Source organism: Peromyscus leucopus, chromosome 8b (genome assembly GCF_004664715.2).
Source record: "Peromyscus leucopus breed LL Stock chromosome 8b, UCI_PerLeu_2.1, whole genome shotgun sequence".
Classification (NCBI taxonomy): Eukaryota; Metazoa; Chordata; class Mammalia; order Rodentia; family Cricetidae; genus Peromyscus; species Peromyscus leucopus.
In genome coordinates this window covers 84,780,534-85,357,249 of record NC_051086.1, presented here as the reverse complement: position 1 = coordinate 85,357,249, position 576,716 = coordinate 84,780,534, and the positions used below count along the sequence as shown (strand labels likewise).

The following is a 576,716-nucleotide window of genomic DNA, read 5'->3' as shown; positions in this document are numbered from 1 at the left end:
TTCGAGGCCAGCCTGATCTACATAGTGATCCCTAGGACACCGAGGACCTGCTCAGAAGACAAGGAAGGAAAACAGCACCAAGGCATAAAGGGAAGCCGCGTCTTTCTGACTGTGTGGGGAAGAGGATTACCACTGTAACCGAGGAGACAGTTCCACCCGCTCTTGCTTACACACCATCATCAAGGCAAATTACAACCACTAAATAATAATTTGGTGCTTAAGAAGAGTGTTTGCGCTGGGCGGTGGTGGTGCTCGCCTTTAATCCCAGCACTTGGGAGGCAGAGGCAGGTGGACTTCTGTGAGTTCGAGGCCAGCCTGGGCTACAGAGTGAGTTCCAGGAAAGGCGCAAAGCTACACAGAGAAACCCTGTCTCGAAAAACTAAAGGAAAAAAAGCAAGCAAGCAAGAAGATTGTTTCCCAGATGCATAGAGGCTCACAAGATACAAGTTATAAAAGAGTAAATGACTACCATTTAACAAAATGTGAAAGGCACACAGGCATTTAGCCAACTAACTCCAAGTGGTAAAATTAGCAGCACATTTTTCTATTTGATATCTTACCTACTTTTCCTGTTGCTGCCATGAAATACTAGGAGAAAATCGATTTAAGAGAGAAAGGGTTCAACTCACAGTTCAAGGTACAATCAGTCCATCATGTGTGTGTGTGTGTGTGTGTGTGTGTGTGTGAGAGAGAGAGAGAGAGAGAGAGAGAGAGAGAGAGACAGAGACAGAGACAGAGAGAGAGTCAGAGACACATGGCAGCAGGAACTTGAAGCAACTGATCACACACATCCACAATCAGTAACCAGAGATGACTGCATTCTGGCTGTTCCCCTACTGAGGGTTGTTCTTGCCCACACAACCAAGAGTCTTCCCATGCAGATTTATGTAATCAAGATAATCCCCCCCAGACCTTCTCAGAGGCCCATCTCCCAGGTGATTCTAGCCTGAGTTGACAACACTAACCATCACATTTGAATTACCCATATACATGTATTTTTACATTGCAAAGAACGGGGATTACCTATCATGGGGGTGCGCGGGGGGAGGGGGGAAGAGTAGGGGAGGAAGCTCTGAAACTCTATTTTTAAAACCTACAATGCAACATTTTACGTGCAGCAAACAAATTTCATGAAACCAGAAAGTCAGTTGTTATCCGATTTCTACCTTTAGGATGAAAAATAAAAAATTATTTTGTATTTAGAAACCTCGTCTTCATTTCCCCTTTAATCTAGGGGGAAGGGAAGTGGGGGATTGGGTGTAGCCAAGTAGCTGTTGGGAAAGAGGGCAGATTAGAAGTTTCGTTGGGCTGGAAAAGCCTGTTCATCCTGGAATCTGCCAAAAGTCCACAGCACATAATAAGTTACCGAATCAATGTTTGTTGAGTAAAAGCAAGAAAGAATGGGGAAACGGGGCTGTAAAGCCCAGGGAGTCAAAGGTGGGTGCGACAGAGGGGTCCCGGGACCTTTGCAAAATGCGAATTCGAGTGGAGGGCACAGCAGGGGCTCTTTTAAAGTTTCCCTGCGGAGTCTAACAAGTCAATATCAAGAGCTGTCCCCCCAAAAAACCCTCCAAGGAAGTGGGACGCACCCTCTCCCAAGCCACACTGCGCCGCTGAGCATCGGAAAACCAGAGCGCCCCAACAGACCGCAAACCTGGGCTGTGGCGCAGGCGCATTGGGGGTTCCGAGCTAAGGCCAGTGGCACAGAAGGGAGTGCGCAAGCGCACTCGGCAACCGTAATCCGGCCTACGCGAAATCGGAGGGCGGTGGGCGGGGCCGCGATGATCACATCACATAAGAAGAGGAAGTGAGGACCCGGATCCTGTGGTGACCCAGTGGCCTAATGGATAAGGCATCAGCCTCCGGAGCTGGGGATTGTGGGTTCGAGTCCCATCTGGGTCGTACCAGTATATATTTTGCTGGAACGAAAAAAGGATGGATAATATAAAGTCTATTGTTTCTCGCACTACTGAGTATTTTAAAAGTTACGCAGGGCTTTTAAATAAAAGACCTGTCTTCTAATAGCATAGCTGTTCTTTTAAAAGCGTTTTTGCCTAGCTTTATTGAGATATAGTTAACAAAAACTATGTATTTACAGAGATTTTACTCTTCTTTGTGTTTTTCTTCTCAATACTAATTTTCAGTCGTTTTAGATTTTGAGGCTTGAAATTATTTCTGAGACTTGCATGAAAAATAATATTGGCGTGACGGCGCATGCCTTCATCCCAGCACTCAGGGAGGCAGAGGCAGACTGATCTCTGTGGTCTACAGAGCCAGTCCTCTGGCTTCACAGAGACAGGCTCAAAAAAGAAAGAAAAGAGAGAGGGGTGGGGTGGGGTGGGGAGGGGGAGAGAGGAGAGAGAGATGAGAGAAAAGAAGGAAGAAAAAGTTAAATCAGATCACTACTGCACACACGCACACACAACCTAGCACAGACTGTCAAGTAGACCTTTTTTCACTTGGGGCTTCCCATAGGCATCAGAGTTCATAAAATTTCCTTCCCATCCCGACCCCAAGAGATGCGTAAACATACCCCACTATGCTGACCCCAGAAATTAGGAGAATTTATCTGAAAGCAGCAATTACAGCACACAAATGTAATAAACATAATTTAAGCCAGGCTGTGGTGGCACATGCCTTTAGTCCCAGCACTCCGGAGGCAGAGCCAGGCAGATCTCTGTGAATTCCAGAGCAAGTTCCAGGACAGGCTCCAAAGCTACACAGAGAAACCCCGTCTTGAAAATCCAAGGGAAAAATAAACAAACAAACAAAGCATAATTTAAGGCTTCTCAGTTACAAATTCCAGCATGGAGCAGGAGGTGGCCCATGCCCCCAGTGGATGATCCCATATGCCACACCATGCACCATGGGCAGCACTATTTAAGCTCAAAGGCATGAAGTTGGGAGGGAGATGTGCTGGGCAGGAGCTGGGGGGAGTTGGAGGGAAAGAATGGAAGTGAATATGACCAAGATACATTATATACACAGATGAATTTTTCAAAGACTATATAAAAATAACAGCAAGAAAAGGAGCAGGAGGGGTTGGGGATTTAGCTCAGTGGTAGAGCACTTGCCGAGCAAGCACAGGCCCTGGGTTAGGTCCTCAGCTCCAAAATAAAATACAATAAAAAGAAGAAGAAGAAAAGGAGCCGGAGAGATGCACAGTCAAGAACACATAGCACTCCTGCAGAGGATCTGAGTTTGGTCTGCAGCACCCACACTGAGTGGCTCACTTGTTAACTCTAGCTCCAGGAGATCCAATGCCCTCATCAGAGGCTCCTGCACTTATATGCACATAGCCACACACAAACAACAAGGACACATAATTTAATAAGCTAATAAAACAATCAAATTTTGAAAAAAATTTAAGGCTCTTTATCCTCAGAGTACTATGAATAACAAAATGTAACTAGGACATAATTCCAGTGATTAAAAGAAAGAAAAAAAAAAAAAAAAGCCAGGCGGATCTCTGTAATTTAAGGCCAGCCTGGTCTACAAAGCAAAGTTCCAGGACAGGCTCCAAAACTACACAAAGAAACCCTGTCTCAAAAAAACAAAACAAAAAAGCCACATGGTGGTGGCCCATTCCTTTAATCCAATCACTCAGGAGGCAGAGGCAGATGGATCTCTGAGTTTGAGGTCAGCCTGGTCTACAGAGTAAGTTCCAGGATAGCCAGAGCTACACAGAGAAAGCCTGTCTCAAAAAACAAAAACAAAAACAGAAACAAAAAAATGTATTTATGTATACCACATGTGTGCAGTGCCCTTGGAAGCCAGAAGAGGGAGCAGGATCCCCTGGAACTGGATTTATTGGTGGTCCTGAGCTGCATGTGGTGCTGGGCACTGGTCCTCTGGAAGGGAAGCCCCTGCTTTATGGTTGAGCTTTGGGTACTAGGATATCATTTTGTTGCTGTTTTGATGTGTGTGATTTACAAGTCAGTGAAACAAAAGAAACAAAGCTTCTAAAGTTTAAGATGGTTAATGTTACCTAGAAAAACATCAACTGATAGTGCTCTCTCCTGTACAAAAGGCAAGTTTATTCTGAAGACACACACATGGTTACCTGGACCCCATCTGGTTTTGTTATGTTGTGGTTTTCCAGACAGGTCTTATGTAGCCCAGGCTGACCTCTGAACACCTGACTTTCCTACTTGTCCCCCCTTAAGCCTAGAACAGCTGGTGTGTGTCACCCTGCCTGACTTTGGATTTTGGTCTGAAACAGAAGGGGGTTGTTAGAGTAGAAAATAATGGAACCCAGAAACAGTGTGCAGTAATTTTCTCATCAGGGATGAAGTTGGTTTCTCCGTTATGACATAAGAGCAGGGCAGGTGTGCTGTGAAAGTTAGGATTCAGGGGAGTGAGCCCTCTACACCGTCTCTGCAACTTCCTGTGTGTCTGTAATGTCTCCAGATTTTTAAAAAACTCTACAGCCTGGGGAGATGGCACAGGGCTTAGGAATTAGTGCTGTTCTTTTTTGTTTGTTTGTTGTTTGTTTGTTTGTTTGAGACAGGGTTTCTCTGTGTAGCTCTGGTTTTCCTGGAACTCACTCTGTAGACCAGGCTGGCCTCTAACTCAGAGATCTGCCTGCCTCTGCCTCCCAAGTGCTGGGATTACAGGCATGCGCCCAGATCTTACTGCTCTTAAAGACTGATTTCCCACAATCCCCTATCCAGCCATACAACAACTGCCTGTAATTCCTGCTGTAGAGGAATCCGCTGCCCTCTTCTGGCCTCTGCCAGCACCTGCATACATGTGCACACGCACACGATTAAAACACATTGAATTAATACATTGCTTAAGTGCATTAATACAACTAAGAAGACAAAGGGATCATTTTCACCCATATTCTTGAGAATTGGTGACTGCATTAAACCTTAAAACATGAAGTAGGGCTGGGTCGTGGTGGTGAGTTCCAGGAGAGCCAAGGCTATACAGAGAAACCCTGTCTCAAAAAAACAATAACAAATAAACACAAAATGCCGTAGGTACTTTCAAAACTGGGGACTGGAGAGATGGCTCAGTGGTTAAGACCACTTGCTGCTCTTCCAGAGGACCACAGTTCAGTTCCCAACGCCCCTGGGACAGCTTACAATCGCCTGTTAACTCCAGCTTCAGGTGATCTGGCGCCCTCTTCTGGCTTCTATAGACATCTGCATACACATGCATATCCACCCAGAAACAACAACAATAACAAAAGAATAAAAATGAACATTAAAAAAATAAACTGTGGGGCTGGAGAGATGGCTCAGAGGTTAAGAGCACTGACTGCTCTTCCAGAGGTCCTGAGTTCAATTCCCAGCACCCACATGGTGGCTCACAACCATCTGTAAAAAAAGATCTGGCACCCTCTTCTGTGTACATAATAAATAAATCTTAAAAAATAAATAAATAAATAAATAAAAATAAACTGTGACATTTCTTTCATGCCTGCTACTGGTGGGTAGCACTGGGGATAACAGTGACACTGTGTCCTCGTCAACCAAATGCAAGATTGCACTCAGGAATAACAGGTGCAGATTTCTCAGGCACTCTGTCTTCCCGGGCTTCTCAGTCCTCCACGGGGCTCACCCCTTCTTCCCACCTCATTCCTCTCCTTGAACTCCTTACCCCAGCTCCTCTCTGGCAGATGTTTCTCAGCTCGCTCACCACAGCTCATTGAGCTAAAGTCAGCAAACTTCCCTGAGTGCCTGTGAATACCCCAGCTTGTGTTTACTGAGCCTGGCCAAGCGGCCACGTTCCTCCTCCCCTCCCCTCCACCACCTCCAACCCTCCCCTCCTGTCTCAGGGGAGAGAGTGTTTTTCTGATTTATTGTCAGGCCTTGGCGATGGACTCGTCCCTTTTCCTCGGAAAACCTGGCCAGCACTTAGCAATGCCTCTCGGAGGACAGGGTCCTAACTGCCCCTCATGCCTGTGTCTTGAGCGGCCCCTGAGCTGGCTCTTTACTCTGAGCCCCAAAGCCTTCCCCACATCGCCCAAAGCGTTCTTTCCTGGCTCTGTGGCAGCGGTTGTGAGGCCTGCAGCTGCTCTCTCTCTCCACAGACAGGCTGCCCCAGGCTGCCCCCACATCCAGCGTCTTCTCCACGGGCCACCCTCTTCCTTATCACCTGACACTCTGTCCTCAACCATCCTCTACAAGGCGTCGTTTTGTCTGAACTTACAAGCATGCTTTCTCTTCTTCCTCAACATAAGAGACTCTACCACAGTTTAACTTCACGTTTCTCCTCCTTGGGTTTTAGTTGGTTTTTCAAATTCATAATTGTTTAAACTTAAAAATTAGTTAATTTTGTTGGGTGTGGTGGTGCTTTACCTTTAATCCCAGCACTTGGGAGGTAAAGGCAGGCAGATCTCTGTGAGTTGGAGGCCAGCCTGGTCTACATAGTGAGTTCTAGGACAGTTAGAGCTATGTAAAAGACCCTGCTCCCCACCCCCCCCCAAAAAAAAAAACTGGTTAATTTTGAGGTCGGGGTATGGTGGCAGGTTTTTAAGCCCAGCATTTGGGAGATAGGGGTAGAAGGAGCTGGAGTTCAAGGTCACCCTCAGCTACGTAGTAAGTTGGAGACCAACCTGTCCTTTATGAGACACTGTCTTCTTTTTTTTTGTTTTTTTGGGACAAGGTTTCTCTGTGTAGCCCTGGCTGTCCTGGAACTCACTCTGTAGCCCAGACTGGCCTTGAACTCACAGAGATCTGCCTGCCTCTGCCTCCCAGGTGCTGGGATTACAGGTGTGTGCCACCACCATCCCATTCTTTTTTATATTTTTAATAAAAATCCTTTGCTATCCGTCTCTCACTTTTGTTTGTCTAAGTCTGTTTGATCTCTTTTTTTAAAAGATAATAATATATGGCAATGTCTCCCTTTTAAAATTTTATTTATTTGTATACATTTTTAGGTAGGAATGCTCTGTCTACATATATGCCTGTGTGCCAGAAGAGGGCATCAGGTCCTATGATAGATGTGAGTCACCATGTGAATGCTGGGAACTGAACTCAGGACCTCTGCAAGAGCAGCCAATGCTCTTAACCACTGAGCCATCTCACTCCAGTCAGCACTTCCCAGGTGACCAGTCACTTCACTTGGTTTTGGTCATTTTTAAAAATTAATTATTAACGGGGCACACACCTTTAACTCCAGCACTTGGGAGGCAGAGCCAGGTGGATCTCTGTGAGCTGGAGGCCAGCCTGGTCTACAGAGTGAGCTCCAGGACAGGCACCAAAACTACATGGAGAAACCCTGTCTCAAAAAACCAAAATAAAATAAAATAAAAAATAATAATGAATGAATAAGCAAATTAATAAAATTAAATTAATAAAATAAAACTAATTGGTTAATTTTATGTATACAGGTGTTTTGCCTGCATGTATATGCTTGTGCACTACATACGTGTTGACAGAGGTCAGAAGAGGGTAGATCACTTAGGACAGTAGTTACAGATGGCTGTGAACCATCATGTGGGTGCTAGGAATTTACCAGGGTTCTCTGGAAGAGCAGCTAGTGCTCTTTCTTAACCATGGAGCCATCTCTCCAGACCCCTTGCTTAGTTTTGGTGTTACACATGTTCTTATGTAGAACAGGTTGGCTTCCATTTTGCTATATAGCCAAGGATAATCTTCTTGCCTCTACCTCTTGAGTTCTGGGATTACAAGTATGTATCATAATACTAAACTAAAATATAATACTAGTTTTCAAAATTATATTTTAAGGGGCTTGGGGATATAGCTTGGTTGGTAGCATGCACCAAGTCCTTTGTTTTAACCTGCCCCCAGCACTGTGCAAACCAGGAGTCACTGTGCCACATGCCTATAAAACCAGCATTTGGGAGGCTGGAACAGGTGGATTATTGAATGCTGTGGAGAAATCCTCCTGTACATTGTAAAGATTTGTCACTCAAAATTGTTTAAACACTGATTGGCCAGTAACTAGGCAGGAAGTATAGGCAGGGTGACCAAACTAAGAATGATGGGAAGGAGAAGGGTAGAGGCAGGAGTCACCAGCCAGACACAGAGGGAGGAGGAGATGATCATGCCATGCTAACGAAGGTACCACCACGTGCAGAGCAAAAATAAGGAATATGTGTTGACTTAAAATGTAAGAGTTAGCTGGTAACAAGACTGAGCTATCAACCAAGCATTTATAGTTTATATTAAGCCTCCGCGAGGTTATTTGAGAGCTGCTGCAAGACACAGGAAAACTTCAACTTACATATGGTATTTCAACGTGTGGCCAAAATTTCCACATAAAACCTGACAAAGCTTAAAAAAGGATTCTAGCTGGGCGGTGGGGGCGCACGCCTTTAATCCCAGCACTTGGGAGGCAGAGCCAGGCGGATCTCTGTGAGTTCAAGGCCAGCCTGGGCTACCAAGTGAGTCCCAGGAAAGGCGCAAAGCTACACAGAGAAACTGTGTCTCGAAAAACCAAAAAAAAAAAAAAAAAATGATTCTAGACATACAGAGTCAAGCACAGATTCTTGGTAACCATCTTTTCTCTGGTAGGCTCTGTTTGCTAGGGGTGAGAACAGGCATGGCTCCTTTAAGAGACTCAGCGTTAGCAGCGAAAACCATGTGGCTTTTTTAAGAGGTCCTGCTGTCAAACACTCAAACAGAGTGTATGAGAGTGGGTAGCACACTACTCGGTGGCAGCCTGGACCCCAAAAGTTCCCAGAGTTGGGGTGGTAAACATGGTTTCCAGAGCTAGCAGCAAACGTACCTCTGCCATAAGACCAAGAAATGTAGCAGAGCCAGCCACCAAAGCCACTGCTTTGGTCTTAGCCATGTGGCTTAGCAGTTTAAAGACTCATGTGGTCAGCAAAAGATAGAGATATACAATAAAGACAAATTCAGACAAAAACCAAACAAACCTCTAAATGGGTTAAAGTGTGTTTAAAAATATACATAGGCTTGGGAGGGAAGAGAAAAGGGGCAGAGAAAGTCCTTAAAAAGAAATAGAGTAATAAAAAATATAGTAAGTCATGTGAAGATGGAATATACACAGAGAGTCTGGATACTGATGCTATTGTGTTGCTGTTACATTTTTTTATTACTCATGAACAAATGATAACTGCTGAGAGACATTTGATTATGAAAGCTGCTAGATTAACCAAGCTATATATTTTAAAAATATCTTGACTTCAAAATTTTTTTTTTCCCCAAGACAGGGTTTCTCTGTGTAGCTTTGCGCCTTTCCTGGGACTCATTTGGTAGCCCAGGCTGGCCTCGAACTCACAGAGATCCGCCTGGCTCTGCCTCCTGAGTGCTGGGACTAAAGGCGTGTGCCACCATCGCCCGGCCTTGACTTCAAAATTTAAGTCAAAAAATATGTTACTTTGGGAAAGAGGTTCTGCTTTTATTTTCACAGGAAATGAGAGGCTGTGGATTCATTCAGGGTTAAGAAAGCTCAGGTTTGATCGAGGAAGACCCACTGAAAATTCTCCAATGGGAATGGGTGGATCAGATGATCCAATGTCTCAGAGTGCCTCTGTTGCAGTTTCCTCTGAGTTCTGCATCCAGAAAGGCTTCAATGCTGCCAGCTGGGATGATCCAGCCTCACAGACTACTCCAGTCAGAACTTGACCATAGTCCTAAATTTTCTCAAGGCCCTCCAAAGAATAACAGCACCCCTAGTCAGCAGGAAGTAGTCTAGAAAACTACACCCATATTCCCAAAAATAAATTATGAATGTTTGTCATCAGTTGGGGGGGTCAGTTACAAGTTGTTATGCATAATGATCAGGAAAAAAGCTAAACAAAGGAGATTAGATTCAGGGATCTTGTCCTGAAAAGAAAAGGGGGATATCAAAATTATAGGATAAAATAGTTTATTATTGAATATATTTTAATCCAAAAAACAACTATTAATCTCAGGTTATTTATACTGGTATGGATTTTAGTTTATTGATACAAATTTAAAGTTAACTTTGTTATATGTATATTTCTACTCTTGTTTAAGATATTATGTTTATGCAACTAATTTAAAAATGTAATGTATAATTAAGAAATACAGATTAGCCGGGCAGTAGTGGCACATGCCTTTAATCCCAGCACTCAGGAGGCAGAGCCAGGAGGATCTCTGTGAGTTCAAGTCCACCCTGGGATACAGAGTGAGTTCCAGGAAAGGCACAAAGCTACACAGAGAAACCCTGTCTCAAAAATAAATACATAAAACAAAAAACAAAACAAAAAAAAATTCCCAGTTTTACAAGAAAGTCTGTCAGATATGCTAGGCCTATAGGCCAAAGATGGATGCTCAAATGTTGCAGAGACTGTCCAGGCAGCCTGATGTCCCTGTCATTAGGTAACATTTCACCTTTCTGGGGTCTTTGATGGAGTTACTAGATAGTTATAGTTTTATTTAGTTATGATAAAATATAAATTAGGTACAAAACTTTGGACTCACAAAGATAAGAGAGATAATAGAGTATTTTCTCTAATTTTTCCAAATACAAATAGACTGGATATAGTAACTGTAATTCTTACTTGATAACTGTTTTTGTTATATATAATCTTAGTTGGTAAATTCAAACCTTCCTTTTAATTAGACAAAAGGAGGAAATGCTGTGGAAAAATCCTCTTGTACACTGTAGAGATTTGTCACTCGAATTGACAAATAAAATGCTGATTGGTCAGTAGCCAGGCAGGAAGTATAGGTGGGGCAACCAAACTAAGAATGCTGGGAAGAGGAAGGGAGGAGTCTGGAGTCACCAGCCAGATGCGGAGGGAGCAGGAGATAACCTGCTATGATAATAAATGGACAGCCACATGGCAGAGCGTATATAAGGAATATGGTTTAACAAAATGTGAGAGCTAGCTAGTAATAAGCCTGAGCTATAGGCCGAGGATTTACAATTAATATAAGCCTTAGAGTGGTTATTCAGGAACTGGTAGGTGTGAGAGAATGGTCTGTTTGCAACTGAGAATTTAAGCCTGGGCTATGTAGTGAGTTCCAGTCTGGGGTACAGACTGAGCCCTTATCTGAAGAAAAAAAAAAAAAAAGACAGCATCAGAAAAAAATACTTCGGAATTTCCGGTCTTAAAATGACAGTGAAGATGTCATTTTTCTTTTTCTTTTCTTTCTTTCTTTCTTTTTTTTTTTAAGATTTATTTATTTATTTATTATGTATACAGAAGAGGGCGCCAGATCTCATTACAGATGGTTGTGAGCCACCATGTGGTTGCTAGGAATTGAACTCAGGACCTCTGGAAGAGTAGTCGGTGCTCTTAACCTCTGAGCCATCTCTCTAGCCCCAGAAGATGTCATTTTTCTACCCTTCTTAGTAATTAAATAAAACAACAAAAGGGGTGAGAATCTGACCACAAACATTGCCATCGGTGAAATGGACAACACCAGAATACCTTCAAACCAAAGGAATTTCCAGAAGTGCTGCTGTGGAGAACCTAGGTAGAAACAAGATTGGAAAGGAGCTTGGTGGATGTGGATCTCAGGAACGGCCAGCAGAGGGCGTGTCTCCAAGGTGAAGGTCATGCCCCTAAACCCAAACTATCCCAAGCCTATAATGACACTCTGGGGTATGTGTAGACCTGGGTCTGGATTGATCTCCTTTGCGGGCAAAGCTTGGACTGAATGCTGCCATTCATGGAACAATGCCAAGATGCTGGTGTTCCAGGAGGAGAGGAGAGGAGTTGGTGCCTTCCAGAGCTACCTCAGATTGTTGGCCCACAGAAAGCATGAATTAGCAAATATTTCCTGTTTGAGCAGCAGAATGTTAATATAACTTGTTGTGCAGTAATAGGTAACAGAGGAAAGTCTCTAGCAAACAATCAACCCCTAGAAGAAAAGTTTTCATTTGCCACTGGAAACCCAGAACTCTGGGTTCCAAGGTCCTGAGGCCCTTGTGTCCAAGGGAGAAATATTAAGAACAGGAAACACTGTCACTCAGTGGTGGTGGTGGTGGTGGAGGTGGTGGTGGTGGTGCACACCTTTAATCCCAGCACTCTGGGGGCAGAGACAGGTGGATTTCTGAGTTTGAGCCTGATCTACAGAGCTAGTTCCAGGATAGCCAGGGCTATACAGAGAAACCCTGTTTCCAAAAACAAAGAGAGAAGGAGAGGGGAAAGGGGAGGGAGGAGGAGGGAGAGAGTGGGAGGGAGAGGGAGAGAGGGAAGGAGGGAGAGAGGGAGAGAGTGGGAAGGAGGGAGGGAGGGAAGGAGGGAGGGAGGGAGGGAGGGAGGGAGGGAGGGAAACAAAACACTGTCTTGGCTCCATTCAGTTGGGAGCTGAAGCTGTCAGCCGGTCATTTAGGGATGCTATTGCTGCTGAACCAATAGGTAAAGGAAGGAACATTGTGTAAGGAGCGAATTGCTCCCCGCCCCCCAGGGGTGAAGACCTAACCCTCAAGGTGGTGGAGTTAGGAGGGAGAGTCTTTGGAAGATGATAAGGATCCTTTAGATAAGGATTGACCCTTCCTGAAGGTAGAATCTCCAGCCAAAGAGACAAGCCATAATTTGATAGGCTGAGGGCTGAAGCAGGAGGGTCATGTCCGTAAAGCTGGGGGAGGGGGATACACATTACAGAAAATTTAAATGCCACAACTGATCAAAAAGGAAAACGTGGCTGGGTGGTGGTGGCACATGCCTTTAAAATCCCAGCACTCTGGAGGCAGGTGGATCTTTGTGAGTTTGAGGCCAGCCTGGGCTACAGAGTGAGTTCCAGGACAGGCTCCAAAGGTACACAGCAGAACTCTGTCTCAAAAAAAAACCAAAAGAAAAAAATAAAAGAGAGAGAGAGGGAGAGAGAAGGAAAATGCCAATTATAAACCTATTGTTTAGAAATTAGTAGTATAAATATTTTGATGTATCAATTTTCCAGATTTTTGTTATGCATATATATGTGTGTATATATAACGTGTGCAAATGTGGAATGATGGTAAACATACATATTTTATTTTTAAGCTTATTTATTTTGTATGCAGTGTTCTGCCTGCATGTATGCCTGCATACCAGAAGAAGACACCAGATCTCATTATAGATGTTTGTGAGCCACCATGTGGGTGCTGGGAATTGAACTGAGGTTCTCTGGAAGAGCAGCCGGTGCTCTTAACCTCTGAGCCATCTCTCCAGCCCCATACATATTTTATTACATGCTTTAAAATCCCTTTATTATTATTATTTTTGTTTGTTTGTTTTTCCAGACAGGGTTTCTTTGTGTAGCCCTGGCTGTCCTGGAACTCTAGACCAGGCTGGCCTCAAATTCACAGAGCTCTGCCTCCTCTGTTTCTGAGTGCTGGGACTAAAGGTGTGTGCCTCCACCGCCAGGCTTGCTTTAAAATTCTTAAATATTTATTACTCTTTAAATTTCAATAAATACGGGATCCCATGATCTTTTGTTGTTGTCTGTTTTTATGGTGCTGGGGATGGAACCAAATGCCCTGGACACTTCTAGGCTCCACTCTTGAGTTCTTTGCTCAGGCCCTTCATCTTTGATACAAGGTTTCTCTTATGAACCCGACTGGCCTTGAATGATTTTTATTTACATTTATTTATCTTTTTGTGGGGGCATGTATGTGCTATGACACTCATGGTGGATGCCAGAGGATCCTTTGGGAGTCTGTGGCCCCCTCCCACCTGGGGTTTGAATCAAGGCTTTCAGGTTGGTGACAAGAGCCTTCATCTGCTCAACTTTCCCAGTGTCCCTGGAGAGGCTGTTCTTCTGAAGGAAGTTGAGATTTCACTCCTTTCCACTTCCTTTCAGTTCGGGAAGGATAACCCACTTCCTTCAGGCTTCATTCTCCAGTGCCTGCCAGGTAACTTCCTCATTAATAACTGCAGCCTGACTTCCCCAGCTTGAAGCCTCTCCATGCCAAATTAAGAAATCACAGGGCTCTCTCAAGTCTGAAGAGCTTGGAGACTTCACGGTCCCCATGAAGACAATGCTGAAAGAGAACCAGGAAGTGTTTGTGACTTAATGGGGACCAATGTAACTGTCTAATATTTTGTTATTGAGAAGAAATTATAGGACCAGACAGGGAGAGAGCTGCAGGTCCTGTTCAAGCTATTCTTGGTGGTTGATGGTGGTACAGGAAGACGTTTGTAAAGTGCCCACTTGATGGGCGAGTTTGAGAAGTATGTAGCCACCCTGGGCATGGAGATGTACCCACTCACTGGTACCTGTGTGACAACATCCCATTGTGTCATGTGACAACCGAGTGGATATCAAGGACAAAAGTGAAGGCAAAAATGTATTGTCTTCTGCCCTAGGTAACTACGACCTTGAAAAGCCTTTCCTCTGGCTTGCCAGAGGGCTCCCTGGAGGTCCATGTGTGCTCTTGACCTACTTGAGGTGATCATGGACCCAGGGTTGGTAGCACAGTACAAACATGTTAGAGGTTTGCTCAAAGAGCCACCGTCCTGGATGAGGACCCAAGAGAAAGCAAACCAGAGCCCTGTGTGAGAAGTCCAGTTTTTTGTTGTTGTTGTCGTTTTTGAGGCAGGGTTTCTGTGTAGTTTTGGTGCCTGTCCTGGATCTCGCTCTGTAGACCAGGCTGGCCTGGAACTCACAGAGATCCACCTGGCTCCGCCTCCCAAGAAGGAATTAAAGGCGTGCGCCACCGCAGCCTGGCCAAGAAGTCTGGTTTTACAGGCCACCGTCCTGTGGTGTGTGCGGTGCAGCACACGGAACGTGTGCTTCATCTTTGGGATACTGGGGAAGATAAATGGACTTCTTGGTGAATGCGGCAGTAAAAACCATACCTTCAGCCAGGCGGTGGTGGTGCATGCTTTTAATCCCAGCACTCGGGAAGCAGAGGCAGGTGGATCACACTGAGTTCGAGGCCAGCCTGGTCTACAAAGCGAGTTTCAGGACAGGCACCAAAACTACACAGAGAAACCCTGTCTCAAATAAACAAACAAACAAACAATAAACAAAAAAACTCCCATACTTCATAACTTCCTTTGCGGGGAGGACTTGCATATTTAGCTATTTGGGACACAGTTGCTTCTCTACTGAATTTCAAAGCTGAGAGTGCTACAGTCATATCACAGTATTCGGTGGTGAGATCTTATTTGTTACCATCATTCTTGTTCTTTTTGTAAGGTGCTTCTCAACCTTCCTGATGCTATGACGCTTTAATACAGTCCCTTCGTGTTGTGGTGCCCCCCAACCATAAAATTATTTTGTTGCTACTTCACCCCTGTAATTTTGCTACTGTTATGAACTGTAATGGAAATATCTGACATGTCACCATGCAGGGGGTCTCCACCCAACAGGTTGAGAACCACCGCTCTACTCTCACGTTCTAGCTTCTCCCAGGGCAGCAATTGTCACCAGAGTCCTAGGCTAAGGGCCAGATGGAATCTCAGGTTTCCAATATGTCAGGTCCGGTCACTCACCCAAGACAACCATCAGAAGCTACAGCAAAAGGATTATGATCGACATAGCAACGTATCGTAATCCACACATAGCAGCACTAGGAAGGCAGAGGAAGCAGGGCAGCCCAATCTCCACGTACTGACGTGAGCTGGTGGAAGGTTGTTTGTGTTTCGAAACCGGGTTTCTCTGTGTAGCCCTGGCTGTCCTAGATCTCACTCTGTAGACCAGGCTGGCCTCAAACTCAGGGACCTGCCTGCCTCTTCCCAAGTGCTGGAATTAAAGGTGTGGGCCACCATGCCTGGCTCTTTGACTTTTTAAAAATAAAATTGTGTACACCTTTACTGCTAGCACTTGGGAGGCAGAGACAAGCAGATTTCTGTGAGTTTGAGGCCAGCCTGGGCCACATTGTGAGGCCAGGACAGTCAGGGCTATGTAGTGAGATCATGTCTCAAAAATATTTTTATTTGGGAGGCAGAGCCAGGTGGATCTCTGTGAGTTCAAGGCCAGCCTGGTCTACAGAGTAAGATCCAGGACAGGCTCCAAAGCTACACAGAGAAACCCTGTCTCAAAAAACAAACAAACAAACAAACAAAATTAATTTTTTTGAGAATTTCAAACCTACACGCAATGAATTTTGGTATCCACCCTCCCCATTCCTCCTAACTCCCAGGCCTTTCCTCCGCTCCTCATCCCTCCTCCTTACTCCAATCCCAGATTTTTTTTTTTCTTGAGACAGCATCTCCCATAGCCCAGCTGGCCTCAAACCCACTGTAGCCCAAGACATCCTCCGGCTCTCAGCCACGCTCTTCTGAGTGCTGGGATGAGGGACGCGGTCCATCACTCCATGTTGTGTAGGTGCCGGGGATAGAACCCAGGCCTTTGTGCATGCTAGACATCCTCTCTACCAACTGGCCTGCATACACCCTAGACAGGGCTGCCAAGCTTTTATCCTGTTATTTCAGGGGCTGAGTGGGAAGCCAGTCCTTTTTAGCAAAAGTGATTTCTTTCTTTTCCTTTCTTTCTTTTTTTTTTAGACAAGGGCTCACTCTGTAGCCCAGGCTGGCCTCAAACTCACAGAGATCACTCTTGCCTCTGCCTCCCAAGTGCTGAGATCAAAGGTGTGCACCACTAAGCCTGAGTAGGCAAAACTGATTTCTGAATACCGGCCTCACGGTTAGTTCATCATCCACAAGCTTCAGTGGGCTTCTAGAGCCTAGAGATTTCACTGGGGTTCCACTCAGAAGGTGTGACTAATGAAGTCACTGGTCATGTGACCGAACTCAGTCTCCATCACACTTTTTCTCCTCCTTAGAGGTGATGGAGATGGCTCAAGTCCCATCCCTCAGATGCTGGTGACTTAGCCTCATCCTGAAGCTGTGGGGGGTTGGGGTCAGCCTCATCCTGAAGCTATGGGGTGTGGGGGAGGGGGACCCTCCAAAGGCTGCTCTGCCTCATTACTGTAAGGGCAGGTGTGACCCACAAAGTTCAGGAAACCGAGACATTTCTAGTCCTTGGCAAATCCCAGAACATAATACACGTTCGACAAATATTTGCCAAGCAGAAGGTACACTCAAACATCAGAAATTGTCAGGGGGAAGGAAAACAGGCCCCAGGGTTCTTCCAGCTGACCGGAATAGAGTATTAGCACACAGGTGAACACAGGAAGCCATGAGAACCAACATGACCTTACATTCCAAGCACAGGAGCAACTCTGTGCTCCGGGGTCTATTACGAAACACTTGCGGGTAGACAATGGAAAGGAAAACTATTTTCTTTTCTTTTGAAACAAGGTCCCATTACACATTCCAAGGCTCCCTTGGACTTATTATGTAGCCCCAGCTGACTGTGAACTTGGGCTAGACCTTCCTCAACCTCCTGAGTGCTGGAGTTACATGCTTGCCCCATCCCCCAGCATGGCTTACTTCTAGACAGGGAATCTGCTGGAGTCCATTTCTCATTGGAAATGAAGAAGCTGATATTTGGAGCTGGAGAGATGGCTCAGCAGGTAAGAGCACCCGATGCTCTTCCAGAGGACGCTAGTTCGAATCCCAGCACCTGCAGGGCATCTCATAACTTTAACTGGAGTTCCAGGGGGCTCCAACATCCTCTTGTGGCCTCCACAGGCACAAGACATGCACCACGTGGTGCAAATAGATACACGCAGGCAACACCCATATACATAAAATAAAATAGAAACAGAAGCTCATAGATATTCTAAGTAGATCAACCCCTTTGAACTCTTTGTCTGAACCGTTAGCAGATTTCTCCCCCTCCTCTTCCTCCCTTTCTTATTCTTTTGAGCCGGGTATCTTACCACACAGCCTTGGCTGGTGGCTGGCTTTGTAAACCAGGCTGTCCTTGAACCTGGGGCAATCCCTGCTGCCTCTGCTCCCAGTGCTAGGATTATAGGCATGGTCCACCATGGCTAGCAAGAACTGTTTCTGTGTGTTATTGGGTATCGAACCCAGGGCCTTACTGATGCTCAGCAAGTGCTCTATCACTTAGATAGCTTATGAGGCTACAAGCCAGACACTTCCTGTTTTAGTCTGGTTCCTGTTGTTTTTGATAAAACACTGACCAGATTTGTTTCATCTTACACTTCCAGGTAACAGTTCATGATGAAGGGAACTCAGGGCAGGAACCTCCATGTAGGAATTGAAGCAGAGGCCATGGAGGGACATTGCTTGCTCTCTGGCTCCCCAAAGTTTGCTCAGCCTGCTTTCTTATACAGCCAGGGCCACTTGCCTGGGGGTAGCACCCCCCCCCCCAGTGAGCTGGGTCCTCCTATATCAGTCGTTCATCAAGAAAATGAACCATAGATGCCCACAGGTCAGTCTGAGGGAGACAATCCCCTTAATTGGGGCTCTTTTTTCCCAGGTGACTCTGGTTTGACTAATCAGCATACTGGCCAAGAGCTGGTCTTGGATTCCGGGAAGTTCTCACAGTTGGTGCCATCCTGGGAGCTTCTAGGAACCCTGGGAGATATCTTGACACACTCTCTGCCTCTGTATTTCTGGGTGTGAGCTGTGGGTATTCACAACATTTCTAACATAGTAGAATTCCAGAAGCAACTCCTCAAACTGGATCTGGGTGACTTGAATGTAGTCTCAGGAAGGCATGACTAAAATGTGGTTGTAACTGAGAAAGCTTAAGCCTAATTCCACTTGGCGTGGAAAAAAAAGAAAAAGAAAAAAAGCACGTGAGAAATGAGATCAGCTCCCATCTAGAGTCTGAGCACCCAGAACGTGAAACTAAAGGTGATTGCCTGGTTATGTCCTGAGTTGGGAGCCACTGAATCATGTACGCAAGGCTGGTGTGACTGGAGAAGCTATTCTTCCTTTTTCTTTTTTAAAGTTGTGTGTGTGTACAAGTCTTGCTTCCATGTATGTGCGGACCATGTGCATGCAGTACCAGCAGAGGCCAGAAGAGGATGTCAGAGCCCCTGGAACTGGAGTTATAGATGGCTGTGAGCTGACAAGTGAATGCTGGGAACCGAGAGATCTTAATCGCTGAGCCATCTCTCCAACATTTCCAGCTCTCTTTCCTTTTTGTTTTTGTTTTGTTTTCGAGACAGGGTTTCTCTGTGTAGCCCTGGCTGTCCTGGAACTCACTGTGTAGAACCGGGCTGATCTTGAACTCAGCGATCCACCTGCCTCTGCCTCTCAAGTGCTGGGATTAAAGGTGTGCACCACCACCGCCTGGCCCTTCTTTTCTTTTTTTTTTTCTTTCTTTCTTTTATTTTTTTGGTTTTTCTCAGTGTAGTTTGGGTGCCTGTCCTGGATCTCGCCGCCGCCGCCGCCGCCGCCGCCGCCACCACAGCCGCCTGGCTGTTTTTGTCAGGACTTTGATGTGTGGTTGTGCGCATTAGACAAGTGCTCCATGATTAAACTGGCCCCCTCCTGGCCGCTTCGCCTCTCTGGTAAACATGTTTGCCTTGCTGCAGCCCTCAGGCCACAGTAGACCCCCTTCAGGATCCTGGCCTATGGTTTCCCTCTTTGGGTCTCTTCCTGGCCAGGAGTTCATGGCTACAACCCCTCCATGCTGTCTGCAGACTGATTTCTGTATTTTAGTTTAGATTTTAAAAATATTCACTTAAATTCTTGTGTAAGTGTGTATGGCTGAGTGGATGTAAGTGCAATGCATGTGTGCAGGAGCCCCAGGAGGTCGGAAGAAGGGCCAGGTCCCCGGGAACTGGGACAGACACCTGTGGGTCGCCTTGGGAATGATGGGGGCTAGATTGGTAGAAGCAGTGAATGCTCCTAACCCATAAGCCATTTCTCCATCCCTAGCTTTGTTTTGTTTTTAAAACAGTCTGCTTCTTTGGGGATACTAGCTGTGAATACTTTTGAGACAAGGTCTTATGTATCCCAGGCTGGCCTTGAACTCCCTCCCTGTACAGCTGAGGTTGTCTTTAGACCCCTCATCTGCCTGCCTCTGCCTCAGAGTGTTTGGGGTTACAGGCAGGCTCTTCATGAAGTGCATGCAATCCAGTCCAGTGCTTCACGCATGCTAGGCGAGCATCTTACTAACTGAGCTACATCCCCTGGAGTATTCTTTTGGAAACTAAATTCTGGACAGTTGTTCCATAACTCCTGCCTCGTGGAATATAACCGATGGGCGGGCCAGAAGGCTGCCTCTCCGTGGTTCCCTCAAAAGAGCTCAGACATGATGGAGATGGAGCCTTGCTCTCTGGGCGCCGCTCTTCCTACCCTAGCCTTTCCGCATCTCTTCTGAGAACACGGCCTCAGCACCCGCTCAGTACACCAGCACTGTGTTTTCTGGCCCCTGGATGGAGTGCCACAGAACTCGGAGCCTTCCTTCTCTAACCTGTGTATCTCACACAAAGCCCCTTCACCTCAGCATTCCCGCTTCCATTTCGGTTTGAAGCTGTGGACTGAGATGTGACTCCGGAGGCTTCGGACTTGCTCTGGGAACGTGATCCCCTCACGCTCCCCTCGGCAAATGCTGGTTTTATTTCATCTGAAGGAAAGGGGCCTTTAAACTCCCGACCAATCGAGGGACATAAGCAGGAAAGGAATTTGCTTTTCTTAGAAATAAAAAGTCGGCCTTTCCCCAAGCAATGAGATGCCCCCAGAATGGGAAAGGTGGATTGCCAGTCTTTCTGCATTCAGTGTACACTTGAATCTGGTCAGCTGAATACCAGTTATCAGTGGATGGATGGATGAAAGAGGGGGAGGAGGGGGAGGAGGAGAAGGGCAGGGCTGGCAGGAAAAACCATTTTGTTCCCCCCCACCCGCCCCCCGTTTCTGGTTCTGGAATATCAAGATTGCACATATAGCCAAACAGCCTTGCCAAACTTGGTTTGTCTGGCAATTGCCTCACACGTTCTGGAATGCGTTTTTTTGTCATCTGGAGTCCCCTCCCCTTCACAAGCCCAAGCTATTCTAAGCACTGATTTATTTGTTGTTGACTTCATCACTCACTTTCCTTTATCCTGTCCCTCAACTCCCTCCAAACCTCGCTCTCCCCTTGCCCTATCACCTCCCGCCCAGCACACCACCCATCCAGAGCGAGAGCTCGAGGCGGTGGTGTTCTTCTGGCCCAGAGATCCCAGTCGGGACCACACATCGACCCTCCTCGGGAAGAGGGCGAGATCCCCGCCACCGCTCGGTTTTCTTTCAATGGTCTGTGCAGCCAGAGATGCCCGTTTCCCCAAAGGCTGCCCCTCATTAGCATGAACGGGGGTGTGGGGGGTGTGGAGAAGGGGTGGGTGGGGGGAGAGGAAGCGAGCCAAAGCCCTTGCTGCGTTTTCCAGCCCTGGGAACCCTGTCTACAAAAATGACAGCTCGAGCCCTCTGGCTTCTCTGTTTGATCATCGGATGGTCCCCCGAAGCCCCGGTGGCGGAGAGAAAAGGTGAGGTCGCTGAAACGCAGCGCCCCAGGGACCGGGAAAAGGGCGCGAGGCAGGGCGGGACGAGCCAAGGGTCAGAGCCTGCGGGACAGGCGACTCCGGGTCTACGTGCGTGCCAGCGAGCAGCGACAAGGGTCCCCCAAGATTTCATGTTCCTTGGCAGCCTTTTCGGAAGGAAAGACGCGGGTTCAGCTGCTGAAATGATCGCGTGCGAGCCAGGCAGGCTGGAGAAAACTTTGCATGTTAAATAGCTGCATCGCAGAGGAGGGAAAGTGTCAAAAGGGGTCGCGGCTGGCGGGTGGACAGGCTCCCGGGCTAGGCATGGTGACACAGGCCAGCGATGGTGGGACAGCTCCGGGTATCCCGCGCCTCTCTCCTCGCAGCTCCGGTATAGCCTCTGGTATACTTGAACCTTGATATCACACACACACACACACACACACACACACACACACACACACACCACACAGACACAAATCAGGCAGTCTCGGTTCTGCTTTTGTTAGGATGTTTTGTTCACTATCTCTGGGAAAAACAGCTTCCACACCTCACCGGGCAATTTATTTCAGTGTTTTTTTTTCCCTCCCACATGGAAATTGAAGGACTTCAGTGGCATTTAACCCACATATCAAATCATCTTCCCCATGACAACAGATGGTGGTGTCAGTGGGGAATCAGTTGAGGTCAACAGTTGACAGTCAGGAGTTGGAGAGCCACCAGAACTTTATTTGGCTGTGCACGGTGCACCGGTTTAATGCAGGAAGTTAGAACCAATGGCTTTGCAAAAACATAAACTGTGTAGCTAGCCATTCCCACTGGGAGAAGGCTGCTTTTTCACGAGTATTCATCTGGCAAGACACATCCCGATAAATGAAGTGTTGTCGAAGCTGCAAGGGGCAGACCAAGCTCTTTAATGCAAACGGAGAGAAAAGCAGGCTCTGGGCTGTGCTTGGCTGGAGGGGCACTGGGGGGTGCTATTGTGTAACTGTGCATGGAAAGTTGCCCAGATTTCAAGCTGGCTGAAGTTTGTGCACTAACCTGTATGCAGAGCTGGAGAAAATCATTAATAATTAAAAAAAAAATGTCTTCATGGTATCTGGGAGATTTTCTAATGGGAAGGGGTAATAGAACTAATGTATGCTTTTATACTTAACCAGGGGCATTTGCCTCCCAGCCAAGCCTTAAAACCCCTTTCCAAGCTGTTGTTTACTAGTAAGTGGTGTCCAAGAAGCCAGATAAAAATCCACTCACAAGTGCTTGATGCCGCAGGAGACCAAGATGACAGTGTAAACAGGGATGGGAAAACCAAATAGTTCTGTTGTCAGGGGCGCTTAAACAATTAGGAGAGACCTGTAACTCGAGACGCTTCCCCTCGGGGGCTTGCTCTTGTTACTCTCTCAACAAACTGTAAACAGCAAAAAGGTGTGTGTGTGTGTGTGTGTGTGTGTGTGTGTGTGTGTGTGTGTTTGTGTGTGTGTGTGTGTGTGATGTATTGAAGGGTAAAGACAGACGTTTAATCAATGTTACCCGAAGTGTTTAGCTCTAGAATGAATAGAAGACTGTAATTTGAAAAGATTTGGCGAAGTTCTTTGGCTCCATTCTTGGTTTGCTTGTTTATTCTTAGGTTTATTCTTGACACTGTAGCCCAGCTTGACCTCGAACTCGCAGCCGAGGCTTGGTGCTGCAGGCAGTGGTCCTGCCGTGCAGGGCTCGGGTAGGTGCTCGCTGCGAGGTCCCGCTGCTCCCGTCGCACCTCCCCTGGGCTCACTGCCTCGCTCTCTCCCGCAGCTCCTCCGCCGCACCGAAAGCCCGGCGTCCGGGAAACGCCGGGCCCGCGCGCGCAGCCGCTGCCCGAGTTCGCGCGCCGGCCGCGAGCCGCGGACGCAGGGCCGCGCGCCTGGCCGGAGCCCCGGCGCCGGAAGCAAGCGCCACCAGCTGACAACCGCGCCGGCTTCCGGGAGGCGGCGCGCGCGCCCGCAGGGCTCCCGGGCCCGCGCCTCACTCAGGCGGAGAACCGCGCGTCCTCGCCGAGGACTCCCCGCGGCGTGCGCGCTCTCGGGCGCCGCGACCCCAGGGCGCGCGCGCCGCCGGCCCCGCCCACCCGAACCGGCCGCGCGCCGCCGCGCAGCCCTCTGGAAGCCCGCGGGCGCTGCCGCCGGAGGACGCCGAGCTGGAGACCCAGTCGTGCGCGCGCGCCTGCAGCGGGGACGCGGACGAGCGCGAGGCCTACTGCGCCAGCGAATTCGGTGAGCGCACGCACCCTCCCGGGAGCCCGCGCGCCTGTCCGTCCCCACCCTGGCGCTAGTTGTAATGCTTTTCTCCAAATCCCGTTTGCCCAAAGCAGCCGTGAACGGAATCGTGCACGACGTGGACGTGCTGGGCGCGGGCCTGCGGCTGGTGACTCTACTGGTGGACCCTGAAGGGCTGTACAAGATGAGCCGCCTGTACATCACTCCTGACGGCTTTTTCTTCCGCGTGCATATTCTAGCCCTGGACTCCTCCAGTTGCCATAAGCCGTGTCCAGAACTTAAACCTGGTATCGAAACTGACCCAAAAGACTAGCTCATACATGTCCTTTATTTAGTTTCTCCAGATAGGGTTTCTCTGTAGCCCTGGCTGTCCTCGAACTCAAGAGATCTGCCTGCCTCTGCCACCCGAGTGCTGGGATTAAAGGTGTGCACCGCCACCCTGGCCATATGTGTCCTCTATTCTGCTGTTGGGGACCTGAATGCTGCAGCCCAACTTCTGTGGGTTACCATACCCCCAACCCCCATTTCAAAGACTAGGGATTGAGCAGGGCCTCACACGTGCCAGGCAAGCACACCATCCGTTACACTCCCAGAATTTGTATGAGATAGGCTGTTGATATGGAGCCCACACTGGCCTCGAACTCATGGCTGTCCTGCTTAAACACATGCTAGGATATTGGTGGGGCTCAATCCAAGCTTTGTGGGACAGTAGTGTAACCAATAGAATTTAGATTACAGTACCATTTCAGCTCTCCCATAAAGATAACAGCGATTGGCACAAAATAGGCCAAGATTGATAGTGTGCACCTGCTACTCCAATACCCAGGAGGGATTTGGAGGCAGGATGATCAGAACTTCAAGGTCATCCTCCACATATAGAGTTCAAGGCCAGCTTTGGCTAATATACATTCTCAAAAAAAAAAAAAAAAAAAAAAAAACACCCAACCAACCAACCAAAAAAATGCTGGGCATGATGGCACATTCCTTGAGTCTCAGCATTTGGAGGCAGCAGCAGGTGGAGCTACATGAGTTTGAGGCCAGCTTGGTACCAGAACAGCCAGGGCTACACAGAGAAACCTTGTCTCTAAACACCAGCCAACCAACCCAAACCAAAGCATCCCAAACACTGATATGTTGACACATATTCATGACAAAACACATTTTTCCCCCTTAAGTGCATTTATTTACTTACGAGTACTCTGTCTGTATGCCTGCATTATACAGAAGATCCCTTTAGAGATGGCTGTGAGCCACCACGTGGTTGCTGGGAATTGAACTCAGGACCTCTAGTGCTCAGGACAGCCAGTGCTCTTAACGCTGAGCCATCTCTCCAGCCTCAAAACACCATCTTCAAGCGTGGTGAATCGGGAGCTCAACTGTACAGCACTAAGTTGAGAAGGGCCTTTTGGGGTTGGTGGTAGTGTTGGGGCTACCTGTTCCCTATCTTCCTAGAGATGTTCTGGGGCAGACAGGGTTTTGTTCTGTAATGTCGGCTGTCTGCAGGTTATCTTTTCTTTAGATTGTCCACCTGTTGCCTATAGGTTAGTAAGTTGCCACATGCATTGCAAGATAAAGTCAAGCTCAGATTTCACATTTCTCGACATTTAAATGACACCATTTCTCTTCTGGTTCTTTTGTTTAGGAAGCCGGTATATTGTGATGGGCCACATCTACCATAAGAGACGGCAGCTCCCTACTGCTCTGCTCCAGGTCCTGAGAGGGCGCCTGCGGCCAGGAGACGGACTGCTCAGGGGTAGCAGCAGCTACGTGAAAAGATTTAACCGAAAACGGGAGTGGCAAGTTCGAGGTGTCACCCACACCCAGTGCATTTGAACAGACCAACCTGGCATGCGTGGGTCCCAAGACTTGGAACTCAGCAGGAAGACAGGGAAGGTGGTTCGTCCCAGCCGGGGTCCTTCTGTCTGAAATTGGGCCCACAGCTAGCTACCTTAACAACGACTTTGCAGCTTAGCTCCAAAGCTGCCACTTTATTTACAAAACGCTGACAAGGTATGCTCCAGAGCACAGTGGGAAAGTTACAGTCACACACACACACACACACACACACACACACACACACACACACACACACACAGCTCAAACACCTGACCTGCCAGGTCAACAGATCACACCACTTCGTGTTGTTTTTTAAGTTATTTTAATTTAATACATTTTTTTTCAGTAGAAATAGTTCACAAAACATTTCTTGAATTTAAATATACAATTTTGAATAGTATCTATCATGTGTCAAGATTTTGTATTTAAAGCATTGAGTTTTAAATTCCACACGAGCGTAAACATCCCTGTCAGAATTCATTTACATGTGAAATGTCACTTAGATCATACACTAGGGTCAGAACCCAGGCTAAGTATGAAAATTATGTTTCCAGGGCTAATTCAAGCAAACTATCATTCCAAGTGTGTTCCTGATGTAACTCTGGGCACTGTCAGGCACCCTTGCTCCGAATAACTTGTTTTGTACCAAACTGGCTTCTATTCCAGCACATTTTCTGGTGTATCTGATGTCATTTTTCTGTTAGGACTCAGGATCACCATTGTGTTGGTAAAGCAGGAAATCTTGCCTTGAAATCAGATCTTGGATGCACCTGGCTATTTTTTCTTTCTTTTCCTCAGTGATCCTAAAGATTTGAGAAAAAGCCTTTCTCAAGCTTACTTCCCAAACCCTGAAAACAGTGTTGATCCGTGACAGTGCACAGGCCAGTTTCATGGAGCCATTTTGTTATGTGTGAAAAACCTTCAATCACTAGCTCAATTTAATTACCTTATCCTCGAGTCCACAAGGACATCCTGATTTTCTTTCAGATGGTCAGGCTGTACTTCAATTAATTTCAGAATAGACGCTAAGAATGCACGAACCTTCAGTCCCCGTCCTGGAGAGGCAGAGGCAGGTGGCTACCTGTGACTTCCAGGCCAGCCAGAGCCACAGTGAGAACGGAGCACAAAAAGAGGACTGTCAAAGGGAAGACAGAGGGACATGGAGAGTTGACTGGGAAGCCAGCAGCAACAGCTTAGGGCACAAGGTGTAGCCAGATGTGGTGATATCTGAGGGGTGCGTGTGTGAGTGCGTGCGTGCATCAAGAGTTCAAGGCCAACCTGAGCTACAGGAAACCTTGTCTCAAAGAAGAACAAGCTGCTGGGGGAGGTGGCACACACCTTTAGTCCCAGTGCTGAAGAAGCAGAGGCAGGTGGATCTCTGTGAGTTTGAGGCCATCCTGGTCTACAGTGAGTTCCAGGACAGCCTGTCTGGGGGGTGGGGGAGCTATGTGCAGTATGGTAACTGTTGTCTCTTTGGCCCCAGACATGGGAAACATGAGTAAAATAAAGCGGAAAGATTCTACTTTGTGGTAAAGCATTACGAAGGGACTTTGTGGGGCCTGTACTTGTTGTGGAAGCCAGCTGGCCCAGACTTCAGCTCCCGGACAAACAAAGGCTCTCTGCAGCTATATCTCAAACTGGTCTGCTAGAGAAGTTCCCAAAGATGAAACGTGTCCAAATTCAGTAAAATCTTTGTTTGGTTTTGAATGCTAAGGATGGTAGAGTAAGCCTATAATGCTTACTCAGGAGGTAGAGGCAGGATGATGGTAAAGGTCATCCTTGGCTACATAGTGTGAGGCCAGCCCGGGCTACAAGAGACTCTGGCCCAGAAAGGGAAAGTGGGGTCTTGAAAGATTGCACGGTTGTTAAGATCCTTGCTGCTCTTACAGAGGACTGGAGCCCAGATCCTAGCATCTATATCACGTGGCTCTCAACCCCCTGTACTTCTAGCTTTAGGGCATCTGGCACGCTCTTCTGGCCCTCGGGCACCTGAGCACACACCTCCCGAAAGACACATACACACAAAAACACCCATGTCAGACCCCCAGGTTCAATATACTTGGAGGTCAGGATTACTGCGGAAATGCAGGCCACTTGTTGTAGAGATTGCTGGGATAAAAAATAAAAGCCACCACTCAAGACTGGGTCTACAAGGCAAGGTTAGTGGGGTTCAGTTATGGTCAGTGAGTGGTGGGCTGGAGAGCGGAAAAGGAGACAGAAAAGAACCCTGGACATTCCAGGTTAGCAAAGAGGTTGGAAGAATCACCTTTTCCACATTCACACAGGACCTTGGTTGCAATTTTTAATTTTATAGAAAAACTTAATGAGCAAATCATTGTTGTCTGTAATCCTCTTGCCCCACTGATAGATTCTACCCCCCACCCCCACCCCCTAGTACATGGGTCAGTGCTGCAAAGACAAAAGGCCCTTTGTGTTTATGTACATACACAACAGTCCCCAACAATAAAATACCCAGTTGCCTTCAAGGTAATTCAACAGTATCTGTCCTTCAAGTTAAGCTGGTACTTCAAGGATTCAAGGAGGGAAAAGGACATGGTTTTCTTTTGTTAGGGAAAGGTCTATAAGACAATCTCCCTCCTTCTCCTGCCTCTTGGTGTGTGTGTGATACTAAGTTTTAAAAACTGCCTCTGAATATCATATGGCATTGTGCAATTCTCTTCTGAACTCATTTTTAAGGTGACCAGGTGAATGCATGTGCAAGACTTTTTGCCTATGGCTGGCAGGGCACTCTCTCGACTAGTGCCTGGTCTCTTCCAGCCTGAAAATACAGTATTTTGTTAGTTGAAGTTTGGTTTACACTGGATCAAGGGGTATACTATTCTCAGAAATATCTTTCCCAGAATCTCATTCTATGTATCTAAAAATTCCTCAAACTACACCAGATGACTAGAATCCCCCTTCCCCTTGTCCCCACCTCCATGGACACATCAGCCAGTACCTTGCTCAGGAGAGAATGACACCCCTAAGTTCAAGGCCCTGCTGGGGATCTGCCTCCACTGAGACAAGAATGAACCACGGGGGCTGGAGAGATGGCTCAGCAGTTAAAAATCACTGGCTGCTCTTGCAGAGGACCTGGGTTCAGTTCCTAGCACCCATCTGGTGGCTTACAACCTTAGTAAACTCCAGTTCCAGGGGATCCAATATCATCTTCTGATCCCCATGGACATCAGGCGCGCACAGGTCCACACACACACACACACACACACACACACACACACACACACACACACACACACACGGTACACACAGGCAAAACACTCATACACATAAAAAATAAACCACACACACACACACACACACACACACACACACACACACACACACACACAAAATGTTGTCAGGCTGAGTGTACAGCCACCACCAGGTTGGCTCTTACATCAATTAGAAACGCGAGAACCAAGATCTGACCTGACACAAATGGACAGAGACAGGGAAAGAAGTTTTATTTGCAGATTGTAAGAGGAAAGGTTACAAACAGCAACACATTGTCAGGGTTCCTACACAGCACTCCAGGCCACTCCAAATAGAAAAAGGTCATTTTTACTGTAGAAACATCTCCAAAAGATCACAATTTCGTTGACCTACTGTAGGACAGTAATACAAACCCGGAAGAATTTGCTCAGGAGAAAAAAGCCTTACAGACATTATGAAAATATCTCTTATGAAATGGTCTCAAATTGTGAATTTGGAGATGAAGCACAGGAAATGCTAAAAATACTTTTAGCCAAAGAAATCTATCAAAGCAAAGAACGTACAGATTATAGGTGCGAAGCCTGGGCAGAAACATCCTAACCACATCTCCAGTGTGCATCGGAGCACTCAGGCTGCCAGAGCGAACAGTTTCACTTTTCTCTGAGTAGCAGAAGTTCCTCATATCAGGTTCATAGAAAAGCAGCTTGTGAAATAAGAATGTACGTTTTTCAAAAATTCCTTTTGAAAGACTAAAGCTCTATAGTCTGATAAAATTATAAAATGTCTTTATATGGTGATAGAAATTGCAAAAGTCTTTATACCATTAAGTACACAATATGAAATTAACATCTTCCCAGTCTCAGAAATCCACAGCCCACCCCCCCTTCTGTACAACTTGGCAATGCCAACAGCTACAGAAAATGTATCAAACAGTGAACCAACCAACCATTGTTTCATTAGAAACTGCACAGAATCCAATGTCAAAAACATTACTTTATTATTTTTTTTTTTAGGATGAAATGTCCTATTACGTACAAAAAGAATTATTTAGAATTTGCTACAATTTGTTAAAAACATAGCAATCTATTGCCTACAGGTAGGAAAGCTCTTGCTGCAACAAGCTGACGTGACTGAGCCCATATATACCTAGATATATGAAGAGATAGTACAGGAATACTGCAGTGTGGCTAGATGCAGAATCACTTTCCATCATTAAAATGTAGAATTCTTGCATCAGCACGGTGCTTACAACATGGAACATTTGCTTTTTGTAAACTAAAAGGACAAAATAGCCTGTATTTAACTACTTCCACCTTAATAGTTTAAGCAAAAACTTTGTTACCATATTGAGCAGTTAGTCTCTTTGGCCGTGAGCACAGGCTGAAGAGACACCTTTATGTACAGAGGGAGTGGGTTCCACAGAGCGTGTGAACCCAGAAGAACCTGTACACCTGAGCCTGGAAGAAGAATTGCCAACTGTTGCCACAGTTTCCTTTTGAGAAACCAGGGGCTGGGGAAGGCTTTGCATAGCAGGGCGACAGCAAACAAACAAAAGCCAGGTAGATTCTAAACTCAGCAGGACAAGGCTAACGTGGACCAGTGCAAAGTCTAGGAAAACATCTGCGAAGCTGCACAATCCAGCTCCGGCTGGTCTTCCCAACAGCACAAGGGGAAGGTGAAGACACTAGCAGGAGGCACATGCAGAACACACCTGTCTGCTCTACCCTGCACCCTGCTCGTGGGACGCTTCCCTACAGCAACAACAAAGAAACCCAAAGAACCCAACCAACACAAAGTAGTGGCCAAGGTCATTGAAACACCTTCACCCAATAGGGAGCTGTCTGTCTGTGACTGGTAGCTTGCCTAGAATCACAGACGGTGGGAGTGAAGGTAATGTACTGTGTCATATTCCTGTTATTAGAGGTATGACCAACTGATACGTGGGCTCAGCTCCCTAGAGATTTTCTGATGTGATGACTGGGACTTATGAAAAAGGCCTCTGTTCTACTGGAGAAACTCAGGCCTCCTGCCTGTGATTTCTGGTGGCCCTCCCTCTCCCCACAAGGGCTTACAAGTAATATTAGCGCACATTCAAAGAGACCTCCATCTGTGGGAGAAAAATTATCTCCATTTATTTCGGTTCATATACATCCATAGTTGAATTTTAATACAAAAAGAAAAAAATTAGAATCTGACAAATGTTTACAAACAAGATCCCTTCAAATAGATTCTGCTCATTTAGCCTGGTGCAGAGTAAATGACAATTTGTACTGGTGTAATTCAAGGCAACGAAGTCTGTAGTCCAGGACCACTTATCCCAGCCTTTCTGCACGCCTTATCTGTGTCTATCATGAACAATAAACTCATTGTTGATTCCCAGTTGTGTGTGCACATGTGTACATAGCAGCTCCTTTCATAGAAAGAAAAGACATCTAGAGGTCGCCTTGTACTTCACCTACAGGAATCATGATAAGATATAGGATGGATACATGTAACCAGGGCTGGATTTTATAAGAAAAAAATAATTAGCTGACAAATGAGGGCAGCAATAAAAAAGCGTCTTTTTTGCAACAATAAATAAATACAGTCAGAAAGGTTTCTGTGACTCTAAGCAGCTTCTTCACTGAAGAGCAGACGTGGCATTTCCACGGAGTTACACTTGACCCCATAGTATCTTTTTTTTTCTTGCTTTTTCTTTTTTTTTTTTCAATAAACAAAAGTTTCCTGCTTCTGCCACAACAGTAAAGCCATTTGCTCTTGACAAGACAATGATGCCGTGGACTTTGCTTTTCCTTTGTCCGTTGGACAAAATTGGCCAAGAATACAATTGGACTGTTGTGACCAATAGGAACGAGGTTACGGTCAAGTCTTGTCAGGATAGCCTGACTGAAAACATCTGGCGCTTTAACTTAAATAGTTCAGACCACCAGACTCTCACTGTGTCTCGCTTAGTGACACGCTGAGCTCTAAGGAGCGGCAGACTGCAGCTTGTTGTTATGAGACCTACAGAATACAGAAAAGGGGACAATTAAGCACCCTTCATTTCTGAGACAATGATACTCTATGTGGATGCCAAGGCCAGTCTGGGGAAGCAGCCATGCTCTTTCACTCATCCTTGGCAAGCATTATAAGAAAATTAACAATTAAGAAATCTTTAAGCTATAGTATTAAAACTTTTCACTGTACAGTAAACATAGTAGCTCGCTGGAAAAAGCCAATGTTTAAAAATATATGTATATATAAGTGAATATATATTGTTTATTAAGATTACACCATTTTCAACAAATGGGACGAAGACATTTACAGAAGCATTACTGTAGTAAAAGGTGTGTGTGCCTGTCTATTTACAGTGATGCAGGAAATGGAAAGTTCTATCAGAAGACAGGAGCAATATTAACATCACATTTTTCAACTGAAGTCCAGAAAGTCCTTTTCTTTTCACAGTTTCATTCACAACTCTGTTAGTAACCAAATTACTGTACAGGTAGCAGGGCTGACTCAGCACTTTATATTGCAATAGCAGGTAGGTACAGCATCCCGAGCATTCACAATTCTTTAAACACATTGTCCAACATGGCTGCCAGAATAAAGTTTTCACGTATCTACACATCTGTATTTAACATTAAAAAATTATATTAACTAGTTTCAACTTTTGGGAGGGGAATTTTGAATTAGGCAATCACGTGGTACAATAAACAGTGACCCAAATATCCAGTTCTGATTCCAGTTAAAAATTCAGACTAAAGATATCACAATCTGTAAGAAAAGAAAGAACACGGATGGTATAAATGAATCAGAACAAAGTAATGAAATAATGTGCACACAATCTTGGAGATCACAAATTAAAAATGGAAGGTGTGGCCAGGGACATTGGAAACAGAAGATGGCGTAAGGACTGCCTGCCCTGTACCTGCCTAAACTGGGAGAACAGAAAGAAGCCTGCAGAGCACAGAACAGCAAGGAAAGTAAGCAGCTTGGTAGCAAGATGTCACAGTGGTCCCTTAGGGCTGGGGGTGCAGGTCAGTGTTACCTACCATATGTACTTAATGAAGCCCTGGGTTTGATCTCTCTCTCTCTCTCTCTCTCTCTCTCTCTCTCTCTCTCTCACGCACACGCACACGCACACGCACGCACCCTCGTAGGTTGCTAAGCCTCCTCCTATCTTCTTCAAATCCTTTTGTTTTGCTGCAAGCCCCAGGACTGTCAAGTCTGTCCTCTTCCTGCACCCTCCCCTCTGGGCATCTCCCTGCAAATCTGGCACAAGGGCAGCACTCAAGCACCCAGCTTTCAGATCCCAGCTCCTTCCAAAGGCCTCCTCAACTCTGAACAAGAATTCCATCGGACGACTAACTGCACAAGGCATGAATGGAAATGCCCCAACCCCACAGGTTTATAAAGGGAACAGTGGCCTCTGCTCTCCTTACTGGGCCTCCTCCATTCCATAGCTGCACTTCTCGTTTCTTCCAATTTAATTTTGCTTTGGCAAAAGAGAGGTGAGCTCACCTAGCCACTCTCCCACTTCTCTCCTTGAGCCCACTTGATTCCCCTAGAATTTCCAATTCTGTCTTTCACTAACACCCCCTTAGGCTGATCCGGGCAGCTGAGGCTCTCGTGACCCTGCTTTCTCTGCAGCACCAGTCATTTCTGAGAAAGCATTATTCTTACCCTCACTCCTTTCCCCGTTTTTGGTTAATTCACAGTGTGAGGTTTTTTGAACTCCAACTAATTATCTCATGTAAAACCCCTTTGCTCTCCCTAGACATTCCTATCTTGGGCGTATTCCATTGCGGTCTTCTGATCTGGACACTCGTTACACATATTGGCCATAAAATAATCACTGTAGGTTTCAGGCATTCTTGGTTGGTTGCTGGGACCTCTTGTTTCTTGGACTCAAGGCCTGGTTTTCTTTTCTTCTCCTTTGTTTCTTGAGACATGGTCTCATTCTATAGTTGAGATTAAAGACACACGGCACCAAGGCAGGAGTCACCGAGCCAGGCACTCAAGGTCCTCCCCCCGCCCGCCCCCACCAGGGTTTCTGGTGTAGTCCTGGCTGTCCTGGAACTCCATGCTTAGTAGACCTGGATCAGAGATCCACCTGCCTCTGCCTCCCTAGTGCTGGGATTAAAGGCGTGCGCCACCACCATCTGGCTAGGTCTTGTTCCTTGTGAGATTGTAACCTGTGAGGGCCTTTCCTTACACCAGTACCCAAGTGTCCCGCTTTCACTCTGTACTATTTACATCTGTACACATGTAAACTGACCACATTTCCTGAAGGGCTGGGATAGTCTCCCCTTCCATGAACACCGATCACCAGTCGAATCCTGTTCTGTTCTGTCTTCTGGAGGCTCTTTTTTAGCCTTGCCATTTAGAAACGTTACAGCACTGTACGTGCACTGGCTGTTTCTCATCTGTCCTCTTGCCCTGGCATGCTGGCAGTGTTCCTCAATCTCCCGACAAGGATGCTGAGGTTCCTCACTCCGCAGCATCCCTGGGGCAGCACAGAGCGGGTTCTTGATGGCTGTGCTCAGTGAATGATGGTGCTAAATGGGTTTACTTTCTGACCAGAATCCTTGGGTAATTTCCTTTTCTTCTCTAGAATAAAATTATTTCATAATTTTCATGATGTGAACTTTCATCACTTACAATTTTGTCTTTTTCCAATAACCTGTCCACCAGGATATAGGTGCAGTGTGCTTGACAGTTGCTTGGGACACGATACAGGGGCATGTGCTGTCTGTAAAAAGTTCTTGTTCTTCCTGGACTCTATTTTTCTGCTCCACCAAGGACCTTTCCTTTGCCGATGCATGTCTGGCTAGTCTTGGGTGTCTGCCAATCTTCAGAAGAGGTGATACCTGGCAGGTACTGTGGATGAGTTCAGAGCTCCCTGATGGGCAGTTACTTCTCTGCTATTTGAGACATAATCTTGCTAGGTCTCCAACTTGTGATCTCCAGTGATCACTCTCACTTTAGACGAAGGACAAGTTTTTAGTGTCCCTCGTGACAATCTGGGTATGGTTAATTCTTTGTCACAGAGACTGGCGAGCCCAGCAAAATCATCTAGCAAGCAGCCTCTTTGGCCTCCACACACTAGATGCCAGCACCACTTCCAAGCTGCTTTGATTTTCTATTGAAATCTGGAATTTACATGTGTGGGGTTCTCTTGGCAATATGCTGGGACCTCTCCTGAATTTTCTAGAAGAATCTGGATTAGGTTTGCACTGGACTCATGAGCCGATCTTTCCCCATCTGCTCACTACTGATGAGATTTCAGTGTTCTCTCTGTTATTATCTTTTAAAATATTCCTCTACTATACAAGTTCCAACACTCTGTCTAAAATGCAGTTCTCGGTAACCACCTACCTTGCCCCAAGACCTTCCTCAGAGGGAGATTCCCAGGTAGAACACTGAGTCAGTGCGTGCAACCAGGAGTGAGCCCAGGGCCTGAGGAGGCATGCTAGTGCTGTCACTGAGCACCACTCACGGCCCACAACACTGATCTTTTAGGAATGCCTTAGATAATAGATGCCCAGGCTCCAGCCCACCTAAGGTCTACATGTCCTGCATGTCTGGGGCTGAGCGAGCAGGTAGGTGGTGGACACGGTATGGTGATGAGGATTCTTATGGACATGGTATGGTGATGGTAGCAGGGAGAGAGAGCTGTGACCACTGGAGAGGCACCAAGCCTCCACAGGAGGAAGAACTTCATGGGATTCAGATGGGGTTGAAGTTGAGAAACACACAGAAGGGCAGAAGGTCACAGTAACAAAACTTCATGCAAAGTTGCTACAATGTTTTTAGGGTTTAGAAAAATTCCGAGGACTAACTAGTGTAGCCTAGAAAAAACACTCAGAAACCATCATTTGATGACTTCTAACATGCAGCACACACAATTCAAGGAGGGTATGTAAAGCCCTCTTGCTGGCTTTTTCCTTGGGTGGCTCAAGGGCAGCCAGAGCCCTCCCTGCTGGTCACAGGTCCTGCAGACAAGATTCCCATGGACCGTATTTCACAAAGTGACTTCACTTTAACCACATTAATAGACACAGGGCTGCTCCCATCGTGAAGAGTAGACCATAATGCCATTGTCTTTTTTTGTTTCTTTGTTGAGACAGGATCTCACTATGTAGCCCTGACTGGCCTTGCACTCTCTAGGCAGACCAAGCTGGTCTTAAAACTCACCAACTCCTCTGACTCCTGAGTGCTGGGATTAAAGTTGTACATTGCCACGCCTAGTGTAATGTTGTAGTCTTGACACTGTACGAATAGTATTTTTTTTTTTTTTTTTTTGGTTTTTCCGAGACAGGGTTTCTCTGTGTAGCTTTGCGCCTTTCCTGGAACTCACTTGGTAGCCCAGGCTGGCCTCGAACTCACAGAGATCCGTCTGCCTCTGCCTCCTAAGTGCTGGGATTAAAGGTGTGCGCCACCACCGCCCGGCCGAATAGTATTTTTTTATTTGAAGGAACAAACTTACTATGAACACTCCACTGGCCAGTCCCTCAATAGGAGAGTACAGAGTCTGGAGCAGTGATTTACGTCAGAATACTCAACACCATGCTTACCTGCTAGCCTTGAATCCTTTTAGTTTCTGTACAAAGAAGGACTCAAGAACTTCTGCGCACTGGTAAAAGGGGGAGTCGCTGGGGTTGTAGTACCGGCAGTTATCAAAAATTTTGGTCATATCTGCCACGAACTCTGTCAGCTTTTCATAGTAACGCTTTTGTATCCTTTCTTCCATGGTGGCAAGGTCTTAAAGACACAAAACATAAAATATTTTCAAAGTTTTACGGTTTTCCCAAGGAGGTCATGTCCTGCAGCTCTCATGAACTCAACATGTGTGTTTACTTCGATCCTTCCGAAGGCGCTACTCCACATCTGGAGGCTAGTGTGTACAGTCGAGGCCGCCTTATACTGGTCAACACTGTTTCTGTTTTGACTTCTAAGACACCTCTCCTGGCTGCTGCTGAGAAGGTGCTTTCATTTGTAATGAACTACTTGGAACAGCTGCCATTCAACTGCCTTTTTTTTTTTTTTTTTTTTTTTTTTTTTTTTTTTTTTTTTTTGTGTTTAGAGACAGAGTTTCTTTGTGTAGCTCTGGCTGTCCTGTAGACAAGGCTGGCCTCAAACTCCGATATCTGCCTGCCTCTGCCTCCCGAGTGCTAGGATTAAAGGGATGCATGACCCCGTCCAGCAGAAATTGTTTTTATTCACAGGGTTTCTCTGTGTGGCTCTGGTTGTCCTAGAATTCACTCTGTAGTCCAGTCAGGCCTCAAACTCACAAAAATCCGCCTAAAGGTGTGTACAGCCATCACCACCACGCAGCTTTTCTTTATCTTTTATAGCATAGTAAAATAGCAAACACACAACTATGCATACTGGATTCTGAAGTAGGAACACAATGTAGAATTCTGAATACCATCTGTGTAGGGGCTTTATGATCTTACATTAGGCTCAGTAACACCATGCCGGTTCCCTCAGCCCTCAAAGCCATCTTCATTTTCAAGTTACTCTAAACCATCTAAACATTTTTATACACATTTTTAGTAAAGATACAACTGTCTCTGGGAATGGTGGTACACACCAGCAATTCCAGAACCCAGGGGGCTGAGGCAGGAGGATTACACTTTTTGGGGCATCCAGGACTAGAGTGAGAACCCATTTCAAAACAAGGGAGTGAAGATGAATATATTTTATTGCTTAAAACCTAGAAACAGATGGCAGCTGGGCTATAGAATGCAATGTCTCAGAAACTACAAGGCAAAAATAATTTTGAAAGTTGAAGTTGGTTAATAAATTAAGTACTACTCAATTTTAAAACACCACGTACGTGCGCTGAGCAGGGGGTGAGGGAGTCAGGTCCCTCTGTGCTACAAATGGTGCTAACCACATGTATCTTTCTGGGTGCTGGGCCTCAAACCTGGGCCCGCTGGCAGGCGGCCAGCTCTCCTAGCCTTTGGACCATCTCTCCAGCTCCAGTAAATTCAACCTCTAAGCCACACAAAGATGTCAGCAGAATCACTGTTCTGAAGAGACCAACAGGGAGATGGAATCACCGAACGTCCCAGGCCTCCAAGTCTGTAAGGCAAGCGCTCAGCCCTCAGATGGATTTCACTGGTCTTCCCTCCCATCCTCTTCATGTTCTCCCTTCTTTGAAGGACACTTTATTGGCTTTAAAAACACAATTCTTCTATCAGCTGGAGGGAATGCTTCAACGGTTTGGAAATTTTTCTGCTTTAGTTTTTTTAAACATCTTCGGCTGGAGCATTATTCTGAAATGCAACTGCACACAGCTGCCCTCTTGGTCCGACCAGTTATAGCTTGTCTACTAGTGGTTTTTCTCCTGGGAAAGGCTCTCCATTCCCTTGGCTCTTTCTCCACTGGTGGTTGTCAGATCTGCTTGTCCATCATCAGGCTGGCTTCCCTGACCCCACCCATTCTTCCTACAGCTGTACAGCCCTACTCAGACAGGGTGTGACTCAGTGACTCCTGGACTAGTGCTTCACTGCATCTGCATTTCCAGTGTTATGCTATCAAACACTGCTGCTGTGAATATACACTTGTCCCCATGTTAAGTTGCTAGCTCAAAGGCATGCACATGTAAATTTCAATAGATATTCTCAGATCACAGTGGTACCTTCCTGTAACCTCAACACTTGGGAGGTGCAGGCAGGAGGAGTCTGAGACAGTTTGGTCTAACAGTGCCTATGAAACCCAGCTTCAAAAGCTACCTCTGGTGACTGGTACAGTTTACACCGCATGCCCAAGATACTCTCCTGACACCTCAGCATCATGGACGATAAGATGCTGCCCATGACTCCTGAGAAGCATGTTCCTATTCAGCTCAAGCACTTACCCATTGGCTCTTTAATAACCCCGTAATAATCGGGTGCATCATTGGGGTCTACCGGTTCAAGGAAAGGCCAAGCCATCTTATGGGCCTACAATAAAGACAACAAGTGTTGTTATCGCCAGCAGAAGTTCATTTTACACACACACACACACACACACACACACACGCACGCACGCACGCACGCACGCACGCACGCACGCACGCACACGCACACGCACACACAATTCAGCTGACTCACTGGATCAAGGAATCCTGAGAATTTGAGTCAGTTTTACTTTCAAAAAATGAAATTGTTTACACAAGGTGACTCAGACGGTCATCACAAACTTTCTTAAAATGAGCACGATTTACAGTCACAATCCTCCAAGGTGGCTCTGGTCTGAGGCCCCTGGAGACAGGTGTGGGGTACCAGCAAGAGAGTCATGATGCCTACCCTCTGGTTCCTGCTGGCACAGCGGTCCCTACAGTGAGCTGGGGTGAAGGTTCCGAGTGTGCAGTGATTAACACTGCCGGTAACGAGGTGGGAGGGACGGCTGTCATACAGCCACGAACTGGGACTGACTTCCCAGTTCCTCTGACTCTGTGACTGTGGCTACAGCAGAGATTTAATCCAATATTCTTTTTTTTTTTTTAATTTTTTTTAAATCAGGAGCTAACTCCTCTCTCTCTTTTTTTTTTTTTTTTTGGTTTTTCGAGACAGGGTTTCTCTGCGTAGTTTTGCGCCTTTCCTGGAGCTCACTTGGTAGCCCAGGCTGGCCTCGAACTCACAGCGATCCACCTGGCTCTGCCTCCCGAGTGCTGGGATTAAAGGCGTGCGCCACCACTGCCCAGCTAACTCCTCTCTTTTTTCTTTCTTTTTTTTTTTTTAAGATTTATTTATTTATTATGTATACAGCATGTTTGCCTGCAGGCCAGAAGAGGGCGCCAGATCTCATTACAGATGGTTGTGAGCCACCATGTGGTTGCTGGGAATTGAACTCAGGACCTCTGGAAGAGCAGTCGGTGCTCTTAACCGCCGAGCCATCTCTCCAGCCCCTTAATCCAATATTCTGTCTTGACTCATCTCTAACACTCCCAATTTTCCCTCCTCTTTCATTTCTAGTGAGAGAATAATAACCAGACTTGAATCAAACTGTTTTCTTATGTATGCCTATGAGATACAGTTTTCTTTAAAAGCAGAACTGGCCGGGCGGTGGTGGCGCACGCCTTTAATCCCAGCACTCGGGAGGCAGAGGCAGGCGAATCTCTGTGAGTTTGAGACCAGCCTGGGCTACAGAGCGAGATCCAGGACAGGCGCAAAGCTAAACAGAGAAACCCTGTCTGGGAGTGGGGAGAACTGAAGTGAAACCAACGCCCTCAACTCGATGGTGTTAGATAAGCAACAATCGGGAAACTCATGGCACTGGCATGTGCCAAAGTGCACTTCGTCCAGCCCTTCACACCAAGCACTGGGAGAGAGCCAAGTGTGCTCACTGGAGACTGAAGAGTTCAAACCCTAGACATGTCTTCATAGTCAGGTGGGCTTGGTCTGATCTTCAGGTGCCGCCTGGGCAGCTTCTCACCTGTAAGGAGCGCAGCACCCTCTTCAAGCCCTCGTAATCCTTCTCTGTCAGTGGTGTGAGCACTGTCATGGCATCCTCTGTCGACTGGCACTGTGGACAGACATACTCATCAATGAGCTCTGCCTCACTCTGTAAGATGCCAACACAGCGCCCGTGGTACCAATTCTGACATCGATCGCAGCCAATATAAAATCTGCAAGATCCAAAATGGAAATGTGAGGCCGGAAGAACAGGCTCCTTCTGCTTAGAATTCACCTTTAAAGCCATCATGCAACTGAGAATTGGCTAATCCCTGGGGACAACATAACTTCAGAATGTCTGGAGATTGACATTCCAGTGTGTTAGCCAAGTACTTTAGATGTTAAGAACAATAGTAAACATGTATTAAAAGTACTATGTACTATTAAAGAACCAATTTGAGGAAAAAATGCAAACCATTTGATTGATTTTAAAGCTCAAAACAAAATAAGGCAAAAAAAAAAATAAAATAAAAAATCTTTCACTAGCCACAGCTCATCCCAAAGGGTGCTTTTCTAGTCTGTAACAGAGCACCACTTCAGACAAGGTGAAGGCCCACAGTCAGGCTGTTTTCATCACATTACTTTCTATTACATATTGAAGAATCAAATCTACTGTTATAAACCACATTTCCCCCAATGCAACTCAATCATTCACTAGGAAGCAACATACATTTTGAAGGAGAGAGAAAGAGGGAAGAGAGAAAAAACACTGGAAAGGCTTTGTCATGTAGGTGTATAACACACACAGCAGAGAGGCCCTGCTTTTCATTTTCAGATTAAGTGACCAGTTGAGCAATGCGGCTTCCTGAATTGTCAAACAGATGCTCTTATCAACTCACTGTGACTCATCATAAGGTGTCCTGCAGATACAGTACAATTCCTCACTGCTGCCCTCTTGTGCCCGCTTACAATCATTACAGATGTACACATCCATTTTCTTAGCCTCCTTTTCTGTGATGCCAACACATTCTCCATGATACCAGTTAGTACAAAGATCACAGCCAATATAGAACCTAAAAGTATTCACAATGAAATGACAATGTAGTTGTCATTTTGAGCTGCATGGCATGTAAATCTGTCTTCCCTACCCTGGTTCACTTTCTTACAGGGTAATTCCTGCAATGAATCAGCTACACACCCTCCAACTCCAGCTGTTCTACCAGTGGCAAACTACAGCATCGGACACTCTACCAAGGGTGGACACGTCATCACTCACATCGATTTCAACAGACACACTGTTTAGTCAAGTATGGGTCTTGAAAAACATACTGGAATTTGAAAAAAAATTAACAACACACCGATGGTAATGGCTTCCTCTTAATGAATGTGTGCGAAACTGTAACAGGCACAAAAACCAAAGCCAAAGAATCAAAGACTTACACCTGTCAAACCTATTCTGCAGAAGCCATTTCAATGAGGGCTATTTCTTAGATAGGTTTGAAAGTGCAGCTCACATTTACAGCTGGAATGAAGCGAAGCGCAGACACCGAGAAGTGAGAGCATGAGGAGCATGCAGGCAGCCGGGGAGAAGACGAGTGGTCAGAGGAGACAATGGTGAGAGGAGAACCAGGAGGGCCTGTGCGGAGTCACCCCTGCTCCCTGAGTCTGGGGAGGGGAGTGTGTGTCCTCGAGGGAGGGGGGACATCGGGTCTCGGGGGCAAGGCACAGCCGTGGGAGGGGCTTGTGTAGGACTGCATTGCTCACAGGCCACCAGGCTGGCCTTGCCACCACTGGTACCCGTGCAGGCTATCAAGTTGTGCTGGTAAGGTAAGCTAGAGGGATGCCACCTGACTGCAGGAGTAACACACAGTGAGTTGTCAACCTCTTCCCAGTGACCTTTTCTTCTGCACCACGACTCCCTCATGCCCCTGCCTCAGGGGAGGAGCTGGAGCACTTTCAAGGTTGCCTCTTTAAGGTGCTGTGTGCTCTGGAAGGGACTTCGGGACCTGAGTTCAATTTTCAGTAACTCTCCTTAGAAGCTGGTGGCCCAAGGCTGAAACCAAGCTGGTTTGGTCTGAGGTCACAAAGCACTTGATAAAATACTACTTACTCCAACTAAGACGGGGAGTGAATGAACCTGCTATGTTGAAATGTCAATGGCAAACTAAAAAAAAAGGTGAAACAGCCACAAAATCAGGGCAGTCTCATTAGAATGAGCACATGTACACATGTACCTCACTTTAAGCAACATCAGTATCCCAAGAAAGTTGTGTGGAAATGATCTGTGGAGCAAACACTTTATGTCAGCGCAAAGCTGACCTGTACATAACGTCCCTCATCCTGGGTGTGTTTCAGGAATCCTCTAGTGGGTTTTACTTAAAGCGAGGCACACGTACTTGTGCTGCATTCTGGGGAGATTAGTGCATGGGGCGCCACTCTCGACATGATGGACAATCACCAATGAAGGACACACAGCGGGAAGTGAAGACGTTTCCACTCTGCTGAGTTCAACAGGCAGCTTGTTCCCAGCAGAGTTTCCACTGGACATTTGCAAACTGATGGTGACTGGGCAGTGCCACTCGAGCCGAGGGGCTTCCCTCTCACCACGGACTTTCTAGTTCTAACCCGTCTTTTAAAGCACAAGTCCACTGTGGGAACTGAGAACACTGCCGTACATGTGCACGTTCCAGTCAGAGTTAAACACTGACGAACAGTGATGACCAAGGGGAGGACCAAGAACATATATTTGGACTACTATCTCTAAATCTCATTTATGTCACCAAATACAAGTCATGACTGTCAAAAACAGCTTCCATTTGCTGTGCTCACCAATTTTTGAACGTCAAACTCACAAAGTAGATAAAAGGAACACTTTATGTACCTTTTTTGGCTTTTGTTTCCAATAAGACAGTGGAACTTGGACAAAAATAGTGTTGCTTTTTTTTTTTTTTTTTTTTTTTTTTTTAAAGGGAACTGATGTGATGCCTCTGCCACCCATTTTGGGATGGACTCTGGGCTTCAGCCATCACAGATAGGAAGCCAAGAGTGCCACGATGATGGCCTTCTGCAAGATGCAGTGCTGGCAGCTTAGGAGCAAGTCCACAAAGAGCTTCGGGAAGGCAAAGAAGCCACAGCAAGCTTGTTTTTGACAGAAAAGGACATTGCTGAGGACAAGCAAGACCCATGAGCGTGTGGACAGCCCCTTACTGTACTGTGTCAAGGCAGGTGTCTGATGCAGAGGAAGCCCAGCCTCACACTGGCTTGCCCTCACCCATGCTGCCAACTGCTCACTCAACAACTAGGCTGGGGGAGCACTTACTTGGACTCGTCGTATGGCGTCTTGCAGATGCAGTACAGCCTGGTGTCCTTCTTGGCCTCCTTTGAGGTGGTAGAGATCATCTTCTTCTTCTTGGACTTGGAGTCCTTCTCCTCCTCCCGCTTCCTCTTCTGGGAAGTGACAGGCAGTGGGGCTGCAGGATGGCCTGCAGGCGGCAGGCTGTGTGCCAAGGGAGGCGAAGGAGGAGGAGGAGGAGCTGCAGGGGCTGCCGGTGGTGGTGCTGGCACTGGCGCTGGCGTTGAGGGTGTGGACACTGCTGCAGCACCGACTGGTACCACCTGGGCCATATCTTTCTCCTTCTTCATTTTCAGGTCTCTCTTCAGCTCTTCCTGTGGTCAGTTAACACAGACAGATGACCACCAGGATTACACGCAGGAGCAACCTGGGCAGGGGCTGGACATTATCCCCACCTGCCAAATAGCTCCCCTACCGTCCCCCTTTTCACGTTCTTTCTTTCTCTTTTTGGGTCTCTGTGTAGCCTTGGCTGTTCTAGAACTCGCTGCACAGACCAGGCAGACCTCAAACTCACAGAGTTCTGCCTGCCTCTGCCTTCTGAGTGCTGGGATTAAAGGCGTCTAGGATTAAAGGCGTGCGCCACCACTGCCAGTTCAAGTAGCTCCTCCTAAGAGAGTCGGTACAGGAACTAACACAAGACCCAAAACAGTCTGGCGGGCAGTGAAGAGAAGAAGAGAAAGACTGTCCTTGTTTCCCAAGCATTGTTTGGGTTTAAGAAAGGAGATCTAGGCATAAAATACACTATTTTCTACTTGGGTGCACAGTGCTAGCAGTCAAGGGACAGAGCAAGAGGATCACAAGTTCAAGGCCCTCCTTTGCAACACAGCAGGTTTGCAACTAGCCGAGCCTATTTGAGACCTTGTCTCAAAACAAAACAAATCCCATAACAAATAAGCAAACATCACCCAAAACAACACTAGTTTCTCTAAACATGGCTGGCCATAAATTAGGATCCTGGACTCGTGAGATGGTTCAGTGAGTAAAAGTGCTTGTTGTTAGGGTCCCAGAGAAGTCCCACAAAAGAACACCATCCATGTATGCAATCAACAAGAGCGCTTATCTTGAGAAAGCTTCCATCATGCTGGGGCTGGCCACCCCACACAAAGGCAAGAATGCGAAAATCCCGAGAGGTCTGTGTGGGCTCCTTTTGAGTATAGCCAAGGAAAGGTCCTAGAGCTAATAGGTCATTTCATCTACAATTGGCTTAAGCAAGTGGCAATCATATTAGTACGTATTAATTAGCCAGGGGTTAATTTTAATTAGCTAGAGGTTGGTCAGGGGTCTAGTTTTCCATTTTGGGGCAGGCCTGGATAAGCCCCAGGCTTTGTCCTTGAGATGCTGTGGAGGCTGGCTGGCTTAGTATGCACTGATCGTGGGTGCTGGCTCAGTGGCCCAGGCTTGGTACATCCTATCTCCCTTGTCCCTGTGGTCAGGGGCACCAGTGATTAATTGTCCTTTGTTTGTGGCTCATCCTCAGAAACTGCCTGTCCAGTCTCAGGAAGAAACTGAAACTGAGGCCTGATCTCTGCGAGAGACTGAGCAGTTGGTTATGGCATCTGCTCGGTTCTCTCATTTGTCACAAAAGTTTGATAATCCAAGTTCAATGCCCAGAATGGTAAAAAAGCAGATGTAGCAGCTTACATCAGCAATCCCAGCAATCTTACAGAGATGATGAAAGGCAGGGACAAACACACACACACACACACACACACACACACACACAAACACACACACACACACACCGTTTTCTAGTCAAGGATACACAGAGAAACCCTGAGCGGTAGGGTGGGGTGGGAAGAATAATAAAAAAAAGTCGGGTGAGAGGTACAGAACCTTAACCCTAGTACTCAGCAGGCAGAAGCGGGAGGATCTCTGTGAGTTCAAGGCCAGCTTGGTCTACACAGTGAGTTCCAGGACAATTAGTGAGACCCTCATCTGGAAAAACAAAACAAACATACACACAAACAAAAAAAAAACCCCAACCAAACAACCAAAAACAAAAAGATTGTCATCTGGGTGTGAATCTTTTGTGAGTTCAAGGCTAGCCTAGTCTACATAGTGAATTCCAGGTCAGCTAATGCTACACAGAGAAACCAAGAGCGCCGCTGAGTAAGCATGGACTCCCCATCTCCTGATTGTGAGTCCAATGCACTAACCATCGCATGCGCTCCCCATCTCCTGACTGTGAACACAATGCACTAACCATCGCATGCGCTCCCCATCTCCTGATTGTGAGCACAATGCACTAACCATCGCATGCGCTCCCCATCTCCTGACTGTGAACACAATGCACTAACCATCGCATGCGCTCCCCATCTCCTGACTGTGAGCACAATGCACTAACCATCGCATGCACTCCCCCATCACCTGACTGTGAGCACAATGTACTAACCATCGCATGCGCTCCCCATCTCCTGACTGTGAACACAATGCACTAACCATCGCATGCGCTCCCCATCTCCTGACTGTGAACACAATGCACTAACCATCGCATGCGCTCCCCATCTCCTGATTGTGAGTCCAATGCACTAACCATCGCATGCGCTCCCCATCTCCTGACTGTGAACACAATGCACTAACCATCGCATGCACTCCCCCATCTCCTGACTGTGAGCACAATGCACTAACCACCGCATGCGCTCCCCATCTCCTGACTGTGAGCACAATGCACTAACCATCGTTATGTACTCCCCCATTTCCTGACTGTGAGCACAATGTACTAACCGTCTGTCTCACTACTGCTGCCGACACTTCTCTGCCTTGATGAACTGCACCTAGACCTCCGAGTTAAAATAAGTGCCTTCTCCCAACCCTCTTTCTCTCTCTCCTGCTTAAGAAGGCTGTGAGAAGTGCAGCTAGCCTCCTTTCAGCCTGCTGCTCTCACTCCAGTCCTAGCCATGCGGTTTCCAGCGGCTCCACAGTGGCTGTGTAAGGCCAACTGCATGGACTCCTTGCACCTCCACAAGGAGTCCTACTCATCCTAAGGAGAGCCTTCCCTGGACATGAGGAACAGGCGTTATCCTAGCATTCAAGAGGCTGCAGCAGGGCTGGAGAGATGGCTCAGTGGTTAAGAGCATTGGCTGTTCTTCCAAAGGTCCTGAGTTCAATTCCCAGCAACCACAGGGTGGCTCACAACCACCCCTAATGAGATATGATGCCCTCTTCTGGCCTGCAGGGATACACTGTATACATAATAAATAAAACCTTTAAAAAAAAAAAAAAAAAAAAGAGGCTGCAGCAGGAGGCCCAGGAACTTGAAGCCAGTCCTGGGCTAAAGAGAGATCCTATTTGAAATAAACCAAAGGCAGAGTCATTATGTAGATGTTTATAAAAAGATGAAATGAAAGAAAGAATAAAACAATTGCAAGAATTGCTCTGTAAGACTTCAAAAATGGCAACTGTATTTTTTCCCCAGTATTTTTGTGTTCTGTTTTGCATTTAAAATTTTAATATATCTGAGTTACTTTTTTTTGAGACAGTTTCACCATGTAGGTCTGGCTGTCCTTGAATGCCTCCCAAGGGCTGGGATTACAGGTGTGCACCACCTCACCAGACCCTGAGCAGTGACTTAATATCAAGCGTGAGGCTGTGATTTACATGGTTGATGCTCTGTGAACAGCTCTCTTACCTGAGCTGTTTCATGGCAGCAAGAGTGAAGCTGTATTTTAAGTTTTCTGATTCTACTGTGAATGGGCTCTCTTCCTCAGGATATTGTGACAACAGTTGTACTCTGTGTCAATACTGATGCTGGCAACCTTAATTCTGTTAAAAAGGTGAGGATGCTTTCCCTGGGGATGTCGCTGTAGTAACTGCATCACACAAGGTACCAATTCTGTCTTCTTTCTTCCTCCAACCAACAAGCTGACTGCTGGCCCTGTTTGATTTGTCTTCTGTGGGAAGACACCAGGCTTTCAGGTTATGTAAGGTTGTTTGTTGGTCTGATGGGTATTGTCTTAACATGTACAGGATACCTTATGGGATACTTTCAATAGGCTACTTGTTTATCAGAAAGCTCTGGAAATATGCACGAATTGATTATAGCTGTGCCTACAGGGTCACTTTAAGGAGAGGAAAAATTGTCTTAATGAATGGGCGTTTGTTTTCCTGTGTTCACGCTCCTCTGCATTCTTCTGAAATGTGTTCTTGGTGAGTGATGACACAGACCATAAAAGCCACAGCACGGCTGAGATAGCTCCCCCGATGCCGGGCGGCGGTGGCGCATGTTTAGTCCCAGCACTCGGGAGGCAGAGGCAGGCAGATCTGAGTTTGAGGCCAGCCTGGTCAACACAGTGAGTTCCAGGACAGGCAGGGCTACACAGAGAAACCCTGTCTCGAAAATCAAAAACAAACAAACAAACAAGACAGCTCAGCCCTCTGGGACTGGAGGGAGGAAGACACACTTAGAAAGAAAGGCCTGCCTCATCTCAGAAGCTAAGCATGCCTTCTACTCTCCATGCTACAACACACGGGTAGACACGTAGGAAGGGAGCTGCAGCTTCAGGCTGAACCAGAGATGGGAGGGGAGAAGGGTGGCGCCCGCTCCTACCTGCACTTGGATCTGCAGCTCTTTGTCCAGGAGTGCCCTCTTTTTCAGGATCTCGGCTTTGAGCTGCTCCTTGTGTTTGAAGAGCAGAGCAGAGAGCTTGCTGGCGTTCTGCTTGCTCCGCTTCTGCTCCACGCTCTCCTCGCGCTTGCGCTTCTTTGCCGCCTGCTTTTCTTCTTTATCTATCTTATCCAGAATATACTTCATCACCTGGTTACACACAATCATTCTAGAGAAAAACACACAACCTCTGTAACACTGGGGGTTCACCCTGAAAGGTAAGGCACGATCTGTCTACATCCCTAGACGATGGACAAACGGACTGCAGAGATTCAAGGAGTGACGGTGAGCCACTCCTGGCAGGAAACTTGGCTAAGACCAAAGCCAAACCAAACTGCGCAGTCTCAGGTGGGCCCTGTGTCTCTCCCTACCTTTGATTTTCTTCTCGTTCAGCTGGAGTCATGGTCTTTTTCTGTTTTAAATGTTCTATTACAGCATTATGCTTCATCACCACCTTGAGAACAGAACAAATCCATAAATACACATTTTATAACAGACACAAGTTCAGTTAGCACACTGGTAGAAAAACAGCACACATTAGTGTTGGAACTGGTAAGAATTGACTAATACAGATAGAAAGACCCTGCTAGGTGGTCCCAGGTTCTTACTGTGCATCAAGTACTGACCTAAGCCAAGCACTTGACAGGGCTTATTCTCCATGGTAACCTATTTTTTTTCTAAATAAATACTGAGACACAAAGAAATCAACCAACTTGTTTGAGATTAAATAGTGAGTAACGCAGCTCCAAAGGGCTTCACCCACTGGGCATCACAAGAGGACCCTGCCCCCTACAAAGATCTGGAAGACTGGTACTGGAGTTAACACTCAGTTTACAGAAGAAACAATACAAGAGCTGAGATTTGAAGATGTCACAGAGGATTTACGCTCACAGAAATATTAACTTACACCTTCACAATCAGATACATGATGGAATTTAATCCTAACAATCCCAGGTGGCTGGAAAGAGACGAGCTTTAATGTAGATAGAGCTCAGGGAGAAAACAGTGTATCAGAGCTTGATAAGACTCGAAACCTCTTGCCTAATATTAACGGGGGCACGTGGCTGCTGGCGGGAGTGTCCTCAGGAAGACTGCAGGTCACCAGCTTCGTTCGGGCAGAACACTAGCTGTCTACAGTGATTCACTGCACCCAGCTACTACGCCAAGATGCCCCTGCAGCACCCCACCACCTTACATGGGAGCTATGGACAACCATCTGGGTTTAAGGCATTTCTACAAGGTGTGACAAGTAATGCAAATGGACTCAGTCTGCCCACAATTTGCCTAGTCACAGGCAAATGAAAGAACGGCACTCACAATCAAATGACTTCACATGAAACGCTACGCTGTGATGGCGGCCTTACCACTTGGTTTTCTACCAGGGAAAAGTGGTTTCTAATAAGCCCTGATGCTACATGTCCATTAGGGAGTTCCAAACCAGAAGCGGCAAGCAGTGTTTCTGGTCTTCTAAGGTTGCCCATTGGTGACCTTGTCTCATTCAGGAAGCCTACCACAACCAAAGCACTAAGTCTACCGCACAGCACATAATTCTGGCTACTGAACAGGCTGCTTTGACTCCTTGACTTCCCCTGTTTCTGAATGATTCCCTTTGGTCAGAAGCGTGGAGGGTGTGTCCACACTCCACTGCTATCTGCTGCTGCTGCTGCTGCTGCTGCTTTGGCTGCTGCTCCCTGAGGTGCTGAACCCTCTGCAAGTGCTCTTGCACATTGGCTGCCTGCACTGTGACCACTCCGAGTCTGCTGAGTCTGCACAGCACTGCTGTGCTCAACTGGAATGGGTAAATGCAGTTGGATTTGCTGGGGCACAGCACCTTGCTGAGCCCGTGTCTGAGAGAGAACCTGGACTCGCTGGAGCTGAGGACAGGATGGGGATGAACCAGTAAATGACTTAACGTTTGAGTTGAAGACTGTACCTGGGGCTGGGACTGTGGCTGGCCCTGGGAAGGTGTCTGCAGAGATGTGGGGGGCGGGATTGGAACCGGCTGTGAGGTTGTAGTCTGACCCTGGGGTTGCTGGGCAGGAGTCACTTGGGATGGAGTTGATGGACGTATTCGAGTCAGTGGTGGGCTCTGGACACGAACAGGAGACTGTCCTTGCACACTGCTCTGAGGCTGACACTGTTGCTGGGGTTTGGATGACTGTGCCTGGGAGGCCTGTGCTTCAGAAGGGACATGGGCCGAGACAGCTGGCTGGGTCTGGACTTCAGGCTGAGCTGGGGACTGGGGCTGGGGCTGGGGCTGTGCTGCAGGCTGAGGAGTCTGTGGCTGGGCTTCTGCAGGACTCACACTTGACGACTGAGTGGGCACCATGGTTGTGGCTGGTTGGACCTGGGGCTGGGGCGACAATTTACTCTGTTTTTGTTCCCCGGAACCTGTAAAAAGAAAGACAGAGTGACTTCCCTGGCTTTAGAATGGAAAAGGATGGTAAAGGAGGCCTCTGAAGGGATTTCCTGAAGCTCCAGCAGAGAAGAGCTAAGTCTTCCACTCAGGTGCACTCAGACTGACGAGGGAGACATCGCCTGCATGCCCCCCGCATGTCATCTAGCCGTTCTGAGGCAGGCTCTGTCAACTCTACTCTTCTGCTACAGTATGGCAACAGGTATTGCCGGCTGGTAGAGGGCTGGTTATGAGCCTGGTGGACTCACTCTCCCTAAGCTCACCTCACTTCTAGCACCCCCACAACAGGGCTCCACCATGGCTGCACAAGGTGCGGGCACAGGTGCCATTGTGTCCATTATCCTGCCCCTCCTTTCTGTGACTCTTTTGTTTGAGTCGGGAAGGGGTCCAGGGAGCCTACGAACAAGGCATGGAGGCACAGAGGTTGACTGTATCAGCAGCTAAGTGGTTAAGCACGCTGGAGACTGACTACTGGGCCCTGGGACACAACAGCCCAGCAACCCAGTGATCTACCTGCTGCTGTTGCTGCTGCTGCTGCTGCTGCTGCTGTTGCTGCTGCTGCTGCTGCTGCTGCAGAAGCAGTGGTTGTGCTGCTGCTGGCGGTCGTGGCCGTTGTTGACAGCGGGGTAAAGAGGAATCGCTGCACGGTACCATTGGGCATTGCAGCTTGCATGAGCTGTTGCCCTGGTCCTGGAAGGACGGTCATCCCCTGAGGTATCAACTGCAACTGTCCAGTAGTTTGACCTTGTCCTTGAATTACTACTGTTAAACCTTGGTTGCCACCCTGTGGAAAAAGCAGATAACATGGAATATACAGCGTTCAAATCACAAATCTGTAAAGGGTTTTAAAAAAATCATTTATGTTACAAAGATCCTTCCCTGCAATGGCCCCAGGAAAACTGAGGTAACAGATTTGCGTGGCACAGTGGAAATACGTCAAAACCTCAGAGTTCCTGTCCAAACTCTCCACTGGGCAGCCACCCAGCTACAAACAACACACCTGTTCCAGACGCCATTTAATTAATTCGTAAAATGAGGTGCTGAGCAGGTACTGATCCCTGCAATTATGAGTCTGAGGCCACCCTGGGCTTCAGAGTGACACTGTCTCAAAACTACCCTAATCTGCCAGAAACGCAGGAAAAAAACATATTACTTCCTAAGTTCAGGGAGCATGTTCAGGCCAAAATTCTATTTCAATCAATCAATTACCTAATTAAATTTTGTGAGTTTGGGTGCTACCAGTACCCCAGGATAACTCAGAACTCACTATGATTTAAGCCATCACACCTGAGTCTTACTTTAAACTACTTCTGTCATGTTATTTTATACTTTTCAAAAATCTTTATGGGGGCTTGGAGAGATAGCTCAGTACTTAAGAGTACTGACTGCTCTTCCAGAGGACATGGGTTCAATTCCAGCACCCACATGGCAGCTCATAATTGTGTGTAACTCCAGTTCCTGGGGATCTGACACCCTCACCCACACACACATACCGGTGCAATATACAATATCAAAATAAATTTTGTTTGTTTGTTTGTTTTGGTTTTTTGAGTTAGGTTTCTCTGTGTTGCTTTGTACCTTTCCTGGAACTCACTCTGTAGCCCGGCATAAAAATAAATTTTAAAGACAAACAGGCCGTGGGTGGGGTGGGGGTGGGGCGGTGGTGGCGAACACCTTTAATCCCAGCATTTGGGAGGCAGAGCCAGGCGAATCTCTGTGAGTTCAAGGCCAGCCTGGTCTACAGAGCAAGATCCAGGACAGGAACCAAAACTACACAGAAAAACCCTGTCTCGAAAAACCAAAAAAAGCCCAAACATCTTTATATGTGGAATAATTGTTTAATGATGCAAAGATGTGTTGCATTCTTTTATGTTGCATTTGTTTTAACTCTGTAAAGCTGTGTTACTTTGTCTGCCTAAACAACTGACTGGTCTAAGAAAGAGGAGGGGCTGTCAGTCAGAGAATAAATAGGAGGAGAAATTTAATGAAGAGCAAGAAGAAAGTGAGGAGTGAGAAAAGGAGGAGAGGAGGACACCAGGGGCAAACAACCCAGCCACAGAGCAAGAAAAAAAGAAAGATATATAGAATAAAGAAAGGTTAAAAAACCCAGAGGCAAAATGTAGTTAAAGAGAAACAGGATAATTTAAGTTAGAAAAGCTGGGTAGAAACAAGCCAAGCTAGGTCCAAGCATTCCTAAGTAAAAATAAGTCTCCTTGTATTTATTTGGGGGCTGGGTGGTGGGTGTCTAAAGAATAAACAAAAACAAAAACCAAAACAAACCACAAAACAACTACAGTGAGCTTTGGGAACCTGGGGCTGACAGAAGACTGGACAGCGACGCTGTATGCTGCAGGCGTCAGTTTAATGTATCCAAACTTGGCACTGTTGTGTTTTTTAAATTGCCCCACTAATAAAGTTTTGGTAATATAAAGGCTTATCCCTTTCATTGTACAGTTTCTAATTGAAGGACTCTAAAGAGCAGAACATTATGTTGCCAATAATAAGTATTCCTGTTTGATACCAGGAAGCAGCCATTTCTTCTCTTTGCATAATTTTACAAGGTTTTTACTTATATGTATGAGCATTTGCCTGAATGTACATCTGTGTTCTTTGTGCATGCTTGGTGTCCATGAAGGTCAGAAGAGGGCATCAGATCCCCTGAAACTGAGTTTAAGGTAGTTGTGTGTACTGGGAACTAACCTGTAAAGGCAGCTAGTGCTCTAACTTCTGAGCCATCTACCCAGCCCCAAGTAGCCGTTTCTTAAAGGATGCATACTTCAAAACAGAACTAAGATCAAATGTAAACATGAGCAAAACTAAGGCTGCCTCTCAAGTGAGAGCCAAGGAGAGCCAAGTCACTTACGTGGCCCTGTGTTAACTGAGTGAGCTGAGCCATGGTGAGCTTCACCTGCCCTTGCTGGGGACGAGGGGGTTGTGGGGCTGCAGGCTGTAGAGTTCCAGCTGGTGCTCCTGGACTTAAACCTTTTTGCCCGGGTGCTGAAGAAGCCGTACTTGGAGCAGAAATGGCAGTGGAAACAGGCTGTCCTCGGATGATCTGAGTCACCACTTGTTGGGGAGCACCTGCACAAACAATAAGATACCCTTATTGATCACACGCTCTTAGCATACTTGGAATTAAAATTGTCTGACACTTCAGATGAATGCAGTTAATTTCAATCTTCAAATAGACATTTGGTTGCCAATAACCCAAGATGAGTTTAAACATAGGACCACAGCCAAAGATTCCTACCGGCTTTCATAGAGTTTAGAAAGAACAGTCTGGCCAGGCAATATGGCAGGAGCCTTTAATCACAGAATTTGGGAGGCAGAGGCAGGTAGATCTCTGTGAATTTGGGGCCAGCCTGGTCTACATGACCCCTGGAAGAGCAGTCAGTGTTCTTAACCGCTGAGCCATCTCTCCAGTCCCGGGGAATAATGTTCTTAAGATTGGTGGCCTTATGAGATGATTTAATAATCAGCAAGTTTTCCATTATCGCTCCTCCTAAACTTTCTATTCACTTAAGATGACCCCCAAGATTTCACTGTGACATGAGAGCTTCAGAGGCCTAGGACCATGCCCTACGCACTACCATTTGGGAACAACACACAGAAAGTTACAACTTAAGATTGGTACTGGTTACCAAAAAAAAAAAAAAAAAAAAAAAAAAAAGGCGGGTGGTGGTGGCGCATGCCTTTAATCCCAGCACTCGGGAGGCAGAGGCAGGCGGATCTCTGTGAGTTCGAGGCCAGCCTGGGCTACCAAGTGAGTCCCAGGAAAGGCGCAAAGCTACACAGAGAAACCCTGTCTTGAAAAAACCAAAAAAAAAAAAAAAAAAAGATTGGTACTGCTAAACCACTACAAAAACACAGAAGAGACTTGTTCTGGGGGCTGGAGAGATGTCAGTGGTTATGAGGACTTGCTGCTCTTGTTGAGAATCACAGTTCAATTCCTAGCATGTACATGGCAGTTCGCGAATGCCCATAACACCAACTCCAGGGTTATACCTCAGCAGGTACCAGGGTGCTATGCCCAGGGTGCACAGACACATATTCAAGCACAACACTCAGACATGTAAAATGAAATAGATAAATAAATCTAAAAATAGACCGGTTCTGGTCGGTTATATGAGGATCAAGGAGATAATCCGTTATATGCACGTTCTCTTTGAAATATCATCAAACCACACATTCAAGCCAGTGTCCTAGCAAATGATTCATCTCTGGAGGCCTTGTTTTTGGATTTCGCCTCAATTTTATACCTTCAATTCCGACCATGCCCTGCTCCTCCCCATGCCAGGGTCCAAAGACAGGGCCTTGCATGCAAAAAACAAAAGGCCTACCATCAAGTACCAGGCCTAAGTAACAGTCTTTGATTCTTAATATCATAGTTTTAACCTGCTTACACTACCTGTGATTAATTCAAGGTCTGACAGCGCCTGACAAAACCTTTGTTGTTCTCTTTACTTTAAGGGTCTGGATGCTATCTTTTACATGTATTAGAGGTTTCCCTTGTTCGCTTTGTAAGTAAACTTGAAGTCACTTTTCCTCTTCTTGGCAGGGAAGAGAATAAGAAGGATCATGATATCCCACCACGAACACAGATCCTGCTTATTACTTAGTATTACTGTGCCTTAAGTACTAATTCAAATCAGTATTTCCTAACACAAAGAGTGACAAATAGAGAGAAGTGTCACAACTTCTTGGACTTGGTGTCCAAATACTAAAACAGTAAAACGGGATGCAGGACTACCTGGCTGCACCATCACAGGGGTTCGAATAATTGCCTTTCCTAGTGTGGACTGCTGGAGTGGTGTTCTAATCACAGTCATACCAGGACGGATCGGAGGTCCCGTGAGTACCTGTGAAGAGCAAAGGACAATGAATTAAAATTGCTACAGCAGGCGTAGTGGCGCACGCCTTTAATCCCAGGACCCTGAGGCAGAGGTAGGCTGATATCTGGTCTACAGAGTGAATTCCAGGACAGCCAGGGCTACACAGAGAAACTCGTCTCACAAACAAAAATAAAACAAAAACAAAAAAAAAAAAAAAAAAAAGAATTAAAACTGCTTCAAAATGGCTAAAACACATTGGTCTTACAACTCAAGTTCATTAACCATCCTACAGAGATGGCAGAGAACCAACATGATTATGTGTGTGTGTGTGTGTGTGTGTGTGTGTGTGTGTGTGTGTGTGTGTGTGTGTGTGTATTTGAGACAGGGTTCTGCTACATAGCCTTGATTGCCCTGGAACTCACTATGTAGATCCACCCGCTTTGGCCTCCCCACTATTACACTGGAAATTGTATTCAGTGTTGGTATGAAGGTGGAATTTGAGGATAGAAACTTTAATTCACATGAACTATGAAATTTGTTGCCACTGATGACAAAAGTCGCTGGGAGCCAGCCAGACAGAAAGGCTCAGCTCTGTCACTGCTGCTCAAGGAAGAGGTCGAGTCCCAGAACCTGGGGACTGTAATAAATAAACACAAATCCCAAAGCCTTTTCTAGCTGGAAACATGACAATAATGACCACATTACTTCAGTTTTATAGTGAGAGCTAGAACATTTTGACTTTAAAACTTTTCCATGATACTAGCACCAAAGAAATGCTATACCTCATATGTGCATGTATCAGCTGACATACAGTATATTTCTTTTTGTTTATTTTTGTTTCTCTGTGAAACAGTCCTGGCTGTGCTAGACCTCGCTCTGAAGACTAGGCTGTCCTCGAACTCACAGAGATCCGCCTGCCTCTGCCTCCCGAGTGTTGGGATTAAAGGCATGCACCACTGCCACCCCACAGAGTATATTTCAATGTGTTCTTTTTTAAAAGATTCATTTATTTTATGTGCACTGGTGTTTTGCCCGAGTTTATCTGTGTGAGGATGCCAGATCTGTTGGAACTGGAGTTGCAGACAGTTGTGAGCTGCCATGTGGGTGCTGGGAATTGAACCTGGATCCTCTGGAAGACTCCTGAGTCACCTCTCCAGCCCCCAATCTGTTCTTTTTTTAATCAGAAGGAATACAGATGAATTAAAGCAAAGATGAAGAGAACTCTTGCAAAAGGGGGGGCGCTTCACGAGAGGGTTGGCATTAGGAAGGGAAGCACCACATCCAGCGCCGTTCATCAAGTCAGACATAATTTTCTATAGAAAAGCTTGGCAAATCGTTATTACTTAGGAACAATACCAATATGGAATTAACCAAATGCCAAAGTTAATACGTCGTGTATCATTTTTTATGTAAAAAATTGCCGGGTGGTGGTGGTGCACATCTTTGACACAGGTCCCCTCGAGTTCCAGGCCAGTCTGGTCTACAAAGCAAGTTCCTGAACAGCCAAAGTTACACAGAGAAACCCCATCTCAAGGGAGAAAAACAAAACACTATAAGTATAAAAAATTATATCTATTTTTCCAAAATGGTACTTCATCACAAATGAAATCACAGTGAAGGAAGGTGAACTGAACTGATGTTGAAAGAGGCCACAGGAATGTCCCCCTGATGTGTTCAACATTTCTTAACAGAGAACTCCTAGAAGAGCACTTACCTGTGACGTGGTAGTGGTTCCTGCAGAGGCTGAGGTATTGGGCCTAATTGTGACTGTTGCAGTCCTGGGCTGGAATGAAGTCAAGGTTTGCTGACTTGGACCTGTTGTCGATGGAATGATACCCAGGACTTTCTGCTGTACCTGGACCACGCCTTAAAGAGAGATGAAGGAGACATGAACCACTACCCTTCAAGGAGAAGCATCAGGTGCTGCTCGGTGTGCGAGGAAAAACTACGTGTGGTGGATTGCAGAGGGGGCTACACAGAATGTGAGACCTGACGACTGAAACCAGTGAGAAGGAAATGGAGTGATGGCGACAGCATGATCTGGCGAAGGTGAACTCAAACTCTGTGAGGTTCCCTTACCTCCTTGTGTTGCTGGCACATTTACAGCGACAATCTTGCTGTTTGCAGGAAGTGGCAGTTTGGTAATTACTTTTCCTGCCATAGTGACGGGATTGCCTGTAATTTGGAACGTCTGACCTGTGCTGGCAATGGTTGTAGCAGAGGTGGCAGCTGTGCTGGTGGCTAATGGGGTATAAGACATTTAATAAGCTTTAGATTTTAAATACCAGCAGCGCAGTGACTTCTAGGATGGGCACCGATGCATGAAACGTGGCTCATTCTATATTGAATGAATGCAGCCACTGCTCTCTGCTCCAAGTGCACTATGTGGATACTGGAGGTGAGGACTGCAGAGAGAGCGCCACAAAGAGCAGCGATGACAACCGACTGTCACAGCCTGCCTGGGCAAGCAGTAGCAGAAGCAGAACAGCGCTCTCAGGAAATGAAGGTTAGAATGACCCCTCTCCCCCACAAGGAAAGCAATGTTTCACTCATCCCGGCTCTACCTGAGTTGGACTGGCCTTGCTTCACCCACGTGGCAAAGGTTTGGTGGAAGTTCTTGTTTTGCTGGAATGTAACTGTGGCAGGAGACCCAACTTTGGTGGCTAGCACCATCTTCGTCCCAGGGGTGACAGAACCACTCAAGGGAGCCACCACCACCTTCTGAGCTGGAGAGACGGTGCTGCTTGTGCTGTTTGGTGGGGATGTGGTAGACGTGGCAATGACCGCAGGCTTCTGTTGCTCCAAACGTTTCTGAGAGTCAAGGAGAGGAAACGTGAACTCCAGTTCTATGTGATGCACCCCATTTTGCAGGATTTCCCGATGTTAAACCACCAAAAAGAAAGCATGTCTGTATAATTTATCCTGAATCCTGCATGAAGGCTCAATTCCCAAGTCTTTGCATCACTGCAAATTGTTCTCAATAAAAAATTTAAGCATCAAAATGGACTATATAACATCTAGCTTTTGGAGTGAAAACCGATGTGGGAAACTCTTACAGAACACCTGCATCTCAGAGTCAGGGCAGAAGAAGAGGGGTGGGCCTGTTTCATGGTGCTAGCTTAGCTTATCCAAGCCAAGAGAGCACGATGCTAGTTTTTATTATTACTATTCAGGTTGGCAAACTTGTGAACAAGCTGTATGGAAATTATAAATAGTCTTGAGGCTCTGCTATTGTTTATTCATAGATAGGGTCTCATTCTGTAGCCCAAGTTGGCCTGGAACAAACTATATAGCTCAGTGTGATCTTAAACTTAGAGCAATCCTCCTGCTTCAGCTTCCTATGTACTACGATGACTTCGCGAACTATAGAATTAAGTTACTTGAAATGCTACACAGGGGAAAATTCATCAGACACCGGGGTTACTGGGGATACAGCTCAGTCAGTACAGTGCTTGCCTGGCATGCACAAGGCTCTGGGTTCATTATTTAGCACTGCAAAAAATAAAAATGAAAACACGGGGTTAAACTGGGTGTGTTAGGCACATTTATAATCCCAATTCTCAGGAGAACTTTCAAATTCAAGATCAGCCTAGATTACAGAGTAGGATCCGCTCTCAAAAATCAGGCTGGATGTGGTGGTGCATGACTTTAATCCCAACATTCTGAGGCAGAAAGAGGCAGTTCTCTAGCCTACTCTGTATACATCGTTCCAGGACAGCAAGGACTACATAGAGAGACCCTGTTTCAAATAAAACAAAAACAACCAAAGCAAAACCGGTGGAGAAGACAACTCACATGTTTTTAATTCAAGAGTGGTGGGATTTATCCAGTTAGCTAGCCAACAGTGGTCGAAAGGACAACAGCACAGGCCTCCAGGAGTGAGGCACTGGGGAGGGAGGACTGCCTGCATGGGCAATACCTCATCCAGCAATACTTCACACCAAATCAGAAAGCTGGCACTGGAACACTAAACACGAAGAACTGAGGCTCAGACCGCCTGTGCGCCTGGCCCAAGGACACGATGGACCTGGGATAAGCCAATTAAGGTAGGGGGGTTGCCTTGAATGTGAGGATGCCCAAGATACAGAGCAACACTGTGTCTCAAAACCACAAACAAGAGCTGGACATGGGGGCTCATGCCTGTAACTGCAGTGCATGGGAGAGCGGCAGGAGGACTACTGTGAGTTCAAGGGCAGCCAGGACTACACAGAGAAAGCCTGTCTCGAAGAAAACCAAACCAACCAACAAACCACAAAACAAACAAGACCTTGAAGTGCTAGTCTAAAACAAATGAAGAAGTACCACATCAGCTTGTGTTGCAGAGATGACAAAAGACACCTATAAAAGCAAAGAGCAGCTGCGCGGTGGTGGCCTTTAATCCCAGGAATGAGAGGCAGAGGCAGGAGAATCTCTTGAGTTTGAGGTCAGCCTAGTCTACAGAGCAAGTCCCAGGGCAGTCAAGACTAAACAGAGAAACGCTGTCTCGAAAAAAAAACAGAACAAGCACAGAGCAGAACTAGCCAGTTGCTATAGTAACAACCATTGCTTGTGATTTTCTGTAAGTTTCCATGGTAGAATTGAGCACATAACTCACAAGTGCTATTTTCTCAAATTTTAAGTGAGGAAAAAGATGCATAGTAATTTGAAAGATACGTAAGATTTTGAAAACCGTGCTTTAGAAAATATGAAAAAAGAATAGCTTGAAACCTAAAAAGTAAGTGTTTTTAAAATATGTGCAGCTGGGGTTGGAGAGATGTTCAAGACTTATGAGCAATGGCTGCTGTTACAGGGACCAAGTGTTCCCAGCCCCTGGATAGTGGCTCACAGTCATCCGTAACTCCAGCTTCAGGGGACCTGATTTCCTCTTCTGAATATCATGGACTCCAGACATGCATGTGGTGCACAGACATACACCAGGCAAAAGACATACACATCACATCAATATAAATGAGTAGCTATGTCGACAATACTGTAAGCAAGCACATTCCGTCATCCTCTAAGTTGACACGTTCAGGAGAAGCAAGAATCTTCCCTTGATTCTCAGACAGAGTATACTAATCACCATATAGGATGCCAAACATCAACCAAGGTCTTAGTGAGCACTGATTACAATGAACTCTGAGCCTTAGTCAAGTTTACTTCTTTACAGGCTGCATTACCAAGTTCAGCAGGAAAAATTCTTTCTAGAAACTACTCAAAGAATTATAATAATAATCAGAAGGAGGATTTAACACCCTGTAGTCATGCGCATGAATTGCAGAACCACAGATTAGTATACCACAGAGATATTTTCAAGAAACGAAACATGAGGTATATTTTAAAAATCCCATGTGAATGTATAATCCTGAATTTGGCTACAGAGGTCAATCTGTCCCCGCTGGCTGGGGAGGCCACGCTGGCAGCGACCCCACCTGCTGTCCACTGACCTTAGCCTGCTGCTCCACCGCCTGAGCCTTTTCTTTCTCCACTCTGCAGGGGGAAAAGGAGCAACCTATCAGAAACCGTTTAATAAATACAATCTGGGTGACTTTGGCATCATACAGAAACATGGACTATTTCTGTTTTAAATGTACATTTAAGATATTTTAAGACTAACAAGTGTATAATACTAACACACTAAAATTTAGAAACAGGACTTAAATAAACTACCCAGAGGTAGTACATAAAATCAAAAGGTAGAGAAAAATGAATCCAAATGAACTACAGCGATTATTAATGTGACAATCCACTAACTCTGAAGTGATGAAATCCTCAACATGACCAGGCGTTAGCTGATTACCTCTCAGCAAAAGCCCTGATCTCCCAGAGTTCCAACTCCTCTTCTGCCACCCAGGTTTCAATAATAACAGGGCCGGTCTGCTTGGGTGTTTCAGGTCTCTTTGGCCGCAGTGCACTTGATCTAAGGCCTTTCCGCTGAGGTGTGGGTGTTTCTTGGAGAAAGAAATCAGAGTATTGTCAGCAGTATTGTTTTGATGGAGTTCTTCTGACATCTCATCGCATGAAGCATGGCAGTTGGCAAACTACGTTTTTTAATTTGAGACAGGGTCTGCCCAGGATGCCACCACTAGCCAAACTGTTCCTGCAAACCCTTGAGACCATATAGGCCAGTGGTCTACAGTGCAATTCTGAACCAAAGTGCCTGTTGGGCAGGAGAGATGCCTCAGTGGTTAAAACCACTGGCTGTTCTTTCAAAGGACTTGGGTTCAATCCCCAGTATCCACATGGCAGCTCACAACTGTGCTTAACTCCAGTCTAAGGTGATCCAATGCCCTCTTCACAACTCTAAGACACTTGGCACACACATACTTGGCACACACATGGTACACAGGCATACCTGTAGGCAAAACACCCACCCACATACATCATTAAAACAAGTAAACAAACAAAAAAACAATGTCTGGGGGCTACAGAAATGGCTCAGTGGTTAAGAGCACTGCCTGCTCTCCCAGAGGACCTGGGTTCAATTCCTAGGACCCACACAGCAACAGTTCACAACCATCTGTAAATCCAGTTCCAGGGGATCTGAAACCTTCATACAGACATATATGCAGGCAAAGCAGCGATACACATCAATTTTTAAAGAGAATCAGTGGAAAAACAAACAATGTTAAGAGCTACATGTTGCTGTGTTCCAATCAAACATCATTTGTAAAAGCAGGCAGTCACCAAGGCTCATGGGTCCTGGCTCACCAACCCTGATAAAGGGCTGGTGGGCCTTTACACACCCTTTGCTCTGCCTAGGACTGCTCCTCATTCCTTCGCCACATGTGACTAAGCAATTCATTGTTGAGACTCCAACACCACTACAATTTCTTTAAAAGAGTTAGCATTTCTAGGAGGCAAGTTGAGAGCTGGGACACCAGGGAAGGGAAGGGAGAGAAGGCCAAATTCCTGGCAATACCCATTCCAGGGGTCACTTGAGACTGCTTGTCCTTGGCCTGGTGAGAGTCTGAAACAAAAAGGGGTCAGTTTGATGAAACTTCCTTGTCAGTGAAGAGGAAGGGGGGTCGTGTGAAGAGGACACCTCACATGTCCACCCAGCAGCTGAGGTAGAGGAAGGGCATCCCTGGTCGCACTGTGTGTGTCTGTTCCCTCTTCTTCCTTACCAACACTGCCCTTCTACCTACGCTGCAGCGTGGCACATAACTCACTATGAAACACAGCCATACTGTCTCTCTGCTTCAGACCCGAGTGCTGAGTCTGGGCCACTGTGCTCAGATCGTGGGGTCACAGTCACCCTCAACCTTTCCTTGCTTGAAATAAGCCTAGAGTCCTTCACAGCCGAGCTGGCAAGACTTATTTCCCTCCATAACACTGAGGAGATAGGCTACATTTACCCAATATAAAAAGGGGACCCAAAAAGCTGAAGAACATGCAAAAATCTCAAAGGAAGATTTAAAATACTGGGTCTGGAGAGATGACTCAGAGGTTAAGAGCACTGGCTGTTCTTCCAGACAGAGGTCCTAAGTTCAATTCCCAGCAACTACATGGTGGCTCACAACCATCTATAATGACATCTGGTGCCCTCTTCTGGCCTGCAAACGATACATGCAGGCAGAACACTGTATACATAATAAATAAATCTTTAAAAAAGAGAGAGATTTAAAACACTGTACAGTAAAGAGGGATTGGCACCGAGCCTTGTTCAGGGCCCAGAGGGCAATAGAGTCCGGGCCACAGAGAGCGACGGGAGACAGTGGCGGTGGCCATCTCAGAGAAGCTGCAGTCAGCAATGGAGCAGAGGGGGCACAGCTCGGCGGACAGCACAGCTATGATGGGCGCACCCCAGAGAGGCAAAGCCCTCCCCAGGGGGGAGGGGGAGGGGTGTCCCCAGGATGCCCCTTGCGTCCGCGATTCTCTCTCCTGCTTGCTGCTCTTGTGTGCCCACTGCGTTTGGTACGGTGTGGTGTCCACATGAAAGAATCCCACTGTATCTAGTGCTGTGGGGTATTATTCTAAAGGGTGTTGCATGTTTTCCTACTGCTTCGTTAACAATGCAAAGATGTGTTACATTTGTTTGATTAAATAAAATTAACCTCCGGGCAGGAGGCTGAATCAGCAAGTAGCTGACAGGAAGTGGTAGGGAGGAGCTAAGTGTAGTGAGGTTTCTTTTTTGGGGGCTGAGCAGAAGGATGCTGGGTTTTTTGGAAGATGCCAGCAAAGGGAGAAGGTTGGCTACTTGCTCTTTAACCTCTCTGAGTGAGCAGAATTCCACCTCAACCTTTGAACTGTGAGTTCTTTGGAGGGCTAGAGATCTGGATAAAATTTCCCTTGATAGCTTTGAAAGAGTCAGTGCCCAAGGGAATTCCATTCCTTATGCTGCGGCGGCGGCGGCCTAACTGCTGCTGGTAGCAGCAGGTTTGCAGTCTCTGATTAGGACATCAGATGCTTAAGGCGCAGCCGCTGTAAATAATAAAAAACAGTTAACAGTATACTGTGATTGTTTCGTGGGAAAATCCCCCTCCTCACTGCATAATTTACTTGTAGATCATAATGAAGATGATTTTCATAAAGCAATGAGGCTTAAGAGATGTGAGATTTGTCAAGGATGGAAAAGGAGAACAAGTTAGTTTTATGCAATTACGTCCCTACACCAAGGTTTGGTTTGAATTTCTTGGTCATGTAGCTTACAGAATTAGTCAGGTTTTGGTGTGCGCCTTGAAAAAACAAAGTTGTGAAAGGAAATCAAATGACCCTATTGTGTGTAAAGAAAAAAGAAAAATAGATGGTTAGCTGAGCACTTGAGTAAAACTTTGTAGAGTCGAAACAGGCTCGGAATCTGCTGCGCTGAAACCGCCAACAGCTGCCTGCCATTTGAAGGCACTGGCGGAAATACACTCAGCTTGCTTAAACCTTGTCAATTAGTAATAAAAGAATCAGTGCTTTGGGATGAAGATGTTATGGTGGGAAAATTAATACAAAGGAAAATGTCTAACTACTTGTGAGCTTCTAAGGAAAACATGTAACTTGTGATCATAATGTGATTTCTTACTGTGTAAAGATTTAATTTGTTTTCGGAAAATACGTAGCTCGTGGCTGTGAGGTGATTTCCTTCTTGTGTAGAAATGTTTGTTTTAGGTGGTATAAAAAGGATAAGAGAAAAATAAAGAAGCGGAAGAATTAGGTTTCGCTGCCTTAGATAAGTCGTCGACTCCACATTTCCTCTCACTTTCTCTGAGCTGCTGGGATCAGCAGAGGTGGTCAGGAGTAGACCTGCAGTGTCCATCGACTGAGCTGCCCACTTTGGTACCTGGACAGCACTTTTCACTGTGATAGTCCATCACCTCCCAGGACAATATTCTTTCAAATGGGGGTTACTCCCCATCAACATTCACTAAAATGAACTATGAGTTAGTATCAGTAAAGGTATGCATTTAAGGAGAATAATTTTCAAAAAGTGTTTCTTTGTGAAGACACCATTTTCACTTCCCTCACTTGAAATTTTTTATTTATGCATTTGTGTACGTCTCTTATGACTGTATTGAATAGTATGTAGTAGTTTTTTGTTTTGTTTGTTATTTTTTATTTTTCTAGACAGAGTTTCTCTGTTTAACAGTCCTGGCTGTCCTGGAACTTGCTCTGTAGACCAGACTGGCCTCAAAATCATAGAGATTCACCTGCCTCTGCCTCCCAAGTGCTGGTGCATTAGTCTGAGCATTTTTTTTTTTTTTTTTGGTTTTTCGAGACAGGGTTCTCTGTGTAGCTTTGCGCCTTTTCCTGGAACTCACTTGGTAGCCCAGGCTGGCCTCGAACTCACAGAGATCCACCTGGCTCTGCCTCCCGAGTGCTGGGATTAAAGGCGTGCGCCACCACCGCCCGGCAAGTCTGAGCATTTTTATCATGAGTTCATACACACATACATGCAGGAGTCCATGGAGTTCAAGTAACTGCCTCAGGGCCCCATAATCTGGAGTTGTGAGGCACACTGTAGGTGCTGGGAACTGAACCTGGGTCTTCTGTAAGAGTAGTAGGGACTCTTAACTGCTGAGTCAGCTCTCCAGCCCCAAGTCTGCTTCCTGAAACAGGGTCTCCCTCTGTTGGCCAGGCATCTCAGCTGTTAGTCTCTATATGCTTAATACAGGAGTAGTTTGTGGTGTTAAGGTAAGTACTTCAACAGACAAGTACTAAATCTCAATTAATGGAACACATGGCCAAAAGGCCAGTGATGATATATTTATATTTTTCTATTTCTTACCTTTTGGTGCTTCTGGAACTCCAATGGGGCAAATAATCTTCCTAATACAATATTCAGAACGAATGCCGTAAGGACCCACATCACGCCTCTTAATTATTTCTGTGGTTGTGATTTCAGTTTCAGATGTTTCTATGGAAAGACGATATACACACTGAGTAAGCGTCTGCGATACAAAGGAACTCAGAACATGTAGCACTTGGTACTTCTTTAAAGATGTGACTCTGCAATGTCCTCTCAGAACATCTGGCTTATTAATGAGCACAGCATCACTGCTTGATTACAAAGCTGAGCTTCTGCCCCCAGAGAGCATGTGGGCGGTGCTGCTGTTTGTTTTTGCATTGGGGAAATCTCACGCTGCTGCGTAGGCGGGCCATCCCTTTCCTTCTGATATAATACACAGCTTCCCTCTATGGCCCATTGCCTAGAACTTGACACCTAAGCCCAGGCTGGCATCAAACTTATGGCAATCCTTCCACCTCAGCATGAGTAGCAGGAAGAAAAAAAAAAAACTGCAGTAAGGTCTGAGCTAACTCGCAGAGGCAGCACCCAGTCAAAGTGGTGCCTGAGGGCCCAGGAATCCCAGGTTAACTGACTTACACTCTGTAGTAACAACTATCATTTGAAAATTTGATGGGTCTATGTGTGCTAATTCACCTAGAATGTGAACCTTGCTCCTTAACCTTGATTTTATGGCACTCGGGAAAACTTGAGCAAGGTTAAATTCTATAAAATAAAACAAGCATGTAATAAATTCAGTGAATGGCACATGATTTGATTTTTGTGCAGTGCTAGGTGAGTGCTAAAGCCACGGATTCATTTATTGTTTCTTGGTTTGTTTTGGTTGAGACAGTTGCTCTAGCTGGCCTTGAGCTAAGTATAAGGAGCCCAAGCAAGTCTCTTGCCTCAGTCTCCTAAGCAGCTGGCATTACAAGCCTTTGTTGCCAAGTCTGGCTACTTTTTTTTTGCTACAGGGCCTCATGTAACCGAAGATGGCCTTGAACTTTTGATCCTCCCTCTTCCAGCTCCTCAGTGGTAAGGTTTCAAGCATGTACCACCACAACCAGGTTATCCAATGCTAGGAACCTAAACGGCTCCACATGTTAGCGCATGACCTACACACTGTAGCAACTAAGCTATTTTCTTAGCCTACATCTTTTAAACTTCAAGTCCAACCCCTTACCTGTCCGTGTGGTCCCTCCTCCTGGAGGAGCCTTGGCTGCCATGTCATCCCATCTCAAACTGGCCCATAGTAACCGTAACATCAGGCTCACTCCTGCTAAGGATTTGACCGTCTGGAGTCTATACCTGAAAGAACAACCCAGATCAACTACATATAAACATACAAACACACACTCACTCACACTCTCTTCTTCTCTGTGAACCCGGAGGACATAGTTCTGGTGCTCACTGTAACCGCAGTATTTCTAACATGGCTGTGTAAGACTGTGACATTACACAGTCTTTAACAGCTTTGAGTTCCTAGGATAACATCTTATATCATCTAGATTCATTCATATAAATGAATGCCATATAAATAAGTGTTTTATCTTAAGATTAATAAGACAACAATTTATAAAGATTTTTATATCAATCTACTAAAATATCTGCACGAAAAACTACCAAGAAAAAACAAAATCGATAACCATGTTACTAAATATGAGAGGAGTCTTGAAGATAAAATCATGATGAAATAGTTTTTGCTAGAAAAGTAATTGAAAATGTTTATATTTTATCAAAGAGTAAAACAAGACTAAAACACTCTGCCAATGCAACAAGATCTTTTCAAACTAAAAGGAATTCTGTAGTCCGTGTGACTCTTGAAAACAATTTCTGCACATACTATGAATACTAACAATGTGGGTAATTTTGGAATCCTAAGAAAGTTATTCCCAGAAATGCACAATCCTGTATCAGAGTAGGGAATCTGAGCTCACGCTTTTCCATAAGCATGAGTGTAAAGTTACTAAATACACTTTCCTTTTAAAAAGTAACATCGAAAGCACATATGAAAATGAATTTAGTCAATTTCAATGAGTATTTTATCCTAAAACGGAATTCACTGTAACATATATTAAAGCACCCCACGGCTGTCAGTTCCCTGGTAAGACCTTCATAAATAGATTCCCCTTTGGACATTCTCAAACTACATAAAGTGAACACACTGGCTGAATGCATCACAGAGGAAACCTAGACAGTGAAGGTAACTTCCTCTACGAGCAGGCAAATGGGAAATCTTAGGACAATTTTGCACTGGAAAGGCGACGCTTTTTCTGTTCCTATCATGTGAGAAATGAACCTCTAGTCGAATGGTCCCTGCACCCCTGCCAATTTCTGCCTCCACCTATAACACGTTTTCTTCATGTTAACACCCCATGAAGCTTCGACCCTGAACAGAGCCTTTGAGATGCTGACTAGTGGAGGGATATCCGGGAGGAACAAGTGTCTGTCACTTCAGGCCACGCCCCCATGGAAAGCCTTGTGCCATTTGGTGTGTCAAGAGAAAAACAAGCATTTCTCCCCTGCTTGTTCTCTAGGGTCAAACAGTAACTTCAAATCCTCACTCCGTCTGCCTTGCCTCACACACAACACCGTCTCCTCCCCACTGCACTGAGGACAGAACCCAAGGTCTTGGATATACCAGCACTCTGCCAACCATCAATATCCCTGGTCCCCAAAAGCAACCCTATTGTAAAATGCAGCTAACATCAGTGGATGAACACACCCACAGGCTATCAGTCTGCCGATTCATTCCCTCATTCATTCATCCCAACAACAATGGAGCGCTGCCGATGGGTCAGGACTGTGAATGACGCTGGGAGAGACACAAAGTGTGTTAGAATCTACCTGATAAGAGCTGTCAGAGAAGCAAGTACATAGGTCTGCCATAGTCTAAGGCATGTGTTCAGTGGATGACAGTGTGGCTGACTGACTGAAGGCAAGGGACACACGAGAAGGAACAAAGTGTGTAAAAAGTACACACTTCTCAGATGCTACATCCTGTGGAGTTATTGCCAGAGGGAAGGGGTGGGTGTAAATGGCGATGGAGCTTGCATGGAGAAGAAAGCAGAGGTCAGAATGAGCCATGCCAGAGAGAAGGCTTAAAGAAAAGCTTGTCAACTCTCTACTAAGGCTTCCCTTCTCATATAGTGATCATCAGGTGGCGCACACTTTCCCCTCTCTTCCCTGCAGTAGTGAGCAGCGTCCATCACTCACTCAGAATAGTCCCACACAGAGCCATTTTAGCAGGACCCCTCTAGCAGCTTTATGGAGAACAACTGCCAGTTCAAAATGACAGCGACACAGAGTCTCGTCAGGGAAAATGGATCTAAGGAAATGTACGTTCAGAGGATGAAAGGTTTTCCTGCAGCCACGAGACAAGTGTCCATTTTCCTGTAGCACTCAGCTTTAACATTACCTTAAAATATGTACCACGCGTGCAGCTGGGCCCATGTGTAGTCTTAATTACCTATGAGGCTGAGGTGGGAGGACAGGGGTTTGAGACCAGCCTGGGCTGTATAGCTAGACCCAGAAGAACCACCCCCCAACAAATAAATAAATATACATCAATAAATAAGAATCACACCATCAGCTCTCAGAATTCTACTAAGCAGCAAACACAAGAGACTCAAGGGTTAGTATAAAAATGCACTTTACATGAATAGTTTTTGTAGCAATTTTTAAAAAAGTATCCTAAAATCAAAACAACACATATTTTTACCCATGCTCCCATTAGTCAGAAGTGACTAATTATTAAGTTATTAAGATTGTACAGTAAGGTATTTCTTTCCATTAAAAAATGAGACTGACCAAACAGATATGATCATGCTAGCTCATATCAAAACATTCTGAGTCAAGGCGTCTGAACTGCAGCCATGCACGCAAAGGCTCTGGTGCCCGTGAGGGTTGGGGCCCAGTGACTACCTTTCATTTCAGAACATAAGGAGGAGCAAGAGCAGCTCCCTGCCTGCCGGGGCATCTTAGTTCAACTACTGGTAGGTACGTAGTAACTTTTCCAGTGGGAAAGAAGTTACCTGCAGGACAGTCAAGGATGCACTTTGGGACCGCTCTCAATGAAGAAAGCAGAAAAGTGCAGAGCAATCCTACACTCCATGAACTGCAATGAAGAGTTCCTTGATTCCCTGCAGGATTCTGCAAATCCTTCATTGCAGGCCCTGCAGAGAAAGTGGACTTTTCAGCTGTCTCTAGTGCATGTGCCATGGAGTGATGAAATCTTATTTCAAATCAATGATGAGGTATAAAAAACGTGCTCATACAAATGATGAGTGGTCACCACAGTAAATGAATTCCTTTAGGGAGAATTTGCATTTACACCAGTTTTGTGGTCTTTTCTGACACTAGCTAGCTTTCTATAATATAAAGGACATAAAGAAGGATGGCAGTAACTGAATCTGGAAATACTTAAGACACCCTGAAATGAAGTCTTAAGAGAGATGATGCCCTCCTAAGTAAACTGCTGGAATGACCATGGAAAACCAACTGTAGCCTAGACCATGCTGCTTTCCAAGCCTGATGTTCTTAATGCCTATGTTCATCCCTCTCAACAAGGGTGGAAGGTAGAGACAGAGACATGAGAAGGGACAGAACACAGACAAGCACGTGAAACGCACACAGCACATAAAGTGCTGCCTGGGGTCAAGAAAATCAGGTACTGGGCTTAACCTGGCCTCTGTGGTCACAGGCAATTATTCTATGTCTACAGGAGAACTTCTAGGCCTCCTTCCCAGTGAAAAATGAACATGAATTAATAACTGCCAATACTATGAACTTACAATGTGTTCCGCAAACATGGAGGCCCAGCATTCTTAAATAAGACTATTTCTGCAATTTAAGACAGTTCCTAAGGAAATTGCAGTCTATCTTTTCTTACATAAATAATAAAGAACTCTAAATCATTTAACATGCAAATAAATTTTACTAGGAAGGGCTGACATGACAGGCTTTAAGAATTTACAGGCATGTTTTTATGAATCCCAGGAAGTGATCATCCAACTCTGTGGCTGTCGTGGTATAGAGCAAACAACATGCAATAACTTGAAAAGGTAGATATGAGAATAAGCTTGGCGTGTTCCTCTTGGCTCATGAAGTTAAAATGGACATGAATGTTAAAAGAATCCCTTACGTTCTCGTTAAGTCCATGGCTGCTGGTACTACCCGCTGGCAGAGCTAGCAGCTTTCTGTATCTTTTCCATCACTAACCTGGCCACTACACATATGCTTCCCTCTCTTCTGGGAGCTCATTTTACTTCAAAATGAGACTTCAAAAAACTTTAGTTCCCCCTCCCCCAAATAACATATAAAGTACATACCTCCACGTGATACCAAAGGTTGGTCTAGGAGAAGGATATGGCCATATGTCCAAGGCAGGTTTTGCATTATAATTAAAGTAAGGGACTTCCCGGATCCCTCCTTTTCTGGCCAGCTTTTTCAAGTCATCATTGGGCAACACGAAAATGCTCTTTTTGCTGCTCTTGGTAACAAACTTCCTATAGGACGGCAGGGCTGTTCCTGAACGGGTCTTCTTGGGTCTTGAGAACTTCATCAGTTTCACCTTGTCTCTTGTGGAGTATTCTTTGCTCACGGTCATAGACGTCACCAGCGTGTTTCCTGCAGTGGTCAGGGAGTCCGTCACTGTCGTGGTCACCACAGTTTTGCTTTGCTCCTTTACAGAGATGGTGTCCATTCCAGTGTCTGGGCAAGGTGTGGAGAGCTTTGTCACAGTAGTGGTGGTAGTTGTGACAGTGGATCTGGCACAATTTTCTGTGGAAGAAACCACAGTTTGCTTGTCCCCCTTTGCTACCTTAATGACAGTTTTTGACTCTGTAGCAACTGTGGATGTCATCGTGGTGACTTCTGTGATGATTGTTTTCCTTTTGGATTCTCCATTGACATTCTCGTCTTTGCTGGAGGGCAGACCATTTTCATCCATGAAGTCATTACTAAGGTTAGACATCTCTTCAGAAGTAACAGGAGATGGGGTAACCTTCTTAACCTCTGGACTCTCTGTTTCCATATCTTCCACCTGATTAAATGAGTTGCTTTCTGGACAAGTGGCTGGGCGTATGGTTACCTGGGTACTGTCTGACTCTTTGGTAGACGGTAGGGTAGGGAGGCTGTCTTGGTGATTACCTTTGGCATCTAAAGAACTCAGTGAATGTGAGTTGGTTTCAGAAGTGTTTTGTTCATTGAAGTCTTCCATGACGATGTCACCGTTAACCAATGGCTTCACGGCAGATTCCTTAACAGGCAGTGACTTGATGTTCCCAGGGATGACTTTACTGATATTATTAACCTTTGGTTCAGCAGGACAACTCACAACTTTACCTTCAGAGCCGTCCTTCAGGCACTGCCCCTTCAGGAACCCCTTAGCTTTACTGTCTTTGCCATTTATCTGAAATTTATTTGCCTTATGTCCTTTCTTTTCAGACTCTCGATTGTCATTATTCTTTCTGTCAGTGGTATGTTTTAGACTTATTTGGTCAGTGCATTTGTTAACTGGTCTCTCATCTAGCTTTTGGTGCTGACCTGTTTTTTTACCATTTGCTTCAGTTACCTTACCCTGTAGTTTATCTTCACAATTTTCAGTGGATTTAGGAACTAACTCACATTTTGATGGCTCTGAACTCTCCATGCCTTGGTCTGGAGTTATAAACTGCTCAGAGATACACTCATTGCTATTCTGAACAATCATATCTTCTTCACTGCTATCTTGAATAGACATGGTATCAGAACTATTTTCCAAAGTGCTATTATATTCAGAGTCACAACCTGGTTTCCCATCAAAGTCCACTGCTTTGGGGAAGGGCCGGGCGTCTATGTCACTGGTACTTTTAGGTACTGATGCTGGTACAGTACTCTTGGAAGAAGGCATGGTTGTGCTGCTATCTTCCTGTGGGAGTGGCTTTTTGCTCTTAGAGGTCAAAGTGCCAACATCCTCTGCACTGGTTGGTTTATCGTCGTCAATGATAAAGTCACTTCCTTGAGTTTTAGTTTGACTTAGTGCCAATCCCTTACTGGCAGGCTCAGAGATACCGGCATCTAGGGCACTTTCAGCAGAGTTCAGTCTCTGACAGTTTGGCCCTGAACTCTGAACAGAGGCATCATCTGACACTTGATCTTTTTGGTAGAGTTTGTTTGTGTTCAGACTAGGATCACTTTGTGAGCACCCCTGTCCCGAGTCCCCAGGGCTAGCCTGGCTCGGACTGGGGCTTTGTTCCTGTCTGAGCCAGTCACCCTGACACCCTTCGCTGGCCTTTGCAGTTACTGCTGATTCAGAGGGGCTTTTCAGAGCACTGGTGAGGGGCTTGCCTACTCCCTTCACCCCACTCTCCAGTTTCAACTTTTCAAGGCGCTGCTTCTCTTCCAGTGTGAACTGTCGAATCCGCCTTTCCAGGAGCCCGTCCAGCTTAGAGGATTTTGTTTTCTTTTTGTAACTAGTCCTTAGATGGAACCCTTCACTGACATTGACCACATCCACTTGAGTATTCTCCTGACAGTTTATATGGGACTCTGTTCTGACAGTATCATCTATCTCCATTGGTTCTTCCTTGAACGATTTGTCATTATCAGAATCTAAAACTTCTTTGACATCTGTGAATTAAAGACATTGATAAAAATGTAATTTTTATTCTGAAGGAATTTTACTCATGAAGAATTCTCATTTTAAGAAGTATCTACTATTGCTATTTTCATATATACAGGAAGGTCATGGACACTACTAAACTTTAAATGGGGTTAAAAAATAGATACATTTCAAATACTATATGATTCTAACTTTTGCTACCTAAATTGATAGGATTCTATAGTGGAAAAATGACTTAGCCTATGACAGGCTATTGAGTATATTATGTCTACAGGTACGGTTAGTTTCAGCTGTGCTGAGCTGGAGATACGTCACCAGCACTGGGAGGAGGCAGAGGCAGGAACAGCACGAGTCTGAGGACATCCTGGGCCACATAGCAAACTAATCTGAACAAAAACCACTTCTAGCACATGTGCTATCAGGCTACTGTGAGTTTAAAACTTCTGTTTAGTTCTTTCACATACGTGTGTGTGTGTGTGTGTGTGTGTGTGTGTTCCCCACTTCCCCCCAGATAGGGCTGGTCTGGAACTCACTGTGTAGATCAGGCCTGTGTTTGCAATGGTTCTTCAGATTCGGACTCCTGAGTGCTACAATTACAGATGAATTATTTGTGTTTTTTTCATTTGTTAAAAATTTCCTTCTAGTTTTATTACTTATAAACACTTCAAAATTAGTGTTTGATTTAAGCAGAAAAGTCAAGACTTTTCTGGATTTGTGGAGAAATGACATGTGATCCATAAAGTGTGTCATGGAGTCAGTTAGCAGTCAAGCCAGAAACTTTGTTTTTGTGGACAGAGTCTCACTCAGTAGCCCCTGCTAGCTCAGACTCAAGTCAATCTTCTGCCTCAGTCACCTAAGTACTAGGATTATAGGTGCGAATCATCATGCCTAGCCTATGCTTGTTTCATGCATCTCTATGTTTGTTTACGTTCCTGTGTATGTGTGTCTTTTCCAGTATGTCTCAGTTTTATTCTTTGAACCCAGGGCTCAACAATACAGCTGGTTTAGCTAGCGAGGCTCTGTCTTCAAGTGCTGTCATTTCAGGCAGGCCACCAATGCCCAACCAGCACGTGTGTGGACTCTGGGAATACAAACTCCTAGTCCTCATGCTTAAGCACCAAGCCCGTTATCCAGTGGGCCATCTCCCAAGTTTGTTTATGTGTTTAAAAAAAAATGTTTAAAACACTTTTTGTTTGTATGTCTCACTGGCCCTAAGCTTTCTCAAAAGCTAACATATCATGTTCCCATGCTCCCATACAATCTAACAACTCCACTCCTTGGGACACCACTGAGAAGTAAAACCCTGTGCCTACAGAAATACTTGGGACAGAAAACTGGTGAGATGGCTCAAGGGTAAAGGCTTTGCTATCAAGTGTGTGTGAGGCTCTGAGTTTGATCCCTGGAACCCACAAAACAAATAAATAAATTAATGTTTAAAAAGAAAATCAAAAAATTAGCTGGTTATGGTGGCGCCTTTAATCCCAGCACTCAGGAGGCAGAAGTAGGAAGATTTCTGTATATTCCAGGCCAGCCTGTTCTACATAATGAGTTCCAGGCCAATCAGAGTTACACAGTGAGTCTCTTTCTCAAAAAACAAAACAAACAAGAAACAAATCCTAAAACTGAAAGTGTTAGTGTTCATAACAGTTAGAAAGCAGAAACAGCCCAATTACTCACTGATCAATGACTGGGCAGATGCATTGTGGCCCTATTAATACAGTGGAGTATTCTTTGAAATACACTGCAATGTGGATGAACCTTGAAAACATCACGCTGGATTAAAGGAGGTCAAGAGACTGCCTAATTTCATTCAAATGAAATGTCTAAAACAGACAAATCCACCAAGAATATACTGATGGGTTGGGATCAGAAAGCAACTTTCTTTGGCATGATGAAAATGTCCTCAAATTGTCATAAATGCTTACCAAGTCTGTGAACAACGATAGCCCTGACAGCCTAGTGAGGTGAATCACCCACTACACCATTTACGCTCTTAGGAGACGGTGCAGTACCTTGCTGATGAACCTGCTCCACGGCACTCTCATCACCCGCCCCACCACACTCGACCCTGCTTACCTTGGTCCTTCTTCTCAGACACCTTAGATAGTTCCATTGCACTTTCATCTGCTCCGGCTGCAGCTTCTGCATCTTTTGCCTCACCTTTCTCAGAATCACATTCTGTCTTCATTTTTTTTGGACTTCGTGGACTTTTTCTTTTATCTGATTCATCCTTATTTTCATCTGTATTATTTTTGGCTAAAAAGAATCACATGCATGGCCATAGATGGTCTTAATATTAGAATTTTTAAAATAAGTTTTATTTTTGTTTTTGTTTTTCAAGACAGGTTTGTAGCTCTGGCTGTCATGGAACTCACTCTGTAGACCAGGCTGACCTCAAACTCAGAGATCCGCCTGCCTCTGCCTCTGAATTCTGGAATTCCTCTGCTGGAATTCAAGGCATGTGTCACCACCACCCAGCTTATTTTTATTCTTATTTATGTGTGTCTGTGTGTCTTTACACATATCTGTGTGCAGATGCCTGAAGAGGTTAAAAGAGGAAATCAAGATCCCTGCAGTTACAGGGGTTCGTAAGCTAAGGAATGTGGGTTCTAGGAACCAAACTCTGGTTCTCTACAAGTGCTCTTAACCTCTGAGCCACCACTCCTAATCTAAGAACTGAAGATAGCGAGTTTATAGAAAACCACCAAGTACTATCCAATAAGCGTATTTCATTATTTCTAATTAAAAACCAAACCCAAATGAAGTACCATATACCTTCTTACATTTAAGTTGATGTCAAGTCCTGAGGGGTACTCAAGACACAATATACACAAAAGGGAGGCATTTTTGAATTCTATGACTCCAAATGTTCTCATCTGTCATGGAAATCTCTGTTCACTTCCCTTCTAGGTTTCTAGATGTAATAGTACTGAAAATGTCAACTAGTGCTGAATATAAGGTCTTGGGGCAGGTGGAACCAAAAAAATCCAGATTTTGAAAAAAATCACATGGCTGAATATTTAAAAAAATTATTTTCTCTCATTTTTTTCTTTAACTAAAATCCTACATATCCAGCCTTATAAAGGTAATTTAAAAATCTTTAGAGTTTCTGGGGCTAAAGAGCTAGCTTAGCTGGTTAACAGCATTTGTGAGTTTTGCAGAGGACCTGGGTTCAGTTCCCAACACCCACAGCCATCTCTAACTTCAGGGCCAGGGGACTGAATGTCCTCTTTGTGGCTTCTGTGGGCCATGCATGAATATGTGTTACACATAGATACATGAAGGCAAACACTCATAAACATAAAATATAAATAACCTTAAATAAAAAAATTTAGAACTTGTAAATTAGTAAATCACAACAGTATTTTCCACATGCTATTAAAAATTTCATAAGGATACATTTATCTGAAATAAGGTCAACATGCTTTGAAATTCTAAGAACTAATACCAATTAGAAGTGGTTCTATCAACAAGCCAACCATCAGCACTGGAACATTAAGGCTCTCTTATCAGCTGTATGTACTACCCAGTAGCCTACTCACCTCCTGCCAGGGGCTTCCTGTAGTTCACATTGGTATTTCCTGGTAACTTGGGGAGAAACCTATAAACGTGTGTTTTACTAATCCAGCTCCAGCCGCCATACCCTGTCACTCTGTACTCCTCTCCTTTTTGCTTCCAAACCTGGAGAAATCAAAACACAACGGTTAAACAAGCACACTTGGTATTCAAGTACCTGCCGCACACAGGCTAAGAATTAAGCAAGCTGGAACAGAGAGGTGGCAGAGTGGGAGGCATGCGATGCGCAGGCCCACCTGCCTGGTGTCCCGAGTTCCATGCCCAGGACCCACGGGGTGAGAACAGGAGAACCAACTCCTGCCAATTAGGCTGTGGCCTCCCTATGTGCGTGTGCTCTGACACTCACAGAAATAGATAAAAGCATAATCATAAAAGCATCAGGCAAATTCATTACATTTACCAAGCAGTTTCCAGTAGGAATCTAAAGATTTATGAAAGAACACAACACTCCTACTAAATTTAACAATGTTTTTATTTTTATAACTAGTTTCAACAAACTGGTCTCAAATCCTAAGAGAAACCAAGCTCACAAAGTGACAAGATGTGCTCACACCACCTTGTTAATTGAAGACTGTGACAAGGTAAAACGAACGAGGGCATTGCAAACTCCGCATACACCCGCAGAGACGGCACACACGGGGCAGACGGCAGTGCCAGTTACCTGATGCTTCACTGGAAACGTGTATTTCACCCAGGTGGCCTGCTGCATAGTCTCCTCCTCCTCCTGTTTCTTCTCCTTCTTTTTAACTTTCTCTTTTTCTTCCCTTTCAATTGATGTCATCCTATGTAACCTGATAATACACGGATTACAAAAAATTACATTTAATTTTGAAAAACAAAAAAAATATGAATGTAATACTGAAAACTAGGAAGAAAACCAGAGAGTGCTTAGTTAGAACCTTACACCCAGGCACTCCCAACAGACAAAAATAAGTAGGTGTAGCATTCCCTAAGAGGAGAGCTCAGAGCAGAAAACAAACAATAGAAAGGAATAGCCTTTCCAAACAGGTCCCTAAAGAAACACTAGTGTTTTATTCTTGTAATGTCTCATGCACAAGCCACCACTACGGACACCCATGAGGAAACCACTCTAATAGAACTGACACCACACAAACAACTCAGACTCTGACTTTTAACCAGCAAATACAAACACTAGGAGACCTTTCAGGCCAGACACCTTTATCCGCTTTAGGTGCTGGGGATTAAAGCACAGAGCCTTGGGTATTCTAGGCAAGCACTGTACCACTAAGTTTTTCCATATCACAACACAATTTTTTAATTAATAAAACTCATGTGCAGTAGCAAAAGCCCTTTATCTCAGCACACGGGAGGCTAAAGCAGTTTGAGGGCACACAGGGCTGGGCTATCCACTGAGGTGCCGTCTCAAAGGAACCAACTAGGAAGCAGGCAGTCCCTCTTCTTCCCACTATACTAAGAAGGCTTGTTGCCGTTCTTTCTTACCAACCTCAGCCTGCATGCACTTCCATACACTGCTCTCTAGGGTCCTCACCAATTGCTGGGCAGGGGGCCAGGGGATGCCTGTTCCCCGTCTCAGAACTAGGGAGTAAAGCGGGGTTACAGCCACAGCAAGACACAGCCTCAGGCACAGGAGCAGGGGAGGCCGCCCCCCCCCCCAGCAGTTTCCACTGCTTCCGTTTGCATTTCAGAGGGCCAGCTCCAGCTCAGACACTGAGCCATCACTTTGACAGAGCAGATCCCTCTGCTGACAGTGACCAGGCGCCAGCTTGCGCCCTCGGTTTCAGTCCACAGCCAACAGATCCTTTCTCACCACCAAATACAAAAGCTTCACTTTGCTTTGGTATAGTTCATTGTGATGTGTGCTGACCCTAAGTAAAATTCTATTGTTCTGGCCACCACCACCAAAGTCTGTATGGGGAAAGGCAGCTATACAAGTTCAGTCCTGTCTGTCGGGCAGAAAGCCCTGGACACTCAAGAGAGCCCCATCAGGATGGGACCATGTGGGCCAGCTGTCATTCTACACTACGCTGGGCTGACAGATTTTCCTTTCACCTCTGCATAGTCACCTGAGAGCCAGACATGAGAATGAACTGTCAGCTCCACACCCTAATCTCCAGGTAGTGCCCATGACTCGGTGCTGTGGTATTACTGCAGCTATAACACACAACACTGTGTGTCTTTCATCCTGAACATAGGGAGTAGCCCTCCACCGTCCTCTTCAGTGATGGGATGGCAGAGAGCACAAGTTCCTGTACTTGAAATGCTGACGAAATGAAGTGAGTACAAGGCACACCCCGGCCTGTTGCCAATCACAAACCAACAGCTGCCCATCCCTTTGGAGCTGAGGAGCCAAACTGGGAGGGAAACAGGACCATTCCACTGAGTGCTAATTAGGAGAGAAGTCGCCATTCTCTGTCTACTAGCCTTTCACGTGGATTTCCTGCACAACACCTGTCCAGTCCTTTGTCTCACTTGTGCTGGACTATTAGTCCTTTGCCTTTATAAAAGGTCTTTGTCAAATGAGGACATTTCCATTTGTGGTGCAAAGATTTCCCCTCTATTTTCCATCTCTCTTTTGAATTTGATTACAATAATGGTTTTCCACTTAGAATTTAAAATATGTGTGTCCAATTTCCTCCTCCATGGCACCTGGAGGTTCTGTTTAAAGAGAAAAGTATCAGAACAAAAATACAAATTAATTCATATTTTGTCTTTTTTCTATTAGCATTGTGGTTTTGTTTAGTTGTTTTTAATCTTGATCAATTTGATCTTTGGCTCACGAAACATGTTCTCTTTGCTCAATGACATGCAGCTCCACGGTGGAGCTGCCAATGTCTTAAGGCGTATTTGAGAACTCTCTGAGTGAACTGTACTGCTGCTTCTGACCAGGAAGTGTTGACAGCTTCAATGTTTTGTTATATTTTTTGAGACAAGGTTTATGTATTCGTAGCTACATGTAGCTCAGGGTGGCCTCGATCTTAATTCTCCACCCTCTACTATGTAAGAGATTAAATTCAAGGTTTGTGCACCTCAATCTAATACCTATTGTTTGTTTGTTTGGTTTGGTTTTTCGAGACAGAGTTTCCCTGTGTAGCTTTGCGCCTTTCCTGGAACTCACTCTGTAGACCAGGCTGGCCTCGAACTCACAGAGATCTGCCTGGCTCTGCCTCCCGAGTGCTGGGATTAAAGGCATGCGCCGCCACTGCCCGGCCCTAATACCTATTCTTTAATGAATATTTATTTATTTTATTACTTACTTAATGTGCAGGTGTGAGAGCATGTGTTTGTTTATATGCACTTAACATCTGCAGGGACCCACAGAGGCCAGAAGAATACACCAGATCCCTGGAGTTAGAGACAGTTGTTAGTCATCACCTGAGTGCTAGGAACTGAACTCAAGTCTTCTGGAAGAGCAACCAGTGCTCTTAACTACGAAGCCATCATTTCAAACCCTGTTTTTGTTGTTTGCTTCCTGAGATGGGATCTCATATATCCCACGACGGCCTCAAGTTTCAGGCTAAGACTGTCCTTGTATTCCTGATCTACCTGCCTCCATGTCCCAAGTACTGAGATTGAAGCATGTGGCACCATGGCTGACTTGTCACTTTCTGAGCTAGGATCATACTAAGCTCAGGTCATCAGGGTTGGCAGGAGCCTCTATATTCACTAGACCCAAGATGTAAACAGAGTATTTTATTCAGTTGTGTGTGTGTGTACACATACATGTGTGTTTGGATTGTGAGTGCCTGAGTGTGTAGGCCATCAGGGTGAGCTCTCAGACCTCACCAGAGAAGTATTTCTGTGCAGTGGATAGGGCAGTTAACTCAGACATTCATAGCTGGTCACACACAGAGAACACATGTCTGTGCACTGCTCAGTCACAAATGGCACATCTGTATCGATTCACTTCCCCTAAGGCTGAGGCCCAGCACAAAAGAGGGCAAGAAAGATGCTAAGTACTAGAGGTCGGGGAGGACTAGACCCCAACAGCATCTTCTAGACACAGCAAGATCACTGCACTCATGAAACTACAGCAGTGATGACTTTCAACATCTGAGCACAGAGACTTTCCGGCCTTTCCCCCGACTCCCTGATCCCCACGTCCCAGACAGGGTCTAACCATGTAGCCTTCACTGGCCTGGGCCTTGCTGTGTAGACCAGGATGGCCTCAAATTCACAAAACGCTGCCTACCTCCACCCCACAAGCATGGAGAGTAAAGGTGAGCACCATTACACCCAATTCAGTGTGTCCTTCTAACTTACAGAGTTTTAGTACTTTAGTTTAGTACAGTGTTTTTCTATATAAAACTTTCAATTTCTTACCAAATTCTACCCCCAAAACACACAAGTGAAATTTTACAGTAACAGGACAAAAACTGACATCACCCAGAGACTTATTTTACTTGTCTTTTGCTTTTTGTTTTTGTTTTGTAGCCCAGGCTGGCCTCAAACTCAGAGATCCACCTGCCTCTGCCTCCCAAGTGCTGGGATTAAGGGTGTGCCACCACTGCCTGGCACTTTTTTGGTTTTAATTGCTTGGTTTGGGGACAGCCTTGTTTCTGTAGTCCAGGCCTCAAACTCAAGGTGACCCTGCTTCCCCAAGTGCTCCCATTACAGATATGAGCCACTATACTGAGCTTTAAATGTGTTTTATTTCCTTACACATTCCTGTTTTGAAAATGAGGGGTTATACCCAGCAGTGACCCAGCAGGAGGGCAGAGAGTCTGACTCTTCGGGCTTCTAAGGTTACTAAGTAAGTGAGACACATTTGCAACAATACTTTTGATAGTTTGTTTAGACAGCATCCTGCAACTTGTGACCCTCTTACCTCAGCCTCAGTGCTGGAGTTAAAGGAATATGAAACCGCAACTTGCATTAACTACATAAATACATACATATGTTTATTTATTTATAGCTTCAAATTCTGGGAAAAGTCTTGTGCATATAGTCCAGTCCTTGTAATAATTTTTAAAACTTTTTGTTTATTTTCTAAGGAGTGTGTGTCTGTGGACTCAGGTATGCTTGGGCATGTACATGCATCTGGAGGCTGGAGGCGGACACAAGGGATCTAACACCTTATTTGTTTTTTAAGGACAGGGCCTCTCAACGAACCATTGTTTCAGCTAGACTGGCAGGTCAGAGAGCCTTCATAATGGGTCTATTTCCCAAATATCTGATTCCTAGCAGTGGGCTTCCAGGTGTGTGCCACCGCAACTGGAGGTGTGTGTGCTGGGCAGTGAACCTGAGGCCCTGAAGGGCGGCAAGTGCTCTTGCCCAGACTTCTGCTGCTTGCTCGAGTACACCTCTGAGTCTGCTTGGTAGCTATGTGGTCTGTGGGCAGACATGTAAGTGTACAAAGAAGCCTGATCCTTAGCATAGTGTTGGCAACATTCTGCAATAAATGCTTCAAAATTGTGACTTCTTGTGGCTGGAGATGGCACAGCAGTTAAGAACAATGGCTGCTCTTGCAAAGACCCTGGTTTGGTTCCCAGAACCCACATAGCTAACAATCTGTAAATCCAGCTCCAGGGGGTTCTAACATCCTCTTCTGGCCTCTGCAGACACCAGGAATCCACATGATGAACAAACACACATCTAAGCAAAGCAGACACAGACATAGAGACACACACTCTTTCATTCTGTCAAAAATGTTTTCACTTGTAATATCTTTTAATACGCATGTGGAACTGACAAGATGACTCGGGGGTAAAGTCACCTGTCAAGAATAAACTTCTCTCCATCTATTCATACCCATGGCATGCACAAGTCCACACACATATACACATAATAAATAAATAAAATTTTAAAATACTAAAAAGTATATTTGATCTCATTTCATCTTCATTACAGTCTTGCATTCTGGGAATTAATGGAGGTTGGGAAGAGATAGTTAGTCTTTACTGTGACCTCTTGGGCTTTTCCGTGATCATTAATCATCTAGCATTTCAGAAGTATCCAATACCCATCAATCCCAAAGCTCAGAATTCACTCACCTGGTGTGTCCTAAAGACTCCCGCCATATTGGCAGCATCACAACAGGCTTAACAGCACACTCCAAAATTGCAAGAGCCAATGCAAACTCTCTGGGTTTACTACACATCTGAACGGCCTTGATCCAATTAGCCCTGCATTGCAGAAGGGAAAAATCATTTCATTCCACTGTTCTTAACTGAAAACACGATACCCATAGTCTACCATGACTCAGCTTCACAGCTCCAATGAGAAAGTGGTCTACATGGCAGGAATATGTACACAGGCACACTGGGGGTGCCTAGCTCAGAGAACTGGAGATTTTATCCACCAGGAGCAACTCCAGCCATCACTCAGTCCTCTCAATTCCTTGACCTACATACAATATTCTTTACCTTTGGTCTCCACTTGACTCCAGGGATAAAATTCTGATACCCAAAGTTATCCATGGATCCATTTTTAGGTAATTAGCATATTTACAGCAACAGAAGAACTGTAGTTTCCTTTACCTGTGTGAAGCCCAATTGGGATGAAGAAAGGATGAAGGGATGTTGCTTTCTAGCTGCGTGATGGTGAGTCTCAGCGTAGATATGGTAAGGACTTTGGAGCCATGAACAGATCCATTCCATTTGAACTCCCCAGCTGGAGTGAGACAGAATTTATGTGCCAGGTGCCTCCTCTTGTCATGGTCCTCCCTGTGCTGGTGCTTATTCAGGGCAAAGGAGTTGGAAGAGTACTGATTGTGGTAGACGCGATACTTCCCTTCTTGTCCCAGCTTAAAATAATTGTTGATGCTCCCTTTCATGACCACTTCCTTTTTGGTGCTCAACCGTGAAACTTCTCCTTGGGAGTTAACTACCAGCACCTGATGAGGAAAAAAAAGCTGTATTTGTGCCAAAGACGAAAATTTTGTCTGACCAACTCTCTTTCAATAATTGTAATCAATTGTTCCAAACAATAGACATCTTATGACCAAGAGGTTGAAGTTGGAAAAAAAAAAAAAAAAGTGTGTGTGTGTGTGGGGGGGGGTACTTAAAAAGAAGAAAAGAAAAAAAAAGCAGCTAAATTGAAAGTAAAGTTGGAGCTGGGCTGGGTGTCTCATGTCTGTAGTGCCAACACTCAGAAGGCTGAGGCAGGAAGACTGAATTCAAGCCTCAGGCAGGGCTACACAGCAAAACTGTCTCAGAGCAGGGAACAGTAAGTAAAGACACTTGCCACACAAGTCTCGTGACCCAGCTTTAATCCCCGGACACCACAAAATGGTGGAATGAGAGAATTAACTCCACAAAGTTGTCTTTTGACACCCCCTCATTAATCTGGGCGTTTGGTGCACACATATATTTTTGAGTTTGAGGCCAGCCTAGTCTACAAAGGGCTACACAGAGAAACCTTGCTTCAAAAAAACAAACAAAAGCGAAAGCTGGTCATTTATAACTAAATAAGGAAGACTTGACTGCAGAAAGAAGAGAGGCCTTGAGGACTAGGTTAGACACCACTGGGAATGGTCATGAATCTTAGTGCACACTACCAGTCTATCAAACTCCCACCATACCACACTCCCGCCGAGTTTCTCTGTGTAACAGCCCTGGCTGTCCTGGGTCTCACTTTGTAGACCAGGCTAGCCTCAAACTCACTGAGATCCATCTGCCTCTGCCTCCTGAGTGCTGGGATTAAAGGTGTGCGCCACCACCGCCCGGCTCAGTCTATCAAATTCTAACACATAGTTTAATAGAATAGGAGTGTACTACACACAATGATCTCTAAAAAAATAAATGGCTCAAAATCCTCTACTGCTGCTTTTTTCATTATACCAACTTTAGTTGCTACGGGCCTTGAGGTCTTTAAATTAATGTTTCCAAGAAGCCAGGCTCAGTCTTTCAGTGGACCATAAAATCAATACTGTTTATTTTTCTCCGCTAATGTAGAGTTGATGGGAGGAGGTATTAGGAGTTTAGACAGGGTCTTGTTATACAGCACGAGTTGGCCTGGTACTCAACAGTAGTACGGGCTTGCCTCAAACTGGCTACACTCTTCCCTGTTTCTGCTTCTTTAATGGTTTCACTCCTGCTTAACTACCCAGTAAATAATCACCCGAGAGACATAGCTATCATCATTCTATGCCACAACTGATCATGAGTAGAGATGTTCAGTGTCAGTTTCGATCATGCAGACAGCTCACTCTGCTCTACCAAGAGCTACAAGAGACAATGGTTCTTCTCAAGTGGTCACAGGAAATGGGCTACAGGTGGTCATGGTGGTGCACGCCTTTAATCCCAGCACTGGGAAGGCAGAGGCAGATGGATCTCTGCCTGAATTTGAGACCAGCCTTGTCTATGTACCAAGGTCCAGGTTAGTCAGAGCTACACAGTAAGACATTATTTTAAAAAGGGGGGAGGGGGGGACTAACAAAGAATTGTATGAAATAAAGCTGACTCTAACATCATCTGCTCACTACTGAATTTCTAATAAATGAACTAAATTTTGGTGTATAAATTTATTTACCATAATACAAGACTAACAGTTTTGCTCTTGGTACCCACTACAAGAAAGAAAACACAGCCGGGCGGTGTTGGTGCATGCTTTTAATCCCAGCACTCAGGAGGCAGAGGCAGGCGGATCTCTGTGAGTTCGAGGCCAGCCTCGTCTACAGAGCAAGAGCCAGGAAAGGTGCAAAGCTACACAGAGAAACCCTGTCTCGAAAAACAAAAAAAGAAAGAGAGAGAGAGAGAGAGAGAGAAAGAGAAAGAGAGAGAGAGAGAGAGAGAGAGAGAGAGAGAAAGAAAGAAAGAAAGAAAGAAAGAAAGAAAGAAAGAAAGAAAGAAAGAAAGAAAGAAAGAAAGCACGCACAATTCAAAACTAGGTCAATAAATTTCCTGTTCCTTTTCTAAAGACTTTAGGGTGCATTCCCGTTCTAATTATTTGTTTAATGTATGTCTGACTGAGTGTTGGCACATGAGTGCAGGTGCCTTGGAGGCCACAGGCATCAGCTCAGATCCCTTGGAGCTGGAGTTACCAGTTGGGAGGTGACCACTGGAAGAGCAGCCAGTGCTCTGCACCTCTGAACCACCTCACCTCTCCTGTCCACAGCTCTAATTATGCACAGTTCACAGAACTCTGTCTTCAACACAACACACCTCTTTGCCCTCCTTAAACAGTTTATTTGCTTCATGGGCTGCGGCTGCCACCTGCTGACTCTTCAGCTGACTGAGTTTGCTATCTGGGTTCCGCAATCTGGTGATGATGCGGGTGGAAGCGGTCGTCCCTCGGCCAGCTCCAGGGGACTCGGCCATCTCTCCGTTAGACTTCTCCAATCTGAAATCACCTGTGAGCAAATGAAAACGTCACAGTGATTGCTGACAGGGAAGAAGCAACTAAGGGTGCCTTACTTATTCAACACTTACATACCATATATATTTCATGTCCAAGAACACTAAGCAGATTAAGTCCTTCCATAGGCAAAGCAAATGTCATCAATTCTTGAATGCTTTCCTCAACAGCAAACATCAAAAGTAAAAATGCTGTGTCATTCATTATTCTGCAGAAAACAGTGTTACCTGTTTTGAAACTCATCTACTGGAGAGGAGGGGCCTCCAAAAACTTGCAAGTAACAAACATAACAACTCAAATGCATACAAAAATGATGCCTTGTATAACTAATATGGATTTGTGTATTAAAAGGATAGTTAATTTTAGAAAAATTTCCCATTTAAGTAGTAATAGTCTTGAATTTTAAAAGTGCCAACTGAATTTTTCTTTAAGAGAAGTTACATAATTATCTGTGAAAACTCATTACAACAATTATTTTTTTAACATAATAAGGATCTATCAACATCTGCTTTATAACTTCATTTTTGACGGTGACAGACTGAATGTCCAGAAACAATTTCTGCTTTCTATATGCGCAAATTTCACATTGGATAATGAACATACATACCCAGTCATTCATCATTGTACATTTTCCATTGGCCAGAAAATTGAACAAGACCTGATTTTTAATTTAAAGCTTAAAAAAAGAAATTAAACAGTGTAGCATTGGTAAGTCCAAGGATGGGAATTTATCCTATTACATATATTGTGGTATTTTAGGCAAGTAGAGACACATGCAGATGGAGAAACTAGCTGTTCATTTCAAGGGAGTATTTAACACTGGCTGGCTCAATCTGTTCCCTACCTGTCCTCCTCTCTGGAGGGGATGTTCTGCCCACGTTCACTGTGTAGCAGGAACAGGATAATAGGTCAAGGGTCCTGCCACTGGAAGCAACTACAGCACCCAGACAGAACCAGACAGAACACTCCACCAGCCCATTAGCTAACTCTACCAGCCCGTTATCATCCTACTCCATTTTTTGGCTTTTAAATTTGGCTTCTCCTCTCTTCCACGGGACTGAACCGAGAGCCTTGCACATGCCGAGCACATGTTCTTGCACTGGGCTGAACCCTCACCTGACCATTCTGGTTTTTCTATTAGTAAGCAGGAAGAGTGTAAATTAGGGGCTGTAACTTTCACCTCTACAGTAGAAAGACTGCCGCTTGCAGGGAACAAAAATCCCCCAACACTCCGGAGCAGATATGACAAGAGGAAGTTGAGGAAGACGTCTTGCTAACCTTCTTAGCTTCCTGAACCTGACAGTACACCTGGGACTTTCATCAGCCCTAGACATTCCTGTCAACGCCATTAATAAAATTTCATCTATGTTTTAAGCAAGGTAGATTTCTGTCAATAGCAGTAAATCCTCAATAATCCAACAAATATTTTAAGACTTGGCCTACAAAACACACACACCACTGAGTAAGTCGAGATAGATCAAGGGCTGAGTATCTTGCCAGGCCAGGCTGAAAAGCCAGTAATCCAGGACAGTGCTATCTGCTCTTAGCCTCCATGTGCTGAAGCTTTAACGCCAAGGCGCTGAACTCTTGGGACCACTTATTACATCCTGCAATAGACTTTACAGATACCGTCTGGTTTAGGCTGAACTTGCTGAAAACAGAGAAAGAAGAGCAAGGGCTTTCTGAAAGAAGCCCCTCAGTGTACGGCTGCAATTCAATGCTGCTCAGAATCAACCTTCTGCAAAAGCTAGTTTAGCAAAAATACAAGCAAGGAACAACTTCATCTGCAAGGGTCAGCGCTGAAGGGCAAGCAGAGGTCCTCATGGAACACACTCTGTTGTCATTAAGAAGTCAATCTAGACAGGCAGCCTGGTGACAAAACAAACATCTGCTCTAAACCAGGCCCTCTGGTGAGCATAGGCAAAGGGCAAAGGCTACTGGACCACCAAACAAAATGACGAGGCAGAAGGGCTCCTGTCCATGGAGCTTGAAGCAAGTTCCTGCATATTAGGTACCAGTGGGAATGCCTACAAGTTATAAGGGAAAGTTATACAGACACAGGGAGTGTGGGTAGAGAACTCTCCAACTCTGCCAGGTTGCTATGTATGATTGTTCAGCCAACAGCAATCCCAACAACCCCTACTGTGTAACAGCCAGCAGAAACTAGAGAATGGCCCCCAGAACCTCTCATATGCTTTTCACTTCTCATCTGTTTTCACCATCCCAAATCTGCCAAAATAGACCCTCCATTAACAGGACAATAATGTACAAACAACTAAAGTCAGAATTTCATATGGGTTATAAACTAAGATAAGATACACTCAAACCTGTCAAACTTAATGCACAGCACACAGAAATCTTAGACGGGGCCTAAAATATAATTACAGCTATCGGGTACAATTGTGGGCCAAGGGTTTTTGGAAATTTGCAGGTGAGGGTGAGATCTATGCACCACGTGAGGCAGAGGCATTGTGAATGGATCTATGGGAACAGACATGAGTGAGCGTGCTGTGCTGACGTACCAAAGGATGGAACTGCAGCTACCTGCTTGCTCCTATCTTTGAACCAGCCCTCGCTCTTTGGAAAATCATTCCTTCCCCATTTCAATCATATACTTTTGTGGAGCCATCAATAATACCTTGCCTGCCCTGGCCACAGGTGTGGAACAATATGATCCAAGATAAGCCACTCAAATTCCTTCCTCAAAGACTTTTGATTTGGAGCAGGAGTAGGGACTTTGCCTTTGGGCCACAGACCTTGGAAAGACATGAAAACAAATTGCTGGTGCCATCTTACCTGCAACTTGGAAAAAGCCTGTCTGTATTAGGAGAGAATGGTATTATCACACAAATTTAAGTTGGTTGAAAGAGAGAGAGAGAGGGAGAGACAGAAAGAGAGACAGAGCAGTTGTTAAACCTCTGGGCCCACTTACGAGTCAGGAGAAGTTGGACTTCCCAATTTTATAAGCTAATTAAATTCCCTCTACATTTAAACTATTTGAAGATGGTCTGGTCACTTACAATTGAAAAAGTCCTAAGTAAAACACATCTCCAACCTTATGTCATACTTGAAATTATACTCAAGATAAATTTAAAACAGTGCTACAGACTTATGAGAAATTACTGTAAATATATTTATTTTCATAAGATTGTCTTCCTTAAAAACAAACAAAAAACCCACAACATACAGAGAAAACCCTGCAGAAAGAGATGAAATTTAATGACATAATAATGTAAAAATTTCAGACAGTAGAGAATTAAGCACAAGAAAGTAATATATAAGCACATATATGAAGCAGATATTAATGACCATAATACAAAGGCAATCCAAAAATTTATGCAAATATATAAAAATTCTATAGGAAAAAGTGAGCTAAAACAGGAATCATCAAAACACAGATTATTAAACACATGAAAAGAAGCAACCACATTCATAAGCAAAGATATGCACTTATTCCCATGAAATACCTTCTTACCACTGGCAAAAAAAGATAAATGGTATTAAATTTAGGTGTGCGAATAGGGAAACATACAAGTTTGGAAATTAGTAGGGTTGTCCCCTTTGGGTGATTAATTAAGCAACAGCTACTATTATCTGGAAGAGGTACCTACCATTTGCCCAGCCAGTCATCTCCTCACTGTTTCCTACACTGCCAGAAACACTTGCAGAATACAGAGACACTTGTGGAGGCCAGTAGAAAGCACCACCATGGTGATGGCCAAACACCGTGCAGCAGCTAAAAACAATGGTTTAACTCTAACAGGAAGAGTCCCTACCATGTGTCACTGAGCGGGGAAAGGAAAAAACAAAACAAGATGCAGAATAACACATGCAGAATGATCCCATTTATATATTTAAAAAAAAAAAAAGAAAAAGAAAAAAAGAAAGAAAACCAAAAAAATTGTCAACATACAGATATGAACATAATGGAAAATACAAAATACTGATGGTGGGTATATTTCAGGAGAATAAAAAGGCTTCTATTTTTCTCCTCTTACAGGATTTTTTGTAAAGCAAAAGCAGTGAGCTCGTGTTAATTAAAAATAAAAACAAAAACAAAACAAAACACTAATTCTTTCTAACCCACTAATTTTTTATTTAAAAAATTGAAAATGTTTAAAGAAAAAAAAAAGAAAAAGAAAAAACTCTCCCCTGAGTGGATGAGCGTGCTCTTACCTATCTCTTCTTGACCAGAGACAGGTGTGTGGGAGTCTCTCTCTCCAAGGTCAGGGTCATCGGCTGCCTTAGCAGAGTCACTCTGGGAGGAAGTGAGTTCACTGCTGCTGTTACTGGTTTCCAGATTAGGCTGGATGGAGGCAGTGGTAGCACTAGTGTTACTGCTGTCACATGTCTTGTTAGAGTCTTCTAGAAAAATAAAATATCTGATTTTTACACTGAAAATCACAACAAAATCTAAACGTCAGCAAAGCACTTGATGGTTGCAGGACTTCATCACGCTGCTGCACGTTACACAGCAAAGCTGATCATGGAGGACTATGAAGGGCCCTGTGTGAGAAGACACTGGTGAGCACTGCCCTACACCTCCTTTAAAATCCTGTCCATCAGCTCACAGGCTCTTTATCATCCCCGGCACAAAGCAGATAACTTCCAATAGTCTAGAGCCAAAGAAAAACAACCAACCCAACTACTGCACACAACTCAGGGCACATCAGATATGGAAGGAGTGGTTTTGAGAGAAAAGCGCCCAAAACATGAAGCTTATATTCTCACATTTCAAGAGTTTTCAAAGATCTCTATTAGAAATGGAATTAAAGAGATTCTTTACCTAAGGTTTTCTAAGTGTGCTCACCTGCTCTGGGCAATTCACAGCATCACTAGCAGTTCAATTCCTAACAGTACAGAAGTTGGTACCAGGAAAAAAAGACAGCCAAGGAGTTCAGAAAGCAAGTCTGTCAGCATTCTTTGTCCCGACAAGGTACTCTTTCCATCACACTAAGTGAAAGCGACTGACATTGGGTCACACCAACTACATGAACTATGGTAATGGTAAGGAAACAGTGCCCCCCATGAAATGCTTTAGACCTCTGACTGAACCCAATGTGATGGGGACCATAGCACAGAGAACAGAGGACAGAGGAATAATCACAAAGGAATGAAAGTTGCCTTTAAACATATGGAAATATGACCACTTCATTCTAGTCAAGAGAACGCAAACTGAAGCTGTGCTCACACTTGAAATCCCAACAGGCTGAGACAGGAAGACTGAGTGGCAGGCCAACTTAGGCTCAAACAAACAACCTAACAGAACAGAAAGAGCAGCCAGGCGGTGGTGGCGCCCGCCTTTAATCCCAGCACTTATGGAGGCAGAGGCAGGCGGATCTCTCTAAGTTTGAGGCCAGCCTGGTCTACAGAGCAAGTTCCAGGATAGACCCTGTCTCAACCCCCACCCCAAATCAAACCATAACAGAAAAAGGCCTTACAGAAATGATGTCATTATTATCTGCTACTGATACTCGCCAAATTCCAGACACTAAATCCAGATGCTTATGGTAAGTACAAATAATGCTGTCTTTCCAAACACCACCACCCAACTTTGAAGTCTAGCCTTCTTTCATCTGAACCACATGAAATATTGTGGCTCTCTGACTGCATCCAATATGGTGGGTACCATAGCACTTGTCTACTTTAATATTCGAATCCTTTGTTTTTCAGGCTAAATCTGTCATTTTTCCTTTTACCAAACTCCCTGAAAGTGATACTGCTCTCTGTTGAGATGTTATGCCAAGGAAAAATCTTGAAAATGGTTGCATTTTTGGATTAAAATTTCATATTAAGGCCTGGCAAGTGGGCTCAGCTGGTAAAGGTGCTTCCTGTCCAGCCTAACTATATGAGTTCCATCCCCAGGAACCACATGGTAGAGGGAGAAAACAAACTCCCACAAGTTGTCCTCTGCCCTCCACAAGTCTCTACTAACAGGCATGGCACCTCTTACCCCACAGCCAATCAATAAGTGAGTAAGTACATAAACGCATTTTTATGTTACAGTTTTTCCACTGCAGGGCCTTCAGACCCAGCTCAGGCTTGGCCCATGCACTGCTCTTGCAGAGGACCTGAGTCTAGTCCTCAACATCCACATCAGTGGGCTGACAACTGCCGCTACCTCTGGCTTCAGAGATCTGATGCCCTCTTTTGGTTTCCATGGGCACTGCACTCACATCAACACAACACACAAGCACACACTCTCTCTCTCACTCAAAAAAAAACTTCAAAAAAACCTTTCTACTATAGAAAAGAAATGCCAACCAGAAGAAAGGTAGTATAGCTTGAAAATATTTTTAAATACAATAAACTTCAAAATGATTAAAATATTAATTCAAAAGAAAATATAAAAATTTGGATGCACCTGGTAAAAATGAACTGAAAAAAATGAAGAGAGAAGCTTAGGGTAGCTCAGTGGTAAGCGCTTGCCTGGCGTAAGCTACTGGGCTCAATCCCCTGTACCACCAAACAAACAAACCAGACAGTAAGGCACTTTCATAGCAAAGAGTTGCAAATAATTTTAAACATCTTACAATGAAGGAAAAGAAGAGACTTCAATTAGAACAATACAATTCAAAAATTGGACTTAACTGTCTTATGCTGTACCCAACAACAAAGGCATGTGTTTTCACCAATCGTAAATGAGACATAATCAATGTCAAACTCACACTGGGAATATAACTCAGCGGCAAAGTGTTTGCCTCTGACCACAGGCCCTGGGCCCCACACCCATCACACCCTGATTAGTTCTGGGCGACAGAACAGCCAAAGCACAGTAGCTGCACCTAGTCCTCACCACCCACAAGATGGCTGGCATGGGCCTGCAATTTCAGCTCTTATCCCTTCTGGCCTGAGTTCACAAGGCACCCAACACAGGCACTTGCAGATATACATAAAAGGACATAAATCACTAAATGACAACCAATAAAAAGGATAAAGTAATCGTGGTACATCTATATAATAGGGTGACAACATGCAATGACGCTCTACACAACATTGGGTATTTTTGCTTTTCTGGTATTTTATTAAGAATAAGGGGGCTGGAGAGATGGCTCAGAGGTTAAGAGCATTGGCTGCTCTTCCAGAGGTCCTAAGTTCAATTCCCAGAAACCACGTGGTAGCTCACAACCATCTGTAATGGGATCTAACGCCCTCTTCTGGCCTGTAGTCATATATGCTGTATACATAATAAATAAATAAATCAAAAAAAAAAAAAAAAAAGAATAAAAAAATTTTTTTAAGTCAGATACCAGCTAGACATGGAGATCCATGCCTTTAATTCTAGCTCTTGGGAGCTAGAGGTGGACAGATCTTTGTGAATAAGAGCAGTCTGGTCTATACATAGCAAGTTCCAGGTCATAAAGACTACATGGTAAGACCCTGTCTCAACAAACAAAATTAGATATTAAAAATTATATTGTATGTATGATTCACATTTTCCCCCTTTTATCTCTTCTTAAAGGAAAATCAGAGGCTGGGAAGGCAGCTCAGCTCTTAAGAGCACTTGCTCCTCTTATCAATTCCCACACCCAAATGGTGGCTCACAACCAGCTGAAACTCCAGTTCGGACATCCTCTTCTGACCTCCTAGGGTACCAGGCACACTTATGATACACAGACATACGTGCAGGCAGAATATTTGTATACATGAAATAAGAGAACCGTAAAAATTAGAAGAACAAACAAAAAGCCGTGCAGTGAGGATATTAGAAGGCAGAGCAGTCAGTATCCCTGGCAGGTCTGTTCCCTGGGTGTCCACTTTGTAAACACCCATCACCTACTACTCCAAATCTAGCCCACCCAGAACATCTCTCCACCCAATCTGATAGTATTATTGTATCAAAAGGCTTTAATCAAGAAATGCTGTGTCTAAATATGTCTGTAAGTTTAGGAAAGAAAACTGAGTGAGATATTCCCTACAGGGCTGCTATTTTCAATCTGCCTGGAGTAATTCTCCAACCCCAAATCTCTTAACAACCCCAAATCTCATCCGCTGACCAGAGGGAGTGTCAACAGTGAGAAAAGGATTAGTTTGAGGGCTTCACAAAACATACAGAGTCCTCCCAAGGCCCAGAACAGTAATACAATTACTTGCTGGACAAGTAATAACAAGGAGAAGCAGAGCCACAGCATATAGCAGCAGGGCATCCTCCCTGGAGGTCAGGACGGCACTACTAGATCTACTGCTGCTCCCCAGAATGCAGTCATCAAGGACTCCACTCCACTTTGGTCATGGATGTATTCCCACCAGACACTGAGCCTGAAACTTATTATGATATTAACTACTTGATGAAAACACAAAGTGAAGCCTGGCAAGATGGCTCAGAAGGTAAAGGTGCTTGCTGCCAAGCCTAAGGACCTGCGTTCGATCCCCAGGCAGGAGAAAACGGACTCCAGCAAGTTGTCCTTGGATCTCTACATTCGGCATTACATGGGTGTGTGTGTGTGTGCATGTGCACGTGTTCACCCACACTTGCCCACACACAATAAACAAGTGTAAGATAATGTAAAACAGCATACAAAGACTAGACTAGAGGATCTTAACAGATCAAACGCCACCAAAGTTGGTTAAAAACAGGTCGGCTATGACAACCTGAAGCCCGAGTACATCTAAGATTTACATTAAGTACTGATCAATCTAAAGGCACAAAGACTAATTAAAAAGTAACAAACATGCAAGTTTTTTTACTCAACCTTCAAAACTTTTAGCCCTGAATATGTGAAAATGAGAATAAACCTGACCAAAACCTACAAGTACTCAGTTGTAGAACGAAATCACAGACCTCTGTGCCTTTAGCCCCTTGAGGAAACACTCCCTGGGAAATACTACCTGTCTCGACGACAGCTCTATTTTCTAAACAATTCTAATTTTAGAAAAGTTGTTAATATTCAATACCCCACTCTAGCACCTCCTTCTATGACGGACTTCACATTCCAGCAAGCCTAACCCCTACTGGCTCTCCAGTTCAGTGCCCCACATACTTGAGGAATATTAGATTTCCAACTGCTAAACCTAGAGTTTTCTGGGCTAAAGGATTTTTTTTTTCTTAACTTTTTGTGTTTTGATGCAGGGTCTCACTTCGTAACCTGACCAGCCTGGAGCTCACTCCAAGGCCATGAGTTTCTGCCTACCTCCCCAGCACTGACACTACAGGCTGAACCACCACAGCAGGCAAGTGCTGGGCTTCACTGGACTATGGTTTCCAGGGTTCCTACAGCTTAAAGAGCCCAGTCTCCCGACAGTGTCCACTGTGTCAGATGTTCTGCCGACATCTGGGGTTCATGTCGAGCCTGCACACAACCTAAGCTTTCAGTGGAGTTGTCAGCAAAGCTACTAAAATCCTTCACATTCCAATCAGAAACCTGGAGGCCCTTATAGGGTTGAATGGCATTGATTTATGGGCACAAGACCTAGACTGCACATCTTCTAAATAGCAGTTCTTCTAACACAGTCGGCACAACTAACACAAAGCAATAACAGAACTGGAAACTTAGAAACAGCAATATTTATATATATATAGAAAAGAACCTTTAAAGATTTCCTCCAACTATGACTTACTTTTTGGTGATATTACTGATGTTTATTTTCTGATTTTAATCATCTGACTTATATATGTATGTGATACACACACATACACACACACACACACACACACACACACACACACACACACACGTTGCTGTAATAAAAATAACTTTGGATTTCTTGAAAAGCAAAAAGTCATTAATTACACATTCTTAGTATGACAACTTACTCCAAGTAAAATTTCCATGTTAAAAAGGTTAAAGTTAGAATTATTGGTTAACATATCAATGCACCTTGTAAAAATGTTGGTGATGATGGAGTCTCTGCTAATATTATGATCTGACATGTAGCACTACATGAGCACATGCAAACAGAAAATTAATGTGTTAGTATATATAATACAGAGCCAGAAGGGCCATGTCACTCAACATGGAGACAGGCATCACTATGTGAGTAACTCAAATCACATCTCTGCCAGGAGGGTCGGGTGACCAGGCACACACATCATCTACAGACACAAGCATGAGGACTAAGGGAGTTCCAGGCACTAACTGCAAGACCATCTGCCAAACATCAACGTTAGGTGACAGTTCAGCAATCGGGAATGGCACTGTGAGCAAGCAGCATGGATGAATGCAGACTTTTGGGTTCTAGGTGACATGCAGCTCTTACTGCAAAGGGAAGGGTCCCCCCATTACAGAGGCATTGGTACACTGCCCTCTGTACCTGGTACATCCGGGGGGAGCTCAGATGCCACCTTCTTCTCTGCCATGTTGCTGCTCTCATGGGTTTCTGAGAGACAGCCCTCGGGGCTCCTCCCTTCACAGGGACTAGTCTCTTCTGGAGAAGCATTAGTTGTGTTGTCCCCAAGATTTGCTGGCACAGAGTTACCTCTATCCCCAACTTCTGTTGGCTCTACAGCAAAACGCACAACAAAACTTTAAAGATATGCTTTAAAATTGCTTTTGGACAAGTGGCCACATTTAATCAACTACTAAAAATCATCAATCACCAAAAAACCTGCTTCTCTTTGATGGCCATTCTAAAGCAATTCATACTCTGTGACAGATAGCTTTGCAATGGGTCATCCAAAGATAAAGAGTGAGATATTAAGAATGTTTTAGTAAGTCTTTTAAGAACATATTTGATCACATACCCAAGTGTATATTCTGGTATAAAAAAGTAATTTTTCATCAACAGATTTCAAAGGATGCCAACTTCTTAGGGAATATAAGTATTACATTATTGCAAATCCATCAGTACATAAAACTCATCCAATGGCTATGATGTTACAAGGGAGAGACTCTCTTAAATATCTTTAGAAATCAAAAATAGCTGTTTGCCCTAAAAATTTCCATTTCTATTTTGCAAGTAAAATTGGAGGTTTCAAACAAACAGCACTAGTAAACTATTTCTTTTAAACCAAGTAATTCTTTTACCCTCAGGTTTTCCTTGCCCAGGCTCTTCACCCAGGACTTTGTCGTCCCTGTCCTTCTCAAGGGACTGGTCCTCCGACTCCTCCTTGCTCTTCTCAGCATCCTTAGAGTTGTCAGCTTCAACCTCACTCTTGTCTTTTTCCGTTTCTTCCGGGCTCGGGTCACAGTCAATATCTTCCCCTCTTTTGATTCTTAAGGAGTCCAAAATTTCTTCTATAATGAAAAACAGATATAATTGTTTTCTTCCCATAATCAAATATAAAATTACTAACAAATGCCACTTAGGAATTTTAAAGGTTGCTGGACTTGGTGGTGCACACCTTTAATCCAAGCACTCAGTGGTCAGAGGCAGGTGGATCTCTAGTACAAAGCCAACTTGGTCAATACAGTAGGTTCCGGAACAGCCAGGGCTACATAGTGAGACCTTGTCCCAAAACAAAACAAAACAAAACAAAAAAAACAAAAAAAACCCTGAGTCCTGGGAAGCTAGAGAGATGGCTCAGCAGTTAGGAGCACTGTTTGCTCTTCCAGAGGCCTCAGGCTCAATTCCCAGCATCCACTTGGGAACTCACAACTGTCTGTAACTCCAGTTCCAGGGGATCTGAAACCTTCACATCAATGCACACAAAATAAAGTTAAATAAATTATTTAAGTGAGACTTGTTGGACATCGCTGTCACTCACATTCACTGCCATGAGACAGACACTCTAAACTCACACAGACTCAGTCTATACAGCACAGTGCAATGATCAAAAACAGACCTGGAAGCCAGTATAGACCTGAGGTGACTCTGCTCCCTGAGCCTGCTTCCTCCAGTATAAAACAAGCAGAAAGGGCCATATGGAAACACTTTCTCAGGCCTCATAACTACTCGGGAAGCCACTAAGGGCCTAACTAAGGGCATCCCCTCTTTCAACTCAGTCAGGGTGACAGCCTGGCACGGTACCAGCATAAGGGAACACAGTATGGACACATGGATACTAGCTAGAGTCTTTGTGTTATGATAAAATACATCCTTTGGGATGGATTATTATGAGGCCCAGACTGGGCTGAAATTTACAATTCTCCTGCCTCAGCATCCTGAGTAGCTAGGATGTGCTATCACATCTACCAATTGAAGTACCTTTTCTTGTTTGTTTGCTTGCTTAAGGCAGAATGTCATGAAGCCCAGACCAGATTCAAACTCAGTACTGTGTCTGAGGCTGGCTTTGAACTTTTTTTTTTTTAATTTATTCATTTTAAGAGATGGTGATGGGGCTGGAGAGATGGCTCAGAGGTTAAGAGCACTGGCTGTTCTTCCAGAGGTCCTGAGTTCAATTCCCAGCAACCATATGGTGGCTCACAACCATCTGTAATGAGGTCTGGTGCCCTCTTCTGGCCTGAAGGGACACATGCAAGCAGAACACTGTATACATAAATAAATAAATAAATCTTAAAAAAAAAAATACATAGCTTAAAAAAAAAAAAGAGAGATGGTGATGCATGCCTATTATAGGCAGAGACAGGCAAATCTCTGAGTTTGAGGCCAGCCTAGTCTATAGAGCAAGTTTAGGACAGCCAGAGCTACACAGAGAAACCCTATCTTGAGAAAATAACAACAAAAATTTACTCATTTTATTTTATGTGTGTCTGTGTGTTTTGCCTGCATGTACGTACACCACGTGTGCTCGGTGCCCTTAAGAGGTCAGAAGAGGGCATCAGAACTGGAGTTGTGAATGGTTGTGAACCACAATGAGGGTTCTGGGAATGAACCCGGGTCCTCTGCAAGAACAACATTCGCTCTTCACGCTGAGCCATCTCTCCAGGCCCTGCCCTTGAACTCCGCCCACCTTTACCCACCAAAAGCTGGGATTACAGGCATGTGCCACCACACCACTCTCGAAATATCATTAAACTGTTCCATCATTTGACCTTTGGGAACTTTCTTCAGAGTTCTTTGTCCACTTCACATGTCGTATCCACCCACCAATTCAACACATCCCTACAATCCAACATTTCAAGATTTTCCAGGTAACCTCTATTCTTTCTGCCCATGCTCTATAATCGACCATCTCTCCTAGGAATCTTATTTCTTTTTTCTTTTTTTCCCCCTCAGAGATTCTCACGGTGCAGTTCTGGCTGTCATGGAACTCACTCTGTAGACCAGGATGGCCTTGAACTCATTGAGATTTACTTGCCTCTGTGTCCCAAGTGCTGGAATTAAGGCGTGTGTCACTATACCCAAATCTTTGTTCTTTTTATGATTAGAAGATACTTGGAAGCCATACAATCTGGGTCTCATAACAATAGGAAATGCCTGCACCCTAATCCGTATCCATATGATTCCTGTATCTACCCAGAAGAAGGCAGTACCCGGATGAAGGTGGATGTGATGTGTCTTTGGTTCACTGCATCACTGTTCCCAGGCTTGTTTTATAATTTCTCATACTGAGAAACCAGCTATGTTCTTCACAGAGAATCCAGTGGTTGGTTAAGGATGGCCATGGAAAAACAGTTTCAGAATTACTAACCCAAATCCTCACGGGAAACAAGCCAAGTTTACAAAGACAAAGGAACACAATGCTCCTCTCGGGGCTCGGCAGTCCCTGTCTGTAATTCCTTCCTTCAGGGTTCTCCACCTTCACTTGTCTTGTTTCTTAAACTATGGTTATCTAGACCATTTTCCAGAATCAGAAAAACTCGACAAGGGACTGAGGGCGTACCTCAGAAACAGAGTACCTGTCCAGCTTAAGATCCCTGGCACTGGCCGGGCGGTGGTGGCGCACGCCTTTAATCCCAGCACTCGGGAGGCAGAGGCAGGCGGATCTCTGTGAGTTCGAGGCCAGCCTGGGCTACCAAGTGAGTTCCAGGAAAGGCGCAAAGCTACACAGAGAAACCCTGTCTCGGAAAAAAAAAAAAAAAAAAAGATCCCTGGCACTAACAAGCTAAAAGCACCTTTTGGGGGCACTCAAGATAGTTGTCTAAAAGATGCTGTCTAAAGCCAAGGACACAGAAACAAGAAGTGTGTCCATGTGGTTCTGTGTGGGGGTGAGGGTTATCTGGCTAAAATAAATAAAATGTTCTCTAAAGTTGTCTACAGCATGGAAGGAACAGAGTGAGGAGGATATAAATGAGCTAAAAAAGATGGAATACCCCTCACAGTCCCAACATTCTGATGGCTGAGGCAGAAGAATCATTAATTCAAGGCCAACTTGGGCTATATAATAATTGAACCCAGCCTGAGTTATAAACAAGAAGTAAATTATTTTGGGGGGTAGGGAGTACTTAGTCATGGGACTAAGGCAAGAAATAAAACACAGCACCCTAATTTTGTGTTAGCATGGATAGGATCACTGTAGAAAAAAAAAATGACATATAGAGTCAAAGCAAAGCATACAAGAGCTTGTCTCAAATTTCACAACAATCAAGCAAGAACAGGCCTCACCGTTAGCTGCCGCTAGAAAGGATTTGTTGCTGCCCCGAGCTTTGTTGGTCAGGTCTTCCGTTATGTCCATGTGCTGGTGCATCTCTTCTCGAGTCTCTTCTAGAACCTTGCACAGTTCTGCTTCCCAGTAATCTTTGTCTAGACAGTCTATTAATTCTGCAAGCTGGACCTTTGTACTGTAGTACCAAACTTTCTTTTCATTTTCATTTTCTGTGTCTTCTTCTCTGTTGTGAAATCAGCGAGGGGAAAACATTAGACAAGATAGCACTTACCCAATAAACATCTACCCAACAAGTTCAACTGTGTGACATGAAGACTAATGCTGAAGCTTGAGTTCTCTTGTTTCATCTAAACAGTCTCTAGTTACTTGGATTTCTGAGCTCTTGCTCCTTGGAACAAACAATTTTCAGTATTAGTGAGTAGAGAGGTCACTTGTAAACACCTAAACAGGTAGCAGAAACATGATGCTAACATCTAGAGCCGAGCTCCAGGGGCTTGGCCAAGGACCACCCAGACCTCAAACAAGTCTAGTGCAGCAGCCTGCTGAGACTCCTAACCCTGAGCCTTCAGAAGTCTAAAGCTTGGGAAATCACAAGAGAAAGCACACTCATACTGTTGCATGGTCTAGAAGCACTGCCACCATGATGGGGGCTTTACTAAATTCAGAGCCTTGTAGGAATCATCCCAGATTCAACAACAGTGAATCATCCATCTTCTTTTTCTTTTCAGAGAAGATTTTATTATTTTTATTTTATGTATCTGTTGCCTCTGTGTGTGTGTGTTAGTTTGAATGTAATTGTCCTCCATAATCCCATAATCTCATAGGGAATGGCACTATTAGGAGGCGTGGCTTTGTTGGAGTGGGTGTGGCCTTGTGTGTCATAGGAGGAAGTGTGTCAATGTGGGGGCGGGCTTTGAAGTTTCATATACTCCCAGTGAGTCTGTTGATTTCCTGTTGCCTGCAAGATATAGCACTCTCAGTTCCAGCACCACCTCTGCCTACAAGCCACCATGCTCCCTACCATGACAATAACTGACTGAACCTCTGAAACGGTAAGAGAGCCCCTCAATTAACTAAACATTTCCTTTATAAGAACTGCCATGGTCATGGTGTCTCTTAACAGCAAAAGAAACCCAAACTAAGACAGTGTGTAACTGTACCATATCCATGCTGTGTCCAAAGAGGCTAGAAGAGGAAACTGGATCTCCTGGAATTGGAGCTACTGACTGCTGTGAGCCGCCACGTGGGTGCTGAGAACTGAACTTGGGTCCTCTGAAAAAGCAGCAAGTGCTCTGAGTCATCTCTCCAGGCCCAACTTATTTTCAAAACAAGGTCAAACCATGTATTCCTGATTGACCTGTAATTTGCCAGGTAGATCAGGCTAGCCGAACTCACTGCCTCTGGCTCCCAGTGCTAGGACTGAGGGTGTGTATGAACACCTGGCTCTTCTTTCTTCTTAAAGACAATCAAAGCTCAAATGAGAGGAGACAATTTCCTTTCCTGCCAACTTTCCTGAGGTTCCATCACATCTAACAGAACTGGAAACTTCAATGGAGATGGTCACTAACTAAAAAAACAAAGCACATTACCACCTCGAGCAAGTAGTATGCATCCTGGACACATGCCTTTAATTCAAGCACTTTGGAGGCAGAGCTAGGCAGATCTCTGTGAGTTCAAGGCCAGCCTGGTCTACAGAGCAAGTTCCAGGACAGGCACCAAAGCTACACAGAGAAACCATGTCTCAAAAAACAAACAAACAAACAAACAAACAAACAAACAAAAAGAATGCATCCCATGGGGTTGGAGATTTAGCTCAGTGGTATAACGTTTGCCTAGCAAGCGCAAGGCCCTGGGTTCGGTCCTCAGTTCTGAAAAAAAGAAAAAAAAAAAAAAAAAGCAGAATGCATCCCATAATGCTGGCAGTGGTGGGACACACCTGTTATACCAGCACTTGGGAAGTAGAGCCAGCTTTATATACATGCATTTGAGGCCAGTCTGGGATATATGAGACTGTCACAAAAAACTAAAAACAAACAAAACACCTGATAAACACCACCCTCCAAAAAGAGGATTATACCTCATGAAGTTTCTTCTCCCATTCAAAAGGAACTCAGGAGTATACATGAGGTACACAAGAATCATATTTTCTTGTGTGCTCAACTGGAAAGTGATAGACCTGAAAGAATTGAGCTCTATGAAAAGACCTAGGGGTTGGGAGATGGATTAGTTATTAAAGTACCTGACTCACAAACCAGAGAGTTCCGATGGGTATGGTGGCCTGACTGTAACTCTAGCCCAAAAAGTGAAAGGGAGCCTTGACATGAACTGGCTAAGGAGACTAGAAGGTAACTCTATCACTGCCCTCCAGATTTGACTGAGATGATACTTCCAAGAGTAAAGTGGACAGAGATGAAGGAAGATTCCTGACATCAACCTTAGGCTTCCATGAGCATGTGTACACACCTACACATGTCTGAGATTCTAGGCCAGCTGTGGTAGGTCTAGAGCCTCTCGGGTGGGGGGAAGTGGTACCTAGGGCTTGCTAGCTAGCCTATCTTACTAAATGGCAAGCTCCAAATTCAGTGAGAGAAAAGGTAGAGAGCAACAGAGGAGGACATCAACACAAATATGTGCATACACCCACATGGACAGACCAACAGACAGACAGACACACACAGAGACCTGGGTCTAGGAATGTCAATCAGTGTAGAGAGCTCAACGTCACTAACTGTAAAAGATCTGGCTCGGAATGGGCTTGGTCCCTTGAGATAGATGGCATGGCAGTGACAAACTCTCTCCAAGCCACCTATGTGCCTTACTTATATGGTCAGGAAACAGCCTCTGCCATTAGGCCACTATAGGACTTGAAGGTATTATAATATTATTATTATTATTATAAAGGCAGAAGAAACATAGAGGAATTTCAGAAATGTATCATTCAGTAATTCTGAAGGGAATATGTTAATCATATATCAATTACCAAACATTTTGACATGCACACCATTTTTCCTTCTTTTGGCATAGGTGCAAACAGGGGTGCAAGCATGTGCATCCTCTTGTGTGTGTGTGTGCAGAGGCTGCAGGTGAACGTTAAGCACTCTGCGCCATAAGCTCCACCTTATCCGCTGAGACAGGAGCTAGCCACCGAACCTGGAGCCCCAGCGATTTCTTGGCACTGCCCACAGTGCGCAGGTTACGGCACAAAGAGTCGCCCATGGCTCTTGGGTGCTGAGATCTGAACTCAGGTCAGGGCCTCCAGCTTAGGCAACAAGTGTTTCATATTGAGCCATCGCCCCAGCTCCCCCCCCCCCACACACACTTTTTTCTTTTTGGTTTTTATTTGTCATAAACACAAAACTTTTAAAAATCTACTCTTCATTTTGCTCCAATAGATACTTCTACTAAGTTGCCCCACTACCCACCAGACAGGGTTTCTCCTGGCTGTCCTGGAACTCACTCTGTAGACCAGGCTGACCTTGAACTCAGAGATCCGCCTGCCCGTGCCTGAATGCTGGGACTAAAAGCATGCGCCACCACCGCCCAGATTTTTTTTTCTTTTTTTAAGTGAGCTCTGGCAAAGTTTCACTAAAGTGAACTCACAGAGATCCACCTGTGTCTGCCTCCCGAGTGCTGGGATTAAAGGCGTGCGCCACTGCCACTCGGCCTGGTTTACTTTTCACCAGTCCGTTTGGGCATGTTTCTAGTAATCAGAATCATTTGGTCAATGATAACCAGTGTGCACACTATACTCTGTAGTATTTTCTATATGCTGTGCCCAATTCAATTTAATATTATTGCCATTGTAGTGATGGGCACCAGTTTTGGCCAACATGGCATAGTATTCTCTATTTCAGATTTCCTCACAGCTGAGCAGCTGATGGCAAGGATAACCAACTTGGCTTTGCCTATCTGATCAGCTTCAGAGTCTGTCTGTCCCAGCACATACTTTCTACTTTTTGTAACAATTTGGAGCCTAGAACTGATCGACCCCAGAGCTTTTTATCTTCTTTGCAGCCACCATCTTCCTGTCTCTTAGGTGTAGCACAGCCCTCAACCAGGAGCAGCTGCAAAGATGGCCAGGGACTGAGTCCCCTGAGTTCTTACAACAGCAGAAAGATTATTAAAAGCTCTTAAAGACACCGGGCAGTGGTGGTGGTACACACCTTTAATCCCAGCAGAGGCAGGCGGATCTCTGGGTTTGAGGCCAGCCTGGTCTACAGAGTGAGTTCCAGAACAGCCAATGCTACACAGAGAGATTGTTCCAGGAGAAACAAGACAAAACCAAACAAAAGCTCTTAAACACAATGCCATGTCAAAAATTAACAGTGCGACGTGCTTAACAAGCTCCAACATAAGCTCTGACTACCTAAAGTTATAAATAGCCCGTATCTTTTATTTTCTAAATTTTTTAAAATTTATTTTTTATATGCATTGGTGTGAAGGTGTTAGATCCCCTGGAACTGAAGTTACAGACAGTTGTGAACTACCATGTGGGTGCTGGGAACTGAACTCAGAACCTCTGGAAGAGCAGCCAGTGCTCTTAACTGCTGAGCCATCTCTCCAGCCCCTATCTGTTTTCTAAAATTTCAATCTTAAAGCTTTCTTGTTATGAAGTTAGCTGGTTCTCGTTCTCGTTCTCTCTCTCTCCCCACCCCACCCCCTGAATTCCCTGTTTCCACTCCTGAGCACCAGAATTGCAAGCGTGCACCACTGTGCCTGGTTTATCAACACTGGGGGAGAACCCACGGCTTCACACATGATAAGCATGCTCTCTACCAACTGGGCTGCACTCCGAATCCTTATAGGTATTTAAGTGTTTATTCTTTATTCAGAAGCAGTCATTCACAAGATGGCATTTCAAGTCCACTGAGGGAACACAGACAATGGAGACCCTATACAAGGGTGCACCCCAGTGACATCATCTTAGAGAGTGCATTCTATGACATTCACACCAATGAAGACCAACTTACACCTATGATGCTTTTCTCAAAACATATCCCAACTGACAAGAGCTATGTGGCTTGCATCTACATGTCTCAGTGAGCAGGAAAAACACTCTACATAAAACCTATTTTAGAGGCGGTACTAAAGACAACGGCTCAGCAGCCAGAGCATGTACTGCTCATGCAGGGGACCTGTGTTTGGGTCCCAGAACCTACCACCAGGTGGCTCACAATCACCTGGTTCTCCTCCAGTTTCAGGGGATCTGATGCCCTCTTCTGGCTTCCACAGGCACTGAACTCCTGTACATGTACCCATACAGATACACACAAACACATAATTAAAAATAAATCTTCAAAAAAAAAAAAAAAAAAAAAAAAAAGGATGCCCTAGATGTTAAAGACACTTGTCCCCCAAGCATGATGATGACCTGAGTTCAATCCCACAAATCCACATGGTGAAGGAGAATAAACTCTCCCAAGTTACCTTCTGAAAACACACACACACACACACACACACACACACACACACACACACACGAGAAAGAGAGAGACAGAGACAGACAGACAGACACAGATACAAAATAAATAGATGTAATTTTTTAAAGAATTAAGTTTGGGGGATAGAAAGCACACTTGAGAGTATAAGGCTTCATTATGTGTCAGAACACAGTCCAAGAATGGGTTCTTGTGAGGGTGTAGAATTGTTCTTGGAATGTGCTTTTGTGATCCTCCCAGGTGTACTGGGTAAGAGTGAGTTTACCTCAGATTATTAATTACGACTGACTATTGTCATTTGTTTATAAGCCCCTTTGGGAAAACATGTTTTTGTTATGGGCCGCCATATGAGGCTTATCCTTGTGATTGGATACTTTACTCATGTGACTCTTAACCTTCAAGAGAATAAATTGTCTAATTCTCTGAATAAAGCTGGCTACTGCATGAGAGCTTAGTCCGCCTCATTTTTAGGATCCACTCTCCCAGGTTCACACTGACAACTAGAGCGGTGAACAATTATGAAAGTAAGATGGTATAATAGAAAGAAATTTAACTAAGTGGACATTTTGTCCATTTCCTTAGATTTCATTTATGTAGTGTGTGTGTGTGTGTGTGTGTGTGTGTGTGTGTGTGTGTGTGTGTGTGTGTGTACACCTGTGAAGGCCAGAAGACTGCATCCCATCCCCTGGAGCTGGAGACACAGGAGGCTCTGAGTACCTGGCGCTAGGAAGCAAAGTTTGCCCTCTGTTAGAGGTGCAGCAAGTGCTCTTAGCCACTGTGCATCTCTCCAGCTCCCATTCTGTCAATTTCCTCAAGTAAGCCACCACCTCCTGAAAGGATCCCTAACAACTGACAGCTCTGTGCACTCTCTTCTGGTCTCTGTGGAATTCCCCTCTACAACACACGAACTGCTTCAGGCAGAAGTCTACTCTACACTCAGCTGCTTTCAGTGACAGTTGTTGGTTTGTTGAGACTGGGTTTCTCTGTGTCGTCCTGGCTGTCTGGAAACTCTCTCTGTAGACCAGGCTGGTCTCGAACTTAGAGATCCGCCTGCCTCTGCCTCCTGAGAGCTGGGATTAAAGGGTGCGTACCACCACTTTTAGTAAGTTTTTACTTATAATGCAATTACTCAAAGCTGCAGTAATTCCACCAGTTAGCTCTGCGTCTGTCTGCTAGCAGTATGTGAACTCTATCTAACACCTCCTCCGCACAAAGCCTTCAAATACTCACAGCATCTACACTTTTACTCCACTTCCTCTTTTCAGCCACGCATGCGCAAACCCCTCCGGGTCCTCATCCTCACTCCATTGGTAATTTCTCCAGGAGAGTAAGCTGTTAAGCCTCTCTAAAAACGGGGTGCTGGCAAGTATCCTTTATTCTGCTCATCAAAAAAAAAAAAAACATAATATTCTCACTGACTTAGCTTTTTTTTTCTGGAAGCAGAGTAAATTCATCACAAACATAGCGGTAAAATACTCTAACATGGACTGCTGATGCTGTCTGTTCACACAGGTGCTCTGGGGTTACTGACAGTCTATCTAATCAAAACCTCTGTCCGAGTGTGACAAGAGTGACCTCCCTCCCATATAAATAAGCATTGATCCGCCCGGCGCACGCCTTTAATCCCAGGACTCAGGAGGCAGAGGCAGGTGGATCTCTGTGAGTTCAAGCCTAGCCTGGTCTACAGAGAGAGATCCAGGACAGGCACCAAAACTACACAGAGAAACGCGGTCTCAAAAAACTAAAAAAAAAAAAAAAAAAAAAAAGGCATTGATCCACAATGAGTCTACCTGGCTTTGGTGGAAGCTTTGTTCCTCCAAGGCCGGTGAGTTCTCCCAGCTCACTGGAACTGGCCCAGCTACCCTAAGGGTGCTCACTGCCAAGTGTCCCCACACTTCACAGGGTGACGGGAGAAGAAAACAGTTCTTGCCTAAGTAAAACCATGAGCAAATATACATATTACAGCTTGACACCTCCCTAGACTACACAGGAAGTGGGACTGACTTAGGAAGCTCAACAGTAATTTGAAAGTGACTCACAGGTAAGTTTCTAGTTTCTTCTCTCAACAAATCCATAGAAGAATAAGAAACCCTATAATGGGCTGAATACTAGCCCCCAAATGCAGGTCCACCTAAAACCTGGGAGTGACCTTGTTTGGAAAATGTATTTCCCTACAGGGTTTGAGAGAATCATCCTGGACTCGATAGGAGGAAAGGAGGTGGTGTGGGAAACAGCGCAGAGTGACAGGTCTGTGCAAGGCTAGAGAGGCACAAGGCAGTCTCCGAGAGCCTTCAGACGGAGCCAAGTCTGGCTTTCGGGGTTTCAGGCTTTGGGATGCAGGATGCTGAGCCATTCAGTAAAGTCCTGTTTATAGTGTTTTGTCACAGCAGCCCAAGCAGATGCCCAAATCTTAGTTCTTAGTTCTGTAAAACATCCTAAAATACGAGGCTTTGGAATAATTGACTATGGGCAAGAGGCTAGAGAAAAATCCTGGGCACTTGATAGAAAAAGGGAGTCCACTTAAGCTGGCAACAACCAAGGACCACCTGGGCGCTGGAAGCTAGGAAGGCTGAGAAAGGAGTCTCTTTCCCAGAGCCTTGCTGACACCTTGAGATCTGACTTCCCGCCTTCAGAACTGACTTCGTTCTCACTAGAGTTGTCACGGTGACTGTCCTCTGACAGAACCAGCACCCACCAGGTCAGGAGCCATCGTCCTCTAGCCAGAACCTCTGGGTTCCATCCTGACTCTACCCCAAGCTGTGGGATCTTGAGTAAGAAGCAACCCTCCTGTCTTCACTGAAAACCCTGACAGTTCTTCCAACAATGTACTGTTTGTGGAACTACCTGGATTAGATAGAACAGGTAAAGGGGGCCGGAGAGATGGCTCAGAAGTTAAAAGTGCACTCTATCTTTGCAGAGGGTCTGAGTTTGGTTCCCAGCACCCATGGTGGATGGCTCACAACTGCCTAAAAATCTAGCTTCAGACATTCAGACACCTCTGGCCTCCATGGGCACCTGCAGCCATATACACAGAAACTTACAATAATAAAATAAGGGGCTGGAGAGATGGTTCAGTGGTCAAGAGCACTAAGTGCTCTTGCAGAGAACCCCATTTCCATCTCCAGCACTCACATGGTGGCTCATAACCACCTGTAATTCCAGTGTTAGGGGACCCGACACCCTCTTCTGACCTCTGCAGGCCTCAAGGACACACAAAATGCACTTTCACAAATCTAGGCAAAGCACCCACACATGTAAAATAATCAAGTCCTTAAAAATAACACATAAGCCGGGCGGTGGTGGCACACGCCTTTAATCCCAGCACTCGGGAGGCAGAGCCAGGCGGATCGCTGTGAGTTCGAGGCCAGCCTGGGCTACCAAGTGAGCTCCAGGAAAGGCGCAAAACTACGCAGAGAAACCCTGTCTCGAAAAACCAAAAAAAAAAAAAATAACACATAAACTAGGTAGTGGTGCATGCCTTTAATCTCAGCACTTAGTAGACAGAGGTAGACAGATCTCTATGACTTCGCCAGCCTGGTCTACAGAATGAGTTCCAGGGCAGCCAGTGCTACACAAAGAAATCCTGTCTCAAACAAAAACAAAAAAAGGATCAGGAGTTCAAGGTCATCTTCAGCCTTATACAGAGTTCAAGGCCAGCCTAGGTTACAAGAGACACTATCTCAAGGGGGAAAGAAAGCTTTAATTTTTTTTTTTTTTTTTGAAAGAAAGTTTTAAAAAGACCGGGAGGTGGTGGTGAAAATGCAGATCTCTGAGTTCAATGTCAGGCTGGTCTATAGAGTGTGATCCAGGATGCCAAGGCATCCTGGATCACACTCTATAGACCAGCCTGAGAAACCAACAAAGAGAAACCTTATCTCGAAAACAAACAAATAAATGACTACTTCAGCTAATAATCAGGGAACAGAATTGAGAGGATGATTAGGAGTTTCCTAAAATCTAGTCTGGACATGGCATCTGCTGGTATACATTCATACAGAATTGCTCTCTCATTGTATATGCCACTAAACCTATACAATTAACATATTTTAATGCTCACTAAGTAAATGCAATGATGGGAAAACTTCTATGAATTGCTAATACTATAATTAAAAAATACTGCTCACTGACAGGCTTTGTTTCAGATAACTTCCTCTAGTATGAGCAACAGGGCCTCTCCGATTTTCAGTTTCTGGGCTTCCAGGGGAAAACATATGCCTACCCTCCACTTACAGTGAGTTGACTGAAGAGTTTACATGACCCTGAACCCTTCCCAAGCTGCTCCATACATTCTACCATGAGGACACTTAACCTGAAAGTATTTTAATCAAACTTTCATAAATGATGCAAAATTCTTCTAGGTTAGCTTCTAATTGTTGACACAAACATTTAGTATCACTATAACATTCCAAGATTCCTCACTGATGTTACACAGAAAATACTCAAAACATCAGAGCATTAAAAACATTGTTAGTCAGGTTGGTGGTGCATGCCTTTGATCCAGACCTTCTGAAGGCAGAAGCACGATGATCTCTGTGAGCACCATGGTCTACCTAGGAAAATCCTGTTTCAAAAATACAAAACAAGAGCTACAAAGACACCTCTGTACCTTAAGAGCACTGATTGCTCTTACAGAGGAACAGAGTCCCATCCCCAGCATCCACATGGCAGCTAACTCAAACACCAAGGGATCTTGATGCCTTCTTCTGGCCTATTCAGGCATCAAGCACACACACACGATACACATACATACAGGCAAACACCTATACACATGAAAATAAGTAAATCTAATTTTTTCAAAAAAAAAAAACAAAAACCCCAAACCTAAAAGAACAATCCACATTTGTTTAAGTGATCATTAAATTTTGTGCGTTGCCTATGCACCAAGAAATTAAATCTGAGACATGAGAGCTGATAAAAACCAATATTTAAATACAATGTTATAAAACATTATTTCCAAACCAGAGTTAAATGAACAAATTTACTGTTCCACTAAGAGACTATTTAACTTTATCAATAATGTGTGACTGATTAATCCACAAGTGCTTAAAAGTGTAATTTAAGTCCTTCAGGCCTGTGGTTTCCAAAGCTCATGCATATTCACTTTCAAACTGGTAAGTCCTTTCCTTTAAGTCTTATTTTATCTGCTTTATCTGAGTGTATCTGCTTAAGTTACTAACTAAAAGCAATAATGTTAAATTTTAGTTGGTGCTTTCTAAAAGCATCTTTATTTCTAAATATAAAAGCTCTCAGACACACTCTGTGCACACAGGACAAAAACCAGTTATATGTGTTTTCATTTCGTTTTTTTTTTTTTAAGACTTTTTTTTAATGTGTATGGATGAGTGTTTTGCCTGAATATGGGACTTTATATCACTTGTATGCGGTGCTGAAAGAGGCCAGAAGAGGGCGTCAGACTCCTTGGAACTAGAGCTACAGGCAGGGTGCTGGTCCTCTGAAGAGCAGTCAGTGCGAGCCCCTAACTGCTGAACCAGCCCCATGGTATTGGTTTTAAAAGCTAAAATAACTCAACTTGCAGGCTTTTCAAGGTGATGTTTGGAAGCTAGACTGCAGCACAGCTAGAAAAACTTCCTTTTGAAAACATATTTGTTCTTATTATTTTTAATTCTCTCTCTGTCTCTGTCTCTCTCTCTCTGTCTCTCTGTCTCTGTCTCTCTCTCTGTCTCTGTCTGTCTCTCTGTCTCTCTGTCTCTCTCTCTTGTTTGTGTGTGTGTGTGTGTGTGTGTGTGTGTGTGTGTGTGTGTGTGTGTTTTCAATGCCTGCAGAGACTAGAAGTATCAGCTCCCTTAGAGCTTGAGTTACAGGTAGCTGTGAGCTGTCAAAATGAGTATACTACTCTAACCAATATTAAAAACATTCTTATAAACAACTTCAGGTTCCACCTGCTAACAGCTAAATAGTGTTGGGGGCAAGTTACCTAATTTCCCTTAGCTTTAGTCTCACATCTGTAAGTTACAGGCAGGTACAGACTTATATTACAGCATTGTTGTAAAGATTAATTTAAGAACTGTATATATATAAAATGCTCAGGACATCCAATGTGAAGTACACATTGGGTGCTCAATAAATGTGGCTTTGGATTATTTTTATCTAAGTAATTAGCTACTATTCACAGGTTTCCAAATCTAAAGAAGACCTAGGCCACTGATTGTCAGCCTCAAAGACATCAAGCTGTATCTCCACACGCACGGGTCACCTTTAGTCTCTATACAGAAAGAGTTGCTCAGGAACAGACAGGCTGTGAAAAGCAACATCTGTAAGGCCAAGCAAGGGGTCAGCGTGAGGCTCAGTAGGAAAAGTTGCTTGTCACCAACTCTGACAACCTCAGCTCTGATTCCCAGGACCCAAACAGTAGGAGCAAACAGCCAACTCCCAAAAGATGTTCTCTAACCTCCACACAGGCACTGTGTGGCATACAGACTGCCTGCCCTCCACACAAATAAATAAATGTCAAAAAAAAAAAAAAAACCTTATTAAAATACTATGCTGCTGGGCGGTGGTGGCACACGCCTTTTAATCCCAGCACTTGGGAGGCAGAGGCCAGCCTGGGCTACAGAGTGAGTTCCAGGACAGCCTCCAAAAGCTACACAGAGAAACCCTGTCTTGAAAAACAAAACAAAACAAAAAACTATGCTGAAGAACACCTGGCACGATGGCTCATAACCCCACCATTCATGAGGCTGAGGCAGGAGGATCTCAAGTTCCAGCCAGCTTGCCACAAACAGCAATAACTTGTTTCAAAACATAACAAAACAACCAAAAAGAACCTTCTTAAAAAGATGAACTCAGGATTGGGGAAAGACAATTAAAAAGCTGAAAGCAGGTGGTCACGTGATCACCACCAATGTGACAAGCCTAGAAAGCCCAATCCCAAGCCCCGCTGCTGAGAATGGCAATCCACACACGGAAGACAGGGGTGCGGGCAAGGCTGTGGGCATGGGTGGGGGTGGGGCAGCTCTGAAACACAACTGGCAGGCAGTTGTTTAAGCATACCCCTAAAGACCATCTCTCCTCTCCTCTTCAAGCCACCAAAGGTCTGGTCTCTAGAAAATCCAACAGAGCTGCAGTTCTCTGGCTCAAAAGACCCCAGGCCTGGCATGAGTATGTTCAGGGACCTGAGTCTTCCTTCCAGTGACACCAGGAATGCTGTAGGCATGGTGCATGTGGCCTACTTCTAAGTGCCAGTGTGCTCCAAGCACACAGAAAAGGCCCCATTCAGGCCCAAGCCCCAGCTGCAGTAACTGAGCGAAGGAAGGATACAGACAGCAGGGCCTTCCTAACACACTGTGGCTGCCACCCATGGTCAAGCTGGAATGGTCAAGCTGATATGGCCCCCTATGTGCTTAGAGCTTCCTTCCAATCAGCTGGTAGTTGCAGTCTTAGCCAACAGCTTGAAACTAAGACATCAGAGGGAAAAGAGCAAACAAACAGCAGCAGAAGCAGCTCAGAAAAAGTTAAATCATGCAACTATGGGAGAAGGAAACATTACAGACTACTCAGAACCTGGGCGTGGCCGCACACACCTGTAATCCCAGCGAGCCAGCCAAGGAGCCAGCCAAGACCTTCGTAGACCAGCTCAAAAACCCAACAGCTCCTGGTGTGGTGACTCATCCTATAATCCCAACACATGAAAGGCTAGAGAAGGAAGACTGATGGGAATTTAAGAACAGCCTGTGCTATGAAGACCCTGTCTCAAAAAAGCAAAATAATATATCAAAATAGTATCTTCAGAAAGGTAAAACCCTACATCCATAAAGTGAAATCAGGATTTTGTCATTATTTTTTTAAAAATAAAGATTCAAGGTTGTTATTTTTACAAATAGTAATAGAACAAAAGAGCTCTTACAAATAAAAAAATAAGAGGCTGGAGAGGTAGTCCAGCAATTAAAAGCATGTATTTTTTTCTTTTTCTTTTTTTCTTTTTTGAGGATTTGGAGGGCTTTTCGTTTGTTTGTTTTCTAGAAAGGGTCTCTGTGGCTATCCTGGAACTTGGTCTGTAGACCAGGCTGGACTAGAACTCATAGAGACCCACCTGCCTCTGCTGAGTGCTGGGACTAAAGGCGTGCAACACCACTGCCTGGCTGTTTTTTGTTCTGTTTTGTTTTTTAAAGACAGACTCTATGTCAACCAGGCTGGCTTATAACTCACAGAGATCTGCCTGCCTCTGCCTCCCCAGTGCTGAGAATAAAGGGGTGTGTCACCACACCTGGCCTTTTTCTTGGGGCAGAGGTCCTGGATTCAATTCCCAGCACCACACAAGACAGCTTACAACTGTCTGTTAAGTCCAGTTCGAGGGGATCCAGTGCCCTCTTCTGGCCTCTGTGAGCACTTGGCACACATATAATACAGACAAACATTTTAAAAACATAGATGGATGGATGGATGAATAGATGATAGATGATAGAGAGAGAGAGAGAGAGAGAGAGAGAGAGAGAGAGAGAGAGAGAAAGAAATAATTAAGTGAAATTATGGGGACTGGAGAGCTGGCTCTGGGATTAAGAGCACTGGCTGTTCTTAAAGAGGACCCAGGACTGGTTCCTAACACCCACAAGGTGACTCACACCTTCTGTAACTCCAGTTATAGGAGCACCCTCTTCTGGCCTCTACAGGCACTGCAAGCATACAGTGCACAGACACACATACAGGCAAAACACACATACAAATCTTTAAAAATTAAATACATGGTAGAAGAAGTAAAACATAGGGTTTAGAGATAAATATTAAAAAAAATCTAAGGGAAGTAGAGGCAACTGGATCTCTGTGAATCTGAGGCCAAGTCTGTTTTATACAGTAGGTTCCAGGCCAGCCAGGACTATTTACATAATGAGACTCTGTCCAAATAAAACACACACACACACACACACACACACACACACACACACACACACACACACACACACACGCTGGGCGGTGGTGGTGCATGCCTTTAATCCCAGCACTCGGGAGGCAGAGGCAGGCAGATCTCTGTGAGTTAGAGGCCAGCCTGGTCTACAGAGCGAGATCCAGGAAAGGCACAAAGCTAAACAGAGAAACCCTGTCTCAAAAAAAACAACCCCCCCCCCCACACACACACACCTCAAAGAGGAAAACTGGTGAGGAAAGACAAGAAAAATCAAAGACAAAAACAGCCCAGTGTTCAATAAAGTGATAGCACAGGACAAGTCCAGCAGGGCTCAGGAGAGGGAGGCCAGCAGACACTGTCAGCATCACAGGACCTGACCCACACAAGTGGCCCATCCCTGGACACCTACACAATCTGGAGACAATCCCACAGGTTTCCAGCAAACTAAACCAATAAACTACACAATGAATCAAGTGTCAGATCTCAGAGAGCATCCCTCTCCCTCACACAGCACCCTGAAATTCATCTCATCCATCTTCTCTTGACCTAATTCTCAGAACTGGAAGAAAGCCTCAAAACTGTAAAAGCTCAAAGTACCAGGTGGTCCACGCCCTCTCCTAGGTTTCTAACTCAATATGCAGTCCAGAATTCAACACTGCCTGACTTTCTGACCAGGCTAAGCATAGTGCTCCATGACCCCACTTGCCCCCTGATGCCGGAAGCTTCTTTTCCGTTGTTCACTTCTGTGGTCTTGAGACTAAACACGGAATCTCACATATGCTGGGCAAACACTTTACACTGAGCTAGATCCTCAGCCTCTTCTCACTTTTATTTTCAGACAGGGGCTTGCTAAATTGCCCAGGCTAGCCTTGAATGCACTCTGTAGAGCAGAGCAGGCCTGGAACTTCTGATCCACGTGCCCCACAAGCCTAACTCCAAATTGTTTCTCGAAACCACAAGACTCAGACTCTGATCCTCCATGTGTTGGGATCTCCTGGGGGATTGCAACCAATAATCAATGCCCAGGCTTGGGCAGGTTCGCTCAGCTGATCCATGCAACTGCCACGTGGGCAAACTAAAGAGGCGGCTGCAGGCCTCACACAAGTCCGGGACGCAGCTGTCAGCGGCCGCAGGAAGGCTCGCAGAATCACACCCAGGACACTGGTTCTTTCTCTGCATGCTGAAATGAACGGTGTGCAGTCTACAGCTCTCAAGCACTCAGCTCGATTCCCAGTTTCTAAAACACCAGGTTACTGCCTGTACTCCTTCCATCTCAAAAGTTTTTAACTACGATTCATTATTCAATTACAAGTTTTCCACATCAACAACTGTTATAGCAATCATGAAGGAAAACACTTTCCCTGTAAATAAGTACAAAAATGACGGCCAGATTTACTTACATTATGAGTCTTCGGTTTAAGAACCAGTATTTCCTCCGGCTTCTGTCATACCCAATAGGCTCATGTCGAACATACGGTTTATTCTTTTGGACTTCAGCAACACAGTCAGTCACACCAGGCACCTTGTGTGCGACACAGACCTCACACTGCCACTCGTCCTCCGGCACCTCTTCAAGAGGTGGCTTCACACATTCTAAATGGTATACAGCTGAGCATGTCTCACAGCACAGTAAATCTCCCAGTTTGTGACAGACCCTACAATGGTCATCATACTGGATCACCCCTTCAGACATCAGCTCCTCCCGAGCAATATTGGTCGTCAGGAACTGATCAACTAGAAACTGCAGAACTTTGATTTTGTTCTCCACTGGTCCATATGGATAGTCCTCTGCCTCCTGGTAAGGAAGAACATGATGGTACTCCTTATCACTCTCACAGTATACCCGCAGGACCTCTGGCCACGTCATCCCGTCGATGAAATACAGGGTGGAGTTGACACTGTCCTTCAGATCGGCAGGGCCGAAGGTGGTGTTGGATGTATCCTCTTCTCGCAGAACCGCTTTGAGAAGCGCCACGTGCATCTCTGCCATGAGTGTGCACTGCTCTTGGCTGACCAGAGCTGCGCAGAAGTCCTCAAAGCAAAAAGGGGACAACCTCAACACATTGCCAAAGTTCCGCACGACCTCGTAAATGGCAATGACGTTCATTATATGCTCATTAGGCACCATTAAATCCTCGGAGGACTTCGGAAATTCAAGGGGTGGGATGTCTTTTTCTTCTAATATTGGGGAGCGAGGCCGATGTACTCTTGGTTTTCGCCTACCTGTAAATAAAGACATGATATCATTATAGGTTAATATGGCACCTTGCTCCTACAAACATGCCATCAGACTTTGTACAACATTCAAGTCATACTAATGTCAAGATCAGAGTTAAAGGGTATGGCTCAGTGGTAGGCATTTAACATGCCTAGGCTGGGGCTCATCCCCAGAATTTTTTTTGGTTTTGTTTTTTTGAGACAGGGTTTCTTTGTGTAACAGTCTGGCTGTCCTAGAACTCATCCACCTGCTTTTGCATCCTGATTGCTGGGATTAAAGGCATGCACCACCACCACCCAGCTCATCCCCAGAATTATTAAAATAGCAAAAATAACACCAGCCCGTGTGAAAGCACATGCTGCTTTTAATCCCAGTACTCAGGAGGAGGCAGAGGATGCAGTGAAGCTCTGTGAGTTCCAGGACAGCCTGGTCTAAATAGTGAGACACAGTTTCAATAATAATAACAATAACAACAACAATGAAATAAAGCTCAATGACTTAGTTCTTTAATTTTTATGACAGCCCTACTCTGTAGCCCAGGCTAGCCTGAAGCTATATAGTCCATTTATGGCTGGAATTACAAGTGTAAGTCATCATACCTAACACAATAATTTAGTTCTGATTGTTAAGTATACAAAAAAATCTAAATCCAAAGTTTCCCATCTATCTATCTGTTTGTCTGTCTGTCTGCCTGCCTGCCTGCTTTTGTGTTTTTCAAGACGAGGTTTCTCGGTGTAGCTCTGCTGTCCGAAACGGGGATGGAAGGTGTGCACCTCCACTCCTAGCTTCCACTCAACCCTTTAAAGTGTACTCAATTACCTAAGAATTAGCTACAGGTACCTGGCCTTTTGAAATGTGTTGGAAAGAATCTGACAAAATATAAAAAAAAAAAAAAATTAGCTACCTTCATATAAAGTGACCAGCACTGGGAGGGTGAGGCAGCAGATCTCAGACTGAATCAGCCAGACACCTCACAACCAACAAAAAATTCCCAGTGTGCCCCCTTCGACAGCACTGCCTGGAGGGGGCTGGTCAAGTACAGGCTCAGGACAGGTGGGGAAAAGGAGGCAAAAGAACAGAAAAATTCCAGCACTAGAGAGGAGAAAGCTGTCTTGGCTGGGAAGGCCACAGAGGGCTGTAATTTTTAATCAACCAATTAAGTGCACACAGGCCAAGCACTGCATCTGTCCACCCATCCATCCACACACGCACACAGACCATGCCCTAGATCTAGCTGTCTGTTGTCTCTATCTATGTATAAACACACATTCTGTGTACACACACACATACACACACACAGACCACGTGTCTATCTATATATGTAAATACATTCTGTGTTGCACACACACATTGGGTATATACATACATACATACATATTCTGTGTACTTGGGCACGCACACATGCACACACACACAAACACACCAAGAACTTAGGTCTGTAACATGCTCACATATAACATTTAACACTTTAAGTCTGAGGTATGACAATCAGCCCTACTTTGTAAATAAGCAGTACAAGCAAGAGATGTAAAGATGCTAGCCAAACAAATCTGATGAACTCCAAAGTTGTCCTCTGACCTCAGAAACACTTGTTAAAAAGGAACAAGTTACAGGGCAGCAATGGTACACACCTTTAATCCCAGCATTCAGAAGGCAGAGGCAGGCGGATCTCTGAGTTCGAAGCCAGCCTGGTCTACAAAGTAAGTTCCAGGACAGCCAGGGTTATATAGAGAAACCCTGTCTCAAAAAAAAAAAAAAAAAAAAAAAAAAAAAAAGAGAGAAAGACAGACAGAAAGAAAAAAGTTACTTCTAAACTGTGTGTACACTTAATTTCTGGGATCTGTGGAATGGTAAGTTTCTAATTTTGAAAAGTAATGTTGGCCGGGCGGTGGTGGCGCACACCTTTAATCCCAGCACTTGGGAGGCAGAGCCAGGTGGATCTCTGTGAGTTCGAGACCAGTCTGGACTACCAAGTGAGTTCCAGGAAAAGGCACAAAGCTACACAGAAAAACCCTGTCTCGAAAAACCAAAAAAAAAAAAAAAAAAAAAAAAAAAGAAAAGTAATGTTAATGAAATTGATTAAATTCATTCCTGTATAACTAAGTTTTATTAACCATGACATTAAGTTGCTTATAACTGCTCTATAGCGCCTTCCCTAGGTTTCTACCTGCAAACCAAAGTGGTACAAGGTCCTAGAGAAAAGGAAGCACCAGAGAACACAAACAAAAAGGGTTTTCAAGATATACAATGTAACTCCAACCTCCAAGTATCTGGAGAACAGATTTTTAAGGTAAGAACAGAGCCATCACTTTCTATAAAAGGAAATCTGGTCCCTGTTGACCAGACAAGATTGCAGGCCATTCATAATGAGAAGGCAGTTCCCCCCATGCCAACACACCTATGGAGGCTGACAACTAGGAGGACAGAGATCCAAGTGTCAGAGGCCACCGTTCAGAACCACCGTGTAGTAAGCATCAGAATGAATGAGTTAGTCTTACCATGTCCTCAGTGTGACTTGGTACTCATCTGCTTCCCCCTAAGTTAGCACATCTAGAGAACGGCTTCTTGAGCAAGTTCTATGTTCCTCAGCTGTTTATTGAACATGTCTGTTAGAAAGTCCCTGAAGGGGCTGGAGAGATGGCTAAGTGGTTGAGAACAATAGCTGCTCTTCCAGAGGACCTGGGTTCAATTCCTATAACCCACATGTTGACTCACAACCATCTGTACCTCCAGTTCCAGGGGATCTGACACCCTCTTCTGGACTCTGTGGGGACCAGGCATATACATGGTGCACATACATACATGCAAACACTCATACACATAAAATAAAAATAAGTAAATCTTAGAAAGAGAACAGAAAGGAGATATAAAGTCCCTGATGCTGAGGCTAGTGAGGTGAAGGCGCCTGCCGCCAAGTTAGATCCCAGGACTCACGTGGTGGAACTCTCCCACGTTTTCTTCTTCTTCTCTTCATATGGTGTACACAACAGGCAGATATCCAGATACGAAATTAAAAATGTTTTCTTCAATGGGCAGTGGCGCACGCTTTTAGTCCCAGCACTCGGGAGACAGGCAGGTGGATCTCTGTGACTTTGAGGCCAGCCTGGTCTACAGTTCCAGGACAGGTCCCAAAGCTTCACAAAGAAACCTTGTCTCAGAAAAAGGAAAAAAACAAAAACAATAAACGAAAACTGTTTTCTTCAAGTCCCTGAAGCTAAAATCTAGTCTGTAGCAGTGATCAATCAGCAAGAGAGGGCAGAATAGTCTAGAAAGACTAACTCTTGACCTTCATTCAGACAATTAACTTTTTTTACTTGCAAAATTCCTAGGAAGACAGACAGCAAAAGCTTCCCCTCCACCTATTAAAGGAGTGGACCTAGGGACAAAGAACTCTGCCAGCAAGGTACGGGGCGGAACCTTCCTTCTCACAAAATGCTCTTTTCTCTTTCAAAATGGAGACTTGTAAGACCCTATTTTACTCCGAAGAGATTTAAATAAACCCTTCGGAGCCGGTGTAGACCCAGTTCCCTCCCCCACCCAGGAAAAAACAAATCATTCTAGCCCACAGTTACATTTACATTACCTCCTGCCTTTGTCTCCTGGATTCTACAGATTCTGAACAGGCCACTGGCACTGTAGGAAGGAGATTAGATTTCTTCCCCCTCCTCCATTTGGCCAAAACTGTAAATAAATTCCCTTATTTTGTCCCTCCGCTTCTTTGGAATACAGGATAACTGAGGCAGCGGATCTGTAGTTTAACTCCCACGTAACAAACACTGTATAAAGCAAGCCCCCAGACTCCCCATGGTCTAGCTGGAAGCACGAACTACCTATACATATACCAAACATCCCGGCCAGAACACTAAAAGAACTCATGGTTTGAGGCAGGGTCTCTCTTGATATAGCCCAGGCTGGCCTGGAACTCAAAGACCCACCTGCCTCTGCCTCCCAAGTACTGGGATTAAAGGAGCACACCACCACGCTGGGCAGGGTTCATTTTTTTTTTTTTTTCCAAAAAAGGCAACATAGCAAAAATCAAGAAATTCTCTTTGCCTACTGAATCTATCCCACAGTAGATATACACACACACAACGGAGCACAAAACCCACTTCATTCAACAGTCTATGATTTGTATTTTTTCTTTTTAACTTCAATATATATCAATTAGGAAGCATCTACATGCTGAAACAAAGCAGCTGGAAATGCTGCTCAGTGGTGAGCGCGTGCCTGGCAGAAGACCCCAGAAGGCCCCGGCAAACGGCGGCACTGGCAGAGGAAAAAGGATCAAAACTAACGTCTTTCCCTTTGTTGGTGCCGGGGGGTGGAACCCAGGCCTCACGCTGCTTCCCCTTGGAATTCTCTCTACCTTAGAATGCTGACGGGGAAGCAGCCGTGGCTCCAGAACAATGAGCAGAGATGCAGGGGATAAAGGGAGGGCTCAAGGATGCCCTGGCCATGGGGCGGTGTCTTTTTAAAGGAGTTCCTTCAGGGGAGACTAGGGATGAAAAAAGATGAGCGACTTAATCACTTTATACTTTGAGATACCTTCTACACTTCTGTTTCTGTTTTCAAAGAAAAGGGAGAGCGTGAGTGAGTCAGCTCACAGGCCCCCCAGCACTTGGAAGGCCTGGGTAGGAAGACTACCGCAGCTCTTGTGAGGCCAGCCTTTTCTCAAAAAAGGAAGGGGGAGGAAGCAGAGAGGGGAATGAGTCAGGTAATGCTGCTATTAATGACTACGGTGAGCTTATGTAAATGCAAATAAAGATTACACTAAATTCAAAGATTCCAATGCTGTGGTGGTCCACACCTATAATCTCAGAGTGGGGCAGACTTGAAGGCAGCCTGACTACAGAGTACCCCCGCTGGGAGGACACACTTTTAATCCCAGCATTTGGGAGGTAGAGGCAGATCTCTGTGAGTTTGAGGCCAGCCTGGTCTACACTGTGAGGTCCAAGACAGCCCAGGCTAGAGAAACCCTGTCTCAAAACCAAACAAAATAAATGTAACCGGCACCTATAGTGTGTCAGGTTCACAGTCTCTTGCCCCACCCCCACCTAGGAAATAAGGGTTCCGGCCTTGCCATCGAAAAGCTGCCTTCAATCACTCCTCCTTCCTATAACTGTGGGGAGATGCAACAAAATCACCCAGGCAAGCCTGGTTAGAGGGCAGGACCCTGTCTCAAAAAAAAGTTGCCAAATGCAGCCCAAGTGCCTAGACCCTGAGGGAAGTGTCTGTATTTTACCTTTTGCTCAGTTCATTCTGAAATGCAGCCCAAGTTTGAAAACTACTAGAGAAACAAGTAGAAAGGCGGGATGACTAGAAGCTAAGGAAGAAAAGTTACAGGCTGCCTCAGGAGGATCTCTTGCAGCAGGGCGTGTACAGGAAGCCGAGGCCTGGACAAAGCCTGCAAAAGAGAAAGGGTGGCAGACCCGCTGCTCCTGAGTCCCAGCACTGAGGAGGAAACTGTAGAATTCTGACCACTCCAACGGTGTCCTGATAGGAGGCCATGTGGCCGTGCGTGCGTGCGTGCGTGCGTGCGTGCGTGCGTACAGATGCTTTAAATGAGCCTGAAGCTCGGGAGGGGTGGGGGGTGCAGAATTTGAATTTGGATTCCCTGAAAAAGAGACTGTCTCCTCTCTATTCAAACTGTTGCATGGAGTCCTTCCATATGCCTCAGTTTTAGAAATCTGCACCAAGGTCACAAACTTCACTTAAATTTTCCTTTTTAGTTAAAAAAACAAAGCCTCACCTTTACATTTTTAAATTGGTGCTGCTTTGCTGGCAGAAGCACTTTCAGGACGCCACTCAAATGTCCCCCCCCCCCATGGTGCGGTGCCACAACTCCTGAGCGGTCTCTCTGAGGCGGTTCACCGCCTTATGCATGTGCACTTTGGTTTCCTCACTGTGCGGTCCTGTCTCATGTTATGGCTTTACTACAACAACTTAGCATTATCTGGTAGTGACAGAGTGGAGATACAGAGGTCATGCCAAGAGGAAATCCAGAAGTCACTGTTAATTTTCCAGTACTATCAAAGTTTTATCTTATTAATTCTGAAAGGACTATTTCTGGTCTTTTCCGACTTCTAGACGCCATAAAAACCATTCTAAGTACATGGAGAACATGGCGGGAAGCTCGCTAAGGGACATCTCAAAGAAGGATGTCAGCGCTGGGACAGTGATGAGGAAGGCACATTTCCTGCATGATGCTGCTTTTCAATCAATAAAATCAGCCGGGGGTGGTTGCACACACACCTTCAATCCCAGCACTTGGGGTCAGAAGTAGGCAAATCTCTTGAGTTTGAAGTCAGCCTGGTCTACAAAGGAGTTCAAGAACAGCCAAGGCTACATAGAGAAACCCTGTTTTCAAAAACCAAAAATAAATAAATAATAAAATCTAATTCTTTTTCTATTAGTTTATATGTACAGCTCTTTGGCCTAGAGGTATATCTGTGCACCAAGTTCATGCCTGTTGCCCACAGAGGCCAGAAAAGGGTGTTGGATTCCTTGGAGCTAGAGTTACAGACAGTTGTGAGCTGCCATATGGATACTGGGGATTGAACTTGGGTCCTCTGTAAGAGCAGCTAGTGCTCTTAACTGCTGAGCCATCTCTCCTGCCTAATAAAACCTAAAAGCCAGTTGTTACACATATGCAAGCCATGAATGATGTAATTTTTAAAAACTGTGATGTACACCAGGTATGGTGGTACATGTCTTTAAAATCCCAGCACCTGGGAGGCAGAGGCAGATGGATCTCTGAGAGTTTGAGGCCAGCCTGATCTACAAAGAGAAACCGTGTCTCAGGGGAAAAACAAACAAAACCAAATCCTGTGACAGTCATCTTCTGAGATTTATGAAAGAACTGGTTGTGGTGGCGCACGCCTTTAATCCCAACACTTAGAAGGAAGAGCCAGGCGGGTTTCTGTGAATTTGAGGCCAACCTGGTCTACATATAGTTTTAGGCCAGAGCTACAGACCCTGTCTCAAAAAACCAAAACAGCAAAAACCAAAACAGTGGTGGCATATGCCTTTAATCCTAGCACTTGGGAGGCAGAGGCAGGTGGATCTCTGTGAGTTCAAGGTCAGCCAGGTCTACAAATCAAGTTCCAGTACAGCCAGAGCTACATAGTGAAACCCTGTCTAGGAAAAACAAAAACAAAAATTATGAAACAAATTCAAAAGATTTTACAAGAACTCACCACCAGATCTGGAACCATGTCCCAATTCAATACAGGACTATTACTCACAGGGCTATGTGCAAGTGCATTCCATTTGCACCGTTCCCTGGCTCTTCATGCCAGGAATAATATAAAAGCAGCAGCTAGCTTTCAGAGTACTTTCGAGGCACTTTTTAACCATTATCACATTTTATCCTCACACATGCTCAAAGAATAGTTGCTGTTATTACTGCCTTTCAAAGATGCTCATGGAGGCGAAGTGCTTTATCCAGGGTACCAGCAGGTACCAGAGCTGTGCCGACATCCCATCACTGCACCTTCCCCTGAATCTAACTGCTTCACTACTCAGTGAACTTCCTCCCCGTTGTCAAAACCAACCACCTGAGTCCATTGTCAATGAACTTGCCTTTGAGAAATAGCACAAAAGATTAAGAAGCTAGGCGATGGCAGTGGTGGCGCATGATTATAATTCCAGCATTTGGAAGGCAGAGGCAGGTGGCTCTCTATGAGTTCAAGGCCAGCCTGGTCTACACAGGAGTTCCAGGACAGCCAGGAACAGTCTGTGTCCAAAAAAGAAAAAAGAAAACAAGCAAACAAAAAAAGAGACATGAACCAAAATGTCACCAAGAGCTATCATTTTAAGTTTGTAAGAGCTGCACGTGGCTAGTGGCTACCATTTCAGACAATACACACAGAACATTCCTACCATCACAACTGTCTATTGGACAATTCTGATCTAGAAATACACCTAGGGATCACTACAGTAACTGAAGTTCAACGATAACCTTCTATGTTCTCAAAACCAGGCTAAAATCCATTCTGTGCACCTTTAATATAGATTTAAAATACTAAATGAAGGTTGGGTGTGATGATGCATTCCTTTAATCCCAGTACTTGGGAGGCTGAGGTAGGTATATCTCTGGGTCTGAGGCCAGTCAGAGCTACATGGAAACATACTATCTCAAATAAATATGCTGGTGGGGCGGGAAGTGGGGGAGTGGTCAAGCATGTGCTTAGTATGTAAAAGAGGCTGTGTGTTCTAATCCCCAAGACAAAAGGCAGGAGACTAAATGAATTAGGTCAGGTCTATTAACATAAGTAACAATTTTTTCTTTCTTTCTTATTTTTTTTAAATAAGATGTATACTTAATAAAAATGTATACAATATTCTGCCTGCATGTATGCCTGCATGACAGAAGAGGGCACCAGATCTCATTACAGATGGTTGTGAGCCACCATGTGGTTGCTGGGAATTGAACTCAGGTCCTCTGGAAGAGCAACCAGTGCTCTTCATCTCTGAGCCATCTCTCCAGCCCCCGTAACAATTTTTTAAAAACTGAAAAGGCTAAACACTAATACAACAGACCATGCTAATATAAAAACATAAAACACTCATATACAAACATACATAGCACAAGTATAAAATTGAGGATGGGAACAACATACACCAACTTCACAAGGACTTCTACCTCTGGAGAAGCAGAGAGAGAAAGGTAAACAATCTGTAATTTTCTTCATCCTTAAAGATAACAGAGGTCTGAAGCAAATACCCTGAAACGTCATTTACTATTTACTAGATTTTGATGCTGACACCAGGTGTGTCGGCACAAGCCTGTAGTACCAGTACTCAGGAGGCAGAGGCAGAAAAACCCTGAGTTAAAGCCAGCCTGAGCTACAAAATGACAGGGCCTAAGGACCTACACTCAGTGACAGAGTACCAGTGCAGCAAACACCAGGCCCCTGGCTCTATCCCCAGTACTGGGGAAATGTGTGTGTGTGTGTGTGTGTGTGTGTGTACATTCGCACACGTGCATGTGGAAGTCAGAAGACAATTTGTGGGTGTCTGTTCTCTCCTCCTACTATGTGAGTTCCAAGGATCTAACTCACATCATTGGGCTTTTACTGGCTGAACTATCTATCTCTTTGACTCCCTCAAAACTGCTTTTGTAAAAGACAACTACTGGTCGGTAGTGGCGCATGCCTTTAGTCCCAGCATTCAGGAGGCAGAGGCAGGAGGATCTCTGTGAGTTCGAGGCCAGCCTGGGCTAAAGGCTCCAAAGCCACACAGAGAAACTCTGTCTCAAACAAACAAACAAACAAACAAACAAACAAAAACAAAAGACAGCTAAATATCAATAGCAAATGCAATCAGGCATTAATAAAGATAAAAAGTGCTTCCTGTCTTCACATACATTCGAGGACCCTATACGCATGCAGTTTATGGTCCTGGCTCCTGTGTCCACTGTGAGGCTGCCCAGGACAGGGCAGAATCACATCTCAAGCTACTCATGCCAGTACAGACAAGGAGTCAAAAAGGAAAAAGGCAGATCCTAAGGTTGCCAAGGGTTACCTGGCAATGCCGAATCAACACCCTGATGCATATCTGAAGTTACAGCAAATGCACTTTTGACATGTGTCATTCGGGGGCTGGCAGGGCAGCTCAGTGGTGAAGGCGCTGCCACAGAGTCTGCTGAGCTCAGGCCGAAGCCCAGCTGGAGCCCACCGGGGAGGAGAGAACTGATTCTGACATGCTGCACTCACATCGCACACCCGAGCCCAGGTACAGGTGACTCTTACACACATTAGTGTTCAAAAAGTTAAACACAAAACCAAATTTTAAAAATGTTATTAAGAAATGATTTGAAAGCTAAACATGGCCATAGTTAAAGTTACCAACTAGAACTTTAAGAATTATGAGAAGCAACTGTGATGTCAGACAGGCAGGGCTACATTTTTATTAGCTATTTTTAATGTTCAATTGTTTCTTTAAACAAATCTGTATGTAGCCATGTAAGAACCAGAAGGGAGAAGGACAAAAGAAATGCAGAACAATTAATATGCATATTTCTAGCTGGGGCAGAGGTGGCGCACACCTTTAATCCCAGCACTCAGGAGGCAGTGGCAGGGGGATCTGTGAGTTTGAGGCCAGGCTGGTCTATAGAAAGAGATCAGGACAGCCAGGGCTGCAGAGAGAAACCTTGTCTAGAAAAAACAAATTCTGGAGTTCTTTCTAGGTTCCATAACAGAATACACTGTGAACAGACCTGGCAGGAGGCAGTGAGACCACAAAGGACTGAGCAGGAAACTGCACTTTTGGGCACACAGAAGTTGCCTCTACTACAGGGCCACGGTGTGTGCGCCACCACTTGTTGGCTGTCTCTCAAGTGTGGGAACCACAGGACACAGCCATGGCCAGGGAAAAAGAAGCCTAACAGTAACTTTCCTAGCAGATGTAGGGAGCAACTTCATCACTAGGTCATAAAAGGACCCACCAAGATAACAAGGAATGAAATGAAATGATTACTTAACTAATTGAGAGAGAACACCCTAAGACAGTTAAGTAGTTCAAAATTCAGTTCATACAGTAACTGTTACAACACAGGAAATCTGAGTTATCAAGTTAACTTTTCAACCAAGTCTAAAGTGTGTGTGTGTGTGTGTGTGTGTGTGTGTGTGTGTGTGAGAGAGAGAGAGAGAGAGAGAGAGAGAGAGAGAGAGAGAGAGAGAGAGAGAGATGAGTGTTCCAGGTTTATTTTATCAGGACTTGATAAAATTTGTGTCAAATTTTCTAACATTGTTAACTGGCTACCTCTTTCCTGACCACCAAGAACCCTTATAAGTATCCTAAAGATAATATTGCAAGAGATACAACACCAGGCTAGACAGATGGCTCAGCTGTTAAGAGCACTGGCTGTTCTCCAGAGGACCCAGGTTCAATTCCTGGTACCCACAGGGCAGCTCAGAACAAACTGTAACTCCAGTTCCAGGGGATCCAACACGCTCACACATATATATGCAGACAAACATGCAGGCAAAACACCAAAATATATGAAATAGGAATACATTTAAAAAAATACAACAGCATCATCTCATATAAACAATGCTTGGCCAACAGCCTCAGTGAAGGGGAACCACAGCCAGGCTACCTGGGCTACCCAGGCAGCACACACTGGGCAAACAAAAGGACAACGGTCACTGACCCAACAGAGGCAGCGAGCCCAAGAAAACTTCCTACAGCCGATGAAAGCAAATGACCCAATGGCTCCTGATCACCTGCAAGGGACCTACTGCCTCTGAGGACCTAGGGGCCACTTTTAGGTCATTTGAATGACTTTACATTTATACAACTATCCTAGTGCATAGCATCGGGCCAGAGAGCGAAAGGAGTCCCTTACAAACTAGAGGCTGTGTCAGGCACTGAAGAGATGAGCAAGATCCTCCCGGCCTACAGGAGGTAGAGCGATGCAGTGCTGGGAATTGAACTCAGGGCTCTGTACATGTAGAAAGTAATCTACCAACAGAACATCATCCCAGCTCCACTAAGCTTATTTAAAAGGAAAACAATAACCACTATGGGGGGGGGGGGTGGCTGAAGATACAGCTCATTGGTTGAGACTGCTTACTGCTCTTGCAGAAGAACCAGGTTCAATTCCCAGCATCTACATGGCAGCTCACATCCACCTATTAACTCCAGTTCCAGGGGACCTGACATTCTCTGCCTTCCACAAGCTCCAACCATGCACATGGTGCAGTCATACATGTAGTCAAAACAAGCATAAAGTTAAAAAAAAATGAAACAAGGGGCCTGGAGAGATGGCTCAGAGGTTAAGGGCACTGGCTGCTCTTCCAGAGGACCTGAGTTCAATTCCCACCAACCACATGGTGACTCACAACCATCTGTAATGAGGTCTGGTGCTCTCTTCTGGCCTGCAGGCAAACACGTAGGCAGAATACTGTATACATAATAAATAAATCTTAAAAAAAAAAAAAAGAAAAGAAAAGAAAGAAACAAACAAACAAACTACTGTGGCTAACTTCAGGGGACTAAGAAGTGAACACATGAATAAAAGTGCTTGCCAAGCAAGCCTGATGACCTGAGTTCAATCCCCAGGACTTACAGTATGAGCAGAGAACCAACTCCTACAAATTGTCCTGTGACCTCTACACACACACACACACACACACACACACACACACACACTCACTCACTCACTCACTCACTCACTCACTCACTCACTCTAAACATATTAGCAACAAATAATATATAAATGTGATTTTTTTGGGGGGGGGGGTGAGATACTAGACAGGGTTTCTCTGTGCAGCTTGGGAACCTGTCCTGGAACTCCCTCTGTAGACCAGGCTGGCCTCGAACAGAGATATATCTACCTCCCCCCAGGTATATATACCCTGCCCCAAAAATGAAGATACATGCCAGACAACATACATCACATAAATTCCACAGCAAATTATTTACAACAGTCAAAACGGAAATAATTCAAATGTCTATGGACTCATGATATGGACAAGCAAAGCTTGATATACCCATACGAAACACAGTATTATTCAAATACTGTACATGCTATAAAATATGAGTTTTTAAAACATTGTGTTAAATGAAAAAGGCCACATAATACAGGATTCAATCTTTTTGTTTTAAGACACTGTTTCACTAGGTAGTTCAGGCTGGCCTTCAACTCACAATCTTCCTGCCTCAGCCTCCCATGTGCTAGAAAAACAAGTCCCAAACCATGCTTGGCCTGTGTCCCTTCCCTCTCTATGGAATGTTCAAAGCCAGCCAGCCTGGGCTACATCATGAATGAAATCTTGCCTCAGGGGAAAAAAATGGGGGGGAGGAACAGAGCTGATGCTCAGAGATAGAGCACTTACCCAGCATGCATAAAAAAGAAAACCTAAAATATTTCATCAATATTGCTTAAAATCATTCATCAAATTAGTCAAGATCCATTAAATGTTAGCTATTACTATTTTGAGTATTCATTGGCAATCAAAAATATTTCAATGCTACGCAGCAAAACAACACAACAAAAAAATGTATGGAACAGCGAAGAAAACAAGTAACATGCCAGGTGGTGGTGGCACACGCCTTTAATCCCAGCATTAGGGAGGCAGAGCCAGGTGGATCTTTGTGAGTTCGAGGCCAGCCTGGTCTACAGATCCCAGATCCAGGACAGGCACCAAAACTACACAGAGAAACTCTATCTCAAAAAACAAAAAACAAAAAACAAAAAAAAAACAAAAAAAACCAAGTAACATAATTAAGGCCAGCCAGATAGCTCAGTAGATTATGGTGCTTGCTGCCAAGACTGATGATCTGAGGACTTAATTCAGTTCTTAAACTTACATGGTAGATGGACAGATGGACTCCTGCAAGCTGTTCTCTGACCCTAATACAAACCTGTGGCACATCTGCACCCCTCACCCTATGCAAAACAAATAAATGTAAAACAACACAATTAATTTAGTAATGTAAATTTTCTTTCCTTCCTTTTGATACTCCCGCTTCCACCTCCCGAGTACTAGCTTCCTTTTTTTCTTTCTTTTTAGACAATCTTACTATGTACCCAGGCTAGCCTTGAACTCATGATCCTCCTGCCTCAGCCTTCAAGTTCTGTGCAGGCAGTGGAGGAAATCCTAAGTGAATGTATATTTTGTTATGAGTTCAGCCTGTGAAGGACTCCAAGACCAACAGACTCATGGGAAATTGGCAAAGCCATTACCCATATAGACCAGGCTCAAGAGGAATGGCAAAGTTCTCCTCAGAAGTTCAAATATAAGTGTTTATGATTGATCATTGTATGCAAAGAATAGCAACTGCAGCTTCCTCCACCTGGGTGTTTACAGTCTGAGACTGCTGGCCACAGACACCTCCTAATGGAGACTAGTAACCCCTCTCCCCATGCTATACCTAATGAGCATGCTGAGGGTCCTTCCAGGTTTCAGCAGTTAGGAAAAAACCCACCTGATCCCAGCTTCATTGTACCTCTGTCTTTTCTTCATTCCCCTGTGGTCCCTGGCCAGGGTTCCGAGAGCCAAGCCACATGGGTCATGGCCATTCTAGGATTACGGGCATGCCCCTGCATAATGGACATCACTCTTGCTGTATGGTTTCATTTCCACACTGGGTGTGGTAGCTCGTACTTACAATCCTAGCAGTAGGGAGATGGAAGTGAAAGGACTGATGTGAGTTCCAGGTCAGACTGGGCTACAAAATGAGACTGTCTCAAAACATCATCATCATCATCATCATCATCGTCATCATCATCATCATGGGGGCTGGAGAGGTGGCTCAAGAGTTAAGAGTTGTTGCTCTTACAGAGGACCCACAGGTTCAGTTCCCAGCACCCATACGGAAGCTCATAATCATCTACAATACCTTCTTCTGGCCTACTTAGGCACCAAGTATGTACCAGGAACACATATGTACATGCAGGCAAAACACCCAAACACCCAAATATATCTTTAAAAATATATATATAAACTGAAGAGCAAAACAAAAATGACCAGACAGCTGGGTATAGTGACCTCTGGCCTTTAATACCAGCACTGGGGAGGCAGGGGCAGAGGCAAAGGCAGATAAGTTTAAGGCCAGTCTGATCTACATAGTTCCAGTATAGCCAGAGCTACATAGTTGAGACCTGGTCTGGGGTGGGGATGGGGAGCTTAAAGAACAGAAATCTGTCTCCTGAGGCATTTCTTCAAATAACCAAAAACATTTAAAAAAAAAACAAAAACAAAAACAAAAACTAGAATGAGGATCATGCTAAACTATGCAGCTGATAGAGCTGGAGATGTCTCAACAGTTAAGAGACCCAGGTTCAATTCCCAGCATCCACAGTGTCTCACATCTGTCCCACCAGTCTCATGGGACCTGACACCCTCTTGCAGCTTCTGAGGGCACTCAGCACTCACGTGATGAACAGACAAACATGCAGACAAAACACCCACACACATCAAAGAAATAACTGATTTTTTTTAATGAAGCTGAAATTTTAACTACTCTAAGCAGGTGAAGAAAATGGACCAAGATGAGCAAGAGAAATCGAAATACTAAATGATAGCAAGGGGGTTATGAATCTAAGCACAGTGGACCAAGCTGTGCCTGGCCTGTCTGTCACTGGAATACTGCTGCCCATCAGTATTACACTCTGTCAAACTTAATGTCCCCTGTAAATCACAGTCACAGCGAGAACAGGGTCAAGCGTGAGAAAAGGAGGGCCTAACAAAAGGGACCACAGCTCCTGGCTTCAAACTCCCAGATTCTGCTGCTCATGTGTACACGCACAGCCGCATTTCCAAATACACCTGTGGGCAGGGAGCAGAGGAGCAGGCAAGTGTAAACCACACACAAACCTACTTATGATCACAGACATAGGACATACTCCCCGCTCACTACTCAACAGATCATGTTGCCTAACTGTAGTAACTCTCCTGGCCCTCATTTTCTGTAATTCTCAAGTTGAACCTCCACAGGCACTGGTGGTCAGAACAGGTCTAATTTCATCCCTGACCATACTGCTTTCTTCCAGAGACATGCCTAGTGCTTTAACTCTCTACATTTACAAGTGAAGGCCAAGAAACTCCTGGATTGAGCTGCCATTCAGGGCTACAAAACTCACCCAGATCCCACTTTCCTCCTAGCCATCCTTCTGAATCCCACAGAACAGAAGTCTAGCATATCACCGAGGTCATACCCCACTATTCCCATATTTTCTGATTGATCCCAGGGACAGAGAATGAAGCATGTAACACAGATCTGTGAGAAAGAGACAGAATGCTTCAGGCCACCTTTCGGGTGCACCTCTCATTGCAGGGGACAGAAGCCTATGGTACATTTCTGTGACCTGATGTGATACCAGTTCAGGCTTGAACACTGGGTACTGCTGATGAGAATATAGCACATCCGCTCGGTGTTCCAGAGGAGGAAAAACTACTTCCCAATTCAACAAGCAAGGGAAGAAAGTACATGGCCACAGCCTGCTTCTCCAGGGAACTGCCCAGCAGGGGTATCAAATGCAGCTGCACAGTTGACTTCCTATTCATCAACTCCAGCTCTTGCTAAACATCTCTTGCCACTGCCCACACTTTACTATCAGTGCTGAGATCTGGCTGCTCCCTCCTCTGCCACCCTTCTTACAATCGACAAGCCCATGCAGGAAGCTTCTGCCTATACCAACCACCCCTCAACCAGGGGACTGATCCACTGAAAAGACACTGGGGTAACACTGAAGGATAAATACAGCCAGTGGAATACTACACTATTTGTGGGGAATCTCCAGCTCATTCAGAGCATCTCTGCCACCAATCTCTGCTGTCAGAAGCCTCAGAGGACATAAATCATTAAGGCTCCCAGGATACTAGGATTTTGTTCGGAAGTAGAAAAGATGCCAAATTTTAAAAACATAGCTAAATAGTCCCAGAAGTCTCACACAAGAGGCATTCTGTCTCAAGCATCATACAAATCTTTTGTTTATATCAGATATGTTAAATTTCAAAGTGCTACCAAACTCTACCAAACGTCTATAGAAAATGCACTTTCTTAGCAGGACATGGTAGCACATGCTTGTAATCCCAATACTGGAGAGACTGAGACAGGAGGATCACCACAAATTCAAGGCCAGTCTGGTCACACAGTGAATTAGCTCCAGGCCAGCCAGGGGATACAAAGTGAGATCATGTTTGAAAAGGAAGGGGGAGAAAAATTTGATTTTCTGTTTGGCTTGGTAGTTCAGAGCTACTTGGTAAGCTAAGGCAAAAAAGTTTGCCAAATTCAAGGCAACTTAACAAAACCCTGTCTTAAAAAGATAACAAGGAGCCTCGCGGTGATTTCGCATGCCTTTAATCCTAGCACTTTGGAGAAAGAGCCAAGTGGATCTCTGTGAGTTCGAGGCCAGCCTGGTCTACAGAATGAGATCAAGGACAGGCACCAAAACTATACAGAGAAACCGTGTCTCGAAAAAACAAAAAACAAACAAACAAAGATTGAAAAGGTGCTGGGTGGTAATGGAGCACACCTTTAAACTTGAGAGGCAGAGGCAGGTGGATCTGTGAGTTCAAGGCCAGCCTGGTCTACCTACAGAGCAAGTTCCAGGACAGCCAGGGCTACATAGAGAAACCCTGTCTCAAAAAAAAAAAAAAAAAAAAAAAAAAGGCCAGGTATGTTTTGTATGTACATTTGTATAACATTTGCCTACCTAGGTTCAAACCCGAGTACCACAAAACAGGTCCTTGAGGGGGTGGAAAGGTAGAACAAGGAAGATTTTTCTATACACTCTTTCTCAATACACCAGGAAAGTATGCCTACTAGATAAACTAACTCTATGTAGGTTTTTTACACATGTACTTTAAGGTTTATTTATTTTCTATGTATGACTGTTCCTGCCTGTATGTGTGTAGCGTACACACACCATGTGGGTGCCGGATGCCCTAGGAGATCAGAAGAGGGCAATGGATTCCCTGGAACTGGAGTTGTGAACCACCATGTGGGTGCTTGGAATGTAACCTGGGACCTCTTCTAGAGCAACAAACGCTGGGCTATAGAAATATAGAAATAAAGACTGGGCCATATCTCCAGGCCCCTAACTCAAACTTTTACCAATAAAACAACAATAAAAACCCCTGATAAACGCTTTCGTCAACCAAAGGCCCCAAGCAAAAATGAGATGATTTCAAGTTTGCATTATAATCAACACCTCTACAGTAGTATTTGCCCTGTGGAGAAAATCTTTTTTGCCCAATGAAAAGAAAGCAATCAGCAGAGTGTGATGGCTCACACCTTAATCCCAGTACTTGAGAGACTGAAGCATAGCAATGAGTTCCAAGCTAGCCTGAAATAAACTGCTGTCACAAAAGGAAAATTTCCCCAGTAAAATAAACTTTTGAGCCGGGCGGTGGTGGCACACGCCTTTAATCCCAGCACTTGGGAGGCAGAGCCAGGCAGATCTCTTCGAGTTTGAGGCCAGCCTGGTCTACAGAGTGAGTTCCAGGAAAAGGCGCAAAGCTACACAGAGAAACCGTGTCTCGAAAAAACAAAACAAAACAAAACAAAACAAAAAAAAAAAAAAAAAAAAAAAACTTTTGAGTTGTTTGTTTGTTTGTTCGAGACAGGGTTTTTCCATGTACCCCTGGCTGTCCTTGAACTTGCTCTGTAGATCAGGCTGGTCTCCAACTCAGAGATTTGTCTGCCTCTGCCTCCTGAGTGCTAGAACTGAATGCATGTGCCACCACCGCCTGGCTAAACAAAATAAAACTTTTAAAGCCGGCACAATGGGGCATGCCTTTAATCCCAGCACTCATGAGGGTATCTCTGAGTTTGAGGCCAGCCTGGTCTACAGAGCAAGTTCCAGGAGAGCCAGGGCTACACAGAGAAACCCTGAGTCCAAACCTGCCCTCCTGCAAAATAAATAAATAGTAAACTTTTAAAATCTGTAACTTTAATAGTATCTGTGTACAGGTTAGTTTTATGTCAACTTGACACAAGCTGGAATCAAGTAACAGGAGGGAATCTCAATGGAGAAAATGCCTCCAAAAGAGCAAGCTATAAGTCATCAAGTATGTAGAAAATTTTCTTAATCAGTGATCTACTGGGGGAGGAGGCAGCCCATTGTGGGTGGGGCTACCCCTGGCTTGATGGTCTTAGGTTCTGTAAGAAAGCAGACTGAGCAAGCCAATAAACCACACTCCTCCATGGCTTCTGCATCAGCTCCTGCCTCCAGGTTCCAGCCAGGTTTGTGCTCCCGTCTTGACTTCCCTCCATGGACTGTGATTCAGGACATGTAAGCCAAACAAACTCTTTCCTCCCCAAGTTGCTTTTGGTCATGGCGGTTCATCACAGCAATAGTAACCTTAATAAGACAATCTGCATGCATCAACAGTTACATTACTTACAGTGTACTCAATAAATAGGTCAATGAATTACTTGTTATACTAAGAACTTACTTCTGAAGTAATTTATTTAGTGGTATCTACTTGCATACTATTTAGTTAGTTAAGATCTGATGTCAGCCAGACTGTGTATACCACTATGTAGATAAAGATGACCACCAACTTCTCTTCCTCCTGTCTGCACCTCCAGAGCGCTGGGATGACAGTCTGTGTGCTGGAAACTGAAACCAGGGCCTCAAGCATGCTAAGCAAGCCCTGTACCAGCTGAACTACATCCGGAGCTCCCTTACCAGGAATCTAATATGCCAGTAATACTCAAGCCAATGTTCTAAGGACAAAACTAACCAAACGAGGGCTGGGGAGACGGCTCAGTGGTTAAGAGCACTGGCTGGGTTTAAGTCCCAGAGGACCGGGTTTAAGTCCCAGCACCCACATGGCAGCTCACTACTGTCTATAACTCCAGTTCCAGGAGACAGGACCCCCTCACAGAAATACATGCAGACAAAACACCAATTCACATACAATAAAAATCTAAAACAAGCAACTAAACTCTTTAGCCTTCCTTGACTATACAATAGGCACCCCCCAACTTTTCTATTTGGACTTGCTCTTTTTTGAAACAGGTCTCTCTCTATGTAGTAGTCCTGGCTGGGCTAGAGTTGTTATATAGACCAGACTGGACTCATAGAGATCCTCCTGCCTCTACCTTCGGAGTTATGGGACTAACTAAAGGTGTTCATCACCACACCCAACTGGACCTGCCCTCGGTGTATCTTTTTGTTTTTCCAGACAGGGTTTCTCTGTGCAGCCCTGGCTGTCCCAGAGTGGCTTAAGTATATCTTAACCAAGACATACACATACACACTGACCTGAAGTCTCCTCCTAGGTGTACCAAGAATAAAACTAATGGCACAATAAACAACTCACTGCTGCCATGGATACTCACTGCAAACAAGTGGACATACCCTGGAAGTCAGAAACACAAAATGTAGCATTCTTTTATCATCATCTGAAGAAGTAATTTGTTTCAAAAGACTAAACACTCAAGCTAACTCCACAGCCAATAGAAAGGAGAAGAAAGAACAATTTAAAACAGTAGAGACGGCTCAACCTTAGGAGCACTTGCTGCTCTTCCAGAAGACCTTTGTTCAGTTCCTAGCACACATGCCGGATGGCTCTGGGACCAGATGAAACTCCAGCTACACGGGATCTGACCTGCACATACCCTCACACAGACACATAATTTAAAAAACAACAACAACAAAAAACCCTACATCTATTTAAAAAAAAATTTTAGGTATACTCTGCTGTTAGAAAGTTACTAGTTGAAGTGTTCATCAAAATTTAATCACACCTCCGGGCGGTGGTGGCGCACGCCTTTAATCCCAGCACTCGGGAGGCAGAGCCAGGCGGATCGATGTGAGTTCGAGGCCAGCCTGGGCTACCAAGTGAGCTCCAGGAAAGGCGCAAAACTACACAGAGAAACCCTGTCTCGAAAAAACCAAAAAAAAAAAATTTAATCACACCAACTTTAGTTTCTTAAAACCTGATCATTTAACTTATGGCACCTACTACAGAATTATCAAACTTCTCACTAACAATAACTTATTCAATCAGTCTTTCATGCATATCTGCCATATGCATGTCAATTAGGAGCTGCAGAATGTTTAAGATCAAAGCTTACTCTTATAAGTTATTAATTCACATAAATATAGGACAAGTGTACACCAAGGTAGGTTACAAGTGTCACTGGAAGAGAAATGTCTTTGAAATTAAGTACACAAGCTTGCTAGGCACTTGAGAAGCAGAGAGGCAGGTGGGTGTCTGTGAGTTCGAGGCCAGTCTAGTCTATATAGTGAGTACTAGGACAGCTAGGGCTATATAGAGGGGACCTGTCCCAGATAGATAGATAATAGTTCGTTTAAAAAGGACCCCCTAACCACACCCTGCAATTTAATTCAGCATATGCCCAGGAGTTCATCAGTACTGTCTGTCAGGGCTTCAGAGAGTTAAAAGTTAGCTCAAGTGTTCTGCCAAAATGCCTCAGTTCTAACTCAAAACTAACTTCCTCCACTACTGTATGTCAGTCTTCAGTTCAATTCGGAGCTCTTGGTACAAAGATGCCCAACTTGTAATTTCTTAAAGTAACATCTATTACTATAAAAGATGCACTAAATTGGCAAGAAATTAAACTTGCTAAAAGACAGTCTCCCTCCAAGGCTCTACTCCAAGCCCCCTCAGCTAAGCAACTTGTTCTTAAGAGTCAGGCAAATGAAATTAGCTTTTTTCACTTGACGTTAACACAATCTAATCTGGTTTAATTCTCATACTTGTAGCAGTTAAGAATTTAAGCAATTATTTTTTAAAAATGGAAACATTTAAATTTAACCACTTCAACTACCCTAGTCTTCTCTGAAAATGGTATGGCAGGCTCTCATAAGAAAGACCATCATATGTCCTCTTTAACTTTTTACTTGGTAAATGTCCTTAAAATTAGATTTTAATTTTGTTAATCTAGGTAAATAGAAATATAAAGGAATCAATCACCTGACAGTCTGTTGCTACAAGTTACAGGCTCCCCCGCCCCCCATAACTATTCACTTAATACAAAGAAGCAACTGTTTTGTGTGCGTTTTATTTAAACAAGACACATCTCAGGGCCAATCTCAAGAAACTATGTGAGAAAACGTTCGAGAAGCCACCACGGAGAAACCCATTACACGTCCAGAAAGAGCTTTTTCCCTCAGAAATAGACTAACAAGAGAAAGTTCTGTCGGATGCAAGCTGACATTTCTACACTGTGTGACTTCAAAATGTTCATCTTCAGCAATTACGCCTAGATGATCAACTACACATCCTCTGCAACAGGTGCCGCGACACTGCATCTCCCACGCAAAGCCAAGACCAAACTGGTTAGGACACACGGCCCTTGGTGTTATACTTTTATTTGGAACTTAACCAAAGCGATTTCTGAATCGGAAGACTTGCCAAATTTGGCAAATTTGGTCTGGTTTTCTGGTTTGCTCTTTAATCAGCCATTTACCAGCAACTGTTGCACGCGCCCAGGAGCACTCGAAGAACACAAACAAACGCACAGGACCAGAGGAAGCTCCCTGCTAACCGAACAACAGCCTTCCTCCAAAACAGTTTTCAAACTCTATGACTAAGGGTAGGAAGGGAAGCCCATCTATGCGTGTTACCACAATATCCAAACTCTCTCTTCTAAGGAACAGGTAATTTTTCCAAATCTACAAGAAAACGCATTAGACACGCAACGGTTTGCAAAGCAGACGGCTTCTTTCATTGCAAAATAATAAATAAAATACTCATACCAAAACAAGGGGAGAAAAACGAACTCAATGGATACGTGTGTGCCAAAGTTTCAATCCTGCCTGGTGCAGACACCGCACTTGGCACAAATTTTGAAGAGGAAAGAGAGGGAGGGAGGGAGGAGAGCGAACGAGTGTGTGGCCTGCAAACTGCAACAATGCAATCTCCATTTTGAACAATGCGCCTCTTTCCTCTTGCAAATCTAGTTTTGTTTTGTCTTTTTTTTTTTTTGTCACTAGACGCGCCGTGGCCTCCGCGTGGGGGGCAGGCCGGAGTGGTGGTGGGGGGAGCTGGAAAGCAGGATGCACTGCACTCGAGAGGGAGCAAGCCAGGGGGAGGGGAGGAGGTGGGGAAGGAGTCTCCAGGCGGCCTGGGTGGGTACCTGGAGTGCTGCTGTATGTGCTGTGGCTCCTGAAGCTGCTTTCCGTGCAGTAACTGGCGTCGTCGTCGTCGTCTTCCATCTCCTCCGGATAATCGGAGTCATCGTCGTCCTCCTCCATGTCATCTTCCTCCTCGTCCTCGGAATCCTGGGTCTCCTCGGCGTCGCCGTCCTCTTCCTCCTCCTCGTCCTCCTCCGAGACCATGTCCTCCTCCTCGTCGTCGTCCTCGCTTTCGTGGTCATCGTACACCACTTTGTTGACGGCGCGGCGGGCCGGGGTGGTCCGGGCCAGGTGGCCGCCCCCGCCCCCCGTCCTGCCGCCCCCGCCTCCTCGGCCCCCCCGGCCCGGGCCGCTGGCGCTGCTGGCGGAGGCCGGCGGTGGCGGCGGCGGCGGCTTCCTGCGGCCGCCCCCCCTGGGCGAGCTCAGCCGCGTCTTGGGCGCCACCTCAGCCTGGGCGGCGGCCCACCTGCCCCGACTGCTGCCGCGGTGCCGCGAGCGCAGCCCCCCGATGGGTCCGGACGCGGGCGGCGGCGGCGGCGGCGGCGGTGGCGGCGGCGGCGGTGGCGGTGGTGGTGGCGGCGGCGGCGGCGGCGGCGGGGCCGGGGCGCAGCGCTCCGCAGCCGGAGCCGCGGGCTGCTTGGGCGGCCTGCCCCGCCGGCCCCTCATGTCGGAGCCGCGGCTTGGGGGGGGGGGAGCGGAAGGAGTGGGGGGGAGGGGCGCCGGGGGGCGCCGGGGCCGAGGGGAGGGGAGGGCGCCGGGGCCCGGGCGGGAGGGGCGCGGCCCGGCAGCGGCGGGGTGGAGAGAGAAGGCTCAGTCCGAATTGCCGGGGCCCCGCTCCGGATCGCCTGCAGCCGCCATCTTGTTTCTTCCCTCTCGCTCGGTGACTGGGGGAACCGACAGCGGCCGCAGGCCCGGAGCGCGGTCACGTGAGCTGCGCCGCCCGACGAGCCTGGGACGGAGCGAGGCGGCGCGGCGGCCGCTAGGGGGAGCGCGGGAGCGGCGCGGCGGGGGCGGGGAGGCCCCCGGGGCGCCCCTGCGCGGCCGGGCGGCGGCGGCGCAGGGGCGAAGGGTGGCGTGGGGTGTCCCCTAGCTTGGGGGGGGGTCTCCTCCTGGGACACCCACCCCCGGCTGGAGCTCAGGGAGGCCTCTACAAGTGTCTCTCTCGGAGCCGGGTTTCCAAACAGGGAGTTACCCCCCAAGTCACTGGTCCTTTCGGGGAAATGGATGCAGAAAGCGCGGAGAGAGGTGTCGCGGAAGGGCGCGACTTACAGTCGGAGGGCAGTCGCCGCGCAAAGCCCAGCCACGCGGGGACGGGAGCTGGAGATGAGCCGGTCCAGACAGAAAGCGCCCAAAGGCTCGGATCTGGAGGGTCCTGAAGTTGTTCCAGGATTGCACGCCGGGAGCCACACCCCCAGGGTGGATCTCAGACTTTCTCCGAGTCCCCACCCTGAAAGCCAGGGTTAAATTCCAGAACGTGGCTCCTTGCAGCCTCCCCGCACCTTTCCCACTTCCCAGCTAGGAACTTCCACACCTCAGCGAGAACTTGCGAGAGGGCGGATGGCGTCTTGTCTATAATTGGCTTCACCAAGTTGTGTGTTTGTGTTACCTGGAAATAATGCCTACCTGACAAATCACCAGTCACAATTTGGCCCAGGGAGCTGGTCACACTGATGGAATTTCAGGCACCTGCACCTCCAAGTGACCAAATTGAGGTGGTCCAGGCCAATGTGGTCGGGGGTCGCCTCTGGGAAAAAGAGAAAGGTTTTAGGAACCTGTATGAGTGTTTGTTGATAGATGTGAGAACTGAAAAAGTAATTTGGAGAAAAATAATTAATAGAACTCAGTCCGCTAAATGGCTTATTACAGTATAGTTAGGTGAATAGAAGTTAAGTGAAAATTAAAAAGCAAGTCCTAATTGCCAATTCATTTCTTATTTATTCACTTTACTTCTGTTGATCTCTGAGTGTGGTAAACTTTATCTCATAAGTAACAAAAGTAAAGAAAGTGAGGAACATGGCCGGGCGGCGGTGGTACACGCCTTTAATCCCGGCACTCGGGAGGCAGAGGCAGGTGGATCTCTGTCAGTTTGAGGCCAACCTGGACTACAGAGCGAGTTTCAGGAAAGGCTCCAAAGCTACACAGAGAAACCCTGTCTCCAAATAAATAAATAAATAAATAAATAAATAAATAAATAAATAAATAAATAAAAAAGAAAAAGAAAGAAAGTGAGCAACATGAGTTCTTTGTTCTTTGGCAAACAAATGCCAGAGTTTTGTTTAAAGAGTGCAGCTACAGGAATGCAGGCCCAAAATAGGCAGATCTTCAGGTCCTCCTTAGTAATAGCGAGTGTTTTAGTAAGGCAAAGTCTCACTATGCAGTCCTGGCTGGCCTCGAACTCACAGAGATCCACCAGCTTCTGCCTCCTGAGTGCTGGGATTAAAGGCGTGTGCCACCACACCCTGCGTTGTTGGGCTTCAAACTTGTGATCCTCCTGCTTCAGTCTCCCAGGTCCTTCCATGCCTGTCCCCATCTTCTATATTTTTCAAGATCATATGGAGATTTTATCTGAAACATGTTTGTTTTTAGTTAAAGTGGCCTAGCCTGGCATCAAACTGGACTCTGGGATGACACACGTGCCATCATGCCCAGTCATGAAAAAAATGTGTGTGTGTGTGTGTGTGTGTGTGTGTGTGTGTGTGTGTGTGTGTGTAGAGAAAGAGAGAATACTGTTATTTAATAGAGGGCAGACAAGATGCCTCGTGGGTAAAGGTCCTGCCACCACACCTGTTGACCTGTGTTCAATCCTTAGAACTCACAGGGTATAGGAAGACAACCTGCTATGCAGTGTGGCAAGCCTTTAATCCCAGCACTCAGGAAGCAGAGGGCTACACAGAGAGACCCTGTCTCAAAAATAATAATAATAGTGCTGGGCGGTGGTGGCGCACACCTTTAATCACAGCACTCGGAAGGCAGAGCCAGGCGGGGCTCTGTGAGTTCGAGGACAGCCTGGTCTAAAAAGCGCGTTCCAGGAAAGGTTCAAAGCTACACAGAGAAACCCTATCTCAAAAAACAAAAACAAACAAACAAAAAAACCAATAATAATCATGAAAGAGAGAGATCTAGCTCCAACTCCCAAAATTTTTCCTCTGAGTTCTACACACAAGCTGTGACACACACAGGCAGTGACACACACTCAGGCTGTGATACACATGCCAACACACATACACAAATAAATAACTAAATGTCAAGGTTTTTTGGAGGGGGTGGTTGAGACAGGGTTTCTCTGTGTATCCCTGGCTGTCCTGGAACTAGCTTTGTAGACCAGGATGGCCTCAAATATACTGAGATCTGCCTGCCTCTGCCTCCCGAGTGCTGGGATCAAGGGCAGGCACCACCACCACCCAGCAAAAAAAAAAATTGCTTTGTTTATTTATTTATTTTTATGTATACAATGTTCTGCCTGTGTGTATGCCTGCAGGCCAGAAGAGGGCACCAGATCTCATTACAGATGGTTGTGAGCCACCATGTGGTTGCTGGGAATTGAACTTAGGACCTCTGGAAGAACAGCTGGTGATCTTAACTTCTGAGCCATCTCTCCAGCCCCATTTTGTTTATGTTTTTTTTGAGACAGGGTTTCTCTGTGTAGTTTTGGTGCTTGTCCTGGATCTTGCCCCTTAGACCAGGCTGGCCTCGAATGCTTAGAGATCCACCACCGCCCAGGGCAGGATTTTTTTTTTTTTTAAGATAATAGAAACATATTCTTAAATATTGACTTTTTTTTTTTTTTTTTTGGTTTTTTCGAGACAGGGTTTCTTTGTGTAGCTTTGCGCCTTTCCTGGAACTCACTTGGTAGCCCAGGCTGGCCTCGAACTCACAGAGATCCGCCTGCCTCTGCCTCCCAAGTGCTGGGATTAAAGGCGTGCGCCACCACCGCCCGGCTAAATATTGACTTATTTTGAGGCTGTGTATTACGCTGGCCTCAAACTGGCTATGCAGCTAAAGGTGTCCTTGAACTCCTGACCCTCCTCCTGCTACCTCACAGGCATATAACACCATAGTTCTTTTTTTATTATTTTGTTTTTCTGAAGCAGAGTAATGATGTAGCACAGGCTGGCCTGAAACTGCTCTTCCTCTTGCCTTAGCCTATTCCCTTACGCTGGGAATAGACGTGTGCCAATGTTGAGACTTTTTTTCTTTTCATCAAGGTCCATAGTACTGTCCAGTCTGGTGCAAATTCAAATGGTCCGCGACCTCAGCATCCTGGACTTTCAGACTGTGGCCTGTATTGAGTCAGACAACAGAAAACATCAACCCTGCAGATTGATCCGAATATGTACTTTCTGGGTACAGCCCAGACTCTTCAACTTTGTAACCTTTGACCTATACTGTTCCCCATACTGTAGGCAAGGCAAGGATATTCTATTAGAAATGGAGACAGCTTTTCAGAGTTTGCAACCTAACAGTGAAGAAAATGTATTTACCAAACCTTTATAAACATACTAATGGACCAATGAGAGATATGTTTGGCATTACCTAGACTTTTTAGGTGCCAGCCACAGAGAAGTGGCTCTGGCTCATTGAATCGGGAAGGGAATTCATAAGGAGGATGCAGAGAGCTTTAGAATTGTGTGTTCTGAGTCTAAATGGAATCCAGCCTCTGAAACTGTTGACTTCCATCCGCCTAATGTTCCGGAGAAGCAGCGGGCCACCAGTCTGAACCTGAGTCCCAGCACAGACAAAGAATGCCAACCACTTCCGGTTATAGGCATACACCATGAAGTCAGTGGCTCTCATGTAGGGTCACTATAAGGTCAGACTCCTAGGGGTGTTACAATGTATAAGGTACCGTGTGTGGTTAGGGGCAGCTGGAGAGACTGCCCAGTGGCTAAAAGCACTTGCTGCTCTCCCAGAGGACCAGAGTTTAGTTCCCAGCTCCCACTTCTTGTGGCTCACAACGGCCTGTAACTCCGCCTCCAGGGATCCAACACCCTCTTCTGGCCTTCCCAGACCGCACACAGACAACGTTAAAAATAAATTAATAAATAAAATCTGAAAAGGCTTCAGGCATGGTAGTGCATGCTTTTCTCTCTCTCTCTCTCCTCTCTCTCTCTTTTTCTCTCTTTTTGGTTTTTCGAGACAGGGTTTCTCTGTGTAGCTTTGTGCCTTTCCTGGAACTCACTCTGTAGCCCAGGCTGGTCTCAAACTCACAGAGATCTGCCTGCCTCTGCCTCCGAGTGCTGGGATTAAAGGCGTGCGCCACCACCGCCCGGCGCTTTTCTCTTTTTAAGTGAATGTGAGTGTTTTGCCTGTGTGTATGTCTGCATACCCCATGCATGTGTATACAATACCCAGTGAAGGCTAGAAGAAGTGTAGGAACCCTTGATACAGGTTTGAGGAATCAAATGCAGTCCTGTAGAAAAGCAGCCAGTGCTCTTACGTGTTGAGCCATCTCTCTGGACAGTGTACACCTTTAATCCCAACACCCAGGACTAAGACCCCATCTCAAAGAGAGAGTGAGAGAGAGAGAGAGAGAGAGAGAGAGAGAGAGAGAGAGAGAGAGAGAGAGAGAGAAAGGAAGAAGTCACCATATTGTTGAAATAGGCAGGTGTACGGCTGGCCTATATATCATGAGGCTGGTAGGAGGAAATCCCTTCACAGGCGGTATCATAATGATTCCTCCTGAAACTGACTCAGCCCGGGCAATAGGCAAGTCCTTCTAGAGGACAACCCCACGATGGTTACTTTGTGTTACTTTGTTCATTCACGACCTCAGATCCACAGGTCAGTTCTCTCTCTCTCTCTCTCTCTCTCTCTCTCTCTCTCTCTCTCTCTCTCTCTCTCTCTCTCTCTCTCTCTCTCTCTCGTTTCTTCTCATGTAGCTAGCACAAGTTGGCCTCAAAGTCATTATGTAGCCAAGGAAGGATGACCTTGGAGATCTGATCCTGCTGCCTCCCCCTCCTGAGTGCTGAGATTACACTTGTGAGTCGCCATGTTCAGTTTATATGTTGCTGGAGACAGGAGTCAGGGACTTTTGCATGTTATACAAGTACTCTACCAATTACACTACATCTCAGCCTCATGGGTGAGTATTGTCCACTCTCTTATTAAAGCTTCCTCTGCACAAGACCACTTTAATTGTGTGTGTGTATGTGTCTGTCTGTGTGTCTATGTGTGTCTGTGTGTCTGTGAACTGTGCCCGAAGAAGCCAAAAGGCCATTGGATCCCCCGGAACTGGAGTGACAGATGGTGGGCCACCATGTGGGTGCTGGGAACCAAATCCTGGTCCCGTGGAAGAGCAGCCAGTGTTTGTTTTGTTGTTGTTTCCCTTATTGGTTTTTCGAGACAGGGTTTCTCTGTGTCACTCTGGCTGTCCTGGCACTCACTCTGTAGACCAGGCTGGTCTTGAACTCAGAGATCCACCTGCCTCTGCTTCCTGAGTGCTGGGATTAAAGATATGCACCATCACTGCCCAGCAGTGTAATTTTGAGGGGAGAAAGGGGAGTTCAAGACCTGGTTTCTCTGTATAACAGCACTGGCTGTCCTGGAACTCTGAACAAGGCTGGCCTTGAACTCAGGGATATCTGCCTGCCTCTCTCTGCCTCTCAAGTGCTGGAATTAAAGGGGTGCGCCACCCCTCCACCCCCGGGCTAGTTAAGTACTCTTATAAGACAAATCCTCTCACTTTCTAGGTCTATTCTTTGATGGTCCCATACATCCTTTTTGACACTCCTAAATTCATGACCATGTGGCTTGAGAATTGGGAGAGTTCTTCTTGTGGCAAAGGGAACCAGAAGAACACAATTCACTTGTGTGCTAGGAAGATTTGTTCCTGCCTGTCTGTCAAGATCTTGTAAAGGGAGCTGGAAAGATGGCTCATCAGTTAAAAGTGCTTCCTGAGCCGGGCACTGGTGGTACACTTTAATCCCAGCTTGGGAGGCAGAGCCAGGTGGATCTCTGCAAATTCGAGGCCAGCCTGGTCTACAGAGTTAGATCCAGGACAGGCACCAAAGCTATACAGAGAAACCCTGTCTCAAAAACAAACAAACAAGATTGCTTCCTGCTCTTCCAGAGGAATCAAAGTCAAGTTTCCAACACCCGTATTGGGCAGCTCACTGCGGCTTTAATTCTAGTTCCAGGAGATCTGTGTGCCCTCTTCTGGCCTCTGCAGGTGAGCACCGTGTGCACACCACACACACACATTCAGCTTACATTCACAAAATACACATACACATAAACTTTAGAAAGGTCACCTGAGGGCTGGAGAGATGGCTCAGTGGTTAAGAGCACTGACTGCTCTTCCTGAGGTCCAGAGTTCAATTCCCAGCAACCACATGGTGGCTCACAACCATCTGTAATGAGATCTGGTGCCCTCTTCAGGCCTGCAGGGACACATGCAGGCAGAATACTGTATACATAATAAATTAATAAATCTTAAAAAAAAAAAAAAAAGGAGTGGTAGCGAGATGGGAGTTAAAAGAGCTTGAGGTTGCACTTTCCTGTGCTTCTCTGGGACGTGCTCAGGCCTGTTCTTTTACACACATGCTCTTGGGGAAGGGACTATCACCAGCCCTTCATGGCTAAGTAGAACACAGGATAAACTTGGCAGTTGTGTGAACACCAGACTTTCAAGCTGCGTTCGGATCCTGAGAAAGAGCAGTGTGGACGTGCAGAGAGAGCAAGGCTCCCTTTGAGAGCTGCAGCAGGCTCTGTCCAACCTCCCGGTACATAGCTGGCTGTGGAATGTGGGGTCCACTAGGTCATGAGCTGCAGTCATCAGAGCTCCTTGTGCTGTGATGTAGACCTGGGGACCCCTGCTCTGCACTGTGGCTCAACGTCAGCAAGCCTCTGGTCATCTGAAAATGGAGCAAATCAGCACATAGAGATGTGACCCTTCTTAAAATGTTATTTATTGCCAGGAGTGGTGGTGCACACTTTTGATCCCAGCACTTGGGAGGCAGAGGCAGGTGGATCTCTGTGAGTTCGAGGCCAGCCTGGTCTACAGAGCTAGTTCCAGGACAGCCAGGGCTACACAGAGAAACACTATCTTGAAAAACAAAACAAAATTAATGTTGTATATAGGTATTTGCCTATAGATATGCCTGTGCACTGTATACATGCCTGACACCTAAGGAGGCCAGAAGGTGGCTTTGGATCCTCTGGAACTGGAGTCACAGATGTGAGCCCCCAGGTGGGTGCTTCGAATTGAACTTGGGCCCTCAGGAAGAACAGACAGATGGTGTTCTTAACCACTGTGCCATCTAGCCAGTCCCAAGATAGGGTCTTTATAAATCCAAAGACCCAGCCAGGTGTGGTGGTGCACACTGGTAATCCCGGCGTTCAAGAGGTCGGAAGTGAAGGATCAAGGGCAGCCTTGGGTGTATAGTAAGTGTGGGGGCAACCTCGGCTAACTGAAACCCTGTCCAAAAACAAGTGCTGGGGACATAGCGCAGTGCTAGAGCTCTTAGCCAGCGTGTGTGAGGTCCGGGGGTTAATCGCCAGTATCACAAAGACACACAGGCAAAGGGAGAGGGGCATGGCTCAGTGGACAAGGAGCTTCTCCTCAAGCCTGATGACCCGAGTTTGATTCTTGGGATCCACATGTTGGAAGGAGAAAACCAACTCTCACAGGTTGTCCTCACCTCCCTACATGTCTCTCCCCCTCTGACATCCACAAATAAATAAAATGTAACAAAAACTGTTTAAAGCCGAAGGAAGGTAAGGTTCCTTAAGCCTGAGATTGTAGGGACCGGACAGACAGAAGCAGGCATGTCTTGACTTGGGTAAAGTATCACAGGCCTACAGTTAAGGCTCAGAAAGTCAGGGGCTCCAGGTAGTGGTAGTGCATGCCTTTATTCCCAGCACTCACTCCGGAGGCAGAGCCAGGCAGATCTCTGTGAGTTCGAGGCCAGCCTGGTCTACAGAGTGAGTTCCAAGACAGCCAGGGCTACACAGAGAAACCCTGTCTTGAAGGAAAAAAAAAAAAAAAAGATGAAGAGGGATGGAGGAAGATACCTAATGTGGGCCTCTGACATCCATATCCACACAACCACATATCCACACAACCACATATCCACACATATACACATATACCACAGAAACAAAAAACAAAAACAAGAAAACACAAACAGAAAGACAGCAAGTAGCACCTGTGGTGGTTATGATGACTGCCGAGGCTCCAGCACCTGGAGGGATGGGTGAGTGATTCCTCCCACACTACCGTAAGTGGCTGTGATCCTGCGTGACTCTTACTACGACAGCTTGATAGTCAGCCAGAAGGCTTAGCAGGGAAAGGCACTTGATGCAGACCAGATAATCTGAGTTCAATCCCCACACCCCACCTGGTTGAATGAAAGAAATAACTATTAAAAGTTGTCTTATAAGGGTTGGAGATTTAGCTCAGTGGTAGAATGCTTGCCTAGCAAGCACAAGGCCCTGGGTTTGATCTTCAGCTCAAAAAAAAGTGGTCTTATAAGTACACCAAGTGGTGATGGCACACTCCTCTAATCCGGGCACTCAGGAGGCAGAGGCAGGCGGATCTGTGAGTTCCAGGCCAGTTTGATCTACAGAGTGAGTTCCAGGACAGCCAGGGCTACACAGAGAAACCTAGCCTCAAAAATAAATAAATACATACATACATACATACATAAAATAAAAGAAAGAAAAAAGTGGAAGTTGTCCTATTCTCTACCTTAACATTTGCCTTTAATCCCACCACTTGGAAGACAGAGGCAAGTGGATCTCTCTGAAGTAGAGGGCAGCCAGCCTGGTCTACATAGAGAGTTCTAGACCAGCCAGAGCTACAGAATAAGATCTTGTCTCAAAAACTAAATATAAAACACAGTGATCAGGTAGACTAATTGAACTATTTTAAAGCATTTACCTTTTTAAAAAAAATTTTTTTTAAAGATTTATTTATTATGTATACAGTATTCCACCTGCATGTATGCATGCAGGCCAGAAGAGGGCACTAGACCTCATTATAGATGATTGTGAGCCACCATGTGGTTGCTGGGAATTGAACTCAGGACCTCTGGAAGAGAAGCCAGTGCTCTTAACCTCTGAGTCACCTCTCCAGCCCCAAGCATCTGTCTTTATTATTCTTTTTAATGATGTGTGTGTGTCTGTTTATGGATGTGTCCATGCGGATGCAGGTGCTGTAGGAGGCCATAGGCATCAGACCCTCTTGGGACAGGACATAGACAGTTGTCGCCACCCAACATGGGCGCTGAGAACCAAACTCAGTTCCTCTGCCAGAGCAGCTCATACTCTTAATAATCACTTAGCCATCTCAGTGCTGAGTTGAACCATTATAATAGAGAATGGAGAGAGAGAGAGAGAGAGAGAGAGAGAGAGAGAGAGAGAGAGGAGACACCTCATGTGGACAGTGGGGAACCACTTGCATTTTGAGGGCTGGACCAAGGGGAAGTGGCTGGGGGAACAGCTCGGTGGTAGAGCGCTTGGCCAGCATCAAAACAAACACAGAAACTAAGAAGGGGAAGAGGTCCGGGGATGCAGCTCAACTGGCAGAGAGCATGAAGCTGTGGGTCCAGTCCCAGAACCACGTGAAGCGGGCATGGTGTCCAGGCATCCACCTGTAATCCCAGCCCTGGGGAGGTGGAGGCAGAAGGATCACGAAGTTCAAAGCCATTCTCGGTTACATAGCAAGTCTGAGGCCAGTCTGGACGACATGAGACCCTAGCTCAAAAAGACGAACCCCGTATCGCAGACTTCCTTCGGTGCTTTGGGCCACTGATCTGGGTTTCCTGTGTGGACTCTCTGCTGCGTGTTGCCTCAACAGGCATTGACCTCAGGACTCCGTCTAGATCTCTGGGTCCTCTTGTCCGCTCCCGTGACAGCTCCCGTCGCCACCCCTCATACTCACGTTTCCCAAACCAGCGTCTCTCTCTCCTTCCACCCCATGCTCCGATTGCTTTTCAAAGTCTGACTGGTTTTCTCACTTCTCTGTCACTGGGAATAAAAAAAAAAAAGTTCCCCTAGTTCAAACCACCATACCCAGCTCACTCAGTTCTCCGAGCAATCCACCAGAGCCTGTCTGGTGAGGAATATAGTTTGGCTCCATCTGAGAACACAAAACCCTAGCTGAGCATCTACACGTTCTACTGTCCCCAGCACGGTGGTGTGTGACAGTGGCTTCCTCATCCCAGTTCTGCTAAGGACCTTCTCAGTTGAGTACCAGGTCCTGAGTTTCAGAAAATTCCTCAGTCCCTGATGAGCCAAGTGAATGGGTCATCTCACCAGGAGGACTTGAAAGGATAAAGGTTAAAGAAAAGAGTAACTCAGGCTGGAGAGATGGCTCAGCGGTGAAGAGCACTGGCTGCTCTTCCAGAGGTCCTGAGTTCAATTCCCAGCACCCACATGGTGGCTCACAACCGTCTATAATGAGATCTGGTGCCATGTTCTGGCTTGCAGGGACACAAGCAGGCAGAGCACTGTATACATAAGTAAATCTTTAAAAAAAAAGAACTCTGACCATCAAGTGCAGGTGTGTGTGTGTGTGTGTGTGTGTGTGTGTGTGTGCTGTGCCCAGCTTTCTACTTGGATGCTAAGACTCAAACTCAGGTCCTCCGATCTGTGGAGTAACTTTGCTCACCGAGCTATCTGCCCGACCACAAGCACAGACATTTGGCAAATTTGCAGAGGACTGTATGAACAGGTGGGGGCAGTGAAGCAATGAAATTTGGGGACAAGGTTAAGTGACCTCATTTCAATCCACGGGCTCGAGAGGCCCAGGGTCTTTTGTGGCTTATTTACATACGCAATATTTCAGAGGATATCTAATTTTGCCCAGTGCTTTGTGTACGTGACTTGACCAAACCCTTCTAGAATTTTACAGTTGCCTAGTATTCCATCAAGATTTTTGCCAGACATGGTGGCTCACACCTATAATCCCAGAACTCTGGATGTTGAGCAGAAATGTCACTGCATGTTTAAGGCTATCCTGGGCTAATGCAAGAGTTTGAGGACAGCCTGGGTGTGCTGACTAGGTCTATACAAGTTGGAGTCATCCAATAGGGAACATCAGTTGAGGAAACGCCTCCCGAAGACTGGGCTGTAGGCATGCTTGTAGGGCATTTTCTTTCTTCCTTTTCTTTCTTTCTTTCTTTCTTTCTTTCTTTCTTTCTTTCTTTCTTTCTTTCTTTCTTTCTTTCTTTCTTTCTTTCTTTCTTTCCTCCCTCCCTCCCTCCCTCCCTCCCTCCCTCCCTCCCCCCTTTCTCTCTTTTCCGTTTTTTTGAGATAGGGTTTCTCTGTGGAGCTTTGGAGCCTGTCCTGGAACTCACTCTGTAGCCCAGGTTGGCCTCGAACTCACAGAGATCCACCTGCCTCTGCCTCCTGAGTGCTGGAATTAAAGGCGTGTGCCACCACCACCCAGGCTTTCTCTCTTTTTTTTTTTTCTTTTTTTTTTTTGGGGGGGGGTGCAGGGGTGTTTTGAGACAGAGTTTCTCTGTGTAGCTTTGAAGCCTGTCCTGGAACTCACTTCGTAGACCAGATTGTCCTCAAACCCACAGAGATCGGCCTGCCTCTGCCTCCTGAATTTTGAGTTTAAAGGAGTGTGCCACCACCACCCAGCAATAGGGCATTTTCTTAAGCAGTGATTGAAGAGGAAGGGCCCAGCCTATTGTGAGTGGTGCTACCCTTGGCCTGGGGGTGCTGGGTTCTATAAGAAAGCAGGCCAAGTAGTGGGGGTGCACGCCTTTAATCCCAGCACTTGAGAGGTAGAACAGGCCAATCTCTGTGAGTTCAAGGCCAGCCAGGTCTGCAGAGCAAGTTCCTAGGGCAGCTAGGGCTCCATGGAGACACCCTGTGTGTCCTGCAAACCAGTGTTAGGGTTGAGCACTGTAAAGATGTTTATCTCACCCTCATAGTGACTTCCGGGTAGGTGTCACACAGTGCATAATAGCACCCAAACAAAAAAAAAAGCAAACACACACACACACACACACACACACACACACACACACACAAAACTACCACCACCAACAAAAAAAAAAAAAAAAAAAAAAAAAAAAAAACCAGACAAAAAAGAAAGAAAGCAGACTGAGCAAGCCATGGGAGAGCAAGCCAATAAACCACACTCCTCCATGGCTTCTGCATCAGCTCCTGCCTCCAGGTTCCAGCCAGGTTTGTGCTCCTGTCTTGACTTCCCTCCATGGACTGTGATTCAGGACATGTAAGCCAAACAAACTCTTTCCTCCCCAAGTTGCTTTTGGTCATGGCGGTTCATCACGGCACTAGAACCGTAACTAAGACACCGCTTGCAAAAGGAGAACCTAGCTCACAAAATGCTTTGTGGTAGAATGTTTATCCTTTGTTTTTGTTGTGTTTTGTTTTCTCAAGACAGGGTTTCTCTGTGTAGCCTTAGCTGTCCTGGAACTCGCTCTGTAGACCAGGCTGGCCTCTAACTCACAGAGATCTGCCAGCCTGGTGCACCACCACTGCCTGGCTAGAATGTTTATGTTAACCTTCACAAGGCCCTGGGTTTGGTCCCAAGTGCTAAAACCAAAAGCAAAACAAAACAAAACAAAAAAACCCTCAAACAAAACAAAACTCAACCATCTACTAAGTGTGTAGTGCACACTTGTGATAGAGCAGAGCACTACAAAATTGTTTATCTCATCTCCAAGTGGCTCTCTGGGCAGGTGTCCCACAGTGAATAGTAACACCAGGCTTTGAAATCAGCACTGATGTGATATCAACAACCTTTCAAAAGTCGTTGATAGCCAGGTTGTGGCAGCACCCACCTTTAATCCCAGCACTTGGGAGGCAGAGCCAGGCAGATCTCTGTGAGTTCAAGGCCAGCCTGGGCTACAGAGTGAGATCTAGGACAGGCTCCAAAACTACACAAAGAAACCCTGTCTCAAAAAACAAAAAAAGAAAACAAAAAACAAAATTCGTTGATAAAGCCAGGCAGTGGTGGCCTTTAATCCCAGTACTCAGGAGCCAGCCTGGTCTACATAGTAAGTTCCAGAACAGCCAGGGCTACACAGAAAAACCCTGTCTGAAAAAACAAAACAAAACAAAAAGATGTTGTTAATCCCAGCATTGTGGCTCATACCTGTAATCTCAGCATTTGGAGGCTGAGGCAGGAGGATCACATGGCCCAGGCCAGCCTGAGGTGCATAGCAAAATCCTGCCTCAACAAAAGAAAAATAAATAAACAACAAAGAAATAAATGTGGTGACAGTGAAGTGTGATAAGTTCTGGGCCCCATCTTTTGCCAGGCTTTGCTCTACTGAACCCTGTCTGTACCTTGTTTTTATTTTATTTTATTTAGTTGTTTGTTTATTATTTTTCAAGACAGGGTTTCTCTGTGCAGCCCTGGCCGTCCTGGAACTTACTCTGTAGATCAGGCTGACCTCAAACTCACAGAGATCCTCCTGCCTCTGCCTCCTGAGTGAGCCACCAACGTCTGGCTAACTTTATTTATTTACTTATTTGGACAGGTCTCATGTAGCCCAGGCTGGCTTTGACCATGTGATCCTCCTACCTCTGCCTCTCAAGGACTAGGACTAAAGGCTTGAGCCACTCCGCCTGGCCTTTCTTCTTTCCTTTCCCCTTCCCCATCTTCCTCTCCTTTCTTATCTCCTCCCCACCCCCAGACCTTTTCTTTTTATCTTTCTTCAGTGTTGGGGTTTGAACACAGGACTTTGTCCCTGCTACTCCAAAGTGAATCACCAGCCAAGCACGGTGGTTCACACCAGTAACCCAGGACTCAGGAGGCTGAAGCGAGACTTCCCGGCCCTCAGGGGCCACAGAGGAAGAAGCCCTTGATTCAAAAGCAAACAAAGGAATTTGGACCTCACAATTAGTCCCCAGCCCCAGAGAAGGCTTCTCGGTGTCATTTTTCTTGTGTGTAAAGTAGAAAATAGGGCTGGTTTGAGGAGAAAATGAAAGAAAGCCTAGAGAGGACCTAGCAGGGACCTGGAAACCTAGTGATCATTTACCAAGGTTAGTGGATAATTAGTAACAATTATTACTTTTTTTTTGGTTTTTCGAGACAGGGTTTCTCTGTGTAGCTTTGCGCCTTTCCTGGAACTCGCTTTGTAGACCAGGCTGGCCTCGAACTCACAGGCCTCCGCCTGCCTCTGCCTCCTGAGTGCTGGGATTAAAGGCGTGCGCCACCACTGCCTGGCTTTCAATTTGTGTGTGTGTGTGTGTGTGTGTGTGTGTGTGTGTGTGTGTGTGTGTGTGTGTTAGCAGACTCGGAAAAGGATGGAAGACAACATGATTGGACTCATTGCCACAGATGCTGCATGGCGTGACTTCTCAGCTCTGAGAACTAGGATTGTCAGTTAAATGGAAAAAACAAACAAACAAACAAACACCGACAGTGGTGGCACACTCCTTTAATCACAGATCTCTGTGAGGCAGGGGACTCTCTGTGAACTCCAGGTCATCAAGGCCAGCCTAGTTTAACACAGAGTGAATTTCAGGACAGCCAGGGCTACCCAGAGAAACTCTGTTAAAAAAATAATAATAATTAAAATCCAGCTGCTCTTGCAGAGGACCTGAATTTCCATTCCCAGAACCCATAAAAGGCAGCTCACAACTGCATATAACTCCAGTCCCAGCATTTGCACACACCTGCACATAGATGTGCACACATATAGACATAATTTAAAACAAATCTTAAGCCAGGTGTTTTAGTGCATGTCTTTGATCCCAGAATTCAGGAGGCAGAGGCAAGAAGACCTCACTGAGTTTGAGGCCAACCTGATCTACATAGTGAGTTCCAGGACAGATGGGGCTACGTAAATAGACCAGGTCTCAAAACATCAAAAAATAAATGAAAATAAATCTAACAAACAAACAAAACTTACCTGGCTGGAAAGATGACTCAGATTAAAAGTACTTGATGCTCAGATGGTGCACGCCTTTAATACCAGCATTAGGAGACAGAGGCAGGCAGATCTCTCTCGAGGCCAGCCTGGTCTACAGCTGAGATCCAGCACAGGAACCAAAACTACATAGAGAAACCCTGTCTCAAAAAACTAAAAGAAAGAGAAAGAACCCAAAGACAGGGGAGGCAGGTAGATGAATGGCTCAGTGGTTAGGGCACTGGCTGATCTTCCAGAGGACCCAGGTTCAATTCCCAGCACCTACATGGCAGCTCACATCTATCTATCTGAAACTCCAGTTCCAGGGGATCTAACGCCCTCTTCTGGCCTCTATGGGCACCAGGCACTCAAGTGGTGCACAGACGTGCATGCAGGCAAAGTGCCCTACACATAAAATAAAAACAATAAATTAAAAACAAAAACAGGAGAGGGGAGGGTGGGGACTGAGGACTGGCAGTGATTCCCAGGTTGCCTTTTGTGGTGATGAAAACGTTCCTTAATTACACAGAGTTCACAGTTACATAACCTTGTCAGTATACTAAGCACCTACTAAGTTATATGTCTATTTAAAAGGGTGAATTTGGGGTTGGGGGTGTGGCTCAGTGGTAGCCTGTTTCCCAAGCATGAGAAGGCTTTGGTTCAATCCCAGCACGGCAAATGTATAAGTAAGTGAATTTTGTATTATATTAATTATATGTAAATAAAGAACAATTACAAAAATAAGTGTGGGTCATGGAGATGCCTCTTGGAGATGGTATATTAGTCTCTTCCTGTTGCTATGGTAAAACACTGGGACCAGAAGTAACTTGAGGAAGAAAGTTTTGTTTGGCTCAAGTTCCCAGCAGTGTCCCTAACAGTGGGGGAGGTGTGGCAGCAGTGACTGGAACAGAGAGCTGAGAGTGCAGATTTCAACCACACATGGGAAGCTGAGAGAAGGATCTGGAATCGGGACATGGCTATAAACCCTCAAAGCCCACCCTAGTGATGTAGTTCCTCCAGCAGGGCTGCACCTCCTGAAGATTCCATACCCCCCCCAAACAACATCATTAGTTGGGGACCAACTTTCAGATACTTCCGGCTATGAGGGAGACTGCTCATTCAGACCACCACAGATGGCAAAGTGCTTACCATGCAAGCGTGAGGACCTGAGTTCAAATCCCCCAAAATCCAGCTAAAAAGCCAAGTGGGGTAGATAGGAGGACTTCTGGAACTGACTGACTGGCCAGCTATCTGGCCATATCCCAAGTTGGTGAGAGACCATCTCAAAACAAACAAACAAACAAACAAACAAATAAATGGGAATGAGGGTCTAGAGAGTCAGCTCACTGTGTAAGAGCACTGGCTGCTCTTCCAGGGACCCAGGTTCACTTCCCAATACCCACACTGTGCCTTGCAATTGTCTGTAGCTCCAATCCCAGGGTATCTTCGGTCCTCTGAGGGCACCAGGCACACACATGCTCCACAAGCATACATGCAGGCAAAATATCCATATCCATAAAATAAATAAACAATTTTTTTTTTTTTTTTTTTTTTTTTTTTTTTTTAAAGATTCCTGCAAGCCAGAAGAGGGCACCAGATCTCATTATGGATGGGTGTGAGCCACCATGTGGTTGCTGGGAATTGATCTCAGGACCCCCGGAAGAACAACCAGTGCTCTTAACCTCTGAGCCATCTCTCCAGCCCAACAAACATTTTTTTAATGTTTGTTGTTTAATGTTTAAGCACCCCACCCCTACCCCCCAACCCTCCAGCTTGGTTTTGTTTGTCTTGAGACAAGAACTTATGTAGCTCAGGCCTTAAAATTTATAGGAAGCCAAGATTGGCTTTGAACCTTCCATTCTCCTGCCTCCACCTCACAAGTTTCATCTCTATCTTTGTTTAAAGTCTTTTTTTTTTTTTTAATTTTCTGAGGATATAGCCCAGGAGTAGAGGGTTTGCCTATCTGATGTGTGTGAAGCCCCAGTATCACACAGACAGACAGACACATACATACCACACCTTTTTCTTTTCTTTTCTTTTTTTGTATATGAATCTTTTTTTTTCATTTTTATTTATTTATTTACTTTTCTATTATCAGCTTGATACAGTACAAATTCTTATCCTAATAGTGAAATGTTTCACTGAGGCTTGCTCAGTGATTGAGTAAAACCAAAGCTTATTATAAGCCACAGTCATCCTGGGGTCCCCCCTGCTATGTAGCCTCCCTGGTTCTGTCAGTTACAGTCTGATTGTTCTTTCAAAGCACAGATGTGAAATAATCTGCTCAGTCACCCACCATTAGTGTCCAACCAAGATGTGATCCCAGACAATGGTACTCATGATCCAGTGCATTCTAAGGAGCGTTCTCTGTCCTGCCAGCTAGCTCCCATATAGTGACACAAAGACTTAGTATTAATTATGAAAGCTTGGCCCTTAGCTTAGGTTTGTTCTTGACTAGCTCTTTTTTTTTTCAAAAATTGATTTTTTTTAATTTATTTATATTGTTGACATGGGGTCTTTTATTTATTTATTTTTAGTGCCAAATGCTTTTCTTTTCTTTTCTTTTTTAAAAACAGGGTTTCTCTGTGTAGCTTTGAAGCATGTAGTGGAACTCACTCTGTAGACCAGGCTGGCCTCAAACTCACAGAGATCTGCTTGCCTCTGCCTCCCAAGTGCCGAGGTTAAAGGTGTGAGCCACTACCACCCAGCCTTTTTTCTTTCTCTAAAACAATTTTTGTTTGTTGTTTTTCAAGAAAGTTTTTCTTTGTAGCCTTAGCTGTCTTGGAACTGGCTCTGTTAACCAGGCTAGCTTCAAACTCAGACATCTACCTACCTCTACAAATAGGGTGCTGGAATTAAGGGTGTGTGCCACCATGCCTGGCCCAACCTTTGGTGCCTGATTGGAATAGAACTCACTATGTCACAGGGTAGGGTGTTACATTCCTTTAACATTCGGGAGGGAGAAACAGGTAGATTTCTGTGAGTTCAAAGCCTGCCTGGTTTACATAGAGAATTCCAGGACAGCCGGGGCTACATGGTGAGAAGTTGTCTACAACAAACAAAGGAACAACAAAAACTGAAGAACCTCACTCTGTGGACCAGGCTGGCCTCTAACTTACAGAACTCTACCGTCTCTCCCTCCTGGAGGGTTGGGATAGAAGGCGTGTTCCACCACCGCCCGGCTGAAACAATCTTTCTTGCACTTATTTATGATGTATGTATATGTATGAGTGCAATTGCTACAGTGCACATGTGGAGGTCAGAAAATGACGTGCAGGAGTCGGTTCTTTCCTACCACAGGCCCTGGGGATCAAACTCAAGTCATCAGGCTTGGCAGCAAACGCCATGTCTGCTGATCAGTCTCTACAGCCTAAAAGCTGCGCTGCTCACCCCCTCCCCTCGCCCTGCCCACCCCCTCCCCGGGCCCTGTCCCACATACACATCCCCCTTTGGATAATGCAACCACAAAGTCAGGGATATCAGTAAAGTGTCTGCCTTATAAGCAGGAAGATCTTCCAACACCACAACCTGCAATTAAAGTAAAGAGGCCAGGCAGGGGGGGGGGGGCTTGGATCTGCCTCAACTGAATGTACCAGGCTTTGTTGACTCCCCATGGGAGGCCCTTACCCTTTTGGAGAAGTGGATGGGGGTGGGTCAGGGAGAGGAGGGGGAGGGGATTGGGAGGAGGGGTAGGAGGGGGAACTGTGGTTGGTATGTAAAATGAATAAAAAATTAATGTGTGAATGTGTGTGTATATGTGTGCTGTATGTGATAGTATGTGCATAAAATAAGTGCATATATATGTGTGTAGAGGTCAGAAGTCCATATTGGATGTCTTCCTCAATCTCTCCATCTTATTTATGTTTAAAAACAGGATCAGCTGGGGATGGTGATATGCCTTTAATCTCAGGAGTCTGGAAGCAGAGGCAGGTAGGTCTCTGTGAGCCTAGATAATGAGTTCCAGGACAGCTCGATGTAGAGCAATCCTGTCACAAACCAACAAGCAAACAAAAGACAGGGTCTTACTATGTAGCCCAGGCTGGCCTCGAACTAGCAATGCAGCCCAGGCTGGCTTCGAACTCCCAGAGAGGAGCGCTTCTGCCTTCCAACGCTAGGTAGGATTAAAGGAGTACACTACCACACCTGGGAGTATACCACCGTACCTGGCTCCTTCTTATTTTTAGAGAAGGTGTTTTGAGTAGACTGGCTGCCTAGGGAGTCCCAGGGATCCTCCTAGCTCTGCCTCCCCAGTGCTCTGTGCTCAGCTTTTTTTGTTTGTTTGTTTGTTTGTTTTTTGTTTTTTTTTTTGTTTTTTGTTTTTCAAGACAGGGTTTCTCTGTGTAGCTCTGGATGTCTGGGTCTCACTCTGTAGACCAGGCTGGCCTCGAACTCACAGAGATCCGCCTGCCTCTGCCTCCCAAGTGCTGGGATTAAAGGCCTGCCACCACTGTCCGGCTAGGGTGCCAAATCCCCGGGTCTGGAATTACAGATGGTTGCCAGCTGCCATATAGATGCTTGGACTTGAACCTATGTCCTCTGAAAGAGCAGCCAATGCTCTTAACCACTGAGTCATCTCTCCAGCCTCTGTGCTCAACTATTTATGCTGGTGCTGGGAATTGAACTCAGGTCCTCATGCTTCTGTGGCCGGCACTTAAGTGAGTGAGCCATTTCTCCAGCCCGGTGATTTCTTTTCTTTTTTTGAGACAAGAAGTTTCCAGTTAGTCCAGGCTAGCCTCAAGCTTGCTATGTTGACAAGGACCTTGAACTCCTAATCTTTTTTTTTTTTTTTTTTGGTTTTTCGAGACAGGGTTTCTCTGTATAGCTTTGGAGCCTGTCCTGGAACTCACTTTGTAGCCCAGGCTAGACTCAAACTCACAGAGATTCACCTGCCTCTGCCTCCTGAGTGCTGGGATTAAAGGCATGTGCCACTACTGACCAGCTTTGAACTCCTAATCTTCCTGCTTTGGTTTCCTGAGTGCAGGTATGACAAACACGTGCACCACATCCCACACGTTTTCTTCTGAGCAGGCTTCCATTATTAAGCTGCTCCTCTTGGCCTTCCTTGCTCTGGTGGGACTGGCTAACAGAGAGTGAAGGAAACACTGATTTTGAAAACCCCATTTGGGCCGGGCGGTGGGGAGGCAGAGGCAGCCAGATCTTAATGAGTTCAAGGCCAGCCTGGTCTACAAAGCAACTTCCAGGACAGTTAGGACTGACTGTAACATAGAGAAACCCTGCCTTGTAAAACCAAAAGAAAAGAAAAAGAAAAGAAAACAACAACCATTTGGTCTTTCTAGTGGGTCATTTACAAGGAACAATAGGAGAGTAGACTATTTTTATTTCCTGCTTAACTAAAGCTACCTTGGATAATTGGATAATCTGGGCCATTTTACTGCCACCCCACTTGCCCAAATGCCACTTTCTCAGCCACGAAGCTGTAAAGCTAACATCTGAGGAAGTCAGAATTTTATTTAAGTTACTGACATTACTGAATGTGCATACATCAGTTGATCATAAAATATATGTTCTGTTTCAGGGGAGAGAAGGTAAGGCAGGAAATGGGCCCTGTGCATGCCAGCCACTGCTGCGGGGGGCACACAGGATTCTCTTCATTTCCTGTAACAGACAGGAAGCTGGGGACTAGGGAGGCACAGGTCTCCTCTGTCTCGGCTAGCGTGTCCATGAACTGAGACTGCAGGCAAGGCTGTGCTCTACCCTGCAGTGTGCATTTCCCAACAGTCCACGTCACACACCACGCACATCACACACACAGACACACAAGCGTACGTGCAAACCACAAACAACACACATACCACACCAGGCACACGCTACATACAGGTACACAGACATACACAAAAACCACACATCACACACACACACACCATGTTCATAGCACACTAGGTACACACTACACATACACACATACCAGTCACATATTCTCTGACCCTCCCACATGTCTCCCACATACATACATACCACACACGTACCATGTACATACCACATGTATATCATATATCATACCTCACACATACACCAAAAAACATGTAACACACAACACCACACCACACACCTATCAATATGCACCCCACATACTCCAAAAATTACACAATACTACATCCACACCCTTCCCACAGACACACCACTTACATACCACATATTCCACACACCAGGAACATCACACATTCCCACATATACATACCTCCACCACATACATGCACACATCTCACACACAGACTATCTACATGCCACACTCCTACCGCTTCTCCCTCCCCTACCCCACATACAACACCATACAGCACACATATATCATACATACACTTCACATATTCACCACTCTCCCGCATAAAGACACACCCATGCAAGTGTGCAAAAAGTAAATTGCCCTAGGCCAGGAATGGCCAGGCTGGACCTAATGTAAAACACACATCTACCATACACTGCACATACCACACCAGACACATACCCCTCAACACACACCACACCAGACACATACCACACATACCACACCAGGAACATACCCCTGAACACACACCACACCAGGCACATACCCCACACACCACACCACACCAGGCACATACCCCTCAACACACACCACACCAGGCACATACCACACACACCACACCACACCAGGCACATACCCCTCAACCACACCACACCAGGCACATACCACACATACCACACCAGGCACATACTCCTCAACCACACCACACCAGGCACATACCACACCCACATTCTCCAAGTGTAGAAAACCAGTCTGGGGTTCCAGCGGCGAAGCTCCCAAGGCTGACTTCCGGACCTGCCTCAACCTGTTTGCCCAGACAGAATCTCTTGATCAGAGCAGTGGGCAGATGAATGAATGGAATCCTTCAGATAGCCTGCAGCTCTGCCACCTAGCTGACCGCGCTGCTAAGAGATGCTCCATGTAATCCAAGGTGACATAAATGTGACCTGATGTCACCGACTCCTCAATCTGGCCCTGCTGCAGCCCTTCTTCTGAAGGTAATAGCGCATCTATTGCCCAGAAACACTCAGAGTGCATTGGGATCAGAAAGGGTGTTTTGTTTGTTTGTTTGTATCTTTTTTGTTGTTGTTTTTTTCAAGATAGGGTTTCTCTCTGTAGTTTTGGTGCCTGTCCTGGATCTCGCTCTGTAAGCCAGGCTAGCCTTGAACTCACAGAGATCCGCCTGGCTCTGCCTCCCGAGTGCTGGGATTAAAGGTGTGCACCACCACCACCTGGCTGCTTTTTGTATCTTTCAGGCAGATTCTCATTATGTAGCTGAGGCTGTCCTGGAACTTACTTTGTAAATCAGGCTGGCCTTGAACTCACAGAGCTCCACCTGTCTCTGTCTTCTTGGTGCTGGGATTAAAGTCATGCACCACCATGCCCAAGGCAGAAGAGCTCCTAAACTCTATCATGGAAGGACTCCAGGCTGGCTTTGGAATGCTTGTTTGGAAATGTTGATGTGTGTTTTTTGAGACAGGGTCTCAGGCAGCTAGGCTGGTTTCAAACTTCCTATGCACTCAAGGATGCTCTAGAGCCCCAGGTTCTCATATCTCCACATCCCAGTGCTGGAGATGACTGGTTTGCAGCAGCACTACATGGGACTGGAGTGTAGTTTTTAAACCAATGTTGTTTTGGATCTGAGGCAATGAGGGTTTCAAATAAATTTTAAGGTGACTTTTGAGCCCTTTGAGGGGCTGACAGTGCTATTAGATGTGGGAAATGTTCCGCTTTCTTCCAGGGGCTGATGAAAGAGTCCAGTCCACCTGTCTAAACTGCGACACCTCCACTTTCCCTGGGGGACATCCAATTTCCAAATTAGTCCAGTTTTTCCAGTTCAGCAGCAGGGGCGCCACCTTCAGGATAATCTTTAGAAATGCAATTTTCTAAGGGCTGCCCAAAAACTTCAGGGCAGAGTTGTCCTCCGGGACTGGGAAATCCGCCCCCCCCCCCCAATTCATTCTATAATCAATGACTTCTTGGGGATTAAGAATCTGGGCAGGCTGGATGTGGCAGTACAGGTCTGTATTCCCAGCTCTGCAGTGGTGGCCGGGAGACCGTGGTAGGCACAGGAGTATGAGGAGCTTGAAGCCAGACTGGGCTGTATAGCAGGATTATGGCTCTATGTAAGCAAATACATTATAAATATTTTAAAAGAATTATCATGATTCATCCCTTAATTTTTCACCTTGCTCATTCCAAGAGATCTTAAGAGAAAGATAGATTTCTTATGTAATAGTCTTATTGTGTTGTATTTCAAGAATAAACTGTTTTCTTCTCTCATCTTTGAAAAAGATTTATTATTTGTTATATACACAAGTGTTCTGTCTGCATGTATGCCTGAATGACAGAAGAGGGCATCAGATCCCATTATAGATGGTTTTGAGCCACCATGTGGTTGCTGGGAATTGAACTCAGAGCCTCTGGAAGAGCAGCCAGTGCTCTTAACCTCTGAGCCCTCTCCAGCCCTCTTTTCTCATTTTTTTGAGACGAAGTCTTGCTACTCAGGCTGATTTCAAAATTCCTGAGCTCAGATGACTCTCCAACCTCAGCTTCCTGAGTGTTGGGACTACTGGTATACCTCACTATATGTACGGTGGGGTTTTTTTTGTTTTTGTTTTTGTTTTTGATCAAATTACTTTGTAGCTGAAGATGACCTTGAACTTCTCACCCTTCTCCCTCCACTTTCCCAATGGGATTCCAGGTGTGCACCTTCACACCAGGTTTGTGAAGTACTGGATTTTGAACTAGGGCCCTGTGCATGCCAGGAAAGTTCTTTACTGATCAAGCTACATTCTCAGTCTCTGGTGACAATTCTTTTCATTTCTAACTTTTCCTTGGCCTCTCCCAAAGGCCAAAAAAAATATATGAAGTAAGAATTTAGCTGATATGACAAAGCTATACCTGGAGGAGTTAAGAACTCTTCCAGGGGTTGAGGTCAAGGCTCAAGGAGCCTTGGTGATATTGGCTTTTGATTATCAGCCGTTTCCTGTTATAAATTTCTCATGTGCTATTGTAGCTTTTCCATCATTCACTGGGCACAATTTCCCCCCTACTAATGGAATATTTAGATAACCTTCTGTGCAGTAACGGATCCAGGATCCAGTAACATATACAGCCTTTCTGTAATTATCGTCATTAGTAGCATCCGGCCAGGACCATCCCCAGATGGACCAAAGTATCTTATCTGAGATACCTCACAGATTCTCTAAGAACAGACTTAAGCATCCAGACTATTTGAGAAGGCCTGGCGGATGTGCTAATTGAGCTTAACTTTCTCTTTTCCAAAGTCTTATCTCTAGTTTTAGATCCACCCTTAACAATTAACTCAGAACTAAAGGGTTCCTACTTACAGGTACATCTAGCTGTGATGGAAGTTGCCTAACCAAGTTTCCTAGTGACAGAGCACACTTCCCCCACCCTGCCAGAAACGGCAGGAGCAGAGATAGCTTGGAGAGATAAGGGCCAAAGGGATAAAAGGCAGTTTTATTTTCAGAGCAAGGATGGAGAAGAAAAAAAGAGAATGGAAGAATTAGATGGGTAAGAACTGGAGGAATGAACTGAGATGGGGAAGACCTAGATTTGAAGAGAACTAGATTGGAGGGCTAGAGGAGAAAACTAGAAGGATGAGATGGAAGATGAGGAAGAGCCAGGTGGGGAAGAACAAGGTGAGGAAGAAGAAGACGGGAGAGGAGCTGAGGTGGGAAAGAACTAGATGGATGAGAACCTGGATGGGGCAGAACTAGATGAAGGAATTAAAATAGAACTTAGAGGGAGCAGTAGAAAAATGTAGAGAGAAATCAGGCGAACAAGGAGATAAATAAGAGCACAGAGAAGAAGCTGTAGGAGCTAAATAAGAGAGCAGAGAAGAAGCTGTGTAGAGAGGGAACTGACTCAGAAGAATGAAGTGAATGGATTAAAGAGTTCCGTGTGCATAGATTTATTAGAGAAACCCTCAGATCAATCCCCCACCCATAGCATCTCTTCTGGGACTCTGGGGGAAGGCTCTCGAGGCGCTGGACCCCAATAGCTTTTGACAGAGAGCTTGTGATGGCTAACTCCAGAGACTTAGGGGTAAAGACAGAATGGCTAGTAACGAATGTGGCCTTCGAGGAGAGGAGTACAGCCACAGTGTCACTCCGGATGCCGCTCACTCGGCACAGCCTTCAATGCCGCCCCCCCCCCCTTTTTTTTGTCAAGACAGGGTTTCTCTGTGTCACCCTGGCTGTCCTGTATCCCATCTGTAGACCAGGCTGGCCTCAAACTCAGAGATCCACATATATATATGCCTCTGCCTCCTGAGTGCTGGGGTTAAAGGTGTGCGCCATCTTACTTGGCCACAATGGAGTCTTTACTTTGAGCTAATCTAGTACCTCTGAGACTGGTCAGTTTCCCTGAGGATAGCAGAAGAGAGATCTGGGGCCTGACCTGGGCATCTGGAGGGCACTGGCTATGCCTAAGGGTTGATGAAGGTGATAGGTCAGAGATTGATAGCCAGGAAGGACACACTGAACTAGCAGAGAAACTGCTTTAGCAAACAAGACGTTGGAATCCAGCCAGACTAGCAGGTGCACCCAAACCACCCCTGGGCAGAATGGGGTCTCCAGGGAAGGCGATGCAGATGGGGAATTTAAGATCAGATCCCAGTGAGCTGGAGGCTTCTGGTTTCTAGGACCAGCAGGAAGGATGTGTCCAGAGGGCTGGGTCAGAACCCCACTTCCCCAAGCTCCAGTGGAATTGTGTCACTGTCAGATGGAGTCAGGTGACAAGGGTGTGAAAGACTAACAAGAGGCAGGGTGTGGTGCTGCTGTACGCCTTTGATCCCCGGAGGGCAGAGGCAGGCAGAGCTCTGTGAGTTCGAGGCCAGCCTGGCTTACAAAGTGAGTTCCAGGGACTGGAGAGATGGCTCAGAGGTTAAGAGCACCGACTGTTCTTCCAGAGGTCCTGAGTTCAATTCCCAGTACCCACATGGTGGCTCACAACCATCTGCAATGAGATCTGGAACCCTCTTCTGTGTATATAATAAATAAATCTTTAAAAAAAATTAAAAACAAAACAAAACAAAACAAAAAAACCAAAGTGAGTTCCAGACCAGACATGGATGCAGTGTGAGACTTTGGCTCAAAAGCTTTGGTTGGAGGTCACTGGGTCATTCTGAAGTGGGGGTGAGGGCTGAGGGGCTGGTACTGCTGTGGGAAGTCCTCACCTCTTGCAGATCCAGCCTTAATGTCTGACATCCCAGCCCGAGCAGACGTGCACCAAGTGGATACCAGAGTTACTACTGTGAGGAGTAAATAACGAGAATAGTTTTACCAAAGAGAATGAGACACCACATCCTATCTGCCTGTTACTGTTGATTAGAGCGCCCTTAGAAAACTGAATGCAACACAAACCAGGACATTTTTGGAAATTGTATGCTCTCTAGAAACTTCGCGTGAAGTTTTATACAAGCACTGTTTTATTAATTATATAAAATATAAAAATCGAAAGAAAAAGGGGGGTAGAACTTGGGGGTGGGTGGGCATGGCTAAGGAGATTGCACAGAGATCGGTCAATCGCCCTCTTCTGGCCTCCCTGGGCACTGCATGGACATGGTCCCTAATTACTCATGCTGTCAAAACACCAATGAAAGTAAAATAACAAATAAATCTCCATAAGAAGGAAGGGCCAGGCGGTGGTAGTGCACGCCTTTAATCCCAGCACTCAGGAGGCAGAGGCAGGCGGATCTCTGTGAGTTTGAGGCCAGCCTGGGCTAGAGAGTGAGTTCCAGGACAGGCTCCAAAGCTACACAGAGAAACCCTGTCTCGAAAAACAAACAAACAAACAAACAAAAAAAAAAAAGAAAGAAAGAAAGAAAGAAAGAAAAGAAGGAAGGAACAAACGAACGGTAGGTGTCCTGACAAGACAAACTGTGATGCAGAGAGAGATAGGAGGAACCATCACAGCCCAAATGCCACAACCGTGACCCTAGTACCTCTAGTTTTCCAACTGGGTTGGGTGTAGTACATGGGTCACAGCAGCAGGGGGCGCTACCGGGCCTTCTATGGGTGAGGAGCTGACCAAGACAGAAAAAGGTAGCAGTCTTAGCAGTTGGCCATTGTTAACCCATGGGTTCCCCATTTCTGACTCGATTAAGTCCCCCTGTGGATAATATTCTTTCCCCATCCCTTCACTCACACACAGATTGTGTCAAGCTTGGTGGCTCACACCTATCCTTTTTTTTTTTTTTTAAGATTTATTTATTTATTTATTTATTATGTATAAAGTATTCTGCCTGCATATATGCCTGCAGGCTAGAAGAGGGCACCAGATCTCATTACAGGTGGTTGTGAGCCACCTTGTGGGTGCTGGGAATTGAACTCAGGACCTTTGGAAGAGCAAGCAGTGCTCTTAACCTCTGAGCCATCTCCCCAGCCCCTTAATCTCAATTCTTAGGAGATCAGAGGCCAGAGGATTCTGGCAAGTTTGAAGACAGCCTGGGCTATATATTGAGTTCCAGATCGGCCTGGGGTATATAGTGAGACCATGTCACAAATACAAGACAAAAATCAAAGCCAGGTGCATACACTTTAATCCCAGCACTCAGGAGGCAGAGTTAGGCAGATCTCTTTGAGTTTGAGGCCATTCTTGTCTACAGAGCTAGTTCCAGGACAGTCAAGACTACACAGAGACACCCTGTCTCTAAAAACAAAAACAAAAGCAAAAAAACAACACCAAAACCAACCAACCAAACACCTTTAACCCTTTAACAAACACCTAGGGAATTTTCATACAAACCCATGTATACATGAATATAAAATATGTATACACGTTGTAGGGGTTGATATTGGTTGTCAATCTTTTTTAAATTAATATTTATGTGTCTATTATTTTTAAAGTTATGTGTGTGTGTGCCTGTATGGGTTTACATGCCCCACAAACATGCACATGCTTATAGAGGCCAAAGATGGTGGTGGATCTCCTGGAACTCGAGTTTAGGTGGTTGGTGGAACTGTTTGGGAAGGATTAGGAGTGTGACCTTGTTGGAAGAGGTGTACCACTGAGGGCAGGCTTAGAGGCGTCAAAAGCCCATGGCAGGCCTGGTTAGTTCCCTCTTTCTCTGCCTTGTGCTTGTGGATCAGAGGGAAGCTGTCAGTTACTGCTCTGCACCATGCCTGCCGCCTGCCCGCCTGCCTGCCTACTGCCTGCTGCCTGCCTGCCTCCCTGCCTGCCTGCCTGCCTGCTGCCTGCTGCCTGCCTCCCTGCCTGCTGCCTGCCTGCTGCCCGCCTGCCTGCCTGCTGCCTGCCTCCCTGCCTGCCTTCCGCCCGCCTGCCGCCTGCCTGCCGCCTGCCTCCCTGCCTGCCTGCCTGCTGCCCGCCTCCCGCCTGCCTGCCTGCTGCCCGCCTGCCGCCCGCCTGCCTGCCTCCCTGCCTCCCTGCCTGCTGCCTGCCTCCCGCCTGCCTGCCTGCTGCCCGCCTGCCGCCCGCCTGCCTGCCTCCCTGCCTCCCTGCCTGCTGCCTGCCTGCCGCCTGCCACCCGCCTGCCGCCCGCCTGCCTGCCTCCCTGCCTCCCTGCCTGCTGCCCGCCTGCCGCCCGCCTGCCTGCCTCCCTGCCTCCCTGCCTGCTGCCTGCCGCCCGCCTGCCGCCCGCCTGTCGCCCACCTGCCTGCCCGCCTGCCTGCCTCCCTGCCTCCCTGCCTGCTGCCCGCCTGCCGCCCGCCTGCCTGCCTCCCTGCCTCCCTGCCTGCTGCCTGCCTGCCCGCCTGCCGCCCGCCTGCCTGCCCGCCTGCCGCCCGCCTCCCGCCTGCCTGCCTGCTGCCCGCCTGCTGCTCGCCTGCCAACCGCCTGCCAACCACCTGCCAGCCGCCTGCCGTGCTCCCGCCAATGGTGGCCACAGCCTCTGAGCCCCCAAATTAAATGCTTTCTTTTATAAGTTGCCATGATCATGGTATTTTATCACAGTCGTAGAAAAGTAACTAAAACATTTGACAATAAATCATAAATAAATAAATTTATTTATTTTGAGATAGGGTCTCATTATGTAGCCCTGGCTGGCCTTGAACTCACAGAGAGCTGCCTGCCTCTGCCTCCTGAGTGCTGGGATTAAAGGTGTGTGCCACCACTGCCTGGCCTCTATGTTTAATATAGTGATTGGCTCTGTCCTCTGATCTTCAGGTAAATTTTATTTGTTAGAATACAAACAAAACATCACCACGATTTCTGCCCTTGGCAGGGGTAGGGGAATGACTAAATAATATCAACCCCCTCCTGTAAGGTCCCAATGACAACCCTAAATTGGATCACACCAAAGTTTAGCCTGGTAAACCAATGCACTTACTACGGTTACTTACAGAGCGGGTGAGGGGTGATGGGTAGAGAGACCAGAAAGCAGCAGCATCCAGCATAGTCGATGGCTCCCTCGTGGCTGTGCAGATGGAGTCGATTCCCCTAGTCCTGCCCCATCTACATGCTCTAGCCGCTCCTAGAGTTCACACGAGTTAGGGCAGAATTGCACACAGTTGTCAGGGAGGAGTGGTTCTGTACTCAAGTGTGAGTGCCATGGCCCACCACACCCCTTCCTCTTTTGAAGGAAGGACGACAGTCAATAAGCCCAGCTGTGATGATGACCTTTTGCAAGCAGGCTCAGCTGAATGCCTGAAGAGGTCACCTGTCTGGCTCAGAGGCTAACATAACACATACAGCAGTGTTGTGTAGCATTAAAGGATGAAAGTATAAAATGCACAACGTTGTGTTTAGAGCCAAGGCTGCAGTGAAGACCTGAGATATCACATGGGTGAGAGCATTGCCCCCAAACTGAAAGGGTATACGGTGCTGGTGGCTGGCGCCAGTTACCGCGCGGAACGGTCACAGTCACGACAGAACCCAGTGGTGCCTTTTAGAGCTTTATTAGGAGGAGAGAGAGAGAACCAGACCTGGCAGAGGGGAAACACAGAAAGAGGGGCGCAGAGAGAGAGAGAGACTGAGAGAGACCCAGAGAGAGCGTGGGGGTGCACGACCAGCTTTTAGGCTGGGACAGAGTAGCCCGCTGATGACGTAATAAGGCTCCGGACAAGACCCCCGAACTGCGCACGTACAGAATCCTTACACAAACACCTCCCATTCATTATGTGTTTGATTTCTTATTTCTCTGGAGGGGCTGGAGAGGGAACTTAGTGGCCAGGAGCACCTGTTGCTCTTACAGAGGACCTGAGTTCAATTTCCATTCACAGCCAACACCCATATGGGGTTGCTCACAACAGCCTACTGCTCTTTCTTAACTACTGAGCATTTTCTTCAGCCAGGAAATATGTTCTGGGGCTGGAGAAATGGCTCAGTAGTTAAAAGCACTAGCTGCTCTTCCAGAGGACCCACATGGCAGCTCACACTATGTAACTCCAGTGCCAGGGCTTCTGACACCTCATACAGACATACATGCAGGCAAAATACCAATGAACATAAAATAAAAATAATAAAGTATAAAAAGAAAAAGAATATGTTGCAAAGGTTATTGTTAATCCTACTACCACAATTTTTGGTCCAAATTTGAAGCAAGCTTTATTAAATACTGGCCAGGATGATGGACACTGACCAAGTCTATACTTTAGATTCCCAGAGTGTGGTGCCCAATTACATTAGTTGTTATGTCCAGATTGCAGGGACCCCAAAAAGACCATCATGGAGACCGAATCCCACATGTAAAAGCAAAGAGCCTTTATTATCTTCAAGTTCCGAGCTTTGTCTCTCTGTCTGTCCCACACAGTGGTGAGAGCAGAGAGCCCTGAGCTCAGGCAGGGTAGATTTTTATCATAGCAGAGGTTGGGGTGAGGTGATTTCCAAGGTTGGACCCTGATTGGCTGACAATTGTCTAGGGGTATCTGTAAAACAAAATAGGTGAGTGCTAGACTCAGGGACATCTGACCATATTATTTAATGGTTGGAATGTTTGGGATGCTAGGTACTTCCCCATCCCTGGGTAGATCCCTGGGTGGTGTGAGCTTAAGGCTTTCCCTGGGTCTAGGTGTTGTCTGCCAGTAAGCCTGTCACAGCAGCTATGGCTAGGCCCCTAAGCCTGTCATGGCACCTGTGTTCAAGCTGTTTTGGGGCCCCTCCACATTAGTCAGGGGCTTATAAAGACAAAACTCACAAGGTTATGTATTTCTGCCTTTGTCCAAGCAGGGGTAAGCATACATACTGACACACTTCCTGCTTACATACCTCTCCTACCAATGGTCAAGAACATTCTGTGCCATTGAGGCAATCAAGCTTGTTTACAGAAGTGAAAACACGTGGCTTGTTATCTTACATGAACAACAGCTCTCATCATCCCAGGAAGCTATCCAGGACAGCAAAAGATCCAGGACAGGCACCAAAACTACACTGAGAAACCCTGTCTCGAAAAAACCAACCAACCAAACAAACAAAAATTTATTTGTATTTTTTAAAAAAAGATTTATAATGTATATAGTGTTCTGCCTGTACACCAGAAGAGGGCACCAGATCTCATTACAGATGGTTATGAGCTACCATGTGGTTGCTGGGAATTGAACTCAGGACCTCTGGAAGAGCAGCCAGTGCTCTTAACCTCTGAGTCATCTCTCCAGCCTGTTTAGTATTTTTTTGTTTTTTGCTTTTTAAAGATTTATTTATTTTTTATTTTATATGTATGAGTCTTTTGTCTGCATGTATGTCTGTGGACCACATACATGTCTGGTGCCTACAGAGGCCAGAAGAGGGAATTGTATCCCATGGAACTGGAGTTGGAGCTGCAAGATCAAGCTATATCATCAGCCAGAAAACTAATTTTTAAGTGGGGAGGCTTCATTTTTGCTCATGATTTCAGAGTTTTAGTTCATAGTCTTGGGACCATTGCTCCTGGGCCTGTGGTGAGGCCAAACATCATTGCAGGGTGTAGCAGAAGAGGCCACTTATGGAAACAGGAATTACAGAAGGACCACATAACCTTCAAAGTGTAAGAAACACTAAATATGAGTTTGTTCTATTGCACACTTTCTTTCTTTTTTCTTTTTTTGAGCTGAGGATTGAACCCAGGGCCTTGTGTTTGCTAGGCAAGCACTCTAACACTGAGATAAATCCCCAACCGAGTTTGTTCTATCAAATCCTATGAATCTTGTGTTCATTACAAGGAATTCAAATCTTTTTATCTCCCCCACCTTGTACATTTATGTAAATGTTTAAAAAGTTTTTTATTTTACATGTATTTCTGCATGTGTGTCTGTGTACCAAGTGCCAAAGAAAGTCAGACAGAGTCAGAGCCTCTGGAGCCAGAGTTACATATGGTTGTGAGCCACCTTTTTTTGAAGGGGAGGGGGTTTCGAGACAGGGTTTCTCTGTGTAGCTTTGGAGCCTATCCTGAAACTTCCTTTGTAGACCAGGCTGGCCTTGAACTCACAGAGATCCGCCTGCCTCTGCCACTTGAGTGCTGGGATTAAAGGCGTGACCACCACCACCCGGCTGTGGTGGTATTCTAATTGTACTGAAATGTGATTTTGATTGTATGTTAATAAATAAAGTTGCCCGGGGGTCAGAGCTATTAGAGCCATAGACAGAGTGTGGTGGTGGTGGTGGTGGTGGTGGCACACGCCTTTAATCCCATAGATCTCTGTGTGTTCAGGGATACAGCCAGCATTGGAGACATATGCCTTTAAGACCTAGGGGGCTGTACATTCAGACAGTGACGAGGCAGTCACGTGTTTGGGTTTACAACCAATGAGAAGGCAGAATGACTAGAAAAAGGACTTACACACAGAAAATAGCTCTCTTTTGAGAAGCTGGGACACAGCAGGAGGAAGGGTGAGATTTTAGCTCTAAGCTCTGACCTCTTGGCTTTCTCTTTTACATTGTTTCTTATTTAATAAGATGGTTGGTTACATCTACACCAGGCAGGTTGTGATCCACCTTGTGGGTGATGTGACTCAGACCTGGGTCTCCTGGACGAGAAGCCTGTGCTCTCAACCCCTGAACCACCTCTTCAGCACTTCTACCCCAACCCCCAGCACACCCTTTTGATCAAGAGTAAAATTCTGCCCTGTCCAAACACTTCAATTGGGGGTGGTGGTCTCTTTCTTTGTGACCTGGAACTTATTTCTAACAAAAGGCAAAACCTACTTGCCCTGGCTAGGCCTCAGCTCCTGAAGTGTTCATTCCCAACCAAGCATTCATCACATGATGTAGGGAGCCGCCATTCAAAGATGGCGCTGGCCTCCTGGTAGCCTAGCTGTAAACAACTCCATATTTGGCTATGCTCTCGGGACTACGTGTCCTGTGACCTGTGCATGCACGGGTATGGTAATCGACCTTATGTCCTCAGCCTATCCCGTGGCTCCCTGTGCTTACATTCTGGCGGGACCCAATCACAGTACGGCACGTTTGCCTGATTCCCTATATAAGCAGCTGCATTCTGGCTCTCGGGGCCCCTCACCTCCCGCTCTCCCTTAACCAAGAGGCGCTCCAATAAAGTGTGATCTGAGAAGAATCCTCGAGTGGTGGTCGTTCTTCCTTGCTGGTCGAGGAGCTCGCCGCAACATGAGGCTCTAGCATCTCTGGTGACTATACCTGGGGGCACATGTCTCTTCATCACAGACAGGGCACTGATGACAGACAGAAGAAGCGTGCCTTCCAAGTCTGGCTTCATGACCCAGTGAGTTTGGGGGGTTACCCATAGGAATATGGGGAAGGGATTATTTGTAGGACCCTGAGGGATTCAGCTACATTGCTGAAAACCCACCACAGCATGGGTGGAGGCTGGCTCCGCTCTCTATGTAACTTGTAATTAGGTGGGTTGCAAAATCCCCTTTCTCTGCCAATTGTTTACTGATTACAGAACGTCAAGGGAGCTTTTCCTTACCCTGTAAGCTTCAGTTTTTGGAGCCTTCCTCCCTGCTCCAGGAGGGGGTGCTTCAATTAGAAGAACATAGCTACATAATAGGGGGACATATCCTATTTAAACTTTTGTTTGTTTTTGAGACAGAGTTTCTCTGTATAGCCCTGGCTGTCCTGGAACTCTCTTTGTAGACCAGGCTATCCTCGAACTCACAGAGATCTGCCTGCTTCTGCTTTCCGAGTGCTGGGATTAAAGGCATGCGCCACCACACCCGGCTCCTGTTTAAACTATAACAGCCCATCCCTGGCTCCCAAAGACCATGACCAGCTCACAAGGCGAAGTACCTTTATATTCTATCTCCTGGGGTCCTGATTGTTTATAGGTCTGAGCCCCAAGCCTCCCCTGAGACTCAGGGCAAATTGTTAGCTGTGAGCCCCTTCAAAATAACATTTCAAAAGTCATGTATCTTAAGATTGGGTGATACAGAATAAAGATGATCATTTCCAATGGGAGGAACAAAGGAACAGCAGCAGGAAAGGTTCTCGGCAAAGCCAGACCTAACCGAACCGGCAGGGAACAGGCAGTCCCGCTGTGCCCTGCCTGAGTGTCACGCTGTCAACACCACAGGCTCAGGTGGCCGCTCCACATCCTTCCTGTCTGCAGCCTGCCTGGCTTCCCTCTGAGCTTGGCTCGCTGGCTGCCTGTGGCTTCCCGTGGCAGATGTTCCCTGTCTCTGGCATCCTCAGTATCCTGCCATGGTCGCCATTGCAACTGAGACTTCACCCTCCCACTTTCTCTGAGGATGCCTGTGGAGACCCTCATCTGGTTACAGATTGCCTGGCCCCACAGACTTTCCTTTGAAATCTAGGTCCTCTGATCTCCACCAGAATCAATTTTAAAATAAATAAAGTAATTAAAGTGATTTTTAAGACTCTCCTCTGGTCTGGAAAGGAAAAGAATACTAATCAGGAGGCCGACACGATGGCTCAGTGTGTAAAGGCGTTCAGTTCCGGGAACCCGTGTGAAAACTTGACTGGGACACCTGTTCATCCCACTGGTTGAGAATAAGGCCACTCTCACAATTTAAAGCCAAATTTAAAGCAAGCTTTAATTAAATACTGGCCAGGTCCCTCTCTGAGTTCCCAGAAAATGGCCACGAGTCACATTTTGCAGGGGCTTAAAAAGGCAATACCCACAATTCAACACATTTCCCATCAGGTCCAGTTAGGGGCAAGCATACATCCTGACTTATATCCTGCCCACGTACCTCTTGCCCACATGTGATCAAGGACATCCGGTACAGGAGGGTCAAACAGACAGGAGGCTCTGCCTCCTAAGTGCTGGCATCAAAGGCGTGTGACACCATCTCCTGGCCAGGAACTTACTCTTTTTTTTTTTTTTTTTTTTAAATTTTATTTAACTTTATTTTATGTGCATTGGTGTAAAGGTGTCCAATCCCCTGGAACTAGAGTTACAGCTGTGAGCTGCCATGTGGGTGGTGGGAATTGAACCCAGGTCCTCTGGAAGAGCAGCCAGTGCTCAGTGCTCTTATCCACTGAGCCATGCCACCAGCCCCTAGGAACTTATTCTTAACTGTCTTAACTGCAAACAGGACCCTTAGCCTGCAAAGTTTATTTTTTCCCATTTTTGGCCTCACACATCTCCACCCTCACACAATCGTGTACACACATACACAACAGTAGCAAACAAAACTGTTTAAAAAAAGGAATACTAATTAGGACGCGTCAGTCATTCCTGCTCTCTGCCTCCCTTGTGATGTCAGACACGAATTCATGTACAAGAGGGGACAATAAGAAGAGAACTTTGCTCCGTGTGACTAGGTGCCCTGGGGGAGGGGAGGTCTGTTAAGCCAGTATTAACATTTCATAAACTCTTCGGTTACCTCTCTCAGGAATGTTTCTAAAGAGGAGGTGACGTTCCAGAGCGCCTCAAGAGCTCATTCAGTGTGCAGGGTCCGGGGCTCCTGCCGGGAGTGTAGGGAGCACGCCATGGCGGAGTGCTCTGTGTAGACACAAGCCAGACACAGGCTTCAAGAAACACCCTTTTCTTCCTTTTCTGTGCGTGCACAGATGATGTGTCCATGCGTGTGCGAGTGCCACAGTGCTTGGGTAGAGGCACGAGATGACTTTGCGTGTTGGTAGTCACCTTCCACTGTGTGGTCTCTTTCTTGTTTGTGGATACATACAGGAGGAGCGCTGCCCTGGGAGCTGAGCTTCCAGGAATTCTCCTGTTTCTGCCTCTCCTCCTGACAGAGGATTCATATGTGTGCAACCACACCCAGCTTTATGTGGGTTCTGGGGATCTGAACTCCGATCCTTATGCTTGTGTGGCAAGTACCTCATCCTCTGTACCAGTACGCCAGACCTGATGAAGGTTTTGAAGACAATTGGTTGCTAGGCCTGTGTAGGCAATGTGGTTAGCGCTGGCTGGAAATCCTCCATTCTGTTTACCTACACTGCAAAGAAGCTTTTGGGGACAGCTTTATCTTTACACTCCATTTCACCCCCACCATCCACGGAAGACACGCCTTGAGCTGGAGAGCTGTGCTCCCAGGGATTAGCCTGCAAGAAGGAAGGGAGAGAGTTTCCTTTCCTTCTCCCTTCCTGGCCCTCTCATTCCATCTTGAGTTTTGTCAGTACACACCCTACCCTGAGAGAAGGAGAGAGTGCTTCCAGGCGTCAGAGGGCGACTGGGTGTGGACGCAGTCAGGAGGACACCAGGGATGTGATGGCCCCAGGAGTGATGCCAAGTTGGATTCTTTTCCTATTGTGGCCTCAATATGCATTCCTTTCCCATCCACGCTGGAAATTCCACGGCAGGAGCATCTGCACATGGTCTGGGGAGACCGCAGGGGAAGCTGGAAGGATAAGCATCTCTGGCTTTCCTGGCACTGAGGTAATTTGGATGCTGAGCAGGGAGAATCAGCCTTCAGCTCCTTCTTGGTCGATCTTGGAAGTGCATTAATGGCTTGGTTACAAGATCAGCAAATCTAGAAGAGCAGTTTATTCCCAGAGCCAGGGTCTTCCCGCACACAAGTTCCTTTTTTTTTTTTTTTTTTTTTTTTTTTTTGCGCCGGAAGCTCCCAGGAAGGTGGGAAGAGCTCGGGAAAACACAAGGAAAGGACTGGTGAAGGCAGGCTGCGCACTAAGTGTTAGGTATGAACACTCCTGCCTTAGCTAGTTCATGCTGGGACTTCAGGCAAGTCACTGGGCCTTTCTAGATCTTGGTTACCTCTGCAACAAAGTGGGAAGAATGCTAACACCCACCTGGGGAAGCTAATTCCGAGAATAGGCAAGCGAGTACCTGGAAGACAGCTTCATAAATGAAACTGAACCCAGGGCCTGGAGGATGTGAGGCAAGCCCTCTCTCAGGCCTGGATCTCAGATTAGGACAGACTGGCTAGCCACTGAGCTCCAGGGATCCACTTGTGTCTGCCTCCCAGCACTGGAATTACAGGTATGCACCACCATGCCCTGTCTTTCCGTGTGAGTTCTGGTGCCTGATGCTTCTGTGGCAAGTACATACCAGCTGAGCCGTCTCCCCGCCCTCCACCTTCTGTTTTAACGGGTTCATTCCAGCCTGAACATTGGGGATAGACTAAGGGGAGCAACGAACGGGGAGGCTTTGCGGTTAAGCGACTGTGAGAGAATAAGGTCTTGGCCAGGAACTTTGTAGCAGAGCTGTGACCAGGACTCAGAACGGAAGCAGGAGGCCTGGAAAGATGGACTCAGCAGTTAAGAGTACTTACTGTTCTTTCAGAGGACCAGAGTTGGATCCCAGCACCTGTGTTAGGGACTCACAAATGCCTGCAGCTCCGGCTCTTCCCAGGGACCTGCTCTCCTCTTTTGGTCTCTGTGGGTCCCTGCACGCATGCTCACACGAACAAAATCTTTTTTCTTTTTTTTTTAAACCAACAAGCACAAATAAGCCAACTTGAATAGATATGACTTTGTATTTATATAGAGCCTTCTTCAAGAACCTTAAATGCGTTACAGACAGGATCTCGAATTCATCCCCACAACAACCCTGTGAGGTATTATTACTCCTATTTACAGGAGGGAGACTGAAGAGAAGGTAAGTGACTTGCCCAAGCTCACACAGTTAAGTTCACTGGAGAGCTACACTCCAGCTCCTTGCCTCCCAGCTCCCAGCCACATCCCTCATGAGGAGACTCTTTAAGGAAAAGCATCTTTACCAAAAGTATCAGGAGGATTTGAAAGTGAGGTCTTCCTGTGGCCATCAAGCAAAGAAAACCCCTCCACTGGTGGCTGAGGTCGTACGGCCACTACAGCACATTTCCCTGCCCCCTTCCTAAGCCACGTGGCTCCTGTCTTCAGTGACCTTCTAAAGGTAAAATTCCTATGACAGAAGCCACATGACTCAGAAGTGGAACTTAACTTAGAATATTTACTTTTAGTTACGATAATTCATAGAAACTTTTGTTCTAATATACAAAATTTGGGGTGGCTGCTCCAGCAAACATGTACATAATTACATAGCAACTAGCCTTGTTCACACCTGCATCTGCCCTCATCATCATCACAGGCAAAGAATGATCACCTTGAAATGTGTGCTGGGGGGGTCACCTTTTTCACTTCCTATACTTGATACAAACAAAATCTTTAAAACAAAAAACAAGCACCAGGAGACGGCTCAGTGGTTAAAGGCTAGGCTCACAACCAAACCAAACCAACCAACCAAACAAGCAAACGCCCCCGCAAAAACAAAAAATAAAAACCAAGCTGGCTGTGGTGGCGCACAACTTTAATACCAGCACTTGGAAGGCAGAAACAGTCTGATCTCTGTGAGTTTGAGGCCAGCCTGGTCTACATAACAAGTTCTAGGACAGCCAGAGCTATGTAGAGAAACCCTGTTTTAAAAAATCAAAAACAGGGCTGGAGAGATGGCTTGGCAGTTAAGAACTCTGACTGCTCTTCCAGAGGTCCTGAGTTAAATCCCAGCAATCACATGGTGGCTCACAATCATCTGTAATGAGATCTGGCACCCTCTTCTGGCTAGCAGATATACATGCAGACAGAATACTGTATACATAATAAATAAATAAATAAATAAATAAATAAATAAATAAATAAATAATACATTGTAGGCATATATAAAATTGCCTATGGATAAATTAAAAAAACAAAAACAAAAACAATATTATTGTGGTGGTTTGAAAGAAAATGGCCCCCATGGGCTCACAGGGAATGGCACTATTAGGAGGTGTGGTCTTGGTGGAGGAAGTGTGTCACTAGGGGTGGGCTTTGAGGGCTCAGATGCTCAAGCCAGGTCCAGTGTGGCAGTCTCTTCCTGCTGCCCGTGGATCGAGATGTAAAACTCTCAGCTCCTTCTCCAGCACCATGTTTTCCTGCATCCTGCCGTACTTCCCGCCCTGACAACAATGGACTAAACAGACCCCTGGAACTGTAAGCCAGCCCCAGTTAAATGTTTTCCTTTGTAAGAATTGCCATGGTCTGGCCGGTCGGTGGTGGACGCTCCTTTAATATCAGCATTTGGGAGACAGAGCCAGGGGGATCTCTGCAAGTGCAAGGCTGGCCTGGTCTACAGAGTGAGTTCCAGGACAGGCTCCAAAAGCTACAGAGAAACTCTGTCTTGAAAAACAAAACAAAACAAACAAACAAAAACCTGCCATCTTCTGGCTGGGCAGTGGTGGAGCCTTTAAATCCAGCACTAGAGAGGCAGAGGCAGGCAGTTCTCTGTGAGTTTGAGGCCAGCCTGGTCTACAAAGTGAGTTCTAGGACAGCTTCGACTATTACACAGAGAAACCCTGTCACAAACAAACAAACAAACAAACACCCCACAAGAATTGCCATGATCATGGTGTCTCTTCACAGAAATAGAAATCATAAGACAATTATATATATTTCAAAACTATATAATAGTAATACTACATTGCGTTTCATAGCAAACCACAATGAAACATTGCCTGCAGACATTGGAATGGTTGCTCTTGAAGAGTCTCCCTTCTGCCAAACTCAAACCCAAGCAGAAATGACAAGTCCATGGAGGGTGTGGCAACTGGAACCCTGGAAACTGCTGGTGGCCATGGGAAACGGTGCCACTGCCGTGCAGAACAAGATGGCCATTCTTCACAACGTTAAAGGTAGAGTTCCCGGATGGCCCAGCTACTCCAATTCTGGTTATATCTCCGAGAGATATTTCTACATCCATGCTCACAGTAGCATTACTCACAACCGCCAGAGGTAGAAGCACTGAAGCCTCTGTGGAGGAGGGAAGGGACAGACATGCTGTGGGACACACAGGCAATGCATTATTATTCTGCACCCACCATCGCTGCTTCAAGCAGAGTCTCACCATACGGCTCAGGCTGCCCTTGACCTCTCAACCCTCCTGCCTCAGATTCCTACGTGCTGAGGTTCTAAGCATGGGCTGTAATATCTGGTTTGATTTAGTCATAAAAATTTTATGTGTATGAGTGTTTTGCCTGCATGTATGTGTGTTATGTACACTATATGTATGCCTGCTGGCCCTGTAAGTCAGAAGAGGGTGTCTGATCCCATGGAACTGGAGTTATGGATGGTTATGACCACTATACAGGAGCTGGGAACCAAACCCAGGTTCTTTGCCAAAGCAGCAAGTACTCTTAACCACTGAGCCATCTCTCTGTTTCCCACATTGCTGAAATATCACAGTAGCTGTGATTACTTGCCAAGGATTGGGCCTGTCAACAACATCTTGGAGAGAGGAGGGGCTCACAAGGCTCCACCCATCCCTGAGGATCTTCAGCCAGTTAATGGTTGCCCTGGGAGGGAGAGGCACGTTCTTCACTGGTGTAGCCACTGGTCAGATGACCTTGTTCCTATAAGCAACCCTAATGGAGTTAACTGGGTCACACAGACAGACAGACAGACAGACACACACACACACACAAAGTAGAAAGGCATTAGGAAGGAAGAAGTAGATCAGCAAGAATGGGAGGGGAAGAGAGGGAAATGGTAGGTACATATGAAGTACATGTGTACAAGCAGGGGAATGCCACAATCAAGCCCATTATTATGTAATTATGTGTAATTGACACATGCTAATAAACACACCCACAAAAGAAAACCCACAAAAGGTAGCCTGGTGGTTGCCAAGACTGCTGGGAGGAGGAATTGAGTTGCTTAGTGGGTAGTTTGGTCTCACAAGATAAAATATGAAGATAGGTTGTACAGCAAAATAAATAGATTGATGGTACTGAATTGTGTGTTTAAACTAGTTAAGACAGTAAGTTTTTTTTTTTTTTCCTTCGAGACTCACAGAGATCCGCCTGCCTCTCTCCCGAGGGCTGGGATTAAAGGCGTGTGCCACCACAGCCTGGTTATTTTGCCTAATTTTTTAGTAAAGAAAATGGCTTAAAAGTCACGTATGGGGCTGGAGAGATGGCTCAGCAGTTAAGAGCCAGGTTTGGTTCCCAGCAGCCATGTTAGGTCATTACCCCTCTAACTCCAGTCAAGGGGATCCAACACCCTCTTCTGGACTCCATGGGCACCAGGCACACACATATATGGTGCATAGACATACATGAAGGCAAAACATTCATACATATAGAAGTAAATAATAATAAACACTAACTAAAAGTGAATTTTCAATAATTCCTTAAAAAACAAAACACTTAAACTTAAAAATGACTGGGAGTGGTGAGTAGGGGTGCAGAGTAAAGAAATTCCCAAGAATCTGGGCATGGTGGCATACATTTGTAATCCTACGCTTGTGAGGCAGAAGCAGGTGGATTGCTTGGAGTTCAAGGGCAGCCTAGGCTACAGAGTAAGACTTTAATCTTAAAACAAAAACTGAGCTTTTGGAACCTTTCTTCGGCTCACTAGCCCTCCTTCCTTTTGGGGAGTGCTTTCCCTTTCTAGTGCCTCTATTTCTGTTTCAAACCACACATCCTTCTTTCTTGCTGTTACTATGGTAAACACCATGATCAAAATCAGCTCAGTGAAACTGGGCGGTGTGCCTTTAATCCCAGCACTCTGAAGGCAGAGGCAGGCAGATCTCTGAGTTTGAGGTCAGCCTGGTCTACAAAGTGAGTTCTAAGACAGCCAGGGCTACACAGAGAAACCCTGTAAAAAACAAACAACAAAATCCAAACACAACAAAGAGAGGCATGTCTATGTAGGTCTAATTCCTTAATCTTTAAAAAAAAATATAAGTAGCCTACAGGTCACAGCATGCTAAACTTGGGACATTTAGTTATAGTCTCCAGTACAAATATGAGGCTCATAATATTTCTTTCTTTTTCTTTTTTGGTTTTTCGAGACAGGAGTTCTCTGTGTAGCTTTGCGCCTTTCCTGGATCTTGCTCTGTAGACCAGGCTGGCCTCGAACTCAGAGATCCACCTGGCTCTGCCTCTCGAGTTCTGGGATTAAAGGCGTGCACCACCACCGCCTGGCTAGAGGCTCATATTTCAAATACAGAAAAGGGAGACCTGAATTATCACAGGGTGACTGTGGGGGTTTGAAAGAAAATGGCCCCCAAAAGCAGTGGCACTATTAGAAGGTGTGGCCTTGTTGGAGTGGGTGTGGTCTTATTGGAGGAAGCTTGTCACCGCGGAAGAGGGTTTTGAGGTCTCATATATGCTCAAGCTATGGCCAGTGAGACAGTCTACTTCCTGTTGCCTGCATATCAACATGTAGTAGCCTTTTCTCTAGCATGTCTGCCTGCACACCACCATGCTCCCCTTCATAATAATGGACTAAACCTCTGAAACTGTTCCCTGCCACCTCAATTAATTTTATAAGAGTTGCCATGGTCATGGTGTTTTCTTTATAGCCATAGAAACCCTAATTAAGACCGTGACCAGCCGGGCGGTGGTGGCGCACGCCTTTAATCCCAGCACTCGGGAGGCAGAGCCAGGCGGATCTCTGTGAGTTCGAGGCCAGCCTGGGCTACCAAGTGAGTTCCAGGAAAAGGCGCAAAGCTACACAGAGAAACCCTGTCTCGGAAAAAAAAAAAAAAAAAAAAAAAAAAAAAAAGACCGTGACCAAACTCAATCTGGGTCACAGCAGAAGCATACTCATCCCATGTGATGATCTCTGTTGTCAACTAGACAGGACCTAGAATCATCCCTCTGGGACTGGCTTGTGGGCTTGCCTATGTGAGATCACCCAGATCAAGTTAATTGATGCAGAAAGAGCCATTTTAATTGTGGGTCGAGTTATCTGAGCAAAAGCTCCTGTATCAAAGTAGAGTATAACAAAATATCACTACAGTTTAAAACCTAAATTGCAGCCGGGTGGTGGTGGTGGTGCACGCCTTTAATCCCAGCACTCAGGAGGCAGAGGCAGGTGGATGTCTGTGAGTTCGAGGCCAGCCTGGTCTACAGAGTGAGTTCCAGGACAGCCAGGACGACACAGAGAAACCCTGTCTTGAAAAGCAGAAAAGGTAGGTCAATGAAATGGCCAAATAGGTAAACGCACTCACTATGCAAGTGTGATGATCTAGGCAGGACCCTGGAACTCAAGGAGGAATGAGAACAGACTCCTAGAATGGAGTTCCATACATGCACTATGAAATGTACACCCCCCACACACATGTAAAAAAATTCATGTAAGAAATTTCTTGAAAGTTATAAAAAATAAGTCAACCCATTATTTTATGCTAATAAAGACATAAAAATGTGACTAAGTATTGAAAGTGTAGAGGCACAAAACCCACTGCCTGCATGTGAACAGATGGTTTCCTGCAGACCCCCAGTTACTACTCCAGTCTGTGCCAGTCAGCTTTAGCTGTCAGCCTGGCAGAGCCCAGTACTCTGACAGGAAGGACCGACGGATGAGCCAAGGAACTGCTTGCATCAGGTCGGCCTGGAGGCACCTGTCGGGGGCCGTCTTGGTTTTTAGAGGATGCAGGAGGGACCAGCCCACTAGGCATGCCACCATGCCCAAGTCGGGTGCTCCTGGCCTACACAAGGTTAGCTAAGCATGAGCCAGCATGAGGGTCCCCAGGCTTCCTGTCTGGACTCCCTCAGAGACGGTCACCTATAAGATGAAGGAAGCCCTTTCCTTTCCGAAGTCGCTTTTAGTCAGAATGTCTTTTTTCTTTAACAGTTTCCTTTTCCTTTATAATACACAGTTCTGTGTGTGTGTGCACTTGAACTGCAGTGTGCCCTTGGAGGTGAGCAGAGAGCACGCCTGAAGTGACACTGAACTCTTAAACCACTGACACACACACACACACACGCACACGCACACGCACACGCACACACACACACACACACACACCCCCAGCCCAGTCAGTGTTTCATCACAGCTACAGAGAAACAAACTAGACAGGCCATCCAGCCCTGACCGCGTTGGCTGTACACCTGTGGTGGAGTACAGTCTCGTGCTTTGCGTGTGCAAGGGGAGGCACAATCCTTGCTTTGAAGAATTCAGCCCATCCGTCACGGTCTCCACATGTCCTTATGAAATTCTTATTTAAATTCCTAAATTTAGTACCTTGACTGCAACTAACATTTAAAGGCAATTAAAAAATCAAGTGGCCCTTCCTCTGTAATTCATGTTCTTGTCTAAGGTAGTTACATTTCATCACCTGTATAAAAACAATATGGATGCTTTAAGCACCAGGAATCTACTTTCATTAATATTTATAAACCAAATTATTAATGTTCCTATCAAGATTTAGTAAGGCTGGGTTCAAGTAACATGGAGTATCTCCTTCACCTTCCTCCCTCCAAGGCATGTTTCTATTTAGTTTATTTTTCTGAAAAAGCATAACATGTAGCCCAGGATGATCTTGAAACCCCATCCTCCTGCCTTTGGGTTCTAAGTACTGGATTACAGTGTGTGCCACCGTGCCTGGCTTCCCTTTGACTGGCGACAAGTTAATTTTCATGACAAAAGCCATCCTCAAGCACAACTAAGCCACAAGTTATGAAAAACAAACCTAAGTCTGTAAACGGAGGGCTGCAGATTTGAATTTGCTTATTTTCTGGCTTAAACACTTTACAAACGGTCTGGAGACCGCTCAGTGAAGGGCACTTCCTGTACCTCCAGAGGACCTGGTTTCAGTTCTCAGCACCATTTCATGAAGTTCACAACCTGTACCTGTGGAGTTAGGAGGACAACGGTTCAGGGTGTGGAGATAGAGGCAGGGGGATCTCTGTGAGTTCAAGGACAGCCAGGGCTACAGTGAGACCCTGTATCAAAACGCGACATTTAACAAGTGCATTAATCTGTCCTCTCCCCGACTGCTCCTTACTTCTCTCCTTCCTGATGGGGGTCTATGTAGCCCAGGGCAGCCTCAAATTTAGGATTATCCTCCCTTACCTCTGAACAGTTGAAATCCCAGACACACTGTACAACTATGTATTTTCTGTTTATTTCTTTTCTACTTCAAGTTTACACAGAGGTTAGTGATGACTGGAGGGGAACCTGTTTCCACAATTGTGACTCAAGTTTACTTAAAATGAAGCCTTTTCCTAATACAAACCACCAAGGTCTGTGTATATGGGTTCCAGGACCAGACCTTGACTGATTTGTCCTAAACCCAAACTAGAAACTACTTATCTATTATCAATCAATCCGTAAAAATTTTTCCACTTTAAAAAAAAAAATGTTTACTGAGGGGAGGGTCTGAGACAGAGTCTCATTATATAGCTCTGGCTGTCCTGGAACTCACTCTGTAGATGAAGCTGATCTGAACTCAAGAGATTCGCCTGCCTCTGTTCCCGAGTGCTGGGATTATGGGCTGTGTGGTGGAGGTGGTGTGTAGTCTTGGTGCTTGTGTGGGGGCCAGAGAACAAGCCAGTAGGCTGGCTCTCTCCTCTACACAGACTCCAGGACTGAACGCCAGTCAAGAGGTTTGCAAAGCTTGCACACATCTTTACCCACTGAACACTCTCAGTAAACTTTTGACACCACACTGGAAGAGGGACTTTCTCAACCCTGAGCAGGAAGGAGGGGTGGCGGTAGGTGAAGGATGGAGAAATGGCAGGAGGCAGCAGGCACCACGCTGGCTGAGAGTCCTGAGTGCTCCATGTGGCCCTGTCCCCACGGCCACAGAGACAACTGAGCTAGAATAGATTCTGACTAAGAAATACACTACCCTTGGGTTGACTCTTGAGATGGTTTGTTTCTTTTATTAAAAGAAAAACTGTTTTCAAAATGTATGATAAGAAATTAGACTTTTATCAATACACAAATAAGTTTACTTAAAATCAGCTCAATCCCATATTTAAAAAACCTCCATCACCTCCTTCCAGGGATGTCTGGAACCAGAGCCAGTCTGTGTGAACCCCGCAGCACAGGAGGAGCAGTGATGTGACGGTCCAGGTACTCTCTTCAGACTCGAGTGATGGATGCAAACAAAACTTTCTTCCCTGGATGAACAGGTGGATTCTTACAAAGAATTCCATCAAGCTGGGCGTGGTGGCGCACAACTTTAATCCCAGCACTCTGGGAAGTAGAGGCAGGCGGATCTCTGTGAGTTTGAGGCCAGCCTGGTCTACATATTCAGTTCCAGGACAAGGCTACATAGTGAGACACTGTCTCAAAGAAACAAAAACAAAAAACAAATAAAAGAGAAAGAGAGCAAGAACTCCATAAAAAGTCCACGAAGGAAAACTCCGGCTTTCAGAAGAGTTCCAGTACTTCAATGGAGTACAGTCCTCTATTGCTCTTGTCCTGATTCAACTTCTGTAGCTCCCGAAAACTTACTTCAATCTTGTTGAGCTCGGAATAGACAGAAATCTGAGGAAGAAAAGACCCAGAGAAACTTTACTGTAACTCCACATACAACACACCTTCCATCACTAATAATGGCTTTTCCAGGAACATTTTTGTTTTTTGGACTAGAATGCATCAACGGCCTTAACTATGTATTGTTCCCTCTACCATGAGCTGATTCCATCTCTTCATAACCAAATTTTAAGGATAAGGTGTATGGATTATAGTTATGTTCAATTAGTTTTTTTTTTTTGTTTTTTTTTTTTTCCCAAGACAGGGTTTCTCTGTGTAGCTTTGGAGCCTCTTCTGGAACTCCTCGGTAGCCCAGGCTGGCCTTGAACTCACAGAGATCCGCCTGGCTCTGCCTCTCGAGTGCTGGGATTAAAGGCGTGCGCCACCACTGCCGCCCGGCTTTTTTTTTTTTAAAAAAACAACCAAGGTATTTCTTGAGACAAGCCACTACCCCTTGGATCTGTGGGGTGGGAGGAGAGAACCACTCTCTAAAGCAGTGTGCTCTGACGGACACATTCATGCTTTGGCATACATGCACCCACCCAAACACATCACCCAACCCAGAATAAAATAATTAACCTAAAAGAATTAAATAGCCACAAACCTGAGATTTCACAAATTTGTAAAGATTAAGAATGAGTCTTTTTGCTTCTGGAATCATTAAGACAACAGTAAAATTAGCATCGAGAAGTAGGCATATCCAATCCATAATCTGGAGATAAATACAAAAAAATTAATCCATTAATTCAAGCCCATTATGGTCTCAAACAGAGGAAAAACAAATCTTTTTTTTTTTTTTTTTTTTGGTTTTTTGAGACAGGGTTTCTCTGTGTAGCCTTGGCTGTCCTGGAACTCACTCTGTAGACCAGGCTGGCCTTGAACTCAAGAGATCTGACTGCCTCCGCCTCTCAAGTGCAGGGATTAAAGGGGTGCGCCACCATTGCCTTGTGAGTCCAGTGAATCTTGAGTGTAAAATTAAAATTTGTCTAGAAGAATTGTACTGACACGATGAGGAGGGCACAAGAGGCACCGCCCGCCGTGAAGGACTGAACTCCTGGCAAGTCTGAGCTGTTGGTGAGGCTGTCTATCCATCCAGTGGTGCAGCCACTGGGAAGCAGACACCCTCCACCCATGCTCATGAAGGAGCCCTCATCAGACTCTGGGTCACACGAACACAGACATGAAGTCCTATGAGGGCATGTCTCAGGAATAAGGGGCTTCATAAGAAGAGGGGGAGAGAGGTAACAGGGAGAAAAAGACTGAAGTCACTGCATTCATAACACATGAAAGTGTCAAATAATAAGAAAACAACACTAAAACAGTAACAAGACAAATGATAATTAACTCAATACACAAAGATCTGTTTATAAACACCTCTCCTCCAAACAGGAAATACAACAGAAAGATGGATAAAGAACCTGAGAAAATAACTCACAAAAAGGAGTAAAGCAAGAAAAACTATCGCACCCTCTACTGTCAAAGGCTATCCATGGCAACACTGTTCCTACCTGATTAGCAGGACTGAGAAGTTTGACAATAACCGCAGGTGTGGGCAGAGCGTGGGAACTAAGTGCCCGACTTCAGGGGCAGCCCCCGTCACAACTCTTTGGAAAGGTAATCTGGCATTCTGAAAACTGAAAACACATGCCCCTTTCCCTCAGTGTTCCTCTTGTGGGAATAAACCCACAAAGATATCCATGTGAAGATTAGCACTCAAAGACTATTTATGTTGTAAAACTTGGAAGCGACGTATCAGGAGGGGATGAGAAAAGATGGATATACCAGGCCAGAACATATCTGCAACATGGTACTGAGACAAAGAATCAACTTGGAGAATATCACACACAACTAAAGGTCTTGTGTCAGAAAGACAAAAATCAAAGACAGGTAAAAGACATAAAAGAAACTTTTCTGAGTTTTTTGTTTGTTGTTTCTTTAAGACAGGGTTTCTCTGTAAAGTCCTGGCTGTGCTGGAACTCACTCTGTAGAGCAGACTGGTCTTGGACTCAGAGAGCTGCCTGCCTCTCCGCCTCCCAAGTGTTGGGATCAAGGTGTGTGTACCATGCCTGGCTCCACAAAAGAAACTTTTTTCTTTTTCTTTTTTGGTTTTTCAAGACAGGGTTTCTCTGAAGCTTTGGAGCCTGTCCTGGACTAGCTCTGTAGACCAGCCTGGCCTCGAACTCACAGAGATCCACCTGTCTCTGCCTCCCAAGTGCTGGGATTACAGGCATGCGCCACCACCGCCCGGCCACAAGAGAAACTTTTAATGTTGGTTATCTCTAAGAGGGGCTGGAGGAGCAGAGGTACAAAGTTTACCTTTCTTCCCCTTGTCTGCTGAGGCAAGGTCTCACTATGAGAACTCATTATGCAGACCGGACAAGTCTTGAACTCATAGAGACTCATCTGCCCCTGACTTCTGAGTATTAGGATTAAAGGCACATGCCACCACACCTGGTCTCAATGTGTACTTCTGAACCTACAGTGCTGTAGGAACTTTCTCCTACAAAGATGATTTGGGGTTCTGTAATCTGGAACTATGACTCTAGAAATCCACCTACTTACTGAACAGAGAAGCCCTCTCCAGTCCAGCAACGTGCATGAGGGAGGAGGCGGGGTCTGCCCATCTTGGTCGCCAGAGACCAATCGGTAATGGCACTGCAAGGCTGACCCTGCACGCAAGGCTTCCGTACAGCGGCAGAAGCAGTCTCACCTGGCTCAGAGTCGGAGGGCTTACTCCAGGAAGAGTCATGGCAGCATCGCCACTGCACTTCAGATAGAGGAAATACAGGTACTGGAGAAAGAGCTGCGGGAGGGAACAGGAGCACAGCTTACCACCGGGGGAAACAACGTTCTCTGCAGAGAAGCCCAGCAACTTACCACCGGGGGAAACAACGTTCTCTGCAGAGAAGCCCAACAGACAGCAGAACAAATCTACCCCGCTGCTCAATTAACTGATACATCAAACAAATGTGAAGACAGACAGAATGAGAAAAACGGAGTCCCTGTCACCGCTAAGCAGCTCTCTAGTTAGGACAGGAATGAGCTCAGGTTAGAAAACAACAGGTGAGAAGAGACAATTTTTCCCTTTTCTTTTTTCAGTTCTTTTAAGTGTCTCTTCAGTGACAATCTGAGATGGTTTAACCTGGTTTCCAGCATGGAAAAGGAATATACCAAGGTCTCTCACCCCCAAATCACCCTGGTCTCCTGAGCAATTTTCACCGTGTGTGGGCTTCTCTCTTACGCATATGAAAGTGCCCCACAGTGTTAGAATGGCTGACTAGTTGCTCAGAATTACACAGGACAACTCAGACCAGAAATCAAATGCACAGGGTGTGCAGAACACTTACCGTGATGTGCTTCGCAGGGATGTCCTTCAGGTGCGGCAGGAGGAAGGTCTCACTATATGCTGAATGGAGAACTGCATTTCTACTCGGGACTAAAGGAAAATCTTCAATAAAGGAAAGGCTGCACTACTGTAAACAGAGTCGTTCCCTTCCGGGTTTAGAGCAGGTCTAACCTCCTCCAACACTCTATCACCAGAGATCGGGAACACCAGTCATTTGTAAACACATTTTTTAAAGAACTGATAAAAAGCTCGTACACTACTATAGCTTCTGCTGCTCCTTTTCTCCCTTTTTCGGGGGGGGGGGGGGCAGGGTGTACGGTTTCAAGACAAGTTTTCTCTGTGTAACAATCCTGGCTGTCCTGGAACTCCTATGTAGCCTAGGCTAGCCTCAAATGCACAGAAATCCGCATGTCTCTGCCTCCCGAGTGCTGAGATCAAAGGCACGCACCATCACTGCCTGGCACCTTTTTTTTCTGTGGATATAGAATCTTACTCTAGCCCAAGCTGGCTTTGAACTCTCAGCAATCCTGCTTCGGTTTCCCAAGTGTTGGGATTATAGGTGTGAGGTTTAGTATAGCTCCTTCTTTTTTTTTTTTTTTTTTTTCTGAGACAGAGTTTCTCTGTGTAGCTTTGCGCCTTTCCTGGAACTTACTCTGTAGCCCAGGCTGGCCTCGAACTCACAAAGATCCACCTGCCTCTGCCTCCCGAGTGCTGGGATTAAAGGCGTGCACCACCACCACCACCACCACCACCACCACCACCACCACCACCACCACCACCACCGCCCGGCTGCTCCTTCTTTTTTTTAAATGACATTTTTATGTACAGGTGTTCTGTCTGCATGCGCGTCTGTGTGAAGGCTGCTGGATCCCCTGGAACTGGAGTTAACAGTTGTGAGGTGCTATGTGGGTGCTGGGAATTGGACCCGGGTCCTCTGGAAGAGCAGCTAATGCTCTTAACCACCGAGCCGTCTCTAGCTCCTAGTATTATAGCTTCTTAATGAATACAGAGGAAAAAGAAGAAAAAAGAAAAGAAAGCAAACAGGCCAAGAAAGACATGGTGGCACACCCCTGCAATCTTGGCACTCTAGAGACAGGAGGATGCCAAGGCTACATGAGCCACATCTCAAAACAAAATTAAGTGAAACCAAATGACAAAAGAACCCCCAAAGAAAACAGATATCGATGGCTAGGGAAGGTAGCTCCGAGGTAGAGTTTTTGACAAGTATTCATAAGACCACAGGAGTAATCCACCCCAACACACATGCACGTGTGCACACGTGGGGGTGAGGGGAGAAGAGGAGAAAAATGGGGGGGGGGAGGCAAGAGATAGGTTTAATAAATTAGATGAAAGCAGTATCTAATATAATCCATTTCAAGCAGACACTGAGAAAACTGGGGGAAACAACTGGATCACGCCTCAGTCACTGTTTGCATATAACTATATCCCTAAGGAACAGTGCAATGGAACCATCTGGAAGGATACAGCAGAGCTGCCCGCTTTGGTACCACAGGACATGAGGTCACGGGGAAAGAGACGGTCTCTTTGGGTGCGGTCTCTTTGGGTGCGTCTTCGGGCTTTTTATTTAACTGCTGACCATCTTTACTGCAGCTGTCTTCGGGACTGAAGCCGTTTTGAACAATCTCAGCTGGCTCTTCCATTTCCTTTTTCTCATCGTGTATGGTATCACTATAATCAAAAACTGACTCCATATTGATATTAATGTCCCGAAGACAGTCATCACCAATGCTACGATGTTAATTGAAAGCAAGAGGTTAATTCTTCTCACTATTTCAACCCCTGAAAGTTCATCTTCTAAGCATTCAAATAAGCCACAGATTTAAATGACATCAAGGGAACGAGAGCACAGGTCCTAACTCACCTCAAGAAAAGCTTTAAGCAAGCACAGGTGGTCGATTCAGGAATGTCAGGGAACTGCTGCAGACACAGCTGTAACATCTGCACATCTGTGTGTTCTAGGGCAATCTCCATCAAGCCAGGGCACAAGCTGAGACCAAAAATAAGACAATTACTATGAATTAAAAATAAATCATTAATAAAAAAATTAAAACATGAGTTCTAGGACAGCCAGGGGCTACATAGAGAAACCCTGTCTTGAAAACTAAAACCAACAACCAACCAAAACACACACACACCCCTAAACAACAAAAACTATTTTATGAGTGTTTTGCCTACATGTAAGTCTGTGTACCACCTGTGTGGCTGTTGTCTATGAAAGTCAGAAGAGGGCACTGGATCCAGGGTACTGGAGTTACAGATGGCTGAGCCACCAAGTGGGTGCTAGGAAAATAAACCCAGGTCCTTTTCAAGAAGAGGCTGGCCTCAAACCATAACCTCCCTACTCTGACATTCCAGTGTCTCACTTACAGGCACACATATCACCACTGTCCTAGTTTTTCCAGCTGCTATGGTAACAACCTATGTGGTTCACAGGCTGCTGGAAATTTTTGAGGCTACAATGTGGAAGTCTGGTATTTGGGGTTCAAAAAGCAGTTAATGCTAAAAGGAAAGCTCAGGAGGCCATTTGGGTGGGACCCTAAAAACAGCAATGCTGAGTGAAACCAGACAGTGAACAAGAGACTGGTCTAGGAGTTGGCTCTGGGCCGTTTGTGTGAATTCTGACCAAGAATTTGGCTTCACTGTCCATGCCCTGAGAATATACATGAAGCTGAACTGAGCAATAACAGACTAGTTTGTTTCATAGAGGAAATTTCAAAAGCACTCATTTAGTTTGCTACTGAGAAACAACCTGTAACTCTTCAAGAGATCAATACCCCTAACTAGAAACTTTTTGTGCTGCACTGGACAATAGGGAAGCTGTCAAGAGGGCAAAATTCCACCCTCAGAGGCTTCTATCTAGTGAATACATACAGGTTCACTTAAAGGAAGTCTACTGCCTAGCAATCTGTTGCACTAGAGCCAGCACAAAGAGGCTGATATAGCTGTGGTCCAAGCTACACCCTGCGCTTACAGCAAAAGTCAGCAGCATTATTATGTAGTAATAGTTTTGAAGGTAAAGATAAAAAAATTGAGGCCAGGCAATGTGTGGCAGGATTGGAGTCCCTATAAAGAGGATCCACAAGCCACCGTGTGAAGCTGTGGAAGTCAAGTCTGTGTGGTACAGCCTATTTCATCACAGCAACAAAACTAAAGGCAGCTAAGACGACCACCACACCCAGATGGCAACCTCTCCGGTTCTATAGGTGCATGTGGTGTGAATTCATGCATGTTCACTCATGAGTGAGTGTCCATGTTTGTGTATGCTTGGGTCTGTAGAGGCCCTAGAGTAATGTGAGAGGCTTCTTCCATTGTCCTTCACCCTGTAACAGGCAGGGTCTCCACTGACCTAGAGATGGAGGTTGTAACTAGCTCTATCTGCACCTCTCATGCACTGGGACTGAGGTGGGCTGCATACCCCAGCATACTTTGATGTGGGTTTTGGGGGCCAAACTCCAGTCCTCACACTCTACCCACTGAGCCACCTCCTCAGGAACCACTCTTACACAGAAAAATCACAAGTACGAAAAACAAGGTCAAAAGAATGCTAAATATTAAAAAAGAAAAATTTAAAAAAAAAAGGGGGGGGGGGCTGAAGAGATGGCTCAGTGGTTAAAAGCACAGACTGTTCTTCCAAAGGTCCTGAGTTCAATTCCCAGCAACCACATGATGGCTCACAACCATCTGTAATGATATCTGGTGCCCTCTTCTGGCCTGCAGGGACACATGCAGACAGAACACTGTATACATAATAAATAAATAAATATATATATATATATATATATAAAAAGAATGCTAAATATGAAGTATGAGACACACATATACCTGTAGGAAAGCACATGCGTTTGGATGAGCTGCATCAGACAGTTCCGGGGATAAAACGATGGTTCTGCTTTACATCTTCCCAGAAGTCCTGCTACTATATCTCCAATTATAGTGTGAAAGTCAGGTGTTGACTTAGCCAAAAATTTACGTAGTTCTACTTCAATGTGTTTTTCTGAATCTTTCTGAAAGGGCAAAATTAAAGAATTTAGTCTGGTATATTAAGAAATGTCACTCTGAACTAAAAAAAACCTTCCCAGCATAACATTTTCTCAAAACAGGAACATCCATGCAACCCATTGAAGCAAGGTGACTTAAATTCTACAACACACACACACACACACACACACACACACACACACACACACACACACAATTGCAGAGGAGAAAACTCCAAGGGTTCAGAACCCATATACCCTGAGACTGTATTACAAACAGAGTATGAAGTCTAAGATACAGAATGGGGACAGCGCCAGATCACTAATTTCATCTGATAATAGAGTCAAAGAAGGTAAAGTTTTGCACCAGCTCTGATGAAGGTAATACACAGCATAAATATTTCCCACAGCTAACATTAAACATTAGAACATGTAGAATGGTGGCTGGAAAGATGGCTTAGCAGTTAAGAGCACTTGTTGCTCTTGTAGAGGACCCGGGTTCAATTCCCACCAACTACATGGTAGCTTAACTGCCCAGGCACTCAGGTGGTATACATTCATACACATAAAATAAATCTATGAATTAGGTTCTTTCAATCCACCTTTGAATGGGTCCCAAGGATCAAACTTGGTCACCAGGCCTGTGAAATAAGTGCCTTTACCAATGAGCCATCTTACCAGCCCGATTTCCCGTTTTCTTTCTTTAAATTTACCTTAATTATTGATAAAAGTTGTTTGGATCCTGGAATTTCTGGCTGTAAATTTGTTTCAATTTTTTTTCTCCGTGGCTGTAAGTAAATAAATCTATTTTAGGCTTTCAAAATAATGCAAAAGACACATAAGACACTTAGAGGATTATAAAACAGATTAGCATACTTGGTATGATCATATAGTTAAAAATACATATATTAAGGGTTTATTACGAAAAATTTAGTTAGTTTAAATTTTTGACACGTCTCTCTATGTAGTCCTGGGTGTCCTGAAACTCACTCTGTAGACCAGGCTGGCCTCAAAATCAAAGAGACCTGCCTGCCTCTGCCTCCTGAGTACTGGGACCTAAACTTGGGTCCTCTGCAAGAGCTGCAAGCATTCTTAACTACTTTAACCCTAATCACATTATTTTTAAAAAACAAGCTTTAATTATAAATAAAATGCTTTTATTACAACTTTGAAATGAAATGTATTAAGACTTTTTTTTTTAACCTAGGCTGGCCTGGAACTCACTATATAGCCCAGACTATCCTCAAACTTCCAATCCTACCTCCTAGGCCTCCTAAGTGCTGAAATTAGAGGCATGAGCCACCACATCCAGCTTTGGTTTTAGTTTAGTTTTAATTAATTAATTAATTAATTTATTTTTAACACTTAAAACCTCTATACTCAGGAGGGTATTACTGCTAATCGCAAACTGGCCTATTTTCCTATCTGGGACTTTAACACATACTGGAGCTGGAGAGATAGCTCAATATAACCATTGAGAACATTCACTGAACTTGCAGAGGACCTGAGTTTGGTTCCCAGCACCTACATTGCAGTTCAAAACCACTTATAACTCCAGTTCTAGGGGATCTGACTCTCTCCTCATCCTCAGCTGGCTCCTGCATGTATATAGAGCACATATACCCTGGCACATAAACATAAAATAAATACATATTTAAAAACAATTAGCTGGGTAGTGGTGGTGCATGCTGTTAATCCCAGCACTTGGGAGGCAGAGGCAGGTGGAGTTCAAGGCCAGCCTGGTCTACAAAGTGAGTTCCAGGACAACACAGAGAAACCCTGTCTTGAAAAACAAAAACAACCCCCACTGAAAACCAATTAACAGCTAGATTTACAACTATCACTTTAGATAAAGACTTTAAGCCTACAATGTTGAAGCCCTTTACTAAGAACAAGCTGTAAGAGGTACACAGATATGAACGTTTCCTGTTTTTGTTTTGTTTTTTTTCCCAAGACAGGGTTTCTCTGTGTAGTTTTGGTGCCTGTCCTAGATCTCGTTCTGTAGACCAGGCTGGCCTTAAACTCACAGAGATCTGCCTGGTTCTACCTCCTGAATACTGGGATTAAAGGCATGTGTCACCGTCACCCGACTCTTTTCCTGTGAGTGTGTGTGTGTGTGTGTGTGTTTTTTTTTTTTTACATTCCCAATGACATTGATCATTCAGCTACTGAACTTACAGTTTTTGACTGCTCTGCACTGTAGGACCCAAGTTCATATCCTGAACACGTTTCCCAGTTTACAAAATGGGGCATGGGATGAGTGCCTATGGAAACACAAAACATAAATTACTGAACTATTCTGACCTAACATCATCAAATTAAAGAACGACAACAAAAGAAAACCACTTATGCACAATTTAAGAGAGGTTTCAGCCAGGTGGTGATGGTGCATGCGCTTAATTCCAGTACTCAGGAGGTATTAGCAGGTGGATCTCTGAGTTCGAGGCCTGGCTGGTCTACAGAGTGAGTTCCAGGGCAGCCAGGACTACACAGAGAAACCCTGTATCGATAAACCAAAGAAAAGAAAAAGGAACCAGGAACTCATAAAATTATCTGTGTCTATAAAAAAGTAGAGTGTTCCAACCTGACTCTTGAGTAGGCTTGAGCTTTCCCAGAGCGCCTGCCAGAGATGACACTTCACACTTGTATGGAATCACAGTTAGACATTTTCCATGTAGCATAAATAATATTTCCCCATGATACCAGAGCTGGAAAAAAAAGTTTAAAAAGTAAGCATATATTTTTTTCTGAGATCTGACTCTAAAAACATGTAACTTATTTTATTAGCACGTATTCACTGTACCAAATGATGGATTTCATATATTTTCACCTACACTTAAAATCACTCACCTTTGACCCTAGTTTACTATCCCACCCCCTCCTGATGCTCAGTCTCTTCTTTCCATTCTCCCTGCTCCACTCTTACACACAGCGAAGTCTAGATTCAGCAATGAGAGAATTAGGATTTTTAAAAATTTCCATATACTTTTCCTATAAATGACATTCCACTCTTCTTTATGAACCAAGTTCCATAATGTAATATAGAGCATACTGTCTTCATCCATTCAGCCACTGATGGACACACAGGCTGACTTGTTGTTGTTTTGAGACAAGGTTTCTCTGTGTAGTCCTGGCTCCTGGAACTCACTCTGTAGACCAGGCTGGCCTCAAACTCACAGAGATCTGTCGTGTCTGACTCCTGAGTGCTGGGATTAAAGACGTGTGCCACCACTGCTGGCTAGGCTGATTCTTTAACTCAAGCTTATCATGTAACAGTAATGGTGCCCAACGTGGCTTATGTTCTCTTTGATATTCATAACTGAAGAGAAACATTTGATTGCAAAAGCTGTTGAGTTATGCCAAAATGTATATTTTAAAGGTAACTTGACTTCAAAATTTGGATGTAAGGATATGTTGCTTTGGAAAGGAGGCTCTGTTTTTGTTTCCACAGAAAGCCAGAGGCTATGGATTTGTTCCAGATTAAGATACATCAGGTTTGACCAGCCAAGACCACCTGAAAGGTCTCTGATGACACCATGGCCCAGATGATCCAACATCCAGAATCGTTTCAAGGCAACTGGCTCAGACGATACACCCTCACGGACTACTCCATAATCCTAAAATTTTCTTTGTGTCCCCATAACATACAGCGACCCCCTCCAGCAGGAAGTAGTAAGAGAAGCTACGCCCAAATTCCGAAATATACCAAGCTGGCTTTGGAGATGTGTAAAAGTTAAAACCTTCCTCTTAAAAAAAAAAGGGGGGGGGGGAAGTGCTGTGGGATGGTCTGTATGTCAAATTGCTCTGATTGGTCAATAAATAAAACGCTGATTGGCCAGTGGCCAGGCAGGAAGTATAGGCGGGACTAACAGAGAGGAGAATGGAGGGAACAGGAAGGCAGAGGAAGTTACTGCCAGCCACCGCCATGACAAGGAGCATGTGAAAGATGCCGGTAAGCCACGAGCCACGTGGCAAGGTGTATAGATTTATGGAAATGGATTAATTTAAGCTATAAGAACAGTTAGCAAGAAGCCTGCCACGGCCATACAGTTTGTAAGCTATATAAATAAGTCTCTGTGTTTACTTGCTTGGGTCTGAGCGGCTGTGGGACTGGCGGGTGACAAAGATTTGTCCTGACTGTGGGCAAGGCAGGAAAACTCTAGCTACACAGTAAGACTGCACAAGTTATCTCAGAATAAAAAAAAAGCAATTCCCCCCACCCCGATTTATTTATTTATTTTCCCCAAGACAGGGTTTCTCTGTGTAGTCCTGGCTGTCCTAGAACTCAAAATGAAGACGAGGCTGGCCTCAAACTCAAGAGAGATCTATCTGTCTCTGTCTCCTGAGTGTTGGGATTAAAAGTGCACCATCACTGTCATACAAAATTTTAATTCTTTACCTAGTTCCATGGTAACATTTACTATTTAAAGACTAACTTATTAGGAATAGTAATACCTTAGGTATTACATTAAAAAAAAAAAAAAAAAAAGCTAAAAACAAACTAACTGTTCTCCTCTGACCTAAAATTAGCTATAATTCAGTGCTTTGAAACTCCTAATTAGTGGTGGCACATCCTTTTAATCCCAACACTTGGGAGGCAGAGGTAGGGGATCTCTGAGTTCGAGGCCCTCCTGGTGTAAAGAGTTTTAGGACAGCCAGGGCTATACAAAGAAAACCCGTTTTGAAAAATAAAAACCAAAAAATAACAACAAAAAGAGAAATATTATTTATTTACTGTCAAGAGAGACAGTTTAGGTCAGCCTGGTCTACAGAGTAAGTTCCAGCACAGCCAGGACTACACAGAGAAACCTTGTCTCAAAAAAGCCAAAAACCCAAACAAACAAAAAACAAAACAAAACAACAACAACAAAAACTGCAAAACAAATCAAAATCGTAAGTACATAGAAACAAAATGCCAACCAAATGTAATCTCTTAAGTAAAAAAATAAATTGTAGCCAGGTGATGGTGCTGTACACCTTTAATTCCAGCACTTGGGAAGCAAAGGCAGGCAGATCTGAGTTGAAGGCTAGCCTGGTCTACAAAGTTGAGTTTTGGGATGGCCAGAGAAACCCTGTCTTGAAAAACCAAACAGTAATTCTAGTTTTCTTTAGAAGATCTTAATAGAAACCCAGGTAACTACCAGCATAATGGCACACATCTGTAATTCCAATACTCAGGAAACTACGGCAGGAAGACTGCAACTTTGAGGCCACCCTGGGCTGGAAAGCAAAAACCCAAACTCAAATCTGAACATGACAATGAAAACGAACCAACCTACCAACCAACCTACCAACCAAAAAAAAAAAAAAAAAAAAAAAAAAAATCAAACTTACTTGCCCACTGGTTCCTTGCGGCAGCTCTTTTGATGTCTGTAATGTTTGAAATTTTATGTTCCATATGGAGAGACATTCTACAATGTAAGTTACAAAAGTTCAGAAACAGACCTAAATAGAAACACATGATATCCTGGAGTGAAGGATGGAGGCAGAGGTAAATACACAAGTTTGCTTTATGTTTAAAAATGAGTGACTGCCACAGAAATTCAAACAAATGAGGTACAGGGTAGGTAGGAAGTAGAGTGGAAAAGCCCGAAGGAAGGTTAAAATAGAAAGAAACGCCTAGGACCAGATGACCTCCTCACCATTGAATTCTACCAATTATAAATCAGCACCAAACTCTCTTAGAATAGAGAAGAAATATGTCCCCACCCTCCATTAAGTTAGTATTACCCTGAGACTAAAGCCAAAGCCAAGACATTCACACAGGCACTAATAAATAACGCTTAGCAAAGCTGCAGGGATAAGAGTAACACAGAACCAGTTGTGTTTCTACAGCCTAGAAAGGAAAACCCTGAAAAGGAAACAACATTTATATTAGCATCTAAAAGAAGAATTTAACCAAGGAAGGAATGACTGAAGGTACAGTACAAAGTACAAAATACTGCTAGCAGAAATTAAAGAGACCTAAACAGATGGGAATTCATGAATTTAAAGATGGCACTGGGCATGGTGGCACACACCTGTAATCCCAGTGCTTGGAAAACTGGGGTAGGAGGATCTTGGGATCAAGGCCAGCCTGGGCTACATAGTGAGAGCCTGCTGAAAACAAAGAGAAATGATGGAGACTGAAGGCTAAAAGCAAAGTTTGATTCTTAGGTGATTTCAGTTACCCTTAGAAGTTGGAAGCGGAGGTCCCAGGACTGCTATGTGGTCTTGATCCAGAATGGTGATGGCAGTACCATTTCGAGCACCAGCAGACACAACTGCCTTGACCATCAATGCTCTAACTAACCTCTGACTCTTTTCAGTGTCACTTGAATATATTGGTATCAAGGTTTCATATATACACCCATCGGAGCCTGTTGGGAGCAAGAATTTGTTGTTTAGAAATGATAAAAGGACAGTCTGTATCTGCTGTAGTTAAATGTTTTAGGTTGTTATAATAGAACTTTGAACAATATCACTCCGTGCTTTCCCCAACAAATTTTTATAAATGGAGTCAGTAAAATGATTTGCAAGGCAAAGGCACTTGGCACCAAACCCGACTACTTGAGTATGATCACTGGAGGCCACATGACAGAGGAGGAAACTAACTTCAAGTTGTTCTCTGACCTCAAAATGGTAGCCAAAGGACACGCACACAAGAACACACACTAAATAATGCCAAAGAAATGTGTGTGAGTGTAGGGGAAACACACTGGAGGTGCAACTCAAAGGGTAAAAGTGTTTGTCTACTATGCACAGGCCTCAGGTTCAATCCCCGGCACCACATAAAACCAGGCATGGTTTTACACACCTCCGTAATCCCAACCCCTGGAAGGCAGAGGCAGGAGGATGAAAAGCTCATCAGGAGGATCAGAAGGACCATCCTTATGTACATGTGACCCTTCTTTTTATAGGTATTGTATTATTTGTTGTTGCTTATGGTAAACTGTCACAAAAGAGTCATATGAAATGACTGAGGAAGAAACTGCAGGAAGCTTAAGTGTAGTGTACACAACCCTCTGACAGCCTTTCATTCACCACCTCTGTTATTAAAGAAAACTTACTTAATGACACCAGGGAGATGAATTTCCCATCCAGACGTGCAGTAAAATTTGGTTTAACAGATTTTTCTTCTTTTCCAAGTAAGAGTGTGTATTTGCTTAAGCTGTGTGATTTGCACAATCGTACATAAGCAAAGTAATTCCCATGCTACAAGAAAAAAAATTATTTTGTAAATATCCCTAGTTTAACTAACTACAGTTAAGTGTTAAAACTAGTAATTGCTCCATTCTAATTACTTCAATAAATACCTAAAAGCTGCTTGCCCAGGTTGGGTGTGGTGGCATATACCTGTGATTCCCAACACTTGGGAGGCAAAGGTAAGAAAAATGCAATGTGTTCCAAGCTAGCCTGGTCTACAAAGTGAGTTACAGGCGATTGAGGACCGCAGAGATGTTATGCTTGGTAAGCAAGAGCTGTGCCATTGAGCTACATCCCCAACCCATCTCTTGTGAGACACTGTCTCACATGTAGCCCAGGCTGACCTCAAACTCTTCATCCTCCTGCCTCATTCTTCCCAGTGCTGGGATTACAGGCATGTACCATCACCATCCAGCTCCACATGGGGTTTTTATACAATAAAAATAAAATGAATTACTTTGCTAAAAAAATGTTGGTTTAATTTAGGCATAGAAATAATTATAACTAGTACTTTAGGGGTCACAAAAGAAATAACCTTCTAAAAGAGATAGTAAAACTGTATTTTAGTTTTAAAAATAACACAGGTGACTTTAAAATGTCAAAAAGACCAGAAATTGAAGATGTCACTTACTTTTTCTGTAATAAAAATTAAAACAGGTTGCTTAAATACCATGAAAAACTCTGACCACCTTTAAAAAAGATTAGAAAACACAAAATCAGTTGAGAAATGTTACTTACCAATTAAACTTAAATAACTATTATGTCGTTTTTGGAGCCAGACAACAGAGAACCCCTGCTTCAGTAGCTACAGCGCCATCTGTCCAGTGCATCTCCGGAGATAGCACAGCTTGTTAACTTCCCAGACAATAATGAACACTGTGAGGCTGCAGGAAAGAGGCGTCTGCAGTCCTTTCGGAATTACTTTGGGGACTAGTGTTCTTAGGATAACTTTAGATTCTTATCTGCCTTCTATAAGCAACAGAGAATGAGCCACAGGGAAGCTAAATGACCTATGACTAGGGCAGCATTGGCAGCTTGGGGCAAAGTGGTGACCAGATCCCAAATGTCACTCACTCCTTGAATTGCTGCTCACACCTTAGAGGAATGCATGGGTTAGTCTAAGAACAAGCTATCCACCTGCTCACTTACTCAGCACAAGTCTGCTGTTAGGAATTTAGTTTCTACCAGGTGGACCTGGAGGCCACACGTCAAATGAACAGGGAATGTGATGAAGTGATGAGCAAGGGAGGAATGGGAAGTCAAGGACTATCTGACCACATGAATGAGCCATTTACCCAGCATTATTCCAGAGCCCAGGAAAGCCTTAAAGCATCAACATGGCCTCTGAGTACCAAGGAAGAGTTTTCTTCAGGGGAAAGGGCTGTGGCTTGGCAGCTGGGCAGTATGACAGAAGCAAAGGGTTTGTACATTCGGTATATCCATTCCACCCACACAGCTGACTCTCCAGGTCTGACAGCTGACTCTCCAGGTCTGACAGCTGACCAGGATTATGGTTGTTTCCTCATACTCTACGATCTCACAGGCTCTTGGAGATTTTGCTTAATGTCTCCTAAACATTGTTTTTGCCTTTTTTTTTTTTTTAAAAAAAAAATTTATTTATTTATTGTGTATATAGTATTCTGTCTGCATGTATGCTTACAGGTCAGAAGAGGGCACCGGATCGAATTATGGATGGTTGTGAGCCACCATGTGGTTGCTGGGAACTGAACTCAGGACTTCTGGAAGAGTAGTGTTCTTAACTGCTGAGCCATCTCTCCAGCCCCTGTTTCTGCCTTTTTTCTTTTTTTAGATTTATTTATTATATATATAGTGTTCTGACTACATATCAGAAGAGGGTACCAAATCTCGTTAAAGATGGGTATGAGCCATCATTGGGTGCTGGGAACTGAACTCAGGACCTCTGGAAGAGCAGACAGAGTTCTTAACTGCTGAGCCATCTCTCCAGCCCCTGTTTTTTCTTTTCTTTTCTTCTTTTTTTTAGATTTATTTATTATGTATACAGTGTTCTGACTACATACCAGAAGAGGTAAAGATGGGTGTGAGCCACCATTGGGTGCTGGGAATTGAACTCAGGACCTCTGAAAAACAGTCAGTGCTCTTAACCTCTGAGCCATCTCTCCAGCCCCATCTTGTTTTGTTTTTAAAGACAGGGTCTCACTATGTAGCCCCTGCTGGCCTAGAACCAGCCTGGCCTCAAACTCAGAGCTCTAAGTGACTCTGTCTCCCTAGTACTATACCCAGCAATAAGTGGGACTTAATTACGATAGTTTTGTCTTAGGATTCCAGGGACTAATGCTAGGTTCCAGACATACTAGGCAGGGCTATACCACTAAATATACCACTAAGTTATACCACAGCCTTTATGTTTCTAAGCAAAAACACCTTAAACACAGTAAAGAAGGTAGTAAAGTAATGCAGAGTACATTTTCTACTGGTAAAAATCCATATACAAGTATTGGCACTTACCTGATCACTTCCTCATCAGGGATGACAGCTTCAATGTTTTGCTGAGGCTCTGTAAGCAAGGCCTCTAACCCACGAGCAGCTCCTCTTCGGAACAGCACTAGTGGTTCTGTCCTTTGTACTGAGTGGATCCTGTAGACCTCAGCTGACAGCTGGAAAAAATGTTCCAAGTATGTCTAGTTATGTTATCTGGGCTGGCTTTGTACTCATGATTCTGCTTTAGCCTCCCAAGTGACATTACCAGCATGGGCCATCACCCACCCCTCACCTTTTATTTTTAAACTTGGTTTTTTTGAGACAGGGTTTCTCTGTGTAGCTTTGGTGCCTGTCCTGGATCCCGCTCTGTAGCCCAGGCTGGGATTAAAGGAATGCACCTCCACCGCCTGGCCCACCCCTCACCTCCTTTTTTTTTTCTTTTTTAAAAAAAAGATTTATTTATTTATTTTGTATACAGTGTCCTGCCTGCATGCCAGAAGAGGGCGCCAGATCTCATTACAGATGGCTGTGAGCCACCATGTGGGTGATGGGAACTGAACTCCAGTCCTCTGCAAGGGCAGCCAGTACTCTTAACTGCAGAGCCATTTCTCTAGCCCATTCATGAACTATTTAAACCATCACCCTTTATGGGACATAAATCCTGCATTTTCTAACTTGATAGCTGTCGTGACCTATATGAAAACAGCTGGAAGGGAAAATTGACAACAATAGGCTCCTTTGCCCTCAGGCAATAAATAAATAAATAACAATTGTGAGATTACGAGTTATTCCATTTTACCAACAATTAAATATGTCAGAAAATCCAAAGCCTTACCGTAGCTTTAAATACTTTATCCAGGTTTACGTCTTCATGATTCCATATTCTCAAAACCTTAAATAAAAATACACGTTAATTAGTACTCTATAGCCTATTTACATGTGATGGACAGTCAATACACACAACCTATCGTATGTTACACATATTAATATATTCTTAACTTTACCTTATGGTCATGTACCACAATGTACTCTCCAGTCTGAAAGTTGCACACAGCTGGACATGTTATAGTTTGACCTTGTTTCACCGACCAGCTGCCCAAGGGTTTCTGATCAGAAACCTGGCAAAAGAACACAAAATTCAAGACTTCAGTTTCAGACGTTAGAGATTTAACAAACAAGAAAAGAAGCCATCGAATGACAATCATTGAACATGATTTCTAATTTAATTTAGGTACTTCATAAAGTACCTAATGGATGGTACTCTGTGGATCTCTGTGAGTTCAAGGCCCGCCTGGTCTGAGTGAGATCCAGGACAGGCACTAAAACAACACAGAGAAACCCTGTCTCAAAAAACAAAACAAAACAATTCTAATTAAGTGTGGTGGCTTATACTTATAGCCTGGGGAGGCTGAGGCAGAAGGATTGTAAATTCAAAGCCAGACCGGTCTCAAAACAAACATCCCCATAACTCTTAACTAAAAGTAAGCCAATTAATTCAAGACATTGTTTATAAACAATGGTACACTTAAAAATGGGTTGATTACCCGTGGAACAGAGGCAAGGAAAGTTAGGTTGGTGTCAGTGGGTCCAGTCCATCCAACTCCCATCAACTACTGTATTCCTATGCAGAAACTGCCAAATCAGTGGGCAGCCGAAAGACAGAACGGTTTGAGGGAAGTCTAAACAGTATGGGGGTTGTTGGCAGCCTGTCAGCAGATGAGTAACTTTTTAATGACACAGGAAACTGTTTAGAATGCCAGATTAAAAACCTCCCTTCTAGATGATTACTATAAGCAAGGCTGTAAGTGTGCTGAGCCAGGAATTAGGCTGCATGGCGGGCGAGATGGCCACTTTCCAGCTCTCAGATCCGGGTTTCATAGTGTGAAAACAGACTTGCCCCATCTTTCCAGGATACCAAGAAATCTCTGTCTCGTCACCCGCCCCCCCCCCCAAAAAAAACCCCAAGGAGCGGAGGATGAAGAGGCTAACACACATTCCAACTTGTCAGTGGCGTCCTTTGACGCTCAATCTCCGCTCGACGCTTCGGCAAGCACGCCGCAGGGTGACAAGTCTCTCTGGCAAGACTTCAGGAGATTAGAGGTGGGGACCCGGGTTCCCGGCGTGTCCCACGTGCCCCGAGACACGGTCGCCTGTCACTGGGAAACAGGCCAGTCCTCACAGGAAAACAGCTTCTGAACCTCGGTCGGCCTCCCACCGCGGCGACCGCCGGGCTCTGCCAGGCCCGCTCCCGGCTTTCCTTCCCAAGCTGTGAGGAATTCGAGCCTCCCGCTCCCGGCTTCGGACAGAGGCGAGCGACAGCCGGTCGCTCCCGCCACTCTCACCTTGTAGAGGACGACAGTCCTGCCGCTGTCCGTCACTAGGAACTGGTCTGCTTTGTCACTCTGCTCTACACCGAGGAATCCCTCAGGCCCGGCGCCCAAGACTCCCGTAGACAACGTGAATTCTTCTTCCAGGGCTGCCATTTTGGGCTGGCCCGCAGCCAGCGCATCCCTCCCAGCAGGCTTTGCGCTTCCTTCTCGCGAGAGCACAATGCGCAAAAGGGGTGGGTTTTCGCCGGAGGAGAAAAACCCGCTCGAGCAGAACGGCGACCCCTGGCGGGCGGAAAGGGAGCAGCCGAACGCCGCCCGGTGGGTGGAGCCTGGACCTCGTGCGAAAGCTCCGCCCTCAAGGCCGGGCCTCCCGGAGTCCCGGATCAGCTGCACAAGCCGGAAATCTTTGCTTCTGCTTCCTTGCCCTCCCGTTTGCCGGTCAGCCGATGGAAGCTGAAGGATGAGTTTTAGAAAGTGGCCCGGTAGTATCAATAAACAGATGTTTAACATATGCTAAGTGAACTCTAGGAAGTCCTACCACAACATGCCAGAGGGGAAAAATATTTAACTTGCAGACGACTCTGTTATTTTGGAATCGGTAGGGAAGTTTCTTCCAGATTACCACAATTTCCAATTCCTTTGATTAAAAAAAGAAATTTACCCAGGTTTGGTGGCACACACCTTTGATCCCAGGACTCCGGAGACTGAGGCAGGGGCAATCTCTGTAAATTTGAGGTCAGCTTAGTCTACGTAGAATTCCAGGACAGCCATAGCTTCACAGAGAGACTGTCTTAACAAAACAAAATGAAATCTAGCAGGGTATGCCTAGCCCTTGGGAAGCTGAAGCCGAATAACCAACAGCTTGGAGGCCAGCTGTCACAAAGTGAAATCGGAAGTGCTCTGTGCTAACTAACTCTGACCAGGCTTCCTTTGACCTCAGCATGGGTGAAGAATCACAAAAGTTTCTCCCTGCCTCTCTGACAGGCAGCTAGGCGGATCAGTTTGCTTCTTGTGTAACCCTGGGCATGGGGCTTGTGAATCTTACAGGTTTCAGCTTGCTTGGACTTCTAAGTCTTGTTTACTTCCTGCATTCCTGGAGCATCCTGCATCCTCCCTCCCCTTTAGGGCATATTCAGAGGTGCTATTTCGGATAGAGCAAATCGTTAACAATGTATGCATATGTATATATTGTTTCTGTTTTGTTTTGTTTTAAATAGGGTGTTCTGCAGCTCAGGCTGGCCTGGAGCTTACCTAGTAGTCTGTATCATTAGGCCCTTGGTTTTTTGTTTTGTTTTGTTTTTTTGTTTTAGTTTTTACACCAAATCTTGCTACATAACCAAGATGGTCTAGAGCTCCTTATGTAGTCCCAGGCTAGCTTTCATCTCCCTGACTCATTCTCCCAGGTGCTGGGATAAGAGTTGTGTGCCTTCACACTTGCCTTGAGGAAATATTTTATTTCTTTTTAAAAGTTGCAGTTTTTGCTGGGTGGTGGTGGCATATGCCTTTAATCCCAGCATTTGGAAAGCAGGCAGAGGCAGGTGGATCTCTGTGAATCTGGTTTACTGAGTGAGTTCCTCGACAGCCAGGGCTACAAGGAGCTCTCAAAAAAAAAAAAAAATGCATTAAAAAAGAAAGTATTTTTTACTTGGTGTGTGTGGATGTTTTGCCTGCATGTATGCCTTTCCCCCAAGTAAGTGTTTGGTACTCTCAGAGGCCAGAAGAGCAGCATGTCAGATCCCCTAGAACTGGAGATGGCTGTTACCCACCATGGGGTGTTGGGAATTGAGCCAGGGTCTTCTGCAAGAGCAACAAGCACTCTTAGCTGCTGAGTCAGCTCTCCAGTCCCATTAAAGAATATTTATATAGGAACCGTTGTGCCAAGGCTACAGATGCTGCTGACTGTATCACTTGAAACATGGTGGTTCTTAAACAAAGGTGTAAGATGCCTGAGGTGTGCTTTTTAGCTTTGACATCTCACCACACTGTGAAAGCAAATGTTCAGACCACAGCAAGGAACGGAATACTATCAGAATTCAGGCAAGCATCTTTGAAGATAGTTTCTATGCAGGAAGAATTGGAGAAGCCGGGTGGTGGTGCACGCCTTTAATCCCAGCACTAGGGAGGCAGAGGCAGGTGCATCTCTGTGAGTTCGAGTCTAGCCTGGGCTACAGAGTGAGTTCCAGGAAAGGCACAAAGCTATACAGAGAAACCCTGTCTTGAAAAAAAAAACAAAAACAAAAACAAACAAACAAACAAAAAAAGAATCGGAGAGAGGAGAAGAATCTAAGATCTTACATCATACTATGGGATGTGCCTTTTGCTAATGCTAAGGTCCTACTAAAGATGCCAAAACCCCATGGCAGTATCTAGAATTTTTTTACAATGATAAAATAAACTGTGGTGGTTTGAAAGAAAATGGCCCCTAAAGGGAGTGGCACTGTTAGGAGGTGTGTGGCCTTGTTGGAAGAAGTTTATCACTGTGGGGGTCGGCTTTGAGGTCTCTTTGCTCAAGCTTCCCTCAGTGTGACTATCCGTTGACTTCCTGTTGCCTGTAAGATGTAGCACTCTCCGCTCCAGTACCACCTCTGCCTTCATGCCGCCATGCTCCCTGTCATGACAATAATGGACTGAACCTCTGAAACTGTAAGTGTGCCACCCCTATAAAATGTTTCCTTTGTACGAGTTGCTGTTGTCATGGTGTCTCTTCACAGCAACAATAAACCCCAGCTAAGACATAAACATAACATGACATATAGCATTTTAATCATTTTTTGATGTGCAGTTCTGTGGCATTCACTACATTTACATATTTTTGTAGCCATCATCTAGTTCCATTATGTGTTTGTCTTCTCAAACATGGTAAGCCCTCACTTCTCTTCCTCCTCTCTTAGCCCCTGGAACCGCCCCCCCCCACTACTTCCTGTCTCTGTGACTTCCAATCCTGTAAATCCTTCCCGTTTAGTAGAATTGCATCTTTGTCCTTTTGTGTTTGGCTTTTTGCACCACATTATATCTTCAATCCATGTAGCCCAAGTTGGATTTTCCTCCTCTTCCTTCTCTTGTTTTATTACATTTATCTATTTTTTTTTTAAGATTTATTTATTTGTTATGTATACAGTGTTCTGCCTGCATGTGTCCCTGCAGGCCAGAAGAGGGCACCAGGTCTCATTACAGATGGTTGTGAGCCACCATGTGGTTGCTGGGAATTGAACTCAGGACCTCTGGGAGAGCAGTCGGTGCTCTTAACCACTGAGCCATCTCTCCAGCCCTACATTTATCTATTTATTTTGTGTGTGCGTATGTGTATGGGCATGCTTGTGCCATGGTGTGTGTATGGATGGAGTCCAGAGGGTAACTTGTGGAAGTCAGTTCTCTCCTTCCACCCTGTGGGTTCAAGGGATCAAACTCAGGTTGTCTGTCTTGGTGGTAAGCTCCTTTACCTGTCTAGCCATTTTGCTGGCCCCAAGCCCCTTCTTTCACTTGGACCCTGGGAACTGCTTTCTGGGCTCCCTGCTTCTTTGTGCACTCTTGGGCAACCCTGTAGCCAGTAGGATCTTTGCAGAATTCTAATCAGATTGTGTGTCGATCTCTAGTCAGATTCTGAACTCCCTGCTTATGACTCTTTAATACCTTGTTGTCAGGATGAGCACAATCAAATCCTTATCTTGACCTATAAGAAGGGTTGCAAAATAAATATAAGCTATCCACTTACATTTGGATTTCAGATGATGAATAATTTTTTAAACTTATAAACACATCCTATGTTCTTTCACCGTGTGTCTTGAATTAAAGTGACCTTATTATACTGTAGTTTTATTTGCTAAGTCTCAAGAGCTCAGCAGAGATTCAGCCTCTCGCACTCGTCCTCAGCTCATCTCTCATCGTGTGTTCTCTGGTCTGCCAAACTGTTACCAACAGCTGGCTCGGGTCCTTTTGTTCACCTGCATAGGAATCGTGGGCAGACAAGGAAAAGCTCCTCCACAGCTGGCAGCCCTGGACCTTGAGTGGCCATAGTGTGAGGGCTAGACTAGCAGACCCCAAGACTTATGCTCCAAGCCTTGAGAGCTGGAAGTCTACTGCTTCCTGTAGTCAGATTTTTTTCTTTGAGCTCACAAATAATGCCATGGAGACTTATTGTTAATCCTGAAAGCACGGCCTTAGCCGAGGCTTACTCTCAACAGCTCTTACAACTGCAATTAACCCACTTCTATCAATTTGTGCTCTGCCACATGCCTCTACCTTTCTTCCACCCCACACCGTCTGCTTCCTCCATGTCTCTCTGGCAAATCTGTGCATCTATATTCCTTCTAGTCTCTCTCTCTGCCCAGAAGTCCCGCCTATTCTCTCCTGCCTAGCTATTGGCCATTTAGCTCTTTGTTAAACCAATCAGAAGGTGCCTTAGGCAGAAACACATTTTTACAGTGTAAACAAATATTCTGCAACATTTCCCCTTTTTGTCTAATTAAAAAGGAAAGGTTTTAACTCTGAACATAGTAAAACTGTATACAATAAGAACAATTATCGGCCGGGTGGTGGTGGCACACGCCTTTAATCCCAGCACTTGGGAGGCAGAGGCAGGCGGATCTCTGTGAGTTCGAGGCCAGCCTGGACTACTAAGTGAGTCCCAGGAAAGGCGGAAAGCTACACAGAGAAACCCTGTATCGAAAAACCAAAAAAAAAAAAAAAAAAAAAAAAAAAAAAAAAAAAAAAAAAAAAAAAAACGATTATCAGGTATTGTCTAAATAAAAAGGAGACATTTCAACTCTAACATAGTAAAACTATATATAATAAGAACAATTTCCAGGTAAGAATTACATTTACAATATCTAGTTCATTTGTATTTGGCAAATTTGGAGAAATTATTCTATTATCTATTCTATCTTGATGAGTCCAAAGTTTTATACCTAAATGACTTTCTATCATAACTTGTATTACCATCCTAAAAAAATCTTTTTAGACTTTAAAACATTTTCTTAGATAAACAACCTAAACTTTTATGTCTCTCAACCTTATATACTTTATACCTCTTTTGTGAGTTTTTTTTCTGAATTTGGTAACAAGAAAAACTGCAACTATAACTAGTCTTCAACCTCATCAAAGAAAGACTCAAGAAGGATATAATATTGTCTCAACAGGAAATGGAGGATAAGCAACATTCAAAATATAGAACTGACAGAAATAGCTGGCTGCCTAGACAGTCACCTGCTGTGGATATCGCTCTGTATAAATAAACACTGATTGGCTGGTAGCCAGACAGGAAGTATAGGTGGGATTAACAGGAGAATTGAGGGAACAGGATAGCAGAGAGAGAGACTGCCTGGAGCCGCCACCAGGACAAGCAAGACGTAAGGTACCAGTAAGCCACAAGCCACATGGCAAAGTATAGATTAATAGAAATGGGCTAAATATAAGAGTAAGAGCTAGACAATGATAGGCCTGAGCAGTTTAAATAATGTAAGCATCTGTGTGTTTATTTTTATAAGTGGGCTCCAGGACTGGTGGGACTTGGTGGGACCCAGAGAGAAAAGCTCTCCAGCTACAGTCACCCAAGGTTCCTCTGTAGTGCTGGGGCATCCGTCTTTCACTTACAGGTCTAGAATATCTGACAGACTTTTCGGTGAAGCAGGAATTTTGAAGGATTGTCCTACCTTGTCTTGGCAAAGTTCAGCATTTGTCTCCTTTGTGTCCTGCTTATCCAATTTGGACAGTATGCTGTCAGCAGTCAAGGCATGGGCAGTTTCTTACCCAATGGCTAGCTTTGCCATTTGAAAGCAAACTCCATATGGAGGTTCTTCAATGCCCATCATCCTTTTTTTGCAGTAAATTGGTGGTGCCAGGAGCAGACATGTCTCACTGCCATGAAAAGCCTTATGTTATTAAAGCATCTTAAATGGGGGCTGGAGTTCAGCAGTTAAAAAGCACTGGTTGCTCTTCCAGAGGACCTGGGTTCCCAGAACTGACATGGCAGCTCACTTTTGTCTGTAACTCTAGTTCCAGCTCTTCTGACACCCTTACACAGACACACATACAGGAAAACCACCAATGAACATAAGTAAAAAATTATATAAATTAAAAGAAACAAAATCTTAAATGCCATATTCTGTAGATCTTTGAAGACCAGCTATCTGTCCAAAATATATCTGTTTAATCTTGAAAGCGTACCTAACATGACTATAAGTTTGATTATTATAGATAACTAACTACTAACCTACATTTCTTAATTATACATTACATTTTAAATGAGATGCATAGGTACAATACCTTAAATAAGAGTAGAAGCATATATACAGTATGTTAAAACAAAAAAAAACCCTTAAATTTGTATCAATATGCAGAAATCCATACCAATGTACAGTATTTGAGACTAACAGTTTCTTTTTTAAATTTAAAAGTAGATTCAACAATATACCCATTTATCCTATCATTTTTATCTCCCTTTCTTTCTTTTCAGAAAGAGATCCCTGGAATTAACCTACTTTGTTTAGTTTTTTTCCCTGACCATGACCAGTAACCACTTGCAACCAGCCCCCTAAATAATGAGAAACATTCATAAACCACCGTATGACTAAAAACCACTCACCCTACTCTTGGGAATGTGGACATCATGTCCTCTAGACTGCTTCCTATTGTTTGGGGGTGATAGCATCTTTAGGGGGCCCTACAAAAATTGAGATAATGGTCAAGCCCTAGGAGAGCTATCTGTATTTTTTTTTTATTTAGTCTCTGTGTGATGGGAAAGTGTAGAGCTTATCTGAAGTCCTGGCTGGAGTAGTCTGTGAAGTTGGACCATTTCAGCTAGTAGCTTTGAAATTGTTTTGAATGTAGAATTTTGAGGAAACTGCAACAGAGGCATTAGGAGAGACTGGATCACCTGAGTGTCTTTATTGGTGTCTGGTTCCTTTTCTCTGAAAACACACAAACTTTTAAAGGTAACGTAAATATCTGCATTAATATAGTTATGAAATGTGTGGTATGCACAAGTCAGCTAAAGATGATTTTTTTTTGTTTTATGTTTGGGTAGGTAAAAGGCATCTGCTAACTTTATAAGTCCGTTTGGACTGCATATCCAAACTATACTATAGTAACCAACAAGATTTATCTTGTCTCATCCAGTCTCAAAGCTGTTCCCATGTGGAGGGGTCAACAGACATGTCACCTGTTCTGTAGTCTTTTCTGGCTTTCTCCCTCTTGCCTGCAGATCCTCAGGAGGTCTCCCCTGGTCCAATCTGATCTTTATTCATTTTGAAGGAATCCATAGCTTTTCATTTCCTGTGGATACAAAAGCACAATCCCTCCCACAATGCAACACATTTCCTGACTTACATTCTTACATAGACAAGACATCCCTAAAGTATATAGGCTGGTTTAATTCAGCAGTCCCTTCCACAATCCACTGTCTCTCAGCAGCTGCTGTTTGCTCATCAGCATTCAAAAAGATTCAGTCAACAACCCAACATTCAGGGTCCAGGCATCCTGTGTATTTCCATCCTTATGTGCCTTTTTTTTTTTTTTTTTTTTTTTTAAATATTACATTGCAGCTGGGTGGTGGTGGCACATGCCTCTAATCCCAGCGCTTGGGAGGCAGAGTCAGGCAGATTTCTGTGAGTTTGAGGCCAGCCTGGTCTCCAGAGTGAGATCCAGGACAGGCACCAAAACTACAAAACCCCGTCTTGAAAAAAACAAAAAAAGAAAACAAAAAAAGAAAAAAAATTACATTGCTTTTTTTTTTTTTTAAGATTTTATTATTTTAAACTATTTTTTCTATGACTGTCTATACCTATTTTCTTTTCTTTCTTCAGCACCTAAGCACCGTTTTTAGGCATACTGTATTGTTTTAGAGGTTTTCTGTGTCTGGACATGACTTTCTTCACCACGGCAGCATTCCCTGACCATGTAAGCCAAGCCTTAAAGGGCCAGTTTACCCATCATGCTGTTCAGCGCTGGCTAGCAGGTGGCTGTAGGCCAAGCACCCACCCACCTGAGAAACCGTAGGGCTTCTCCAAGTTCACCTCCTGGTCCAGAACTTTCCTTGGCTCTCTCGGGCCCTGCGTTTGGATATTTGAGGCTCCACGTTGGATGCCATATGTTGTAGTACTTTCTTGTTGGGACAACCAGCTTGCAAATAATGACCATCACAGAGATTTGTTATTAATTATAAAAGCTCAGCCTTAGGCTTGTTCCTAACTAGTTCTTTTTTTTTTCTTTTTTCTTTTTTTTTTTTTCCAGACAGGGTTTCTCTGTGTAGCTTTGCGCCTTTCCTGGAACTCACTTTGTAGCGCAGGCTGGCCTCAAACTCACAGAGATCCGCCTGGCTCTGCCTCCCGAGTGCTGGGATTAAAGGCGTGCGCCACCACCGCCTGGTTTATTTTTTAATCTGTTCTTCCATGTGTCTCGTTACCTCATCTCCATACTGCCCATCCTGCCTCCTCTGTGTCTGGCTGGCGACTCTACCTTTCTTCTTCCCAGAGTTCTCTCTCTGCCTGGAAGTCCCGCCTATCCTCTCCTGCCTAGCTATTGGCCATTCAGCTTTTTATTACACCAGTCACAGCAACACGTCCTCACAGAGTGTACAAATGTCCCACAGCAGCTCTGGCTTCAGAAGGTAGGGACTTGACTTCTGGCTGTAGGTACTTGAGTAAGAGGCTTGTTTATTTAGAGAAAGGAGCTCACTATGTAACTCTGGCTGGCCTAGAACTTGCTATGTAGATGAGGCTAGCCTTGAATACACGTAAGATCTGCCTGCCTTTGCCTCTCAAATCCTGAGACTAAAAGCACGTATCACCACAGATTGATTTTTATGTTTAAATGTGTGTATGTGTCTATCTGTGTGTATGTGAGTGCAGGTTCCTTCAGAGCCCAGAGGTGTCAGATTCCCCCAGGAGCTGAAGTTCTAGGTGGTTGTGGGCCTTCTAATGTGGGTGCTGAGACCTGAGCCCTGCAAGAGCAGTATGTGCTCTTAAGTGCTGAGTCATCTCTCCAGTCCCAGGTTTGGGTTTTTTTGTTTGTTTTTGAGACAGAGTCTTATGTAGTCCAGGCTGGCCTCCAACTTAATTTGTGGTCCAGAATAATCATGAACTTCTTAAAATTTTTTAGATTATATTATCTATTTTAAAAAGTGTGTGTGATAGGAGAGGTCACAGGATAATTCGTAGGAGCAGATTCTTCCCATTATGTGGTCCCAAGGAACCAAATCAGGTGGTCAGGCTTGGTAGCAGGCACCTTTGCCTACTGTGACATCTTCACAGCCCTGCCTTGAACATCTGATCCCCTTGCTTCCAGCTCCTGAGTGTTGGACTTACAAGAACGCAACATCTACCCGGTTCTGCAGCGCTGGGCTGGAACTCCGACCTCGCCAAGCCAGGCCTTTAGCACCGAGCTGCAGCCTCGCGGTTTGATCGATGTTCTGTTTCACTTTCTTCCACCATAAGACAGCGATTACTGTCCTCTTAATCCCAGCTGTTGTGAGGGCCCAATTCATTCACTAGTGTGACCTGGATGGAGCAGGGCCTGACATGGCGAGGAGTCAGTGACTGTCAGCCTGGGGTGAGACTTGGGGATTTTGGGGTGGGGGTGGGGAGAAGGCACATGGGGAAAAGCACTTGCCACATGCAATATTGAGGACTGGAGTTCAGAGCCCACAGAATAAGTCGGGTGTACGGGACGATGAAGTAAAGAAACCACCGAACTGGTCACTCCATAGTCAGGGGAGCAGTTTTATCATGGATAAGAGAGACCACCCAGAGCCATCTGAAAGGGTCCAGAGCAGAGAGAAAAGGAAGCAGACTGGACACAGCCAGGGCTAGAGAAGGCAGGGGTGGGGGTGGGCTGGGATGGGGCTGGGGGTGGGGGGTGGAGGCGTGGGAGAATCGTGTGGGTTACAAGGAGGATGAGTAGCTGGGGGAGGAAAGCGTGTGAACTGGAGTGGTCTGGGAGTTTAGGCAGAGTAGGAGGTGAGAAGGGCAAGGGTGGGCCTGAGATGTATACCAGATGATACGGGTGAGTAGGGACTGAGGAGCCTGGAGGCCAGCATGGGCTTTGATACACAGCTAGGCACCACAGGTGAAGTCACTAGAGAGGCAACTGTCCCTTCTGCCAGAGGCAAGGGAAGTGCCTTCTTTTGGCAGATGGGAACTGTTTTGCAAGTTCCCGAGGAATGCTGGCTTTTATCTAACCACCAGAAATTCTTCTACAGTCCAGCTTGAGCTGAGCCTAGACTGAGTTGTGGACCAAGTCAGGGGGCCTGCCCTTTTGTGGGGGAAATGGGCTACTCTTCGGGCCTGGCAATGTGGACATGGTAGCTCACTGAAAGCACAGCACAGGGAAGGTTGTGATGGGTGTCCCCTGAGCAGGCTGCCTCACTTGGACCAGTGAACCGATGGTCTCTGCATTTAGCCAGGGACCCTGCCTCAAGAGGTAAGATGGAAGGTTAGCAGGAAGACACCGGGCGTCAACTGCAGGCCTCCACACGCTATCACACACTCACACATGCGAACACACATACACACATGCACATATACCACACACGCCAGGAGAAAACCAAAACAATGACAGCAGCAACAAAACCCGACAGTAAAAGGGGGCTGGAGAGACAGCTCAGCAGTTAAAGAGCACTCGTTGCTCTTCCAGAGGACCCAGGTATGGTTCCCAGAAATGGCGCATAACACCTGTAACTTCAATTCCACGGGCTCTGTCGCCCTCTTCTGGCCTCCTTGGATAGTGTATGCAGGTGGTACAGATAAATGCATGCATATATGCACACTCGTGCACACACACAATTTAATTATATATATTTATATACATATATACATATGTACATATATTCATACATACATACATATATTCATATATATGTAATTATTTTTAAGACAAGGTCTCTCTAAGTAGCCCTGATTGGCTTTGAACTCACAGAGATCTGCCTGTCTCTGTCCCTTGGGTGCTGGGTTTAACGTGTGCACCCTCACACCTGGCTCAAAAATCTGTATTCTTGCACGCACATTCTTCTCAAGCCACGCTCTTTATCTGGAGGTTAAAGATGAGCACCCTGTGTCTGGGAAGCAAACTGCAGCCTGTCAAATGTGATCTTGGAAGCTTACAGAGAAAAATTTTGCTTTCCTAACAAACTAAAGCCATCTTCATCTTTCCTTTCCCCGAGGGAGCCTCTGTGGCTCCAGGGTTTCCTCTGGGAAGAAAGGCTGCTGAGCTCTCCCCTTGGGAGACAGAGGGATTCCTCCTTCTGAACCTTCTTTTCTACTTGAAGTGTCTAATTTTTTATTTACTTATTTTTATTTATTTATTTTTATTGTGAGGCGAGGAGGAAGAAGCTCTCACTCAAACCACTTAAAAAATTGACTTGGGGCTGGTGAGATGGCTCATTCGGTAAAGACACGTGCCACCAAGACTGACAAACTGAGTCCCACGTGGTAGAAGTAGAGAACTGACTCTCGAATGTTGTTGTCCTTCTGACCTCCACATGTGTGCCATGGCATGTGTGTGTGCACACACAAACACACACAATAAATAAAACACAATAAAAAATTGATTTGTACATGGATCCAGATTTGAAGAGTTGGTTTTTCAGATATTTATTAAGCCTCTCTGAGGACATTTGGCTTGATTTTTTTTTTTCCAGCTGGGCTGGAACTTGCTATGTAGCCCAGGCTGGCCTGGAACTCACCGAGATCCACTTGCTGCTGCCTCTCTAGGTGATGGAATGAAAGGTGTATGTCACCATGCGTGGCTGTTTGGCTTGATTATATGTAGAAAAGAATCACCGAAGAGCTTCCACTGAGGCTTTGGGCTTGCTTGGAAAATTATTCACTCAAAGTTAAACTGTGTATGAATCATCTCTTTCTGCAAAGCCCTTCTTCAAGTGTGGAGGGTGTCTTATCTTTCTGATGTAAATTAGATTTAGAATATCAGAAAAAAGAGAAGCTTGACATTTTTATATTCGGACAATAGCAGGTCAAGTTGCTCAGGAAATCTGAGTACAGAGCTCTTGACCCATGGATAGCCAGAAATTAGCTAGGTTTTATTATTTTTTTTAATGATCTAAGTACCCTTATTCTCTTCATAGAATAAAAGAGAATTGCTTTCACAAGTGGCACACATGAAAATGAAGGAGGTTTTGTGGATCTTACTTCATGTATATACACTTATTATTCTTCATATATATATTCATATATGTATGTATGTATGTATGTATGTATGTATGTATGTGAGATTTTATTTATCTTTTGTTTTCAAGACAGGGAGTCCTGGCTGTCCTGGAACTCGCTCTGTAGACCAGGCTGGCCTTGAACTCAGAGATCCACCTACCTCTGCCTTCTGAGTGCTGGGATTAAAGGTGTGCACCACCAGCACCTGACAATTTTACTTACTATTTTACATGCATGAGAGTTTTGCCTGTATGTATGGCTCCATCCATATGCATGCAGTGCCCATAGAGGCCAGAAGAGGGTAGATTCCCCTGGAAGGAGAGTTACAGATACTTGTAAGCCATGGTGTGGGTGCCGGGAATTGAACCTGGTTTTTTTTTTTTTTTTGGGGGGGGGGTCTTTGAAAATGACTTGGGCTGAGCATACAGTTTGGTTGATAGAGTGCGGGCATAGCACGCAGGGAGCTCTGGGTCCGTGGCAGGGGACACTAAGTGAAAGGTCGTCCTTGGTTACTAGTGGGTTGGAGGCCAGCCAGGGCTGGGTAAGAGACCCTGTGTCAACAAGACAACGACAACAAAACCAACCCCAGGACAAAGGAAGCAGGGTTTAGAAAAATGGGAAACACATTCCAAACTATTCCAATGAGGACAAGGTCATTTTAGACCTTGCCCTTGTTATGTGTTAGAAATGATAGAAATGAGACCAGTGCTTTTCTTGTACAGAATATTCTGGGTTTTTTTTTTTTGTTGTTGTTGTTTGTTTGTTTTTGAAACAGGGTCTCTCTGTGTAGCCCTGGCTGTCCTGGAACTCACTCTGTAGACCAGGCTGGCCTTGAACTCACAGAGATCCACTTGGCTCTGCCTCCTGAGTGCTGAAATTAAAAACTTGTGCTACCACCGCCAGGCAAATATTCTGGTTTTTAAGGATGGCACTCACACGGCTCTCGAGCACAGGACACATGGCAGTCATCTTCCACCTTCCTTGTTGTGGTGCACACATGTGTGAACAAGAATTCCTGGAAGGAAGCTGTGTCTGCAAAGGCTGATTGACTGCTAGAACTGCAGTGGCGTGGAGAGATTGGAATGTTGCCAGTTACCTACCTCAGGCTTAGCTTTAGCCCTAAATAGCCATTCAGTGTCTACCTGTGTCAGAACTAACATCCTTTGACGAATAGATAAAAATCATATGGAATCTATTAACCCAGCAGACAAATAGCTTTACCAACCCCAAAGCTAAGAATGATATCAGATAGCATCTGAACCCTGCAGGAGAGATTCCCCAATCTTGTTGTAAAACCCACCTCTCCGATGGTTCTACCAATGTTTCTTTTTCCTTTTTCGCTTTTTTTTTTTTTTTTTTTTAAAGACCAGGTCTCACTATGTAGCTCTGGTTATCCTGGGACTCGCTCTGTAGACCAGGCTGGCCTCAAACTCACAGAGATCTGTCTGCATCTGCCTCCTGAGTGCTGGGATTAAAGGTTTGTACCATCATACCTGACCACCAATATAATTTTTTTTTTTCCCAGACAGGGTCTCTCTGTGTAGCCCTGGCTGTTCTGGAACTTGCTCTGTAGACCAGGCTGGCCTGGAACTCACAGAGATCATCCTGCCTCTGCCTCCTGAGTGCTGGGATTAAGGTGTGCGCCATCACTGCCTGGCAGCTCTAATTCCCCAATCCCTGCAGAAGCTTGCTATGTACCACGCTCCCCTGACCACTAGGGTCCTTTCGTTTTGTGGTGCAGATCGTGGAAACTCAGGCCTAGTCCATGTTAGACAGGCTCTCCACCACTGATCTTTCGGCCCCACCAAAGGTCCTCCAGAGCTTTCTATTCAATTTCTTGAGCAGACTGTGACACATGCTGAATTACATGTGTAATTCAGCCAATGTCAAAAACAGCTCTCACCTCCAGGAATAGTTTATTCTGGGGCCAAATCTGAGTGACCATGGCTCAGGAAACATGAAACAAGGTTTTCCAGATTCCATCTTCCCATAGGGAAGTAGTTTCATGGAGTTTTACAGTTGCAGAACAACAACAACAACATAATAATAAGTCAAGGCACTTAAACATTACAAATATTTATTTGTTTTCATTTTATGTGCATGGGTGTTTTGCCTACATTTAAGACACAGTCCACATGTATGCCTGGTACCTGAGGAGGCCAGAAGAAGATGTCAGATCTCCTGGAACTGGAGTTACAGACAGATGTGAGCTGTCATGTGGGTGCTGGGAATTGAACCTGGGTCCTCTGGAAGAGCAGCCAGTGTTCTTTACTGTTGATCCGTCTCTCCAGCCCCCAAGAGCACCCGCATGATAAATTACATACACTAAAATGAAAGCGGGCTCGATCATTTACTTCAATTTTCTCTCAGCTAATAAAAACAACTTACCGGCATTTACTGTGATGGCTTTTTGGAAATTCTCAAGATAAACTCAGTGTTTGTGAATACTGAACGTGTTAAAACAAGATGAATTAAAATTGTTTGTGTATTCAATTCTGTGCAGTTCCTTGTGCTCGAGTTAGGCGTTCGGCTCAGTAACAGTCAGTGATCTGCAGCTCAGGGGCCCAGGGAAGTGACTGTTCTTGTGAAGGAAAGAGGGCCGGTGGAGATGGTTCAGTGAGTGAGGGTGCTTGCCGCCAAGTCTGATGACCAGAGTTCAATCCCCAGAGCCTACACAGGAAAGGAAAGAACTCACTCCAGCAAGATGTAGCCTGTTTTCCTGCACTGCCGTGGTACATGTGTGCATGCACAATACATAAATAAATAAGTATAAACACTTTAAAAGAAGGAAGTCTGTAATCCTGAGCTCACAACCATCCATAACTCCAGTTCCGGGGGATCCAACATCTTCTGACCGCTGTGGGCACCAGGCAAACGAGTGGTGCACAGAAGTACATGCCGATAAACATTTATACTCATTACAGTTTTCTTTAAAACATAATCGAAAAGGCTGGGCGGTGGTGGTGCTCACCTTTAATTCCCAGCACTCGGGAAGCAAAGGTGCTGTGGGATGTTCTGTATGTCCTGTGGGAGCCTGTTCTCGGGTTCCTCATGGCTTTACCCAGCAGGTCCGCGTAGAGGATGATTAGGACCATAGGCCTGAGTGCAGGTGTCTGAGATGATCTGCACTTGGCTGTGCTGGGGGATGGTCTGTATGTCAAATTGCTCTGATTGGTCAATAAATAAAACCTGATTGGCCGTGGCTAGGCAGGAAGTATAGGCGGGACTAACAGAGAGGAGAAATAAAAGGACAGGAAGGTAGAAGGGGTCACTGCCAGCCACCACCAGGACAAGCGGCATGTGAAAATGCCGGTAAGCCATGAGTCAGGTGGCAAGGTATAGATTTATGGAAATGGATTAATTTAAGATATAAGAACAGTTAGCAAGAAGCCTGCCACGGCCATACAGTTTGTAAGCAATATGAGTCTCTGTGTTTACTTGGTTGGGTCTGAGCTGCTGTGGGACTGGCGGGTGACAAAGATCTGTCCTGACTGTGGGCAAGGCAGGAAAACTCTAGCTACACAAAGGCAGGCAGGTCTCTGTGAGTTCAAGGCTAGCTTGGTTTGCAGAGCAAGATCCAGGACAGCCAGGGCTGTTATATAGAGAAACCTTGTCTCAGAAAGAAAAAAAATTTTTTTTTGAAAACTGGCTCTGCTGTTAAGATCGATTATTGCTCTTACAGAGGAGTTCAGTTGCCAGTACTCAGTGTGCAGCGAACAACCATCTGCAGCTTCACTGCTGCTGCTGGCGTCCAAATGCATACCTGTGCACACACACACACAAAATAAAAAATAAATAAATTCTGAAATATCTAACAATGGTGCAATGTTATCTCCTCAGCTTTATACAATAATTATCTCAGAATGCAAAGGAATAGAATAACTTCAAGATGACAGTGGAAGGATTCAAGCCAACAGAAACCTTGCCAGATTTCCAAGGGTCGTTCAGAGGAAAGGCAGTGAACGCTTCTGGCCCCATGAGTGACTTTATCTGCATTCTGCACCCCAGAGCAATGATCTATCTTTGGAAGCTCTCAGAACAGGGCTGCTTGTGAGCGGCACAACTTGATTCTCAAGGGTCGCCTGTGTGTAGTCGGCTGCCAGCAGCTTACAGGGACCATCCCCTGGGAGTGGGAAAGTTATTTTGGGATAAGACTTTAAAATCACCCAGATTCGTCGGCCCTCAAACCTCCTCCAGTGATAATGGCTAAACTCTTTGGGAAGTTCAAGGAGGTCCATCCATTATATTAGTGGGGCTGCAGCGGTGGATGCCACTCTCTGAGTGTGGCAATGCTGTCCAAAGGTGACAAGAAGAATAAAGATGCTAGGAAGTCAGTCCAAAAAAAAAAAAAAGACAAGACCAGTGAGAAAAATCTGGGGGTCAGGCTAAACGCGGCAGTCCAAAGGCAAAATTGGGGACAAGCTTAATACAGAGCTGCCAGAACAAGCTCTGCGGCGGGGGCGGCATGGCGGGTGGGGTTCTCAACAATGAGGTTATAACTCTAGCCATGCTTTCTGGGAGGAGAAAGATGGGAGGACCGGGGAAGGGCCTCGGCTGCTGCATGCTCGGCAAGACTAGGTTTGACTACCAGCACTGCATAAACCTAAGCATGGTGGTAGATGACTATAGTCCAGCGCTGGGAAGGTAGAGGCGGGAGGATCAGGAGTTCAGGGTTATCCTCAGCTACAGACATTCTTGCCAGAGTGGCCGTTCAGGAGCTGGCTCCGTAACAGAGATTTTATCAAACTGGCTTCTGAGTACAACCGAGTGGGTTACATCAGGAATGCTAAATGTGGAGATGCCCAGCTGTGGGGGAAGGTGTACGAACAAGTTGGTGTCTACCAACTGGACATTTGAAGACCAAGAACTTTACTGGGGTAAGAGAAGTCATAGCTGGTTGGTGGTGGTGGCACAGGCCTTTAATCCCGACACTCAGGAGGAAGAGGAAGGCAGAACTCTGCGAGTTCAAGGTCAGCCTGGTCTACAGAGCGAGTTCCAGGGCATCCAGGGCTGTTATAGAGAGAAACCCTGACTCAGAAAACCAAGAAAAGACACACACCACACACACACACACACACACACACACACACACAGAGAGAGAGAGAGAGAGAGAGAGAGAGAGAGAGAGAGAGAGAGAGAGAGAGAGAGAGAAAAGTCATAATCTCAAGTCTTTTGTGTCTGCCTTAGGTACACGTGATTGGTATTTTTAAAAAAGTATCTACTTATTATGTGGGTGTGGAGGGATGGGGGCACACATACACCACTGTGTGAATCTGGAGGTCAGAAGGTAGTGTGAGGGCCAGTTACATTTTAAGTTTTAATTACTATGCCTTTGAGATCCTTGAAACAAAAATGCCTCTGATCTGCAAGCCCCTTGCCCAAAGACGACAGATAGTTCCTGAAACGCTGGAGGCTATTGTTTATGGGAGATAACAAGCCACAGGTTTGTTTGGCCCATCTGCACCAGATGTGCTTGAACACGTGGTTATACATCATGATATACGTCAGGAAATATGTCAGAATGTATACTTGCCTCTGATTGGACCTCATTGGACCTGATGTAACGAATTATGGGTTTTCTTCTTAAGCCCTTGCAAAATTTGATTCTGGGCCATCTTCTGGAAACTCAGAAATGGACCTGGCCAGAGCCCATCCACCTGGCCAGTGTTTAATTAAAGGTTGCTTCAAATTTGGCTTTAAATTGTGGTTGTTAATATTCTGACCCGCCCCTTGAAAGCCCACCCCTTGGTACCACCCTGCGTCCTGATGTAAAAGCCTCATTCTAAGGAAAAACTCCTCCCTTCCTCTCTTTCTCTCTATTCCCACTAGGTATGCACCCTCTTTCTCTCTCTCTCTCCTCTCTCTCTCTCTCTGCTTCTCTCTTTCCTATCTTTCTCTTCATCTCTCTATTATAATAAACTCGAAGATTACTAAGGTGTACCATCACGCCTGACTTATATGGTAGTGGGCATCGGAGCCAAGACTGTGCATGCTAGACAAGCACTCTACGCACTAAGCTACATCCCCAGGCCTCCTCCTCCTCTTCCTTTCTTTATCTTTTTGTCTTTTTTCTTTTTCTTACATGCTGGGAACAGAACAAGAACATTGAGGCAAAGTACTGACCTGTTCCTATCTGTGGTTAGTTTATTATTTATCAGCTTGACCACAAACTCCAACATATCTGTGAAGAGGGGATCTCAACTGAAGAACTGCCTTTTTCAGATTGGCCCATGGACATGTCTGTGGGGCATTTTCTTGCTTATTGATGTAGGAAGGCTATCCTACTTTGGGCAGGCCATCCTTGGGCAGAAGGGTCTGAGCTGTATGAGAAAGGTAGCTGAGGGGCTGGAGAGATGGCTCAGCAGTTAAGAGCATTGGCTGCTCTCCCAGAGGTCCTGAATGCAGTTTGCAGTACCGACATGTGCAGCTCACAACCTCTTTTGGCCTTCAAGGGTATTGCACGCACATGTGCATATTTCCACACACAATTAATAATAAAGAGTGTGTGTGTTGAGGGAGGGAGAGAGAGAAGGGAAAGGAGGGAGGGGGAGAGAGAGAAAGAGGAGAAAGAAGGGGAAGAGAAAGGGAGAAAAAGAGAGAGAGGGGAGGGAGGGAGGAAGGGAGGGAGGGAGGGAGAGAGAGAGAGAGAGAGAGAGAGAGAGAGAGAGAGAGAGAGATCAAGGAGAGCAAGCCAATATCTAGTCTCTGCCCCCCTCCCCCCCAGCTTCCCTTGATGATGAACTATGATATGTTAGCTGAAATAAACCCTCTCCTCCTCAGGTTGCTTTGGTCAGTGTGCTGGATAGTTTTTTGGCAACTTAACACAAGCTGCAGTCATCCGAGAGGAGGGAACTTCAATTCAGAAAATGTAAGACTGAACTGTAGGTAAACCCGGAAGACATTTTCTTCATTAGTGATCAATGGGGGAGGGCCCAGCCCACTGTGGGTGGGGACACCTCGGGGCTGGTGGTCCTGGGTTCTATAAGAAAGCAGACAGAGCAAGCCAGGAAGCAGCACCCCTCCATGGCCTCTGCATCAGCTCCTGCCCCCAGGATCCCGCCCTGTTTGAGTTCCTGTCCTGACTTCCTTCAGTGATGAACAGCAAAGCTGAAGTGTTAGCCAAATGAACCCATTCCTCCTCACCTTGTGTTTTGGTCGTCATGTTTCATCACAGGGATAGAAACCCTGACTAAGGCAGTCCGTGTGCTGTTTATCACAACAGACAGCACTCTAGAACACCACCTTCCCCAGGAAGAGGAAAGTACTTAAACCTTTGGATTTGACTGAGGTAATCTACTAAGTTGCACACGACAGAAGAGAGAATTCATGTGGAGACAAGTTAGGCAGAAAAAGTCAATCCGTGCCCTTGAAAACAGGGCTCGCTGGCCCCACCACACACCCCAGTGCTGATGAACACCCAAGGTGTCCTTGCTAAGCCATCGAAGCCTCCAGCTGGCCCTGACAGGTTTCACGCATGGCTATTTCAGACAAGATGTATCCTGAACTTTGAGACCAAGGTACAGTTGGAGGTCAGAGGCAGAAATGTCTCCAGGAAGGTAATGACTGTAATGGTGGCTGAGGAACTCTTACAGAAATATGTGGGTGTTCGGGAGCCTAAGGTTAGGCCTCAGTGGGAAGACACTTTGGATGACGAGCTCTGCTTAGCAACTTGGGGCGGGCTGTGTCACAAGCACTAGACATTGAGAAGTAGGTGTGCAAATATTTAACAACCCATTACAATTGAGCCGCACGAGGCAGCCTCTGCTCAAGAACGCAGGCTGACGGCTAGCCCGCAGCAGTGTGTGGGAAGTTTGTGTGTTTGGAATACGGAATTAAAAGACGGGGTGGGGGTGTATTGGTGAAGTTGGAGCTACAAAAGGAAACATGTTGTAGTTAATTGAGTTGGTATTACACAACTCAGAGAACTGTAGCCTAAGCAGTGTGCCCGCTCCGTTCGGAGGTCGGACTGTGACATTTTCTTTCTTCTTTTAAATTGCACTTATTTATTTATTTATTTATTTATTTATTTATTTATTTATTTATTTATTTATTTATTTATTTATTGTGTGTGTGTGTATGTGTGTCCCCTGTGTTGAGGTCAGAGGACAACTTTAGTTGATTTTCTCCTTCTGCCGAGTGGGTCTTAGCGGGGATTAAACTCCAGTCATTAGACTTGGCAGCAAGTACTCGGACTCACTCAGCCAGCCAGCCAGCCCAAGACTGTGACATTGTTTCTTTCAGGATTAACTGGAAGACAGAGTAAGGGGTGTGTTTCTGCGTGAACTCCAAAAAGATTAATGAACCAGGGAGAGTGAAGCATCTCTGTCCCCACACTCACCAGCCCCAGAGGACCCTCTTGTAAACATCAGTGGCTGCCTGAGATCCAGAAACCATGTCGGGACAACTTTGGCTTTCCAAAAAGTGACCCAGCTGTGGGGCTGGAGAGGTGGCTCAGTGGTTAGGAGTGCTTGCTGCTCGAACCTGAGAACCCAAGTTCGGATCCTAGCAGTCATGCCTATAACTCCAGTTCTGAGGGATCTGATGCACTCTTGAAGACACACAAACACACATCAATAAAATAAATCCTTAAAGAAAAAAAGTAACCCAACTAGGGCTGGATCCCCAGAACTGTATAAACGGTGTGTGCTAGCACACACCTGAATCCCAGAACTTGGAAGGTTGAGGCAGGAAGATTGGAATTTCAAGGTCTTCTTCAGCCATATTGTAAGTACAAGGAGATACATGAGACTTTGTCATTTTTTTTTTTAAAAAAAGATGAGCTGGGGCAGTGGCACACCCTTTTAATTCCAGCACTTAGGAGGTAGAGGCAGGTGGATCTTTGTGAGTTCGAGGCCAGTCTGGTCTACAGAGTAAGTTTCACGACAGCCAGGGCTACATAATAGAGAGAGCCTCTCTCAAAAAAACAAAACAGCAAAAAGACCTAGTTGGTCTGTCCAGCTCAGTAGAGTATTTACCTATTTACCTTGCATCCCCAATGGTGCTGGATTCTATTCCCAACACAAAACACACACACACACACACCCCTAACTTGGCATAGAGTGGATCTGGTTGGCACTCCCTAGGATTCCTGTGGGCCATGTGATCTCAAACTCCATGAATATTCAAGTACCTGCTAAGTGGATAAGGGAGTTTATGCATTCATCCTATGGGGTTATAGATTTCCTTCGCTTTTGTTTTTGTTTTTCAAGACAGGGTTTTTCTGTGTAACCCTGGCTGTCCTGGGAGTCTGTAGACCAGGCTGACCTTAAACACACAGAAATCTGCCTGCCTCTGCCTCCCCAGTGCTGGGAATAAAAGCATGTGCCACCCCCACCCAGCTTTTCCTTTGTTATTTTTAGACTGGAAAATTAGGGACTCTGGGACTTTTCCTCCCAAGGGTCTTGCATATAAAGTTCCACATGACCATTAGTAGGGGAGGCATCCTTGCGCACGAGGCCATTCCGCTGGGTACAGTAATTGACTTCTTCCTTCTCCACTGACCCTCATGTTAACGTTGGCTAGCACTCCCTTGAGACCGGTTGAGAAAGAGGAAGCAACACTTGGGAAGAAGATTGCTTTGTACTTTATTTACAACAGAATGTAAGAAAAAGTAAGCTATCAACAATAATAAATAACGGGGGCGGGTGCAGACGACAGTACAGCCATAGAATGACACAGACGGACGTGCGTCACTTCCGCTTGCGTTACTTCAACACTGTGCGTCCCAACACTTGGTCCTTCAGCGGTGGCAGTGGGATTTTGACTAAGTTAGCCAATCAAGGTCTCAGCTCAAAAATGTAAACACTGAAATCACACTGGAAAGGGCACATACATGGCAGACTGGATAACGTCAACTCAAAAGAACCTCTTCTTCTCTCGGGGACACAGTGAAACCGAAAGGGAGACTTGAAATTCCACAGACATCGTTTCAACTTGAAAGACAAGAAAGTGGGGAGGCTTATCATAAGCATTTGTTAACTGCGTGGAGTCATAGTTAAGGGGCATTGTCTGGAAAGTTCTCCACAAATTCACATTCTCTCACAACACGATGTCCCAGGAAGCTTGAGCAGTTCATACCAGACATAAACGGCTGCTCTGAAGGTGGAGCACAGAAAAACCCAAGATACCTTGCGTCTGTGTGTGTCGACACCAAGGATGAAGAGCTTAACGTAGTTTCTTCATGTCCACTTTTACCGGCCAGGCCAGGGTTTTTGAATTTTTACAACTATGGCTCGGATGGCCAACTGTCCTCGTCTAGCCCGCTAGTCAGGTGACTGGAGAACTATGGAGATGTATGGAAACCATTTAGACAGTCAACTCTCCATCGGATTGTCTGGTTATAGATGGATGGACAGGATAGTCAACTCCACGCTGGCCTTTTTCAAAAAGAAAATTCCCATCAGTCTAAGCCAGTTGGCGATTGGTATTTTGTCACCTCTGAGCAGTGAGGAGATACTAAAGGAAGTGAAATGTGAAAGCACTCATAAACACGTTAGTCCTGAAAATTTCATTGAAGTGGGTTTTTATCAAGATGTCTCCTAGTTTACAGTTCACTAAAGGCTGTGAAAGTAAACCACATGATTACCTTTAGGGGGTATTATAGAGGGTTTTGTGTTTTATTCTTAAAATGTTATTTATTTATTTATCTATTTATTTGTGTGTGTGTGTGTGTGTGTGTGTGTGTGTATGTGTGTACAACTTATGAGAATTAGTTCTTTCTTTCAATCATGTGAGACCTGCAATTGAACTCAGGTTGTCAGGCTTGGTGGCAAGTGCTTTGGCCCTCTGAGCCCTTTTGACAGCCTTTGTGTGTATGTGTGTTTATTGTGTGTGTGTGTTCATTGTGTGTGTGTGTTCATTATGTGTGTGTTCATTATGTGTGTGTGTTCATTGTGTGTGTGTGTTCATTATGTGTGTGTTCATTATGTGTGTGTGTGTTCATTATGTGTGTGTGTTCATTATGTGTGTGTGTTCATTATGTGTGTGTTCATTCATCCACAATTTAGCTAACTTATTTCCACACCCCAAACAAGGCTGACACACCTGTAAATAAGTTAAAACAGTTCCCCACAGATGCAAAGCCATGACAGCAGACTTATAAATAAATCCAACAAATCGACAACCAAAAAAAAAAAAAAGTCACAGCTTCTCTCTTGCTCAGTTTGTCCTTCTGCTTTCCCTTACTACAGCTTGAGAGGCAATGTTCCTCAGCGGTGGCTTCAGACAAACCCTATGCAATAAAAACACCACCAAACCTCCTGGATCCAGGGGAAGCACAGACAAAGCGACGATGCTGTGCCCTACCCAGGGCACAAGGATATTTCCTAGCGGGAAGCCACCGGGAGTCAAGACACGTATGGCCATTTTAGGAGCATCCACCAACGTCAGAGACGAAGGGGTAAACACATGTGTCATCCTATGGGCTACTCACTTTAATTTGGCTACCAGAGACTTAGAATCGGGGGTGTGTGACTCACTATACTGCATTTTTATATGTATGTATGTATGTATATATATACAGGTATAATACAATTTTGGTGAACAAAGTTGCAGGTTTTCACATGGCAGACAGAGGCACTGAGTTAAGGGTTCTACTCTCCCCTCAAACATGCTTAGTAAATTCAAGTTTCTGCTATATTGTTTTGTCTTCCCAAATTTCCATCATGCAGCCATTTTGTTTCCATCCTCAGAGGAATTATTCACATTCTATGTACACATTCATCGCAGGCTTGCATCTCACAATAGCAGATTCATGTAACAAGGACAAAGCGCAAAGAGACTTGGAAATCAAGATTTAGAAAATATTGAAGTCACTGATGCTTTGTGATGACTGGATTAAATATTCAAAGCAGCTAATGAAATATCCAGAATCCCACCCCTTCCATATTTGTAACACAGGCAAACGGCATGTAGACAGAAAAACGGAACACACACATGTTGGTTAAGAATTACACCATCATAGGTTAGCGCCACAGCGGGTGTCAAAGGCATTGGGCTGACTATAAAGGACAGAAAACTCACAAAAAAGGGAATCAGAAAGTAGCTTTTCAAAGTGAACCAGATTGTTGGCCTTGACAATAGAAGCTGGTATAGAAAAGGGAAAGTGGCATGGTATTAATGGAAAACTAGGTGCCAGATGGGCTAACCACTGCACAAAATCAATTTGTTCTACATGAGAACCACTGAGCCCACCCCAGCCCCATTTCAGCTTGCAAACGGCGAGCAGATACACATATTATCTCTGTATCTCTTCTGAAAGTGGAATTTTGCTTGTTAAAGCCAGGCATTCTCATTGAGTACAGCTGCATGGAGAGGGAACCATTGAGAAGTCCAAAGGGTTCGAGAAAAGATTAAGATTTCCCACAAGTGAGATTCATGCTTCCAGACCATGCAAAGAAGGGTACCCTACTACGGCGCTGTCACCTTAAGGGAAAGAGGCGCTGCTGCACAAAGGTATTTGCAATTGCTTTTCTCCCAGTACTGGGCACGGTGTCCATCTACGGATAAAGAAATGATCTAGACACAGGAAGCACTTTGGTGCTCGGCTCAAGGGGCCAGCACCTGTGCCTTGGGAAAGGGCACGGACCCGAGAGACACTGCAGAGGGTGGAGCACTCAAGAGAGGGTGCAGGCAGGGTCCACTGGCTGGGAGGTGTCAGGGAAGGAGAATACGCTCCTTGGTCTGTTTTGTTTCCTTTGGGATCTGTTTTGGGGGTCATTTCCTTTCCTGAGGTTGGAGGTCACAGTCAGGAAGGATAGCTAGGACAGGGGCCCTGGAGCTCCCCAGCTACCTTGTTCATTGGTGACATTCTGCTTGCCTTCTTTGTGGCTTTAAAGGCAGTGAGGTGCAACGGTGACAGATTTCTTTCTGCCACTTTGATGAATGACCTTGCTAGCTGTTGGCCTGGACTCTGACGTACATTTCTATGTCTTTCAACAATGAGAATAAGACAAAGGGGCCATTTATGACCATGCCTCTGTACAAACAGGAGTCAGTCGGTGAGTCCACTAAAGAGACAAGGTCACCCGCTTGGCTCTATTTCCTGGGTTCCCGAGACAGTGACAATTGCACTGTTTCCTTCCTGCAGTGTTGGGGACTGAGCCCAGGGCCTCCTGCATGCTAGGCAAGAACTCTACCATGGAGCTACACCCCAGTATTTGGATTGTAAGGAAGGAGTAAGAGAATGATAGTATTTTCCAAAACCTGGTGATCGGCAGCCCCTTCCAGGGACGTCTGGGTGTTACTAAGAATAAACTGAGTGGGGAAGATTCTCTTTTGCAAGGTTCAGACACCAGACATTTTGACAGAGGTTAATCCCAGGTAACTTAGTCCACCCTGAGCTTCCTCAAGTGGGACACTGTGAATGAATTCTATTTAGTTCATTGATATTTCTGAGAATCGTAATGGATGATGGCAGCTCACAGGTCAAGCTTTGTTGGTACCTGAAGAGAGGATATTTGTTTCACCTGGGGCTCTTGTTTCCAGAACACTCCACATTGTATCAGCTATGGTCACAGTCATCTAGGCAAGTCTAAAGATTTGAGAGGCCACCAGGGTACAAAAGGGGAAATTACTAAGAGATGGGAACAGAGGGATCTTTATTCAATTCTGTGAAAAGGTATAAAGAAGTCATCGTTAATTGCACTTGGAGCCTCTAGAAGTTGGTCATTAAAATTTTCAAAAATTTAAGGAGTTGATTAGGCTCCAAATCCTGAGTCAGACTAATCAAAACAGGAATATTGATAATAACTGGAATTCAAGTATTGGTGGTCAGCAGTCCATAATTTAACAATTAGGCATGTGACACCTGAGAATATTCTTTTTTTTCTTTATGTTGTTGTTGTTGAGAATTTCAGGTTTGATAGGAGGAAATTGATTTCATTATTTTACCACATCTTACAAAAAAACCCAAAAAACCAAAATCCCGGCTTCATGTTTTTCCTTCTATTGACCTGTTTATCACTGAAGCCCATATCAAACCAAGGCCCCCAAGGCAAGGCTTCCTTCCTGGCCCACATATAAAACTATAGATGGTTCTGTGGGTTTTTTGTTGGATTGTTTTTGAGACAGGGTCTCATATAATCCAGGCTGGCCTCAAACTCTATATAACTGAGGTTGACCCTAAACTTCTGATCCTCTTGTCTAGCTAACCATGCCAGGGATCGAACCTACGGCTTCATGCTGCTAAGTTCTGTCCTCAGCCCCTCCTGGTTTTTTTGTTTTTTTTTCCCTAGTCTTACATCTCATATTCACTATGATGCTGTGTGGCACACACAGGGATTCTTGCTATCAGTGAAATTATTTAACCACATGCACACTCTGAGATCAAAGAACACATCTGAGTGACTGAGTGACGAGGCAGTCTTTTCCTCTATCAGAGGACTCCTTTAAAAAAAAAAAAAAAAGCCTCAACTGAAAATATAAAACCCAATGGGATGTTCACATGAAGTTACTCTGATTTGGGCCGATATGGCTTTTCAGAAGAGTGGACACCAGGTAAATTCAGGGTGGTTTTTTTCTCGGGATCCGGAAGTGTGAGGGTCTCCGGAGCAGATTTTTTCCGGGGCCGGTCTTTGGGAATGGACAGAAATTCTGGCGCATCTGTGGAGAGAGGGGTGGACGGGGCGCTGGATGGGGCGCTGCGCACAGAGGAAGGCAGCAGAGCGATGCTGGAGATGGAAATGGCGGGTGGGAAAACGCCGATTTTCTTGTTGGTGGCTTCCTGAGTGGCTCGTTCGAATTCTCGTACTTCATCCATTGTCATGTCTTCAAGGGAAAAGGGAGAGAATAACAAACAGTTAACATTCAGACGTGCAAATGGGGTCATTGCTAAGTCTGGGGACCCCTACCCCTCACGAACCCAAATTGTCTTTGAAATACTAAACCCTCAATTTTTTTTTCCTGTCTCTGTTACTTGAGACACGTCTCTGAAAACAATATTTTTTGTTTTGGACATCAAGCCAACATTTTCCAAAGGACTCTTCAATCGGTATTTAGAAATTAATTACTGAAATACATTTTCTGTATCTATTTGCTGTGTGACCGTGGATGTGTGTGTGGTGGGGTGCATGAGTGGAGGTTGGAGGACGATTTTCAGGAGTCAGTTCTTCCGACATTGGGTCCTGAGCTCATCGGACTGAACTCAGGTTGTCCAGGCTTGGCAGCCGTAACTACCTTTACTCAGTGAACCATCTCATCAGCCCAATTAGTACACTGCAGAAATGTGTGCGTGTGTGTGTGTGTGTGTGTGTGTGTGTGTGTGTGTGTGTGTGTGTACATGAGCACACACGCACCTCTGGGCACACAAGCCAGAAGAGAGCATCATTACTTTTGCCTATTCCCTTGAGGCAGGGTCTTTCCCAGAAGCTGAGGCTCACATCTTCTGTCCCCCATCATCCTATTTCTACCCCCCACCCGCTGAGCTAGAGCCTCAGGCTTTGTGGAGCGCCTGGATTATTACCTGGATGCTGGGATCCGAATTCCAGTCCTCACTCTCACTCACTCACTCATTACAAGAACTCCTAATTGCTGAGCCGTCTCTCCAGCTACTTTGATTAGTATTTTAAGTATTCTGAATTAGGATTTAACGAGGGAGTGCAGAACCAGATCCAGTAAACGTGTGCAAGGTGTGTGTGGCCATTGTGGGTACATGGGGCTTTTATTAGACTGGGTCACATCCTCCATACAAAGGTCATTAAAGCAATCAGTGGCCTTGACAACATTACTCTCAAGTTCAGACCCTCTCAGCATTTTATCCTCAGAACATACTTTTTTGTACCCCAAAGGCCACAGGGTTGTTATTGCTATTCAGCAATAAAGGCTGATAATTACTCCCCAAAAAGGAAAATAAGATCACCCAAGGCAGTTTGAAAGAAAGAAGAAAGAGAATGAAAAGAGGGAATTATTTAAAGATCGAGGCTTTATTTAAAGGGGAAAAAGAACATCGTTGGGTATTCAGCAGGTAAGTCAACAACGCCTGTGCACTAGGCATCAGGTTTTCAAACACATGCTTGAAAGTTTTACTGAGAGGGACTGGAGAGACGGCTCAGCAATTAAGAGCACATACTGCTCTTCCAGAGGACCAGAGTTCAATTCCCAGCACTGACACTGGATGGCTCACAACCGCCTGTACCTAGTATTGGGGGAGGGCATGTGGCAGTCAGAGGACAACTTTTGGAAGTTGGTTCTTGCCTTCTACCCTGTGGGTCCCAGGGATCACACTCAGGTCACTGGGCAGGTAGCAAGTACCTTTACTCACTGGGACATTTTGTGGGCCCTTGTTATTGTTATTATGAATTGCTGTCAGTCTGGCTATTCCTGGAATCCTTTGGTGCTTTTCACTTACTGGGAGCAGAGAAAAGGGGTACCTGGGAATATCAAAAACAAGCCTGGAGTGAAGGCCTTGCCTTGGAGCAGAGTGGGGCCCATAAGCTCTCTTTATCTACTTTGGCTCACATAGGTCCATGTTTCATTCTTCCTGCCCCCCAGGGGTTCAGACTTCCTGAAACACACACCTCAACAGCACTTAGAGACATCAAAACAACAAAACCTTTTTCTTTTTTAGTGTTTAGAGACAGGGTTCCTCTATATAGTCCCAGTGGTCCTAGAACTGGCGGTGTAGACCAGGCTGGCTTCAAATTTAGAGATGGCCTGCCTCTGCCTTCCAAGTACTGGGATTAAAGGCCTGTGCCACCATGCCTGGCTCAAAAAACATTTTCCATGAAATGAAATCTGTAACCATTTCCTTATGAAATTATTAAAATTTTCTGAAAGGGAAATGTTTTCACAAAGGTTAAAAATTTACAACTGTGTTGACATAATGCAAAAATTATATTATTTTAAGACAAATTATACCTATAAACTTACCACTTTTAAATGAATAAATGAGATTAAGTTCTTTAAAAGCAGCGTTTGCTTGGAAATGAAATTGGGACTTTACAAAAAATTTCAGTGAACCAGGATATATCTTTACTCTTATAAATGGATAGCAATTTTGAAAAATTGCTTGGTTAACAAGTGGCCGAAAACAGTGTGATAGTGGATATGTCCAGCAGGGGGCAGAAACTACACAGAGTACAGAATTTTTTTTTTTTTTTTTTTTTTTTTTTTTTTTTTAAACTCAGAATATCTTCCTTGGAGGCTTTGAAACCTTTCAATTGTCTATGAGCCTTTTTTTTTTTTTTTTTTTTTTTTTTTTTTTTTTTTTTTTTTTTTAAATTGCTGTGTCCATGGATGCTAATTTTGCTTACTTCCAACTTAACTTTTCCATGTTCAGGGTGAAAATTTAAATTTCCTTTTAGCAGCCAGGAAGGTTATTGTTTTTCGATTTTAGATGGGCCCGTGGGCACTCTGCCAACTGAGCTACATCCCTAGCCCTCATGTGGTTTTATTACTATTTATAAATTAAAAAAAAAACTTTTATTTTTAAACTTTAGGGTGTGTGTGTGTGTGTGTGTGTGTGTGTGTGTGTGTGCATGTGAAGGTCCAAGGGCAACTTTGTGGAGTCGTTTCTCTTTCCACAGTTACATGGGTTCTGGCAATCCAACTCAGATCACTAGGCTTGTATGGCAAGGGCCTTTCCCTGCTGAGCCACCTCGCTGGCCCGTCCATGCAGTCTTATCTGTGTGCACACAGCTTCTCACTGTAACCATCTTTTCATTATGATCGAAAATTAAGATTGTGAAAAATAGATGATCCCCGATTTCACGAGATTCCAAAGACGACCATTATGCTGAAATCGTGGCAACAATGGGCGGTTTGTAGAGAATATGTGGGATTTTCAGGAAGACAGGGTCATTCTGGATTACCATCTTTCCCTGCACAGTAAACTGGCTTAATGCTAAGAAGGATGAAATAAAACAGAAAGAAGACATGCAAAGGCCTTAAGCTGTAAGCTCCCCCCACCCCCATCCTGAGAGAGCATCTCACATTATAGCACAGGCTGGCCTCCAACTCAAGGCAATCCTCCTGCCTCAGCTCTCAGCCACCATGCCTGGCTTACACCCTGGAAATAGCTGTCCTCAGTGACCTTCAAGCATTCCCTGTCCCTCCCTCCCCTGTAGCTTTCTTTGTCTGGTCCTGTTTACAGCGAGCAACTCTCAGAGCCGTTGACGGGCACTGTGTTTGACATTCCTAAGAGAAAAGGTAATCAAAAGTAATGGAAAATGCAGGGACAGTTCCCTTAAAGAACATCCCTATCTTTAGAACAGGAAAAGAGGAGTGGTGGGAGGCATCTGATCAAAATCGGAGCAAACCTTCAGCAAGTCTTGCTCTAACATTCTCCTGTGAGACCCAATCAGAGCATGCAGTAGGGGGAAGGCAGAGCTGGGGCGCTCTCAGGCTCACGGGCGGTCACATGCATCCAGTGCCGTGCACTAGCCTGGCAAGGCACAGTCAAAAGACATGCTTTAAACATTTCCAAAATGTTACCGAAGGTCTTCGTCATTCTAAAGCCTCTGTCACAACATCCACCTCTGTCACAACAGCCACCTCTCAAGTTCTGTAATTATATTCTCATTTCTTTTTTTAAAAAGATTTGCCACTTATTTATTTATTTATTTAGTTTGTGTGTGTGTGTGTGTGTGTGTGTGTGTGTGTCTGCTGAGGACAGAAGAGGGCATTGATACTCTGGACCCGGAGGTACAGGCAGTTGTGAACCACTAGACTTGGGTGCTAGGAACTGAACCAGGGTCCTCTTCGAGAGCAGCAAATGCTCTGAGATGTCTCTCTAGAGCAGTGGTTCTCAACCTTCCTGATGCTGTGACCCTTTAATACAGTTCCTCCTGTTGTAGTGATCCCAACCATAAAATTATTTTTGTTTCTACTTCATAACTATAGTGTTGATACTGTTATGAATCATAATGTAAATATCTGTATTTTTTTTTTTTTTGATGATCTTAGGCAGCCCTGTGAAAGGGTTGTTCAACTCTCAAAGGGGTTGTGACCCACAGGTTGAGAAACATTGCTCTAGCTACTACATTCTCATTTCTTAAAAAACAAAAGTGCCAGCCATGTAATAACTACGTTCTTGATTGTTAATGCATCTCATATATGTTATCTCAGGGCCTGGGCATGGCAGACACAGAACTCAAGATGTTCTCAGAGATCACAGCTCAGGCGGAGACCCATGATTTAGTGATTAATCCTTTGTCATCTATACCTCCTCTTCATCAGCTTGACTGACTGAGAGATGACTATATTTAAATTCTGGTATATACCATGTAGTCAGCTCTCAGTAACCCATGGCTGTCAATAACTTAGGGCTCTCGAAGGCCTTTGTTAAGTCCCAGACCAGATGTGCAATACAACATTCCTAAATCCTGGCTCATCACCCCTCCACCTTGTGGCGTGTGTGTGTGTGTGTGTGTGTGTGTGTGTGTGTGTGTGTGTGTGTATGTGTGTGTGTGTGTGTGTGTGTGCATGGACTGCAGTTTAGTCTTGAGATCAGCCTAGATTAAAAGGAACTGATTGAGGAAAGCAGCCTGAAAGAGTTGTAGAAAGCCTTCTGAAATCTAAGTAGCCTAAAGCGGCGATGATCGAAGCCCTCCGTGGAATACGAGTGTTACTTATGCCTGCGAGAGTTTGGCATTTGGTCTACTTTACAGCTGACACGCCCTGTCACGCCTATGCTGTTTTATGATTGGTGCAGGTCATCTCACAGGCTCCACCAAATGTTTCCACTCTCTGTGTCCTGGGTTTTTTATCACCGGGTTAGCCATGAAGTTAAGCCACTTGAAAGAATGGAAATATCTGGAAGACCCAGGTGACTGACACAGCCCACTCAAAGACTCAGGGCATCTTCATCCACAGTCTCTGGGCAAGGCTGTGTTTTCACAGGCGGCTCAGGACCCAGCACTTTGAGGGTCTGACAGGTGGGTTTCCCTGTCTGTTTCACACAGGGTGGGCAACTCTCTTTGAATAGTCTACATACACTGGTCTGCGCATGGCCCTCTATGTCATCCACAGTGGAGGAGTGCTGATTGCAAACTTTTATGTTGGTTTGTTCATGCATGTTTTTCTCGTATTCCCGAACATCATCCATTGTCATATCTGAAAGAAGTCAAGACGTGGGCAACTTCCGTTATTAAATACAAACTTTAGTCGGGGCACTTTAGGGGAAGACAGTAGCTCAGCGGTAGCCAAAGAGGTTTAAAAAAAAAAAAAAAAAGCACGTGACTAACTAACTTTATGGGGTAAATCATAAAGTTAGATAAACCAGCCAAAGAAGGGAGTGAGGGCGAGGGGGTTAGAGTGGGGATCATTGAGGGGTGGCTCTTGGAAGGTGAGCTGGGTCTGTGAAAGTGTTAGCCAGTGGGCTGTGCATAGCCTGAGATCTCCTAAAGCTTCGTTAGAAGATCCCTTTCAGGGACAGAGGGGCCAGGTGTCTTTGGTTCAATACTTACCTTCGGACAGAACTTGCCAGAGAGATCTAGGGCATTTTTAAGTTAGTGCATTTGACAGCCCAGGGTGCTTTCATTGCTATGGTAGGAGACACGCTGTGGAGGGCAGACCCCGGGCACTCACCGGCGAGTGTGAGATTCGGTACAATTCTCACACAGATGTGTTTTTGCATAGGATAGGAGGGGCCAGAGAGTGCGGGTCGTCGAGTCTAGTCTAACAGCTTGGAAATGGCTGACACTATTCCACCCACATTGATCTATAAATACAATTGCACACAACACCATGTTTGGCTAGAGTCTACAATTTTTCAGTAGTTCAGGATAATGAGCTCTTAATCCATAATGGTTTTCAGCAGGAGACAGTTTTGTGATGGTTTTTGGTTGTGACCATGGTGGGAAGGTGTCCTATTGGCCTCTTTCTAGTGAGGGGGAAGCCAGAGATGCTGTGGAACATTCCATATGCCATGATCCCCAATTCCCAACAAAGATTGCATTCCAAATGTCAATAGTGACCAGGTTGAAAAATCCTATCTTATTTTTGCAATATTGGCACTTGGGAGGCTGAGGCAGGAGATTTGTGGCTTTAAGGCTAGCTTGAGCTATGTGAGACCTTGTCTCAAAACAAACAAAAACAAAAGAGCAAAAAAAAAAAAAAAAAAAAAAAAAACAAAAAGAGAAGACCAAGAAATCTCCTCTTTTAGCAAGTTAAATGCATAGAATTGGTATTGGTCTCACTTTAAACATTCTCTTTGTCCTCCTCCCACCCTACTCTCTTCAATTCCACAGTAGTTTCATTTATCAGCTATTTCCCCAGTCCGGGAACTCGTGTTTTACTTTGTGCCTCTTCACCAACCAAGGAAGTATGTGGGGAAAAGAAAGAAGAAATTGCATCATCTACCGCCCCATCACTGATTGGTGTAGTGGGGGATTTACAGTGTGCATTCCCAGCTGGAGTTTTTCCTTACGTATTTTCTGGATCATGTGGCCTGATGTCTTTTTATATCAATCTGAGTGTCATGTGAGTTCTCTTTGCTTCCAAAGGGCAGACCTGCCAGAGCTCATGATTTAATTCAGTGTGGTCTGGGGCCGAGGTGGAGCACGACTCAAAATCTAGGCCTGGGCTATTTGGTTGAATTGATGGTGTCCCCCTCCACCCCGCCCAGGAATCATCCATCAGAAATGCTGTCCACAAGCAATGGAAGTACTGAAAAGGCTAAGCGGCAGGCTGGTCAAGCACAAACATGCTCTTCTTTTAGAAGACAGGTTATTGGCAAGCAATAAAAGAATGCTGCTTTAGGGTGCACACAGAGGGGTCTTAATCAATAATAACACATTCCACAAGACCGAACCCCACAATTTCAATGACTGATTTTCAGTATTTCTTAAACACAAACACACCTGGAAACGAATACAATGAGGTCCCATTCAATTACGAGTTAAAAATTGAAAGCAGTTTGTTTTTTGTTTTTTTTTGTGCAGACGTCGTTAGCCACTTAATTGGGAAAACGAAACTCGGAGAAGGCAAGAGTTTACTGTTTCACTCTACTGAGTCTCCACAAAAGTCATTCTTGACCTGCAATTTGCTCACTGTGAAGGGAAGGACTTAACACAGCTCTGGACTTTCAGAGTTGTTTTATGGGTGTAAGAAAGGATTTAGCATAAAGATGATCAGTGTCTTGTTCATAGTAAAAAGTTGAAAATTCAAGGGATTGATGGTGCTCTCCATGACAGAAAGAAAAAAACCAAATCAAATCAATACGAGGTAGAAGAATACTTAATCCTAGTAGGAAAAGTCTTTATATATTTAAAAACACGGAAAGCATGTCTCTCCCTCCCTCCTCCCTCCTCCCTCCCTCCCTCCTTCCCTCCCTCCCTCCCTCCCCTCTCTCCTCCTCCTCCCCCTCTCTCCCCTCTTCTCCTTTCCCCTCTCCCTTTCTTTGGTTTCTTGAGACAGGGTTTCTCTGTGTAGCCCTGGCTGTCCTGGAACTCACTCTGTAGACCAGGCTGGCCTTCAGCATAGAGATCCTCCTGCCTCTGCCTCCCGAATGCCAGGATTAAAGGCGTGCACCACAGCCACCAGGCCTGAAATCATCTATTTCTAATTTCTCTCCCTCTCTCTCTCTTTCCCACCTTCCCCCGTCTCTGAGACAGGGTTTCATGTAGCCCAGGCATCAAACTCTTTCTGTACCCTGATTCTTCTTCCTCCACCTCCCAAGTGCTGGGTGATGCTGGGGCTTCACGCTAGGTAACTACTACCAACATCTTGAAATGGCTCCACATACCACAAATGCATATGAACATGAGGTAAACATGTCAGTCCTCTTCAGTAATTTATGGAAATGCTAATGTTTGGGTTATCTGGTTAAATGTACTGTGCTGTTTATGCAATGGATATTACTTCAAAATCTATATGCAAATCAATTTTTTAGAAAATTCAATTGCCTATGCCCAATGACAGAATACACTTCCAAAGACAATTCATCCTTGTCACTGATTGATTTTTCAACGATATGAGTAACTTCTAGCAATTTAGTTCAGAGATTTTGCCAGAAGCAAATCCTTTCTGAGGTTATCAGCCAAACTTTTTTTTTTTTTTTTTTTTTTTTTTTTGGTTTTTCGAGACAGGGTTTCTCTGTGTAGCTTTGCGCCTTTCCTGGAACTCACTTGGTAGCCCAGGCTGGCCTCGAACTCACAAAGATCCGCCTGCCTCTGCCTCCCGAGTGCTGGGACTAAAGGCGTGCGCCACCACCACCCGGCAATCAGCCAAACTTTTAAAAGTTTTTTCAAACATCTATTTATTTGTGTGTGTGTGTGTGTGTGTGTGTTCAGAGGACAACTTGTAGGAGTCTGGTTTCTCCTTCTACCACGTGCTCCTGGGGATTGAACTCAGGTCGTTAGAGGCAAACACCTTTACCACTGAGCCATCTTGCTGGCTCTCAGATAAATTCTAAATGCAAGAAGGCCTATGCCAATCATTTTTCAAATGAACTGGTAGGTGTTGACTTCTTTTTCTTTTTTTGTTTTTGAGACAGGGTTTCTCTGTGTAACAGCTCTGGCGGTCCTGGAACTCACTCTGTAGACCAGGCTGGCCTCGAACTCACAGAGATCCACCTGCCTCTGCCTCCTGAGTGCTGGGATTAAAGGCATGCTTGTTGTTGTTTTTAGGTAGGGCCTAATGCATTTTTCTACAAGCATGTTTGTGTGCATGCCTGTGAAGATCAGAAGAAGTCTTTGGATCCCAGAAGTTCCTAGTGTTTGGAAACTGCCTGACATGGGTGCTACGAACTAAACTCCAGGAGCGGCAAATGCTCTTAACTGCCCAACTATTTCTCTGAATAAAATGTTTTAGAACTATTATTTATTAATTCAGTTATTCAAGTATTGCCAGGGTTATGTTACATAAAAATATGAATCCACTGGGGGGCAGGAGGAGGGATGAAAGGGGGATCTGTGGTTGGTACATAAAATGAATAAAATTTTTTTTAAATAAAAAAAAAATGAATCCAAGGTGAGACAGATCAGCAGGTAAAGTTGTTTGCCACCAAGCCTGATGATCAGAGTTCAAATCCCAGGACCTACATGGTGAAAGGAGGAAACTAACTTCTGAAGTTGCTTCTGACCTTCACACACGCTTCCTACTGTGTACAAATCCCAAGTACTGAATTATAGAAGAAAAGCGTTTAGTTCCTTAGAGCTTCTTTGGCCAGTCCTCTGACCTCAGAGATAGCCATGGTAAGAAATTGATGGATGCTTATTCCAGGAAGTTGTTAGCACACACACACCTACACAGTCTAACCACACTGACAAGTGGCTCTGGTTTACTTGGCCTGTATTATCTTTCCATTTCCAGGCTCTAAGGCCCAAACAGAGAGGATCGTTTTCTTCTGAGGCAAAATTGAAGTCAAAACAAGGATTTGGGTCTTGCAAGATCTACGTATGAATTGGACTAGACACCTTTCTGGTTTCAGCAACATGGTGGCCACCCATCTGCAAGATTCGTTTAAATTCTCTTTGTTATTATTGTTTTTTAAGATGGGGGTCTCATTACGTATGCTAGGCTAACCTAGAACTCACTATGTAGCCCAGGCTAGCCTGCAACTCATGATCCTGTCAGCCTCCTGAGTTGCAGGGATTATAGACATTAGGCCTAGCAGGCACTTAAAAAAAAAAAAAAAAAACAACCAAACTCATTAGAACAATTATGACCTAACACTTGATTACCCCCCCCCCCCAACACATGCTTTTTACAAAAAGCTTAAATGCTTCTGCTTTCTTTGTATTGAAATCAGCCAATCCTGAAGACTCGGTACATACCCTTCCTGTATAATTCACATCATTAAGATCTAGAATGGCAACTGATAGCCATGATTTTGTTCTTCTTTTTAGAATTTCACTTAATTTTATGTGGGTGGATGTTTGCAGAGGTCAGAAGAGGGCCTTAGATTCCCTGGAACTGGAGTTCAGGTTGGCTGTAAAGCCCCTTGTAGGTACTAGGAACTGAACCCCAGTCCTCTGCAAGAGCAACAAGAGCAACAAGTGCTGTTAATCTCTCCAGCTTCTTTTCAGTTCTGAATGACACAGGGTTCTGCTAAGTAGCCTTTGCTGGCCTGGAAGTCCATGAGACTCTGGTCTCTGACTTGTGGTGATTCTCCTGCCTCTGCTTCCCAAGTGCTGGAGTCACAGATATTGGTGCCACTATATCTGTTTTTTTTAAGGGGTGGGGCGGTGTTGGAATGTAGGCAGGAAAATGAAAGTATGTGAAGTTATGAGTTCTCTTCCCAGGAAAATGAACATAAACACACACGTGTGCTTGGGGTCAGATTTCAGGAAACCTGGGGCCGCCAGAAGATGCTGCTGTGGTAAACTCAATTTGTGCTCATGTCTCCACCCAAGCTTGCGGCTCTCCTTGTCAGGCCTTCTCTGGGGACTCTGGCTGACTTCTAAGTCACTTCATAAGACCGTTTCATCTGCCAGCCAGAACTCAGCCTCCCACATACTTTTTTGGGGAAGAGTCAGGTTTTCAAAGACATTCGTGAGGTCCCCCTCCGTCACAGGGTCCCTGAGGCAATCTTCACTGTGTCTCTCTGAAAATACTGTCAGATTTGAGAAGCAAATCTGTGCTTTTTGTGAAGCCGGGCTGGCTATTTTTATCCACCTCCCCTCTTACCCCATCTCCTGAAATGTGTTGTGGCTCGGCTGATTAGTGTTCTAGTCATGCAGAGAGGCTCAAGGCTCACGGATAAAGACCAATCAGGGCTTTGGAAAGCAAACTCAACCCCTCCAACATGGACATGCTGATACTTTACAATGAACACGAGCAGAATAAAATCTGCTTAGGGAAATAGTTTCGTGACTTCCAAGAATGCTGGAACTCAGACAAGATGTGGAAATAAATCCTCGGGTGAGAAAAGATCACCATCATTGACAATGTCTTTTCTCCAATCATGATTAAGCACTGGAGATGGGGGGGGGGGGTGATTTGAAAGAGAGCGAGGCAGCCAGGGCTGTCCTGGATGGTGCTGAAGGATGGACAATATGTACTGCACAAACATACAGCTCAGGAGGTGAATGGCGCCCAAACCCAGCCCCAACAATATAGCACCTGCTGAGTTTGCCCAGGAGAGAGACTCTTTCCTAATACATCTGTATAAAGGTGTGTATGTGGGGGTACTTATTTTTCCTTCTAATTCTTCTAAGGCACCAGAGCTTAGCAGCTGGCCCTGAAGATGTCTATGATTCTTCGAGTCTATTCTATTTGGCATGAGTTATTTAAGCTGTCCTTGCAAGCCAGTCTGGCTTATATCACAGGCTGTGAGCCAACAGTTGAGAATCACCTGGAGGGGTACCAGAACCACAGAGGGCTAGCGGCTTCAGAATGGGCATCTCTAACAGACATGCAGAGGCTGCAGGTCCAGGGACCTCGCTTTAAGAACCAGAACTGGGGCTGGAGAGATGACTCAGTGGTTAAGAGTACCGACTGCTCTTCCAGAGGTCCTGAGTTCAATTCCCAGCAACCACATTGTGGCTCACAACCATCTGTAATGAGATCTGGCGCCCTCTTCTGGCCTGCAGGGACACATGCAAGCAGAATACTGTATACACAATAAATAAATCTTTAAAAAAAAAAAAAGAACCAGAACTGTAAGAGACTCCAGAAGAGGTTTCTTCACTTGGGACCTTGTCCATGTTTACTAATGAAGGCCTCACGGCCTGTACTAGACCAAAGGAGAAAAAGCAACCACAGGTACTCTAACTGAAGGGTTATCCTGATTTGGACTTTGCCTTGGTAATAACACACCCATCTAGCTGAAAGACCCATAGTTCCCTGCACGACCTTGAGTCAGTCAGTAAGTGGCTGAGGAGACATTCTGTGGCAGGGCCTGTTTCTATTCATTTAATTTCCTGAGAGTCTGTGTCAGGTAATGAAGGAGCCACTGTGTTCCAGGCCAGCAGCTCAGCTGGGCTGCTGAGGTCTGCAAGAGTTTACACCAAATAGATGGTGTGGTTCTCGGATCCCTTGCTGCCTGAAAAGGCTGCTTCTTGTTTTGGTTGGGACTGGGACTGTGGACACAGGGGGTGGGTGGAGGCCACTCTGGGGTGGACAGGCACCCTGATGGTCTACACCCACCAAAGCCTATGCCTTTCAACCACAACTCAGACACGAAGAGAATTTTGTGATCAATAGACTCCTTGAGCTGTTAATGTCTTCCTCTAACTCATCCTGAGTAAATAAGTAGGAATTCTTAAAGACCTTTGGACTGGGGAGCCTGTGTTTCATCTAATATATTATTCTAGCTTCAGGCTCTTGTAATAACCTGAGAATTCTAAAGGAACCTTGCATGTGGTAGGCAAGTTTCTCTCTCTCTTAATTAAATGCCCTTAAGTCATCACCTCCTGGTTGCAGGCTTAGCTGAGATGGAAAAGAATCAGGGTCCATCCTCCATATTCCTTTACCAGATACTCACTCTCATTTTGGTTGGTTGTCAATCTCTTTTCTCATTAAAAAAATTAACTTTCTTTTTTTTTTTTATTATTGTCTATGTATGCATGGTATGTGTATCCCAGGATTTGTGTAGGTAGACACCTCTGTGGACTCGGTTCCCTATGCATCTATGATATGTGTATCCCAGGATTTGTGTGGGTGGACACCTCTGTGGACTCGGTTCTCTATGCATCTATGATATGTGTATCCCGGGGTTTGTGTGGGTGGACACCTCTGTGGACTCGGTTCTCTATGCATCTATGATATGTGTATCCCGGGGTTTGTGTGGGTGTCAGTGGACACCTCTGTGGACTCGGTTCTCTATGCATCTATGATATGTGTATCCCAGGATTTGTGTGGGTGGACACCTCTGTGGACTCGGTTCTCTATGCATCTATGATATGTGTATCCCGGGGTTTGTGTGGGTGTCAGTGGACACCTCTGTGGACTCGGTTCCCTATGCATCTATGATATGTGTATCCCGGGGTTTGTGTGGGTGTCAGTGGACACCTCTGTGGACTTGGTTCTCCCCTTTCACCTTTAACTGAGGTCACCAGTTTGGCAGCAAATGACCAACTGAGCCATCTTGCTGGCCCCAAACCCTCCTTTTTGAAGGGCAGGCTTGCAATGTCTTGCCCCCTTGAGCAGAGTCCAGTCCTCTTTTAAAATTTATTTTCTGCAAAGTCCTCAGTAGCATTCTGGTGTTAGAGAACTCTAGTTGAGAACTTTGCCTCCTGGTCATCAAGGTGGCAGATTTTGGGTCTTCCAGGTACCTATCCTTTGGTTAAACTGCCCCCCTCCCCCAGACAGGGCTTTTCTGTGTAGTTTTGGTTCCTGTCCTGGATGTCGCTCTGTAAATCATGCTGGCCTTGAACTCACAGAGATCCGCCTGCCTCTGCCTCCTGAGTGCAGATGAAAGGTGTGCACCACCACTGCCTGGCTGATTAAACTTCTAATCAATGCAAGCCTAGCCTTGTGACATTTCCTCTTTGACTGTCCTTGTGATATTTCCTAGGAATTGGCAACAAGGGAATCATGAGCTCAGAGAAGTATACACCAAGAGAGGCTGGGCATTATGTCACCTGTTTGTCCTTCCTATAAGGATTCTGTCCTTAATTACATCATCAGCCTGCAACGGTGTCCCAGCCTAAAAAGCGGGTGGGCCCTCTGTAAGTCCCTCTCTTTCCTTTCTGCTCCTTCCTTCCATCTGGACCTCCTTCTCTTTTCTCTCTCTCTCTCCTCCCCCCTCCAAATAAAGCTCTAAAAAGGTAACCATGGCTGTGATTCTTCCTTCAGCACTTTCCTCTGTTGGCATGGCTGCCGCAGGCGGTGGCCAGCCAGGAGCAGCGCCATTTAACCAACACTTCCTTCCTTCGTTCCTTCGTTCCTTCTTCTTTCTTTTTGTGTGTGTTATGTGTGTGTGTGTGGGGGGGGTGTTGGGAAAAGGTCCCTATTCCCCCTGAGACTTGCTTCCCAGTAAACAAAAAAACAAAAATAACAAAATAAAAATACTCGAAGGACCAGAGGAAACAATCCCAGAATCCTCTCCATCCCCTTGCTTCATGAAAGACAGGACCTGGAGAACCTTCCTGACAATATAGTGCATGACAAACATCCTGTGGGGGTGTGGCACAGAAATCTGAGCTGTGATGAGTATTTGGACAAACCAGGACAATGCACTTACTCTTCAGGAGGTGTGGATCTGGGAAAACGGAAACATGAAACTAAACAAACCGAGTCTATAGCTCAGAGGACCATGCCTTTTAAACCAGCACTGAGAAGCAGCTGGCAGTATGAATGACTAACATTGCCCTCATCCATTCTGTCCAATGTAGCCTTTCTCTTAAAGGTGGGATCAGGGAGGGGGTCACCTGATGCTGTGGAAACTGAGGGCATGGGTAGAATAAGGATGGAAAGAGACCAAACTACAATCTAGGTTACACCCAGGACACATAATGTGACTAAGGACAATAGATACATAAAGTCAGCTCCATTCTAAGTCACTGGTTGGACGTGCTGGCTTCTATTTATAGCCAAGGACACAAGCAACCTGATGACCAGTTCGGGGAAAGCAGAGGTCTCATGTCCATACAACCGCAGGGCTGAGCATCCAGGGAGGGCGGTCCATCCATTATGGTACTGAGCAAACCTTGTTTTCATTTACTGACAATGTACAGAACTAGTTTAACATCTTCCTGTGACATTAAAGAAAAACAAACCAAAACCCAAACCAAAAAGCCAGAACAATATTTTCGGTTAGGATCATCCAGGCACCTAAGCCTCCATCTGTCCTTGACATTGTAGAGAAATTGTATATATGAGAATCTGTTTCAAGTGTTCCCCGCATCAAGGGACTGTTACTCAATAAGATGCTTCAGACAATGTTGAAGTTTGGGATAAATTAGGATGGGTTTAAAGTCCATCCCACAGAGAACAATGGAGCCCCATGTACACACTAGATGAGCAAGCCAAGGTCCTACTTGGTCAATAGTTCTGTGGCTATTTCAGACCAAGCTTCTATAATTACATCTCTATCAGGCTCACCGGACGGAGCTATTTCCAATACAGGAAGCGGTGACCTGCCCTTTGTTGCTGTCCTAGGTTACACTTGAAGTGGGGTGTACTGAAAACTGAGTCAATGTGTTATGAAACTGTTCTCCAAGTTATTCTGGGCCATCTGACTTACCGTACCACTCATCAACCCATGCAAAGGCCTGTCTGTGTCCAATCAGCAGGATGTCTCGGACCACCTGAAGAGGAAGAGAAGGAGGTTGAAATAACACCCGGTGTGATCAAGGCTGTCTGGGGGTGAGGGGCTGGAGGTATGGCTCAGGGGGTCAGGGGCTGGCTGTGTAGGCATGAGAACCTGAGTTTGTGTCTTCAGCACCCATGCAAAAATTAGAGGTGTTATGTATGCCTGTAGCTGGGGCGTGCTGGGGAGAGTGGAAAAGGGGGTTCACCAGGGGCTCTCTGGCCAGCCAGTCTAGTTGTCAGTGAACCCCAACTTTAGGGAGAAAGTCTTTCTCAAAACATAAGCTGGGGAAGATGGCGGAGACAAGCAGACGCAGGTAGGCCTGTGGCAGCGGCCCGCAGAGGTAGACGGTCCGGCGGCAGTGGCCGACAGGGACATCTAGGCCCGGTGGCAGCTGGCGGAGACACTCAGGCCCAGCGGCGGCGCACAGAGGTGGACAGGCCCTGTGGCAGAGATAAGCAGACGGAGGTGGACAGGACCGGCGGCGGCGGCGGCCGACAGAGACATTCAGGCCCGGCGGCAGCCCACAGAAATAGACAGGCCACGCGGCAGAGAAAGGTGGACGCAGGTCGGCGACTCGCAGAGGTGGAAGGGCCCGGTGGCAGCGGCCGACAGGGACATACAGGCCCAGCGGCAACCGGCAGAGACATACAGGCCCAGTGGCAGTTCGCAGAGGTGGATGGGCCCGGCAGTGGTGACAAGCAGAGGTAGGTAGGCCCGCGGCGGCAGCCGGCAGAGACATACAGGCCTGTTGGCCACCCGCAGAGGCAGACACACCCAGCCCCAGTGGTAGCTGACAGGGACATACAGACCCAGCGGCAGAGACAAGTGGACGCAGGTGGGCCTGCAGCGGCAGGCCACAGGGGTGGACAGGCCCGGGGACAGAGAGGGGCGGACACAGCTTGGAACGGGGACGCCCCTAGCCCCAACACCTAGGGAAGAGGCTATCTCTGTGGGTCGGAACCAGGGCGAGTCTGGACACTCAGTCTGGGGACAACCCAGGGCCCAACTGCTGATCCTGTGAAACCCAACAACTTGGAGGTGTTGGTGAGACTACCCTGCTCAGCTGAAACCCATCTGGGAGAGGATTCAGATGCCTACAGTTTGAAGTCTGAAGAAACAAGATCAGCTGAGGAGTTGACAAATGAACAAAACGTGACCTGGGAACACAGAAGAAGGCGCTACCCAGTCACTAAACCAGATCACCAGAATCATAAGTATATAATTCACGGACTGAAATCAGCTGTCCCTGAAGAAACAGCCCAATAGCACCAATTTAACCAAGAACCCCTACTAAACCAAGACTAAAAATTAGAACAAGAGAGGCACTCTCAGACACAGACACCACCTGCACCGCACAGAGGAAAAGATGAGTAGACGCCAGTGCAAAAATACAGGCAACAACATAAAGACCTATATGGCAACATCAGAACCTAGTGATTCTACACCTGCAAGACCTAAACATACCATGACAGAAGAAACAGAAGAGATCAACCCTAAAAATGACGTTAAGAAGATGATAGAGGCCCTTAAAGAAGAAATAAAACATTCCCTCAATGAGGAAATAAAAACTTTCCTTAAAGAGGAAATGAAAAACTTCCTTAAAGAGGAAATAAAAACTTTCCTTAAAGAGGAAATGAAAAACTCTATTAAAGAGGAAATAAAAACTTCCCTTAAAGAGGAAATGAAAAACTCCATTAAAGAGGAAATAAAAAACTCTCTTAAAGAAATGGAAGAAAAAACGAACAAAAAACAGGAAGAAATCAAATCAAGCCAAGAAAAAGCAATTAAACAGATGAAAGAAACATTCCAAGATCTGAAAAATGAATTTGAGACAATAAAGAAAACACATTCTGAGGGAATGCTGGAAATTGAAATCCTGACTAAACGAACAGGAACTACAGAAACAAGCATAACCAACCGATTGCAAGAGATGGAACAGAGAATCTCTGACACTGAAGACATGATAGAGAAAATAGATTCGTCAGTCAAAGAAAACACTAAAGACAAAAAAGTCGTAACACAAAATGTCCAGGAAATTTGGGACACCATGAAAAGACCAAACCTAAGAATAATAGGTATAGAAGAAGGAGAAGAATACCAACTCAAAGGCACAGAAAATATATTCAACAAAATCATAGAAGAAAACTTTCCTAACCTAAAGAAAGAAATACCTATGAAGATACAAGAAGCTTACAGAACACCGAATAGGCTGGATCCAAAAAAAAAGTCCCCTCGCCACATAATAATCAAAACACTAAACACACAGAACAAAGAAAAAATATTAAGAGCCGCAAAGGAAAAAGACCAAGTAACATATAAAGGTAAACCCATCAGAATAACACCAGACTACTCAATAGAGACTATGAAAGCTAGAAGATCATGGACAAATCTCATGCAGACACTAAGAGACCACGGATGCCAACCCAGACTATTATACCCAGCAAAACTCTTAATCACCATAGGCGGAGTAAACAAAATATTCCAGGATAAAACCAGATTTAATCAATACCTGTCTACAAACCCAGCCCTACAGAAAGCACTAGAAGGGAAAATTCAACCCAAAGAAGCTAAACACATCCATGAAAAATCAAGCAATAGATAATCCCACACCAACATACACTACAGAAGAAACAAGCTGGTTTAGCTATCCTAATATCCAGAGAAAAAGGATGTTTCAAAAGAGAAGTCTTGTGGCAATGCCTCAGTGGTCCAGGTAACTACCAGAACTCGGAAAAGTTGGTTGAACTTGGGATTGACTGGGAGGCCAAAGATTTAAAAAGCAGAAGATTCTCTCAAGACATAAGTTGTGTGATAATAGTGTGTTTTGTGTGTGTGAATGAGAATTTGTAAATGTTAAATTCTAGGCTTCGACAATCATTGTCAGTGCAGACTAAGCTGCAAGTATGTATGCTTTAAAACTTAAATTATAAAGCTAGTTACGTCTTTCTAACAACTAGTTTTAATGTTTATGAGCATATTTTACCTACACTACCTTTTCAGGATGTTGAGAAAGATGCATCACAAGCACAGGCTGGAGGCTGGGGGCTAGATGGTTTTGAGGAAGAGGTCTTGGTGGACTCTTTCATAGAGCAAAGGGAAGCAATGCCTTCTGGGAAATGAGCTAAGTTTTAATCTAGTCTTTAAGATTAGAAGTCAAAAACAAAAATATTAAGGAAAGGAAAACCTAATTGATCTTTGAAGTATTGTTATGTGGAATTGAGTGGGACTTTTGAGGCCTTTCTTCCAGAAAACAAGGACTTGGTTGTCAGGCCTATATTAGGCCTAAATCTTGGTGCCATGTAGTTGTACTTAAATCATTTCAATGGAAAGTGTCTTAGTGATTGGAACTTCTAGTGCAGTTTGGAGTTCTTCCATTTGAAAAATGTGATATTTGCATGGGATTGTTTGAATCTTGTTTTCTAGTCCCTCCCCATCACCACCCTCATAGTCTGAAGGTAGATTTTTCTCTTGATAAAGGAACAAAAAAGGTGAACATCTTGTTTGTAAATAGGTATCTAGTAACTAGTGGTAAACTTGAAATGGTAGAATTCTTTAAAGCCTAATTCTAGATAGCCTTAAGAAAATGTATCTTAATTACTTTTGAACCTGTATTCACCTTGATTTTTTCAAATATTTTAAGTTATATTTTCTTTTTCAGAGCTGCTTCTTATTTGGGGCTACTTTTTTTTTTTAATTGAGGCATAATTCATAAAAGGGTATATTGTTTTGATGAGACTTTTTACAACTGTGGCTGAATGTCTTTCTTTAGTCTTCCAAGAAGGGCCATTTTACTTTTTTAGAGTTACTTTTAAAAGTCATGAGGTCAACAACTTGGACTACTATGCATGTAAGTGCTAATGCAAATTAAAGCCCAAGTTGACCTCCAGCAGCAGTTCATTCTATGTTGACAGTGAGAGAACACTTTGCCTGTTAGGATACTGTACCCCTCACCTATTTTGTTTTTTTGCAAAAATCAAGGTATATTCTAGGGTTTCCTGGTTGACCTCAATAGATAAACTGAGATGATAGTCTTAGTTCAGAAATGATCTGAATGTAGATTTACAGTCTACGTGTACAGCTGGCTAAGTGAGATCGCTTTCACAGTTCTGCATGTATCCCATCGGCTCCCCATTAGTCACTGAACTCTTAAAACTGGTATTGTAACCTTATCACAATGTTTTGTGCCAATTTTATAAACTTTACAGTGCAATATGTGTTCCTTTTCTGAGGCAAACCAAAGGTATATTTCTCAAGGTTCAGCTGCTATCAGCAGCATTGATGGAGGATTTTTTATACATTTGTAATAGATAGAAATACACCAGAAAAAAAGAAGAAAAAAAAAAGTGGTGGAGGAAAAGGTGAACACTGCAAGAATACTCAAAAGGGCTGAGAGTTGCAAACGCCAAGAATGGCTTTGCATAGTAAATGGAAGAGAACAGCTCTGAACTATAGCTTACTTTTCCTGGTTTGGTCTGACAGAATGATTGAATGCTTTTGTACAAAAATCAGAGCTTTAAAAACAAGGATTTGGTGAGATTGTAAAATGGTGTGCCACTTTGGCAAAACAGTTTGGTGGTTGGTCAAAATGCAAAACATTGTTACTCTGTTACTCAACAATTCTACCCTTAGGAATATATCCTCAAACTACTGAAAATGTGCACCTATGAAACATGTACATGAAGGTTTACAGCAGTGTGTTGCTAATAGTAAAAAAGTTAAAACAACTCAAATAGCTATCAAATATTAGAGAGAAATAAAATGTGGCTTATTCATACAATAGAATATTATTAAGACATAAAAATGAATGAGAAACTGACAGATTAAATGACTTTGGTGAACCTTCATAATTTCATTTGTAGATCTTTCCATTTCTAATTTATAAATACATTTGGGGTTATAAATTCTAAATGTACTGCCTCCTGTCAACATTGTATACTTCTATTTGATGATTTCTGTGTCAAACATTATATGGAAATGTTTCCAAGTATTTTCTGTATTAACTGTGAATGAATAGAACAAAATAAATTGCCTGTGATGGGAAAAAAAAAAAAAAAAAAAAAAAAAAAAACAATGTAAGCTATGAACAGAATGGCTCCAATGGTACAGCGACAGGGTGGGAAATTTCAACGTGAACTTCATTTTGAGACAGAAGCTCACTCTATATATAGCTCAGGCTGGCCTCAGACTTATGGCAATCCTCCTGCCTTAGCCTACACCATACCCAGCCTCAGTGAGTCTGAACAGACAGATCGTAGTTGCAGTCAGGGCTACAGAAGGATCTTTCATAGTCTGTCAGAATATTGGGCTGTTTGGACACAGCAATTAGACACTCTTAGAAGTGTGCACCTCATCCATGTCCCTGCCATTCACCACAGCCTTACATCCTAATTCCTGAAACTCCGACTCCTCAGTGAAGTTTCTTCAAGTGCATATGACCCCCCTCTCACCCTTCTCCAGGCTGCATACAGAATGCCAAAAGAGGTTGTCTGTTAAACTTGTAACTATAAATTCAGCCAATGTCATCTTCCATCCCAAAAATGTATTTTGTTTGACTGTAAGGTGATATACTAAATATATATATATTTACATAAAAAAAAAAAAAAAAAAAAACATAAGCTGGGGTCAGTGAGACGGGTCAGAGGGTAAAGGTGCCTCCTGCCGAGCCTGCCTTTCTGAGTTCAATCCCTGAGTCTCAGTTGGTCGAGATGGTGGTGGGAGAGAACAGAGTGACCTCTGACCTCCCTATGCACCATGGCACTCAGATGTCCTCCTCTCCCACCAAACAGATAAACAAAATGCAGTAAAATAATTAAAGAGAAAATTTAAAAAGACAGAGAGAGAGAGGTGAAGACATGGTCAGATGTCATCCTCTGGTCTTCATAAGAGTATGGATGGGCAAGAAGCCCCCTCTTCCATACTTACACAGATAGGTTCCAAATAATAATGATAAAATAAAGTAATACAAAATATCTTAGTTCAGCTTTCTTAGTCCCCCCGCCACTTTCTTTCTTGTTTATGGTTTTTTGAGACAGAGTTTCTCTGTGTAGCTTTGGCTGTCCTGGAACTCACCTTGTAGCCCAGGCTGGCCTCAAACTCACAGAGACCCACTTGCCTCTGCCTCCTGAGTGGTGGGATTAAAGGTTTGTGCCACCACTGCTGAGATCATTTCTTTCTTAAAGATCTATTTATTTATTTTTATGTGTATGAGTGTCTTGCCTGCATGCATGTAAATGTATCACATGCATGTAGTGTAGGAGGAAGTCAAAAGAGGGTGTCAGAAATCTTGGAACTGGAGTTACAGATAGTTGTAAGCTGTCATGTAGGTTCTGGGAACCAAATCCTGGTCCTTTGTAGGAACAGCCTGTGCTCTTAACCACTAACCATCTCTCCAGTCCTGTATCTCTTTCAATAATAGTTCACTATTTTTTCTTTTTATTATATGAAAATTAAGCAAGCCTACAGGATATTTACTTACCTTGTGTCTTACATACTCTAAGGATGATCTTGGTCACATGCAATCATTGCTCAATTCCAAATGGAACAAAGTAAAGTCTTATTGATACCCCTAACACACCTGCTTCAGCCTATGAGCATCCCAGAGGAACAGTTGGGTGAGATGTGGGGGATATTCCATCAGAGAAAAGAGAATGTTAAGTGATTGTGGTGGTTTGAATGATAATGACTCCCATAGGCTCATAGGTTTGAATACTTGGTCCTCATTTGGTAGGACTGTTTGGTAAGGATTAGGAGGTGTGGCCTTTGGGGTTGAGGTTTCAAAGACCTACGCCATTCCAGTTAGCTCTCTTTCTGCCTCCAGCTCGTGGATAAGATGTAAACAATCCTCTACTGCACTAGTTCCATGTCTGCCTATCTGCTGTCATGCTCCTTGCCATGAAGATCATGGACTAACCCTCTGAGACTGTAAGCAAGCCCCCAATTGAACACATTCTTGTGTAAGATGCCTTGGCTACAGTGTGTCTTCACAGCAATAGAAAAGTCACTAAGACAGTAATCTTTGCTACTCAGAAAGTGTTCGTTTCCACCAACACATATACCATCCTTGAAAGAAAAAGTAGGCTCTGTACTAGTTAAACCTCAGGGTGATTAGCCTAGAGAAGTCATTCCAGTTAGTGCTGACTGAATGTCCAGAAGCTGTCGGAAGTGTGTGCACACCTTCAGCCTGACTCACACAGAAGACTGAGTCATTCACTTACGCTAAGTATGGAAAAGGGCTCATCAAGAGCAAACGCTGGGTAGCTCAGTGGGCAGAGGTGCTCGCTGTGTTCCCTGATGATCTAGCTCCATCCCTGGGACCTACCTATGGCTGAAGCAGAGAACCAACTCTGGTCCTCTGACCTCCAGGGCATGCGGTGGCACTCTCCCAGGCAATAATAATAAACACTAGCTTACCAAAAGAAAAGAGCAAACACCTCATCTGTGCATGTCAGCCTTTGGCTGCCCACACATATGGACAGAGGGATTAAGACACCGACAGTTGCCAAGGTCCTCCGGACTGGGAACCACCTGCTTCACAGACAGGTTATTTATTTATTTTTGTCTTTTTCTGTGTATTTGTGTGTATGGTGTGTGTAGTGTTTGTAGGCAGATGTGCATGCCCATGGAGAGGTCAGAGTAGGACACCAAGTGTCTTCCTCTTTTGCTCCCTGCCTTATTGCCTTGAGACAAGGGTCTCCTAGTAAACTGGAAGCTCAAAGCTTGAACAGGCTGACTCTTGGAATCTATCCAGAGCTGGAGTAATAGGTATGTGTAGTCTGAACTCAGGTTCGGATACCTGTGTAGTCTGCAATTGTTTATTATGGGGAAATTGGGATGGAAGGCTGAAGAAGAGACTGTGTGTGTGTGTGTGTGTGTGTGTGTGTGTGTGTGTGTGTGTGTGTATACACACACACACATATATATTGTTTGTGAGCATGTGTAGTACAACTTATATGCTTTTATTTCATGGGACACATTTTCATTCTGTATAAAATTGCTTGTGTGTATATTTATTAAGTAAGTGTACTCACCAGTATGCGTACGTGTGAAGGGCCGTGGGCTGATGCTGGATGCAGTCTTCTATTGCTATGTACTTTATTTAAATTTTTTTATATTAACTCTGTGTGTGTGTGTGTGTGTGTGTGTGAGATGTCACAGCACATATGTGACAGAGGACATCTTGCAGAAGCAACTTCTCTCCTTCCCCCATATGGGTTTGAGGACTGAATTCATGTCATCAGGCTTGGTGGTAAGTGCCTTAACCACTGGACCATCTTGCCAGGCTCCATCTCATTTTTTGAGACAAGGTCTCTCATTGGACCTGGAAACCACCAATTGGCTAGACTGGCTGAATAATGAGCCTCCAAGGGTCCCCCAGCCTCACTTACCCAGAGCTAGTGTTTTTACACATACATATGCATTACCATGCCTAGATCTAGCTTTTATGTTGGTGCTGGGGATCCTAACTGAAGGTTTTCCTTCTCAGGCGGCAAGTACTTTACCTCTCAAGGCACCTCCTCGGCCCATAAATATTCCTTATTACATTTCTTGGAAACTCACAGACTGCCTCCAGCATTCCTTCTTTTCTTTTTGCCAAACAAATCCAGTGACTGTCAAAAACCTCTCATGGAAGGCTGAAGTGTGTTTCGATAAGCAAAGGGTTTTAATTGGGTGGATTTGCAGAAACAAGGGAAGCGTTTCTAATGAAGTGTTTATTCCTCTAGGCCTCTGGGTATTTGGTGAGGCCCTTTTATGATTGGAAGTGAAGACATGTAAAGCATCTAAGAAATACCATGCAGCCATACACACTTGAGTGCTGACTGTGTCAAATTCATGGAAATCAAAAGAACAGCATAAAGGCACTGTAAATCCATCCTATCATATTAAGCACAACACAGCTGTGGCTGGCAACAAGGCTTCAATAATGTGTTAATGGCTGGCTTTGGAATACCACCCCCCTACTGTGAATAGGTTCTTAAAAAACAAAGGTGTTTAGAGACTCCCCCCCTTCAGTCCATGTAAATACTCCCTCATTAGCAGAGCAGGTGTGTTGGGGGTGGGGGGCTATAACACTTCATTTAGTTTGGAATTGGGCACAGAACTGGAATACATATGACCCAAGCATCATTCTCACAGGTATTTTAAAGAAATGGGTTCTCAGAACCAGCCCAAGTTGTCATCAAGGAAATCAATGCAATGAGCTCTGGGCGTTTTAAACATGTTTTGAGACAGAAAATAAGATGCATGACCACTATAGAGATTCTCCAGTTCAAGGAGATGATTTGGGGAACAAAACCAAACCAATTCTACCACAGGAGGGAGGAAAGGAGGTGAGTGTGGTGGCGCACACCTGTAATTCCAGCACTTGGGCACTCCAGGCTAGCCTTGGCTACACAGTGCATTTGAGGCCAGGGTGGACTGTATGAGACCCTCCTTCAAAAGAATAAAAACAGGAGCTTGAGACTCGGCTCAGCGGTTAAGAGCACTCGTTGCTCTTGCTTAGGTGCTGAGTTGGATTCCCAGCACCCATACGGCAGCTGACAACCACCTATTACTCCAGTCCTAGGGGATATGACACCCTCTTCTGAACTTTGTGGATACCAGGCATACCTGTGGTGTCCATACATACATACATGCAGGCAAAACACTCATAGACATAAATCTAAAAATTTTTTCAAAAGAACAGAAGCAAAGGGAGAGAGAATGGGGGTGGGGAGAGGGAAAGATAGGTGGGGAGAGAATGTAAGTAAGAATGAAAGGACGATGCAGACCATGGAATCTGGCTGCAGCATATTTACTCTGTGATTGTCTTCCTGCTTAATAACCAAGGTCAGGACACAGAAACAAGAGGTCTCTGTGAGGTTGAATTAAAATTGTCAACTCGACACAGTCCTAACCTGGGAAGGGAGCCTTAATGAGGAATTACCCGGATTAGGTTGACCTATGGGCATGCCTGTGAAGGATTTTTCTTTTTCTTTTTCTTGAGACAGGGTCTCACTATGTAGCCCTACCTGTCCTGCAATGTGCTGTGTAGACAAGGCTGAGCTTAAACTCCTGGAGATCTGCCTGTCTCTACCTTCCAAGTGCTGCAATTAAAGGTGTCCACCACCATGCCCAGCGTGAGGGATTTTTATTATCTGCTTTAATTGCTGTGGGAGAGACCTGCCCATCGTGGGTGGCACCATTCCGTAGGTTTAAGTTCTGAACTGTATGAGTAGAGAAAGTGAGCTGAGCAGTAGCCATGCAAACATTTATTCCTCTCAGCTCTTGACTGGGGCTGTGACGTGACTAGCTGCTTCAAGCTCATGCTGCTGTGACTTCCCCACAATGATGGGCTGCAGCGGGAATTGTAAGCTAAAATAAAAACAAACTCTTTCTCGCCCAGGTTTCCTTTTGTCAGGATGTTTTATCACATCAATGGAAACACAATTAGGGCAGTCTCTGAACTTGACCGCTCTGCACCTCACCCTATTCCCTATTCTGGCTGGTGGGCCAGAATGGAGCCCAGCAGAGAACTACATGCTTTTCAGGTAAGAAAATCGCAAGGCCCCCAGATCCATCACAGAGCCTGCTCTTACTGCCAGCCTGGGTGGTGAAGGGTCTGGGAGGTGGCCATCGATTCCACAGTTCTAACTTCAGGAATGAAACTTTATAGCCAGATGCTAGATGCACACCTGTAAATCACAGCTACTGGGGAGACTGAGGCAGGAGGAGCTTTAGGTCAGCCTCAGCAGTAGATCTTGACCTTGCTACTGTCCTGACCCCAGTCTGCAGATAGGTTCAGCTACATAAGAAAAACCCAGTGCCTGAAGGAAAAACAACAGTATGGAGAAAGAAATTCTTGAAAGCTATTGTTTGTTAGTCATTAGTAGAGAAACAGAGAGCCAATTTTTCTAAAATACAGAGAAAAACACTTGAAGTATTTTGTTCTTTTGTGTATGTGTGGGGGCAGGGTCTTATAAACATCTTCTAGCCCAGGATGGCCTTGAACTCACTATGCAAGTGAGGATGAATTTGAACTTCTGATCTCCCTGCTTCCACCTTCAGAGTGCTGGGATTCCAACCGCGCACCACCATGACTGGTTTCTCAGTACTGAGGCTGTAACACAGCTGCATGTGCACCAGGCAAGCAGTCTGTCAACAGGGCCACACCCCAGCCTCTGTGACACTGGGAATCACTTACGTATTTGTTTAAAAAAGATTTTATTTTTACCTCATTTATTTATTTGGTCTTTTTTGAGAAATAATTGTTCTGTCTAGGCCTGACTGTCTTGTAACTTGCTCTGTAGACCAGGCTAGCCCTGAAGTCAGAGATCCACCTGCCTTTGCCTCATGAGTACTGGGATTAAAGGTTTGAGCCATCACTGCCCAGCTGTTTAAAAAGTTATAACATATATTCGTTGTTGTATGTATACATGCTCATACAAGCCTCAACACATGTATGGAGGTCCGAGGACAACTCGTGGGCATCAGTTCTCTCCTTCCATCATGTGGGTCCTGGGGATTGAACTCAGGTCGTCAGGCTTGGCAGCAAGGGCCTTTGCCGCTGAGCCATCTCACTGCCTGATTATTTATCCTCATGGAAATGAAAGCAGTTACAGAGGGCACTGCTCCGCATCTCAAGTCCCATTATTTTAGAGTCACGTGGACAAGAGTTGTGTTTGAGACCCTGAGGAAACTGTGCCAGCATTAGGTCTGTTCCTGCACCAAAGTTAATCTGTTTTCCAAAGTGAGGGCATAGTTCAAAGTCTGCGCTTCAGGGAGCTGGAGAGATGGCTCAGTGGTTAGGAGCACTGGTTGCTCTTCCAGAGGACCTGGGTTCAATTCCCAGTACCCACGTGGCAGCTCACAACTGTCTGTAATTCCAGTTTCAGGGGACCCGACACCCATAGCAAAACACCAATGCACACAAAATAACAAATAAATTAATTAAAAAGAATCTGTGCTCCAAACTTGTTCATCATCCTTTAAGGGGACAATGCAGAGCAGAGCACTGAGGTGTGCCCCTAATGAGCCCCCTTGGAGTTCTTGTTCTGCCTGTTGGGGCCTCCTCTACTTTTGGTGCCTACGTATGCAAGTTCTTCCAAGGGACAATTATCCCTGGCAGCTGTGCCCGGAGATAAGCCTTCTGGGCTCTTGCCAAGTGCCCCCACCTAGAGGTAGATTAGCCTGATTGCCAGAGCCAGCCGAACATTCTGTGAGTCCCACTTCCCAAATAGACTCATCCAATAGATTCAGAGGTCACAGAACAAGAGGTCATATATAAAACTGCTCCACTGAGCAGTGGGAGGAAATTACACCCATATAGAAAATAAGTCTTCACCTGAAAAGCATTTTCTGGTACCTGCTACCAGTTCAACTCGGCAATGATGCAGCGACCTTGTCCGAATCCCAGGGACTGGGCTGATCACTCACCTTGTGCACAAACTGTTCCACTCGGGTCTGAAGCCCCCACACCTCGAACTTGACGGTCACCAGCTTGTAGGAGCACATGATGGGTTGGTGGCTATCCCTCCAGCCTTCTCTCAGCTGCCCCCGGCCTGTCTTCTCAGATTTGAAGTGTTTAGGATCCTAGAAGAGATACATCGAACGAACTGGTATATTAAAACTTTAGAGCTGCGAGACAGCACAGGCCTACAATCTTTTGGCAGGCAGAGGCAGGAGGATCAGAAGTTCAAGATCATCTCAGCTACATACTGAGTCTGAGGTCGGCATGGGCTACCTGAACTTTGTCTAAAAAATGGTTTTAGGAACTGGAATGAGGAAAGATTGTGGAGACACTGGTGGCCGAGAAGAGAAAGAAAACACGCTGGAGAGGCTGGGGAGATGTCTCAGTGGGTAAACACTTGCCATGCAAGCCTGAGAACTCAAGTTCCATTCCTGGAACCCACATAAAAAGCCAGATATGGTGGTGAGCTTTTTGATCCCAGCAAACCTATGGGGAGATGGGAAGGAGGCAGAGAGGACAATCATCCGGAAGCTCTAGAGCCGGTAATCTGAACTACTCTGTGCAGTGGAGACGCAAGAGAGACCCTGGCTCACAGGGAGGAGAGATCACGGGCTCCTGAAAACTGTCCACTGACCTCCATGTTCACACACACACACACACACACACACACACGCACGCACGCACGCACGCACGCACGCATGCACGCACGCACGCACGCACACACGCAGATTTAAAAAAATGAAGAAAAGGAAACATGGTGGTAGCTACGCAGCCATATAAAAACCCATCACATTAGACACTACTTAAGAGATTGAGGGCTGGGGGTGTCCCTCAGTGACAGACTGCTTGCTTCACATGTGAGGCCCTGAGTTTGATCAACATCGAAACAAAAAAAGTAAATTATATGTACTCCAATTTTAGAGATGGGCGCATACAACAATTGGCTTAGTTATTTACTAACATTAAATATAAATGTCAGATATAGTCATTAAAAACTAGACTTATGACACTGCAATTTTTTTCTTTCTTTTAAAGAAAAATTATAGTTAAGCTGTGCCCTTAATCCCAGCACTATGGAGGAGCTCTGTGAGTTTGAGGCTAGCCTAGTCTACATCACATTGCAGGCCAGCCAGGGGGGATAGTGGAAAGCTTAAAGATCAGCTGTCTCAAACCGACATACAAGATTTTCCTCTGACCTCTGTGCATGAGCACATGTGCACCCCCACATTTGAACACACACACAAGCAGACAGGGGAAGACATGGGCTCAGAAGCTGGGGTGGTGGCAGTTCAGCCTTCGTAACTCAGGTGACAGACAACTCAGGTGTGGTTGAGGCTCGGCAAGGCACCTAGGGATGCCTCTGAAGAGCGTTCTCAGGCTGCCCTTGACCCCCATCACATAACCATGCTTCCCCGGGAAACACAGACTGCCTCCGAGGTCAAGCCCCACACTTTAGAGTTGAAGCTGTGACCTGAAGTTCTCCCGGGTGCTGAAGGTTCCACAGGGTTGATTCACTGAGGAGAACCTCATGATTACAGCGCGTCAGAATAATGTGGTTCAGGAACCACCATGACCTTGGGGCTACCTTCAGTGTCCTTGCTAGATATTCACTGCACACTTCTCTATCTGACCTGCTGTCTCTCTGCTGTCATCCAGAGCCTGCAGAATGTAGTTTTAGTGGACCACTAGTTTCCTTCAAGCCCAAAGTGAAGGATGTCTTCAGATAGCATCCGAGACTACAGCAGAGATCTCCCTGTTTTGCTGTAACCCGTCTACCTGATGTTTCTACCAGTGTATTTGGAAAATGCCTTAAACTTATGACTTTCTGGGATTATAAACTGTTCGTGTAATGGCATCCATGGTGGAAGACTTTTTACAAAAAAAAATTTTAATATATTTTTATTTTATGTGTATTGCTGTTTTGCATGTATGTCCGTGTGAGGGATTCAGATCCCCTGGAATTGGAGTTACAGTTTTCAGAGGCCATGTGGTTGCTGGGAACTGAACCTGGGTCCTCTGGAAGAGCAGCCAGCGCTCTTAACCACTGAGACATCTCCCCAGGCCCATGCAAGACATGGTCACTCAGATTTGGCTCAGAGCAAACAATCTCTGGTTCCTTCTGGGGTCAGAGCCATGTTTCACACTGATAAGGCCGAGCCTCGGCCCTCCCCCTTCCCCTTCCCCTCCTCTCCTGGGAGTCTGTGGCCCTGTCAGCTTAAGATAAACTACAACACTCGGCTGGGATGTGGCTCAGATGGTGAGCGCTGCCAGAATCATGAAAGCCTGGGTTCTCTGCAGGAGCAAGCAAGAGCTCTCGACCACTGAGCCATCGGGCCAGCTCAAGTTCCAGATAGTAACTTCTCCCTACACTTCCTTCTCCCCAGCAGGCCCCTGGTTCTGCCTGTCTCTGCTATTTTTGCTTCAGGACCCAGTTGGGTGTGTAGCCCAGGGGTTCTGTGGTCACCCTCATAACAATGTGAACCCCCAGGAGCATGGAGGGGCTCATAGCCACTGTTCCGGCACACCGTGGCTATACATTCCAGACCCACAATCCTCAAGAATTAAATAAGACATAGTAATATGAAAGGGGAGAACTCAAAGCGTTTGGAAAATGCAGGGCCTTCCTGCAAGATCCAGTTCAAGCCCGGTGGTGGTAGTGGTGCACCACCTTTAATCCTAGCACTTGGGAGGCAGTGGCAGGAGGATCTCTGTGAGTTTGAGGCTAGCCTGGTCTACAGAGTGAGTTCCAGAACAACCAAGGCTACCCTGTCTCAAAAAAGAAAAGAAAAGAAAAGAAAATCAGTTCAGAATGAAACTAGAAAAGTATTGTTCACATAGCCAAACCACAGAGATGCTTCAACCAAGGTGTGTGTGTGTGTGTGTGTGTGTGTGTGTGTGTGTGTGTGTGTGTGTACACAACCCTGGGTGTCAGTCCTCATCTTCTGTCTTCTCAGTCAGAGTCTCATTGTTTTCCTGCTGTATAAGCCAGACTAGTTGGCCTTCAAGCTTCTGGGGCTTCTTCTGTCTCCACTGCCCATCTCATAGGAGCACTGTGATTACAGATTTGAACCATTTTCCCTGGATATCTGTGGGTTCTGGGGATTTGAACTCAGTTCTTCACACTTGTATGGCAAACTCTTTATGCACTGAGCCAGTCTCAAGGTATGGTTCTTGATGGCACCACAAAAATTTTAAATTATATTGTGGGGCAGTGGTGGCACATGACTTCAATCTCAGCACTCTGAGAAACAGAGGCATGGGGATCTCTATGAGTTCAAAACCAGCCTGGTTTACAGAGCAAGTTCCAAGACAGACAAGGGTACACAAAGAAATCCTGTCTCAATGCACCGCCCCCCCCAAAAAAAAAAAACCACCCAAAGTAAATAAAGTTAAACTGAAATTTTAGCAGGCTACTGTGAAGTACAGTTGTCTAGATGTGAAAGAGAAGTTTATGTTTACCAGAGTCAGAAAGGACGTTTGGGAAAAGCTGTAGGGATTTACACTTAAATTGCCTTTAATGTGTGTACCCACATGTACACCGCGGTTCACATGTGGAAGTCAGAAGAGAACACAGGATTCATCTCATTCCTTCCCCAGTGCAGTCCTGGAGACCAAACTCAGGCCGTTAGGCCGGGCAGCAGGCGCTTTGCCTGCTGAACACCTCATCAACCCAAGAATTGACTTTTTTAAGTGGACAGCGGAAATTTGGTTTCATGCCCTCAATTTGCTAGATAAAGCCACCCAAGACTTGAGAAACACCAGCTAGTTCACCTGCAGATCACAGGTCCTTCCCAACAACACACTGTTCTTTCTGCCACATTTGCTTTTAAAATTAAACACCAAAAGGGTGTTTTGTTTTTTGTTTCTTTTTTTTCTAAATAGCTCAATGCCAAAGCAATTAACAATTGGGCTTTGTATGGGAACAGCATGTCCCCTCGCCCCACCCCAAGTCTGGTGTCATATCTACCGCTGATCATTTCATCTAGAAAATCTCAAACACGGCCTATAATTAGAGATTCACATTCTAAGCGCTGGAGGGAGGCACAGGAGCACACCTTTAATCCAAACTCCGGATCTGATGTGAACATCAGCTGAACGTGTCTGGATAGCAATGAGCCAAGAAAAGGGTGCTTGTGTGTGTACACGTGTACATGTGTGTGCATGTGCTCCCAAATAAATCATCAGGTATTAGCCGGGCGTGGTGGCACACGCCTTTAATCCCAGTACTTGTGAGGCAGAGCCAGGTAGATCTCTGTGAGTTCGAGGCCAGCCTGGTCTACAGATCGAGATCCAGGACAGGCACCAAAGCTACACAGAGAAACCCTGTCTTGGAAAAACAAACAAACAAAAAACATCAGGTACTACTTTTTTCTTTCCCGAAGACAGGGTTTCTCTATGTAGCCCTAGTGGTTCTGGAACTCGCTTTGTAGACCAGGCTGGCCCCAAACTCAAAGATCCGCCTGCCTCTGCCTCCTGAGTGCTGGGATTAAAGGTACATGCCACCACTGCCTGACTAGGTTGTTAGCATTTTATAAAAGGATCTAATGCTTCACTGTAGTGTAACTAAGAAGCTGTTGGTTTTGTTTTGTTTTTTTTTTTTTTTGAGACAGGGTTTCACTCTGTAGCCTAGACTGGCCTTGAACTTATGGCAATCCTCCTGCCACAGCCTCCTGACTGCTAGAGTCTAATATACTGAAAGAAAGTTTTGTGCAGTGGTCTGGTGATTCCCCCAAAGGATTGTTAAGTACATGCTTTCGTCCCTGGAAACTATGGGTCCAATGTGATTGGAAACCAAGGTCTTTGCAGATGTAATTAAGCTTGAGATGAGATCATCCTGGCTTAAATGGATGGGCCCTAGATCCAATGACAAGTGTCCTTGAAAGAGACAGTTGAGAGGACACAAAGAGACAGTCACTTGGGGACAGAGGCAAAGATTGGAGTTGCCCAGTTTCAACTCACAACCTCCCGTAGGAACCAGAAGCTAGAACGTCCAGAACATCCTCAGGATCTCAAGAACATGACAGAAACTTTCAGGGAAGAGGTGCAGGCTGAGCAAAGTCAAGGTCCCAGAGCTTAACTGGACTTGGGCAGAGTCTGGGCACTCAGCTTTTCAGAACCTCCTGAAGTATAGCCATTGCTACTAGATACAAGCAGATGAGGAACTTGAAACTCAGAAATGATCAGCACCCCGTCTAATATTGTCCCCACTCCTGGGCCCAGGTGCTCAGCCCTCCATGCACGCCTCCCCTCCCCACCCCACCCCACCCCATTCTTTGATGAGACTTAACCATGGGAAGAAGTAGGCAACAGCCTCTGGAGAGCTCTTGGGTCCCTTCTGCTGTGGGGACAAGAAGGCACCATCCAGAACCAGGTACTGGACCTCTCTCCCTACCTCTGTGTAGCCATTTCCTCTGAATTGAAATATTCCCTCCTGGAGGGGGAAGTCCAGGCAACATACAGAACTCAGGAAACTCAAGGAACTTACAGGGCTCAAGGAACACAGAAAGTTACAACATTCTGTAAACAGAAACAGCTGTTGCAGAGAGGTGCCTTTTCCGTCAGCACAGCTCAGAGCAAGTTGTGCAGGGAGTTCCAAATGCAGCTTTAGAGAGCCAACACCATGCTGGGATGAGCTCTTTGGTGATGCAAGCTGCCTTTGAGTCACCCTCTAAGTAACTCCTCACCCACATTCCCCAAGTAACCCCAGCCAACTAAGAGATTTGGGTGGATCCCTCCTTTGATCTGTTACCAGTGCTCCATCTGGGGTGAGGAGACGTTAGTTTTTGTCTCCCCTGGATAAGTCTGCTAGAGCCTTAATTTTCCAGCCTCCATAATTAAGAAAGAAACGATGACTGTTTCAAAGACATCCCATGCACAGTTACAGCAATCTGGATGGAGAAAGATAGGACCTCAGGAAGAGAGAATATTTCATCTGAAATCCCAGCAGAGTCAGAAGAGATCCACATGGCGGAATGGTGGTTTAAGTAACTCTCTTGTGTCGTTGCAAGGCTTTGATTGTAACTTGTCCTTTTCAGCATGGACCACAGAAAGTGCCTGATGCTTGGGCGATGTCACAGAGGGACACAGCCATGAAGCCCAAACAGCCCGAGACAGGCTATCATGTAGTTTCCTCAGCTCTCGCCAAGGCCTGCAGAAGAAAGGCAGGCAGCTGCCGGCCCATCTGGCTAGCCTTAATCCTGTAGTCAAAACTGTGTAGGAAAATGAGCTCAAACATGAACATGACCACTCAACAGGATGAAGGTTTTCTCTGGGGAGTGACAGGCTGCCTAAGCATTCCTGTTTTCTGGAAGCTGGTACCTCTCCTGGTCTACACTTCACAAGAAGGTTGTAGTATTGTTTTGTTTTAGACAGGGTCTTACTATGTAACCTCGGCTGTGTCTATGTAGCCCAGGCTGGCTGGAACTCACAGAGATCTGTTTGTCTCTGCTTCCTGAGTTCTGGGTTAGGTTACGCTACCACACCCGGCCTCAAGAGAAGGGCCGACACTTGCTCCTGCACCACAAGTTTTCATTGGTGAGACATATGGCCTGGGCCTAGGCCAAGGTCATACGATAGTGTTTGGTGCCCAGACATAGTGCATTTTCCACCTTCTCTTAGAGAGCCAGGCAGATTGTTTTGGTGTGAAAGTCATCCCTAGCCTCTGCTGTCTGTCCTTTCCAGAATCCCTCAAGTTGGGCCTGGGGAGCTCTTCTTCTGAAGGGGGCCCTGGGGTGTTTGGTGTCCCAGCATTGCTCTAATGAAGGACCACAGGCTGAGGGCTTAGATGACAGAGATTTGCTGTCTCACGGTGTGGAGGCAGACATCCAAGATCAAAGTGTTATTCTTGAAGCTTTCTTCTTCCTCAGTGTCTAGGGGTTTGCTGGCCATCTTTGACATTCCTTGGCTAATAAAGCATACCTCTGGAGTGATCACAGGCAGTGTTCTGAGCTCACCCAGTCTTCCTTCTGTGCTGCTCTGTTTCTGTGTCCTCATCTAAAGGACATCAGTCATATGAAATGGGGTCCACCCTAATAGCCCTAACCTACGACAGTTCTCTCGTCTCAGTTCACATACAGAAGCATCGCAGGCAAGACTTTGATAGATTATTTATTCATCAAGACAGAATCTCTTTTTATGTAGCTCCAGCCATCCTGGAACTCACTATGTAGACCAGGCTGTACTGGAACTAATGGATACCTACTTATCTCAGTCTCCCGACTTTAGAACTTTTCAGATGGACACCATCAAACCCATATCAAGAGTCCAAGAAGAGTCTAAGTTATTTTTCTTGTCACATGATACAGTATCTATTAGAAGCAGCTTAAGGGAGGGAAGATTTGTATTGGCTCATGGTTTCAGAGTATCTCAGTCCATCATGACGGGAGAGGCATGGCTGTGGGAGGTTCCTCTGAGATTGGCCAACCAAGAGGCAGAGGAAGTAGGCCAGAACCAGAAGTGGCTATAACTCTAAGGTTCACCCACTAGCAATCTACTTAGACGGGTAAGGCCTCGGTGAGGTTCCACAACCTCCCCAACACACTGCTACCAGCTGAGGACCAAGTGTTCAATCCCATGAACCTGTGGACAACATTTCACACTTGAATCGGATTAGAGAGGTTTTTGTTTTTTATTTTGTTTTGTTTTCTTAACAAGGTTAGTCATCTTGATGTATGAGGTCTCTTTTACTGCCTGGTCACTCACTTGGTCAGGGAGCTTCAAACACCACTCTAGCTACAGCTGGATCTACTGGATGACATGGAAACTCTCAGAAGCAAGACTCTTGCCTGGACGGATGCACTCAGCCCCTCTAGTCCGGGAGCTGGGTGCCTAGAGATGTGTGACACCGTGTGTTCTTCTGGCCAAGGGCTTCTCCATTCATCCATAGTGAAGTCTCTGGCTCTGGACTCCGCTGGCATTCTCCAGGCCAGGCAGATGGTACAGTGAACCCTTGCAGTTAAAACACATCTATATCGAGAGGGCTAAGCTGGTGCCAGGGCTGTCTCCCCAGGACTTGGCGGGCCACCCCTTCCCTCTGGCACATCTGTAGAGGGTTTTCCCTCTGTTAGGTCAGCAGTACCTGGAGGCATTGCCATCTCACACCGGGACAAGCCAAGACAGAGGTGACGCTGAGGGATTCGGCATTTGGGTAGCTCATGGGAAACTGTGTCCTTGCATGGCTTACGATCAAACTCACATCTGGACTGTGCAAAGACAAGCCCACAGGAGATCTTGGCCCAGCTGCAGGAGAGCCTACATCTTGGCAGCAATACTATTAGTCACATAAACTGAGATATAAAGTCTCCATGATTAATTACACTTTCAGTCAGAACCACAAAGGACAAAAACCAACAGGGGCTTGCTCTGCTAATTGAAATAAGTTTTTGATAAATGTTAAATATAAAAAAGGCTAAATGGGAACCCCAGCCAGGAAGTGCTATATTATGTAATGATAATACTCAACCCCATAGCAGAAAGGAATGGACAGGACACAAATCCCGTATTAGATTTTTTTCCCCCTACATGCTGGAACTTTCCACCAAGGTCATTCCAAGGTGATGGTTAAGAGTGATTGTCAGCTTGACAGCTTCTAGAATCACGTTGGAGGTAAATCTCTGGGCATGTGTGTAAGGAATTTTCTAGAGTAGGTTAATTGAGGTGGGAAGGACCGCATAAAAAGGAGCCGGCAAGCTGAGTGCCAGCATCCACCTCTCTCTTCTTCCCAGCTGTGAGTGCAATGTGGCCAGCTGCCTCATGGTCCGGCCACCACGCCTTCCCGCCCTTCCTCCATGGACTGAACCCTCTGACTTGGAGCCAGAATAAATCCTTCCTTCCTTAAGTTGCTCTGGTCAAGTGTTTCATCACAGTGATGAGGAAAGTAACTAACACACCTTCCAATGTTGTTTGTAGTTGGCTTTTTGGGGCAGGGTCTTGCTGTGTAGCCCACACTGGGTCTGAAACCTGTGATCCTCTTGCCTCAGTCTTCAGAATACTGGGATCCTCCTCCTCCCAGTATTTCGGCCATTTCAATGGGAAGAAATTTAGCCTAAAATTTAGTCTAGTGTTTTCTTGAACTTCAATCCTATCTATAAGAGGTCCATAAACACTTGCCCCAGAGGAGGATGTTAAGTATCCCATTCATGTGAAATGTTTAGGTCAGGGAACTCTATGGAGACAGAATGTACATCAGTGGGTTCCCAGGGTTGGGGTAGAGGTGGGGGTCAGAATACAGGAGTGACAGTTGACATATAAACATTTCCTTTTAGGGTGATGAGAATGTTTAAAATTTGATCGTAGTGACAGTTACACATATCTTTTAAATTACATTTTATCGCTATCATCTATCTATCTATCTATCTATCTATCTATCTATCTATCTATCTATCTATCTAACGTGTGTGTGTGTGTGTGTGTGTGTGTGTGTGTGTGTGTGTGTGTACACATGTGCTATGGTGCAAGTGTGGAAGTCAGAGGACAATTTGCAGGAACTGGCTCTATCCTTCCACCACGAGGGCCCCAGAGATCAAACTCAGATCTCAGGCTTGGTAGCAAGCACCTTTACCTACTGAGCCATCTCGCTGGCTCAGATCTATGACTAAAACAGTACCCTCAAAATGAGTGAATGCTCGGGTTTGTGGTCTATAGTTCAAAGAAACTTTTAAACAAAAATCCAACCCAGGAGCTTCTGGAGCATGTGGACTTGAGCACTAAGTGATGACTTGGCTGAAAAGGTCAGCTGTGATTCGACAGTTTACGAAAGGGAAAAGAGAAAGCCTAAGTGGCTAGAAGGGTCGGCTCTTGCCTTGTTACCGGTTAACGCACAAAGCGCTATTTTTAGCCTTTGCGCTAGGCACCAGAGTGTACCCCAGACGGCGATTTATGCTGTTCCCCTGCAAAGTGGTGCGCTCGGAGGAAGTTCGCTCTTAAGTTCTGTCTGGCATGTAGGAAGCTGGAGGACACAAGTTCCCATGGTGGGGGTGTCTCAGCATGTGTTCCACACCTGTCCCAGTTAAAATTTAGGGCCAGAAACATTCAAAACTCATCACGCTGAGAAGAGAGCATGTGAGATTGGGAATTTTGAATAAACACCACAAAAGAATTTAACAGTCCACAAAGATCACTACTGATTCCTTCTAGAGGACAGGGAAAAGACTAAGAAAAAAAACCCCAAAACTAAAGGGCCACTGGTGAGGGGGGTCAGAAGAGAGCCCAGGATGGAAGAAAGGGAAATAACCATGTGAGCTGTGTGGTCAAGGTTTGTACCAGAGCCGGTGCCGAGCGCTTCATACACACTTCCACTTAATCCTTGGGGCATAATGAGAAAAGGATTTGGCCCTTGTCTGTGGTTCCTAGTGTCTGTGGTTCCTAGGATGGCGCTCCTGTGGTTGTTGGAATTTCCTGAGCCTGGACCGTCTCATTATCCACCAGGAGGCCCTTCCTTCCATCACGCCTTAATTTGTGTTAATAAGGTGAACTGGGTTGGAGCCCCATACAAGATGGGGCTGCTTATTACAAACAGCAGAGTGACTGCAAGGCCCGTCAGCTGACCTCTGGGAAACAGAAGGGAGCATCGGAGAGCCAGATCTGTAAAATCCTGGGACAAGAAGACCTGGTGATTAAGAGAGTGTCCAAGCCAGTGAACACACTGGCTTTCTGGGTAGGCAGGTGTATGAATCAGTTTTTCATTACTGTGACAAAAATATCAGAGTTACACTATTTACAAGAAATGTTTTCTTTTCCCCGGACTCATGGCCTCAGGAGTTTCGGTTCATGGCCACTCGGTCCTGTTGCTTTGGCCCTGTTGTAGTAGTAACAGTAAATCACGGTGGGGGATGCAGTCAGTTTTCGCTTTTCTCCATGCCAGTCCCAGGGATTGAACTCAGGTCATCAGCCTTGGTGGCAAGCTCCTTTAACCATACAGCCACCTCACCAGCCTCTCCCCTAGTCTTCATGACAGCAGTATGGGGAGGGGGAGGCTTCATATTCCTGGTTCAGCCAGTAGTCTGAGGATGCTCCCAATTTCTGTCGTCAGTTACCTGAGAAGACCCCTGTTGCATGGTTTTAAGGCTAGGTAAGACGTGTGTGTGGATAATGACTCAGGACTCCCTCGTCTCCATGTAGGAAGGGGTTAGGATGGATGATCTGAGCAGTGGTGAGAGGTAATCTCCTCATAGGCCTGGGAAGTCCCTGACCTTCGTGATCAGCAGCTGCCTGAAGACTGAAGGGCCATAATTCCTCTTGTTCCCAGTATTGGGCCTGGTTCCCAGTTCTAGCATGATAAACAGTGTCTCCTGAGCACCCTGTTACATAATGCAACCCAGTTCCTTTTGACACAGATCTCAAGATGACTGCTAATTACAGTCAACAAGATTACTCAAGGACACACTAGAAAGAAACCCCTCTTATACTGTGTAATGACAGGAGGCCAGGAAACAGCATCCTAATTCCCCTGGGCCAAGCTCTTCCATTTAGGAAGTCAGGTAGGATCCAAATGGGTTTTGGCACAACCTTTGAATCTGGGCCGCCTTTGAGACTGTCCTCACCCACTCTGACTTTAGCAGTGTTCTTTGGACACAGGGTATAAAGGGTCACCAGTGGCCCTGACCTATAATGAGAATATACAATCTGACCCATAGACAGCTCAAGTTTATTAAGTCAAAAGTCTAACCAGAGACTCACAGATGTTCTTTGTGTGTCTGGGCATATGTGTATGCAGGTGTGTATGGGCCTGTGTGTATGGAGGTGTGTCTGGGCCTGTGTGTATGCAGGTATGCATGGGCCTGTGTGTATGCATGGATGCCAGAGGAGGATGTCAGGTGTCTTTCTCTATTGCTCTATTTAAAAAATATTTTTATTGTTTATTATTTTTAAAATTATGTATATATGTGTATCTGCATGTGGGCTTGTGCATGTGAGTGCAGTGACCTTGGAGGCCAGAAGAGGGCATCGGAGCCTCTGAAATGACAGTGACAAGTGTTTGTGAACCACCCTATGTGGGCACTTGGAATCGAATCCAGACAGCCTGAAAGAGTGTCAAGAGCTCTTATCTGCTGAGTCAGCTCTTCAGCCCTAAAGAGTTGTTTTCTTTTTAAAATTTTATGTGTAGGTTATCTGGGCATAAAGGTGCATGCTTGTAATTCCAGCATTCTGGAGGGAGAGTCAGGTAGACCTCTGTGAGTTCAAGGATAGCCTGGTCTACATAGTGAGTTCCCGGCCAGCCAGGGCTAAAGAGTGAGACCCTGTCTCAAGAACAAAATTTTTTTTAATGTGTATGTGCCTTTGTGTATGTACGTGTACCACGCCGCGCAGTAGCTATAGAGGCCAGAAGTCAGGACCCCTTAGAACTGGAGTGGCTGTGAGCCACTAGGCATGGGTGCTAGGAACAAAACCTAGGTCCTCTGCAAGAGCACTGCGTCTTCTCTGCAACTGCACATTCAAGTCTGAATCCAGGCTTCCAGAAATTTCCAGCAAGTTATTTAGAGTCCTCTGAGCCTCAGTGCTCTTATAAAATGGGGGCAACATCTATTTTTCAGGTTGTTCAGATTAAATAATAGAGCTGAATCAAACATCTTCACATTGGCGTCTAACTTTCAAAAAAGTCAGCTTCCCACCCTCAAAGGCTAGGTTTGGCAAGCTAGTGAGAGATTTATCTGTTGAGCCCTCGAAGGCCTGTGTTTGTGAGCTAGTGACTGTATGTCTTTTTCAGAGCCCCTTCATCACAAGGACAAAGAGACACATTTCTTCTTCCCTGGATATTTTTGACATAGGAGTCGAACAGCTGGACTTGAAGTCTGAAGTAGGGAAGGCAATCGGTGGGTCAGGCCTCGTTATTGGTGTGTGTGTGTGTGTGTGTGTGTGTGTGTGTGTGTGTGTGTGTGTGTACCGCTGCCGATCCCGCAGAGCCATGGACTGGAAGAAGCACACTTAGATGAGGATCAATCTAAAGTTCTTCTCAACTCTGAAGCAACCTCGGGGGACAAGTGCAGCTGTGTTGTGCTGTGATCAATACCGGTGACCACTACAGAAGGCCATCTTGATTCCCCAGGTAGCAGAATGCCATCAGGCAGGATGAAGCTGAAAGACCTTGGACTGGTCAAATTGGACTGTCAACTTGAAGGGATTTAGAACGAACATGGAAACAAATCTGAGTGCATTCCTAGGTTAAGTTAACCAAGGTGGGAGGACTCCCTGTGGATGTGGGTAGTCCCCTTCCTGTGGGAGGATCAGGGCAACCTGCAGAGCAGGAGAAACTGACTTGGGCACTAGCTCCCCCTCCCCCCCACACCCCCACTTTCTGATTGTGGATGCAATGTGACCAGATCATTCATACCCAGTGGTCATATCTTCTCTGCCATGATGTACTTACTGCACTCTCAAACTCTGAGCCCTAATAAACCCTTCCTTAAGTTGTTTTTGTTGGGTGCTTTTTTTTTAGGGGGAGTGTAAGATTTATATTTATTTATCATGTATACAGTGTTCTGCCTGAATGTATGCCTGCAGGCCAGAAGAGGGCACCAGATCTCATTATAGATGGTTGTGAGCCACTATGTGGTTGCCAGGAATTGAACTCAGGTCCTCTGGAAGAGCAGCCAGTGGTCTTAACCTCTGAGCCATCTCTTCAGACCAGTGTCTGGTGTTTTGTCACAGCAATAAGATGAACACAGGTACTGACTCCCCGTTGGAAGGAGAATGGGTAAGCTTTAGGCTTATATTGCTATCCCTCTCCCAGATGGAGTGCCAAAAAAGGCTTTAAAAACGTGAACATAGTAAACAGAGGGATCCTAGGCCTTGCATGGCTTCCTTGACATCTACCAAGTGTAAAGCAGCACAAACCCTTCACCAGATGTCAGCATCATGGGGACTTCCTGGCCTCTAGGACAGGGAGTAAATAAATGTCTCTTGTTTATAAATTAACTGGTCTGTGGTTTTCGGCTACAGCGCAAGAAGATGAACTAAGTAAGGTAGGTGCCATCCTGGGACTTGAAGGAACAGACTGCCCAAACTTGGCAGAACAGTGAATTTAAGATCTAAGGTTTCTGAGAGATGCTGAATCAGAGACACGGCATTTGGAAGGAGATTCAGCCACACGAGAAGCACACGTGTTTGGTAACTACACAGCACAAAGGGCCTGAGTTTCTGAAGCATCTTGATGAGGCTGCAGAGGGTTTGGAGAGTCTGGGAAGCAGCTCTGTCGTCAGCATCACATGCCTGCCTCTCTCCCCAACCCATCCTGCTGACTGAAAAGCACCATGCAAACAAACAAACTTCCAGAGTGCCACTCATGGCAGCCACCTGCCAAAGGCACATGCTTGCCTTGAGCCACAGGCTTGCCAGCTCTCCTGCCATCAGGAGCAGAGTCAAAGCTGAAGGAAAATCCTTCTCAAATGCTGCGATGGTCAGTTGTTCTATTTTTTTTTTTTTTTTTTTTTTTAAAGATTCATGTTGTGTTATTTTCCAATGTGAGTATGCTAGGAATGGAACGCAAGTCCTCTGGAAGAGCAGTAGGATTTTTTTTTTTTTTTTTTTTTGGTTTTTCGAGACAGGGTTTCTCTGTAGCTTTGCTCCTTTCCTGGAACTCACTCCGTAGACCAGGCTGGCCTCAAACTCACAGAGATCCGCCTGGCTCTGCCTCCCGAGTGCTGGGATTAAAGGCATGTGCCACTACCGCCTGGCGAGCAGTAGGATTTTTCTTGCTGAGACATTTTGCCAGCCTCTTTAGCTTTTAATTGTCAACTTGACACAACCTAGAATCACTTGGGAAGAGAGCCTCTGTTGAGGAATTGTCTATTCAGGTTGGTCTGTGGGCATGTCTGTGGAGGACTGTCTTGGAGATCCAGCCCACTGTGGGTGGTGTCATTCCCTACGCATCAGGTCCAGAATCGTATGAGAAAGGAGGAGGCGAGCACAACTGCCTGCATTGGATGCTCTCTGCTCCTGACTGTGGATATGATAAGGCTAGCTGCTTCAAGCTCCCGCTACCGTGACTTTTCTGCTACAAACCCCTTTCTCCTCTGAATTGCTTTTAGTCAGGGTTTTTTTTTTTTTTTTTTTTTTTTTCTTTTTTTAATTAATCACAAGAACAGAAATGAAACCAGGACAAGCGCTTACTGTATGCCAAGGACTGAGCAAGTCATTTAACATGCTTTGCCTTGCCTTGGTGGCACCTCACTTCACCTCTCCGTTCACGCTTCTGAAGGGAAGACAGGACTCAAGACGGAGCAGATGATGATGAAGTGTGGTGGCTACAGTCATTTGGGTGTCCTCTCAGAGTCAGGCCCCTCTTCATGGGAGTGTGAGTCATCTGAACAGAAAACGTGAGCTTGAACACAAATGATGGGCTCTAGATGCCGTCTTTGGCATGGATCCTGCTACAACAAGATCCCTTGTTTCTTGATACTGTGGACTATTTGTGTGTGTGCATGCATTTGCATGCATAGGCTAGAAGTGAACATCAGGAGTTTTCCTCAATTGTCCTCCAGTTTACTTTTTCAGACAGGGACTCTTCTAGAACTGGGAGCTGATAGACAGGCTATACTGGCTGGCCAGTGAGCCTCAGGGATCCTCTTGATCTCTGGGACTATAGGCACACATCATCATGTTTGGCTTTATCTCAAAAAAGAAGGTGGAAGAGGAGGCAGATAGGGTGGCTCAGTGAAAGGCCCTTGCTGCCAAGCCTGAGGACCTGAGTTCAGTCCTGGAGACCCATCTGGTGGAAGGAAAGAACTGGTTTCTACAAGTGATCCTCTGACCTCTGTGCACATGGACACACACTTTAAATAAATACATGTATGCAACAAAGGGTAAGAGTGGGGAGTGACTGAGGAAGACATTGATATGTGGCCTCCATGCACATATAACATATACTCACACCCATGAAACATACAGATGCACACATAGAGGAAGAACCTACTGTCCAGAAACTCTGGAACAGACAGAAGAGATGTATGACTGCTATCAGGGAAAGAATGGAAACACCTTCAATGTTCACCAGACGGTGGACAGTATAATTTGGGTAAACAGCACAATAAGCTAAGTGTGGCTGCTCACACCTGCAATCCTGGCATTTGGGAGGTTGAGGCAGGAGGAGGATTACAAATTTAAGGCCAGCCTGGGATACAGGGTATGACTCTGCTTTAGAAAAAAAAAAAAAGGAAGAGGGGGGTAGAGAGATGGCTCATCAGTTAAGAGTACCTGCTGCTCTTGAGAGGATGTGAGTTTGGTGCCCAGCCATCTTATCTGGTGGCTCACAACCACCTGCAATCCCAGGAGATCTGACACCCTCTTCTGACCTCCATGGGCACCTGCACACACATGGCATGCCCCTACACAGCCCACCTCATCCTCCCACATATAAATGAAGTTTTTAAAAAGAAAGAAAGGACAGCACATTACAGAGCCACTTTGCACTTGCTAGATGTGGGGGGGGGGGAAGGAGGACAGCACACCCAGATTGTTAGTGAGATAAAGATGAAGGGCGTGCACACTACACAGCAAGTCTGAAATAACGCCATCTCTACATTATGCTCTGCTATAAACACCACAAACACCCACTTTAGCAACAGCCAGGTCTGGGATGAGGGCTATGAATTCTGGAGTATCATGGGATAATGGTTCTTTATGAGCACAGGGTCTCATGTAACCCAGGATGGTCTCAAACTTGCAATGTAGGAGAGGACTGCCTATGATGACCCCCGGGGAAATGACATCTGCCTAGTTAGTTGTTCCAGCTGCTGAAGAAGCAGGTGAGCAAATCTATGCTGAGACATGTTCTCAGGGCTAAGACTGAGTGCTCAGGCTATGTCCAGAGCTGACTACCAAGACTGACCAGCTTGCCTACCTGCCTTCTTTCCCTCCTTTCTTCCCTTCTCTTCCCTCCCTCCCTCCTTCCCTCCCTCCCTCCCTCCCTCCCTCCCTCCCTCCCTCTTTCCTTCTATGATAGGCACGGAACCAGGGGCTCTGCACACGCTAGACACGACAACCACCATGCCACTGAGCCACACCCCAGCCCCATCTTGGACTCTAATGGCACCATTGTCAAGCAGACCCTGGTAATGGCAGGGCTCCAAGTCCAGCCATGCAGCAGCTGCTGGGGATCCTTCCCTTCAATATCTCTCCTTTGCTGGGCTTCCTGCCCCCTGATGCCAAGATTCTCACAGGGGACCACTGTGGCCATGGGCACTTCTCTCTTCTCTCCACACGGAGCAAATTGTGACTCCTCTTGTTACCCAAGAGACCCTGGGAACCCATCCCCAAATACTGTGTTCCTCTTGGAATGAAACATGGTATGTGGGGCGCGGTGGGGGGGGGCGCGGTGGAGGGGTCAATAACAACAACACAACAATAAATTGAACTTAACCATGTGTCCAAGCATAAAGCAACTGCATCCAACATGGCCATTTGGAGAGATAATTGAAGACCTTTAGCACTCCCAACCACCAAGGTGCAGACGCAAATGAAAATATTTTGAATTTGAGAGAGCCCAGAGTTTTGGAAGGGGACAGCTAAGGACGGCAATGTTTACTCAACTGGTGTTGCTGTTCCCTTTCTGGGGGCCTGTCCTTAGCAAACAGCATTGAATCTCTCACCCTTGACAGTCAGTGGAAAAGTTAGATGTCTCTCTTTGTTCTCGTCTTCTCCCTTAAGAGTGGAGTCAACAGACATTTTCGACTGTGGTGAATGATGAAGCAGCCGCCAAGACTGCACAGGGCTAGGGAGACTACAACCCAGGGAGCTGGAGACTGAGTTCTGAGAATCCCCTCAGTCCAAGGAGAAAGGCCGAAATCAAATACTGTCTGAAGAGCTCTCTGCCTGTCACATGTTCCCCTGCACATGACTCTTTTTTCCTTCTTTGTATTTATTTACTTATGTGTGTGTGCATGTGTGTGTCTAGAAGTGTGTGTACGTGTGTATGCACATGCATGCAGGTGCCCGTGGAAGACAGAAGGGGGCGTCAGATTCCCCGGAGCTGGAGTTAAAGGCAACTGTGAGCTGTCCGATGTGGGTGTTGGGAACTGGATTTGGGTCTTCTATGAGAACAGCAAATGTTCTTAATGGCTGAGCCCTGGGTAACTCTTCATCATTATTCAAGTTCAAAAATCTAAATTTGCCCACTAAACGGACTAAACTCGATCACCAATAAGACGAACACTTTCACCTTCTCTAAGATGACAGGGAGAGAAATTTCCTTCATCTGTAACAAGAAAGTCAAGCTCAAAAGGTGGCAGAGAGTTGAAGAGACGCTCCATAGTCAAGAGGACCTGATGCTCCGCAGTCAAGAGGACCTGATGCTCCGCAGTCAAGAGGACCTGATGCTCTTACAGAGGACCTGATGCTCCGCAGTCAAGAGGACCTGATGATGCTCTTGCAGAGGACCTGATGCTCCGCAGTCAAGAGGACCTGATGCTCTTGCAGAGGACCTGATGCTCTTGCAGAGGACCTGGGTTTGGTTCCCAGCACCCATATGGGAGCTCACAACTCTCTGTAACTCCAATTCTAAAGGATCCAATGCTGTCTTCCAGGCCTGCTGGGCACTGCACATATGTGACCACATACATACATGCAGGCAAAACACTCATACACATAAAATAAAATAAATCTCAAAATAAAACAAAACCATAAAACCCAGACAAACAAACAAAACAACAAAATCGTCACCATCCCTCTTCACTTTCTTTTCTTCTCCTTCTCCTTCTTTTTTGAGACAGGGTTTCCTCTATGTAGCCCTTGATGTCATGGAACTCATTCCATAGACCAGGTTGGCCTTAAACTCACAGAGATCCACCTGCCTCTGCCTCTTGAGTGCTGGGATTAGAGGGTTCACCACTATGCCAGGCTCATCCTCCACTTCCTTGACTAGGGAATTATATTTATTTATTTTTTCTCCCCCTGCCCCTTTGTATGGACACATACCTGAAAATTTAAAAGACAGGCCTTCCCTGCAAGTAGGGTTAGAGCTGTGGGGCATCGATGAGGGCCAATACATGTACTATTTTCTCTGGGCACAGTCATGACAGAAGTCAAGCCTATGAACCAACACACTAAATGATCAGGCAAGAGAACCACATGCAACATTGGTCAACATTATCTGCTTTACATGAGATCTCTGTGAACCTGACTTTGAGACTGCCCGGGGTGGACCAGTTCTGCAGGCTGGAAATGAGGTTCAGTTCTTATACCCCTGAAAGTGCCACCTCAGCTTTATGGATGGGTCTCTTGGCCTGTGTCCTCTGCACAGTCTCTTTTTCCTACACTGCAATCTTCACCTTGAAATCTTGGCAGAGCATCAGAGAGTCAGGATGGAAATCTTGGCAGAAGCAAGAAGCCATGTATCAACCTCATAGCAAGTGCAGGCTGTGGAGAGCTCATCTTCACCCTATTTGCGGCTTTGCTAGCACGGACAGACCTGGGCATGTGACTCAGTACAAAGAACTTTCTGAATTCCATAGACAGTTGTATTTCTGTGTCTGTGAGGCTTAATAGAGGTGCTCTCTCTGACGTTCCAAATTCATACTGGTTGTGTGTGTGTGTGTGTGTGTGTGTGTGTGTGTGTGTGTTTGTGTGCAGGCGGAGGCCAGCGGTCCATGCTGGGTGTCTTCCTTCAATACTCTATACCTTACTGCACTTGGTACTCACTGATCATCTCTCCTGGCTGGCCAGTGAGTTTTGGGGATCTGCTTGTCTCTTCTCCCTGCATTGTGGTTACGGACATATGCTACCATAGGAACATTTGGCATTTTGTGGCTTCTGGGGATCCCAACTCAGTTTCTCATGCTTGCAGAGGAAGCACTTTACCCATGGAGCCATCTCTGTGCTCTGATTAAAAGGAAAACACAACAGCATTGCTCTTCTGGACCCTCTAATTGATATAAGAACAGAGGGTCTGGAAGGATGGCTCAGTGGTTATGAACATGTTGCCCGTCACCCATTTCAGGTGGCTCATAGCTGCCTGCAACTCCTGCCCTAAGGGATCTGATGCCCTCTTATGGCCTCCACAGGCATCTGCACACATGTGGCATGTGCACACACACACACACACATACACACACACACACACACACACACACATACACACCCCACACACAAATAAACTCGCAGATAAAGTTAAAAAAGAATGAAGCTTGAGCTCAAGAGGTTTGGGAGCCACCACTCAGGCCATGGACTTGGTAGGGGACAGGGACCCTGCAAGATGAAAATTGAGCAAAGCCTCAGGCAGGGCCATCAGCTGATCCTGAGTCCCTAACGTATCCCTTTGAACCCTGGTTACTGGTGGCAAGAGGGCTGTCAGGCAGGAGCCAGATTCTTAGCTCCGGTCACCTTAACGAGAGGGGCATTCCTAATTGTGTGGCTCAGGGGCTTTCTGGGGGGAATGGGAAAAGAGAAAGAAAACTTCGACCCCCTCCTTGGTCCTGGGTGACAGTGTGTGGAACAGTATCCTGGTGGAGATGCATGCCCCAGAAAAACCGGATCTGGATTTATCAGCATCAGAAATGAGGCCCCTCCTAAAGCCCCCGAACTCCCATACCAAAGAGACCTCCCGCCAGCTTCAGCCCACCGACACGGACACTCTGCTTTCTGTACGGGTCCTTACTCAGGAAGCTGCCAGGAAGACAGAAGAGCCCAGGAGGCAGCAAGTCTCAGGTTAAGGAAAAGAACTCTGATTCATAACTGGTGGTTTAATGGTGACAGATCCATTCTCTTGGACGGCGCTTGCTCAGGAATTACTGCTGGGAGAGGGAAAACAAAGCCCGTGGCCTTCACCTGCTCCTTCAACAGCTGCTGAGTGAGCATTGGAGTTGGAGCTGGTACTGAAGTAGCTGGTGAAATATGAGACTGAAGACGTAAGCTTTCATCTTTGTGAGGACTGTGCGATGGCTGTGAGCTAGCATGGGCTAATGTGACCTAAAACCATTAGCAGAAGTAGCATGATCTGGAAGTCATGGGCTAGAGAGTCGTTTCGGGGGACATGTCCTCAGGAAAGCTCACTGAAGGGAAGTCAGTTTGAGCTGAGCTTTGAAAGAGGCCCAGGCGCTGGGGAGATGGTCCAGCTGGCAAAGTATTGGCCGCACAAACAGGAAGGCCTGAGTTTGAATCCTCAGCACCCACGTAGAAGAGCTGGGCACAGAGGCTCATGCCAGTCACCATAAGTCTAAGGAGATAAAGACAAGAGGACTTGCTAGCCAGCTAGACCAGCCAAACCAGTGAGCTCCAGGTTCAGCGAGCGATCAAGGCAGAGGGCTGGAGAGATGGCTCAGTGGTTATGTACAGTTCCAGAAGACCTGCGTTCAGTTCCTAGCACCCATGTCAGATGGCTCACACACACCTGTAACTCCAGCTCCAGATCTGATGCTTTCTTCTGGACTCCAGTCACTTAAACACACACATGCTTTAAAAATGTAACAGAAACAAATCTTAAAATCAGGACAAGAGGGATTGAGGAAGACACCAGATCTCAACCTCTGTCCTTCAACACACACAATCATGTACATATACATACTAAACTATAAGCCAGGACTAAGACCCTGTCTCAAACAAAACAAAACAAAACAAAACAAAACACAACAAAACAGACAAAAAAGTTTCTCTGACTTCCACATGTTTGCTATGGCATGTACAATATACCACAAAATGCAAGAAAAAGCTAACAAAACCCCCAAAGTTTCCTTTTCGTTTCATGTATTCACCCCCCCACTCCTGCTTCTGCCTCCCACTTCTGGTATGATTGAGAAAAGGTCTATTTATAATGTCCAGGCTGTCCCCAAAGTCCTCCTGTCTCGACCTCCCATGCATACAAAAACATATCTTTAAATTTTTTTGAGATTTATTTATTATTTTATGTGTCTGGGTGTTTTGTCAGCATGCATGTCTATACTTTACATGCACGCAGTGCTTGTAGAGGCCAGAAGAGGGCGTCAGACCTGTAACTGAAGTTACAACAGAGGGTGGTTAGCCAGCACAGGTGGGTGCTGGAATAGAACCCGGGTCCTCTGGAAGAGCCATCAGGGCTTTTAATTGCCGAGCCACCTCTCCAACCCCAACTTTGTTTTCCTTAAAGCACACAGGTATGGCTGGCTAGAGAGTCTAATAAAGCTGACGACACCAATATGCTTAGGCTTTGGATGAATGCGTGTGACAGAGAGTGACTCAAGCTGGCCTTTCCCCAGCCTTTTGAGGAACCAAAGCCCGTGAACTCCAGTCTGCAGGGAATCAGGTGGGTAGCTGCTAAAACAAGTCCCCCAGTAGGGAGGTAAAGATCTAAATCACAAGACAGTCCAGTGTGTAACCTACTGGAACTCATGCTTAAGATTTTTTAAAACATTTCTTTATGTTACTTATTTATTTATTTACTGACTTATGTGTGAGTATGGTGATAAGACGACAACTTGTGGGAGTCTGTTTGTACATCCAACATGCAGGTCCCGGGAATTGAACTCAAGGTGTCGAGGCTTGGCTGCAAGCACCTTTAACTGCACAACCGTCTCAGTGTCCCAGAATTTACTTTCACTGGGTTTATGCATGATATCTTCAGCCTTAATGAATCCGAGGGAAGAGCTTCAAGGTCCATGTGTTATAGTTCAAGGACAAGTCTGGGGTCCTGAGTCTAAACATATTATGAGTGGCTGCATGTAGCTAAACAAAAATAGCCCTGTGTCTGTTGTCATCCCAGAGCCGGGCACTCAAGTTCCATCAGCAGCCACTAATAAGACACTAACAGGATATAAATGATGGCTGGCACCAACAGTGACATAAAGGGGGAGCAGCAAGGCAGAGGGCAGATTCTGGTAGGGGACGCGCCAGAGGGGAAGATGTTCTGGTTCATGTGTTCTCAGCTAAGAAGAGAAGCCCTCAGGAAGGTGCCTGCTATTTTGAGAGGATGGTTTCTGGGCCAACAGAAGCCATCAAAGTTTTGAGGCTTGATTGAGGATTTTCTTTATGTTAAATTCCAAAGACAGAAATGAAATGCTATCTGCGTCCTCACACAGACAGGCTGCTGTGTTCAGAAAAGCCAGCGTGTTGAATGCTTAGCCCCAGGGGTCCCGATGTCAAGTGGGATGGTGACAGAGTTGGGAGTGGCAGGGGGTAGGGGGGTGGGGTGGGGGTGGGGGGGTTGGGGAGGTGGGGGGTGGAGGGTTGGGGGGGTTGGGGGGTGGTTTAGTGACGGGCTCGAGGACTTCATTTGGAGACTTGCCCAGCGATGGCTGGAGAGATGGTTCAGTGGTTAAGAGTGCTGGCTGATCTTCCAGAGCATCTGGGTTCAATTTCCAGCATCCCCATGGCAGCTTACAACCATGAGTAACTACAGCTTCGGGGGATCTGATGCCCTCTTTTGGCCCCTGCAGGCACTGCATGCATTTGGTAGACAGAAAACATCTACACACATTAAATTAAAAAAAAAAAATCAACCTTCAAGACCCAGTGAGATGTCAATACTAAACCAAGTGAACATAATGATAGATGGAAGGGTCCTAGGGTAGGAAGTGCTTCACAAATCACTGTGGAATAAATGAATGAATGAATGAATGAGTGAGTGGACACATAATTCTTCCACTTGGATCACTTACCTCAGATTCTTTGTAGTAGCGTTCCGGAATTTCATCACAGGCTATATCGATAAAACACACTTCTCTTTCCAGGTCTTTGGCTTCATTGTCAAAAATCTGAAAGGACAGAGTAACACATCAAAGGTCAGCAGATGAGATCTTGCTGTGTGCCGTGGCTAGGACAAGGATGCCTGAGGCAAGGTGACACCCCACAGCTCATCTTCCCGTGGTCCCACACCCCTAGCTTTGCCTGCCACAGAAAGTGCGAGAATCATGACAGGCTTTTATTCCTCACTTAGGTTTTGTCGCGTCAGAGGCAGGTGTAGCGTCTGTCATCGCATGCTGGGGGGCAGATGAAAAAGTGGGCTGTTTTTAGAAGTTCAAGAACGAGGAAGTAAATCTTTTCCAAAAATCTCTTCCAAAAAATTGAAAACTGCTGAGTTTTGGCAGCTCGTCTGAGCAGAGGCTGGGAGGGTCTGGTGAGAATGCAGACAAGGAGCAGAGGACCCCAAGACTAGGAGGAGAAGAACACGTGTGCCTTTTCGTTGATTTAAAGAAAGTTCATTGTGTTTATCTGTCTGTGTGTGCATGCATGCCAGGGTACCCACGTGGAGGTCAGAGGACAAGCGGCTGGAGTCAGCTCTCTTTCCACCCAGTGGGTCGTGGGGATCTAATTCAGATGGTCAGGCTTGGCAGCAAGGGCCTTCACCTGCTGAGCCGGCTCACCAGCCCCTCATTAGCTTTTCATATGGATTTAATTCACAAATACGGTCTCATTGCAGAAAACAGTGATAAGCAAAGAGGAAAAGAAACCACAAACCCTTTCATTTGCCTACTGTTAAACATTTTTTTTTTTTTTTAAAGTCAGGATTTCTCTGTGTAGTCCTGGCTGTCCTGGAATTCACTATGTAGACTGACCTTGAACTCACAGAGATCCACCTGCCTCTGCCTCCCAAGTGCTATGACTAAAGGGGTGTGCCATCACACACAGCTTCCCCCCCCCCCCCCCCCCCCCCCGTCTTTCTTTTTTTGAGACAGGGTTTCACTGTCGCCCAGGCTGCCAGATACAACCTTGAACTTCGGATCTTTCTACTCCCCTTCCCAGTATTGTGATTACAGACTGGCACCAGCATGCCTGGCCTTCCGAGGTTCTGAGGACTGAGCCCAGCCTCATGCACACTAAGCAAGCACGATACCAACTGAGCCGCATCCCCAATTCAAACGTGTACTTTTTATGGTCACTTAAGAGTGTGATTTCATCGGTAAGTGAACAGGGTAAAGCTTGGTTAGGTTCTTTTGGCCTAGGACATCACGTGTGCATGCACACAGGCACGCACACATACAAACACACGCCCATGTTTTGGTCTGAAGCGACGAGGCAGCTCCTGAAGGACAGGAAGCAGAAAGGTTTGGAAAGCCACTTTATCCTTAGAGGACGTCTTCGCACCCCACCTCACTGCAGGGGCTCATCCGTGACCACCAATCCCATCACACTCTTCTACAGAGGATGGAGTGTTTTGTAAGAACAAGATGGCTGATGCCTATCCACATTGTCTTGATGCACAACGTTTGCTATTAGCACACCCTACAGAGGCGCAGTGTGCCAGGGCGCGTCACCCGAGTCAGGTGACCATTTTAGCCCAGTGGTCACGCTGGAAACTATCTGCCAAGTTCGCAGTTTGCTCTATCGCTTGTCTCTGCTCTTTCCTTCTTCCTCTTTCTTGGTGTGTATGTGCAAGTGGCCATGAATGAAGTGTGCAAGCCAGAGTGCCTCTATCACTCTCCCTTTATTTTTGAGACAGAGTGTCTCGCTGAATCTGGAGCTAGACAGGCATGGCCAGTGAGCTGCTGGGATCCTCCTGCCTCCGTCTCCCAGCACTCCATGCCACCACACACAAACTTTTTTGCTGTGGGATAATGCTTTTGTGCACTGGTTTAATAAAATGCTGATTGACCAGTGGCCAGGCAGGAAGTATAGGTGGGATAAGCAGACAAGGAGAATTCTGGGAAGAGGAAGGCTGAGTGAGAAATGCCAGCCCACAGTCCAGGGAGCAGCATGTAATGGCACACAGGTAAAACCACAGAACACGTGGCGATATATAGATTAATAGAAATTGGCTGAGTTTAAGTGTAAGAGCTAGTCAGTAGTTAGCCTGAGCTAATGGCCGAGCGGTTTTAATTAATATAAGCCTCTGTGTGTTTACTTGGATCTGAGTGGCTGCAGACTGGGCGGGACACAGGAAAACTCCAGCTACACTTTTTATGTTGGTGCTGGGGATCAGTAACCATTTCACCCAATGAGCCATCCAACTGCCTTACTCTTCTAGCAGGTGTAGAGGCCTGACTGGCCAGGCAACACGAACCTCCAGCCTGTGGCAATTCCTCAAAGGTGCAGAAAGCTTGGAGTTTAGGTTAACCCAGGTTCCTGCCAGTGCCTCTTGCAGTCCTGTACTTCTGGGCATGCCTACTGTCTGGGATGGGCCGGTGGATTGCCTTGTAACGAAACAGTGGGCAAACCATTCGGGTCTGAGTGGAGAAATCAATTGTGAAATGAAGGATTGTGGGAATCAGAGTTGGTCTCTCACTCTTTCTCAAGTGTAAGCCAAGAGGAGAAGGAAGACAGAACAGAACTCCTGAGGGGATGGGGCTTTCTAGACAGTAAATTACAGAAGACGCAAAGAGGTTTGACATTTATTGGTGTAATGTATGGTATTCAAAGAAAGGGAAGTAGGCAGGTGTTGGAGAGCCATTGGCAAGCTGTGTGACTTTAAGTCATTAATTATACAATGTCACATCTCACACATACACACACAGAGAGAGACAGAGACAGAGAGAGACGGAGATTTATATCAGATGTCTTCTTTCATTATCAACTTTATATTTTTTAAAGATTAATTAAGCTAGCGCGCACGTGTGTGTGTGTGTGTGTGTGTGTGTGTGTGTGTGTGTGTGTGTGTGTGCTGTGAGGGTATGCATATGTTGTGGAGGATGTCACGTGTCCAGCTCTATCACTCTTGGCCTTATTCCCTTCAGACAGGGTCTCTCACTGATCCTGGCGCTAGGCTGGTGGCCTGCAGGCTCTGGCGATCCTCCTGTCTCCAGGCTCCCTCACAGCGGGAGTTACAGGAGCACAGGGCCATGCCTGCCTAATGACTTAGGTGCTGGGGGTTTAACCCAGGTCCTCATGCTTACGCGGCAGGTGCTTTTCCCTGATGAGCTATCTCCTCAGCCCTTCAGCCTCATCTTCTGAGGCAGGGTCTCTCATTGAACCTGGATCTCATCCATTTGGCTTTTGGCTGGCCAGTGAGCTCCAGGGATCCTCCTGTCTCTGCCACCCCCACCCAAATGCTGGGATTACACATGGGTGCCATCACACCTGGCTTTTATGGGGGGTGCTGGGGGATGTGAACTCCGGTCCTCTTGCTTGTGTGGAAAGCACTTTATTGACCGAACCATTTCCCCGACGGCAAATAGAACTTCAGAAAAAAATCCCTGACAGATCACGTTATTGCTTCTCAGTTCTAAGGATAGGACCCTGTGAGCATTTCCCCTCTAGAGCATGTACTACCAAAGCATTGTCAATAGGGGGCAATCTAGGGACATTATTGGGGAAAAGGTTTGCCTCCTCAGGCTTGGATCCTGGAGGGTGTATGTACAGTCTGTGGGAAGAGATGTTGTTCTGCCTTGCTGTGTGCCTGGAGGGCAGTTACTCAATGACCTTGCAGCCCTGGCAGCGGGCCCAGGAACCACTTTGCTCTGGCCCTCCTGATGCAGGCACTGTGTGCATTTCAGCCTTGCATTGGCAGTGTGTGCCAACTCTCTTGGCTCACCTGGCCTCTACCCTCACCTTGCCTGTGTCCCAGAAGACGTTCTGTTGTTCAGTGCCTGGCACCCAGCTTGGGAACTCCTCTGCCATCTTGGGGGTGACAGCCACACCTTCTCCAGGGGTGTCAGCATCTGGCACCTTAGCCATGGAGAGAGGTCCTTTCAAAGTTTGTCCTCCCCTGGGTATTTCTTTCTCAGCTCTACAGTAACCTTTATGTTCTTGTCCCATCGTGGTAGCTGCTTCTACCAGATATTAATAACTCCAGATATTATGTTCCTCCTGTTCAAATAACTGTGCTTTCTACCTTCTGCTTGGGCCCCAGCGGACAAACTCATTGCAGGCAGGTGTTGTGACTGGCTTTGAGGGCTACAGGGACAGTGAGGGCTGGATTCCTGCCCTTGAAAAGTTACCAAGGCTATTCCCCAAAACACAAGGCAGAATAAAGAATGTGCTATAGAAGAAGGACATGAACAGATTGGAAACTTAAGGAGAGGAGGCAGGAATAAAACTCTATTATTATTCTTCCCAGTTTTCAGATAAGAAAAATCTAGGTTCAAAAGTGTAAGGTCATACAGTCAGTCCCTAGTGAAGTCCAGATTGGAGGGCATGACTCCTGGCTCTATAGCTAGGCTCTCCCATGATGAAAGTCATCTGAGAAGACGATCACCAGCCCCAAGTGCTTCCTGCTTCTTTCCAGAAAGATGACCCTGGAGTCTGGCTATCCTCTGGCTACTCGTAAAACATTTGTCCTGGTAGCCACCACTGAGCATGCCCTTAAGACTTGGTGTTCATTCATCCCTGCCTCAGAGGCTCAGGTGTTCTATTAGGAGCAATCGTTGTACAACCTCTGGGCTCTTTCGTTAACAAGATGCTTCCATTTGTGCCAAAGTCCCTGAAATATCACGTGTGGGGAAGTCTGCATGACTTCAGCTCTGCAGGCAATACTTCAGGTAGGTTTCTAGTGTCGGAACACGGGAAATCCTGCGAGGTCAACATCCTCAGGTATGAGATGACAAGGAGCCAAAGTTTCCAAGGAACAGTATATTTTCTAAGTGTTCAAGGTTTTAGGAGATGCTTCTATGTACTCAATAAGTCTAAAGAACGAGTCAGTGCAGTTGAGGAAGATATCTAATGCTGACCTCTGGCCTCCACATGCACACACACACACACACACACACACCCCACTTTGGGAGATGTACACTTTGAGAATTTGTCTTAGGGGAAGACCCCTAAACAGAGCTGAAAAGATTTATATACGAAGATTTTCAACAATGCAATCCCAAGGGGAGAAAGAAAGAGGCTGGGACGGGGCTCCAGCTTGCACGTCTCACTGTGGGAGAACGGTCAAGGAAATGAGGATGGATCTGTGTGATCAACTGCTTTGTGTCACATGGTCCCGACTGAGGCAGGTGTCCTGGATTCCTTCCTGTTGCTGTTTGTCCACAAACACGGAATGGGTCCTGTCCCTGGCAGTCTGGATTTCTCCTTCAACAGAGCCATCTTCCGAGATCTTTACATCCTTTAGTTTTATTTCTAGACTTTGATTTTTTTTTGAGGGGGAGGGTGACAGTGGTTGAGGCCTATTGGAAATGGTTATAAACCCTTTGCTGTCCTGGAACTATTGCTATAGACCAGTGCTGTGAGATGGTCTTTCTGTACGCTGTGAGTATGTGTTGCTATGATTGGTTGATAAAGAAGCTGCTCTGGCCTATGGTGAGTCAGGTAATAACCAGACAGGAAATCCAAGAGAGAGACAGGAAGAAGAAAGGAAGAGGCAGAGGAAAGAGTTAGCCGCTGCCCAGGGAGCAGCAAGATGCCGGCCCACCGGTAATGCCACGGCGAAGTAGCAAAACATGAATTAATAGAAATGGGTTAATTTAAGATGAAATATCTAGCTAGCAAGAAGCTTGCCATAGGCCATAAAGTTTATAAATAATGTTAAGCCTCTGAATGATTATTTTATAAGCAGCTGAGGGACTGAGGGTCAGGGCCCAGGAGAAACCTTGAGACTATCAGACTATAGACCAGGCTAGCCTCGAACTCACAGAGATCCACTTGCCTCTGCCTCCCAAATGCTGGGATTAAAGGCATGTGCCACTACTACCTGGCTGCTAGCATGCTTTCTTAACATGATTTGAGACCCTGGGTTTAATCTCCTCTCCCTAAAAAGAGACACTTTTTCTAAGCTTAGATGAGAAGCTTAGATGTGTACTATCACACAATCTCTCTGTAAACATAAACGTATCCCCCCAAATAAATTGTATTATTATTATTATTATTATTATTATTATTATTATTATTATTATTATTATTTTAATTGAGGTGTAAGCAGGAAAAAAAGGGGGAGGCCCCCAGGTTGTAACTGTTTAGATTTCGGTCTTCCTGTAGTACACTGAAGCTATGTGAGAAGCCAGGGCAGAGATGGCTGGTGGGTAGGGACTTGGAGAAAAATCTCCCATCTCCTCATTTTATGCTTCAGATACAGTAGAAAAGACACAGAGGCCTGGCCAAGCTGCTGTGCTCGTCTATGAGATTTTTAGCACCTGGGATGTGATTAATTAAGACATACCGAGAAAGGCCAGGGAGGAGGCATGCTGGCGGCAGAAAGGCAGTTTTACTAGTGCCTCGCTCCTGTCCCAATCTCATTCCTATCACCGCGATAAAATACCCTGACGGTCAGCAACTTCGGGGAGAGGGGGGTTCCCGTTAGCTCATGGTTCCAATTTATGGTCCACCTCTCCAACTGACAGTCCATCACTGCAGAGAAATATGGTGTGAGGAGCTGGAAGAAGCTATTCACATCACAGCCACCGTCAGCGGCAGAGAGAATGCATGCACGCTCAGAGCCCAGCTTGCAATCCTGTATGCTCAGGGCCCAGCCAGCTCGCAATCCTGTATGCTCAGGGCCCAGCCAGCTCGCAATCCTGTATGCTCAGGGCCCAGCCAGCTTGCAATCCTGCACGCCCAGGGCCCAGCTCGCAATCTTGCACACTCAGTGCCCAGCTCGCCTTCTCACGGTACATGGTCCAGGGCCCCAAACCAGGACATGGCGCTGCTCACTTTCAGGCTGGGTCTCTCTACATCAACTAAGACCATCAAGATAATCCCCCACAGACCTGCTCACAGGTCAGTCTGAGCGAGACAGTCCTTCAGAGGATTGGTAAATATTTACTAAGTCCCTACCATGTGTGTGTTCTACAGTGGGCCTCTCAGGTATGGAAGATAAGGTCTCAGGGGACTCGGAATTTTGAGAAGACTGGATTTAAAACAAGAGTCAATCAAATAACGCGACAGAACCCGTGATCCACATGTTATCAGATTGCAGCTGTCCTTCCATATCAAATCTCAAAGATGCCTCAGTCCTCACATAAATGGCACAGCATCTGCAAAAGTCTACATCTTCCTGCAAACTAAAGCATTCCTATATCTTTTTTTCCCATTAAGAGCTAGTTTATTCTGAAGTCAAATATGAGCGATCCTAGACCATGAACATAGATATAGTTTCCCCTAAATTCCGTGTTTCAATACGGCAACAGTTTGGTAAAACTTTTACAGTTTACAGATGAAAGAATGTCATAATTAGAATACAAGTCACCTCCCAACACTGTCCCCCAAGGTCCCGCAGATGCCACAGGTGCCGCCACTCCTGAGCCCTACCCAAGTGTTTCAACCCTGGGTTCAGAACATGTGGTGTAGAAAGTTCATGTTCTAGTTGACGGCAAAAGTAGTGGAGTAAACACAAAACCCGAATTGGTTAAAATGTTATCTTGAGTCAGATCTGAGCCCCAGGTGCCCAGTCCATTGGAGGAGCAGAGACCTGAGAACTCACAGTGTTTATAGGTAACTAAGCCTACTGGCCTCACCTCCGTCATATTTCCCTTGCACCTCAAATGCTGTCCTAATCAGGGAATTAAATCAAGACTTTGCACCAGTGTCTATTAACTTCTTCACCACGTGGTCCTAAGATTCTCCATAGACGACATTCTTTATATTGGTCACATTAGACTTCATCTTGAACTAGAAAAAAAAAATCACTAGAAAACCAAATGCATTCAGAGAGGATCTCTGAGAAATGAAGAGATGGGCAAGAAGCTCAAAGAACAGAGACCAAGACCCAAATATGTCTGCACCTGCCCCTGAACTCTGGGTGCTGATGCCCTTTGTGATTCCTGCTCTGGGGTTTGGGAACAGATTGTTGTTGTTGTTGTTTGTTTGTTTGTTTTTCAAGACAGGGTTTCTCTGTGTAACAGCTCTGGCTGTCCAGGAACTCACTCTGCAGACCATGGAGATTCACCTGCTTTTGCCTCCTGAGTGCTGGGATTAAAGGTGTGCTCCACCACCTCCATCTTGAGAGCAGATTTTTAACTGTGCTCACTGAAGGTATCACATATATTTCAGTTATGTCTATGTTCTATACACCTGACATGAGCTTTCATCCAGTGGCTGTGTTTTTAATTGTTTTATTCTCTCATAGTGTATCCCGACCGCAGTTCTCCCCACTTCTCTCCTCCCCGTCCCTCCGAACCCCTGCCCTCTCCCTTCTCCCCAGATCCACTCCTCTTCAATTTCCCTTCAGAAAAGAGCAGGCCTCCTGGGGATATCAACCAAACGTGGCATATCACGTTCCAATAAGACTAGGCACCTCCCCTCATATTAACGCTGGATGAGATAACCCAGTAGGAGGAAAAGGGTCCCCAAAGCAGGTAAAAGAGTCAGAGACAGCCCCTGCTCTCACTGTTAGCAATCCCACAAGAACACCAAGCTACACAACCATAACATATATGCAGAGACGATATATTTTTATGGCCTTTAAAACATTATTTTGCCCGGCGGTGGTGGCACACACCTTTAATCCCAGCACTCGGGAGGCAGAGACAGGCGGATCTCTGTGAGTTTGAGGCCAGCCTGGTCTACAGAGCGAGATCCAGGAAAGGTGCAAAGCTACACAGTGAAACCCTGTCTCGGAAAAAACAAAAAACAAAAAACAAAAAAAAAAAGCCCTCAAAACATTATTTTGTGTAAGTCTTAGGATGTGGTCAGGTACATGTGCCCAGACATGTGTGGAGGTCACAGGACAATTTTTAGGAGTCAGTACTTGACATCTACCATCTTAATTTCCAAATGATGTGTATGTGTTGTGTCTGTGTGAGGGTATGTGCACACGAATGTAGCTGAGGTCAGAAGGAGGCTTCAGATGCCCCAGAGCTGGAGTTACATGTGGTTGTGAGCCTATAACATGGATGCTCAAACTAGACCGAAGAGTTTGACTGCTTCATGACAGGAGGCAAAGAAGAATCCTATCCCATAATAACTACACGGTTCGGCCCAGACTCCAGGGCCTAACCCCCAACTGCTGAGGTGGGGTGCCTAGAGAACTGACTGCTAGTACTGGGAGTCCCTGGGGAAGAAATGGCCCCAGACTCACTCTTGAACTGACCTTGGTCTTGGAGCAGAATCAGAGCCCCATCTGGCAGTGCAGTGGGAGGCGAGCTGCTTTTATTTAATCCTCATCAAATGTTCCGCTGGCCCCAGGCTTTAGGGATATTAAGGCTGGGTGGATTGACCGGAATGCTGGGTAAACAGCAACGTTTCTCTAGAGAGGCTCTGGTGGACAGCATCATTAGGCCTTTGGTTAGGCGGAAGGGAAAAGTTTTTCACCACCAGCAGGGAGAGCAAAGTGACTTGAAGACAAGGGGGTCAGCCCTGAGAGGGTCTGAGAAATACCGTTCCAGTGGTGAGCCCACAACGGCCGCCAAGGGGTCGCCACTTTATGCCTCTGCTGTCCTTACACGGCCCTTGGCTTCACCGACAGCTCAATTACCTTCCAGGGTAGTAGGTTTGAGGGACCGTTTTCATGTTTTGTTGTTGGTGGTGGACTTTCTTTCTTCCTTCCTTTCTTCCTTCCTTCCTTCCTTTCTTTTTTTTTTTTTTTTTGAGACAGGGTTTCTCTGTGCAGTTTTGGTGCCTGTCCTGGAGCTTGCTCTGTAGACCAGGCTGGCTTTGAACTCACAGAGATCCATTTGGCTCTGCCTCCCTAGTGCTGGGACTAAAGGCGTTCACCACTGCTGCCCAGCTGTTGTTGTTTTTTTTTTTCTAAACACACGTCTCCTGGAGCCTGGCTTGTCCTTAAACTTACTATGTATGTGGTTGAAGATGACCTGGAACTTCTGATCCTCTCCAGTGCTAGGATTTCAAGCCTGCACTACGATATCCGGAGCTGGGGATAAAAGTCAGGCCACAACACATGCTGGGGAAGACTCTCCCAACTGGACCACATACCCAGCCCTTTGTCTAAGTTTCAAATGTTTAATACTCTGGTTTCTCCTTAGATCAAATAAATCTTTTACCTTTTACTATTTGTAAAATATTTAATATATTGTATACAAATATCTATAATGCTGTGTGTGTGTGTGTGTGTGTGTGTGTGTGTGTGTGTGTGTGTGTATAAACTCAGGGACTCCTGCATGCTGTGAAAATGTTTTACTCCTGGGCTTACACTCAGCATGATTTTCTAAAAAGAAAAAAAAAATTAATTGAAAATAATAGCCATACACATTTATGAGGCGCAGTATAACATTTTAATACATATATACACTGTGTAATTAGAACTGTGGTAGTGACATAATCATGATCTTAAATATTTATCACTTCACTGTGTTGGGAGCATTAAAAAGCCAACCAATTGTTGTCAACTCTAGTGTTCTATAAAACACGAGAAAAAACTTTCTTCTCTTAGCCACTTAAGGTTTGCTTTTGGGGGGCAGGGGTACTGAGAGATCAAACCCAGAGTGTCACAGAGGTGGCAAGACACAGTCCGTACCAGTCTGGGGTTGCCTTGGGGAAGAGCTACAGTCTTAGTGAGGAGGGACCTCAAGGACATCGCTCTCTGAAAGCTGTCCTTGGGTTTAGACCACACTTCTAGGCTGTCGCTGCTACAGGATCCAGGAAGGAGCCAGGGCTGTGAGGATGGAAGAGCACTAGACTGTGCCGATCATGTGAGGACACTCACTCCTGACGGGTAGGAGAACGGCACCACTCCTAATCCTTGTAGAATTAGGTCTGAGACGCTGCTATGAGTTAAGATTCCCCTGGGAAAGGTGCTGCCGAGTTAGGAGGTGGAGAAGGGAGGGCACGTCTCCATTCCTGTAGGGCAGGAGAGCTAGGTAGGGAGGTCAGCAACGAAACAGACAGGAAATGCCAAGTGGAACAAGATGGTTGCTCTCTTCATGGCCTGCTGGCAGGGCTCCCAACAGGGATGCTGAGCCCTGAGCAGAGGGAGGATTCCAACAATGGAGAAAGGGCTTGGGAGGCGGAGAAACAGAAGAAAAGAACTCTCACATCTTGAACCAACCACAGGAGGAAACAGATTGGGTTCAGGTTGGGAGGCTGGCCTGATTCTTTTTTTTTTTTTTTTTTTTTTTTTTTTTTTTAAGATAGGGTCTCTCTGTATATCCCTGACTATCCTGGAACTCACTCTGTAGACCAGGCTGGCCTCTAACTCATGGAGATCTGCCTGCCTCTATCTTCCAAGAGCTGGGATTAATGGCACATCCTCCAGTCACTCCAGCTCTGGAAACCACACACAGGTTCTCCATCCTATGACTTGGGATTTACAAGAGTCTCAAACAGGAACGGAGGACTTGGTACCGTGTTTGCCTAGCATTTATAAGAATCCTGCCTTTGATTCTTAGCTCTCCATAGAAGACAGAGCAACCCCAGACAAGTGGAGAAACTGTTACTCTGGAGATGGAGTTACCAGGGTCTCCAAGTTCATGCCTCTTAAACGCTGAATTGTTTTCTGTTGTGTGGATGATGTTTATCCATTTCTCTGGGTGGGTTTTTACATGGCTGAAACGCAGGAGTGGGATTCCTGGGTTGTGTGGTGTCTGCTGATTCTTCCTTCTACACAGCTATCAGTGCTCCTACAGTGGAGTAAATGGTGCTGCCTCCTCAACTCCTGTCCATCAGAAGGCTCAAGAAAGACCTTGTTGGAAAACAGGGACTTTGAAGATGTAATTAGTTAAAGATCGAATGATGAAATCTCAGGTTGAAGATGGTTCCTAAATCTGATGGTGAGCATCTTTATAAGAAGGGGAGAGGATGTAGACATGATGAAGATGAAGAGCAGTTGGGGTAGGAGAAAAACATCATATATAGAGAGGCAGAGACTGAAGCGATGCAGCCACAGGTAAGCATGGTTGGTGCCACTAGATGCTGAAAGAGGCAAAGAAGGATGCTCCGGAGGCCTTTGGAGGACCATGGCCCCATGCACCTCGAGTTCAACCTCTGACCTCCAGCACAGCGTGTGCTGCCTCTTGGCTGGAGAGATTTGTGCGGCAGTCTAGCAAACTCCCACAAGGTCCTTTTCTTCGTTACCCAGGCCGAGGCGGTGCTCACCACCCTCAACATTTGCCAACACAGGTAACCAGACTTTGTTCTCAGTGACCAAACACGACCTTCTGAGAGCCCCCAAGGTACACATGTGGTCTTTCCATTTGCCACCTACCTCAGAGGCTACAAAATTTTATAACAACAGACAGAAACCCAACAACCACAACCAGTCGGAGAGATGGAGGGGCAGGAATAACTTAGGGCCGCGGCTCTTTGGTGAGGTTCAACATAAAGGCCACCAACAAATGCCTGGGTAGAATGGGGACAATAAGATAAAAGAACAAAGGGTGCTGGGTAAAGTGGTAAGGCGGAGACAGGAATTCACAGAGACGATGGCTTTGAGGGAAGGGACACTTTGAATCCAGGGTTTGAGGTAACTATTTCAAGCCATGACTCAAAGTCCCCCCACAGGGGACCCGGTGATCCCCAGGCTCACATGAGTGAGGCCACTGGTGAAGAAGTCTCGAGAGAATCTAGTCAAAGTAACACAGTGACAAATATGGAAAAAGGTTGTTTAGGGGTGGGGGTTGGGGTGCGGAGAGGGCGGCGGGGTTGGGGGATGGGAAGCATAACAAAAGATGCCCTAAACAGGTGCTCTAGGCCATGACAACTAATTATGGGGGAGGCAGAGAAGTACAGCCATACAACAGGGTCACAAAGCTACAGCTTGACTCATTAACTAGAAAGGCTTTTAAAGGTGGAAAAAAAAAACCTTCTAAGTTTCGGCTCCCGGGGTAGCTGTAACAAGGTCCTTTCAGAAGTTATTCTGATTTTGGTGCAGAGGGCAGCCTTGGAGCAAAATCTCCCCCAGCTTGGGCCACAGCCTCCTTTGGACACAGATGGGCCTAGGACACAGGGCCAGCACCTCCCGTGGGCAGGTGTGGATATTGGCGCAGGGACGGGTGTATGGTTTCCCTGCAGTAGGATCAATAATGGATCCAAAAATAAATCTCAGAAACTGCGCTTAAAATAGCTCCAATTTCTCCCAGTTTTTTTCTTATTTCAGTCTACAAGGTGGTCTCTGGGAGCAGGAACGGCTGGTTTTCTCTCAAGTTGACAAATTGATATCGAACCTGGAGCTGCTGGCAGACCCACGCTGGGCTGGCCTTCACCAGCCTCACTGTTCGGTGTCTGTCCACTGGAGGTGACTTTGGTCCCCTGGTCCCCTCAAGGGTTTGCTTTAAGCCCACACAATGAGTGCTTGCACAAAAAGGCAGAGTTTCTGACACAATAATTACGGATACGTGCTTTTCCACTAACTCAGCCTTGAGGGAAGAGAATCAAGTACAGAGGACAGATGGCGGGCTGGGGTCTGGCTGGGGTCATCCTGTGAGAGTAGGCAAAGGGAAGAGACCCACAGCCTGGCTCTCTGGAGGCCAGAGAGTTTCCCTTCCGTTGTTCGCCAAGTTGAGTGTCCCGAGGTATCTTCAGGGCCTGTGTCTCCAGCCAGCTCATTCCTGCCGAGCCTCTCAGGGCAAAACAATGCATCAGGCACCAGCCCAAAGCCACTTAAGAATCATAAGAGACTGCATCTACTACCAGAAAAAACAAAATCAGGGAACAAACTGTTACGTGGTCCTGGTAGGCTGTGTTTGGTTTGATCTCCCCCTTCTGGGTGGATGGGCTGTAAAATCCCTCCAGAGACAAAGTCAGGAACCGTGCAAAGCACCCTGACTGAACTTCACTTGTCCCCACCCCAGACAGCTGTGGAAGCTTCTAGAAGGAGCTTCCCAGCCCTGGCAAGAGGGAATATAGGCTTGGCCCTGGAGGTGATGAGGTGGGGTGTCTAGAGCTCTTGCCAAGGCCATGATACAGCAAGGCCACAGACCCTTGGCTGGATCTATTCATTGTGCTTTTCCTCAGCGGGGAGGCACCTGCACACTGTCTCATCCATGCTCCCCAGTCCTCTACTGTGAATCAGCTTTGGATTGAGTGTGACGTCATCTCTAAGTAACAGCCCGCCCCCTTCTTTCTCTTCCCAGGGGAACAGAACAGTTGTTTTTAATCATAAGCAGTGTTTCCCCCCCACCCTCACCACCTGTCTATGGTGCTAGGTGTAAAAGCTAGGCAAGTACTCTACCATTGATTCCAAGCCCACGATAATTCTGCATGTTATCTACACTACCATAGTGAACATCTGTAATAAATGAATGTTTGATTGCTAATGACACAGGAAGCCTTTTGGATATCTCAGGCATTTTCCCTGACATCTAGATCTATGTCACATGACTATGCCCATCTCTGGTTGGACTTCAGCGAACACATTCAGACCCTACATTCACCATGTCCCCTACCCCAGCCCCTCTGGCTCTAAGGTTTTAGTTTGGTTATCTATGTGGTCCTTGAACCATCCAAGATGAGACCCTGGGCGTTATCTCATGCTCTCTTATCTTCTTCATTCTCCCATCATGTCAGGTACTAAGGCTGTATGTAGTCCATGTATCACACCATCCATCTCCATGACAGGCCCTCTAATCTCTCTCATATGGACAACCATGGGACTCCTTTTTCTGATATCCATACCCAACCATGTATCCACCCATCATTCTCTACCCATGATTGCTTTATCATCCATCCACCCACCCACCTATACACCTGCCCATGGATTTTCTTCCCAATAAACTAACCCAGTTTCTTCAGTGCTGTTAGGACATATCAGTTTATGGTAGAAAGACCAGAGCCCAGGAATGAGAACATCTGTTCTAATTCTGAAACCATGCCTCAGGAGATAGGAGACTTCAGGAAGTCCTTCTGGCCAGTCCATCATCTGGAAGTGTTTGCTAAACTGTCAAGACCGTGAAGATAATGGGTGTGAAAGAGCCTGGCAGAGTCCCCAATGGGACACAAGATTACAGACTTAGTGTGCCTGCCTCACCCATCAACTCTGCTGCCTACAAAGTCTTCCTTAACTTCCTTCTGGCTCTGCCCAGGTCCCTCTTGCTCCTCGGGGTCTCCAGCTTCCTCTCCATGCTCTGCACACTGTTTCAGGCTCTATGTTCTGGCTCCTGTTCCTCATTTACCCTGAGGCTCCTTCCACTTCAGATCTACCTGGCACATACCAATTCATCTCTTAAAATCACAGTGACTCTTATAAAGTATTTTAGTAAAGCAGCAATGTGTAATCATGAATTCATTTAGGGGGGTAACGGTTGGTCATAACTGAATTCTTGGGCTCCCAGAGGCACTAGCCTCTGATGGAATTGCCAAGGGAACATCGCCTCTACTTGGTGGTTTGTCTTGGCTGATGTTACTCTTGTTAAATCAGGAGGTCATATATCACTAACACTCCAAGAAAGGTTGAGCAAATATCTATTGTTTCTTAAGTTTTTGAATACGGTCACATGTAGCAAAAGGAGCCAGCATTATTGTGACTTTTTTATTTTGAATTTAATTTATTTTTTAATTTAAAAATTTAAAAAGATTTATTATTATTATTATTATTATTATTATTATTATAAATATTATTTTTATTTTATTAAGACAGAGTTACTCTGAGTAGCCCTGGCTGTCCTGGAACTCACTTTGTAGAACAGGCTGGCCTTGAACTCAGAGATCCTCCTGCCTCTGCCTGCAGAGTGCTGGAATTAAAAGATTTTATTTTTAGTTATATGTATCTCTGTGTATGGACACATGAATGCAGTGCTCACAGAGGCCAGGAGAGGGCACCAGATACCCTGGAACTGGAGTTAGAGGCCGTTGTGAGCCACCTGGTGGGGGTGCTGGAAACCAAACCTGGGTCCTCTGGGAGAGTGGCACATACTCTTTCTTAACTGTTGAACAACTTCTCTGGCCCCTTCTTGTGATTATTTCCTTAGACCCTCATCTTTTTGGTATCTGGCATGTGAATGCAAACTTAATAATAGGCTGTTCTGGGCCATATGGAAGGACCTTGTCTAAAAAACAAAAAAACAACAACAACAACAACAAAAAACCTTTTGTGTTGTTTTATTTTTTTTCCTTGCTGTTATATGTTATATACTATGAACGAAGGTCTATAATTTTTTTTACACTTATTTAGCTTTGCATGTTTGAACGTGTGTGGATGTGTACCTGTTAAGGTGTTTGTGTAGAGGTCAGAGATTAACCTTCAGAGATTGGCTTTCTCCTTCCACTGGGTGGGTTCTGGGGATTGAACTCAGATCATCAGGCTTGGCAGCTAGTGCCTTTCCCTGCTGAGCCATCTTGCTGGCTCCAAACATTGTACTCAAAGCCTGAGTTTTAAATTAGCATGTTTGCTGGTAGTTGACATTTTTTTCTTTTTTGTCTGTTAACAGGTGACATCTTGTGAGCCAACAAGTAGTAGCAGATGTCAAAGTTTAGAAAAAAATTTACGTGAGAAAAAAGCAGGATTTAGACCAAGATCTTCCAATAAGTGTCTTTATTCATGAACATCAGGGGAAACAAAACCAAACTTCAAATCTCATGAACAGAAAGAGTAGTTAGAGGGTCATTGCCCTAGGAGCAAGGACTACAGTCTGAGGAATGACTTGAATTCATTACCTAGGGCATGCCCTTCTAGTGTGTTCTATTAATGAATCCCTTGCTTTAATGTGTACATAAAACACCCTGGCTAATCCTTTTTGCTTTAACACAGGTTCTGATTCAGTGGCTTTGGGGTAGGGATGGAGAGTCTAACAAGCCCCAGGTGATGCTCATGCTGAAATTTCTAGAACCACTGGCTGGCTATTTCAGGGATGTACAGCACAGAGGAAAACCATGGACAGATGACGTAATTGCATCCGGCAATGGAAGAAACAGTCAGACCTGGGGTCCTGTCAGATTCCTTGCCTCTCTAGCAGCTGTGTGAAGATGGGTTGATTGAGAGATGTCACTGAAAAGGATCTGAAGCCTTAACAAGGGCTACAGCTATCTGAATGGAGAAGTGCACTACCAGTGAGTTACCTCATCGGCCCAGAATAGGAACACATTAAGGCTAGCCCATCCTAGAGACATACCCAAATTAGGGACCAAAGGTAAGCTTGAAGCTAGTGACTTCAGCCTGGTTTTATTGATGCAATCAGATCTACATCTGTTCTGATTTTATGTTTTTCTTCCTCCCTCTTTTCTCCCTTTTCCCCCATGCCTCCCAAACCCAAGGTCTCATGCAGCTCCGCCTGGACTTAAATTTACTATGTAGCAGTTCCCTGAACTTCAATTCTCCTCCCTCCACAGGGTGGTTGGTGTGTACCACCGCACCCAGTTTACGAAGTACTTGGGATGGACCCAGGGCTTCATTTATGCCAGGCAAGCATTCTATCAACCGATCTACGTTCCCCCAAGCCCTGCTTACAGTTGCTTTATTATTACTATTACTATTGAATAGGATCTCACTACATTTCTTAGGCAGATCTCAAACTCAAATGCTCTTCCTGCCTCAGTCTCCCGAGTGTCCACTCTCAGGAGCCACTTTGTACATCTGCCATGATTGACTCCATGAAGGCTTTGTCGGCACTTTGCAGGAGTTGGAGGCCAGGTCAGGGACCAGCAGGGCCCCAGGATTCTTCCCGCTCCACCTCAGGGTGATTCTGGAACAACAGCTGGAGCCTTGGCTGACAGTGAGGCCTCCCACTGGCCCCAAGACCAGCAACATTGCATGGAAAAATAAAGGAGGGCAGTCTTCTCAAACGCCAGACGAGAGCACAGAGGGATGCCGTCCACTCGGGGGAAAGGACATTTGAAAAGCGCATAAAGACCACGGAGTGCTACCACAAACTTCCTGTGGAAGGGACATGGTGGGAATCGAACTGTGAGACACCATGAGGAAAAGCAGAGAGTGACACCCCCAGAAACACAGAAAAACCACTCCAAACCAAAGGAGTGTCACAGGGAAGTCACAACCAGAGGCAACATGAGGTCATGGACTGAAGGTGTTTACTGGAATAGCAGGGCATGGTGGTGTGTAGCAGTAATGCTAGCACTTAGGGGTTGATGGCAGGAGGGTCAGGGGTTCAAGGCTAGCCTTGGCTACATAGAGTTTAAGGCCAGTCTGGGCTACAAGAAACCCTGGCTCAAATAAACAAGACAAAACCAAGTTTTACAAATGTAAATACGCCTGTGTATGGGAGTGTACTGCTGTGTCAATGACAAAACTTGCAGGCTTTAATCACTGCACCGCGGTTACGTAAAGGAAAGTCCTTGTTCCTAGGACACACACTGACGTAGTCAAGGGTGAAGGGTCATTGTGCCTGCAACTTTCTCTCAAAGAGTTCTAGGGAAAAAATAATACGTAAATATTTACAGAGAGACGGAGACAACGTGAGCAGGAAAAAAGTTCTGACAACTGCAGGCTCTGAAATGGCCTCACTGCTTCATGCGAACTTCTGGAAGTTGTGAGGTTTTTTAAGACAGGGTTTCTCTGTGTAGCTTTGCACCTTTCCTGGAACTCACTTGGTAGCCCAGGCTGGCCTTGAACTCACAGAGATCCGCCTGCCTCTGCCTCCCGAGTGCTGGGATTAAAGACGTGCGCCACCACCGCCCGGCCGAGTTTTTTTTTTTTTTCTAAAGAGGAAGTTGGGAGAGTCTCCTCATAGTCTATCTTATGCTGGCTTGGGGAAAACAGGATTTCTGGGAACACCATCCAGTCCCTGACAGTTGTTTGGACCAGAGACCCCTGCCCACATCAGGGTTCGGGTTATTGGCAGTCGGCACCACGTGCCTGGAGTAGGGGGTCTACAGGGTCTTGGGATGTCCGCCTGTCTTAGCCCCACAATGACTGAGAGTTGACCTCTCTCCTGGCCTCTCAGAGGGTTACACCCTAAAGGGAGCAAGTGGACTGTGAGAAAAGTAGAGTCTTGGGCTGACAAGATGGCACAGTGTGTAAAATGTTTGCTTTTGCAGGCCTGAGAACCCAAGTTCAAATCCTCACCACCTAAAAAGCCACATGCAGTAAGGCATGTCGCTAATGCCAGCAGAGTGAGCTGGGAGACAAGGAGACCCCCCTGAGCCATTGGCCAGCTAACACTAGCCAAATCAGTGAGCTTCAGGCTCCATTAGAGCAGCAGTTCTCAACCTGGGGGTCGTGACCCCTTTGGGGGTTGAATGCTCCTTTCACAGAGGTCACGTATCAGATAGCCTGCGTATCAGATATTTACGTTATGATTCATAACAGTAGCAAAATTATAATTATGAAGTAGCAATGAAATAATTTTATGTATGTATTAAAGGGTCACAGCATTAGGAAGCTTGAGGACCACAGAGTTAGAGATTGTCTCAAAAAATAAGGTGGAGAGGGGGCTAGGGGGGTGTCTCAGGGGTTTTAGCCATGCTGTTCCAGAGGATCTGGTTTGACTCCCAGCACCCACAAGGCAGCTCACAATGTCTATGTCTGTAAGTCCGGCTCTGGGGGAATCTGAGACTCCCTCTTTTGGCCTCTTCAGGTACTGTACGGACATGGCACACATCTATAAATGGAGGCAAAACACGCCCACACATAAAATAAAAATAAATAAATCTGAAAAATAACATGGGAGGTGGCTTAGGAAGATACCTGATGCTAACTTCCGGCCTCCACACAAGTGTACTCTCACACACATGTGAACACACACACACACACACACACACACACACACACACACACACACACACACACACACACAGCATGGCCTTGCACGGACCTTCCTGAGTGCTGAGATGATGTGCCACCACTGAGGAAGAGATGCCACAGCCTACCACCCACTGCCCGGGCCTCCCTGGAAGCAGCAGGGTGCAGGATGCCAGTCCGACTCCATTGACAGTCTCTCCCACTCTAAGTGGCAATGGGCCTTGCCGGAGATGATTTCCCTGTGGCCCCCTCTGTCACACAGGCCAGTCAAGAACAGCAATGTGGGGCAGGTCAGAAGAGCTCCATGGCCCATTTTAAGGTCACGCCACGGTCGAGTTTCCAGGCAGGCAGTGGTCTGTTTGCACGCTTACATAGCTACCTCAGGGACACAATCTGAGTGAGAGGTGAGAGGTGTTCAACAAGAATTCTGCTGCAACTTTGCTCATCCCATCCCTTCCCCTTTTGATGATTATTTTTTAATGGAAGTGTGGGGGGTGGGGTGGGGGAGAACACCTCCTCCCTTGGCCCCAAGCCTACAATCTTACTTGCAATACTAATCTCTCCCCGCTGGCTCCATGCCGCGCACTTGGCTCTGGGCCAGTTTAATATCACTCTTGCTGATAGCAGGTTGCAGCAGGGTTTCCATTATGAGGCCCGGCTTTAAAAACCTCTCTGACATGGAGACAGTCTTCTGTCTTACTCAACACCTACCTCCCAGGAGTGGGCCACACTTCCAAACCTCCCCCACAGAGCCGAATTAGATGTGGCCAGAGGGGTAGGGGATGTGGCCCAGTTGTGAGAATGCTCACCTAACATGTGATCCTCAGCACCGCAGAAAACTGGGCGTGGTGGCACATGCCAAAAATGCACCACGAAGCGGAGGCAGGAGGATCAGAAGATCAAAGCCACCCTTGCCTACATAAGGAGTCTGAGTCAGGACTGGGCTGGAGACCCCGTCTCAAACATAAATAAATAGGGTCAGTGAGATGGCCCAGAGGACGAAGGTGCTTGTTGCAAAGCCAGATGACCTGTGTTCATTTCCCAGGATGCATGTGGTGAAAGCAGAGAACTGCCTCCTGCAAGTTGTCCTCTGACCGCCACACATGTGATGTGAAACGCCCCCCAATTAATAAAAGTAGTCAGTCAATCAATCAATCAATCAATCAAGTCTTTGGAGAAGACTTCAGAGATGCAGAGCAGGTACCTACATGGGCCAGGTTCTGAAATCCCCAACACCACCATTGTAACAACACAGAAAGCAGTTCCCCACCTCAACAAGAACCAGGAGCAACGGCAGTGAGTGTGTGAGGAGAGAGCACTCTTCTCCGAGACGCACGCAAACATTTCGCTTTCCTTTCTCATTTTCCTCAGCCCCACTGTCCTGACTTACACAGGGAAGGCTTTTCAATCAGACTGTTGATTAATCCCCGCATCTATCTCCTCCTGCGCACTGTTCCATAAACCCAGTCATTCTGTTTTCAGGCAGAGAACATTTGTGGCTGAGAATAGCCGCCAAGGTCTACTCCAGCCACAGGATCTGCTTCTGGGCAAATGAGGTGGAATGTGTGAAGGATATAAAACCAAAAGAGACTGTGGCCCGAGTTTTGTCAATTATTAATTGTGTGGCCTTGGGACACACACACACACACACACACACATCCCTTCTCTCAAAAGCAGTGAGACCATCTATAATGAGCCTCCCCCTTCCCCCTACCCCCACCCCCCTTTTTCTGGACAGGATTTCTCTAAGTAGCCCTGGTTGTCCTGGAACTCACTATGTTGACTAACTAGGCTGGCCTCGACCTCAGGGATCTGCCGGTCTCTGCTTCTGGAGTGCTGGATTAAAGGTGTGCGCCACCACCGCCCGGCTATGAGCCTCCCTTAACTGAGATGATATGGGATGTTAGAAGCATTAGGGACCATTCTTTAGTTCCGGGACCTACCAAGAGCTCTGTGCTTCTTGTACCCTGACATTGTGCAGAGAAGCCCTGCTCTGTCTGGCACCGCCCGAGTGGCCAATCTGGTTTTAAGAGCTGTCTTCCTGTCCATTAGTTATTATTTTACTGTCCATTATGATCCTCGGGAGCAGCCCGCCACAAACAGGGACTCACAATGCTCCCTTTACTTACAACTAACATCATTTAGAGCGCCGACCCAAGCTCCTGAGTCACTAATGCAATTTCCCCTCACTAAGATCTTCATTAACCAAAGGTCGGGAGGGTTCCTGGATGAAGAGGCAAGGCCAGAGGAAGTCACAATGCACCTGGTGAGGGCTCTCCAGTCAGGAATGAGATCTAGTCCTAGGCTGGAAGGCAGCTGCCAGCTCACAGGTGACAAGTGCCCAAAGACTTGGCTGGACGCTGGAAAATCCGTCAGTGGTTTTCCACAAAACCTCTCACAAAGTGCTCTTTCTCCACCCGGGGAGACGTGCTGAGTAGTTTGGGCTGTGGGTATTTTGAGATGTCCTTTGTCCCTTGATCTTGGCTGAGGGAGGCACATGGGGACTGAGAGGTAGGAAAAATAAATTGTTCGGACATGGGGCTCCAGGAATAGAGCTTTCCACTCGGCTTTGATCCTGCCAAGGAGCTCTTAGGTTTATCCTCAGCTTTATTTTATTTTTAACTTATTTCCTTTGCCTTTGGGTCTCTGGGGCCAGACTCTCTTTCCTCCTGTGGTGTTCCCACCGAGGTCCTCTTTTTTTCTTTCTTTCTTTCTCTCTCTCAGAATCTGCTCACTTTAGTGAGAAACAACCCCCCCCCCCTTAACGTATTAGCTACTTCTTCTGGTTTAGCCTGTTCTGTGTTACTATAATGAAATACCTGCAAGCTGGGAAAGTGTGTAAAGAAACGAGGTTGGCTCTGCCTTGTGGCTCTCTAGAGGTACCTGCACCCGGCAGTTGTGGTCTCTGACTGACAGAATTCCAAGGTGGCAGAAAGTACCACATGGCAGGAGGCAGCAAGTGTGTGTGTGTGTGTGTGTGTGTGTGTGTGTGTGTGTGTGTGTATGTGTGTGTGATGGTCCTTCTTTCTTATTAATGCCACCATAATGGGGACCCATCCTGAAGACTTAATCTAACGCTAAGTATCCCTCAAAAGCCCATTTCTAAATATCAAAGCTGGATGTTGCCACTTCCTTAATGCCTTGCAGGGGGATCTGAGCCCTTGAGGGACACACACACACCCCACATCCTAACCACGACCTTCTCTCATCTTAGGGGCCTGACCTGACCTACTGATGTCCCTCACTCCTGCTTGAAGATGTAGAAAAACCAAAGACATGGTTCTGAAGCCATCGTCCTGAATATCCAGTTGATAAGCCCTCCCTTGAGGGACACAACCCCCTTGAGAACAACCCTAGTGATGGTTCCTGAAAAGCAAGATGCCATATTATTACCAGCATAAGTGCTGTCAGGAATACCTGCAGCCTGGAAAACTTGGAAGGAGAAAAACAAACAAACAAACAAACTATTATTAAAAAAAACAACAACAACCGAAAAACCAAAAAAACAAAACCCCAAACAGGTTCTGTACAATGGGGAGGGCAGATTTCCCTTTCCTCATAATGTGAATATCAACCTTTGACCAGCCTGTCTACAGGAGGCAGCAGGGTTGGGGTTGGAGTTCGGTTGGTTGGAGAACAGGATGCTCACCTCTTGCTCAGTAGGAATTCCTTCTGATACCCATGTTATTTTCATAGCTGACACTAAGGATTATCTGATTATCCCGTGGCCTCTTTCTCCTTGAGGAAGTCCCTCTCTCTTTAGGATTGCTGGGGCACCCTCTCCACTCTGGCTTAAGCCTCATGGTTCTCTTTGCACTTTACAGGAGGGCCATTAGGTGGGGCCCTGCCACCATTGCTCAGGTAAGCCAAGGGCGATGGCTTTGGACCTTGAAACCCGGGGAAAATGTGTGTGAGGGCCGTTGAGTTCTGTGAGGACTGCTCAGATTGTCCAAACGCACTCCCAGGCTGTGGCGGGGGAGGCAGCCCGGAATCTGCAGTGGGCTGGCTTGGTGTCCTGACCTACCCAACAGGACAGGTCCCAAGGGCCTGATATCGAAGAGGTGGCACATTTGCAATTACCGATCCATTTTTAGAAAACGATGACAAAGATTCTTTAGGAAGAAGAAGAAGAAGAAGAAAAAAAAAAACCCAACAACCTGAAAGCACATTAGAAGTTAGCCGTCGTCACTGAGAGCATGACTGCTCTACTCCTGGGGGCCCTCAGCAGTTGAGCCCCTGCTTTCCAGCCCCCTGGCCCCACTGAGGCTGTCTATGGACCACTGTGAGGCGTTACCCTCTGAGCAGGACGGCCCCCACCTTCATCCATTAGTCCATCATGATCGTCCTTTGGGACCCTTGACATTTCATCATAGGAGGGAGTGAGGAAGGTCACTAGACCTCCATCTGAGACCACCCCAGACACTTATCTCAGCCGTGTGCATGCAATTCTACCCTAACGGCATGTTCCCTGCACGGGTGGTTGGTGTCAGAGCACACAGGCTGGGGGAAGTTAACTTTATGCAGCTATGGGGAACCATCATCCATCCACGCTGGGAAAAGACTTTCCAGGGTGGCTGCTTTGGGGTCACCCTTGCCCCTACAGGAAACCTCACACCCATGCTCTGTATGTCAGCACCCATTGGTCCCCCACGGTGGTTACTTTGATTGGTCAATGGGACCTAATTGAGGAGGGGATAGATACTGTTTATGTCTCCCCAAGGAAGGGCATCTCGAAACGAGCCTGACCACTGTGTGTTCATGTCCACAGCCTTGTGATTTTGGCGACCACCGGGCCATCCACCAGTGCTACAGGCCAGCCTTCTCGGCACCCCCTCCCTTGACCTTCATGTCTCTCCACGTCAGCGGACCTTAGCCACATGCTCCCACTCTCCTGTGTGATCTCCAGTCTACTGCTACAATCCCTGCTGAAGCCAGACCCTGCTAACTTTCCCTCCCAGCCCAACTTCAAGGTCCTCCACTCCCAGGATACCTTTCCCGTCACCTCACTGAACCCTCCAAGCCCCAAGAGACTCGGGCTGGACTCCAGGCTCATTCTGACCTTGGCTTACTCAGTTTTTCCATACCCTGCAAACAACTCCTGAACTAACTCGACCATTTCCTGTGCTCCTGCACTCAGGATTGAGAGCACAGCTGGGAAAGGGACAGGCCTTCAGGCTGGTGGCACCACCAGCCACAGCTGCCCAGATCGCCAGGCTGTAGAGACTTCCAAGTGCTCTGTCCCCTCTTCTCACCCATGTATTTATCACCGATGGCGACCTTTGACCTTCACCATCCCCCTCAAACCCTCCTCTTCCTGGTTCTTTTTCCTCTAGATGACTTCTCCCTTGACGCTAGGGGCCACCACACACAAGCTAAATGGTATCCTGTCCCCCATTTCCCCTGTAGTTATTTGTAACTTTTTCTTCTACCTGGAGGTTCACGAGGAACACTCACTCACTATCTGGCTTCCAGAGATGGTTCCTCCCAATGGCGGCCTTGTGAGGTCCTTTATCTTAGTATTTCACTGCCAAGGGCTAACGTCAGGGGTTGGGAACACGGCTTGCCTATTGTGTGTGAAGCCTCGAATCCCTTCCCAAGCGTTGCTAGGGTGGTGCACTGGAGAGAGGCGGGGGGATCAGATGCTCACTAAGTCGTCCTAGCAACACAAGGAGTTGGAGGCTAGCCTGACCCACCCCACATTTGTTCCCTTTATCTTGGCTTACTTATGTGCGTACTTAGTCAGCGTTTCAGGTAGCCTCGGCTGGCCTCGAACTCTCTAAGTAGCTGAGGATGACCTTGAACTTCTGATTCTCTCCCTCCACATCCTGAGTGCTGGGATTAGAGGTGGTATGCATCACCATGCCCAGGTGTATGGATGGCCGTGTGTAGTGCTGGGGATCAGCCCAGAGCTTTGTGTAGGTCAGGCACGCCCTCTACCACTGAGCTACATCCCATATTATCTCTGCCCCACTTAGTTTTGTTGATATTCTGATCTGCCCCTTGACATCCCATCCCTTAGCGCTGCCCTGTGTCCTGACAGAAAAGCCCCGTTCTAAGGGGAAACTCCTCCCCTTCCTCTTTCTCCCTCTCTTTAGCTTTTTCTCCCAGAGGTGCGCACCCTTGATCTCTCTCTTTCTCTCTCTCTCTTTTCTATCCTTCTCTTCATCTCTCTATTATAATAAATTCTACATGGATGCAGCGTCTGGGTTGTGAATTACCGGCCGCTGCCACCGCCGCCTTGCCCAACCCACCACTGCGTCTGCCCAGGATGTTTCCCTGCACTGAGTGGGAGACCCTCCACTCCCGCAATAATTCATAACAAGTTTCCTTTTTCTTCTTTGCATTTTATTTAATTGTGAGCGTGTGCGTGTGGACTGGCACTCAACCCTGTACCTCAGCATGCATGTGGAGGTTAGAGGTCAAGCTTCAGGAACAAGTTCTCTCCTTCCATCATTTGGGTCCTAGGGGTTGAATTTAGTTCGTCAGGCTTGGCAGCATGCACCTTTACCTGCTGAGCCATCTCACCGGCCCCTACTTCCATTTAAAACAAAACAAAACACCACACATACCTCTGGCTACTATGATGAAAAGTCCATCATGCAACATTTCAACATCCACACTTACATTGAAATTGAGCTATGGCATTAAGAAAATGAAAACTTGAACCCCTAGGGCATTTGGAGGTGAGACTTCGGAATTAGGGATAAAAGAGGCCTCAAGAGTAGATCCAACTCAGCTTTATAAATGAAGAAACCTAAGCCAGACAATTCTGCCTCACCAGGAGATGCCTATGCCACCTAAGGATGCTGGAGAGAGTCAGCAGGCACAGCGACATCACAGTATGATGCAACACACACAGGAACTTCCTAGCTTTCAGAGCTGTGAACCGGATAGACCTTTCCTCCTCTCCTCCCCCTCCTCCTTCTCCTTTCTCTGTTTTTCCAGAAAGGGTTTCTCTGTAATAGCCCTGGCTATCTTGGAACTCACTTTGTAGATCAGGCTGGCTCACAGAGATCCGCCCACCTCTGCCTTCCTGAGGTTTGAATTAAAGGCGGGTGCGACCACTTCCGACTAATACTTTCATTCTTTATAAATTACTCACCCTGTGGTCTTCTGTCATAGCAACAGAAAATGGAATTAGACACACCATCAAGGCTATTGCTCCTTTCTGTGTGAGCCATCTTTCTTCCTAAGAAGATTTTAAGAGCTTTGAAAAATAATTTTTTGATACTCTGTATCTAGCTATGGATTTATCTTCACGTACCTTTTTAGCATTTAGAGAGAGATTAGATGGTAGCCAGGCTGTTTGGAGTCAAATCCCAACACCTAGCTGGTTGACCTTGGGCAAGACAGATCTGATCTCACTTTTCCAGTTTACTCTAATATAAAATGCTTATCTCCCAGATTACTGGAGCATTAAGGAATTAATACAGGGGACAACTATAGAATGCACCTAGACTTTAAGTGCTCTATTAAGTGCTAGCCATTATCATTGTCCAAAGTAAACTTTCATCTAAGGAATTGCTCCTCTTCAATTCCAAAAAATGCTTATTAGCTCTCATTGTTTCAAATATTAATGGGCATTTTTGTTTTGCTTTGCTTTTGAGACATGATCTCACGAAGCCCAGGCTAGCTTCGAGTTTGTTACGTAGCCACGGATAACTTTGGACGTCTGAGGCTCCAGCCTCTGCCTCCCAAGTGTGGGGATTCCAGGTATAGGCCACCAACCCTAGTTGATGGATCCCAGAGCTCTGTGCCTGCCACACACACTCTACCACTCTGCACTCTGTTCTTCCTAGTCACCACTGTGGGGGGGACAGAGGCCCCAGAACACGACTATGGAAATCCTAGGAGCGCCATCTCCTTCCCTCAGTCCCTTCCGACCTAATACTTCCCCTTCCCTTCACAGCCGGGCCACTTGGAAATTCCTCTTTGGTTCACAGCAAGTTGGCATCTGCTCTACTATCAACTCACTGTCAAAAAGGTCACCCATGACCTTACTACTCGGTTCCTCATGGTCCTCTAAACGCCATGCTCACTGAACTGGGAGGCCGTTATCACTGAGGACAGTGTCTTCCTCCACTGCTCTCTCCCCAGGGCCTGTGACCTCCGCACACCTCTAGCTTTCAGAGTCCCCTGCTCATCCATCTCCTTCGTTCCTACAGCTTCAGCACTAACTCTGGGCCTTCTCAGATCTCCACCTCTGTGGATTTATGGATCCAGTTTCTTACTGGTTATTCTCATTCGGTGTGTGAGCACGTCAGCCTGAACTCACAACCTCGCCTGTCTGAATGTGTGTAGGCTGCTGTAACAAAAATCCTTGAAATGGGGCAGCTTATACATAGCAGGGTATGTTCATCTCTCACAATTCTAGAGGCCGGGAAGCCCAAGGTTAAGACTGATACATGCGCAATGACACCTTCTTGCTGTCACCCTGCTGTGGAAGGGGTAAGGGTTTCTGAGGCTTTAAAAAAACAAGTGCAGGATGGGGCTGGAGAGATGGTTCAGCGGTTAAGAGCACATGTTGAAAAAAAAAAAGAGCACATGCTGTTCTTCCAGAGGACCTGGGTTCAATTTCTAGCACCCACAGGGCAGCTCACACCTGTCTGTAACTCCAAGATCTGACACCCTCACACACACACATACACGTAGGCAAAACACTAATGCACATAAAATAAATATATAAAATTAAAAATAAGTGTGAGAATCCTGTTTCATTCTTAATACCTGTCCACTTCTAGCTCTTTGGAAGGTTTGGTTAGGTCTTCAACCAGAATTTTGGGAGGGAGGGCCACAGTCTTAACCACAGTGGCTCCTAAGCCATTTTAAAAATTCCTTCTCGGGTGTCACTGCTATTCTGATATGGAAAACCAATTAACCCTAAATAATTGACCCTGAGGTTAGCTGCCCTCCATATCTCACAAATCCAATCAGGGACCAGCCATTTTTGTGTTGAGGGGCTGGGAGTTAGATAGACTCCCTGGTGGGCAGACAGACAGGGAGAAGGGCCATGGCTCGGTAATAAAGTTGGTGAACTTCCAAGATGGCCGGTTTCTTCCTCACCCTGGACCTGAGACAAAAGCCTGGCAGCTTCAAACAAAGGCTTGTGGGCTTCTTCTCCCACCAGCAGGCCGCCTGCTGATGGACCGGCTCAGCAAGTTCAAGGCTGGGTGAAGACATGTTTACACAACAGTTGTGGCCAGTCAGCAACTCGTCTGTCTTCTGACTGACCAATCCTAACTTAGGGGAGGAAGACATAAAACCCCCCAGTCCCAGCCCCAGCCCCAGTCCTTGAGAAAAGATTGATTTTCGGCAATGAGTCCCTACTCTGCTTTTTGGAGGGTCTTTTTCTCTGTGTGCCTGCTGTGTGTGTGTGTGTGTGTGTGTGTGTGTGTGTGTGTGTGTGTCCCCGCCTGTCCTCACTCCCAATAAAAACCTTTCTTCAACTGCTGATTCTGTCTGCTCTCATTTGCAGTGTGTTTTTTTCAAGATTCTTCCTGTCTTTTAATTCATTAACTAGCAGAGAAAAATGAACCTGATCAAGACCCCTAGATCATAACAGTTTGACAGGCACCACTGCATTTTACTTATTTATTGTGTGTGTGCATGTTTGGGGGTACACATGCAGAGGCCAGAGATCAATCTTGGGTGTTTTTCAGCTGCCTTCTAGACTGTTCTTTCTTCAAAAAAATTATGTATGTATGTATGTATGTATGTATGTATGTATGTATGTATGTATATGAGTGTGTTAGCTGCATGGACAACTTTATGCCAGAAGAGGGCATCAGATCCCACTAGAGATAGTTGTGAGCCACCATGTGGGTGCTGGGAATTAATCTTAGAACCTCTGGAAGATCAGCCAGCACTCTTAAGGGCAAAGCCATCTCTCCAGCCCCCAATTTTTTCTTTTTTTGAGACGGAGTCTCACTATGCAGCCCTGGCTGGCTTGGAACTTTTATGCAGACCAGGTTGAACTTGAATTTACAGAGATCTGCCTGTCTCAGCTTCCTGAGAGCTACTCTCTTGGTGCAGGGAACTGAACTTGTGTCCTCTGCAAGAACAGCAAATGCCCTTAATTGCTGGGCATCTCTCCAGCCCAGATTCAAAACATTCTGTGTCATTCAAAGATGACCCCTGGGAATAGTGAGATTTAAAGGGGTAGTGAGTCTCTAAAGTGAAGGCACTCACTAGGTCTCTTGTGACTGAAGCACACACACACAGAGGAATGGTCTTCAACCTTTGAGTTGAAAGGTTGTAAACCACAAGTGAGGTAAGGTCTGCAGACAGAGGTCTGGCTGCATTTCTGAAGGCAGGTGTGGACTACATGGAACACGGCAGGACCCTCCAAGTACGTTAGCCCCCATTGTAGCAGGAGCAACCTGTAAAAGTCTCTGAATATTTCACCTAATAAAACTACTTCTTGGAGCTGGGTGTGGTGGCGCACATCTTTAATTCCACCACTCAGGAGGCAGAGGCAGGAGGATTTCTGTGAGTTCGAGGCCAGCCTGGTCTACAAATCGAGTTCCAGGACAGCTAGGGCTGTTATACTGAGAAACGTGGTCTTGAGAAACCAAAAAACAAACAAACAAACAACAACAACAAAACAAAAACAAAGCCACTTCTTGACTTTGCCCAGTCACTGATTATGGGTAAAGGCACTGGCCTGGTATAACACAGAACAGAGGGAAGGAGGCCCCCGAGTTCGGAGGCATAAAGTCGTTTATACTGGAGAGATTCCTATTTGCACAAGTGCATAGTAAGTTTTTTTTTTTTTTTTTTTTTTGGTTTTTCGAGACAGGGTTTCTCTGTGTAGCTTTGCGCCTTTCCTGAAACTCACTTGGTAGCCCAGGCTGGCCTGGAACTCACAGAGATCCGCCTACCTCTGCCTCCCGAGTGCTGGGATTAAAGGCGTGCGCCACCACCACCCGGCCTAGTAAGGTTTTATTTATTGTATATGCTACCCCTCAACACCACATGGTGCAAACTTACAAAAGTGAGAAACTGCAGCTACCGTTTCTAAGGCAGGTATGGAACAAATTTGATAACACACACACACACACACACACACACACACACACACACACACACCCCTCTGCAACCACGGGCTGGTGAGATGGTTCTAAAGGCATTTGCCGCCATGCCTGAGGACGTGAGTTTGATACCAGGACCCACATGGTGGAAGGAGAGCCAACTCCCGCAAGTTGTCCGCAGACTTCTATGTGTATGCCATGACATGCATGTAAACACACACATACACACCACATAAATTAATTAAAATATCTGCACATAGAAGGCATCACTGATTAGTTTCTTACCCTTAATAGACAAGAGAATTATTTTTTTCCTCAGAGTAGACCTTAGAAAAAGGCAACAGTATGCAGTTTTATGAATTCTTAGCCAAAGCATAATATTGTCAGTCTGAGTACCCCATGACCCCCTTTTAAAAAATTTTAATTATTTTGAGACAGAGTCTTATCTAGCTCAGGCTCACCTCAAACTTGCTATACAGCTAAGGCTAGCTTTGAACTTCTGATCTTCTCTCCTCCTATACCTCCTCAGAGCTGAGGTTACAGATATGTGATGACATGTCTGGTAAATGATTCCCTTAAATTAAAAAAAAATTGTTATTATTATCATTTCTGTGTGCATGCACAGATGTTTATACATGCCACAGTCTGCATGTGAAGGTCAGAGGACCAATATTTTGAGTCAGTTCTCTCCTTTCTGATGGTCCAACTCAGGTCATCAGGCATGTGTATTTTGCAAAAGTACCTGCCCAATTCTTTCCTATAAAGGACAATCTGCTTTGCTAGGGATTGAGCCCAGAGCACTAACATTTGCTAAGCACACGCTCTACCTCGGAGCTACGCCCCCAGCCACAGTGGGACTGTTTTCTGTTATAGAAATCCCCAACAAAGGCACACCATGTGTGCAACTGGTATCTCAGCTATTCCAAGAGACCCAGATGGTTCTGAGTAAATTTAGCTGGGTGCCGAAAACAAGGTTTCCCCTATAGATCAAAATAATGTTACTAGAAAAAAAATGTTGCTGGGCAGTGGTGGTGCACAGCTTTAATCCCAGCACTCTGGAGGCGGAGGCATCTCTGTGAGTTTGAGAGTAGTGTCTGGTCTACACAGTGAGTTCCAGGACAGTTAGGGCTACACAGAGAAACCCTGTCTCTCAAAAAAACAAAAAAATCTTTGCAATCCTTCACTCCTGAGTACTGTTCTTTGTAAATCTCATATTTTATTTCATTAATTCACTGGAGTTCTGATTTGCACCCAAGGGGAAGTTGACTTAGTAACAAATTCATGACAGATATTTTGAACCTTGGTATACATGACAAAACCCTCAGCACCAGTGTCCTTTACTTGGTTTTGTCCACGAGTGTCTATTCTGTGATGATGTTCATTCATTCACTCACTTTTTCTTTTTTTTCTAAGACGTGCAGTGTCTTGTCCAGTACCCTAGGCTGCCCTCAAACTTCTGACCCTCCTACCTCAGCATCCAGAGTGCTGGGATGACAGCTGTGTGTCACCATATCTAGCTCATCACAGCATTTAGCCGATGCTTCTCAACACGTATTTATTAATAGCTTGGCCAGCATAATTAAGATAATTAAAATAACTCTACAGAATGGTCTGCATATTCCAAAGTCATTTTGGACCCTCTAGTTAAAGGGCTGGAGAGAGGGTGGAGCCATTTTTAGAGGAGACTCTGTGAACCTCATATTTAGTCAGCTAAAGCACAAAATGACTGTGAAAGCTGAGGGAATAGAGATCAGTCTTTAGGGATGGCCAGAGACTCAGTGGGCAAAAGAGCTTGCTTTGAGAGGATGAGGACCTGAGATCAAATCCCTAGAAACCACAGGAGAATACCTAGGAACTAGGTAGCTTGGTGTATGTGGCAGTGAATAAAACTGACCCTGTCTCAACAAGGTGGACAGTAAGGACACAGGGACATGTATACATAAACATACATACAAACACAATATTAGAATAAATAAACAAATGGGTCTTCAGTAGGTGTTAGTAGGGGAAAGGTGATTTAAATATGATGTAACACTGGCCAGCATGATAGCTCAGTGGGCAAAGGTGCTCGCTGCCAAGCCTGAGGACCTGAGTTCAATCCCAGGGACCCACATAATGGAAAGACAGAACTGACTCCTGAAGTCTGTCCTCCATAAGCACACTGTGGAATAATGTACCTGCTTGTGAACATACATAGAGACCACACACATACATGAACACACACACATACACACACACACACACAAACCCCTAGCGTTGTTCTTAATCTCCGAAGAACCAGTACCGGGTTCAGTGAGCCACAGCTGGCACCCTGCCTGGTTGAAACACAGAGCATGTGTGCAAATCCAGGAGCAGATGGGAGCATCCAACCCGAAACATTGCTTAGAAACCGCGGCCATTGGAAATCATTAACTCGCTTCCATCCGCTCAGCCTCCCCATCCGCTCAGCCTCCTTCCACTGTTCCCTCGCCCCACATCTTTCTTTTAAAGAGGCTATAATACCAGCCAAGACTTGTCCTTGAAGGTGTGTTTATCACAGAGATGGCATCTAGGGACGCTCAGGAGAAATCACTTTACCGAGAGGGTGGTTCTGGACCTCCCTCCCTGCAGAGGGGGGATGATAGCCATTCCCTTCCCGGAGCTCTGACAAGTCATGAGCTTCCGAGGAGGCCTGTGGCTGTCCAGGAGAAAGCAAAGAAACACCATTCTGGGCCTGCTTTTTCGCTGATCTTCTCCCACAGAGGCTGCTCCTGCGATCAGTTTCTCTGCATGTGTTTGTGGCTGAAATGCATCATCGTGGCTTGAATGTGAGATGCCCCTCACAGGCTCATGGACTGGACACTTGGTCTCCAGCTGTGGTACTATTTTGGGAGGTTCTAGAAACTTCAGGAGCTTAGGAAGCAGGAGGAAGCAGGTTTCTAAGAGTGTTTTTTTGAAGGTTCCCAGGCCCCAGCTCCTTCCTCTCTACTTCTTATTCATCATGAAAAACACAGATATTTTTTCCTCCAAACACTCCCAATGCTGTGACACCTGAGTGCACGGACCAAGTGACCATGGACTGAGAGGGTTGAAACTTGGAGCCAAAATAAATCCACCAGTTTCCTTTGTCAGGTAATTAGTCATTAGTGATAAAATAAAAGTAGCTAATTCACCGGCCGGTGACATGCCTCAGCAGTTACTGGCCATGCAACCCTGACAATAGAAAATCCATTAAAAAAAAAAAAAAAAAAAAAAAAAAGAAGCCAGATGTAGTGGCTTGTGTCTAGAATCCCACTGCTCCTCATGAGATGAGGGTTGGAGACAGAGAATGACCCAGAAGCTCACATGTGCAGTGTACTGGAGCGATCAACAAGAGAGACCCTGATTCAACACTGTTGGCGACCAGAGCACTGACTCCCACAAGTCACAGGCATAGCACACTGGAGCACATAGATATCCACATACAACAAATAAGTAAGGAAAAGTAACTAATGCATGCATTCACAAAGGACACTCAACATCCTCTGTGGGAGCAGGAGATGGGGATACACTCATATGTGGAACTCAAAACAGCATCACTGGACCACTTGGAGATGGTGGGTGCTGTCACTCATAATTACAAAATGCTATCGCCACTGAAATGTAGTGTGTGTGTGTGTGTGTGTGTGTGTGTGTGGTTTTTTGAGACAGGGTTTCTCTGTGTAGTTTTAGTGCCTGTCCTGGATCTCGCTCTGTAGACCAGGCTGACCTCAAACTCACAGAGATCCGCCTGACTCTGCCTCCCCAGTGCTGGGATTAAAGGCGTGTGCTGCCACTGGGCGGCTTTGAAATGCATTTTTACTCCAGGGTTGCTAAAACATGAGAATTGATGAAACATGGACGAGCTGATGACTGCCAGCATATTACAGCCCTACTATGTGCGGTAAGCACCGACCTGAGGACACCACATGGTCAGCATGCTCTGTACTCATAAAGTACCTCAGGAGTCAGAACCATCAAGCTGAGTGACAAGGTCACAAGGGGGTGAAAGAACAGGTCTAAACCAGTTTAGTGGCTGGGTTGGGAATCAAGTCCTACTGATCCAGTTCTAGACCCTGCGATCTTCATGCCTACACTATCCTGTCTCTACAGTGTTGAACGCTGGCTTGAATAACATGGCAGGCACTTCTTGCGGGGAAGAGGGGGCTGTGCTGAGCAGAATCCTTTTCAGGTGAACGAGACCCCAAGAAGAACAGTGTATAAAACAAGAGCGCCCATCGTCCTGGCAAGGAGTCACCACACAGAGCATCTGGTCCTTGGGCCAGTGACCACACACCCTCCTCCAGCTTGGCGAAAGGAACTCAGGAGCACCGTCTCTGAGGATGCCCCAGCGTGGTGAGAAAAGCGTGGGGACTGCAGCCTTCAGAAATGGGCCAACTTAGCATCTGTCCTCCAGATGAATTTCACTCTTCATAGAGGTGCACGAGTCTGACTCTCAAGCCTTTCCCATGACTGAAGTCAAAGAGAAGACCCGCCGTTGACTGGGCATGAGTCATCTCACTGTATCCTCCTCCCGTGAGTCCTCTGACCCGAGCCGTGTTTCCTCATTTGTCGTCTGGGATGTAGGCTGGCGGACTCTCATGAGCTCTGGGCTGCAGAGCATTGCTCGGCCCTGTTTGGCCCAAGGCTAGTCAGTGATTTTGCTGAACTTAGTACATCAGTCTGCTGAGTGGGTCTGGCCAGCTGCTAGCACTTGGCAGACTTCTAAAGTGTCCTCATCCAAAATGCTCCAAGACCCAAAGGTTGCTGGCTACCATCTGTCATGAGCAATCCATCCACAGAAGCACCAAAAATGGCTTCATAAACATAAACACAAAGACCTAGGTAAATAAACAAGAGAGCCAAGCTTTGTTTTTTTAGAGCGAAGTACAGTGGTTTCCCACAGCAATTAGGTCTCTTGTAGGGGGGTGGGGGTGGGGTGAAGACAAATATTTGGAAAACAATTGCAAATCTAGTGGATGGGGCTGAGAATGAATGGATTCTAGAAAGTGGTGGGGGAGGGGTGTCATGTCTCATGGCACAAGACTCGAGCGGGTATCTTTTTCAAAATTCAAAAGGTAAGTCCGTCGTGGTATTTCACCACTATAATCCTAGTACTTTGGAGGCAGAGGGAGGAGGATCATGAATTCAAAGCCAGCCTGGGCTATGCAGTGAGTCTGAGGCCAGCCTGGGCTACGGAAGGAAACCGTGACACACAACAAGAACAAGCTGAGATCCCTTCTGCTCCTACTCCATCCAGGCCAACAACCATCGTAAATTTCCTGTCTGCATATTTACAAAATAAAATTGGTTATAGAATATGTAAAAATCCATAAGCAAAATATTCCTAAATTATTTTTTTAAATTTTAACATACTTCTTTGTCGTGTATGTATGTGCATGATGTGTGCGGCGGCCCAGTGAACACGTGGAGGTCAGGGGATCAGTTGTGGGAGTCAGTTCTCTCCTGCCCCCATGAGTCCCAGGGATCGTCAGCTGACTCCACTTTCCTTGTGTCTGTAGCACAAAGAGAAAGAGGTTCTTTGGTTCTTTTTGGTTCTTTGATCAAAATTTGTCCTATTTTTGGACTCTCCTTTTTTCCATCTGATTTTATAATCAATTTAGGACAAGCACTACCGATCCCATGAGTATGTATGATCTACCACAGCCAGGCATCTAGACTTCAGAAGCGGGGGTGGGGTGGGGTGGTGGGGGTGGTGGTGCTGCATGGCTATAACCTCAGAACTGGGGCGCTGAGGCAGGAGGCTTGCTACAAGTTTAAGGCCAGCCTGGGTGACAACGTGAGATCCTGTTTCAAAACCCAAGAGTTCTGGCCAGTTTTTGTTTTTGTTTTTTTTTCCCCTGTCCCTTCAGTTGTATTTGTCTGCTTATTTTACTGTGATTGAATGGAGGATAAACCCTGAGGAAAGGATCATCCGTAAGTGTGGTTGTGCGGCTCTCAGGGGGTCACCGTGGAAAGCATATTATGTCCCTTTGTTCCCTCACTGTGTGATGTGAACTTGACTCCTTGTGGGACGGGGTAGATGACGGTGTAGAACCAAGGCGTCATCTCTGGAACGGCACTTAAGTGGCAGCAGAGTCTGTTCCGCGGCACTCAGCGCCAGCAGTGGTTTTAGCACCCACCCATGGCTTGCTGCTGTGGTAGTTGCAACATGGACATCCAGATCTTGACGCTTCATACTTGGTCATTTCCTTCCTAGCTCCGACTCCCTGTTTCCCAGCTATGACTCACCACTCTCTCTTTGATTATGTGGCTTTGAGCCAGTCTGGTTACTTGTCTTGGTAAAAATGGCAGCAGCCAGCAGAGGTGGGTCTTTCCACGTTCATCACAACAGGGGAGAAACAGGCCAAACAGAAAGCAAACACTGTTTTCAGCTGTATCTACTGCTAGTGATGAATAATAATTCTAGCTGGCATTGTGACTATACCTCAGGTCCAGAGGGCCGACCTTCACCCCGGACATACCTTCCTCTGGCTCATTTTTGTTTGACTGTTTACTAGTTTGAAACAGGGTTTCATTCTGTAGCCCGGGTTGGCACAGAACTCACTAATCAGCCCAGGCTTTAAACTGAAGGCGATCCTCTTGCCTCAGACTCCTACCTGCTGGGGTAACAGGTATGAGTGACCACAATTCACCTGTTGTTATTTTAAATATTCAGCTCTCATGGGGCTAGAGAGATGGCTCAGTGGTTAGAGCACTGGCTGCTCTTGTAGGGGACCTGGGTTCAGTTTTCAGCACCCACATGGTGGTTTACAACCACCCATAATTGCAATTCCAGGGGAATCTGATGTTCTCTTCTGGTCTCCATGGGCACTGCATTCATATGTACACATACATACATGCAGGCAACACACTCATACACATAAGACATTAAATAGAAAATATCTTTAAAAAAATCCAATTTTCAGATCACAAATTGTACCACAAATAGGAAAGGCCACATCATCAGAAATCAAATAAGACCTGCGTTTCTATTGTCCTCAAACTGGTACTTTTGGTCAGAGATTGATGGATGTCATTGACTTTCCACTTCATAGACCCAAGTGGATAAAAATCCTCCCAAACTGAAAATGGGGGTGTTTTGTGCAGCCTTATGTATTTATTTTTGTCATGTGCTGCCTTATTAGAGAAAATTGCAGATTTTGTAGGTGTCTGCCTATAAAAATCGAAGGTTAAAAACAGAACCATAAAGGTTGACGACATATCTAAAAATAAAGGAACTGCCTTTTCATCTCCCTCTAATCCTCGGTTAGAAGCCACTGAAGGAGAAGATGACCACCCTCGGAGACCTGGAATCTGGACGCTCTGGCTCTCACTGGCAGTCCTACTTCACAGAGTAATTTCAGTACACTTTGCAATGTGTTAATAAATTACTTCAGCGTGTTGCCCTCTGGATGTTGCAAATACCAATCATGAAATAAACTTTGTGATCACCAGTGTGAGATCTAACCCAGGATAAAAACAGCTCTCTTGATTCTTCTCTCTCTCTCTTTTTTTTTTTTTTTTTTTTGTTTTTTAGAGACAGGGTTTCTCTGTGTAGTTTTGGTGCCTGTCCTGGATCTCACTCTGTAGACCAGGCTGGCCTCAAACTCACAGAGATCTGCCTGGCTCTGCCTCCTGAGTGCTCCCAGCTCTCCTGAAACTCCAGATTCCCCATCCTCTAGCTGCTTACTCTCAGGGTTACTACTTGGGCTCAGGATGAGAGTATTTCTGGCCACATCTCCAAGGCAACACCAGTTCAAGTGTCAAAGTGTTGATGCAGCTCCCCTAAAGGTGGCCCAGAGATGAAATTTGACTTCTCTGGGAAGATCTGTAGTTAACTAAATGAGATGGTGTAGTTTCCTAAAACCAAGAATGTCTCAGTGATTGAAAATGAGTCTTAAGGGGCTGCAGAGATGACCAGTGGTTAAAACACATTGGCTGCTCTCCCAGAGGACCCAGGTTTGATTTCCAGCACCCATATAGTAGCTCAAAACTCTACCTCCAGAATCAGGGGATCTAATCCCCCTTCTGGCTTCTGCAGGCACTTCATACATAGAGTACCCAGAGGTACCTGCAGTCACAGCATCCACATGTGAAAAGATAAATCAATAAAAATAAAAAGAGGAAATGAGTCTCAAGCCATGTCTGGTGGTACAAGGCCTGTAATCCCAGCTAACGAAGTGGATGAGGCAGGAGGATTGGCAGTTGAAGGCCAGCCTGAGCTACAAAGGGAGTTCAGGGCTAGCATGGGCAACTCAGTGTGACCCTGTCTCAACACGCCACATAGAATCTGGGTGCAGCCACATGTGCCACAATCCCAGTGCTGGGGAGGGAGAAGCAAGGGGATCCCTGAGGCTCACAGGCCAGCCACTGAAGACGAACCAGTGATCTCTGGGTTCTCTAAATAACGTGGAGAGCAGCTGAGGAAGACACACGCCATTGACATCTCTCTCTCTCTCTCTTACACACACACACACACACACACACACACACACACACACACACACACACACAAGTTTTTAAAAAGGCCTGGGGAGGCTGTATCTCACTGGTAGAGTACTTATTTAGCATGGACAAAACCCTGTGTTCTAACCCCTAGGACTATAGAAGAAGATAACGGAGGAATGTAGAGCAATCAGAAGCTGGACTTGAAAGCCATGGAAGGTCTTCCTCAGGACCCTAGAGTTCTGGAACCTTCTATCTTTTGTCACTTGTCTCCCTGGATAATTTTACCTGACTCATGGTCTAAATCTCTGTGAACTGTGGCTTCACATATCCAACTGCCTACCTGCCATTTCCTCTTGAAGGTCTCACAGAACCTCAGACATCACCTTGATTGTCCTCTCAGAATCTGTCTCTCTACTGTTCCCCTGGAAGAACAGAGACACCATCACTGACCCAGGTCAAAGGCTAAAACAAATGGTAAATCAAGAAACTTCTGCCCCTTTCTCACACACCATATCAATTCCAACAGAAAGCAAATGTTTTGATACATGCTTTTTTTTTTTTTAAGCTGAGGATCGAACCCAGGGCCTTGTGCTTGCTAGGCAAGTGCTCTACCACTGAGCTAAATCCCCAACCCTGTAAATATTTTGAAAACGTACCCATTTCTCTTGGTTTTGTCCATGGCTACCTTTCCAGTCCAAGCCACCATTTTGGTTTGGATTATAGCAAAGCAAAACAACAAACAAAAATCCCCAAACTTGTTGATCAACAATTTTTTTAAACAATTTGGACCATATCAAAATTTCATCAGGAGAACGCCATTAACCCAAGTACAGTCACCATGGAGGTGATGGTTTGTATCAAACATGAACACGGTACCTTCTAATTTATGTGGTGTTTTCCTGCAAGTTCACTTCCAGGAACCCTCCACATTTGCCAGCATTACCAATGTCATACTCTTTGATAAAGAAGCAGAGTCCCTGATTGGCCAAAGCAACTGCCTACAGTCAGAGATGGACGTGAGCACTGATCCATCTGCCTGCGCCATAAGGAGCAACTCTGCTGCTACCTTTCATTACGACACAGACAGACTAGAAACTCCACATTGCAAATACTTCTTCCAGGGATGGCTCTGGAGAGAGCTTAATTTCCTGGAACTGGAAAAGAATGAGACATCCTTTTCTTCTTACCAGAGAGAGGACTTTGCTCCAGGAAGAATTATGTCCTTGATGATACACACTGCTAACAAAATATAGACAGGCTGATGCTTACAAAAATAGACACTCCTCCCCCCCATTTTTTTTTTAGTGTGAATGTGTGTCTGTATTTGTATGTGCACACACACACACACACACACACACACACACACACACACACGGGTTGATGTTGGGATCATCTTGGAATACCCTCCCACCTTAGTCCTTGAGGCAGGGACCTTAATCAAACCCAGAGCTCTCTGATATGGCTAGTCTTGTTAGCTAACTTGCTTGCCCTGAGGATCCATCTCCACCTTCTGAGGCTAGAATAACAGGTGGGCTCCATAGTCACCCAGCGTCTAGGTGTGTTTCTGGGGATCCAAAGTCTGGTCCTCACGCTTAAAAGCCTGTACCATTTCCCCAGACCACAAAGACCTTTTGGAGATGCTTCTGCTTTCATGAGAAGGAAGATGTAAAGCCAATTGGACAGCCTGGTTTACTAAATATTTATATATAAATCTGTTGGTGCTCAGCTTTTTTGTCCCTTAGATCTACCCAGGGGGAGGTGTTAAAAATCCTAATGCCGGCCGGGCGGTGGTGGCGCACGCCTTTAATCCCAGCACTCGGGAGGCAGAGCCAGGCGGATCTCTGTGAGTTCGAGGCCAGCCTGGGCTACCAAGTGAGCTCCAGGAAAGGCGCAAAGCTACGCAGAGAAACCCTGGCTCGAAAAACCAAAAAAAAAAAAAAAAAAAAAAAAAAAAAAAAAAAAAAATCCTAATGCCTATATTCCACCTATGATCAGTGAAACCATTGTCCCTTGGGCAGGGACAGCAGCCTAGAACTGCTGAATTTTCTGGATGATTTCAGCACAAAGTCATGATTAGAACCACTGATTTAGACTGTCACGGTAGGTGAGCATGGCACATTCTATATCTGTCCCACCAAGAGAACAGACGAGTTTGAGCCACAGGGTGAACTCATTTGGAGAAGTCAGCTTTCTAGAGCATTCCCTGATTCTTTGTGTTGAACAATCTGTACCTGTTACCAAATAAACAAAAGTCCCAGAGGGAAGGGCCCGAAGTAGTTAAAACTTCTCGGTGAGATGGCTTAGCATGTAAAGACACTGGCCTGATGTTTGAGCTCTGGGGCCTAAGTGGTAGGAAGAGAGAGGCAATTCTTACAGGCTGTCCTCTGACTACACGTGTGTGCCATGTTCATGCTCTTACAAACACACACACACACACACACACACACACACACACACACCAATAAACAAGTTCTCAGATGATCTGGGTTTGGTGACACATGCCTATAATCCCAGCAGCTGAGAGGCTGAGGGAAGAGGATGATCCAAGAGAGTGAGGACAGCCTGTGTATGGAGTTCAAGGCTAGCCTGGATCATACAAACAGACAGACAGACAGACAGACAAGCTAGCTAGGCGAGGTGAGAACTGCTACTTAGAATGCTGCCTACTTCGTTTAGGAGGGGAAGCAGAGGCCAGGCTGACCCCATTAACCTCTTGTCACACTGTCACCCCGAAGCAGCTGTCACAGGAGGGGTCTCCCCTTCAGCAAACGAGGCAGTGCTGATCACTGACTCTCTCCAATCCAGATTTACAGCCTTGGACAAACAACAGAACCTTGCTTTGGCATGGCCCCATCCTCCCCAGCGTTAATTAAGGGCTAAACAATTCCCATCAGTTTGTGCGTGAAATCAACGGGCCTCAATTTAAGACAACTTGGCCATTGTGTCTCGGCTGACAGAACCACAGTTTGCAGGTTTCCACAAACATACACTTACTCGTTTCTTCTTTAATGAGACTATATTTCTGTCTAGTCATCTTGAAAATGTGTTTTTACTAGATTTTGGATCACATTTATGACTGAGATGATAACTGATAATAAGATAGCAACATGCACTCCATTCAGACACTAATCAATGGGATTATTACCAGACTCTTTCAATTTAATTATTGCTTCTTATCAGCATCCATTTCATTAAAGTTTTGGCAGGTAAGGGTGGAAATGGCTCAGATAGATGTGTGAAGGATGGTAGCTGAATGATAAGCCCATAGACACAGAAAAGGCAGAGGTGAGCTGAGTTTATTAAATAAGAGTGAAATACCCACAATGCACTACTTTCTATACTCTGCCTCCTCTACCCCAGGCCCAACAAAGACATAGCTGAACAAGGCGTGGGCTTATGGCTTTGGCTCAGACCCTGGCTGGATAGAGTTACCTTGTCGTCATTAAAATCAGATAAATACGCCCTTGTGATTTGCAAGAATTTGGGACCGTGAGTGAAATCCACAGCCTTTCTTTTCTCCTCCTGGAATCAACATTAAAGTGCTACTGATATGTAAATTAGAGAAGGGTACAAGGCAAGGGGGGGTGCAATGGGATGCGGTGTGGTGTGGTGGGGGGGCGTAACCAACAAGTGGAGCCTGGACTCTGCTCCAGCGGCCCCAGGAGTCGCACATGGAGAACTGGCAGTAGTCATGTAGAGGCGAGGGTGGCGAGTTAATCTGTGAGGTTCAAGACACCCCCTCTGCCAGCTACACGCGGAGAGATGATTTGAATGAACTCACAAGGAATGAAGCTCAGAGAAATAGAGAACAAGAAAAAGAATGTGTTTGGAAAGACTATTTTTAAATTTAATTTTATTGTTATTTTGTATTTTGCCTACATGTATGTCTGGGCACCATGTGCATGCCTGGTGCCCAGGAAGGTCAGAAGGAGGGAGAGTGTTGGATCCCCTGGAACTGGAGTCACAGCCAGTTGCGAGGCATTGAATACGGGTGCTAACAAATGAACTCGGGTCTTCGGCAAGAGTAGCAAGTGCTCTTAACCTCCGAACCATCCACCTCTCCAACCCCCAAACCCACATTTTCCCCAACGGTGCCAGGAGGAGCAGTTCTGGCATCTGGTTTTTACCTATGCTTTTCCTGATCTCCTAGAGCTATGTCAACCGTCAGGCCCATTTTAATCTCCAGCGAGCAGCAAGAAGAGCACTGACATGGGGAAGGCCATGCAGCCATCAGAAACCCCATGCGAGAGCCGGGGAGAAGATGGCTCAGTAGGTAAGCTGCTTGCTGTACAAGCCTGAGAGCCTGAGTTGGGATCCGTAGCACCATCAAGAAGAGCTGGGCACGATGACCTTCCACTTGCCTGTAATCCCAGTGCCAGTGAAGCCGAGACAGGCAGATCCCTGAGGCAGCCTGGCAGAATCAGAGAATGCCAGGTTCAGTGAGAGATGTGTTCTCAAAAACTAAGGCCGAGAACCATTGAGAAATAGACATAGTGTCGACCTCCGGCCTACACATACATCTCAAGTGGGGAAGAGTACGCCATGCCTGGTTTAAAATAGCATACTGTATGATTCAATTTGGGAGGAACTGGTTAAAAAATCACTAATGTCTTGTAATGTGAGTCAAAGGGATATGGGTATTCATCTCTGAATCATGGGATTGCTCTTGGCTTTCCTTTTGGAGCTTTTTTTTTTCCATTGCACATTTTAAGTTTTAAAAACTGTATATTAATTTTCCAATCAGAAAAGGTCACGCTTGCCAAGATTAGCATGCACCATTTGTGACATCGTTTCAGACATTGTGGTTTTGATAAAGCCAGCCAGCAAAGTGCACGGATTTTGGGCTGTGGACAGGGACAACCCTCTCCCTTTCCTTTGTGTTGTGACCACATTGAGGTGATGCTCACTATGAAGCTCCCGAACCTGATGGCAGGGGAGTAGCCCAGCTAGTGATATTATTCTTTCTGGAAAGTTCTAGCAACTCTGGAGCAGGCATATATGGCTGAGACCACCTGTGGGGAGATCAATTGAGTACTCGAATTTTTTTCTGGAAAGGTCAAAGTTTCATGGGTCATGTAACAACCAATCACCTTTGTGGATGAGAAGCATCATACATATTGGATGAGTGTGGCTGGATACCAATAAATCTTTATTTATAAAGAAAGTAGTTTGTCAGAGCAGTGGGTGTGCACATCTTTAATCCCAGCACTCAGGAGGCAGAGGCAAGTGGATCTCTGAGTTCGAGGCCAGCCTGGTCTACAGAGTGAGTTCCAGGACATCCAGGGCTACAGAGAAACCCTGTCTCAAAAAGAAAAAAGAAAGTAGGAACATTTGGGCTGGGGATATGGCTTTATGGGTAAAAGGACCGACCATACAAGGGTGAGGGTCAGAGTCTGGGTCTCTAGGACTCACATAAACGCTGAACGGATGTGGCAGTCCGAGATCCCCAGACAAGGGGCTAGCCAGACTAGCCATGCCAGGCAGCTCTGAGTTCACCTGAGAGACGCTGCTGCCACAATGAATACGGTGGAGAGGAAGATGATGAATGCCTCAATGAATAAGATAAGATGATCAAGGAAGACATGAGACAACCACCTCAGGTCTCCATCTACATATAATCATACACACGCATATGTACCCTCATGCACATGGGCACCCATTCACACATGAACACACACACACACACACACACACACACACACACACACACGCGCACACACGCACACACTGCAGGAGCATCATCCACACATACCTACTAACAGAAAACCAAACCAAGCCAAAACAAAGTAGTTTGCCATCACCTGTTGAGTCCAGCTTTCCTGTCAAAATTCAAGAAGCAGACATGACCAAGTACCAACCGGTCAGTCCCTGCTCAGACTATTATAGAAAGCTTCCCCCACGCATCTCCCATTCCCAGATTCTGTTCTGGCCACTGTGTTCGGCATACACTTCTCTTCAGCATACACTTCTCAATGAGTTTTGGAATTTGCCTAGAGCTGAGTGTGGGAGCCCAGGCCCTGCAACCCTGGCACTTGAGAGGTGTGGTCAGAAACGGAATCCGAGAAATGGGAGTTTCCATTGTCCTCTCCACTTCTCATGGTGCAGAGAGGCCCATCGGGGCGACACACAGGTTAGAAGAGAGAAAAGTTAGACTACAAGGTAGACCACGACTAGTCCCAAAGGTCGGTCCAAGGCCAGAACCTCTCTGAGGTCTGACCAGGGCTGAGTGAGGCACTGTGACCTTCAGAGGCTAAGACTCGCGGGAGGGATGCACGGAGTCAGGGGAGTGCAGGGGGGGAGGGGAGCTACTCACGCTGTCGTTGCTGCCTTTGTTGTCCTCATACTTGGTTTCTATGTGGATGGAGAATTTCGGCAGGAAGGAACACTGGGGAGAAAAAGCAGACTGTGATTAGCACTGCAGTTCCCTCTCGTCATGTCTTTAGTGTGGCTCGGGGCTGCTCACTTGACTACTAGGTTGGGAGCACAGGTCCTGACAGCAGAATGGTAAGGTATGTTATACATTCTGCAGAAGCCACTACCATGAGCACCGTTTCTTCCAGAAGTCAGTAAGCAATGCTGGGAAAGGCAATGGCCCAGAAGCACAACTCCGAAGGGAAATATGGGCTGTGGATCCTGACACCAGTGACGGAATGCAGGCGCCTGCTACAGAAGCCAACTCCAGGTCTGGAGAGCTCACCTGCTCCCCAGGGACCCCACCCTAACCCTTATGTTAATGTGTATACAAAATTAGGGAGGTGGCACAGTACAACCTTGAGATCAGAGATTACTGGTCAGCTAGGTGTATGCGAGCACGTGTATGTGTGGCATGTATGTATAGATATGTGTGTGTGTGCATGCACATGTGAGCATGCACGGGAGCATATAGATGTTGATGGTCTCTGTTGGATATATTTCTCAATTACTCTCCACCTCAATTTTGGGATGGGGGTAGTATGAGACAGGGTCTCTCTATGTGTGCTGACTGTCCGTCCTGGAGCTCACTCTGTAGACCAGGCTGGCCTCAAACTCACAGAGATCCTCCTGCCTCTGCCTCCAAATTGCTGGGATTAAAGGTGTGTGCCACCATGCTTGGCCCTTTTTTAAAGACAGACAGGGTCTCTCACTGAACCCAGTTTGGCTGGGTGAGCTGTAGGTATCTGCTTGCCTCCACCTTTCCCCTACTGCCAGCACTGAGATGATGATAGGTACCTCCATTCTTGCATTTTATTTGGGTACTGGGGAGCCAAGCACACGTCATCATGCTCACATGGCTGTCACTTTACCTAATGAGCAAGCTCCTTCATCTCTAGTTTTGTTTTGTTTTTTGGGCACAGGGTTTCTCTGTGTAGTTTTGGAGCCTGTCCTGGAACTCGCTTTGTAGACCAGGCTGGCCTTGAACTCACAGAGATCTGCCTGCCTCCACCTCCCGAGTGCTGAGATTAAAGGTGTGCACCACCACCGCCTGGCTAGAATGGTTTTTAATGCATAACTTTAAGGGGTTGGCAAGAAGATGCAACAGGAAAGGTACTTGCCTCCTAAGCCTGATGACCTGAGTTCTCACCCTGGAACTCACACAAAAAAGCCAGATGTGATAGTGTGAATCTGTATTTCCCAGGCTTCCTACAGCCAATGAGAAGCAGAGGCAAGAATTTCCTGGAAGGCTATGAGTCAGCTAGCCTGGGGTGCACAGCATAGCAAAATCAGCAAGAGAAACCCAGCCTCCAAATAAGGTGGATCATGAAATCCGAATCTCGAAAGCTTTCCTCTTAACTCCTCTTTCCCAACTTATTACCTACTAGTGATACCACAAGGGATAAATAAAATGATGCAACTAAAAATACGCTATCAAGAGGCTGGGGTCAAAGCTACACAGTGGAGCACATGCTTAGTATGGGTAAGATCTTGAGTTTGATCTCCAGAACTGAAACATGCATGTGGAACTGAGTAACAAGCCATCAGTGAATAGCTGTGGTCAGCATGAGGCTGCCAGAGGCCTGACCAATACACAGGGGCCAGAGACCTTATCTGCAAGGCTGCCGGAGTGTCCCCGTCTCACCAAGGCCCCATTGTGTCTCAGATTCGAAAGGTCAGGCAGCCTGAGAAGAGGATGCTGACGGATGTGGGAATATCTGGCCTCTGCCTAGCATGAGCTGGGCATTATCTTTCTTGGACACCAGAGATGGGATTGACGGCTGATAGTTAAAATGACCCAGTGATTTCACTGGGACCTGCAGGTATTATAGGTCCAAGAGACATGGCTTGCTCTGGTCACAGTCCCAAGAGGCTATGTTCTCTGTCACGGGCATTTTCTGAATGTTTCCAAGTTCTTGAATGTTTGCAAAATTCCCCAAGGGGTAAATGCTAATATTATCATCCCTCCTTTCAAGATGAGGAATGGAGTCGTAGAGAGGTTAAGTAAATGGCCAACAAGCACAGAGCTGGTGTGTTACATCATTAGTGCTGAAAGCTATGTAGCCTGGTCCCAGGGTCCATGAGCTTGACCACTACCCCGAGTGGTTCTCTAAGGATGTCCAGGCTGGTGACAGCCGCAGAGCTCTAGAATTTTGCTAGAAACATAATGCCTAGGTGTTTACCCTGGAGCAACTGATCCCAAAAGCCTGGAGGCAGGTCCAGCACTGTAAGTTGCACAAACCCTTCAGGGGCATGCTGTGGCATGCCAGGGGGGACCTGGCTTACTACCCCATTCATGGGAAGGAAACAGAAAGAGGACAGCAGCTAAAGTCCTAATCCACCTGCACCTCACAGGCTTCCCCTCTGATCTAACTACACTCCCCTTTCAGCCCAGCTGAGACCATGGGGACGTCTGTATAAGAAGGCAGAGGACATGCCATGGCTAATTTCCCCGACACCACATGCTTGCGTGCACCTGGCATCTACCTGTTTTAATCTCAGGGAAGCAATTGGAGCCGTGACTAAGGAACCACGAGACAACCGATCCCAGTAATTGCCTCAATGGAGACTGAGGTGCTGCGGTGATTTATTAACACATTCCTGGCTGTCTCCTGCCCAACCTCTCACTCGGTAACCACTGCCCTCACACCCATTTCCAGGGACTTCCAGGGAGGAGGGCCGCTCATCATGAGTCAGGACTCTGGCATCCCTGCGGCTCCTGGCAGAACCTTGATTGACTCATGAGCATGGGAGATGTCCTTGCAAAGAGACCCTCTTGAAGATAACAAGCCTTTAGGGAAATCAATATTTATACTTTCAAATCTGTGATTCATCTGAGGTCAATCCAACGAGGAGTGAGAGGAGGAGGCAATGCAGGGTGGGAATCGGTCTGTGGTATCAAGCAAAAAACTACTTGGCGCACCCGTGCGTGCTTGCGTGCTTGCGTGCGTGCGTGCGTGCGCTCCTGAATTCTTCTTCCTCTACTGTGATGTCTCTTGTTCAACCTGAAGTTCGCTGAGCAGGCTAGGTAGGGCGGCCTAAGAGCCCAAGGATTTCTCCCGTCGGTTTCGCTAGTTCACTGGTGCACCAATGTGTCGAGCTTGTGACGATCCAAACTCAGGTCCTCATGTCAGCGCTCAACCAAACAGGTTCTCTCCCCAGCCTGTGGCTCCCCACCCCCAGCCCCAAGCTGATCTTCAAACCACTTATCTAGGTCAAGCAAATAAATCCAAGCATTTGGGTTTCAGACCCAAACATGAAATGCAAAAGACTTGCATGCAAATTCACAGGTGTTGTTATTGAGTGGAGGATGGAGGTTATTTTCCTACCAGGATGGCAACCCTCACTGCAGTAAGGCTGCAGGTGCACCTGCCCTCGGCCAGGCAGGATGAGGACCGAAGGAGCTCTGTCCTGGTTTGGAGAGTGTTTCTTGAGCGGGGCAGGTGAGGTGGGGCTGATAATCCCTCTGGGTTTTCTGATGGCTCCTTTCTGGAGGTGTTGGCATTCGAGAGTGTGTCAGGGTAAAATCAGAGGTTTTGGTCCAGTCAAATGGCTCAGTGCGGAAGGGTACATGTTGCCAAGCCTGACAGTATGAGTTCAACCTCCAGAAACCCAGACAGTAAAAGAAAGAGCTGACTCCTACAAACTGTCTTCTGACCTCTACAGTGTGCCACGACATGTGTGTGCATACACACACACACACACACACACACACACACACACACACACACGCACACACACACACATACACACTGAATGTAAAGAAAAGCAGAAGCTTTATGGTTCTAGCTGTAGAACTGTTGTTAAACTCTTGGGTGAAATGTTCATCTTTAATAGTGTTTTGAGACTTTATTTGTTTTTATTTTATGTGTATGGGTTTTTGCCTGCATGTATGTCTGTGTACCACATGTATATAGTATCTGGGGGTGGGGGGGCGGGCCAAAAGAGGGCATCAGATACCTGGGGACTAGAGCTACAAATGATTGTTGGCCATCATGTGGGGGCTGGGAATTGAACCTGGGTCCTCTGGAAGGGCTACCAAGTGCTCTTAACCAGTGAGCCATTTCTCAAGAACAAAATGTTTAAGATTAGCACGCACCTGGGGCAGGCAGTCAGTCAGCCAAAATGGCCAGCTCCAGGTCTCAAGAGTAAGGTGGACAGGGACTATGGAAGACAGTCAAATGTCAATCTCTGGCCTCTACTCACACACGCACACACACATACATAAATGAATAAAATGCTTGTCCCTCACAGGTCAGTGTTTGTAGAGGTCCAGCAAATCTTGTAGGAGTTTGTTCTCTCTTTCTGCCATGTGGGTTTTTGGGGATTTGAACTCAGGTTGTCAGGCTTGGTGAAAAGCACCTTTGCCCACCGAGCAATTTCGCTGGTCCACATCTCACAATTTTGACTCACAGTTTGATGAGGACAGAGATCTCATGATAGAAACACTGACGATCTCCTTCTGTCTGTTGCCAATCTTTCAGTTACTTATTTTTGCTTCTTATTCTTCGAGAATCAGAGAATGACGTCACCCTCTGTTTCCCCACTGAGAAACGCCACAGTGAAAAGAACGGGTGTGTTTGTCAGGGACTTGGGCTCAAAAGGGAAACATCTTGACTTTGCCATCCCCAACCTCATTTCCAGAAAGGGGACAATCCTTCTCTACTCTGTAGGCATGCTCAGAAAATCAATGAGTGTACAAGCAACCTCTAGCCCAGTTGCTGGCACATACAAGCTGTATGGTAATAAAAAGACATTTATACATGTCTTTCCCTAGAATCTTGTTTAATTGATTATCTTCTCCCTGTCTCCTCATGGCCCCAAAACACAAGAAATGTTTTATTTGTGTGCATGGTATGTGTGTGTGTGTGTGTGTGTGTGTGTGTGTGTGTGTGTGTATGTGGTGTATTTGTACACTTGTGTGCACACAGGGGCCCGAGGAGGGTGTTCTGTTTCCTTTCGCACTCTCCACTTCCTCTGAACACGGAGCTCACGTTTCCCAGTGACGATCGCCTGGCCTGTCACACGGATGCTAGGATCCAAACTCAGGCCCGCGTGCTTGCAGTGAGCTCTTCAAGGGAATCATCTCTTCAAGCGCCGTCATCTCTCTAGCCTAAAATGTCCTAGTCTTCCAAACAAAGCAGCCCCGGGGTTCTTCATTGCTTCTCTAAGCAGCCCTGTCTGTCTTCATCACCGAACATCAGAGACGGCCGGCTCCCCTCTGCCTCTCTCCTCGCGTCACCCAGTGCAGTCTGGGATGGATGTGACAAACTCAGAGCATGTCTGAACCATCATCGCCCTTCCATCTACACCCTAGAGATCCCCATGCCAGCATGCCCAAGGATCCCCCCATTCTGCACAGCAGCTGCCTTTGCAGTCTCCACCCCCTGCACCCTGACACGAGCTGCCCCCCCTTCTCGCCCCGACTGCTTCTCCTTTCCCACAGCCACTCTGTGAAGAGCCTTCCCAAGCCAACAGCTCTACCTCCAACTCCCCACATCTCCAGCTGCCGTGGCCGCCCCCAGTGAGAGGTCTACAGACACACCAAACCCAAAGGCCTGAGCTGAACCTGAAAGCTCTCCTGGCCTGTACTGACTTCTTAGAGACATTAAAATGAATTACCAGGAACTTGGTGGCTTCAAACAACAGACATTTGTTCTTGCCCGTCTCTGGAGGCCGGAAGCCTGGAATCAAGGTATGGACCAGGCTACATTCCCTCCACAGAACCAGAGAAGAAGCTGCCCTGGTCTTTGGGGTGGATAACTCCATCACATAGCCTTCATCTCTCTGGGCCTCCTCTTCCATCTTCCTCTTTTCTCTCTCCCCACCTTTTTTTTTTTCCCCCAGACAGGAACAGCCCTGGCTGTCCTGGATCTCACTCTGTAGACCAGGCTGGCCTGGTACTCACAGAGATCCACCTGTCTCTGCCTCCAGAGTGCTGGGATTAAAGGCATGTGCCACCACCACCTGGCTTCGGATTTTTTTAAAAATTTTGTTTTGTTTTTCTCTCTTTTAAAACAAGATATTTTAACTTCTTAAAAATCGTGGGGGGGGGCGGGGAAGGCTAGAGAGATGGCTCAGTGGTTAAGAGCACCAACTGCTCTTCCAAAGGACCCAGGTCCAATTCCTAGTACCCACACGGCAGCTCACAACTGTTTGTAACTACAGTTCCAGGGGATTCAACACCCTCACAAATATGTACATGCAGGCAAAACACTAATGCACACAAAATAAAAAATAAAAAAAATTGTGTGTGTGTGTGTGTGTGTGTGTGTGTGTGTGTGTGTGTGTGTGTGTGTGTTACACCTGAGTACAGTGTCCAGGGAAGCCAGGAGAGAATCCTGAATCCCCTGGACTTGTGTTAAAAGCCGTTGTGAGTGGTGGGAACTGCACTCGGGTTCTCTGCAAAAGCAGTCAACTCATGTTCTTAACCACTAAGCTATCTCTCCAGACCTTCTTTTCTCCATTTTAGAACCAGAGATGCAATCCAGGGCCTTATGCATGCTAAGTATTCACTCCACCCTGAGCTGTACGGAGGTCAGGGGACAACTAGCAGGTACTGGTTCTGTCTTTTTACTCTTCCGGTTTGGGTATCTAATTCACGTCACTGGGCTTGGTCACAGGCACCTTCACCCGCAGGGCCCCTCCAGCCTTCTTTTTCCTTTCCATTTTGCCATGGGGGTCCCACTGAGTTACTCAGACAAGACATGAGCTCATTCTGCAGCCGAGGCAGGCGCCCGCACAGTCTAGATCCGCTGCCCATTCCCACTGCCTCCAGCCGCCGGGCTTCGTGTGCACAAGGAAACCAAAGGCTATCTCAGCCACACTGCCTATCTCATCACCTCTCTCCTTGTCATCATCACTCTTAGTGCCTGTCACCTCCCCAGCCACATAAGCTCTGACATGAAGTCCTGTTGCCGTAGGGAATGGCATACACCAGTGACCACGGTTGCTGCTCCTCGGCATCCCATCTGCATATTCAACTTTCTCCCAATAATACTTCCTGCTAAACAATAATACTATTTTTCCACTGCTGGGACTATACCACTAACCCGATCTGGGGAAAGGAAGGAGACCTTCACCTTCCAACCCTGGGCTCTCAAAGTTTGCATCATCTCCTAAATATACAGACGTGTTTCCTTGGATGAGAAGGGTTTCATGTCACCAAGGGACCTGTCACGAGGGAGCAATAAGTCAGGAAGCCTGATGCAACCCCATCTGAACCTGCTGCGAGGAGCCAGAGACCACAACCTGAGCCACTGTAGAACAGGTAGGAGTCCAAGGGATCTGGGACGCCTCTGTTGCTTTCTTTGAGAGTGCGTCAAGTCTGACCCCCAACACAAAGGGAAGACTCTAAAATCATGGCAGGCAGTTCTGAGTGGTCTCAGAGCCACAGGCACTCATACCCATGTGTTCTGTGTCCTTCCATTCTGAGATCACAAGGTGCTGGGCTTCACTGCATGGTTACCTAGCAGATGTGTCCAACCTGTGGCCCACAGTCTGCATGTATCCCAGGATAGATATGAAAGTTTGGACACCCTTGCTGGAGTCTCTGATTGACAGTCCTGAGGTTTGATCAGTGTATCGAAGACTGCATTTTATTTGTTTGCTTGCTTATCTGTTTATCTGGACAGGATTTCACTATGCTAGCCTGGCTGCCCCAGCTTCCCAAATGCTTGGAGTAAAGCCCTGTACCACGCACGATACTTGACTTAGGATGGGAAAAAAGCTTCTGAAAGCTGAAGCGATAGCTGAATGGAAAATGTGAACTGAGTCCTTCAATCAGACACTTCAATTTCAACCCAGCCAGCGACTCAGCTAACCTAGGGCTAGAATCCTACTCCAGTGGAGACAGGAGGATAATAAACCAATGATGTTTGCAGCTGCTGAGTTCTGTGGGAAATCTGACCCATGGCAACCGAAAAGCCTGCCCGCTGCTCTACCTCCAGATGCCCATCTGACCCTCACCCAATTAAGTGTCGTCCACTTTGAGGTTTGAACATGTCCAGGGGAACCTGTGCTCCTCCTGACTTAGTCATCCGACCTACCAGGGCTTTGTCAGTGTCCACTGCTTATGGCTCAGTGAGACAGCTACTGCTAGAGGACACCAGGAAGCTTGGCCCTAGCCCATACCCAGAAGTGTGCACCTCACCCATATGGAGGAAGGATGCTACTTTATTAGAAACAAAATCCAGGTTTTAGAGGGAAACAGCTTTTCATTCTCACCCCAGATTCTTTGCTTACAACTTGGTGATTCTCGGCAAACACCTTCATCTGTCTGAGCTTGAGTGTCCCCATCTATCATGAGATGGTCCCAGCTTCACAGTCACCCAGCAAGCATTAATGAGCAGTGGATGTCTGAGGCCAGGCAGTGTCTGGTGGAAGAGGCTTGGGGTGGAGTTGGTTTATTCCATGTACTCTTGTCAATGGCGCCATATCTGTGCATGGTTAATTGGAGGTCCATCCCATGGCTGTGTGGATGAGCTAACAGAGCTGGAGTGCAGATAGATTTGTCACTATGAACATGTGAGGGTATGATGGACGCTGTGGACTTGCTGAACATCTGACTATTCCTTCCCATGACATGAATGGTGGCCAAGATCTAGGGCACAGTGGGCTCCTTGCCCACTCTGAACACATGGCCCGCACTGCTACTGTGGATAAGAAGCCTCATTTCCCCAGCTCTGTCCTTGACAATTTACTCTTAAGTAGGTGCATTCTTCCGGGCCTCCTCTTTTGGCTTGCATTCGACCCCCTGCCCACTTCATGCAGAGAAACAAAAATTCCAGCAGGGACCTTTCTGTGTCTTTGATCTAAAGATTAATATGGCCACTGGTTCACTCAGTTAGCTTATAAAACATGAGGCTTAGGGAAGCTACAAAATAGCATCAAAAAACAAAACAAAACAAAAAAACATAGCGATCGGGTGCCCCAGGGGCCACATGTGAAGACACTGCTTAAGGACGGTGACTCCAGAGCTCTTGTCCCCATCAAAAACAGCACCAGAGCCATGAAGAAACCAGGCCAACAGGCCAGACACCGTCTGATCACTGTATCTTTGAATTTTCCCCAAGGAGAACGGCACCGGGGTCCTTGCCATCTGCTCCTTGCCACCACTGGCTTCCTTTGTGTGCCATATCTGTGCATGGCTAATTGGAGAGCCACCCCATTAGAATCTACTGAATTAAACCCCCATTGGAACGCGGTCATACAGTGCCTGCAAAAAATCTCCAGCAGTCAGACCCAGGGTGCAGAGATGGATGGTTCTTTGTTGAACACTGAGACGAACCTATTTGAAGTTTTGAGAAGTGATGAGGGAGGGAGGGAGAGAGGGAGACGTGAGGCGTCTGGGCCTCTGCAAGAATAATTTCCAGACACAAGCCCTCCCAGGTTCACTGTCGGGAAATGCGAGCAGCTTGTACCAAATGCAAGGTGGAGCTGAGCTCCCAATTCACTACAGACGCGCTTTGAAAAAAAAAAACGAAAGAGCTATTTTTGGTCCTGTGATTGATTAGGGTTGCTATGGTGATAAGAAACACTTATGAGAACAAAACTAAATGTAAGCAAACTGAAGTCTTAAAGAGAAAGGGGCACACACACACACACAGGGAACGTCAGAGTCTACCTGAGGGGTGTGGGCAAGTCCTTGCTGTAGATACCACATCTGCGGAGCAAGGGGTTAGCGGCCATGGGACAAGTCCAAGGTTCTCCAGGACCCCAACCTTTAGAAGCAAGGAGTAGCTAAACTTCTGGAAGCATGGAGACCATTCACTTCATAGGTTGTCATCAAGGACGCAAATCATCCTCTGGCACTTGACTTATCGTTGACACACTGTACGCCAGGGCACTTTCCAGCAAAGAGTACCCGTATGATTCTCTGTGACCGCTTATTTCTAACGGCACCTCGTCTGCCAGCCCTTGGAAAGGCTTCCGGCCTTTCTCTGATGACGTTCTTCTAGAGAGTCGGAGGGATTTTTTCCTCCTCCTTTTAGTTGCTCTTTTCAGGGACTGAGGTATGAGTTAGCTCAGTGGTAGAGTGCACGGTCAGTGTGTGAGAGGGGTAGATACACGGTCAGTGTGTGTAAGGGGGTAGTGCACGGTCAGTGTGTGTGAGGGGTGGACACACGGTCAGTGTGTGAGAGGGGTGGACACACGGTCAGTGTGTGTGAGGGGGTAGATACACGGTCAGTGTGTGTGAGGGGAGAGTGCACGGTCAGTGTGTGGAAGGGGTGGACACACGGTGTGTGTGAGGGGTGGACACACGGTCAGTGTGTGTGAGGGGAGAGTGCAAGGTCAGTGTGTGTGAGGGGTGGACACACGGTCAGTGTGTGTGAGGGGAGAGTGCACAGTCAGTGTGTGTGAGGGGTAGATACACGGTCAGTGTGTGTGAGGGGAGAGTGCAAGGTCAGTGTGTGTGAGGGGTGGACACACGGTCAGTGTATGTGAGGGGTAGATACACGGTCAGTGTGTGTGAGGGGAGAGTGCACGGTCAGTGTGTGTGAGGGGTGGACACACGATCAGTGTGGGGTGGGGTGGACACACGGTCAGTGTGTGTGAGGGGTGGACACATGGTGTGTGTGAGGGGTGGACACATGGTGTGTGTGAGGGGAGAGTGCACGGTTGTGTGTGTGAGGTGGTAGAGCACATGGTTCTTGTATAATGGTAAGAATACTGTATATTCTGCCTCCTAAGCTGGGATTAAAGTCATGTGCTACTACCACCTAGGCTATTTATAGACTTAAAAGAAAAGAATTAATTAATTAATTAATTATGTATACAGTGTTCTGCCTGCATGTATGCTTGCAGTCCAGCAGAGGGCACCAGATCTTATTACAGTTGGTTGTGAGCCACCATGTGGTTGCTGGGAATTGAACTCAGGACCTCTGGAAGAAAAATGAGTGCTCTTAACCTCTGAGCCATCTCTCCAGCCCCATCTTGTTTTGTTTTGAAAGACAGGGTCTCACTATGTAGCCCCTGCTGGCCTAGAACCAGCCCGGCCTCAAACTCAAGAGCTCTGACTGCCTCTGTCTCCCTAGTACTATACCCAGCAGTAAGTGGGACTTCATTAGGATAGTTTTGTCTTGGGATTCCAGGGACTAATGCTAGGCTCCAGACATGCTAGGCAGGGTGATACCACTGAATTATACCGCTGAGCCAACTCTCCAGCCTATTTATAGACTTAAAAAAAAAAAAAAAAAAACTCATTTCCTTTCATTTTTATCTGGAGCCAAATTTGTTCCTTGCTATCTTGTCCTGACAAGAGTGTGATGAGTATTTCTTGGTACCAAGAAACGTAAAACTCCACAAGGACTCTATCGTCCTTCCAAGGGAGTCCCCGACGTTGACAGTGATTACCTGGCATTGTATATATTGTCAAGTAATGTCATCTCGGACAGACAGGGAATTTCAACTTGAGATGGAATCATTAATGATTTGTCAGTGTTTCTTTTCACAAGCAGGAAACTCACATCTAGAATGTTCCAGAGTGGTAGTAAGACCAGGTACCAGGTGTAGCATTTAGAGTTGACTTTCCTGGATTCTGGGACTGGAGGCACTAGTCAGTGAGAAATGTGGCTTATGAAAGAAGAGAAGGCGGATACCTTAGATGTGGGGACAGTGGGCATCTAGGTAGCTCCTTCTCTCTCTCTCTCTCTCTCTCTCTCTCTCTCTCTCTCCTCTCCACCTCTCCCCCCCTTGTGCCTGTGTATACACTTGTGTGGAGGCCAGAGGTGAACCTTTGGCATCCTTCTTCAGGGATCGTCCAGCTCATTTTCTCATTTGTCTGGGGCTCACACAGCAGGCTGGACTAGCTGGTCAGAGTCCCAGTGAGCTCCTGTGAGCTGCCAGTCTCTGCTTCCACCGTGATAGGATGAGAAACAAACATTTTACAAACCGCCAAGCATTTACGTGGGTGCTGGGATTCAAACTCTGGTCCTCAGGCTTAGACGGCAACACATTATAGGCTGAGTCATCTCCCCATATCCCATCCCCTGAACTTCTTCCTTCCAAACTCTTTTTCCTCTCTGCTCCTTTTCTTCCCGTCCCAACCCTCCTCTCCTCTTCCCTCCCCTCACCCCTGTCCTCTTCCATAACCAGGCCGGCCTCAGACTTGGAGTATTCCTCCCGCCCGGTTTCTCAAGTGCTACAACGACAGGTGTAAGTCACCGTGTCTTGCCTTAGGATGTAGGTCTTAAGGCACCACCCCACTTTCATTTGCTTTACCTTTATCTGGAGTTTTGGTGGGTTTTTTGTTTGTTTGTTTTGTTTTGTTTTTCATTTTCTTTTTGAAACAGGGTTTCTCTGTGTAGCCTTGGCTGTCCTGGAACTAGCTCTGTAGACTAGGCTGGCCTCACACTCATAGACATACACCTGCCCCTGCCTCCTGAATGCTGGGATTAAGGCCACATTTTTAGCCTTCCATGCTGACAGAAATTTTGCCTTAGAAGGAAAAATAAGAAATTCCCATTTGTGCATGAGAGTCTTTAAAACACACATCAGTTTCAAGGAGGTGTGTGTCCCCTGTGCCTCATCTGCTCAGACTCTCCATGATCACGCTCTCTGGGGTCCAAGGGCCATGGATGACTGCCCCTAGATAGGGTGTGTGGTCATGCTGAAAGGGTAGCTGGGAGGGGAGAGGCAGAGAAGACAGTTCTGAAAAAGCATCTGATCTTCAGAACTCAAGTGGGGAAAAAAGAGAACAAGAATTGTAAAGCAAAGAGGATGAGACAAAAAGTGGCATATAAATAAGAGTACCGAGGGTGAATCAGAGTGACTCTCCAAATACACGCTGCACAGGAAGACACACGTGGCCAAGAAGAATGGCGGGGTATGAAAGAGACGTGGAGGAGGGTGAGAGGAAGTGAGTAGGGCAGGCAGAGCCGGAAAGAGCTGGAAACAGCTGCCTGTCTCCCAGCCCACGGCAAGGAAATACACTTTGGGCTCTCCACCAGCCCGCACACTGCACACAGCTCCGTTCATTCATTAGTTCAGTCATTGATGGAGCCTTTCGCCATCCTGTCTGAAACACAGCATCAGCAACTCATTGGAGAAGCAAGGCCAGGAGGGAGATGGAGCTGAACGCATGAATGAAGGCAAGCTTTCTGAATGGAGCATGAATGAAGGCATGCTTTCTGAATGGAGCAGGATCTGCTACTGGCACTTCTAGGGCAAGGAAATGCAATTCCAGCTCATACAATCTGGAACTAGGCTCGTCGAGGCAGAAATAGGCAGAGGGCATGTACGAACACTGGTAGCTGCACACAGTAAAGGCAAGTCAAGAATTTAAAGAGACAGGCTGACCATCTCCACCAGCCCTAGAGAAATATAAAGAACAGATAGGAAAGGACCAGAGTGAGTCCTTAAATACACCACCAGAAGAGTATCATGTACTCTCTCTCTCTCCTCACAATGGCTGAACTAATTTTCTCTGGGCTTGGAAGTGGCCAGAACACAAACAGATGTAGCTGCCCAAGGCCCCTGCTTGCTAGGCACTAATTGGCTGGTTGCTGGGTGGGGAGATATGCCTCGCCAGTACCACAGCTTCAGGGAACATTCTGTTTCATACTGGCTCGTCACAACCAATTCATCTTTCACATGGACACTGTTGCTGTTGGGGTGTCGGGTGTCCCTAAAAGGCCTAGCATTAAAGCCTCCCCTACTAGCAGTATGCCTGGAGGTATATACCAGTGTTGGGGGGGTTTGGTAGGAACTGGGAGAATGGTAACCTGGTCTCTGCCCCTCTTTTGTGTCTTGGTCACAAAGTGAGGAATTTTCCTCTGACCCACACATATACACTGTGATGTGATGTCTTACCACAGGGCCATAGTGACAAGCTGAAATCTCTAAAAATGAGAGCCAAACCAAACCTTTATCTCCCCCTCCATAAGCCAATTATATCAGGACTTTTGTTACAGTATTGTGAAGCTAACCCAGAAACTATCTAAATGCATAGTCTGCACTACAGGCTACTGCTACCTTTACTATGGGACTCAATGCAAAGAGATTTATCCAGGATCCATACCATCTGATTCTACCGAAACCAAAGCATTTCATTATTATTGGGCACTCTTAAAAAAAAAGAAAGAAAGAAAGAAAGAAAAGCCTTGGTATCTAAGCAATGCTAATCTATAGGCAACATATTAGCTTACTGAAATGGAGAAGGCAATATTGACTTGGCTAGAACTGATCTAGTGGCCTATGTAACAGATGCATAATAGCTCTAAGAGAAGCTTCTAGAACTCCTCTAACTCCTTGCAAAACACCAAGTTCCATGGACAAATAACTAAATGTGGAAGAGTTACAAGCTGCAGGTCCCTTTGGGACAAAGGCGTAAGGATTCTTGCTACAATGAAATCTGTTCCTCCCTTCTTGTCCCTGATTGGTTGGGTCTCTTACTTTAGTTGATTTTTGAGGGTCTTTTTTGAGACAAAGTCTCACTCTGTAGCCAAGACTGCAGTAGAACTTAACTATGGCCACCAAGCTAACCTTATGGCAACCTTCCTCAGTCTCTGGAGTGCTGGAATTACATGAGTGAGCTACCATGCCTGGCTCACGTGTTTCTCTCTCTCCATCATCTTAAATTATGCATGGTTCTAACTTTCCACATAAATTCCCTGGACCCCTCAAGACTTTTGATATCTGTTTCATGCCATATTTTGTGTGTTCACTACTATCTTGTCTGTGAAGGTCATCTTCAGTTCTGTGTCCTCTGTTGCCTTGCTTATCAATGCCCTCAACTGGACAGTTCCTTATTTAGTTTGGCCTCTAACATCTGCGTCTACAGTCTATTTCTTCTCTCTTCTTCTCCCTTCTCTTCTGTCTTCTCCTCTCTGTGTACTTCTCCTTCCTTGTTTTTGAGACAAGGCCTCCCTCTGTAGCAAGTTGTCTTAGTTACTTTTGGATTGCTGTGATAAAATGTCCACAGAAGCAATTCATAGGAGAGACTTATCTTGGCTCACTGTTTTAGAAGGCTCAGTCTGCCATAGAGAAGACGGCACGGCAGTTCAGATGATGGCAGTGGGAGCGTTAGAAGAGACTGTTCACATCATGGTGGGTTAGGATGCAAAGAGAGGTTATAACAGGGGCTAGGTATAACCAACCTTCCAAGGTCTACTTGCAGTGACCCACTTTTGACAGATAAGCCTACCATTTGAAAGTTGTCCCCAAATAGTGCCACCATCAGGGGAACACTTTGTAAACCACGACAGTAAGCCAGGTTGCCTCACTCTCTCAAGTGCGATAGGGTCCTCCACAGTGAGCACATACATGGTCCTTTTCCTAAAAAGGGGTTATTTACTCAGCCATCCAAAGTTACACACCACACCAGATACAGAGTTAACTGTGAAACAGAGATGAAAGTCATTTTCTTGCCAGCTCACCATGTCTCTGTGACCCCAGGGAAGGGACACTGGGAGACCTTCATTTTTTTCGTCTCTGTAGCTGGCCAGATGGTTCTCTAATTTCCTTCCAAACAAATCCCCAGTCCTCGAGGTCTGCTATAACAAACACATCCTTCCCTTGTCCTTGGTTCCTTCATTATGTAATTTAGTAGTTCACATGACCCTCCGGCTGGGACTCCATGGAAGGTGTGGGAGGAATCTATCTCCATGTTGCCATTCCTGGGAGGATGGCCTAGGCTCTTCTTGGGTGACTGGTGACAGACTCTCAGCTGTGACCATCCCTTCTTCTCTTACAGGGTTCGTCTAGGCCAACCCTAAGGCTCATGGAAACAGGAGGGATTGGGGTTCCCTTTAAAGAGTCATTTCATTCTCTTTAGTCCTTTACAATGCTGTCCCCCTCTTTCATCCAAGTCATTAAAACATTTATGAGTAGACCGTCCCTTAGAGCTTCGTCTCCTTGTGGAACAGTTGCTATATTAAGTATCAGAAAGGTGTGTCCAGGGCTGGGGCTGCAGCCCGGTGGATGAGTGTGTGCTTAGCATGCACAAAGCGCTGGGTCTAATCCCCAAAGCTGCATCCATTGAACATGGTGATGCACACCGGAACCCCCAGCACTTGCGAGAGACAGGAGGGTCAGAAGTTCAAGATCATTCTCAGCTACACAGCTAGTTCAGGGTCACATTGGGCTAAATGAAAATCGACACAAAGCTGCATCTATTTGCCATGGCCTCTTCCAGGGCTTCACACTGAAGGCTGTTTTGGTGGAGAGGTGTGGTAACTGCACCAACGTGTATGTGCAAACTGAACACTGCAGGTCACTGTTCCCAACATTGCACACTAAGCCTTCAGATTCCTATAAAAAGAAAGAAAATTCTTCTCCCTCCAGACTGACACAGGGAGAACTGCTGACTGGTGCTGTGGTTTTCTTTTTCTTCCTTTTTTAGTTCTAGAATAATCCCTACTTGAGATGGCAGCCCGTCTCCGCACGTCAGCCAGGCTCCTCAATACCTTCCTTTGGGACCCGATAAGCTTCAGAAGGACCTGGCGGTTCTTAAGGGCTGGTTAAATGGTCTACCCTCTGGAAGAATGTTGTCACGTTGTTCTTTGTGTACTGTGTAATTAAGATTTTTTTCCCCCATAATCAAGTTAAAGATATTTTCCACTTCCTGACCAAGTGACGTCTCCACATAATTCACTCATGGTGATAAAAAAGCTTTTATTTCTCGATAACTGGGATCAGGTTGACATCTGAATGACCCTACCTAGAAAGTCCTCCTGTCTGGGCTTTGCCACCAATGAGGGCAGGATGAGGTCCAGGTGACAGGCTGGTCGGTCAGTAGAGACTGAAAGGGAGAACCTTATTACAGCCCTGGGTAACTGCTGCTGTGTAGGGGCACTGGTCTAGAGATTTTAGGGCCCCAGGGGCAGCCTTTCAAAGGAAGGGACCTCACAGCATTCTTAGTTGAGGGAAATTACATTTTGGGATGTAGGACAGGAAATCTTGAACTTGAGAAAGACATAAAAAAGAGAGGTATTTAAGATTAAAGGATGGGGGATAAAAAGCTCAATTAGACAGCATTGTAGACAGGAAGAAATGTAGGCAATCGAGAGCATCTGCCAGCCATCCCGGGTGCAGAACCACATCCAGAGTAAAGGGTGGGCAGAGAGCGTGAGAACAGAGCCGAGCCCAAGAGCCCAAGCCAGGGTGGGGTGGGGGAGTGGGGGTGGGAGGGAGGGAGTGGCGGCTGCAGGATGTGCTAGGCAGGCCTGCAGGAGTGCACCTGGAGCCAGAGGGAACATTTCAGCTCCCCAGTGACTGGGGAGATGGAAAGAAAAGCAGGCCTATTTTGGAGTGGAAAATGAAGGCGGATTCATCAGGAACAATACAGTTTCTCTATGGAGGACATGCAGACCCTGACCTGGCATTTTACAGCTCTCTGACCTGCCCTCAACCTGACCTGCTCACCAGGATCCAGCAGCAGTACCTACCCATGGTGTCTAAATCAGCATGCTATATACCGAATTGCCCCCTCCCAGCTTCAGTAACAAAGCTCTAACACCCAATGTGACAGTATTTGGAGCTGGGACCTTAAGGAGGAAGTAGGTTTAGATACGATCAGGAAAATGGAGGCCCCGAGATGGGATTAGTTCCGTATAAGGAGAGAACAGAAAGTGTGCTTTCTCTGCAGCCCATGTTAGGGTGTGGAGAGGAGCTCACTCTCTGTAAATCAGGAAGAAAGGCCACCCCAGGAACAGTGGCTGCTAACTTGATCCTGGATTTCCAGGCTCCAGGGGAGACAAAACAAACAAACAAAACCACCACCACCACCACCAACAACAACAAAATATCCTGTTGTTTTAAGTTCCCAGTCTACGGTATTTTGTTCTAGTGGTCAAGCTAAGACACAGCAGATGTCTGCAGAGAAAGTTCTGCGATCCCCCAGGTTAATGTCAATGCCACCATCTCCCAGACATGTTCCAATTATAACGTTTATATATGACCCAGGCCCCCATTGAAGTACTGAAAGGCTATCCTTGGCTACATGGTGAGTTTGAAGCCAGGCTGACATATGAGAACCTGTCTCAATAAAAACAAATAAATGGATAACAACAACAATAAAACCCCCAAACGGACCATCATCAACAAAAGCACCGTAATGACTGGGGTAGCTTGGTGGGTAAAGTACTTCCCAGTCATCCTGAAGCTCCGGGGTTCAGCCCCAGGCCTGAATTCACTGGGCATGGCGGTGCACATCTGTAATCCCAGCCCTCAAGAGGTGGAGGCAGGAGGATGAGCAGTTTAAAAAAGAAAGGAAGGAAGAAAAGAAAGGATGCTCTGGTGAGATGGCTCCTTGGATATAAAGCACTGGCCAGGCAGGCATGATGACCCTGGGTTCGATCCCGGAATGCACAGTGGAATGAGAGAACCAATTCCTGAAAAATTTCTCTGACCTCTACCTGTGTGCTAAGGCCTTGGCATACCCCCCACACAAATCAGACCCACACCATAATAACAGATAAAATACTTTTCTTTTTTGTTTGTTTTTTGCTTTTTTTTTTTTTTTTTTGAGACAAGGTCTCTGTGTAGGCCTGGTTGTTCTGGGACTCACTCTGTAGACCAGGCTGGCCTCAAACTCACAGAGATCCAGTCTTCTAAGTGCTGGGATTAAAGGCGGCTGCCACCACTGGCCAGCTCAGATAAAATATTTTTTAAAAAGGCATACTGACAGTTATGTATTCATCTAATACATTTAACATTATCCAACTGTCCATCTTACCATCTGTGCCAATCCTAATTAAGCCAGGAGCTGCCTTCCAGTAGTTTCTGTGAGCACTTGACTGGCCTTGGAGCTACTGTGGCATGTAACTAGGTTCCTTTCTCTCCATGGGTCTAGAGGGAATCTCAGGTTCCTTCCCCTCATTATATTTTATTTTATTTTGAGACAGGGCTTACTATGTGGACCAGTGGCCTCATACTCATAGAGATCCATCTACCTCTGACTCCCTACCCATTCCCATCACCTGCACTGGGGACCTGGTAGATTATTAGTGAAACCCAAAGCTCCAGTCTGGAGGCCAAGGGCCTTCATTTAATGTTGCAATGGTTTGACAGTCTGGTATCATCATATTTCTTTCTTCATACTTGATCCCCAGCTGGCAGCTCAGCTTGCTGACTGTGCAGTCCCACGGGACAAGCCTGAGGCCAGCTGAGTCCTCTTTGACCTCTAAAAGACCCCCAAGACTTGCTGACAACACTAAGGCTCTGACTGGGATGTCCACATACTTGTCACCAGATTATGACCTCAAAGGGCAGAGCTGCTCCATGGTGCCATCAAGCATGATGCTTTGCACACATGGTTGCCCAGTGAATGACTGCTGACCTCACACAGAGAGACGGCAACTCAAAGAATTGAGGAAGAAAGAGTTTTGCAAAAGATAGGGGGGCAGAATATTGAGGGAGCAAGTCAAGTGTTGAGTCAGGCAGAAAGTCACGGGGCGCAACCCTGGACAACTAAAACGGCCCCCTCTTTGAATACTGGGTTTCAGGGTGGGGGGCAGAGGCTTGGCGGAAGTTCAAGCCACTGAGGACCCTTCAAGAGGAACTGAGGCTCCCATGGGAAGGCCTCACAGGACAGCACTGTCAGCTGTTTGCACCGTCTCCAGGTCTGAAGGGAGTTTCTAGATTGGACTGTCGGAAGTGCAATAACACACCCCGAGTGTGGGTATCACCACTCCATGGGCTGGGGTCCTGAACTGGATAAAAAGGGGAAGAAACCGAAAAACCAGCAGCTATTGCTTTCTGACAATGGACACCATTCGACCAAGCTGCCTCCCATTCCAGCCGCCATGCCTTCTCCTTCATGACGGCTGTATCCCCTCTCACTGGGGACCCAAATAAACCCTTCCTGGCCACAGCAGTGAGAACGGTAACCTAAGGATGCATATTCTTTAAATGACACAGTATCACTAAACAGCAGTCACACTTGCCTTGTTATACTGTCTATCATGAGCTCATAAGGTGGCGCACGCCTTTAATTCCAGGACTCTGGGAGGAGAGCAGAGGCAGGTGGATCTCTGAGTTCAAGGCCAGCCTGGTCTACAAAGTGAGTTCCAGGCCAGCCAGAACTACACAGTGAGACCTTGTCCTAAAAAAACAAAACAAAACAAACTATCATGTTCATGTATCATGTTCATATGGGGTCAAATCAAGGTCATTTAATTCTAAGGTTTCAGGCAAATTACTCTTTGTACAGTTTTAAGCACATCAATTCTCTTTGTCCACATCACCATCACTACTGATTTCATCTCAAATGAAAAGGCACACTCTTTAAGATGGGAGAAGGAAAACAGTAACTGCCTACCCCCAGACAGTCCTTCCATGACCACAGAGAAAGCCCAACCTGCCTTGACTGGCTCCGAGCTCCGTTCCTATGTTGAGCCCACTAGGAGAATGGCAGCTTCCGCTATAGTGCCACACAGAGCAGTGAACATGTCCTAAGTACTGACCACGCACTACGACAAGATTTCGAGGAACTGTTCAACACAATCATCACTATACCTTCGTGAGACGCTGACAGAGCTTCCCCATTTAAAAATACGGAGATGAGGGCTTACAGGGGCCATTTGGAGGCATTGGAGGCAGGATTCAACCAACTCCAAAGTCCATTTCCTTTGAGTTCACGTGTGGTTGTATGTATGTGTTTGGATATACGTGTGCACGCAGATGATATTCATGTGTGTGCATGTGGAGGTCAAAGGTTGACGTTAGGTTTCTTCTTTGATTGCTCTCGACCTTATTTTTTGAGACAAGGTCTCCTGCTGAACCTCAAGCTCATCAATTCAGTCAGGGTGGATAGCCAATGAGCGTCAGGGATCTGCCCGTCTCCCCACCCCTACCACCGCCCCGAATCCTGAGGTTAGAGATGGACGCTGCCATACCCAGCTTTTGAGCAGGGGCTGGCTCTAACTCAGGTCCTCATGTTTTCGAGGCAAGCACTTTACTAAATAAGCCATCTCCCTAGGCCCCCAGAGTCCGCTCCGTGACGATCAGTCAATATACAGAGAGGAAGGCTGGGGAGGTGGCTCAGCAGCGCTCCAGTGCCCTTGCAGGACCCAAATGTGGTCCCTCGCCTCCACACTGGGTGGCTCACAGCTGCCTGGAACTCCAGCTCCAGGGGATCTGGCATCGTTTTTGATTGATGACTGAAGTGGGAGGGCCCAGCCCACTGTGAGCGGTGCCACCCCGGGGCAGGTGCTCCTGAAAACAGACTGAGCCCAGAGGAGCGAGAGGAGCGAGAGGAGCGAGCCAGGAAGCAGTGATCTCCCATGACCTCTACATCAGTTTCTGCTTCCAGGTTCCTGCCTCATTTCCCTTCATGACAGGCTGTGATCAGGACATGCGGAAGCCAAATAAACCCTTTCTGCCCCCGAGTTACATTTGGTCAGTTTTATCACAGCAACAGGAAGCCAAGTAAGGTAGTCTGTCTGTCTCTTAGGACAGGAAGGAATTCAATTAGTTCATCCAGCCACAGAGGCAGAGCACTCTGGCACTGGTATGATCATCTGCATATGCATCTCCCCCATATAAAGGCGCCAGCCTCCACCAAAACCATAGTGTCTTTAATACCACATCGTGAGACAGTCTTATTATATTGAACTCTCAACAATAAAACAGGCTATATAAGAATCGCAAGCCAAAGTTAATTATATAAAGTGACTATTAAGGCATTTAAATTACATTAATAGTCTTAAAAAATGAGAACACTTAACTTATATGTAAAATTATATAATAGCCTACATTTAAATATTTCTAATTCTGAATTATTCCTCTTTTTAAAAAATGACTATATTAATAAGACAAATATGAAGAAGATTCCAATTAATCCACAGATCATAGGCAGAATACTTTTGAAAATTAAATGAACTTACTGTGTATTCTGATTCCAGACGTTCAGATGGCGGAGAGGGAAAAGAAAAAGAGAAGAAAATGAATGAGACCAGTTCACAGAACACAAACCACTAATGGCTACCGACAAGTTATAATTATTAAAAACGAACTAAGGAAACCCTCCAAACATCAAGTTTCTGTAAATGTTGAATGTCTCTATGTTTCCCGGTACTCCTGCGGCTGGCCAGATCAGGCTGGTTAGTCAAGATTCAATTAGCCTATAGGTTTGCGGCTAATTAAAAACCCAAGTGTTGGCATTGTAAAGGCAGAATGAAAGACTGATAATTCCAGTGGAACGTTTCACTAACCACAAAGGGAACCTTTGCAGCTGAAAAGCATCTTCTTTCTTTCTTTTTCTTCTTTTTTTTCTTTTTTTCCCTTTTATTTTATTTTACAATACCATTCAGTTCTACATATCAGCCACAGGTTCCCCTGTTCTCCCACTCCCACCCCCTCCCCTTACCCCCAGCGCACCCCCCCCATTCCCACCTCCTCCAGGGCAAAGCCTCCCCGGAGGACTGCGATCAACCTGGTAGACTCATTTCTTCTTATATTTAAAACAATTACAAAAAGTTGCCAAGATGCTGAAGACGGGATCCCGAGACCCCATGTGTACGAGCCCTGGGGCACAACCATCAGAATCTGGGGAAGGGGGATTGTATCTGATACAGTATTCAGAAGGTGTTATAAAGACGAGATTAAAGATTCTCACATCCTCTGAGAGGAGAGAAAAACTCCAAGCAAAATAAAAACAAAGTCAACTTGCTTGTGGACAAGCTGCAGGGGAACCATGGATGAGAAAACCTCTAGCCGGCCCTGTGGGGACAGTCTGCCCTCACTCAGTGAAGTTCCACTTCGCTCCCAGCCCTGGTCTTGCTGCCCTGTCCTGAGGACTTACCTGTGATTGTATAGGGGTAATAATTCCAAGCCTTCTCGGTCACATAAAATATTTTGGGAACAACAGCTCTAGCCCAGCTCGGCAGTTTGCTGAAAAAGAGAGAGGGGGGAGGGGGACAGTTAGTCTTACTCCAACTTTCTGGACACAATGGCACACTGTTAGTGAGGTTCTGAGTTTCCTCTTCTCTCCATCCTCATTCCTTCCTCATCTCTGAAGTATTTACTGGAGCCGCCAATTTCCTGGACATATTTGTGTTCTCTCAAAATATATAAAGACAGAAGGCAACAGGCTGCTGGGCTCAGAGGAAGAAGGTTTTAAGGGCTGTATGTCTATACTATCTCTCTCTTTTAAAATTTATTTTATGTGCATGAGGGTTTTGCACGCATGTATATTGGTGCACCCTATATGTGTGGTACCTAAAAGAACCAGAAGAGGGCATCAGATCGCCTGAAAGTGGAGTTATGGACAGTTCTGAGTCATCATGTGGTACTAGGAACTGAACCCAGGTCCTCTGGAAGAGCAACCAGTGCTCTGGACCACTGAACCATCTCTCCAGTCCCTGAACATAGAGCCGTTACAGAAGCCGAAGATAATGTCACCTTGATTTGGGTGAGCCCTAACTCTAGTGACTTGAGGGGGATTTGGGACTCAAGGCCACACAGAGAAGAACATGCGAATCTGGTAGCAGAAGTAGAATGATGAAGTTCAGGGCAGAAGAGTGTCAAGGATTGAGAGGCACACAGCACATTTCCCGGTAGACTGCCCAAAGGAGTCGACACTCCCAACACCTTGACTTAGGACTTGGGGCCCCATACCTGTGAGGTGATAAAATGTTTTTGCTTTAGGTCACCCAGTTTGTGGCAATTTACTTGTGTGAGCCCTAAGAGAGCAAGTCCAATGACTGAGCCACTCTTCTGGAGCAAGCCCAGGTCACACAGCTGCAGGAAATAAGTTCTCAGAAGGCAAAGGTCTGACAGTCATTTGCAACCGAACACTAATGAGGTTTGGTTTTTCCTTCAGAGGCAAACCTACAGCACAGTGTAGGGACATAGCTTTCCTCATCTACCCTGGTGATATATAAAGACTATATAACTACCTAGTTCTTAAAATATATTCCTATGACTTTTTCAGCTCTCTCACTCGTGTGAGTGTGTGTGTGTGTCTGTGATGTGACTGGGTGCCTAAAGAGGGCACTGGATCCCATGGGACTGGAGTTCCAGATGGCTATGAGCAGCATGATGGATGCTGGGAACCAAACTCTGGTCCTCTGGAAGAGCGGCAAGCACTCTTAACTGAAGCGCTCTCTCGCCAGCCCCTGGCATCATGACTTCAGTTCTCTCCAGCACTAACCAGGATAGAGGATAGTTCAGTCTAGGATGCTAAAATCTAGCCTTTTCCTCCTCTTCCTTTCTTTCTTTCTTCCTTTCTTCCTTCCTTCCTTCCTTCCTTCCTTCCTTCCTTCCTTCCTTCCTTCCTTCCTTCCTTCCTTCCTTCCTTCCTTTCTCTCTCTCTCTCTCTCTCTCTCTCTCTCTCTCTCTCTCTCTCTCTCTCTCTTGGATTAGACCCAAGGAGATGAAGACCACTCAGCTTCTTCAGACCACATGTTAGCAAAGGCTATCAAGAAGCAGTTTGAGGGCCTGGGGAGATAGCCAGCCAGTAAAGTGTTAGATGTAAAAGCATGAGGACCATGGATGCCCAGCAGCCATGTGAAACAGACAAGTAAGTGCATGCTTGGAATCCCAGCTCTGATGGGGCAGAGACAGGTAGACCCTTGGGGCTGGCCGGCCTGACAGTCTAGCCTAATTGGCCCTGTCACAGATACCAAGGTGGAAAACACACACACACACACACACACACACACACACACACACACACACACACACACAACACACACACGCTGGTATGACTAAGCAGTGAAAATATCAAGCTAACAATTCCCTATAATTGTCAACCTGCCTGGATTCAGAGTCACCTAAGAGATACAGCTTTGTGTGTGCGTGTGTGTGTGTGTGTGTGTGTGTGTTTCTAGAGAGGCTTAACTGAGGAGGGGAGATCCACCTTAATGTGCATGGCACCATCCCGTAGGCTGGGTTTGGGCTGAAAGGCGAATGCCAAGCCCAGCACAGCATTCACCTCCCTCTGCTTCCTGATGGTGGACATCGTGTGGCCACATGCTCCCTACTCCTGTACCTGCTTTCTCCACCATCGTGGATTGTACCTGCAAAACTGTGAACCAGATCAAATCCTTTCTTCCTTAAACCACTTGCCAGGTATTTTCTTTCCCACGGTAACAAGAAAAGTGACTAATAGGAGCCCTGGATCTGAGCCCCTCTCTCTGACATGGAATACAAAGGACAACCAGAACCAGTAAACGACTGCATACCTAGAATGTCTTTTCAAAGTGGCTCTCTCGTTTTTGAGAATATCCAGGCCTAACTTTTGGAAAAGATAAATGCTTATTTTTTAATAACTGACTGGACCTTACTCGGAGTTCTGGGCTATTTATCAGGGTCTCAACAAGTGAGGGTTAAAAAAGAAACAACCAAAAACCTAAGCTCGCCGAAAGCTGGGTGAGCGGCAGGCAGGCTGAGAGGAGGGAGCAGGAGAAGCCTGGAGACCACTTGTCATTTCCCGGAGTCTGCTCTACCGCGGAGTTTCTCACTCCCATAAAATTGTCCCTGCAGAAGCTGCTCATTTACCTCGTATTCACACTTCTCAAAGGACGGCTGCTCCCTGACAGGGGCTTTTTATAGTTTTTGCTGATGATTGAGTCCATCAGACGCTGACGCTGGAGTGCACCTGAGGTTGCTGTGGAGTAGGGAAATCCCACTGACTTGCTTGCTTGTCAATCATATGAGCCAGACTTCCTCTGGGCGCCTGGCTGTTCGTGCCCAGGGCACAGTGCCAGTGGACAGTAGAGGGACATGCGGATTCTAGTTACAGGCAAGCATATTTTGATCTTTTTTTTTAAAGATAGATTCTCACATATTCCAGGCTGGTCTTGAACTCACTATCTAGTCCAAGGTGACCTTGAACTTCTGATTTTCCTACCTCTACGTCTGGAGTGCTAGGATAGGGCTGCAGGTGTGTACCTCCATACCTGGTTTATGGGTGGCTGGGGATCAACCCCTGGGCTTTGTGCATGCTAGACGGGCATTCAACCAACTGAGCTACATCCTCAGTGCCCTTCTCGTGTTTTTCCATGAACAGGGTTGGAGCAAAGAACTCCAATGCGGCGTAGATAAAGCATGTGCATCTCCCACAGTCTCAGAGCACACTCCCCACTGTCCTCTTGTAGGGAGGAGTGCTTCCATGTTCCCTTCTTGTCTCCCCTAATCTACTGGGTGCTCCTCCCATGTAGCACCCCGGGGCAATCCACATAACTCATCCCTTGTAGCATGTTAGAACCCTTGTACCAGAACATCCATCCTAAGCAGCCAGCATCTTCTGGTAGGAAGAGAAAACCATTAGCAAGTTTCCATCCTCATTGAGACTGCCTAATTCCACGACTCCAAAGTCTACAATTTTATTATTTATTTATTTTTTTGAGACAGGGTTTCTCTGTGTAACAGTCCTGCCTGTCCTGGAACTCAATCTGTAGACCAGGCTGGCCTTGAACTCACTGAGATCCACCTGCCTCTGCCTCCCGAGTACTGGAATTAAAGGTGTGCACCACCATTGTTTGGCTTATAATTTTAATTTTTGATATTCACCCCAAAACTCATAGAATCCAGGGAGCAGCATAACCAATGATTTCATTTATATTTATTCATATATATATTTAAGATAGTGCACTAAAAACAAATAATCATTTAGTCAAGACACGGTTACAATTTCATGTCACCATTCTCCTTCAATCTAGGAAGAAGATCCTGACGTAAGTCATTCACCAGGTTAAAGGCAGGGGCATTCACAACAAGCTCTGGGATAGGTTTGCCACAGTCTGGATGTTGGTTAGTGTTGTCAACTTGAGAAATCTAGAATTAACCTGGAAACCACCCTCTGGGCATGCCTATAAGGGATTACCTTGATCACATATGACGAGACGGGAAGACTTGTCCACTGTGGGTGGCACCATTCCCTACCTGGCATCAGCTTGCATCCATCGTTTTCTGCTCCCCATTTGTGTATTGGATGTGGCCAATGCTTCAAGTCCCCGCTGCCTTGACTCACCCACCATGGTGGACTGTATTTTGGACTGTGAGCCAGAGTAAACTTTCTCAAACTGCTTCTGTCAGAGCATTTGACCATGGTGACACAAAGAAAAACTAAGACAGATAACAAGTGTCCCCCAAAGGCCAGAAGGCGTGGTCCTATGGGTGGATCTTTTGGAAAAGGGGTTTGGTGAGAGGAACTTGGGTCATTAGGGACAAGCCTTTGGGGCAGGGGAGCGTGGAACCCCAGATCTCTCTTCCTCTTTTAGTTCCTGGACACGAAGTGATTTTCTTCTGACATATGCCGTCTCCACCCTGTTGACGCTTGGCACCTCCACGGATGATTGGCGTACGCAGCCGTGTTCCAGAACCTGTAACACTGTGTACCACCATAAACCTTTTCTCTACCAGTTCATTACCTCGGGTATTTGATAGTGGTGACGGAGAGTCAACTAAGACGATGCTATTTAAGTACTGTCAAGGCCACTTACAGACCCTCTTTCAGCCTCCAGCTCCCCCAGAACACACCACGATTGGTCTGAGACAGGGAAATTTATTTTTCCCTGCAGCAATGATTTAGCAGGACCTGAGGAGGGAAATGGAATTAACTCAGTCCCTGCCACTGTTGTCACTGAAATGATGTACACTGTCACACAGCCCACAATTCTAAAAGAAAGCCTGTCACTCAAAGTCACTACCAGATGTGAAATAAGGGGCTCATGTCTAGAAAGGCCGAGTGTCTGAATCAAGTCCTTGGTCTACATGAGGGTCCATCTGAACAGCCCAGAGTCCTAGCCCTTGATTGTGAAAATGTGCTGGTTGTGGGTGATTCACAATCCTCTCTGGTGGTATTGTGTTCCCCAAAATATTATGTACCTTAATAAACTTATCTGGGGTCAGAGAACAGAGAAGCCACTAGTTAGGCAGTGATAGCACACGCCTTTAATCCTAGCATTCCAAAGGCAGAAATCCATCTGGGATCTCTGTGAGTTCAAGGCCACATTGGAAACAGCCAGGCAGGGTGACTCACGCCTTTAATCCCAGGAAGCAAGCCTTTAATCCTAGGGAGTGATGGTAGAAAGCAGAAAGATATATAAGGCGTGAGGACCAGAAACTAGCAGCATTTGGCTGGTTAAGCATTCAGCTGGTTAAGCTTTCAGGCTTTGAAGCAGCACAGTTCAGCTGGGATTCATTCTGGATGAGGACTCAGAGGCTTCCAGTCTGAGGAGACAAGACCAGCTGAGGAACTGGTGAGGTGAGATAGCTGTGGCTTGTTCTGTCTCTCTGACCTTCCAGTATTCACCCCAATAACTGGCCTCGGGTTTGATTTTATTAATAAGAACTTTTAAGATTCTTGCTACAATCCTCAGATATGCATGCTCCTCTCAGACTTTAACCCCCCCCCTCAATGCACATGCGTGTGTGGAAGCCAGAGAACACCTGGGTTTCCCCTCCTTTGGGACTGTCCACCTTTCTTTTGAGACAGAGTCTTCTTTGAACCTTTTAGGTTTTCTATTATGGCTGACCAGCAAGCTCCAGGAATCTACTTCCTCCCACCTTCCCAACAGTGGAGAGTTATGGACGGTTGTAAACCACCATGTGCGTGCTGGGAACTGAACCCAGGTTTTCTGCAAGAGCAATCTGTGCTCTTAACCACTGAGCCCTCTCTCCAATTCCCTTTTTTTAAAAAGAAAAAAATATTTATTTATTTTTAAATGTGGGTTCTGGGGATCAAACTTAGGTCCTCGAGTACTTAACCAACTAACTGAGCTCTCTCTCCAGCCCCTAAGATGCCTGATTTCTTACTCTTATGCACACACTAATGGCATAGCCAGGTAGCCATCTTGTCCTGGCTTACCCAGGGCCATTTTGTTTAGCACTGAAATTTCCACATGTCAAGATAAATTCTTCAGTCCTGGGCAAACTGCAAGACTTGGCACCCTTATCTCCCCCAGTCACCATGGTACCTAAGTCACAGCTGCCCTGACCATTAGATGGGTTTAGAATTGGCCTCAGGCAAAGGGTGGTTACTGTCCCTCCATGAGAAGCTTCTGGTGATTTCCAATCCTGATTATCTGAAAGTCACCCCTGGCATCTAACACTACAGTGCACACTCGCTCGGGAGTTTTCCAGGCCACACTGAACATCACTGGGGCAAAATGTGGTTTAAATGGAATCCATTTTATTTTCTCAGCCGGGGTCAGAAAACAGTCTGAACTGGAAATCTTGGAATTGAACATTCACAGGAGAAAGTTCTGGGGAGAAACTATTTTCAGCCTCACACATGCATCCTGTCACTTTCAACACCATGGCTATGCAGAAACTCTGAGAGGAGTTGATTTTAAACGGGACCCTGACCTTCTAGTTCCTCTTTGTGTTGAGACTTAGCTCCTGACAATTATTAGTGCATAACTGGCAGCTTCTGTCCACTTGGACACACAACGGCAGCCAGGTCTCTCCGTTTCTTCTCCAGCCTCACCCATTCCCGCCCTCTCCTGTTCACTGCTACGTATACCAGGCTAGTTGGCCCCAAGGCATCTATGGAGTCTGTCTCCACCTCCCATCTTGCTATAATAGGGCTAGGATTGCAGACAAGCCTGCTACTGTGTCTGGTTTTCACATGTGTCCAGGGGATTTGAACTCATGTCCTCACTCCAGCAGCAAATGCTTGGCCCATGTGCTACCTTCCCGGCCCTCTTTTGTGCTCCTGCTGGGCAGGATATCTGGCAGCCCAGGCAGGCAGAGTTTGCAGTGCAGAGCTCTAGCCCTTGTGCTAGGCAGGGCTACCTTGACTTCACAAGCAGAAACCGGGCAGGACCCAGTTCCCTGAATTTGAACACAGACACCGCCCTCCCTTTAACGAGACTTTGCACCGGATGTAGGGAGAGGGGCTAGCTTGGCACAGGCTTTTGGAAGCCTCTGCTGGAACAGCGTTAGGCCATGTCATCAGATCATCAGCAGGCTGGTGGCTCCAACGAGCCAACTGCTCACATCAGCAGCATCTTGAAGGGTTAGATAAATCCAGGGTGGAAAATCTCCTGGCCCCACGCCTGCTGGGACATCAGGGGAGAAGTTGGCAAGGATGGAGGGGAAGGGGGTAAGCATCAGCAGTCCTTCTGGCATGTTCTAAAGCATTGAGATGGGGACAGAATGAAAGAGCAGGCGCTAAAAGGCAGGTAAGGAGAGTCTCTCACATACAACAGTATTTTTCCATGGCTTTTTTTCTCTTGCTTTCTGTATATGTAAATATACATAGGTATGATGCATCTATGTATACACTCCCTATATTGATTATGTAATATAATTATTTATATGTGACATATAAAGCATAGAATCTAAAATAAAACTCTGATCTATTATACTTACAGTATACTCTCTGTCATACCCCAGACAAGTCCCACCAGGGCAGGGACCTTTCTTTTGTTCATGGCTGCAACCCCTAGCATCGAGAATGGTACTAATTACCATATATGTGTGTATGCATGTGTGTGTATGCATGTGTGTGTTTGTAGTGCTGGAGCTGAACCCAGGATCTTGGCATGATATATCTCCAGGTACCAAACTATTAATACTTACTGTGAGCATGGCATACATGCACATGTGTGTACAAGTGTGTACGTACCCATGTGGAAGTCAGAGGAGGGTGTTGGGTGTCCTATCACTCTTTACCGTATTCCTTGAGACAGTGTCTCTCACTGAACTTTCAGCTTGGCTATGGCCAGCGAGTCCCCGCAATGACCCTGCTTCACTGCCAACGCCATTGGAGTTACACGGGTGCACAGCCATGTCTGGGTTTGAAAATGGGTGCTGGAACCCAAACTCAGCTCCTATAACAAACACTGTTCCCCATAGAGTGTCTCTTCAGACCTCCAAATTATTCTTGAATGAATGAGGATCTTCTCTGTGTACCTAGAAGTCAATAATGACCACGAAGATTCTCTGAAAATGCCTGGGGATAGGCAATCAGGCCTTGACCTATGAGTGGAACACTTTCTCTATCACCTGTTACCGGGATAGTGAGCTCGCACAAAGCCGCATGAACCTTGGGCACACAGCTGCCCCCGAGGACGATCCAGGAGATGGCCATAGTTTGCTCAGCAGATCTGGAAGAGGTTGGAGCACAGGAAGGGGAAATGGGAAAGAGAGACTTGAGCCACCGCAACGAGAGTTACTGCTAAGTGAAGGGACCAGATGGTGACCCTGCACTCTGGATGACAAAGGACTTCTAGAAACCCTCTCCTCCAAAAGTCACTGGAGGCTGGGGGAGAATGCGGGGGACAGTAAGGGCCATGTGGCAGGAAGAACATGGCTGTCTTCATGCACATCACATCAAGCAGGCAATGGGATCTCCACTGGAAGCTGGTGAGCCTCCTGATTGACAGATGCCAGCATGGCCTAATTAATCCCACAGCTATGCTGGTGGAGAACACGACACATCATGGCTGAAAAACAGGCCTAAAAATAGAGGCTTCTTCTCCTCCAGTACCAATCCGTTCCTCAGCTCCCTTCTCTCCATTCCTGGGCTGCTGTGGGAAGATCCACTGAAGGAAGTCAAAGGAAAAGCTGGGTCAAAGGACATGCTAGGGATGCACCTCATCGCTGTGACAAACACCTGTAGTTGGCGGTGGTGGCGCACACCTTTAATCCCAGCACTTGGGAGGCAGAAGCAGGCGAATCTCAGTAAATTCAAGGCCAGTCTCAACTACAGATCGAGTTCCGGGACAGCCAGGGATACACAGAGAGACCCTGTCTCGAGGGGGGAAAAATCAAACTTAAGGGAGCGAGGGCTTAATTTGGCTCACAGCTCAAGTGTCCATTACAGTGGAGAAGTCTTGGTTGCTGGACACCCGAGGAACCCGAGGTTGCTGGACACATTGCCTCTGCAGTTAGCAAGAAGAGGGCGACAAAGGCCGTGATCAGTCACTTTCTCCTCTTCATGCAGTCCAGGACTGCAGCCCACATACAGGGCTCGTCTTCCCAAGTCAATTAACCTTGTCCAAATCCTTTATAAGGATGCTCAGAGGTCAACCTAGTCTGGACAATCACCCACAGGTGACCCTAGAGTCCCCTAAGGTGACAATCACTATTAAGCATCACACTCATCTTCCTCTGTTACCAGGTGACAATTTAATTTATAACCACTATTCCAGAGCCTGATTAATATTCTGCCTCCTTTCTCTGGATACCAGTTGCAAGTAGGAATTTTGAAGGTGAGCCAAGAAATGTCACCTACTTGGTTAAATGAACTGGATCCAAGGCCCACGGGGATCCAGTAAGTGTACTGCTGTGACAGCGCTCATGGGATGGACTGATGCGTGGTACCTAACGTACCTAGCACACCAAATGCATCAGGTGCCACCAATATGTAAGGCCCACCCAACATGGTACCTGCCTAAGTGAAGGGGCTGGAGCATGGAGGAATCTCAGTCCCTGGGGAGTGAGAGGGGACTACTAAAAGATAAATGGTACTTTAGAGGGACATCATGCCCGATTCGAAAATTGGCAAAGGCCTCAACCAGAAAGATGCTCTTCCAAAGAGTGTGTAAAGAGACAGCTGACATTGTGGTTATTCCAGACTTGCAAACCAAAACCACAAGAAGAGATGAAGACGAGGGAAATGGTTCAGTGGGCAGGAGCACTTGCTACAGAAGCATGAGGACCTGGGTTCAAATCCTCTGAACCCTTGTTCAAAGCTGAGCATGGTTGCATAACCCTATGCAGGGGGATGGGGGAACAGACAGCCCAGCGATAGGTTCAGTGACAGACCCTGTCTAAAGGGAATAAGTGGAGAGTGATAGAACAGGATGACTGATATCACACACACACACACACACACACACACACACACACACACACACACACATTTAAAAATTAAAATTATTTTAAAAATAACATACAATGTTTTTAAAAATTCACAAGAAAGTACCCACTGCTATGGCTGTGCCCCAAAAGACAGACAGGAAGTGTGGCCAAACAGTTGTGTGGAGAAAGTGGCATCCTCATGGGTCACTGCTTAGAACATAAAATGCTCAGCTATGTTGGAAAACAGTCACTTTGGAAATTTCTCTACCTACGCTGGTTGTCAGGGTTAGAGCTAGAGACACCATGGCATGCTTGTGGTGGGGATTTTTAGTCAGTGTACAAAATAACAAGGTTCATTACGACGTTTTCATACTCACATATATGAGTATATGAAAATGAATCCTTGCTCACGTTCACCTACCATCAACCTCTCCAATCCTCCCTCCCGATTGGTTTCCTTTATCCTCCCCAATAGTGTCTCTCTCTCTCTCTCTCTCTCTCTCTCTCTCTCTCTCTCTCTCTCTCTCTCTCTCTCTCTCTCTCTCACACACACACACACACACATGCCCTTAAACAGAGATTCTCAGGAGTAAAACCACATCGTCTTTCTCCCTTTGCTGCCCTGTTTTACTCACCCACCTTTTAGACCTCTTCCTACCCTTCGATAGCCCCTTCTACTTCACGCCATTATGAAATGATTCTGTCTATCCTGTTAACTAATCTACAGGCTGCACATGACAATGTTTGGGGTTTGGAACAAGGGACAGAGAGACGGAACAGTTGGAGGTCACCCACAGCAACTGTGGTAGTGATGGCCGGAAGCAGCAGGGGCAGGGCAGGCAGCGGAAGAAGCGCTTGGCTTCTGCTTAAAGGCCACTCTCGTCCTGGGTTTGTGACCCTTCCTGGAGCTGCCTTGATGCCTGCCCTTTCATACGGCTCCAGAAAGTTCTGTGGGTCCCTGATGTCCGGCCACCAGGTGTTCTTTCAGCCTACAGCAGACTTTGCTTCTGTTGCCGGTAGCTATAAACCTTCACTGAGAGCCTCAGATTGCCGTTCTGACTAGTCTCCCACTTATCCCCATAGATACCTTGCACACGATCCAAAGTGCACTGCTCGCTGAGAGATGAATGTCTGAGATTCGCTTGGTAATAATAATTATGGCCTAATCTATCTCCCTTTTGAGCAATTTTCTTCCTTCCTACATTAGTAGAAGAGTGGGCCCTGGTTACACGGGTTTTGCATATATCAAGAACTGCTCATGGTTGTACCAGGCAAGAAATCAGTTTCCAGAACCTTCTAGACTCTTAAAGGGAGCCTCCATTCCCTCTGCCAGTTGGTTAATGACACAGGACACTCCATGTAATGAGGGAAACTACTACATGCGCACTAAGGACACTGTAACCACTGACAACCTGCCTTTCAAGACCAGCTCTCTCAAGACACCCACAAGAAATCACACAGACTCACAAACGCTTGATCCTACCAGCCTTGGACTCTCCCTTGATCAGAAGACAAGGACCAGGCCTTCACCCCCTAAGGGATTCCTTCCAAAGCAGCAGACTCGCTTGTATGTGTTAAGATTCCAACACATAGGTTAATGACTTACATTACACATGGGAGTCTAACATCCCATGTGACATGACAATCATGTGACTTCCACATGTAGGCCATGGGTCAACCTGGACTAGCTCTACGCTGTCTGCTACTGCAAAGCAATGGGTCTGATATTCTTTTGTGATTATGGGAATCCATCTTACTACCTCATGCTTCTGTCATACATGAATTTCTTTTGAGACAGGGACTCACTAAATAGCCCACGCTGGACTTCAGCTTTCAATTCTTCTCTGCCAGCCTCTTGAGTGCTGAGATTACAAGAGCATACCACTATGCAAAGCTGTTCGCATATCAATTTTCCTTTCTCTTTTGTGACGTCATGCCTATTGCTAAGATATGGGCCTAAAAATTAATTAATTAAAATAAATCTCTAGCCGGGCGTTGGTGGCGCACGCCTTTAATCCCAGCACTCGGGAGGCAGAGGCAGGCGGATCTCTGTGAGTTCGAGGCCAGCCTGGGCTACCAAGTGAGCTCCAGGAAAGGCGCAAAGCTACACAGAGAAACCCTGTCTCGAAAAACCAAAAAAAAAAAAAATAAAATAAAATAAAATAAATCTCTAAGAACAAAAGGTTATGGGAGTAAAAAGTCTTTTAGGCTATAAAAGGACGGACTTAGTTTCGACTCATACAAAGGAAGCTAACTGAACTCACCTCTGGAAAGGAAACTGATTAGATATTGCCTCTTTGGTCACTCATGTGTGCAGTGGGAAAGTCAAGTCCATGTCCAAGATGTATTTTGAGTGTAAAAAAAGGGGCGTACCAGAGGATGGAGAGATGGCTCAGTGATTAAGAGTACTGACTGCTCTTCCAGAGGATCAGGGTTCAAGTCCCAGCTCCCACATGGCGCCTCACGGCTGTAACTCCAGTTCTAGGGGACCCGACACCCCTTCCCCACAGACATATATACAGGCAAAACATCAATGCACATGAAATAAAAATAAATAAATAATATTACATGATATAATATAATATAAAACATACTGAAGTATATCCTAGGCTGTCCAACTGAACCCACCATGTGATGAGATCCCCCACCAGTTTAAGTAGCTGATTCACAGGCTCTCGACTGCATGATCCCATAGTTAGTGTGCCTGGAAATTTCTCCTACTAATTGAGCATAGTTTTTTCCTGCCATCCCCACTTACTGGCATTGGGCATGCTGGGTTTCAAGAATATGCAGAGCTCCTTCTTTTCCATCTAACAGCACTGGGACACACCCCTAGGCTAGCCTATCCATCATTTCATTCAACCTTCACATCACTGGGGTTTCTAGTTCTTTCAATAGCCTTTGTAACACACCGCGTGTCTATCTCCATTTCAGTAGCCTTTGTAACACACAGTGTGTCTACCTCCATTTTTAAATGCACCATTGAGGAACAGACCAAAGTAAGTGAGGTATGTTCTGGCTGGTGGAAAATTAAGCAAGGTTGGCAGATACATGTTGTAGACCGTCATATTTTACTCTTATGGACACCGCCCAATGGCAATATCTACAACTCTATGTCTATTGTATACACGCATAAATGTACAGATACACGCAGTCATTATTTTATGTGTATATACATATGTATAATTGCTTCTTATTGAATTAGCAGCCCAAATCACTATTTTATTTTCAAATACACCGTTAAAAAGCTACACTCCTTTCTCCCATTCTTTTTGTTTATTCATTGTGTGAATGTGTACACATGTGTGTGGGAGAGCACACTGTCATGAATGGGAAGGTCATCGTTTGGGAATTAGATCTCACATTCCATTGTAGGAAGGCAGGACTTCTCACATTTTACTGCTGCATTACAAACTCCAAGCTAGCTGGCCTGTAAGATTCCAGGTGATTCTCCTTTCTCTACCTCCCACTCACTGGAGCTGTGCTGGGATTACAGATGCACACCACAGCATCTAGCATTTTCATTTCCTCTCTGCATTAAGTACCACATGCTAACAGACTACGTCACTGGAGCACTTTTTTTTTTTTTTTTAAAGCTGGTTACAGGGATTGAACTTGGGTCATTGGGCTTGCGTTGCTGATGCCTTTACTTACTGAGCCACCTCCCTGGCCCTTCACCCCATTCTCATGTAAGTGGTAACTGGGCATCCAAAGATATAACCATTACATGTCCCTGTTTAATTTAATCTTGGAAGACGATCCTTCATTCCAAATGATAAGTTTTTCTGATTGAAGTTTTTCACTGAGAATTTTAGACTCATAATCCTTCCTAGCTGTGGATTTCTCAAAATAATAAGGATACCATCTAGATACTTAGCCAGACTTTTTTATTCTTGCTGTTCTTTTTCCTATGGCTTGCCTATTGCACTTGATGAGATTTGTCAGAGTAAATCTGTTTCATTAAGTTAAACCACAGTGGAAATATTCCATCATGCGACTATAACACAAGGAATTTCCAGTGAAGATACCTGGGTTGTTTTAGGTTTTTTTCCCATTGCAGTTGGTGTTAGAATGGATCTCATGGTATCTGTCTCTTGGGCACAATGCAGTAGTCATTCTGTGAGGGTTCCACCCTGAGACAGAATTGGTAAATGGAAGGCATACGTATTTTCAACTTCCCCTATTTCTGCCAATGGCTCTGTAAAGAAGTGACATCAGTTTACAGCTCCCTCCAGCATTGGAAGGGAGTTGTTTTCTCACATCCTTGTTAATCTCTAGACTCATCAGACTTTAATTTTTATCACTCTGATGTGTGTGAAAAGAGATGTTCTTGTTTTAATCTGTTTTATTGCCTCCCTATGAGGTGAGTGTTTTTCATGTATATATTGCTCCCACTTCCACTTCTCTGAGGCGCATTTCCAACCCCTTTCTCAACTTTTGAATGGGCTGAAGGGATGGCTCAAAGGTCAAGAACACATAGTGTTCTTGCAGAGGACCCAAGTCCAGTTCCCAGCCTAAAGCAGCTCACAACCACCTTTAACTCCAACACTGGGAATCTGAATCTGATGCCCTCTTCTGGACTCCATGGGAACTGCACTCATGTGCACATACAGGAACACACACACACACACACACATACACACACAAAAATGAAATAAATCTTTTAAAATTTTCCTTTGAAAGAGCTTCTATTTATTTAAGCACCAGAATTTGCTATATAAAAACATTATCATCTGTCCATGTGTTTATGTCTTATTAGGCCTATCCTACTCCGCTAATAATAAAAGATGTTTATCTACTTTTTTCTCCATTTTTTTCACATTTGGGGATTTCATTGATCTATAATTTATTTTTGCATGTATGCAGTGAACTAAAGGTTTGGTTGTGTTGCTGATTGAAAACCCAATCAGTGTAACATCATACATTGAGTAGTAGATGCAGCCCAGGTGTGGTGGCACACACCTTTAATCCCAGCACTCAGAAGGCAGAGACAGTCAGATCTCTGTGAGCTTGAGGCCACCCTGGCCTGCAGAGTAAGTTCCAGGACAGCTAGGGCTGTTACACAGAGCAGTAGATCCTCAGTGATGTCTCATGACAGCTCTGTTTAAAACCAAGCATTTGGGGCTAGGGAGATGACTTGTTCTACAAGCATGAGCTATGTAGCAGATGGTGACCTTGAATTTCTGATCCTCCTGCTGTCACCCAAAAGTGCTGGGATCATTGGTGTATACCACCCATGCCTCTTTTGAATTTGCAAAGCCTTCAGATTTATAACTAAGTGATTTGTAACCAAGTACCTCTAAGTTTCTTTTTCTATTGTGAATGGATTTTTTTTTTTCAAAATTAAGTTCTTGCAGGTATTCTGACAATTTATGACCTACATGTATAAAGCATGATATGATAAATATGATGACGCTATTGATTCTTACATAGGAATTTACACACAGTCACCTTATTGATTTCTTATGTTGATCTTAATAACTATGTGCAATGTCTTTAATTCCCATTACTTGATTGTTTACAACTGAAAATTTAGTTTCTTTTCTTTCTATTTGTGTGTGTGTGTGTGTGTGTGTGTGTGTGTGTGTGTGTGTTGTGCCTGCCAGGTGCCTTAGTTTCCTCTCTGTTGCTGTAATAAAATACCCTGTCAAAAGCAGCTTGAGGGAAGAAGGGTTATTTAGCTCACATCTCCAGGTAACAGTCCATCATCACAGGAGACATCAAGTTGGCAGGAACTTGAAATAGCTAGTCATGCCCACAGTCAAGAGCAGAGAGAATGAATGATGCAAGCTTGCACTCAGCTCTGTATCTCCACTCCTCTAACGTCCAGGGTCCCTCCCTGCCTAGGGAATGGTACTTCCCAGAGTGAGCTGGGTCTTCCACATCAATCAACACAATCAAGACAGTTCCCGACAGACACACTCCCAGGCCAGCCCAACTTAGACAACCCCTCATTTGAGACTACCTTCCCAGGGGATTCCTGACCAAGTCAAGTTGACAAAATGAACTGTGGCACCAGGCAAGCACACTACCATGGAGATTCATCCCCAGGCCTCCTTTCCAGTTCTATCGTACTCACTAACTAGTACCTTTCCCACGGTGTTGGCAAGAATCCTTACGCTGTTCTCAGCCTTACTGCAGAGAAGTACACAGGAAGATTTATTTAATGTTAATAGAATGGATCTCAGGAATAAATCTGGTGGATGGTTTATTGTTATTTCCTGAGAGGTTTGACTTGCATATGTATTGTATAGAACTTTTGTGTTTATGCCCCTGAGACTAATGTGTATAAATATTTTTATTTGTAATTCTGGGGACAGAACCCAGGGCCTTGCATGTGCTAGGCAAATGCTCATCACTAAGGTGCTCCTCTTGTACTATTCCTGTTCAGTGCTGTTATTGTTCACTCCTGTTACCAGCACTTAGAAGGCAGGCAGCAATCATGCCCTCCCAGTAGTCTCTCTCCACGCCCCCTCTCTCCTTGTTTGCTTTCGTTCCTGGAGATCACTCTATTATAACACCACAAACAAAGCACTGACAGGGAAATCATCCATGCTACTGGTCCTCTCTCATCAGTATGGCCTTTCCATCAACCAACCAGGAAAACTCCCCTTCCCCTTTCTCAAAAGCAGATCCTGGCCCTCTTGAACAGAAAAGAGAGGCCTGGAATATCTGTCTCATCTTATTATAGATGAAAACATGATGCCTTGTTGAGTACAACTAGGTCACACAGTACCATCCCTAGCAGCAAGGATGACTGGAGAAGGGACTGGACATTTCAGCTTATTTTGCCATCAAAATTAGACTTTCATTATACCTACCCCTATAAAATGATCACAAGTTCCCTTAGAAGTTACTCAATACTTGACCATATCTCTGGAGGTTACTTTTACATTTTGAATATTTATACTTGCCTTAAAAAAGAAAAGAAGGCTAGGCATGGCAGCCTTTATGTCTTTAACTCCAGCACTTAGGAGGCAGAGACAGGCAGATCTGTAAGTTCAAAGCCAGCCAAATCTACATGGTAAGACCCTGTCTCAAAAAATAAAGAGTCAGGCAGTGGTGGTGCATGCCTTTAATCCCAGCACTCTGGAGGCAGAGGCAGGTGGATCTCTGTGAGTTCAAGGCCAGCCTGGTCTACAGAGTGAGTTCTAGGACAGCCAGGGCTACACAGAGAGAACTTGTCTCAAAATACAAAAAAGAAAAAAAGAAAAGAAAAGAAAAGAGAAGAAAAGAAAAAAGAAAAACCAAAAAATCTGAACAAAACAATCAACATCTCTCTTCCATCCCTAAATCACATTAGCACCTTGGAGTATTTTCTTCATTATAATAAGGGCTCTTTAATCTTCTGTTATCGTCTATTGTCTTGATGCTACAAATATGCCACAACTAGTCATTGCTTGTACCTTTACAGCATTCCATGCTCAGTCAGCTCTGCCCACGTGTTTACCAATGCCTTCTACAGGCCCTTCTTTTTTCTTCAGATTCAACTCTGTGGAAGTATCTCTGTTAGTCGCTCTTGCTTTTTTAAAAGACTTTAATTGTTCTTTTTAAGCACGTGTGTTTCTATGTGCATGCAGGTGCACTTGGCCGTGGAAGGAGGAGGAGGCTGACCCCTTGGTTGTGAGCCACCTGACAGGGGTATTGGGAACCGAATTCTGATGCCCTTTTAACCCCAAGCCATCTCTTCAGTTGGAGTCTCTCAGCCTTCGATGGTCATGAACCAGGACGTATACCCGACTCTCAGTTCCAGCTCCCCATTTGTGTAGGCCTGGGGCTACATTTCCCATCCCTGTATGGGTACAAAACCCCTACCCCCAGATACCAGGGCCTACAGTGGTCCTGATGTCTCCCAGCTCCCAGGGCTTTCGCTCGCTGGTCCTTTTCCCATCCTGGTTCGGGTTCCCTTCTAATTCTAGGACCTAAGGACCTCCCTTCCTTTGTTTTAAGCTTGGCTTTATATTGTTATATTTCATCCTGTGTTTGTCATAGGAAGTGGGGGAGGGTCAACACTAATCTTTCCAGTTACTATTACTGGAAGTGCACATATTCTATTTATAACGCATTTCCTTCTCCTTTAAAGTAAATATCATATATTTTGATAGAGAAAACAGACATGACAGACAGCTGGGGATGTCTTCTGCTTCAGCAAAAGTTATAAAGTTTCTAACACTTTTCTTGATTTGGGTGCATAGGGAACAGTCCCCAGGCAATAACTTAAGCAGAAATGCAACTGTAGCTGAAAAATGGAATTTTCCATAATTTCTAATTTCCCGAATGTTCTTCACTTCTCCTTGCTCCTCAGACATGATTCCTTAGGGGTACCTGCTCCTGTGTGTTTGACACCCTCCACACTGAGAGGACCAGAGCAGAATATCTAGAAATCTGTCTCTAGCCATACCCAGGGCCCAGGGACTTAAGCAGATAGACACTTGGCTGGGGCTTGAACTGCTTCTAAAGCATGGGAACCCACAGCTTCCAGATGGTTGGGGTCCATCTCATTTGCACATCATCGGCCTGACTCAAGAATTCCCTGGTAGTGTATCCCCAGGCTGTTGAAAGCCCAGGGCCTCACTGTCAAGGTACTGGGTCAGAAGACTGCCACGCACTCTGCTGACGAGAGTCCAAGTCTCTTGTGACAGAATAGTCTAGTTCAGCCTTTGGGAGAGTGACGTCTCTAAATGTGGCCCTCGCTCAGAAGAAGATGAGCACATTCAAGGCACTGAGGATAGGGGACATTCACAGAGAGGCCAATGAGTCAGGGGAGCTGTCCAGCTAGTGTGTCAGATATGTCTCTCCACAGTCACAAATGAGCCAGAGGACATGGCAGGGTGGGCTCGTGTGTGTGTGTGTGTGTGTGTGTGTGTGTGTGTGTGTGTGTGTGTAAATATACTGTGGAAAAGCTAATACAAGGCTTATTTGCTGAGCAGTTAATTTCAATAAAATATATTTCATATATGACTACAAGTATTCTTTGTGTGTTTTTTGTGTTTGTGTGTGTACATAAAGGCAAGAAGTCAATGTGAGACATCTTTCTCAACTACTCTCTACCTATTTTTTGAACACAGAGTCTCTCACTGAACATGGAGCACACTGATCTGGCTAGACTGGCTGGCCAGTAAGATCCTGGAATAATCCTGACTTTGTCTCCCCAGCACCGGGAATACAGGAATCTCATGCTGGTGCTGGAGATCCGAACTCAGGCCTTCATACTTGCATTGCACACCCCCCAACCTTCACTACAAATATTCTGACCTAGAAAAAGCACTGAAGAGAAAAGTAACGCCTGAGCCAGGTGGTAATGACACACACCTTTAATCTCTGCACTCGAGAGGCAGAGCTAGGTGGATCTCTGTGAGTTCAAGGCTAGCCTGGGCTACAGAGTAAGTTCCAGGAAAGGCACAAAGCTACACAGAGAAACCCTGTCTCGAAAAACCAAGAAAAAAAAGAAGAGAAAAAGAAACAGAAGATATTTAAAAATACATTTTGCAAAGCACAAAACATAGCCTGGGTCAGTGGTGGTTTCTAACTTGTCCAAAAGGGAAATAATGACCACAGGAAAGGTGGAGTCCCTTGGGGAAATGGTAGCCACCTTAGCAACCATGAATCGCTCTGGTCACTTGGTTAGTTTTTTTCTGGGGACTCCTGGGTAGTCATCTGACAGTATGTGGAAAATCTATTAATCAAGACCCATAGCCACAGGGGCTGCGGGTCCAGGCCTCTACTATATCAAGCCACAGCCATTTCTTCTCCCTAGTTAACACTGTCCTGGGAATGGATCAGATTTCCTCTGACGTCATCAAAGGTAGCATCAAGAAAAGCCTCACATTCTCCTGATGATTCTGGTTTTGAAGCAATAATATTGGCAGCTGTCAGGGTGGCGTTATGGCTTTCCAGTGACCTTACCTCATGGTGGCAGGAGGGAGGGACTTACCTGTTGAGATAGACTCGCTTCTCAGTGAACTGCCCATTGCCATGGTGAGGGTCCTCAAAGGGCTCGTTCTGCACAACCTCCACCCCTTCTCCCCGGTCACTCTGCTCGTGACTGTGTTTGCTGATCATATACAGCTGTCCGATTTTGTACTGCAAAGCAAACAGAGAAACGGAGACAGAGTCAGCCCCAGCTTGCCTCTGATGAATCCCCACACTGCCCTCCAACAACAGGACGCACAGCAACTAGTCACATCTGCACCTTCTGCTGAGAAAAGCCATCAGTCATTTGGGTCTAAGGTGACTGTCCTTGGATCTTGGCAGAGAATTGGCTGTGAGCAGAATGCAGAAGCGGGTGTTCCTGTGAATAATATAAGCAGCCATACCAAGCGCTCCCTGGGGCTCTGGCAGTCCTGAAGGCCCATGCTGAGGGTGCAGAAGCTGGGAACTCGAGTCTGCCCTGCTTTCCATTCTGGTCATACAGGGTTAAAGGGGGTAGGTGTTCTATTTGGCTTGGCCAAGGGCAGCCTAGGGTGTGTTATTTCTGTCCTGGCTTTCTAGCTAATTGGCAACATTTCTGGGCACAGGGATTAACTGTCACTTGCATCTTCTCCTGCCTAGAAGAGCAGTTCTCACAGGTGGCTAGACAGGATCCTGAGAAAGGTTGGTTTTGTCACACTCACTCCAACTTGGTCTTGCTATTTTTGAGACAGATCTTATGAAGCGCAAGCTGGCCTCACACTCACCATGTAGCCAGGGGCGACATTGAAGTTCTGCCCCTGCCTCTGTGAACTCCCAGGTCCTAAGATTACAGACGAGCACCATCAAGCCTGTTTTATTCAATGCTGGGGACTGAACCCAGGGCTTCATTCATGCTAAACAAGAATTATTGTCTTTGATTCTCTCTCTCTCTCTCTCTCTCTCTCTCTCTCTCTCTCTCTCTCTCTCTCTCTCTCTCAAGCCCACACTGGTCTGAAACTCTTGTCAATCCTGCCTCAGCCATTCACTCACATGAGCCACTAATGCTAAGTCCCCCAGATGCTTAAAACACTCCAAATATCCACATCCCACAACTAAGATCCTGAGTTCTAGAAGCCTGTGCCACACTGAGGAACATCTCTGGTATGTCTGTATCATTTTCACCCAAATGCACTAACAGTGTGGGGCCTCCGGAGTCCAGAAGCCACATGTCAACGCTATGATCGTATCATGGAGCAATCCAGGACTGAACTGTCTTCTTTCCTATCTTCACCCCCAAGTTGTCCACCTCTCTCTCCTGCCTCTCTCAGAACTCCAGGTCTGAACCTGTGAGGTGGCAGCGGCTCAGTTCAGCAGATAAAGCACTTGCCGCAAAGCCTGACGACCTGAAACCCACGTGACAAAAGGAGAGAACGGACTGGTGCAGGCTGTCCTCTGGCCTCTACACATGTGCTCTGGCACTTACACCCCACACAGAACCCAAAAAAATAGTACATTAAAAAAATGCAGGAGGAGGAGAAGGAGGAGGAGGAGAAGAAGAAGAAGGAGAAGAAGAAGGAGCAATAACAACTCATAATAACCAAACCAACCAAACAAACCCCAACCCAAAGCCAGCAGGTATTTTTCCCTGGTAGACTTCCAATGTGGCAAGATGAATTGGATGCCATACTCTGTGTGGGAGGGGGGATGGGGCAGGAGGAGAGGGGTATAACTTTTGTATGAGGGACATTTCTGCTCGGGTCAGAATTCTGCTTGGTCATCTTTACACACTCAGTATGAACCAGCACACAAAGTCACCACCTCCAAGGCCTGAATTTTGGGCCAGCTAATGAGGCCCAAAATTCCTCAAAGGGCCCTGGCTAGCAGAGATGCAGAGCCCCTGTCTGTGTGCCAAAGATTAAAGAATCTATGCTAACTTTTAGAGGCAACTGAAATGTTCAAGTCAGCGTTGTGGTTGGTTTCAGAGCTGAGAGATCTCTTGTTGCAGGGTCCCTCTTTCATGCTGAGGCAGAGAGTCTGCAGCCAGCTCAAGGGACCAGGCCCAGTAACCATGACAACGAATCAGGCTGCTGGCTGGATCTTCTCCAAGGGTTATGCTTCCTATCTGGCCACAGTACTGTCCAGAACGAGTCTGTGTTTAAAATGCTTTTAATGTGTGTTTGTGAACTTGGGAGGGAAGGCGTAAAGATAAGCACTGGGAGGGCACAAAGGAGGCCGGGAGCGAGATCCATTTTAAAAAATGAATCAGAGACTCAGAGGCTTGACCTGGCTTCCCCTCGGTCCACTATGGCTTTTACTCTTGGTTCCCCAAAACTAACAAGGACGTCCTGCAAGGGTGAGGAAGCTATACCTGTGAGATCAATGCTCTACTTTACACGAGCTGAGGGAGGTGCAGATGTCAACGGCAACTGTTGGTACTTGGTGCTTAAAAACTCCATGGGCACAGACAGTGAAATATTACGCAGCCACAAAAAGGAAAGAAATGTCAATGGTGAAGCCGCTTAATGTATATTATGGGTTGAAGAGTTTCCCCCTCCTGGAGTTCAAAGCTTGAAATCTCTTGGTGGGATCATATTTTAAAAGATGCCATTAGGATAGGCTTTCATCCAGTGTGACTGGTGTCCGTACACAAAAGAGAAATTAGGGAAGAGACAAAGGGATATGGAAAGATTGTTTGAGGAGGGGGTGGCCTCAATAAGCCATAGATGGGGCCCAGGGAGACGCGCCCACACCAGAACTTCCGAAAAGGAACGCTCTGCTCATGTTCCGATTTTGGTTCTGACCTCCAGGCTCAGGGGACAGTGAGTGGCTCCGGTTGCCTCCCCAGTGCGGCCGCTCTGTCAGGCACATCTAAGGAAGCAGCACGGGGCCTGGGCCTTCTGTCACACGGCGCTTGCGCACAAGCATCAAGTCCCGGGCGCAGACCCCAGCAACCCCGAAAAGGCTGAGCATGGTGGCATGCACCTGCACCCCCCAAGTCGGGAGGTAGAGACAGCGGATCCCTGGTGCCTGCTGGCCAGCAGGTGAAGGCGCTTGCCACACAGGCCGGGCTTCCGGGTTCCAACCCTGGAGCCAGTGTAAGTGGGGAAGGAAAAGCGACTCCATAAAGCTGTCCTCCACATGCGTGCCATGGCACAAGCACACACAACAACAACAACAACAACAATAATAATAATAATAATAATTTTAAAATAAATAATCTAGAGAGATTGAGGGAGATACTTGATGTTGACCTCTAACTCTGACTTCACCAAACACAAACACACACCACATACCACATACACACACAACACACCATACCACATACACACACACCACACACACACACACCACACCACACACACACACACCACACCACACCACATACACACACACCATACACACACACAGACCACACCACACCACACCACATACACACCATACCACACACACCACACCACATACACACACACATGCACACACACCATACACACACCATACCACATACACACCACACCACACACACACTGCACACATGCACACACACCACACACATACACACCATACCACACACACCACACCACATACACACACACATGCACACACCACACCATACACACACCATACCACATACACACACACCACACCACACACAGACCACATACATACACACTACACACCACACCACACAAATACCACATACACACACACACATACACACACACACACACACACACACACACACACACACACACACACCCTAGTACCATCGGTCCAAAGTAATGAAACGTTCTGGGTAGATGTGCTAGATACACCTTAGGAAAACACTAGATGCTGCTGGACTGTTCCCTCTAAAGGAATCATTTGGGAGGTAAGAGTGGAACTTGGCCACAATCCTAGCGCACCCAAGGCCCAGACCTGATCTATAGCATTGGGGGTGGAGGTCAGCTCACAATCCCCCACTCCAGGGATCTACAGTTCGTTAGTGGTTGCTAGGGGAAGGAAGAGGTGTTTTCTACAATGTAAATAACCCCTAACTTACGCTCCTGTAAGCAGCCCAAATGAAGCCTGGACTACCAAAAGCTGGGGGTGGGGTGGGGTGGCACATGGACATGAAGATAGAAGGGGAACTGGGGAGGGGGGAAGAAGAGAGGATCACAGGAGATAATTATGATCAAAATGCATTACACACATGCAAGAAGATGCCATGTTATATAAAATCAATACACATTTATAAAAATGTTTAAACGGTTAATTTCATGACCTGTGGGTTTTACCTCAAGTTTTAAAAGAAGTGCCGGGTCTGACATCACCACCATTCAAAGTCCTGCCAAGGTCTCTCACTGGAAAGCTACGAGAAGAGCTGCATCTACCCGCACACTGTCTCTAGGAGCTCTGACCCACTCACGTAGAAAAAAAATGTAGGGTGCCAAGGTCAATGTGCGACACAGAAAAGCCATTAGCCAGACGCGAGTCAGCCTGACTGGGCACAGCTCAAGTGCTTCCTGCTTCAAGAAGATGGATCCGGGCAAGGCAGGGGCAGCTGATTCACAACAGCCAGCGGGGACCAGCTGTCTGGCTTTATTGATCATTCCAGTGGCTCCTCAGGGGCCAGCCCAGGGCAGGCACCCTCAGGGGCCAGCCCAGGGCAGGCACCCTCATGGGCCAGTCCAGGGCAGGCACCAGCCTGAGCTCACGATGACTGTGTCAGTCTGGGAGTTGGGGGATACCCTGCAGGTGCTGGGGGCGGCAGGACACTCAAGCTCAGATTCAGATGGACAAGGGCTCCATGTCTATCCCTTCCTTCCCTCCAAGGAAAAGTAAGCCTGGTCTGCGGGCATGGTCACCAGAGAGGGCCACCCAGAAGTAGTCTGTTACCATTTTATTATCCAATTCTGCTTTTGACTCTCAGACATGAGGTTCAGTTCCCAGCACTCACATCTGGCAGTTCACAACCACTTATAACTCCAGCTCCAAGGGACCTGACACACTCTTCTGGCCTGCACGGGCACCTGCCTGTCTGTGCAGATATATTCACATATACACAAAAATAAAAAGAAATCTTAAGAAAGAAAAGCCACCTCTGGGGTCAACCCAGACCTTTGACATTTTGACTACAGGGCAAGAGTTAGGAAGCTTACTCACAGGGACACACTAAAGGCCAAACCACTATGGTACAGCGTAGTGAGGGTACTCAGTGGGACTTTGGGGGACTAAATAGTGCCAGACTATGGGATTTCATCCTGAGGAGGTCTTCCCTTTTTTCCACACTCATACAAAGCCCCACATCTAAGTCAGCAAAGACACCACGCCCAGATCACTACTTCCAGACAAATTTAATGTTGGATAAGAAACTAAAAACAAAGATGTGCGGGAGGGCTCTGATGGTATTACGGCCAGAGGACGGATCACAGAAATGGCGTCGCATAGCTTTATGGACTGCCAATCAGCCCTGACTGATGCTTGCTGTTACTTTCTAATACTCACAATGAGCCAACCAGGTGGGGACCAGCTGATGAGGAAACCCAAGTCCAGAGAGGCCAAAGAATGCCAGTGCTTTCTTGATTCATGTGTGTATACACGCATGCGGAGGCCAGGTCAGCCTCAGGTGTCTCTCCTCAGGTATTGTTCATGCCCATTTGGCTTGCCAAATGGACTAGGATTGCTGGCCTTTGAGCCAGAGGGATCTGCCATCTCTGTCCCCCTGCCCAGCACTGAGATTATAAGAGCATGCGGATGAGTCTGGCTTTGGAGCTTTGGTTTTGGGGATCAAACTTAGGCCCACCACAAGCACTGTACTGTTTGAGCCAGCTCCCCAGCTCCTGTCTTTAATAGGTTGATCGCTTAAAAAAAAAAATCTAGGCCTCAATGTGATTTAAAGTGTGTGTGTATGTGTGGGGGGGGGTGTTACAGGAAACCATGCCTCTGTCCTTTGCCATTTAGGAAGACGTCTAACTGAAAGATCAAAGTTGCCTTCCCTGTATGCATATGGCACAGTAGTGCAATTAGATTCCATCTCTGGAGAATCTATTGTTCTAATTCCGGAGTTTGGGTAATCATCATTACAAGTAATCAGGATTAGAGGCAGCTCCCTGCTACAGGCTGGGTCTCTGAGTGAGCTATCATCTCAAGAGTGACCCCCAATAATTATCTCCACAGTCGGGAACATCACAGGGATCCAAATCTTTCCTATTTGTGCCCAGCGCTGTACATGTGATGGTGCCACAGAGGAGGGGCCAAGGCAGAGCTGTGGAATGCGCCTAGAGAAACCAAGATGTCATGGGCTCACACTGTCCTAACTGTAGGACTGAGTGCCATTGTTTTATCTAATGTGGTTCAAGCCATGAGAGAGAGAGAGAGAGAGAGAGAGAGAGAGAGAGAGAGAGAGAGAGAGAGAGAGAGTGGGAGGGAGGGAGGGAGGGGAAGGGAAGGGAAGGGAAGAGAGAGAGAGAGAGAGAGAGAGAGAGAGAGAGAGAGAGAGAGAGAGAGAGAGAGAGAGATCCAACCAGGACTGGTGGTCCATGGCTGTAATCCAAATACACAGGAGGGCTGAATAAGCTAGACAGTTTAATATCAACTTGACACAAGCTAAAGTCATATGAGAGAAGAGAACCTCAATTAAGAAAATGCTTCCATGAGATCTGACTGTAGGCATTTTCTTAATTAGTGATTGACAGGGGAGGGACCAGTCCATTGTGGGTGGTGCTATCCCTGGGCTGGCAGTCCTGGGTTCTATGAGAAAGCAGGATGAGCAAGCTAAGAGGAGCAGGCCAGTAAGCAGCTCCCCTCCATGGCCTCTGCATCAGTTCCTGCCTCCAGGTTCCCGCCCTGTTTGAATTCCTGTCCTGACTTCCTTTGATGATAAGCAATGATATAGAAGTGTAAGGCAAATAAACTCTCTCCTCCCCAACTTGTTTTTGGTCATGGTCTCTGCAGCAACAGAGACTCTGATTAAGACACTGAGACAGGAGGATTAAGCAGTTCAAGGCAGCCAGAGCTGCAAAGTGAGAACGTGCCTTTAAAAGGGGGGTGGGGTGGGGAATGGTTCAATGGGCAAAATGTTTGCCAGCCAAATGCCAGGACCTGAAGTCAGATCCCCATGGAAGATGACAGGCAGAGATAAAAGACTTCCCAGAAGTTAGCGAGGTATGTGAAGGTGTAACAGTAAGAACGCCTGTCTCAATAAAGGGGAAGAGTGGGGACCAACACTCCGGGTTCTATTGACCTCCCTATGTACAGCATGGCACACACAAACAGGTACACACACACACACACCATACATACATAGATACACACAAAGATATTTTGAATCAAATAAATAAAATTTAAAAGCAATCTCCAAGCAAAAAATTCTAAGTGTGGTCAGGAATTATCGATGGAATGCCAATGAAAAGCCTGCAGGTGGTAGCACACGCCGGGTGGATCTCTGTGAGTTCGAGGTCAGTCGGGTCTACAAAGTGAGTTCCAAGACAGCCAAGGCTACACAAAGAAACCCTGTCTTGAAAAACAAACAAACAAACAAACAAAAATTCTCAATTGTACCTTTGTCTAAAGACACATTAGACCCCAAGTTTTAGGTGAAGAGAATTCCAAGCTGCCTGCTAAGTTTCAGAAGCCCACAAGGACCACTTTCCAAGCCCATCACTCCAAAGAACCAAGATGATGCCATCAACCAGTACCTGTGTCCTTCTGACTCCTCTCTCCACTAGCCCAATCACAATGGGTCAGGTGGGGGCAGTAAGCATGACCACCTGCAGATTGCCTTACTCACTGATGACAAGACAGGATCATGTGAGCCCCATGGGAGCAATTAGAATTTAAACCTACTCTACCCTTTACTGTCAAGACGATGGACGCCGCATAACATAAGCAGAAAAGTTGCTGTCCACCCAGCTGAACATTCAATCATGTAGCCTTCCATCCATAAAGTGTGCTGGAGTCCTGCTATGGCTGCTCGCTCTCCCCTCTCTCTCCCTCCCTCTCCCATCCTCACCCTCCACCACATATATATATATGTGTGTGTGTGTGTGTGTGTGAATAGAGGGAAAAGCACATGTTAATATAATTGCATTCTTTGTATTGTTCATATAACTCTTAATGCCTTTTATGAACCCTTTCTTCCATCCTCTTCCTTTCTCAGTACATGAACCACAACGCATGATGGAGCAATGGCTTAATGGAACCCACTAAAAGAACTCCGGAAAGATTCAGTCCTCATAACCCCCCAGGAATCAGTCACATTGCTAGCCTTGTGCCAACTGATGATGCCAACGTTGACATTGCACACAGGGAGGAGGTATGACAAGGGTGCACGTTCACCACCAAGTCTCAAAAGCCAGAGGCTACGGCTGTCATCTGTAACTCCACAGCGCAGCCAAGACGCCAGGTGGAATGCCCTGCTATGTCACTGGGAAATTATGTGCTGACATCTCCTTTCAAAGAAAGTTTTATTGAAACACAAACATGTTCACTCATCCTACAGCCTCTTTTCTGTCTATGGCACATGGAGTGGTTTTAAGAGACTTGTATGTATGGTTCCCAAAGTTGGGAGGCCCTTGCTCTATTTTCCAAGTTCCTAGCCTGGTCTAGCCTCGGCTCTCTACCTAGTGGCTATCTACTTGGTATGGGATCCACTTGATATATACCTGTCAATACTGAACATTTGAAACATCTTGGGTGTGTGTGTGTTTTTTCTTCTATTTTCTTTCTTATTTTGTTTTCTGTGTGCATGTGTAGAGTTGTTGTTATTCTTGTTTAAAACAGGGTCTTGCTATGTAGCTCTGGCTGGTCTGGAACTCACTATGTACACCAGGCAGGCTACAAACTTACAGAGACCCGCCTTCCTCTGCCTCCTGTGTGCTGGGATTAAAGGCATTCGCCACCATGTCTGCCTCTGTTTTGTTTGGATTTAGACAGGATCTCATGTAGCCCAGGCAGGCCTAGAATGAACTATATAGCTAGCTATATAGCCAAAGATGACTCTGAATTCTTGATTCTCCTGTGCTGAGAATATAGGGATGTGCTGCCATGGCTAGGGTGAATATATTTTCTTAACCAGAAAGTTTATGAACTATGGATAGGATTCCCTCCCTTGAGAATTTAGCATGTGACCTGAAACTGCCATCACTGTTAAATGCACATGGGATTGTAAAGACCCACAACACCAAAGTGAAAAAAAAAATGTTTGTTGGGAGTGATAGACTCTAATTATAGCAACTGGGATTTAAAAGGAGCCCATGTTACTATATCAAGCCTTGCGGGGAGGTGGCTAGTCAGGCCTCAGGGTCTGACTAAAAGGGTGTGTGGTTCCAAGCCTGATGAAGAGCAGGTCATCAAGGAAGCTATTGGAGAAACCCTCCCTTCCTGGGGACCAGGCATTGCCTGGGCCACCAGAGAGGTGATAATTGTTTCCCCCATAGAAAGCGCCTGGTTGTCAAGATGAAAACACGGAGCAAGTGTCCTCATTCTGCCTCTGACTTAGCTTCGGAACCCGAACAGGATGTTTGTATCTCAGCCCTATTTTGCACTCGTCAAAATGGGAGTAATAAAACCCCTCACAGGGCACAGTAAGAATCAAATGAGAGAAGAAAAAAGAAAAAAAAAAAAAAAAAAAGAAATCACAAATTCAAATGCTTCATAAACCACAGGCCTGGATACACACTGCTCCAGCTGGCTACAGCATGTTCTGCTTGGTCCCACCGGTCCTGGCCCTCTTACACCAGTGCTCAGAGAAGCATGAGAGAATGGGGCACCTGCCATGGACCAGAAACCAAACCAGACAAAATCCAACACCGACCCACCCCAGGCACAATGCACACACCTAGCCCTTCAGAAGATGAAGGCAGAGCTTGAGTTTGGCCGACACAAGCATGTGGGCATGCCACTGGATGGACAAGGGAAATGGTTAAAAGGTTGCAACTCAGGTTGTGTATAGTTGTGTGTGTGTGTGTGTGTGTGTGTGTGTGGATGGGTGGATGGGTGGATGGGTGGGAGGCTGTGCATGTGCCATGGTGGATGTGTGGAGACCAGAGGACAACTGGTGGGAATTGGTTCTCTCCTTCTACCATGTGGGAGAAGCAGACTCAGGTCACCAGGCTTGGCAGCAAGTGCTCCTACCCAGCGGGCCACTTCACTGGACTGGTTATATACTTTTTAATCACAATTTTTATCACTTCCTGGAAAAGGCCTGGGAACATGTCTTTTATAGTCAGTATAGTTCATCCTTAAAGGTGGCCCTCTGGCCATGAAGTATTTTTCATTATATTGAAAATATTTATTTTATTTAATTTTTTTAAAGATTTATCTATTTTTATTTTATGTGTATTGGTGTTTTGCCTCCATGTATGTCTGTGTGAGGGTGTCAGATCCCCTGGAACTGGAGTTACAGACAGTTGTGAGCTGCTATGTGGGTGCTAGGGATCGAACCTGGGTCCTTTGGAAGATCAGCCAGTGTTCTTAACCAAGGTTTTGGGCTGGGAATGTAGCTCAGTTGGTGGAGAACTCGCCGAGCATGTATGAAGACAGGTCTGATTGCCAGCACCAAACATAACTGGTGTGGTGGTGCACATCTGTAACTCCAGTACTGGGAAGGTAGAGACAGAAGGACCAGGAGGCTCAAGGACATCCTTGGCTACACTGTGAATTTGAGGCCAACCTGCACCACATGCAAACCTGTCTCAAAACCAACAAAACCATTTTCAAGGGACAAGGGTCTCCACAGTTTACCGTCTTCACATCTTGGGCTAGAGAACTTGGGTGAAGGTGTTGGGTTTCCACAGTTTACCATCTTCACATCTTGGGCTAGAGAACTTGGGTGAAGGTGTTGGAACCCACAGAACAGGAGAAACCAGACAATTGCTTCGCCCTGGCTCCTGATTCGCCAGAGGAACCATCTGTTCACTGGGTCTAGAACCTCGAGACCACTCACAGGGGCTTTCTAGGGGGGTCACATTGCAGATGCTCCCAAGTGACTGTGCCACGGTGTGACAGTGACCTTGGCCGAAGGCAAACTGAGGAGCTGGGCACAGACGCATTCTGGTCCCTCTAACCTTAATGCCAGGTGCAGGAGCGTGGTCCTTGCTGCCCTGTGACCTTGATATCCCACCCAGCAGCCCCCTCTTCAGCTGCCTCTCAGCCTGGGGTTCTTCCCAGGACAGGCTTTACCCCAAGATCAGCCTCAATTCTCACTTTTTAGGGAAAGTGCTTTACACCTGGTGTGTTCTGCCCAGCATGAGGAAATGATTCACTAACTCTTTTGTCTTCCAGGCTTTGAGATTCTAAGTGTAGATTTTTTCCAGGCACACAGGGAAGTTTTAAAAAAGGGGGGGAGGGGGTGCTGTGAAGTTCTTGGGTGTTCCTTCAGATGTCATTCTGCCAGGTCAATAAACCACAAAAACCAATATCCGATCCCACAAAGAAAATCCAACCCTGGGCTCGGATTGCGGGATATCAGCACACCATCGCATTTATCTTTTCTCCTGGACTTTTATAAGCAGCCCTCAGAGGTGCCTGGCTGACGTAGTGCGTGTGTCATTGCACAAGCATGCAGGGGTGAAAAAGCTGGCAGAAAGATTATAAAACGGGCTGGGTTATTAACACTTAACTTAAAAGCAAACAACAACAACCACCTTTGTGACAAATACACAAGCAACCCTGCATAGGGGTGCTTAACCCAGTCCATGACCTGGAGGACAGAAAAGGGTGGAAGGGAAGAATTTAGGGCTGGCTTTGTGCTGCTGGAGCTTGGGATTATCCCTGCAGTGACCGCAAGGCAACCATTGGGAGGCTTAACCTATCCCATCCAGCACAGGAGTTTTGATGTACTTTATAGGGAAGAACAAAAAAGCATGCATTTACAACAAAAAGAGGCTGGAGAGATGGCCCAGTGGTTAAGAGCACCGGCTGCTCTCCCAGAGGAACCAGGTTCAATTTCCCACACCCACATGGTGGCTAATAACTCTAGTTCCATGGGATCTGGTGGCCTCTTCTGTCCTCCAGGGCACCAGGCACGTATGTGGTATATTGGCACACATGCAGGCGAAACATCTATGCACAGACATTTAAAAAACTTTAAAAAGCACATATTCTGTACAGTCCAAGCTGATGCACATTTAGAGGGCAGTACTCTCTAATTCCAAAGATTCCTTTGACTCCCAGGTCGGACTGAAATGACGTCACGCACACTCAGCATTTCACAGCATCAGCTGAAGTGCCGGGTGTGTCAACCCCTGGCATTTATAATGAGAAGCTGGGAAGTCAGCCATTAGTCGGAGCCCGGAAGAACCATTAAGAGAGCAAAGGCAGAACCTTCTAGAAGGTAAAGTAAAACCACAAGGGAAGCTGCTCTAGAAGAATGTGAGGTTTCTCCATACACCGGCTGTGGGACATTCTGTATCATTCCTTTATGGGTGTGCATGTGTGGCGCATGTGCACTATCATTCTTTTATGGGTGTGCATGTGTGCCACACATGCACACCGGAGACTGCCACTGAGTCTTCCTCGGCCGCTTTCTAAGTTGATGTTTGAGACAGTGCCTCACTGACCCGGGAGCTTACTGATGGAGCAGACTGGCTTTCACTCTTGGGAGTCTCCTGCCTCTGCTTCCCCAGTGCTGGGTTACAGGCACACACTGCCATGTCTAACTTTAAATGAGTCTGACAACCTTAACTCAGGTCCTTGTGCCTACACAGCATGTACACAGTCATCTCCCCAGTGGATCCTTTAAAAAAACAAAACCCAAACCAAGTGTCCCATACATGTTAGACCCCACAGACAATGGAGGCAGATCTATGAACATCGGCCTCCAGGTTGGACAAAGATAAGCGTTTCCTGAGGGATTCTGCCTGCAAGACAAATATGAGGCCACCAGCTGAGGGCTCTCGACACATCATCAGAACTCTCTAGTGATTTGCAGCCAATGTGAAGCAGATCACAACTCCAGTAAATGAAGAGGTCTGCTGACAAGCCTGACCTTTAGCAAGCAAATGAGGTGCTTGTGTTGACTACGGAAGAAAATCCCACAGCCAATCCCAAGACTAGAAAGAAACTCTCAAAACAGGGCCTTTGCAGGGCCTGTGCATCTACTTGTGACGGCTTGTCACTGTTCATCTTAGCACTTTCCCTGCTATCGACTTGTTCCCGAGAGAGATTCATCTGAGACCAGGGTAACGGGGTCTTTCTAGAAGAAAAGAAGCCTTTTCGTGAAGCTATTGGCCCCAGTTGAGGATTTACGAAATCCTCTCTCTCCATGACCAATAGCGTCAACAGAAGTTGTGGTACGGCTAGAAGCAGACGTGTATTTGCGGGCACGTCAGCAGTTAGCTCTGTGTCTAGGCGACCTTGGGAGAGCAGGAGGGTAAACTGAAGGCAAAGAGAAGCACTCGCTGAGTGCAGGTAAGCAATGAACGGCAGGTCTTCGTAGGAAAGAATGGATTCGAGCTTCTCCATGCTATAAAATCAAGATTTCCAGGGTACCTGCAGGCCGTGGAATCGTGGTGGAGCAATCGTGGTGGAGCACGTGGTGTCTTTCAGGTCACTTCCCAGGGACTGTGGAAGAGGGGGTGACAAGTTCTACCTGAAGAGCTAAGCATGGAAGGTTCCAGTGGCCTCCCTCACTCCACTTTGCAGGAGAGACTTGGTTTCCCCAGTCATGAGGGTGTTCATAGCCAGAAAGTGCACTCAGCTGGCTGTAGGGAGCCATTTGATTGTTAATACTGACCATTCATCAGCCTGACAGGATCTAGAGGGAAACAGACCTCTAGACAGGACTGTGAGGGCATGTCTAGACTGCAGTTGTTGAGATGAGAAAGCCATCCTAAATGTGGGTGGCACCATCTGTGGGCTGGCATCATAGATGCCATAAAAAGGACAGAGAGGGCGATGTGATGAGCTACCTTTTGCTCCTGCTGCGACACCTTCCCACCATGATGGACTGTGTCGTCTAGAACTTTGAGCCCAAACAAACTCTTCCTGTAAGTGGCTTTGATGGGTATTTTGTCATGGCAATGAAGATAACTAATACAAACCCTACTCATCATCATCACCATCATCATTACCACCACCACCACCACCACGACCACCATCACCATCATCAAGGTCTAGCCGTAGAGAGCAGGCTAGCCTCCAGCTTGCAATCCTCCTGGAATCACAGGCCTATGCTACCGCTTGCCTAATCATTTTCAATATACAATTCATGTCATTAATTGTATCTAGAATGTTACAGAGCCATCTCTACCACCCATCTGTTGAGGAATATTATTTTAAGATGTGTTACATTTATTTATGCTGCATTTGTTTAACTCTGTGAACCTGTGTTACTTTGCCTGTCTAAAACACCTGATTGGTCTAATAAAGAACTGAGCGGCCAATAGCAAGGCAGGAGAAAGGATAGGTGGGGTGGGCAGGCAGAGAGAATAAATAGGAGGAGAAATCTGGGAAGGAACAAGAAAAGGAGGCGAGGAGGATGCTGGGGGGCCAGCCACACAGCCACACATGGAATAAGAAGGAAAGGAAGGATACACAGAAGTAGAGAAAGGTAAAAGCCCAGAGGCAAAAAGTAGATGGAATAATTTAAGAAAAGCTGGCTAGAAACAAGCCAAGCTAAGGCCAGACATTCATAAGAAAGAATAAACCTTCATGTGTGTGTTTATTTGGGAGCTGGGTGGTGGGTCCCCAAAAAGTAAAAGAGTAAAAAGCCACCAGCACCAACACCACCCATCTCCAGAACTGTTCGCTTATCCTGAAAAGAACCCTTGTGGGGTCGGGGATTTAGCTCAGTGGTAGAGTGCTTGCCTAGCAAGTGCAAGGCCCTGGGTGTAGCACAAATTATTAGAAGGTCTTATTAATAAAAATCAAACCCAGAGCCAGGTATTGGGGTGAATGCTGGAAGATCAGAGAAGCAGAACAAGCCACAGCCACCTCACCTGGCCAATTCCTCAGCTGATCCTGTTTCCTCAAACTGGAAGCCTCTCAGCTGAACTGTGCTGCTCAAAAGCCTAAAAGCTTAATCAGCCCTAGTTCCTGGTCCTCTCGCCTCATATACCTTTCTGCTTCCTGCCATCACTTTCTGGGATTAAAGGCATGAGTCACCATGCCTGGCTGTTTTCAGTGTGGCTTTGAACTCATAGAGATCCAAACAGATTTCTGATTTCGGAATGCTAGGATTAAAAGTGTGTGCTACCACTGCCTAAGCTCTATGTTTAATATTATGGTTGTTCTGTTCTCTGACCCCCAGATAAGCTTATTGGGGTAAACAATATATCAACTACACCTGGGTTCGGTCCCCAGCTGGGGGGTGGGGGGGTGGGAGAAGAACCCTTGCACCTGGTATACAAATTCCTACTTCCCCCACCCCTAGGCCACCCCTTTTCTATTTCCTGTCCCTATGAATTTGTCCATCCAGATGCCCCACAGAAGTGGAATTATGCAACATCTGTCCCTCTTTATTATTATTGTTATTATTTATATTATTATTATTATTAATTACTGTTTTGATTTCAGTGTGTGGCATGGCGCCGTAACATTTCATCATGGTCATCACCATTAGCAGTGTGCATCAGAATTTCCTTCCTTCCTTAAGGCTGAGTAATACTCCCCTGCATGAAGGGGCCATACTGGTTGGCCATTCATCTTCAGGGGGACAAGTCATGTGACTGCCATGAGCCTTCGTGAGTCTGTTTTCTTGTGTTTCTAATAGACTTGAAGGTGGAAAGCAGGAGCCTACAGTAACCCTTTGCTTAACTTGAAATTCTTTATCACATTGTGGGTTTGTTTTGTTTTTTTTCCCTGAGACAAGATTTCTCTATATAACAGTCCTGACTGTCCTAGAACTCACTCTTTAGACCAGGCTGGCCTTGAACTCACAGAGATCCACCTGCCTCTGCCTCCCGAGTGCTGGGATTAAAGGCACGTGCCACCACTGCCTGGCCCACTTATGCTTCTTAAAAAAAAAATTATTCCTATATATTAATTTTCCAAAGGCTTCATTATGACTCTCTCACACACATATGAGATGCACTTGGATAACATTCAGCTCTCCCATAGCCATCCTCATCTGTCTCCCTCCCACTGCGTTCTCTCATGTTAAGTATCTCTCTTCTATCATCACATTCTCTTAAATCTAGATTCTGAGTCTGAGAGAAAACATGAGCTATTTGTCTTTCTGAGCCTGGCTTATTTCCTGTCACACGAAGATCCTCAATCCCATCATTTTCCTGCAAATGTCCTAAGTTCATTATTGTTCAGAGCTGAATAAAATCCCATTGTGTATGCAGCACACCTTTTATCCATTCATCTGCTGATGGACTTTTAGTCTGGTTCCTGGACTTGGGCTAATTTGGAATAGTGCAGGAATGGGCGTGGTGCGCAAGAATCTCTGTGGTGTGCTGACTTGGAATCCTTCTGGTATATTCTCAGGAGTGGTATAGCCTCCACGGTCCTACCTTCAGTGTTCTGAGGAACCTCCATATTGATTTCCACAATAGCTGAACTGAACTTATTTCCACTCTCAGTAGCAGTGAACAAGTGTTCTTTCCCCCTCACCCTCCAGCATTTGTTAAATAATTTTTTTTGTTGTTGTTGTTGTTGTTTTTGGTTTTGGTTTTGGTTTTTCGAGGCAGGGTTTCTCTGTATAGCTTTGCGCCTTTCCTGGATCTCGCTCTGTAGACCAGGCTGGCCTCGAATTCACAAAGATCCGCCTGGCTCTGCCTCCCGAGTGCTGGGATTAAAGGTGTGCGCCACCACTGCCTGGCTAAATGATTTTCTTAAAAACAGTCATTCTGTGTGATGCATCTCAAAATCTCAATGGAGTTTTTCTTTCTTTAGAAAAAATATTATTTTGCACTTGGGAAGTAGAGGCAGGCAGATCTCTGTGAGTTCGAGGCCAGCCTGGTCTACATAGTGAGTTCCAAGACAGCCAGAGCTACACAGAGAAACCCTGTCTCAAAAAAACAAAACATTATATATAATTTTATATGTGCATGCATGTGTGCACGTGTGTGTAGGTGCATGCAGACACACATGTATGCAGATGCCCTTGGAGGCCAGAAGACAGGATCTGCTAAGCCATCTCTCTAACTCCCTCAATGTAGTTTTGATCTGCATTCCCCTGATGGCTGAGGAAACTGATATTTCCCATATATTTATTGATTGTTTATGTTTTCTTTAGAGCAGTGTCACCCTAGGCTTAACTTTTGGAGGACCCCCAAAAACTGCTTCCATGGGGCCTTCCTTTTGTTCTCCCATTGGCCGTGCAGAGGGGTCCAGGTTCCCCACACTCTCATCAGCACCCACTTTCCTTTTTGCAAACCACAGCCATCATGAAGAAGCCATGGGATGCTTTAGGTCAGTTCTGGGTTCTTTTCTTATTGTTATCGTTACATAACCTCTTATTGTTGCAAAGCCCATCTGAGGCAGTACTTGGGAGCCCACCTCCTCTCCTAGGAATTGCCGATGGACCTGGGCGGGGTTTCCACCCAACTATTGCTGTAAGCCAGTAGACATACTTTCCTGAGCTGTGACTCCCCCCCCCCCACCAGGTGTCTCCTGCAATGCTCTGGAGATGAACACAGGTAAACTCCGTGCAGTAGGTGGCTTTGAGGCTGAAAAGGGCCGAACACAATTGCAGCTAAATCAGTCTCTGTAAGGGCAACTCAAGGAGGCAGCTAGGAATTATCACTGTGGGAGTCTGGGGTGGTGGAGGTGGACATGACCTGAAAAGGCAACTGCTATTCCTGCTTCAGAAGCTCTGTCAGGTTGTAGTAAATTATAGAATCACAGCAGAGAAGGCAGCAGAGTCCTCCAGAATTTATGAATTGCATGCATATAACATACTCAAAGAGTTGGGGGTGACAAAGCCACTCTTTTCCATGGAAATCTCCTCCTTCCCTTCCTCATTTTCCCTTCCTCCTCCTCCTCATCATCATCATCATCACCATCATGCACTAGCATTAGAGATGCTGCTCATACATTTTTTCAATAAAACAGCTGAGTGCTTTTTAGCTGATTCCTGAGGTGTGCAGCCGGCACTCGCGTCTATCAGCTTTTCTTCCTCCTGTCCTCTCTGCCCTTCTTCCTTGTCCTTTTCTTCCAGTCCCACCTCCTCCCCTCTCCTTTTGGTAAGGTTGGGAATGGACCCAGGCCTCATGGATGGCAGGCAAAGGGGCCCTACCACCGAGCCCCAAGAACCTTACTGATCCTTGGTACTCTCCATGGTTTTCCTCTGGGCTGTCACTATTCTATTTCAGGCAGCTGAGGCTCTCGAGAAAGTCGCCTTGGAACTGACTTTAAACCCTGCACTAGCTGTTATTGGAGAACACAACTCAATGCTTTTTTAGCTTATTCCCGAGGTGTGCAGCCGGCTCCTGCACCTAATCCCATCATGTTCTCATCACCCCAAATGAAAACCCAGACTCAGGAACTGTCACTCCCCTTTCCCCTCTCTCCCAGACCCTGAGAGCAACTAATCTACTTTCCGTTTCTATGAAAATGCTTGTTCTGGGTATTTCTTACAAATAAGTATACTTTCATGTCTGGTTACCTTTACTTAACGTCTTTTTAACCCATGTTGTGGCAAAATCAGCACTCCCTTTTCATTACTGCCTATTATTCCATTGTACAGACATACCACATTTGGTTTATCCATCACCTACTAATGGACATGTGGTGTGCTTGCATCTTCTGTTATGAATCATGCTGCTAAGAGCAGCGTTTCTCAACTTGTGGGCTTCAAGCCCTTTTTTGGGGGGAAGCAAATGACACTTTCCCATGGGGTCACCTAAGACCATTGGAAAACACAGATATTCACTGTACAATTCATAAACAGTAGCAAAATTACAGTTATGAAGTAGTAAAAAATAATTTTATGGTTGGGGGGTCACCATAACATGAGGAACTGTATTAAAGGGTCACAGCATTAGGAACCACTGAACTATATGAGCATTTGTGCATGAGTATCTGTAGGGACACGTGTTTACGGTTCTCTCTTTGGGACAGAATTGCTATGTCATGTGGCGACGTGTTCAACCTTTTAAGAAACTGACAGATTTTCCACGGGAGCTACACCATTCCACCTCCCCGCTTCACGTCTCTCACTCAATCTGGATAGTTCTGAATCACCTATAAAAACCAGAATGTCCACGGGCAAACATGCACACCTGAATTCAGACCCCGAGCGCCTACCTAAAAAGCAAGCTGTGCCAGTGCGTGCCTGTGATCTCAAAGCCAGGAGGCCGAGGAGAGGATCCTAGGGCTTTCTAGCCAGCTGGTGAGCTCTGGATTTGGGGGAAAGCCCTGTCTCAAAAAAACAAGAGGGTGAGCAGTAGAGCAAGACACACACACACACACACACACACACACACACACACACACACACACACACAGGAATTCCAAACAAGTGGCTTCCGGAGTCAAGAGTCAACCAGCGGCCTCAGGCCCTCACATCACTGCCTTACTTTTGGGCAAATATGGTTTACCGAGCACACACACCCAGAAACTACACAGTCATGGGGCGTCTTTACATTCTACAGAGCTGAACGGTACACGAGTGGCAATTCACGTGATTGCTGAAACAGCCGGTGCAGACATGCACAGACCTGGGGTATGCAGGGGTGGCAACGGAGTAGCAGGGCCCCATCCCAACCCCTCCCCTCCCACCCCTAGCTCAGCCTTCGGGGAGGGGGGGGCATCCAGCACTGATCCTCAAGGAGGAGAGGCCAGGGGCGTGTGAAAGCTGGCAGACTGCTTGCCTGTCCCCGTGCAAGGAGCCCTGGGTTCCATCCCCAGGATGGTGTATTCCTGTCATCCCAGCAGGAATACTAGAGTTCTCCTCCACTACACAGAAAGTTTAAGGCCAACTTGGGCTACAAGAGTCTCTCCTCCTCCACCACCAAAAAAAAAGAAAGAAATAAAAAAAAAGAAAGAAAGAAAAAAAGAAAAAAGAAAAGGAAAAGGAAGAAGGAAGAGACAGCCTACAATCCAAGCCTATCTTGGAAATGCACTTTGCTCAACAGTGGAACTTCCTGCCAAGGCAGGAAAAAAATCTTCAGAAAACCTGCTACATGGTGTGTGGGCTTCTCTCTGCCCAGCACAGAGCTGCAGGATTAGAACGAACGTGGTGAGTACTCACAGGAACTCCGCTGTCGAGTCTGACCTCTGTAGGCCTATGAAGATCACTCCCTTCCTAGTCTCTGTGCTTGGGATCCAGAGAGAAGGCCATTTCTAAGTCTGGACATAAGGATCATGGGAAATGAAGTGGCTTTTCCCGCACCTGCCTGTCGCTGATGGTTTTCAGCATTGCTAGGAAGAATTTTTATAACGAGGTGAGAAGGGACACAGCTAAGGAGAATTCGAAAGAAAGAGGTCATGGAGGGGTAAGAAAAGCCACCACTGGTGTCCAAAATTAGAAGCTAAGAGCCTGAGGTCCCCTACCTGCTCTTAAGTACCCTTCCCACCCAAACCCAACACAACTATTAAATAAAGCCCGCCTACCCATGGATGTCCTTGAGGTTTGAAGTATAAATTAAAATTAATAAGTCTACTCCATTTGGACTCAGCAAATGTGTGGGTGGCAGGGATTCCTGCAGCTGACAGCTGATGTGACGGTAATTTCATAAAAAGGAACAAGGGCGCATCCCTGGCTTCAGGGTTGACCGTGTCTGAGGGGGACTCTCCGATTCGAACCACCAGCCTGGAACACCCAACAGACCAAGAGCCAGATGCAGACACTCCTGGGACAGAAGCCCTTCAAGCCGACAGCAGGGTGTGTGTGTGTGTGGTGGTGGTGACATCACATCAACTGACCTATCTCTTGGGTGGAGTCCAGCCCACATACCAGTGACAACTGTGATTCCCAGGGGAAACCGCATAACCAAAGCCTTCAATAAGCGGAGCTCTTGGGATGGTTCGGCAGGCAGAGGTTCACACCGCCAAGCCAGACAAACCCGAGTTCAAGCCCCGGAACCCACATGGTGGCAAGAGAGAATAGACTCCTGCAGGTTATCCTCTGACTGCTACTGTGTGCCATGGTATGTACACACACACACACACACACACACACACACGCGCAACAAAGTCTTACTCTGCATGCCATGACTCGTGTTTTGTGAACCAGAGAAGAAATGCAGAGGGAGTACAAGCCCAAGGGTGCATACCTGTGTACCTGTGACACACTTAAGGCCATCATCCCCGCTCCACCCCAGGGCAAAGTCATGTAGGGGGCAGTGGAGAGGAAGACAAGGCTCTGGCCATGGGCTGTGGCCGTCCCCTCCCTCATGTCCTTCTGTTCCGCGACCCTCCTCCCACTCCGGAGGGAGCTGTTTCCAGATCCCGCTGGCAGCCCCAGGAGGAGCAAGGCCTTTCTTGCCTTCTCCTCCTGGGCAGATGGGATTTGCATACTGACATATTGAGAATCCAGTCACCCAGGTAACGGGGCTCCAGTTAGCAGCAGCAGAGTGAAGGTCAGCCCAGTTCCTTCTAAAATTAGAAGTCAGGCAGATCTGCTTTTTTAACTGTTCAAGGTAGGATGCCCAGAGAGTACAGATGTGATTCTTAGAATGAATTTTCAGACAGGAGGAGACTGAGAACTGGTGACCTAAAGCAAGCTGGGGACCTTACAAGGGTAACAGTCCATGGGTTCAGATGTGTGTGGAAGTTGTGGCCATGGGGCTTTCCTGCTTGTTAGCCTACCATGGCTTCTGCCATTAGCGACATCTTGGACTCTGGTCTCCCTCAGCTCTCCAAGCCATGCAGCATCTGATTGGTCCACACCAAGCAGCTTGGGGCACAACTTGCTTGGCTTGGAAAACTCTGCCATGGTCCCCTCTCTTCATACAGTCTCCCATCACACTGAGCATACCCACCTCACCAAGCAACTCTGGGTCAGCCCACGTGAGCATCCCCCCCACTGGGATTTCTTTCCTTCTCTTCCTTCCCTGTGAAGTAGTAGAGTCGATGGGATTCCAGGGACCCCTGAAGCGTGTACCATACTCTTCAATCCTTTTCTTTTAAAAGGGTAAAAGAGCCACCAAACTCCATGGTATGGCATCTGCATCCGTTTTCCTGGAAGGGTCACAAGGAATGAGTTTCGCAGGATGCCACTGAGTGAGGAGGAGAGATTTTCTTAAAAGGTGTGGGAAGAATCGGGCCACACACAGCTAAGCAGTAAGCGTAGATGTTCTCTAAGCGAGCCTTGGCACCAGTCACCAATGGCGCCTTTCTTAACGCACTCTTCTTGGTGGCCTGAAAGGCATTACAGACAAGCTGAGCTCTGCCGCTTCCACAGGGCCACAGCCGAGTCTCTCGCTGCCTCCGTTCTATTTTAAAGTAGCTCTGTTTTGCCTCTGTGTTTAGTGACTTAGAAGCTTTGTCACAGCATTTGTCACAGTGTACCGTCTTCATGTCTCCCTTACTACCCTGAAAGTCACTTCAGAAGTGACTTACATTGGGCTTCTCTCTTTTTCCTTCTGTCCCAGTGTCAACCTGACCAAAGCGTACACTATGCTGGGTAGCTGAGTGAATGAATGAATGAATGAATGAACTAACAATGCACAATCCTGATAAGCTCTTTCAGGTAGGGCTGATATCGTAAACTTTTTCTGTATTCTCATAGCATCTACAACGCAGCTGCTTTTATTTTTCTTTCCCTTTCTCTTCCCTTCCCCCACAGCCTCCTTTCTTTCTTTGAGAAACAGATATGTAGCCCAGGTTGGCCTTGAGCTGGATTGTGCCAGCCACGTCCTCTTGAGTGCTGGGATTACAAGTATGCACCACGCTCCTCAAACCCAACTTTCCTTATAGTAAATGAGTCACTATGCTTGTTAAAAGTTTAAGGCACCAGGAAATATTTATCAAACATGAATGATAATCCAGACACCAGGGATGTCAGAGTGGATGAAATATAGTCCTTAGGATCAGAGAGCTCAGAGTCTAGCCAGGCAAAGACCCTGGAATAGACAGTGGTGTCGGGGTGTGGCGGGACTGTTGAAAAGGCTCAGTGGTAAAGGCACTTGCCACAGAACCCGAGGACCTGAGTTCCATTTCCAGGATCTACATGGTAGAAGGTGAGAACCGACTCCTTCAGGTCATCCTCTGCCCTCCACTCACACACCATGGCATACACATTCACAAGCATTGTAAATAAAACAGAGTAACTCCCTCCCTCCCTCCCTCCCTCCCTCTCTCTCTCTCTCTCTCTTTGTAGAATGTGTGTCTATCTGTCTTTCTCTCTTAAAGAAAGGAGAATTAAGAACTTAAATCCAAAGAAGATAGCAGCCATCAGTTCAATTTCCTGCTTCTCTAGAAAAGTTGGAAACCTGAATTTTTGCATTAGTTCAATTAAAAAAAAAAAACAAAAAACCGCAACACAATGGGCCGGAGAGATGGCTCAGCGCTTAAGAGCGCATGCTGCTCTTGCAGAGGACCTGAGTTCAGTTCCAGCACCCTTGTCAGGCAGCCTCCAGAGAACCCAGCACTCTCTCCTACATTCCAGGGGCCCCTGCTCTCGAACCCGCACATACTTCAGACCCCCACATATGTTAGGGAATAATTAAAAGTAAAATAAATCTTCAAACAAGACAGCCCACAGAATACAAAATTCTCTGGGGACATGAGGTTTCTGTGAGTCGTACCTGGCCTTGCAGTGTGTGTGTGTGTGTGTGTGTGTGGCCAGCTGACAGGTGAAGCTGGGTACAATGAAAACAGCCATCAGAGGTATTCCACGAGAACGGTGCTGCCCAGTGTTGGTCAAGACACGCTATCTCAGGAGCTTCCTCACGATGGCCAAGCATGTAATGGAGAAGATGGAAGAACACAGCAAACAAGCGTGGGGAAGCCGAGGCAGGGGGATTGCCATGACTTGGAGGCTAGCTTGGACAACACGTTGAGGCCCTGTCTGGAAAAAGTTGTTTAGTCATAGTATAGCTACATTCCAGAAACTTCTCAACACCCTTCACCATCTCAAAGCTGATGCTGGTCGAAGGCCGGGCAAGGTGGGGCGTCCCTGTGATCTCGGCATGTGGGAAGCAGAAGCAGGGGGAGTCAGGAGTTCAAAGTCATCTTTGGCTATCTAACAAATTAAGGCTAGCCTGGGCCACAAGGAATGCTGATTTAAAAAAAAAAAAAAAGCATCAAGAAAACAGGCAAGGTAGCACCTGAGGCTCAATTGGTAGAGTGCTTGCCTACCATGCACAAGGGCCAGGTTATCCCCGGCACCACATAAACCATGTGTGGTACTCTATGCCTGTAATCCCAGAATTTGAGGCAGCCTGGGCTACATGAGACCTATTAAAATGGGGAAGAGGAAGGAAGGGGAGGGCAGAGGAGGGGAGAGTTGGGTCAGGTCGATGAGGTGAGGGGAACAGACCCTCGTCTACACTCTGGCAATAGTAAAGGTGTGTGTGTGTGTGTGTGTGTGTGTGTGTGTGTGTAAAGCACATGTGGGGTGTTTGAGTGTGTATGTGCATATGTGTGTGCATGTGCAGGCCCAAGGTTACTATCAGGAATCAACTCAGCTACTCCTCTACTTTATTGAGACAGGGTCTCTCAGTCAAGTCCAGCACTCGCTGACATGACTAGTCTCAGGAGCCAGCATGCTCCACCTTCGGAGGCTAGAATTACAAGGGGGCCACCACGCCCGCTCAGCACTCACATCGGCTCTGAGGATCCTAACTCCATTTTTAAAGGTTCAACAGCAAGTGCTTAGCCACTGAATTATCTCCAGCCTTTTATTGTTAATTTTTATTTATTTATTTATTTATTTTGGTTTTTAGAGACAGGGTTCCTCTGTGTAGTTTTGGTGCCTGTTCTGGATCTTGCTCTGTAGACCAGGCTGGCCTCGAACTCACAGAGACCCGCCTGGCTCTGCCTCCCGAGCTGGGATTAAAGGCGGGTGCCACCGCCGCCCAGAGTTAATTTTTATTTTTAATTGAAGCAAAATACACACAACATAAAATTTACCACTTTAACAATTTTTAAAATTTTATGTGATATATGTGTGTGCATGCAAAGTATGTGTATGTACACATATGTCTGCGGACCTGTGTGAGAACATGTTGAGTGTGAGTGTGCCACAATGTGTATGTGGAAGTCAGAAGAGAGCCTCAAGTGCCAGCTCTCACTTTCCCCAGTGTTTCTGACAAATTTCTTTGTTGTCCTCTACTGTGAACTTCAGACTAACTGGCCCAGGAGCTTCTGGGGACTCTCCTGCATTGGGCTCCGTTCTGCCCATGGGAACACTGTGATTACAGACCATGCAGCCTTGTCTGGTTTTGACATTGTGCTAAGAAGTCTCAGTCAGGTCCTCACACCTGTGTGCCCAGCACTTTACCCACGGAGCCAGCTTCCCAGCCCCGTTTTAGTCACTCAGAGGCACTGGGCATGCTCAGCCTCTTGCCCACTGGCCCTGAGAACGTTTTTGTTAACACAACCTGAATTAGGATAAGTCCCCCATCTCACTTTCCCACCTGGCGCCCGGCAGCTAGCTGGCCTTCTCTGCTACCATGATCTGCATTTGCCTGCTCAAGGTACTTCCTGTACATGGAGCCACAGGGTATCTGTCCCTCTGTCTTTAGTGACGACACCCATACCTCTGGGCTGGGCAGTTTGTAAAGTGGGAAAATAAGGATTGTCAAGGACAGATTTAAAAAGTAGAGAGGCAGCTTTGGAAGAAGGATGGAGGCTTGGGTTTTGTTTTTGTTTGTTTGTTTGTTTTCTTGTTTTGGTTTTCTTTAGAGACAGGCTTTTATGAGGTAGCCCAGGCAAGCCTGGGACTCTCGGCCGTCCTGGTTATCAGCTTCCCATACAATGACAGGTGGTGCCACCATGCTCAGTTGGAAAGATGGAACTTTCAATGAGGCTTGAAGTCGGGGACAATGGGGTGAAGGTGAACCAGATATAGCTGAGCACACACTGTGGGAGCAAGAAAGGAACCCAGGCTCCAACTCTGGCCTGGAAGAGGGTACTGGGGGGTCAGAGGGTGAAGCTGGGCTCTGATGATAATGGCAGGCAGGACCCAGACACCAACAACCAAGCGATGGGGCAGAGGACAAGTCCAGCACTCAGCCCAGGGCCGGGCCAGAGCCAGGAAGTAACTCACGGGAAGAGTGGTCCTAATAGCCCCTCTCCCCTCCCCTGCCTTCTGCCTCCCAGCCTTGGCCACCTCAGCTCTCCTTCCAGAGTTTCCTGTTGAAACCCGGACATAGCCATGATATGATCCTCCACATAAGACCTGCAATGACCTGGGACAGTCTGCACAGCACTCCCTCCGTCCTCTAGAACCCACAGCTCTCCCTGGCCGGGCAGCTGCTGCTCTTCCAGCTGGGTTCTGCAGGGCTCTGTGCTCCATAGTCTTTGTCACAAACCCAGACACCTCTGGAAAGCGGGGGCCTCGGCTTAGGAACTGCCTCCATGAGGCTGGCGTGTGGGCACGTCTGGGGGCCATTTTCCTGCTTGCTGGTTGACTGCAGAAGGGCTGAGCCCACTGTGGACGGCACAGTCGTGTGGTCCTGGGCTGGATAGAAAAGATCAATGAATAAGCCAATGAGTAGCATTCCTCAGAGGTCTCTGCTTCAGTTTCTGCCTCCAGGTTCCTGCCTTGAACATCTGACTTCCTTGATGATGGACTACAACCAGATAGCCAAATAAAGCCTTCTCAGCAAAAGAAAGTAAACTAACAGGCTCCCACTATGGCCTCCCTTTAAGGCCCAGCTTTGATCTCTCCCAAGAGATCAAAATAGATCCCTGAAATGGGGATGAAAGCACCCATTGCAGAGAATCCTAAAAAGCAGGGCTCTGTCCTTAAAATACCACCACGGTTCTGCCGCACCATCTGATCCAAAACTCATTTGTTTTCATTACAGGAAAATTAGAATATGGGGGAAAAAGTTTTGCTGATCCAGAAATAAACAATATTGACATTTAGGAACATATTCTTTCTAGTTTTCAGGGTTTTTATTTAAAAAGACGAAATGGAAATTATGCTGAATATATACCACTTTGTAATGTGCTTTTTCTAACTGAATATATTATCAGCATTTTCTATATCCTGAAGTACTCTTCAAAAATTATCAATGGTGAGCGAGGGCGAGGTGGCACCAGCAGCCATCCCAGCACTGGAGAGGTGGAGGTGTGAGAATTGTGAATTTAAGGCATGAGATCCCGTCTCAAAACCCAAAAAGTAATGGGCGTTAACATGATTGAAGTACATTAACATATGTATGAAATCATGAAAGAATAGATTGAAAATAAACAAACAACTATCAATGATTCTGTAAGATATCTATCTCTTTCTATGGGCATAACTTAACTGCCAGTTACTGACTGAGAAACTTTAGTTTAAAACCATTTTGTTGTTGTTGTTAATTTTTGCTTAGCTCTCCACACTGCATACAGTGAGTATGCAGATGTTTGTAGAATTGAATTTTCAGTCACTATAAGACAAAAACAGGACTAGAGATGTCACTCAAGAGGTAGATGGCCTGCCTAACATACAAAGCTTCAAGGGTTCCATCCCAGGACCACACTCATTCCATCCCTGGCACAGCAACACACACACACACACACACACACACACACACACCCTGCAAAGTTCTGTTCTGGATTTACTTTATCACCTAAAGAAATCATTTAAAAGGGAGAGTAGAATTTCTTTCCAGCTTATGAAATATATATTTGGAGAATTTCTAAACTTTTGTCAAATAAAAGTTAAAATTTAGTCTGAAGGAATTTCGTCTGACTGAAACTCTTGTCTGTGTAATGATGGCATGGGTATGAGCATGGTGGTGTGCCTCTACAATCCCTGAGGCTCTGGGAGAGTTGAAGAATTCCAGAAGAATTCCAGGCTGCCTGGGGAGATGACTTGGTGGGTAAGGACCCTTTTTTTTTTTTTTTTTTGAGACAGGGTTTCTCTGTGTATCCATTCCTAGCTGTCCTGGAACTCGCTCTGTAGACCAGGCTGGCCTTGGACTCACAGAGATTCGCCTGGCTCTGCCTCCCGAGTGCTGGGATTAAAGGCGTGCGCCACCACCGCCCAGCAAGGACCCTTTCTGTACAAGCATGAGGACCTGAATTTGCACCTCTAACCCCATGTAAAAAGCTGCATGTTGCCACGTGTGCCCCTGTAATTCCAGAGCTGGGGGCAGGGCAGACAGGAGAACACTTGGCTAATCTGGTCAAAATGGCGAAGTCCAGGATTAGTGGAAGAGGAAATTATGTGGAGAGTCACACAGCAGGATGCCTGATGTGCACAGAGGCCAGAGGGAGACATCATAATGAATACGTGGATAGATAGACAGATAGACAGACAGGTGAAGAATAAAATTTTGTTGGGGGTGTTGGTTTCAAGACAAGGTTTCTCTGTGTAGCCCTGGCTGTCCCGGAACTCACTCTGTAGCCCAGGCTGGCCAGGAACTCACAGAGATCTGCCTGCCTCTGCCTCCCGAGTGCTGGGATTAAAAAGGCATGCGCCGCCGCCGCCGCCGCCGCCGCCGCCGCCACCACCACCACTCAGCCGGAATAAAATATTTTAAAGATATTTTTAAAGAACATGGAACAGAGTGCTGAGTTCCAAAGGCTAAATCTTTTGACATTGATAGTCAGAAATGACAAAGGTCAAGAGAGTTCTTGTTTCCCTAAAACCCACCACCAGCTCAAATGAAAACATAACCTGGTTGTCAAACACTAGAGAAGGAAGGCCTACAGAAAACCAGTGATTCAAGGGAAAGCCAGATCTAAAATGGTAATGATAATAAACAAGATGGAGCCCAGTATGATGGCACACACCTATAACCACAACGCTACAGGGCTGAGGGAGGAGGATCACAAGTTCAAGACCAACCTGGGCAAGATAGTGGGCCCTTGTCTCCATAAATGACAAGATCTGGGGTGGAAAGGCATGAGGGTGGCCAAGAGCACTTGTTCTTGCAGAGGATTTGGGTTCCCAGCACCCACGTGGCAGCTCACACCATCTGCAGCTCCCGTTCCAAAGGATCTACCACTTTCTACCCTCTGAGGACACCAGCCATGCATATGGTACACAGACTTACACGTAAGCAAAACACCCATACACATGAAATGACATAGATACCTCTAAAAATTTTAAAGAAATAAGCCAGGTGGTAGTGCGCACACCTTTAATCCCAACACTCAGAAGCAGAGGCAGGCAGATGTCTGTGAGTTCAAGACCAGCCTGGTCTACAGAGTGAGTTCCAGGACAGCCAGGGATATACAGAGAAACTCTATCTCAAAAACCAAACCAAACCAAAAAAAAAAAGTTACTGAAATTTCTAAGTATTTGTTATTTCCGGGTCCTGGAATTTCCGCTTTCTTTTGAAATGTCTAAATAGTCTCAAGGCACATGTAGCACTTTTATAATCAGGATAAGATTAAACAAAGCACACCAAAACATAATTTACAGTCATCGGAGGTTAGGAAAAACAAAACAAAACAAAATACCATCTCTGCCAAGATGAGGGAGGCGATTAAAATTCTTTCCTTTGCTTTGCCTCGAAGGCTGCAGCCTGGTGAGGAGCTGTTACCAGGCTGCAGTCATTGTGTCTGCCCACTGGTCTGTGCCTGCGGCTCTGGCACGGCACGCACGGGCTGACAACACAGAACCATGCTTGTCTCGGGTTTGGGGTTTTGTTCTTTTTTTTTTGGGGGGGGGGTGACAAGTTTTCAAATGACTACATACAGAGAGCCAGTGCTGCTGTGTTTTGAGCTTAACTCTGCACCAGTGTTCACATCACAAACTGAGCGGGACGACAAGGCCTGAAGATAATTTCCTTTTCCGCTGTCTGCTGTTGTTGTATGCTGTTGTATGCTGTTGGGTCTTTTTTGGGGGGAGTGCGGAGCGGTTGAGGAGACGGTTTCTCTGAGTTATAGTCCTGGCTGTCCTGGAACTCACTCTGTAGCCCAGGCTGGCCTTGAACTCACAGAGATATGCTTGCCTCTGCCTCCTGAGTGCTGGGATCAGGGTGTGTGCCACCAAGCCTGGCTAGTCTTTTCAGTTTTTATTCAAAACAAATAGATGACGATCCAAAATGGCATTTCAATACTAGAAGTAACCTCAGACACTGATAAGAGGAGGAAGGGAGGGAGGGAAGGCCAGCCTGGTCTCCAGAGCAAGTTCTAGGACAGCCTGACACAGAGAAACCCTGTCTGGCCGGGATGAAGAGCACAGGGAATACAGGTGGAGTACTTGCCCATCATCTGTAAGGCTAAGTTAATCCCCAGCACTGGAAGAAAAAAAAAAAAAAAGACAGGAGCCATGCCTGTAAAAAGTAAAATAGCCAACTGTATAATCGTAAAGTTAACTTTAGTAAAGTTAGCTCTAGAACTGGGGAAATGGCTTAGTGGGTAAAGGTTTCCATGTGAGCATGAGGACCGGAGTTCAGGCCCCCAGCAGCCCACCCCAGTGCATCTGAGTCCCTGGCCCTGGGTTGCTGTGGGAGACAGACAGGCAGATCCACAGCACACTCTTGCTAATGGTGAGCTCCAGACTCAGCGAGAGACCCTGTCCCAAAGATTACAGTGGAGAGTGACCAGAAAGCCACCTGACATTGACTTCCAGCTTCTACATCCGTGTGTACATATATGCATGCACGCCTGTATACACAGGAAAAGGCAAACATACATAACACACACAGACCTCAAAGCAACCTCTCTACCTAAAGATACTGTTAAAAAAAAAAAACTGTAACAAAGAATTATAACTAGAGCCAAAGGAAATAACGAGAGTGCAAATTAATAATCTAGAAAATAGAAAAATCAATAAGACTGAAGTTTGGTTCTTTGAAAAGATCAACAAAAAATTGATAAAAAACCTTAGCAAGGCTGTTGAAGCAACAAAGAGAAAGATTTAAATTACAGATAGCATATAAACTGTTGTTGTTAGAATGTTTCCCAGGGGCTGGGGAGCTGACTCAGCCGAAATGCTTGCCGTGGAAGCATAAGGACCTGAGTTCAGATCCGTCCACACCAAAAGCTGGGAGCATCCCTGAACACTTTCTTCCCAAAACTGGGGGACTGAGACACGAGGATCCCTAGGTCTCATTGGCTAGACAGTCTAGTCAATCAGTGACCTGAGAGGTACAAACAGCTCTGCTCTTGACTGTTGGAGGGGAGTGTGGAGACAGGGTCTTGCTCTGTAGCCCCAGGTGGTTTGGGAGTTGCTATGTAGACCAGGGTGGCCTCAAGTTTGCTACATCCCTCCTGCCGCTGCCTCCCGAGAGCTGGGTTCACCTCCTGAGAGCTGGGTTCACCTCCTGAGAGCTGGGTTCACCTCCGGAGAGCTAGGTTCACCTCCCAAGAGCTGGGTTCACCTCCCGAGAGCTGGGTTCACCTCCTGAGAGCTGGGTTCACCTCCCGAGAGCTGGGTTCACTTCCTGAGAGCTGGGTTCACTTCCTGAGAGCTGGGTTCACCTCCTGAGAGCTGGGTTCACCTCCTGAGAGCTGGGTTCACCTCCCGAGAGCTAAGTTTACAGAGAGTCACTTCAAGCTAAGCTATTAAGACCAGAAAACAGGAAGCCAGAACACCTTCTCTGCCGTTCTGTTTACGCACGTACGTTGCCCTATTTTCGTTAGCTCTAGATTCAAAGACAGATGCTGAACTAAATGAAAACAACTTAACACTCCTCAGTCGGGTGGCCAGGTGCAGGATTCCACCAGGAAAGGATGCCTCCTAAACTCTTGGAAGGATTGGAGAAAATACCAGGACTGCAAAGATGTTACCCAGCATGTGAAGTGGCACCCCAACAATGTGTTTCCCTGTCCCTTCACGACAGAACAAGACCACCTGGGTTCTACTGCAGCTCTGAGGGGCACAATGGCAGCTAGCCCTTGCTGGGCCTTGAGCGAGAAAACGGGTTATATAAGGGATGCGATGCCCTTACCACCCACCTACACTGGTCTAGGGGTCACTCGTTGGAACCCCCATTCCCACCAGCAGCATATCTGTGGTCTATTTGCCAAAAACTCTCACCCCTATTGGCCTACCTGCCTGGGTTGATCATAGCACTCCTTCCCTCTAGATCCCACAAGGATTTCCAAAGCAAGTGACCACATCCACTCGGGTCCCTCTCTGTCCCCATGTCCCCTTTGAATGTGATGTGGTGCTGCTTCCAGACACAAATCCCTCTCGCTGCCCAGTGAAGTCCTGGTCCTCAGGGTGGGGGCCGTGGTCTGATGATTGGACCCCGGCCTTCACCTTCAGCTCAGGGATGTGAGATTGTTTTGTGTTCTCCCTCTGTGGTATTTGTAATTGAACCCAGGGCTTGTTGTACGTACCGGGCAGATGCTCTAACCTGACTCCACAGATTCTTACATTTTGCGACCACAGCCACTCTGACTTCCTTCGGCCTCCTGATCATCATGTCCAGGCTTCTCAGTCTGGCTTGCTCATCTCTTCCCTCCTCATCTCTCTCCACCTTTCCCAACAATCCACAAGCCCTCAGGCCTACACCCAGGTCCCCCCTCATCTCTTCTCATTTGCCTTCTTGAAAAAAAAGGTCAAGGAGACTGCGAGATGCAAGGCTATGACCCCTCACGCCTGCACACGTCACTTCCTGGGGATGGCCCCAGTGCACACCAGGATCCTCTTCCCAGTGTTCCAGGCGTCCACTGTCCACCCGTGGCTCTGCCGTTGGATACTTTTCTACTTCTGTACTTGGGCCAACCCATTCCTTAAATCTCCCATTGCCCACACTTCCCTGCCTCCTTCCCAGGCCTGCACACTCCCCCAAAGCCTTTCCTCCTCCATCTAACCCAAGCTTCAACTGTAGTTGAAATCCATTTCCTGGAAAGGATTATGCTTTCCCTAAACACCCAGAGAACTGAGGCCACTAGTGACCCAGAAAAGAAATATAAAAAGCAATAAATCCTTCCTCAATCATTGATTCAGATTTTAAGAAAGCAGAAAAGAGGCCTGCTAAGGAATAATTCATAAGCCCAGGGGTCAGCCAGGATTGTTTACTTCGGCACACAAGCCAGCATCCTGTGACTTCACTGTCAGCCCAGGTGAGGTTTACAGACCGCAGAAGCCCAGGGCACCATGAATGCACTTTCACCTCAACGACGAACACTTCCCAAACAACTCTAGAATGTGCCAGAGCCTTTCCCGAGATAGCTCTTTTAATTCTTCCTCACAGGTCTAACAGGTAGGTGAAATTAGGATCACTGTTACAAACAGTACAGATAAGGAAACTGAGGCAGTGATGAAGAAGGCCCAAGGTTAGAGATTTCAAGCAGGCCAGCCGGTCTCTTCTGGATTCCTAAGCAGTGACATTCACCCATAAGGCTGCAAAGTAAAGGCACCAAATAGAAGGAGGAAATGTAACCATGTGGAATTCAAGGCCCTGGTGGGCAGGAGGTGACAGACGTGTGGCTTGGGTCAAGATGGCCACAGCTCTGGGTGGTTTGCCCGCTTGCTTTCTTCCCCATGGGAGAGAGGAATTCCAGGAAAACAGAAAGCTATTATTGATAAGAAAAGAAATTCTCGGGAGCCCTGGAGTGGGCTGTGGCTACCATGCTGATCCTACATGGAATGCAGCTTAACCTGGGCACCCAGCCCTACAGTGACATGTTTGCACAGGAACCATCACATACAGTGACATGTTTGCACAGGGTCCATCACAGAAGTGTGGCTCCTACAGCCAGTCAGGTGTGGTGGCTCCTGCCAAGCTCCTGGGGAGGCTGGGAGAGGGGGGCTGCTTTGAGTTTTAAGCCAGCCTGGGCTACAGACTCCAGAGTGAAATGCCATCGTTAAAAAGAAACACATGTCTTTTCTTTTTGCATGTTTTGAGACAGGCTGGTGGCGCTTGTCTGTAATTTGAGCACTTGAAGGGCTGAGGCAGGGGACTGCTGCAACTCTGAGGTCATTCTGGGCTATAGAGTGAGAACCTGTTTTAGAAAAGGAACCTTTTGAATCAAATTTTTGAAATATAATTCATAGACTATAAACCGCCTATTTTATAGGTAAGTGTACTGGCTGGTTTTTTGTGTCAACTTGACACAAGCTAGAGTCATCAGAGGAAGAAGCCTCAGTCTAGGAAGTGCCTTGAGATATAGCTGTAAGACATTTTCTCAATTAGTGATCCATGGCGGAGGGCCCAGCCCATGGTGGGTGGTGCCACTCCTGGGCTGCTGGTCCTGGGTTCTATAAGAAGGTGGGCTGAGCAAGCCATGGCCTCTGTATCAGCTCCTTCAAAAATAGAGCCATCCCAGGATGATAAAAATGGCTGTCCTGTATTTTCTCACACGGTCACTTTAGAATCTGATTCTATGTAAGATAAAATTTCCAAGTTTCTCCATTATCTTAGACATTTTTTCTGTATTTTTTTTTCTATTTTACTTTACTGTTTTTGAGTCAGGGGCTCATGTAGCCCAGGCGGGCCTCAAACTTGCTATGTAGCTGAGCATGACCTTGAACTCCTGGTCCCTCTGCATCTCCTTCACCAGTGATGGGATTATAGGTGTGCTCCACCACATCTGCTGTCTGCAGCGTGGAGACGGAACCCAGAGCCTCCTGCGTTCTAGGTGAGCTCACTACCCTCTAAACTGCATCTGCAACCCGGATCCTTATTTTTAACACACTTGAGAAGAAATTTTTCTCTTCATTTTCATATAGGACTAGCAGAATTGGGGAGGCGAGGAAACTCCTTCGTCTAAATATATTAGGAGTGTTTACGTATTTCATTTGAATTTTCCATCTTTGGATTTATCACCATCCCCCGCTCTGCTTCTATCCTGTCTCTCGACCTCTGTCATGACCTTTCTATCACTGTCTATATCTCCCCCTCCTCCCTCTCCTCCTCTATATCTATCTATCTCTATCTCTACCATCTGTAGCTCTTTTCACTGTTTCCCAGGGGATGGAACCAGGGCCTCACACACGCTAGGTCTACCACCGAACTCACAACTCACCCCACCCACAGCTCACCCTTCACCTTCTCATCTCTATTCTAAATAGAAACAACCATGTGACCTCATGTCATCTCTGTAAAGCTTTTCCATTACATGACTTCTTTTGCTATTAAAACTCCGAGACACAGAGATGGTGAATCCATTTTTCCTAGAAACGAACTGTGCCCCTGTCGCCCAGGAGGGCGCCACCAGAGCGCGAGAGGGAAGGCCTCCACTTCTCAGAGGAATGAAAAGTTGTTGACTCAGTCATTCCAGAGCCACCACAGGGAGAGTGGGACCCGGGACTGGGGTGACACACGTCACAAATGACCAGCGCCATGCAGCTTTCACCAAGGCTGGCAATCAAGTTTCTATGACTCAACTCAAAGACAGTCGCACATGGGACTGAAGGCCTCTTGGAGCCAGTTAAAATGCTTCATATTTGGTAAGGGAGCTGAAGGACTGGAAATATTTTCCATATAATAAATTTTATGGAGAGCATGGCCCCAAAGACCTGCAGTTAAACAACTGTAGAAAGAGAGGAGGAGGGGAGGTAAGGCGAGGAGGAACAGCTCCTTCAGCGTCGTGTTTCTCAGAGGGTAGTATTTTTAAAGTTTGGGCCTTTTTCCTGACTCAGAACTCAGGTTTGAGCCCCTTCCTCAAATGGCAAGGACTGTGCAGGGTGCCCTTCGAAAGCTCGCTCTGCAGGTCCAGCAATGCCTGTGCTTTGAGTTCAATTCCCAGCAACACACAAACAAAACTCATCTAATATTTTAAATTTCCAAAACTGTAAGTGCCAGGAGTGGGAAACATGGATGCTCTTCCAGGCGACCTGAGTTCAGTTCCCAGTACCCATCCACGTCTGGCAGCTCCCAATCACCTGCAGTTCCGGCTTCAGGTGATCTGACCCCTCCTCCATGGCCCTCTCAGGCACCTACATTCACAATGTGCACGTATTCACACACATATATCTACTAAAAATAAATCTTTAGCTGGGCTTCGTAGGACATTAGTCCCAGCACTTGGGAGGCAGTATCCGGAAGATCTGTGGTGATATATTGTATATCAAATAAAGCTTGCCTGAGGATCAGAGGACAGAATAAGCCACTAGATTAAACATAGAGGCCAGGCAGTGGTGGCACACACCTTTAATCTCAGTACTTGGGATCTCTGTGAGTTCAAAGCCACCCTGGGCTACATGAGATTGATTCAGTCTAGGAGAGAAACAGAGCCAGGCAGTGGTGGGCACACACCTTTAATCCCAGTATTTGGGAGTCACACACCTTTAATCCCAGCACTTGAGATCTCATGCCTTTGCTACCAGTATTTGGGAAGCACACACTCCATTAATCCCAGCACTAGAAAGGAAGTGATATGGCTGGGTGGAGAAAGGCATATAAGGCATGAGGAGACAGGAACAAGATCCTTTCCGGCTGAGGACTCAGGGGCATTCAGTCAGAGGATTCCTGGAGTTGGTGAGGTGAGACGTGGCAGTGGCTTGTTCTTTGTCTCTCTGATCTTTGAGCATTTACCCCAATATCTGGCTCCAGGTTTCTATTATAAGACCATTTAAAATTAGAACAACGAAGACCGTTGTGAGTTCAAAGCCAGTCAGAGTTACACAGTGAGACCTTGTCTCAAAAATAATAACTGGGGGCTAGAGAGATGGCTCAGTGCTTAAGAACACATGTTGCTTTCCAGAGGACTACATGGCGGCTCACAGCTATCTGTAACTCCAATTCCAGGGGGTCCAATGCCCTCTTCTGGCCTCAAGGGCACCTGCCACACACATGGTGTGTAAGCATAAATGCAGGTAAAACATTCATACATATAAATAAATCTTTAAAAATAACATGACAGTGTCTGAAGTAAAACAGTTTATGTAAACACAATAATAAAATAAATCCTTTTTTTAAAAAGAGGTAATATATGGATAAACTCTCTCACATTGAGACGTTTTCTAATCTCTTAGTCCATGGCTTGAACTTCAGTCTGTCTAGCTTCTTTACGGGGATCGAACCCAGATCTTCTCTCTTGTATGCTTACAACAAGCACTTTACCCTCCATCTTCTCCCCTCCACCTTCTCAGCCCCCGCAGTGCGTTTTATATGCTGACCATACCTCCAGCTTAAACAAACATTTTAGTTAACGCTACTGCTGCAAAGCTCGCTAATCTCCTCCTCCCTGGGGTGTTAGATGTGTGACACCTGTGGCTACACCATTTGGAGCCGGCCGGGTATACTCAACACCAGTGATCTCCAGATCTCACCATGGTTTAGAGGGCCCTTGTGCTGAAGGCTTGATTCTCAGCGAGGTGATGTTGGAAAATGGGAATCTTTAAGAAGTAGGAGCTTCCATTGTTTGGGGTGTCTCAATAACCCCCCTGAGAGTGAATTGTAGTAAAACCCTAAAGCTGACCCTTAGTCTCTCTTGCTTCCTATATCAAGATGCAAGATGTAATGCAGGGGCCAGGGAGATGGCCCAGAGGCTAAAGGTACCTGCTGCCAAGCCTGACTGCCTGAGTTGATTCCCAGAACCCATGTGGTAGGAGGAGAGAACCAACTTCTCAAAGCTGTCTTCTGACCTTCACGTGTGACTATGACACTATGGCATGTGTGTGCATGGATACACACCCAATAAGTGTTCAAAAAAAGTTTTAAGATGAGTTTCCAGGGGCTGGAGAGATGGCTCAGAGGTTAAGAGCACTGGTTGTTCTTCTAGAGGTCCTGAGTTCAATTCCCAGCAGCCACATGGTGGCTCACAACCATCTGTAATGAGATCTGGTGCCCTCTTCTGGTACATAGGCATATATGCAGGCAGAATACTGTATACATAATAAATAAATCTTTAAAAAAGAATAAAAAAAATGTTTTTCCAGTACGACTTCCACAGCCATGATTTCATCGAGCTCACCAGAACAAAACAGATACAGACCCCATCCAAAAGTGTGTGCTAAATAAACTCCTTCTCATTACAACATTGTCTACCTAGGGTATTGTGTTACAAACAACTGACTAATAAATACAATCTCCAAGGCTCAATGAAGCCATAGCTTCCTTCTTGCTTATGCAAGTAAGCAAGTCAACAGGACTGCTCAGATCCTTACAGACACTCAGGGACCCAGGCTGAGAGAGCAGTCACTTACCTCAGACTTGGCTCAGCTCCAGCTTCCATTGTAGTCCCCGATCAACCCATGAGTTGTATTGGAACGTGTTGCTTGGTGGAAAACTGGTTAATGCTAAACATGTACTAGAACATCTTATTTAGTACTATATGTTTTCGTTTTGTTGTTGTTGTTTTTTATTTGGTTGGAGTTGTTGTTGTTGTTTGAGCCAAGGTCTCACTATGCAGCCCAGGCTGACCTCAAACTTGCTATGTAGCAGAGGCTGGCCTTGAACTTCTGATCTTCTGACCTCTACCTCCCAAGATGACAGGCATGCGGCACCACTCCTGGCCCATGCTTCTTTTGCATCTCTGCCCCCTTGGAACATCAGCTCCATTAGGACAAGGGCTTACTCATCAGCTCCATTAGGACAGGGGCTGTCTTACTCATGCTATATCCCCAGGGACTAGCACCTGGCACATTCACTGACTGCAGGAATAAATGTTTTTATAGGAAGGTGGTTTGTATATACAGTTGCATATGCAAATATATTCAACAGTGTTCTAATGGCAGTATGGGGCTGCAGATTATTTCCTGCTGGCCCTGGACTTTTCCCATTTGGGAAGAAAGATATGCTATTTTGTACCAGAAAAATAAATTCCTCTCTTTTGCCATGATGACTGGGTTTTCTACCGCCACACACCCCATCCAAGGCTTTCTTTCTAGGAAAAACAACCCCTGGGGTGTAGTTGCTACACCTGCCCCCCACCGTTCATCCTGGTATTTTGAGCTCAAACCCAGCCTCCCCCACCTCCATCAGGATGTGGGGGCACACCAGGCAAACGAGACAGCTCATCTCTCGACAGCTGGGGCCCTGGATTTTAATCTTGTCCTCTGTGAGGTTCCTGGCGCTATTTCCAAGGCTCATCAAAGCAGGGTATTCAGGAATACTGCGTGTGCATGGTGTGGATGTGGCCTCGCTTGCATAAAGCTGGAGAGCTGGAGAGGAGGATTGGGCTGCAGCTCCTAAAACATGCAAATTTATTTCTGAGACTTGAGATGGAGGGAACGACAGCTGTTCCAGTCATCTTCCCAGTGACGGGTTAAGAATGTTTAAAATTCACAGGCAGCAGCCAAGCTCTCTGATTCTCAGAAAATTGGTGTGCTCCGCTGTCTGCTAGGCCCTGAGAGCCCTGTAATGGGCTCTTCCAAGACATGAGGTTCAGCAGTGCTACCAGCTGTGGGGGACACATTCCAAGCCCCCCAGTAGATGGTGGAAGCTGTGGCTAGTCCCAAGCTCTGTGTACTGTTATGTCTCTTCCATATGACAGGAATAGGATGTTGGTGATTTATAAATTAGGTTCAACAAAAGAGTAACAATAATAATAATAACACTGGCCAGTCACAGCAATGTACTATCACAATATGAATAAAAGTCAGGTGGCTGGGTATATATATATGGTGGTGCACGCTTCTAGTCTCAGCACTCTACTGGCAGAAGCAGGCAGATCTCTGAGTTCAAGGCCAGCTAGGGCTTATATAGTGAGACCTTGCCTCAAAATTTAAAAAAAAAAAAAAGATAAGCACAACTTATGAATTGTTTACTTCTGGAATTTTCCATCTCACAGTTTCAGACTACACTCACTTTACTGCAGGTAAGAGAAACCATGGATAATGAAAAGCCAACTGTATAGAGCAAGGAAAATGATCAAATACAAAACAGGTTGGCCATGGAGGTACATGCATCTGATCCCAACAGAATCAAGAAGATCGAGAGCTGAAGGCCAGCCTCAAAAACAACACAAAACAAAGAAACACGCATCTCATAGAGTCCCGAGTGAAGGCAGTCTGCAGAAGCATGTGTACCATATAAAGTATGCTTAAAGGGCACAAAGCCTTCGTGGTTCGGATGTGAAAAGTCCCCCATCAGCTCAGTGTGCTTGAACATTTGGTCTCTGGACGATGGTTCTATTTTGAAAGGTTGATAAGACTTTAGGGGGTGGAGCTTTGCTAGAGGAAGTGCGCCGTGAGGAGGGGCCTTGAGGGACCCCACATCTTAGCTACTCTGCTTCTTGACTGTGGTGGCCACACTGCAATCAGACCCAGCACTCCATGCCTCCCACCGTGATGGACGGCATCCGCACGAGCCGGAAGCCGGAACAACCCTCTCCTCCTTGAAGTCGCTTCTCCTCCGGTAGTGTCACAGTAAGAAGGAAACTAACACAACTATCTACAGCACCGCGGGGGTCCTGGGGTGGTGTGAAGGCATGGGGCTGGAGGTGAGTTTCCCTAGGTGCTGGTAATACCGCTTCCTCGTCTGTGTGTGATGACTATCGGCTTCCAAACCAAATACCAAATTTACCACAGAGGTGGCAGATAACACAATCAGGATTTATTATTTATAGTTCTGGAGGCCAGAAGTCAGGAATGGAGGTGTCTGCAGAACCATGCTGCCTCTGAAGGTTCTGGAAGACAACCCACTCCTTACCTCTTCAGGTTTCCGGAAGCCACAGGCCTTCCTTCTGACTGCATAGCTCACTCCAGCCTCGGCCTCCTGACCCCTGGACTCCTTTGTGCGTCTACTTCTCTCTCATCAAACTTTCATTTGTTTGTTTGGTTTTTCAAGACAGGGTTTCTCTGTGTGGTCCTGGCTGTCCTGGAACTCGCTCTGTAGACCAGGCTGGCCTCAAACTCACAGAGAGCCACCTGCCTCTGCCTCCCGAGTGCTCGGATTAAAGACCACCAACCACCCAGCTAGTGTTTCTTTATAAAACTTCCCTTCGTGGGTTTACTTTATTCATTCCTTCTTTCACTATCTTGGTCCCTTTTCCATTTCAAGATCGTTTTCTGGTTTTGTTTGGTTTTGGTAAAATGAGTTTCCAGAAGACCTACTTTCTAGTCATAGGCATGGACTTGGCTACAGATGTGAGAAAGTCCGTTCTCTCTTAAGTTTCTTGGAATTTTCCATCTTCTGTGGTTAGGTCTTGTCTTTAAACACATGGGGACAAGGGCATGTGAGGAGGCAAAGCCAATGAAGAACATTTGAGTCACTTTGGGGCCATGCTTACCTTTTCTTGCATGCTGGTGTTCAAAGCCAGCCAGCTCTATGGTCCTGTCCTGTATAATTCTGGAAGTTCAACGGCCTTCCTACCTTCTCTCTTATTTTCTCTGTTCTCCTCATTCAAACTGGCAGGCTTCTATTCCCTGCCCCTTAAAGATCTATTTATTTTCCTATGTATATGGGTGTTTTACCAGCACATATGTCTGGGCACAGTACATTTTTGCCCCATGCCCATAGAGGCCTGAAAAGGGTGTCAGATCCCCTGAGACTGGAGTTCAAGACAATTGTGAGCCACCATGTGGATGCCGGGAATTGAACCCAGGTCCTCTGGAAGAGCAGCCAGTCCTCTTAACCACTGAGCCATCTCTCCAGCTGCCTTCCCCATTGTTGTTAGATCCAGGATGGTAACACCTCCATATAATTGATTAAACTGTATCTTCATAGGGGCCACGGTAACCATCCTGGCAGAAGCGAAGATATTCTAAAGAGAAGCACAGCAATGGCCCTAAGAAGCTGGAAATTCCCTATGAGTCTCATGTTGGGAGGACAAGGCTGAAAGCTGGGCATCCAGGGGAGGAACTTGTCTCCCAGGAAGAGTGATCGCATGATTCTGACAACTTGTCAAAGCATTCGTACTCTGGAGACCGGCTCTCCTTGCTCCTCTTCTCCACGTGGCCAGACTGAATGAGTCTTCTTCCTCTGTCTTTGCCTCTTTAATTGGCCCATGGAGGATAGGTGACCTGAGCCTCACTTGTTAAGGCCTTGACCCTGACAGCTCCGACCACACCACCCTCTACTGTTAGGTGGGTATGAAATTCACCCAGCCATGCACACACACTTTCCTAACTGGATTATCACACGTCAGTAAGAAAGTTTTTAAAGGTCAGTTTACAACTTCTCAGAGAAACACTCATTAATCACCATGAGGCACCCTATACACATCCAATAGAAAAATAAAAATAAAAGATCACAGTTCCAGACCTCTCACAGCCCAACTCTCCCACTGCATCCCAGTCCTGATCTTCCAGGGGTGTGTGGAAACATCCTTATCACTTAACACATGGTTTTGGAGTGTGATGGGGTTGCAGTGTGCGGTGGCCAATCAGAGGCTGTACAAGGGCTCCACTAAGGAGCCAGATCCCCACCCCTATGCATTTTATTCGCTGATTTTCCTCCATCATCCAAAGGGACAAAATCCTTTAGCAAATGACAAGCTAGAGACCACAGGACCACGGAGACTCCACGCTGTGTCAGCTCAGTCTATAATTTTTGACAGATGTTAGTGAACTTGGGGATTCCTGGGCTGTGGACTTGGTGCCTGTAACCCCAGATGGCAGGGGAGGTGGCCTGCACTCCGTGCCCAGAGGACCCAAAAGGCATTTCTTAGTGAATCACCCACCATGACTCATGCCGGCTCCCACATGTGGCAGATATGGGTTACATCACAGTCCTTGGTGTCCTGTGTGTTCCTGGGAACGCTCTGCCCAGAGTCAAGTGCACCAGCTGTAGTGGCCGGCCGCATTCACACGCCTCCCTGTGTTATGCGTCATACTGATGGCCACACACTATGGGGGCTGGCCTCAGTTCCCAGTCCCAGAAGCCTGAGCTGGCTGAGAGAAGGCCACCTTCCTGTCCCTTTCTCATGGGCCTAACAAATCACCAGGAAAGGCAAAATTTGAGCCCAGAGCAATACAATTCTCTGGTAATCAGTAATAGCCCCTAGGATCACTCCATGATGTTAACGACGGGATGTAGAGGCTGACAAAAACCCAAAATATCATTAATTTCATTCTTCCGAGGCTTGCTGATATGTGTCCTAATTGTAAAGCCAAGATTTTTTTTAAAAAAATGCTGACAAATAGAATAATTTGTCATTTCTGGTTAGATAATGACACACACAAAAGTGTGGCCCAAGCCTCACTCTTTGGTCCAAAATATGTGGATTTGTTAAATTAAAAAAAAAAAAAAAAAAGACTGGGATGTTAGTTCGGTGGGTAGCTCTTCTCCAGCATTCACAAAGCCTGGGCTTGATAACCAGGACTCAATCAACAAGGTGTTAGCACTGGGGGGTGGGGCAGAGGCAGGAGGATCAAAGATTCAAGCTCAATTTCAGCCATAGGTCAGCCTACGCCAAAAACAAGGTTGAATGTGCAGTTCAGTAGTCAAGTGCTAAGCCATTATGGGGGAGGCTCTGGGTTCTATCTATCACTAATGGTGAAAGAAAATTCATTAAAAAAAATCAAAACTAACAAAAATAAAAGGTAACTAGGTACGGTTATTTCCAAGCCTTTGAAATACCAGCTGAGGTTGTTTATTTTTGTTTTTTAATCTACAGATATATTCTTTAAATAAATAAATAAATAACCAAAAAGAAGACAGACAGAGATGGAAAGAAAAATTCGCTGATCCAGTCATAGATGGGATACTAGAGAGCCTCCTAGAGGCTGGCAGAACTCCCCAGACTTGAAACCTGCCACATCAGCATCTCCGGAGGCCAGCAGCCCGCATCAAGAGGCCGTGGCGGGTCGGGGTAGTGGGATTCCCCTGAGCGGCCCACAGGAAGTACTGGTTCCCATACTGGCTACAGGAGCTGCCTGTCTACACCAAAACTTCAAAAGAAGAGAAAGGCGAGAGAAGGAAGGGGAAGGGAAGAGTCTATAAGGCTACCCTTCCCCAACAGACATGCGCCCCCAGAAGCTGATACTGTAAGAGCAGGGTCAGCAACAGGGTCCTGTGTAGCGGGGACGCGGGTGGGGTGCGCGAGGCGCATTGGCATTGGTTACCGTGTGATCTAGCAATCCCTAAGCATACCGCTGGGAGCAGGGACTCAGACAGGAGCTTGCACGTCTGCGTTCACTACAGCATCGTTCACTGCAGCCCAAAGGAAGCAAGCCAAGTCACGTGAGTGGATGGAGAAGATGGAGTGAAGAAGGGAGGGTCATTCTGTCTGACATGCAGGAGGGCTGGAGAGATGGCTTGGTGGATAAAAGTGCTTGTCCTGAAGACAGGCGGTGGTGGCACACGCCTTTAATCCCAGCACCTGGGAGGCAGAGGCAGGAGGATCTCTGTGAGTTTGAGGTCAGCCTGGTCTACAGAATGAGCTCCAGGACAGGCTCCAAAGCTACACAGAGAAACCCTGTCTCGAAAAACAAAAACAAAACAATAACAACAAAAGTGCTTGTTCTGTGAGCCTGATGACCTGGGTTTGATCTCCAGAAACCACAATAGAAGTAAAAAAACAAACTCCTAACGGTTGTCCTCTGACCTCCACGTGTGCACACCTATACTCTCACATACCCTCCCCACACACCCAACACACACACACACACAGAGTAATAATTAGGAGCTGGGGAGATGACTTGTCAATTAAGAACTCTTACTGATCTTGGAGAGGACCCAAGTTCAGCTCCCAACACAGGCAGCTTTACAAAGACTATAACTCCAGGTTCAGCAGATCTGACGCCCTCTTCTGGCCTCTGAGAGTACTTGCACCCATGTGCACATACCCACACATAGACATGCACATTGATTGTTTATATCTCAACAAAACATGGAGACAGACTGTTGCTTAGGTATGCTCAGGTGTTGGTGAAGGTTACCTAGGAGACTGTCTCAATCTGTAAAATCATGAGGGCTGAAATCTGTGCCCAGTATGTACTCCAGGCCAGAGGAGTCTATTGGGCTAAGACTCGGGAGAACCTGGCATTTCCCCAGGACCTGCTGAGGGCCGGCTGGCAGGCCTCAGAGTCCACATTACATAACCACCACGCTGCCAGCTTCCAGAGTCTTACAACACCAAGTGAACTACGAAGGGCTCCCGGCCCAGACAGTCAACTGATACTGAGCGTGCCTTCTGGTCCCCGGTGCCACTATTTACCAGCTAAGTGACTCTGCTTCTCTCTCAGATGAGTGGATTCAAGCATTATTTTGAAAGAAGAGTTTATCTTTCATCTTTTCCTTCCATTTTTCTGAGCATTCTAGGTGCAAAGAAAAACTCCTGCACCCGACAACAGCTCTTTTGAGCTTTTCAGTAGTCCAGACCTTTGAGTGAGTAAGCTTTCTCCTCCACTCTCGGAGACAGACAGACCGAACGAAGTTTCTCCTCTGATCTGTGATTCTGACCCTTTTTCTCCACCAGCAAGCAGTGTGTGGTGATCCTGTACAGGGGATGGGGATAGAAAGGCATTTCCTGGGAGAAATCACTTGTGCTCTTGGAGGCTGACCCCTGAGTCCATGGATCTGAACTCTGGCCAAGCATCTAAATAAAATAGTTACACTCCTCCACCCTCAGACCGGCAGCCCCAGAACACTGCTCACACTTGGCCTAGAAAGCCATACTGAGGGTTTGCCATGAAGTGTAAAGGCTTGTCATCTGAGAAAACTTAAACTTTCCTCTTTTGAGACTTTGCTAATTAATAGTTCCACCAAAAACCCATCACTCCACATGGGCCCAGAGAAGCAAGCACCTTCTGTCTCAGTATCCTGGGAGCTCAAATGTGTCCAGAGAAAACACATTTGTTTCATTGGTATGATTTTGCAAAACAGAAATGCCTCTAGATCAGAGCAATATGGGACAAGGAGATGGGTTCTTTGTCCGTGGTGGCCAGGAGGAGTTTAACTTTTTTTTGAGGAGTTTAACTTAATGTTTTTTATATGTATACAATAAGGTTGTAAGTAGCACTCTTATCTTACACAGTGCCCCCCCCCAATATACCCATTTAAGAATGAGTTGTACAGGCTAGCAGTGTAGCTCAGTGGTAGAGTGTTGGCCTAGCATCCCCAAGGCACTCTGTTTGAGCTCTAGCATTGCAAATAAATAGATAAATTTATGACAGTCTACCTCAGAGTATGCCATTTCTGGAATACTGAAGGAGAGGTGATAGAGGTTTCCTGATGCCCCTGTTCCTGCCCCTATGCACACTCTAACTACCTAGATGCTGATCAGTGAACTCTCTTCCTCACTGCATGTTTGGGCTGAAAACATACACTTCCTATCTCCTCCCAGCCTCCGGTGCCGCATCTGTTTGTCCCTGGGTAGGATGGAGGAGATGCGAGCTGGTGATCCTGCTCAGTGGCAGAGCACTAGCCAATGTATACATGGCCCTGGATTTGATCTCTAGCAATACAGGAAATTAGAGGGAGGGGGAAGAGAAAGGGAACGGGAGGGCAGAGGGGTAGAAGAAAGGAAAGACCCAGGTGAAATGGCCAATATCCACAAACCCCAGTACTAGGGGATGATGGCAAAGGATTCTAAGTTCAAGGCCAGCCTTGGCTACATAGTGAGTGTGAGGCTAGGATAAGAAGCATGGAATCCTGTCTCGAAGGGAAAAAAAAAAAAAGCACCCTTTTTGCTCATGATTACAGAGTCCCGGGAGATCTGGAAGCATGACATAAAACAGAACGTATGGCCAGCCGGACTTGGTATCATCTCAGACCAGCCTCATTAGGGCTGTGTGGGAGACACAAGCTCAGTGAAACTACCTGCAAAGCAGACCCAAGAGGAGGAAGAACAAAGTCTTCCTCACAGAGCATCACATGTTGTCCATCAACCTATCCTTTCTTCCCCCACAAGAGCGAATTCAGCTCATGAAGTAAACACCACCATCAATATATATTGAGTGTTCACCATATATATATAGCCCAGAACTAAGATAATATACTATATTCTAAAACACTGCCAAGACTCTGAGAACATTTTTGGCACATTTAAACAACAGTATGGCCATAAATTATGTAGAGGGAGAATTTTCTTAGTATATTTCACGAAAACTACGCTAAAACCTGCTAGCAGCAGAATTCAGTGCTGCACACTCACATGGTAAGGCTTCAGTTTAATCGATGGCGACTTTTGATGTTTTACTTCACGCACCTCAGAAACACCACCAAAAGAATAGTTTTAATATTGCTTCCAAATTCAATCAGAGCAGTTGCATTTTTATGACAAGGGAACACTTGCAGGGCCATTCTTTATGGCACAAGTTATTAAACCCCACAGCCTTTAATCTACATTGCACGCTAAGTTAATGCATTTAAGCTGCCCTAGAGAAGTCATCCTTAGGCCGAGGTGCATACACGGGAGATTTTGCTTCTGTTTTCTTTTTCAGCCTAAGAAGACATATTTTTTTTTCTTCTCGACATCTTAAGAGTCATCTTTAATAATTGTCCCCTATCTCTCCGATGTCCCTCAACTCCTGACGCTGCCGCAGAAGTCATTTCTGCTCCCTCTGAAACACTCGTCAGCCGCAGCCTCTGAGGGACTCCCAGGCACTCAAATCTAGCTCACTCACTGCCTGGAGGACACAAAGAGGCGAAACCCACAAACCCAGAGGGAATGGAAGCATCGGCATGTCCCGGCCTGCTCCATTCAAGTCCCACTGTGCTCTCAAGGACGGCTGCTCCTATTTTGTTCTATTTTGAGGGGTGATGGTGCGCTAGGATACGGACATGTATATACCCCACACGCGATGAGGTACTGTGGCCAAAGGGGTTAGGTGGAGGACTTGTGCTAACACAGCCTGGGTTCAAATCCTGCCTCTGACTCTCCCCATCAGAACTCATCTGGCCTGAGTTCTCTATCTCCCTTCTCCTAGGATAAGAATATTAGACATAACCATCTTTTTTGACACAATGTCCAAGAGTCAAAATAAAATTAATACCTATAGTCTCAAGGCTGAAGCTGTCTGTAGCTCTAGAATGCACAAAGCCATAGGTTTGATCCCCAGCACCACACACAACCATATGATAGTAGATGCCTGTAGTTCTAGCAAGCAGATAAAGTTCTGGGTCATCCTCAGTTCCGTAGAGATGTTGAGGTCATCCTGGACTACATGAGACCCTGTCTTCTCTTATTTCCCAAGACCTCCCCTGGCACACATACCATTCTTACGGAATTTGGCCTCGTATTTTCACAGGTCCAGACTAATTGGTAAAGAGCGAGCCAACATCCTAAATTAGCTCCACAGCCTTAAGTATTCTTCAGAACAAGGTCAGATGTAAATTAACAACGACAGCAGCCCCGAGAGAATTAGACCCACTTCTGTGGTGACTGAAGTAAGGATGAATGATTTGATGTCAAGACAGGATGGTCCCAATTTAGAACAACAAAACATTTCAACAGAGGCTCATGTTTTTAATGTGGAAAAAAAATGCCTATAAATGACCTCAAGCTTCACAGAAATCTAATTAGGCAAAGTTGAGCAGAAACCAACAACTCTCCGAGATGAACGTTATGCTCATCTCATGGAAAGGAAAATGGAATGGAAAAAGATTAGTTAAGGGGTTGGTTGGGGAGATGGCTCGGCCAGTACAGAGCTTGCCCTGTCACGTGAGTTTGATCCCCAGCACTCACACAGAAGGCTGGGTATGGAGGCGGAAACTTAAAATTCTAGCACCGCGGAGGCCGAGACTGGCGGATCCGCAGAGCTCCTTTAGCCAGCCAGTCTGCCTGAATCGGTGAGCTCTGGGTTCAGTGAGAGACCTTGTACCAAGGAATAAGGTGGAGAAGGATTAAGGAAGACACCTCTGGCCTTCACATCCATGGGCACACATGTATTCTACATGTACTACACACACACAAATTAACATATTAAAAGTTAATAAAGGCAATACTAATTGGGTTCAGTAGGTTGTATATATACATATATGTACATATATGGAACAATAATAGTTATAGAAGAAGGGATAGGAATTTGAGAGGGGGTATTGAAGACACCAGGAGTTGGGGGTGGGGAGTAAAAAGGGTGGAAATGATATAAATATAGTTTTCCCATGTATGAAATTCTACCAACAAATTTAAAATTATGAGAAAAAAATAGCTGTTGCGTTCCCATACCAGTTACATCAGAAAATTCCACTCTCACCAGTGACAAAACGGAGCTGTTCTTTGAAAGTTAAGATCTGTTTTTCCAACAGAAAAGCTGTGGAATGTGCTGGAGAGGCAGCTTGGCCGCCAGAGGACTCTCTTAGCATGCACAGAGCCCTGCATTCCACTCCTCAGAACCACATGGACCAGCATGGCAACACCCACATGTGACCCCAGCACCGGGGAGGTGGATGCAGGAGAGTCAGAGTTCAAGATCATCCATGTCCACATAGTGAGTTCAAGGCTAATTTCGGATACATGAGACCTTCTCTTAAAAAGGGAAAGTACAAGGGGCCAGGAGAGATGGCTCAGTGGTTAAGCGCACTGGCTGCTCTTGCAGAAGCCCTGGGTTCGATTCCCAGCACCCACATGGTGACTCACAACAATCTGTAATTCCAGTTCCAGAGGTTCCAGTGCTTCCTTCTGACCTCCAAGGGCACCAGGCATGCATGTGGTGCCCATGCACACACAAAGGTTAAACACTCACACATATGAAATAAATCAGTCCTAAAAACAAACACCAGCTTAACCCTCCTCCATCGTCGTAGCAATGGAGATCTCCCTGGAAGGTGGCCCAGCACCGTCTGAAGTGACCTTTCAGAGAAAAGTGATTTCCTTCCGTTTCTCAATTTCTAATGCACGGGGGGAGGGGAGCATGCTCCTTGTGCGGCGGAGTCAGACATCAGGAGCTGACAGCCAGAGAAGACACAGAAGGGTGACAGGAGACCTTACATGGTCCTCTTGTTCACAGCAAAAGTGACTTCAGTTCCCTCAGGCTGATCCCCCGGGGAAGCCTGCACAAGAGGAAGAGAGTCTTGGATCCTTTAGCACCACTGATAAGTTTTGTAAAATAAATCTTTGAATTAAAAAAACACACCAGCCAGGCAGTGGTGGTGCACGCCTTTAATCCCAGCACTCGGGAGGCAGAGCCAGGCGGATCTCTGTGAGTTCGAGGCCAGCCTGGTCTACAGAGCGAGTTCCAGGACAGGCTCCAAAGCTACACAGAGAAACCCTGTCTTGAAAAACAAAACAAAACAAAAAAAAAAAACAAACAAACAAAAAAAACCCCACCAGAAAAGAGCCCCAGTGTGAAGGCGCAAGTGGCCTGGACATGAAGCCTACCACGTGTAAGCTATTAGCCTTATAGCGAGAACTCCCAGGCTGCTCCCAGGTGGGTGAGTAGATGATGGATAGATAGACCGATGGATTTTTATAGTATTGGAAATCAATAAGCCTATAGGTAATAAACATTTCCCTAGGAATATTGTAAGAATTAAACTGGGCCAGGCGGTGGTGGCGCACGCCTTTAATTCCAGCACTTGGGAGGCAGAGGCAGGCGGATCTCTGTGAGTTCGAAGCCAGCCTGGTCTACAGAGCAAGATCCAGGAAAGGCGCAAAGCTACACAGAGAAACTCTGTCTCAAAAAACCAAAAAAAAAAAAAAAAAAAAAAAAAAAAGAATTAAACTGGCACCGTGCCTCCATGTGGCAACTCATCCTCATTCAAACATGAGAGAAACTTATTCAAAAAGGCAGCCCTGCCTTTCAGCTCTTTGGCCCTGCCATAATGAGAAAGAAATGGTTTTGTTGTCACTGAGATACCGACTCTCCCCACTCTGAAGTGGGTAGGCAGGGGAAGAGTTCTTTATCTAGAGAGGCTTTGGCTATGAAACATCCTGACAAGATTGGCTGCAAGTCTGAGTTCTGTCCCAATGGGTTTCTTATTCATACAAATCAAAACACAGCGCTCATCCTCCCAGAGACGTCCTGCAAGCGGCACAAAGCAGCAGGCTGCCTCCCTCCTACCCCAACCTAGTTCCATGCCATCCCCGCTACAACCAGAGACTAGACAGTCTAAAACAGCAGACAATGAAAATAGAATTCTACCTGAGATTCCTATCAGTGGTGAGAAGCAAGCAGGGCGACCATCAGAATTATCGTATTAGAGGTCCAGGTATCCTGGGGCCATAAGAACAGAGAACAGACGGACAGCCAGACCTACAGTGAGACTTGATCTCTTATGTGTCTCTGATTCTCATCTACAAAACCAGACAATTAGATCATTCAATTTTTAAAAATAATTTGTTTAACTTTATTTTATGTGCATTGGTGTGAGGGTGTTGGATCCCCTGGAACTGGAGTTACAGACAGTTGTGAGCTGCCATGTGGGTGCTGGGAATTGAACCCGAGTCCTCTGGAAGTGCTCTTAACTGCTGAGCCATCTCTCCAGTCCCATCATTCAATTTTTAAAGTTCTTCCCAACTATAGAAATCTTTATTTTGAGAATAACCACCCTCAAAAAAACAAACAAAAAAACTGTCATATAGTAATTTTCAAGTCTATGCCTATGCCTGCCTCGTTTGCAATGACTCTTTTTTAAAGATTTTGTTACTTTTTAAATGTATGTATGTGTCTGTGTAGGTATGTTCACTTGTGCAGATGCTTAGGGAGGTGAGAGGTATCTGATCCCCCTGGAACCGGAACAACAGGCACCTGGTGTGTAAAAAGTCCCAGTTATTCTTAGAGGACCTTACTTCTTTTCAAAAATGACCCCTGAGGCACTGGGTGGTTTTTTCTGTTTCTCTTCAAATATTTTATTTCACTGCATGGAATATTGAGAAACCCCAAGTCAGAAGCAGATGTGTCCACCGTTTATAAGAGATCACAGCTGGGACAGAATAAAACAAACAAACAAACAAACAACACATTTGACCTTGAATAATTCTGTGCATAAAACCAGATTTTTTTCTTTAGTGTGTACACTTGTATGAATGTATGAGTATTGCATGTGTGCAGTGCCTGCAGAGGCCAGAAGAGGGCATCAGATCCCCCTGGAACTGGAGTTCCAGGCAGTTGTGAGCTGCTATGTGAGTGCTGGGAATGAAACTCATGCCCTCTGCAAGAGCAGCCAGATCTCTTAACCACTGAGTATTTCTCTAAGCATTTATTTTGCTTAAATTCCACAGAGATGTAAGATCTGGTGTATTGCAAACAACACAAAATTCCATCCTGTTTTGATGAAATTGTTTTGCATGTCTAAAAATCTACCAAGGGGCTGGAGACATGGTTCAGCCTTGGCTTTAAATACTTGCTACTCTTGCAGAGGACCTGAGTTCACTTCCTGGAGGAGCAAATGCTTTTTGGTGTGTCTTCTGATAATCCCTTTTATTATTAACCTTCATGATTAAGCCTATATATTAAAAAGGTGTATTAACTCTACCTGCCCCCCAAAATCTATGAGAGACAGAAAGAAAATTTTCTATCCAAAAAGTGAAAGAAAGAATCCCTTCTATTTAACAGTTTGCTCTGCCATCCAGATGTATTTCAGAAATAACTTATTGAGATAAACATATCACAACTTCAAAGCCATAAATAAAGGTTTATGTATTTTTTTTCATTTAAAAGATGGTTTTCAGGACTGAAGAGATGGGTCAGAGGTTAAGAGCACTTAATGTTCTTAGCACCACGTTGGATGGTTCACACCGCTTGTAACTCCAGCTCCAGGGGAATCAGACACACCCTTCTGGCCTATGCAGGCACTGCACATGTGACATACACTCAGACACACACACACACACACACACACACACACACACACACACACACGCATGAATGAATTTTGTTTGTTTTTCAAGACATGATTTCTCTGTGCAGCACTGGCTTTCCTGGAACTTGCTCTGTAGACCTTGCAGGATGGCCTTGAACTCAGAGGTCTGCCCACCTCTGCCTCCTCTGGAGAGCTGGAATTAAAGGCGTGTACTACCACTACTACCTGGCTATGTGAATAAGAAGGGTTTCACATTACACCTCTTCTAAGACATTTTATGTGAAAAAGTCACTACATATTTAACAAAGAATTACAGCTAAGTAAAGCTTACTTAGAGCCTTACAGTGATTTTTTTTAGTCAATAGACAAATATAATTCGGTTCCCCTGTGGTGTACAAGGTCATGCTAGCCTTGAAATGTCACAAAACAGATAGATTTATTTCTTAGGCAAGTGCAAGAAATCCTGGCAGTTTACTGAAGCAACACTGTAAGCTTTTCAGTTCCTCTAAACCCACCTCATGACCCAGGCTGGTATTCCGAGCTGGACTTCTGGAGACATTCTTCTGGTACTTTGTAGAGGCAATTTTGAATTCTTCTGCCTGTCTCATTTCCCAACCAGACTGTCACCCCCAGAAAACCGAACTGTGTCCTCCTTCTGTCCATTTAATTCCCAGAGGATGTGCCCTCAGAAGACACCTAATCTATAACCTTACTTCCTTTAATTTTGGCATCTCGCTTCTTATTACACAGGTAATATATTTAGCAGGGACTGTGGACTGCTCAGAAGAATTCATTTCCTCTTCCAGCCACAGTACAGCACTGTAGCTGGTCACGGAGAGATCAGTGACACTCCGCACATGGCAGTGGGACACAAATAAGGGACTAGATCTGAAGAGATACGGGCTACTTTAGAAACGGGGTCACCAGGTGGGAAATGAGCCTCCCGACACCCACTCCTCCTAGTGATGGATTCGGCCATTTAGCTCAGCACTGGTCATTTAGGTGACAAGGACCTGGGGAATGGAGCGGTCACAGGCAGTAGGGAAGCCGTCTACCCTTCTAGAACATTCGCTGTTCCAGTGTAGGAGTTACCTTCTTTAATCGACACAGTTGGGTGTCTTGTTTTAGCACCTTGACTTTTTACGATGACTGATAATGTGTGTACTTATCATGGAGATACTGAGAATATATCTAAAGCAGAAGAAAAAATCACCCTGGGCCCTCTTCTTCCTACCTGGCCCTTATTAATATTTAAGAGCAATTCTTTCTATGTGAATTGTTGCTATGTGAAAATAAAAACAACTGCAAAACATATTTTCTACAGAAATGAAACCATACTGTCTGAATACTTTTTCTCATTTATCTATTTAATATGCTAATTTTTTTCTGATAAAAATAACCATGTATATCATTCAAATGACTATCTACTATTTCATTGTTTGGGTGTACCAGAATTGGTATAGCCCACATTTTCATTGTTAGATTTTGAGGTTGATTTTTGTTATTGTTGTTGTTGTTTGAGCTTGGCTTTTTTTTTTTTTTTTTTTTCCTTTTAAAAATTCAATTATAGGGTCAACAAGATGGTGTAGTGGGCCGGCTACTGATGCGATGACCTGAATTCAACTCATGGGTCTCACACGAGAAAAGGAAAGAACTGACTCCTACAAATTTCCCTCCAGTGCACGCATGCACACACACATACACAAACACACAAACTAAATTTTAAAATGTACAATCCAATCTTAAGCAGCAGTGCAGAGAATATTCTTATATATGAGCTCTGAGACATCCCACACATTGTGTACTTTCTTCTACATCTCTAGTCTCCTTTCTGAAGGGACTCTTTGATGTTGCTATTTGGTTTTTATTTGTTTTTGTTTGTTTTATTTTGTTTTGCTGAAACAGGGTCTCATACAGCTCCGGCTATCCTTAAACTCAATATGCAGCTGAGGCTATTCAGGATCTCCTGCTTCAACATTTTGTCTCTCTCCTTAGGGCTGTCATGGAACTCAATATGTAGACCACACTAGCCTCGAACTCCTGATCCTCCTGCCTCTGCCTCCTTGACGGGCTTGAAGGTGTGCCCCACCCCCACCCAGCTTTGCTTCCACCTCTCAAGTGCAAGGGTTACAAGCAAGCAGCGTCACACCTGGCGAGTCTCTAGTTTTCATCTATCCCTGCAAACAAAGATGTCGCTTGTTTCTGTGGGGACATGAGGCCGTCATCGAGTCTGACAGCCACCACCTGCATGGCTGCATTCATTAGCTGTTTTTAGATGAATCCTCATTTTTGTTTCAACAGCCACAGACTAACCTGGAAACCAAACCAGGCCCCAGCCTGTCAGCCCTGGGACGGATAACCGAGTCTGTGAGCTGCAGCATCCAACTCGCCATCGACCGTGCAGCCCTGGCTATTAACACACACAAACATCGGCGTCGAGGATGTGGGAGACCTTATCGCCTGCTGACAAACCTTGATCTACATCTGTGTTGCCAATTACTTGCTCAACAAACCTGTTACTTTTTTGGAAATAATAAATAATTCAGGAAAAAATCATTTTGAATCCTCTGACATCTGTTGCTTGTACGACTCTGAATTATTCATCAGTGAGCATAAACAGTATTAATTAAAGAAAAGTACTGAGGCAAGCCATTGAAACAGAAATGAATAGTGCAGGAGAAAATGCCTTCACTCAAAGCATGCCTCACACCATTGACAAATACCGCAAGAATGGGGCCGGCCTTGGAATCTAACGGAACTGTACTTTTAAAACAGGCAGGAAAGAATGGAGAATGTTATGTGATGTTTCCAAATTTACTTTTTTCTTTATCCTCTTCAGAAGAAAAAAAATACCATCTTTGATTTGGTCTCTTTCCATACTCTACTTGCTGGCATTTGATTCAGAAAAGTGTTGCTGTATCCTAAGAGAAAGAAAGACTCTAATAGAGGTAAAAACAAAAAACGCACAAGAGGGTTTGGGGTGATAGCTCAGTAACCCATACAAGGGTGAGGACTGGAGTTCAAGCCCCGGAATCAACATAAAAGCAGGCGTGGTAGTGTGCAGGCTCAGCGCAGTCACCCTAGAGTTGGGGAGCGGACATGATGCTCTCTCGGGCTCTCTGGCCAGCCAGTCTAAACTAAGCATGTCTCACTTCAGTTTCAGTGAGAGAGTGTCTCAAAAAAGAAGACAGAAGACGGGCTGCTGAGATGGCTTACCATGCAAAACTCTTCGCACATTCCAGCCTGACAAACTGAGTTGGATCCTCAGGATCCATGGTGGAAGAGAATCAGTTCCCCCAAAGTTTTGTCCGGTCGGCAATGCAATGTAGTACATGCCTGTTTACACACACATAAAACCATACACATACACAACCATAACATACAAAATAAACATTAAAAGAAAAAACCAAGGAATTTGGTTCTTTAGAAAGGACATCTCAAGTTGACCTTTAGCCTCATATGTACACCCATGCATGAATAAACATGCACATGCATGCACTTGAGCACACACACAGAGAGAGGAATGTAAGGCGTGAAATCATCACACACTCATTTGTAAACTGGATAAGACATATTAATGGAGGAGCCACCCCTCCCCACAGAGGGTTAGTTCAGTTCGGAAAGCTGATGGCTTATTTCCATGACAACTTTGCCATTTCCTTTTGACAAAGCATATTCTTGTGACAAAGAGCAAAAAAGGAAAATCCTGCAGCCTGGCTCCACAGTCGGCGTAGATGGCTGGTGGCGAGAATCGATGCACCCTTGCCTTGGGGTGTCTGTTGGCTTCACAGGCGTGCATAGCACCGAGCTGACACCCTTCCCTGAGAAGGCTTGTCGGTGTGTGAGCGGGGATGGGAAGTGTGAACAGAAGGAAATGTGTGAGAGAGTTCACAAAGCATTGTTGGTAAACAGACACCTCCAAAGGTGGAGCCTGGACAGAGTCTCTGCCTGAGAGGAAAGGCAACATGGGCTAAATGCTGATGGTGATTGGAACTCAGAATTAAGGGGAGAAACCTGATTCTTCATGTGGCTCTGGCGAACGTCTCAGCACCCCTCAACACCAGGTACCCTGGCAGGCATCCTCCGTACTGAGGTACCAACCAGCCACTGGGGTTGCTGTGGGCAACAGAGAAATAGTGCTGGGGATGAGAACAACAGAAAAAAATGGGGCTGGAGAAAGAAAGAAATTTCTTTTTCCTTTTTTTTTTTTTTTTAAAGACTCAAGTCTTAAGCCCAGTTTGGATCTTTTCAAAACCTCTGAATTCAAAGGAATTCATCAGGGGCGAGGTCTTTAGACCAGTGGCAACTGATGAATGGCTTCTGTGAGGATAATTAGTGCTGGGTCTCTCCAGGGCGCATCCACACAGACCTCCCAGCATAGGAGAGAAAAAGGGGGGGGGGCAGCTTTGCTCAGGGGCGTCCTTTCAAGGGACAGACCTCCCTTGTTTCTCAAAGTTTGGGCTGGAGTTGTTTGCCTTTGGAAGGAAGTTTGGAAGCTGTATAGGAGCTGGAGAAAGGGAGAGAACACCCCATCTCCCCATTCCCCCACCTCCACAGAGAAAGGCAGGGAGAGAGGCCAAGGCCTTGGGACTCCCCAAAAGACCCAGGATAGGGGCCCCTTTGTCTCATCTAAGAGTTACCAGATTGAAATTTCAGATTTAGAAAACCCCACTGGACTGGAGGTTAGGAAATAAGCTAAAAAGAACCCAATATTTGTGGTCTGTGCTTGTAATCCCAGCACCTGGGAGTGTGGCAGGACAATCAGGGGTTCAAGGCCATCCCTAAATGCACAGAGTTTGAGACAGCCCATCTGAAAACCACTAAGACAAACAACTCGCCAAGGTGTGATGGCGCAAACCTACAATCTGGGCACCGAGGGGGCAGAAGCAGAGGATAAAGGATTCAAAGTCTACTGGAGAGACGGCTCAGGTGAAGAGTGTAGACCACTCCCGCGGGGGACTGAGGTCAGGTTCTAGCACCTACCTACACTGGGCTGTTCACAACCTCCTGTAACTCTAGCTTCTGGGGATCCAACACCTCTGACCTCCCTGGACACCTACACTAAGGTCTGCGTGCGTGGCGTGCGTGCATGCGTGCGCGCGCGCACACACACACACACACACACACACACACACACACACATACACACACAGGTATACCCACATGCCCACTCATACATAATTTAAAATTATAAAAACAAATCTTCAAACAAGGGAGGGGTGGAGGCAAGAAGGAGCAGGGAGGGAAAGAGGGAGAGAGCACAAGGACCTCTTTTAGGACAGCTGGGTTTGGCTGAGGCCATGGGGCCTCCTGGCCTAGAGGCCCCCCGACCGAAGCCAACACCCCCACAGGCACCCACACTTTAATTTCCCTCTTGCACTCAGAAGCAAGCACTTCCAGGAGAGTTTCTATTTAGAAATGAAAAAGGTCTCTGTCTCCCTGCTTCTGGCACAAGTAGACTCTGGGCCTAAGGTAAAGCCACCTCTCGTGTGTTAATCCGTCACCACTGCTGGGGCCACCTCTCTCTCTCTCTCTCCTCCCAGGAGGAACCTGGAAGCAGCCCACAGCCCTGCTTGCTGACTATTAATGGCACACCTAGGAATCAGAGGCCGTGGGACACCCGGCTGCTGCTGGTGAGCCAGACTCGGGGGACGCGGAGCTCCTACCTCTCTTCCTGCTTCCGTCTGATGCCTGTGGGACTTGCAGGTCAATGGCAAGCCTGGGCCCTTAGTGGAGGTCATAGGTCATGCAAACCGGCCTTTGCATGCAGTAACCCTGTAAGTCAGGCCTCTGAGGAGATCCCCTGAGGGGCCAAGCTTCACTGAGCAGGAGGATCAGCCGCGGGTCTTGTCACAGTGCAGACTTTGATCCATACAGCCCAGAGTGGGGCCAGAGACTCCAAGGGTCTACCAGGTATTCGTTGTCTCTGGGTTCTCGAGGAACACTCTGGGTAACGGCACTTAGCCCAGGAGGCAGAATCACAAGGATTTCAAAAGGAGACTCATGACCTAGCCCAGGCTCAAAAAAATCAGCCTGTCTGGCTGTGAGGGGAACTACTATGTGTGTGTGTGTGTGTGTGTGTGTGTGTGTGTGTGTGTGTGTGTGTGTGTGTGTGTGTACACTCACCTATGTGGAGGCCAGAGGTCAACCTCGGTTGTTTTTTCTCAGGTGCACCCATCCTTCAGGTCTCTCACTGGCCTGAAGCTCAAATAGGCTAAGGCTGGCTGGCCAGGGAGCTTCAGGGATCCAACTGTCCCCATGTCCCTAGTGCTGTGAGCCACCCCACACCCCCAACTCTGCCTGGCTGCTGGGACTGGACTCAAGTTCTCCTGCTTGCACGGCTGAGCCCTCTCCCCTACGGCACCTCTGGGACTTCACATTTCTCCAAGGGTTCTCCTGTGTGGCTGGAGCGGTGGACCCTCGGGCTGGACTGATTCTCTTATTTTTAGTTCATGGTTGTTCGCTGTGCTGTGGCACCGTGTTTCGAGGTCAAAGGACAAGCTGCAGGAGTCAGTTCTCTTCTTGTGCCATGTGGGCCCTGGGGATTGGGCTTAGGTCACCGGCTTTGCTGGCAAGCGCCTTTACCTGCTAAGGCATCTTGGCTAGCCTCATTAACCAGCTAGCTCTTGATACCATGAGACTTAGCCCCTGGGTATTTCCAAGGGGCTTTGATGTGTTGGACTGTTTTTGTGTTTGTGTTTCTTGAGATAGGGTCTTCCGGCTGGAATCCAGTTCTCTAAGTAGCCCAGGTTGGCCTGGACTGTAAGCATGTACCTCCATGGCCTGCCTGGGTTTTCACTTTATGGTGCTAGGGAATTAAACCTAGCTCCCACATAAACTAGGCAAGCACTCCATCCCTGAATCTGTTTGATTTTTGAGACGGGGTCTTAGGTTCATTAGGCTGCCTTTGAACACATTACGTAGCCAAGATGACTTCAACCTTCTGACCCTCTTGCCTCTGCCTCCCCAGTGCTGGGATTCCAGGTGTGCATGACCACAACTGGTTTCTGCAGCACTGAGGATCAAACTCATTACTTCTGTGTGCCAGGTAAGTAGTCTGTCAACTGTGCTAAATTCCCAGCCCCGGAGTCTCAGTTTTATTATCAGAAATATGAATACCTTGGCTTAACTGGATTGGTGCGGAAACAAATGTCGAATAGTTGAAGGGTCTTTGGAAGAAGGGAGGGGCGTCACCGTTCTGCGTGACACTTTCCTCATTGCTTTCATTAGCGTGGAGTTGCGTTCCTCAGTAATCAAATTCCACAAACAGCGGTTGTGCACTAACTCCAGGGAAGACACTGTACTTCTGTGGTGGCGGCTGTTTGGAGAGCCCTCCCTGGCTCTGCTAATTCCCCATGGTCCGATTTCTTAGCTGACAATTGACTCCTAAATAGATTTCAGGTCCTAGTAGTATCCCTGCCAGGACTTGGGGAAAAAAATCCCCTTCAAATTTCCCAGCATCACCTGACTTCGACAGCTGACCTATGAAGCCTTCCCTCCCCAGCCACACCTTCCTAATCCTGCCAGTCTTCTGCTGCCGATGAAAGGGAGGTTCTTGGTGCCAACTTTCAACTCTGGGCAATCAACAGAGCTCCACCACGACCCAGGGCATCAGTTCTGCCAGCCACCAACAGATGGCATCAGTGGCTGTGCAAGGTCACTCGGGCCTCAGCCTTGGCTTCTCCCGTGACCTGTCACCTTTGCTAGGTTCCAAATGGCAACATCATAAATACTGAGCAATGGGAAAAGAAAAACAAACAAACAAAAACAAACAAACAAAAAAACCAAAAAACCAAACTAGGCCAAAGAGCAAGTGTCTTCAGAAAAGAAATGAGAGTTGTAAAGAGAGTAGAGAGTAAAAGTCCCCACGTCCCCCAGCTGTCTTAGGAAACGGCTTTACCAGCAACCAATGCTCACCCGGCTTGGTAGGCGTCGTGTTGGATTTAAACCAAACAGGCTTTCAGCGACTAACGGGTGAGAAGCGCTGCTGCGTCCCAACTGTCATAACAACCAGAGTCGACTTTTGAGGCCCACACAGAAACCACAGAAAAAGCAAAACCACCCCCACCACGGAGCAGGGAGGCTCCACACACAGTGACGCTTTTATAGGGTCCTTTCAGACCTTCCGTGAGTTAGAACACGTCCTCGTTTGGTGGGCTGTGAGCTATGAAGACCATCTACTGTCCCCAAGGAAACAAGGTCTTTTTTGGGGGGGAGGGGGGCGCTCAGTTAGTCAATTGCTTGGCTATGTAGTATGAGGACCTGGTTTGGTACCTCGGAGTCCATGTGAAAAGGCTGAGCACAGTGGCAGGAAAGTGGAGACAGGCTTGCTAGCTAGCCGATCTAGACTGATGGGTGCGCTCAAGGTGCCACTGTCTCGAACAACAGCTGAGAGGCTGGTGAGCTGGCTCAGTGGGTAAAGACACTTGTCACCAACCTGAGTACGATCCCAGGAGCCCACATGGTAGACAGAGATGACTGACTCCAGCCAGCTGTTCCCTGGATGTGCATGTGTGTACAAGCACACACACACACACACACACACACACACACACACACACACGCATACTAAATGAATAAATACATGTTACAACAAAATACAAGGTGCAGAGCTCCTGAAAATGACGCCTAAGGTTGACCACTGGTGTGGGTGTGCGTACACAAAGCAAAACGAAAAGGAAGCAAGGCCTTCCCTCTCCCACTGGACGGTGCCACATTCTTCTCTCCATAGGACAGCAATGGGTGAATGCCACGGATGTAGCTTTTCAAGAGTGAGGGTCAAGGACACCGTGGATTGGCAGGATTGTGTGTACCACTTTACATCCGTGCTTCTTAGGATGGGTGACCTGGTTCCCAGGGAGCATGGGACCCTGCCTGGAGACATCCTGATGGGCATCTCTGGAGACACAAGGAAAGATGCTCCTTGTATCTAGGAGACAGAGGTCACGGATGCTGTTGACCGACTCCAGGTATGCAAGACAACACAATCAATAATTCTGCCCAGTGTCAACAGTACCAAGTCTGAGAGACACCGCTCCAAGGGCCAGGAATTTTAGCCAGGCTCTCTAATCAGAAAAGCCAGTTTCCTACTGTTGTCCAGTAAACATCGTGACTGGGAAGACAAAGGCAAATTAACCAAAGGTCCTTCCAAGTTCTCCCTCCTGATGTGGGCCAGCCAAGCGTTCTTCCTGCTGCCTTCTCAGGGACAGAGTTCCGATATTTGTCAAGGTCTTCCCTTCTGGATCCCCACACCAATGATGCTTTTCCCAGGACCCACTGCCTTCCTCAGCATCCCCCACCTCGTGATTCAGGGAAGCGGTTTGCCTGTTTTGAAAACATCTCTCGCTCAGAGAGTAAAATAAAGATCTGTGAGACCATTCTGATATAAATAAATGATCAGATAAATAAAAAGGTGGGGACAAACCTTTTTATTTATTTTATTTTTTTATTTTATTTTATAATTTTATTACATTACCTAGTAAATGTAGAAGGATCGAGAAAAATAGGAACTGGCCAGGAGGACACTGCTGAAGTGGATGCTGCAGGTGAGACCCACTGGGGAACGTTAACGGTGGTGACCAGACTTGAGGACCCAAAGCCTTTCTTCAGAAACGTGTACAGGGCTGGAGAGCTGGCTCAAGGGTGAAGAACACTTGCTGCCTTTGCAGAGGACCAGAGTTCTGTTCCCAACACCCACATTGCATGGTTCACAACTGCCTGTGCCTCTAGCTTTAGGAATCTGACACCCTCTTCTGGACTCCGTGGACAACTGCATTCATGTGTACATACATAGTTTTAAAAAGTAATAAAGATGAGTATTTTAATGCATTTATTACTGGGACAGTTTTAGCTATGTCTACAAATTCTGTAAAATTTTTAATTACATTTTTATTTTATTTGTGTATACAACAGGGAGGAGGCTTGCACAAGCCTTGCTCCATGAGTGGAGGTTGGAGTATAACTTGTGAGAGTCAGTTCTCTTCCTTCTCTCTCTCTCTCTCTCTCTCTCTCTCTCTCTCTCTCTCTCTCTCTCTCTCTCTCTCTCTTTCCAAGACAGGGTTTCTCTATGTAAGCTTTGGAGCCTGTCCTGGATCTCGCTCTGTAGACCAGGCTGGCCTCGAACTCATAGAGATCTGCCTGGCTCTCCCTCCCGAGTGCCGGGATTAAAGGCGTGCACCACCACTGCCCAGCCACACCCAGCTTTTTACACGGTTCTGTCTATTTGAACTTGGATCCTCACACTTGCATAGCAAACACTCTTAACTTCTGAGCCACCTGCTCAGCTCTCAATTCATGTTTTGGAAATTGGGTCTTAATATGTAGCCCAGGCTAGAATCGAACTCTTGCCTGAGCCCCAAAGTGCTGGGTTTACAGAAACATAACACTAGGCCCAGCCTTGTCTGGTTCATTTCTAAGCCCTTAGGGTATCTTTAAACATACACATTAAGGGCCATCTCACGTGTCCAACGTACCTTTGTTTAATGCTTTCTAAAACTGTGCTAGGGAACACCTTCCAGGTCAGGACCTCAGGTAGGCGTTATTTTATTCCTAGAGCATGGAGATATTTTGACATGATCTAAAACACACAGCATACCCCTAAGTGTATCTTGAAGGAGGCCTCGTGTTTTAGCTACAGAACTTGGTGATTGCCCTGAGTACTGACAACACATATAGCATCAATCTGCTTAGGTCACAGGTAAAACAAACGAAGTATATTAGGTTCCAGAGAGACATGCTAGGAGAACGAGAACAATACATGGTTCCAAGATTATAGAGTGCTCCAATCACACCAGGTCCAAATAAAAATGAGAGGGAGGGGCCGAGGAGATGGCTCGGCAGGGAAAGATGCTTACGCCAATGCTGACGGCCTAAATACAATCTCCAGAAACAGTTCCCGGGATCCAGAAGATGTCCTCCGACCTCCATGGGTACCCTAACATTAGCTCTCCACTACACACACACTCTACATACACGCAAAGTCAGCGAATGAGTGTGGAAGGAGGGAGGGAGGAGAGGGAGGGAGGGAGGGAGGGAAAGGTGGGGGTGGGATCCCTTCACCAGTCCACACCGCCCTCCCCAAACCTGGGATCTGGAAAGAAATGAAAACGTCTCCTCGGTGGCTCGGGGCCTGCCTTCTCAGGTAGAAGGGAACAAAAGAGGCTCCAAAGGCAGTTTTTTTTTGGTGTTTGGTTTCTTTCCCCTATTTTTTTTTTTTCCAGACAGGGTTTCTCTCTGTAGTCCTGGCTGGCCTCGAACTCACTTTATAAACCAGAGATCCGCCTGCCTCTGCCTCCCGAGTGCTAGGATTAAAGGCGTGCGCCACCGCTGCTTGGCCTCCGGAAGTATTTTAAGGGGACCTCAGTACAAGGACAGGCTCACTACACTTCTGTGAAAAGTTAAGTTCAAAACCTTGTTCATAAAAGAAACCTACTTTTTAGAACCAGATTGGCTGTTGGATTGTCTGGGCAGAAAATTCATTGTTGCTGTTGTTGTTTGTTTTTTGGCTCTTTTGGGGGGTCTGCCACCCAGCTCCCAAATAAATCACATGCGGAGGCTTATTATTACTTATAAATGCCTGGCCTTAGCTTGGCTTCGTTTCTAGCCAGCTTTCCTTATCTTAAATTATTCCATCTACCTTTTGCCTCTGGGCTTTTCCCGTTCTCTTACTTCTGTATCTTACTCCTACTTCGTGGCTTGCTATGTGGCTGGGGGACTGACCCCTGGAGTCCTCCTCCTTCTCTGGCTCTTAGATCTCAGCTGATCCCCTAGTTTTCTCCTTTTATCTATACTCTCTGCCTGCTAGTCCCGCCTATCCTTTCTCCAGCCTTGTTATTGGCGAGTTCGTTATTAGACCATCAGGTGTTTTACACAGACACAGTAACACAGCTTCACAGAGTTAAACAAATGCAACATAAACAAAAGCAGCACACCTTAAAACAATATTCTACGACAGTTGCTGCCAAGCCTCCCTCCCACCCCCAATGCATCTGGAAGTAGTTGAAAGACACAAGAATTCTATTTATCTCCCACTCCACCTACACTGCCCAGCATGATTCTAGCAACCCCAGAGGGTCCCCAGCACCCAGAATGCAAGGCACACTTCTGTGCCCCACACCTAGCAATGACACATTTTGCAATGTGCTTGGAAGACCCTAAAGGCCGGGGTCATAAAATCACAATGGAAAACAATCTGAGAGCATTACAAAGCTCCCAGTGCCGGGCTCCTGTCGTGGGATTTTAAATTTGCTTTACAAACGAGCTGCCATCAATCCCTGCCGACTCTACAGAGCTGCCGACACTGAATGCTGTACAGCCTTCAAAGCTCTGAATCGGGCAAGCTCTATGGTCTTGCCATGTTCTTGTAGCTTTCCTTTCTGAGCTCTTCTTGGAGTTCACCAACTTATGAGTCCTTGAGGACATGGGAGATACAGGGGGGGAAAACCAATGAATTAATCAAAGGAAAAGTGTTGTTTCTCCCATTAAGAAATTCCTTGAAATATAGATGAGGTCCACCCTGAACAGCAGGCCATTCCGAGAAAGCCATCAGTCTAAATGCCGTTATGAATAACGGTTCCATTAGATGCTCGGAGAGACCTTCAATCCTGGCTAGATGAACAGTCCAGCCATTCAGAGCCCTGAGAAGCAAAGGAATGGAATGCAGGCCCAGCCGATTCCCTGTGTTCCTCCGCACACTTAAGGAACAGCTTCAGCTGTATTGCCATAGTCCCACTTGGAAGCCTCTCCTCAGTCTGATGGTTCTTGACTTGAATAACTTTCTAGAACAGTGGTTCTCAACCTTCCTCATGCTGCGATCCTTTAATACAGTTCCTCATGTTGTGGTGACCCCCAACCATAACATTATTTTCGTTGCTACTTCATAACTGTAATTTTGCTACTGTTATGAATCGTAATGTAAATACCTGTGTTCCTGACGGTCTTAGGTGACCCCCGTGAAAGAGTTGCTAGACAACCCCATGGGGGTTTGACCCACAGGTTGATACACACTGTTTTATAAGTTCAACCTGCTTCTTTAGGCCTCCAATGTACTGTGTGAGAGAGGAAATGATGTCAGAATCAACATCCTACCAGTCTGGGCTCATGTAAGCTGAGTCAATGGTGCCATGAATGCACGTTGTGGAAATGCATCCCATGAATTCAGTACTAGTCAATGCAAACAGGTAGAAGAATTTTTAAAAACTGACCAAAATTAAGCTTCCATTCTACCAGCCAGAGAGGTAAAGAAGGAAGCTACCATGGCCCAAAACTCTTCTCCTATTATAAACTGATACTTGTAGGGCAGGGGAGTAGCTTTGTGGTAGAGCATTCGCCTGGCATTCCTGAGGACTTGGGTTCAATCCCCCAGCACTACACAACAACAACAACAATAACAACAACAATAATCAATTGTTATTTGCGTACATCTGAATTAATATAGAGTGCTTACATCTGATTTAATATAGGGTGCTTATGGTCTTAAAAGTACAAAGGCACCGAAAGAAAAGTCAAAAAAAAATTTTTTTTTTTAAAGTACAAATGCTAGGCCAGGCGTGGTAGTACACTTTAATCCCAGCACTCAGGAGGCAGAAGCAGAGGGTGGTTTAGCTGTGAGTTCAAGGCCAGCCTGGTCTACATATTGAGTTCCAGGATTATATAGCCAACTTTATATACAGTGAGACCTGTCTCCAAACAACAACAGGGTAAATGCTAGGGGTGAGGAGATAGATGCCCCCATGAGTAAAGGGCTTGTCTAGCACATGAGGACTCAGTTAGGTCCCCCAAATCCATAAACAAAAGCTAGGTGTGGTGGCATGTGCTTGTAAGCCCAGTGCCAGGAGGTCGAGACAGGCAGAGCCCTGGGGCTCACTGGCCAGCCAGCCTAGGCAACTCCGTAAGCTTTAGGCAAAGAAAGGTCCTGTCTCAAAAGCAAGATGAGGAATAATACTCAAGGTTGTCCTCTGGCCTCAACACACACACACACACACACACACACACACACACACACACACATGCACATACACGTGCACATGCATGCACTTGTACATGCACACACAGCATACATACAAAACGCCAAATGTAATCACTATGCTTGAAGCATACAATCTCGAAATGAAAAAGAAAAAGGAAACTCATGGCTATGTCCATTCCTCTCATAAAAACAAAGCTCCCCTCCCGGCCATAGCACCAAGCACATTAAATACCACTAAGAGAGCCCGTGAGCCTAAGAGAACAGTTGTTATGTTTTGCTTTTAAAATTCAAGGGGTCTGTTACGAGAACAAACAAAACATCAGCTACTCAAAAGAGAACAGAATCAAAGCCTTGTGGGGATGGCGGCACACGGGAAGTGGACAGACACAAATTGCAAAGCTTGCCGTGGAGCTATGCAGTTCCAGGACTCTGTGCAGGCGAGGTAATGCTGTCAGGCCTCTGAGTTAAAATCTGTGAAGTCAGGATTCTGAATGAAAAGAATGAAGGCCCAGATCAGCTCAAAATCCTAAGACGGTTTAGAACAATCTGTTCAACACATGGGCATGGCCGAGGCTCAAAGACACGGATCCTTGGCTCCCGAGGCACTGCCTTGATTCCTGGAAACATTTCTGCTTCATCATTCTGCAACACAATGGGATGGATGTGTTTGGAGAAAAGTAACAACAGTGCATTCCGTGGTCCCCGGCTCACCAGTTCCCACAGGCTGTTCAGAAGCTTCATACCCAATGCTGCTCTGTTGGGATCTACTATCCATTTCACTCCCATAGAAGGTTCTAGAAACATTTTCCAAAATTCCTCACTTGAGAAATCTGAAGTTCCAGGGGAATTTGCATAGTTGAGGGCAGGAAGAGTTTTGAGCTTTACAACATGAATAAAGGGTACCCCCTGAAGAAGAGGAGCAAGGCAGGGAGACATTCTGCCCCCTCAACTCCTTAACTGCCTCTAACTAACAATGGTGATCCAGAAGCTGACGGAAAGGTCTGGAAAATCCATAAGCACTCACATTGACAGACAACTTTTGGATACAGCAGACCCACCACAGGGGATAAGTTGCCTCATTTAAGTTTATCTTTTTAGCAGAGCACAGTGGATTATGCCCATACATCACTTTAATCTCACTCCTCAGGTCTGTTGACAAAGGACAAATTGAGAAGGATGATGGGAAAGCTGGGAAAAGGGAACAAAAGATCTGTCACCAGACTTCTGAAATGGAAGAAATAGAACAGATAGAGTCATTATGCATGTACACTCTATGTGTGTGTGTGTGCGCATACATGAGTGTACACCATATGGTACACGTGTGGAGATCATAGGACAGGTCGTGGGGACTGGATTCTCGCCTCCCACCATATGGGAACTAGGAACCAAACAAGCGCCTCTCCATCTGGGCCATCTTGACAGCTCTATTTTTGGTTTTCTAAGCTGCCATCTGTAAAATCTTACAGGGCCACGTTTATTGTTGTTTGTTTGTTTGTTGTTTGTTTTTTAAATCTTAGAAAGGTTTGGGAAATAAAAGCAGCTTTCTTTCTGTCCCCTTCAAGGCAGTCACAAGCTCTCCCACACTTTGCTTTTCTTGGTTTGTTTGTTTGCTCTTCGTTTTTTCAAGACAGGGTTTCTCTGTGTAGCCGTGGCTGTCCTGGAACTCACGCTGTAGATCATGCTGGCCTAGAACTCACAGATCCACCAGCTTCTGCTCGGATTGAGTGCTACCACCACCCAGCTCACTCTTCATGTTTCTAATAGTGGGTGACAGGACCTAGAAACTGGTGCCTGAGAACACTGAAGGCCAGAGCTCCGTGTAGCAGAGGAGACTTGTAGTTCAATAACATGGCAGCGATAAGACAGGTAAGGGGTGCGGCTGGTATGTACCACACACACACACACACACACACACACACACACACAACACACACTACAAACACAAGGATGCAGAGTAAGATACACCCAAAGGAGAGGCGAGCACAGTGACAGGGTGCTGTGTCCAGTCCGAGGGGAAGTGAAGGAGGCAGGGACCCAGAGCCTCTGCTGGAAGTAGCTTTCAGACCTGCATTTTTAAATCCAAGTAGACAAAGGAGGTGAAACTCTGAACCACCCTGGGGAGATCCACAAAGGGCTGTTTCCTAAGTGAAAAGAAAGGCAGGTGGAGAGAAACCTACCACTCTCCCCTAACAAGAGGACAATTTTATGAGCCTGAACACCAAGTTTAAACAAAACCATTCCTCTGACAAATGGATGCTGTAGTACCCCAACTCTGAGCTTTCAGTAGGGTGATCCTGGAAGCTCCTGACTAAGAAGTTAGCAGACGCCAAGCCAAAGGCCTTCTTAGACCCTCCAGATGAAGTCAAGAAAATGTGATGAAATATAATCTAACAATCGGCTTAAAGAAAATGTAAAATCAGAAATGTACCACAACCAGCAAGCACAACAAATATTCTTAGGGCTCCAGGGAACCTGGGGTAAAAATTGTCTCTGGAGGGGCCAGAGAGGTGGCTCAGTGGTTAAAAGCACATGCTGCTCTTGCAGAGGACCTGAATTGGGTTCTTAGCACCTACATTGGGCAGATCACAACTGCCTGTAACTCTAGTTCCAGATCTAATGCCTTCTTCTGAACTGATAGGCACCGTATACCATGCCCAAATACATAATACTTAAACATTTAAAAATAAGTAGAATTCTCACTTGAAAAAGAGAGTACAAAATAAGTATGTTTTAAAACTATTAAAGGCAAAAGGAGGGGCTAACATCCTGAAAAATATGTTTCCTATAAAAAATGAACAGCTAGATGTGAAAATAAGATTAACAGTGCTGCTGGAAATAAATTATCTAACCACAATTACAAAGTACACAGATAGGGTGGCTTGATTAGACAGAAATGAAGAAATCTAAATGAAAGACAGAGAAGGAGAGAGAATAGATAAAAGAAATGGAGACAAGATAAAATGAGTTTAAAGGAGGCAAGGAAGGGGATTGTAAAGACTGATTAGGGGTTCAGGGTGCTTACCGTAAAACAAAAAAAACAAAACCAAAAAGGCAGAAGCCAGAAGCGGTGGCAGTGCACGCCTTGAATCCTAACACTAAGGAGGCCGAGGCAGGCGGATCTCGGTGAGTTCGAGGCCAGCCTGGTCTACAGAGTGAGATCCAGGACAACCAGAGAAACCCTGTCTTGAAAAGAACAACAACAACACAACAAAAACAAAGAATGAATACTCACTGTTCTTGTGGTGAACTCGAGTTCAGTTCTCTGCACCCACATGAAGGCTCACAACCCCTGTAACTCTAATTCTAGGGTATTTGATGCCCTCTTCTGGTCTCCAAGGGCTCCTGCATGCATGTGGTACACATACACAAGCACACACACAATTTAAATAAACATTTTTTTAAATAAAAGATGGGAGGGGATGAAAGAATAAAGGACATAGAGAACACAGTGTAAAGAGCCATACACATTAAGAATAAGAACAAGTTCATGAAAACAGAGACGTTGTGTTAGTTTGTACCCGCCAGGGAGCAGGTGCCAAAAGGGTATGTCAGGGAAACTTCCGGAAGGAGCAAGAACAGGAAGCAGGAGCTGGCAGGGAGAGACCTTCAGAATGTAGCTGGATGCACCAGAGAGGAGAGGACAACACGTAGGTTCAGAGTAATGGAAACAGAAGAAGTCATGGAGGCTGGGGGCTAGAGCAATGGTACCGCACTTGCCTAGCGTGCGCAAAACTCCAGGTTACAGAAGGAAGGAGGAAACGGGAATTTGGAACTCTCCTGGGCCAAAGTCACTCATTAAAGGAGTCCTGGTGCCGTGGGAACAGACCGGCACCTCTCATGTCCTGCATCAGCCAGGGGGCATATGTCTTCCAAGAGAAGAGAGGTAGAGCCTCTAGGCTGTCAGTCCACTTCTCTGTGAAGATCTTAGCAGCACGCAGTCACAACAGCAGTAGCAATGTTTTAAAAGATGATATTTAAGAAGCTTTCTAAATTGTGAAAGCATGAGCCTTCCTTATAAAGAATGCCAAGTTCTGAACAGATTTTAAAAAAAAAAATCTATACACACAGTAGTGAGACTGCAGAATATCAAAGACAAAGGAAGCCCCTAAAGAACAGCAAGAAAAGTGGGGCACGGCGGCCACATCTGTAACCTCAGCTCTCAAGAGCACCTTCAGCTACACAGTGAGTTCAAGGGCAGAGAGATTCAGCCCCAGAAACAAAACAAAACGATAACCCACAAAGGAACCAGGCAGACAGGGGACTTTGTCAGGCACAACAGAGAGCCCAGAGGACAAATAAAATCCACCGTAGAGAGTGAAGAGAAGATAGATCCTCTGCCTAGCTGAACTAGTCACTGAGAGGTGAAGGTGGGCCGGGAAGGCCCAGAGGTTAAGAGTACTGCTGCTTGCTGGGCGGTGGTGGCCTCTTATCCCAGCACTCAGGAGGCAGAGGCAGGCGAATCTCCGTGAGTTCGAGGCCAGCCTGATCTACAGTGTGAGTTCCAGGACAGTCAGGGCTACACAGAGAAACCATGTCTCAAAAAACAAAACAAAACAAACAAAACCAGTACTACTGGTCTTACAGAGGACCTGAGTGGTTCCCAGCAGCCATGTAAGAAGGCTCACAATTGTCACATACATACAGTTCTAAAAAATAATAATTAATTGATCGGTTAAAAAAAATACAGAGATACATAGCCAGACACGGTAATGTGTGCATGTGATCCCAGTGCTCAGGAGGCTGAGACAGGAGGTACTTCAGTCAACCCCAGTTACCTGGTGAAAAAAACAAACAAACAAAACCCAAACTGGAGAAATTAAAAGTTAAAAAATATGGATAGGATAAAATGGGCCAAGGGGATAGACACTGAAGTATGACCGGGAAAGAAAACACACAGGGAGTGGAGCGTGGCTGGCGTTGACTCCAGGTGGCCATTTAACCCACGTTAAACATTAAAGAGCAGCAAAGCCCGTCGGGGGCAAAAGGGAGCAAGTGGTGAGAAGTTAGTTCAGCAGGACGGGGGAGAAAACCGGTGAAAAGTAAAGAAAACATGAACATAAAGGAGGCATGAACGTAACAAAAGTCATTTTTTAATTGGGAAAATTACAAACATAAAAAATAAGTGATTAAAAAAGAAGCCAGTAGTAGCCAGGTGGTGGCGCTCGCCTTTAATCCCAGCACTCGGGAGGCAGAGGCAGGCGGAGCTCTTGTGAGTTTGAAGTCCTCTTGATCTACAAGTGAGTTCCAGGACAGCCAGGGCTACACAGAGAAACCCTGTCTCCAGGAGAAAAAAAAGGAAGGGAGGGAGGAAGGGAGGGGGAAAGGGAGAGAGGGAGGAAGGGAGGGAGGGAGGGAAGAAAAAAGCAGCGGTCTGCCCTGGTGACATGCCCCACAGTCCTGGTGCTGTGGTTCTCTGGAACCTACTGACCGACAAGCCTGGCCTATTAAGCAAGCTCCGGGCCAATGAGAGATTATCGTTTTTTTTTTTTTTTTAATATTCTATTTGCATTTATTGTATGTGTATGAGTGTTTTGCCTGTATGTGCACTCTATAAGAGTGGGCCTAAAGAGGGCATTGGATCCCTTAGAGCTGGAGTTACAGCCAGTTGTGCGTCACCCACGTGGGTCTTGAGAACTGAACCCAGGGCCCGGCAAAAGTAATGTGTGTTTTAATCACTGAGCTGTCTCTCCAGCCCCATACAGATGCTATCAAAAAAGCCAATCATGGTGGCACATGTCTTTACTCTCAGCACTTGTCTGGCCAGAGGTGAGTTCCAGGCCAGCCAGGGCTACACGGTGAGACCCTATCTCAAAACAAATCAAAAAGTAGATAGCGCTTGACTAATGAATGGCACCTGAGGCTGTCCTCTGGCGTCCACACGCACATGCAAGCACAGACACACAAAATGTAGATCCCCTTCATTCTCAGTGCTGGGGTTCAAGGCCGGTTCCTTGCATGTGCTATGCGAGCACTCTGTAATTGAGCTATCCAGCTCTAGCCCTAAAATGTTGACATCTTTAACTCGGTCGCTCAGCTTTGTAATTTACCTCCAAGGAATTCATCAGAGCTGCGTACAAACAAGCATGTGCTCCTTTAGCACTGACGCAGTCTAGTGGGGAAAATACGGGCAAATGAAGCTTAACGCGTTTGAAAATTGCAAAGGTGCCACTTAATGCATTTGTATAACAGAACAGAACACGGTTGTTCAAGTTCAGAGCATAATAATATTAGGAGCGATAATATATCATAACGAGTGAAAAAATACCAAGCAGTAAGCACGACAGGGCTTGGGATTTATGTGAACATGCATGTGGGGGCAGAGGAGAGGTGCCTCAGTGGTTAAGCAAGCTACTCTTCTAGAGGACCCAAGTGGGGTTGGGTCACATTGAATGGCTCAGAACCACCTGGAACTCCAGCTCCAGAGGATGGACACCCTCTTCTGGCTCCTCGAGTCCCTGCACACAGTTGCCATACACAGACACACAGATAAACACACATGCCCATACATAAAAGTAAATTAAGTGGGTAGGTAGTGGAGCCTGCCTTTAATCCAAGCACTCAGGCAGGCAGATTTTGAGGGCAGTCTGGTCTACAGATCGAGTTCCAGGACAGTCATGACTACACAGAGAAACCCTGTCTCAAAACAAACAAACAAACAAAGTAAAATAAAACAGTGAATGTGCATGATGTGTCCAGATAACAGGCTGACACACACACACACACACACACACACACACACACACACACACACACACAGCAGCAGCAGCAGCAGCAGCAGCAGCAGCAGCAGCATGTGACAGGAAAGTATCTCCATGCTGGGGACAATGTGATTAATTTTTGTTTTATTGTGCTTTTCTGTGTTTTCCAAGTTTCCTGAGGTGAGCATATGGTGCCTTGCAATTAACAGAGGAAGTAATGGTTGTTTCTAAGTAAGTGGTAATGGTTCCAGTGTACACTCCTGTGTGGTGTCCACAGACTGTGTCTGTAGGCCACTATCAGCCTGTGACTTAAGAGTCCTTTTACATCTTTAAATGGTTAGGAGAAACAGATATATATCAAAAAGAATGAAACTTACTTCATTTGAAATTGTGTTTAATTTTATGAAAACCCTGTGAAGGAGGCACAATCACTCAGCTTTTTAAACTTCTCTTTTACAAAACTGTATTGATTTTCTGTTTGTGTGACATGTGTGCACATGGAGCTAAGAGAAACACTTATAGGAACCAGCTCTCTCCTTCCTGCGTGTGGATTCCAGGGATAAAGCTCAGGGCATCGGGCTTGGCTGCAAACACTTTCATCTGCTGAGCCATCTTATCACCCCTCATAAGATTAGTTTATTATTTTTATTTATGTATATGTTTGTGGTGTGTGTGTGTGGTGTGTGTGTCTGTGTACAGACACCAGAGGAGGGTGTCAGATCTCCTGGAGCTGGACCGACGGGTGGTTGTGAGTCACCTGACATGGAAGCTGGAATCAGGACTCCTGGTGCCCTTGCTTTGTAGCTCAGACTGACCATGGACTATGTACATGTTCTCCAGGTTCAAAGTCACACCCTCCCGCCTCAGCCTCCCAAATCCCTGGGATTACAGGTGTGTGGCAGCTGACTCAGACCACTGTTACTCATCTTATCGATGAGGTAAGAGAAACTTCTGGAAAGGTGATTGAAATCATCACCGATGGCACATTTATAGTTGTAAAGTTTGAATTTAAATCCAAAGAACCACCCCAGAGTCTAGACTCTTAGTCTATTACCCCAGGCCAAGAGTTCCCCAACACCACGGAAGCATAGGCAGACAACACACTGTGTGATTCCTCTGGGTGGTGACACAGGCTTCGAAGGAACTTGGCAGGAAAATGGAAGCCATATTTTTACCACGATGACAGGACACGCTGACTCTCAGCTTGAGTTTAGTAAAATGTCTCCCTCCCCAAAAGAATTCCATTCTTTTCCTTGATAGATCCATATTCCTGAAAATAGTATCCGATGTGATTATATCTTAAATTTCATCAATAAAAACATTAAGAGAGCACTGGCTGTTTTAGAGGATCTGGATTTGGTTCTCAGCACCCAGCTCACAACCATCTGTAATTCCACTTCCAAGGGATCCGACATCCTCTGCTGCCCTCCGTGGGCACAAGGCATGCACATGGCACACAGATACACACATATACATTATAAAAAGAGAGGGAAAATGGTCTTGTGCTTTTCCTCATTTTATATACACCTACATGATGGTATCCCTACCACTGTCTCTTGTGCCTAAAATAGTCACTGCTCATGCCTGCTTTCTAGAAAACATTTGCAGAACTCCTGCTCTAGCTGACACAGAGCAGAGGGAAGAGGCAGGGACTGGAACTCCCACACCTGGGACCACGGAGCGTGTAATGATCCAAATGGCTCCCGCCCAAGCTCTGCCGCGGCTCTGAGTCACGGAGAGGTTGGGTTTCCTTCCTCCTGTTCTATCTATATTTCATCCATTTACCTCTCACCAAGTGGTAAACACAGAAAAAGACAAAAAACAAACCCAACTGGCCAAGTGTACTACTTCTTAGAAACTGGTAGAGTGTTGGTTCAGGGGGAAATGACAGGACTTTCATATCTTCAAGAGTCAATTGAAGCATTGATCTAATTTTTCCTTATCAATAAAAAATCGGGAGTCAGATGTCTAGGTAAGACCCCGAATCGTCAGAAAAGTGGCGGAGAAACCACCAGTGACCTCCTGTCTCTTCCATTCCTCCCTCCAAAAGGGCTGAGATCCTCTCCCAGCCCTGCATTACCACTTCCTGTCTCCTGTCCTCAATCCTCCAAAACCCCTATGGCTAATTTTGGTCAGCTCGTGGCTAGCTCTGCCTTCTGACTTAAAGCAAACTTTATTGTCAGAATGCGATCAAAATATCACACAACAGTCCATTTACAAGCGATTTCGGGTATAAAATAACTGAGGGCTGGCCAGTCCCTCTGTGTCTTAGCCATTCTTCCGGTCACTGATCAAGTATTAGACAACAAGCCATGTAGAGAAAGGGGGATTTCTCTGGGCTTGCTGTGAAGAAATGAAACCACCCTGCTGGGAACGGGCAAGGTGGCCGAGCAGCTCCCGGCGGTGGCAGCATGAGTGTGGAGCCACTTGCTCACAGCTTGGTGACCAGGGAACAGAAGAACTGGAATGTGCGCGCTCAGCCAGCATTTTCCTTCTGAATTCAGCCCAGGACCCTAGCCCATGGGTGCTACTCACATTCAAGGTGAGTGTTTCTCAGTTAGTCCTGTCTGGAAACATGCCCATAGACATACACTGATCCCCCCTCCCCGCCCCCGTGCCTAAATGTTTCTTAATCCAGGCAGGTTGACAGCTAGAATTGAGGATCCTAGGAAGTGTAGGTCTGAGCCTCATTCAAACCCTGATGGTAAAGGGTAAACTCATTTACCACAGACCCAGCCCAACTGTAGTGTTGGGTCAGCAGTTAACCTTCACGCAATATCAGTAGAGTTTCAAAAATAGCAAAACAGAGCACATTCTATAATTGTAAGCGGCCTTACCAGAGCACAGGAAATGCATATGAAAACCACGACTCGATGTCACCACACACCCATTAGAATAGCTGTAATCAGAACGACAGGAAACACCAAGTACAGCCTGGCAGGGATGTGAAAAGGCCCGAACCCTCTCATGTTGCCCATCGCAATAGAAAATATATCAACAGCTACTGTGGGAAACAGCCTGGTAGTTTCTTTATTTTAGTTTTAACAATTACATTTATTTGCTTGTTTGTTTATGGGGAAGAGGCACAGGGAGGTCAGAGGACAGACTGAATGAGTTGGTTCTCTCTTTCTACCATGTGGGTTCCACGATGGAACCTCAAGTTGCCAGGCTTGGAGGCAAGTGCCTTTACCTACTACTGAGGCATCTTGCCAACCCCCTGGCAGTTTCATTAGAAAAATACGCATTTAATATATGACTCAGAAATGTCACTTCTACATATCTACACAAAAGGACAGAGAATGTTTCCACAAGAAGACAGATGTACAAGCAATCATAAAGCATGGCTCACGAAAGCTCCCAGTTGAAAACATTGTTAGTATCCACCAGCAAGTGATATATCCAGATGATGGAATCCTACTCACCAATATAAGACAACCAACTATGACACATTCAACAACGATTATTTCTATTTGTCTTGTTTGAGAATAGGCTGCATGTAGCCCAGGCTAGCCTTGAACTTGCTAGGTAGATTACAGTGACTTTGAATTTCTTTTTGTTTGGTTGGTTATTTGTTTTGTTTTTCGAGAAAGGATTTCTCTGTGTAGTCCTGGCTGTCTTGGAACTCACTCTGTAAACCAGGATGGCCTTGAACTCAGAGATCTGCCTGCCTCTGCCTCCCAGCTGCTTGAATTAAAGACCTGGTGGGCGAGGTGGGGGGGACCAGATGTGCTGTTCCACAACTATAATCCCAGCATTCCCACAGTGAAGACAGAACAGCCAGGAAATTAATATATAACTAGTTGTAGGTATGCACCTGAGTGTGCGCACACGCGCGCGCACACACACACACACACACACACACACACACACACGAAGAAGGAAGGGAAAGAAAGGAAGAAAGAGAAGAAATAAAGAGAGAAAGGGAAAGGGAGGAGAGAGAGATGGAGGGAGGAAATTCAGGGCCTATCTGGCCTCCAGAGGAAGTTAAATGTCAGACTGAGCAAATCAGGCAAGGCTTTGTCTCAAAATTAAAAGAAAAGGGGGTCCCACCCTCAGTACAAAAACAAGCAACCACAAAACTTTCCAAACTGGGGCCACAGCTCATTAGAACGCACTAGCCTGGCACGCACAGGGTCCTAAAGTCTGTACTCAGCCAGCAGAAAAGAAGAAAAAAGGGGGAACACCTCCTCTGTCCCTCTGACCTAGGGAGGGGCATGACACTGCCCTTGTGTCCTCTCTGGTGTGGTTTCTTCCTGAGCAGAGTGTGCGTGTGCGCGTGTGCGTGCGCGTGCGCGTGTGTGTGTGCGCGTGTGCGTGTGCGCGTGTGCGTGTGTGTGCATGCAAATGCTTGCACATAGAGAGGTCAGAAGTCAACTTTCAGGAGTCAGTTCTTTCCTTCTCTCGTATGAGCCGTGGGGAACAAACTCAGATGGCCTCAGGCTTGGTGGCAGGCCCTGCTACCCACTGAGCCATCTTGCCTGCTCTGAAAAAAACAAAACAAACAAACAAACAAACAAAAACTAATTTTTTTTTTTTTTGCCAGGTGTGTGGTATACTCCTTTAATCCCAGCACTCGGGAGGCAGAGGCAGGAGGATCTCTGTGAGTTCGAGGCCAGCCTGGTTTACAGAGCTAGTTCCAGGACAGCCAGAGAGAGCTACACAGAGAAACTCTGTCTTGGGGGAAAAAAAACTAATTTTTAAAATACTGTAAGAATCAGGAAACTGATCAATTTCCTTCCAAGTCATGAAACCATCTGGTAGGGATAGAGGCGCAGCTGTGTGCTACTTGTTACTACTGTTTAACTCTTGGCAGTCACTAGCTACCTACTAACCTCACTACTAGAAAGACTGTACCATTGACTAAAACCCACAGCCTAAAAGTGTTTCTGTGGTGATGTATTGTGTCTCCCAATATACTGTGTACCCTAATAAAACTTATCTGGGGTCAGAGAACAGAACAGCTGCTAGATTAGACATAGAGGCCAGACAGTGGTGGCACACACACTTAATCCTAGCATTCTGGAGACACAGAGCCATCTGGATTTCTGAGAGTTCAAGGCCAACTAGAAACAGAGCCAAGCATAGTGGCACACACCTTTAATCCCAGGAAGTGATGGCAGGAAGCTGAAAGGTATATAAGGTGTGGGGACCAGGAACTAGAGGCTTTTAAGCTTTTAGGCTTTTGAGCAACAGATCAGCTGAGATCCATTTGGGTAAGGTTAATAGTCAGGAAAAAGGCTAAACAAAGGAGATTAGATTTAAAGTTATTGTTTGAAAAAAAAGAGAGAAGAAGATATAGATAAGAGGTAGATTATTGAATATACTCTGGGAAAAAAAGATATAGAAATGTAGACATAAAGTGTAGATTACTGAATCTACTCTGAAAAGAAAAAAAGAGAGGATATAGATATGATAAAATAAAAAGGTAGAATATTGAATCTACTTTTAGAAGGAAACTACTAGTTTTAAATATTTTACATTGGATTGGATTTTTGTATATTGTATACAAAATATTGCTAAAAATTTGAGATTTATATAGCTATGATAAGATAAAAAGGTAGATTTTTATATCTACTTTCAGAAGGCAACTACTAATTTTAAATATTTTATATCAGATTGGATTTTTGTATATTATATACAAATTTTGTATATTGATACAAATTTGAGATTGATTTTGTTAGAATATATTGTACATATATTTCTAATCTTGTTAAAGGTATTGTACCTATACAGTTCATTTAACAATGTAATGTAAATTTGCTAATCCTTGAAAGTTATTAGTACCAACTAATTAGAATATAAAGAAATGAAAGTTAGTAGTTAGTTACTACAATCGAACTTGTAGTCATATTAGGTATGTTTTCAAGGTCAAACAGAGATATATTTTAGATAGACAAGTCATCTTCAAACCCTTCAGAGATCTACAGAATATGGCATTTAAGATGTTTTAATGACATAGATTCTTTTTCTTTATCTTTTTTTATGACTCTGAGACATGTCTGCTCCTGGCAGCACCAATCTACTTCAGAGAAGATGGGCACTGAAGAAACTCCATATGGAATTTACTTTCATTGTGGCAAAAGTTAGTCACTGGGCAAGAAAGTGCCCTCAAACCAACTGCTGACAGTATGCTGTCCAAAATGGACAAGCAAGACACAAAACAAAGGACTACTGATCCTTGCCAAGACAAGGTAGGAAGGCTCTTTAGAAAATCCTGCTTCAGCCGGGCAATGGTGGCGCATGCCTTTAATCCCAGCACTTGGGAGGCAGAGGCAGGCAGATCTTTGTGAGTTTGAGGCCAGCCTGATCTACAGAGCGAGATCCAGGAAAGGCACAGAGCTACACAGAGAAACCCTGTCTTGGAAAAAAAAAAAAAAAAAGAAAAAAGGAAAAAAATTCTGCTTCACAGATGAGTCTTTCAGATATGCTAAGCCTGTAGGCTGAAGATGATGATCCAACACTGCAGAGAAACCTTAGCTGACTATCCAGGCAGCTGGTTGTTTCTGTCATAACTCACATTTTTTTGGAAGTCGCTTGTTTGCACTTCCTGTTTTAATAGATAATATTATTTCCTTCTCAGGTCTCTGAGGTAGTTCAAGAATAGATAGTTATAGTTTTCCATGTTATGAAATTCAGAAAATTAACTCACTAAAGAGGTGTAAAGTGTATAAGTTTGAAAGACATCAAAAGATAGTTTTTGTTATGTAAATTAGGATAGAAGGTAAATTGGATAGAATCCTTTGGATTCACAATATAATAGATAATGGAATATTTTCTCTTAATTTGTCAAATGCAAATTGACTAGAAATTGTTGATGTATTTATTGATTGTATATAATGTATAGTTATTGCACTTATTGCATATAGTTTTTCTTATATTAGTTATACTTTTTCATTTTTTATTTTAGAAAAAAAGGGGGAAATGTGGTGACATATTGCATCCTCCAAAATATTGTGCACCCTAATAAAGCTTATCTGAGGATCAGAGGAAAAAGCCAGCCACTATATTAAACATAGAAGTCAGGCAATGGTAGCACATGCCTTTAATTCTAGCATTTGGGAGGCAGAGATCCATCTGGATCTCTGTGAGTTCAAGACCACACTGGGGAACAGAGCCAGGCATGGTGACACACACCTTTAATTCAAACACTAGTTAACCATAAAGGTCTGAAGGTCTGTACAGACAGACAGGAAGTGACAGAGCTGAGCAGGAAAAGGTAGTGACGTAGCTGGGTGGAGAGGAAATGAGATGGCAGAACAGACTGGCATGTAGGCGTGGGTATACAGGAAGTAGGTCTCTTTGGAAGCTGAGGAGTTTGAGGTGAGATTGGCTGTGGCTTTTCCTATTCCTCTGATCTCTCAGGTTTTCACCCCAATATCTGGCTCCTGTTTTTTTATTAATAAAAACGATTAGCAATTCATGTTACATTTCCAACAGGGTTGGAGAGCATCCTGAGGGTAGAACCCTTGTCTAGTATGTCCAAGGACTTGGGTTCCAAGCCCAGTCCCAAAAGGAAACAAAAAGACTTCCAGTTTACCATGTTCCCTTTAGCATCATGATACATAAGGTTCACCCTTTCAAAATGAGATCCATTCTAACTGGCCCAAGTGCAGAGATAGAGGATGAGTGACGTGCTGGGCTCATCCTAAGTGGGTACATTTGCTAATACTCACCCCCCCACACCAAGGCTCAGGGAACATCACAAAGAGGGGTGGGAAGAACTTAAGAAATGGAGATGAGGAAGGGTTCTGTGAGGTGCTGCATTCTGGACAAGTCTTAGCCACTGCTCTTGTGAACTCACTGCCGCTGTGGTGACTTCCACAGGGCCAAGTCACCATTTCAGAAGGCAGCATTAATTGGACTCAGTGGGCGACCAAAAAGAAAAAAGAGGACATGAAAATGGGAAGGGGGTGGGTTGGGGGTGGCATCTGGAGGAAGTGGGAAGGACCTGGGGCTGATAAGATCAAGATACAGTGCGCACATATATGAAACTGTCAAAGAATAAACAAAAGATACCTTAAGGGTTTTTTTAATTAAATAAATAACATAACAAATGTCACTCTGTAGAGAAAATGAGAGTGAAATGTATTAGCTGGGCATGTTGGCTGACATCTGTAATCCTAGCACTTGGAGGAATGAGGCAGGGGTATGACCATGAGTTCCAAATCAACCAGGGGGTACACAATTTCTATCTCCAAATCCCCAAAAATAACAAAAAGGGATGTGTAAGCTTTTCTGTGTGGCCATTCAACAAGTACAGAACTATTTACTGTTCCTCTCCCACCCCTAAGAGGGAAAGTCTCTGGGTTTCAGTTCTCTGAGCTGTCCAGAAGGTCGTGTTGAGGAATGCATGCAAATCAAAGCAAACCTCCTGCAAGGATCTATATCTGTCAAGGTAAAGGCAGGGAAGAGTTTGCTTTTCGTGTTATCTGTCAAGAAAATATAAAGGTGTGCTTATTAGGTTTTTTTTTTCTTTTCTCTTACAAAAAGAATTGTGCTCCTTGAAACTAAGGCCTCAAAGGGTGTGTGTGTGTGTGTGTGTGTGTGTGTGTGTGTGTGTGTGTGTGTGTGTGAATGTGGGTGGGTGCCTGTGTCGTGGAGCATGTGTGGAGGTCAGAGGACAACTCTGCAGATTGTTTCCTACCATTATCTGGGATCCAGGGATCAAACCGCCTCTTTTCCTCACTAATTAGGGCATGGTAAGTTCTGTTCCAGTGGTACTGGCTGGGCATGCTCTTCATCACTCTAATAAGATTATAATGAATTTAAGGTCATCTGGAGGGCCGACCTGGCGTTTGAACCAGGCAGACACAAACGGTCTGGCGGTCACCTCCTCCACGTGGGTGGGGATAGCTAGGTGGTCTCCAGTTGGAAGCCAGTGGTGAGCAGCCGTATCTTTAACTTCCCTTAAGTAAGCGAGCTCTAAATGCGACCAGAGCTGAAGGGACAACACAACAGACTATCTGTAATTTGGGACTTCAAGCTGGTGACGAAAGTACAAGTCTAGTGGTGGCCTGGGTGACCCTGGGTGGCCACAAAGGACGTTTTACCAGTAGGTAACAGTTCAGAGTATGAACCAGATGCAGGGGACCACGCAGCACAGGTCCACGAAGGAGGAGTGAATGAGTGGTGTGCTGTCCTAACAGAGGTCCAGGGAAGGTGTGGTGAGCGAGGCTGGACACCAGAACAGCACAGGGGCACCCTTTTTTTTGCTTGTTCTACAATATTCTTGAACACAAAGAATGAACCAGTGTACTCCGCACTGTTCTTCCCCCTCTCTTATCTTTAATTAAAAAATAAAAAATGGGGCCGGGCGGTGGTGGCGCACGCCTTTAATCCCAGCACTTGGGAGGCAGAGGCAGGCGGATCTCTGTGAGTTCGAGGCCAGCCTGGACTACCAAGTGAGTTCCAGGAAAGGCACAAAGCTACATAGAGAAACCTTGTCTCAAAAAACCAAAAAAAAAAAAAAAATAAAAAATAAAAATAAAAAAATAAAAAAAAATAAATAAAAAATGGCAAGTAGTTACAGGCACTTGCTGCCAAGCCTGACAACCTGAGTTTGATTCCTGGGACCCACATGGTAGAAGGAGAAAACTCTTCCCGAAAGCTGTCCTCTGATGACCTCCACAGGTGAGCCATGGGGAGGGTGTGCGTGTACACACACACACACACACACACACACACACACACACACACAGAGGCTTATAAAATAAGGGTTTTTTTTTTTTTTCTGAGACAGGGTGATCATACTGTAAAAAATTTTAATGTAATAAAATAATTAGCCAGATATGATGATGAATGCCTGTAATTCTAGCAACTTGGGAGGCTGAGGCAGGAGAACACAAATTTAAGGCTAGCCTGGACTACATTGTGAGACCCTGGCTCAATATGATAAATAAGCCAATAAAGCCCTGGGGACTGCAGCTCAGTGGTAGGATGGATGCTCCACACATGCAAGGCCCTGGGTTTGATCCCCAGTGCTGCCAAAAAGCAAAAATCTAGGGGGATGGTTCAAAGGTAGAGTACTGGTCAAGCATGGGCAAGGTGTTGGGTTTAATCCCTAGTAACTGCCCCCTCAAATTAAAAAAAAAAAAAACAACTTAATCAGAAACCTATGTGCCTCCTTGCCGTGCCCCTCCCCGCTCCATTTCTGTGGCTCGCCCAGGCTGAGCTCGCACACATTTTCATTGACAGTCTAATTCATTCGGACAGAGGAATTTTTTTCCTTCTCTCTAGGCAGAAAAGGCTCCAGAAGCAGGCGAACTGTGCTTGGCTGTAAAGTGCTGACACTGCAGGAACTGAAGCATTCTAAAAGAAGGGACCACCTGTGGCCTCCGGGAGGAGGAAAAGAAAAACAAAGCAGCGAAGCAGAGCTACCTGGAGTCAGACTGAACTCTGCTAGCAACTTAAGCCGTCCACACCGAACGCCTAAACAATGGCCTCTATTTATGCACAGCTCCAAAGGCTCCTTGCCTCAGAAGGCACCTTCCAATAAAACGGCCGCTAATTCTCCCAGTAGCAGAAATCCACTCTCACGGGCAACAAAGCTCCTCTCTGTTATTCATAAGAAGGATTAAATCCAGTGGGATAAAGGGAGCAGTTCGTTGCCAGGTCACCTCGGCAGGGCTGAGCAAACCAGAGAGTTCTCCCCCACTTTATAAAGCCTCAGTGTGGTCCAAGACCGATGGGAACCGGTTCCTTTCTAAACAAAACAAAACACCACCACCCTTGTCACAATTGCCAAGCAAGGTGCTGGGTGCCGCTGGAGGACACTACTTAAGTAGCACCCAGCACCTATTCTTGGTTCCAGCCCCACATTCCAATTCCAAAGTCAGTCCTTCAAAGTGGCCAAACTTTGTTTCCCGGGGCCTTCTCCTTGCCTAAGAAGCAGCTTGGGTCCCAGGCCTGGGCTTCCGGTCCATTCCCTCTCCGCACCCTGCCCCCTTCCCATGAAAACAACCTGCTGACTGCGGGCCCTGCGACAGCTTCCCAGTTCCAAACCCTCTCTGCCAAAAACCCGTATTCCTCTTGAATGACTTGCTTCAGAGGGCTTGCCCATGCATGATCTAAGTTCCTTGTGATCTCTCCTTGCAGTTCATGGTGAATTTGAAATCAGCTGAAATGCTCATCTTTTGCAGGAAAGAAATAAACAAAACCAAACCAGGATGGGAACAGATGTAAGGGGTAAAAACCAAACTGGCTGTGAGTTGATCGGTTTAATAGGATGATAATTATATTACAGGTTATAATGTAGGTCACCACATTGTCTTATCTTTGTTTTGTTTATATTTGCACATTAACACCGTCATTATGATCATCATCTAGAAGCTGGAGAGATGGTTAGTTAGTAAAGCGCTTGCCACTCAAATTTGATCCCCAGCAGGGCGCCCAGGTGTGCCCCTGTGTCCTTGGGCTTCGGAGGTGCAAACAGGCAGGTCCCCTAGAGGTCACTGGTCAGTCTGTCAGCCCAGCAAAACCATTTAGCTTCAGGCTTAGTGAGAAGCACTGTCTCAAACAGCAAGGCAGAGGGACTGAAGATATGGCTGCTTGGGTAAGCGCACTGGCTGCTCTTCTAGGGGGACGCGGGTTCAGTTCCCAGCACCCACATAAGGGGCTCACAACAATCCGTAATTCTAGTTTCAGGGGATTTGAGCCCCCTTTTGAACTCTGTAGGAGCTGTGTGCATGTGGCGCACTTACATTCATGCAGGCAAAACACCCATACACATAAAATAAAATACTTTTTTAACGTAGCAAGTGATTGAGAAAGACACATGACATCGACCTCTGGCCGCAACATGCACCCATACACACACGCAGAAACACATACAAACACATACATACATACAAACACCCATATACACATGCACACACAGAGAAACACACACACACACATATATACATACATACACACACAGAGAGAGAAACACATATACACACAAAAAAAATCTGAAAATGATCACAGTGTCACAAAGATGGCAATCAAGATCTGACTCAAGACAGGGACCCTTCTGCCCACTCACTGTCTATCTTGGGGCATTTGTAATTGCTAACTGCTTTTTATTCCACTAATCCAACTATATTCACTTATTCATTTGACATGAAAAGCCCTGGCCAGTCTCCTCAAGGAACTGGCAATGAATCTGAGGACCCAGGTAAACAGCTAGATCACTGTCCAATAGTGAATGCAATAACCATGGTATAAATGCAGTGGAGACACAGCACCCTATAGGAAAGCGGGGCGATTAAATCTGCCCAGCTGGGAGCAGGTAAGTGGAATTCAAGAGCTAGACAGGGCTGTTCTGGGGACAGGGGTAGAATTCAGGCAGACACAAAGTATGGGCCCTCTCAAGTGTAGGGGCCAGAAGGTGGTTGGTGAAGGAAGAAACAGGGCCAGGCAGGAGGGTAGGGTCCCTGTGAGTTAAGAAAGGGAGTTCGAATACTGAGCCAGAGGAGCTAGATTTTAGTTCTGCAATCAGGAGCCAGTAAGAGCCATGATAACTGTGGATCTATGAGGAAGGTCTCTGTGTAGAGAGCCTGGGAGTGAACTTTTATAACAGACAAGAGCCAGGATTAAGGTGAGAGAGGGAGGTACCTACTTCAAGTGCAAAATGTAAAGGATCAAATATACAGATTAATATAACTTTAATGCATTTTTTCCTTTTCTTTTTTCTTTTTCTTTTTTTTTTTAATTTATTTATTTTTTATATTATGTGCATGGATGTTTTGCCATAAGTGTCGGGTTCCCTGGAACTGGAGTTACAGACAGTTGTGAGCTGCCATGTGGGTGCTGGGAATTGAACCCGGGTCCTTTGGAAAAGCAGTCAGCGTTCTTAACCACTGAGCCATCTCTCCAGCCCCTCTTTTTTCTTTTTATTTTATTTTATTTTGTTGTTGTTGTTGTTGTTGTTTAGGACAGGCTTTCTCTGTGAAATCTTAGCTGTACTTGCTCTGTAGACCAGGTTGGTCTCAAACAGAGATTCACCTGCCTCTGCCTCCTGAGTGCTGGGATTAAAGGTGTGTATCACTATAGCCGGTGATATTGTGTGATATTTTGTTTCTGTTCTGACAAATAAAGGTTGCCTGGAGATCAGGGGGTAGAGCTAGCCACTAGGTAACCATAGAGGCCAGGCAGTGGTGGCACACACCTTTAGCCCCAGCTTTTGAGAGGAGGGAGCAGAAAGATCAGGAGTTGAAGGCCACCCTGGGCTACATGAGATTGAACCAGTCTAAAAGAGAAACAGAGCCAGACAGTGGTGGTGCACATCTTTGATCCCAGCACTAGGGAGGTAGAGACAGGAATATAAGGCGGATAAAGACAGGATCTCGGCCCCATTCGGTCAGAGGATTCGTAGAGGTAAGAAGTGAATGTGGCTGCTCCTTTGCTTCTCTGATCTTTCAGCTTTCACCCTCATATCTGGTCCAGGTTTTTAACATAAGACCTTTAGAAATTCAACAACACGGTGATGCAATATTTTTTAAATACTAAAATAAATGGAAAAAAAAATATGGGCTGGGAAGGCGGCTCAGGCAGTAAAGTGCTTGCTGTCAGCATCAGGGGCTGAATCCAGTCCCTGGGACATGAACGACAGTGCCGGGTGGAGCAGCACTTGCTTATAGTTCCTGTGCTAAGGAGATGGATCCCGGGCTTGCAGCCAGCCCAGGCTAATTTATGGTGAGCTCCAGGCCAATGAGGGAGCCTGTCTTAAAGGAGGTGGATGATGTTCCAGAGAATGAAACCCAAGGTGGCCTCTGTATCCACACTCGTACACATGTGTGCCCCCCCCCACACTCAAGCATGTGTACAGGAATTCAACTGTAAATAACAATATAGAATGGCAAATCCACAGTGAAGATAATCCAACTTGCAAAGACACATTGTTGCTACTTGTTTAAGTAAAATGTCACATTTATGACTTGGAACACCCCTCAGGCTCTTCCCTAGCCCTGTCAAGTGGGTTACAGGGGCTGCCAATGACATGGAGGGCTGGGGTACAGCACTTGCCTAGCATGTGAGAGGCCCTAAGTTTAGGTCCCAGCACCAAGAGAAGCCTTTCTTTTTTATTATAGAGTTGTATTAGCTTTCCCATTTGTTTCAGGATATAGGAGCCAATTCTGACGAGTGCCTACCTATAGAAGAGTTCATAGTTGTCCTCTGCCTCAGACCCCAATGTCACCTGCCATGTCAGGGAAACAGCGAAATCAGTAAATGAGGAAGGAGAGTCAAAAGTAACAGCAAGAGGTCAGAGGATCTTGACCAGGAGAAGCCAGACACACATCTAGGGCTGAAATGAGAAAGGGCAGGAAGGGCCGATGGGAAGCTCCAGCCCATGTCGGCCTAAGCAGAATCCTTTCTACCCAACAGTAGCAAAAGGCTCCAGGCACAAAAAAGCCCCTCTCCTGCTCTTTAGTCATTCTGTTCCCGAGTCAATAAGCTTTATTTACTAATTAAGTGGGAAGGCAGAGCACACACACACACACACACACACACACACACACAAACACACACACATACTATCCACACAGCAGCCCTCTCCAAACGGCAGGGTGTACTGATGAATATTCAAAAGTCCCAACCATTAGCGACGACTAAGACTCCCAAAGTCTAATAAGTTATTTTAGTGACACACTTCTGTCACTTTCCTCTCGCCTCATTTTGCATTCTTAGGACGAGGAAGAAGAATAATTGAAGAGAACGCTCAGCTTTCTGGTCTCAGCAGCTATGGTCGGATTAGAACAGAGGCTGGCTAAATTGCTGCTTCCATCGGCCTGGTGCAATTGCACACAAAGGCGCTCTCTTCCAGGTTGCTGGGTCTCAAAGTCACTGGCTCCTCCCCATTTCCCTTGCCCGTGAGTTCCACTCTGCGGAGGTAAGTAACTTCAGTCTCCCAGGATATGAACCCAACCCCGTCTCCACTGTGCACGGTGTGAATGACGGGAAAGTGAGGCGTCACAGCGATGAATCATCAGGTGTGGGAAACACATTCCAGAGACTGGAAGGCCTTAGTGAGTAAAAAGCCTGCAGGCCCTGGCATCTAGACATCTTCAGAGAGCCATGCTGCTCTGAGTGGGGAACACAGCAATGGTTAACTGTGGCCCTCGCCAAGCCCAGGAGAGGAACTATGACTAAACAGGAAATCAGTTACTTCGCAGCCTAACGGAAGTAGGAGTGTTCACAGGGCAGGCAGAGAAGCTAGCCTTCCATACAACCTAGGAAGCCTCAAAGTTGTTTATCTTGATTGTTGAGGTTTTGGGCACACTGTTAAGTTTTTCACCCAGGGGTAAAAACCTCCTTTGGGTTTCCCTTAAAGGTGTGGGCAGCCTGTGGGCACCTGTATGAAGCCAACAGACATAGCTTATTTCAGAAAGATTTTCTATTTTTTTTCCTCTTGCCTTGGAAGTGTTATGTTCAAACTTAAGACCTACTCGGGCTGGAGAGATGCCTCAGCAGTTAAGGGCACATGCTGCTGTTGCAGGTGCTAAATTGGGTTCCCAGCATCCTCCTGGGGGACTGACAACCACTCCTAACTCCGGAACCAGGGGATCTGATGTCCTCTCCTGGCTTCCGTGGGCATCTGCAGTCACACGCACATACCCACACACACACACACAATTCAGCTTTTACGTAGGTGCTGGAAATCCTAGCTTAGGTCTTTGCGCTCGTACAGCAAGCACCTTACCCCCTACTACTTCTTGAAACAAAGTCTGGCTATGAAACCCAGGCTGGCCTTGAACTCATGGCCCCCTGCCTCAGTCCCCTGGATGCTGGGATAACAAATGTAAGTGCCATGCCTGGCTTTGTTGGTTCGTTCACTGGTTATTCATTTCATCTTTTTGCCATTATCTCTTTCTTTATTCATCACTGGATAATTCACACACAAGCCAGAGATCCTAGGATCAACCCTGAGGTTGTCCTCTGACCTTTACACACATGCTGCACACACATACCCACACTGGCACCCTTGTACACGCGCGTGCACACACACGCACGCACGCACGCACGCGAGTGCGCACAAACACACACACACATCAATCAGTCAGCCAGTCAGCTGATAAATATTCTAGGGACAGGACACACATCTGGAGGATGAGGCAGGAGACTGAGAGTTGTACACTAGCCTGAACTACTAAGAGCCTGTCTTAAAAATTACCATATAAAGTAAAAATTCGTCATAGCATGTGTGTGTATCAAAAATACCATGTAGTATACTATACATACATATCTAGCTTTTCATTTACCTATGAAGGAATGAATGAATGAACTGTAAAGGAGTGATGTGACATGTCCTCTGTCCAAATGGGAGAACGTATTCATTTCCACGAGAAATTAGCTTCCACAAATTATCAGTCTTTCACACATCTGCCTCAAAGAATGGTCTCTGAGACCTACAACAGATGTAAAAACAAGCATTTCCTAGGAGCCAAGGCTGTGGTCATCACTGGTAGCCTGGGAATGACAAGTTACCCTTTGGGTTCCAAACTTTTGTTTCTGCACATGTGGCCATGGAATAGGCATGCCCACAGCAAACACAGCTGCTTTCAATCCTATCCTGGACTGCTTTTATTAACTAAACAGAGTGCTTGATTTAGAAACAACAACAACAATAGGAGACTCGACAGAAACTGATACCTTTTGTGTATTCATTTAAAATCTGAGTGTAGGAGCTGGCTCGGCAGTTAAGAGCACCTGCTACTCTTGCAGAGGACCTTGGTTCCGTTCCCAGCACCCATAGGTCACAACCACCTGTAACTCCTTGCAGGGGGTCCCAGTGCCTTCTAACCTCAGGATCTGAAGCTGAAGCATCCTGGGTTCAAGGTCAACCCACGTACTTGGGAGACTGATGTCGTGGGATATTTGTACACTGTGTGAAGCTACATCACTGTGATTGGTGTAATAAAAAGCTGAATGGCCAATAGTTAGGCAAGAGGTATAGGCGGGACTTCCTGGCAGAGAGGGGAAGTAAGAAGAGATAATCAAGGCACAGAGGGGACGTCAAGGAGACAGGGAGGGAGTTGGATATACAGAATGAGAGAAAGGTAAAAACGCCACATGGTAAAACATGGATTAATAAAAGCGGGTTCATTGAAGTTATAAGAGCTAGTGGGACCAGCCTAAGGTATAGGCTGAGCTTTCATAATTAATAAGAGGTCTCCCTGTCATTATTTGGGAGCTGGCTGGTGGGAGAGAAAAAGATTCATTACAGGCTGAGGCAGGAGGATTACCAAAGTTCAAGTCCAGCCTAGGATACAGAATAAGACCCTATGTCAAAAGAAAACATCAGGGCTGGGGATGTGGCTTAGCCGACCCAGTACTCACTTAGCATGCACCAAGTTCCAGCACCACCTACACAGGCCTGTTGGCACCCCAGCAGTCACCCCAGCATTCAGGAAGTAGACAGAAAGCTCAGAAGTTCAAAGTCATCTGGGCTACATAGGGAGTTCAAGGCCAGCCTGAAACTCTGTCTCAAAAAAATAAGGATGGCAAAGAATGTTTAGACATAGTTGGATAAATTATAACCATCATCTTGGAACAAAAAGGAAATATCATATAAAACACTGCAAAGTTCCCTATCAATAAAACAATATGAGACAAAATATTTTAAAAAAACAAATTGATACCATTCAGAAAACAGATCTAATAAATTCCCTAGGCATATTAGATGTATTTTGATCACACACAGTATAAACAAACTCAGGGCCCCCTCAACTTAACAGAGTGCTGTGAACTAATGATAAACAGGCCCTTGGCCCCAAGACTAACTGGGAGCTGGCCATGCAATGGCGTATCTGACCACACAGCTCTAGCCAAAAAAAAAGAAAAAAGAAAAAAAGAAAACCACTAATTCCAAGGACTGCAGCACTGGAAATAGGAAAACTCCAACTCAGAGCCTAACAGTCTGTACACCATGTACACTGTCCTTGGCCTTGATTTTAATTAAAACAACAACAACAACAACAATCTGGTACCTATTGCACGTCTAAGCCCAACCAGGACCTCATGTGACCAAGACAAAAGGCCAGGCTTCCTAAGAGATGGATGCCCAACAGGGTGCCGCCCCTGCACCTGAATTTTGCAGAGCAGTTCATCAGTTTAATTAGAACCGAGTGCTTGATCACAGCCCTGCATGCTTTCACAGAGCAAGGCTGGAGAAATCCATCCACAGAGGGCAGGCCTCTGCCAGGACTGCAGTACAATTACATTCCTGTGGCCAGAGGCTCCCCGCCGCCGACCCACCTCAGGAGGAGTACTCTGTCTTGCTGGCCAGGGATAAATCTTCTTGGCCACCTGGCCTTCTAAATGGACCTAGAGAACATTTTAAGAGGAGTACTGAAAGCGGGATTCGGTGAGACCCAGCCTGTAATCCCAGCTGACACAGGAAGATCACAAACTGAAGGCCAGCCTGGGTTAAAGAGTGATACCCTGTTTCAAAAACACAAACACAAAGTCCGGAGTGGTGCGGCACACGTGTAATCCCGGAAGCAGCACCAAGCGGGCCGCACTCATGTTCAAGGCCACCCAGGGCCACAGAGCAAGGCCCTGACTTTAAAAATAGCAGGGATAGGAAGCTGGGAAGATGACTCAGTGGGTGAGAGCATTTTTCAAGAGGACCCGAGTTCGAATCCCCAGCAGCTATGTAAAAGTGGAGCATGGTAACTGTTACTGTAACCCCAGTGCTGGAAGATGGGATGGGAGGTAGACAGATCCTAGAAGCTTGCTAGGCACCTGCCTAGCTGAAACAGTGAGCTGTGGATTTTGATAAGAGAGACTGTCACAAAATAAGATGGTGGAGAGAGAGAGAGAGAGAGAGAGAGAGAGAGAGAGAGAGAGAGAGAGAGAGAGAGAGAGAGAGAGACCTATCTGATGTCCTCTGGCCTCACCATGCACACATGTGTGCATACACCACCACCACCACCACCACCACACACACCAGGCAAGGAGTGAGTCTGAACCAAGACTGTGTACGTATCTAGACACATTTGTGGCACAAAGTAACCACACTCAAAAATAGCAACCGAATGAATCTAACCAAACCCACACACACCTGACAGCAGCATTATAGAGCCCACGAACATTTACAGGGGCCGACGGAGAAATCAAAACAGGACTGCACATGATGTGCATGCCTGCAATCTCAGCACCTGGGAGGTGAAAACAGGAGGATCAGGGGTTCCAGGCCAGCCTTGGCTACACAGGAAGTTCAAAGCCACCCTGGACTAGGGGGAGAATAAAGAAAGAGGACATAGAGAAAGAAATCAAAAATAAAAATAAGGTATGTTGAAACCTAGTTTTAAATTATATTTTCCTTCTCCCTTCCTTCCTTCCTTCCTTCCTTCCTTCCTTCCTTCCTTCCTTCCTTCCTTCCTTCCTTCCTTCCTTCCTTCCTTGTGTATCTTTTTGGTCCTAAATGCTTTTTGGGGGAAGGGAGGCACAAGACAGGGCTTTTTTTCTGTGTAGCCCTCCCTGTCCTGAAACTAGCTCTGTAGACCAGACTGGCCTGGCAATTCAGAGATCCTCCTGCCTCTACCTCCCGAGTGCTGGGATTAAAGGTGTGCACCATCACTGCCCAGCTAATGCATTATTTTAGACAACTAATATATGCCGGTAGAGCCGGGAGTGGGGGTTCACACCTCTAATCTCAGCACTAACTAGGTGGAGACAGAAGGATCAGGAGAAGAAACTAACTTTAGCTCCATACTGAGTTGAAGGCCAGCCTGGGCTCCAAGAGATCCTGCTCAAACACACTTGCACACATGAACACAGCAACAAATGCTAGTTGTAATATTTTTTTTTAAAGAAAGAAATCAAGATGGGGGAGGAAGGTTGTTGATATTCAGAATCACAGGAAATAATGTTCTTAAAGCCTGTGATGAAGTTTCTAGAACATAGCAAGTTCACAAAAACATTGGTTTGTAATCTAGAAAACACACTAGAGACCTTCCTTTTCAGGAACACCCTGCTGGCTTCCTGAGTGCAGCAGATAACCACGCTCAGGGAGGACTAACCCCTCTGAGTGGGTGTGGTGAACCACGCTAGAACCCATCCAGGCCTGGGAGCAAGAGACCTAACAAAGACATCTGAAATCAACACAAAGACACCTGAAATCAACAGACAGCCATGGGCAAGAAAGTGGGAACTTGAAGATAAAGGAGGAAGGGTCTGTGGGGGGATGACATCTTCCTGGGGGATGCGACTGTGGGGAATGCACCTGAGTGCCTGTGAGTGACTCTAAGGGAGCCTGTGCTGAGGGACCAGCGTGTAGTAGCTGAGAAGCTCCGATGTGGAGGGCTGGGCTGCACACTCCACAACCTGGTTGACACTCACGTTTTACAAATTACCCTGTAACTAAACAGAAGTACGTGAGGTCTATTTTAAGAGTATCCCTCCCTTATCCTTGCCCCGCTGCTCGATGCCTAAGTCTTCCTTAGTATCTCTAGCCAAAACCACGGTTTGAAACTGCCGACTCACTGCTGCAAACTTATGGACCATTAAGGACTATTTCCTAAAGCCACGCCACCCCCACCCGGGCAAGCTAGGACCCTGTTGTGAATAAGGGTTGTTAGAGGCTGCTGGGATATTAAAGGCTGGCAGGTGGACATAGAGGAAAGCTTGAGGTAAGACTACACAGAGCACTGATGGAAATCTCTAGAGTGCCAGGCGTGGTGGCGCATGCCTGGAAAGCACCTGGGGAGTACAGACGGGAGACCCAAAAGTTGAAGGCCAGCCTTCATTACAGAGGGGGTTCAAGTCCATCCTGGACCACAGGAGACCCTGTTTAAAACCAAAACAAAACACCCCACAAAAACAAAAATATCATTAAAAGGATAGTTTAGCATAAAATAGAAATACATAATGAACTTCCAACAGTAAAGCTTGCCTCACGGAGCACCAGACAGAGTTAATGATCCAAAAAGAAAAAGTCACCACTGATGAACTTCCTTGCATTCTTAAGCCTTTTCTAAGCATTACTGCTGTGCCTCCGAAGGGCAGCTCTTCTTCAGACAGATAAAAGGGGTCACAGAAGGCCAGTGAGATGGCTCAGTGGGTAAAGACACTTGCCGCCAAGTCTGAGGACCTGAGTTCGATCCCTGGGAACTACAGCCTGGAAAATAACCGACTCCTGAAAACTGTCCTCTGATCTTCACGTGTTAGAACTGGTGCGTGTGTGCACCTGTATGAGAGTGAGCAAGCATGCTCAAGAGCACACACACATACACACACACTGAGTAAACGTAAATTAAAAAAACACTTGTTGAGGGCTGAGGCTATACTCAGTTGGTAGAGTGCATGCACAAAGACCTGCGTTACTCCCCGGCACCAAATAAACCAGACAGTATGATAACAATTGGAGTTCAAAGTCATTCTTGACTACTTAAGAAACTTAGATGAGATACTGTCACAAAGCACCAAACAACTGAAAAATCAACCTTTGTATTTTTTTATAATGATGATACAGATAAACATCAGTGAAGCACAGAAAAATGACAAAGAAAATACTCAAAAATCAGCTATGGTCCATCCCAGTACTCTGGGGTAACGAATACTCGCTCTTCTAGGCACAGGGCATGTTCTCACTGGCTGCATGCACTGCGTATCTCTGGATCCCCTAACACAGACAGACACACACTGAACAGAACGCTGACTCTCTGAGACACTGTGTCACAAGTGAGGGAAAACCTCCCAAGCCCAGATGAGCGCCCAAGCCTTCACCAGCCTCTCTGATTATGAAGAGGCATGAATTGATTCCCATCCATCCACCCTGCTCACACGAAGGAAGGAATCAATCTTCCATCTTCAAGGCAAGCCTCTGATTCCACCATTAACATTTTCCACAAAGCCTCAATCAAATCAGATTATATATTTGCCGGGAATTTTGCTGCCAAGTGTTAAATATGATTTATTTTTAGCTGTGGGGGTGATGGGACTTGTGTTAACAGGGCCCCGGTGAGAATAATCGGTTCACAGCCAAGCCTGAGGTGCGGCCTGTGTTCACGTGGGAGAAAGGATGACTGGAGAAGATGGCAGACTGCTCACACCCCGTGTGAGGAGTAATACTAAGAAAGTGTGTGACAGAGCGAAGGAATAAAGCAACCAGTCTCGAAAAGCTGGACCCTGAGGATTACCATCAGCTAGCCTGAGTCGAAGGTGAGCGAGCCATGGTCTCTCCTTTGGGCTAGGGGGTGGGATGGCATCCCCACATCCTGAAGGATTCAGAGGCCATGAGCTTCGGTTTGCTACAAAGTTGAAAGTGACTAGGCAATGCTTGGAACTCATAACATGTGAAGAGAAATCTCAAAATTCGTCAGAAATTGAGCTGTGGTGTAGGTGGTATAGAGTAAGAACAGGCCAGTGGATAGAGTGCTTGCCTGCCTTGCACAGAACTCTGGATGCCAGCCCCAGCGCATCACGAACCAAGTGTGACCCAATGACACCAGCATGAGGGAGGTGGAAGCAGGAAAAACAGAAGTTCAAAGTTATCCTCAGCTACATCATGAGCTTGAGGGTCACCCTGAGATGCATAAGACTGCTGTGGAATATTTGTTTACACTGTGAGGATGTGTCTTTACCAAAGCAACTTCCGATTGGTTTAATAAAGAGCTGAATGGCCAATAGCTAGGCAGGAAGAGGTTAGGCAGGAGTTCCAGGGACAGAGAGGACTCTGGGAAGAAGAAAGTATAGATACTGGGAGATGCAGAACAAGCAGGATGTACAAGAGGAGAGATAGCTGCCATGAGTTACATGGCATAACATAGATTAATAGAAATAGGTTAATTTAAGTTATAAGAGCTAGTTAGAAACAAGCCTGAGCTATAAGCCAAGCTTCCATAATTAATAAGAAATCTCCATGTCATTATTTGGGAGCTGGTGGGACAGAGAAAGACTTGTCACATGAGACCCAACTCAGAAATCTTTTCTTTACAAGAGAGAGAGCCAAGGAAATAGTCCAGTACGGAGATTTGCTGCCTCATGACCCGAACCTACACGGCAGGAGGAAACTGAGTCATACAAGTTGTCCTCTGACCCTCACACTCAAGCTGAGGCTCCAGAGTAGAGGAGAGAGGAACTCATTTATAACCAATGAATTCGTCTCAACCAAAACGTCACTACCCTTGCCCAGCAATTAGGAAGAAATATGAGCTGCTTGTATGCAAATGAAGTAAGTCTGTTTTGTAACAGGGTCCCAAGTAGCCCAGGCTAACCTCACCCTCAATACAGGTTAGCCAGGGTTAGCCTTAAGTTCCTGACCCTCTTGCGTCCACTTCCCAAATGCTGAGGCTCCAGGCATGCGTCACCACACCTGATCAAATTCAGTTTTAGGAAAGCGCTGTGATATGTGAAGATGGGAACTTCTTTTCCAGACACAAATAGAATATATATTCAAATGCATTTCTCACTCCACAGTGCAACTTTCATACTCAAGAAAGCAGAAGAAGTTTCTGGCAGTCTACGTAGGCATCAGTTAACTAGGGAGTGCATCTGAGTAGCCTGGAACTCCCTATGTAGATCAGGCTGGCCTGACAGAGAACCCCCTACCTCTGCCTCCTAAGTGCTTGAAGGTGTGTGCCACTGAGCCCAGACACTGTTAACTTAATCTTTCCTGAAACAGAAAAGCTAGAGTTGCTCTCAAGCTTTAATGAGGTGGAGCTGAGACCCCTTATAGAAAGTTTGTATATCCAAGGTCCTAAGTAAGAAAGAAAGGGCTAGACAGATGTGATAGTCAACAGGGAGAAAGAGGCAGGGAAATTACCAGCCAAGGGTTCCAGGCTAACCTGGACTGTGATGGTGTGCCAGCGTGACCCAACCTTGAACCCCCAGGGCACACAGACTCCATGAGGCACTGTCTGCAATGGGGGTGGCTGTGGGCATATGTAAGGGAGAATGACCCGTTGTAAGCAGTACCATTCCTGGAGGGTGGGGTAGGGTTGGGGTAAGGTCCTGAATGGTATAAGGAGAGGGAAATGGAGCTGAAGGCATGCAAACAAGCTGTGTTCATTTCTGTCTGCTCTTGGCTGGGAGTCTGACCTGACCAGCTCTTCAAAGTTCCTGCCCTGACTTCTCCACACTCATGGGCTGTAATCCAGACGTACAAGCTGAAATATACCCTTACTCCTCTAAATTGCTTTTTGTCCGGATATTTTATCACAGCAAAGGAAATCAAACTAGAAAATCGACCTTATCTGAAGCGGGATGGGGGGGCGGGGACACGTGATCCCCCCCATCCTGATGTTTTTCAAGGAGCATGTGCAGAGCTGTAGGATGTAGGATTATGTTGGACCAATAGGCGTGGGATTGAGGTTAGACCAATCTCAGATACTGTGTCTCTCAGGGCTACAATCTACTCAAAGCTCTTCTATGAAAGAGACCCTGGACAGGCGGTGGCGCACGCCTTTAATCCTAGCACTAGGAGGCAGAGCCAGGCGGATCTCTGTGAGTTCAAGGCCAGCCTGGTCTACAGAGCCGAGTTCCGGGACAGCCAAGGCTACACAGAGAAACCCTGTCTCAAAAAACCAAAAAGGCTCTGATGTAGAAACCCAAAGAGAGAGAGACCAGGATGCCCCAGAGAAGCACAGAACCTGCCCACATGTGGGCCTGTGCCACACAGTCCTGGCTGGATGACAGGGAATCAGCCCTGAAAGAATCACAGAAACCCTCTTCCGTCCTTTAGTAACTCTTTTCTACATCCTCGTCCACCAAACCATTGAATGGTAAACCAACAAAGACGTGCCTGGGGACACACACACCCTCCCTCAGACACAGGTAAACCTTGTAGGTCAGACACAGTCGCGATCCAGTTGACCTTTCCGTAGGAAACCTAAGTCCTGTGCCTGCTGGGTGACGTCCCAAGGGTGTTCAGGCGAATGTCACCTCCCCAGGGTCAAGGTCATACCTGAAGATGCAGAGAATTTTGGGAGGAGGGGTCCTTATCTGTGGGTTCAAATCTACAGACTCAGCCAAACAATCAAAGGTGGGAAATATTCTTTTTTTAAATGTGTCAGGGTACCAGGTGGTGGTGGCACATGATTTTAATCCCAGCACTCAGGAGGCAGAACAGGCAAGGTCTGTTGTGAGTCTGAGGCCAGCCAGGTCTATAGAGAGAGTTCCAGGACAGCGAGGGCTACCGTCTTGAAAAACAAAACAAAACAAAAAAATAGGCCGGGCGTTGGTGGCGCACGCCTTTAATCCCAGCACTCGGGAGGCAGAGCCAGGCGGATCTCTGAGAGTTCGAGGCCAGCCTGGGCTACCAAGTGAGCTCCAGGAAAGGCGCAAAGCTGCACAGAGAAACCCTGTCTCGAAAAACCAAAAAAAAAAAAAAAAAAAAATAATAATAATAATAATAATAATAATAATAATAAATAGAAAAAGTGTCAGGGAATCAGGAACTAGGGAGATGGCTGAGCTGATGAACCAGAATCCGTGTAAATGGCCAGATGAGGTGGTGCATCTATGATCTTAGCACTCCTACTGCAAGATGGAGGAGGGAAACAGGAAACCCACCTGGACGCTCAGAAGCCAACAAGAGAGATCTCTTGCCTCAACAAGGCAGGAAGAGAAAATCCACTCCTGGAAGTTGCCTCAGACCTCCAAACATGTGCTGTGGCATGCACACAATAATTAAAAAAGAAACAAATGTTGTCAAGGCTAAAGAGAGAATGGATGCAGCAGGGGGAATGATCTTCAAGCAAGCAGGACCAGAGTGAGGATGCACCACATCCACCTGAACCCCAGGGACATACAAATGCATGCACATACGTTCAAACATGCAAACACACACTCACATGCACACACACTTGAAAGAAAATGTATTAGTATAACCACTTAGAGATGAATGCAGGTAGGAAAACTCACAAGGAGGCCTTGTACCTTGCCTGGGCAGCACAATAGAGCCAATCCTTTTGCCAGAGGTGTAGGTGAGCCAGCCCTGAAGTTGTGGCCATGGCAGAGCTGTGCCCATTATTCACCTGTCATGTGGCAGCATGTGCCGGGATGGGGGGTGGGAGATACCCCCTCATACACACACCGGCCCATCAATGCCTGAGGCAGGTGGAAGGAGCGCTGTCCCTGCCCTCCATTGGCTGCAGCACTCAGGAGAGTGGCCCTTACAGCACACCCTGGACAACACAGCAGAGCTGGCCCTGATGGTGTAGGCATCGGAGAACCTACCCTGAGGATGTGAAATCTGGAGAACTGGCCCCGACCCTCGCTCATTGCGGCAAGGGGTGAACTAGCCAGGGCAATGATGGAGAGCTCACCCTGGTGGTGAGGACGGGAGAGCTGGCGGGCTGACCAACCCTGGAACTACCCAGGCCCAGATCCAGGATTATAAATCCGCCCACCCCAGCATCCACCCCAGCTATGATCTGCTGGAGCATGTGAAGGGACCAGTCCTGCAGACCCAAAGCTGCAGGATCTCCAGGACACAGGACACAGGAGTCCCAGTGAGGGCCCAGCATCGATGGTATAGCAGAAACCAGGGGCCTCAAACCGGATCAATGACTCTTTGCAATGAACACTTGCGAGTAAAGATGTATGGGCAGAAGGGTTTACTGCATGACTCAGTGTCACACTACAGCTCCCATGACAAGACTGGTTTTTCTTTTCTTTTTTTTTTTCCTCTTAAATTTTGTTTTATTTTATTTTGGGGAGTGGGGAGGTTGCAAGGACAGAGATGAATGGGATGGAGATGCATGATGTGAAAGACACAAAAAAATCAATAAAAAAGAAAGTTTAAAAAAAACATACAAGAAGTTTGAGCATCCTTACGCTCTGGGATCCTCAGAGGTCCTCAGATACCAGAGGATAATTTTATTGCCACTAGTATATAATAATACTTGTGAGTAAAATCAGAGCAAAGACCTCACCCAATTTATATTAAATGATCTGAAAGCCGACCTCAAATCTCAAAGCCATCCTGACAATATTTCTATTAAATGTTGGGGGCTTTTAAAGTCAACCTGCCACAGAAACCTTCTGAGATAATGACACAGACGGCTGACTCACTCACTAGCTAGCTCGCGGCCAAGCAGAATCAATGGACTTCTTTCCACATATCAAAAGAGTTAGCAGTTTTGCAGGAACACAATTAAAGCAGAGCTCTTCCTTACTTAATTCTTTCTCAAATTAAAAATTTTAAAAAGTGTGTGTGTGTGTGTGTGTGTATGTGTGTGTATGTGTGTGTGTGTGTGTGTGTGTGTGTGTGAGAGAGAGAGAGAGAGAGAGAGAGAGAGAGAGAGAGAGAGAGAGAGAGAGAAGAGACAGAACAATAGGTAAAGTGGTGGCAAAATGGGGACCTGAGCTCAGGTTCCCGGCACCCATGTCCAAAAAAAAATTTAGCCAGGCAGTGGTGGTACACACCTTTATTCCAGGAGCTAAGGAGGCAGAGGCAGGTGGCTCTCTGTGAGTTCAAGGCCAGCCTGGTCTATATAGTGAATTCCATGACAGTCAGTCAGAGCTACAAAGAGAAACCCTGTCTCAAAAATACCAAACAATGAATTAAAAGAAAAGAAATTTTAAAAGTAGAGCCCATGGGTCTGGAGAGATGCTTAGTGATTAAGAGTGCTTACTACTCTTGTAGAGGATCTGGGTTCGATTCCCAGCACCCATATAAGGTGTCTCAACAACTACCTGTAACTTCAATCCCAGAGGATCTAACACCCTCTGTCCTCCGTGGCTACCAGCATGCAAACTCACGCAGATACACACATACACACAAACAAAAACAATAAAGAGTGCTAGAGAGATGGCTCAGCACTTTCTGCTTTTGCAGAGGACTTGGGTTCGGTTCCCAGCACCCACAATGTGGCTAACAATCTATCTAGATGTAACTCAAGTTCCAGGAGATCCACTGCCCTCTTCTGGCCTCTGCAGGCACCAGGTATGTGCATGGTGTACATGTACACATGTAAGCTAACACTCACACACATAAGATAAAAACAAATAAATCACTAAAAAAGAAAGAAAGAGAAGGTAGAAAACAACTGGGCGGTGGTGGCGCACGCCTTTAATCCCAGGAGGCAGAGGCAGACAAATCTCTGTGAGTTCGAGACCAGCCTGGTCTACAGAGGGAGTTCCAGGACAGCCAGGGCTACAGAGAAACCCTGTCTTAAAAAAAGAGGTAGAAAACAATTGAGGAAGACAACAGCATAGACCTTTGACCTACACCTACACACACACACACACACACACACACACACACACACACACACTTTACAAATTTAACTTAAAAATGTTTTAAATTAAAAAAAAAAAATCAAACTCAGTCTCTCTCCCTGATGCCCCCAACACTCCACACTGGCAATTAAACAATGCCAAAGTGCATGACCTGTTCTAGCTGGGACAAGCTTGGGACGTGATATTTGGTTTTCTCACCGCCGCCGCTCCCTTTACACTTTGGTGGTGAATGTTGGCACATCCTTTCTTCAGATGACTTGGTTGAAGCCTTTGTGGTGACAGTTAGGATTGAGTCATACTTCCTGCAAGTTACACCAGCTCACCTTGCCTGAGTTCTGAGGGTTCACAGTTCCTTGGCTCATCTCTCACACTGTGAGTCTTAACCTGAGGTCATTTCCTGTTGGCCTCATGTATCACCTACTTGTAGAATTGGACTCTTGCTATTATTTCTGGAAGGCTTCTAATTTGCCTTGGCCCAGTCAGACTACACACCCATTAAGGAAGGACTTGCTGGCTCACTCACCACTGTATTTCCAGAACCTGATCAATATTCATGAGGTGAATAGACACTCCATTTAAGGCATGGCAAAATTAAGGTAATTTCCCTAACACCAAAAGGTGGGGTTTTATGTATTTCATATGAAGCAATTTAAGAATAGCCATAGTCTGGGCAGGGGTGCCCATCTGGTAGTACCACCTGGCTTTTCCCCAACACCATAGTACAAAGGGTATTAGCATCATCTGTGAGTAGTGGCACACACTTTTGGTCTGAGCACTTGGGAGGCAGAGGCAGGTGAGAGGTGAGGCACTGATCTACATTGACCTGCACTGAATTCCTGGCCAGCCAAGGCTACATAGTGAGACTCTGTCTTAAAAAGAAAAGCTATCTAGGCTGGGCGGGGGTGGCGCACGCCTTTAATCACAGCATTCAGGAGGCAGAGGCAGGAGAATCTCTGTGAGTTGGAGGCCAGCCTGATCTACAGAGCAAGATCCAGGACACGGAGAAACCCTGTCTGGAAAAAAACAAAAAACAAAAATAAAAAAAATAAAAAGAAAAGAAAAAAAAAGTTACCATCCTATCTTCCAGGGTCTTTGGCAGTGGGGTAAAGGCATCATCCTACACATGGGCTGTAAGGGGAAGAAACCAGCAGCATGGGGTTAAGAAAGCTAGCAGGCCTTGCTCTACCCGTCCTGTTCTCCCTGGAACCCTCAAGAAGAAAGCTACCTTCTCCTGGTGTGCCTGGATAAGAAGAAGGAAAGCAGTGATGTACAGAGGTCTCCTTGAGTCTCAGCTTCCCTCATGGGCCAGGAGAACCATCCTGAGTCCCCAGAAGAGATTGGCATCCGGTATATGCCCATTAACACCATGGCTTGTGCATTATTCATGGCTGATGCAGGCCTTAGTGGCTTCAAGATGAATTAGGCACCACGTCAAGCATCTGCTTCCCCTTCTGCTGCGTATGGAAGTATAAGGAAAAGGCTATTGATCTGATCAGGGAAAATGCTGGAAAACAAGTCTGAGTGCCAAGACACTAAGTGCTTCTAAGATGAGGTAAATAAAGACATGAGTGTGAGTGGAGGAATGTCTAAGCAGTTAAAAGCACCGGCTGCTCTTACAGAGGACCAGAGTTCGATTCCCAGCAACTATGTAGCAGCCCATAATCTCCTGTAATTCCAGTTTTAAGGGATCCAAAGCCCTCTTCTGGCCTCCTCAGGTGCCAGGCATATATATAGTACATATGTAGAAGACTGGACACATAGATACACAGAGAGAGAGACATGATAAAAAAAGGTGATGGATGGATGGATGGATGGATGGATGGATGGATGGATGATGGATGTAAAAGTAAAATTAAACCTGCAGTGGCTAGTTTCTACGTACCCTTGAGAATTTGGCCATAGTAGTGAATACTTTTGCTTATGGATCTGTTTGGTCCTGATGACAGGCGGGAGACTCAGCCATGCCTGAGAACCTTCCATTGAGGGTCTTCAGATCATACGTAATACAAAGCACATCATAAAAAGACTCACTAACCATGACTGAGAAAACACATTCCCCTGCATGAAATGTTCCCCTTCTTTTAGCTCTGAACTGAAAATACATTGCTATTTTGGTCACCTCTAGAGGACCAAAGAGCCCAGAGGCAGGAGCATGGAACTGGAAGCAAGGCGGGGTTTCCATCTCTGCCTGTTGAACTGCCAGGTGTGGAAGGTTCTGGAACAAAAGGTTTTATTTGTTTTAACGAGCTGATAGAGGATTTAATTCAGTCGGGGGAGAGGACAGCATCCTTTCTTCCTTAGGGTTTTCCAGATATGCTATTTAAGACCTAAAGAACAAAGCACGCCAAGCAGGTAAGAACGACTAGCTGGCACACTCATGTCTACGGCACAGCGTCACTTAAGGTGAAGACAGGAGGAGCCTGCGCATCTGCCGCAGCAGCTTGAGATGATGGCTGCAGAGCAAGAGCTGTGAGGGTAGGAAACACGCCATGCCTGTGCTCCATCCACCCTAGATCCTGTGCCCGTGAGATGGAAGTGACGAGCTTCCACTCCGGGGACCTGTTTTCCCATCAACGTCTGTCTCACCCAACTTTCTTTTTTTTTTTTTTATTTTATTCATTCCATGTGCTTTGGTGTTTTGCCTGCATGTATATCTGTGTAAAGGTACCAGATCCCCTGGAACTGGAGTGACAGGCAGTTGTAAGCTGCCATGTGGGTGCTGGGAATTGAACCTGGGTCCTCTGGCAGAGCAGTCAGTCAGTGCTCTAACCACTGAGCCGTATCTCCAGCCCCCAACTTTCTTGCTGTAATCTCGTTGCCCGCCCCCCGCCCCCCCCAACACGCCGACCCCATCCCTCCCCGCATCCTTTTACAGTGGAGACTTAGTGTTCCTTAATATCAATTCCAGTCCAGTGCTAACTCAGACCACGAGGCTGGTATTCTCTGCATTTGGTTTTTTCTTAAAGACAGACTCTCCTGTATCCTAGGCTGGCCTCAAACTCATTAACAGCCAAGGATGGCCTTGAACTCCTGATCCTCCTCTGTCTTCACCTCCCCTGTCAGTACTGAGGTTATGGGCATATATTAACATGTTGGTTAGTTTTTGGTTTGGGTTTCTCAACTTGACACAAGCCAGGGCCATCTGGGAAAAGATGAGTCATCTGTGGTTGAGAAAATGTCTCCATCAAATTGGTCTGTGGGACATTCTCCTGGTCAATGTTTGATGTGGAAGGGACCACCCATAGGCAGTGCCACCCCTGGGCAAGTAAGTTGTCCTGAGTTGTATAAGAAAGCAGGATGGGCCCGGGCAGTGGTGGCACACGCCTTTGATTCCAGCACTCAGGAGGCAGAGACAGGCAGATCTCTGTGAGTTTGAGGCCAGCCTGGTCTACAAAGAGAATTCCAGGACAGCCAGAGCTGTTACACAGAGAAACCCTGTCTTTAAAAAAAAAAAAAAAAAAAAAAAAAAAGGAGAAAAATTGCTGAACAAGCTCTGACAGGCAAGTCAGTAAGCAGAACTTCTCCATGACCTCTGCTCCAGTTCCTGCCTCCAGGTTCCTCCTACCTTAAGGTCCTGCCCTGACTCCCCTTCAAGATGAACTATAAACTGTAAAGCAGAATAAACCCTTTCCTCCCCAGGTTGATTTTGGTCATGCTCTTTATCAGGGCGATAGAAAGCCAACTAGGCTGAGCAGCAGTGGCGCACACCTTTGATCCCAGCACTCGGGAGGCAGAGGCAGGTGGATCTCTGTGAGTTCGAGGCCAGCCTGGTCATAGAGGGAGTTCTAGGACTGCCAGAGCCACACAGAGAAACCCTATGTTGAGAGAGAGAGAGAGAGAGAGAGAGAGAGAGAGAGAGAGAGAGAGAGAGAGAGAGAACTTGAAAGCAAGCAGCAGGGCAAACAACATGCCCAATGTGTGTAGCGCTGGGGGTCAAGGCCAGGCTCTGTGCTCAAAGGCAGACTTGCTACCAGCCGAGGCAGGTACCCCCCTCCCCAGCCCCAATGCCTCTCCTTGGCTACCTTGCTTAACAAGTAGCTGGTTACTTTGTAATGCCCGACCAAACCTAAGCAGCACCCAGTTTTCACAGGCTGGGAAACCTCTGAGCACCAGCGGAGGGCCCTGCTGCATCCTTTCTCTGTCCAGGGCCCACATCCCCATCCCCCATCAGGACTTTAGCAAGCAAAGACTCCTAAGGTAGCTCCTTCCTCGGTTGCCGCTTTTTTTTTTTTCTTTTCTTTCCTTGCCTCTTTTCCTTTGGGCAACATGGCTTCTTAAGACTATGAAAAAAAAATCTGCTTACCTACCCAAAGAATAAAACCTGCAATTCTCCTGTGAGAGGAACTTTTTGCATAAAACAGTGAAATTCGATTTTTCCTGCATCATAATTTTTAGGTCACCACTTACTCAGCAGACTTAGAATATTCTGCTTCGATATAAAAATGTCTTCTCCCGTGACAGGCAGAGCAATGTTGGTGAAAACAGGCGCTGAGGATTTATGTAGTCGATCTTAACCTACCGCCTAGTCATCATCTGATAACAAGAGGACTGATAACAACAACTGTAGCTGGGAGTCAGGAGACCCAAATCCTCCACTGGGGAGAAGGCGCAAGTCACACACTTCCCGCAGGCTGCATCGGGTCCCTGACTTTGAGCAGCCAGAGCGCTCCTGTCTGAGGAAGACCTTGTCAGTGTTGTTATCACTCGGGGTGGAGGAGATGGCTAAAATGAGAAAGTGCTTGCCCTGCAAGCTGAATTTGGCCCCCCTAAAAAGCTGAGCATGGTGGCATGTGCTGAGAACCCCAGGGCTGGGGAAGTGGACACAAGTGGACCCAAGGCGCCTGCTAGCCAGCCAGCCTGGCCCAAGTAGTGAGCTCCAGGTCCCAGCGAGAGAAATTCGGCTGCAGCTGGAGAGATGGCTCGGCATTTGCTGCTCTTTCGGAGGACCTGGATTTGGGTCCCAGCACCAGCATGGTGGCTCGCAACACCCCCACCCCACCCCTTAACTCCAATCCCAGGGGATCTGACTCCTTCTTCTGGCCTCTGTGGGCACTGCACAGGTGAGGCACACACAAACAGTCATACACATGAAATACAAATAAATCTTTTAAAAACAAGGCTTCGGGGCTGGAGAGATGGCTCAGCGGTTAAGAGCACTGACTGCTGTTCTTCCAGAGGACCCGGGTTCAAGTCCCAGCACCTACATGGCAGCTCACAGCTGTCTGTACCTCTAGTTACAGGGCTCTGACACCCTCACACAGATGCACTTGCAGGCAAACCATCAATAACATAAAATAAAAACAAACTGTTTAAAAACAAAAACACAAGGCTTTGGGGCCTCTACAGAAGCACAAACACAAGAGTGTGCACACACTCTCTTGCACACAGAAACATGCACAGAAACGCAAAAAGAACACTGATTAAAAAGTAGCTTTAGGGCTGGGGAGATGGCTCAGAGGCTAAGAGCACTGGCTGCTCTTCCAGAGTTCCTGAGTTCAATTCCCAGCACCCACATGGTGGCTCACAACCACCTGTAATGAGATCTGGTGCCCTCTTCAGGCCTGCAGGCATACATGCAGACAGAACACTGTATACATAATAAATAAATTTTTTTAAAAAAAGTAGCTTTAAGTGTGCAAATGCAGGGCAGTGGGTCTTGTTAGTGGCAAAACACATGTACCTGAAACTCTCAGTTCCATCCCTGGCATGGTGGGGGTGGGGGGAGCATTCAAATGCAAATCCAGAAATTCACAGAGCTGGGAAAGTTACTCAGTGGCACAGTGCTTGCCCAGCACATGCAAGGCCCTGGATTTCCCCTTCAGCACCAAGGCAGAATGGCGGAGAGATTCATCCAGAGCTTTGCATACCACACATTTATCCCATAGTGGACGTCAGGAGATCCAGGAAGGTTGGCAAGCAAAGAGTCACATGCAGGTGAAATGTTTCGCCACTGCCTGCCCTACACTGCGCCTAAGGACATGAAGGGCCAGGATGCTGCGACAGTTTCCTTTCTAGGGTACAGACTGTCGCTATGAGTTGTTCTTGCGTGCTGATAATAGAGGTGCCAAGTTGAACCCAGGACTAGTACAGTACCAACTGAATTTCTCGGACACGACACTTCAGCATCCTTATATCTGGGAATCAGGACAGCAAGACACAAGAAGCCTCTAGGCCCAGCTACCCGGAACTCCTCTGTTTCCCTAGGTTTATGTATACTTAGGTACAGGCATATATATATATGTACATATATACATAGGTATACGTATACACACACACACACACACACACACACACACACACATATATATACAGATACATGTCCATCTCTGTGTGTGTGTATCTGTATACTTAGGTACAGAATCTTTATCTATCTTACAGAAGGCAAAATTATGCAAAACAGAATAAAACAGAATCACATGCTGAGTCATCTTTTTCTATAATAAAATACCAAACCTGAGAAATTTATAAAGGCTGGAAGTTGATTTGGTTCCTAGTTCTGGAAGCTGGAAAGTTCCTGAGCATGGTGCCTGAAATCTGCTGATCTGATGGGAACCTGATTAGGCCCCTCCTGCTGCATGCAGCATGACGTGGGGAGGTGGTTACTTAGTGAGACAAGAGTATCCTGTCCCAGTCTTTCATCCTCTTCTAAACCCAATAACTCTTGACAGGGTGTCTCAGAAAAAAATAAGGTGGAGGGCTGGAAAGATGCCTCTGGTTTTAAGAGCACTTGATGGTCTTGAAAGAGAGCCCAGGTTCAGTTCCCAGCACCTACATGGCAGCTCACAACCATGTGTAGCTCCAGTTCTAGAAGATCAGACTCCCTCTTCTTACATACAGAAATACATGCAGGCAAAACACATACACACACACACACAAAGTAAATAAAACAGGTGAAGAGAGATCCAGAAAGACCCTGGATTTAGATCTCTGCCCTTGTTACACACACACACACACACACACACACGCACGCACGCACGCACGCACGCACGCACATGCACCATACAAGCAATAAACAATGAATAACGGCAGCTGGATGTGGTAGTGCACTCTTTTAGTCCAAGCATTCTGGAGGAAGAGGCAGGAGGATCTCTGTGAGTTCGAAGCCAGCCTGGTCTACAGAGTGAGATCCAGGACAGTCAGGGCTACACAGAGAAACCCTGTCTTGAAAAAAAAAAAAAAAAAAAAAAAACCCAAAAGAATGAACACCATCAGTGCATTTCCCAGCATGTAACAAACACCATCTCTTCAAGTTCATTTGCCAGGCAAACAGTTTTGTTGTTGTTGTTGCTGTTGTTCGTTTTTGTTTTAAAAGTCAACACTTCCATTCTGAAAGACATGACTACAAAATATTTGTCATGTCTAACTTTATCACTCTTGACCAAATCCTTCCAGAAGAAAAAGAAAGTACAGCATGATCTTCAGAAAATACACTAGAGCCTCAGACGGACTGAGTCAGAGGGAGTCTCTGGGTTCAAAAAGACAGAACATTTTAGATCTCATTTATTAAGGACGCCGTGGAGCCATTACATAAGCGGCCGTGTGACTGCAATAGCTGACATTTCATTAGCTCTGATTGTTTTTTGAGAGAAGCAAACAATAAAATAAAGAGATATTAAAAGTTAACTGTGTAGTGCATTTGGGGAAACTGTAATTAGTTTGACTTGGCAGGAGCGCCAAACACCGGGAAAGGCAGGAGTCCGAGTCCAGCCAGAGCCTGCCCAGGAAGACTGTAATGTCACGCAAAGGAACTTTTGACTTGTATTGTAAAAGACGCTGTGCTGGCCCAGGCTGGAGGACTGGGGTTGGAAAGTCTGAGCCCACAGGTCTCATCATTAGGAACATTACAGTAAGATGAGAGTGAATGAAGACAGGCAAAGGGAGCTAGAAGGAAGGGGTCCCACCCACCTGCCTTCTAGGAGCCTTTCTTTGTCATCCTTGTTGACCTTGGCCTAACCTTGGCTTTCCAGTAAGACGCTCTCTCATCAGCATCGATAGATTTACCCTATACCCCAGGGAGCATCTCCACCACCTCCCAGGTCCTGAGCACTCCATATCCAACCCATTACCTGCCACACCTTCCCAATGCTAGCACAGAATGAGATCATGAGACACAGCAGGGCTACTCATCACTGAGATGCATCTTAGCATCACTACCAAGTGCAAAATGTGGGTACAAAGGAAGGGATGTCCTCAGCCCTCTGCACAGGGATGCTGTTCTGCTGTGTTGTATTATATTTGCCTTGGGCCCCTATAGAAGACGGAAGGTGGACTGACATGATGTTGATTTAATTAGCACATAGGTTCATCTCTCCTAGCCTCCATTATCTGAAGCCCCAGTGGACGCCTGGGAGGACAGTGAGTGCCCAGTCCTGTATATCTGTTCCATTCTGTAGGTGCACGCCTGTGAAAAGCACACTGTTTTGGTAGCAGGACCTTGTTGTGCAGTCCAGGCTGGCCTCAGTCTTGTGACTTCTTCCTCTTGCACCCCTCTTCCCAACACACTAGTCTAACTTCTTCTACCTTTTGGCTTAAAGGAAATACTTTATGGCGAACCTTTGGCATACCGAAATTGACAGCATCATTATTTCTTCCATTTTGAGACCATTACTGAGAAAACTTAAGGTCTACTTGAACACTGGGTTGCAATAACTTGATATCAATCTGATCACCCAGAAAGCCACTATGTGATTAACAGGTGAGCAGCATATACAGCATGGATACCCTGTACACAGGCATAGTTCATTACCCCAAGAAGAAGAGAATGAGAGGATGTGAGATTTCATCACTCTAAGACAGCAATTTAAAACTTATGAACTGTTTATTTCTAGACTTTCATATATTTTCAGACCTTGCTTTACAGGTAAGTGAAGAAACCACAGGAAGCAAAACCATGGATGGGGGGGGGGGGGCTACTGTACTGTTAGCAAAAACCTCCACTGTGTCAGCCAGCCAAAAAACCTGTTCACGCTCAATGCTAACTAACATCTATAAATTTAAGGAGATATTAATTACATACTAGATTCTCCAGCAACCCGCCTCTTGCTTGTTTAACATAACACTTGCTAATAGCAACATACCAGAAGCCTAAAATGCAAATTTCACATGCAAATACCACGTCCTTTAGTAATGACTTTTCTCTCCCTCCGCAGACACAAAAAACAAACAGAATCCTTAAGACTAAGTTTCCCCAAATGTAATTCTCATACATTGCCCACAGCAGCATAAATATTGTAATCTCTATAGGAAACATGTTCATACATTACACTCCTAGAGTCTCACACACGAGACGATAGAGACAAATTGGAGTGTGCTCATGACTACACGACTCATGACAGCAATCCCTCAAACGACCCACTGCGTAGAGAACAGAGAAGTACGTTACGGCAGATTCCTAACAAGGATATTACAGAACCACAGCAAAATGACTGATTTGTGATCACTTGCAACAATCACTAGATAAAAATGTTGAGTGACGGGTTGGAAAGATGGCTCAGAGGTTAAGAGCACTGACTGCTCTTCCAGAGGTCCTGAGTTCAATTCCCAGCACCCACACGGTGGCTCACAACCATCTGTAATGAGATCTGGTGCCCTCTTCTGTATACATAATAAATAAATAAATCTTAAAAACAAAAAAAAAAAAAAAAAAAAAAAAAAAAGAGGGGTTGGGAATTTAGCCCTGGGTTGGGTCCTCAGCTCTGGGGAAAAAAGAAAGAAATCATGAGTCTGGGGATTTAAAAAAAAATGTTGAGCGACAGGCTAGGGAGCAGGCTCAGTTGGTAAAGTGCTAGCTGCATAAGTATGAAAACCTGAGTTCAAACTCCTAGAACCCATGTGAAGAAAACCAGGCAGGCAGAGCAGCGAGCCTCTGTCAATCCCAGCAAGGGGAGGGCAGATGATCCAAAGAACTGGCTGGCTCGTTCATTTAATCCAGTGGTTCTCAACCCTCCTAACACTAAGACCCTTTCATACAGCTCCTCACGCTGTGGTGACCCCCTACAATAACACTATTTTGCTGCTACTTCCTAACTGTAGCTTTGCTAGTGTTATGAACTGCAATGTGATTACCTGACAGGCAGGACGTCTGATATGTGACCCCGTCAGGGCAGGACCACTCTAACCAAATCAGCAAGGTCTAAATTCAACAAGAGACCCTGTCTCAAAAGCCAAGGTAGAAAGAGGTTGACCAAGACGCCTGTGGTCAACCTTTGGCCTCTACACACATGTAAACCAGTAATAATAATAATAGTAATAATAACACTGAGTGGAAAAGAGCAAGCTTCAGACAACACAATGGGAAAAGAGAATATTTTGAGATTCTCAGATGGTGCTGGGACAAATGGATACCCACCTGAAAAGAATAGATTCCTGACCACTCTTCTACCATACAAATAAAAACAAATCACTCAAAGCGAACCCAGAGCTGGTTAAGAGCTCTGGCTGCTCTTCCGGAGGACCCAGGTTTGATTCCCAGCACCCTCATGGTGACTCACAACTAACTGTGACTCCAGTTCTGGGAGATCTGACGTCCTCTTCTAGCCTCGTAGGCATCAGGTGTGCACATGGTACACAGACATAACATAACAGAGCAGGCAAAATACCTACGCACATAAAATAAATACATTATAAATTTAATTCAATCTTAAAAATTCAAAGTGATCACAAAAAAATAAAAAATAAAGTGATCACAAAGACCTGTGTGTAACATCTGAAACCACAAACCTGTTGGAGGAGAACACAGGTATAAATCTTTGTGACTTGGATTTCAGAACGGTTTCTAAAATGTTGAACGGAAAATACAAGGGTCCAGCCGGGCGGTGGTGGCGCACGCCTTTAATCCCAGCACTTGGGAGGCAGAGGCAGGCGGATCTCTGTGAGTTCGAGGCCAGCCTGGTCTCCAAAGCGAGTTCCAGGAAAGGCGCAAAGCTACACAGAGAAACCCTGTCTCGAAAAACCAAAAAAAAAAAAAAAAAAAAATACAAGGGTCCAAAGAAAAAGTAGATGGGCTTCACCGACTTACTATCTTTGTGCTGCAAAGGCCAACACATAAAAAGACATGAGATAACAACAACAAAAAAAAGTGGGGGGGGAGAAAGTAATAGAAAATCAAATATGTGATCAGAATCTAACACCCGGAGGCTGGAGAGATGGCTTAGTGGTTAAGACCCTGCACTGCTCTTCCAGAGGACCTGAGTTCAGGTCCCAGGACCCGAATTGGGCAGCAACAATCTGTAACTCCAGTTCCAGGGGATCTGTGCCTTCTTCAGACCTTCTCAGGCATAGGCTCTCATGTATGCATACATACACAAAGACATACCCACATGCACACAAATAAAAAATAAATCTTCAAAAGATAGTCTAATATCCAACACACACACACACACACGTGCACGCACGCACTCACGCACGCACACACGCACATGCACACACGCGCGCAAATACTTTCAACTCAATTGTTTAAAAACTGTAGCCTAATTAAAAGCAGGACAGTGAATTAGAATAGAAATTTCTTCAAAGACGATATAAAAATTGCCAATAGGCACATGAAAAGATGCTCAACATTTTAAGCCATTAGGGAAATGTGAATCCAAACCACTTTACACCCTCCAGGGTGGTTAGAATAAAACAGAAACTGAGGCGTGTTGGCAAACTGGAATCCTCCATGCACTGCCGGAGGGAATGGCACAGTGGAAAACAGTTTGGCCGTTCTTCAGCAAATTGAGCATAGGAATTTCACATGACCCTGCAATTCCACCCCTGGGAATATCTCTAAGAGAATTAAAAACAAATGTTGTCAGGATAGACAGGAATACAGAGTGACCTTGTCTTAAAACAAACAAACAAAGAAAACAAACATTCGGGCAGTAGTGGAACACACCTTTAATCCTAGCAGAGGCCGGTGGATCTCTGTGAGTTCAAGGCCAGCCTGGTCTACAAAGGGAGTTCAGGACAGCCAGGACTATACAGAGAAACCCTGTCTTGAAAAACCAAAGAAACCCAAAACTAACAAAAAATGAAAATGCAAACAAAAGCAAAAAGAATGATGTATGGATGGATGGAGCGCCAGTGTTCATCACCAGAGCAGAAAGAACCAAGGGCCCATCATTTGGTAAATACAGTGTCGATACAATGAAGTTCCACCCAACCTCAAAGAGGAATGGAGAGGGGTTTATGCTGCAATGTGGAACCTGACAACATGCTACACAAGTTTGGTTCTTTGCTGCTACTGGCCAAAAACAACTCAGGGAGGAAGAGGTTAATTTGGCTTACAAGTTGTTGTCCATCGTCGACTGAAGCCAAGGCAAGCACTCAAGGCAGGAGCTTAAAACAAAAAACACCGAGGAACACCGCCTACTAATTCGCTTCCCAGGGCTTGCTCGGCTACCTTCTTACACACTCACCTGCCTAGGGATGGTACCACCCACAGTGTGCTGGCCTTCCCACAGCCATCATCCATCTAGAAAATGCCTCACTGCCCACTGATGGACGTAATTCCTCAGTGGAGATGCCCTCTTCCTAGGCATGTCAGGTTGATAATTAAAGCTAACTAGGCCAAAAGCCAAACACAAAAAGCCACATATTTATCCTATGATTCTACTGTTACGTAATTTCCTGAATTGGCAAATTCAAAAAGCTAGAAAGCAGACTTGAGGTTGCTTGAGGCTGGGGAGTGACTAGCAGTGGTCACAGGGTTTATTTTGGAAATTTTAGGTGTTCCATAGTCGAGTGATGGTGGATGCTGGCGGCACAGCCTTAGGAATACACCAAAACTCCTAAGCCTTGTAATGGTTAAGAGTGAAACTTCAAACACACAAAACAAGGGGCTGAGCACGGTGGCACACAACTTTAATCCCAGCCCTTGAGAGGTGGGTGGGTAACTGTGGGTTCCAGGTCTGTCTGGTCTACAGAGCCAGGACAACCTAGTGAGAACCTGTCTCAAAATACATAAATAAAAGGAATGAAATTTAAGTTGGACAAGATAGCACATGCCTAGAATTCCAGCATTGGAGAGGCAACGACAATAGAATCCCAGCAAATTTGGGACTGAGTTCCAGGACAGCCAGGTAAAGGAATGGAGGGAAAAAAACAGGGCAGAAGGAAACAGGGAGTGGAGGGAGGGAGGTAAGGAGGAGGGAGGAAGGAAGAAAGGAGAGGGAGGAAGAGAGGGAGAGAGGGAAGAAAAGAAAGTGAAATCTGTGTATGGAAATTATGACTCGGAAAGAATAGCAAACAGCAGGAAGTCGCTGGAACTGTCCTGCGCGGTCACCCTGCCAGGGAGGCTTGGGATGGAGCGGCCGGAGGAGACTGCTGCCTGTGTGTCTCCACTTCCGAAGCTGGGCAGAACGACTCCGGGGTGACTCCGTATCTACTCACTATTCCATGTTAATAAACCAAAACCATCGAAAGGACAATACATTTGCCCCCCGCTTTCAGACATGGTGCACACAATTAAATATGAATCTTTGGAACTATAAACCAGAAGTCAACCTTATCTAAGCAACGGCCATGGTCAAAGCTTATAAAAGCTGGGGGGGGGGGGGTGGAGGGGAGCAAGAATTGAGGGAGTTAAAAAGAGTGACGTCATCTCGATGGGTTGAGGATGTGTCTCAACATCAGAGGGTTGCCCAGAAGGAGCATGGGGCTGGGCTTCAATCCCAGCATTGCAGGGAGGAGGGTAAGGCAAAGGGCTGCTATTACCATCTTCCAGAGCCCACACCCCAGAAAGCCCTACGCCAGCCAGCCACTCAGCCAAGGGGCTCGGGATCCCGGGCCCAGCTACTACTTGTAAAACAGAGCTTCAAAAATGCTGAAAATAGCCGGGCGGTGGTGGCACATGCCTTTAATCCCAGCACTCGGGAGGCAGAGCCAGGTGGATCTCTGTGAGTTCAAGGCCAGCCTGGGCTACCAAGTGAGTTCCAGGAAAGGCGCAAAGCTACACAGAGAAACCCTGTCTCGAAAAACCAAAAAAAAAAAAAAAATGCTGAAAATAGGGTTGATCGTTTATTTATGTATTTATTTATTTAGTTTTGAGATAGGATCTCAGGTAGTGCTCACCATGTAGCTGCCAAGGATGTTGAAATTCCTGATCTTTCTACCTCCTCCTGAGTTCTAAGGTATGTACCATTGTCCCTAGTTTTATGTGGTGCTGGGGATTGAACCCAGGACTTTGTACATGCCATGCATGCTACATTCCTAGCCCTCATTTCTCTGTTACAAGATGCTTTTAAGGATTATAGTTGTGTGGGTTTGGTTTGGTTTTTTTAGACAAGGTTTCACTCTGTAGACCAGGCTGGCCTCGAACTACAGAGATCCACCTGCCTCTGCCTCCTGAACGCTGGCATTAAAAGTGTGTGCTACCACATCCAGCTGTTGTGTGAATTGCAAAGGGCTTTTTTCTCACTTTAAGTCATGTATTTTTGTTTTCGGAGCTGAGGACCGAACCCAGGGCCTTGCACTTGTTAAGCAAGCGCTCTACCACTGAGCTGAATCCCCAACCCCTGTCATGTAATTTTACTACTACTATTATTATTATCATCATCATCATCATCATCATCATCATCATCATCGCAGATGTGTATGGTGTGTGTGTGAGTGAGTGGGAATTGACTCTCTCTTTCCACTCTGTGAGTCCTGGGAATTGAACTCAGTTGTCAAATGCAAGTGCCGTTAGCTGCTGAACCATTTCCCTGGCTCAAAATCATGTCTTTTTAAAGCCTTAACTCAACGGCTATCTTTAGGTGATCATAGCTTCTTATCCAGGCTCTACTGCATCTTTGTTTCTGAATATTCATGTAATTACATACCGAAGTACCTTTTTGCAAGATACAACCTACAGACACTTTCCAAAAACAAAGTTTCCCTCGAGATTTAAAATAGCTGTAAGGTAGTCTAAAATTGTATCTATGCTTCCTCTTTTACCAAAGAATGGCAAAGGAAGATGGTATTGACTTCCAACTGAGGTCAATATTTTCGATTTACATAATTTCTGGGCTATCTCCTCCAGAAATGTGTCATTCCAGTAAACACCTCACCATCTTATATTTATTTCTACATAGTTACATCCTAGTATCTCAGCACTGAAGCCACGTCTGCTTCTCTTTGGCTGTGGAAAACACAGACCGTGCTACAGGACCAAGGGTGATTAAAAGCCAAGCTTTGACCACTCGGCTCCACCAGTGACGACATGTTTGGCAGATCTTGGGAACATCAATAGCCACACACGTGCACATGAAGATGATAGGAACCCCCCTTGAAGGATACGTGTAAGGAAGAAATGAGACATTTGGCTTGGAGTTCGAGGTTCCAGTCCATCGTTGCAAGGAAGTCAAGGCCAGAACTCAAAGTAGCTAGTCACATCGAGTCAACAGCAGAGAAAAGAAAAAAAAAAAAAAAAAAAAAAAAAAAAAAGAGCAGAGAGCAGAGAGAATGAATGAATGAATACACACTGCTCACTTTTTTTTTTTTTTTTTTGGTTTTTCGAGACAGGGTTTCTCTGTATAGCTTTGCGCCTTTTCCTGGAACTCACTTGGTAGCCTAAGCTGGCCTTGAACTCACAGAGATCCGCCTGGCTCTGCCTCCCGAGTGCTGGGATTAAAGGCGTGTGCCACCACCGCCCGGCTACTGCTCACTTTTTTTTCAGCTCACTTTTTTTTTTTTTTTTTTGGTTTTTCGAGACAGGGTTTCTCTGTAGTTTTGGGGCCTATCCTGGAACTCGTTCTGTAGACCAGCCTGGCCTCAAACTCACCAAGTATTCAAATGCCTGAGACTATTGGGGGGGGGGGTCTCACTGTAACCACGGCAATGATTAACACACTGAATCTGTTGTGCTAGGGTGGACCTCAGACGTTGGCCTTCTGTGTTTTCCCTTTATTCCAGAAAGCAAAGCCATGCTTTAAGTGAATGTCCACATACACATGTGTATCATTTTAATTAAATGTTTATACACTTAGAAATAAATAACTTGGCTTCATCTCTTTCTCAATTTCCCCCTCTGCATGCTAAATCATAATCTTCTCTAAACTGTTTCTCAAAAATATCTAATAAGAAACTCATTTCAAAAATTAAAACTAATGAGGAGGCAGGGGATGTTGTAGGCTTAAGCTTATTAATGTAACTGATGGTTCCATTTCTACGTCCAGTACCTACTGGTTTCTTAACAACAGAGAGCGGTAATGACTTATATTTTAGGACTGAGGTTTCTGGAAAGTCAGTGGACTGGAGAAAGGCAGATGTGCTTATCACCTCCACCACCACGCTAAGAGGAGTGGCGAAATAACCAGCGAGGGAAGCAAAACTCAGAGCTAATTGGCTAGATTAGAAATCAACAATGTCCTTCATTTATCACATTAAAATTTCGGCGTCCTGTGGCTATGACTGCTGTCGTGTGGGTGTTTACAGTCCATGATTCTCACATGAGAGAGACACGTGGCTTTGGCTGGGATATCCCATGGAGAAGGCTGTTAACTTTCACATCACTGTAACAAAATACCTGACACAGCAGTTTCAGAGAGGAAGCATTAATTTGGGCTTAGGGCTTGGGGGTTCTTGTCACAGTTTCTTGGCCTCGTGACAATGGGAACATGAGATGGAGAAGGTTAGCCACCCCCTACTAGACAGAAAGCAGAGAGAAAGAGAGAGAGAGACCAGGGTCCAGGTATGACCTTTGAAGGCCCGTCCCCAGTGACTTACTTCCTCCAGCAAGGGCCCACCTAATAAAGTTTCCAGAACCTTCCAAAAGAGACTCTGGAGAACATTCCACTTCGGAGCCATATCAAAGTCCTTGTGCAGATGCCAGCCTCTTCATGAGCAGCGAGCATGGTGACGCATGGCTGACAGAGCACAGCACAAGCTGTTGACGTCACAGTTCAAGTACAGTGCACCCATCCTACAGGACCACCTCTGGAGCGAGGGTCCGAAAATGATGTCCCACAGGTCAAACCTAATCGTCCACCTGCTGTTGTCAAGTCTTTGAACCGCAGCTTAGAAAAAAAAAAAATCAAAAGAGGCATCAAATTTACCTCTGCCTCCCCAGTACCACGATCAAAGGTATGTGCCATCATGAAGGTGTGAAGATGCGGTAAGATGTATGGTGTTTTCCTCTGTTGGTTTCTCCTTTGTTATGTTAGTGAGACAGGGTTGCTCACTAAAACCAGACCTCACTATTTAGGCAAGACTGACTGGCCAGCAAGCTCTCAAGCTCTACTTGTCTCCATTCTCCCAACCCAGTGCTGGGGTTACAGGTATGTGTGGCCATGCCTGCCTGGCTTTTTCCACAAATGAGGGGGGATTTGAACTCAGGTCCTCAATCTTGTGCAACAAGAAGCTCTCTTACCTCCTGAGCCATTTTCCTGGTCCCTTCAATATTTTCTGAAGGCTGATTACACAGGACCATAGAAACTGTGAGGAAGATAAGACTTTAGTAAACTGGACAGTTAAAGGAATATGGATATTAAACTAGTGTGACAGAGGCCTAAACGACACGACCACCGATTCCAAGAATCAGTATGTAGAAGGAGCTTGTGTTTGTCAGCGTATGGTGGGGGAGGTTTGAGGGAGTTGGATATCAACTGACTGTGAGAAAGTTTCTTCTAAGGGGTTGGGGATTTAGCTCAGTGGCAAAGCGCTTGCCTAGCAAGCGCAAGGCCCTGGGTTCGGTCCTCAGCTCCAAAAAAAAAAAAAAGAATGTTTCTTCTAGTAAATCCAAGGGAACAGTCTCGTGGAAGAGGTCTTGCCACAGGACAGCAGCGTCTGCTGAGCCTTCTGCTTTGGTCAAGGGCAAGCCAGCCACACACGCTTCAAGGCTACTACTGGAAGGATTCTTACAGTGGTGGGAAGCTGAACTGGAATAATGCTCAAGTTCTTCCTGAGATCTTTGTCTCAGCAGGCGGTGATCGGGTGAGGTTGCAGGTCAGGTGTGAGAATGCCCGAATTACATGCCCAAAGCCTTGGTTCAGTGCCCAACGTGACATACACCACGCAGAGTGGTGCATGCCCAGAAGCCCAGCACTCATGAGGCGAAGGCGGGAAGATCAGAAGTTCAAGGTCACTGTAGTTTGCATGAGGCTGGCCCCCACAGGCTCATATATTTGAATATTTGATCACCAGTTGGTAGAACTGTTTGGAAAGGATTTGGAGGTGCTCCTGTTCCAGTGCCATGTCTGCCTATCTGCTTCCATTCTCTCTACCATGGCAACCATGGACTCATCCTCTAGACCTGTAATACCCAACAAATTCTTTCTTTTCTTAGTTCCCTTGGTCATGGTGTCTCCTCACGGCAATAAAGAAGTAACTAAGACAGTCATTTTCACCTAAATAGTGAGTTCTAGGCCAGCCTGGGCTACATGAGACCCTATCTCAGGAGAGAAAGAAGGGGAGGCTGCAGAATTGGCTCAGTGGATAAGAGCTCTTGTTCTTGCAGAAGACCTGACTGGATTCCCAGAACCCACATGGTGGCGTATAACCACCCGTATCGCCAGTCCCAGGGGATCCAGTACCCTCTTCTGACCTCTGTGGGCACCAGGCACACACATAGTACACACATATACATGCAAACAAAATACTCACACTCAAAAATAATAAAATAAACAAATAAATCTTTTGTTGTTGTTGTTGGTTTTTTGTTTTTGTGCAGTTTTGGAACCTGTCCTGGAACTCGCTCTGTAGACCATGCTGGCCTCGAACTCACGGATATCTGCCTGCTTCTGCCTCCTGAGATGAAAGGTGTGTGCCACCACTGCCAGGCGGGCAAGTGAGTTTGTAATGAACAATTTTTACAATTCGGTAAGGACTGACCTTATGGGGAAATATATTTTATTGTATATTATATGTGTGTTCATATTATACTTGTATTTTACTATATATTTATGATATATATGATATGTGTAGAATATATAATTAAAGGGGGCATACTAAAAAGAGGGCTTCTGTGTAAGTAAAGGATATATCAGCTATAACAAAAATCCTATTATGAAGAGCAAGGTTATTTTTAGGAGGAGGGCTCTGGTTACACAAAATAAGGAAAGGACATCTCCTGTTAAATAAAGCGAGCTGAAATCTTTCCTCACATAACTACCGGAAATAGGCATGGCATGGTTTAAAGAAGGGGAAAAGTCTATAAATAAAAACAGAAAGGTGGAAAGACTACAAAACAGAAAAAACAAACACACTGAACTCAGCGCGCGCGCACGCGCGCACACAGCTATGGAGCGTCTGCCTGGCGTGCGAGAGGCTCTGCATTGTGTGACGTGCTTACACTGGACTCCTCGGCGAAGGAGTTTAACGAGCGACTTCACAAGGCACAGCCACCTGTTACACTGTTATTTTGGCCCGTCTATTTTCAATGACAACTTTGACACACAAGCCAGAGACACACCACCATAGCAACATAAGCAGCAGGGTGCCAGAGGATGAATTTTAAAGGAGTGACTGTGAGCCCCGGCCAGGCTGGAAATAAACAAATCCTTAGCGATTATTACTGTGGCACACATTGCCACCCAGCACACTTGGGCTCAGGTTTTCCCACCAGCCACTTGGAGAACGGGCCCTCCAAGATGTCAACCGTACCACACAATCCTCCTAAAAGGGAGGCATTTTAACTATTTTATTTGTGTGTGCGCAAGTGTATAGTATGTGTGTATATGTTTGTGTGTACACGTGTCTGTGTGTGTGTTTGTGAGCCAGAAGTCGACAGCAGTTGTTTTTCTCTATTGTGTCTCCCTCATTTTTTGAGACTGTTTTTCACTGAACCTAGAGCTAACAGGTTCAGCCAGACTAGCTGCCAGTGAGTTCCAGGGATCCCCCTATCTCCACCTCCCCAGTGCTAGTATGACCAAACTCAGGGGTCACACCCTGTACCCCAAGTCAGGCCCAACCACCCATCCAAAGAGCCAAACCAAAAGTGGAAAGCTGCCAGGCGGCGGCGGCGGCGGCGGCGGCGGCGGCGGCGGCGGCGGCGGCGGCGGCGGCGGCGGCGGCGGCGGCGGCGGCGGCGGCGGCCGGCGGCGGCGGCGGCGGCGGCGGCGGCGGCGGCGGCGGCGGCGGCGGCGGCGGCGGCGGCGGCGGCGGCGGCGGCGGCGGCGGCGGCGGCGCACGCCTTTAATCCCAGCACTTGGGAGGCAGAGCCAGGTGGATCTCTGTGAGTTCAAGGCCAGCCTGGTCTACAGAGTGAGATCCAGGACAGCCACCAAAACCACACAAAGAAACCCTGTCTCGAAAGAAAAAGGAAAAAAAAAAGTGGAAAGCCGAAAAACGAGATTCAGTCAACGTGGTCCCATTGGAAAGAGGGGGGCTCTTTTCATTGGCTAACTGAGGATGAGTGACAGGACCTGACTTGGGGTATAGGTTGTAATCTCTAAATTCCGTGATACTGGATCACAAGTGAGGGCTCCCTGGGCCAAAGAGATGGCTCAGGGCTAAGGGTACTTGTTGCTTTTGCAGAGGACCTGGGTTCAGTTCCCAGGACCCACAAGGTGACCCAGTCATCTGTAACCCCAGTTCCAGGGATCTGATACCCTCTTCTACTTCAGGAGCACCAGGCATACATGAGGTAACACACTCATACACATAAAAATAAGCTAAAAAACAAAGTAACAAAAAAGGGGGGGCTACCACCCCCAGACTTTTACTTAAGTGCTGGGGATACAAACTCAAGTCCTCATGTTTTTGCAGCAGGCACCTTACCTACGGAGCCATCCACTCTGTCCTTAAAATGCAAGATATTTTCAAAGGTGAGTCATGCACCCCAAAGAGAAAACAGACTCTAGTATGGCATTTCTCACACGGCTCAGCCCAAGCTCTGGGGTCACCAGCACTGGGGTCACCAGCAGTCCCCACAATGGGACAACGACTTTCCCGCTGTATGTTTGCTCAGCAGGCTCAGTGACTCAAGTGACCCGTGCCTTGGGCAGACAAAAAAGAAGGGTGCTTTGTTGTTATTGTTTATTTGTATTGCTTTAGGGGAGTGAAGAGGGACATTGGAGATGCAGGGTCTCACACACGCTCGGCAAGGTCTTGCTATGTTAAATTTGAGAATGTAAGACTGAATCTTTGCAAATCAGAGCAGAGATAGCACAAGGGGAGGAACGGGTGGTGGGGGGTGATTTAGCTCAGTGGTAGAGCGCTTGCCTAGCAAGCCCAAGGCCCTGGGTTCGGTCCTCAGCTGGGGGGGGGGGACGACAAAATAACAAGGGGAGGAATCAGATCCACTAACAATGTATCCACTCTGCACCTTACTGCAACCTAAACCGGAAGTCCCAGCTAGGGGAACCAGGCTCAGGGAGACAAAATTCAGAGTCGTTTAGTGAAATAAAAGAGCAGATCAACAAGAACAGAAGAAACATCACCTATCTGAAAGTGATGAGTCTCTTCTGGGGTGATCCTTTCGGTGGGTGGGAGCAATTAGCAGGACTCACAACATTGTAGTCAACATTGCAAGGTGTGGCTGATTAACCATCCAAAAAAGCTCCAACAAAAGCAGAAAGCAAACGATTATCCTGCTGGGGATGACGCACCCACAGGTGTGTCCCTGGCAAAGTTTGCAGTCTGCAGTTAGGATGGACAGGTCTTACCCCTGCCCAGATTCAAAGAAACACCCAAGCCAAGGCAGATCTGAGCCTAGCCAGGAACAGGAGCAGCCCAGCTCCTGCCGCAAAGCAGCAGCCCCTGAGCCCTGGCAAGCCACTTCCTAGCTGTACCTTTTGACTTTGTTCTTAGCTTAGTTAAAAAGGAAAGGCCTGGAAGGCCCTTGGGTTAAGTTCTTCCTCCAGCAGAGAAAGACGGGCCAGAACAACCCCAAGGAGAAAGCCACTCTGTAGATGAAAAATAGATGAAGATGTGATACACCTTCTGGGAGACTGGCGATTTGGGTGCTTTTGATCTCAGAACCAGTAGGGAACTCTTGTCTTTAAAAAATAAAATGGCTGGGCCAGAGAGATGACTCAGCGGTCAAGAGCACTTACTGCTCTTGCAGAGAAGCCTAGTTCAGTTCCCAGTACCACTTAACTGCTGTCTGTAACTCCAGTTCCAGAGGATACAGCATCCTCTTCGGGTCTCCATGAGCACCAAACACACACCTGGTGTACAGACACGCATGTGATCAAAACATACATACACATAATTCCTTTTTAAATTTTAATTTAAAAAATTAAAGTTAATTAGTTAATTAAAGTGGCTGTTATGCCTGTAATCCCAGTGGTCAGGAAGCTGAGGTCAGAGTTTAATGTCACCCTGGGCTACAGAGAAAGTTCAAGGCTAATGTGAGCTACAGATAGAAATCCTACCTCACATGCCCACAAAAAATATTAAAAATAAAAACCAAACTAAAGGGGTTGGGGATTTAGCTCAGTGGTAGAGCGCTTGCCTAGCAAGCGTAAGGCCCTGGGTTCAGTCCTCAGCTCTGATTAAAAGAAAGCTAAAATAAATGAATAAAAATAAATGATTCTGACAGAATCAACACTGAGAGGGAGGGATGGGAATGGGAGAGAGAAGGAGGGAGGGGAGAGAGAGACAGAAACTCCAGGAGGAGTATGAACAGAAGGAGTATGAACAGGAGTATGAACAAGAAGCTGAACAACTCTGTAAATAATGGCTAATTTTAAACATACTCGCCCATCTCAGAAGTGTTTTTCTTGAGAAGCCAAAAGGGGATTACTCCATTTAGACAACTAATAGCCTAATTATTATTTTTTTTAAACAGGAAAAGCAACTACCAAGCTCTTTTTCAGCCAGATCTTGGCAAGAAAACACATCTAAATACAACCATATCTATAGGCTGTAAGTCATTCTGTCCAAAACTGTAATTACACTTGGCTATGCCCAAATTTCCATCATACACAGTCCAAAAGAGGTGAACAATTTTTTTTTTTTTCACGACAGGGTTTCTCTATGTAGCCCTGGCTGTCCTGGAAATTGTTCTGTAGACCAGGCTGGCTTCGAACTCACAGAGACCCACCTGCCTCTGCCTCCCATGTGCTGGGTGGGATCAAAGGCGTGTGCCGCCACCACCCAACTACTTACAATAATTTTTTTTAAAAAAAGAAAAAAGTTGCCGGGCATTGGCGGCGCACGCCTTTAATCCCAGCACTCGGGAGGCAGAGTCAGGCGGATCTCTGTGAGTTCGAGGCCAGCCTGGGCTACCAAGTGAGCTCCAGGAAAGGCGCAAAGCTACACAGAGAAACCCTGTCTCGAAAAACCAAAAAATAAAAAAAAAGAAAAAAGTACAGGAAAAAGTGAAAAAGAATTTGTCCCATCCCCAATAGACTGGGGTTAAGTCTCCAGCTTGCAAGGTATAAAGTCATGCCCTAGTAACCAAATGCAGCTCAAGATACCAAGTTTTCTGCACGTGGGACAGTTAGATAACCACTCTCTCAACCCTGGTCATTAAGCAAAAGAGCTATTTTCACAGAATTTGTTGAGTACTGAGTAAGCCACACTCAGCAACCACGGTTTGTGAAAGAAGGTGGTGTGTTTGTGTGAACTCAGCAAAATGATCCGAAAGAGACTTATGTCACCAGGACATCAACCCCAGCAAATTACACAGCCAGAAGACATGTCCCTTCTGGCAAATCTTGTCTTCAGGAAAACCACCGGTCCAACGACAGAAGGATGGTAGCCAGGGGCTGGAGGAAGGAGGAGCTGTGTGTGGCACATACACAGTTTGGTGGCATGGGTCTGCAGTCGTAACTACTTGAGAGGCTAAGGTGCCCGTAAGCACAGGAGCTCCAGACCAGTCTGAGCTGGATGTGGTGGTGTACACCTTTAGTCCCAGGGGGCAAAAGCAGGCAGATCTCAGTGAACTTGAGGTCGATTTGGTGTACATAGCAAATTCCAGGCCAGGCAGGGTATGCATAGACATTATCTTTAAGACAAAACAAGCTGGGAGGTGGTGGTGCACGACTTTGATCCCAGCACTCACAAGGCAAAGGCAAGTGGATCTCTGTGAGTTCAAGGCCAGCCTGGGCTACAGAGAGAGTTCCAGGAAAGGCTCCAAAGCTACACAGAGAAACCCTGTCTCGAAAAAACAAAAGACAAAACAAAACCAGCCTAAATAACAAAGTGAGACCCTGTCTCATAAAAAGAAGAGGAGGAAGAGGAAGAACAGAGAAGGGTTGGCAGGATGGCTGGGCAACTTGTTGAGGAAAGGCCCCACCACTAAGCATGACAACCTGGATTCAATCCCAGAGACCCACATGGTAGGACAGAACCAACTCCTGCAAGTGGATCTCTGACCCCCCATACACAGACACACAATAAAGTAAGTGAAGCAAAATGTAATAAAAAATGTAATATCTAATGAGGGGCTCAAGAAGTAGCTCAGTGATATGCACAAATCTGGATTCAATCCACAGAATCACCAAAACAATAATATTAATAATTATTATTATAATTATACTGATGATGGCCAGGAAAGAAATAATCAAGTTTTCTCTGATGGAACATCACTGGCTGTTATCATCCACACTCCAAGGCAGGCCCCATGCCCAGGAGTCCTAGACCTACACAAAACAGACTCCATATTTTGTTTCGTGTTGGTATGTTTTATCTTACTGGGTTTTTGTATGTTTTGATTTTCTTTTTTCTTTTTTTCTTTAAAAGATAGAGGGAGAGAAAACTTAAAAATTGGGTGGGTGGGGAGATGAGGAAGATCTGGGAGGAACTGGGGTAGGGGGAGGAATGTGATCAATATAGTGTATGAAAATATAAATAAAATAAACAAAAATTAAAATAAAATAAAAACCTAGTGAGACGCAGGTGGTCGGCTAGTGAACCAAAAGTCCCATTTGTAGACATCATTAAGAAAGACAAGAGGGAAAATGTTACAATGTTCATGTATTAATAAGCCATCAGACTGACTGAAACTTTTTTCTCCCAAGTTAAACATTTATAAAATTCTCAGAAAATAAGGTAACATTTTAACCGTACTTCCTTACTGAGAAAAGGAGTCCAATTAATGTCTGTTTCTACCTTGTACAGGAATAAAAGCATTATCCCTAATCAAATATTCTGTCTTCCACTTTAGAAGAACACTTGTCAGTACTGACTTCGCTTGTCTGAAATGCTTCAAAAATTCATGATATTTCCTCTCATTTTAGTGAGGTATTTAGAAGCTGGTGCACCTCTTTTCTGTTGAAGGACAGTACAGCATTTCCTCTGAATTAAAACAGTAGCACTTCACTGCTGTCGGAAAAGCAAAGGTCACTAACTGGGGGCTGGACAGACGGCTCCATGGTCAAGAATTCACGTCTCTTCCAGAAAAGCCACAATAAATGTCTCCAGTCTTTAAGATGCTTACCTCAAGTACTTTGTTATCGTAGTTCATGATCTTTGTCCACCAATGTGAATGGTCTTAATGCCACCAAAAACAACGGAAGCAGCCAAGAATGGTGGAACACACCTTCAATGAAAATAGTTAAGCATGGTGGTGGACAACTTTAATCCCTAACATTTGGGAGGCAGAAGCAGGTTTGGGGCCAGTCTGTAGTGCACTGCAGACTAGCTAGGACTAGCCAGGACTACTCTGTCTCAAACAAACAAAAACAAAGTTGAAAAGAAAAAGTCCTTAGATCCTTGAGAGAAGTGTAAAACTGTGGCTCTCTATCGACACTACTGAAACAAATAAATGTTATAACGCAAAATGAATTATTTGAGGTAGACAATCCTTACCTGAAAGTGCAGATATCCTGGTTGTGTGTGTGTGTGTGTGTGTGTGTGTGTGTGTATACGTCACGTGTACACATGGATATGTGGGGCTGTGTGTGAGCCCAGAGGAGGATGTCAGATGCCCTCCTCTCTCACTCCCCACTTCATTCACTCTCTTGAGTCTCTTACTGAACCTGAAACTAGGTCAGCAGCCAGCAAGCCTAGGGTAGGGTGGGGGAGTAGAGTGGCGGTGGATGAATCCTCCTGTCTCCACTACCCCTAATACTCGGATACACACAGTGGTAAGCCCGGCTTTTGTGATTGTTTGTTTTGAGACAGGGTCTTTCTATGCAGTCCTGGCTGCTCTGGAGTTGGATATATAGACCAGGCTGGCCTCGAACTCAGAGACCACCTGCTCGACACAAGTTTAAGATTTTGTTTTATTGCTATTTCTTAATGTGGGTGAACATGGTGGGTATTCACTATACCACCAGGCAACAGCCTCTCAAAGAAATCATCTTCAAGTTAAATGATTTTATTCAGGGCTTGAGAGATGGCTCAGCAGTTAAGAGCACTTGCTATTCTTGCAAAGGACCGTAGGTAGTTCAGTTCCCAAGACCCACATCAGGTAGGTGGCTCCCAATCCAGCTCCAGTGACTCCAACACCCTCTTTTGGCCTCTGCAGGCACCCACACTCATGTTAACACTCACACATATACATAAATAAATCACAAATCAAGTCCTTATTTTAAAAAAAAATTTTTCTAACTGGGCAGTGCTGACGCATGCCTTTAATCCCAGCACTCAGGAGGCAGAGGCAGGTAGATCTCTGTGAGTTCAAAAGGCCAGCCTGGTCTACAGAGCAAGATCCAGGACAGACACCAAAACTACACAGAGAAACCCTGTCTCAAAAAAAAAAGGGGGGGGGGGGCTGGAGAGATGGCTCAGAGGTTAAGAGCGCTGGCTGTTCTTCCAGGAGATCTGGGTTCAATTCCCAGTACCCACATGGCAGCTCACAACTGCCTGCAACTCCATCTCCAGTGGACCTGTCACTCACAAAGACTTACCATACAAATACACCTAAAATTAAAATAAATAAATCATTTAAAAAAAGAAAAAAAGAAAAACAAAAAAAATTTTATTCTAGGGTCTGGAGGTGTGGCTCAGTGGTAGGGCACCTTCCTGGAATGTGTAAGGTCCTAGCTCTGATTTCCAGAACCTTCCCTCTGAAAAAGGATTTATTAGTCCACATGCAGTATGACTCTGAAAAAGTAATATTAATTTGCCTGTTTGGTTTGTAAACTACCTTAGGAAGCAATGCTAAGAAATCTGAGTCTGGCCGGGCGGTGGTGGCGCACGCCTTTAATCCCAGCACTCGGGAGGCAGAGCCAGGCGGATCTCTGTGAGTTCAAGGCCAGCCTGGGCTACCAAGTGAGTTCCAGGAAAGGCGCAAAGCTACACAGAGAAACCCTGTCTTGAAAAACCAAAAAAAAAAAAAAAAAAGAAAAAAAAGAAAGAAATCTGAGTCTGCCAGGCGGTAGTGGTGCATGCCTTTAGTCGGAGGCAGAGATAGGCAGAGTTCGAGACCAGCCTGGTCTACATAACGTGTAGGACAGCCTGCCAGGACTACACAGAGAAACCCTGTCTCAAAGAAAGAAAAAAAAGAAGGAAAAGAGAGAGAGAGACAGAGAGAGAAGAGGAGAGGAGAGGAGAGGAGAGGAGAGGAGAGGAGAGGAGAGGAGAGAAGAGAAGAGAAGAGAAGAGAAGAGAAGAGAAGAGAAGAGAAGAGAAGAGAAGAGAAGAGAAGAGAAGGAGGGAGGAAAGAAAGGTATGTCAAGGCTGGGACTCAGTGGTAGAGTGGTTGCCTAGCACGCAGGCTGCCTGGGCTCATCCTGGAGTGGAGAAGCACAAGCCTGGGCCGTGGAGGAGCAGCATCTCTGGGGTGGCAAACACGAACCTCGGAACGGTCCACTTTGATCATGTCTGGGACCTCAGACCTTCCAACTGGTTCCTTTCAGGTGAACGGTTCAAAGTTTTCAGAGGCCCAGCGTGGCCCGTCTGTTCCCAGCGTTATTTTCAGACACTAATTTTGAGCTAGTCACAGGTGCTCCTGAGCTCACATCCCTATAGATGATGCCTCCAAAAGCCAGAGGTTTCTGCTGCCATTAAAAGGAATAATTTCCAGGAGCGTAGGGGTGGTTCTCTTTTTAGATCACAAATGACAAAAGTTCTTTTCAAAGAGGAATATGATTCATTATTAAAGTTGTACAGAAGAAGTCACTCGGCTTAACACTTATGTTAAGTGGCTCTCCCACCCCTTTTATGGGACCAAATCTTGCCACAAGGTCCTGTCTGGCCTTGAAAAAAATCAATCAAAACCTTTTTTGTTGTTGTTTGTTTTTTGGTGGTGGTGATGCTGGGGATCTGACCCAGGGCCCTGAGGACATTTACAGATCAAACTTTAATATTCATAGTTTCAAACGGAGTCTCCTGTGCTGCCACCGTGGGGCATCTAGTGCTGCCTAGCTTACAACAAACAGACAAAACCACTGCCCCGTGGGTAACAGAGACTCATGGGAAGTGACTGCTGAGGGCTCACCTGTAAATGGGAAAGCAGGGGGAGGGTAAAGGTTGCGGGGGTGGGGAGGGGGTGGGGGTGGGAGGGGGTGGGGGGGTCACAGTCCTCTGTGGTGTAGCCACTGCTAAGTTGCCCTTGTTCAAGTAAATAAGGCCCCATCCCTGGTCCTGCAGGCCCTAACTGAACAGTGGAACACAGCGGGAAAAGACACACAAGTCTGGAAGGGACTTGGCAAGAAGAGGCTGGATGGGAAGGAGAGGAGAGAATGATAGTGGGTGGAGCAAAATCAAAATACGTTGTGTGTGTGTGTGTGTGTACAGAATTGTGGAATAAAAGAAAGAAAGAAACAAACAAACAAACCTAACTAAATAAGCAAGCTAGAGCCAAACCACACCCCACCAAGCCCTTGTGCCACGGGCTGACTGGCTCACTGTGAGCTGGCAAAGCCAGGAGACAGAGCTTACACAATTTATATGTCAGACAGGAAAATGGAGATGGTTGAGATAAAGAGGCCGGGTGTGCAGGCCTGGGCTTTCTAGGGACTGTGCAGTCAGTCCTACACGAGGCTTTCCAGGAAGCTCGGGTACAAGATTCGATAACGGGCTGTATTCCGATCCATAAGCTGTCCGTGTAAGCCAGCCCAAGTCACAAACCCTTTGCCAAAGACAAGACATACGGAGACTTTGCCACCATCAGAATAAATTAACCGCCAGGTGCAGGGGTGCAAAGACTGAGGAGATCTCGGCACCAGGATAGCTGAGGCAGGAGGATTGCAATTTCACAGCCAGCCCAGAATACATAGCACAAAATCCAATCTTGAAGATTTTAAAAAAAAAAAAAAAAAAAAAAAAAGGAAAGAAAGAAGGGGGGGAGTAAGTGGGCCTGAGGGTGGAGCTCCATGGTAGAGTGCTTGCCCCAGCATAAAAGGCAGAGAAAGGAAAAGCCCGCTATAAATTAAACAGAGATGCCAGGAAATATAGAGTCCAGCAAATGAGACCCAGTGAAGGCCCTAGTGTGATGGCGCACGCCTTTAAGCTCAGCACTCAGGAGGCAGAGGCAGTAGGATCTCAATGAGTTCAAGGCCAGCCTGGCCTACTTAGTGAGCTCCAGCACAGCCAGGGCTACACAGAGATATCCTGTCTCAAAAAAATAAATGCTGGGCGGTGGAGGCACCCGCCTTTAATCCCAGCACTCGGAGGCAGAGGCAGGCGAATCTCTGTGAGTTCAAGGCCAGCCTGGGCTACAGAGCAAGTTCCAGAATAGCCAAGACTACACAGAAAAACTGTCTTTCTACCTGCCTCTGCCTTCCACTGCCAATCAAAACCCTGTCCTGAAAAGCCAAAACAAAACAAACCAAACCAACCAACAAACAAAAACCATGAAGATTAATTAGGGTCTTTTTTTTCCAGGGCAAAAATACACAGACATAGAAACTTCAAGATGAGGCCTTCATATAACTAGTATAGTCAGACCAGAATGGGAAGGGTGTCTGTGTGTGTGAGTCTATCTGTGAGTGTGTACATCCGTGTGTATGTGTCTCCTGTGTGCAATGTGTGAATGTGCATGTGTGTGTGTTTCTCTGTGTCTGTTGGTATGTATCTGTGTTTGTTTATAAGCATGTGTGTGGTGATCTATTGTGTACTCTAATAAAATTTACCTGAAGATCAGAGGACAGAACAAACCACTAAATTAAACACAGAGGCCACACCTTTCAGCTGGAAAGGCTCTTTCAGGCTGAGGAGTTGGTGAGGTAAGAGGTGGTGGCCGTGGCTTGCTCTGCTTTTCTGATCTTTCAGCTTTCATTCCAACATCTGGTTCCGGGTTTTTATTAAAGGACTTTAACAATTCGTGTTACATATATGTGAATGTGTGTGTGTGTGTGTGTGTGTGTGTGTGCGCGCGCGCGCGCGTGTGTGCATCTCTGCATATGTATCTGTTTGTCTGTGTATTGGTGTTGTATGTCTGTGTAGACGTGTGTGAATGTCCCTGTGTGTGAGTATCCATGTGTTTATGTGTTTTTCTGTTTATGTATGTATCTGTGTGTGTGTGTGTGTGTGTGTGTGTGTGTGTGTGTGTGAGAGAGAGAGAGAGAGAGAGAGAGAGAGAGAGAGAGAGAGAGAGAGAGAGAGAAAGAGAGAGAGAGAGAATGAATTTGGGGCCAGGGAGCAATCTTTGGAGATTAGCCATTTAGATTAAGTGCTCGAATAACATTATTATAGGGTGTCATCAAATTACATTTGTTTGGCCACTCTTACTTGGGATGATTCAGTCTAAGAAAGAAACACCACCCTAGGACAGAATGCTGAGGGATTTAAAGGAGCCGGTGATGTGTCTGTGCTTGCGGACAAGTGAAGAGCAGCAGTCACGCTTCGGCAGATCTTAAGAGGAGGAAAGACAAGCACGGCCGTGCTGAGGAGATGGCTCAGTGGGTACAAGCGACGCTTCCTGAGCGAGCTGGAGGCTGTAAGTTCTTATCTCTAGCACCCATCTAAAGAGCTAGCAGAGCATGGGCCTGTGACCTCAGAACTATGAGTGGAAATAGAGGTCACTGGGGTTTGCTGGCTGGCAGATTAGTTCCAAACTGAGTGAGAGACTCTCTCTCAAGGGAATAAGGTAGAGAGAGTGATAAAGGACACTAATGTCCTTCTCTGGCTTCCGTGTGTACACACACACACACACACACACACACACACACACACACACACACACACCCCTGAGCAAGAGGATCGTTGAGTTCAAGGCCAGTCTAGGGAAATCCTAACTCAAAATAAGTAAATAAATAATAAAAAGTTAGGAGAGGTGGAGTGAGTCATGAGATAGTCTGACGAGAACTTCCGTTGGCTGCACGTTTACATACAGGACTTGACTCCCATGCCGTCTAAGAGCGAGTTTTCTGTCGACGTTCTGGGAAATGAAAAAGTGAGTCACTTTAAGACTCGCTGTTGAAGTCTTGGTGAGCTCCGACTTGAGTATTTCTAAGTCAACAAACAGTACTGAAGGATGCTGTTCATGCAGCCAGCCAGGAAGTGGTGGGTGACCCCAGACTCCTTCCTTTGTCATCATTTATAAAGCCAGAGGCCAAGACAGAATGTTCTGGGCTTCTACCCCCACCCCCAACCACACGCATTCTGAGTGATGTGCCCTGCCTAGCTGGGGTGGGACGGGGGGGGGGGGATGTTGGGGGGCTACCATCTAGACAGAAGTGACTTGGACACAGTTTAAATGGCCGAGAAGCCCAGATGTCTGGAGGACCTCTTGCAGACATTACCACCACCAAGAAGAACTGTGTGTGAATACAACTCCTGAGCAGGGGTGCTGGGTTTACTCTGCCTAGGTATCTCTGCAAAGGAGCCATAGCAAGGAAGCTCCGAGGTGCAGTTCCTTCCTCCCCTCACAGTGGCCTCTATCCCCTGTGAGGAGTTGACAGGGTGGCCCTGCTGAATTAGGGCCACAAGTGCAGTATCCCCCAGCCCTGAAGCTGTCCACTTTTCAGTAATAAATGTGTTTCCTTCCCTAGTTCTGACCTACAGCACAGCCATCTGGTTCAAATCTAGCACACACGTTCTTTTCCCCCACACTGTCTCAGAAGACGACATGATCTTCTGGAGCGCTGTCTAGACCCAAAACAGCTATAGGCATTTCCTCGAAATCAGGGACCCACAACTTTCAATTCACTCATAATTTCCAACTCAGACCTTCCTGGTGGTGGAGTTCTCTGAAGTTGGTGCTCAAACATCTCTATGCACATCTTTTTATCTTTTATCTTTTATGTGTGTGTGTGTGTGTGTGTGTGTGTTGTATGTATTAGTGTGTGAATAATAATAATAATAATAATAATAATAATAAGTTCTGAGGATAATCCCAGGGTAAACCTCACCTTCCACCTTGTTTGAGACAGGGAACTTCAGCTGTTTTTCTGCTGCACTGGTCACATGAGCTGGCCCAAGAGCTTCCAGAAAGTCTCCTGGCTGCCTCCAGACACTTTGGTTATGTTTCCAGGTTTTATGAGGGTGCTTGAGATTCAAACTCAGGTCCTGACGCATGGGCGACAAGTGCTTTTGCCCACCCAGCCACCTCCTGAGACCATCCGTTGGACCATATTTAAAAGCTTTACTGGTTTTTACTTCACATAGCAATCCTCTTCTGTCCCTGGTGCAGGATCCTACTCATGGAGGCAAGTACTTGGCTGTGAAGCCACATCCCCAGCCCCAAATCATTGGTTCCAAAATGGTAATGAACTTCTCCAGCGTCCTCTGTTCCCTGAGTGCCCGAAAGGCAGTGATTGTCTCTGCCTCACTTGCAGCGCTGTCCCCAAGCACCAGGCACCCAGCAGGAGGCCAAAAATGTATCTGTGAAATGAATACTTTCATTATGGCTCAAACACCAACCTGCAACTTTTCATAACCATAAATTTTCCAAATCCAACACACAGCTCCTTCTCTCCTCCAATGCAGACAGACTCTCAGTCCAGCTCACTGCCCCATACTCGGCAGGATGGGCCCGCCCTGTCTATATTTGATCCTCTACCCTTGAACATGGCGGGCCTGGGCCAACCAGTGGGTTCTTTTGCAAAAAGAGTCCCAGAAGTCAGTGATAACAAAGTCAAGAGATTAAAACTGGCAGCAGACACTCTCTGTTGGCTTTGAAAGAACCAAGTGCCATATCATAAAAAGGGTGACGTGGCAGGAAATGGACAGTGGCCTCTAGAAGCCAATCTTTAATTGACAACCAGGCAGAAGTAGGGGCCTTAGTTCTCCAGCTGCAAGGAACTTAATTTTGTCACAATCCACATGAGCCTTCCAGAAAGAAGGGAGGAGACAAGAGGGCTTGGAGATGTCATCCCCAGAGACCCTGAGCAGAGGATCTACCAGGCCACACCCTGAAATGTAATTTACAGAGAATCTGGGAAATGATAAATGGCCATCGTGTTTTAACATTTTTATTTAGTGTGTGCATGCTCAAAGTGCATGCTCATATATATACCATGGTGTGCCTGAACTCGGGTCATCAGTCTTGGTAGCAAGTGTCTTTATCTGATCTATCATCATCTTATCAACCCAGGTGTTGTCTTAAGCTAAAGAATTTCCGATAATTCTTTTTTACCTTTTTGGGGGGGCTCGGGGTAGAGTATGGTTTCGGGACAGGGTCTCACTATGTAGCTCCAGCTCTGGTTGTCTTAGAACTTACTCTGTAGACCAAGCTGGCCTCAAACCCAGAGATCTGCCTGCCTCTGCCAGTCCTGGGATTAACGGGGTGTGCCACTGCACCCAGCTTTTTTTACTTTTGAAGATTTATTTTGCCCTAGTGGTAGCACACATCTTTAATGTCAACAGAGGGATTGAGAGGCAGAGGAAGGTGGATCTCTGTGACTGAGAAGCCAGCCTAGTCTACAAAGTGATTCTAGGCCAGCCAAGGCTCTACAGAGAGCCGTCCTGTCTCAAATGTGGCTTGGTGCTGTTTGCTTTGGTTTTGGTTTTCTTCCTAGGTATGTGTCTCTGTGAGTGCACGGCACGTGTGGGCTCGGAGGACAGAAGCAGGCTCCAATCTCCCGTGGCTGGCGTCCCAAACATCAGTGCATTTCCTCCACCCCATGTGGGTGCTGGAAACAGAGGCTCAGTCCTCTGCAAGAACAGCAGACGCTCAACCCCTGTGCCACCTTTCCAGCCTCAACCTCCTTTTAATATAAAAGTATTTTGCATGCTAGACAAGTACTTGACCGACTACACTGTATCCCCAGCCTGAGAGGGCTATCTTAGATGGGCCTGACAAGGACTTGGTTGACTTTCCATTCCAAGGCTCAGTTCTACTGTGTTCTACTTAAACAGTGAGCCGTGGGGGTGGGCCATGCTGACGCCCTGCTTGTGAGAGCTACATGTCCTGTACATTAAAATGTTTCTCCTTTCCAGATGACGGGTGTTGCAGTTTATAACATGCATGACACACTTGAGCCTCATCTGTCTAATAGCCTTCCTCACCTTCCAAAAAATCTCCACTGGGAATCCCACAAAATTCCCAGTTTCCAGGAGGAGTCTGGGAGGCCTGGGGATGTAATCTAGAATTTTCCTTTCCTCTCTCATGGGGCAGAATCTGTCACACCCACAGCCTTCCTGACTTCTTGCTATCTAGTAGGTAAGGTTCAGAACTCAGCCTTTTTACCCCCAAAGGGGGCTAGAAATGTTTTCTACTTTTCAAAAAGGTTTTCAGAGTTGCCTCAACTATCCAAACCTCTAGCCAATAGAAAACAGGACAACATCCAGGCTGCCAGTCAGGGAACCTGGCCTTCACTCTCATCCAAAGTCTGGATGTACTTTTCCAATGATTACTGCTACTGGAAAACACATTGCCAGGTGTGGTGGCACACACATTAATCTCAGCACACAGGAAGGAAGGGGGATGGATCTCTGTGAGTTCAAGGCCAGTCTGATCTACATAGTGAGTTCCAAGCCAGCTAAGACTACATAGTAAAACCTTATGTCAAAACTAAACAAACAAAATATTGATGGCTTGATACTATGTACACACACACACACACACACACACACACACACACACACACACACACACACAAAGCATTCTTCTGTTCCCTGAAATAAGTTCCACTCACTACCCTTTGATCATCAATTAATACAATCCGATGCAGTTTCTGAGACTACTTCTTAGAACCTTAGGGGTGGGGCTGGAGAGATGCTCAGAGGTGAAGAGACCCCACCTTTGGATCCCAGCACCCACATGGTGGCTCACAACCACCTATAACACTAGTTCCGGGGATCCAACCCCCTCTTCTGGCCTCCATGGTCACTCCACTCATGTGTTAGACACACACACAGGCAGGAAAATATTCATACAAATAAAATGAAAATAAATAAGTCTTTAAAAAAAAAAGAATCTTAGGGCTGAGGGCAGAGTACCTACCTGCCTAGCATGCCCAAGACCCTGGGTTTGAGACCCTAACAACCATCTCCGACTAGTAGCTTACTATCTCTCTATCAAATGTGACAGCCAATAACCAACCTACTACATTTCAACTCCATTTTTATCTCTTCAAGGTCCAGAATCTGTTCCCAATGACAGGTGTCCCCTTAAATGACAGGGGAAGGTGCAGTGGCGCTTTCCGCATAAAGTCAACTTCCCGGCCCCGCCGGGAGCCTGCATCTGTTCCTCGTCTCTTCCATTAGTAGTGAGAGCTTACACTTATCCATTAACCCTCCATGCCACTCAGGAGCGAGTCCAGAGCTCTGCATGAAAGCAGGGTGGCTTCGGGAACACCGTCCACTGTCTGTGAGTGACATTGGCAAAGGAAGCCGCTTAGATCACTTGGAAATCAGACTTGTGGTCCTAGCCTGGGTCCTCTCAACTGGGAACAATCAGAAAACTTAAAAGATTAAAAAAAAAAAAAAAAAAAAAAGGATGTGTTCCATCCTCTGAGGAGTCTTTAGCCTTCGAAGTCTAGGGTACCACTTTGTACACTACACAAAGCAGATGACAGCATCAGCCTTCAAACCCTTTCCTTCAGAGGTCTGCAGGGTGCTTGCAGACGCACTCTGTCAGTTTCCAGTGGAGAGGGAGGAGGAGAGAGAGGAGCTGACCTGCAACCTAGCATCTCCATCTGCACCCTTGGGCGGGGGGCACACCCAGCTCCCAAGTCTGTTCTCAGAAACATCGGTAGGGGAGCTCTCCTGGGGCTAGAGGATGCTGGGTAGAGGCTGGCTGTCCACCAGAGCAGAGCACAGAATGACATCCTGTGTGCTCGGCTGTCACTCTCCCTTTTTCTATCTGCCTCTTTCCTTGATGAGGAGACAAGATGTTTCTGTTTTTCTTCGTTGTGCAGCAAATCCCTAAAGACCACAAATAAATGCCTACCTGAACACTCATTAATGTGAGGGCAGCCAGGATTATTTTTTTTTTTAAAGAAAAATAGTTTTAAATAGTTTATTGTTTTATTTTAAAAGCAAAAACTAAGATACCTACCTTACATTCTCTTAGGATGGGCTTATTCTCTGAGGGATACTTATCTTTTTTTTTTTTTCAAGTTGTGTGTGTGTGTGTGTGTGTGTGTGTGTGTGTGTGTGTGTAGCCTTGGCTGTCCTGGAACTCACTCTATAGACCAGGCTGGCCTTGAACTCACAGAGATTCACCTGTCTCTGCCTCCCAAGTGCTGGGATTAAAGGCGTGTGCCCAGCAATACTTATCTTTTTATTTGCTTATTTATTCATTTATTTATTTAGACAGTCTCACCAAGTAGTCCAGGCTGAAATGAACTTTTTTTTTTAATGTGTATTGAGTTTTTTGCCACATGTATGTATGCATGTATATGACCTGTGTGTCTGGTGCCCTCGGAGGCTAGTGGAAGGCATTGATGGATGTCATGGTATTGGAGTTATAGATGATTGTGAGAAACCATATGGGTGCTGGGAATGAAACCTGACTCCTCTGTAGAGCAACAAGTGCTCTTAACTGCTCTTAACTGCTGAGCCATCTCTCAGGTCCATGGCCTGGAACTCTTAATTCTCCAGTCTCAGTCTGCCTGTTGCTAGGATTATAGGCATGCACCATCACACTGAGGTAATGGTTTTTGTTTGTTTGTTTGTTGTTTTTAGGTGCTAGGGACTTATCATAGGGCTTCATGAATGCCAAGCAAACACTCTTCCGCCCTAGACACACTTCCAGTAGGTTCTAAAAGGGACTATACTTCTGTGTCCCCTGGGTAGATACAAGGTCTGAGTCTCCAAGCTACCTTCAACTAGGGAAGGCCCCGTGTACGTGTTATATAGCTACATGGGGCTTGGGGATAACATACGCTAGCAACAGAGAGAGAGAGAGAGAGAGAGAGAGAGAGAGAGAGAGAGAGAGACCGCAGCCCTTATGGCCTCCAGTGAAAAACATTCATACCAGAAATCAGCAGCCTTGTTCCAACCCCAATCCCACCTTAGCAAAGAGACAGGCAACTGGATGAGCCCTCTACAGGCCTGGAGTCATCTGGGAAACCAAATGGCATGGCTACAGAGGCCGCTAAGACGTAGCACTTCCAAGTCTAAAATTCCAGAATCTAGATGATTTAGATGAAGACATCTTCCTCATTACAGCAGCTGTCAGCCCCACCCCGACTCTAGTCAATAACTTCCCACCAGGCTTACGTTTAGTTCAAAGATGGCTGCATTTAACGCCAGTGAAGTTTTTTTGTTTGGTTTGTTTTGGGGGTTTGTTTTTTTGTCCTGGTTTTGTCTCATCCAGTAAAGGTACTTTGCCACCAAGCCTGGTGACCTGAGCTCTATTCCCAGGACCCACTTGGGATAAGGAGAGAACCCACTCTTACAAGTTATCCTAACCTCCAAGCATACACATGCACAAATAAATAAATGTAATTTTTGCTTGATCATGGAGGGCTAGGGAGAGTTCTGTCAGTCATGTGGTGAAGTGCTGAGTCCAATCTCCACACCCTTGGTGGGGGAGGAGGAAGAGGAGGAGGAAAAGGACAACATGGTGACTTGCTTGTAATCCCAACACTGGGGAGGCAGATCGCTGGGGCTCGCTGGCCTGCCAGCCTAGCTGACTTGGCAAGTGGTTCTAGGCCAGTGAAAGGGGCCTAGACAAAAAATAAATAAAAGATGAGCTGAGGTCTGAGGAAGGACACCCAAGGTTGTCCTCTGGCTTCAACATGCATACCACCAGCACATACACAATCACAATGAATCCATGGAATCTTACTTCCTAAATTCCTTATTCTGGATCTCTCTCTCTCTCTCTCTCTCTCTCTCTCTCTCTCTCTCTCTCTCTCTCTCTCTCTCTGTGTGTGTGTGTGTGTGTGTGTGTGTGTGTGTGTGTGTGTGTGTGTGTAAAACACTGGGGACAAGCCCAGGGTTTCAATCTTGCTAGGCCAGCTTTCTCCCACTGAAATACACATAAACACACCATTAACCCTGCTCTAGACTGGAGCTCAGCTTTGTTTTCACAGTCTCTCAGAGCTGTTCTCTTTCCTGGAACTGAGGAACATTTTATGTGTTAAAACAAGACTGGACCGGGAGTAGAAGTCAATACTATCTGTAACATTTCAACGGCCCCAGGTTTTTTATTTCGATGAGAGTGCTGACTTTATGTTTTCAAGAAATGATTTTCCTTTTCCTGGATTAAACACTGCAGAGAGCAGGGTAAGGAAAAACAAATAATGACATTACCAGCGTGTTCCTCCTCAATCTGCTATTAACTAGTGGTGTGGCCAGGAACAACAGCATTTAACCTTTCTTTTTGGTGGGGGGGGAGCAAGGACAGAGGTTCATCACTGACTTCAAACTTATTATACAGCTGAGGATGACTTTAAACTCTCCAAACTCTCCCCAGTCTCTTTGCCTCCGTCTCCCAAGTGCTGGGGTTACTAGCCCCAGCCACAACACCTATACCTGGTAACCCCTAACTCCCCACCAGCAGCCTGAGGTCAAGTGGGGTCAGGGGATAAGGAAAGGGGACAAAGACTAGACACTGACTCTCCAAATCCCAGGCATTTGCTTTCCTTGGCAAAACCACAGCTTGTGCAGCTAATGAACAGCTGAAGTTAATCGGGAACAAGCCGCGGAAGGTCCACACAGGTTGCATCAAGTCCAAAGGAGCCAGAAGTTGAAGCCACAGTTCAGTTACCAGAGTATTTCGTTTGCAGTAAGCCATCTTCTGCGGCCAGCCAGACACTCAAGTTCCTTCGCAGTGCTGAGTGTGAAGGCCAGCGGGGCACCACCATGGGATGGTGGAGACTGTGGGCGCTCCCCAGTTTGGACTCTTAAGTGTCTGCCATCTGGCCAGCTAAGTCTACTTTCCTTACCCATCAAGTGATTTATTTGGTTAATCTGAATTCTTTCTGTTTGAGACTTCCTATCTAAACTGCCCCCATTTACATCTCTGACAAAATAGAGAACAATTCCACACCGTGACCTCAGGCTAGGAATGTAGCTCAGAGGCAGGATGCCTGCCTGCCATACTCAGGTTTGTTTTCAATCCCCAGTACTGCAAAGAGAATAAAATAAAATAAAAAAGTTTAAGAAATCAAAATATGACCTCACAGAAACTGAACCATATTTACTTTAGTCTAAATGAGCTACACGTGAAATAATTTATAATTATCCTACAGGTAGTCTAGCTTACTTGGCTGGTTAAGGGCATCCTAGCCAGGTGTGGCAGTGCATGCCTTTAATCCAGCACTTGAGAAGCTGAGTCAGGTGACTCTCTGAGTCTTGAGGCCAGGCTAATCTACAGAGGAACACTGTCTCAAGGAAGGAAGGGAGGGAAGGAAGGAGAAAGGGAGGAAGGAAAGAAGGAAGAAAAGGCCATCCACCTATGCCACTCAATTGTAAACAAACAAATGTGGGAGAAAAGGCTCTGCCCAAGTGCTTAAGAAAACACCAGAAGAATGCCAACCAAGATAAAGAGATGCACGTTAGCAGGAAAGAAAGTCTGGGTGGGGATGCCATACATCTCTAATCCCAGCAGACACAGATCTCTGGGAGTTTGAGGCCAGTCTGGTCTAGACAGTGAGTTCCATAAAAGAAGATTCTAGAACTGATTCTTTTCTTGATTATCTCTGACAGTCTGAATATTTCACAAAATATCATCATTGCCTGAGAACCCACACTCCAGAGTCATTGCAGGAGACTGAGTGGAAGCATGCATACACCTCCAAGTTGTCGCCCTGGTCCTGTTCACCAGCTCCGGAGGTGGAAGACAGCCTGTCCACCCAACACCAGCACCAGGGAGGGAGGGAGTGTGTGTGTGTGTGTGTGTGTGTGTGTGTGTGTGTGTTCAATCCCATTCATTTGCCTTTCTTCATTCTCCACAAAGCTGTATGCTGCTCCTCCATTAATAAGGTTAGGAGGCACCCAACCACCCGGCTTCCACCATTTAAAACCCAGCTCAAAAGGCTGCCACTCCTGAAATGCATGCAAACTCCAAAGCTTGTTGATAAGGCTGGGGGCGGGGGCATGGCTGAGCTCTCCCTCTTTGGCAGCCAGGGTCCAGTGTCGTTTTGTAAACTTCAGGCTACTTTGATCTTGCCTTGGATTGTCCTAGGGTCTCACCTTAACACTGGCGCCAGATGCTAAAGGAAGATTGGTTCTCCCCTCCCCCCGCCCCCCCACTGCCATGCCTCTGGGAGCCAGCCGTAGCCTGAGTAACACAAAAGCACAAGGCTCTTTCACAAAGTAGTGAGTGGATCACATGTCTGATAGATTAAATGCACCGGATTTAAATACAAATACGTTGTGGATCGCTGATTTCATTTGTTGCCACACCAACCCACACGAGTCTGTTTCAAATTGCCTTGATTGGCTTCATGTTCTCGCTGTGAGTCCCTGGACAGACTCAAAGCATTTGTGAAATATCCAAAAAGGTGGAGAGGAGAAAGGGGAACGAAAGGGAAGCCCGGGCCAGAGTGACCCTTACTGAGTCACCGTTTCCTGAATGGCGGAGCTCGCTATTGCGGGGGGAGGGGGGGCCGAGGGGGGGGGATCAGAAGAATGCAAGCTGACCTGCGCGCCGAGGCCGAGCCCTTGAGCGGAGAGCCCCCCACCCTGTAGCCCGGACACCCAGAGCCTGGCCCAGCGTGCTGGAGCGCCCTCCTGTGGCCACGCCACAAGCCCCACCACTGGGGCTCTTCCTCCGACCACGCTCCCCGCCGTGGAAGGAACGAGACACGCAGAAAGTTTCCGAGCCAGGCGGTCAGCAAAGGACAAGCCAGGTCCCGGAGGGAGCCTGGATGCTTCGGCTGGGCAGGAGCCAGCGCCCAGACCCGGGGCGACAAGAAATCGGGGGTCTAGACGGATTTCTCCTGGCCTCCGACGTGCCCCCGGGCGGGACTCTGGTCTGCAGATCCCACCCGCGCGGGATTTGTCCCTGCAAGCCTACCTTGTAAAAGGGGCATGGGGCAATAGGTACCACCACGGCTGCAAAGCATGCTTGGGCTCTTGTTGGACTCTCTCTGTGCATTTGCTTAATTGGAGGGAGGGGGCGCAGCAGCTCCCTGTGACGCATTGTGGTCCTCAGTAATCTGATTCTAGATGTCCCTGAAGAGCCCACCTGGACTCCCCTACCTCACCCCCACGCCACCTTTCCCCCGTCGGGATGATGAGTAGAAACAGCGAATACCCTGCCTCCTCCCCTCCAGCCTCTAGGTTTGGGCGCCAGGGTAGCACCCGGATTTCCCAGCCGCACGCAGTGGACCCGCCGGCCGAGTGGTGGCGGCTGGAGACCAGGGGCGGGCGAGGCCCGGCGCGGTGCCTACCTCGTCCACGGTGAGCGGCATACAGATTCGGTACTCCTTCAGCAGCATGGTCCTGCCGGCCGCGGACCGCGGGGAAGAAGGGGGCGTCCCAACAGAAGAGCAAGGTTGGCGCCCAGCGGAAGGCAAGGGCACTGGGAGCCGGCAGGCGAAGCAGTCCCGGCGGTGCGCTCAGCTCCTGGCTGCCTCCGGTCCGCCCCGGAGCATGTCAAGCTTCGAATCCCGGTGTCTGTGACTCCCCCGCCTCCTTCCTCGAGGAGATCAGCCCTCCCGGTATTGCAAAGTCAGGGACTGAGGGAGGGAGACCCGCGGGAGACAGCTCCGATCGACAGCCCCGGGCTGGTAGGCGCGGCCACCAGATCAGGACATGCCCGGCAGCGGGCAAGAGAAAAGGGGGAAAGATTTCCACAAATTCAAACAAATGCACAAAAGTCACCCTCTCGATCCTCGTCCGAAAGCAGAGCTGAACCTTGCGAGCCCCCTTTTCCTCCGACCCGTCTACCCTGGGCTAATGTCACCAGGAACACATTGCCGCGGGAGCCGGCGATGCTGACTTTCCAAACAAAGGCTCGCTGGTCTCCTCTCCCCGGGCGGTAAACAAGATTTCCTGCTCTTTTTTAGGGCTAGTCCCCGAGTCTCTTCAGAGCTCAGCTGGGAAAGAAAAGGGAAGCCGTGGCCGCCAGGGCTCTCCCCTGCTCTGGGCCCCGGGTGTCTCCAACCTCGGAGGGTGGCTGCCAGCGCCTTGCGCGCGTCCCCTCCCCCGAGTCCCTCGGCTCTGCGAGCGCCGTGCGTGCCCGTGAGTTTGCAGCTACCTCGCCGCGTCTGGAGAGACCGCGCGGAGCTGCAGTGTGCCTGGGGCCGGGAGGTGGGTGCGGGAGGAGCGAGCGAGACCAGGCTGACATCAGCAGCGGCCGCGGCGGGGAGGGTAGCCCCATCCGGCCAATGGGGAAATGGCAAAGAATGTGGAGGATTTAAACAAAACAGCATGTCTCTCCTTGTCTGCTGCCAGACGCCAGGGCTGTCCCGGAACCCAGAGCAGCGAGCGCCAGGGAGGATCGCAAAGAGGGGCTATCCTGGACCCCTAAAACACTGAGATCTGTTTTCAAATGTACCCGGGGTGCCACAGGGCTCTCTGCTTAGTTGCTCTGGAAACGCTCTGTTTCCAAAGTGCACAAGTGTCGCTTGACTTTGGGGGCCGGGGTGGGGGGTGTCTTTACAAATGCCCATTGCGAACGTTTTTCTCTCTGACAGGGTAACAAGGCCTGAGCAAGAGAAGTGATAGTTTTGAGAATGTGTTTTTCTAACATATTCTCGAGACGGAATCATCCAGCAGTGTGGGTGAAAACAAAGTACACACACACACACACACACACAGAGAGAGAGAGAGAGAGAGAGAGAGAGAGAGAGAGAGAGAGAGAGAGAGAGAGAGAGAGAGAGAGAGAGAGAGGAGAGAGAGAGAGAGACTGTCATCGGCTGTTACTACCTCTTGCACTCGGGCTCTGCAAACCTACTGCAGGCTTCCCAGAGCAGAAAGAATGGGTTTTCGTGTCAGCACTCCTAAGTTCAAAAAGTCACAGTGAAATGTCAATAAAAATGCCTTGGGTGTTGGCATTTCATCCATATTAAACAGATCTCTCATTTTAACCACAAGAAGCACATTCTTTAGTTACTCAGGAAGCAGCATGTAACTGCTGAAGTCTGGTTTTCATTTGTCTGGTATTCATTTTTTTTAAGCTTGTTTTTCTAAAAATGAAAAAAAAAAAGCTGCATCCGTTGCCCATAGGAGAATAATCTGTGAGCATCGCTGGTTCTTGAATATATATTCCTAGATATGTATATGTGTGTGTGTGCTTGTGAGATGCGGTGACCCACATCTACTCAAAGAGCTTACATTGGGCAATGTAGACTAGGCAGGCCTCAATGATATAGTATTTTTTAAATTATAATCAATAAGTCACTAAGCAATGTAATAAGAATAGGCTGTGGCTAAAGTTGTCCAGATGGCCCAACTGAGTTTAGAGTTCAGGGAATGTGATCCAGCCTGCTAGGATCTAGCTTATATTTTGGTTAAAAAAAATAATATTTTCTAGATAAATGCTTTCCAAAGTTGGCTCAGAAATACTTACAGCAGCTAATTAAAGCTGAACCAAATTCCTTGAGGTAGAGAATTTGTTTTTGTTTTTGTTTTTTTTAGGATGGGATTTCTCTGGGTAGTCCTGGCTGTCCCAGAACTCACTCTATAAGCCATGCTGGCTTCAGAACTCAGAGATCTACCTGCCTCTGTCTCCCAAGTGCTGGAATTAAAGGCGTGTGCCATCACTACCCTTCGAGGTAGAGAATTTAAATCTGACACTGTAGTGTTGAAGAATCACACAATGGAAGCCTGTGAGACCAAAAAACAAAAACAAACAAAAAAAAATCAAGCTGTTTTCCTTTTTCTTTCTTTTTTTCCCCCTCTTAGTGGAGTGGCACTTAATCACTTTTGAGGTGGCATATTCTTCATAGATCCTCCCATGTATTTTAAATTATCTCTAGACTGCTTATACTATCTAATGCAATGTACATAGTATGTAAATAGTTGTTATACTGCATTGTTCAGAGAATAAGGACGAGGGAAACATCTGCATGTGTTCAGTACAGCAGTGTTTTCTGTGTATTTCTGATCCGGGGTGGGGGCGAATCAACAGGCAAGGTACTCCCAGGCATGGCTGGCTGACTATTCTCTCCCATCTCCTTCAAGGTGAGATGTGGTGGATTCTCCTTTCCCTTTTACTCAGATTCTTTATTGTCTAGTCACACTAACAATGTGCAAGCACAGCGCTAATGCTAGCACCTTGAAAGCCTTTTGGTAACGGCAGGAGGGTCCAGGCTCTGAGGCTGTCTCTCCCACGTCAGCCCACTAGTATTTCCTAATCCTGATGGCTGCTTTGATCCTTCTGCTCATCCCATTGCTTTCTCAGAGAATCCTTCATGCCATCCCAGGCCTTGTGACATCATTTTAAAGGCAAGCATTGACTATCTTTGTGTAATGGAAAGTGATGCTGATGGCAATATGCTGAACTGGTTAGGACACAATACCAGAGTCGACTGTATTAACATAACACTACAAGAAACATATGGGGACATATGGACTAGACAGGGAACGAAGAAGAGAGGAGGAATATAAACAATCTGGGCAGAAATTAGGGCTGGCTAGTATTCATTACTATGGTTCTTGCTCTGGGGTTAGGAAAAGTTCATTCATAACTCATTTAGTTTAGGGGAGGAGAGTGCCATCTACTGTTCAAGGGTGATTGCTTGCAAATGTTTCAAGTCCTGCCTTCACCAGCAATTGCGTGACAAGAACTGTATCTTTTCTGGTTTTGTTTTTGTTTTTGTTTTTTGAGACAGGGTTTCTCTGTAGCCGTGGCTGTCCTGAAATTCGTTCTGAAGACCAGAATGAACTTGAACGCAGAGATCCACCTGCCTCTGCCTCTGCCTCTGCCTCCCGAGTGCTGGGATTGAAGGCGTGCGACACCATTCTCGGCCATACCTTTGTTTCGCTTAAGGGTAATGATGGGTGACACTGTCATGGCAGTGGTTGGTAAGAAGGTTCCATTAATGATGGGAAATCTGCAGTTATCAGTCATCACATATAAAAATGAGTGTAGGGCACAGAGGAAGCAAAGATAGCACATGTATTGACTTGAGACAGACAATACTTCATTGTAGGAGTCACTGCAAGATATTTAACAGCGTTCTTGGTTTCACTTATTAAATGTGCCAACCCTCCCCAAGCAGCATTTGGCTGTGTTGGGGTGGGGGTGATGGGGAATCAGGGTAAGATTCATCAGTCATATGCCAATGTCTAGCTGCTCCAAGGTTCATTGAGACTGACTTTCAGCTTGTCCAAATAGAACTGGGAGGGGGTGGGGCTGGGGGAGCTGGGGTGTAATTCAATAGAATACTCATGTTCAAAGCCCTGGGTTCTTCTAGCTCTGCAATGGGAAGGAGAAAGGATTGAAGGAAGTAGATAATTTTTACAAAAAAATAGGCCTTATGGACCGGAGAGATGATGCAGTGGTGAAGAGCATTTGCTGCTCTTCTAGAAGGTGCCAGTTCATGTCAAGAGCCCTGCAGCCTGGTCTCGGATCAGCACATGAATGCCTGTCCAGTGGATCTCCTCCAGGGAGGCAAAGCCGGTGGGGATGGTCTCTCGCTTGGCAAGGACCAGTGGACCACAGGGCAGCGCAGGACTTTGCTCAATGCATGCAGCTTGCAGGCTCTTTTCGATCTCGTTAGATTGCTGATTCCATTGATGGTTTTGAACTTCACTTCATCACTCACGCATGCAACAGCTGTAATTTCCCCCAGAAATTCTGTTCTTTCTTGAATATTTTCCCCTTAACATCAGCAGGGGGCTAATGCTTCTCAAATTTCTTATCTAGAATTACTACAACTCCTAATCCTGGGAACTTTTCTGACTCAATTGAGGCAGTTAAAATTAACAGGTCTTGCTTTCATAATTGTCCTAAGGAAAAGGTAGACAACGGGGGGGGGGGGGGGTGATGATGGTGGTGCACGCCTGTAATCCCGGCACTCAGGAGGCAGAGGCAGGCGGATCTCTGTGAGTTCGAGGCCAGCCTGGGCTACAGAGTGAGTTCCAGGACAGGCACCAAAGCTACACAGAGAAACCCTGTCTCAAAAAACCAAAAAAGAAAAAAAAAAAAGGAAAAGAAAAGGTAGACAGAACCACCTTGTGGAGAAAGAGACTCAGTGAATGGTAGGAAGTAATAGGTACATATGAGAAAACAACACTTAGAACATTAACCATGTCTCAGTTCTGGAAGGGAAAGTAAGGCATACAGAGAATAGGAAAAAAAAAGCCTCAGGAATACACATAGTGCCAACTGTTTAGGGAAACTTCCCTGGACGCCAAGCATATAGAATCAATGGTAGGATCTGGTATGATCCAATGGGGGAAAATACAAAATATAGGATGGATAGATCCATCTTTACCATACACAGGAATTTATATTGGTGGAAGAAGTACAGTATAGTGGGATGGGAAGAGTGCCTTACCAAAGTCTGCCTTCTACAGAGAGACTGAGACATGGGACCTCTTGTAGAAAAGGGAACTGTATGAAAGCATATGTTACAGACATGAAAGAATTGTCTGGGTTTGAATATTGTTGTCCTTAAAGCATTGTACCCATGTCTATTACTTTTTAACTTTGTAACCACAAGTGCTGCCAGCTGACATGAGTGATGCAGAGCAGGATGTGTCTGGCTTGATACTTAGTTAAGCCTGCAAAAAATGCTGAACTCTGTGTCTAGAATAAGGTTATGTAGGGGGTGGGAAAGTGTATTTGGGGAAGTATAAAGGGGAACAATTGGGCTTTTATAATGATCACACCCCTTCCCTGTTTCAGGACCTGAACCCTAACTGAGGCTGGACCCAGGCAAGTTCAGTTCTTAGCCCCTACATCAGGCAGCTCCCAACTGTCTGTATCTCCAGTTGCAGGGCATCTAAATTCTCTTCTGGCCTCTGAGGACATACAAACACTCATGGAAAAGATATATATATATCCATAATAATAATTTTTTTTTAATTTATTTATTATGTATACAGTATTCTGCTTGCATGTGTCCCTGCAGGCCAGAAGAGGGCACCAGATCTCATTATAAGTGGCTGTGAGCCACCATGTGGTTGCTAGGAATTGAATTCAGGACCTCTGGAAGAGCAGTCGGTGCTCTTAACCTCTGAGCCATCTCACCAGCCCCCATAATAATAATTTTTTTTTTAAATCTTCCTGGGAGTAATGGTGAACACCTTTAATCCCAGCACGGGAGGCAGAGGCAGGAGGATCTTTGTGAATTCAAGGCATTGTCTATATAGCAAGGTCCAGTTCAGCCAGAGGTACACGGTGAGACCCTGTCCCAAAAATAAATAAATAAATAAATAAATAAATAAATAAATAAATAATGAAAAAGAGGATAGCTCTGTTGTCGTTGCCATTTTATTTTGTATTACCAAAGTAACCCTGGGTGGTGGCGGCGGCGGCGGCGGCGGCGGCGGCGGCAGCACACGCCTTTAATCCCAGAATTTGGGAGGCAGAGCCAGGTGGATCTCTGTGAGTTTGAGGCCAAGCCTGGTCTACAGTGAGAGATCCAGGACAGGCACCAAAACTACACAGAGAAACCCTTGGGGGGGGGGGATTCCAACCAAAGTAACCCTTGATAAAGGCCCCTCTGCTTATAACCTCACCCTTGATGATTTTTCCACTGTAAAGATACTGTTTTCTTTTTCTTTCCATGCCTGATTCAATCCTTCAGCCCAGCTCATGCTCAGGAAGATGCATTAAGACCCATCTCCTCAAACAGAGAGTATTTACATCTCTAATGTAGAAGCCCTCTTAGCAGTGTGTGTGGCCACCCGTTCATGGTGGGAGGAGGCACATGTGTGCACATGCTCATGCATGAGGAGGCCAGGGCTTGACCTTGGGTGTAGTTCTTTAGGAGTGGTCCAGCTTGTTTTTTGAGGCAGAGTCTCTCTCACTGGGACCTAGTGCTCACTGCCTAGACTAGGTTAGACTAAGTTAGCTAGCCAGAGAGCTCCAGGGAGCTGTCTCTATCTTCTTGCATTGAGATTACAAACCCAAGCTGCCACACCAGCACGTGGGTTCTGAGGATCAACTTTCTGAGGATCATGCTTTCTCAGAAAACACTTTACTAACTTTCTTATCTCTCAGCCCCTCTCTGACCTATTTATTCAATTTTTTTCCTTCAGTGCCCAGGCCTTACAAGGTAAGGGCTTAATCACTGAGCTATGACCCTACCCCAAAATCATTTAAATATTTTTCAAATGAGGAACTCTTTTTTTTTTCTTTTCTTTTCTTTTTCTTTTCTTCCAAGACAGGGTTTCTCTATGTAGCCCTGGCTGTCCTGGAACTCACTCTGTAGACCAGGCTGTCCTGGAACTCACTCTGTAGACCAGGCTGTCCTGGAATTCACTTTGTAGACCAGGCTGTCCTGGAACTCACTCTATAGACCAGGCTGTCCTGGAACTCACTCTGTAGACCAGGCTGGCCTCCCAGCTGGATTAGAGGTGTGTGCCACCACTGCCCGGCTACATCTTTGTTTTATTAAAATAGTAATTGCTTGGCTCCAACAACTGAGGAGAATATAAAGTACAGCTGTGTGTTTATACAGATCTGAGGCCCTGGGCTCCCTTTTGTTTGTCACTAAGCAAATGCTAAACCCTTTCTTAATAAAAACACAGAGCTGGAGGGACGGCTCAGCAATTAAGAACACTGGCTGTTGCCAGGCGGTGGTGGTGAACACCTTTGATCCCAGCACTCGGGAGAGGCAGGCGGATCTCTGTGAGTTCGAGGCCAGCCTGGTCTACAGAGTGAGTTCCAGGACAGCCTGGTCTACAGAGTGAGTTCCAGGACAGTCAGAGCTACACAGAGAAACCCTGTCTCAAAAAAGCAAAAAAAAAAAGAACAGTTCCAGGGGATCCAACACCCACCCTCCTTAGGCCTTAGTGGGCATCAGGCAAACCTAGTGCATAGACACATCCAGAAAAACCCCCACAACACCTAAGTAACAACAATAAAAGACCATGGACAGCCGGGTGGTGGAGGCACACACCTTTAATCCCAGCACTCAGGAGAAAGAGTATAGCTAGAGTTTTCCTGCTTTGCCCACAGTCAGGACAAATCTCTCTCACCGGCCAGTCCCACAGCCGCTCAGACCCAACCAAGTAAACACAGAGACTTATATTGCTTACAAACTGTATGGCCATGACAGTCTTCTTGCTAACTGTTCTTATAGCTTAAATTAATCCATTTCCATAAATCTATACCTTGCCACATGGCTCGTAGCTTACTGGCATCTTCACATGCTGCTTGTCATGGTGGCGGCTGGCAGTGTCTCTCTGCCTCAGCCTTCCAATTCCCAGAATTCTCCTCTCTCCTTGTCCCACCTACTTCCTGCCTGGCACTGGCCAATCAGTGTTTTATTTATTGACCAATCAGAGCAATTTGACATACAGACCATCCCACAACTATATATATATATATATATATATATATATATGCATACACACACACACACACACACACACACACACACACACACACACACACACAGTGCACGTCTGGGATGAATCCAGTCAGACCAGTGCTGACATCTCAGCTCTGTCCCCTTGCAAGCTGGGTCCTTGGAGAAGTCACATCCCTTCCATCTGTACACCAAGCCCCAAGCCCCAGAGTGACCACACCTGGAGTCAGGGTATTAATGAGGTCAGGAGGGCGGGGTGCCATTCAATAGGATTGGTGCCCTATGTGAAGAGGGAGAATTCCTCCTCTCTCCCTCTTGCTTCCTGTCTGTGTGTCTGTTTGTTTGTCTGTCTGTCTCTCTCTGTATCTCTGTCTCTCTGTCTCTCTCTCTGTCTCTCTGTCTCTGTCTCTCTCTGTCTCTCTCTGTCTCTCTCTCTCTCTCTCTCTCTCTCTCTCTCTCTCTCTCTCTCTCTCTCTCGTTTTCCTTTCGGGCTATTGCAAAAACTTTGCAACTAGTCTCCCAACTTCTGCCCAAACTTAGTGAGCACACAGCATCCAGTGTGTGTGTGTGTGTGTGAAAGAGACGTGCACTCTGTGTGTGTGTGTGTGTGTGTGTGTGTGTGTGTGTGTGTGTGATCAGTGTGCTCGGAATGGAATCCATGAATACTAAAAAATCATTCTACCACTGAGCCATACCCCACCTCCCGGCTGACTCATTCTGTGTGTTTGTTCTCAAGTGTTCCTGCGTGCATGTATGCTCCTACCGGATGCTCCTACAGGTGATTCTCATACCACTCATTTGTCTCAGATTCCACTGGCTCCCCATCTCACTAGAGCTGCAATCAATCTAGGAGCTAGAGAGATGTCTCAACAGGTAAGACCACTTGCTCCAGCAGAGGACCTGAATTCAATGACAGTAGCCACATTACAGGGGATCTGGTATCCTTTTCTGGCCTTCTTCTTCTTCTTCTTCTTTTTTTTTTTAAAGATTTATTTATTTATTATGTATACAGTATTCTGCCTGCAGACCAGAAGAGGGCATCAGATCTCATTACAGATGGTTGTGAGCCACCATGTGGTTGCTGGGAATTGAACTCAGAACGTTTGGAAGAGCAGCCAGTGCTCTTAACCACTGAGCCATCTCTCCAGCCCCTTTTCTGGCATTCTTGGGCACCAGGAATGCACATGGTGCACATACATACATGCAGACAAAAAAACAAAAAACAACAAAAAAACTCATATTTATATATTAAAAAACAAACAAATTTTTTTTCAACCTCTAGCTCCTTTGTTCTTCTGTTGTCAACAGCAAACCTTTGTGATGTCTGAGGAGCCAACAGAATACACCTGTCACAGTCCAACTTTTTTTTCTTTAAGTTTTTCAAGACAAGGTTTCTCTATGTATCTTTGGCTGTCCTGGAACCCCCTCTGTAGATCAGTGGCCTAGAACTCAGAGATCCGCCTGCCTCTGCCTCCTGAGTGCTGGGATTAAGGGCATGCGCCACCACTGCCCAGCTCAGTCCCAACTTTTACAGTTAGAATTCTTGTGCATGGGTGTAACTATATCACAACTTCGTGGTTTCTTTTTGTAGCTGCTGTCATGCTGGGGACTGATCTAGGGCCTTCTGCCTGCAGAGATTCTACCACTGAGCTACATCCCTAGCCTTCTTTATTTTCTACTGTAGACATGTTTTAGCCCACATGTGCATGTGTGTGTGTGTGTGTGTGTATATGCATATATATATATGTTGTGGGATGGTCTGTATGTCAAATTGCTCTGATTGGTCAATAAATAAAACACTGATTGGCCAGTGCCAGGCAGGAAGTAGGTGGGACAAGGAGAGAGGAGAATTCTGGGAATCGGAAGGCTGAGGCAGAGAGACACTGCCAGCCGCCACCATGACAAGCAGCATGTGAAGATGCCAGTAAGCTACGAGCCACGTGGCAAGGTATAGATTTATGGAAATGGATTAATTTAAGCTATAAGAACAGTTAGCAAGAAGCCTGCCATGGCCATACAGTTTGTAAGCAATATAAGTCTCTGTGTTTACTTGGTTGGGTCTGAGCGGCTGTGGGACTGGCAGGTGACAAAGACTTGTCCTGACTGTGGGCAAGGCAGGAAAACTCTAGCAACAATATATACTTCTACATATGTGTATACACACACACACACACACACACACACACACACACACGCACACGCACACGCACACGCACATACACACATATATATATATTATCAAATCCAGGGCCTTATATATGCAAGGTAAGCATTATTTCACTGAGCTACATCTCCAACATTAGGCTGTATATTTTCAAATATTTTTCTCTCTCTGCATAGTGTATATGTATGAGATATGTGCCACCATGCATAGCCAGTGTTGGTTATATTAATGGTTCTCAACTGAATTCATGCCAATGTCCATATATAACAGACCTTTCTTTACTGTGCTTCAATAAAAATCTTGGAAAATATTATCTACCCATAAATATAACATGACCAGTAGTGTGTTTAAAGTAGAAACAAAATTAAAATAGCAAAATACCCTCAACACCTCAAATATATATCCATCTATCTATCTATAGGTAGACAGATAGATAGGAATATACATATATTTCGGTATATAGAGAGAGATGGAAATGAGGTTATAGAGAGTGTGGACATATAGTCATCTGTTTTGTTTTGTATTTTTTTTAGACAGGATCTCACTATTTAACTCTGCATGCCCTGTAACTCACTACATAGACCAGGATGGCCTTGAATTCACAGAGATACACACCTCTGCCTTCTGAGTGCTGATTAATTAGGCATAGACCAACAAGCCAGGCTCTCTGAAAGTTTTTTTTTTGTTGTTGTTGTTGTTGCTGTTTGTTTGTTTTTTTTTCAAAACAGGGTTTCTCTGAGTAACAGCCCTGGCTGTCCTTGAACTTCCTTTATAGACCAGGCTGGCCTCAAACTCACAGAGATCCAATTGCCTCTGCCTCCTGAGTGCTGGAATTAAAGGCCTGTGCCACCACTGCCTGGCCTGAAAGGTTTTTTGTTTTGTTTTGTTTTTTAAGAATCCTATGCTATTTCATAGAGATTCAGAGAGTGTAGATGATTTAAAAAAAAAAAAAAAAAAAAAAAAAAAAAAAAAAACTTGTATGGGCCTTAAAAATTGCAATTTTATAGTTCACCCAGTAAAGGCACCTACTGCCAAGCCTCAAGACCTGAGGTCAATCTCCAGGCCCCACAGGGTGGAAGGCAAGACTGACTCCTATAAACTGTCCTCTGTCCTCCCCACACGTGTACATAGACATATAACTAAATAAATGGAAAAATAATGATAATAAAGCCAGGCAGCGTTGGCACATGCCTTTATTCCGAGCACCCGGGAGGGAGGCAGAGGCAGGCAGATCTCTGAGTTCTGAGCCAGCCTGGTCTACTGAGTGAGTTCCTGGACAGCCAGAAACCCTGTCTTGAAAAACAAACAAACAAACAAACCAATAATAATAATAATAAAGAACTGCAATTTTCTTGGAAATGTGATCTGGGTTGTCTTAGGGATTCTTGCACGGTGGACTGAGTGAGAACGAAGAAACACTGCTTGTTATATTTCTGAGCTGCCACCTTATCTCTCAGGAGCAAGTAGAAATCCCACAGATCAACGCAAGATTCTCAATCAGAGAAAGCCTTAGAAATTTTGTCTTCAGGGTCAGTTTTAGCCTCCTCGCTCATTGATGAGAACACCGAACGCCAAGAAAAGTCAAGCAGCTCACCGACGGTTCTGGTAAATCATATTTCGAAGCGGCGGACGTGAGAATACATGAGATATGCTGCTGTGCCACATTCTCCTCCCTCGGCGGTAGGTAGCCACACACCCCTGGAACCCAGCTTGGGCCGGGAGACCGGAGCCACTAGCCCCGCCCCCAGAGCAGCCCCGCCCATTCCTGGGCCTGCCCCCGCGCCATACGCCCCGCCTCCGGGGCTGTCCGCAGCACTGCCTGACTGGCGACCGACTCAGAGGGCCTCACGGGGTCCTTCCCGCGGGCTTCCGACGCATTGCCTGAGTGGAAGTGCGGGCGGCTTCCGGTGTGAGTGACGAGTGGTGGCCGAAGCTGGGGGACAGCAGGGGACGCTTAGGCAGGGACCATGGCGGACGGCGGCTCGGAGCGGGCCGATGGGCGCATTGTGAAGATGGAGGTGGACTACAGCGCCACGGTGGACCAGCGCCTGCCTGAGTGCGAGAAGCTGGCCAAGGTGAGGGGAGGCCGGCCGGCTGTTGGCGGGCGCCAGCGGCTGAGTCACGGCGTGGAGCCTGCCCTAGGCCTCAGGGGGCCTGTGAGCTGGAGCGCGCATCCCTGGTGCCTTCCTAGCCCGGCTTGGGCCTGCTTGACTGGGAGACCCCGGGTCTGTCCGCTCGGGAGTCCCCGCAACCCGAAGCGCCCCAAGCCCGAGATAGATGGTCACCTCTTTGGCATCGAACTTGACGTCCAGTTTTCGTGCCTGCCGTTTGTTGGGACGCTAAGGAACGTTTGATTTAGTCGGCTCTCAAGGTTCAGGCTGCATCAGAGAGTTTGGTTTTCATATTACTGTGGCCCAATCAATTGACGACCTTAAGTCGCTTATAAATCATGGCAGTGTGCCTGGTCTTTGGCAAAGGTGAACCTGGAAAGTGGTAGTACAGATGTAATGGACCCAGGACCCCAGGTATGATTATGAGCCATCCAAGTGAGAGTTACTGGAACACAGAAGGAAGCTGTTAGTTCTTACGGGAGAGAAGCTGGCATTTGTGTTGGGTTTGAGTAAGATTAAATAAAATGGAGAGAGAGAAGAGTCGTTTCTAGAGAGGATGGTATAGGAAAGACAAGTGTGTGTGTTAAAAGTACATAAATGAGAGGGAAGATAATGAACGTGTTCTGTGGTGCTAAGGATCGAACTCGGGGTCATGCACATACTAGGCAAATGCTCTGCCATTGAGCTACCATCAAACCTCCCTATCATAGAATAAGAACATACCTTGACCCAGACAATTCCACACTCGGTGCTTTGTGTCAGGCAACGTTTTATATCATTTTGTACATAAAGAAGGCAGGACTGAAAGTATTTTGCCTAAGGTTATAGTTAGTAATAGCCAGATCAGGGATTCAACACTAGCTTTGCTCTTTAGATATGTTGTTGTTGGTTATTGCTAAGGATTACACCTCCTTAAATTCCTTCTACAGTTAGTGTTGAAAGTCACTTGACACAAAGGGTTGTTTGTTTGGTCCTAAAGAGCTTATTAATACATAAGAATACAGTATATTCACAAAGCTGATTGACAATGCTGATTTGAATGGAAACCAGGAATAAGAATTTTAGGGTTTTTTTTTAATTTTATATGTATGAGTGTTTTGCCTGCATATATGTTTGTACACCCATTGTGAAGACCCCACCCACCCCGCCTCCCGCCCCCCTATTTGTGCAGGGACTCAAACCCAGGTCTTCTGGAAGAGCAGCCAGTGTTCTTAACTGCTGAACCATCTTTCCAGCCCCAGGAATATGGATTTTTATGTGAAATATTTTAATGTTTAGGAACTGGATGCTAATCTGTCTTAAAATGCTATTTGAACCGATGAGCTGAAGACTTAAGGAAACATGCCTGTAGGCCAAAGTCATCTCCTGAACGCACCCTTTTGGTTACTGGAACAGCGGTGTTTGTAGAGGGAGGGACGTCATTTGCTTTAGGAAGTACAACTGCACTGGTGGTGGTAGCTCACAGCTGCCATCCCAGTGTTTGGAAGAGGAGTGCAGACAGTGTTGCCCGAGAGAAGGCCACCTAGTCTGTACGCCACAGTTGCAAACTCAAGTGTCAGGTGCCTTCCTGGGCAGTTGATGAGTGATGGATGTGGTCAGAACAAAGACTCTTTGGGCCTGTTTAACTAGTTAAAATGTAAAACATTTGGATGCTGGAGGTTTGTGTGTGTTTAGCTTTTAAAGACTGTCAGTTGAAGCAAGGTATGTGTGGGAGTTGTGCTGGTTTTTGTTTATGGATCAGAAAAGGAGACTGTGAGGCAGGAGGATATACTTGTTTTTCCAGAACATAGTTTTAACTTTTAGATTTTTCTCAATCCTGGTTAATGTTTTAGATCTCTTTAAACACCTGTGCATTTTTTTCTTTGCTCTTTTTTTCTAGTTTTTCAAGACAGGCTGGCTCGCTCGCTCTCGCTCTCTCTCTCTCTCTCTCTCTCTCTCTCTCTCTCTCTCTCTCTGTGTGTGTGTGTGTGTTGCTAGAGATTGAACCCAAGACATGCTAGGCAAGCACTGTACCACTGAGCTATCCTCCAGCCCTTTTAATGTTTTTGTTGTTGTTTGTTTTGTTTTTCCAAGACAGGGTTTCTTTGTGCAGCCTTGGCTGTCCTGGAACTCATTCTGTAGACCAGGCTGGCCTCAAACTCACAGAGATTTGCCTGCCTCTGCCTCCCAAGTGCTGGGATTAAAGGGATGTACCACCACTGCCTAGCTCTTTTAAGGTTTTTAACATGGTTTTTTTCCTCCCTGCCCCTTTCCAGGGTTGGGGATTAAATCCTGGGACCTATATGTTAGGCAAGTACTCTTGCCACTGAGCCTTTAATGTTACAGTTCTACTCAGGAATGTATGGGACATTTTAGCATATGCTGTTTTATTTTTATTTTGACCTCAATAACTATGAAGAAAGTTTTGTTCTTTTTGTTTGTTAGAAGACTTAAAGTTCAGTGGTTTATCTTGGTTGATCAAGCTCAGGTCGCCTGGCAACAAGAATAGTGATCTTTTTTGCTGTAGCTCATTTCCTGTTTAAAGGGCCATCAGTTCTGCACTTAATTTCCTTCAGACATTGTTTATTTCAAATGTAAAAGAAAATTGAAGGTAAAAATTGTAGGCTCAGATACTTGATGAGAATGTATCAGCTGTGGGGCTGGAGAAATGGCTCAGCAGCTAGGAACATTAACTGTTCTTCTAGAGATCTGAAATCACTTTCCAGCACCCTGGTTAGGTGGCTCACTCCAGCTCCAGGGAATCCCAACACTTCTTTTCCAAAGGCATTCATACACATGTGACACATATACACATAAATAAAAATGTTTAACAATTTTTAAATCTTATTAGGAAGAAGAATATAAATATATCTGATGAGAAAACGACATTTAGCAAAGCCTTAAAAGGGCAGACTGGCCAGATGGTGGTGGTGCATGCCTTTAATCCAACACTCATGAGGCAGAGGTAGGTGGATCTCTATGAGTTCAAGGCCAGCCTGGACTGCAGAGTTCCAGGACAGGACAGCCAAGGCTACACAGAGAAACCATGTGGGGGGGTGGGGGCAGACTGAAGTCTAGAGCAGTAAACTTGCCAGTCTTGGTTGTTCCATTTCGGTTCTCCTGCAGGCATGATGGAGAACAATTCTGTCTTTCCATCCTAACACTCCTAACAATAGCAGCTGATGTTGCTGTTGGTGCTATGAAGAGGTCAGCTGTGATGATCGAGATGTACACACTATGTTGTGGGCTTGTCTTTATAGCTAGTGATTTAATCTTACATGAACCCTAAGAGAGAAGGTGAGGGTCAGAGTTGGAGGGTATTTGTTGTAGAGTACTTTGTTTTTCCCAGGGACATACAGTGCTAAGACTAAAGTGTAGAACCAGCAGTCTGGCTCCACAGCCTGCACACACCTATTTCCTTCTGATGCTTCTGTGATGGCACATGAGGACCCAGAGGCAGGATGAAGAGATGATAAAAGTTGTCTCCTAACCTTGTGTTAACTCAGTCTGAAGGGATCTCTGAGCTGCAGATATTAGCAGTTCAGCAGTTGAGAGTGCAGAGGACTTTCTGGTTGACTGTGGGTACTGGACTCATGGTTAGTTAGAGGCTGTTTATATTACAGTCTTACATTGTAGTTTATAGTCTTTGTCCTGCCCCCCTCCAGACTTTGTTTTCTTTCTTTCTTTTTTTTTATTTTTTATTTTTTGCAGTCACCTGCAGCTGCTTCTTAAGTGAATATTAACAATAAAAAGTGCATGAGATATAGAACAGCTTAATGATTAAGTTTAAACAAGAGAACCCTTTAAAAAATAGATCCTATAAGGCTTTAAAATTCAGCTGTTGTAGTGACTTTGTATTAGTTCCTTGTTTAGGTTGTTCATCAAACTGTTAACAGATTGGCTATGGTGATATTTTATCTGATCCTCGGATAAATTTTATTGGGAGACACAGATAAAATATCACCACAGTTGGCTCTCTCAGGTTAATGGAGGCAAACTGACAGAACCTACTGATGCCCAGCACTTACTGACATTGAACAAACTCTGTAGACATGACCTCATCTACAAGCATTTCTAAGGGAGGAAAACAAGTCACACAGTTAGATGTTCTGACACCCTGGTGCTGGATGGCTGGTACCATCTTACTCCCTTGGAGTGGAGAAACTGCCTGGAAGAGGTGACATTTCAAGAGCTGTGTGAACAGAGAGGAGGAAGATGGTAGTCATGGGTTGAACATGGAAAAGTGGGAGGAAGAGGTGAGGTGGTTTTATGTAAGGAAGTTGTATTTAATGAAGTGATGTAGTGTCCCTCAAACAGCACCTACTTGGCAGCCATACTAACTTGTCACATCCTCCTTATTGTGACAGTCAAGAATTGTAAGCCATTAAGATCTTCTGAATAGTTTTAACATGTCATGTACAAGTTTTGGAATAACGGAAGCTACAATTAAACAAGGGTCCAGGCCTAGGGCAACTCAGAGCCCACTTGGTAGGTAGGAAATGTACACTAATCACTACTATATAAGATATGAAAAGTTATCTTCAAGTAGTTTGAATAAGACTGGTCCCCATAGGTGCATATATTGGAATGTTTAGTTACCAGGGACTGGACCTAGTTGAAAGAATTAGAAGGATTAGGGGGTGTGGCCTTGTTGGAGAAAGAGTGTTACCAGGGGTGAGCTTTGAGGTTTCAAAAAGCCAGTTCCAAGCCCAGAGTCTCTCTCTCTGTGGATCAGGATGCATCTCTCTGCTACTCCTTCAGTACCTGCTTGATTGCCACCATGCTCCCTACTGTGATGATAATGAACTATACCTCTAAAACTGTAAGCAAGCCACAATTAAATGCTTCCTCTCAGAAGAGTTGCTTTGGTAGGCTGGGCAGTAGTGGCACATGCCCTTAATCCCAGCACTTGGGAGGCAGAGGCTGGTGGATCTCTGTGAGTTCAAGGCCAGCCTGGTCTACAGAGAGAGTTCCAGGACAGGCTCCAAAGCTACACAGAGAAACTCTGTCTCAAAAACAAAAACAAAACAAAACAGCGTTGCTTTGGTCATGGTATCTCTTCACAATAATAGAACAGTAACTAAACACTAAGCATGATGGCTCTCACCTGTAAGCTTGGCGTAAGGAAGCCAGAGCAAGAGGATTATTGCAGGTTTGAGCTTAGCCTGGTCTACAGAGTGAGACTCTGTCTCAGTAATCAACAAAGTATCTATAGAAGCAATAGTACATGTTTGGCTAATGAAGCTTCCCGTTGAGCTACCATGATAAACAGCAAGGCCAGAGTGTAAATTTCAGTGAGGTTACAAAGACAGCAAACAAACGTTAGAATATAGTTCAGAGTCATTGCAAAGCCGAGCTGGTGGGGCCAGTATTAAATGAGGTGCTGAGTGACAGGTGATTTCAGAGAGCACTAGCCAAGAACTCTTTTCTGAGAAGATGGCCTTTGATGTCGTTGATGCTGCAGTGCATGGTCTGTGACAGTGTGACTCCCTCCCATGTAGGGTGCAGTTCTTTGGTGTCCTGCTTCTGAGTTAGAGTGCCTTGCATTCCTCTACACTCCACCTGATGATACTAACAGCCATCTTAGTGAATAAAGGATGTTTGACATTTTGACTTTTTTTTTACTTTATTTTCATATACTAACCCGTTTCCTATAGAGAGTACTTTGAGCAAAGCACATTCATCAGAGCACAGGGAAGCAATGTGCTGTGGTAGAAAGATTGGGGGACCAGGATGGGAAGAGCCTGGGCTCTGGTTCTACTGATACTTCTGTGACCATCAAGTCCCTTAAACTTCTGCTTAGTGACAGTCAAATTTGCAGCTGACTTCCTAGCACTGATTCTTGACTTTTGTGACTTACTAGCCTTCCAGGTTTATCCATTGTTTTCCCCCCTGTTGACTATTCAGCCCCCCATGGTGAACTTAGGGTTCACGGGGGCTCTGAACTGGAGCTCCATTTGCTTAGAAAGCATTGTTAAAACATGTTGTTTGCTGGGTGACAGTGGCTCACGCCTTTAATCCCAGCACTATGGAGGCAGAGCCAGGCGGATCTCTGTGAGTTCGAGGCCAGCCTGGTCTGCAGAGCAAGATCCAGGACAGGCACCAAAACTACACAGAGAAACCCTGTCTCAAAAAGCCTCCCCCCCCCCAAAAAAAAAAAAAAAAAACCACAATAAAACATGTTATATTCATGTTCCAGTTTTTAATCAAGTCTGAACAGTCTGTAATCTGTGCTGTGTGGTTTGACTGGGACTGTAGTTCAATAGTAAAATGTGTGCTAACATATACAAGGCCTGTGGTCAATTCCTAGCCCATCCCCCAGACGTCCAGCAAAAATGCATGCATGTGTGTTTTACAGGTTATCTTGGACAATATGGCAAAATCCAAACATTAACTATGACCTAAATTCATGGGTCATAAAAGCTGTTAAATGGGTGTGGGGAAGGGGGAAACATTTATGAATTGTCTATGACTGTCACTAGAAAAACAGTGGGTGGGGTGCTAAGGGCACAAACCCAGCGCCTTGGGCATGTCAGAGAATGATTCTGCCACTAAGCCACACCCCTGGCCCTTCTTCACTTTGAGACAAGGTCTTGCTAAATTGCCCAGGCTAGCCTCCGACTTGAACTCTCTCCACTCCGCCTGCTTCCCTCTCTGCTCTGCCTCTTGCCTGTCTTGCTTACTTTCCCTCCGCTCCTCTCAACAGGGTACATGTAGTCTGGATGAGCCTCTCCTTAAGAGAAGGACTTCCAGGCTAGCTTGTGTGTGTTTTCTTCAAAACATTTATTCTTCTCTTCGGACTATTGAGTATCCTGCCAGCTAAGAGTTCTGTACAGAACGAGATAAACAGGTATCACCACTCTGAGATGATAAATTAGAATGCAAAACAGCGACTTGGGGTTTTTCTCAAATGACACATCATTGTAGTTACAGGTTCAATTTTTCTTGTGCTTCTTTACATCTTTTTTGGGGGGTGGGGTGGGGGGAGTGTTTTGAGACAAGGTTTCTCTGTGTAGTTTCCTGGATCTCGCTCTGTAGACCAGGCTGGCCTCAAGCTCACAGAGATCCACCTGGTTCTGCCTCCATAGTGCTGGGATTAAAGGCGCGCGCCATTGCTGCCCGGCTCTTCTTTACATCTTAAAAAGAAAAAGCTTGTGGGTTTGTTGTTGTAGCTTAGTTGGTAGAGTGCTTGCCTCACATCTGGGGCACTTTGTTCTGCCCCTAGCACCATATAAACCAGATGTTATGGGTACCTGTAACTGTGGAAGCAAGGGAGTAGAAATTCAAGGTCATCCTTGGCTACCAAAGAAATTTGAGACCCAGCTTGGACTACACGAGACCCTACCCCCAAAAACAATCAAACAAACAGAAAAATAAATGGTTGTGCATGCCTATTTAATCCCAACACTCAGGGGGTAGAGATAGGTGATCTCTGAGTTCAAGGCCAGCCTGGTCTAGAGAGCAAGTTCCAGGACAGCCAAGGTACAAAGAAACCCTGTCTTGGAAAACTATAAATAAGTAAATAGAGAAAGAAGAGGAAACAAAAGAAAAAGCTAATGTGCTGTGCTTGAATGTAGCTCAGTGGTAGAACACTTAACTAGATAAATGTGTACTCAAACACACGCAGGGTCCTGAGTAGGGAATCCCTAACTTAAAGACTCCCCTGGGAAGCAAGCCTTTCGCAAACGTAGAGAAACCAAACAAGCTGTAATGGATGACATGTTTCCTTTGGACATTGATTTCACTTTCCCAGAGGCTTGGGTCAGATGCTTGGTCTGTGTTGCTGATGCTTTCATTGTTCATTGCTTTCTCTTGTTTCAGGAAGGACGGCTTCAAGAAGTCATTGAAACCCTTCTCTCTCTAGAAAAGCAGACCCGAACTGTGAGTAGATAGTAATGCAGACTGCTTTCACCAGTGATTGATTGGATGCTGCCCTGTTTACTTCAGATGTCTTTTCTTCCTTACAGGCCTCTGATATGGTGTCCACGTCCCGCATCTTGGTTGCAGTAGTAAAAATGTGTTATGAGGCTAAAGAATGGGACTTACTTAATGAAAATATTATGCTTTTGTCAAAACGGCGGAGTCAGTTAAAACAAGTAAGTTCCTGAGGCTTTAAAACCACAAAAGACTGGGCTAGAGAAATGACTGAGTGGGTAAAGGCCCCTGCTGGGAGGCCTGACCCAAGACTCCATAGTGGAGGAGGAGCTGACTCCTGCAAGCTGTCTTCAGTCTTCAGACCTCCACCTGTGAGCCCTGGCACAGAAGCTCACACACATAACAAATAGAAATAAAAATTTTCTAAACAGTGTATTTGCATTTCAGTAAGGACTTTTAGGAAAGTAATCTCTGAATTCATTGAAAATTTGTGTAACCTACCGTGGGAGACCTGCCTCTACTTTTTCCCCAGGGTACTCTTGAGCAGGGAGAAGTGAGAAATATTTAGATAGAAGTATAGAGGGAGAGAGACAGGTAGAAACACAGGATCACCTCGAAAGGGCCTGGGTCAAAACCCACCAGCCCCTTCTGTCTCTTCTAAAGGGCTTTAAAGGAATGCCAAGGGGTGGAGCAAAAGACCTCCCCCTAGCACAGCCAAGTGCGGACCATCCCCTAATGCAGGCCTGCTGTGTAAAGCAAGCTCAGATCTCACTAAGAAACCTTTGCAGGCTCCCACAATCTACAGATTTTCTGGTTATATCTAGAGGTGGTTTGAAATTCTACTGGGATCTGTCTATGGAATTTTTTCCCCCCAAGCTGGGCGTGGTGTCACATGCCTTTAATCCCAGCATCAGGAGGGCTGCAGAGACAGATAGCTCTCTGGGAGTTTCAGGCTAGCCTAATGTACATAGAGAGTTCCAGACTAGCCAGAACTCCATAGAGAGGCCCTTTCTCAAAACAAACAAAACTTTTTTTTCTGTTTGAAGAATGAATTTTGATTATGAGTGGTTTCTTGTATTTTATTAGGCTGTTGCAAAAATGGTTCAACAGTGCTGTACTTACGTAGAGGAGATCACAGACCTCCCAGTCAAGCTGAGGTTGATTGACACTCTACGGATGGTCACGGAAGGCAAGGTAAGTTGTTGTGCTGGCCTGACTTCTCCCTGCAGGCAGTGAGGGTTATGTGCTGCTGTATTGTATGTCAGTATATTTATGTGGTAATTTTGTTGGGTTTCCTTCTGTTGTATGACCAGATCTTTCTAGCTTTGGCTGACCTCACACTCTGTGTAGACCAGGCTGGCCTCAAACTCCTAGATAATCTTCCTCCCTTTGCCGCCTGAGTTCTAGGCTCAAAGGTGTGTGCCGCCGCGCCAGGCTATATTTTATATTTTTTAAGGAATAAACAAAATGCTATCACTTCAGTTCAACCATTGTTATTTTTGCATGCCCGTTTTTAGTAACTTCTCATAAGTGAATTAACATTTATGTAGTGCTGTTTTTCACATAATTTCTAGGGATTGGAAAGTTTTATTTGTTTTGTTTGAGACAGAATCTCACTATGCAGCCTTGGCTGGTCTTGAACTAAGAGCAGAGATACGCCTGCCTCTGCCTACCAGTGTGCTAGGATTAAAAGGGTATGCCAGAATTAGTGTTTTTTTTTTTTGTTGTTTTTTTTTTGTTTTGTTTTGTTTTTTTTTTGGTGGGTTTTTGTTTTGTTTTGTTTTGTTTTTGTTTTTTGAGACAGGGTTTCTCTCTGTAGTTTTGCCCTTTACCTGGAACTCACTTTGTAGACCAGGCTGGCCTCAAACTCACAGAGCTCCTCCTGCCTCTGCCTCCCGAGTGCTGGGATTAAAGGCCTGTGCCACCACCGCCCAGTGGTTTGGGTTTTTTGAGACGAGGTTTCTCTGTGTAGCCCTGGATGTCCTGGAACTCTCTCTGTAGACCAGGCTAGCCTCAAACTTGGGAGATCCACCTGGCTCTGCCTCCCAAGAGCTGAGACTAAAGGTATGCACCACCACCACCACCACCCAGCTCAGAATTAAGTGGTCTTATCCCAAAATTTCTGTGGCTTTTTTTAGATATGTATATAAGACAGAGACAGAAAGAGATTGAGATTGAGAAAAGGTTTCATTGTATAGCCTACACTGGAATTTAACCATCCTTTTGCCTTGGCCTCTTGAGTAACTGGGTTACATGAATTTAAAATGAGTCAAAATCTATATGGCCCAAGACATAGATATGAGGGGGAAAAGTGTGTGTGTGTGTGTGTGTGTGTGTGTGTGTGTGTGTGTGTGTGTAAGTGTAAGTGTAAGTGTAAAGATGGTAAGTGGACTTGCAATATGTCCTGGGGGTATGATGCTTGCTGCCTACCCAGATAGCCTGACTTTGATCCCTGGGACCCACAGATTCTCTGACTTGACTTCCAGGTGTGTTTCACAGCATTAGCATGCATGCCGACTAGAAAAGGAAATGTGTTTGTTTGTTTGTTTTGTTTTGTTTTTTAAAGAGATACCTAAGTATCTGAATAGGTGATGCTACTGGAAATTCCGGTTTGGGAATGGGTGTGGAAGGGATTGCTATAGATCATGAATGCTCATTTCTCAGGTTCTAGGTTATACTTACATTTTTGGTGTTTAATTTGATGGAAATTAAAAATCTAATTTTATAGCTACAAAAATTGCTAGCAAGCCAGGTGTGATGGTACACACCTTTATTCCCAGCACTTGGGAGGCAGAGGCAGGCAGATCTCTAGGCATTCTATGACAGCCTGGTCTACATGGTGAGGCCCTGTCTAAAAAAGGCTAGCAGTGTTAATTATTGGCAAGATCAAGATTAGAGTGGATGGGGATAGAAATAGTGTGCTTTGTGGCCCGGGCTGGCTTCAGACTGGAGGTCCTGCCTCAGTTTCCTGAGTATTGGGATTACAAGTAATGCTCCTTACCTGGCCTCAGGTATTTCTTAGTTTTGTGTTTAATGATGAATTAGGATTAGACAGGGTATGTCTTAGTGGCTGTTCACACGCTTAGTGTAGATGAGAGCTTGAGTTCAGGCCACAACATTCAAAACAAAGGATGAATCTGGTTTAGAGCCTTGGTAGGATTCAGATGTTGAGCTTTCGATACAAGGTTTCCCTGTACAGCCCTGGATGTCCTGGAACTAACTCTGTAATGGACCAAGCTGGCATCGAACTCATAGAGATCACTTTCCTCTGCCTCCTGAGTACTGGGATTAAAGGCTTGTGCCACCACTGCCTGGCTCTTGCAAATCTTTTAAAGCCAGTTTCTGTTTTCTATGCCATTAATGCAGTTTGTGATCCTGTTACTCGTTAACACAGTAATTTTGTATTTAGTTTCCCAAAGCAAAATTGAAAAATACAGATAATGTTTTTTAAGTTATTTTATTTTACTTATGTATATTGGGAGACAGTGCCCACGGGGACAAGAAATGACTATCAGATCCCTTGGATCTGAGGTTAAAGGCTTTAGTGAGCCACGTAATGTGGATGCTAGACTCCAAACTTCAGTCCTTTGGTACAGAGGTAGATTATGAGCCAGTGAGCTGTCTCTCCAACCTTGGAGAGTGTTTTATAAATGTATTTGCTGCATCCTGACTCTGTGTGTGATGTGAGAGATTCTCAAAGTGTGTGTGAATGATGAAGTGTGCAGCAGGATGAAGCTGTTAGTCTGCCTTTGAAATGTTAACATGTTTCTGTAAGAGTTTGATACGATCAATTTCTATTTGTAGATTTATGTTGAAATTGAGCGAGCTCGACTGACTAAAACCTTAGCAACTATAAAAGAACAAAATGGTGATGTGAAAGAAGCTGCCTCCATCCTTCAAGAGTTACAGGTAAAAACACTTTTGGGAGCTAGTTGGTAAACTTGATGCTGAGTTGGCAGTATTTTCTGATGGAAGTGGCTCATTTTAATGCTTCATTGCTTCTTTTTGCTAAGTCACCAAGGGTAAGCATGCACACAGCACAGTGTGTTCTTTGGGCACAATTTGAAAAAAAGCATCAACAGATTGATTGGCTTTAGCTTTTGTAGAATTATTTGAACATTTGAGTTATTTAGAATTTAAGTAAATGCACTGCTTACTTTGACTTAGGAATCTACAATTAAAATTTTTGGCCTTATTCTTAGTGAATGATTGATTAAAAGTAAATTTCTAGACTAAAATGGTTTGGCAAGGGAAAATTGCCAGATCTGGGAGTCTAAAGAGCTTGGTGATAAGTGTTTCCCTGGCTACGGAACCCTGGCTTTGAAGACTGTTCACCAAGGCTCTCTAAAGACACAAACTGATAGAATGGATATGTGTATTGTACCCTTTGTAGAGCTAAGCATTCTGAGAAAAGCCATGGAGTCTCACACCAGAAAATGTTACATGAACTGTGCTCAAAAAATTCACAAAAACTTTAGTGAATTCACACTCTATAGGATCTATCAGAGGCTCACCATTAGGTTAAATAGGTTATTCTGACATTCCAATTGAGTTCCTTATCCAGCTGGACAAAGAAAGGGAAAACTGTTTTACTTGAAGGATCTAGTGCCCTGCATTGTCTTCCTTCTTTGATCCTTTTTCCTGGCCATTCCTAGTGCCTTTATATCAGTGGTTCTCCACCTTTGGGTCATGACCCCTTTTGGGGGGCTCAAACAGCCCTTTCACAGGGTCAAATGTCAGATAGCCTGTATATCAGATATTTATATATGATTCGTAACAGCAGCAAAAATTACAGTTGTGAAGTAGCAACAAAAATAATTTTATAGTTTGGGGATTACTACGACATGAGGGACTGTATTAAAGGGTCACAGCATTAGTAAGGTTGAGAACCACTGCTGTATATACTTCATTCACTAACCTTCCACAGCACTGCTGTTTCCCCCATTTTCCAGCCAAGGAAACTGAACTTCTGGGATGTTAAATGACCAGCCTGAGGCCATTACCAAACTAAAATCTGGATTCATTCTGCTTCTTTTTGCCTTCAGAGTATTATTATTATCATCATCATCATCATCATCACCATTATTATTACTGGTTTCTGTGTGGCCCTGGAACTATCACTGTACACTAGGCTTGTCCAGGTCTAACAAGATCCACCCATCTACCTCCCGAGTGCTGGGATTACCCAGCTCACTAATATTTGGTATTCTTTTTTATTTGCTTTTTTTTTTTTTTTTTTTTTTTTTTTTTTTAAGATTTATTTATTATATATACAGCATGTATGACTGCTGGCCAGAAGAAGGCACCAGATCTCATTAGGTGGTTGTGAGCCACCATGTGGTTGCTGGGAATTGAACTCAGGACCTCTGGAAGAACAGTCAGTGCTCTTAACCTCTGAGCCATCTCTCCAGCCCCCATATTTGCTTTGTTTTTTAAGACAGGGTTTCTTTGTGTAGCTTTGTCTGTCCTAGAACTAGCTCTGTAGATCAGGCTGACCTAGAAGTAGCAGAGATCCGCCTGCCTCTGCTATTTTTTTTTTAATCTAAGTTTTTCTCTTACCAATAAAGACTCAGGAGTCAGATATTAGGGTGAAAACCTGGTAGATCCATGAGGTGGTGGAGGAGCAACCAGCTGACCTTCCCTTTTTTTCACCAGAGACCTAGCAATCACATTCCCACCCATTCCAGACCAAAAAGATGGCAAAATCTCTTAAGTCCCTCCCTACTACTTCCTGTATGTCTCTCTATCCATCTTCCTGACTCCTTCATACTCTCTGTGGCTAATTCTTGTAACCTAGACTCTAGCTCTGCCCACTGATCCAAGGGTTTTTTGTATGTGTGTTTTTGTTTTTGTTTTTTCGAGACAGGGTTTCTCTGTGTAGTTTTGATGCCTGTCCTAGATTTCACTCTGTAGACCAGGCTAGCCTTGAACTCACAGAGATCCTCAAGGTTTTATTAACACAGTCTCAAGTTTCACGGTGCTATAAATACCCGCAACAAATGCACCACCAGAGCTGGAAAGACGGCTCAGTGGTTAAGAGCACTGGCTGTGCTTCCAAAGGACCCAGATTCAATTCCCAGCAGCCATATGGCAGTCACAACTGTCTATGACTTCAACTACAGGAGATTTGACACCCTCACACAGACAGACATGCAGACAAAACATGCAGAATAAAATAAAAATATACAAATAATTAAAAAAAAACTGTGCACCACTGCCTAGGTATATTTGGCATTCTTTACATGACAAAGCTGTGCTGAAAACAGACCATTTGTTTGCCAGGACTTAGGAATAAAGAAACTTTGTGCCTAGAAAGGGATGGCATGAGTGGGTTTGAGTCTTCATTGTGATAGTGGTTATACAAACCCTTATGTATATTAACATGGGGTTTTACACTAACAAGTAAACGCCATTCTTTTGTATCTTAAAGATTTATTTTATGCCAGACAGCAGTGGTGCTCGCATTTAATCCCAGCACTCGGGAGGCAGAGCCAGGCAGATCTCTGTGAGTTCAAGGCCAACCTGGTTTACAGTGTGAGATCCAGGACAGGCACCAAAACTACACAGAAACCCTGTCTAGAAAAAATTTAAAAATAATAAATAAATAAATAAATAAATAAATAAATAAATAAATAAATATTTTATTTTGCTGGGTATAGTGGTGTGTATCTTTAATCACAGTATTTGGGAGGCAGAGACAGGTGGATCTCTGTGAGTTCAAGGCCAGCCTGGTCTACATAGTTCCAGGACAGCCAGAGCTACATAGTGAGACCCTGTCTTGAAAACACCATTTTGTGTGTGTGTGTGTATGTGTATTAGATAGATAGAGAGAGGAAGGGGGGAGGGAGGGAGGGGGGAGAGAGAGAGAGAGAGAGAGAGAGAGAGAGAGAGAGAGAGAGAGAGAGAGAGAGAGGTGTGCTTGTGCACACAGGTACCCATGGAGAGTAGAAGAGTGTATCAGAATCCCCAGACCTGGAGTTAGAAGCAGTTTCGAGGCACCTGAAATGGGTGCTGGGTACAGAACTTGGGTCCTGGGTAAGAACATCAAGCACTTATTGCTGAGCTAGATCTCCAACTCCATAGCTTGCTTTTTGTATCATTGCCAACACTTTACAAATATGAAGAGTTAATATTGACCTGGCTAAATGTTTTAAGATCCACTAAGTGAATTGGAACTTACTTGAGGAATTGCTCTGCTAGGTGGAAACCTATGGGTCCATGGAGAAGAAGGAGCGAGTGGAGTTTATTCTGGAGCAGATGAGACTCTGCTTAGCGGTGAAGGATTACATTCGCACACAGATCATTAGCAAAAAAATTAACACCAAATTTTTCCAGGAAGAAAATACAGAGGTGAGCATTGTCTCTGCACAGTGTATTTACATTCAAAGTGTTGAGCTGGAAGCCAGAAGCCCAGCTTATTTTGTCAATATCTTTCAGAAACTGAAGTTGAAGTACTATAACTTAATGATTCAGCTGGATCAGCACGAGGGATCCTATCTGTCCATTTGTAAGCACTACAGAGCCATCTACGATACTCCCTGCATTCAGGCAGAGAGTGAGAAGTGGCAGCAGGTAAGGAGGCCCACAATGATGCTGAAGCTGGGACAGCTAAAAGGCTGGGGTGCAGCTCAGTCTGGAACCCTTGTCTGTAGCATGAATCTTAAAAAGTCTTATTAATAAAAACAAATCTGGAGCCAGGTATTGGGTTAAAGCTGGAGGATCAGAGAAGCAGAACAAGCCACAGTTTCATCACCTTGGTAGTTCCTCAGCTGATCCTGTTTCCTCAGACTGGAAACTTCTGAGTCCTTATCCAAATGGATCTCAGCTGAACTGCTTCTCGAAAGCCTAAAAGCTTAACCAGGCTATAGTTCCTCATCCTCACGCCTTAAATATCTTTCTGCCTCCTGCCATTACTTCCTGGGATTAAAGGCATGAGTCACCATGCTTGGCTGTTTCCAGTGTGGCCTTGAACTCATAGAGATCCAAGCAGATCTCTGCCTCTGGAATGCTAGGATTAAAGGTGTGTGCTACCACTGCCTAACCTCTATGTTTAATATTGTGGCTGTTCTGTTCTCTGACCCCAGATAAGTTTACTAGGGTGCACACTATTTTGGGGAACACAATACCACCACACTTGTCTGGCTGGCAGAAGGTTTTGGGTTTGATTCCTAGCATGAGGAATAAAAGCGAAAGGATAACTTACATCTTGCCTGTTTTTACATCACTAACGGCCATGATGATGTGCCCGATGGCGCTGCTTTCTGTTGTGTCAGATTAAATGGGACCATATTGAAAACAATCTTTAACATGTCCACTAGGTTACAGATAACAATAACTTTGGGAAGTTGTTGTTATTGTTGTTTTTAAGGTTCCTGTTCCCTGTTTTCTGAGGCAGTCTCATGTATGCCAGACTAGCCTCAAACTCTGTGTAGTCAAGGCTAGCCTTTAACCCCTGATGGTTCTGCATCCACTTCCCTCAACTGGAACTAAAGGTGTGCACCACCAGAGCCAGCTGCTATAAAAACTGCTTTAAAAGATGAGAGGATCGCAGCAAGTTCAGGCCAACCTGTCCTACATAGTGAGTTCCATGCCAGCCACAGCAGCTTATTGAGGCCTTGCTTTCAAAGGTAAAGAAAAAGAAAGTGCGCTTGTGTCTGTGTGTAATGTTTATGCTCACTTACAACACAGCTTTCCTTTATACATCGATCCAAAGAATTTTTTAAGTCATTTGAGGCCCTGAAAAATAGCTTCAGTGAATAAAGGCACTTCCCACAAAGCTGATGGCCAGAATTTGATCCTCAGAACCCAGGAGGCAGAAGGAGAGAATCAGCTGCTACAAGTAATTCTCAGACCTACACACATGAACTAAACTTCTTTTTTAAGTCAGTTGAGAGGTCTGGAAAGATGATTCAGCAGTTAAGAGTGCTTGGTTTGGACCCCAGCCCCCATATATAGCTGCTCTCAGTTGCCTGTAACCCCGGTTCTGGGGTATGTTCTGGCCTCTGAGGATACTTGCACACACGTGTACATTCACCCAGACACATGTATAGGGAAATGGCTGAATAAAACTCCATTTTTTATATTAGTATACACACATATTGTTTGCTTTTGTTTCTCTGTGTAACCTTGGCTGTCCTGGAACTCATTCTGTAGACCAAGCTGGCCTTGAACTCACAGAGATCCATCTGCTTCTGCTTCCTGAGTGCTGAGATTAAAGGTGGGCAACACCACCAACAAATATTTTTTAAAAGTCAACTGAAGTAGTAATTCAAATTAGAAAAGATTCTAACCGGGTTGGAGAGATGGTTCAGCAGTTAAGAACACTGGCTGCTCTTCCAGAGGTTCTAGGTTCAATTCCACATGGTGGCTCACAACCATCCATAATGAGATCTGGTGCCCTCTTTTTGCCTGCAGGCATGAATGCAGACAGAACATTGTATACATAATAAATAAATCTTTTGAAAAAAAAAAGAAAGAAAGAAAGAAAGAAAAGATTATAACAGTTTCATGAAATTTATGTAAAAGGTGGCTTGTGGGGTGGGTTTTTTTTTGTTGTTGTTTTGTTTTGTTTTTTCCCTTCTAAGATGTTTTGTGTTTTTCCAGAAAGGGTTTCTCTGTGTAGCCCTAGCTGTCCTGGAATTCGATTTTTAGACCAGGCTGGCCTCACAGAGATCTGCCTGCCTCTGCCTTCAGAATGCTAGGATTAAAGGCGTGTACCACCACTGCCCAGATCCCTTCTAAGACTTTAGTTTTTTTTTGGAGACAGGGTCTGAAACTTCCTATGTATACCACACTGACCTAAAACTCACAGGTCTACCTGCCTCTGCCTCCCAAGTATAAGGATTAAAAAGCATGCCCCACCATGTATGACCCCTTCTAAGACTATTTGAGTTTAAAATAAAAATTAGAACGTAGAACTGTTTCAACCTTCACTTTTTGCTCAATCCCATTATATTTCCAGTTATACATGAACTGTTGTTTTCCACTTTGTTAGGCTCTGAAAAGTGTTGTTCTCTATGTTATCCTGGCTCCTTTTGACAATGAGCAGTCAGATTTGGTTCACCGGATAAGTAGTGACAAGAAGCTGGAAGAAATTCCCAAATACAAGTAAGTGCCGCTATCACTGTAAAAATCCATTCAGGATGGTCCCCACCTGTGCAGTGGCTGCTGCTAGATTGGGGTAGACTGTGATAGTGCGGAGTTAGTGCTGCCACAAACACTAGTGTGTGTGTGTGTGTGTGTGTGTGTGTGTGTGTGTGTGTGTGTGTGTGTCTAGTGTGAGAGGATAGGGAGCTCACTGTCAGCCTGGCTTAGCAGCTTTTGGTTGGTCATCCATTTTTAAAGGTCTTATCACTAATAGCCTGTACCTCATGATTTTCAAGAGTATGTTCATCTGGAGCATGTCATATGTAAACAGACATTTCTTCTCAAGTGATGGGATTCTTTTTTTTTTTTTCCTGGTCTTTTCAAGACAGGGTTTCTTTGTGTAACCCTTACTCACTCTGTAGACCAGACTGGCCTCAAACTCACAAAGATCCACCTGCCTTTGCCTCCCAAGTGCTGGGATTACAGGTGTGTGCTGCCACCACCCTCCTGACTCATTTTCTTATACTTGGTCACAAGTATAACATTTGAGACTTCTCGGGCTACATTCCAGTCCACAAGGTCACATGTGGAATTTTCCACTTGTTAAATCCTGTCAGCACTCAGAAAGTTTCAGGTTTGGGGCTTAGTGAGTAAAGGGGCTTCTAAGCCTGGCAGCCTCAGTTCCCTCCCAGAACCCCATGGTGGAGGTCGAACCAACTCTCACAAATTGTCTTCTGACATACTCTACACCATGGAATCCATGCCCCCTCACACACATACACACACATTAGTAAAAACGTGATAAGGACATTTCTGTTTGGGGAGCACTTGCTTAGACTTGGGGCTTGAGATTAACACCACTAACCCTGTTAGGCAGATCTGAAACATTGAGTTGCATGCACTTTACAGGGATCTGCTGAAGCTTTTTACCACAATGGAACTGATGCGCTGGTCCACACTTGTTGAGGACTATGGGGTGGAGCTACGGAAGGGCTCCCCTGAGACCCCCGCAACTGACGTTTTCAGTGCTACAGAAGAAGGTGAAAAAAGGTGGAAAGACTTGAAGAACAGAGTCGTGGAACATGTAAGAACCAGGCAGTTGGCTGGCTCTCGTTTTTTTCTTTTGGGTTGTCTTAGAACTATGAATGGGTGAATTTGAGCGTAAACCACTCCTCCTTTCTGTTGAAGGGGGTATGGAAACAAGGTCTCATGCATCCCTGATGAGCCTAGAATTCACTATGCTGGCCAGGCTGGCTTTGACTTTGCCCTGATCCTTCTGCCTCTGCCTCCCAAGTACTAGGATTACAAATTAAAGCCACCAGACCCAGCTATAAGCTTTTTTGTTTTTAATTTTTATTTTATTTATTTATTTATTTTATTTTTTTGTTTTTTTGAGACAGGGTCTCTGCCGTAGCCCTGGCTGTCCTGGAACGCACTTGTAGACCAGGCTAGTCTTGAACTCAGAGATGCACCTATCTCTGCCTCCCCATTGCTAGGATTAAAGGTGTTTGCCACCACCACCTGGATAGAATCCAGAATTTTTTGGGTTTTTTGTTGTCGTTGTTGTTGTTTTTCATGACAGGGTTTCTCTGTGTAGCTTTGTGCTTTTCCTGGAACTCACTCTGTAGTCCAGGCTGGCCTTGAACTCACAGAGATCCTCCTGCCTCTGCCTCTCGAGTGCTGGGATTAAAGGCGTGTGCCACAACCATCCGACTAGAATCCAGAATTTTATTTTATTTTATTTTTAAGATTTATTTATTTATTATGTATACAGTATTCTGCCTGCATGTGTCCCTGCAAGCCAGAAGAGGGTACCAGATCTCATTACAGATGGTTGTGAGCCACCATGTGGTTGCTGGGAATTGAACTCAGGACCTCTGGAAGAGCAGACGGTGCTCTTAACCACTGAGCCATCTCTCCAGCCCAGAATCTAGAATTTTAAAGGCAGGCATGATGGGTCACACCTGTAATTCGGGAGGAAGAGGCACTATGATCTGTTATTCAAGCTACATAGTAAATTTGAGGCCAGCCTGTGCTATAGGAGACCCTTTAAAAAAAAAATCTGGCCGGGCGGTGGTGGCGCACGTCTTTAATCCCAGCACTTGGGAGGCAGAGCCAGGCGGATCTCTGTGAGTTCGAGGCCAGCCTGGGCTACCAAGTGAGTTCCAGGAAAGGCGCAAAGCTACACAGAGAAACCCTGTCTCAAACCCCCCCCCCCAAAAAAAAAAATCTGAATCAGGCCATTGATTGTGTTCAAAGGGCAAAGGAAAGGTAGAGTTGAGACTCTAGAGCACCTCAGGCTTCCCAGAGGCTCACCTTGCTTTCAGCCTTAGTGGACAGCAGAGATGCCCTCTTCAGAGTTCACTTCTCTCCCTGAGTCCTGCTGTTTTGCTAAGAACATTGGTGTTGATGAGTAATAGAATCTTTATCTAACTTCACATTTCCCATAGAAACGAGGAAATGTAATTGCTTTGTGTGGTTTGTTTGTTTTGTCTTGTTTTGTTTTGTTGAGGTAGGGTCTCGTGTAGCCTAGACTGGCCTTCCAAGTCATTATGTAGTAGACCTTCTGGATCCCACCTCCTAGGTCCTGAGATTATAGATAGCATTTAGACCAGTAGTGCCATTAATACAAGTATTTAAATTTCTATTGTACTGGTCATCCTGGTCTCTATGGAGTTCCAGACCTGCCAGGGCTACATAATGAGATGCTGTTTCAATAAATAAATGAATAAATGATCAATCAATAAAATACTAAGTTCACAAATAACTGCAGATGCCAATCTTTACCTGAGGGTTCAGTTTTTCTTTTGAAATTTAGAAGCAGCTTCTTTCTAATGGGGGGGGTGGTCTTTGGGAAAAGCAACAGCTCTTGAGTCCCATGTTGCCAGTAAACTTACCTGGCTATGTAAAGAGCTGGATTTTCAGCCCTACTCCTGACTGTTGTGTGTATCTTCTGACAGAACATCAGGATTATGGCCAAATACTACACGCGGATAACGATGAAAAGGATGGCACAGCTCCTGGACCTCTCTGTGGATGTAAGTACTGAAGGTGCTGCCTGTGCTCTTGTGACCTTCGTGGTGTGTGTCAGTCACCTTGTGGGCAGAGAGTGAGAAAACAACTGGTTCACTGCTCTTGGTTTATGTGATTAGACACAAGTTCTCACCTCAGATTGGCTTCCAACTCCCTATATTCTCTCTCCATCTTCCTACCTCAATCTCCCAAGTATTGGATTTCAGACATGCACCATCACCCCTGGCTTTTATTATTTAAATTTGAGTAATTTAAAGTGTTCCAGCTATCTCGAATACCTTTAAAAAAAACAGCCAAAAGGAAAATTTTAAAGTTACATTAATATTGCTCGTGCTAGCTGGACCTTCACTTAGAGGTCTGGGAGTCTAAATTCAATCCCTAGTACCCCCCCCAACCAAATTTACATTGATTAATTTATAGCCCACGGTTTATATAATAAACCATGTTTTTGTGTAAAGCTACAAAAACATACTGCATGAATAACATTTGTGAGGAAGACTGGACTGAATTCACTGAAATGGCTTCAGGGCTTATTGGAGAAGGAGTTATGGTCATGTTCGTGTGTGTGTGTGTGTGTGTGTGTGTGTGTGTGTGTGTGTACATTGACAGAACAAAAAGATGCGATGGCATGCCTATAACCCCAGCAGCTGGGGAAGAGGAGGATCTGGAGTTTAATGACCCCCTCTTCCACGTGTTAATTTGAGGCCAGCCTGGCATACATGGAACCCATGATGCCTTTAAGAAGTAACTAGCCAGGCGGCGGTGGTGGCGCATGCCTTTAATCCCAACACTCAGGAGGCAGAGCCAGGCGGATCTCTGTGAGTTCGAGGCCAGCCTGGTCTACAGAGTGAGGTCCAGGACCGGCACCAAAACTATGTGGAGAAACCCTGTCTCTCAGAAGAAGAAAGAAAAAAGAAGTAACTGTGGGTTAGGGACCCAGCTCAGCAGTGGAGTGTGTGTCTGGCCTGTAAGAGGCCTTGCTGTTGATTCCCCAGCACTGTAGAAAAGAGTGGAGGGAAGGACTGTATAAAAGGGAGGAGGACTGGAGGGATGGCTCAGCAGTTAAGAGCACTGGCTGCTCTTTCAGAGGTCCTGAGTTCAAGTCCCAGCACCCACATGGTGGCTCACAACCACCTGTAACTATAGTCCCATAGGATCTGATTCCCTCCTCTGGTGTGCATACATGCAAAGGAAATACTCATATACATAAAATACATAATAAATAAAGCTTTAAAAGGGAGGCAGGGGGAGTCAGTTCATCGTTGGTGCTGCCCTTCTTCTCTATTACCACCAGGGTTAAATCTACAGGGTCATGTTTAGATTCAGCCCTGGCTCCGGAAACACTCAGATGTGGTATGTGTTGGTTGGTTGGTTGGTGGCAGAGTCTAGCCTTTTCCACTCCCTGGTTTCATTGTTAACTCTGCATTTGCAATTGGTGCAGAAATATACCACATTTCCATTGTTTGAATATATAGCCCAGACTGCCCTCCAACTCCTGATCTTACCTCAACCTCCCTTGTGCTGGGAGCTGTCACCACACCTGATAGGAGATTCATACTCTCTTCACTCGGTAAATGATCAAGGATTGTAAGTACGTCATATTGGTCAGCAGTTGGCAATCAACTGTCAGTGATCTTAGCCTGTGTATTCATGGGTGAAGAATTTTCAGATGTTTCTCTCTGTAATTATCCATCTTAATCTAATTTGTCTCTCACAGGAGTCAGAGGCCTTCCTCTCGAATCTAGTCGTCAATAAGACCATCTTTGCTAAAGTAGACAGGTTGGCTGGAGTCATCAACTTCCAGAGACCCAAGGATCCAAATAATTTATTAAATGACTGGTCGCAGAAACTGAACTCGCTGATGTCTCTGGTTAACAAAACAACACACCTCATAGCCAAAGAGGAGATGATACATAATCTCCAGTGAGGCCTGGATGCTTTTAGAAAAGACAACAGAATTGGAGGTCATTAAAAAAGAAAGACTGATTTTATGGTGTATATGTTGTTCTTTTCTTACTCTTGCTTTTTTCTAAAATTTTAAGATAGTGAATGTGTTTGAGCCCCTCTGCCTTTTCCTCTCCCCGGTTTCCTGGGAACTCTGCTTTGCAGTTGGTGCAGAAATGTTCCATATTTCCAGTGTCTGAAGACGGAAAGTTTGTGCCTCAGCTTACCTGAGTATGTTCCTGCCGTTTGTTTTCAGTCACCTGACAACTCCGTAACAATAATAAAACAGGACGTGTGTATTAGCTCCTGAAGCTGCCTCTTCTTGGAGAGCTAGTGATTTAACAAATGTTTATAAATAATTGTGTCATAGCTATTGATGGCTTACTAGAATAAAAAAAAACATAGAACATTGGATGATCTTCTGCATGGAGCTGTGCTTTGTGTTTTGAGAGGTGGCAAGAAGGCTCTAGCCAGAATGCATTTGGAACGATCTCACAGACTATAGGAGATCTTCCCCTCAAACTTCTCTGGGTTGGAGGATGAAGACCTTGAGCTTGGGATCCTCCTTCCTCTACTTCCCAAGTGCTAGGATTACAGCTGGTGCTGGAATTGAACCCTGGGCTAACATGCTAAGCAATCACTTCACCAGCTCAGCTTTGTCTCCAATCCCATGATCCAACTTCAGTCACCACAGTTTGACTCTACTGTGCCCCTCCTACCTCCTTTGGTGTCGGGTTTGTTTTGAGGTGGTGATATGTAGTCTAGACTGACCTGGAGTTTGCTGTGTCATGGTAGATGACCTTAGACTCCTGATGTTCTTGCCTCCACCTCCCAGGAGCTAGGCTTCAGGTGTGCACTCCTAAGCCCAGCTTGACCAGGTTTTAACCGAGTCAGATGGTACCACATTGACTGTTTTCTGTTAAATCCTGTTACAGGAGTTATTCCTGGTAGTTTGGGGTAGGGGCTGTTCATCCTTTCCCTGCACTTCCTTTGTGGGAACAGAAGTTTAACATAATCTTTATTGTGCAAGAAGTCTGGCCCAGAACCTCACACACATGCTAGGTAAGTGCTTGCCCATGAACTAAACCTGGCCTTATGTTTTTACTTTTTGTTTGTGGACAGAGTCTCACTAAGTTGCTCAGGCTAGCCCTGAACTCATTTTAGCCAAGCAGGCTTTGAACTTGGAATCCTGCATAAACTGGCCAAGTAGCTTGGATTGTAGACTGCCACCAGGCGGGACTGATCAAAAGTCACTCTTGTACAGCTGCTTCCAGACTTCATGGCTAGTTCTGTCTTCAACATGCCAAATGCACCATCTCTGTAAGGTACTCTGTTCCATGACCTGGTTCTCGATCATCTAATTGCTTTTTAATACTTTAGAATGATTGAAAGGCTTAAGCCCACCCTCATAGTAGACATTATGGGTTTTTTTTAATATAGGATTAAAACAAAGGTAGTTTTATTGTCAACATCTGAGATCAATTAGTATAAGCAATTTTGGATTTCAGACAAAATAAAAAATAGAAACAATGTTAGAAAGTTATTTAAGGTTTTTTAAATGAAGTACGACATGGTTTTTGGAAAAGTCGAAGTGAGAAAAACACTCTAGAAATGGCATTTCTCATCATATCCCACTTAATGGTCACCAAGTTGTCCTATTTCATGATCCCACGATTTGGGACAATTGTGGGTCCTCTGTGGTATGTATGTTCTGAGTCATTGTGTCACATACCGAAGTAATCTAATTGGTTCTTGGGAAATTAATGCTTTGGTAACGTCAATATCTTCTGTCATTTATCTTTTAAAAAAGCAAAATTGGCAGTTTGAGAAACTTGGAGCCTGCATTCAGCACTAAGGTCCTGGCTTTAGTTTTCGTTAGAACTCATTGGCATCTAGCTTCATCCGTCCAGAGGGATGCAACACTGAAAGCCTTGCCTACCCTCAACTAGCCAGCAGTGTGTGACGATTTGGCACCGTTTGTAACTGTCCTGGTGACCAGATCTTGGTGGATTTGGTAAGCTGCTCTTGCGTGGCTTGCATTTTCCTGTCATATTCAGCAACTAGTTACCAGTTTAGAAAAAGTTCATTAGCAGAAGGTCATCAGAATTTGGGATTTGGGACTGGCAAGGTAGCTCAGTGGGCAAAGGCACTGCTGCCGAGCCGGGACCTGAGTTCAAGCCCCAGGACCCACATGGTGGAAGGGGAGAACCGACTTTTGCAAGTTGCCGGACCACACGATGAATGCTAAAAGACGGTTTTCAATTTGAGTTGGTCATAATCCAAATCCCTTTCTTCTGTATTGATCTCGGAGTTCAAGGCCAGCTTGGTCTATAGAGTGAGTTCCAGGCCAGGACAGCCAGGGCTACACAGAGAAACCCTGTCTCAAAAAAAAACAAAGAAAAAAAATGTTTTGGTTAAATATGAGCACACTATAGTAGAGCCGCCCTCACTTCCTCCAGTTTACAGTGGGTGTCTTTAATGAGTCAGTTTGTGTTTTCATACAGTTCAGGTTTTTAGAGTCCAGCAGCTGCTTCTGTAATCTCAATCTTCAATTCATGTGTGGTTATTACTGAGTCATTGAAAAATATGATCTTTAAAATTCATAGTTCCATCTTGAGTAGTAAATGTATAAAAGTACATATTTAAGTGGTTTAGCTTCTGGATACAAGAGCAATAAAAACACTAATATGTGGATTTTTAAGAAAACCCAGAGAATAAACTCATATTTAAAAGATCTCTTCTCAGTTCAGTTCTTAGTGTTTAAAGTGAATCATATGATTTTCATCTATACCTTCTAAAGATTGTATGTGTGTGAGAGAGACAGACATGATTTCACATGAATAAGGGTACTCACAGAGGCCAGATCCCCTGGATTTGAGTTAGAGGAGTTAATGGGCTGCCAACATGATCCTGGTGGCACATGCTTTGAATCCCAGCACTTGGGAAGCAGAGGCTAGTGGATCTTTTGAGTTCAAGGCCAGCCTGGTCTACAGAGTAAGTTCAGGTCAGCAAAGGCTACACAGAGAAACCCTGTCTTGACTATTCCCCCCAAAATATGTATATATATTTCACTTGTTAATTTATATTTATTGTATTTTACATGTAGAAGTGTTTTGCCTGTATGTATGTATGTATGTGTACCACTTGCATGCCTGTGCCCTTGGAGGTTAGAAGAGGGTGTCAGGTCATCTGAAATTGTAGTAATGGATTGATGTGATCCACTATGTATGTGCTGGGAACCAGTCCCAGGTCTTTTGCTAAAGCACAAATGCCTGTAACTGCTGAGCCATCTTTCCAACCCCTCACCTTTTTTAAAAAGATTTATTTATTATGCATACAGTGTTCTGCCTGCATGTATGCCTGCATACCAGAAGAGGGCACCAGATCTCATTACAGATGGCTGTGAGCCACCATGTGGTTGCTGGGAATTGAACTCAGAACCTCTGGAAGAGCAGCCAGTGCTCTTAACTGCTAAGCCATCTCTCCAGCCCCTTTTCCGCCCCCTTTTTTCTTGTTTGTTTGGCTTTTTTTGTTTGTTTGTTTTTAACTAAGGCAGTTTTAAGTTCCTGTAAAACTGAATAGGTAAAGATTTCCAGCCTGGCAGATGCACTGTCTGCCAGCACACAGCCTGACTTACTCTGGGTTTCATGCTTGGTGACAACCAGCAGTTTCACATGGATTCACCATTAGAAAGTGTTTCCATGGCACCTAAGTCTGCTGTTCTGCCTCCGGCTAAGCTGTTAGCTTTTACCATCTCTGTGATTTTGACTCTGCAGACTGAGGCTGCAACTCCATGGTAGAGCACTTGCCTAGCGTGGACAAAGCCTTCGGCTCAACCCCCAGCAACGCTAAATAAATGAATGAATGAATGAATGAATAAAATTAAAATGCCAGTTTGACCTCTTCCAGGAGGTCACATAGTTGAAATCAAAGCATGCCAACTTGGTTGCTTCTTTCACTTGGTGCTATGATTTATGTTGCTTCTATGTCTTTTTAAAATTTATTCATTTGCTTTTAGAGTGTTTTTGCTTCACTTTGGTGGGGGCACAGGCATGGGAATGAAGAGTTTAAAAGGATGAGCAGGCAATGTCAACTTCAGGTTTTACCTGTAACAAAGGATATGTAGAAGCATCAGTGCAGTTCTGGGCTGAGGTGGCGAAGGAGGTGGCATTGTTTGCGGGACACTCATGGCTGTCAGAGGACAACCTCAAGTTCAATGCGTGCTTTCCATCTCCCTTGAGGCTCTTTCAGGGCTGTATACTCCGGGCTAACTGCCCAGGAACTGTGGCGATTCTCATCTGCCTTCAACCATGCCTGGCTTTGTGTGGGGTCTGGGTGTTTGAACTCAGGTCCTCGGGCTTGTGCAGCAAGCCACTGAGGCATTTGCCTAGCCAGAGGTTGAAGTTCTTTTATGTGTATGGGTGTTTTGCCTGCACATGTGTCTGGTGCCAAAGAGGCCAGAAGAGAATGTCAGCTCCTCTGTAATGAGTTACAGACCATTCTGAGCCCTCCACATGAGTTCTGGAAATTGAACCCAGGTCCTCTGGAAGAGCAGCCAGTACTCTTAATGGCTAAGTGATCTCTCCAGTGTCCCCCACCCCATTTACATTTTGTGTGTGTGTGTGAGTTGAGTATGTGTGTACTCACATGCATGAACTATAGTGTACATGTGGAGACCAGAAGACAACTTGTGGAAGAGCTAACTCTCACATGTTGTCCTCTGACCTCTAGATAACGCACCATGGTAATGAACGCTGTGCACACATACACATGAAATAAATCTTTTTAAAAGCTATCATTGACGGGCAGAGGTGGTGAACACCTTTAATCCCAGTGTTCAGGAGGCAAACGCAGGCGGATTTCTGTGAGTTCAAGGCTAGCCTGGTCTACAGAGCAAGTTCTAGGACAGCCAGGGCCACACAGAGAAACCCTGTCTCGGGAAAAAAAGTTACCAATCAATGCCAACATACATGTTCAAATCCTCTGGATAAGTCACCTATTTTGATTTACTGGGAACAAATCCTGCATGGTTGTCTGCAAAGCCAGCTGACTGGCTGGAGATGGGGCTCAGCATCCTTGAAGCCTGAAAGCCTGAGCCTTCAAACCCAGTACACTCCATACCCCTAAAAAAGTTTTCATGCAAAAGTAAGTTCAGGGCATACCTTGAGTGGAGGCAGCTGTGACAGTGTGTCTGCAGTGGACTCCTCCCCATTGCCAGTTTTTGAGTCTAGTGCTTTGAAAGCCTGGATACATAATGTCTCCTGAGACATTTGCATTCTTCACGCAGTTAGAAAACTGCTTAATGTGGAGCTTAATAATAATATAATGAAAGAATGTAATGACTTCTAATATTGCAAGTTTCAACTTGTTTTCTCTCTTTTTTTTTCTAACGAGGTAGGGGACACACAGGGTGTGGTGGCACACAGTGATAACCCCTGCTGAAACAACAGGACCACAATTTCAAAAGACCCTGTCTCAGGCTGGGGATGTGGCTCAGTTCAGTTCCCAACACTTGGGAGACAGAGGCAGAAGGATGATGCAGTCAACGTCTCTGATTATAGTGAATTTGAGGCCAGTCTGGATTACATGAGCCTACCTGGGGGTGGGGGGAGTTGGGATCTATAGCAACTCACTTTAAGTTTTACATTATCTGTATGTGAAAGTCAGAGGCCCACTAGGAGGAATATGTCCCTTCCTTCCACCAAGGCTTGGCAGCAGGCACTTGTACCAGCTGAGCCATCTTGCTGGACAGGAACTGTATCATTTGTGTCCTTTGTTGCTGGTGGGAACCTCAGTGCTCATCCAGGCACTTGACCTGCTTAGCCTTTTTAACCCTTCGTTCCCACGAATCTCTGCCATTTTGTTTTGGGTGTTTTTGTTTTTGTTTTTGAGCAGGGTGTCTCTGTGTAGGTCTTGGTGTCCTGGAACTCGATTTGTAGACCAGACTGGCCTCAAATTCACAAAGATCCACCTGCCTCTGCTGGGATTAAAGGTGTGAGCCACCATCACCTGGCAACATTGCACATTTCTAAAGCAACGTTGACTTGCACCTTCCCAGATCACCCAGAACGCTTCACAGCATTCGAAAGACCCCCCCCATCCCACCCCCCACCGCACCCTCTACCCCCTGGCTCCCACCCCTCACCAGCCCCCACACCAGTGAGTAAACCCCAGACAGGGACTCAGCTTCTCTTCCTTCTTCCCTTTCTGCCCCTTGGGCACTCTGACTCTCTGACTTCTGGGACACATTCCTGTCTCCTTGGCTCTCTGGTGCATGTTGTGGTGTGTAACCCAGACTGTCCCTCAGACTCAGTGTCTTGTGTGATAAGACTGAGTGAGTTTGTCCTCGCCTGCCTCCCAACGATCCTGGTTACTCCATTGAAAGAGGCAGCTGCCTTTCGTGGGACATAAGAATATAAAGATCTGGGCCTCCTGCTGCAGGGGTTGGGGTGTGTGTCGGATTGGGGGGGTACAGCCATCCAGTCCTGAGAGTTCCCTCCCATGCATTGATGGCGGCTTTTGCTACTGCCTTGTAGTTCAGCTTTGCCTTCTGAATCCTGCCTTCATTTGCCCATAGGTATGGATCGCCCAACCAAGACCCCACACAAGCTCCCTTGGTGCGGGTGTATATCTCCGCATCTGCTCCTAGGGGAACTAGACTTCTTTCAATTGGTGCTGCCTGTGAGCCAAGAACACAGACTCTACAATAGGATTTTGTAACCAACTCAACCACTGACTAGTTGGCAGTAAGAGCCCCATCACTGCTAAGAGAGGGTGCTCCCATAGCCCCTGGTAAACAGTGGGAAGGCTTTGTTAAACTAGCCCAATTGTCTTAGGCTGACCGATAGTAGCGGAGCCTGGGCCCTTAAGAATGTGGTGGACATGGTCCAAGGATGTGTGGAACTGAACGGCTGTTTCTTGGGGCAGTCAATATGTGGGAGAAAGACAAAGAGTCCTCATCAGCTGAGGAATTGGGTGAAAACCAGAGGACACTTGGAAAGACCTGTCCACAGCAGAGGAAGAGGCCTGAGAATCAGGCCTTGGGACTGCAGGAGTGTGGCAGTGTGCACACTGGAGTTGCTAACAGCCCAGTAGCTAGCTACCCAGTCCATGTGTGGATACCTCAGCGTCCTAACCTGGAACTGAAGCCCTGGAGGATTTCTGGAGAGCGACTGCTCTTTAGGTCATGCAGGAAGCCCAGAGCAGCGCCGTACTGACGTCCGCAAAGCAGGAGGTGGGAGGAACAGGGTAGGTGAATGATACAAGAATGATAAGAAAAAGGGCAGATTATATAATCTACTTCAATCCAAAAAGCAACTATTAATCTTACATATTTTATATTGGTATGGATTTTGGTTTATTGGTATAAATGTAAAGTTAATTTTGTTATACTGTATGTAAGTTTCTACTCTTGCTTAGGGTATTGTGTTTATGCAGTTCATTTAAAAATGTAATGTGGCCGGGTGGCGGCGGCAGCGCACGCCTTTAATCCCAGGACTTGGGAGGCAGGGGTAGGCGATCTCTGTGAGTTCAAGGCCAGCCTGGTCTACAGAGTGAGTTCCAAGACAGGCATCAAAACTACACAGAGAAACCCTGTCTCAAAAAAACAAAAACAAAATCAAACACAAACAACCCCCAAAATGTAGTGTATAATTAAGAAACACAGATTAATAGTTAATCAAACTTGTAGTCATATTTGTTATGTTTTCAAGGTCATAAACAGATATTTATTTAGATAGATAGATGGTCTTCAAACACTTCAAAGACCTACAGAATATGGCATTTAATATGTTTATTAATCCAGGGCTTTTCTTGATGGTGAGACACATCTGCTCCTGACATCTCCAATCTAATTCAAAAAAGGATGGTGGGCATCAAAGAACTTCCATATGAAATTTGCTTACTTTATGGCAAAAGATAGTCATTGGGGTAAAAAAAAAAAAAACTGCCTTTGCTTCAATTACTGACAATACACTGTCCAAACTGGACCAGCAGAATGCCAAAAAAGGGGACTACCAAACTATGCCAAGACAAGGTAGGACAGTCCTTCAAAATTCCCTGCTTCTCAAAAATGTCTGTGAGGCCAGGCGGTGGTGGCACACGCCTTTAATCCCAGCACTCAGGAGGCAGAGGCAGGCAGATCTCTGTGAGTTCAAGACCAGCCTGGGCTACAGAGTGAGTTCTAGGAAAGGATCCAAAGCTACACAGAGAAACCCTGTCTCGGAAAAAAAAATGTCTGTCAGATGTACTGAGCCTGTAGGCAAAGATAGATGCCCCACCATTACAGAGGAACTTTGGTTGACTGTCCAGGCAACCAGATGTCTGTGTTATGAAGTAACATTACAGCCTTCTGGGGTCTTTGATGGAGTTAAAGACTAAATAATTAGACTTAAAATTTTACTTAGTTATGATAAAAGATAAATTATATGTGAAACTTTAGACTCACAAAGATAAGATAAATAATAGAACATTTTCTCTAATTTTGCCAAATACAAATGGGCTGGATATTGTTACTGTAATTCTTTTTTTTCCCCCCGAGACAGGGTTTCTCTGTGTAATTTTGGTGCCTGTCATGAATCTCACTCTGTAGACCAGGCTGGCCTCTAACTCACAGAGATCCACCTGACTCTGACTCCCAAGTGCTGGGATTAAAGGCATGCACCACCACCACCCAGCTGTAATTGTTACTTGATAACTTTTTGTTGTATATAATTTTACTATGTAAAAGTTAAAACCTTCCTTTTATTTAGACAAAAAGGGAGAAATGCTGTGGAATAATCCTTCTTTACAGTGTGAAGATATGTTGCTCTCATTGTTAATAAAAAGCTGATTGGGCCGGACAGTGATGGCACACACCTTTAATCCCAGCACTTGGGAGCAGAGGCAGGCAGATCTCTGTGAGTTTGAGGCCAGCCTGGTCTATAGAGCGAGATCCAGGAAAGGCACAAAGTTACACAGAGAAACCTGTCTCGAAAATACCCCCCCCCAAAAAAAAAGCTGATTGGCCAATGGCTAGGGAGGATTTTGCAGGCAGAGAAAATTCTAGGAAGAAGGGCTGAGTTGGAGGAGATGCCATGAGATGCAAAGCAATCATGATGGGAAGTAGGTACATAAGGAAAACAAGCCTTGGGGCAGCATATAGATGAATAAAAATGGGTTAATTTAAGTTACAAGGGCTAGTTAAGACTCTGGACTGATGGCTGGGGAACCTGCAGGGGATTGAATTGGCCCTATGAATGTGGGTGACTTGGTCTTTTGTATGGCCCCTGGCAGTGGGACCAGGATTTATTCCTGGTAAATGAACTGGCTTTTTGGAGCCCATTCCCTATGGTAGGATACCTTGCACAGCCTTGATGCAGGTGGGAGGTGCTTAGGCCTGCCTCAACTTGATATGGCAGACTTCGTTGACTCTCCATGGGAGGCCTTATCCTCTAAAGAGTGGGTGGGGGGAGATGGGAGGAATTGGAGGAGGGGAGGGATGAGGAGGAACTGTGGTTGGTATGTAAAATTAAAAAAAAAAGAGCTAGTTAAAAACAAGCCTAAGTGGGCTGGAGAGATGGCTCAGAGGTTAAGAGCACTGGCTGCTCCTCCAGAAGTCCTGAGTTCAATTCCCAGCAACCACATGGTGGCTCACAACCATCTGTAATGAGATCTGGTGCCCTCTATTGGCATGCAGGCATACATGCAGACAGAACACTGTATACATAATAAATAAATAAATCTTTAAAAAAAAAAAAAGCCTAAGCTATTGGCCAAGCATTTATAATTAATATGTCTCTGTGTGGTTATTTGGGGGAGCTGCTGGTGGGACAGAGCTGATCAGTGGTCTAGACATAAAACTCTGCTTACGGGTGAACTCTCTAGCTAGAAGGCAAAAGGTAAAAACTGGCTACATAGACACTGTAGGAGGCTGGGGAGATGGCTCAGTGATTAAGAGCACTGGCTGTTCTTCCAGAGGACTTGGGTTCCATTCCCAGCACCCACATGGCCACTCACACCTGTCTGTAACTCCAGTTCCAGGGGACCTGACACCCTTACATGCAGGCAAAATGTTAATGCACGTAAAATAAAAATAAATTTAAAAAAATCAATAAACGGCCGGGCGGTGGTGGCACACGCTTTTAATCCCAGCACTTGGGAGGTAGAGGCAGGCGGATCTCTGTGAGTTCGAGGCCAGCCTGGGCTACCAAGTGAGCTCCAGGAAAGGTGCAAAGCTACACAGAGAAACCCTGTCTCGAAAAACCAAAAAAAAAAAAAAATCATTAAACAACAACCTCAATGGGTTTCAAACATGAAGCCACCCATGCCAGGCTTTTTCTTTTGGGCCACCAACCAGCTCCCAAATCATGACACAGAGACTTTTTTGAATGCTTGGCCTACCTTAGGCACATTTCTGGCTAGCTCTTTTAACTTAAATTAACCTGTTTCTCTTTGCTTGGCCTACCTTAGGCACATTTCTGGCTAGCTCTTTTAACTTAAATTAACCTGTTTCTCTTTATCTGCCTTCAGCCACGGGGCTTTTTACCTTCTTTCTGTACATCTTACTTTTATGGCTTCTCAGTTCGCTGGCTGGCAGCTGCCTAGCTTCTTGCCCCTCATTCTCTTCTTCTGTTCTTCTTTCTTTTTTTCGAGCCCAGATTTCTCCTATTTATTCCCTCTGCCCACCAGCCCTGCCTATCCCTTCTCTGTCTAGCTTTTGGCCATTCAGCTCTTTATTAGCCAATCAGGTACCTTAGGCAGGCAAGGTGAAACAAATAGAACACATCTGTACATAGCTAATAAATTCAGCATAAACAAATGTAATACATCTCTGCCTGGCTAATCAAATATTCTACAACAGCCACCAACCCCTAAAAGAAAGTATTCTGCTTCACCTTCTTAGGTTGGACATGGTGGCACATGCTTATCATCACAGCACCTAGAAGGCTGGGACAGGGGGATCATCATGAGTTCTAGGTTATCCTGGGCTATGTGAATTCAAGGCCAGCCCGGCTTACACAGTTCTTGTCTTTCTAGTTAATAGGATAGGATTTAACACAGGAAGAGGACAAGTGTGACATCATGAACTGGTCACTTTCTGGTCTTCAACATCAGTCCCTCTCCCCATACACATCCTGTTGGTTTTTCTTTTTTTTTTTTTTTTTTCGAGACAGGGTTTTTGTTGTGGGAACGGTCTGTATGTTAAATTGCTCTGATGGGTCAATAAATAACTGATTGGCCAGTGGCCAGGCAGGAAGTATAGGCGGGACTAACAGAGAAACAGGAAGGCGGAGGGAGTCACTGCCAGCCACCGCCATGACAAGCAGCATGTGAAGATGCCGGTAAGCCACGAGCCACATGGCAAGGTATAGATTTATGGAAATGGATCAATTTAAGCTATAAGAACAGTTAGCAAGAAGCCTGCCATGGCCATACAGTTTGTAAGCAATATAAGTCTCTGTGTTTAATTGATTGGGTCTGAGCGGCTGTGGGACTGGCGAATGGCAGAGATTTGTCCTGACTGTGGGCAAGGCAGGAAAACTCTAGCTACAGGGTTTCTCTGTGTAGTTTTGTACCTTTCCTAGAACTCGCTTTGTAGCCTAGGCTGACCTTGAACTCACAGAGATCCACATGCCTCTGCCTCCCAAGTGCTGGGATTAAAGGCGTGTGCCACCACCGCCCAGCAGTTTTTCTTTTATCAAATGTTCTCATAAATTTTATTTTATGTGTGTGAATGTTTGCCTTTATGTATGTCTGTGTACCACATGTGTGCCTGGTGCCTGCAGAGATCAGAAGAGGGCATCGGATCCCCTAGAACTGGAGTTTTGTGTGGTTGCAAGTGCCCCATGTGGGTTCTAGGAACTGAACCTGGGTCCTCTGTAAGAATAAGTGCTCTGGACTGCTGAGCTGTCTCTCTAGCTCCTTTCCTTGAATTCTATACTTATTTCCAAAGAAGAATGAAGAGGAGAAGCAGCCACTTCTTCCAAGACACAAGTCAACCCACAGGACCCCAAATGGTATTTTGAGAAGCACAGTCACCTTAGATAAGTGACACAGCCCAGTGTGGATGAATGAACAATGTTTGCTACCATTTTTTCTTTGTCAATTCTCTAAACAGTCTCTACATGCTATTTTTCTTCTTCTCTATTTTCTTTTTGTTGTTGGTAGGTTTGGAACCTGCAGCCCTATATGTTTTTACATACCCTACCAGTAAGCTACATGGCCAATCCTACATATTGTTCTTTTTTTTCAATCTATACTTTTTATTATGTATACAGTGTTCTGCCTGCATGTATGCCTGCATGTATGCCTGCATGCCAGAAGAGGGTACCAGATCTCATTATAGATGGTTGTGAGCCACCAGGGAATTGAACTAGGGACCTTTAGGAAGAGCAGCCAGTGCTTTTAACCTCTGATCCATCTCTCCAGCCCTATATTGTTGATCTTATTAAATTGTGGTAAATTAGAGGGCTAGAGAGACAGGTTATGTACTGCTTTTGCAGAGGACCTGGGTTCGGTTCCCAGTACCCACATCAGGTGGCTCACAACTGCCTATAACTCCAACTCCAGCTCCAGGGGGATCCAACACCCTCTGCCTGGCTTCCATACCTACACCCTAATGAGGCACATAAAAACTCATGGAGGTACACACACATGCACATAAATTAAAAATAAACAAATCTTAGCCAAGCATGGCAGGGGCATGCTTTTAATCCCAGTACTTGTGCTGTGGATGACTGATTGATAAATAAAATGCTGATTGGCCAGTAGCCAGGCAGGAAGTATAGGCGGGACAAAGAGGGAAGAGAATTCTGGGAAGTGGAAGGCTGAAGCAGAGAGATGCTGCCAGCCGCCGCAATGAGGAAGGAGCAGGATGTAAAGTATCGGTAAGCCAGGAGCCATGTGGCAAGATATAGATTAATAGAAATGGGTGAAGTTAAGATAGAAGAACTAGGGCTGCAGAGATGGCTTAGAGGTTAAGAGCACTGACTGCTCTTCCAGAGGACCTGAGTTCAATTCCCAGCACCCACATGTGAGCCACATGGTGGCTCACAACCATCTGTAATGAGATCGGACGCCCTCTTCTGTGTACATAAAAAAAAAAAAAAGATAGAAGAACTAGATAGCAAGAAGCCTGAGCCATTGGGCCAAACAGTTTAAATAATATAAGCATCTGTGTGTTTATTTTATAAGTGGGCTGCAGACCACCTGGGCTTGGCCAGACCGGGAGAGAAACTCTCCAGCTACATACTCAGGAGGCAGAGGCAGGTGGATCTCTGTGAGTTTGAGGCCAGCCTGGTCTATATAGTAAGTTCCAGGACAGCCAGGGCTATAGAGTAAGACCCTGTCTCAAAAAAAAAAAAAAAAAAAAAGTTAAGTAGCTATGAGCTTGGGTGTGGCTCAGCAGAGCCATAGTGAGCCTTTGAGTGGTCTTGGGTTCTAAAGTGAGCATTTTATTCCGTTTCCTGCCTTCATTTGAACTTTGAACATCATCTTTAAGGCACAGAAGAAAACTTTCTGGTCCCGTCTTTTTAAGGCATCAGTGTTACTTGCAAGCACAGAGCCTGAGAAAGGGGGAAGTGATATAGGTAACTGATTATGGCTTTAGCACTGAACCCCCTCAAAATCTGTAAGGATTTGAACAATTAGATGACTCCAGAAAATGCCAAGGAACAAAACTCATCTCCAGGAAACCATGGTGAAGCAGGCAATAAAACAAGTTTATTTTATTTATTTATGCATATTTGTGTGTGTGTGTGTGTGTGTGTGTATTGGAGGACAGCTTGCAGGGTTCTTTCATTCTTTCGTTCCTCTGTGTGAATCTAGGAAGGGATAAACTCAGGTGGTCTGGCTTGTCGGAGGCACCCTCCAAGGCTGAGCTCTCACACTGGCCTTTGAAACGCATTTATGCTGGACGGAGTAAGATACTTCTTAAAACACACATCATGTCTGCTGCTAACAAAGGCTCTCTGTTTCACGTCGCTGGAGAATACTAAACAGCTGCCCCCTGATTCCTTCTCCCTGATTCCCATTGTCCCTAGACTGTTACTCAAAGTGTTCCCACTAAATGGGAAGGCTGCGATGCTCACTGCTTTTCTCCAGCTTTACATTTTTATACATTTATCTATTTGTGTGGAGGTGTTTTAACTGCATGAATGTCTGTGTACCACATTAGTGTCTGGTGCTGGAGGAGGCCAGAAGAGGGCATTAGATTCTCTGGGGACCAGATTGACTGATGGTTGTGAGCCACCCTGTGGGTGCTGGGAGAACAGGCAGTGTTGGGTGAGCTATCTCTCCACCCTCCACCCCCTCACACACTCACTTTCTCTTCACCTTCTAAAGTGTGGGGCCAGCGAGATTGCTTAGTGGGCAAAGCAATTCTGAAAACCTGACTTTGATCCCCAAGAGCTAGATTGCAAGGTTGTCCTCTGACCTCCGTGCACTGCCTGCCCTGCCCCCACGCCCAGCAAATACATAAGAACAATAGAGAGTGGGCCTTTAATCCCAGCACTCGGGAGGCAGAACCAGGCGGATCTCTGCCAGAGCTCGAGGCCAGCCTGGGCTACACAGTGAGATCCAGGATAGGCACCAAAACTACACAGAGAAACCCTATCTCGGAAAACCAATAAATAAATAAAAATAATAGAGTGCAAATCTTGAAAAGAAGAATAGTGTGGCTTCCTTTCGCTGTTAGTCTGTAGGGATGGATGATAGAGAGTGAGATTAGTTCTTCTCCAAAGTGTAGGTTATGGAGCTAGGCATGGTGGCACACTAGGGAGGCTGAGGCAAGATGATCAGACACTGGAAGCTAATGCAAAGAGGATTTCGAGGCCAATCTGGTCTACAGAGTGAAGCACTATTAAAAAAAAAAAAAAGGAGTGGGGTGGGGCATGGCTGATGAGATGGCTCCATGGTCAAGGGCACCTGCTTCTCTTCCAGGGAGCCTGAGTTCAGTCTCCAGAACCCACATGATGGAAGGAGAGAACCGACTCCACTTTGTCTGATGACCTCCACACATGTGCCGCGGCATGCAGGCATGCATACACTCGAGAGAGCGAGGGCTTGCACACACACATACACACACGTGAGCACACTTCTATTTCTCTGTTTACTCATTTTACTTACTTACTTACTTTATTTATTTATTTATTTATTTATTTATTTATGGTTTTTCAAGACAGAGTTTCTCTGTGTAGTCCTCGACCAGGCTGTCCTGGACCAGGCTTGCTTGAAAATCACAGAGATCTATCTGCCTCTGCCTCCTGAGTGCTGAGATTGAAGGCGTGCACCACCACCACCCGGCACACTATTAATGTGTATGAGGGTTTTGCCTGTATGTATCTCTGTGTACCGTGTGTGTAGTACACAAAGAAGCCAGAAGAGAGCATCAGATCCTCTGGAACTGAAATTACAGAATTATTAGACATGTGGGGGGGTGCTGGGAACCAAAACCTGGTCCTCTGCAAGAGCAGCAAACACTCTTAAACTGCTGAGCTACAATCCTGCCCCCAATAAATAAATGTAATTTTAAAAAGTGATTGGACAATGAGAAACAGAACACAATGCTTCTCCCTGTATGTCATGGGTTCAGAGAGTATCAGAGCCCCATGGAGGGGTTCAGCTTGCCAAGTGTCTCTTGGGTCTCTATTGCTGCAACAAAAACGCCATGACCAAAGAGCAAGTTGGGGAGGAATGGGTTAATTGGCTTACACTTCCACATTACTGTTCATCACGGAAAGAAGTCAGGACAGGAGCTCAAACAGCAGGATCCCAGAGGCAGGAGCTAATGCAGAGGCCATGGAGAGGTGCTGCTCACTGGCTTCCTTCCCATAGCTTGCTCGGCCTGCTTTCTTTTCTTTTATTATTTTTAAGATTTATTTATTTATTATGCATACAGTGTTCTGTACAGTGTTCTGCCTGTATATATGCCTGCAGGCCAGAAGAGGGCATCAGATCTCATTACAGATGGCTCTGAGCCACCATGTGGGTGCTGGGAATTGAACTCAGAACCTTTAGAAGAGCAGCCAGTGCTCTTAACCACTGAGCCATCTCTCCAGTCCCCTCAGCCTGCTTTCTTATAGAACCCGGAACCAGCAGCCCACGGATGGCACCACCCACCATGGGCTAGCCCCTCCTGAACTGATCACGAATTGAGAAAATGCCCTACAGCTGGATCTCATTGAGTCATTTCCTCAGCTGAGGCTCCTTCCTCTCTGATGAGTTAGCTGGGTCAAGCTGCCACAGAACCAGCCAGTACGCCAAGGCTCTTCATTTTACCAAGGACAAGAACACTGTGGTCCAGAGTCCTGTGGATAGGCAGAAGCAAAGTAGGAGGTCAAACATGGACAGAGTGGTGGGTAAGTCCTTTCAAAGAGGGTGTTTGAGGGTCCAAGTCCCGGGCTGACTAGTACAGCCCAGAGAGAACCATGCTTCTGCACCGGGATCCAGACTTCACTACTTAGAGCTCTGTGTCTCTGGATGAGTTATCTTTTTTCCTCTGCATCCTCATGTCTAAAATGGAGATGACGCTACTCATGTCCTTGGCTGGAGATGTGTGACAGTTCAATGGGTCTAACTGGGAACAGGAGTGCAAACCAACGGTCCCAGCCCTGGGAAGGCAGAGGCACCTCTCTGCCTTACTGGTATTAGGCAGGTTAAACGTGCCCTCAGGCCTCTGCTCACTCCTGCCGCTCCTTTCCAGACCCCTTCCCTCTCTCTTAAAGGTATGTCAGAACAGAGGAGGAAGAGAGGGTAATGAGCACTCCCTCCGACATGTAGTGGTTTAACATATGTTTAGTGTGTGTGTGTGCGTGTGTGTGTGTGTGTGCGCGCGCGTGCGCGCGCACGTGCAGGCATGTTGGATCCTGTACCACAGAGTGCATGTGGAGATCAGATAACAACTTGCAGGAATGAGTTCTCTCCTTTTACTGTGTGGGTTCCAGGGATCAAACTCGGGTCCTTGGGCTTGGTGACAAGCCTTTACTAATGAGCCATTCACTGGTTTCTTCCCTACCCCTACCCATTCCATCTTTACTCTCAAATCTGGGCACACACACACACACACACACACACACACACACACACGCCTTTATCTCAAAAAGAAAGAAAGAAAGAAAGAAAGAAAGAAAGAAAGAAAGAAAGAAAGAAAGAAAGAAAGAAAGAAAAGTGTGTGTGTGAGAGAGATAAAGTCTTCTATAGTACAGGCTGGTCTTCAACTTATGTGCCAGAGGCTGGCCTTGAACTCCTGTTCCTCCTTGCTCCCCAGCACCCCACTCCAAAACTAGGATTATAAACATGCAACACCATTCCCTGGTTTGGTCTTTCATGACATTTCAGCTTCTGCACCCAGCCTGGAGGCCACCAGCAGGAGACTGTCACTGGGCCTCAGGGGTCAAGCATGCCTTGAAGCACATGCTCCTGGAGGAAAGGCCTGCAAAGGGCAACAGGAAGCAGCTGCTGTCTCCTTGCTGAGGTAGGGCAGGTAGCCCAGAGCTTGGGTCACATACCAGGAATTTGGGGCCAGTGGGAGAGATGGTGGCTGAGACTTAGGGGAATTTTCCTTCCTGGCCAGGAGGAGTCGTCTCAGGAGGGAGCCCTCCAGAAAATGGGAGGAGAAGAGGTGAGGCGGTAAGATGAACATGGGCTCCTGCCAAGGTGGGTTCATTGATTTATTTTTCTGGTTGATAATGAGGAGGAGTCTGGCCCAGAACTCATTATGTAGCTGAGGATGACCTTGAACTTCGGATCCTGCTGTTACCTAACAGTTTCTGTTGAGATGGAAACACGCCCTCCTCCCGGGAAGTTCTTTAAGCAGACAAGTAAGTCCCTGAAACTGACCAGAGTCACTAGGCGCCTCCCAGGCTGCCAGAGTAAGCAATAAAAGCTGAGAGTCTCGGGGCGGTGGTGGCGCATGCCTTTAATCCCAGCACTCGGGAGGCAGAGGCAGTCGGATCTCTGTGAGTTCGAGACCAGCCTGGTCTACAGAGCGAGATCCAGGAAAGGCGCAAAGCTACACAGAGAAACCCTGTCTCGAAAAACCCTCTCAGAAAGCAGAGACAAGCTGCAAAGGAGACTATCAGACCAGTCCAGCTGCCTGGAAGAGGTTTGGACCAACTGAGGCACCTGGAAAGGACATTCTGCGACCTGTTGAGCCACCTACAAGCTGTGCAGTGTGCTCCATGTTCCCAGGACTATGAGCTGTCACCCATGCTGGGTGGGCTTTGGTCAGGCAGCGGACTTTGAGTCATTTATGCTTCTGTAAGGAACCCCTCACCCATATTCCTGCAACTAACCTCAATGAAACTCATTGGTTCACCGAGGTGGACTTTGGTGGTGCCCATCTGTTGTGGGTCCTCTGTTTGGGGTGAGCAGACCTGTGTGTTTCATCAACCCCGGGAAAAGTTCTGGCACACCGCACCTCCTGTTTCTACCTCCTGAGTACTGGGATTCCAGGTGTCTGCCACCATGTTTATTATACCATGCTGGGGAATGAAACCCAGAGTTTTAAGCACACTGGTCAAGCATTAGTTTCCATCCTTAGTCTGTATTAGTTTTTAGTTTTGTGTGTGTGTGTGTGTGTGTGTGTGTGTGTGTGTGTGTGTGTGTGTGAGTGGGAGTGTGTGTGTGTGTTTTGTGACTGGGTCTTGCTATGTAGAGCATGCCAGCCTTGAGCTTGAAGCAAGTCTCCAACCTCAGCTTTCTTGGTGCTAGGATTACAGGTCATGCAGATGATGTTGCCACCACCCCCGGGCTTTACTAATCTCTTTAAAAGTCTTATCTCCAAGTACAGTTACATGCTATCTATGGTCCTGAGGTTACAGCTGCAACGTGAATTCAGCCAGGAACAGACTGACTTGCTGAGCTGCTGTGTGACAAGCCCTTTCCTAGGGAGATGTAACACACACGTCTACTCACTCCAGACAGGGAGCCCATGACAGACCAAAATATGGATACCATCCAAGTCCAGCTTAGTGGGTATCAGTGAGTTTTACTGGGCCTGCTTACAGAAATATGGATGAGAGGTTACTTACAGGAATAAAAATGGACTCATAGACAGCTAGCTACATGACCAGAGCCACCCCCCACCACCATGAGTGACAGCTCCAAAAGCTGAGAACCTGGAGCACACTGCAGGGTCTGCAGACAGCTGGACAGACTGGACAGTGTCCTTTCCATATGACTCAGTTGCTCTTAACACTCTTCCAGGCAGGTGGTCTGATAGTTCGCTTTGCAGCTTCCCTTAGACGGAGAGGGACTCTCAGCTTTCATTGCTTACTCTGGCAGGGAGGAGCCTAGTGAGTCTTGTCAGCTTCAGGAACTTCCTAAAGCTGTTTTGAGTTGTTTACCTATCTGCTAACAGAGCTCCCGGGCAGGATGGAATGTTTCTCCCCAAAGGAAGCTGCTACACATCATGGACTCGGTTCCCTTCACAGCCAAGAGCAACTGTAACCATAGAGTTTTCAAACAGGCCATTGGATGACAGGAAAGGGGAGGGGAAGTCAGAGTGGTGCATCCCAGGAAAGTCAGGGAGTCAGGGTAGGGAAGGAGCACTTGGGACGTGAAGGGCGAGGGGTGATGTGAGACCCACCAAGCTTCCAGTGCCAGTGACCCACTGCGGGTAAGCTGGGGGCCTTCTTGGGTGCGATTCAGGAGGGGAGCTACCAGCAGTGGCCATCTGCTCCCTCAAGTGGAGCCCCTTTACCCTGCTTGATCAGGATGGAGCCATCTAGGTCTGAAAGGATGAAGAGAAGGCAAAAACTTATCCAGGGTCTAAGTTTAGAACAAGGGGATCCTAAGAACAAGGATGTTTAACCACTCAGCAGGATTATAAAAGACCCCCAACTCAGGGCTGGGTGTGTAGGCTGGTTGGTAGAATGCACCGCACGCACGAAGAGCTGGCTTCCGTGCCCACTCATGCCAAAGCCTTTCATGGTGATGCCTTAAGGTAGTCCCGGCACTTGGAAGGTGGAAGCAGGAGGATCAGAAGTTCAAGGCTGGAGTGGACAGATGGTGCTGTGCTTAAGAAATAGACTGCTGGGGGCTGGAGATACAGCTCAGCAGTTAAGAGCACTGGTTGCTCTTCCAGAGGACCTAAGTTCAATTCCCGACACCCACATGGCAGCTCACTACTGTCTGTAACTCTAGTTCCAGGGAATCTAACACCCTCACACAGACTTACATGCAGGCCAAATACCAATGCACATAAAAATAAAACTTAAAAAAAAAAAAAAAAAGGGCCAGGTGGTGGTAGCACATGCCTTTAATCCCAGCACTCCGGAGGCAGAGGCAGGAGGATCTCTGTGAGTTCGAGGCCAGCCTGGTCTACAGCGTGAGATCTAGGAAAGGCGCAAAACTACACAGAGAAATCCTGTCTCGAAAAACAAAAACAAAAACAAACAAACAAAAAAAAAAAGGGCCAGGCAGTGGTGTCTCACACCTTTGATCCTGGCACTCAGGAGGCAGAGGCAGGTGGATCTATGTGAGTTCAAGGCCAGCCTGGTCTACAGAGAGAGTTCTAGGACAGGCTCCAAAGCTACACAAAGAAACCCTGAAACCCTGTCTCGAAAAATCAAGAAAAGAAATAGACTGCTGTTGCAGAGGACCCAAGTTCAGTTCCCAACACCCACATGAGCAGCTCACAGCTGTCCATAACCCCAGCGGCTAGGAATCGGATGCCTTTCGCCTCCAGGGGATGCCAGCACTAGTGTGCACATTCCTGCACACAGGCATAAACATATACATAGTTAAAGTAGATCTTAGCCAGGTGATGGTAGTGCATACCTTTAATCGAAGAGCTCGGGAGGCAGAAGCAGGCAGATCTCTGTGAGTTCAAGGCCAGCCTGGTTTACAGAGGGAGTTCCAGGACAGTCAAGACTACACAGCAAAACCCTGTCTCAAAAAACTAAAATAAATTAAAAAAAAAAAAGTTCAATGTTATCCTTGGCTACATGGGGAATTTGGAGCCAGCATGGGCTACATGAGACACTGCTTCAATCAGTTAATCAATCAAGGCCCTGACTACAAGACAGTGGGGAGCGAGGGTCCCCTCTTACCTATGACCTTCTTTTGCTGTCCTTCCACCTAGAGAGGTCGTAGCAGGACAGTGTCCTCCTTGTTGGTGAGAGGTACCATCCCTTCAATCAGCTATACCCTGTGTTCCCTCCTGGAGTGGTGGGTGACAGCCGGAGCCAGGACAAACCTAGCTTTCTTGCCCTGCTTTTTCCCGTAAGTTGGGCCCAGTTCCAACCTTCTCTCCCTCAGCTTCAGACTACCCGGATCTCCTTCCTGTGTTCTCCAATGCTACTCACTCCCTAAAGCTGCCAGGGCACTGCATGTTTGCTCCATCCCCAGGCTCCGGTGGGGGTGGGGGCCGGGGGAGAGAAGGCTTCCAAGTCCCAGGGGGAGCTTCTGAAGAAGCCACTGGAAACCAACCTAGGAAGAGGGTGTAATTTTGCTCTAATGAGGTGCTCGGGACACTGGCTTCCTTGGCATTCATGTGAGAAAGTGCAAAACTTTGAAAAATTGAAGCCTACAGAAGTCCTGTGATTTTCCTCTAAGGCCAGTAAATGGATTCCTGTGGAATCCAGAGACTTCTGTAACACTCCTAACTCCCTTCCTCAGGATGAGCTCAGTGTTTCCTCCAGAGGGGAAGCCAAATGGTCCTGAAGGACAGCCTCTGTTGATGTCATGATCCACTGCCTGGCTGCAGTTAGTCACGTGGTCCCAGCATGGTTGAGGAGACAGGAGGAAGGCTTAAGTAACCGGGAACAGAACCCCATGCAGGCAGGGCCTAGGCCAGGCCCTAGGAGGTTTGCGTCCCACTCTCAAGAGTGTCAGAGGCCCTTGTGACAAGCCCCTGTCAAAGGCTTCCTATCAGGTGGGGCTGGAGGGCAGGGGCCAGAGACCGGCTCACTGTGCTTTGAACTTTATTTTCTTGGGAAAAAGAATTTCTGCTACTGTGTTTCTTGCTAAACAAGTTGACAATTGAGGAAAGCAGCTTTGAAGAAACTCTGCGGCAGAAAGACGGACGGTGGGTGGACCTTCCAGAAGCGCCGCTCACCCACCAGCAGCATGCTGAAAGCAGCAAGCATTTCTGAAATGCATTCCCCACCCGTTTTTATTTTTCCTCCATGGTCCCCACCTTCTCCCATGCTGGGGGACTGCTGGGTGAATGCAGTGTAGGGTGATGTCTGTTATTACAGAATGTGTTTATAGAGATCTAGTAACACTCCCCAGCACTGGGAAAATTTAAAAACACACAGAGACACAGAGATGAGATTTAAAAAAAAAAAAAAAGTTGTTACCCACATACTGATAATATTGTAACACTTTTCCTTCTATTCTTGTTCAGTTCATGCTTTTAAAAAAAAGTGGGCCGGGCGGTGGTGGCACACGCCTTTAATCCTAGCACTCGGGAGGCAGAGCCAGGCGGATCTCTGTGAGTTCGAGGCCAGCCTGGGCTACCAAGTGAGCTCCAGGAAAGGCGCAAAGCTACACAGAGAAACCCTGTCTCGGAAAACCAAAAAAAAAAAAAAAAAAAGTGGGAGGAAGCTGGGCGGTGGTGGCTTCAGTGCACGCCTTTAGTCCCAGCACTTGGGAGGCAGAGGCAGGCAGATCTCTGTGAGTTCAAGGCCAGCCTGGGCTACAAAGCAAGTTCCAGGGCAGACAAAGCTATTACACAGAGATATCCTGTCTTGAAAAAATTAAACAAAACCAAACAAAAATGGGCTGGTGAGACGGCTCAGTGGGTAAGGTGTTTGCTGCCAAGCCTGGGGACCTGAGTTTGATCCCCAGCACCAACATGGCAGAAAGAAAGAACTGACTCCTACAAGTCGTCCTCTGACCTCCAGATGTCTGACCCCATCTTCAGTCAATCAGTGTAAGAACCAAACAAACAGAATTTATGTCATGCACGTTTTCCCATGGGTGATACTCCCCTAAGAGAATTCTGGACCCGGGCTGTGCCCCTCCCGTGATGCTCAGAAGTGCAGGGCATTCACAGCCCAGGCTGAGCACCGCCTGGATCTTACCCCGGTCTGCTGCTCACTGCTCCCCCTGCTCCCTTCCAGGTTCAGGCGGAGCTGTCCATGCCAAGCTTCCTCCCATGGGCCCTTGTGAAGCTTTCCACAGCTTCAGCATCAAGGGCACTTTTGTCTGCTCCACTTGGGGGAGAGGACTGGATAATCTGTTTTTTGTGTCCTTGATGGATCCGGCCCAAGTTCCATGGACCCATGTACTTGCTCAGTTTCCCTAGATGGCCCTGCTCCAAGAACTGCTCAGAAGCCAAAGAAACCCAAATCCCTGCCTTGGCAGCCAAGATGGACAGGCTGTTTCCTGTTTCTCTCTCTCTCTATCTCTCTCTCTCTCTCTCTCTCTCTCTCTCTCTCTCTCTCTCTCTGTGTGTGTGTGTGTGTGTGAGATGTGCATGTAAGAAACATCTTACTGATTAATTCCACGGCTGTTACGAAATGGGATGATCAAGTCCTTCCCAGCTGAGACAGATAAAGAAGTGGATGTGTGTGACAGTGTTTGTGTCTGGATGTGATCATGAGCTGGACTAGAGATGGTCTGATGATGTGAATAGTGGTTATCTCCACAGTCAGCTCCTTAGAGGCCGGTCCTTGCACAGAGTCCATTGTGGTTGAAGACTGGTCCACTGGGTGGCACTATTACAGGGGTGTAAAGCTTGAGAGAGTCTGTGGTGGCTCACACCAGGAAAGCAAGGGGCCATAAGATCAATGAAATCAAGGTCAGCCTGGTGTATATAGGGAGTTCCAGGCTAGGTTTGACTTTGTAAAGGAAGAGAGAGGAGGAAGAGAAGAGGGAGAAGAAGAGGAAGAAGTAATAAACACAGGGGATTGTGGGACTTCGTTCTCCCTCTGTTTTCCCGTGTAAGATCTGACCACTTGCTTTCATGTTGTTTCTGTTATTTGGTGACAGGGTCTCTCTGTGTGGTCCCGGCTATCCTGGAACTCACTATGTAGAACAGGCTATTGTTGAAATCCCAGAGATTCAACTGCCTCAGCCTCCCAACTGCCAGAAGTGACCACTTGCTTTTAACCAAGCTATTACCAACTCGGGGCTCTGTTGGGTGCCCTTGGCTTCCCTCCTTGAATTCATGGTCTTGGGTTCAGAACCTCCAGAACTCTGTGTCAAGTAAACTTTCTCTCCTGGGGTTGTGGAGGTACAAGCCTGTGATCCCAGCATGGGGAAGAAGCAGCTTGGGAATCTTCAGTGCTAGCCTGGTCTACATACTGAGTCCCAGGGCAGAGTATGGAGACCTGTCTTGGGCTGGAGAGATGGCTCAATGGTTAAGAGCACTGGCTGTTCTTCCAGAAAACCCAGAATCAATTCCCAGCACCCACATGGCAGTTCATAAACATCCGGAACTCCAATCCCAAGAGATCAGATGTCTTCTTCTAGCCTTGTTGAGTACCAGGCACACATGTGGTACACAGACCTACATACAGGCAAAACACTCATACACATTTAAAATAATAACCATAATATTTTTTGTTGTTGTTGCTTTTTTGAGACAGGGTTTCTCTGTGTAGCTTTGGTGCCTGTTCTGGAACTCACTCTGTAGACCAGGCTGGCCTCAAACTCACAGAGATCTGCCTGCCTCTGCCTCCCAAGTGCTGGGATTAAAGGCCTGTGCCACCACTGCCCGGCAACATTTTTTAAAGAAAAAAAAAAAAAAAAACTCTATTCCCTTGACTTCTCAGCTCCCATCAACGATCATTATACTTTTAGACACAAACTGTTTTTTGAGAAAGGATTCAGGGTGGCTCATTATCTAGTCAAGTAGTTTTGCCACTTCTCAAGTAGTATTGGAATTACAGGCATGTACCACAATACCTGGTTAACGGTGCTGGGGATTGAACCCAAGGCCTTATGCACACTAAGAATTCTACCAACAGACCAACATCCCCAGCACCTAAGCTTCGTTTTTTTATTTTGGAGACAGGGTCTCACTATGTAGCTCTGGCTGTCAGTATGTAGACCAGGCTGGCTCAAACTCACAGAGACAGAGCTTGCCTCTGTCTCCCAAGTGCTGGGATTAAAGGCGTGCACACGGCTGGCTGGCTGGCTAGATAAGCATTTTATAACTGAGGCATGAGTACCTAACCTGTTTATCCTGTGCGGCAACTTAATCTCTCTACAGTGGTTTAAGGCTCATAGCAAACTTGAAAGGGGTGTGTGAAGATTTCCCATCTGCCCCCTGTCCCCATGGACAACCACCCAGGAACAGCATGACGCCCAAAGGGGAGTACTGGTTACAACTGAGGTGCCTACATGGAAAGCTCAGGGTCAGCCAGACCCCAGCATTCAGGAATGTTCAGTCTTCGTGGCATTCACTGCATGGGTTTGGAGGGCTGGATGACCCCCACTATCTGACATCAACCAGAATTCTTTTCTGACCTAAAAATCCTCTGCCCTTGCTTCATTCACTTAGGCCTTGTCATTTTGCTGGGAAAGCCTTCCTGGTCCGCCCTTCCATGGATCCTGGACTTGTGTTTTTTTCTTCTTCCCTAGGTTAAGGTGGAAATACAGACACCATACATGCTAGGGACAGAAGTCCAGAAAGAGATTAAGCAAGCCTAAGCTAGTAGCTCACACACTTGCTTGCCTCTGTGAAATTTCTCTTCAATGGTCTTTTGTTGTAGAATATTATTTTAAGGTGTGTTACTTTTGTTTCTGTTGCATTTGTTTAACTGTGAAGCTGTGTTACTGTGCCTGTCTAAAACAGCTGATGGTCTAATAAAGAGCTGAACTGCCAATAGCAAGGCAGGAAAGAGGAAAGGCGGGGCTGGCAAGCAGAGAGAATAGATAGAAGGAGAAATCTGGGAGGAGAAACAAGGAATGAGAGAAGGAGGAAGACTTCAGGGACCAGCCACCCAGCTACACAGCCAGACACCGACTAAGAGTAAGATTTACAGAAGAGAGTGGGAAAAGCCCAGAGGCAAAAGGTAGATGGGTTAATTTAAAGAAAAGTTGACAAGAAACAAGCCAAGCTAAGGCCAGGCATTCATAATTAAGAGTAAGCCTCTGTGTGTGATTTATTTGGGAGCTGGGTGGCAGGCTTCTCAAAAGAGTAATAAAACAACAACAATCTTTTCTCTTTTTCTTTCTTTTTTTATTATATATTTGCATTTATTTGTTTATTTATTATTTATTTGCGTGTGCTTGTATGCCATGGCAGGCATACAGGGGTGAGGGGACAACTTTTGGGAGTTACCAGGGATTGAACTCAAGTCCTTACTCTTGCAAAGCAAGAAAGCAATGCCTAACCTGCTAAGCTCAGCCCAGAAATAAAAATAAATCTTAAAAAAAAAAAAAAAAAAATGGGGCTGTCAACATGCCATAAT

At 45.9% G+C, this 576,716-nt stretch overlaps 5 protein-coding genes and 1 non-coding gene across 19 annotated transcripts; 3 read left to right on the top strand and 3 right to left on the bottom strand.

The window, feature by feature from the left end:
- Positions 1 to 1,829: 1,829 nt before the first annotated feature.
- Positions 1,830 to 1,902, top strand: Trnar-ccg. The gene has a single exon. It is a non-coding gene; the product is annotated as a tRNA-Arg (tRNA).
- Positions 1,903 to 20,624: 18,722 nt separating this feature from the next.
- On the top strand, positions 20,625 to 25,674 carry C8BH17orf58 (chromosome 8b C17orf58 homolog). The gene is given in 6 exon segments (XM_028865209.2): positions 20,625 to 20,962; positions 21,094 to 21,192; positions 22,978 to 23,211; positions 23,214 to 23,435; positions 23,534 to 23,725; positions 25,081 to 25,674. Coding segments are annotated over 5 exon segments (915 nt in total). The 5' UTR covers positions 20,625 to 20,962; positions 21,094 to 21,116; the 3' UTR covers positions 25,272 to 25,674.
- A 3,047-nt stretch (positions 25,675 to 28,721) lies between these two features.
- On the bottom strand, positions 28,722 to 139,841 carry Bptf (bromodomain PHD finger transcription factor). 11 transcript variants are annotated; one of them, XM_028865211.2, is made up of 32 exons: positions 139,178 to 139,841; positions 115,791 to 116,613; positions 100,092 to 100,315; positions 96,671 to 96,880; positions 95,958 to 96,146; positions 89,883 to 90,071; positions 85,514 to 85,701; positions 82,889 to 83,244; positions 82,403 to 82,534; positions 77,092 to 77,221; positions 76,397 to 76,535; positions 74,931 to 75,110; positions 70,582 to 72,862; positions 66,435 to 66,559; positions 65,255 to 65,383; positions 60,839 to 60,989; positions 60,486 to 60,528; positions 57,624 to 57,870; positions 57,139 to 57,300; positions 56,774 to 56,925; positions 54,978 to 55,086; positions 53,091 to 53,308; positions 50,741 to 51,011; positions 49,745 to 50,202; positions 48,183 to 48,265; positions 47,755 to 47,980; positions 43,176 to 43,522; positions 40,756 to 40,929; positions 39,897 to 40,089; positions 38,338 to 38,422; positions 36,047 to 36,233; positions 28,722 to 32,243 (listed from the first exon to the last, which is right to left on the bottom strand). In XM_028865211.2, exons 1-32 carry the CDS (start codon positions 139,839 to 139,841, stop codon positions 32,237 to 32,239), a joined length of 9,072 nt encoding a protein of 3,023 aa, XP_028721044.1. In that variant the 3' UTR covers positions 28,722 to 32,236. The 11 variants fall into 11 exon arrangements, with proteins under 11 accessions (XP_028721044.1, XP_028721043.1, XP_028721048.2 ...); XM_028865210.2 differs by having other exon boundaries at positions 28,722 to 31,490; XM_028865215.2 differs by having other exon boundaries at positions 28,722 to 31,490; positions 89,883 to 90,068.
- A 46,091-nt stretch (positions 139,842 to 185,932) lies between these two features.
- Nol11 (nucleolar protein 11) lies at positions 185,933 to 206,086 on the bottom strand. 2 transcript variants are annotated; one of them, XM_028865221.2, is made up of 18 exons: positions 205,889 to 206,086; positions 204,551 to 204,664; positions 204,382 to 204,438; positions 203,574 to 203,722; positions 201,718 to 201,775; positions 200,951 to 201,095; positions 200,072 to 200,260; positions 199,236 to 199,312; positions 196,486 to 196,609; positions 196,080 to 196,165; positions 194,615 to 194,689; positions 193,747 to 193,928; positions 191,786 to 191,911; positions 191,389 to 191,652; positions 189,905 to 189,983; positions 189,268 to 189,360; positions 187,162 to 187,269; positions 185,933 to 186,569 (listed from the first exon to the last, which is right to left on the bottom strand). In XM_028865221.2, the coding sequence occupies exons 1-18, from the start codon at positions 206,027 to 206,029 to the stop codon at positions 186,453 to 186,455; spliced, it is 2,184 nt and encodes a 727-aa protein (XP_028721054.1). In that variant the 5' UTR covers positions 206,030 to 206,086; the 3' UTR covers positions 185,933 to 186,452. The 2 variants fall into 2 exon arrangements, with proteins under 2 accessions (XP_028721054.1, XP_028721055.1); XM_028865222.2 differs by having other exon boundaries at positions 191,389 to 191,592.
- A 25,773-nt stretch (positions 206,087 to 231,859) lies between these two features.
- Pitpnc1 (phosphatidylinositol transfer protein cytoplasmic 1) lies at positions 231,860 to 516,018 on the bottom strand. 3 transcript variants are annotated; one of them, XM_028865230.2, is made up of 10 exons: positions 515,137 to 516,018; positions 372,427 to 372,575; positions 352,537 to 352,625; positions 351,620 to 351,627; positions 329,695 to 329,766; positions 284,168 to 284,263; positions 260,579 to 260,734; positions 248,099 to 248,162; positions 237,962 to 238,080; positions 232,708 to 232,797 (listed from the first exon to the last, which is right to left on the bottom strand). In XM_028865230.2, exons 1-10 carry the CDS (start codon positions 515,182 to 515,184, stop codon positions 232,792 to 232,794), a joined length of 807 nt encoding a protein of 268 aa, XP_028721063.1. In that variant the 5' UTR covers positions 515,185 to 516,018; the 3' UTR covers positions 232,708 to 232,791. The 3 variants fall into 3 exon arrangements, with proteins under 3 accessions (XP_028721058.1, XP_028721060.1, XP_028721063.1); XM_028865225.2 differs by lacking the exon at positions 237,962 to 238,080 and having other exon boundaries at positions 231,860 to 232,797; positions 515,137 to 516,015; XM_028865227.2 differs by lacking the exons at positions 237,962 to 238,080; positions 515,137 to 516,018 and adding an exon at positions 372,809 to 372,907 and having other exon boundaries at positions 231,860 to 232,797.
- An 11,187-nt stretch (positions 516,019 to 527,205) lies between these two features.
- Positions 527,206 to 550,780, top strand: Psmd12 (proteasome 26S subunit, non-ATPase 12). Its single transcript, XM_028865231.2, has 11 exons — positions 527,206 to 527,415; positions 535,252 to 535,311; positions 535,398 to 535,526; positions 536,392 to 536,499; positions 539,110 to 539,214; positions 542,506 to 542,655; positions 542,743 to 542,877; positions 545,300 to 545,412; positions 546,301 to 546,475; positions 548,352 to 548,429; positions 550,142 to 550,780. The coding sequence occupies exons 1-11, from the start codon at positions 527,308 to 527,310 to the stop codon at positions 550,349 to 550,351; spliced, it is 1,371 nt and encodes a 456-aa protein (XP_028721064.1). The 5' UTR covers positions 527,206 to 527,307; the 3' UTR covers positions 550,352 to 550,780.
- The last annotated feature ends 25,936 nt before the right edge of the window (positions 550,781 to 576,716 follow it).

Excerpts from the sequence above, each read along its gene's own strand:
- Bptf (XM_028865210.2), bottom strand. The coding sequence starts at position 139,841 with ATGAGGGGCCGGCGGGGCAGGCCGCCCAAGCAGCCCGCGGCTCCGGCT. Across the intron at positions 72,863-74,930 it reads GTCTGAGAAGAAGGACCAAG|ATGTCAAAGAAGTTTTAGAT; the intron begins GTAAGCAGGGTC and ends TTTAATTCACAG. Across the intron at positions 31,491-36,046 it reads AAAGGATTCAAGGCTAGCAG|GTCTCATAACAACAAGCTGC; the intron begins GTAAGCATGGTG and ends TGTATTCTGTAG.
- Pitpnc1 (XM_028865225.2), bottom strand. The coding sequence starts at position 515,184 with ATGCTGCTGAAGGAGTACCGAATCTGTATGCCGCTCACCGTGGACGAG. Across the intron at positions 372,576-515,136 it reads TGCCGCTCACCGTGGACGAG|TACAAAATCGGACAGCTGTA; the intron begins GTAGGCACCGCG and ends TTTGCTTTGCAG. Across the intron at positions 232,798-248,098 it reads ATGGGTTGATGAGTGGTACG|ACATGACAATGGATGAAGTA; the intron begins GTAAGTCAGATG and ends TTTCCCTTGAAG.
- Nol11 (XM_028865221.2), bottom strand. The coding sequence starts at position 206,029 with ATGGCAGCCCTGGAAGAAGAATTCACGTTGTCTACGGGAGTCTTGGGC. Across the intron at positions 189,361-189,904 it reads TCCCTGCGAAGCACATCACG|CTCTTTCTCCAGTACCTGTA; the intron begins GTAAGTGTTCTG and ends TCCCTCCCGCAG. Across the intron at positions 186,570-187,161 it reads ACAAATTTGTGAAATCTCAG|ATTTCTGTCTATTCCGAGCT; the intron begins GTTTGTGGCTAT and ends TTTCTTCCTCAG.
- Psmd12 (XM_028865231.2), top strand. The coding sequence starts at position 527,308 with ATGGCGGACGGCGGCTCGGAGCGGGCCGATGGGCGCATTGTGAAGATG. Across the intron at positions 536,500-539,109 it reads GGATGGTCACGGAAGGCAAG|ATTTATGTTGAAATTGAGCG; the intron begins GTAAGTTGTTGT and ends TTCTATTTGTAG. Across the intron at positions 542,878-545,299 it reads AGAGTGAGAAGTGGCAGCAG|GCTCTGAAAAGTGTTGTTCT; the intron begins GTAAGGAGGCCC and ends CCACTTTGTTAG.